At 52.7% G+C, this 506,218-nt stretch overlaps 22 protein-coding genes, 7 long non-coding RNA genes and 1 pseudogene across 81 annotated transcripts; 17 read left to right on the forward strand and 13 right to left on the reverse strand.

Annotated features, from left to right (window-relative positions):
• The first annotated feature begins 10,258 nt into the window (after positions 1-10,258).
• Positions 10,259-30,684, forward strand: WDR86 (WD repeat domain 86). Of its 2 annotated transcripts, XM_077849625.1 has the most exons (7): positions 11,034-11,166; positions 11,275-11,538; positions 20,281-20,422; positions 22,913-23,327; positions 27,453-27,588; positions 30,252-30,355; positions 30,452-30,681. In XM_077849625.1, exons 2-7 carry the CDS (start codon positions 11,376-11,378, stop codon positions 30,620-30,622), a joined length of 1,131 nt encoding a protein of 376 aa, XP_077705751.1. In that variant the 5' UTR covers positions 11,034-11,166; positions 11,275-11,375; the 3' UTR covers positions 30,623-30,681. The 2 variants fall into 2 exon arrangements, with proteins under 2 accessions (XP_077705750.1, XP_077705751.1); XM_077849624.1 differs by lacking the exons at positions 11,034-11,166; positions 11,275-11,538 and adding an exon at positions 10,259-10,361 and having other exon boundaries at positions 30,452-30,684.
• Positions 30,685-33,233: 2,549 nt separating this feature from the next.
• NUB1 (negative regulator of ubiquitin like proteins 1) lies at positions 33,234-59,912 on the reverse strand. Its single transcript, XM_077849623.1, has 14 exons — positions 59,795-59,912; positions 57,715-57,882; positions 55,338-55,396; positions 54,295-54,365; positions 50,959-51,141; positions 50,685-50,776; positions 48,225-48,331; positions 42,912-43,098; positions 42,093-42,200; positions 40,994-41,146; positions 37,566-37,712; positions 35,691-35,786; positions 34,839-35,016; positions 33,234-34,666 (listed from the first exon to the last, which is right to left on the reverse strand). Exons 1-14 carry the CDS (start codon positions 59,909-59,911, stop codon positions 34,473-34,475), a joined length of 1,860 nt encoding a protein of 619 aa, XP_077705749.1. The 5' UTR covers position 59,912; the 3' UTR covers positions 33,234-34,472.
• Positions 41,070-41,229, reverse strand: LOC144285151 (U4 spliceosomal RNA; annotated as a pseudogene).
• Positions 59,913-65,040: 5,128 nt separating the features above from the next.
• On the reverse strand, positions 65,041-67,232 carry LOC144284042 (uncharacterized). Its single transcript, XR_013352517.1, has 3 exons — positions 66,904-67,232; positions 65,533-65,680; positions 65,041-65,424 (listed from the first exon to the last, which is right to left on the reverse strand). It is a non-coding gene; the product is annotated as an uncharacterized LOC144284042 (long non-coding RNA).
• Positions 67,233-69,366: 2,134 nt separating this feature from the next.
• On the forward strand, positions 69,367-79,805 carry LOC144284726 (uncharacterized). 2 transcript variants are annotated; one of them, XR_013353182.1, is made up of 3 exons: positions 69,367-69,513; positions 74,949-75,048; positions 79,433-79,805. It is a non-coding gene; the product is annotated as an uncharacterized LOC144284726 (long non-coding RNA). The 2 variants fall into 2 exon arrangements; XR_013353183.1 differs by having other exon boundaries at positions 79,437-79,805.
• Positions 79,806-104,111: 24,306 nt separating this feature from the next.
• SMARCD3 (SWI/SNF related BAF chromatin remodeling complex subunit D3) lies at positions 104,112-134,292 on the forward strand. Of its 4 annotated transcripts, none has more exons than XM_077849638.1 (14): positions 104,112-104,225; positions 106,102-106,242; positions 127,970-128,181; positions 129,901-129,943; positions 130,744-130,866; positions 130,989-131,127; positions 131,288-131,457; positions 131,612-131,713; positions 131,951-132,112; positions 132,865-132,962; positions 133,125-133,260; positions 133,557-133,679; positions 133,799-133,900; positions 134,116-134,292. In XM_077849638.1, the coding sequence occupies exons 2-14, from the start codon at positions 106,204-106,206 to the stop codon at positions 134,167-134,169; spliced, it is 1,503 nt and encodes a 500-aa protein (XP_077705764.1). In that variant the 5' UTR covers positions 104,112-104,225; positions 106,102-106,203; the 3' UTR covers positions 134,170-134,292. The 4 variants fall into 4 exon arrangements, with proteins under 4 accessions (XP_077705764.1, XP_077705765.1, XP_077705763.1 ...); XM_077849639.1 differs by having other exon boundaries at positions 104,129-104,225; positions 106,133-106,242; XM_077849637.1 differs by lacking the exons at positions 104,112-104,225; positions 106,102-106,242 and adding an exon at positions 124,700-124,992.
• A 126-nt stretch (positions 134,293-134,418) lies between these two features.
• Positions 134,419-146,322, reverse strand: CHPF2 (chondroitin polymerizing factor 2). Of its 5 annotated transcripts, XM_077849630.1 has the most exons (6): positions 145,743-146,322; positions 144,011-144,089; positions 141,669-141,732; positions 137,352-137,916; positions 136,585-136,767; positions 134,419-135,868 (listed from the first exon to the last, which is right to left on the reverse strand). In XM_077849630.1, exons 3-6 carry the CDS (start codon positions 141,728-141,730, stop codon positions 134,561-134,563), a joined length of 2,118 nt encoding a protein of 705 aa, XP_077705756.1. In that variant the 5' UTR covers positions 141,731-141,732; positions 144,011-144,089; positions 145,743-146,322; the 3' UTR covers positions 134,419-134,560. The 5 variants fall into 5 exon arrangements, with proteins under 5 accessions (XP_077705756.1, XP_077705755.1, XP_077705752.1 ...); XM_077849629.1 differs by lacking the exon at positions 144,011-144,089; XM_077849626.1 differs by lacking the exons at positions 141,669-141,732; positions 144,011-144,089; positions 145,743-146,322 and adding exons at positions 138,346-139,662; positions 140,075-140,211.
• ABCF2 (ATP binding cassette subfamily F member 2) lies at positions 146,299-160,430 on the forward strand. 5 transcript variants are annotated; one of them, XM_077849633.1, is made up of 15 exons: positions 146,299-146,456; positions 147,120-147,318; positions 151,776-151,988; positions 152,472-152,654; positions 152,737-152,908; positions 154,051-154,146; positions 154,967-155,069; positions 156,249-156,344; positions 156,508-156,627; positions 156,715-156,804; positions 157,163-157,273; positions 157,879-157,941; positions 158,127-158,255; positions 158,930-159,133; positions 159,811-160,430. In XM_077849633.1, the coding sequence occupies exons 2-15, from the start codon at positions 147,162-147,164 to the stop codon at positions 159,946-159,948; spliced, it is 1,875 nt and encodes a 624-aa protein (XP_077705759.1). In that variant the 5' UTR covers positions 146,299-146,456; positions 147,120-147,161; the 3' UTR covers positions 159,949-160,430. The 5 variants fall into 5 exon arrangements, with proteins under 5 accessions (XP_077705759.1, XP_077705761.1, XP_077705758.1 ...); XM_077849635.1 differs by lacking the exon at positions 146,299-146,456 and adding an exon at positions 146,531-146,670; XM_077849632.1 differs by lacking the exon at positions 146,299-146,456 and adding an exon at positions 146,716-147,036 and having other exon boundaries at positions 147,094-147,318.
• A 140-nt stretch (positions 160,431-160,570) lies between these two features.
• On the forward strand, positions 160,571-165,404 carry H2BK1 (H2B.K variant histone 1). Its single transcript, XM_077849641.1, has 3 exons — positions 160,571-162,501; positions 162,986-163,205; positions 165,132-165,404. The coding sequence occupies exons 2-3, from the start codon at positions 163,074-163,076 to the stop codon at positions 165,366-165,368; spliced, it is 369 nt and encodes a 122-aa protein (XP_077705767.1). The 5' UTR covers positions 160,571-162,501; positions 162,986-163,073; the 3' UTR covers positions 165,369-165,404.
• A 2,124-nt stretch (positions 165,405-167,528) lies between these two features.
• Positions 167,529-181,581, forward strand: DRC11L (dynein regulatory complex subunit 11 like). Of its 2 annotated transcripts, XM_077849642.1 has the most exons (19): positions 167,529-167,673; positions 168,194-168,521; positions 169,497-169,616; positions 169,936-170,121; positions 172,322-172,393; positions 173,862-174,064; positions 175,042-175,126; positions 175,549-175,668; positions 175,809-175,884; positions 176,331-176,437; positions 177,187-177,270; positions 177,373-177,428; positions 178,224-178,306; positions 178,471-178,578; positions 179,154-179,353; positions 179,759-179,845; positions 180,108-180,285; positions 180,608-180,846; positions 181,375-181,581. In XM_077849642.1, exons 1-19 carry the CDS (start codon positions 167,624-167,626, stop codon positions 181,477-181,479), a joined length of 2,487 nt encoding a protein of 828 aa, XP_077705768.1. In that variant the 5' UTR covers positions 167,529-167,623; the 3' UTR covers positions 181,480-181,581. The 2 variants fall into 2 exon arrangements, with proteins under 2 accessions (XP_077705768.1, XP_077705769.1); XM_077849643.1 differs by lacking the exon at positions 180,608-180,846.
• Positions 181,582-181,725: 144 nt separating this feature from the next.
• ASB10 (ankyrin repeat and SOCS box containing 10) lies at positions 181,726-193,521 on the forward strand. 3 transcript variants are annotated; one of them, XM_077849645.1, is made up of 6 exons: positions 181,726-183,999; positions 184,804-185,071; positions 188,489-189,008; positions 192,448-192,561; positions 192,868-193,053; positions 193,199-193,521. In XM_077849645.1, the coding sequence occupies exons 1-5, from the start codon at positions 183,729-183,731 to the stop codon at positions 193,051-193,053; spliced, it is 1,359 nt and encodes a 452-aa protein (XP_077705771.1). In that variant the 5' UTR covers positions 181,726-183,728; the 3' UTR covers positions 193,199-193,521. The 3 variants fall into 3 exon arrangements, 2 of the variants coding, with proteins under 2 accessions (XP_077705771.1, XP_077705770.1); XM_077849644.1 differs by lacking the exon at positions 181,726-183,999 and adding an exon at positions 184,045-184,638; XR_013353185.1 differs by lacking the exons at positions 181,726-183,999; positions 193,199-193,521 and adding an exon at positions 184,042-184,638 and having other exon boundaries at positions 189,086-192,561; positions 192,868-192,902.
• Positions 193,522-200,181: 6,660 nt separating this feature from the next.
• GBX1 (gastrulation brain homeobox 1) lies at positions 200,182-218,374 on the forward strand. Its single transcript, XM_077849655.1, has 2 exons — positions 200,182-200,710; positions 217,076-218,374. Exons 1-2 carry the CDS (start codon positions 200,182-200,184, stop codon positions 217,627-217,629), a joined length of 1,083 nt encoding a protein of 360 aa, XP_077705781.1. The 3' UTR covers positions 217,630-218,374.
• Positions 218,375-220,716: 2,342 nt separating this feature from the next.
• Positions 220,717-277,043, reverse strand: AGAP3 (ArfGAP with GTPase domain, ankyrin repeat and PH domain 3). Of its 8 annotated transcripts, XM_077849648.1 has the most exons (19): positions 277,025-277,043; positions 276,178-276,306; positions 248,555-248,613; positions 248,244-248,331; positions 247,971-248,056; positions 247,685-247,826; positions 247,102-247,236; positions 246,845-246,972; positions 245,088-245,246; positions 241,503-241,595; positions 236,773-236,877; positions 230,612-230,780; positions 226,798-226,911; positions 224,930-225,067; positions 223,077-223,231; positions 222,904-222,994; positions 222,535-222,757; positions 221,599-221,854; positions 220,717-221,436 (listed from the first exon to the last, which is right to left on the reverse strand). In XM_077849648.1, the coding sequence occupies exons 6-19, from the start codon at positions 247,704-247,706 to the stop codon at positions 221,230-221,232; spliced, it is 1,995 nt and encodes a 664-aa protein (XP_077705774.1). In that variant the 5' UTR covers positions 247,707-247,826; positions 247,971-248,056; positions 248,244-248,331; positions 248,555-248,613; positions 276,178-276,306; positions 277,025-277,043; the 3' UTR covers positions 220,717-221,229. The 8 variants fall into 8 exon arrangements, with proteins under 8 accessions (XP_077705774.1, XP_077705772.1, XP_077705775.1 ...); XM_077849646.1 differs by lacking the exon at positions 277,025-277,043 and having other exon boundaries at positions 276,178-276,523; XM_077849649.1 differs by lacking the exons at positions 276,178-276,306; positions 277,025-277,043 and adding an exon at positions 249,766-249,784.
• LOC144284741 (uncharacterized) lies at positions 249,119-253,285 on the forward strand. The gene is made up of 3 exons (XR_013353187.1): positions 249,119-249,484; positions 250,958-251,146; positions 252,750-253,285. It is a non-coding gene; the product is annotated as an uncharacterized LOC144284741 (long non-coding RNA).
• Positions 276,875-278,282, forward strand: LOC144284740 (uncharacterized). Its single transcript, XR_013353186.1, has 2 exons — positions 276,875-277,438; positions 278,088-278,282. It is a non-coding gene; the product is annotated as an uncharacterized LOC144284740 (long non-coding RNA).
• A 1,455-nt stretch (positions 278,283-279,737) lies between these two features.
• On the forward strand, positions 279,738-282,332 carry TMUB1 (transmembrane and ubiquitin like domain containing 1). 2 transcript variants are annotated; one of them, XM_077849656.1, is made up of 3 exons: positions 279,738-279,920; positions 280,803-281,221; positions 281,517-282,332. In XM_077849656.1, the coding sequence occupies exons 1-3, from the start codon at positions 279,807-279,809 to the stop codon at positions 281,866-281,868; spliced, it is 885 nt and encodes a 294-aa protein (XP_077705782.1). In that variant the 5' UTR covers positions 279,738-279,806; the 3' UTR covers positions 281,869-282,332. The 2 variants fall into 2 exon arrangements, with proteins under 2 accessions (XP_077705782.1, XP_077705783.1); XM_077849657.1 differs by lacking the exon at positions 279,738-279,920 and adding an exon at positions 280,060-280,287.
• A 224-nt stretch (positions 282,333-282,556) lies between these two features.
• On the forward strand, positions 282,557-286,918 carry FASTK (Fas activated serine/threonine kinase). 4 transcript variants are annotated; one of them, XM_077849662.1, is made up of 11 exons: positions 282,557-282,746; positions 283,539-283,961; positions 284,455-284,634; positions 284,736-284,875; positions 285,348-285,561; positions 285,712-285,826; positions 286,010-286,101; positions 286,184-286,319; positions 286,391-286,505; positions 286,592-286,695; positions 286,826-286,918. In XM_077849662.1, the coding sequence occupies exons 1-11, from the start codon at positions 282,665-282,667 to the stop codon at positions 286,899-286,901; spliced, it is 1,677 nt and encodes a 558-aa protein (XP_077705788.1). In that variant the 5' UTR covers positions 282,557-282,664; the 3' UTR covers positions 286,902-286,918. The 4 variants fall into 4 exon arrangements, with proteins under 4 accessions (XP_077705788.1, XP_077705786.1, XP_077705789.1 ...); XM_077849660.1 differs by having other exon boundaries at positions 282,559-282,746; positions 285,667-285,826; positions 286,826-286,916; XM_077849664.1 differs by having other exon boundaries at positions 282,588-282,746; positions 283,539-283,780; positions 285,667-285,826; positions 286,826-286,916.
• On the reverse strand, positions 286,899-302,404 carry SLC4A2 (solute carrier family 4 member 2). Of its 2 annotated transcripts, none has more exons than XM_077849658.1 (23): positions 302,229-302,404; positions 299,921-300,034; positions 298,063-298,228; positions 297,671-297,912; positions 297,474-297,589; positions 295,865-296,097; positions 295,631-295,773; positions 293,815-293,995; positions 292,236-292,371; positions 291,982-292,147; positions 291,752-291,866; positions 291,463-291,647; positions 291,115-291,340; positions 290,788-291,003; positions 290,541-290,689; positions 290,223-290,417; positions 289,369-289,623; positions 289,165-289,254; positions 288,787-288,953; positions 287,963-288,216; positions 287,706-287,875; positions 287,264-287,437; positions 286,899-287,134 (listed from the first exon to the last, which is right to left on the reverse strand). In XM_077849658.1, exons 2-23 carry the CDS (start codon positions 299,969-299,971, stop codon positions 287,054-287,056), a joined length of 3,711 nt encoding a protein of 1,236 aa, XP_077705784.1. In that variant the 5' UTR covers positions 299,972-300,034; positions 302,229-302,404; the 3' UTR covers positions 286,899-287,053. The 2 variants fall into 2 exon arrangements, with proteins under 2 accessions (XP_077705784.1, XP_077705785.1); XM_077849659.1 differs by lacking the exon at positions 302,229-302,404 and adding an exon at positions 299,276-299,367 and having other exon boundaries at positions 299,921-300,040.
• LOC144284744 (uncharacterized) lies at positions 291,460-297,917 on the forward strand. Its single transcript, XR_013353188.1, has 4 exons — positions 291,460-292,462; positions 292,574-294,026; positions 295,986-296,180; positions 297,436-297,917. It is a non-coding gene; the product is annotated as an uncharacterized LOC144284744 (long non-coding RNA).
• Positions 302,405-304,040: 1,636 nt separating the features above from the next.
• Positions 304,041-308,270, forward strand: CDK5 (cyclin dependent kinase 5). The gene is made up of 12 exons (XM_077849691.1): positions 304,041-304,199; positions 304,876-304,964; positions 305,057-305,124; positions 305,285-305,345; positions 305,445-305,501; positions 306,178-306,273; positions 306,377-306,451; positions 306,600-306,696; positions 306,886-306,955; positions 307,619-307,679; positions 307,784-307,864; positions 307,993-308,270. The coding sequence occupies exons 1-12, from the start codon at positions 304,163-304,165 to the stop codon at positions 308,077-308,079; spliced, it is 879 nt and encodes a 292-aa protein (XP_077705817.1). The 5' UTR covers positions 304,041-304,162; the 3' UTR covers positions 308,080-308,270.
• On the reverse strand, positions 307,687-313,758 carry ASIC3 (acid sensing ion channel subunit 3). 4 transcript variants are annotated; one of them, XM_077849687.1, is made up of 12 exons: positions 313,470-313,758; positions 312,795-313,350; positions 311,970-312,120; positions 311,444-311,571; positions 311,077-311,278; positions 310,916-310,972; positions 310,665-310,812; positions 310,299-310,390; positions 310,062-310,141; positions 309,893-309,964; positions 309,657-309,715; positions 307,991-309,340 (listed from the first exon to the last, which is right to left on the reverse strand). In XM_077849687.1, exons 1-12 carry the CDS (start codon positions 313,754-313,756, stop codon positions 309,268-309,270), a joined length of 1,905 nt encoding a protein of 634 aa, XP_077705813.1. In that variant the 5' UTR covers positions 313,757-313,758; the 3' UTR covers positions 307,991-309,267. The 4 variants fall into 4 exon arrangements, with proteins under 4 accessions (XP_077705816.1, XP_077705813.1, XP_077705812.1 ...); XM_077849686.1 differs by lacking the exon at positions 307,991-309,340 and adding an exon at positions 309,363-309,543; XM_077849690.1 differs by lacking the exon at positions 309,893-309,964 and having other exon boundaries at positions 307,687-309,340.
• A 234-nt stretch (positions 313,759-313,992) lies between these two features.
• Positions 313,993-330,584, reverse strand: ABCB8 (ATP binding cassette subfamily B member 8). Of its 5 annotated transcripts, XM_077849681.1 has the most exons (18): positions 330,373-330,582; positions 326,868-327,180; positions 326,333-326,488; positions 326,161-326,255; positions 325,933-326,038; positions 324,981-325,142; positions 324,766-324,851; positions 324,554-324,651; positions 324,107-324,212; positions 321,744-321,777; positions 321,445-321,581; positions 321,182-321,276; positions 320,914-321,047; positions 319,964-320,111; positions 318,467-318,717; positions 315,490-315,609; positions 315,359-315,402; positions 313,993-314,130 (listed from the first exon to the last, which is right to left on the reverse strand). In XM_077849681.1, exons 1-18 carry the CDS (start codon positions 330,465-330,467, stop codon positions 314,010-314,012), a joined length of 2,301 nt encoding a protein of 766 aa, XP_077705807.1. In that variant the 5' UTR covers positions 330,468-330,582; the 3' UTR covers positions 313,993-314,009. The 5 variants fall into 5 exon arrangements, with proteins under 5 accessions (XP_077705807.1, XP_077705809.1, XP_077705810.1 ...); XM_077849683.1 differs by lacking the exon at positions 315,359-315,402 and having other exon boundaries at positions 314,000-314,130; positions 330,373-330,581; XM_077849684.1 differs by lacking the exons at positions 313,993-314,130; positions 315,359-315,402 and adding an exon at positions 314,447-314,467 and having other exon boundaries at positions 330,373-330,581.
• ATG9B (autophagy related 9B) lies at positions 327,412-350,889 on the forward strand. 4 transcript variants are annotated; one of them, XM_077849679.1, is made up of 19 exons: positions 327,412-327,600; positions 330,007-331,296; positions 332,957-333,037; positions 333,422-333,566; positions 333,695-333,738; positions 333,913-333,977; positions 334,152-334,313; positions 334,868-335,009; positions 336,540-337,294; positions 337,473-337,626; positions 337,866-338,045; positions 338,622-338,858; positions 339,023-339,156; positions 339,328-339,424; positions 339,624-339,747; positions 339,834-339,975; positions 340,147-341,805; positions 346,953-347,068; positions 348,806-350,889. In XM_077849679.1, the coding sequence occupies exons 3-16, from the start codon at positions 333,035-333,037 to the stop codon at positions 339,959-339,961; spliced, it is 2,370 nt and encodes a 789-aa protein (XP_077705805.1). In that variant the 5' UTR covers positions 327,412-327,600; positions 330,007-331,296; positions 332,957-333,034; the 3' UTR covers positions 339,962-339,975; positions 340,147-341,805; positions 346,953-347,068; positions 348,806-350,889. The 4 variants fall into 4 exon arrangements, with proteins under 4 accessions (XP_077705805.1, XP_077705803.1, XP_077705804.1 ...); XM_077849677.1 differs by having other exon boundaries at positions 332,968-333,037; XM_077849678.1 differs by lacking the exon at positions 327,412-327,600 and having other exon boundaries at positions 329,987-331,296; positions 332,968-333,037.
• On the reverse strand, positions 340,954-359,113 carry NOS3 (nitric oxide synthase 3). Of its 6 annotated transcripts, XM_077849669.1 has the most exons (27): positions 358,830-358,943; positions 358,450-358,504; positions 357,475-357,577; positions 357,016-357,164; positions 356,639-356,801; positions 355,264-355,355; positions 355,034-355,175; positions 354,697-354,836; positions 354,423-354,597; positions 353,885-353,986; positions 353,153-353,347; positions 352,960-353,033; positions 352,626-352,770; positions 352,268-352,372; positions 349,256-349,323; positions 348,743-348,859; positions 348,461-348,635; positions 346,201-346,333; positions 346,010-346,088; positions 345,701-345,888; positions 344,979-345,175; positions 344,399-344,609; positions 344,225-344,312; positions 343,084-343,205; positions 342,175-342,323; positions 341,617-341,811; positions 340,954-341,531 (listed from the first exon to the last, which is right to left on the reverse strand). In XM_077849669.1, the coding sequence occupies exons 2-27, from the start codon at positions 358,476-358,478 to the stop codon at positions 341,370-341,372; spliced, it is 3,498 nt and encodes a 1,165-aa protein (XP_077705795.1). In that variant the 5' UTR covers positions 358,479-358,504; positions 358,830-358,943; the 3' UTR covers positions 340,954-341,369. The 6 variants fall into 6 exon arrangements, with proteins under 6 accessions (XP_077705795.1, XP_077705792.1, XP_077705791.1 ...); XM_077849666.1 differs by lacking the exon at positions 358,450-358,504 and having other exon boundaries at positions 358,830-359,113; XM_077849665.1 differs by lacking the exon at positions 358,450-358,504 and having other exon boundaries at positions 357,475-357,580; positions 358,830-359,113.
• A 9,267-nt stretch (positions 359,114-368,380) lies between these two features.
• KCNH2 (potassium voltage-gated channel subfamily H member 2) lies at positions 368,381-404,932 on the forward strand. 5 transcript variants are annotated; one of them, XM_077849672.1, is made up of 15 exons: positions 368,381-368,513; positions 374,999-375,229; positions 390,106-390,270; positions 391,375-391,815; positions 392,356-392,567; positions 397,156-397,584; positions 398,096-398,483; positions 398,813-399,012; positions 399,452-399,704; positions 400,872-401,065; positions 401,345-401,444; positions 402,024-402,296; positions 402,370-402,556; positions 402,866-403,043; positions 404,360-404,652. In XM_077849672.1, exons 2-15 carry the CDS (start codon positions 375,100-375,102, stop codon positions 404,507-404,509), a joined length of 3,300 nt encoding a protein of 1,099 aa, XP_077705798.1. In that variant the 5' UTR covers positions 368,381-368,513; positions 374,999-375,099; the 3' UTR covers positions 404,510-404,652. The 5 variants fall into 5 exon arrangements, with proteins under 5 accessions (XP_077705798.1, XP_077705797.1, XP_077705802.1 ...); XM_077849671.1 differs by lacking the exon at positions 368,381-368,513 and adding an exon at positions 372,070-372,222; XM_077849676.1 differs by lacking the exon at positions 368,381-368,513 and having other exon boundaries at positions 375,001-375,229; positions 402,866-403,042; positions 404,360-404,932.
• Positions 394,071-401,439, reverse strand: LOC144284753 (uncharacterized). The gene is made up of 4 exons (XR_013353189.1): positions 401,293-401,439; positions 397,139-397,607; positions 395,654-395,741; positions 394,071-394,790 (listed from the first exon to the last, which is right to left on the reverse strand). It is a non-coding gene; the product is annotated as an uncharacterized LOC144284753 (long non-coding RNA).
• Positions 404,933-441,552: 36,620 nt separating the features above from the next.
• On the reverse strand, positions 441,553-443,831 carry LOC144284043 (uncharacterized). Its single transcript, XR_013352518.1, has 2 exons — positions 443,534-443,831; positions 441,553-442,075 (listed from the first exon to the last, which is right to left on the reverse strand). It is a non-coding gene; the product is annotated as an uncharacterized LOC144284043 (long non-coding RNA).
• A 6,571-nt stretch (positions 443,832-450,402) lies between these two features.
• Positions 450,403-458,279, reverse strand: AOC1 (amine oxidase copper containing 1). Of its 2 annotated transcripts, XM_077849693.1 has the most exons (6): positions 458,141-458,178; positions 454,965-455,124; positions 452,712-454,300; positions 451,747-452,032; positions 451,265-451,397; positions 450,403-450,752 (listed from the first exon to the last, which is right to left on the reverse strand). In XM_077849693.1, exons 3-6 carry the CDS (start codon positions 454,294-454,296, stop codon positions 450,483-450,485), a joined length of 2,274 nt encoding a protein of 757 aa, XP_077705819.1. In that variant the 5' UTR covers positions 454,297-454,300; positions 454,965-455,124; positions 458,141-458,178; the 3' UTR covers positions 450,403-450,482. The 2 variants fall into 2 exon arrangements, with proteins under 2 accessions (XP_077705819.1, XP_077705818.1); XM_077849692.1 differs by lacking the exon at positions 454,965-455,124 and having other exon boundaries at positions 458,141-458,279.
• Positions 458,280-482,618: 24,339 nt separating this feature from the next.
• Positions 482,619-486,938, reverse strand: TMEM176A (transmembrane protein 176A). 4 transcript variants are annotated; one of them, XM_077849696.1, is made up of 7 exons: positions 486,779-486,938; positions 485,852-486,053; positions 485,316-485,426; positions 484,237-484,293; positions 483,875-484,153; positions 483,260-483,367; positions 482,619-482,920 (listed from the first exon to the last, which is right to left on the reverse strand). In XM_077849696.1, exons 2-7 carry the CDS (start codon positions 486,035-486,037, stop codon positions 482,879-482,881), a joined length of 783 nt encoding a protein of 260 aa, XP_077705822.1. In that variant the 5' UTR covers positions 486,038-486,053; positions 486,779-486,938; the 3' UTR covers positions 482,619-482,878. The 4 variants fall into 4 exon arrangements, with proteins under 4 accessions (XP_077705822.1, XP_077705820.1, XP_077705823.1 ...); XM_077849694.1 differs by lacking the exon at positions 486,779-486,938 and adding an exon at positions 486,630-486,754; XM_077849697.1 differs by lacking the exon at positions 486,779-486,938 and adding an exon at positions 486,473-486,610.
• Positions 486,939-487,291: 353 nt separating this feature from the next.
• On the forward strand, positions 487,292-495,043 carry TMEM176B (transmembrane protein 176B). 2 transcript variants are annotated; one of them, XM_077849699.1, is made up of 7 exons: positions 487,292-487,449; positions 490,431-490,642; positions 492,348-492,458; positions 492,793-492,849; positions 493,056-493,292; positions 494,226-494,345; positions 494,707-495,043. In XM_077849699.1, exons 2-7 carry the CDS (start codon positions 490,439-490,441, stop codon positions 494,797-494,799), a joined length of 822 nt encoding a protein of 273 aa, XP_077705825.1. In that variant the 5' UTR covers positions 487,292-487,449; positions 490,431-490,438; the 3' UTR covers positions 494,800-495,043. The 2 variants fall into 2 exon arrangements, with proteins under 2 accessions (XP_077705825.1, XP_077705826.1); XM_077849700.1 differs by having other exon boundaries at positions 490,434-490,642.
• The last annotated feature ends 11,175 nt before the right edge of the window (positions 495,044-506,218 follow it).

Genomic DNA, 506,218 nt, shown 5'->3' on the forward strand with positions numbered 1-506,218 from the left:
ACTTCTAGGTCCCACCCCTGCACCCCACATCCCCCACTGAGACAGAAGTAGGAAGGGTGAGTCATTACGTTCTCACCACATTCTCCCACAGTTCACCCTGGGGAATGCTTCCCACAATCTGGGTAGCAAAGGCATTGGGGCCCCGCGAGTCTGCTGGGGGACCCCTCTTAGCCTAGGAGTTACACCCCTGGGCGACCATCCACCTGCCCAGGACAGAGAGGAGGCTGCCATCCTGCCATCTGTATGTGTGCCTCGCACCCCAAACACCCCAGTCCACCTCCTGCAGCCCAGAGAGGAGGCCCTGGAAACCCCTGTGGGATTGAGGGCTGCCAGGGGCAGACCCTTTCCATCCGGACCCTTCCTCCACGTGAAGGCTCAGTCATGACTTTGAAGAAACCACCACAGACCAACAGCAAACCAGTTCACATCTCTAAGCCCAGAACGAATCAACATTCATATACACCAACCCCATGTCTGAGTTGGGAAGAGCATTTGTATGAAATCAGGCTCTTGTTTTTCACTTCTCGGCCAGTTTGTTTGGGGAGGTGGAACTTTATGGTGTGGACTCAGCCAGCCTGACCTCTGCTGGTTTGGCCCTGCCCATGGCTAGGACCCTGTCCCTGCTCTGCTGGCCCCCTGATCCTCCATCCAGGTCTGGGACAGGAGGGCCAACAGTTCCAGCTGGCCCTAGGCTTCCAGGGTCCCACAGCCCTGTACCTCCTGACAGTGATGACAGCCATTGAGCATTTATGGAGCACTGACCAAATGCCCTGTGCTGATGCCCTCAGTAACCTTACCGACTATGTACAGTAACCTCAAGATTGTGATACTCCGATCATCACCCCTGCAAACGAGGAGACAGTTCAGGCAACTTGCCCAAGTTCACACATGGTCAGGATTCAAACCCTGGCTGACCTTGGCTCCCAACCAGCCCACTATACTCGCTCACATTTGCAATTGAGGTAGATTTTACAATAAAGTAAGTGTCACCCCACCCAGGAGCCATCACACGTTCAGAGCATCATCCCTGCAACCCCTGTGACCAGAGAGGAAGGGGAGTGGGGGGTCCTTACCCTGGAGCCTGTGGAGAGAAGCAGGACCGGCCTTCTGTACCCCCAGTGTGAACTGGGGGCAAGCGTCCTAGGCAGTTTGGGCTGCCGTATCAAACACCACCACTGGGGCCTTGGACAACAGAAATTGACCTCTTCACTGTTCTGGAGGCTAAAAATCCAAGATCAAGAGGTCTGTGTGGGTCTGCATCCTAATCTCCACTTACAGGGACACTAGTCACTTTGGACTAGGGTCTAGGTGAACGACCTCATTTTGACTTAATTGCACCTTCTAAGATCCTGTCTCCAAATACAGTCACCTTCTGAGGTTCCAAGGGGGACAATATATGAATTGGGGGGGGGCGGTATACATTTTAGCCCATGTCACAGATCAGACAGCTTCAGGCCTCAGTGTCCTGCTCTGTGAAATGGGTGCAAACCTGTCTGTTGTTCCAACTATATACGGTGGCAGAAGCCAAGCAAGTGGCCCATGAGAAGGTGCCTCACAAATGTGGGTCCTTGGGTGTAGGTGAGGCGCTCAATGTCCCCCAGTATGTTGGGTTGCAGGGAAAAGTAAATGGGAGCCTTAAGAGCAAGCTCTGGGCCTGGTCCTGACGGGATTCCGCCTTGACTCCCTAAGATGTGACCTCAGACAGGTCCCTGGCCTGTGCCTCGATTTCCCCTGCTGGCCGATGGGGTTAGCAGCAGCACCCCCTCCTGGGGGTTGGTTATTGAGGAAGCCCTCCCTGGGGTCCGGCAGCCTGCGGTGGGGGTGGGGCCCAGGGCAGGGGGCAGGCCTTACAGCCCTTCCAAGCATACTTTAGGTTCCTCCTGAACTTTTCCCCTTCCCCCAGTGCTGAGGAAAAGCAAAGTGGCACCTCATTAACTGGTGATTTAATGCTTCACCAAAAGGCCTGCGCCCCTGGGTGACCTCCCCTCACCCCAGCCCCCTGCTCCCTAATCTGTCAGCAAATCTGCTTTCTGTGTGAACGAAGAAAAACAAGATTCCCACCGACGTGCTTGTGGGCAGGCTTGTAATTTGTCTGAAGTTGGTCCAGGGGGTTGGTAGGCCCAGGGCCGGTGCCTTCTGAGAGTCACACATGCTTCACATACTTGTGTCCCCACTCCTGCGGTTTGGGTCTGGGAAGCCGGGACTCTCTCAGAGCCATCCCTCCAGGCCGCAGCCTCGGCCCCTGCCCCCCAGGAATCTGCTGCCCCACAGGCCCAGTCAGACCACAGGAAAAACCTTTCCCTTTGAAGACGCAGATGTTCCGGCCTGCCTGCGGAGGGGCTGGGGACGCTGGCCCCGGGGTGTCTGGAGGGACATCCCGCCGACAGCCCCCCACCGCAGGTGACCCAGCTGGAGGCCTGCGACCCTGCAGGCTTGCCCTGTTCTCTGCGGAAGGCCTCCTGTGTCTCTCTGCCTTTGCTCCACCGGCGGGACTCCCCTTGGGCCCCTACATAAGTATCTTTGTTCCCCTCAAGAAACCATCTGAGGTTTCTCTATTTTTTTAAAGATTTTATGTATTTATTCGTGCGAGACACAGAGAGAGGCAGAGACACAGGCAGAGGGAGAAGCAGGCTCCATGCAGGGAGCCCGATGCAGGTCTTGATCCCAGGACCCTGGGATCACACCCTGAGCCAAAGGCAGACGCTCAGCCACTGAGCCACCCAGGTGCCTTATCAGCTGGGTTTCCAATTAAAACCTGCAGGATGAGAGGCTTTTCAAAACTTAGCTCCAGAGTTTGGGTTTGGGAAAAACAGAGACGTTCTGGGGATGATGGTGGGGGTGCTGGCTGCACAGCCGTGGAAATGTCCTCCGGGCCTCGGAACCCTCCGCTGAGAAGCGATTCCAACGGGAAACTTTAGGGTCTGTTTGTTTTCCTGCGATAAAAACACAAGTCTAGCTCCTTGTTTGCTGGGGTGCTAAGGGCTGTCAGGAGGTCATTGGATATGAAAGGCGCTCCCCAGATCTGAGGGGACCCTGTGGGTGCCATCTGCCCGCACTGCCCCTGACCCAAAGAATCTGTCCCCTTGTCACCTCTCCTTTTAGGTTCCCCAGCGAACGCTGAGGGAATGGCAAGTGCACAAGGGACCGAATGCTCCTTCCCGAGGGTGGCTCAGGGCGCCAGGGTGACACTGGGATGAACCCCAACTTCCCGAGCCCCAGGGCCTGCTCAGCTATACAGGGTTCTGGGGCCAGCCTGACAACACAGGAGAGGGTGACCTGCACCCCAGGCTGTGCCCCCTGACATGTAAAATGAGCATTTTTGTAAACAGGCTCTTGGCTTCCCTACTGCCTGCGGCTAAGGCCCTCTTTGGAATCAGTGATTGCAAACATCTGGGAAAAGTCCAGCTGACGCTGCTTCTTGGCTTGGGCTCCGCATGAGAAGGGACCGGGGGTAAACTGAGTCCAGCCTCTTGCTCAGGGTGGGTCGGGGTGCAGGCCGAGCAGTCGGAGGTGAGCACTCTGCTCCTAGCCCCCGTGTGCCCAGTATCCCCCAGGACTGCACGCTCTGGGTGGAGGTCCGACCAGGAGCCACTGACCCTGAAGGAGGGTCCCCCTGTTCAACCTGAGTGGGTTTGGCCTTTGTGTCGGACTGCTCTCACTTGGGATCAAAGTTAGGGCAGTGGGCAGGAAGACCAAACCACACCCTCTCTCCACGCATCTTGCTGGGCCCCCAACATCCAGGGCAGGGAACCCACCACTTGGGGCTGAGAAAGTTGTCTCCTGGGTCCCTTCCCCCTAGAGACTTTGGGCGGCTGCCCTGGGTGCCAGGCATGGAGAGCAGGGCAGGGTGACCACCTCTACCTTGGGCCCCGGGATTCCTGAACCACGTGGGGAGAGAGGGCAGCAGGAACAGGCTCCCCCCAGGAAATGGGGCTGCTGGCCAGAAATCCTTTCTGGGATTGGTCACAGTGAGGGGAGCCTCCAGAGACATCAGCAGCCCCTCCCCCCACACACAAAGGGGGCCCTTACACATTGTGGGGGCTTCATATCAAAGCCAAGGGTGTCTATATTACTCAAAAAATAAGACAGAAAAAAATGTGAAGACATCTCTGGAATTTTGAAAAAGGTAGAAGAAACAAAGGTGAGGCCAGGACAAGGTTAGTGTCCGTGATCTTCCATGGGGCACAAAGTCCCACTTCTCTGCTAGAGCAGGCCTCCTGCCTGGGCCCGAAGCAAGCAGGGAAACAGCATCAGTGCCATGATGCAGACTCCAAAAGATAAAAAGAAACCAGTTTCCCGGGAGGAGCCCGGCCACTCCTGGGACTCAGGCCAAAGAGATTTCTTCATGGGTCCCCAAGCCCCAGGCTGCAAGCCATGAGCAGCATCCTCGACATATCCCTCTTGCAAAGACAATAACAAGTTCCTGAGGACTTCTGCTAATAATACCCCACAGGGCTCGGCTGATGGCACTGTGCCAAAGTAAACTTCCTGTGGGGCGAATATTTTCGCATCACTCATTTGCACAGAGACATTTAGCTGATTCTCACTGCATCTAGCTGAGCTGTTGAAGCAGGACCTGGCCGTCCTTAGTTATCACGATATACTAATAACAGCAATGCAACTGATATTTATTGAGCAACTATTGTGCCCAAACCACTGTGCTAAACCACATTTACATGTAATGAGCTGGGTATGTTCTCTCTTTTATAGTTGAAAAAATAGGTTTAAACGATTATTATAACTTGCTGAAGTTGCACACTGTTACAAAAGACGCAACGTGCCCCCAATCGCCTGACCCCAGAACCTGTACCTGACCCCCGCCGGTGGCTCCACAGCAGTAGCTTTCCCATTTCTTTTTTTTTTTTTTTTTAAGATTTTTATTTATTTATTCATGAGAGACAGAGAGAGAGAGGCAGAAACACAGGCAAAGGGAGAAGCAGGCTCCATGCGGGGAGCCCAACATGGGACTCGATCCTGGGTCTCCAGGATCACGCCCTGGGCTGAAGGTGGCACTAAACCGCTGAGCCACCCAGGCTGCCCAGCTTTCCCATTTCTGACTAAACCTGTATGTGGGTCATGATATACAACTGAAACGGCTGAGTCCCAGAGCAGTATGCAGTTGGATATCAAAGAAAATATTAAATATTGATATCCAACTGCAATGCTGGTCAGAGAGCCACCAAATTATTGTCACAACCCCCAATGGGTCCTATTTCTCTGCTTTGAAAAACACTCATCAACAAAGACCTAAGCAGATGTGACATTGTAGACTGGCTAATCCCATCACAGTCCGCTCCCCTTGCCTGTTTTCACCAACACATCTGGGAAAGCCAGCTATTCTTTTCCCTACCTGTCTTCCATGGACACAGCTTTGGGACACAGCCTTGAGAAAAAGTTCTGGACAATGAGATGAAAGCCAAAGATTGTTAAAAAGACTTCTAAGAAGCTGTTGCTGTCTTGATAAAGTCTCTTTCCCTTGGCTTCCTGCCTGGAATGGAGACGCAATGCCAGGAGCTCAGGCAGCCTTCTTGTAACCATGAAAGCAAAGCATAGAGAATCTGGCTCCAACCTCATTAAGCTGCTAACCCAAGGTCAATAGCCACCGTTCTTGTTATGTCAGAGAAATTAATCCCTATTTATTTTGCCAGTCTTAGTGTTTTTTTTAAGATTTATTTTTTTAAGTATTTATTTATTTAGAGAGAGCATGTGTAGTGGGGAGGAGCAAAGGGAGAGAGAGAGACCGAGAATCTCCAGCAGACTCTGAGCTGAGCAGGGACCCTGACACAAGGCTCTATCCCACAATCCTAAGATGATGACTTGAGCCGAAACCAAGAGTCAGATCCTTGACCAACTGAGCCACCCAGGCGTCCATGTCTTAGGTTTTCTATTACTTAGATCTGAAAGCATTCCTAACTGATGACAAACAAACAAGCAAACAGTTCCTAATATGGACCTAGTTCTGCGCTTCGCTATCTGGTGAACTATTAAGTACTTGTGGGGCGCCTGGGTGGCTCGATCAGTAGAGCTTGTGACTTTTTAAAAAGATATTATTTATTTATTTGACAGAGAGTAAGAGAGCACAAGCAGAGGGAGCAGCAGAGAGAGAGGGAGAAGCAGATTCCCCAATGAGCCAGGAGCCCAATGTGGGGCTTGATCCCAGAACCCTCGATCATGACTTGACCCAAAGGTAGATGCTTAACAGACTGAGCTACCCAGGTGCCCCTTCTTCCTAGTTTTTATTTTTATTTTATTTTATTTATTTATTTATTTATTTATTTATTTATTTATTTATTTATTTATGATAGTCACACAGAGAGAGAGAGAGAGAGAGAGGCAGAGACATAGGCAGAGGGAGAAGCAGGCTCCATGCACCGGGAGCCCGACGTGGGATTCGATCCCCGGTCTCCAGGATCGCGTCCTGGGCCAGAGGCAGGCGCCAAACCACTGCGCCACCCAGGGATCCCATATTTATTTTTTTTATTTATTTATTTTTTTACTTATGATAGTCACACACAGAGAGGGAGAGAGAGAGAGAGGCAGAGACACAGGCAGAGGGAGAAGCAGGCTCCATGCTCCGGGAGCCCGACGTGGGATTTGATCCCGGGTCTCCAGGATCGCGCCCTGGGCCAAAGGCAGGCGCCAAACCACTGTGCCACCCAGGGATCCCTCTTTCTAGTTTTTAAAAGTTGGACCTTGGGTCATTTCCTGAGGTAAAGATGCAGGGGAAAGGTAAATAAATACTTAAACTTTTTTTTAATTTTAATTTTTTAAAAAAGATTTTATTTATTTATCCATGAGAGACACACAGAGAGAGGCAGAGACACAGGCAGAAGGAGAAGCAGGCTCCCCACTGAGCAGGGAGCCCCATGAGGGACTCGATCCCAGGATCCCAGGATCATGACCTGAGCCAAAGGCAGATGCTCAACCACTGAGCCACCCAGGTGCCCTAATTTTATTTTTTTAAAGAGTTTTTATTTATTTACTTGAGAGAGAAAGAGCACAAGCAGGGGGAGCAGCAGAGGGAGAAGCAGGCTTCCCAGTGAGCAGGGGACCCAACATGGGGCTCCAACCCAGGACCCTGGGATCCTGACCTGAGCTGAAGGTGACCTCATGACCTCAACCGACTGAACCACCCAGGTGCCCCCTTAAACTTTTTTTTTAAAGATTTTATTTATTTATTTGACTTCAGAGTTGTGAGTTCAAGCCCCACATTGGGCACAGAGATTACTAAAAAAAGAAAAAAAAAGTTATTCTCAGGATAATGAAATAAGACATGTAAAGCACTTGTAACACATTCTAGCATATTCTAAGTGCTCAATAAATATTACTGTTATCATTCTGATCATCATCATCATACTCAGCAATAAAGATTAACAGAACACAAAGATAACTCTATACAGGCAGGGCCACCAAGGACTTAGGCCTCTCAGGAATAAAGGTTTGGGTCTCTATAATCTCACTTGGCAGACATGGACCCCAGAAGCTAGGGGACCAGCAACATGTCATAGGGACAGATGACACATGTCAGTTCTAGAAATGAAAATGGCAGCCTCTGCCCTGCATTTCTTGTTTGCTGTGTCACATATATCTTTAAAATGTTCCTCTCTTTGTAGGTAATATAGGGTTTTGGTGTCTGATTTCATTTATTTAGTCTGTAGGTTGTAGGATATTAAAACAGTACGTAGCTGAGACGTGAACATACTCAGAGCTCTTGGACTCAGAGACCAGCTACCCTATCGCATCAATTCTGCGTGTTGTAAGCCACGCTCTGTGAATTGTCACCTGTTGGGAATGGGACAGCATACGTCAGGTCCACACAGGGCAGTCCCTGTAAAACAGGGCATTTGGGGACCGTGACCATGGAAGGAGGGTGTTTGTGTGTGAGCGCTGGGCAGCCACAGGGGAGACTGCAGTAACTTGAGGAACCCCACTAGTATAGCCAATGCTGATGGGGCGGAGGTCACAGGGTCCTGCTGGTCCCAACGAAATTAAACCAAAGATCCCAGCATTTCCCTAGTTCTTTCCTTCAATTTGGATGTTCATCTCTTCCTTCACTTGATATTCTTCTGATAAATCCCTTTCTCTTGCCCAGATTCACTAACCTCAGTTTTTCTCACCACAATCAAAGAATCCTGGCTGACACCAGTTTGCTCCCCCATCTGCTCCCAGCAAAACAAAGGCAGGTGTAGAGTTCGTGGCTCAGCTGGTCCTGGCTTCCATTCGGAAACACACGAAATTCATGTAAAATACCCATAGTAGGATTAACAGCTCCAGTACGAATTAAACTTGGCTTCAGAATCCACACAGAGAACAAGCAAATGCATCATTTTGTGGGCAGCTAGAAATCTTCTGGAATGAGTGAAAGCAGATGCTGCTAAACCAGACTCCCTCGTTGTCCCTCCTAGTCACACACACACACACACACACACACACACACACGCATACACACGAACAGGCACGCATGCACACACACTCTAACCAGGAAGCCTTGCTGGGGCAGATGAGAAAGCCACCAGCAAGAGGAGAGATGCCCACAAGCAGCACGTCTGAGATCTCTGCAGGGAGCAGAAGTGTATCAGGCACCGAGAGACTGGCTGTGGGCTTGCTTGTCTCCATCCACAGAGAAATGTACTTAGCGGGGCACCCACAGATCCTCATCAAGATGTTTAGGGAAAGGCTACTCTTGCCTGGAGATTTCTCTCCAGGAAAATGCAGTGGGATTGGAGGGAAAGGAATTACAGGCCTTCTGTGTCTCCAGCACAGAGGGATGGGCCTGCTCCTTTCAAGCCACTGATTTGCTTGCATTTGGTAGCCACACCATGCAGACGGGGTGCCTAGCAGTCCCTGAACCTCCCACTCACTGCAAGACTTGGTCTCTTTACCCTCTCTAGGCCTCATTGTCCTGCTCAGCAAAATCAAAAAGATAATATTTATCTTGAGAAGTTGTTATGGAATTTAGAAGTTATTACACAATGTGTAATCGTGCCTGCCTTATCACTGTCACTTGATTATAGTGGAATAATAGAAAAATTCTGATAGAGTAGGATTTTTTGTTTCGTGCTTGGGGAGGATAAAATATGCAGGAAAGATTTCTGCCAGCCTTGTAAATCGTTGCTTTCCCTTCTGACGCTGGTGGCGAATACAGAGACCTGGTTTTACCTCCTCACCGTAGGGCGCAGGCAAGATGCGGGTGAGAAGCGTGAGTGGCTGGGTTAGTTTCAGGGAGTTATTTGCGAGAGGCTTAGCAGAGTTGGCCTGAAACCGTAAACCAGACATGGTTGTTGCCTGTGCAGTGAAAGGTCAGGAGGCTTGGGGAGGTTTCTCTGTCCCAAACAGTCCTCCGTCTGCCTTGGAAAGGCTGAAATCTGGAACGAAGGGGGAAAAACATGCTTCCTTGCCTTTCCTTTTCTTTTTCTCAATGGCAAATGGTAGCTCAGCAATCCTACTTCACAAGTTGTATGGCATCCCCGTATTAGGTATGGAGGGACCCTGTACTGGGGGCAGCGAGAGTGAAAGGGATCAGACCAGGACCCTGAGAGAAGGAGCAACTGGGTACCCCTCGAGCAACGGCCAGAGAGTCTTCTGTCTCCTTTGGGTTTTCTTCAGAGCACCTGTATGGCCAACTGTCTTTATACCTGGATGTTGCCATGGTGCCTTGAAGTTCACAAGTCCTAAAATGAACTCAGGGTCAGCCTGGAGGAGCATCTCTGAACACATGTCACCAGCCACCCACTCCAGAGTCCCAGCATAGTGGAGACTCCCAGAGTCCTCCCTTCCTCCCTTGGAGCACCCAATTCCTGAAGACTCTAGAATACTTCACCGATTGCTGCCTCACTCTCTCCTGCCAGATCAGGCCGGCTTCCGGCCTCCTTCCCGCCCACCTGTACAGCTCCAAATCCCACTGTAACACGGCCCCCCCCAACCCGGAACCCCTTCCCTGGTGCCGGCCCCTGGAGCTGAAGTGCAAGCCGACTCACAAGGTTGGGGAAAGGGTGGGTTTCTCTGGTTAAGATGCTTGGAGAATAAATTGTCCAGTGACCTTGGGGACCCCATTAGGGGGCTTTCTTTCGGAGTCTGGACGTCGTGGGCCTGGACGTAGTGGTGGGCCGTTGGGAGAAGGTCTGGTCGCCACGAGAGCTTAGCTTTCCAAAGCTCCTTCCCTCCCTCACTCCCGCCCCTCGGGAAACCCTGCTACCTCTAGGACCTGGAGGATCCGAGTTGGGGGGTGTCACCCCTCCCCGCCCCCCGCGAAGCAGGCACCGGAACCGCTCTAATGGGAACCAGCAGGCATTCCGGGAGGGCTCGCACCCCGCGGTGTGGGATTCCTGCGGAGACCTCAGTGGGCCGTCACAGGCGCTGGGGTGGGATGGGGTGGGATGGGGTGGGATGGGGTGGGAGTGGCTGCCGAAAGCTGTGGGGTCAGTGGGTGCGGGCCCCACGCCCCCAGCACGAGAAGGCGGGACCCCGCGGCCGCTCCCTGGGGTGAACCTGACCTTTCCGGGAAGTCCCACCGCGCCGCTCTCCCCTGGCCCGCCCGCCACCCGCCCTCGCGGAGCTTCTTTAGAATTCGGGGTGTGCGTGTGGTTCCCCGCGAGAGCGGACGCGGGGCGCTCTCCAAGGGCGCCTGTCCGGCGGGTCCTTGGGGCTGGGGAGCCTGGGGGGCCCGGCTCGCCCGGTCGTGGCGCGCAGCCGCTGGCCCGAGGGAGCTCCCGGGCGTGCGCGTCTCACCCCACGGGCCCCCGCGGCCACCTCCACGTCCTCCTCCTCCTCGTCCCGGCCTGCGGTCCCCGCACGGGGCAGCCGGGGGAGTCGCACGTGGCCCGGTCCCCGGCGTCCCCGGGGCGGGCGCTGGGGCCGCGGCGGAGGTGGGTCGGGCGGGCCGGGGTGCGGGGCGGGGGGAAGGGGGCAGCTGGGTGGGGGCTGGGGCGCCGGCCGGAGAAGTGGGAGGGGACAGGTTGGGGGGTGGTCTCTGAGGAGGAGCCTGGCCGGACTGTATTGTTCCACCCTCGCCGCCCCGAGCGCACGGCGCCGGCCGGGGAGGGCGCGCGGGGCGCTCGCCTTCCCGGGTCCCCCGCTCCCGCCGCCGGACCCCGCGGAGGCCCGAGCCTTCCAGCGCGCGGAGACGCCCCCGCCCGGCCGTCCGGGCTCCGAGGGGGGCCCGCTCAGGTGGGGCGCGGGGAAGGGCGGCGGCGGGCGCGCTGGGGCCGGGACTCCGGCTGCGGGAGGGAGCGGGGCCCCCGCCTCACCGCCGCCGCGCCCCGTGCCCCTCCCCAGGGCCATGGCCGCGGGACGCAGCCGCCGGGAGCCGCGGCGCGGATGCCGGGGCGCCCCTCCCTAGCGGGGCGCATCTCGCGGTCTCCCGCCCGGCCGGCCGCATGGGGGGCGGAGGGTCGGCCCTGCGGGTCTGCGCCGACCACCGCGGCGGCATCAACTGGCTCAGCCTGAGCCCGGACGGGCAGCGCCTGCTGACGGGCAGCGAGGACGGCACGGCCCGGCTCTGGAGCACCGCGGACGGCCAGTGCTGCGCCCTCCTGCAAGGTACACCCTCCCGCTCCGTCCCCGCCGCCCAGAGCCCGGAGCCCAGAGCCCAGAGCCCAGCCCCCGCTGTGCCGGGGCCCCCGTCGGGGGGTGCTCGCCCCGGCCCCGCCGACGACCCGCCGAGCCCCCTGGGACCGGGGCCGCCGGGCCGGGGCGCACCCGCCGCGGGGTCTATCCTCAGCCGTCAGCCTAGGGCGGAAAATCCTCTCCATCCCCAAGGCCTTAGCAGACCACCGGGATCGCACCTCTGCGCCCTCCCCCGTCTCTCACTCCCCGCTGGCCTGTGGCCGCACATTTCCTCTAGGAGCCACTGTGGTGACCGCCAGGGCTTGTTAAGTGCCCGCGGGACTGAGCACTTAAGACTGCCTTGGGCAGTCTTCACACTGCTGTTCTCCCCACTCGTGGAGACAGGGAAACTGAGGCAGGAAGTGGCCTGGGATCACACAGACGGTGGGGAGGGGAAAGTTGAAATCTGAACGCCCCCTTCCCCATCTGACCACTCTGCTGTCTCTGCAGCCTCCTTTCTTCTACTGGAAGGGGTGCTGGAGAAGGATGGATCAAAGTTTCTCAAAAGGGGGTTGTTAAACCAAATTAACGCAGTTGGAAACATGATGCAATGGCAGGAGGCACACATACAGGCGCACATATTGTTTTATAAAGGTTGCACAAATGCACACATATCGGTCTATATTTACGTACCTAGTTGCTGGAGGCAGATGTACTTCTTACCCTGCATCCCTGTCACATGTCTACGCTGCAGGACTGTGAGGCCCCTCTCCAGCTCTGCCCCTGTTGTCGCCTGAACAGCAGATACAGCCCCTTGAATCCCAACACTCTCTTCGCTGTGGTTATTTATCATTGCCTGTTCTTTTTCCACCATAATCAGCAAGTCCTGGGTGGCCTCCCCAGGGCCTTCCAAGTTCCTGTAGGCACAGAGAGTACAAATTAGCTTCACTGTTGTACAAATCAGCTTCACTGTGGGCTGATACTATTGGCTTTATTTTATTAATTTTTAAAAGATTTTTAATGTATTTATTCATGAAAGAGAGGCAGAGACACAGGCAGAGGGAGAAGCAGGCTCCATGCACCGGGAGCCCGACATGGGATTCGATCCCAGGTCTCCAGGATCGCGCCCTGGGCCAAAGGCAGGCGCTAAACCACTGCACCACCCAGGGATCCCGGCCCTATTGGTTTTTTTTTAATTTTTTTTTAAATTTTTTAATTTATTTATGATAGTCACAGAGAGAGAGAGAGGCAGAGACACAGGCAGAGGGAGAAGCAGGCTCCATGTACCGGGAGCCCGACGTGGGATTCGATCCCGGGTCTCCAGGATCGCGCCCTGGGCCAAAGGCAGGCGCCAAACCGCTGCGCCACCCAGGGATCCTAAAAGCAGCTATGGTAGATATTTCAAAGCCCAGAAGAGATGAATTTTGGCTTGCCTGTTATTTGGGGGTGAGGGTAGATAAAGCAGAGTCGGTTACAAACTAACACACGTTCCTCCTGCCACCCCCAAAGTCACACAGATTGGCAGGCCCTGAACTGAGACCGGAAGATCTAAGATCCATCCAGAATTTAAAATTCAGCTGTAGGGCAGCCTGGGTGGTTCAGTGGTTTGGCGCTGCCTTCGGCCCAGGGCATGATCCTGGAGACCCAGGATCGAGTCCCACATCAGGCTCCCTGCCTGGAGCCTGCTTCTCCCTCTGCCTGTGTCTCTGCCTCTCTCTCTCTCTCCCCCTCCCCCTCTCATGAATAAATAAATAAAATCTTTTAAAAAAATAAAAATTTTTAAAATTTATTCATGAGAGACACACACACACAGAGAGGCAGAGACACAGGCAGAGGGAGAAGCAGGCTCCATGCAAGGAGCTTGATGTGGGAGTCGATCCTGAGACTGCGGATCACGCCTGAGCCAGGGGCAGGTGCTCAACTGCTGAGCCACTCAGGTGTCTCTGGACCGTAGGCTTCTAATAGCCCCGAGCTTCCCTCCTGCAGCAGCTCTGCTTTTTCAGTACTTGGAATTGGCTTTCAGATGCAGTTGGTGAGCTCCAAAGGAGAAAGTAGGCTTAACTGCTAATTATTCTGTAAAAGGAAGAATTGAATTGAATATAATTATCCCCTTCCCCTCTTTTCCTTTTATCTGTTGGGTGCCTATTCATTTGGGGGCACTTCACTGGGTCAATGAGATAGGCAGCATGCCCCAAAATGGCAGTCCCTGTCCTGGTCTGTCCCCGTGTAGTAAGGGGCCCAGCCCAAAGGTTCCAACCCACTGTGGCTGTTCCACAAGCATCCTCGTCTTCCAACAGCATCTTCTAGCATGACGGGGGTGCTGTTTGTTTTTAATTCTGTGTGAACAAACTGCACACTCATATTTACTGGAAGCCTGATGATGCCTGCCCTTCCGGATGACCCGTAACTTTGCCTCCGGGTAGCAGGAGGGGCCATCAAGAGCCTGGGCTCTGGAGCTGGGCTGCTTGGGCTCCAATCTCATCATTATTTAACTTCTCATGCCTTAGTTTCTCTATCTGTGAATTGGGGGACAATAAAATAGTCATCTAGCCTGATGAGGTTGTGAGGGAGCAGGAGCAAGCCAGTCAATAAATAGCTCCTGGCACATATTAGTGGCCACCATAGTCCTCCAGGCCCACAATCCACCAGCCTGGACTGAGTAAGAGCATCTCCTTGGCACTGCACCGGGCCGGCTCCAAAGCTCTTCCCCCTTTTGCTTCTCACAGCCGTGGTTATCCCCTTTGGAGGCTCCAAAGGGCTAGCCAGTCCTCCCAAGTTTACACAGGTAGAGCCATTCACACAGGCAGAGCGGCACTGGGGGGAGCTGCCCCCTCCCTCCTGCTCCAGAGCCCTTGCCCCTCTTGGCTACTGGCTTGACTGTCCTGGGTGCCTGTGTTAGATGCAAAGATACTGCCCCAGAGAATTTGCAGGTTGGATGGAGAGAGTGATGGCTAAACTGAGGGACCATGTGCACTTGAACTTCAGATGAGCAGGAACTCTGTGAGCCCAGGTAGTCAGGGTTCACCTCTTGGGCTAGGTGGGGCTGGAAGGGACTGGGGACAATTTTTAACTCTTAATAGAAAACATGTAGCATCAAATTTGCCCTCTTAACCATTGTTTTTTAAGTGTACAGTTTCGTGCTCGCTTCGGCAGCACATATACTAAGTGTACAGTTTCAAGATATTAAACATTTATGATGTACCACCATTACCACTATCCATCTCTAGAATTTTCCATCCTGTAAAACAAACTGAACCCCATTTCTCCCTCCACCAGCCCCTGGCGCCTACCATCCTGCTTCCTGTCTCTGTGAACCTGACTGCTCCAGGGACCTGGTACAAGTGGAATCATGCAGTGTTTGTCTTTTTGTCACTGGCTCATTTCACTTAGCACGATGTCCTCCACGTTCATCCCAGGTTGTAGCTTGTGTCAGGATTTCTTTCCTTTGGAAGGCTGAGCACTGTTTGGTTGTGTGCATTTTTTATGCCCACTCATCTGCCACTGGACACTGGGGTTGCTTCCACTTGACTGTGGTGAGAAATGCGACTCCGAGCTGGGGCGTGCAAACATCTCTTCCAGGCCCTGCTTGCAGATCCTTCGTGTAGATAGATGCCCAGAGGTGGGCTTGCTGAATCATCTCCTGCATGTTCCTGAAGGAGCATGTGGGGGCACAGGGAAGGCTCTCAGACATAAACACTTCATTGTTAACTTTGTCCCAACCCAGGAGAAATTCCATCGAAAAGCAGTTTGTCTTAAGCATAGATGTGAAGGAAGCCCTGGAGGGTAATTCATCCTTCTGGCTCTTCGGACAGCACCGTCCGAGGGTGGTGAACTCCCTGTGGGTGTGGAATGAGGAGTCACAGATGGAGGCAGGAGAGCAGGCGGGTTGAGGGTGTGGGCCGAGAGGAGCTGGGCTGGAAGGCCAGGCCCTGCGGTGGCACCATGACAGAGCATGAGCCTGCCCAGGCCGGGGGCTCGAGGCAGGTGGCCCGAGGCCGAGACTTCGGTGGCTTCGTCAGACACCGTCTATTTTGACCACACCTTCTGCACTCTGGACTCGTGGCTGTCACTGCTCTGGCTTGCCGACAGGATACACGGAGGGGCGGCTCCATCAGGCAGGCCCTAGCAGGAAACAGAACGACACCCCCAAATAACAGCTCAAGGAGAGTTTAGTAAAGAGACGCTTGCAAAATGTGGGCATAGTACAGGGGAAGCGCTGTACTATGGGGCTGGTCCCTGCAGGGCTGTCCACACTCCTGGAGCTGAAGAAGCCAGGGTGGGGGCCTGCAGCCCCTGAGAGGGTGTGGAGAGGCCTTCCTCCGGGGAACTGGGCCAGCAGATCCTGACCTAAAGTCTCCTGCTGGGCTCCCAGCTGTCTGAACCCTGCAGGCAGTGAGGGGGGATCCAGGAGCTGCAGGGAGCAGGCTGCAGAAGAGGAGAGAGACCCCGAGGGGCAGACAGAAGACCTGCCAGGGCCAGCAGAGGCAAGGGAGGCCGCTCTTTCCAGGCCAAGTAGGAGGCATGAATGTTCCAGCTTGGCTGAGTGCCCACACCGGCCCACCTCTGCCACTGCAGACCCCGGGCAGCCCCTCCTGCGTGTACACGGGGCCCTTCGACTCGGAACCCCCAGCGAGTCCGAGAGTGTGCGGCTGGGGAGGCAGGGAGAGCCGACTACCTTGGCAGAGAACCCTGAGCCTCAGCCTGTCCTTTTGAACATAATAACTGTATCTTATCTGCATTCTTTATCCCTTCAAAAATGTTTATTTTTAGTTTGGCTTTTTTGCTTATTCTACACAATTGCAGCAGCTCACGCCAGTGGCTGGAGATGCAATGACCCCCCCCCCCTCCTGCCTTCCTCATCCCTCCCCGGGTGACCCTGTAGGCTGGGGGCAGTGGACCTTGTCAAATGGTCTGTGGGTTGCAGTCGGGGACACGCTCTGCAGCCTCTGCTGGCAGGGCTCTGAGCTGGGACTCCTTCTGTGTGGGTTTTCAGATGTGGAGTAGGAGCCTGGCATGCCGAGGAAGGGGCTTGTCCCTGGGAGGGCCTTGACTGCTGCAGGGAGCCTCAGCGGCCCACGGCCAGGCCCCCAGGAGGGCAGAGGGTCAGCCTGGCCCAGCTCCAGAGATGAGCTTTTTTTTTTTAATAATTTTTTAAAAGACTTTATTCATTTATTCATGAGAGACACAGAGAGAGAGAGAGAGGCGGAGACACAGGCAGAGGGAGAAGTAGGCTCCATGCAGGGAGCCTGATGTGGGACTTGACCCCAGGACTCCAGGATCACACCCTGGGTCAAAGGCAGGCACTAAGCCATTGAGCCACCCAGGGATCCCGAGCTTTTTATTTTTAACGTTGAAAAAATTATTTTCATTATTGACTCTTTTCTTAAAGTCTTTGTTTATAGGTATTTATATATTTTTTAAAGATTGATTTATTTGTTTGGGGGGGGAGGGGCAGAGGGACAGGGAGAGAGAATCTCAAGCAGACTGTGCGCTAATCAGAGCCCAGTGATCCCGAGATCACGACCTGAGCAGATACCAAGCCAGCCCCTTAACCAGCTGCGCCCTCCAGGGCCCCCCATAGGTATTTATATTTTTACTGTATATCTCTTTTTTTTTTTCCTGCTTCCATGGGTCATATAATTGGTCACCCAACTCATGATCTTCCACATCCTGGTTTAGTGGCCGTGGCTTCACTGAGTAGGGGTGCCATGGCTTACTCGCCACCGTTTTCCAGTGCTTGTCTTGGCCTATAAACACTTGGCACTCTGCCTTCCTGCTGTCAGATGCTGTCGAAACCGGCCAGAATGGGGCTGATGGCCCTGCGGAAGCCTCTCCTGGCGTGGTTGGCGTCGGACCGCACGGGGTCCGAGGAGGACTGCGGGGTGCGTGTGCAGGGCCGGCTCGCCCACACCCAGCGGCCCTCAGGGCGCCAGGCTGCCTTCCAGCCAGCCCGGGAAGCCAGGTGGCTCCTTAGACGGCGCTGAGCCCTCCCTGCAGCAGCTCTGGTTTCAGGGAAAGTTTGTTGACAATCTTCAAATATTTTATAAACATTTTGAGGTTGGCAAAAAGCTGGGCTGTGTTTTGCCAGACACATTTTGCCCTCGACTTTTAGACTGACGTGCATTTTAAGGAAATGTAATCTGCTTCGTCTTCAACTGTTTACTTCCTTCACACAAACGTTGTTTTCTTAGAGGCCTGGTACATGCTATCCAAGAAGACTGAAAACATGCCTTCCTTCCTTACTTCTTCTTCTTTTTTTTTTTTTTTTAAATCTGTTTCTTAGAACCCAGGGAGTTGGGTTCTTCCAAGAGTAACTGAGCTAAATCGCTGGGGCCGAACAGAGTACATCAGCTTGAAACTGCCCAGAAGATTTTAAATCCTTGTCTGTCTGATACCAGACATCTAGACGGAATTTAGAAAATCAGTCGCAGTCTTTAACATAATTATTTCCCACACATGTAAATATTTAAATGTATCAATTTCCTCATCCATGAAATGGATCTTAGGTGTAACATTCCTTTGATTCAATTGATTTTCCGACCCCTGGATTCTCTTCAAATATACTCAGCTTCAGTTTGCTATCAAGAGTTGTTACCCGGGGTTGCCTGGGTGGCTCAGTCAGTGAAGCATCTGCTTTCGGCTCAGATCGTGATCCCAGAGTCCCGGGATTGAGCCCTGCATTGTGCCCTGCTCAGGAGGGAGTCTGGTCCTCCCTCTGCCCCTCTCCTTGCTCATGCTTTCTCTCTCAAATAGATAAATAAAATCTTTGGAGAGAGAGAGAGAGAAAAAAAAAGTTGATATCCAAGGTGTAAACATTTTTTAAAAATATATGAGTATAGGGGCATCTGGGTGGCTCAGTGGATGAGCATCTATCTGCCTTTGGCTCAGGTCATGACCTCGGGGTCCTGGGATCGAATCCCACATCGGGCTCCCTGCATGGAGCCTGCTTCTCCCTCTGCCTATGTCTCTGCTTCTCCCTCTGTGTCTCTCATGGATAAATAAATTAAAATATATATATATATATATGAGTATATATAGGTATAGAAATAGATATAAGCATAGATAATCTTTGCATATAGGGGTATATGTTTAACCCATAAATTCTGATTTTATTTTTTTTAAGATTTTATTTATTCACAGAGACAGAGAGAAAGAGGGAGGCAGAGACACAGGCAGAGGGAGAAGCAGGCATCATACAGAGAGCCTGACATGGGACTCGATCCAGGGTCTCCAGGATCACGCCCTGGGCTGCAGGCGGCACTAAACCACCGGGGCTGCCCATAAATTCTGATTTTAGATTCTAAATAGATTTAGATTTTATCACGAGGGATGTTAAAGGATTTTGTTGTTGTTTTTTAAGTAAACTGTATACCCAAGGTGGGGCTCCAACTCACGACCCCAAGATCAAGAGTCACATGCTGCACTGACTGAGCCAGGCAGGTGCCCCTGAGGTGGAGCCATCTTTACATGAAGGACAGGCCCTACTATGACTGGGGACCTGAGTGCTTCTGGGGCTGCTTCATAACCCTTGATCCCACAGCCAAGCCGATAGTCAAAACATTGACCTTTGCACCAACAAGGTGGTGGATGAGCAGGTGCACATGTCTGAGACTCTGGGCTGATGGAGTGTGTGGCCTCCCCCTGTCCTGGACATCCACCCTCAGCTCTGTGCCTTACCCACCATTTCTCCCAAGCACCCAAATTCTGCCCCAAGGGCCCCCTCCTGTTTCGGTGGGTGCTATTTTCTTTCCCAGAATGCTCTTCTCTCCTCCCCACCCTTCCTGCTCTATAGCATCAGGGCTTCTCCTCTGCTGACCCCCGATGTGTCATGTTGGCTGACTCTCTCCTTCCAGGCTCATGCTCTCTGAAGGCAGGGAAAGTTGTTGTTGTTGTTGTTTTAAGATTTTATTTATTTATGCATGAGAGACACAGAGAGAGAGGCAGAGACACAGGCAGAGGGAGAAGCAGACTCCCCACAGGGAGTCCGATGCGGGACTCAATCCCAGGACCACAGGGTCACGCCCTGAGCCCAAAGCAGATGCTCAACCACTCAGGCACCCAGGTGTCCCGGGAAAGTGTCTTAATCATCCCTGTTTCTATATTAGTTTCCTGTGGCCACTGTGACCAGCAATCTCACTGGATGCCTTAAAGCAGAAGTTTATTCTGGCACAGTTCTGGAGGCCAGAAATCCAAAGTCAGTGTCAGTGGGCCCAAATCAAAGTGTTGGCGGGCCTGTACTCCCTCTGAAACCTGTGGGGGAGAACCAGCTGCCTCCTCAGGTTCTGGCAGTGGCTGGTGCTCCTTGGTGGTGGGCACATCATTCATCTCAGGGACACCTTCAGGTCATTGCCCTGTCTCCACAGCATCTTTTCTCTATATCCTCACATCTCCCTCTGCCCCTTCCTTCAGAGACTCTTGTGCTGCCATTCCTGGCCATCACCCAGGACACTCTCCCCATCTCAAAATCCTTAATTACATCTGCAAATATATCTTTTTTCCCTAGTGAAGTAACATTTCTAGTTTCCAAGAACTAGGACCTGATTCCTTTAAGACGAGTGTCCCTCCCCAAATGTAAGAATAGCCACCATCCAGCATTTCCTCCCATAGCTCCTGAGACTCCCAGATTGAAATTGTCCCCTCAAAGGGCTAGTGGGCCTGGACTCGTCTCAAACACTTCCCGCCCCGGCTTTCTTCCCTGCTGTGCCCTGGCACACTCACGCCTCCCCTTGTCCACAGGGCATGAGAGCTACGTGACCTTCTGCCAGCTGGAGGACGAAGCTGCCTTCACGTGCAGCGCTGACTGCACCATCAGGAAGTGGGATGTGCGGACCGGGCAGTGCCTACAGGTGTTCCGAGGACACACATCCATTGTGAACAGGTCAGGGTGGCTGGGGTAGGGGGCAGGGGACAGAGATGTAGGCCATGTGGCCCCTGCCCTGGGGGAACTTAGCTTCCCTGGGGGAGCATAGCATGTAGCCCTGGAAGGCCCAGGATGCCAGCGTCTCCAGGCACGACAGGGGGCTGACTGCCCAGGGCTGCATGTGGGGGTTTGGGAGGCCTCAGTGGGGGAAGGGAGGCTTGTGCCTGGACGGCCCCCCGGGGTCCCCGGGTGTGCACTGCCCACTGCTGGGCACAGGGAGAGGTGCTGGAGGCCACAGCTCCTGCATTCCAGAGGAAGTGGTTTAATTGGTACCTGATGGTAGACCAGGGGCTTGTTTTGGAGCAAAATGGGAATTGTGCTGAAGATGGAATCAAGAGTATTTTTAAATCTCTCCTTCCCGTGTTGTTGTTGAAATCCCCACCTCCTCCTTCTCGAGGAGGTTTGAATTTTTCCTTTCTTTATTGAATTTGGGTCTAAGCTGAGCCATGAACATTCCTCTGCTGATCAGATCAATTTGACACTATTTATGTAACTTGTGGTGGCCGTCTTAAACTCCCGAGGGAGTGTCCGGGATAAGCAGGGGTCTGGGCACCTGCCCGCGGGCCGTCCAGGCCTCACTGATGGGGTTTGGGGGGTGCCTGAGGGTGCGCCGAGGCAGTCAGAAGAAGGCCAGGTGCAGGCGGGCGTTTGGAGGGGTCGGGGCCGGGTGGGTGGGGAAGGGAAACTGTTCGCAGCCACGAGGGACACTGCCAGCATGAGCTCTGCGCAGGCCTGGGTCGAGTGGGAAGCGGCTGGCGGGGTGGTTCAGTGCTCGGTGGGTGGCAGTGGAGGTGCCAGACCCACCACTGACTGGCTGGCAGTCCAGCTGCCTGCCGGAAGAGTCGCGTACCGGCAGGGCCGGAGCTGGGTCACGTCTCTCGGCAGAGAGGTGTCCCTGAGATGAATTGTTGTGCTGGCTCAGGATGGCCATGAGTGGGCAAGGTCACCTCCCAGCCGCTGAGCGAGGCCCCTGCTTCCTGAGCCAGAGCAGGACGAGGGGGTCAGGGAGGACACATGTCCTGCCGGTCGTATCCCGACATCCTTCCTTGAGGTCGAAGAGTGTAGGTGCATGGGAGTCTCCTGTTACAAGGCTGGGGCAGGTGGGAGAGGCCACATCTCAGGTGACCGGCCTGCCCTCAGCTTGTACCTTGTATCCATCAGCTGCTCCTCAAAAGCAAAGCTGGACCCTTTTTTTTTTAATTTATTTTTTATTTATTTGGTAGAGAGAAAGCACAAGCAGGGGGAGTGGCAGGCAGAGGGAGACGGGGAAGCAGGCTCCTGCTGAGCAGGGAGCCCGATGTGGGGCTTGATCCCAGGACCCTAACATCATGGCCTGAGCCGAAGGCAGATGCTTAACCCACTGAGCCACCCAGGCGCCCCTCAAAGCTGGACGTTAATGCTGGGAATGGTGCTCTGCTGGGGTTATACTCTCCTGGGCACACCCACACCATAAACACACACGTTCACACACATAAGCACAGGTCCATGTGCACTCAGACACGAACATACACACACACATTCACACCCACCACTCTTGAAGGGCTGCTGCCCTAAACAGATAGTTCCGGGGAGATGCTCTGTATTACTTAGTAACTTTACTGCATCACTAAGTAACTGTGCCCACGAATGTGCCACATCCCCGAGGTAAGGGGGGATTCACTTCCTCCTGTGTTTTCAGAGTCCAGCCAAGTGGGTAAGTTCTGGATGGGAGGCACCGACCATGCCTTCTCATGCCAGGCCAGAGCGGGCGGGATTCAGGCCCCCAGTACATCACCTGCGGTGCCACGTGGTGTCATAGTGTCACTTTCTCTTAGACATACACACATCATGAAAACCATCCATCCTGGGTGTTGAGGAAGAAGTGAGTCAGGAACTGCATGTGCCGGGGGGTGGGCCTCCTTAATTACCTGTGGGAAGTGAGCACCGGCCAGGGGGGCGGCGTGGGCAGTGTGGGCGGGAGGCCGCGTCTCCCCGCATCTGTGCCAGGCTCCAAGGCAGAGGGAACACACGATGCCTCCGACGCTGAGGTGCGGGGTGCTGACTGCTCAGTCCCCACACTTGTGACACACGCCTGATCCAGCTGCCTCCCTCTGCCGCTCCCCTTTGCGGGCTCCTTTCGGCAGGGAGCTCTGGGGGTGCTCAGGGCTTCTTAACAAGGGTGTGTGAGCCGAGCCTTTGACCTTATGCAAAGTTCTAGGCTGAAGACAAACGTGTATTTCTGAGGAGAGGTTCTTAGCATTCCTTAAACTGAATCTGAGAATCATAAATGTTTGCTGCTCCCGAGGCCTTCTGGGGTCCTGGGGGGCAGGGTGTGAACCGAAGTCTGCTCCTCCCACATGAAGTTCTCTGGGCTCACTGAACACACAGGCCCCTGGGCAGAGGGACCCTGAGATGGCCTGCTGGGCATCCCTGCGTGGTCTGACCCCTGCCTATCCCTCCTCCCACCAGGATCCTGGTCGCCAACAACCAGCTCTTCAGCAGCTCCTATGACCGCACAGCTCGAGCCTGGAGTGTGGACAAGGGCCAGGTGTCCCAGGAGTTCAGGGGCCACCGCAACTGCGTGCTGACCCTTGCCTACTCTGCTCCCTGGGACCTGCCTGGGGCTCCCTGTGCCGAGGAGGTTGGGGGGCTTCTGGTGACGGGCAGCACGGATGGCACGGCCAAGGTATGGCAGGTGGCCAGTGGCTGCTGCCACCAGACGCTGCGGGGCCACACGGGTGCCGTGCTCTGCCTCGTGCTGGACACGCCCAGTCACACGGCCTTCACTGGCAGCACCGACGCCACCATCCGTGCCTGGGACATCCTGAGTGGGGAGCAGCTGCGGGTGTTCAGGGAGCACCAGGGCTCCGTCATCTGTCTGGAGGTGAGCTCCGCCCAGCCCCTGCCTGTCTGCTGGCAAGGCCACTGGGCCACCCGGTGTGCTAGTTAGCTAGAGCTGTGTAACAAGTACCACAGACGGGATGGCCTACACGATGGAGATGGATTGTCTCACCATGCTGGAGGCTGGAAGTCTAAGACCAAGGTGGTGGCTTGTAGCTGGACGTCTTCTCCCAGGGTCCTCACATGGTCTTCCCTCTGCATCCAAATGTCCTCTTCCTCTTCTTCCTCTTCCTCTTTCTCTTTTCTTCTTCTCCTTCTCCTTCTTTTCTTCTCCTTCCTTCCTTCTTCCTCCCTCCTCCTTACTCCCTCCTTCTTCTTCCTTTCTTCTTTCTTCTAAGATTTTATTTATTTGAGAGAGAGAAAGAGACAGCAAGAGAGAGCACGAGTGTTGGGCAGAGGGAGAAGACTCTGCTCAGCAGGGAGCCTGGTATGGGACTCAATCCCAGGACCCCAGGATCCTGATCTGAGCAGAAGGGAGACGTTTCACCGACTCTGCTATCCAGGCGCCTCTCAAATGTTTTCTTCTCCTTTTTTTTTTTAAACATTTTATTTATCCATGAGAGACACACAGAGAGAGGCAGAGACATAGGCAGAGAGAGAAACAGGCTCCCTGTGGGAATCATCCCAATGCAGGACTCGATCCCAGGACCTTGGGATCATGCCCTGAGCTGAAGGCAGCCGCTCAACCACTGAACCACCCAGGTGCCCCTCAAATGTCTTCTTCTTATAAGGACCATAGTCATATTGGATTAGGTTCCACCCTAATGACCTCACTGTAACTTAACTACCTCCTTAAAGACCCTGTCTCCATGTACAGTCCCATTCACAGATACAAGGGTTAAAGCTGTTGTCAACATAGGAATCTTGGTTTCTAAACGTGTTAGGTAAGGATTATATATATTTTTTTTTTGAGGATTATATTTATTTAGAAACCCTGGTCCATAATTCCTAAATCCAAAAGCTCCAAAACATAAAGTGTATTTTTTAGATTTGGCACCAAAACTTGCTTGGCAGCAAAGCCTGGCCTGGACAGATAGGAGGCTAGTTGGAGTTCACTTTACCCCACTTCCTGGGAATACGCATTCCTTTGCTGTAGAAACATGAGCATGTTGCTAAAATCCAAAAACTCCTGGAATACGTCTGGCCCCAAGATTTTGGATCAGGGATCATTAGCGTGACATCGTGCCCATCCCTGGTGGTTGTGAGGGCTTGATGAGCTAGCAGTGGACGTGGCCCAGAGCCGGGGGCATGGCTTGCTCTCGGAGCCTGTGAGCTTGTGCTCTTGTTGTTGGGCATCTAGCGGATGTGCTGCCCCTGCTTATATTTTCTCATTTTACACATGAGAAGATAGGATCAGAGAGGGTAAGCAACTTGTCCAAGGTCTCACAGCTGGTAAGGGGCAGACACAGATAGGAACCCAGGACTGAACATGTAGCCGGCAGCTTATAAAGGTGTGACGGGGCCCGTACTTTGCTGGAGTGGGGGAGCCTCTCTTCTGGCTGTTTTACTCCAGAGGTGGGATGTCCAGGGCCCAGCTGTGCTCTGCAGCCTGACCCTGCAGCTTCTCTCCTTCCCTGCCCAAGTGCATCTGCTGCTGTGAGTGGAGCGGGGAGAGGCCTGCGCCCCAGGGGCCTCCACAGCAGAGCCCCAGGCCTGTCTGCCTCATCCTGCCATCTACTTGGAGGGGGTCACATACAGGGAGATGGCCCTCGAGCCCCATCCCTCAGAACTGCAGGGCCTGTCCTTTGTGACATGCCCCCGTCAGGGTCTGTCTGCTTCCCCTTGTGCCTCGGGCCTCCTCTGGCCTCCCCAAGCTGCCCAGCTGTTCCCCGTGGATGTCCTCTCAGGAAAGCAGCCAAAGCGAACAGTGAGGTCTTAGGCAGCCAAGGACAACACGCTTGGAGCATTTCCTTGGCCTCTGGGCTCATGATTTGTACTTTGAAGCTGTGCGGCTTGGTCACTTTTTTTTTTTTGCTTGGTCACTTTTAAACACAGTGTGACAGGCACCACATTGTTGGGACACGCTGCATGGGGAGCAGGAGGCATCATCCCTCTGCCACAGCAGCCATGGAAGCTCAGCGCTTCTGTTGCGTGTGCTGAGGGGTGCAGGGTTGCAGAGGCTGCGTAGCCCAGGGTCCCACAGGGGCTTCCATCCCGCAGGCTACACACGCCAGCTCCCTTTATTTGAGGTCCGTAAGTCTTGTGGCTCCTGGAGGCCTGGGGCTGTGTCTGGAGTGACAGTCAATGGGGATGGTCAGAACACACTGGGGCCTGGGGCAGACACGTGCTAGGGGCAGCAGGAGGAGAGATCCCGGGGTGGCTTGCCCACAAAGGAGTGGTGGGATTAGCATGGGGGTGCTTCTTTGGGCAGAGAGGACTTGTGAGAAGCCCGAGGAGGATGGCATGTCCCCAGGGCTTTGGGGGACAGTGAGAAGCAGGGCCAGGGCAACATACTGGCTCTGGCCTCAGGCTGGCAGGGCCAAGTGGGCTTGGGGAGATCCTCTGGCTTTCCTGCCCCTACCCTCGTTGATGGCCCAGGAACCAAGCTCTGGGAGTGTGATGCAGATAGCAAGAAGACCGAGTGATGGCCTGGACCCTGCCGGAGCCCCTTGGGCATGCAGGTACACGTCCACACCTGCTCTGTTCTAGGGCAGGGGCCACCAATAAGAGGGGCCAGAAGTCAGGCTGTGTTGGCTGGAGCCAGCTGGCCTGGGAGACCGCTGGCCATGTCTCTACGCCTCTTCTGTCTGTGGGGAACCACCCGCAACCTCTGCCTCCAGGAGGCCGGACGTGTTCCTCGAGATCCCATCGCCTCTGCCATAGTGAATGGCCCAAAGCCAAGTCTGACCTGTGCTGTGGCTGGGGTGCAAATACAATCTGGACCAGTCAGAGTCCTGTCCTCTGGGATTTAAACTGGGAAATTATCTGGGGAAACTGGATCAGCTGTGGGGACTGGAGTGGCAAGGAGCCCAGAGTGTGGCTGTAGCTGGGCAGGTGTGTGCTCAAGCTAAGAGGGCATCGGACACATGAGGGATGCCGGTGGCCAGCCTGTACTTGCTCCAGGCCTGCTGCCCGCTGCCCCAGGAGAAGGGCCTCCTCTTTCCTGAGCCTCCAAGGTCTGGCATGGACGGCTCTCTCTGGGGCTTACAGCCGCCCTCCTCACCCAACTTTTGGTTCTCCTCTGCATCACTGCTAACCAGAGCTGCTGGGTGGGGGCACTCTTGGCTGCATGTGGTTTTGTCTAGAGGAATCTGCAGAATTATTTTAATGGTCTCTGCACTTCCCTTGGGCTGGGACACTGTCTATCTTGGCAAGGGGTGCTCGTGTGAGGGGCCTCGCAAACCCCATCCATTCTCTCTCAGGCCCCTTCTTTACCTCCTGCGACAGACACCGAGCAGGGGTGTGTGAATGCCACTCTGGTCAGCTGGGGCAGGTGGGAAGTGGGGGAGCCTGTCTCCAGGGCAGCCCTGGGAGCAGGAGCTTCAGGACCCAACGACAGCCACTGGGTGTCCAGCTCTGATCCTAGCAAAGATCTACCTCAGACACACTGCAGCCACTCAGGTTACTTCTAGACCTTTCTTTTTCCTTATCTTCTCTTCTGTGGGAAAACGTTCAGAGTGAAAGCCTTGCCCTGGGAGCCCTTTCGTCAGCTGGGTCAATAGGAGAGAACACCAGGTGCGGCTTGGCCATAGCTACAGGTGGATTCACGTTAACCTTTCCAGGCACAGACTTTTCTTCAGTAGGGACTGCTAAAGAGAGACACCTGACAACAGTAACGGCCCCGGCGAACATTCTGTGGTCCTTGCCCTTAGCGTGTTGAGCGCCCTACAGGCCTTCTCTGTACCCCCCACGAGAAGGCACTGGCAGGATGCTCCTCTACCAGGGAAGCAGTGGAGGAGCAGAGTCAGTGACTCAGCCAAGGGCAAAGTGACAAGATCCCTGGGTGCTGGAGTGGCAGTGGGTGGGTCCCCACAGGCAGGGTCATTTCCTGCTCATCCACACTTTCCAGTGAGACCCACACATGCCCCTCCCCAAGGGGGCTCCGCGTCCCCTGCTGCTGCCCCAGTTCGGAGGGGTCTGGCTCCCACCCTCCTTCCTCCTCCCCCAGCTCGTCAACCGGCACGTGTACTCGGGCAGCGCCGACAGGACGGTCAAGTGCTGGCTGGCAGACACGGGCGAGCGCGTGCGCACGTTTGCGGCCCACAGACACAGCGTGAGCGCCCTCAAATACCACGCAGGCACTTGTAAGTGACTCCTGTCCCCGTTGCCCCAACTTGTGCCCTCCATGCCTTGACCACACCCCCAAATCCCCCGCACTCAGGGCCTCTCTGCTCTACTTACTCAGCTGCTCCCTCCTGAGCCTCAGCGGCCATTCTGGGTGGTCAGCAGCCTTGCCTCCCCCGGGCACCTGGAAGGAAGGCCCAAATAAGGGTGGGGGGATTCCTCTCCAGCTTCACCCAAGAACAAGCAGCAGCCTGAATGTTCAGAAACCCTAAGGTGAAGGTCTCTAATTCTCGAAATGAGACTATGACACCACTTACTCCAGCCAGACTTGAGGGCCAGGTAGGTTTGGCTTCACCTGGCATTAGGTTTGACTATAAATAAGAGAAAGCCCAGATTAACTGTGCTTTAAATGAAATAGTGGTTTATTTTTCTCACGTAGAATTTCAGAGGCTGGCAGTGTAGGTGGGAATGGATAGCTCCACAAAGTTATCACGCACCCAGTTTCCTTTGATCATTTTGCTTTATCACTCTTAGCACATATCTTATATCTGTTAGGGGGCCTCATAGTTTAAGATAGCTGCTGGAGCTCCAACCATCATATCAAGTTTTAGGCAGATAGGAAGATGACAGAAGGGCAAAAGATGCATCTCTTAGCTGAGTGGGTCCCTTTAAAGATCTTTCTTGGAAGCCCTACCCACAGACCTGGCATATATCTCTTTGACCACTCTCTGCAAGAGGGACCGAATAATAAAATCTCTTATCTGGAGCTATTGCTGCCAGAATTAATGGGGTTACTTGGGAAGAAAGAAGGGCGGAATGGCTTATTGGGTAGGCAATGAGCTGTCGGTCCCACAGGTGTCAAACTGACACATCTGAGCTTTGCTGGCTCTGTCCTGCAGACTTGGCACATGTTCACACCCCAGACACACCCAGTGATCCAGAAAGCACCCCCGCTACCTTCACACCTACATGGGAGCAAGGCTCCCAGGTTCCTGAAATCTCTTTCCCAGAACAATCCCCAGCATTATGTTCTGTCATCAGACCCCCCCTCTTCCCCGTTTTCACACACACACACACACACACACACACACACACACACACACACTGAGGGAGCAGATGGGTAGGGGGAGTCACAGCAGAAACTTGAAGTTGACTTCACAGCACAGGTGTTAGATGAAGATAGAATGTGGATCTCTGAAAATAGAGCCCGAGATACCCTTGAGATTTAGGTGTCTGACACGGGAAAATTATTTTTTCCTTCTTCCTGTGTCCAAGCCTGTAAGTGTGATCACAGCTCTGCTCCCAAGTCAGGGCCTCTAAATTAAAAAGATTAAAGCCACCCAGAGCGCCTCCCCTTGGCAGCAGCTGGGATGGACCTTACCTGGTATTAAAGGAAATTGGTTCAGGGTCTTTGCCAACAGGCTGTAGGTGACTCAGACTTAATTCCCGACCCTCTTCCCACCCACAGGACACCCAGCAGCCACGCTGGGTGGGGGGCAGGGGAAGCAGGAAAGGAACAGAAGAGACCCAGGAATGAAACTTCCCCTCTTAGCAGCAAGGCTGAAATAGGCAGGTGAAACAGTTAGTGGGGGTAAGGAAGGGATAGATCCCCAAGCCTAAGAATCCCCCATGGCTTGCTTGGGCTGCTGAGTGGGCATAGCAGATGCTGTGGGTACTACACGTGGGGCACTTCTTTCTGCTGAACCTAAGGTCCTCTGCCCTAGAGTGTTTTCCTGTGAGGAGCAGGTCAGAGGATGGCTAGGAGCTGACACCCACAAGAGAGGCCCTCAACCAATGACATGCACCCCAGGGGCACAGCTCTGAGACCTGGTCTGCACCCTCTCCCAGGGGCCGCCTGCAGCCACCTGCTCACTAATACACCTGAATGGGCATCCTTTCTGTTTCTCTCCCCACTTAATGGAATGCCCTGCCAAAGGAAGTGTTTGCACCCAAGTCCCAGTGTCAGGGTCAGCTTCTGGGAGAACCCGGGCTAAGACAATATGGAAACAAGGGAGTTCTTCTGGTCAGTGTTCTCATTGTGGTTCCTGACCAGCAGCATCCTCATCACCTGGAACTGGTTAGGCATGCAGGTTCTCAGGCCCCACCCCAGGCCTCCTGAGACAGAAGCTCAGGTGGGCCCAGCAATCTGCCTTCACCAGCCCTCCAGGTGATTCGGGTGCTCCCTGGAGTCAGAACTCTTGGACTGAGTTCTCAAGTAGGAAAAGGCGCGAGGACAGCCGAATTCCAGGGCCCTCCCCTGTGAGCTAGCCAACACAGTGTCTAGGCTCTGTTTGGAGGGCCAAGTTCATTACTGAGGAGGGAGAGGAACGACTTTCTGGGTGGTCCTTGCCCCAGTGGGCTGCTCAGATGATGGGGGGTGCGTGACCTTCCCCCCAAGGCAGGGGATTTAGAGCAGGGAAGCCAGGCAGTCCTGCAGAGCTGTTTGCAGAGCACGGGGAGGGTGTGGACCCCCCTCAGTTCCGGGCTCGCGGTAAGAGAATGCAGGTGCCGCCTCCTTCCTTGCAAGAGGCTCCAGCTAGTCCCTAGCTGGGCCTTAGGACCTCCCCGCCTCCAGGTCGCCTCCGGGCCTGGGGCCCCCCATCCCCCCACCCCCCCACCCCCGGCTTCCTGGGGAAGGCGGGGGCTCTCGGGCTGGAGGCCCAGCGGCGCCCTGTGTCCGCAGTGTTCACGGGCAGCGGGGACGCCCGCGCGCGCGCCTTCGACGCCCAGTCTGGAGCGCTGCAGAGGGTGTTCCGCGGCCACGCCTTCGTCATCAACTGCATCCAGGTAGGCGCCCCCAGCACCCCGAGCTCGGTGCCCCGGGAGGGCGGCCCCGGCCCCCCCCGCAGCGCCGCCCACGCGCCGCCCGGCCCCGCCCCGCAGGTGCACGAGCAGGTGCTCTACACGGCCTCGCACGACGGCGCGCTGCGCCTCTGGGACGTGCGCGGCCTCCCGTGCGCCCCGCCGCCGCGCCCCGCCGCCCCCGCGCGGAGCCGCTCCCGCCTCTTCAGCAACAAGGTGGGCTGCGCCGCCGCGCCCCTGCAGCCGGCCTGAGCCCCGGGACGCCGCCGCCCGCGCTCGCCCTCGGCCCCCCCACCCCCCCCCGCCGAGCGAGCTCCCCCGCACTCGGGTCTGCACCTGGCGCCGCGGGACCCTCCCGACCCGGGGTCAGCGGCCCCTCACCCCCGAGCCTGGGGTCCCCAGGAGCCAAGCCTGCCCTGAGGGGAACCGGGGCGGGGGGTGGATTTCCTCAAAAAACCTCGAGCCGCGATTGTCACTAGTTTGGCAAATTGTCCTGAGGACACCGGGGAAGAACTGAAATACACGTCCTTCAAAGCGCTCTGGACTATGTCTTTTGTTCTGCCCACGCTCAGCTTCCTCCCGAGGGAGGAGGGGTTCCCACGACCCGGGCCTCACCCCCGGGGGGCCTGCGCCTCCCCGGGGTGCAGGGGGCTGCGGCCCTGTCACCCCCACCGCGGCACTCGCGTGGGGAGAGGCCCGGGAGCAAGGAACCGGCCCTGCGGCCTGTCCGGGTGGCTGCTGGGAGCCCCCGGGTGTGCAGGAGCCGGCCCGGGGGCGGGGAGGAGGCGCGGGACATCCCGCAGGAGCCCCAGGGGCCAGGCCCCGAGGAGAGCCGCCCCCAGCTGCCCTCATCACCTGAAGGGGGCGCTCTGGCAGCCCTGGCTGCTGGCGGTGCCCGAGAAGCTGCTGGCCGCGCCTGCGGCTGAGCTCAGCGTCTCGCGGGACCCCCGAGGCGGAGGAGCAGGCTGTCCACTGCGCTAATCCAAGAGCTGTTTCACCAGCAAGACGCGCTGTAGGGCCTGTGCTCCCCGGGGCAGCCAGGTCCAGCCCTGACTGGTGGCTCCCTCTCCCTCAGGCCCACTGATAGGTACGGGATTGACACCTGGGACAGTAGGAAGGGTCGGGTACCTCTGTGACTGTCCTCCAGGCCACGCCCCCAAGCCCCGGGAACCCGGGTGTCCGTCTCCCCAGGAAAACAGGCTTGCCGGTGACAACCACATGCAGCAGCATCGCTTTGCATTCTTTGGGTGGGACTCAAAACGCACAGGCCGAGTGCTGCTGGCTGGGGGGGGTGAGGGCACTCACTACCTGGTGGCCCTCCGGGGTCATGCCGCCTGCCGAAGGGGCGTCCTGGGAGCTGAGGTGCATTTCAGGGAGAGCAGGCAGAGGGCCCACCCTGAGCAGCCTGCTAGGATTTCCACGTTGCTGACAGGCAGGCAGCTGGAGTACCAGACGCTATTGCTGTTCACAGCCGATGTCACGTTCCTGCCCTGCAGCTTTTGCTCGTTTGTCACCCCAGATCCCCCATCTTATCCAACCACAACAGAATAAAACACACGGGCAACCATCCATCCAGGGAAGCAACCCCGGGTGCGGATCATAAAACAGGAGCTGCTGCAAGTTTGTTCTCCTGCCTGCCTCTCCTGGAGAGAGTAGGAAATGGAACTGTTATATTTATGGAGAATATATTTGGGTAATTTTCATTTCTATGCTGCACAAGCCCGTGTTAGCTGTTGAGGATGTAAAGACCAGATGACCAGGTATTCTTTGCTTTTGACAAATGCAGCTGGATAGGGGAGGAAGGACAGAAGTATTTACTGCCATATGGGCAGTTAACATGGACAGGGCATGAAGTGTCACCAAAGCCAAGAGCAGATGGAATTTCACAAGGACCAGCATCACAGGTGAAGAGTGCAGACACCTGCATCCCACTCCTGGAGTTGTCTGATGGCCTGGGTGTTCGGCATCTTGGATCCAGACCCCCTGCCTGCCTTTCCGAGCGCTCTAAAGTTGGACTTGGCATCCTTCCCACCTCATTCTCTGCCCCAACCCACGGTCTGGTGGGCCTAGAGCGGCTGTGACCTCATGAATATGGCACACTCGGCCTGTCCTATGCCAACTATTGCCTCTTCATTGGTCTCAGGTCTAGAATGTTCTTTCTCTGACTCTCCAAGGAGAGCCCCTTCCAAGGTCCACCTCCCCTGACTCTTCTGGCCTCAGCACACTCCTGTTGACTTGGAGACATTTTCATTACAAACGTCCTCTGCTGCCTCTCTTGTCCTCCAGAGCTGGGAGTGGTACTTGGTCACTGCCTGTCTAGTTTGTACACACCAGTTGGAGGCAAAGCCAGGACCAGAACTTGTCTCCCAACTTGGGATGGGCAGCCCTCCTCACGAGGCGCATGGTCCCTAAGGTGAGAACTGGCCTCTCTGCATCTCTTTGAGAGCAGATGAAGCAATGTCAGAGCGCTGCTAGTGTGTCCCTGCTTTCCTAGCCTTTCTATGATCATTAAGAAAGCTTTTGGGAAGCTAGAAGCCAGGCCCAGCCCAAGGCCAGGACAGTAACTAGTTAGCCACAAGCTGCAATTTATGCCCCAAACCCAAGTAGGACACAGTCCAGGCAAGACCAAGAGACCCCCCACTCCCAATCACCTTGGTGGTCGGCCACTTCAACACCAACAGCACAAACCCCTGTCCCCTCCTGGCAGCCTCCTTCCTCCCCATCAGCTACAGACGTCGATGTGATTTCACAGAACTCCATGCAAGCAAACATCTTGAATCTAAATGAAACTCTAGACCAGATATTTTCAACACTTAGAACAGTTTAGGAGTTTGAGCAACTTATTGCAAAGTTAGGCTGACAGTTTTTGAATATATTTTCCACCTTTTATTTCCATCTGTACCATCCATTTTAAAAGATGACAGAAAAGATTCCCACTAATTCAAACTGGACTGTTATTCAAGCTTTATGAAAATGATGAGTGAAAAAGTCAAAGCATTTCAGCCACCCCTTGACGGCAGCAGTGTGACACATCTGCCCTGAGTCGCAGAAGCTTCCAGCGACTTCTGGAAGGGAAGAGTGTCAGGAACACACCTGGCACTTGATTCAGCACACTGCGGCTGCCAGTGGTGTCCTGGGGCTGGACCAGGTTTTCATTTAATACACATCTACGAAGGAATGCATGGCACAGGGAGGGTGGTTATTTGGGCCATTAAGAGACTATGCACCTTTAGAAATAGTCTTCTGGGACCCATGTATACCCAAAACCCCCCACAAATCCAGAGAACATAGATCTCAATCTCTGATAAGTATCTCAGCCAGCAGTGAGTTTAATGTGATAGCACAGCATCCGAAAATGCTAATGAAAAATTAGTTGCTTTTGGTTAGCATTTAAAACCTTCCCATTTAATAAAAGATTTTATTTTCATAAAGAATTTTGAACATCTATAAATTCTCAACTTCAACCTTGAATTTCAAGTGCACATTTTACTAAACTAAGAGCATAGAAGATGGACTTTCAAGTCTGCCATGATTTGGTATGGCTACTATAGTCAATGCCTCATCTTTAGTCTCCCAAAGCGCTTGGAATGGCTGAAGATTTAAAATTCAGGGATGGGCCAGTGAGGCTGAAGCAGGAAGGCAGAGCTGCATCATGGGAGGCAGGAAGAGGTCAGCAATGAGCTCAGAAGAGCAGGACAGCCAGGCAAAATGAAGAGCAGATGAATCTGGATGCTTCCCATCCCCACCAGCAATTCCTGGAGACCTTCCCCAGGGGCCACCCTATTCCCCAGAAGGAATGTCCTTCCCATTTCTGGGTAAAAAGCCAAGCAGGGAAGACCGTGTTAGGGCTGCAGCCTCTGAAGGCAGCCAGGAAGAAGATCAAGCCAGAGGCAGCATCTTTCCTGAGGTCAGTGTTAGGGACCAGCACCCCACCCACCTCTGCCCCAGCCCCCTCTGCCCTCACAGCAGCCCCAGATCTCTACTCATCCCTCCTGCACCCAAGTAGGAAGCACCCGTGCAGCAAAATCAGATCAAAAGAAGGAAAAAAAGAAGACCTGCATTCGACTTTTCATGATAGAATTTATAAGCAGAAACTCAGTACTTATTTCTGCTCATTATTGTTTTTCTTTGTTGCTGACTTTATATTTTCTACATAAGATAAGTACTCTGCAATAATAATTTCTTCATCTTCCAGTGTTGAGTCAAGATAATCTTCTTCATGTTCTGGAATATCTTCCAGTATTTCATTGACAGCTTCGGTTTCCATATCTTCATCTGTTGAGGCACTAGAGGTACCTACAACGGAGGAACGTGGTTATAGCGGAGGTGGGGAGACGGAACGGACCCACATGAACATCCACAAGGCCCTCCCTGGCCACACAGCCTAAGCACAGAGCAGCGCTGCGTCCAGAAGGGCACACCTGCCCTGGCCCACTCCCACCTTGGTACTCAGAGGCCTCAGACCTACCTGCGGAGTCGGAAGGGGACGTGGATGGCGTTGATGAAGAGTCTTCCACCAAGAGCTGCAGGTCAGGAGGAAGAGTTCCTCCGTTGTGGGCGAGGGTCTGAGCTGCCAGCTGCACGTTTCCCCTGAACACTCTCAAGGCAGCATCAGCCACCACAGCGTCGAAGCCCATGTACACCAGCTAGGGGAGAGCACGGGGAAGTGGTGGCTACCCACAGGCCTCGGCGACACAGAGCTGACCCATGCCCAGCACTCCCGTCCGCCCCCTGCCCTGGCAGGGACAGCCTCACAGGGAATATGTGTCCAAGGCCCCTGGTGTGCACACAGCACCAAGCCTTGTGTCACACTGCTCTTTAGCACCAGCGGGTACATGGGGCCACCCAGAAAGGATTGAGGAAGACTGAGCCAAATGTTCCAACCCCCAGGCCTCTCAGAATGGCAACAAGCTTGTGGGCCCACAGGGACGTGCTACAACGGTCACTAGGACCTGTAGGAAATCAGTCACAAGGCCCTCAGTGTGCTAACGGGGGAGGGAAATGTGGACAGAGTCGCCACGGTGATGTCCTTATGGGTCACAGGCAGAGACGTGCTTGAAAGCAGAGGTAGCTGATGTGGAAAGTTCTCTATGCATACAAGAGAGAAAAAGTCTAAAGAACCTCCAGTTGCCTTCCAATTTCCAACTCTGGAAGGAAATACCTCCTGCTTCACTTCTACCCACCACAACTGCTGCATGCTCGGCTGGCCTCCTAGGGTGGGCCCGAGTCCTGCCTAGAGCCCTGTCCTGCCCACCTCATCACATTAGCACACCCCGTGCAAGGCCATGGGGGCGAGGGGCGCAAATCCATTCTTACTTACTTGGTCAATGTTTTCCTGGGAAGGACTTTCTTGCTGGTTGTTCGTTTCAGGATCTGAATCATTTAACCACCACATCTGAGGATTGCTGAGAAGAATCTGGAAACACAGGAATACCCTTTACTCAGCACTCACACCTGTGCATTTAGATGAAGCACCCCCTCGCTGCAAGGCACACTGGTCACGGGACACCCGACTAACAGTGTAGGATGCTGTGGGGGGGCCGGGCAAAGGGTGTGAAGGAAGCAGGGGAAAGGGACCATCCCCCCAGCCCAGGTATGGCTGGGGATGCTGGTGTTTAGACAGCTTCCTACCAAAGGTACCATGGGACTTGAGGTCTGGAGGAGCAAGATTAGCCACACAAAAGATCCCCTGGGGGTGGGGAGTGGGGCCTTAGCGGTTTAGCACCACCTTCAGCCCAGGGCGTGATTCTGGAGACACAGGATCATGTCCTGTATTGGGCTCCCTGCATGCAGCCTGCTTCTCCCTCTGCCTGTGTCTCTCCACGCTCTCTCTCTCTGTCTCTCATGAATAAATAAATTAAATCTTTAAAAAAAAAAGAAAAAAAAAAAAGATCCCTGGGAAGTGGAAGGTACCAGAGCTCAGCCTCTGGGGCCACAGGTCAGGCAGGGCCATAAGCACATAGGCTTCTTGGAGGTGCAGGGCGGCCCCGGGGTCATTTCTCTTTGGAGTGTCATGGGCTACATTTCAATTTAAAATGTCAAGGAGAGGACAGAGTTCTTTTGACCCTTGATTTCCATATCACACAATACTTACTCTTAACCTTTAAAAACCCTTTTGAGGAGTGTCCCTTAATTACTTCCATACTGGTGGCACATCTCACTTGCTACTTGTGTAGTTAAATCTCCTGGGGGTGGGGGGAATCCCTGGGTGGCACAGCGGTGTGGCGCCTGCCTTTGACCCAGGGTGCCATCCTGGAGACCTGGGTCGAGTCCAGGATCGAGTCCCACATCGGGCTCCCGGAGCATGGAGCCTGCTTCTCCCTCTGCCTGCGTCTCTGCCTCTCTCTCTCTCTCTCTCTCTCTCTCTCTCTATCATAAATAAATAATTAATTTAAAAAATTAAAAAAAAAAATCTCCTGGGGGGGGCCATCGGTCCTTCCATGTATTTAGAATGTCCTGCCTTTATATTTTTCCAACATAAGTCAAACTAGATACTCAAGTTCATTTATAAATGTATACACACACGCACACATACATTTACTCATGGAAACTTCTGAGGAATGGACAGGAGGTCTTGAGAATTAAACAGCAAAGGCAGGGAATGCTCCTAGCTGCCTGCAGGGCCCAGTGTGAACTCCTCAGCAGGGCAAGTGAGGGGACACCTGCCCACCTGGCCCGCAGCTCCCTCTCCCTTGGGCTTCCACTCTCATGTGGGTCCTGTGCCTGCCCAAAGAGGCACCCCCCTCTACCTGGCCAGCCTGTGTGACCCTCCACAACTCAGCGGAACCCCTGCTCCCCGCATGCTGTGCTCCCACACAGTGGCCTTCCCTCCACTGTGTTCTGTCTCCCCAACACTCTGTGGGCTCCCTGAGGCCAACGTGTACTGACTGAATCAATAAAACAATATTAAAAATTTTTTTTTTAGCTAAAAGAAAACTATCCTAAGGCTTTAGTAACTCTTTTCTTCCTCCACATCTCTGCTAAACTCCTGGTGTTGCCATTAGAAACCTTCCACAAAGCTCTGCCCTGTGGGCTCTGCTATTGGGACCGAGAACGAGAGAACTGACCTTTGGATCCAAACCAGGACTGGGAGAAGGCCCTGGCAGGGGGACCCCACGCACCACGGAAGGACATGGAGGGGAGCCCATGACCCACAAGCAGGGGCGCTCAGGGTGGGCTGCAGGGGAGGCGCTACCTTCAGGGCTTCGTCCAGGTTCCCACTGGCCTGATGCAGGGCCTGCTTGGCTGCATGAGTAGAGTAGCCCATTCCTTTCAAGGAGTTTATGTTCTCCAGCCGGCGTCTTTTCTTCTCTTTTTCCTCTTTCCTTATTTGGGCCAATTCCTTTAGGAAAACAGTAAAGTCAGAGTTGGGGATTGAGGTTCTGCAGGAAACCTTCTCAATCTATGCTCTGTAGGATTCCTGGGGTTGCCACGCAGAGTGGAAAACAAGGGGGATGAACCTCTCAGCATGTCCCACATCTACAGCACGAGGGCTGCAGGCTAGCGCAGAGGGCACGAAGAGGGCATGGCACTGCTCCGGGGGGCGGGGGGGGGGGCGGGCAGTGAGAGCTGGAGAGCTCTGTCTGGGGCAGAGGAGAGTGCCTCAGTTACCACCTGCCCAGTCCCAGGGAGCTCATTGCTGCTCAGGCTGAGACATGGATGGCTCCTCTTCCAGGAAGGGGGTAGAGGAGCTTTATCCATGGCTGGGGGGTGGGAAGGGGGGCTTTCTGGCTTTTCTGGTTAAGTCCTGGGATCTTGTTAAAATGTGGAGTCTGAATGGGGGGTGGGGGCAGTGTGCCGGATGATACCAAAGATGCAGATGTATCCACCCCACTCCAGGTGCTCCTAGGGCCTATCAACCCATTTAAAACCTCCAGAACACTCAATGCCAGGAGATAAAGGCCATCTAATCCCATGACTCTTGACTCTGAGTCTCAGAAGTGCCTTCTGTTGCTGCCAAAGCCTGAGAAGGGCTACAAAAAGTTCTAGCCTCTTCTCTCCCATCTCAGCCCCAATCAGGAGAGTTCAGAATTTGTTTTGGAAACAAATGTCATTCTAGGGGCACCTGGGTGGCTCAGTTAAGTGTCCAGCTCTTGATTTCGGCTCAGGTCATGATCTCAGGGTGGGGATATGGACGGAGCCCATGTTGGGCTCTGCCCTCAGTGGGGAGCCTGCTTCTCTCCCTCTGCCCCTCCCCTTGCACTCTCTAAAATAAAAAAAAAAAAAAAAAAACTACAGATTCTGCTGACCAAAAAAACAAAACTAAAACAACTTGAAAACCACTAATTTAATCCAACCTCATAATTTTGCCAATGAGAAGACAGAAAAACTCTAAAGAAAGTTAAGTGGCCTGCTGGTTAAGGTCACGGCTGACTGCAGAGCTGGGCTGAGGGCTTTTGCACAATTCTGGAGATGGTGAGCCCTCGGCCAACACCAGGAAAACAGTGAAGAGAACGGCTTTTTCTTCTTCGTCTATCCCTCCTCCGTGGCTCAGCCCAAGCAACAAGTGCCACCCATCTTGCACACAGGAGGGACAGAGCCTCATCTCTTGGGAAGAAAGGAGTCATCACAGTGCTGCCAAGAATTCCCACAGAGCCCGCAGGACTACAGACCAGTGACTGGCCAAAACATACCCAGGGACGAAGGCATCCTTTGACTCTAATTTCCTGTTTCAAACTGGACAACCTACTGATGAGCAGCCTGCCCCTGCTGATGGGGACGTGGCAGGGCCACTCCCTTCACCCCAACACCCACGTCCTCCTGCTGATGCCTCTGACCTCCACCCAGGCAGCAGGCTTGGCCATCTAGAGCCTCAGAGCCCCACTGGCCAGGTGCCAGTGCCTCCTCTGGCACCCAGGGTCCCAACACCCGTCCTCCATGTCCCCATGCTGCCCTGTCCCCCCTGCTCCTCAACCACATGGGCCAGCGAAGGGATTCTGTAGCACCGGCGTTTTGACCTGTATTCTCACCTCCCTGCTGCATCAGCTGCCCCTACCTGCCCCACCCCCTGCCTCCAATTTTAGCTCTTCCATTTATATTCCAAGACACCTGCACAACATTCAAACACAGACAAGGGTGCTGCCGGCCAGCAGATGCAGGATCCGGCTTCATCTCACCCCGATCTGCCAGGAGGTCAGATCCTTAAAGTGCGGCTCCTTCAAGTACAAGGGTCTAGTTCGCCTTCCTGTTAATCATGTGGACACACAGGAGAAAAGTAGTTTTCCTGATGTTTCCCTTTACACTAGAAACTGGAACAATAAAACGGACGGGGCAGAGGCTGGGGGTACCGCACTGAGCCGTGTGGTGGAGGCAGTAGTCAGGCCGCTGGGAGGGTGGAGCGGGGGAGGCTCGGGTGCTGGGGGTGCCGGGGTGAACGGGCTGTAGGACGGGGCTGGTGAGCTTGTCATGGGGAAGCAGGCTGGTAGGCTTCCGGCTGCTCCTGCCTCACGGGAAACTAGCCTCTGCTGAGAGCCACACTGTACAACAACACTTCTAGGAATCTGTGCCCCCTCGGCTGGCGGAGATGGAGATGGAAACGCCCACACCAAAAGCCTTGGGGGCTGCGAGGGCAGCAGAACTTGGTAGCCATGCCAGGCCGCCCTTTTGTCCACCCTCCTGGAGCTGCAGAGTGGACCCTGGGGAAGGGCTGTGGAGGGTTCTAGGGTCTTCTGTAACCCTCACCCTCGCCAGTGAGCAGCGCAGTGCTGCTCTGAGGTCTCTGATTGGCAGCCCCGGCCTCCGGCGCGACAGGAAGACCCAGGTGACAACAGCCAACAGAGACAGAAGCCAGGTTCTCCACCTCAGGGTGACCCCACTGAACCAACTAACCAGAGACTTGTCCTGCTTCGGGGTGCTTCACAGCGAAGCAGGTCCATAACTACCTCCCCAGTATTTAAGCCAAAGCAGCCTGGACCCACACCCACTGGGTGAAGAGTGAACAGCACCCACCACCCACATACGCTGCTGTTTTGTCCTTCGTTTTCTCCAAGGGCTGTGATTCAACTTTTTTTTTTTTTTTTTTTTTGTGATTCAACTCTTAACACACACACACACACACACAAGGGATGGGACTCCACTGTTCTTTAAGAACATTTATTTTTACTACTTATAAAAACTCACGAGAACACTATTCTCAGGTAGGACATGGAGAGTGCGTGAGAAACCTGGTCTTCGTTCAGGTTTTACCACTGATCTGACCCACAACCCATTCATAAAACTGGGAATTATCTGCCCCAGTGGCCCTAACAGTGGCCCATGGGAAAACAAAGCCCCTTTTAAAATGCTTTCCAGAAATCTACCACGGTTAAAAAACAGAGAGAGGAGACATGCACAGACAGGCTACTTGGATAATGGACTTCGGAGCTACTGCCACCACAGCAGGAAATAAAACTAAGGCAACTGCACTACCTGAAATTAATGCAATTAAAATAGGCAAGTTTCTCCTGTTTCTTCCCAGTCTGAAGCATAAAGAGCTTCTTGTGATTATAACTACTATGGAACAATCGTTTGCTTTTCTTTCATACCCAGGAGCTATAGCATTTTGGAAATAGGCTTACTATTGCCTCAAGTTTCACACCTATGCAAAGGCCGAGACCCAGTGTCACCGAGACCAAGTTAAGGTACCTCTCTGCGGTTGGTAATGTGGGCAGCCGCGTGGTCCACGTTCCCGTCACATGCCCTCAGGCCAAGCCGGGCCTCCTGGGCAGTAAATCCCAACTGCAACAAATTGTGAACTTTTGACGGATCAATGTAGAGCTCTTTAAAGAGTTGACGTGCCTACAGACAAGAAAGTTTTCAATTAGCAATAATCGCTCCTCGGATAAACCTCATTGGCTACGATACTGCCACTGCGCAAAGCTTGCCTACAGACAAGAAAAAGATACAAGAGTCATGCATGTAATCTTCGCAACATTAAAACTTAACACAAAGCTAAGGCCTGAAAAAAGGAAGCTTGTACCCAGTGTGAATTAGGGTGTGTCAGATTTTAGATAAAAACTCTCAACCCTGCTTATTATCAACCAGCTTGAACAGAATAGACATGTGATGTATCATACTGAACAGAAGGAAACAGGCCGAGTATTATGGGCAGGGCTGGTATCCGCTATCTCCTCCGTTTCTGTCACCAAATACCCTGAATTTGAGCTGTGCACATGGCATTTCTCACCCTCTCCTGCAACCAGGTGTAGCTAGGTGGTTAAGTCCAGGCCAGTGGCCTGTAGTAGGAGTGACAGCCCCAACTTCTGGTCCTTCCAGAGGCAGCCCTGGACTCTCTCTCACACACACACACACACTCTCTCTCTCTCTCTCTCTCACACACACACACACACACAAGCACTCCCTCCCTCCCTCCTTCCCTCCCTCCCTCCATCTCTCTCTCCCTCTCTCCCCCTCTGCTGGCTGGAAGAGGACTGACAGGAGCCACCATGGCTGCCACACAGAGGCTGGCCAAGCTGCTCCACTGACCCGCCTGCTCATCTCCATGCTGCTAGATGAGACATGGAGACTACAGCCAATTAAAGTCACTGTCTTTCTGAGGTTTCCTTATCACAGCAGCTCACATGCACCCTAGCAAATACGAGTACGGCTATGGCCTGTGTGACGCAGAGGGCACAGAGGACAGAGGCAAGTTCCTCACCACACTACTGAGTTTATGAAATACTTGACATCTTGGGATGAAAAAAAAAGTAGGTGAAAATACTCCCTGGAGTATTCATTTTCTTACCTTGTTGAGATACTCACGAGCCTCTTCACCATTTCCACTGTGATAGTTTCGGATACCTTGAAGCAAGTAAAGTCTTAAAAACAATACCTTCTCTTTCCCACAGTTCCCCTAAAGTTATTGGGGGAAAAAAGTATAAAATTATTTCTAATTTCAGATCTAGAATATTCACACTTATAATTCCCTTCATCTCTACAGGGGCAAAACAGTGTGACTAAAATGTTTCTATCTTTAGTTATTGCTGAGGGCAAAAGTAAAGATCTCAGAGGACAATGACACCTTATGTCCCACAAGGAAGAATTGGTCAGAACACCTGTGTCCAGACACCCAAGACTGTAGTTCTTCTGGTCAGTAAGGAAGTACACAAAAACCCAAACCAGGGATATTTTATACTCCCCTGAAATTTCCAAGCAGAATTCTGATGACTTGTGGAAATCACCTTACAAAAATCGTTATTCAAATCACAGCTCTTGAGCTGTGACTCACTCGTGTCAACTGTTACCATTCAAAATGTCTATTTTTTCTGCATTCAAATCTTCCATGAGACGCTACTGAACACGGTCACCAGCTCTCTTGGTCGAGGTGATCATCGACGGGGTTCTAGGACTGGAAGACTGTCCCTCCAGCTAAACACTGCACAGGCCAAAGTAATAGCCCAACTTGTAACACATTTCAAATTCCCATTAAAGGAGAGCTTCAAAAGAACCCTGTGGATACTACTGCCAAATCACCTTTTGGCAGCAGTCTAAATTTTGTAGCAGGAATAAACTCAGATCATAGAAATGGGCTCAATAATACATAAAACAAATTACAGTAACATACTTTTATGTTGACCAGCCTCTGGTGGTTTTCTCCGTAGCAATTTTTAAAGCATTTCTGAGCCAAGTTTAATTTTTTTTCTGCATCATCAAGGCATTCCAGTTGTTCCAAGCAGAAGTAACACCACACTATATCCAGCTGGAGCACTGCATAGTTATCTACTGTATCCAGCAGTTCCCTGCAACACTCACTAGGGGAGCGGAAGGAAATGACATCACAGAAAAGTCACATTAAAAACCTTTTTGTGAATTACTGGAAGTCTTTTCCAGGTTCTGCTATATTTCCAAAGACTGGCTGCTATACAGCACAGACCCCAGTGCTTACAAAGGGAGCTATATTTATAATCTGAATCCTCCTGACGGGGAAAAAAGCAGTTAGGGCTCACCACGAAGTGTGATACAACCACCACCCCACTGCCCCAGGCATAAACACACACATACCCTTGCTACCTGGGAAAGAGGTTCAGCAAGAAGTGGAAATTGAGGTCACGGTGTCAGAACCCTTCAGCAAACATGAGGAGACCGTGGTTTAAAGCAAAGGTTTCCAACGCTGACTGCAAACCTGAGGATTTTTTTCTTTTGTTTCTTACTGATGCTGAAGCTCCATCTACATCAAATCCTAACAGAAATCTCTGGAAGTAGGCCTTGGAGGTTGTATATCAAAAATCTCCCTGGGTGAGTCTAATGTACAGCCAAAGTTGTGAATAATGCTTTAAAGAGCCCCCCCACCTCCAAAAAAAATCACTACTTAACTATGAATGCCTCAACTGATGAAAACAAGGCATTCATGTCCAATCACAGTCAAGCTGGGAGGAAAAACAATCCAGAAAATGCCAGGCTTGAAATGCTTAGCTGATCTGGGGTCTCAGGTGCAGGCGAAATGCTACTCTGTAGCTGTACTCAGGTCCAGAGAAGAGGGAAATGTTGATAAAGATGGACATTGAGCTTATTTATTCTGATTTTAAAATGTGACTTTTAGAAATTCATAACATACATCTAGACCTCATGTCTGAACTTTCTTGTCACCAAAATGGGAAACCTCTGGAAGAAACTTGAAAGGTCTCGCCTGTTTGTTTTCGTGGGTATTCTATTAAAAATAAGACTGCTCTTGTATAAAACTGCAAAATCTACATGCCCTCAAGCTTCCCACCTTGCCTATCAATATCTGCTTTGAAGAAACAGAAAAACCAAAGGAATGAGATGGTGTCCTTTATAGTGTGATGTGGGAGCCTCCTGAGCGGAGCGTCAGCGCTCTGGGGTCTGCACAAGATGGTATACTGGGTGCAAGAGAAATCTGCTGGAGCAGCTTCCTACAGTTATCTGTTCTACTTTTCACCCACGGTTTCTACTCTTCATGAAAGTTCTGTGAGGTACACCCTGTACTTCATACACATGCACACACACACAGGCCCCTGCCTGAACTGCCTGCTCGGCCTGAGAACGTGCCTTTGAGGGAAGAGGAAAACCTCTGTGGGCTGTGCTCTGATCTTTCATTCGAGGTGACCCTACATTCTAGATTTCTGTTTCTGTGACAGATGATGATCCTGCCGTTCGTAAGAAAATGGGACATTTTGTCCCAGTTTTCACTGCCTTACATGGGTGTAGGCTCATTGTTGTTTAATGAGAAGCAAGAGCAAGGACAGAAAACACCTCATTTCAGATAAAAATAAAATCATGTGTGCAAGTTCGTTCCAGAAGGGAGTACTGTAAAACATAAAAACAACCCCAGGTCTCAGACTAACAAAGTACAGGTGATTCTTTTAGTTTCAGAAATAATACTTGCTATTCATTTAGAGGCCTATAAAAGATACCACAAAATCGACAATTACAGTTAATGATCCTGCAACTATTAAGGCCCGTATTTGAACCTGATCATGTCACTCAGAAAGAAAACTTTTAAGACCTTGTATAAAATTGTATCTTATATTTTTATTAATACTGCTTTGGCTTATGGTTCTAGTAGCTTTCATACTCAATGGTGAGTTTTCAGGTTAAAAACATGAATTATAATAAATGAGCAATGTTTATTTAAACAAAGCCTACTGAACCTACCTTTAGAAAAATTCAGTCCCACTTGGGCTAAAAACAGTTATTTAACAGAAATTTATTCTCTTTGCCTTATGAGTTTTAATTTTTTATTAAAATAAAGATGTCAATTCCAAAAGGTAAGCTAAGCTTACATACATATCCCCAATTTTTTTTTCCCCCAGAAAGGTCGACTAAGAAGTCTTTTCAATCACTGGCTTGAAGGAACCAGATTATAGTGGCCTCACTGTGGTGTTTTTCTTACTTCTTATACTTGAGACTCATTACAGTTATCTGGGGGTTTATAGTTTTCAAGAAACTGCGAAAAATTTTGGCCATTACTTCTTAAGATTCTTTTGTGGGGGGTGGGGGGCTGGCTGCCTCCTTTTGCAGGGACTACAATTATTGATGTATCAGGTCATCTGAAACTGCTTTACAACTAAATTGTGGGTATTGTGTCCAATTTTTAAAAAATTTTCAGTCTTTTCAAAGGATTCCTGTTGGATCATTTCTATTGCCCCATCTTCACATCTTTCCTTCTGTGGTATCCAATCTGCACTGTATCCCACCCCATGCTCTTCACCTCAGACACTGTATTTTTCATCTCTGCAATTCCAGTGTGGCTCTCTGGTGGATGTTCCATGTCTATTTAACATGCTCTATCCTTCCTCTACCTTCCCGAATATATGGAATGTGGCTACAGTAACTGTTTCAATGTCCTAGCCAATGAATTCTATCTTCTATGTCACTTCTGAGTCTGTTTCCATTGACTATTCTCTTTATTACAGCTGTAATTCCCTGCCTCTTTGCACAACTGTCCGTTTTTAATTGATGACTGGATATTTCTGTATCTCTATAAATATTACTGAGCTTTGTCTGAGATGCAGTTATTTGAAAACAGTATGATCCTTTTAAGGCTTGCTTTGAAGCTTTGCTAGGTGGGACCACAGCAGCCCTTGGAAGTGAGTTTGCCCTACTGCTGAGGCAACACCCTTCTGAATTCTGTGATGTCTCATAGTTTCCCACTGTGGCTGGTGAGAGCACAAATTATTCTTGGCCTTCTGAACTCTGAAGATTGTTCTCTGCTCCTTTGGGCGGGCAGGGGTGGGGGTGGGGGTGGGGGTTCCCTTGCCCTGGGTGGTTTCCTAATAGGCACGTGCTGATCATTACTCAAGGGAATACTCCAAGGACACCTTTTGAAGCTTTGTGACACATTCCTGCAGGCAGCTCTCTCCTCTCACACTTTGGCCTCCCTGGATTCCTAGCTCCATTTCTTCAACTCCAGGGAGACCAGGAGGCTCCACCTGGGTTTCTCGTCCCTGCGCTGCAGCCTACAGACTCTCTAGGTAGTGAGCTGAAAGGATTACAGGGCTCCCCCAGATTGTTTCCCTACCAAAAACTGCAGTTTTCATACACTCTGCCCAAATTTCCAGTTGCTTCAGGTAATAGGGGACATCCAGTCCTTGTTACTCCATCTTGGCTGGAAGCAGAAATCCCACTGTGAGTTTTAAGCAGGGAAAGAAACTACTCTGGATCATACTGTCTACCATACCCCAAGATGTATCACAGAAAGTTCTGATGGAACTTCCAGCCTACCTGGAGGTAGGAAGGGGACAGAACAACTGAAGTGTCTTCCACCCACATCCCTGACCTGCACTAGAGTTGATCTCCTTTACTAAGAGGAAGCACTTACACTAAAACTATGCTGATAAGTCAGCCTGAATAAAGAGAGCTTCAGGAAAAAAAAATTCTCTACTGAGGCACTGACAATGATCATTAGGTTATTATGTCTACTACGTACTGTGAACTGAAGATAGTTATTTTTATTCGGGGGTTCCTGGAGACCTGAAAATTATTTCAAGGATTTGTCTGGGATAAAAAGATTGAGAAAGGTTCATAGGGACAAATTAAAATCAACTATGTCTTGGTGACTGCTGAGGCTGGATTAGAAACACAGGAATTCACTGTACTAACCTTTACTTTTATACATATTTGAAATTTTCTGTAATAAAAAATTACAAGCACCTATGGAAGGAAATGAACAATGTATCTGAGTCTGAAGGACCTAAACTGCAGCCAGCACCAGGAACAGCCAAGGAGAAAGAAAGGAGCACAGAAGCTGAGACAAAGTAGCAGAGTTAGAAAACCTGAAAGGCACTGGGTCTTTGTTCTAGTTATTTTCAGATCTGCTCCGTCCTCCCAAATATTTAAGAAATAAATCCCCCTTTTTGCTTAAGTTAGTTTAAATCTAGATTTTTCTCACTTAAAACTCAAGGGTGCCTGCTGCTAATATGGCTGGCAAACCATAAACATTTGTATTTATCCTTGTGAAGTGTGCAGTATATCCTGGGAATTCGTCAAAATGAAAAAGAAAACCCTAAAGTTGTTAACTTTGGACCATTTTTAGATATTAAGTCTATTTTTCAAATGTTTCTCTGCCAGGATTAGTTTCCCATCAAGAGGAATCAGGAGCCTTTGGGAAGCCACCAATGCCTGATCGGGGGCAGAAAACATCAGGATGAGTCTGGAACACCTCTGGATACTAGAGACCTCCAGGATCAGGTTGAAAGGATGCAGGACAGGACCCACTTATTGGCCAAAGATGATCAATTTAAGCACTGAGGTTTGAAACACATTTAAGGTGTTAAAATCCATGAGTTCATATTGATACTTAAAAACAAAACAAAACAAGAAGGAAGAAGAAAGAAAACCTCACTGGTGATATCCTTTTTGGAAAATTCTAGGGAAGTACTTCCTTTATTCTGAAAACAAGAAAATAGGAAAGAACCAAGCATTTTATTCTTTCTGTACAAACTGTACCTCACCATAACCAAATAACTGACGAAGAATAATATTCCTTTTCACAAGAATCCCAGCAATAAACGCAGAAGGAATAATAAGGTATCACTATTTAGCAGTCCCTAAGGAAACAATGGATTTGGGGAATGATCATCAACAACCACACCAAAAAAGGGGGAAAAGCTGCCAGGGACTGCACAATGGATGGTGCAGGCTGACAACACATCACAGGAAACAGACATAGCTCCTACATGAGGGTGACAAAAATAAAATAAGTGCATATGTTTATAAAATTCTTTACAGGGAAGAGACATTAGAAATCTGAAGGAATGAAATAATTTACAAACTGGTCTACACTGTAACTATTCTTTTCACATTAACCACTGTCTTGGGTGAAAACCTGAAGTCTGAAGTATCTAGGGCAGAGATAGTGCTGTGTGTCATCTGGGCTAATTTCCTTAAAACTGGTAACACCAAGTACAAAAGTGCCTACCAGAAATATTTGTCAGCATCCAACAGACATGGCAAGGCTATTCCATATTCTTTTCTTTTCAGGAAAGCTCTGCCTTTCTCATGATATCCCATAGCTAACATAAGGGCCTAGAAAAAATACAGATTTAAAAAAACATCACTTTAAACTATAATAAACAAATTATATTAAAATATATTTAAATCTAAAGAAAACATGGGCAGCCCCGGTGGCCCAGTGGTTTAGCGCCACCTTCAGCCCAGGGCATGATCCTGGAGACCTGGGATGGAGTCCCAGGTCGGGCTCCCTGCATGGAGCCTGCTTCTCCCTCTGCCTGTGTTCTGTGTTTCTGCCTCTCTCTGTGTCTCTCATGAATAAATAAATAAAATCTTAAAAAAAAAAAAAATCTAAAGAAATCAAATAAAATGAAAAAAAAAAACAAGATCACAACTAAATATAAAAACTAAAATTAAGAGAAATACAATCAAAGCTTCATTTCATTTTAATGATGAAATCAAGCACTCAGTGTAATGTGGCCGATAGGGTCATAACCAGCATGTGTCCATTTGTTTCCATCAGTTTATTTTAGTATCTGCTGATTTAGCTCTATTACTAGTATTCAGTAAGACTGAACAAATAAAAAGTAGCCAGTAATGCCTGTTATCCTTTTGATAAAAAGCATTCATGGGCACCTGGGTGGCTCAATCGGTTATTCGTCTGACTCTTGGTTTCAGCCCAGGTCATGATCTCAGGATGGTGAGATCAAGTCCCACAGCCAGCTCCATGCTGGAGCCTGCTTGGAATTCTCTCTCTCTGACCCTTGTGTTCATGCTTTCTCTGTCTTTCCTAAAAAAAAAAAAAATTATTTTACTTTCTAGCCTTTTTTTTTTTTTTTTTTTAAGATTTTATTTGACAGAGAGAGCAAAAGCAGAGGGAGTGGCAGAGGGAGAGGGAGAAGCAGGCTCCCCACTGAGCAGGGAGCCCAATGTTGGGCTCGATCCCGGGACCCTGGATCATAACATGAGCTGAAGGCGGACACTTAACTGGGCCACCCAAGCGCCCTTCACTTTCTAGTTTAAATCAAGTTTTTTTCTGAAGTATTTGCCAACTCCAGTATTCCTAAAACAATTTTTAAAAGGTAATCCATAGGCGCCTGGCTGGCTCAGTCACTAGAGAATACTATTATTTTTTTCTTTTTTTCTTTTTTAAGATTTTATTTATTTATGCATGAGAGACACAGGCAGAGGGAGAAGCAGGCTCCCTACAAGAAGCCCAATGTGGGACTCGATTCCAGGACTCTGGGATCACGCCCTGAGCCAAAGGCAGACGGTCAACCACTGAACCACCCAGGTGTCCCGAGAATGCTACTCTTCGTCTCAAGGCTGTGAGTTCAAGCCCCATTTTGGGCACAAAGCTTACTTTAAAAAAAAAAAAAAAGTCCAAAAATTTAAGTTCATTAATATTTAGATTTGAGGTTTTTTTTTAGATTTGAGTTTTTATATAATTCAGTTTGTAGGTTTTCTAGAACAATCTGTATATCATTTTTTTCAAAGATTTTAAAAAAGTAACCTCAACACCCAACATGGGGCTCAAACTTACAACCCTGAGATCAAGAGTTGCATGCTCCACCGGCTGAGCGAGCCGGGTGGCCCTAGCTACCATCATTTAACATAAGAGAGCTGTGGGCAAATGATTACTAACATTAGTAATCAAGCATCAATCCACTGAGAGCTACCAAGTTTTCTTATAAAAATTCAACTTTAATCCCTCATTTTAAATAAGTGATATAGTAAAGCCTACTCAACCTTGTCCTTTAAAGACAGAAAAATTAAAGCTGACCTGACCCACAGTCATCACAGCTCTTATTATTAGAAGCTACTGGACTCTAGGTCAGACACTCATCTCAGGGTCCCAGCTATAGAATCCTGCTGTAAAGACCTCCTGGAGTGTGTTCAAAGATCACACCACCTCTCTCTCTGTGTCTATCATAGATAAATAAATAAATTTAAAAAAAAATCACACCACCTCCTGCCTATTCCAAATGAGCAAACAGGGAAATGGGAAGGCAGGGAGTGATGGAAAGAAGCACCTGTCGGGCTTTTCTCAAAATACATGCCCCCTCTCCTCTCCTCTCCAGCTCCCTAGTCTGATCCAGCCCTTAAGAGGACATGGCCATCTGGTAAAACAAAAACAAAAACAAAAACAAAAACGACCCCCACCAAAACCACCACTACCACAAAGAGACACTTAAGTGAAAGGCAGCACATGGCCATCAGGCCATCAAGCCATTTTGTTCTACTGCACTGAAAATCACAGGGTGAGTCTGCTGTACGCAGGTGCTCCTCGCATGCTTACATCCTCTGTTTATAAGCTCTAATGGAAAACTGTTTCTAATCCTTTCTAACCGTCCAGGAAAACCACTGAAAACCACTTCTGTTCTGACAGCAAATCAAAGCACAAGCCATATGTTCCTCTAGTACGTACTTTTCTTTCCGAAGGAGGAATTCTGATAGATCTGCCCGTCTGGTTAGCTATGTCTAAATACGGTGTGGTTTCTGGATCCACCACCATCTCAGCTGCAACAGAACCAAAAGGAACTCCATGAATTCAACACTAAAAGGCAGTAATGGGACATCAGGAACATCAGCCGGTGGGGAGGAAAGTCCATGAGAACTGTGCCTCCTGTGCCCCAACCTCCGCCCCAGGTGCTGTGCCACCACCTTTAAACCCGAGGGAAACAGCCCAGAGCTCCGTGTACCTCTCTCCGCCAGTATCTCCAGGCCTCTCTTGGTCCTCTGAATTCTTCTCTCTTTTAGTTCAGCTTCATTTTGCTCTTCTTCTTCAACCTGGAAGTTTTTCCTCACATCCTCTTCAGATTGTTTTAGTTCGAGCACCATAGCTTTGACATTGTGTGTTACTCCTTGTTCTTCAAGGGTTTTCCCTGTAAAAATCAAAAATCCTTGCCACAAAGAGAGCCATTAAATGAACCGGATCACAGTCATTCTCTCTGTTAAATGGAACTCCTACACCTGCGTTAGTACTCATGAGCCCCCTGGCCACATACTTGGTAAGAACACACTGACATCTGGCTGTGTGATTCTGTTACTGTTAAGCAGGGGGTAAAATCAGCCAGTGGGAGCACCTGGGTGGCTTACTTGGTGAAGTGTCTGCCTTTGGCTCAGGCCATGATCTCAGGGACCTGGGATAGAGCCCTGCGTTGGGGTCACTGCTCGGTAGGGAGTCTGCTTTTCCCTCTGCCCCTACCCCTGACTGTACTCTGTTCCCCTGCTTGTATTCCCTCATGCCTTCTCACTCTCAAATAAATAAAATATGGGGATCCCTGGGTGGCTCAGCGGTTTAGCGCCTGCCTTTGGCCCGGGGCGTGATCCTGGAGTCCCGAGATTGAGTCCCACATCAGGCTCCTGGCATGGAGCCTGCTTCTCCCTCCTCCTGTGTCTCTGCCTCTCAATAAATAAATAAATAATAAATAAACAAACAAATAAATAAATAAATAATCTTTTAAAAATCTAATATCACCCAGTGAATTTTCCTACCCTCTCACTGGAGAAATAATAAACCCAGTTCATAGCAACAGATGAGAAGCCACAGTGCAGCGGGGCATAACACAGCGGGGCAGTTAAAAGCAAAACTCTTGGGTTCTATCCCTTTTCAACTCTGTGGCCCTGAGTAAAGTGCTTACCTCCTAGGACCCAGTTTCCTTACACATAAAATGTTAATAAAAATAGTGTCAGGAAAAAAAAAAAATAGTGTCAGGGCAGCCCGGGTAGCTCAGCGGTTTAGTGCCACCTTCAGCCCAGGGTGTGATCCTGGAGACCCGGAATCAGAGTTCCCACGTCAGGCTCCCTGCATGGAGCCTGCCACTCCCTCTGCCTGTGTCTCTGCCTCTCTCTCTCTCATGAATAAATAAATAAAACATTTTTTTTAAAAGCGTCAGATATCAATGAAACAGAATGAAAGCATATTAACAAACTCAAAAGCTAGTTCTATGAAAAATAATCAAATACATAAACCTAACAAAAATTAAGTTAAAGGAACAAACAGCCACCAAGATGCAGAATAGACACAGATACATATAAATTTTTTTTAAATAATGAAATTTTATGAACTATATATATAAATTTGAATGCTTTTCTGGAAAACTCCATTAGATTTTTTTTTTTTAGAAACCTGACATTCTAACATTTATGTAGAAAATTAAAGATACACCAATAGCCAAGTCACACTGATAAAGAAGAGCCAAAAAAGGGACTCATCTTACTAGATTTTAAAACTACAACAAACCACAGTAAAAAAAAAAAAAAAAAAACTCTAGGGACACCTGGGTAGCTTAGTGGTTGAGCATCTGCCTTTGGCTCACATCATGATCCTGTGGTCCTGGGATTGAGTCCCGTATTGGATTTCCCTGCTTCTCCTTCTGCCTATGTCTCTGCCTCTCGGTTTCTCATGAATAAATAAAATATTTAACATACAGCATGGTGACTAGAGTTAATTACTGTATCATATATTTCAATGTTGCTAAGAGTGTAGATCTTAAGAGTTCTCATCACAAGAATAAATTTTAACTATGTGAGTTGACATTATTGTGCTCATTCCACAACATACACAAACACTGAATCATTATCTTGTACACCTGAAACTATATAATGTTATACGTCCATTATATCCCAATAGAAAAACTCTCTATGGTTCCGATGCAGGAATCAACCAACTGGTAAATGGAAAGAATGGGAAGTGCAGAAACAGAGCTCTAATAATGGGAGCACCAAGTATCAGTGTGGAAAGGGCAGGTTTAGTGGGGGATATTAGAAGAACAAAGCTGGATCCTTAGCCTTTAAATATATAAAGGGGGACTCTGGAAAGATTATAGAGCTCATGCAGATGAGGCTAATACAAGAAGCTGTAGAAGCCTATCTGTGTGGCCCTGGGCTTGGGGAAAGAACTTATTAAAATACAAATGATAAGGTGGAAATAAATAGATCTGATAACAACAAAATCCAGGATTTCTGCCGTGAAGAATAGCACAAACAACTGTCACAGAGAGAGAGGACAGTGAAAAGCTATCTATGACATGTGAAACAGACGATGGGAAATGGCTCATGGAGAAGGCAGGATAGGGCCGTGTGCAGGCTGCGTTCCACCAAGCTAGGCTGTGAACCTCTCTAAGCCCTAAGAACCTACTGGAAACCAATCACAGTGACTGCCTGAGCTGCTATGACAGCTAAACGGTCTCCCGAATCTGTTCATGCATCCTTCAAGTCCGTTCTCCTACTGCACCCAAAGGGATCTTTAAAACCCAAATATATCATGTCATCCCCCAGCACCCATGGCTTCCAGCTTCTCTAAGGAGAAACACTAATATGGTATGAGTTCACAGAGCCCAGCAGCACTACTGACATTGTGGGCCAAGTGAGTCTTTGTCCTGGGGCTGTTCTGTGCCTGTGTGATGTTCAGCAGCATCCCTGGTCTTGACTAAGTGACAGGATCACAAGCCTCCATCCCCACCCACAACCAAGTCATGACAACCAAAAATGTCTCCAGACATTGCCAAATGTCCCCTGCGTGGCAAAATTGTCCCTGGTTAAGAATCACTACAATAACCTTTTCACTGTGGCCTCTGCCTGGCCCTCCAGCCTTAAAACGCACTAGCCTCCCCTCACTTTCTACACTTGGCCATACTGGACCTTTTCAATTGCTCAAATTCACATCAGGGGCTCCAATATGAGTCTCTCTCAATTGGAATATGATCCACTGCCCTCACTCAGCTTTAGCGCTTCTGCCTTGGGGAGAACGTACAGGAACCCCCACTTCACTCTGAGCACACCTACACTTCCATTCTGTAACATTTCCTCAGACCTGTAAGGAGTGTCTTTTCTTCCCATAGCACAGAACACACAGTAAATACTGATTAGAAGAGTTTTCTGTTTTAGGTTTTTATTTTAATAAATTCTACAATAATCTGTTTTAGATTATCCATGCAGTAAAGCCCCTAGAAATTTGTGATTAGAAAAACAGAAAAAAGATGCAGAGTCATTCCATTAACTCGATATTAAATCTGCACTTCGGTATGACATACCTAGTTGAAGTTGTTTCTTGTTTATGACAATTTTGATATAATTTTCTTGAAATCCAAAGGTTTCAGCTATTCTGTAAAATAAACCAGTATAGGCTGCAGGTGATCAATTTGTTATTATCAAGTGGAGTTTAATCATGACAATTATTTTATACATTTCACTGAGAAATGCCCAGTACTTTGATTTACTATCTCACAAATATCACTTCCTGATAAAGCCAGCTTACTTAGATGGTTATTTGAAACTGTATAAGAGACAATGTCCTTTTTAAAACTATCTGCTTTACTATTTGTTTCCTCATAAAGTGGGGACCACTCATGGGGAATATCTTCTGAAGAGGAGGGCCCTCGATGCATGTCAGGAGAAAATCCATTCTCTATACCTTCTGCGGTCTCCTTGGAGGAGCCCATAATAGAGGGTTGTTCCAAACAATCTTCTCCTCATGTGTGTTGAATGAATGATGCTTCCTGAATCCATCCCTAACAGCCCTGATGTAGACCAAAGAAAATGAAAAAAATCAGCTTCAGAAATAAGGACTGGCTAGCCCTGGAGGGACTCAAAACACTTACCATTTAAAAATATAAAAGCAAATGACATAACCAACCAGGTCTCAAAAGCTAGAATGTCACTAGTATGTGACAGGTATTTTTCCTTTTTACAGATGGGCCAACAGCCTGAAATTGGCTAAAACACTTTGTTGAATGTCATAGCAACTTATTAATGCACTAAGAAATAAAATTCAAAGCCGATGATCTGGTGAATATCAGCCTATTTATATGATTCACTCATTGATTTGAACATGTTATCAAGTACCCGTTAGGTGTTAGGCACAGAGCTCCCACTGATCTCAAGTTCTACCAGGAAATGAAGCAAGAGGTGCCAGTCCTGAGTTCTTGCTCTGCCCTTAACAGCCAGTGTGAGCCTGACCATACTGTGCAGCCTCAAAGCCTCAATTCTCCCCTCTTACAGGACTGTCACAAAGGATCATATGAGCCAATGCAGGAGGGCTGAGAGCATCTGAGGCATGGTGCAGACAGATACTTACTTCGACCTCAGTTCTCTGCCAGTGATGTGCAATCGGGTCTCCAACAGGTTTTTCCTATCCTGTTGAAAAAAAAGGCAAATAAGAGAAACTATGGATGGAACTAGAGACCATTATGCTAAGCGAAATAAGTCATCAGAGAAAGACAAATACCATATCATCTGATTCATATGTGGAAATTAATAAACAAAACAGATGAACATAGGGGAAGGGAGGGAAAAATAAAATAAGGTAGAAACAGAGAGGGAGACAAACCACAAGAGACTCTTAACCATAGGAAACAAACAGGGTTGCTGGAGAGGATGTGGGGTAGGGGGGCGGATGGGGTAATGGGTGACAAGCATGAAGGAGGGCACGTAATGGGATGAGCATGGGTGTTACATGCAACTGATGAGTCACTAAATTCTACCCCTGAAACTACTAAAACACTATATGCAAACTAAACTGAATATAAATAAAAAATTTAAAAAATATATACTTCAGTGTGACACTTTTTGGTGCTACTGTCTATCAAATCAGGAAGGTTGAGACCAATGTCAAGGACTAAAATGATGCATGCCTGGCAGAAACGCAACTGAACATAATGTGACATGTGCTGACCCTGTGACCTAGAAGCCTCAAGGGAGTGGAAGTGTGCACCACAGGCAGGGCTTCAGCGTCTGGTGGGAGGTAGGATGTTCAGAGGGGTTTGTGATGCGTCTTTGTTCAAGGGAACTGGCCTCTATGGCACAAGGACCCAGCCCACCCAGCACTACAGTCAACCCCAGGGAACACGACATTTTCCCTTTCACTGTGCCTACTGAGCAGGGAGTGGCAGGACATGATCTGGGCACCTCTTCATTCTCTACTGGCTGAGCTTATGAGGAAAAACTGTAATCACTAGGGAAGCCCATGAGACCATGCAAATCTGCGCAGATTCATACTTGCCAATCAGCTTTCTGAGTGGTGGTCTGGTTTCCCAGGTGCTGGATACTAACAAAGAGGAGGCCTGTATGGGTATACTGCCCTTTGAATTCAAGAATGGGCATCCTGAGATAAACATATATATATATATAATTTTCTTTTTCTCATAAAGCTCTTTTTCCTACAAATTTTTTAAAGCTTTAATGAGATAAAATTTACATTTCCTAAAGCTCATCGGTTTAAAGTCAGTAGTTTCCAGTACACTTACATAGTCATACAACTATTACCATGATCAAACTTCAGAACATTTTCATCATCTCCTTCAAAAAACACTGTATTTTGCACCCCCATTCTCTGCCTGTATCCTCCAGACCCCAGGCAATCACTAATCTAGTCCCTGTCTCTATGGATTTACTCATTCTAGATATTTCATATAAAAGGAATTATACAATATGTGGCCTTTATGTCTGGCTTCTTCTTCTTCTTCTTCTTCTTTTTTTTTTTTTTAAGATTTTATTTATTCATGAGAGACACAGAGTCAGAGACATAGGCAGAGGGAGAAGTAGGCTCCTGTAGGGAGCCCAATGTGGAACTTGATCCCCAGACTGGGATCATAACCTGAGCTGAAGGTAGATGCTCAACCACAGAGCCACCCAGGCGTCCCTGTGTCTGCCTTCTTTCATAATGTTTCTGAGGTTCAGCCATGTTGAAGATGTGTCAGCACTTCATTCCCCTTCATGGCTAAATAATATTCCACTACATGGCTCTCTTACACTCCTATATCTGTTCACCCACTGATGGACAAATATTTGGGCTGTTTCCACCTTTGGGCTAGACAGACAGAGCTCTTTTGTGAGCAGAGCTGCTATAAACATTCACATGCAAGTTTCTGCACAGACACAGTTTTCATGTGTCTTGGAGTAAGCTGCTGGGTTCTGTGGTAGCTCTGACACACATATATAGTTTCATGTCTTCTGAAAACAATTAACACTGAGCAGTCCTCAGAGGCCAGCAACTTTTGAGTATCCTGCCCCGGTACCACTTCTGGACTTGAACTATGCTGAGGATGTGGCTCTGACATGAGGTGGTGCCACTTGAGCACCGAGCTGATGGTCCTCTAGCCTCCACCAGCACAGAGAAAAGGGAAACGTCTTTACTGATGTGTCCTACTGCATGCAGTTTGGGAAAACCTGAAGTACTCCTTTAATTCTCCATTAGTTCTAAATGCTCAAACTCTAGAAAAAGTAAGCATGTGATGCATGGCTTTGTGATGTCTGGGAGGCCTAGGAGGGACAACCCTACCTTGTAAATGTTCCAGTTTAAGAATCCATAAAATTAACTTTGAAGTTGATAAATGCTCAGCACATGAAGTAACTTAAAAGAAGTTTAACTTTGGATTGCAGCTTAAAAAAAATTGTAACTTATCACTAAGTTAACAAAGCATCGCTACATGTACTTGTTTGGGAAAATTACTCACTTTTCTTAGCCGTGGAGGTAAAAATACCTCAATTGTAGCAATTCCTGTTGTTTTATAATTTTCATTTCCTGTGCCACGTTTGATTGCTTTGCAACGTATTTCTTCTATTATCTTTTCTACTTCATTTTCACAACATTCTAGCCTGTCAGAGTACTTCTTAGCAAGGTCCTGTGAAGCAAAATCAGAGAAGAGATCAATGTGGTACAAACTCAGAAAAAACGGGGGCACAGCACAGACCAGCGCATCAAGGACTCTAAGGCAAAAAACTGCTGAGTGGTGGTCAGCCTATCAGAGGGAAATCCAGATAGGCTTGGCATCTTGAGAGATACAGAGGCTAGAAAGGATCCAGGGAAAAATAAAAACAAATAAGAGGTAGGAGAACAGACCCAATAGAAGAAGTGAAAGTAACTGAGATTATTGTAGGGGTAAAAGAAAGGATGGCCATGACTTATGTCCTGTAATACATTACACATTTCTAAATAATTTAACAGAAAATTCTGAATCATTGGGACTGGTTGTAAAATAATTTGCTAGAATGACTCAGCAGAATTCAAAAGAATACTATACTTACAATCGCAGTTTGTTATGAAGGATACAAATGAATATATAGGTGAAGAGGTACAGAGGTGGACTCTGGAAGGGCCCTGAGTGCAGGAGCTTCTATCCCTGAGGAGTAGGGGTTATGCCACCCTCTCAGCACACGGGTATATTTGCCAATCTGGAAGCTCCTGGAAACCCATCATTTAAGGGCTTTTATGGGAGTTCCATTATTGTAGGCATGATGGATTACATCATTGGCCTCTGGTGATTAACTCAATCTCTATCCCTCTCCCTTCCCTGAGGTTGGAAAGTGTGCTGAAAATCTAATCTTTTTTTTTTTTTTTTTTAAGATTCTATTTATTTGAGAGAGAGAGAGAGAGAATGCAAGCATGAGCTGGGGGAGGGGCAGAGGGAGAAGCAGACTCCATTGAACAGAGAGCTCCATCTGGGGCTTGATCTTGGACCCTGAGATCATGACCTGAGCCAAAGGCAGATGCTTAACTGACTGAGCCACCCAGGCACCCCAAAAGTCTAATCTTCTGATTGAAGTTTGATCTTTTTGGTCACCAGCCACAATCCTGAAGGTATTACCAAGAGTTGCCTCACTGGAACAAAAGATGCTCCTATTACCCTTACCACTGGGGATATCCCAAGGGTTTTAGGAGCTCTGTATCAGGCATCAAGGACAAAGACCAAATAGCTTTCCTATTATGCCATATCTAACTCCTGAGCCAAGGGATAATAACAAGCAAATTCAGAAAAAAGGTCACAAGATGGGTTGTAAAAACTAAAAAGTGAGGCCTATCAGGAATGGGGAAAGATAGGAAGAAAAACTCTTCCCTCCTAAGTGGACAATATGATGCCCCTGTGACATCCCGTAGTCCCTGAAAAATCTACATCAGTTATCTCAGGATATTTGTACTGAGCAAGCAGAGATTCCAACATCCAACATAAAATATTTCTGTCAAAAATGATCAATATTCTCCTGTTTGAGAAAGCAGGCAAACTTCAAGTTCTAGAAACCTCACGTAAAATAATGCCATTTCTGATGTTGCCATTAAAAATTGAGATGTAATTATCAGAAAAATGTATTCTGAACAAATGAACAGATAGCCACTGTATAAAAAAAAAAGCTGAGGGAAGGGAGCAATTGTTTTATAGCAAACCCTGTTAGCAAGGAAAACTGAGCAGCAACCCAGCTGCTCCCCATGAACACGTAATACACGCCCTAGTGGCATCAATACTGCCGCACCAGCAGGTCGAAATTAGTTCCAAATTACTAATTTTATCTAACACTGTGAGGGTATTAAAAATAGTATGTGCCCAGGAAATTAGAGAACATTCTCCTATGAATACAATCTTATTAAACAAAAATAAGCTTGTCAATTCCCAGTAAAAGGCGGGTACCTGCTTATCACTAATACTTTTGGTTTTGCAAACAGTTTACATGGTTAAACCTGGAAATTTCTGGGACTTCAGAATCTTATTTACCAAGGAGACTTATAACACTGCTATTTATTTATGTCTTAAAGGAAAATACCTTCAATGCCAAACCGACTTCTTTATTTTCATCTGTATATGGAGGTTTCCAAAGTTGAATTCTGTCTTCCCTTAAGAACTGGGTCAGTTTTGCTTGAAGATATTTCTTTTGCGCCATTCTTGAAAACAAAACAGTACATGAACAATATCCCACACTACATTTCAAGGCATTTCATAATTTACCAAACACGTTGATGTGTTCAATGTGGTAAGAAGAGCTCCCCTCCACTCCTTCCTCTCTTGTTTAAATTACTTTTAGATTAGTTTTTTTTTTTTTAAGATTTTATTTATTCATTCATGAAAGACACAGAAAGAGAGGCAGAGGGAGGAGAAGCAGGCTCCACGAAAGGAGCCCAATGCAGGATTCAATCCCTCGGAAATCTGGGATCACGCCCGAAGCCAAAGGCAAACCCTCAACTGCTGAGCCACCCAGGCATCCCTATATTAGGTTTTAACTAGCTATAAACTTCTCTAAAATATACATTGTCTATAGGTATGTTAAAAGATACTATATACAATTACATATTATATGTTACATAAAATATACATTTCAAAGTTGCTAATATGTAGCAAGGTTTATTATACTTTTCTATTTCCTAAACTATTACTCTCTGATGTAAGAAAAAAGATCAAATGAAAGAAAGATGAATCCTTGAAGCTGCTTTCATAAACAACTCAACATAAATATATAAATTATCTTCTATTTGTATTTTGGTGAGTTTAACACAAAGACCAAGCACATTAGTATGATAAACATAAAAGCTAATGTGAACTCTGAAATACCAACATTCTCTATAACTGAATTTTTTTAGTTAAAAAGTTTTGCCGGAAAAAATTTTGTATACTTTCCAATAAGCACACAACAGCAGATCTATGTACACTATTCAAATCTAACACTGGTTAGATGATCATTTTACAGCTGAAAACACCCAGGCCCCAGGTTTGTAAAAGGACTTGGCCCAAGTCACAAAAGTTCACAGCCATAGCTAGCATGGGGATGTCTGCCTACAACACTGGACTTTGCATTTTGTCCCGCAATCCTTTGTTGCTGGTCTCTCCTGTGTAGGTAACTAGTCTCTCCCAAAGAAGCTTCTGGCAGCAATGGAGTTGTCTACTCATCTCTCACCAGCATAGCAATTTGAAGGGGTGGGTAAGGCTGCTAGAGAGGTCAAACAGCCAAATCAGAGAAGCAGTAAGAAAAGTGAAAGAGTTATTAGTTTCTGAATGATGAAGACAAGTTCTATTGAGTAAAAAAATATATACAAGGCTAATATAACCTTGATAACTAACTTTTTCTTTTTCTATATAGGGCATGTAGTATTCCACACCACCAAAACTCAAATCACCTAATTTTTAAATCAAGTTTGTTAACTTCAGTGTATTCCATAAATAAATATTTTAAAAGAAAGTTCACACCTATTTTATATCAGTCTGAGGGGAGAAAGAGGGTAATTAGTACGGGAGGAGGAAAGGGAGTAAGGAACAAACACGCCAACGAAGAGGTGCTTGTGCATCTAGGTGACCCACGTGAGAACCCTAGATCTTCAAGCACTCACAGAACAGCTGCTCACACAGAAAAACAGAAGTACTTAGCTTTTCAGGCACAAACCAATCACCCAACCACTATACGTAGTTCCCTACTCAAAAGTCCTCATGAATTCTGGATAAAATACCAGCAGGGAGGGGTGATCATTTCATGGGCAGCTTATGGAGGGAGGCCAGCTCTTTGTACCGCCTGATTAAAGGCCCAAAGGGAGTCACCAACGCAACGTGTGTCTCACACTCTGCCCACGGAGGGAATCAACAGATGGAGGTCTATGTGCATGAGACTTAACGTTTAAAAAGGATTAACCTGATGTTTTGTAATTAACAAAAACTTCAGTTACAGGCCACAGAATAAAAGAGGATACATACTTGAAACCAAATCAAAACAAAAAAAATTTAATAAACCAGTTTTGAATTTTAGAGGCAGAAAGTTTCAGCATGCGTGCCATACAACGTCTCACATTACAGCCACAAAAGCAGGGATGTCTGTCAATTCTTTCTCAATAAAACGAGGGGGAAGGGGAAGGATGCCCAGAAGTTCATTAGTATCACTGCTCCAAACTGAAAGTGAAACATTAGAAACCACTCCTTTAACATTTTCACTTCCACTTCTGCAAAGAATCGATCTATGGTACCCAGAGCTTTTCAAATACACATGTACGTACGTATATTCAAAATGCATTCCATTTCCACCTAGGAGGAGTAATAAAAGATTCTTCAATCAAAAACTAAGAGTAAGGGGAGATGCCAAATGCAGAAGCAGAGCACTGCAGAATCAACCAGTTTGTCAATTAGCAGGAAAAAATCTAGCTCCGACTGCAAATAAATCTCAAATGACATGTGGGGAGGAGCGGTGTTAGGATCCAAGCTTTTCATCTAATGAGATTTACTTTAGCGTCTACGTATCTTCCTGCGTCTCCCCCAGGACAATTCCATCCAAACCCCCCACCCCCGGGCCCAGCCCAGCGCAGACCTAGGGCCGCGCGAACCGCCGGCGCGTCCCCGAGCCCCCGCCGGCCTCCGCGCCTCCGCCCGCCGCCCGCCGCCCCCCGCTGTGGCCGCGCCCACCCTGGGCCGGGGACGCCTCGGGGTCCTGCCGGGAACCGGGGCGTCACACGGCGCCGCTGAGGCTGAGACCCGGGTCGGGGACCGGCCGCCGAGCCGCCGCCTCCTCACCTGCGCCACCGCCGCGCCCGCCGCTACCCGCCGAGTGCCCGGATGCGGCAGCCGCTGCCGTTTGTTTTCATTCCGGGTGAGGCTGGCCCCGCCCCCGCCGCTGCGGCCGCCGCGCCACCCTCGCGCGGCCAGACGGGGGGTTGTGGGCGGGGTCAGAGGGCGGGCGGGGCGGGCGGGGCGGGGCTAATGCGGGGGCGGGGCGGCTGGTGGGGTGGGCGGGGCCAAGGCGGGGTGGGAGGGGTGGTGCAGGGGGAGGGGAGGGGCGGGGCCTGGGGGAGGCCTCTAGGCCCCGCCGAGGAGCCCGGGGCAGTGTCCGGTGTCCCGGCGGGACCGCAGGCCTGGCCCAGTATGCTCGACTTGGGAGGAAATTGTACCTGGCTTCATTTCTCCAAAAGCTTTGCAGGCCAGCGGACCTTGCAGGAAGAACCCTTTACCCCGGAGGGAGAGTTGTTCCCTCCAGAAGCTCGGGTTTTCCTCCCGCTCTCCATTGGGCCTCCCTCCACTCACCGTGAAATTAGGTCGCTTCACCCGGACTTCCTGGCTCCTGTCCCCCGACACTGGCCCTGATAACTGGGTCTCCATCACACGACCGACCCCAAGGTCTATGGATATCCGTCCGCCTACTCCCAAAGCTCCCTGTCCCCCACCGTGGTAAAAACGGATAAAGCTGTCTGGGCTTTGTCCGAGTGTGTCTAGGTGAGAAAATAAGACAAGAGTGCATAAAAATTAAAGGCCACTTGTGAGATGCTCTGGGAACGTCAGCAGAACCCAGGTGGCTGAGCACAGGTTCTGGCAGAGCTTTGAGAAATGGATAGATGACCCTTTGGTAGATGGACCTCAAAATGGAAGAAGTCTACCTGAGATCTCTGAAAGTTTGCTCGTTTGAGGCTGCTGGCCCATCCTTTCTGACTCCCAAAACTGTTGTAGGGCCTGCTTTAGCATTGTGATGGGATGGGGCTTGAGAGCTTACTTAGGTCATGCTCGCAGGCAGCCAGCTCCAACAAATGCCAGGGGGGTACCTGGGCAAGCTACTTAGCTCTCTGTCAACACGGATAATAAGACTGTGCACCAGGGCATGGTGGCTAACCTCTTGTGCTGGGATCTGTCTATCCCTCTCACTACACCAGGACAACCCTCGGGATGCCATTAGCCCCAGCAGTATATTTTCAAAAATGGATGTTTTGGATCTAGAATAACAAACACCAGGGGGCCCTGGTGCGGACAATCTGAAAGGGGCTCTGCACATCCTCAGACATCCCCTGTCAGGAGACGTGAGGCAGGACCCCTCCTCCTGGTGCCCTTCCATTCCCTGGTGGGAAGCCTTAGTTGGAATGTGCCATTAAATCCATTTTAAGGAGGAGAAACATGTTCCCAAAGGTTCTGTATATGCCAGTGTATATCTCTGCCCATTACAGAGAGGCCACTGCACACACTGTGCAGAGCAATTTCAGTCCCCTTTTTCTCATCTCTTGACTTGGAAGCATTGCCTGTGGGTCCATCAGTGCATGCTAAGCTGGCAGATTTCTGTGTCTGTCCAAGTAAAGTCTTCTATCTCAAGAGACCTTCTTGGGGCACACAAATACTTAGAAAATCTTTGAAATTAAAGTTCTTTACATTGAGCCAAATCAGCTGCTTGGTCAAAAGACAAATGCAGAATGGGGGGAAATATTGGTACGTCACATCAAAGACAAATCTCCTTGGTGTATAAAGAGCTCTTACAATTCAATAGGAAAAGGAACAAAATAGAAAACTGGGCAAAGATCTCTGTGAATACAGTTCCCCAAGGAGGAAATACAAATAGTTCATAAACATATGACATATTACTTAACCCCTACTCAAAATGAGATTAATATAAATTAAAACTACACATGGGGTGCCTGGGTGGCTCAGTCAGTGAAGCATCCAACTCGATTTTGGCTCTGGTGTTGATCTCAGGGTTGTGAGATTGAGCCCTCTATCAGGTTCTGTGCTGGGCATGGAGCCTGCTTAAGAATCTTTCACCCAATCCCTCTGCCTCTCTCTCTCCCTCTCTAAAAACAAAACAAAACAAAAAACCAAACTACAACAAGATACCACCTTATGCCTTTCATCAGATGGAAAAAATGTGACAGCTGGTGAAGGCAGGGCTGTGTGGAAATAGACACCCTCTTTAGTTACTCCAGGAAGGTGAAATTGGCACAACTCCGACAAGGGCAATATGGCAGTAACTGTCAGAATCAAAATACATATTATCTTGAACTAATAAATCAACTTTTACCATTCTTGCTGTATTGTAGTAACCTGCCTCCTTTCTGTTCTTCCTAATGCTGACATTTAGTGGCTTCAACTGTAATTTCATAAGATGAAGAATTCTTCCTTATTTGTCTTTTTGTTTTTGTCGCCATGGATTTCATAGTAACAAGGAATCAAGTAATTTCTGCTGGAGTTGAACCAGAAAAATCCTTAAACATCCTTTAGATGACAGTGAAATTTAATGCTGAATGTTATCAACTCTTGCTAGAAAAGTAACAGGAAGTTTCAGCATGTTGTTTGGCTTTATTTAGAATTGCTTTGATCAGAACAATATACATGTGTTGGTGAAGTTGTGCAGTAAACTTATTTTTTAGAGATGAGGAAGTTGATTTAAAAAGAAAAACAGCTCCTTCTTGATTTTTCTATTTATAAATGCGAATTTGGGGGAAGTGGTTATAAACTGGAATTTTCAGGGAATTTCAATGATGACTCACATTTTCAGTCTGGTAGATTTTCAATCAGTGATAACCTTATTTGGAGGCATGGCCATTTTATTTAGGATCCTAGCTGGATGAGAAGAACATGGAAGGACAGAGAAACCAAGCAGGTGGTGAGGGAGATTTGTTCCCACCCTGGTTGGGAATACATAATTTCAACCCCACTGGAGGATGATGGAAGCTGAAAAAAATTTTGAAAAAATCAGATGTAAGAGTTACTCTGATTTCCAGGAAATGTGGGTTGGAAGGCTGGATTTCAGGTACCACCAGGAAGGGCTTGGCTGCTCACCTGACCCAAGTAGAATCCCTCTGAAAGCATGCAGTCCTCAAGTTCTGTGTCCTGGTTTCGAATCCCCAGCATGTTCTGCTCCCAGGTGTTTAACCCAGGTACCTCTGTTCATCTGTCTCCCAAGAGGTGGGTGGATGATGTTCCAACTCTCAAAAGAAAAGAAATGACAAAAAAAAAAAAAGAAAGAAAGAAAAGAAGTGACGGCAGAGATGATAAAGGAAATCAAACCATGGTATTAGTACTATTGAACTAAATTCAGAATAATCTATGTTTTGTCATTTAACCCATTTTCAGTGTTAAAAATAATTTGATATACAGTATTAGTTTTGTGATTTTAAGTCCAAGGGTGAATGGAAACTAAAATGAACATAGTGGCAAGAAAGTAGTAGTCATTGCTGTAGGCTTGTGGTTTGAGAAACTTCCATGGAATACTAAACTACTTTTTTTTTTATTTACTTGATTCTGGAAAATGATTAAAAATCACATAGCTTGCATGACAGTTAAAAAGGTAAAATCTTGGGCAGCCTGGGTGGTTCAGTGGTTTGGTGCCTGCCTTCGGCCCGGGGAGCGATCCTGGAGACTGGGGATCGAGTCCTGCGTTGGGCTCCCTGCATGGAGCCTGCTTCTCCCTCTGCTTGTGCCTCTGCCTCTCTCTCTCCCTCTGTGTGTCTCATGAATAAATAAATAATTTTTTTTTTAAAAAAGGTAAAATCTTCTGCTCAGGTCATGATCTCAGAGTGGGGAGATCAAGCCCCACATCAGGCTCCATACTCGGTGGGGAGTCGGCTTGAGAGTCTCTCTTTCCCTCTGCCCCTCCCTCTGCTTGTGTGCTCTCTCACTAAAATAAATAAATCTTTTTTTTTTGAATATTTATTTACTTATTTTATATATAGATAGAGAGAGAGAGAGAGAGAGGCAGAGAGAGAGGCAGAGACACAGGAGGAGGGAGAAGCAGGCTCCATGCCGGGAGCTCCATATGGGACTCAATCCCGGGACTCCAGGATCGTGCCCTGGGCCAAAGGCAGGTGCCAAACCGCTGAGCCACCCAGGGATCCCTAAAATAAATAAATCTTTAAAAAAAAAAAGAAAGGGAAAATCAGAAATCTCCCCCATCTCTCTTTTACAAACACACACACACACACACACACACACACACACAACCAATTGCCTAAAACTTTGGGGAATTCAAATTCAACAGGTGATTCTTTTTTTTAAGAAAGATTCATTTATTTGAGGAGAAAGGACAGAGGGAGAGCGAGAATCCTGAAGCAGACTCCCCACTGAGCACAGAGCCAACAGGGGGAGGGGGAAGGCTTAATCCCATGACCCTGAGATCATGACCTGAGCCAAAATCAAGAGTTGGTTGCTTACCTGATTGAGCCACCCAGGTGCTCCTTGGCTCCACTTTTGAGCAGGTTGTAACATTTGCTTTGTTCCCTTATGGGTGCAATAAAATCTTTGACACATGTTCATTTTTATATGAATAAATATAAAACTCACTGAATGTGAGTCTTGGTTTTACTTTTATTCTGAAACGTTACCACTTTTTATGCCCTGGAAAAAGTTGGCTGCTGAGCCTCTAGACCTTGTGTCCATGGTCCAGATGAAAAGAGGGGAAGGGCAAAGAATGAAAAGCATGTGTCAACTAAATCTATCCATTTCCATTAGGAAAACAAGAGCTGATCCCAAAGCCCCACCCCTTAAACTTCTGACTTGACTAGAAAAAAATGTCATTAGAAAGTCAATAGATGGGGCACCAGGGTGGCTCAGTGGTTGAGCATCTACTTTTGGCTCATGTGATTCCGAGGTCATAGGATCGAGTCCTGCATTGGGCTCCTGGCAGGGAGCCTGCTTCTCCCTCTGCCTGTGTCTCTGCCTCTCTCCCTCTCTCTCTCTCTCTGTCTCTCATGAATAAATAAATAAAATCTTAAAAAAACAAAGAAAGTCAATAGACTACGGGCACCTGAGTGACTCAGTCAGTTAAGCATCTGCCTTCGCTCAGTCATGATCTCAGGGTCCTGGGATCAAGCCCTGTGTCAGGCTCCCTGCTCAGTGAGAAGTCTGCTTCTCCCTCTACCCCCTGCTCGTGCTCTCTCTCTCTCTCTCAAATAAATAAATAAATAAATAAAATCTTTTTTTTAAAAAAAGAGTCAATAGACTAGAAAAAAAAATAGCCACTACTACTTGTGTGTCATTTTGGAGAATCACTGCTTACCCCCTTAAAAAATTCCTAATCTACCAGGAAGGAAGAAGAGGGAAGCAGACGTTGAATAGATCATCAGCAGTAGGTGGCTCCACCAAAAGACATTTAGGCAAAGCTTCAGTTTGATAATATCTACTTCTTGTTCCCTCCTTTCCCTTTCTTCACCTTCCAACCTCTACATCTCCAGTGCCCACTTCCTCACAAGTACTAAATTGTCACTCTGAGGGTACCTGGGTGGCTCAGTGGTTGAACATCTGCCTTTGGCTCAGGGCGTAATACTGGGGTCCTGGGATCGAGTCCCACATTAGGCTCCCTGCATGGAGCCTGCTTCTCCCTCCGTCTGTGTCTCTGCCCCTCTCTGTGTGTCTCTCGTGAATAAATAAATAAAATCTTAAAAAAAAATTATCACGCTGCTCCAGCCTAAGTGATTCATCCTAATGTGCCAGATACTTGGTGTTAACCCAAAGGAGGGATTAAATAGCAGCCACAGAGCTTAATAAAGTATGAGATTGCTGTGATCAGGGATAGTCTTGCAATGGAGCCTGTTGGGAGGAGACAGGCAAGGAGAGGGCTCCCTACTCCATTGGCTGATGCCTATATTACCTGCACAGAGTCAACCAATCCCCAGAGAAGACTTGCTGAATACTTTAGGAATATGTTTAACAAAATTCTTATTTTTTTTTAACATTTTATTTATTAATTAGAGAGAGAGTGAGTGAGTGCCTGCACAGGAGTGTCGGGGAGGGGAAGACGGAGAGGGGCAGAGGGAGAAGCACCGTCCCTGCTGGGCAGGGAGCCCAATCCAGGGCTGGATCCCAACACCCTGGGATCATAACCTGAGCTGAAGGCAGACTCTTAACTGACTGAGCCACCCAAGCACCCCTTATTTTTTTATTAAAAAAAATATTAAATAGGGGCACCTGAGTGGCTCAGTGGTTGAGCATCTGCCCTTGGCTCAGGTGATCCTGGGGTCCTGGGATCAAGTCCCGCATCAGGCTCCCTGCATGGAGCCTGCTTCTCCCTCTGCCTGTGTCTGCCTCTCTGTGTCTCTCATGAATAAATAAATACAATATTTTTTTAAAATATATTAAATAATAAAATGAGAGAATAAATCTAAATCTCCTGATGTTTCATTACCTGAGCTATAACCATTATTAACATTTCCATGTAAAATTTTCCAGTATATTTTTCTTAATAAGAGCTTTTAAAACTTACATATATATATGTCCCATATATGCAATTTTTAATCATATTTTAAAAAATTAATATATCTGAAGAATTTTTATTTCACACCTTCATAAATATAACTTCAAGAACTACCTAATATCTCACCGAGTAGAAATACAATAGACCAGCCCATCATCTCCTATTGTTGGTCGTTTGCATTTGTGTTAGAATACAGGCTTGCCTGCTGGAGTAGACTCCAAATAATAAAGGGAAACTGAAATATTGCTTATCTAACAGCCCTGGGGGCTTCAGTGGTGAAGGGAAACAGTCTCCCCATCTCATCGCCCTGCCATCTGCAGGGTGCTGCCCTCCTGTGCGGACCGCCTGCCTGTGGTGGCTCCTTAGCACAACCACGTGGATTCCAAGCCCAGCCAATGGAAAAGGGGAAGGGGCGGGGCGCCCAGTCAGAAGTCACGTGCTGCACACCTAACGTCTCCATTGGCCAGCATGTGGTCACATGATCATACAAAGGCAAGGAAGGACGGGTATACCCGGGTGTACCCCTGCGGCCTAGGGCAAGGATTCCACTCTGAGGAGAGGAGGAGAAATAGGTACTGATTGGGGAGGACTAGTCACAAGGTTGTTTCTAATGCTTCATTATTTGTAATGGTGAAGGTCATCTCAGGTGTGAAGTTTCCTCGAAAGTGTGTTTTGAGGTGGTGGCTAGTTCTGTTTTGTCGTGATATTCCCGTAGATGAATCTGTCGAAGGTACAAATCCTTGACTCCCTTCACTACTGATAACTTTACCTCTTTACCTTTCAACAGATGTGATGTGACAATTTTTTTTTTTCAATTTGCCTTTTTCAAGGGAAACGAAGGAAGGAGGAGGAGAGATGAAGATGAAGGAAAAGGAGAGCTTGCATTTTTTTTTTTTTTTTGAGAGCTTGCATTCTTAACAACTAATGCTTACTGTTGTTTTTATTGCTCCATCGGACCTTGTTTTTTTTATTGTTTGCAGAACACATATGGATGAATTTGCACAATTTTTTAAAAAAGTATTTATTTATTAATGAGAGACACACAGAGAGAGGCAGAGACACAGGCAGAGGGAGAAGCAGGCTCCATGCAGGGAGCCTGACGTGGGACTCGATCCCAGGACCCCAGGATCAAGCCCTGAGCCAAAGGCAGGCACTAAACTGCTGAGCCAACCAGGGATGCCCTCTCTAAGACTTTTTTTTTTTTTTTTTTTTTTAAGATTTCATTTAGTTATTTTGGAGAGAGAGAGAGAGCACGAGGGGGGAAGGGCAAAGGGAGAGGGAGAGAGAGAAGCTCAGACTCCCCACTGAGCACAGAGCCCCATGTAGGGTTGGAGCCTATGACCCTGAAATCATGACCTGAGCCAAAACCAAGAGTTAAATACCCCACCAGCTGAGCCACCCACGCTCCCCTTGATTCTATACAATCTTATTTGCTATCTTAATGTGTGGAATTTCTGTCCCCCCATGAAACTATCACCTCTTTGAGGGAAGATAGACTATATCTTAAATTTCTATTTCTTCCACCCGTGCCTAGCATAGTAGATGCTTAGGAAACATTATTTATATATAATAATTCCCTAGGAACATTTTTTTGGAAATTTCTATCCCCTGACCCATAAATTTCAAGATGAATCTACTTCTGGTACATTATATGACTGCAGAAATATATATTACCTCTGCTAGCAACCACATGTGCCCTTCCCATCATATGAAGAGAGTGGCAGACCAGAAGAGACCACCTCTCCTGGAGAGGACCTGACAAAAAGGGACTTCCCATTGGTTCAAAGAGACTGCAACCTGGGAGGAGAGCAAGGTGGGAGAGGCCCACCAAACTGAGAGAGGATCCTGGGAGATAATAGGCCCAGTGGTGTTCAAGAGGACAGAGATGGACATCCCAGGGAACACTGAACGACAGCCACAAACGTCTAGACTTCATATTCTAGGAGATCAGAAAGTTGATTTTGTTTTGTTTGCAAAAGAATGGCAGCGCAGAAGAGGCATAAGACTAATCTGATAACCACATGCAGCAAGGACTAGGAGGGGTCTGGACGTCACTGCCATGGTTCAGGTAGAAAGAGATACAGGCCTGGCTAAAGGTAGCTAATGGAGGGGCGCCTGGGTGGCTCAGGTGGTTAAGTGGCCAATTCTTGATTTTTTGGCTCAGGTCATGATCTCAGAGTCATGAGGTCCAGCCCTGCGTGGGGCCCCCCACTCAGCGGGTAGTCTGTTTGAAAATTCTTACAGCCACACCCCACTTGCTCATTCTCTCTCTCTCTCTCTCTCTCTCTCTCTCTCTCTCAAAAAAGGGGGTAGTTAATGGAGAGAAAGAAATGGATGCAAATAAATGCTTATAATGGAAAGTAATTTACAGTGACTGATGATTTCCTAGATGCAGAATGAAGGAATAGGTCAGTTTTACCTACCTGGAAATTTTGTTGCAGTGTGCTTTCACGTGTAGACAATGTAACCAAAGTCATGCCCTCAGGAGACATCCCTCAGAGGCTCTCTCATCCAGGCTTTAAGGCATCTCAACATTGACCACTCTCTCAAAGGTGTTCTTTTTTTTTTTTTTAAAGATTTTTTATTATTTATTCATAGTGATGCAGAGAGAGAGAGAGAGAGAGAGGCAGAGACACAGGCAGAGGGAGAAGCAGGCTCCATGCACCGGGAGCCGGACGTGGGATTCGATCCCGGGTCTCCAGGATCACGCCCTGGGCTGCAGGTGGCGCTAAACCACTGCACCATCGGGGCTGCCCTCAAAGGTGTTCTTAATGGGGATCCCGAGGTGGCTCAACGGTTTGGCTGTGATCCTGGAGACCCGAGATCGAGTCCCACATTGGGCTCCGGGTATGGGGCCTGCCTCTCTCTTTCATGAATGAATAAAATTTAAAAAGGTGTTCTTAATGGCAGAGCCCAAAATCAACTTGAAGCAGTAGACACAGGGGTGTATTTGGTCAGCAATATGTCTTACTTCAGCAGACTAGAAAATAAAAATAAAAACACCTTCATTCACCTCATTAAGAGATATTTCCAAAGAAAATTAACTTTCTATGTTTAACAATACTTATCAAAATTTGAACATATTTCTGTTGATTTAATGAGCTTTACATTTATTAAAATGGCAATAACTCTAACCAGAAGAAACTCTTCAGTATTTAGAGACTCATGATCTTAAGATATAAAATTTCCTTAAATTTTCATTTATATTCTTGTTGCTGAGAAGTATGATAGGGACAATCCATTAAAGACTTCCAAGAATTACGTATATTCTACTAAGATAAAATTACATGAGGGAAGAGAATGGAAAGGTAAGTTTATCGATAAAAAGGAATAATTAAAAGAGAACTTTATGTATTTTTAAATGGTGGGTATCAAATTGCTATGGTATTTAGATATCACTGAATATATAGCTAAGAGTCACATAATAGTTTTGTTTTTAAAAATATGTATAATTACACTAGATGAGGAATTACATCTCTTACAGCCATTTAAACTTGTAAGGAAGAATTTTAGGTGGAAAAGGAAATTTGTGAGGGTTAATTTTGGAAGACAGCACTTAACCAAACTTCAGAATCATCCTGAGTTTAGGGCTCCCTCTCCTGGTGAGATTCAGAATTTGTATTGGCTTGAAGCTCAAGAAGATCTGAGTGCCAGGTTCTATAAGCCACACCCTTCCTGGTGTATTCTCTGGAACCATCTCTACAAAACTTGAGCCAGATAGGACTAGGACACCTGTTCATATTGTGCCATTGTGTCTTATCTCCACCTTGGGTCCCCTCCCCACAAAAGCAGAGAGAGGTTTCACTCCCCCAGCCCAGAATCAGTCAGGAGAGAAAGAGCAGGACAGAATGGTCCCCTGTACACCTTACCAAGCAGGACCCTTGATGATCATTCATTAATCCAACATGTGTTTATTGAGTACATACTATGTGCAAGCATGATACTCCGTGATCTACTGGTAGGCTGCCATCCACTAGTAGAATCTGCCCTCTACGTCTTATTTATTTATTTATTTATTTGAGAGAGAGCACACATGAGTGGGTAGGAGGGGCAGAGAGAGAGGAAGGAGTAGGATCTCCACTGGGTAGGAAGCCCGATGCAGGGCTCCATTCTAGCACTCCGAGACTGTGACCAAAGGCAAAGGAAGATGCTTAACTGACTGAGCCACTCAGGTGCCCCTACCTCTCTCTTTTAAAACGTTTAAAGAGGGGCACCTGGGTGGCTCAGTCTGCCAGGCGGCTGACTCTTGATTTCTGCTCAGGTTGTGATCTCAGGGTGGTGGGATCCAGCCCTGCACTGGGCTCTGTGCCTTTAAGACCCTTCTCCCTCCCCCTCTACCCCTCCCCCCGCCCCTCCCCCCACTCTCTAAAATAAATAAATCTTAGGGGAAAAAAAAGTTCTTAAATAAAAAAGGAATCCAGTGTTAAAAAGAAAACCATGAGCCCAAAATGGTGTCACTCACATTAAGGCCCCAGGTCTGTAAAACCAAGACTTAATAACTAACCTGACTGCAGTTTCAACCCCCCAGAAACCTTTAACCAGTCAACATGGGAATTTCCTGGTCAGCACTGGGATAACACCCCCTCCATTACCCTTGTCTTTGCCTAAAACAATGGGTTCTTTGCTGATAATTTCCTTTTTTCTACACCCTCTCTACCTTTTAAGACCTATTCTCTTCTTTTTTTTTTTTTTTTTTTTTTATTAAAATATTTTATTTATTTATTTAGGATAGTCACAGAATGAGAGAGAGAGAGGCAGAGACACAGGCAGAGGGAGAAGCAGGCTCCATGCACCGGGAGCCCGACGTGGGATTCGATCCCGGGTCTCCAGGATCGCGCCCTGGGCCAAAGGCAGGCGCCAAACCGCTGCGCCACCCAGGGATCCCAAGACCTATTCTCTTCTGTAGCCCTTTGGCACTGTCACCTACTTGCTAGACAGGACACTGCCTGGTTCATAAATTGGTTAATACAGCGAACTAGATCTTTAAGTTTTACTCCATTGAATTTTTGTTATTAAACATCAGCAATAACAACCATAGGGTATTACCGCTCAAAATAAAATGACCCACAAACATTTAAAAATATATTCAACCCCTCCCATCATTAAAGAAATGCAAATTAACCACCACAAAAAATCATTTGCTTGCTATTATGCTGGCATAGGTTTGAGAATATCCAAGGTTGACAAGGGTGGTGGGATCTGAGAAATACACATCTTCATACTTTGTTGACGAGTCTGTAAATGGGTACAACAATTTGAGGGAAAATGAAGAATATGAAATTTTTTTAAGTTTATACTTCTTGACGCATCAATTCCCCCTTTTAGACTATCGTTAGGACTTAGGCCCCAGCCTGCTGCTGCGATTATCAGGAATTTTGGAAGACTTTGATTCCCTGTCCCCAAACACTGTCATTTTTATTTTTCATTTTCATTTTTTTTTTAATTTTTAAGTAATCTCTGTACCCACCATGAGGCTTGAACTCCCAAACCTGAGATGAAGAGTCACATGCTCCATCGACTAAGCCAGCCAGGTGCCCCCACTCTTATTTTTAAAGAACAGATGTTCTTGGTGTTCTGCTCCCAACACATTTACCTGTGCCAAGAATGGAGAGAAGGACAGATGCCTGTCTCAGCCACCAGGGCCCAGGGGGTGGGTCAGGCAGCTCCACTCCTCACTCCATCTCTGCCCTCCTACCGCAATACCCACATGTACACAGGAAGGGTAGAAAGAGCTATGAGCTTGAAGGTGACACCCATGTGACCTTGCCCCTCAGGGTCCTGAGGATATGCCCCTTTACAGGCCTCATTTCCCCCCTGTACCCACCCAGGGTTGAGATTGGATGACCTCTCTGACTTCCCTCAACTTTCACCTTAGCTCTGCCCTCAAGGAGCTTATAATCTACTTGAGGAAACAGGGGATCTCTCTTAATTGATGCAATGAATGCTTATTGAATGCTGCTATGTGTGCAAGTTCGAATATATAAATAACATGATCTCCTCCCTCTAGAAGTTCACCATCCAAACAAGAGTCCAAAGTGGGAAGTGGCTGTTGCTGTGAAGGAGATGGAGGATTCTCTGCACATTCCAGGAAAAGAAGACACATTTGTGTAAGGCTAGAAATTTTAGTTAAATAAAAATAGACAGTGGCGTGGGCTAAATGCCCAATGAACACTCAGATAAAAAATTGCCTTTGACACAATAAGCAATATATATTTGGTCTCTGTCCCACTTCCTGGTATGTGACTTCCAAAACCTTGGAATCTCTGAAGTGACAAGTATCTTCTTAAGTATGAAGGAGGGGCGCCTGGGTGACTCAGTGATTGAGTGTCTGCCTTTGGCTCAGGGCGTGATCCCACGGTCCTGGGATTGCTTCTCCCTCTGCCTCTGTCTCTGTCTCTCTCTGTGTGTCTCTCATGAATAAATAAATAAAATCTTAAAAAAAAAAAAGAGTGTGAAGGAAATGGCTGAGGCTGGAGGCTCCAGGATAAACCGCAGGATGGAGGCTGGTTGCCAGGGGAACCAACCTCCCAATTAGAGGGTCGGTTTTTCAGCACCCCATGCCTACTTTCCAAGAGGGAGGAGAGAAGGTTGGAAATCGAGCTAATCATTCATATTGAGAAATCAATATTTTGATTATTGAAAATATTGAGAAATCAATAATTTCATCCACTGAGCCTATGACATGAGGCCTCCATTAAAAAAAAAAAAAAGACAGGGATCCCTGGGTGGCACAGAGGTTTGGCGCCTGCCTTTGGCCCAGGGCGCGATCCTGGAGACCTGAGATCGAATCCCACATTGGGCTCCCAGTGCATGGAGCCTGCTTCCCCCTCTGTGCCCCCCACACTGGCCTCCAGTCATCCCTTCAATTGAGCTTGTACCTCTTTTTCATAAACTAATAATAAGCCTAATATGTAGTAGCCTAATAAGTAAACTTTTCTGAGTTCTCTCTTTCTACCAAACTATCCAACCTGAGGAAGGGGTAGTAGGAACCTCTGATTGAAAGCCAGAAGCACAGGTGACAATGTTGACTTGAGATTGGAATCTGCAGTGTGGTGGGTGCCCTCTTGCCCTTCACCTGTGGGAGGTGATGCTCTGGCTAGGTAGGTAGTGTCAGAGTTGGATTGAATTGTAGAACCCCCAGCTGGCATCACAGAGGATTGGAGAATTGCTTGGTGTGGAAAACCCACACATCTGGTTTCAGAAGTGCTGCGTGTAGGCTATTCTCCCTTTAGGGCCACAGCCAGTTTATGAAGGCTTAGCCAAGTATCTGCTTAGCCAAAAGTAGTCAAAGAAATTTCACATGGAAGCCTAAGACCTGATATGGGTCTTGATAAGCAACATTTATAAGAAGTTTGAAGGGAGGGGCGCCTGGGTGGCTCAGTCGGTGAAACATCTGCTTTCGGCTCAGGTCATGATCCCAGAGTCCTGGGATTGAGCCCTGCATCAGGTTCCCTGCTTAGTGGGAAGTCTGCTTCTCTCTCTGCCCCTCCCCCTGCTCGTACTGTCTCTCAAATAAATAGATAATCTTTTTAAAAAGTTTGAAGGGGGCAGCCCCAGTGGCCCAGTGGTTTAGCGCCACCTTCAGCCCACGGCGTGATCCTGGAGACCCGGGATGGAGTCCCACGTTGGGCTTCCTGCATGGAGCCTGCTTCTCCCTCTGTCTCTGCCTGTGTGTGTGTGTGTGTGTGTGTGTGTGTGTGTGTCATGAATAAATAAATAAAATCTTTAAAAAAAAAGTTTGAAGGGAAGATCTCGCAGGGGCAGGTCCAGTTTGGGGGATTTGTTTAAATATTAAAAAAATATTTTTATTCTTATAGTTTTGGGCCATAAGTGGTTTGGCTAACTCTTCAATTGACAAAATCTGATCAGAGAAATTGAGAAGCCAGTCTTTCCTCTAGCACGGTGGATTCAAATTTAGTGATTTATCAATCTAGAAAAGTCTCCTTCATTCTGTTCCAGATATCAGGTGCCTGCACATCGCTAACATCCTCTCGCTGCTGCTTTCTAGTTGGTCAGGAGAGGGCGCTGGAGGGCCGCTGAGGAGCCGGGCTCTCTTCCCGGTCGGGGCATGTGGCTCTTTTTTTTTTTTAAGATTTTATTTATTCATTTATTCATGAGAGACGCAGAGAGAAAGCCAGAGACACAGGCAGAGGGAGGAGCAGGCTCCATGCAGGGAGCCCCATGTGGGACTCGATCCTGGGACTCCAGGATCACGCCCTGCGCCAAAGGCACACGATCAGCTGCTGAGCCTCCCAGGTGCCCCAGGGGTGTGTGGCTCTTGGCAGGTTCGGGTAGCACGAAAGCATCCTTCCACACCTGGTCCCGCAAGCCAGGCCGCTCCTGCAGTGTGTGTGGCACCTGCAGCACCCAGCTCCACTCTTCCCAGCAACCGGGAGCTTCCCGTGACACCCCCTGGCAGCAGCTTCAGGGGCCCGGGGTGCATGAACAGCACCCTCTGGTTTTGTCCTGTGGCTTTGGGGCGGGTTCCAGGCAGAGCACCTCCCTAGGGATGGCCCCTGGCACCCCAAGGGGCAGATTTCCAGCAAGTGTGGCTGACCTGGCACCTCAGTGACTCCTCTGCAGTGCGGTGAGCCACACACTCTCCAGTAAGTTCTGGATCTCAGCCCTGCAGAGGGACCTCCTCATGGGTGCTCTGTCTCACCCAGGGTGATGGCTGCTGGCTGGGTCTCCTGAGCCTGTGTTAATCCTTTTTACTTCTTTTTAGCCAATTCCTTAGTACCCCAAACCCCTGGGACTTTTTAAAACATTTTTTAACATTCATATTTATTTATTTTTGCAAGAGAGAGCACACAAGAAGGAGGAGGGGCAGGCTCCCTCACTGAGCAGGGATCCCCATGCAGACTTGATCCCAAGCCACTGGGATCATGACCTGAGGCGAAGGCAGATACTTAACTGCTTAATCAACTGAACCACCCAGGAGTCCTTTTATTTATTTATTTATTTATTTATTTATTTATTTATTTATTTATGATAGTCACACAGACAGAGAGAGAGAGGGGCAGAGACACAGGCAGAGAGAGAAGCAGGCTCCATGCACTGGGAGCCAGATGTGGGATTCGATCCTGGGTCTCCAGGATCGCGCCCCGGGCCAAAGGCAGGCGCCAAACCGCTGCGCCACCCAGGGATCCCAGGAGTCCTTTTTAAAAGATTTTATTTATTTATTTGGGAGAGAGAGAGAGAGAGTGCAGGAGAGGGGGGAGAAGCAGAGGGAGAAGCAGACCCCGTTGCTAAGCGGGAAGTCTGAGGTCGGGCTCTATCCTGGGACCCCGGGATCATGACCTAAGTGGAAGGCAGCTGCTTAACTGCTTGAGCCACCCAGGCACCCTTCCAATCCCCTGTTAAAATTAATTCTTTATGTTAAACTTTCCTTGTTCAAATTGCTAGGTGGTTTCTGTCTCCTGATTGGACCCTGAGCAAAACAATTTCACAATGCATTGCTGGTAATCATTATTATAAATGTTAAAGATACCCACATTTGAGGATATCTCTATCAAGTTTCACATATGAATTTGAAGGTTGCAGTGCATTTCAAGTTATTTTTTGCTCCGGGACTAATCTTAAACCCCTCTGAATTAATGACATGTATTAATCAGGGTGTCACGGACAGCCTCCTTGACGCGGTGCCGTGGGAGTTTTATCTTTCTTTGTCAATGTCAGCATTTCTTGTCAAATTAGCAAAGAAGTTACATCCTTTCCAGTGTGTTCATATGATTCATTAACTGGATTATCAAACAATCCCCAAACCTTTTATAGCTTCTATGCAAACTTTATTCGTTCCCCTGAGTTAATTAGTGCTTTTTATGAGATCTGAAAATTTTTTGTTACAATTTGCTTCTCAATGTCAGAATTATTTATATTGATTCTGTGTCATTTTTATAGCTTTTATTTCAGGTTCTACTAATTTTAACTTGCCTTTAAAGATGGCAAAAGAAGGTAACCTTTGTATACATACAAAATCTAGGGTCTATAATTACTCACTCGTTTTATTAAAATGTTCCAGAACCATTTTTGAAATTAAAGTTAAAAGGCCATATTCCATTTTCATCAAATATAGCATTCCCATCAAAAAAGGGAAGAAATGTACACTGCATTTAATGGTGTACTCTGCTGAAGGAGCGTAGAGAGAGCACATCCCAACATCATTTGCTACAGACAAGTCAAAACTTACTGTTCTCTCTGGGTTGCAGGACCAAACCTCCCATGGCTCAGTAATCCCCCAGCATCTAAAATTCTTCATCTATCTTAATGTCTCTATTCATAGATCTAGGGAAATCCTTTTATCAGGCAAAAATCTATCTTACTTGAGAAGCAGAAAATGCCAGAAGCTTACCATTGCAGTGTCCCTGGCAGCCGCAGGGCATGAACAGAGAAAATCTTCCTCCCGTTAGCCACACCCTCCCAGGCCCCAGTGGGAAGCCAGTGGCTGACCTGACATTCAGCCCCAAGTACAGCCACATGCACTTTCCCCAGGCAGCTGCAGGAGCGGTTCGGCCTGCCTGCGACAACAGGAGCTGGTGGAGGTAACACTATGTGATTTCCAAGGCAAGATCATACAAATGCCATGGACTTCTGCTGTGCTCTCCTGGGACGCTAGCCCAAGCCAGCTTGTGTGGAGCGACCAGATGAAGAGGCCATGTGTAGGAGTTCTGGCTGACGGCCAGTCTCAGCTGTTAGACCTTATGTGAGCGAGGAAGCCTCCAGATGATTCCAGCCCTGGCTGCCAAGTCCCCCAGCCTTCCAGTCTTCCTGGCTGAGAAGTGGAGACTACTCGCCTCTCTTTGCCTTGTCTGAGTTCCTAACCCCCCAGAACCCAGGAATGTACTAAAGTGATCATTTTCCATCACTAAGGCTTGATGTGGTTTATTTGGCAACAACCAGAGTGGAAGGGAACTTGCAGAGGTGTGGGCAGGGTACAGGCAACACACTGCCCCAAGAGTAGCCACAACAGAACTGGGACCCTCCCCAGCCTGAAGGAGGAATCTATCTATCTATCTATCTATCTATCTATCTATCTATCTATCTATCTATCCTCCATGCCCAACATGGGACTTGAACTTGCAACCTTGAAATTGAGACTCTCATGCTCTAGGGACAGAGCCAGCCAGGCACCCGAAGAGGAAGATCTTGTTAGTGGAGCCCAGTGAGCTGGAGGTGGAGGGGGGGCCTCTCTGAAAGAACAATGGTCCTCAGGCACCCAGATGAGTCTCCCTCTGAGCTCCTGCTGGGAGTCCAGCCTTCAGGGCCAGCCCCTGAATCACAGAGCAAGACCAGAAAGGATGGAGGATGAACCCAGGGGTGGGATGGGGACCCTAGGGGGTGGAAATCCACCCTGCAGCGCGTGGAGTTGAGATGGGACCCATGTGAAATCCCCCATGGAGGACCAAGAGGAGGGACAGCAGGTGCCTCCCCTGGCAGGGCTTTACCAGTGCACGAGGGGTTGCACATTTGTGGACAATCCTTGGAAAAGGCCCGTGGTGTGCAGAGCCCGGTGAGAACCCATTTTTGCCCCCCTCCCTTCTCTCAGAGCCTGGGCACAGCACTCACCGTGGATCTGTCAAGTCGCAGCCTCCAGATGGGAGTTGGAGGGCTTTCTGGCTGCTCTGATGGCGGCTGCACCCACACATCTTGGAAGGAGGTGCATGGAATACTAAAAAATTTAAGTGCTGCAATCAGGACTCTGAAAGTAATAGAGCTGGAATTATTGAGGGAAATTTACAAGTTAAATAACCTAAAAGGCTGCAGATGCAAATGACACTAAATTAGCAGGAACTTTGGGGGCACAAGAATGACTCGTCCTTTCTCAAAAAAAAGAAAAGAGAAGAAAGAAAGAAAGAAAGAAAGAAAGAAAGAAAGAAAGAAAGAAAGAAAGAAAGGGAGAGAAAGAAGTCAGAGAGCAAATGGCAAGCCAGGAAGGACAGGGAGCAAGCACCATGATTACAAGGTGCCTAGCACTCCACACCCCAAAATGCCAGGAGCTCCCCAATTCTCATGATAAAGAAAACTACCCTTGCACGTGGGCACGCCCTTGGGACCCGTGGCTGGGAAGCATGAGGCATGCATTTCACAGGTGGGAGCCTCGGTGGTGGCAGCTCTTGCCGGCACTGCTACATGACAGAGCTGGATGGACACCCAAGCCCTCCAGGCCCTGGGCCAGAGGCCCTCTCCCACCAGCTGCTGCTCCACCAGCCAGCGGCTTGTCTCGGGCCTCAGCTGAGCCAGTCCCTCTGTCCCTCTCCTGATGCTCTGGTGCTGGGGGTCCACAGGTGTGTGAGGCTGGCCGAGGGTTTCAGTCTCATGTGCACGGGGCCCAAGACCCCAGTCTTGCTGACGCTACCCTCTGATGGCTGGGCTGGGCTGGGACAGGGCCGTGGCAGGCGGGCAGACACACCAGCCTGGCAGGCAGGAGGCAGAACCAGCTGATGCTTTGGGCATTGCTCCAGTTTCCCGGGGCCACCATAATGTGAGCCATGAACTTGCAGCCTAAACAACAGAGATACATTGTCTCCCATTTCTGGAGGCCAGAAGTCTGAGCTCCAGGTGCCAACAGGGCTTGCTTCCCCTAAAGCTGCCAGGGAAGGGTGTGTCTCAGGGTTGTCTCCCAGCGTTCAGTGGTTCCTGAGCTCATACTAAGCAGAAAGCCTATCTTCACGTGGTCTTCTCCCTGTCTTTCCCCTTCCTGTGAGGTCATCTGTCATTGGATTGGGGGCCCACTCTATTGACCTCATCCTAACTTAATCATCCACAAAACCCCTTTTTTCAAATAAGGTCACATCCACAGGGCCTGGGGATGAGGACTTCAGGGTCTTTGGGGGTACACAATTCAACCCATAACAGGTGGCAACTCTACACAAGTGTATCAGGCAAGTTCTGTGTGAAAGGCACCATGCCAGCCTCAAAAGGGATGTGGCCCCTCCTTCAAGGAGCTGACCACCGCCTCAGAGGGTAAGCACTGCCGCGTCTTGCTCACCAGTAACCTTTATGCAAAACTGAGTGCCTGAGTCATTTCTCAACCAAATTCATATTTTATTTGGCTCCAGTTCCTTCTGGGATCTGGCTGCCTGCCAAATGCTGCTCTGGGGCTCTCTGGCAAGGAGGAGTCCTGAGGACCCTGACCTGGGGAATATGGGTAATGAACATGCAGAGCAGTAGGATATTGAAACGCATGCGGAATGGACATAATTGCCCTTGGCACTTACTTTCTCAGTGTGAGTTTACATGCAGATCCTAAATCAAACAGCAAGCCCTCTGTGCTGGCCCCTCCTCCACCACCCACAGCTGGACACCCCATGATGTCCCCAGGGCTCAGCAGCTGAATGTAGGCAACCTTCAGATGAAAGGCGGCCTCGCCTGATGTGAGCACAGGCAGGCGGGAAAGAGCCCTGGGCAGGGTTTCCAGAAATCTGGGTTCTAAACCCAGTTCTATCTTTGAAGAGCAGCATGACCTTGGGCAGATCCTGACCCCTGTCTGGCCTCTGCTCAGTGGCAAGGGGGCTCTCAGATCCCTCCCAGTGTCAAGATTTCAACTCCGTGAGGAGGGCAGGAGGGTCATGGGGGAACCCTTACAAGGTGATTCATAAGAGGCAGGACCCACTGCCCTTCGGTCCCCAGAAGTACCTTTACCTGCTTATCAGCCCTTAGCTGCCTGGGGCCTCTTTGGTGTGATTGGGCTCAGGCTGAACACAGCAAGGGCATTGTTTTCTCTGGGTGAAGTTTCAGATAAGGAGCAGGGCTCCACCACACTCAGATCAGGACTGGCCTCCACTGGGTCCCACCTCACCTTATCTTGATACAGCAGCCAGCCCAGCCTCCTGAGCCAGGGTATGCTCCCACTCACACACACGCACCCCCCACTCCGGGGGTTCACTACAAGCTCACTGCTTCCCTCCTATGGAACATCTAGTCCTCCTCTCTGCCCACCCATCCCCTACAAACCAACTCAAGTTTCACCTCCTCCATGAAGCCTTCCTGGATTCAACTGTATGCAGCAAATCAGCATCAACCCTTCTTCATTTCAGTCATGGCACTCATTGCCTGGATTGTATTTTGAGGTCCAAATAATTTCTCTGCAACATTTAAATGCAGCTTCAAACATACAGACCAGGAGATGTCACCAGGCCGTGCCTTGCACTGGGTCTCTTGTCATTTATTGGGTTGAGTACTCCCTAGGGCTTTTCAATCTGTAGACTTATGATACTCAATTCTGGGAAATTTTTGTGTATTTTTACAAATTAACTTCCTTCCAATTATATTCTTTGTTCTTTGCTTCCAAAACTTCAATTTGGCCATCTTGGATTTATTTTCTGATTTTATCTTCTCTCCTAAATTCCCAGAACTGGAAGTCATGAAATACATATCAAAAGGATACTCCAAATCCTTCTACAATGTAAAATGAGACCCACTCAAAAGCACATCATCATGAGTTTTCAGGATACTAAGGGTAAAGGGAAGACTCTAAAAGCTTCCAAAAAGGGGGGGAAATACATTTAATAGGATGGACTGTGGATCAGAATGGCCTCAGACTTCTCATCAATAACTACTAAATGATAGCAATACCTTCAAAACTCCAAGGGAAAGCGACTCCAGCTAAGCCACTAAGCATTAGAGCAAAATAGACATGCTTAGATATGCAAGGTGTCAAGCAGTCACCTCTCAAGCATCCTTTCTCAGGAAGATGCTGGAGGATATACTTCCTCAACGTGGTCGAACAAAGCAAGAAACAAGATGAAAAGGGATCCAGGAAACGGGCTGGCACCCCAGAGGCAGGTGGAGGACATCTCCAGGATGCCTCCCCGGGCACCAGCGGGTATCAGCCAGCCCCTTTACATGGGAGCAACCCAGAAGGCCCTGGGAAAGAGTTCTGCAGACACCCAAATTAATAGAGTATCTAACATATTTGAATCAATGCAACTTGTTAACTGGGAAGAAATTGGTAATAAGATAGTAACAAATATATAAAGAACTAAGCAAAAGAAAATGCAAGATGGTCATAAACTCCAGAGTAAGTGAAAAGCGACGGCAGAAGGAAAAAATAATCACGGCTCATCTGTGAGTAATAGTAGGTAACTAATCTGTTGACATAAACTCAGAAAATTGACCTAACCCCAAATAAGCCACAGCTGGGAGGAGGTGGGGACAGAAAGCGTAAGGCGTGAAGGCTGAAGGAGATCGGAAGTGTAGAGATGAGGGATGAGAAGTGAAGGAAAGGGATCCCTGGGTGGCGCAGCGGTTTGGCCCCTGCCTTTGGCCCAGGGCGCGATCCTGGAGACTGGGGATCGAGTCCCACGTCGGCTCCCGGTGCATGGGGCCTGCTTCTCTCTCTCTCTCTCTCTCTCTCTCTCTCTCTCTCTCTCATAAATAAATAAAAAAAAAAAAAGGAAAGGCACATTGTTATCATCTGCCCTCAGTTGGAAACGTCCGAAGTGGAAAAGCTAAAACTCTAGGTCTGTTCTCTAGCGACGTGGGGTGCATAATAACGGAATGCGCTAAAAGCGGAGAGCTCGCGCCGTGGGGAACAGCAAGTGGGGAGGTGGGAAATGCTCTTGTCACCCTGCGCCTTTAAACTGCGTCGTTCTGGTAAAATGACAGCAAGTGAGGCCCTGCCCAGTTGACTGCTCGTGCGGAGTGCGGGCGCCGGGCCTCCTCGCCACCCCCAGCGGCCCCCTGGCAAGCGTGGAGCACGGAGCCCCACATCCCCGGTCAGCCGCGCCATCCTCACCCCAGGATTGCTGCTGCAGCCCCCGGGCTCCGCCGGGCAGTGCGGAGTGCGAGGCAGAGGAGAGGTGGGCCCGGGAGGGCCAGGCTGGGCCGGGGTGTCGAAGGGCCGCCCGGGGGTCCGGGCGGCAGCGGGTGGGCCCGAGCGTCCCGCGTCGTGGGCTCGGCCTCGGGGTCCGGAGCGCCAGGTTTGCGGGGCGGGAGCCCCGGCGCCCGGGGTGCACCCGAGGCTGTCGGTCCCGCGACGGCGGCCAGGTGGCGCCAGAGCCCGCGCCAGCACGCAGCCTCCGCGCCGCCCCCCGGACGCCCGGGTGGAGCCCCGCGGGAGCGGCGGGTCTCCAGGTGCGCGCCTCCCGCCCCCACCTCGGCACCTCCGGGGAGATGGTCTGCGATGGAAAATTGCAAATACACACAGAAGCAGGCCGAGCAGTGTTACAAAAAGCTAATTCCGTTTCCCTGACCCCTCCACACGTGTCCCACCTCCCTGTTTGCAGATCTCAACCTGTCATCTCACCTGTAAATAGCTCGGTTGGTAACTCCGTAAAATAAGGCCGCATACAAATCACAGTCGCAGTGTCATGACCACAAACGTTGACCACACGGGAGCCCTGGATCAGGAATGCAAGAAATGGGGAGAGGGCAGGAATCTTCAGGATCGACAGCGGATACGTGCCGGGTGGTTTCCTGGCGGGAGAGGAAGCCCCCACCGTGCCCACACTGGCCCGTGCAGAGCCGCAGAGCCGGGGCGCTGGGCGGTGCGAGGAGCCGGCTGGGGAGCCCTGGCCCTGCCCACACCTCCCCACCCAGGGTCCACTCTCTTCTGCCGTTCAGGACATTTTCATCTCAGCTGGACAGTGAGGGGAGGTGGTTCCTTCTGGGGCTGTTCTGTCTCATCCTGTAAATCCAGTGTTATTCTTAAAGCTTAAAGATTAAGCAGGTTTCTCTACTGAGCTGGTCCTGGGTGGCTGAAGAACTGACCAGCCCCACCCCAGACACCCGCCTGGAGCCGATCCTCCCCTGGACCCTCAGCCACTCTGCGCCTTCCCTGTGTCCTTTTACATCTCCCCATTTTATGGCCAATCACTCCAAAGAAACAGGTGGGGTGACAGTGAACACACAGAGGCAGTTGTCAAGTGTTGTGTTTGTCCCTGATGTCGCCCAGAACATTGCATGGAGCTCAAAGGCAGGGCCGGGCGTTGTAGATGCAGGTTGATGCCCAGCTTTGCCCGACAAGCCGGCTGACCTTGAGCAGGCTGACCTTGAGCAGGCTGCTTCACCTATCTGGTTGCAGGATGGAGACAGCAGCACCAGGAGTAGCTCTGAAGCTTCAAGGGACAATCCTAAATGCTGAACTCAATGCCTGGCCTCTCCCAGGTACCCTTCTGGGACCCTATCTGATACCCCAGACTGGCCACTCATTCTGGGCATCTTTTGGCTCACTCATCCATCCCTGTGGACAAATGTGTGTTGACCACCTACTGTGTGTTAGGTGCTGGGGATGCTTCAGTGAGCAAAACTGAGCTGATGCCTGCCCTCACCCAGCTGAGTTCGAGAAGACACCATCACAAGAAGACACACTCATCACAAGGGCCATGTGAGTTGTGAGCCAGCTGTGTGGGATATTCCGGCCTTCAGGAGGAGCAGGGCTTTCCCAAGTCAGATGGTCCGGCGAGTGGCTCCAAGGTGGGCCCACCTGACCTGTTCAGGCCAGCCAGGGGAACCCATGGGGTCTCTCCTAACCCCCCAGGCCCCATCTCAGGGGAAAGGGTGGTCCCTGCTGGTTCCTTGACCCTCTGCCCCGCATACACTCCTTTCCCTGCCCTCTGCTCCTCTCTTCCCTCCGTCTCACAACTGCTCCCTTCCTCCATCTCAGGTGGTGGGAAACAGCACCCTGGAGGCTTGAGGAGGCTCTTTGCAGCACAGCCACCTGACACTGAGCAGAGGGCCCGGCTTCCCTTAGCGGGGTGGCCTCCTAGCCCACTCGCAGGACTGTCTCTTCCCCCACCCAAGGGGGCCCACTACGAAGTGTAGATGAGGAAACCAAGGCATTGGGAGGTGGATTCCTTTTCCTGTGGCTGTTGTAATGCATCACCACAAACTTAGTAGCTTAGAACAACAGAAATGTTTTCTCTTCAGAGTCTGACATCAAGGTGGCAGGGCCACTTCCTCCGGAGGCTCTAGTGGAGAAACTGGTCCGTGCCTCTTCCAGCTTGTGGTGGCTGCCGGCACTCCTTGGCTGGTGGCCACATCACTCCAATCTTTAAGACCGGCATCTTCAAATCCTTCTCAATTCCGCCTCCGTAGCACCCTGTCCCCTGTGTGCATGTCAGGTCTCCCTCTGCCTCTCTCACATAGGACATTTGTGCTTTTGTTTAGGACCACCCAGAAAATCCAGACTAGTCCCTCCATTGTCAAGATTTGAATTTAATCACATCAGCAAAGACCCTTTTTCAAATGAGGTAACATTTAGAGTTTACACTCATTAGGACCCGGTATCTTGAGAGCCATCATCAGCCCACTATGGGGAGATAAGTAACTGGCTCAATGTCACACAGCTAATTAGGTGGTAAAGTTGATATCTAAATCCCGGTCAGCCAGACTGAAAAACCCATGCTCTTAACACATCCTTATTCCCTTGTGGTCTGGAAGTTTCTATACAGGGGCCACAATCAGAACACTGTGCTCCATCCTCAGCTCTGGACTACGGATCTGAATGTGTACTGGTTGGTGAACCAGTAACACGAATTGATGGATGCTGAGAAAACTTCCCTGCCATAAGACATTTCCTTGCCTGGCCTGTCCCAGCCCGAGTCAGTGATCCTGCTGGGAGCCCAGGATAACTATGAGAATGATTTGCAGAGCGATGGAGGCTGTTATTACATACATTCACTTATTCCTTCACATTACAGGTGTTTATCATTACCGATCAGGAGTGCCAGGGTCAGGGGGTACCAGGGTGGCTCAGTCAGTTAAGGGTATGCCTTTGACTCAGGTCATGATCCCGGGGTCCTGGGATAGAGCCCTGCATTGGGCTCCCTACTCAGCGGGAAGTCTGCTTCTCCCTCTCCCTCTGTTCCCACCCCCCACTCGTGGTCTTGCTCACTCTTCCTCTCAAATAAATAAAATCTTAAAAAAAAGAAAGGAGTCCAGGGTCAGGAAACATCCTAACTGACCCATGGGGACAGGTCTGGGGAAACCACGGTGGAGTTTTGGGAGAGAGATGCATGAGGACACTGAGAACCCTGTCCCATCCTCCTCTTGTATCTCCAAAACCAGAACCAGAAAGGGGAAGCAGTGTAGGATCAAATACCGAATTAATGAATCTATTGCTGATCATCAATTGCTGTTAATATCAGCAAAAGTGATACCAGACAGTGAGTGCCTGCTGATAGAACACAGCACTGCCTCACAGTAGTGCAACCAGCAAGATCCAGGCTGGGAGACACCTGACAGGGCAATGACCCAGTTCCTTCATGAGCACGTGCGCACACACACAGGGTCAAGAAACCTATGGGGTAAAAGAGACTTAACAGACATATCAACCAATTTCAACACGTGACCTTTATTTGAATCCTGATTCAAACAAGCAAGATCTTTTTTTAGATTTTATTTATTTATTTGAGAGAGAGAGTACACACAAGTGTGGGGGGCAGGGCAGGGCAGAGGGAGAAGCTCACTTTCTGCTGAGCAGGGAGCCCCACCCGAGACTTCATCCCAGCACCCCGGTATCATGACCTGAGTCAAAGACAGATGCTTAACCCACTGAGCCACGCAGGTGCCCAAACAAGATATTTTTAAAATGAAATTTGTAAGACAATTAGATATTTAAACACCAGGTATTTGATAAAATGAGGAAAGCACTGTTAAATTTTTAGGTGTGATGATGGCATTAAGGTTTTATATTTTAAAAACTTATATTTTGGGATGCTTGGGTGGCTCGCAGTTGAGTGTCTGCCTTTGGCTCAGGGCGTGATCCTGGAGTCCTGGGATGGAGGACCACACTGGGCTCCCCTCAAGGAGCTTGCTGCTGCTGCTTCTTCTTCTTCTTCTTCTTCTTCTTCTTCTTCTTCTTCTTTTTTTTATTAGAGAGAGAGAGAAACTGGCAGAGGGAGAAGCAGGCTCCGTGCAGGGAGCCTGATGTGGGTCTCCATCCCAGGTCTCCAGGATCACGCCCTGGGCTGAAGGTGGCGCTAAACCGTTGGGCCACTCGGGCTGCCCGAGGAGCCTGCTTCTCCCTCTGCCTGTGTCTCTGCCTCGCTGTCTCTCATGAATAAATAAATAAATGAATAAATAAATAAGTAAATAAATAAATATTTTTAAAGACTTATATTTTTAACATTTATGTTATTTATATTTGGATAATAAATATGTATTTCTGTATATTATGTATTAGGCATATTTAAATATATTTATATTAAAATGTTTTAAAATTTTATTAAAATATTTTATACAAGTCTATACTTCATGTTTTATATTTTTATATTACTTTAAAATATTAAACATATTTTGCATTTTTACAATTTTAATTTTCAAAACTTTTAAAATTTTATAAAATAGATGTTTAATGTTTTTCATAAAACCTTTACATATTTAATTTTAACAATTTCATAAAAACAAACCTTTATCTTTTAGAGATACACACTGAAATATTTACAAATGAAATAATATGAAGTCAGGGATCTTTAAGTGAATACAAGGAGTGGGCCATGTATCTGGCTCAGTCTGTAGAGTGTGTGACTCTGGATCTCCACTCTGGATCTTGGCTGGTGAGTTCGAGCCCTGTCTAGTGCATAGAGTTTACTTTGAAGAAAATACAAGGAAGGGGGAGTGGGGAGGAGCATCCATGAAACAACACCAGCAGTTGAAGCTGAGTGATGGCTGCAGGCCGGGGAGGGGGTGGAGGTGGGGGGTTCATTAGACCAGCCAGTCTATTTGTGTATATGCTTATTTTTTTTGTTGTTACAAGAAAGGTAAAGGTTTTTAAAGAAAAGACAAAAGCATAAGGTGCATTCGAAGGCCGTTTAAAGATGTTTCACGTTCAGTTCTTTTCCTCAAACTTATCCTGGTCCTACAGCTCAGGCCGCTGAGCCCGGGTCCTCTTCCCGCGGGGACCACTAGGGGTCGCGCCGTCCCCCCACCCCCACCCCCGCACTCCAGCAATGCCTGCTGATGCCTGGCGGCAGGTGGAACTTGAATCCTGAGCCCAGACAGGCCGGGATCCACATCCACGTATTGAGGGAACTGCTTTAGACCGGAAGGGCAGGGAAGGTGAGAAAGTCCCTCATCACGATCCCCCCACTAGCACACTCCACCTCATCCCTTCTCAGCTTCCCCTGGTGCCTTGCTGGTGGGATTCTTCCTGTTGAAGAGCAAGGAACGTCCCAATAGAGGCAGGACTTGCATTTCGCACCTCACCCTGCCTGTGTGGGCCAATGAGACTCCAGTGGGCTCCAGCCCCCTCCACAGGTGCCTTCTGAGGTTAGAAGTGAGGGCTTCCACGGATTCAACAGAAGTCTCCTAAAATTTTACAGAGTCCAGGCTCAGGTGGAAAGGTTGTGATGTCCTTGGAGCTGAGAGGGGGCCCGGCTCGTGGCCATACTGACAAGTCTCCTTGGGCTTCCAGAACATGATGGTGAGAAATTAAACTGAAAGGATGTGTCTGGAGGCTTAACAGCAGTCATTTCGGCAATCAGCATATGGGGGAGACAGAACTGGGGGGAGACAGAACAGGCAGAGAGCGTGGAGAATGACCCGGGCTTAGTGAGGAGGACGGGGAGGCCTCTGCGGAGTCAGAGCAGATCCTGCAGCAGACCAGACACAGACCAGCCTGTTCAAAGCCAGAAGCTCATCCCTGACTGGATCAGGGTGCTTTGCCTGTTCTACCTGGCTGCCAGCAGAAAACTGACACGCAAAATCCACACACAGCCTCTTTTTCAAATACAATGACCAGAATTCAATAAAAATTACCAGGCACGTGTTCCAAAAAAAAAAAATGAGCAAAAGATCTAAACCAACACCTGACCAAAGAGGATCTACAGATGGCAAGTAAGGACATGCAAAGGTGTTCATCATCACAAAGAAAAATGAAAGCCAATTGAAATGAGGTAATGCTACTCACCCACTGAAATGGCCACAACAAAAATACTGTCAGTATCAAGAGTTGGCAGAGATGTGGAGCCACTAGAAATGACACACCGCTGGCCACATAACTGCTGTGGAATACACCATGGTGAAAGTGGGACCCAGCCATTCCTCATTTAGGTATTTACCCAAGAGAAATAAAAACATATGTCCACAAAAAGACTAACATACAAAAATGTTCATAGCTGTGTTTTTTTTAATTTTATTTATTTATTCATGAGAGACAGAAAGAGGCAGAGACATAGGCCGAAGGAGAAGTAGGCTCCCTTTGGGGAGCCCAACACAGGACTCAATCCCAGGACCCTGAGATCATGACCTGAGGCAAAGGCAGATGCTCAACCATTGAGCCACCCAGGCATCCCAGCAGTGTTTTAAAAATTAGCCCCAAAGTGGAAACAACTCAAATGTTCATCAACAACTGTATGTCCTGGAATCCTACTCAGTGATACAAAGGAACAAGCTATTGATACATACTACACCAGTGATTCTCAAAATAACTATGCTGAGTGAAAGAAGCCAGACCAAAAGGGAGTACAAAACACATGATTTGATGTATATAAAATTCTAGAAAATGAAAACTGATCTAAAGTGATCTATAACGATAGTGGTTACCTGGGGATGGGGGAAGGAATAGAGAGGGATGTATTACCCAGGGACACAAGGAAACTTTGAGGAGTGTATGAGTAAGGGTCCGGGTCCTCCAGAAAAACAGAACCAATAATTACATAAATGTATCTTTTTTAAGATTATATTTATTTGAGAGAGAGAGAGCGAGAGTAAGAGAGCACAAGCAGGGAGAGTGGCAGAGGGAGAGGGAGAGGGAGAAGCAGGCTTCCTGCTGAGCAGGGAACCTGATGTAGGGCTCGATCCCAGGATCCCAAGCTGAAGGCAGACGTTCAACCAACTGAGCCATCCAGGTGCCCCTCATATATGTATTCTTATGTGAACATATATTTATGTATCTTTTATGTTTACCATAGGAGGTGCATAACCACTGCAATGAGTCTGACTCAGGAATGATCCTGAAAGACAGTGGTGCACAGAAACCCTCCCAGTAGATACATTTTGGCCAATCTGGTTGTGTGCTTTGGAGGTCTACACTGACTAATGAGTTATGGGTAATAGATTCACTGGCTGATCAGGAACCTTGAATGGTCGAGACCGGAAGGCTTGTGACCAGGAAGTCTGGGAGAGAGGTACATGGATGAAAGCCCCAGGATGAACATCAAGTAAAGATACCAAGGTATCACAGACGTTCCCATCTGGGGCACCGACTGTAGAGCACCCAAGCACCCAGTTTGATAATCAAGCTGATGAAATGATCAGTCTGTCCTGTAAATGTCGGTCAACCTACTTCCCCCACCACCCCACTGCCTCCTCAGTAAGTACTCTTCATTAGGGCTAATAGAGATACCATCTCCATTGAGTTCCCGTACTGCAAACTACTAGCAAAAGCCAACATGGAATCCCCAATATTGCATCTTCCACTGGCGGGGAGTGTGGGGAACAGACCCATAACTTGCATTGCTCCCTCATGGAGAGAGCCAGCAGTCTGCTCTCTTAGGAATGGAGTCCTGTTCCAGATACAGACTTGCTTTCTCCACTTGCAATGCTTCTGCCAGCACCAGCGCTTGAAGGTTTTCAGAAAACCCTATTCATTGTCATGGTAACCCACACAACATCATCTCCAACCAAGGAACTCATTATATAGCAAAAGGCATGTGGCACTGAGTTCATGCCCATGGAATTCACGGGCCTGTGCATGGTTACTGAGTTACTCAGTGGCAACTGTTTGAATGGACTGGGGAATGGCCCCCTGAGGGCTCAGTTAGGGCACTTCCCGGAAATGCCACATCTATATGGTGCTGTTTCCCCCAAAGCCAGAGTACGAAGGTTCTGTTCTTTGACAGAGAGGGTCTCCCTAGAGACTCAAATTGGTCTCAAGTGGAGCCTGGGGAAGAAATGTTCGAGATTTGAGAAAGAGAAGGTGTGACATGATCACTTAGGTTTGTGGATGTGCACAAGGACTCGAGTGGAGGTAGAAGTTGCCTCTCTCACTATTTCACCAAATGACCCTCTTAGAGAACATTTGCTTCCCCCATAACGTTGGGCTCCGTAGGTTTGAAGGTCCTGGTGCACATGAAGGAACATTCCCTTGAGAACACAATCTTGAACCCATTAAACTGGAAACTTGGAGTTTATGACTGGCCACTTTGGGGGCTTCTCATGCTGCTGACCCAGCAGGCATTGAACTGTGTTCTCTGTGCTGGTCAGATATAACAAAACAGGGGCAAGGAGGACTGCATCTGAGCCAGAGGGTTTGCTGGAGGGCCACAGAGTCTCCCTGTCCAAAAACAGCAGCCAATGGGAAACAGTGGTGACTTAGGAAAGCTAGAACAGCTAAAAACTTGGCTCTTGTGGGAGTGAAGATTCGTGCCACCCTGATCAATAGGATGCAAATAGCAGATGAGCCGCCAAGAGGTAAGGACTTTGGAGCAGGCAGGGAAAGAGGATGCCGAGAGTACTACACAGGTCTCACCTCAGCAACAGGTGAAACTTTTCCATTCCTTTTCGTTTTCTGCGAAGAGCAGTATTGGCCGCTGACGTTATTCCTTGGGTTCCTGATGGCACCACGACTGAACTGGCATTACCCACTGTGATCCGTGGCTGACAGAACTTGATGTCTCCTCTGCATGGGGGCTGCAGGATTTCTTCCTCTAATTAAAGGACAGAAGCTCTCTCTGATTCATTTTCCATCCCTGTCTTGCCTGCTTTGTGCCCAGAAGGCTGACCACTACAAACCTCATCATTCGGGCTCTCTCATCTTCCGGCTTCCAGTTTGATGTGACCAATGGAGGCACGTGCAGGAGATGGTATGTTTGGAGGAAAGGTAGGTGAGGGGATTTATCTCTATTCTGACTGGTTGCTTGCCCTCACTGCTCCTGCGGGGTTGACCCTCTTCCACGTGGTTCTGATAGCACCATCCCCTCTTCGTCCACTTGGTCTCCCTCTGGTGCCAGTGTCTGGGTGTCTTATCATTAATTTCCCTTAGCCCTGCCCATGTCTCATAAAGAGGCCCTTCATTAACTTTCTTCAGTTAAACCTACTTTCTGTGCTATATACTTCCTACTGGTGGCCTCACTGATCCTGGGACCTTTCAGTAATTCACTTTCACTGAGGCATAAAGTTCACAGTGAGAGGAAATGCTAAGAAATGAAGTTGTGCAGGGAGGGTGGTCAATTATGAGAAGCACTGCACACTGGGGTAATGTCAGCTTCATGTGGCACTGAGCAAACTAACCTTATTGTGCCTCTGTTTCATCACCTATAGAATAAGGATAATGACAGGACACATGTCTTGGATGACTGCGAAACATTTAGAACAGTACCTGGCACAGAAAGCGATCTACATAGTTAGAGGCAGTGACTCACTGCAGAGTTTTAAGCAAGCAAGTGACCAGGTCAGATTTGAGGATTCAAAAAGCTATTCTGGAGGAAATGTGGAGAGGACATGGGATTTGTCAGTGACCAAGTGGGAGGCCACTGCAATAGTCCTAGCCAAATAAAGAAATACATATATACATAGGGGTGTCTGGGTGGTTCAGTCGGTTGGGCATACAATGGCTTGGGTCATGATCTCAGGGTCGTGGGATCAGGTCCCATGTTGGGCTCTGTGCTCAGCGGGGAGTCTGCTTGTCCCTCTCCCTCTGTTCCTCCCTCCCCTCTCAAATGAACAGACAAAACAAATAAATAAAATCTTTAAAAAAATAAAAAATAGGGGCACCTGGGTGGCTCACTTGGTTAACATCAGCCTTCAGCTCAGGTTATGATCCCGGGGTCCTGGGATAGAGCCCTGTGTTGGGCTCCCTGCTCAGTGGGGAGCCTGCTTCTGCTTCTCCCTCTCCCTCTGCCCCTCTGCCCCACTCATGTTCTGTCTCTCTCTTTCAAATAAATAAATAAACGAATACAATATTAAAATAAATAAGTATATACATACATAATAAAATAATGAGGATGTACCATCCACACAAAGAATTAAACTAAGAAAGAAAAAGACCTAGGTTACAGGAAATAGGACTTCAGCACAATATCTGAGACCTTCAGGTAGTTCAGTTTTGCTGAAGCATAACATGCAAGGTGAGGGTCATGGTAGGCATGTTCCCACTCCAGTTCCCCACCTACACTGACTGAGGTCAAGAGAGAATCCTGCTAGCTTGCTGCCACTCTCCCCACCACCACTCCAGCCTTAATTCCTGATAACTTGAATATCTACATACAGGATACTTCTAGTCCCCTGGCCTCAGTTTCTTGAGCTCCCCTCCTCTAATGACTCTGTCCTCCACCCCACCCCAGTCGCTCATTTTCATGGTCTTACCCTAGACCTCATTATTACCAGTAACAGGAATCTTCCCATGCCTGAGTCACCATCTGTATCTTTTCCTTGCCTTACCCCCCAAGATCTCCTCCCCCAGCCTCAAGATTAGTTGATGAGCATGCACCCCATTTCACTGAGGAAATAGCAGCAGTCAGCAGGGAGCTCCCATAAGCTCCCACTACTGCCTGTCCCGCCTACCTGCCTCTGTTCTGTGTTTGCATGTTCTTCCCTCCTGTTCTCTGTCAGCTCATTGTAGAGACTCCACCCAAACTGGGTGTGGCCTAGGTGTGGGGTCTTGAAATGCTTCCCAGATGATTTTTAATGTACATCCAACATTGAAAGCTGCTACTGCAGATGAGTAGCCCATGCTTTCCCCCTTTACCTACTCTAGGAGATTGTTCCAGAAGTCATTCTCTCTCTCCCAGCTTTGTTGATTTTTTCCCCCCTCTACTGGCTCTTTCTCACCAGCTACAAACATGCTGCCAACTGCCCCAGTTTAAGGAAAACTTTTCAACCTCATTTTTTCCTCCAACTACTGCCCCACTTCTCTACTCCCCTTCGTAGCAAACATTCTCTAAAGGGTTGTCTGTACTCGTGCCTGTAATTTCTTTTCTCCCATTTGCTCTCCAGGCTTTGTCCCACGGACCCGCCAAAGCTGTTGTCTAGTTCACTGATGGCTTCTTCACTGCTGTAGTCAATGGCCAATCCCCAGCCTTCAGCTTTAGTGGCCTTCGGCAACATCTGACACAACTCATTCCTTTTTCCCTAGAATGCTTTCTTGACTTGGCTTCCAGGATACCACATTCTTCCTGTCTTCCTCCTAACTTGTGATGGATACATCTCAGCATCCTTTCCTGGCTTTACTTTATATTTGAGACCTTAACACTGAAATGCTCCAAGGCTCAGGATTTGGACCTCCTCCTTCTCTCAGGGCACTCATCCAGTCTCACAGCATTAATGCTATCTAAATGTTGACTCCTAAATGTATATTTCCAGCCTACACTCCAGAATCCTACATCCAAATGCCACCTTGACATCTCTTCTTGAATGTCTAATTTATCACGTCCAAAATGGAGCTCCTGATCTTTTCTTCAAACATGCTCCTCCCAGCCTTTCCAGTGTGAGTAAATGGCAGCTCCATCTTTCCAGCCAGGCTCAGGCCCAATCCTTGAACCCTTCATGACTCCTTTCTTTCTTTCTTTCCCGCCATGATCATTCTGAAAACAAATGCCCTTGGCTCTGCTTTCAGGATATACCCAGAATGCAACCATTCCTCACCATCTTTACTGCTACTTTGTGTTCGAACCTGCCATGGCCTATCACCTGCAGTAGCCTCCTAGCTGGCCTCCTTGCTTTGGGCTCACCCCTTACAGTGTTTGCTCAGCATGGCAGACATACTGGTCTATCATGTCTGTCCTTTCTCAAATCCTCCTCCTTCCCATCTCATTCAGAATAAGGCACAAAGTCCTCAAAATAGCCTACAGGGCCCTGCACGTGGAGGGCCCACCCCACTCTGCCCATATACACAGATGCTGTTACCTCTATGACCTCAGAGCCTCCAGCTACATTGCAGCTCCTGTAACACATCAGGCCTGTAAATCCAGGGACTTTGCACTTGGTGTTCTCTCCTTCCCCCTCATGGCAAACCTCTCATCTCCCTTTTCTGCTATTTTTTTAATTAAAAAAAAATTAAGTAAGCTCTGTGACCAATGCGGGGCTTGAACTCACAACCCCAAGATCAAGAGTCTTATGTTCTACCAACTGAGCCAGCCAGATACCCCTAAACTTTTTATTTTGAGATAATTGTGTATTCCCATGAAGTTGTAAGCAATAATACTCTCAGTAAATGCTCTGTGTATTCCTCACCCGGTTTTCCCCAATAATAATATCTTGCAAAACTATAGTACAGTATCACCACTAGGATAGCATTGTAGGGTTGTATTAGTTACCCGTGGCTACTGCAACAATTGTTACTGTAACACCCAACTGGGTGGCTTAAAACAGTAATTTGTTCTCCAACCGTTCTGGAAGCCAGAATTTCTAAATCAAGGTATTAGCAGAGCCCTACTCCCTCCAGAGGCTCTAGGGGAGAATTTGTTCCTTGCTTTTGCCAGCTTCTGGCGGCTGGTCTGTCACATCTTTCTCTGCTCCATCTTCTCATCATTTTCTCCTGTGTGTGCATGTGCAATCTCCGGCCTCTCGCTTATAAGGCCACTTGTGATGGCATTTAGAGCCCACGGGGATAATCCAGGATAATCTCATCTCAAGATCCTTAATCTAACTGCCTCTGCAAAGACCTTTTTCCAAATAAGGTAACACTCACGGATTCTGGGCATCAGGATATGGACATACCTTTGGGAGCCAGCAGCCGAGTAGCCTATCAGTGAAGATGTGGCACATTTCCATCATCGTGGAACTCCTCGAATTGTCTTTTAGGTGTTGAATTTTGCCAAATGCTTTTTCTGCATCAATTAATGTGTCTGTGATTTTTCTCCTTTAGCTAGTTAATATGGTAGATTACATTGTTTAATCTCTGAATATCCAACCAGCCTTAGAGGCCTGTAATGAACATCCCACATATTTTTCTTACCCGTTGTCTATCCTTCCCATTTGAAGTTCCAGTGGGGAGAAACCTTTTGGTTCATTCTGTTCATTGCTGTGCTCCAGTACCTAAAACAATGCCAGGCATGTAGTAAGCACTCAGTACCTATCTGATGAGGGGATTAAAAAACAGTAGAGAGATGAAGGGAATTCACACAATAATATTGAAAGGAAATTCCAGGATAACAGCTGAGGGCAACCAGGCCAGACAGGAATAGATGGGAGGGCTCTAGGAGAGCCTGTAGAATCTGAGTGCCCTGAGAGAGATAGATTTAGATAGTCTGCAGAGACTTGGGGTTGATTTTATAAGTATGTAGAAAACTAATGAAACAAGCAAATAATTATTTATTTAAAAGGAGATGATTATTGGATGAGCACTGGGTGTTATACTATATGTTGGCAAATTGAACTTCAATAAAAAGAAAAAAAGAGATGATTATTACCATGGTACATCCTTTCAATGCAATATGGTTCTAAAAAGAAATGAGCTATCAAGCTGCTAGAAGATATGAACAGAAACCTTTTTTTTTTTTTTTTTAACAGAAACCTTAAAAGCATATTGCTCCGTGAAAGAAGCAGGTCTGAAATGGATCCATACTGTATGCTTCCCACTGTATGGCATTCTGGCAAAGATAAAACTATGGAGATCAGGGGTTGTGGTGAGGGAGAGAGGTGAGACAGAGCAGTGAGATTATTCTGTATGATACCATAGTGGTAGATACATCATTATACATTTGTCCAAATCCATAGACTGTCCAACAAGGAAAGTGAACCCCAATGTCGGCTGTGGACTTTGGGTGATAACGACGTATCAGTGTGGGTTCACTGATTGTAACAAGTGTACCTTTCTGGTAGTGTACCATTTCTGTAGTAGGGGAGATTGGGGGCGGGGAGCAGGGATATATGGGAATTCTCTGTACTTTCTACGCAGTTTTACTGTAAAACTAAAACTGCTCTAAAAAAACAGTCTATTTTAAAAAGGCTAATTATGAATTCAAGGGAAAACAAAAGTTGTCCAAGAAAGGAAGAGTGTTCACAGTTCACTACATGGCTCAGCCAGGACCAGACCCAAGTTTTATGAGGCCTGAAATGTAAACAGGATATTTTGAAGTGGGCAGGGCAGGAGGACTCTTTAAGAAAAGAAAAACACCAGGGGACACCACTCAGCGGTTGAGCATCTGCCTTCTGTTCAGGGTGTGATCCCGGGATCCGGGACCGAGTCCCATATTGGGCTCCTTGCAGGAAGCCTGCTTCTCCCTCTGCCTGTGTCTCTGCCTCTGTGTGTGTGTGTGTGTGTGTGTGTGTGTGTGTGTGTGTGTGTGTGATGAATGAATAAATAAAATCTTAAAAAGAAAAGAAAAGAAAAACATCCGGTCAGAAATAAATCTGACTAAATCTCAGAGCAATTTCTGGAATCTTTGCACCTTCCTTGTTCTGATCTGAGGGTATGGAAGCCAGTGAATGGGGAAGGGGGACTGAATCCTAAAAAGCTGTGAGAAGAGCCTGGGAGTTCCATGACATACAGCAGTCCTTTGCTGGCATCCATGGGACTCAGGACAAAGCCTACACTCTTGAGCAAGCATTCTAGACCCCCTACCAGACATGCTCCTTTGCAGCCTTGGCTTTTAGCTCACTAGGCTTATGGATCAGTCCAGTGCACAGGCACAGGCTGGTACTCAGGCTGCTCCCTGCCTGACAGGCCCTCTTCTCCCTTGCTGGTCACAGTAACTACTGGATGGCCCATCTACACTCAGCACCCTGGCTGCTATTCCATGAAATGTACACCTATCCTCCAGTTTCTGCTCTGCTCCCCCAGAGATGCCTGCAGGGACAGGAAAAAGCCCAAAAGACATAAATTTGAATCCCAGTTCAGACATGTCTCTGGATCTCCCTAAGCTTCATGTTTTTTCCTATGTAAATGTGAATAATTCTTTCTTTCTTGCAGGGCTGTTGGAAAACCAGACACCCCATAGAGTGCCAGATATGTGGTAAGAAAAGGAAACACCACTTCTTTCTGCTAGAATTCTTTTATTTATTTTTGATTCTTTTATTTAGTTATTTCTAATTGAGATATAATTGACATATGACATTATATTAGTTTCAGTTGTACCATGTAATGATTTACTATATTGCAGAAATGACCAGTACAATGAGTCTAGTTAACGATCACCTCATATAGTTACAAAAAAATTTGGAGGGGTGGCATCTGGGTGGCTCACTTGCTTAGTGTCTGCCTTTATCTTAGGTCATGATCCTGAGGTCCTGGGATTGAGTTCCCCGCAAGGAGCCTCCTTCTCCCCCTGCCTGTGTCTCTGCCTCTCTTTCTGTGTCTCTCATGAATAAATAAACAAAATCTTAAAAATTTTTTTTCTTGAGGTAAGAACTTTTAAGATTGACTCACAACTTTCAAATATGTCATACTACATTATTAACTGTAGTCACCATGCTGTACCTTATATACCCTGTTTTTATTTGTTTTAACTGTAGTAAAATACATATAAGATTTACCATCTTAACCACGTGTAAGTGTATAGTTCTGTGGCATTATGTCCATTCACCTTGTTGTGCAACCATCACCACCACCCATCTCCAGAACTCTTCATCTTGCAAAACAGAAACTCTGTCCCCATGAAACACTAACTCCCCTTCCCCGTCTCCAACCTCGCTCCCCTTTTACTTTCTGGACCTCCACCACTGGGACTGGCCTCTGTGATTGTACTTCATCCCTTCTACCTGACATGGTGAGTTGTTTATATGTATTAATCCCCCATCCAGTCAAGAGCTGTCTCATTCATCCCTGCCCACAGAGCCTGGTACAGGGCTGGGCACACCATAAAACAAGCTTGAGGCAGAAATACAAAACAAGTGAAAGAAATTAACTGATACAGAGCCCCATACAGGTTCATGATCAAAGGCACATAGATTTGTGGTCTGATTTATAAAGTGGGTGCTCAGTATAATTTGAAAATATAAATGATGATATGAGTGATTTTTGTAAAACTTTTCCTTCTAAATTAAAAAGCTAAAAAGAATACACAGTGGGAAGTAAGTCTCCCTCTACCTGTCCCACCCTCCAGCTCCTCATCAGAGGCCAGTTCCTTTTGTACCCTTCCAGAGGACCGTGTGTATATGCACACGCACACACATGCTTTAGCATGCTTTACACTGTTCTGTGCATCTTGCTTTTTTCATGCATCTTATCTGTGAGATCCTGCTCTATCAGTGTATAGAGTGCTTCCCCATTGTTTGATAGCATTCACGGAATGATGTATTTATCATGTCACCTGTTTATCCTGTCTCTTATCACCTGTTTACACCTGTCACACAATGTATTTAATCTGTCACCGATTGGCAAACATTTAGGCATTTCCAAATTCTTGCTACACGAGCAGTGGTGCAGAGAACAACATCGGGCCTCACAAATGAGTGAATTTCGCCCCTTCCCTCTGGCCTTGCCCAACCCTGCCCCTGGCTCAGCCTAACCCCTGGCCTCCCAGGTCTTTACTGCCAGCCCCTTCTGCAGCCATAGCCTGTCTGCATGGAGCCTCCTCCAAACGCTGGCTGGGCCTTCCTCTGCACCAGGCACAAGCCGGGCTGACAAACCCCAGTCCCACCCTCCTGAGCTCACAGTCCAGAAGGAAAGAGGGACAAGGGATCAGTGACTTAAAAACAAGGTATTACTCCTAGGATAGAGACGTGCTGCCCCACCCACCTGGAAAGTCATAAAGAAGGGCCTGGGGCTTAACCTTAGATAACTTTATCCCTGATGGACAGACTGTGAGTGGGAGGAGGGAGAAGGCTGTGGGGTGTGGGTACAGGATCAGAAGAGGGGGACTGCCTAGCTGGCCCTTCTGCTTGTCCCCTCTGGCCAGACCTAGGCCAGCACTCAGCCTGCCTGCTTGGTGCTGCCCCTACTTCTGTCCTGGCTGCCTGGTCTCCCTCTGGAGGCCCTCTGCAGACCCCCCCACCCCACCCCGCCAACAACCCCTCATGTTGGGATTGGGCCTCTCGCCTCACTTTCAGAACGAATCTCTTGTCCCATCAGAAGGGCTTATTCTGGGCAGCCCCGGTGGCTCAGGGGTTTAGCGCCACCTTTGGCCCAGGGCGTGATCCTGAAGTCCTGGGATCAAGTCCCACATCAGGCTCCCTGCATGGAGCCTGCTTCTCCCTCTCCCTCTGCCTGTGTCTCTGCCTCTGCCTCTCTCCGTGTGTCTCTCATGAATAAATAAAATCTTTAAAAAAAAATCTTATTCTGCCAAGTTAATAACTGGTGTTGGTAGGAGGGGGAAGGGGAGGGGGCAAGAGGGTGTGAACTGCCTCTAAATAGACTCCTCTCTGCCCAGAGGAGTGAAGCTCTGGCATTGACCTTGGCACCAGGGTCTGGGTCATGGGAAGTCTTATCCAGACAGCTTTCCATGCCCTCCCCTGCCCCCCAGGCCACTGAGCAAATCCTTCCCCCACCTCATAATACCCACTATGCCTCTCCTCCCCCTGCATTTCCAAGAGTCCCTTGTTAAGAGATAAATGTACCTAGGAAGGACGGTGTCGAGCTGTTAGCAGGGACCCTGGCTCCCTTCCTCAGAAGGGGCACAGGAATATATTTGATCTAGAGCATTAAGTAAGCAAATTTAGGTAAAAAGGCCACAGGGGGTCCTCTGAGTGGCCAAAGGTCTGAGGTATTCTGTGGAAGGGCCATGAAAGTAGAATGGCAGGTGCTGAAAGAGGGTAGGCAGGATTGAGTATGTCTTCCCAGGGCTGAGCTGGAGTGTTTCTGTCTGGTTTATTATTATTTTTTTTATTTTTTAAAGTTACAGTCTTTTTTTTTTTTTTTTAAGATTTTATTTATTTATTCATGAGAGACACAGAGAGAGAGAGAGAGGCAGAGGGAGAAGCAGGCTCCATGCAGGAGCCTGACGTGGGACTTGATCCTAGGACTCCAGGATCACCCCCTGGGCTGAAGGCAGATGTTTAACCGCTGAGCCACCCAGGCGTCCCTTTCTGTCTGGTTTAATGTCAACATGTGTTAAAGGGCCGAAAGTAAGTAACATTATTCACAGTGGCCAAAAAAAAAAAAAAAAAAAAAAAAGTGGCAGCAGCCCAATTGTCCATGGACAGATGAATGGATAAACAAACTGTGGTTGATTTATGCATTGTATACATCCATACACTAGAATCTCATTCATCCTGAAAAGGAAATGTTGACACCTGCTACAAGCGGATGAACCTAGAGGACATTATTCCCAGTGAACTAAGCCAATCACAAAAGGGCAAATACCGCATAAATATATTTTATATGCGGTACCTAGAGTAATCAAATTCATAGAAACAGAAAGAGCAGTGGGTGCCCAAGGTCTAGGGGGAGAGGAGAATCCTTCAATGGGTAGAGTTTCAGTTTTCTAAGATGAAAAAGTTCTTGAGATTGTCCACACAACCAGGTATACCCTTACAGTGTTGAATCGTACACCTGAAACTGGTTAAGATGGCAAATTTCGTGTTATGTGTTGTTGAACACAGAAAAAAATTAAGTAATAAAAGTAAAATATAATGACCCCCCCAAAAAAGAAAGTGGAGATGGAAAAGCCTCTAAGTCAGGTCATGTCAGGCCCAGGCAGTGTTTGGTGCCCAGGACCCTCAAATGCCCATGGGGGATGGGGCTAGGCTAGGCATCTGGGGCACAGGCGAGAATCTCAAGGGGCAGGACTCCGCCAACCTGGACACCTGTCACAGCTCTGGCTCAGGGGCTGCTGGGACCCTGCCCCCCAAAGTCCTCACCTGCTGGCTCCTCCGTGTGGAGCCTCCCACTCCCTCTGGATCATGCTTAAGGCTCTCTGAGGCTCATGCCTTTTAGCAGGTAAGGGTTGAGCCCCCACTGTATGCCAGGCACTGTGCTAACTGCTCCTGGGGGTATGAGGGGGATGCCCAGGGGACCCCAAAGAGTGACCAGAGCAGGCTCACATGACTGCATGTGGGGCAAGGACTTGTGCATAAAGGTAGGAGGAGGTGTCCTGGCTCTGAACCTGGAGTGGAATGGAACCCCCCCACTCCCCCCCCCCCCCCAGGGCTGTGTTTGTGCAAATGCCTGTGTGGTCCAGAGCGGGTCATGTCTGCGGTCCCTTAGGATGCCCTGACAGTCTGTGTGAATCGGTGGGGGCAGAGGTGCACCTACAGACCCGAGGCCCCTGTGTGCACAGGCTGGGGAGCACAATGCGAGTGGCCAGCGCGGGCGGCGACGCTCCCAGAGCGGAGACCGCGCGCTCGGACGGCTGGGGCGATGCTGCCTGCTCTGATCCCTAACTCATTATTAAGCTTCTCGCTCTTTACAGACGCTCCCTGCGCCTCCCCCGCTCGGGGCTGCAGCGGCGCAGGCGCCAGGCCGAGCCGAGCGCCGAGCGGGGAGCGGGCGGCCGTGCTCCGGGCCGGGGTCCCGGGGGAGCAGGTGAGCGACCCGCGCCGCGCGGCCCCCAGGCCCTTGCGGAGACGCCGCCCGGCCGCGCTGCGCCGGCGCCCCCGCCTTCCCCGCCTGGCAGTGCCCGTCCTGCCTCTGTTGGCATCATCCCTCCTTCCCCTGCCTGGCATCCCTCCTCCCCCCTGCCTGGTATCTCCTCTGCTCCCGCCTGCCTGGCATCCCTCTCCTGCCTGCCTGGCATCCTCCTCCCCCCTGTCTGGCATCTCCCCCTGTCTGACATCCCCCTCCGCCCCCCTGGCCTCTCCCGGTACTCCTCCCTGCCTGGCATCTCTCTGGTCGCCCCAGTGCCTGACATCCCTCCTCCCCCCTGCCTGGCATCTTCCTTCTCACCCCTTCCTGGCACCTTCCTCTTACCTGGCACTTCCCCTTACCTGGCACCCCCTCCTCCCTGCCTGGCATCTTCATCCCCTCCTCCTCTCCGGATCTCTCCCCCACTCCTCACTCTCTTCCTCCCCCCCCCCCCCCCCCCCCCCCCCGCCCCGGCACATCCCCCACCCTCAGCCTGGTACCTCTTCCTCCTGCCCCCTTTCCTGCACCTCTTCCATGGCTGGCAGGCTCCCCCCTACCTCCTCTCTGATACTTCCCCCTGCTCATCTCTGCCTGGCATCTTTCCCTTCTTCCCCTACCTGGTACCTCCCCATCCTCCCTCCACCTGCATTTCCCTTCCTTCCCTTTGCCTGGCACTCTCCTGCCTGGTACCTTCCTCTCCTCCCTCATGTCTGGCACCTTCCCTCCTCCCTGATTGCCTTGCACCTACTCCTCCCCATCGCCTGCCACCTCCTCCTGCCTAGCGTGTTCCCATCCTGCTCCTGCCTGGCATCCTCTCCCTCCTACCCACTCCTCTGCCTGGCACCTCCCCTCCTCCCCCCTGCCTGGCACCTCCCCTCCTCCCCCTGCCTGGCACCTCCCCCCCACCCATCCTGCCTGGCACCTTCCCTCCTTCTCCTGCCTGGCACCTTCCCTGTCTCCACCTGGCACCCTCCTGCCTGGACACCTCTCTCCCATTCAGGTTGCCTCTCTGTTTTTAGCCTCCCTGCAGAGCTCCTCCCCCAGCACCCCTGGGCTGGTAACCTCTCCCCCCTTAGCATCTTCCACCTCTCATTGCCAGCCCTGCCTCCTCACACTTTTTTGGAGTTGCCTCCTGGCCAACACCACCTATGTGTGACCCTGAACCACTCTTATACTCGTAGCACCGCCTGGTCCTCGTCCCCCACACTTCACCTGCCCAAGGACTCCACTCCTGGGCTGGATCCTGACCCCAGCCTGTGGCTCTGCTGCTCACACAGGAGGGTGAAACCACGAAGGCCATTCACTCAGGGAGGGGCTGGCGTGAGCACAGTGGGCACATTAGGAACTGGCCTACTCCACCTGCCTGCCACCAGTGGGACTCCCTCAGGTGTCCCTGGGCTCCAGAAGCCATCCAAGACCATCCGGCTCCAGGGCTGTGCCCTGTACCTCCAATGCCCAGGTCCCCCTCCCCTCCCCTGCCTACTGCCTCCTCTCCCAGATTTGCCTCCCCTGCCGGGCCTGGGTCTTGCCTGGGTGCTCTGCTCTCTGTCCTTCCAGCTCAGACCTGCCACCTGGTCTCTGCTGGCTGCTTCCTGCTCTCACCCCACTCCTACCCTGTGCTCCCCTGCAGCCCTAGCTGGCCCTTGCCCGTCCCCTCCATGCCCATCCCATTCTACACACCTCCTGTTCTCTTTCTCAGACCTCCTTGTCACCGAGTTTGGTCCACCCAGCCAGCCCCCTCAGGCTCCCTTTCCTCCCTAGCCCTTAGAGGTCCATTTGGACTCTGCCTGTGGGACTCTGGGTCTGGCCTGCCCCTCCCACCACCCTCTTCTTTCAGATTCTCCTCACAATGGCCCTTGGTGCTACAGGTGCAGTGGGCTTTGGGCCCGGGCACCCAGGGGGCACTGGATGACTCCCCTGCTGCAGGACCCCGCCACCTATGACGCCAGGCCTTCAGCACCCACCCGCCGTGGTACAGGTAGGCACTGCCCCCCAAACCCGGGAGCAGGAGCCCTGGGACCCTGCTAAAAGGTGCTGGCCCTCGGCCCTCTGCCCTGAGCCAGACCAACAACAGTACTTCTTCTCATCTCCTCCGCTGCTACTGGGGCCATCCCCTACCTCCTACCCACCTAGCTGCTGGGGCCATCCTCCCACCCCCTGCCCCCCCTGTTGAGGCCATCCTCCCATCCCCCACTAGTAAGACTCCCCTACCCACTGCTGCTGGGGCCATCCCCCACTGCTGGGGCCATCACCCCACTCCCTATCCCTCCTGCTGGGGCCATCCCCACCTCCTATACCCCCTGCTGGGGCCACATCCAAACCCTGCTGACATCTTCCACCCTTGCATCACCTCTTCTGAGTGCCCCTCTCATCCTGCCTCCCTGGGTCCTCCCCATGAAAGCCAATCTGAAACAGGAACCTGCGAGCCTGAAAGCAGTGTTTGGTTCAGGTGAAAATGCTCCGGGGCTCGGACTTAGTTCATTTTCTCCCTACTCACAGACATCCAGACACATGCCCCCTCTAGCTTCACCTGTGTGTGTGCACATGTGCACGCTGTAGGCACACAGGTGCTCTCTGCTAGCTGGGGGGAGCCTGCAGATGCCTAACACAACTTGGACTCTAGAAACTTAGCCCCAAACATGCCTTGGCAAACCTCTAGGAGCCTTTCAGAACCCAGGTGATGGTTTGTTCTTGGCAGGAGGGGGAGGTGGTAGCAGCCTGTTGCATGGGCTCTGGGGGGGCCAACCCCGTGTTGCCACTGGGCAAGTCTCAGACTCAGAGGTGCTCCAGGTCCTTCATATGGGAGCTAGACCTCCCTGAGTGCGAGGAGCTTGGCCTGGCTTGTACCATATCGGTGCCCCTGGTCCAGGGGGGAGCCCCGAGGCCCAGGGTGGAGAGGCTGCCTGCCCGAGAGCCCCTGTACAGCTGTGGGAAAGGGCAGGAGCTGGGTCTGAGGCCTGCATTCTGGTCTGCGTTCCGCCTTCCCAGCTTCCCCAGTGGGAGTCTCCTGTGACAGGCGGGGGGCTGGGGGACCATGAGGTGTGAGGGACTGAGCCCCTGACCTCAAGACCTGCAGTCCAGCAGAGGGACAGACTTAGGAGAGCCCCCAGGGAGCACCACAGCAGACAGTCCAGGCCCCAGGGCTCTGAGGGGAGAAGCCTTGGAAGGAGCAGCATGCTGAGGGCTTTCAGAGGACGAGGGGCTGGGTGAAATGAGGGTGGCTGTCTCAGCTGCTCCTCCCTCAGCAGGGCAGAGGAACTCACTGCCCTGCCTGAGCTGTTGGGAAGGCCAGGGCCGCCCCATTCTCCTCCCTGCCACCCGTGGCACTGGCTGATGCCTCGGGCAGAATGGTGCTGTGGCCAGCTTTGGGGGAGCCTGGCGCTGTCACCTGAAGCTGGTCCAGGTGGAAGCAAATGCGATGCTTTGCAGGACAGTCAAGGCCCCAAATAAAGGTTCTGCCCTTTGCCCCACATCCTAACTGCTGCCTCAGGTTAAGTGTGGACCTGCTTGTTCCCCGGCTTGCAGGGGTTGGTTTTTGCAGTGCAGAATCCTAAAGAAAAGGTGGTGCGCTTTCTGGGCAACTCAAGTTTTCGTGTGTCTGAGGGTGGAGGCTTGCCCAGCAACTGGGGTCCCTGGGAGGTGCACTGGAGCCAGGGACCCCACGTGTGAGTCCTTGTAAATCGTGGCTGATTTGGGGGATACTGAGCTCAGTCCTAACCTGGCTCCCCAGCAGCAGTAGGTCGGTGCCCTGGGTTGATCCAGACCCTGCCTGAAGGAGTGATCACCCCGAAGATTGGGCAGCGGAGGCAGGGAGGTGTGAGAAGCTGGGGGTAGAGGTGGGGGGTGGCTCAATGGGTGGTGGGTATGTCTTAGTGACACCTGGTGAATTGAGTGAATTGGGTGTCCATCCTGAGGTTCCTGGGACCCTCTCCATCTGATGGACTTCTGATGGAGTATATGGTGAGGTGCCAGGGGTGCTGGTGAGGTTTCTGGCATCTTGTTTTAGAGCTGCATTAACATGAAATTGGGCTTCCTTCAGCATGTGCAGTCCCAGGCATGGAGCCGGCTTTGACGCTTGGCGGCTTGGGCACGTGCTGTCATTTGGATGCTGACAGGCCCTGTGCTAGCGTCTAGACAGCGTGGTGGCTCGAGCCCAGGCGTGCAGCAGCTGGAGGCTGTCTTCGCCCTGCGAGCTGGCAGTGTGATTGCAAGTGAGAGCTCGTTATTAGTGAGCGCTAAGTGGTGGAGGTAATGAGCTGGAGGTGTCACCAGGAGGGGGTGTCACGGGAAGAGGCATCAGGAGGTGTCACGAGAGAAGGCTGTGTTGCAGACATGTGGGATGAGTGAATGGTCCTCGGATTGGGCTGGATCCTGAGCCCTCTTGGATGACCGCACCATGGGTGTCACCCTGCTCCTGATGGGCACTCAGCTGCCAAATGCCTGGTAGGGGGCTGTGGCCGTGGCCCCGGTGCCCCGTGCTGGCAAGGGGTGTACAGACCCTTGGGTCCCTGGTGAGAACCCTGAGGGAGAGTGGTTGCTCACTTCAGCCTGGCCCGCCTCTTGATTTGATTCCCAAGCTGTGAAACCAATTTCTTTGTTACCTAAACTTACTTCCAGGAAATTTGAGAATGTGTCTTATGAGCATGTGTCCCGCTCATGCCTTTCCTGGAATTTACAAACTTGGATCGTCTCCCATGTCAACCTTCTTTCCAGACCGAAGAACATTCTGGGGCCCGAAGCGAGGAGCAGTGTACTGTGGGGAGGGAGAAAAGCAAAAAGAGGAAGACACAGGAAGATGTGCTTGTGACCCAACCTCTCTCCTGACAGGGTCCAGAGGGAGGGGCACTTTGCAAAGACCGGTGTAGTGAGGAAGTCAGGACGTCGGGGAAAACAGGTGGCAGCCAAGGGTGATGCTAGTGCATAAAACACAAACCCTGAGGCCCCAAGGGCCCTGAGACCCCTGAGAAGTCTCTCCTGTGTGATGACGTTGAGGGTGGGACACTGGGTGACAGAACTAGGCAGTGTCCCCGACAATACCATGGGTTTCCTCGGCCAAGGCAAAGAGCAACCCCATAGTCTACACAACCATGTATAAATATTGCTGGTCATGGTCAATGACAAGAGAAAAGTTAGAAGGGCTAGATGAAGACGTCGCCTTCAGGAAACGCTCTATGTGTTAATAGTCACAACAACATCTTTGAGAGCTAGCAGGCAGCAGGAAGGTCTATTTAAAATCGAGAATTCAGTACAGAGTCACATTCTTGGGGAATGGTAATACCCTGGTAGGAATGTAGATACCCCAACTAGCACATCTGCCCAGCAGGTGAGTGTGGGTATAGGGTGGGACCAGTCACAGTGGGTTCTCAGTGGGTCGTGAACCCATTGAGAAGTAGGCACGTGTGTCAGGGACATGTCAGCTTCATTACAGGGCCAGCCAGACTTGAACCTGAGGCCTGGACATAGCAGAGACTCTATACCCTAACTTGGGGTTGCTAATCTGGGGCATGAGAACAGGTTGAAATGGGGTCCCTCCTGCCAGCAGACGCAGCCACAAGGTCACGGCAGGCTGCAGGGACCAGCCCTGATGTGACCACCTGCTTGGCCCCAGACCCAGGAGAGGAACTTGTCCTGTGGATGTCAGACCCCCCACCTCAGTAGGCAGAGAACCCCTCCCATGGGGTGGGAAAGGTGGCAAGATTATTCCAGAGTCTTCGCTCCAGAGGAGCAGAGTAGAAATCTCCCCGTGAACACATGGTGACAAGAGCACAGGGTCCCCTGCACGGTGGAGGTGGGGCTGGCCTTCTTGCCAATGGCGACACAGAAGCTCAAGCCCAGACCTGGGCGTGACATTTGACCACCCCTCTTCCTTCTCCTCCCATTGGAACAATCATCTCTTCCTTTTATTTGATTTTATTTCCTAGACACATCTCAGTTTCATCCGCTTATGCCTCATGTCACCACCCTAGGCATGCCGCTGTCGTCGTCTGCCTGGACTGCTAGGGTAGCCACCCAAGGGGTGCCTCACTCTCAGTATGGGCCCCTCCTCCCAACCCCACCCCCCTGGCATAGTCAGGGTTTCTGCAAGACGGACCTGATCTCTTCTGTCTTCTGTTTCCTTGAGGGCTTCAAGCGCCTGCCCTCACTCAGGGCCTTCCCTTATGCTGTTCCCTTTGCCTGCAACACACTTCCAACTCCCTTCACCTGCCTAAATCTGCCCCTCCATCAAAACTTGACTTAAATGCCATTTCCTCAGGGACACTTTCTCCCTACCCTGATTAGGTATAAAGTCTCACCTTCTTATAGGTTATAGCAAGTACCAAAAATTTAAATATTTCATTTTAGTGCTCCTGAAAGGCACAGACTGCATCTGTCTTGTTCAGCACAATATGGAAAAATATTTTGTGAATGAAAGAGGTGGGGATGGGGATGGAAGGAGGTGGCTCTGACAGCTGATCTTAGGAGGACCCTCAGGGGCATCTGGGTAGCTCAGTTGGTTAAGCATCCAACTCTTGATTTCAGCTCGGGTCATGACCTCAGGGTCGTGGGATCCAGCCCCACGTCGGACTCTGTGCTGTGTGTGGAGCCCACTCAGGATTCTCTCTCTCCCTCTCCCTCTGTCCCTCCCCTGCTCTCTCACTTGCTCTCTCTTGAAGGAAGGAAGGAAGGAAGGAAGGAAGGAAGGAAGGAAGGAAGGAAGGAAGGGAGGGAGGAAGGGACAATCCTGAGATCTCTTTGTACTGTTGGCCCTGCCCTCTCTACACCCCTACAACCCAAAGGTGGGCCTTTTTTGTCTTTCCACCTTGACCTGCTGACACCTGAGCTGCTCTTGGTCCACGCCTGGGCATCAGTCCCTTTCCAAAAGGACCTATTCACCATATTCATAGACACTCCTTCCATATTTAGTTCTTTTTAAAAATATATTTATTTATTTGAGAGAGAGGTGGGGGGAAGGGCAGGGAGTGGGGGTGGCAATGGGAGCAGAGGGAGAGAGAGAATCTTAAGCAGACTCCCCACCGAGCACAGAGCCTGACACAGAGCTTGATCCCTCCAACCCTGAGATCATGACCTGAGCCAAAATCAAGAGTCAGATGCTTAACTGACTGAGCCACCCAGGTGCCCCATCTTTAGTTGTTCTTGTGGTGAGGAGAATCTTCCTTCCTGTGACCCTGGTCTTGCCCTCTGGATTTACAGAGAATAAACCCCATCTGCTTCCATGACATCTGACTGCCTTCAGACATGTGGCAGCAGTTGTCCACACTCCCTGGGCCGCTCTCAAGAACATTCAGGTCTGGCTTCCTCACATGTCCCTTACCTGGGGGCCTGTGCAGGCTGCTCACGACTTTGGTGCCCCTGGGAGGGCTGGAGGCCAGTGGGGCTGCCCAGTGCTGTGAGACAGACTTTGGGGCTCCCAGATGTCCATGGGAAAGTGGGCTCTGGCCCTTACCTGCGAGGCAGATATGGGAAGAGGCACCTGGTCCTCTGGGCCTCCGTGTCCCGTCTGTAAGGTGGGATTTGATGCCTCTTCTATAAAGATCCAGTGGGGGAAAAAAAAAAAAAAGATCCAGTGGGAAGCTAAGTATTGAGCACTTAGCTCAACATCCAGCAGGTGATGAACGCCAGAGTGCCCCTTGTCACCTGGTGGGTTAATATGGGATGCTCAGTGCTACCGTCTGCACTGCCATGTCCAGGTATCATCTGTAGACCCTGTTTCCATGTCACCCTGGGTTCTGGGCCCAGCTTCCACCCTCACCCCCGCCGTTCCACTGTTGCCCCATAAAGGCCTTAGAGTCTGCAAGAAGCCCCTGGGCCTTCTCCCCTTGCTGAGGACTCTATTTTCCTTGCTCCCACATCCTGAACTCGGGTGCAGAGTTACCTAGTTCACTTCCCCGCCAGCAGCCCTCCTGCAGCCTGATGCCAGCTGCACATCTAAGGGCCCTGCCTTCCTTGCCTTTAATAAAGTTTTGAGTTGGAAATAGAAAGTCAGCTGGCAGTAAAAAAAAAAAAAGCTGGCAGGGTGGAGGAGAGAGTCCCATGGTACCCTGGCTGTCCTGGGCTGTGAGCAGATCGGATCCGGATCTGAATCTGGTGTCAGCAGTGGAACTACAGCAGGAGCCCTGGTGGGTGGATGGGCTGGCTTGCAGGAGGGGCCCCAGCAGCCCAGTGGCCAGAGGAGAGGGAGGAGAAGCTGAACTCTGGCTCTGTCTACAGACCCCACCCTAGCCCACCCAGCAGGAAACATTGTTTTGCTTTTGTGCCTCAGTTCCCTCTTTGACCCTCTGCCACCCCACCACCATCTTAGGCTGGCCTCTTCCTTCAGGAGAAAACCATCTTAGAAATCCTGTCAAAGGACAGCTCTGGTGGCTCAGTGGTTTAGCGCCACCTTCAGCCCAGAGTGTGATCCTGGAGTCCTGGGATCGAGTCCCACATTGGGCTCCCAGCATGGAGCCTGCTTCTCCCTCTGCCTGTGTCTCTGCCTCTCTCTCTCTCTCTCAATGTCTCTCATGAATAAATAAATAAAATCTTAAAAAAAAACAACAACCCTGTCAAAAAATGCCCGTGTTGGGTGGACTGCAGCCCCACTTGTCCAGACTCCCCCTCCCCCACGCCCTCTGTTCCAGGTTCCACCTCTCACTTCTTCAGCAGCCCTGAGACTCCAGAGCAGCCCCCTCACCCCCCACCCTGGGACGGAGAAGAGCCAGGCAGGCCCCGGACAGAAGAATAGCAACCAGTGTTGATTGAGAGCTTATGGCAAGTTTTAGGAACGGTTTTAAGAACCTGTCATGGTTTAGCTGATTTATCCTCACCACAAGGCTATGGGGTAAATGCCAGTATTATCACCATCACTTTCAAGATTAGAAACTGAAACAGAGAGAGGTTGAGTGACTCCCCAATGGTTACCACATCCAGCCCTCAGAGGTATGCGGTGACCCAAACCACAGCGGCCCTCAAAGAGGCAAAGTGGCCAGCCCTCTCCACAGGTGCAGGCCAGCCCCTAGTACCCCAGCACCTAGGCCCAAGGTCAAAGGCTAGTTGATTTGGTGCTCAAAGCTCACATCATTTATATTCATTGCTGGGCCCCCAGGGCTTTAGAGTTTGCAACCCCCAAAATGAAGGGTGTGATAAATCAGAGAGGTCCTGCTGCTTCACCATGTACAGCCCCTCCTTGATTCCATCATATTGTTTCCAAGTGTATCTGGCTTGTGTTGCCAGATTTCCACGTTTTTTTTTTTTTTTTTTAAGAGATGGAAATCAGGCTTTTTATGTGAAATCTCTCAATTTTTAAGAATTTTATTTTATTTTTAAAGATTTTATTTATTTATTCATGAGAGACAGAGAGAGAGAGGCAGAGACACAGGCAGAGGGAGAAGCAGGCTCCCTGCAGGGAGCCTGATGTGGGACTCGATCCCAGGACCCCGGGATCACGACCTGAGCCAAAGGCAGATGCTCAGCCGCTGAGCCACCCAGGTATCCCTCATCAGTGAATTTTAAACAGAATGCTAAGATTCTTGTCAAAAACTTGAGGTTCCTCCCCCAGGTTGAGATGGGGATCCCAGTGATGTGCTGCTAATAGGAGGGACTGGAGGTAGAATCCCCCGTTGTCAAATCCCCCTCAAAGTTTGAGTTTTATTTTATTTTTTAAAAGACTTTATTTATTTATTCATGAGAGACACACAGAGAGAGAGGCAGAGACACAGGCAGAGGGAGAAGCAGGTTCCATGCAGGGAGCCCGACGTGGGACTCAATCCCGGATCCTAGGATCATGCCCTGAGCCAAAGGCAGAAGCTGAACTACTGAGCCACCCAGGAGTCCCAAAGCTTGAGTTTTAAACCCAGAGCGGTGGCTGGTGAGGCAATTCAGGTCACCTTTGACAACCAATGATGGGGGCGGGGGATGCAGTTTGATGACAAGCTGAAAAGAACAGTGATCTTGAGGTCAAAACATGGAAGTTTGAGTCCTGTCTTGGACACCACCAGTTCCCTGTCTGGCTCTGACAGAGTCAATCATTAACCTCATATTCCTCATCTTGAAAATGGGCATAATAACATTCAGCCCTTTAACTTCCTGGGATGTTGAAGGAACCACATTAAATAATGCATCCTGCTCTATGGAGGCTACAAAGCTCCATAAAGATGTATGTGCTACTTCGGAGGTGTTTGACAAAGCCTCTCAAGTATCTCGAGCGTGACACATAAACGTGGGCTGGATGCAGTAGCGTGCTGGTAAATATTTAACAACTGGCTCTTGACAGGGTGGGAAGGGGGAGCTGAAATCTGATTTGTATTATTTGCCAATCTCCATGGTATAAATACTCCTACCATGGCTGATTTTAAACTACCAACATCTCTGGATGTTACTACGATCGAGTAAATTGGCTGCCAACTGGAGACTAAGCCCAAAGGTTGTAGGTTGTCTGGAGAGAGGGCTTTGTCTGTCTGTCTGCCTTTTCCAGTACATTCAGCATCCACTTGGATGAAGAGAGGTCATGCTCGTGGATCTGTGATGGATGAGCAGCTGGTAAGGATGGCAAATATATCAGATCACCGAGCTGAGATTCAAAAGATCTCAAGCTAGAATGATGGGCTGATTCCTACGAGATGAATATTGACAGGAATAAGTAAAAGTATCCATTCTTGAGGCCAAAAAGGCAACTTTAGATGGAGGGGACAGGAGGCACGTTTCAGCACAGAGTACACAGAGAATTGAGGTTTTAATTGATGGCGAGTTCACCAAAAGTCCAAATTGGAATGGGATGTTTAGCAAGGAGTGATATGCTGTTAACAGTGATGACTACGTTTGGGCCCCTGTGACTTACAGAGAATTCCCACGTGCGTCCCCTCAGTACTGTTGCTGTTCACAGTAAGCCAGGGATAGAGGTGGAGTGGTGGCGTGTGCCCATTTTAAAGATAGGCAGACTGAGGCTTAGAGAGGTTGACACAACTTGGCCCTTTTGTACTGTCAACCAGTGATGGAAAAAAGTCTCAAAATCAGGTGTTCTGGCCCCAGGTTTTGCCCTGTGTTTTCTCCTAAGCCTGTTGTTCTGAGTGCTGTGCTTTTGGAGGCTCCGGGCAGACTGGGGATGTGAGGGGGCAGGCTGGTAGCACCTGGACTGGCAGGCAGGTCATATGAAGACCAACACAGGAGTAGAGAAAGCGGGGTTGAGAGGGATGGGTTAGTTTCCTAAGGCTGCCAAGGTGTCAGCTGGGGTTTGGGTTCCTTCTGAGGCTGTGAGGGAAGATCTGCCCCAGGCCTCTCGCTCCGTGGCTTGCAGTCAGCTCAGACGGTCTTTCCCAAGTCGCATGTCTCTCCTCTGTGTGTATCTGTCCCTGTGTCCTGATTTCTCCTATTTTATGACACCAGTCATATTGGATTAGGGTCACCATAAGAACCTCATTTTAACTTTATTACCTTTGTAAGGACCCCATCTCCTAGTAGGAACACATTCTGAGGAAGAGGGATTAGGACTCCCTCCCAACAAATGAATTCAGACAGGGAGACACAATTCAAGCCCTGCTGGGGATGGTGGTGGGGACGAGGATGGGGGAGTGGGGGAACTTGAGGGCGCCTTCAGAATTTGGAGCATGTCTTATGGAGGAGGAGGAATATGAGCTCTAGGGAGCCAGAACCTCTAGGAGGTGACCCAGGCTCATGCCTACCACAGGAAGAACCGAGGTCCCCGCTGCCACTGAGTCGTCCCTGGGGCCCCTTGGCCACTGGGACACCAGCTCCTCACCCGGCTGTAGGGGTTGCGGAGCCAGAGGGAGGCTTTGAGCCCTCTGTTCTCACAGGTACCCAGGCATTCGCCAGTGTGCACCAGTAGAGCCTCTCAGCTGGCTGCACCCCTGCCACTGCTCCTCGCTAGCTGCACCTGCCCCCTCTGCCAGAGTTTGGGCACAGCTCCTCGGGATGCCCCCAGCCATGGCTGTAGCTGCTGGCTCCTCCACAAGGCCCACCCCTCTGAAGAGGTAGCTGCTGGGGGCTGAGTGCCTCTTTTCCCCATAAAGAAGCCCAGAGTTTCAGAATGGGGCGCACGGTGCCTGCACCCCTCTCCCCCTGCCAGAGCAGCAGCTGTCTTGGGGCAGGATCTGACGTGAGCCTCCCACCATCTCCTTGCCTTCCACCCCACGTGTCCCTATCCAGTCCTCAAATTCATGGTGTCCTGTGGGGCTGAGGCTGTGTCTTGGGGGTGGGTGAGCAGCCCTTCACACTGGGGCTGCCCCAGAGCATCACCCACCTATGGCCTGTGGCTAGGACCACATGGTCTGGAAGGAGGCATGCACTAAGGGAGTTCTTTGGAAGCTTCTGTGTCTCGGTGAAGTGAAAAGCCAGGGCCTCAGCTGGGAATGAGGAGGGAGATGAGGAGTTGGTGGTTGAAGGGGAGCAAATGTGAAAACTCGTGTAGGGAGCAGAGCGGGAAAGAGTGTGCGTGGATCCCTACTTTGCACAGTAGGTGCTCACTAAACATGTGTCAGGACGGGACAGCAGAGGAGTAAGGGGACAGGTGCGGGAGGAGGCCCTGCTTCCTCCGGATGCCCCCAGCAGCAGCTCCTGAACCTCATTTTCTCTCTTGGCCCAACGGATGCCCTTATGAATTCTTCTTATATGTGAGTCCAGTTGCTTTGTCACTTCTGGTGGCTCCTGGATGTCTTCCTTCCCTCATTTCCTGCGGTCCTGACCAAGTTTCTGGGATGCCTGCACAGGCTTCCCATGTAAGACCACCCCGAGTACCAATGCCACTTGCCACACTCAAGGAAGCTTCCAGTGGTTGGGGAAGAACCCAGACTCCGTGAGGGCTCCTAGAGCCACTGTAATTAGACACTATGAATAATTAATTGCCAGGCTGACCCCTCAGTGGTACCCTCCATGGTACATCTGACTGTCCCACAGCTGGGGGCTCTGAGGGCCTCCTGTTGTCATCAGTCCTAGGTGGGGATTGTTTGACAGCAGGACCACCAGGACCCAGAGCAGAAGGCAGGGAAGTGGCAGCCTGAGGCTCAGGTGGGCTTAGCATCAGGAAGCTAGTAGCAACAGCGACTGTTATGACTTCATTTTAATCCTCACATTTACCCGTGAGTCAGGTGGAGGGCGCTGTCTTGAGGGCAGGGAGGATGAGCCTCGGACAGGTAAAGTAACTTGTTCAGAGTCATGAGCTAAGCGTGAACCCAGGACCATCAGACTCTAGACCTGTGGTTCTCCACCCAGGGCAAGTGCACCCTCCAGGGACAAAGGACAGTGTTGGGAGATATTTTTGTTTGTCACACCGCAAGGGGAGGTGTGAGGGGCATGCTGGTAGAATTTTCTGGATAGAGGCCAGGGATGCTACCGACATCAAACGATATGTAAGACAGCCCCCACAAATAAAGAATTATCCAACCTAAAAGGTCAGAGGCTCTAAGGCTGGGAAGTCCTGTTCTGAAGTCTAAGCTCAGAGTCATCCCACTGTGGTGCCTGCAGAGACCCCACCCAGGGCAGTGGGTTCAGGGCCTGGGGGAGGATGGGACCCCAGAAGACTAGAGTAATGGGTAGGCCAGGAAGGCCTCATTGTCACAGCCCTGTCCCAAGACAGACTAGGTTGCCATGGCCAAACCAAAAGCCCCAATCTGGGAGCAAGGGCAGGGGGTCAGGGCTACCTGAGAGGAGCTACCTGGAGGGGGTTCATTATGGGGTGGTGGGCACCTGCTGGCCTTATTTACAAAGGATTGTGGAATCAGGGGCTAGGCACCAAGCAGGTCCTGAGACCATCCTCCTCTATCTTCTCCCTACTGCCTGCCCCCTGGTGAATCTTCATTAGGCCTCTTGGCCATCACTACAGGTCTTTGAACCCAGAAGAAAAGAGTAAATAGGGCATTGTGTGGGGACACCAGAGAGGCTGAGCCCAGCCCTGACTGTGAAATCCTTGATCATAGACCAGCTCAAAGACCATCTCCTGGCAAGCCCACACATTTTTTGCCCTGTTCCCCCAGGAAATCTACAGTCCTCCACACACAGATGGAGTCTTTAGGCTAAGTTAGACCCTCTGAGTCCAGACCTATGGTCACCCAGTGGCAGCAAGAAGAGGACAGGCGTCAGTGAGTGTCCTCGAGTATCAGGGAGTGACAGTGAGCCAGGGTCTAGAACCCTCAAGAAATGGGCACCGGATGTGGGGCTAAAGTGCAGAGCCAGGGCTCTGGAAGCAGCAGCAAGGGGCAGAGAGGGTCCTTACCCCACCTCGAGGCCTGTGGCAGGATTGCTCTCAGAAAAATACTGCCACCATTAGTGGTGGTTTCTGGAGGGCTTCTCTCACAAGAAGGCAAAAAGGATGTTCACAGAAGTGGCCAAGCATATTGGAAATTTTATTTTTGACAGACCACACAGTAGCAGGGCTCAGGTTGGGAGCTGGGAGAGGAGGAGAGGCCTCACAGAGCCTTAGGAAGCTGAAGATGAAGCAGAGGGGAGTCCAGGGCCTTCTGTGGGGCCTGACACAATCAGGGGAGATTACACAATGACAGGAAGGCAGGTGCACTCAAGACAGACCATGGAGAGAGATGGAGTGTCGTGTTAGGAGGGGAGGGGCAGGGCTCTCTCTCCCCCATCCATGCAGTGTGATGGTGCCTTCACCCTGTGGGCAGGGCCCACCCTTGACTCCAAATGGAACCAAAGATATCTGGTAGACCAGGTCCATGTGATGCTTCCATACATGTTTTATCTGTACATCCCACTGCCAGCTGACATTTGGTTTAATTTCCCCGAAACATTCTTCAAGGAAATGTACACAAATTTTTCCTTTGGCTCATTTTTCTTGACTCAGGTGACATCCCAGACCTCAGAATACAGTGGTCAGCAGAAATCCCTCTGACCACCTGGTCAGAGTAGTGGCTGAGGCCTCAGGAGCCTCCCAGGATGAGGGGGAGGACATTAAGCTACCAGGAGACTGTCCTGACACTGGTCATGAGGGAGCACTGAGCTATGGGAGAGAAGAGAGGAATCAGAGGTGCTGGGATGGGGCTCTTTTCTGCCAAGAAAAGGCAGACCAGGGCCTGGGAACCTTGGGGTACAAGCAAGTGAGTGAGGGTACAAGGCAGGAGTGATGGCTTCAGCCAGATAGAGGGCATTGTGGGGTACGTGGGTTTCCCAGCCCCTGGGGTTGGGCACCTAGGAGGAAGGTAGGTGGTGAGCAGGAGAGGCTTGCTGTTCCTTGGAGTCTTGACAGCCTGTGAGTCCTGAAACCACGGATCCCTTGTTTTCGCCCCTGAATCTAGGTAGACAGGCGGTGTCGGTCCAGAGGGAGATGGGTGGGGAGCAAGGATGGTTCTGTGGGCTCTCTCCCTGCCACTGCACCTGGCAGAGCTGTGCCTGTGGCCCACTCCCTAGGCTGTAGGACAGGAGCTGGGGCATTTAGAGCACACCTCGGGATCCCATATAAATACCTCCCACAGACCACCCCCATCCTGGCCAAAATGGGAAGCCGGCCAGTGTGGCTCCTTTTTGCTCAATGCTGTAAGCTCTTGGGTGTGGATGGCTTTGGGAGGCCATCTCATTGATGGCGGCATGAGGGGAGAGTGCAATGCTGCTACAAATCCAAAATGTGCTGCCCCTCTGGGCTGGGGGGGTTCTTAGGCCCCCAGTGAGCCAGTTCTTCATGCCTCTTACCAGTGTATGTGAGGTGTAGGTGAGGGGCCAGGGAGAGGATACAGAGCACCCCCATCAGACTGAAGAAACCCACACAGAACAGGAGAGGAAGGATTAACTCATTCCACTAATCTTTATCATACACCTGCTTGCTGAGCAGGATGCTGGGGACCCCCGGGCGAGGCCTTACCCTGCCTCCAGGAGGCCGACTGTACAGTGATGAAGGCTCACCTGGAGTGTAAGTGACAGGGAACAGCCTTCACCTTGGGTTAGCAACACCCCTTCAATGGTGTGGGCCTATTTCCCTAGGTCTCTGTCTCCCTCTCCTTCCGTGTCTGCCTTGGTTCCTGTCTTCTGGAATCCTTGGATTTCAGGGCAGGAAGGCCCTAGGAATCATCTGGCTACACCCCTCCTTTTATGCCTAAGAAAGCTGGGGGCCAGGGAGATACAGCCACTTGCCCAAGGTCACACAATTATTTTGGTGTCCTGGTTTATCTCGGTGTTTCACTTCTTTCTCTCATATTTGTCTTTCTTGTGTGTGTTTGCAAAACTGACACAGAAAGGCAAAGTCACACAAAGAGACAGACGGCCCCCTTGCTAGTAGCAGAGGGTGTCCAGGCACAGAAACATTCTCTCACAAAGAGGGAGGGACCCCTCGCTGCTTTGGCCTGGGAGGGGTAGTGGGGGGAGCCAGGAGGAGGAAGAGGACTATGCCCTGATGTCCTGTCTGCTGGCTGGAGGTAGCCCCTCACCAGAGGTGGGAGGGTTAAGGTGCACACTCTCTTCCATCCATCTCTGGGGACCAGGCTTGGCCCCAAGGTCTAGCTGGGGTTCCCTGGGACCTGGGGTTTAGGCCAGGCAGATGGACTGGGTCAGAGCTGCCTCTGGACCCCTGGCTTGCCCCGGGGGTTTGGTGACCAAAGGAGAAGTTGGGGGCTGCACTTAGCGATGGGCTTTAAGGAAGAAATCAGAGGTGCTCAGCCTGAGAGCTCCAGGTGGTCTCACCGGCTCTGCCTCTCTTGTCTCTCTGTCTCTCTCACAAACACACCCGCTGACGCCCCAGTCGATGAGGGTGATTTCATTTCGCTAAGGAAAGCTTTACTGCCCGGGCTAGACGGAAAGGGGGGCAGCGGAAAGAGGTCTCTCCCCTGAGTCTGGCTTCCTTTGTTCCTCCCTCGCGTCCTCCCTCTCCCCTTCCCGGCTTCCCTCCTCTCCTCCTGGCCTCCTTCTTCCATGCTCTCTACCCCCCTCCCCTCCCCCCTTCCCCCCAACCCCAGAGCTGGGTCCCCGCAACAGGACCTCGCTGAAGGCGGGGAGGGGGGAAGGCGGGCTCGGGCCTCAGCCTCCATGGCCGTCTTCCCGCAGGGAAGGAGTTAAGTCTCTCCGCTGCATCCCTCCTCCCTCCTCCGCCTCCCCCGCCGCCACCGAGTCCTGCAGCTAGGCCCTGGGCTGACCTTCACCGGGAGGGAGGCCGCAGTGCGCATGCCCGGGCCGGCTCCCGTCCGGCTCCAGCCGCTGCCCGGGCCCCCGGCGGGCGAGGGCGAGGAAGGGCGGCCGCGGCCCGGGACGTGCCCCCCGCGCCCGGCCGCCCTGAGCTCCCGCGCGGCGGTGGCGGGGGGTGGGGGGGCCGCCGAGCCCGTCCCGCCGGCCGCGGCGCATCTCTCCCTGAGCGGGGAGAGGCGCTTTGCCATTTGGTGCTGGTGGTGCTTCGGAGGGAAGGAGCGATGGGGGGACGGCAGGGGGGACTCCGGCTCCGAGCCGCAGGGCGGCCGCCCTCTGCCCGGACACGCGCGCGGTCTGCCCGGAGCACGGCCTGGGCCGCCGGCCGCTGAGACCAAGAGCCCAGTTGGGCTGGGAGGAAGGCCCCCCCGGCGGCTGGAAACGGGGCTCTCCCTGGGCCTCCACCCTGCCCTGGGCCGGAACCTGTGGCGGTGACACTGCCCAGCCGCTCTTCTGGGGCTGAGCCTTTGGGGATGCTGGCCTTTGTGAGGTGGGAGTCCTGGCCCGGTGCACCCACACCTGCGCCTCTGCTCTCTGGTCTGAGGGCTCCCCCGGGTCTGCACATCCAGGGTTGCCCCTGTAAAAGCAGCACGCAGATGTGCCTACTGGCTGGTGCCTCGTCAGTTGCACCTTGTGAGTGTGATATGGAGATGGTGGAGAGGTGCCTGTGTGTGCAAATCCTGGTGGCTCCTTGTCCCTCTGGAGTCTGCATCCCTGTGTGCCTGAGGGGCATGAATGCATTATATATCTGTTGTCTCTGCTGGCAGAGGGATGTCTCCCAGAGAAGGGGCTGGGGGATGTCGGGGGAGACCCTGATGCTGGGGTGGCCCAGGAGGGAGTTAGCTATGGTCTTGAGTGATGCTCACCAGCTCCTTGGGTATCGCCAGAGCCTTTGGTCTAACTACCTCCTGCCATCTCCTCCACCACCAAGCCCCGTCCCCTCCCAAATGCTGGGTATCCCCGCTTTCCTTCGTGATCCTCCCTGAAACTTAGCTGCCCAAGCTGGGGTGCCCATCCACCTCCTTTGCTGTCTTCTTTACCCCAAAGACCTCTTGGAGAGTTGAGAGCTCTGAGCTTTACACAAGGCCTAAAAATGTCTGCCCCAGCCCGAGTCTCTCCAGAGCCTCTAAGGTCTGTGGTTTCATGGGTCCATGCTAGAAGCACCCACAGTGCGTAGGGGTGCCCATGGCGACTCACACCTTCAGGTAAGTGGCAGAGTATGAGCTCCATCCACCGGCCTACTGAGCTTTTCGGGTGGTTGCAAGTGTGAGCAGGCATTTATTTGATCATAAGTTCCCGTGTCCCAGCGTGGGGTGGAGTGGGGAGGAGAGTGGTACTTAAAGACCAGTCCCTGATGTCAGGGGGGCCACATTTGGAAAACCAAACCTAACATCTCAGACACTGGTCAGCCAAGTGCCAATTTGTGGCATAGCATAGATGGCAATGGGTATTCAAAGAAGAGAAAGGTTGGTGCACAGGAGTGGAACTGGAGCAGGCTTCCTGGAGGAGGTGGGGCCCACATTAGGCTTTAAAAGACAGGCAGATAAGCAGTGGAAGGATTCCAGGCAAAAGAATCATGGGAGTAGAGGCTTAGACATGGGGATAAGTGAAGGGTTTTGGAAGTTAGTGGGCAGACTGGAGAGATTACCTCCACAGGTCACCAGTAGCCACCTTGCTGGCCTATGGCAACTACCCAGCCATTCCCACCTTGGCAGGACCCAGTTTCTGCATGGTTGAGTCTAGGGGAAGCTGGGTAGAGATTTGGTAGGAAGAGGACCTCTGGGTTCCTGGCTAAGCCCCCAGAAAAGGAGGGTTGTCATGGGCCACTCTGGCCTTTCAGAGGGTTGACAGTGGGCACCCAACTGACCGTGACAGCCAGGAGCACAAGTAGAGCCCAAGGAAACCAGGCTGCAGGCAAAAGGACTGTAGGCAGAACATTCCCTGGGTTTTGTCTGACCTCTGAGGGCATTCTGAAGGGTTTGAGGTTCAGGACACCTCCCCCCCACCCCTCAGTGTAATTCTGGGTCTTTAGGGTATAACTTCAAATAACTTTTCCAACAAATTCCCCCAGGCATTGCCCCACCTCACCTGGATTCTGGCAGGGCAGCCCCAGGAAGCACACAAACTTGACCCACTGTGGTCCCAAAGCCTTGGGGCTCTTCCTCCAGAAGGAGGAGAGAGGGGTGTGGCCATTGGGGGCCTGGGTGGTGCTATGGTTCCCAGGCTGGGGATCTCAGGATTTGTCCCTCCTTCACCCCAGGGACTGCCAGCTCTCTGAACACTGCCTCTTCTGGGGCTCCCTCAGCCAATCCCACACTTACCCCTGCTTTCTCTGGGGGTCTTGCGGCCCGCCCTCCCCTATTCCCAGCAGCCCCATCACCTCTGGGTCCCCCCACCCCCCACCTCATGCCCCATTCTCTCCATCCATCCACCCAAGCACCCACCCCAGCTCCTCGCCTTCCCTCACATTCGCTGCTCTTCCTGTTCTCATGAGTCCGATCCACCTCCCCTTTCCGAAATACTTCCCCTCTTGCCCTCACTTTCTCACATAGAGACAAACAAAGACTCACATACCCAGAAATAGACTCACACGGAGCTGGAAGACACAGGCCGTGTCCTGCCACACACGCACCCGCAAGCGCGCGCACGCACCCGAGGCTCTCGTGGAGGGAGGCACACAGAGAAGGCATTTGTCTGTGCACGCACATAAACATCCACACCCACAGCCACCGAGCCATGCCCACACCAGGGTGCAGACACACACGGCGGGCGAGACAAGGGCGCACACATCTGTGGACGCGAGGGGACAGCGCCTCCCCGGGCACACCCACCGCTGTCGGCCTGGTGCAGGAGGAAGGCCTCCCCCCAACCCCCCCAACCCCCCCCCCCCCCCCCGGATTCCTTCCTTCCAGAGAATGTTTCCCTACTTGGCCTGCCAGGTCTCTGGGGAAAGGGCCTCAGAAATGCAGCAGGAGCCCACTTGGGGGACAGTTGGAACTGCCTGTTCCCTGCCTGGCCCTGCCGGCGAATTCCCTAACCGAGAAACTATTTGTGGCGAGAGCCCGGGTGGCCGACGAGCCCCCCGCCGCCTCCCCTCGCGTCCCCTCCCCGCGCCGCCTCCCCGCGGCCCTCGGGCGGCCTCGGGCTGCAGTGCCGCTGCCCAGCGCCCCGGAGCCGGGCTCGCCGGCGTGCCTCGCCGCTTATCTGCGCTGTTTGGACAGCGAGGGCTGCAAGGCAGGCGTTTCGGGCCCCGCCGAGTCAACAGGCAGACCCCGGGCCGCCGGACTATTTCTGTCTTATCAGTACAGGAATGCGGCAGCCGCGGCGGCGGCGGCGGCGGCGGCGGGCGGGCGGCGGCGGCGTGGGCCGTGGGCCGTCAGGGCAGCCCTGAAGGGGCCCCCTCCCCACTCCGCTCGAGTAGAAGTGTGAGAGAGCCCAGCAGGACTCAGAGGGGAGAGTTGGAGGAAAAAAAAAGGCAGAAAAGGGAAAGAAAGAGGAAGAGAGAGAGAGAGAGAGAGTGAGAGGAGCCGCTGAGCCCACCCCGATGGCCGCGGACGAAGTTGCCGGAGGGGCGCGCAAAGCCACGAAAAGCAAACTTTTTGAGTTTCTGGTCCATGGGGTGGTGAGTGGGGGAAAGTTAGCGGGGGAGGGTGAGCGAGCTGGCTCGGGCTGAATGGAGGGATGATCGGGAGGGGCCGGGAGGGGGCTCCCGCTCTCCCACCCCTCCGGCAGGGGCGCCGCGGCCCGCGGCCCAGCCCCAGCACTGTGCCGGCGCCCTGGCACTCGAACACGTCGTCAGGCGGCAGGCGGCGGGCCGGGGATGGGTGCCCCGGGCGGGGACGGAAGCTTTGCATGGGTTCTTGTCAGGGGCTGGGGGTGGGACTTGGGGACTGCCGCCCCAAGTGTGGGGGGGTTCCCCCCTGTACTAGACGTGTTGTCTTCTATTCTTTTCCTCGTGGGCCCAGGTGTTCCCCTGCCCTGGGGGTGGGGGCAGGGGACACGGCAGCGGGTGGGCTGGGTTGTCTGCTCATCCACTGGGACAGTGTCTCTCTGATTGTGTCTCTCTGAGCAAGAGGAAGGAGCAGGTGACCCTGGAGGCACTGTGAGCGGGAAGCTCTCTGCCCCAACAACCTCTGCATCCTGGCAGGAGGGCTCTGGGGCTTTGCTGATGGCTTCTGCCATCCGGGTCAGAGAAAGACCCTCTCCAGGGACAGACCCCAAGTGAAGGGGTCTGAAGATCCCCTTGGCAGACTCAGCCCCCAGAAGCCGATGTCTTTAAATCCTCAAAGGTGTGAAGGAAGGGCTGGAGTCAGGGATGTAAGGCCTGGAGACCGAAGGGGCAGGGCGGCACCTTCCTGCCAGGAGCGGACTTGGAAGGCACACAGGGAGCCCAAGGGAGCCCAGGGTGACCTGAGGGGATGGGACCTCAGGCTGAGGCAGCAGGAGCCAGGCTGGTAGAGATGTGGAAGGCAGCGGAATGGGAGAGGCAGAGATTGTTGGGCTTGGAATGGCCACTGGGGTTGGAGCTGGGTGCAGAGGAGGCAGTCAAGTTGACTATGGCCAAATTTGGTTGTGACCCCAAAGAAGGCACGTTCTCAATGAGGGAAACCAAAGTCCCTAGAATCTTGGCCCTTCTTTGGGGTAGTCCCCTTGGTTGGCACAGCTCTCTGGGGGCTCTGGAAGCTTCTCTCTCGGGGTCTCTTCAGCAGATCAGCAAGTTATCACTGGCCTTGAGGAATGGGAGAGCAGCTGATTGGGTAAAGGGGCTTCCCTGGGGCAGCCTGTTCTCCTGTCCCAGAGATCTCTGAGGCAACTTCCCAGGGAGGACCATGTCGGTCAGCCAAGTTGCCGGTCCTAACCATGCTGCTGGTGAAGTCCCTTTAAAAAGGCCCATCTAGGAGAGAGAGGGGGCTATATGTGTGGGGGTTTTTTGGTGGTGTTTGGGTTTTGGTTTTTTGTTGGTGGTGGGGTTTTTTCTGTTTTTTTTTTTTTTTTTTTTTTTTTTGCCAACTTACAGCTTCAGTTCTTGGGTGGCTGTGAGTCCCACCACTCCACTCCCAGTACCCCATCTGTGCTGGTGGGCCTGGGCCTAGGCTCCATTCTGGGCCACCACTCTGGAGATATGAGTGATAGGGTCAGGTGCGGTGGGGGAGGCAGACACACGGATGGGCAGTTTTCACTGTGGGAGAGATAGACAGAGACAGCTGGCTGGCTGGGAGTTAGGGTTAGACAAAGTGCAGGGCCAGAGGGACAGGAGGGAGAGTTGGCATTTAGAAGGAATTCACCGGGCTCAGGCTCAGGGCTCCTCCTTGTGCCTGAGGGCAAAGCAGGTAGTGTTTAAAAGGTGGCAGGGCACAGGGGCTGCATCCCTTGTTCCCGAATCTTCCTGCTCTCTTTGTCCCCATCACACCCACCCTCCACTTTTCAGCCCCTTGGGCCTTCCCGGATTCCTCTTCTGGAATCTGGACAAGTGGGGTTTTCAAAGTCTGTGAAACACTTAGTGAATTTGCATTTCATCTCCATCCCATCTGAGGTGGCAAGGGAATACACCTGCCTCCTCTTGCTCTCCATGTCCCCCTCAGAGCCCTGGCTTCCTACCTCACTGGGGCGGGGTGGGAAGTGGAAGAGTTCTGTAGGATGGAACCATCTCTGGCAATGCAGGCGGACAGGAAGGGAGAGATGGATGGAAGAGGAAATGCCACTCACTCGCTCACTCACTCGCAGCCTTTGAGCTCTGCAAGCCCTCTGGGCAGCCCACCTCCAGCCCAGCTGCCTCCCATCCTGTCAGGGACTCCTGGTGGGGTGTGACCTCACTGGCTCCTGTGGCCTCCAGCCTTCACCTTGGGAGTAAATTATGGGGGGGGGGGGTGCCCCTGGGTGTGGTGACTTGGAATCAGCTGAGGGGGGTGTGGGTTGAGACTGAAGGGTGGAAAGCAGGGGCCCAGAGAGAAGGATGGGTTTAGTGGGGAGGGCAAGTGCCCAGCAGGACGGCCCAGGAAGTGGACAGAGAGGTGAGGAGTGGAAAGAGGGACAGAAGTCCTCTAGCAGAGAGCAGGGCCTCTAAGCCAGATGAAGCTGCAGAGACCAGAGAGCCCCCACACCCGGGGAACCGGCAGTTCCATGCCACCTTGGCCAGGAGGAGCGGGGTGACCTTGGCTAGGTCGCTTTTCTCCTTGAGCTGCGGTTCCCTCATCTGTCAAGTGGGGTTGGAAGGACCCCCTCCGTCCGGTCCGTCTTGCAGAGGAGAATGTGGTTGTGAACATCCTTTGAAAAGGTTGAAAGGCGCCATTAATATTCATTTTCGCGGTACCTTCCGCAAATCCGAGGCTGGCAGTGCCCAGTGCAGTTGCCTGGCTTCAGTTAGCTTCCTGCGGCGAGACGCAGAGCCCCCTCCGCCCAGCCGCGCGGTGGCGGCGCCCCTGCCCCTCCCACCCCTCGCTCACGCGGGCGGCATCAGGGTCACCGGCCGGGGGGGGCGGGGGGGGGCGCGGGGTGGGAGACACGCGGCTCTGCGCGCCCGGAACCGGGGCCCTGAGCTGACCGGCGGGCGCCTGTTTCTGCCTCACCTCCGCCCCTCGCCCCCCCTCCCCGCCCCCCAGCGCCCCGGGATGCCGTCTGGAGCCCGGATGCCCCACCAGGGGGCGCCCATGGGCCCCCCGGGCTCCCCGTACATGGGCAGCCCCGCCGTGCGACCCGGCCTGGCCCCCGCGGGCATGGAGCCCGCCCGCAAGCGAGCAGCGCCCCCGCCCGGCCAGAGCCAGGCCCAGAGCCAGGGCCAGCCGGTGCCCACCGCCCCCGCGCGGAGCCGCAGGTGAGTGGGGCCCAGCGCGGAGGGGGCGGGCCACGCGACCCCAGGGACGGGGTGGCTGAGCAGCGAGCCTAGAAGGAGCAGGGAGGGAGGATCGGCCGGGAACGAGCCGTCCTGGGTGGGATGCCCTCTGGGGAGGTGGGCCGAGGGGGCACTGGTCCGGTTCCTTTGTGTGCCCACCGTAGAGACTGAGGCTGCGGCCGTCGCGCCCTTCTCCTTGTCACCTGCTCGCTCCTTCTCTCCACCCCTCGTCCCCAGGTTCTGGGAGATGCTTCCGTCTTTGGGGTGGGGGTGGGGGTGGGGCTGGCAGGAGGGCCGAGGGCTGAGCTTCAGGGATTGTGTTTCTCAAAGTGTGGCTGTCCAGTGCACCGTCCCCAGTCCCCTGGCTTGACTGTTTAAAAGCCCCACTCGAGATAGTCTAAATCTGACTCTCTGGCCAGGGGGGTGGAGTCTGGGGATGTGCCCTGTGGGTGGGTGGTCTCCATAACGGTCCTGCTCTCAGGTAGTTCTTAGGCACTCAGAGGTTAAAGAGCTGCCCTAATCTGTCTTCTGGACCAGGTCTGCCCCCAGGAGCCACCAGGGGCCAGCCCATTTCCCTGTCTGAGCCAGCTGGTGGCACCCCAAAAGCCCCTGCTGGTGTCTGGCAAGAGAGATGCCCCTCTGGGTTTCACTATTTAACCAAACACACATGCTTCCCTTTGCACACCAGATGGAGTCCTATAAAAGGAGTAATATGGATTTTACCTCATTATTAAATATTTTTTACACATCAAGGAAAATTCACCATTTATAGGAATCCCATGATGAATTCTTTTGCAAAGTGAATCATCTTTTTATACAGTAAACATGTTCCTGATTTGTCTTGTATAGATGGAGAGTTTCACACAGATAATTTCTTCAAAACAAATCAGACCTTTCAAGAAAGATGCTTACCTAGCCTTAGAATAGGCTTTTGGACAGGAGGGGGCAGTGGTTACCACCACACAGGGATGGTACAGAGCCATGCCCCAGGCTGGGTGCTAATCTCAACTGGCCAAGGATTTTCTGGGGTGCTTTTGGGAATCAGAAGCAGCTAGCAGATCAAGAAGAGTTCAAGTCCCAGCTGCCACCTCAAGTCCAGTCTGCAGTCACACCCTGCAGGACATCCCTCTCTCTGGATCCCTACGGGTGTGTTTCTGGACCCTGTTGGCAGGTGATCCCATAGCCTGTCAGCATCCTCTTCCAAGCCCGGGTTGCCAGGGGTGCAAGTCCTCACCAGCTTCACCCATCACCTCCTGCTCCAGGGATGGGAGAGGTTGTTGGCTCTGCTTCCCGCTGAGCTCAGGCCACCTCAGGCTGTACACCCCTGCTTAACAGAAAGGGAAAGTCCTCAGAATCCCTCCTCCCTCCCCTCTGTCCTCCCTCTCCCTAGCTTTTCTCAAACACTTTTGCAGCTCCCCCACCCCCCTCACCCCTTCTAAGTCTAAATTTCTCTGGCCTGAGGGTGTGGTGGGGTAGAAAGGGGCTCCCAGACTAAATAAAGGATGGGGCCACATCTGCTCCCCACAAGAGGACATAGCGCCATGCCAGACACCACTGCCGTTGCCCCTTGGGCGGGCAGACAAGCGGGCTGTGGGAACCCCAGCCAGGCGGGTGGAGATGTCGGGATAATTTAGCAGGTGGCCTCGTTACTCCCAGATCTGTCGCCATGGTAACCTGGTTTTTTCTTTAAAAAATGTACAGTGCCAAGAGGAGGAAGATGGCTGACAAAATCCTCCCTCAAAGGGTGAGTGCCTTTCACAGCAGCCCCCAGCCCACCCCCCACCCTTTGCTGCTCTGCCTCCTCCCCCTCTACCCCACCACCCTGGGCCGCTTCCCCTCCCCCCTCAGTAGCAGAGCTTCAGTGTCACAGCCACTTTCACTTTTTGTTTAAAAAGCTAATTAAGAAGTGGGGCTCCCTGGCCAGAGGGAGGGAGTAGGGCAGAGGGAAGGAGCGAAGGAGCCATAAGAGGTAGGGTCTTGCGCCCGGGTGCAGTGGACTGAGCTCCAGGGGACCCAAGACTGGCAGGGGAACTGAAGCCGGCCAGAAGGCCTGGATGTCATAAGTGAAGCCAGGCTGAGCTAGATGTTGGGGTGGGGGGTACTGCAGCTGAGAAGGTAGGTGGAGTGACAAAGTAGGATGCCAGGGTAGAGGCAAGCAGCGACATCCTCGGTCTCAGGCACTCCAGGGTCCTAGCCACTTTGCAGACACCCAAGGGAGGTTCAGAGGCCGTATGACAAGGGAAAGGACAAGATGAGGAGGTGAAGCCCAGTTCCTGGGCTCCGTGGCTGCCAGGGCCTCCCGTGGCGATAATACGCACAGAAACCCTTAGAGGAAGAAGTAGCTTTTATCCCCACATGTGGAGGTCCTTTCTGCTGGATATGCAGTCCTGGGGAGAAGTCCCCATTTGCACTCTCCGAGTTCCATGCCCCGAACCTGGCCAGTTCCCCGCTATGCTTTTTGTACCCTGGGACTGCATGAGGCGCACATTCCACCCACAAGATTGGCTGAGCCCCAGGTTCCCTGCCTTGCTCCTTCTCTTCCAGATCCGGGAGCTGGTCCCCGAGTCCCAGGCTTATATGGACCTGCTGGCGTTTGAGAGGAAACTGGATCAAACCATCATGCGGAAGCGGGTGGACATCCAGGAGGCTCTGAAGAGGCCAATGAAGGTGTCTTGATTTGGGGGCATGAAGAGGTCTCTAGGCCCTGTTCCAGGAATGGAAAAGTGGGACTGCCCCGGGAATGGGAGCACACAGTGTTTGCTCTTGTACTATATTCTTTATTTCTACAGCAAAAGCGGAAGCTGCGTCTTTATATCTCCAATACTTTTAACCCTGCGAAGCCTGATGCTGAAGATTCCGATGGCAGCATTGCCTCCTGGGAGCTGCGGGTGGAGGGGAAGCTCCTGGATGACGTACGTCCTGGCCCAGGTCTCTCCAGGTGTCCTGGGGTGGGTATGGGGCTGAGCTGAGGACAGAAGGAGATGTTTGCACTATGGGTTAGGGAGTCAGCCCAACCAGGGGTGGGCGGCCTGAAGAGACAGTATGGGTGTAGAGGCCTGCTTCTAATCATGCTGCCCTACCCAACCAGCCCCACCCGCTCCCGACTCATCCTGCCCCCACGGTCCCTGTCCTGCCCCCACGGTCCCTGTCCCTCTCCCACAGCCCAGCAAGCAGAAGCGGAAGTTCTCTTCCTTCTTCAAGAGTTTGGTCATTGAACTGGACAAAGACCTTTATGGCCCCGACAACCACCTAGTCGAGGTAAGACCCAGACCTCTTTTGCCCGGGAACTGCCACCCTTCCAGACCACAGTTCCATCAGCCGCACAGATCTGGATCAGGGACCACCCTAGAGTCCCTGGCCTCGGCAGCCCATGTGGGCCTGTGAGGTGACCCAGCTCTCCTTCCCTGGGCAGTGGCACCGAACACCCACAACCCAGGAGACGGATGGGTTCCAGGTGAAGAGGCCAGGGGACCTGAGTGTACGCTGCACACTGCTTCTCATGCTGGACTACCAGGTCTGTGCCCTGCCCCTTGACTCCACCTGAGGCCCCTAGCCCCCCCAGCCCCCCACCCCTTCCCTTAGGCCAGGCCTAGGCTTCACGGGAATGCACCAAGAGACCCCATTCTTTTCCCTACCTCATTTCCAGAAGCAGGTTTCCCAGGAGCCCAGTCACCACATTCCCCCAGTCCCACACTGCCTGGCCCTGAGCTCTTCCCACTCCCTCTTTATGTCCATGGCCATCTTTCCTCAGCCTCCCCAATTCAAACTGGATCCTCGCCTGGCTCGGCTGTTGGGATTGCACACACAGAGCCGCTCAGCCATTGTGCAGGCCCTGTGGCAGTATGTGAAGACCAACAGGCTGCAGGACTCGCATGATAAGGAATACATCAATGGGGACAAATACTTCCAGCAGGTACCCTCTCTCCTGATCTTGGGGATGTGGGGGGCAAGCAGAGGTACCAATAGGGTAAGTGCCTCGACTAAGGCAGCACCACCCCCCTTCTAGATTCCTGGGTATCACAAATGGTAAGCAGGGTCCTAGTGTAGGCCCTACTGCAGCGTAGCTCCATGCTGCAGCCCACCATCCATTTTAGACAAGCCAGTTTAGAAAGATCCAGAACCTTAAAAGGTCAAGAGTTTGGGGAATGTAATATTCTTGGCACTTGGAAGTTAGGATCCCTGGGTTCTAGTCCTGGGTCCAAGACTCTACCAAAGTAGAGATTATTAATAATGCTTTAAAAATAAATATGGCAGATAAACTTGAGGAGTAAAATAACAGTCGAGTTTTATTGAGCACTCGCCATATGCCAGGCACCACTGCAGGCATTTGATGTGTACTCATCCACTTAGTTCTCCCAGCCACCCTGGTATTTACTATCCCCACACCAGACATGCTACAACAGGCCTGAGAGCCTAGTGGACTGGCCCAAGGTTGCAGTGTTAATGGGAGAGGCAGGATTTGCACCTGGGTGGCCGCCGACCCAGAGCGGGTGCTTTGGTCCCCTGCACCACAACCCCCACACCTCCTGGTCCACTCTCTACTGCCCACAGACACCCTGGTCCCAGCCCCAGCAGCACTAAGGAGTTAGATTTGCTCTTGGCATCTTGTGGCCGCCCACAATGGAAGGATCTAGGGCTGACTGGTCTCTTTCTCTCCCACCTCAGATTTTTGATTGCCCGCGGCTGAAGTTTTCTGAGATTCCCCAGCGCCTCACAGCTCTGCTGCTGCCCCCTGACCCAATTGTCATCAACCATGTCATCAGGTGAGGCCCCAGCTTGCTCCTCTGACCAGAGAATCATGGCAGTCCTGCCCACTCTATCCCTCCCACCCCACCCCACCCCACCCCTGCCCCCCACCTCTGCCCCTGGGACCCTTGGCCTCTGTGGAAGCAGTGTGGATACCAAGGGCTGGACTTCCCTGGCAGCGTGGACCCGTCGGACCAGAAGAAGACAGCGTGCTATGATATTGACGTGGAGGTGGAGGAGCCACTGAAGGGACAGATGAGCAGCTTCCTCCTGTCCACAGCCAACCAGCAGGAGATCAGCGCTCTGGACAGTAAGGTGGGGCCAGAGCCCAGAACTGGAGTGGGACATTAACCCAGAAATGACAAAATACAGACAACAGACAAGAGCGTAGGCCTATGGAGAGATGAAGGGGGCAGGTGGCCCTTCCCTCGCTACTTGGGAGTGCTGCCCATCCCCCCTTCCTGGGGACTACAGAGGCAGCAGCGACCTGAGGGATAGCCCTTCAAAGAACAGATGGCAGCAGATCCCAACCCCCACTCGCCCCCCTCCTCCTTCCCCTCCTCTCCCACATCACCATGGCCAGGTGAAAGTGTCTGTCTTTCTACCTGTAGATCCATGAGACGATTGAGTCCATAAACCAGCTCAAGATCCAGAGGGACTTCATGCTAAGCTTCTCCAGAGACCCCAAAGGCTACATCCAAGACCTGCTCCGCTCCCAGAGCCGGGACCTCAAGGTGAAGGGGACTCAGGGAGCACTGGATGGAAGACAAGCATATCGGGAAGACAGTAAATGTTGTTACATGGGGGCTGGAGGGGGTCTGGGCACAGGGCTGACCCCACTGCTCCCTCCCAGGTGATGACAGATGTGGCAGGCAACCCTGAGGAGGAGCGCCGGGCTGAGTTTTACCACCAGCCCTGGTCCCAGGAAGCTGTCAGCCGCTATTTCTACTGCAAGGTGTGGAGGGGCCCGTGTACCTCAGGCCTTCCCTCCCTCACTCCAGGAGAAGCCTCCCTTCTCAGCCACGTCTGTGGCCCTTGCCACTCCACCAACCCCCTCGCCGCGGAGGAGCCCTCCCTGCTCCCAGAGGCTCTTCCAGGGTGGCTGGGTGGGACTGTCCTGTCACTCACCAACAACAGCGTAACCCTGCTACTGCTCTTATTTCTCTAAAGATCCAGCAGCGCAGGCAGGAGTTGGAGCAGTCACTGGTTGTGCGCAACACCTAGGAGCCCCTGTGAATGACCACCGCTGTGGGCCTCTGGGCCCAGGCCCTGTCCCCAAAGCTCTGCCATCACTCTTCTGACACGTGCCGGGTGAGGCAGGGGAATGATTAAAGGTCATGCATCTGAGAGCGGCCTTGTGTGTCATTGGCAACTGGGGAGGAAGGACAGGGGGAAGGCGGTGGGTCCCTCTGGGAAACCCCCCCCTGTCCCAGATTCTTCTCTTTACTCCATTTTCCCTAGACCTAAAAACAGTTTGGCAGAAGACGCTTTTAATAACATTTTCTTATTAAAAAAATACAGCAACAAGCTCTCCATCTGTCCATCCATTTTGCCTCACCCTTCCCAAGGCTGGCAGACAGGGGAACTCCATGGAGGGGCAGGGCCCCGGGGCCTGCTACGTGCTGTTGGCCTGCTCCTGCTCAAACAGCGCCATGGCCAGCTGGGCCCGGCCCCCCAGCCCCTCCAGGTTGCTGAGGCGGCAGCGGTGGTAGAGCTCCTCGCTGAGCCGTGGGCTACAGTCACGCAGGGCGAACTTCTGCACCAGCCCTGGCTCCACGGCCCGGAAGAGGTGGAGCCCTGAGAACCGGAGGAAAACATCCATCACCTCCAGCCCCTCCAGGGCTTCCTCCTCTTCCTGGCCTGCCAGTTCACCAGCCAGCCGGGCCCGGGCCGCCAGGTAGTCGGCATTGTAGAAGCAGCCCTCCGCAGAAGCCTGTCGGTCAAACCTGCCTCCTACAGGAGCCCCCCGGGAAGGGTCGGCACCAGGAGGGGACGGGGGGTCAGCACCAGCTCCTGGGGGCCCTGGGGGAGATCTCTGTGGTGCCAGGGCAGGGTTGAACTCCTGGAAATGCACTGGGAAGAAGGCCTGCCAGCCCGAGATGGCATTCATCCGGCAGCGGTTGAGGACTTCGGGCCCAGGCCTGGTCCACACGGTGGTAAGGAAGAAAAGCGTATCCACGGGGTGCTTCTTGGAGACCACGTCCATGAGCCGCACCTGGGAAGGGGCCTCTGCGCGTACAGCGAGCCAGGCCAGCCTGGTCCCAGGGTACCGTCGCTCTAACTCAGCCGCTGCTGCCTTCACCCCCAGGAATGGGTCTGGGGCCCCTCGGCCACCTTCCCGAGGTCCATAGACCAGCAACAGGGTAAGCAGAGCGTGCTCTCGAGGCTCCAGAACACCGGCTGCAAAGGCCTCCAGGAAAGCAAGGGCCGCAGTGGCTTCGGCTGCCAGGAGCGGCAGCACCAGCTGCACACGGGTGGCCTCGGTGACGTAGGGCATGGGCAGGATCTCCACCCGGCTCAGCGGTCGCAGCAGGCTGACCCTGCGCGCCAGGGCCCGCCGGTGCCCGCGCTGCGTCACGGCTTCCAGCAGGAGGTCCAGGGTGTACTCCATGCCCCGTGCCGGGTCGAAGCGCCGATAGCCATTGAGCAGCCGCTGCTTCTGAAAGCGCAGGCGGGGCTGGTAGCGCCGGTTTAGCTGCTCCAGAGCAGTCTCCACAGCGTCACCCACATCGGCCCTGTTGGCCCCCTGCAGTGGGCACTTGGGGGACCCATCTGCACAGGAGAAGGTATGCTGCTCTGTGAAGTAGTCCCAGCCCAGCACCTCAAATCGGGAGTGTGGTGTGAAAGGGGCTGGGAGCCCAATGGGCCAGCTCAGCCCTGCCTCGCCCTCGGGGGTCAGCATGGTCAGGTTCTGGATCTGAGCCTAGGGTGGGAGGGACGCACAGTTAGTGCCCTCTGGGGAGTCAGGGCTTGACCCGGCTCTAGCATTCTGGGCTCGGAGCTCTGTCCTGACTCTGTCAACACACAGTGAGGTGCCCCTGCACTAATCGATGAATTCCCTTTCCATTCTTGTCTGTAAAATGCAGAAAGCATATGAATCATACATAGCTAACACAGCTGCTGTGAAAAGGACGAGGTGGGAAATGTGCTTTTGCAGAGGTTAGAGCCCCTCAGCCTTTCTCTCTCATACCCACAGTACACCTTCCTCATCACGGCACCTGTGCTTTTTCACCCGCACTCCACTTCTCACAACCCTCACGATCAACTGGAGCGTTTGTCCACATCTACCCTTGGGCTTTTTAAGGATAGTGCTGGAATTTAGGGACTTCTAGGCTTCTGCTTCTTCAGGGCAGAGGCATTATGGGAAAGGAACTAAAACAGTCATGTCTAAGCGCTGTACCCAGCCCCGGTCCTCAGAGTGCATCTGCAAACCCTTTTAACTGCATCCAAGTTGTGCCAGGAGCTTCTCTTATGGTTGAACTGGGTCCCCATGGGCCCCTCCTCCTTGGAGTTGTTTAAACTTAGGTATGGTCGGCCTCCTTCTACCTCGTCAGCCTCCCTGTTCACTCAGCTGCCCACTCACTGTGACCCTGGACAGCTGAAGCTCCCTCTGACCTCCAACCACGGACCCAGGCTCACCTGCAGTTGTTCTATCTCGCCGTACGCTCGCTCCAGCTCCAGAGCGCTGAAGCGTTTATGGAGCTTGTACATGAGGGTTCCCTCGGAGACGGGGTGCACTGCAAAGGCACTCAAGAAAGCCGAGCTCCCCTCCTTCTCAGGGTCCCTATTTTTGGCCAGTTCAAATGAACGATACTGCTGCCCCTAAAGGGACCAATCAGATCAATCAAAACCACACATGGAGGACTGCCTATCCCAACCACCCTTAACCGGACTCCACATTCGCACCTGTTGCTGCCACAGAATGGGGACGGGAGGGTGGGGAGCAGGAGCTCACTCCAATGTCCCCTTCTACTTGGCCTCTCACCAGTTTGGGGAAAAAAATCTGAAGTAGGCAATTAAAGATGCCCTCTTTGCCCAAAGAATCCCACTTTCTCAAAAGAATGAAAGCCATGAGTCAGAAAATACCCCCACTACTCTGGTTTACCTTACCTCTCCAGGACAGTAGCCATCTCTCAGACATTCCCAGATCATTTATGACCGTGTGTGTGTCAGGGGAGGGGGCAAAGGGCAAGGGGGCCGATGGGAGCACCTTTCTACTTTGCTCAGAGGGTCCCTGAGAAGTTGCCACTTTTGACAGTCCCAGGGTTCTAAGCCAGGGTCAGTGGCCAGGAAGGACAAAACCCCAAGGTGCTGCTGGGAAGGAGCCAGCAGCACCCACCCTGGAGATCAACCACTCAGATACTACAAATTGTTGGGGACTGAGATTGACTTGAAAGGGCCGTCACCTGGTGCTGTGAGACACAGCCGATGCCCAGAGAGTCGATGAGGCAGCGGCCAAGCCACTCATCAGGACGGGCACTGAGAATGTCTCCTCGGCAGCCATCCAGATGTGGCCGCAATCGAAGCAGGAGACTCCGTGACAACAGGTAGCCAAAGCCCCCATGGCAGTACCGGGCCTGCTCGCCTGCGCCAATAAACTCCTCTGCTCGGCCCAAGTACAGGTCTTGGTTGATGCTGAGATGGCCTGCAAGGGCTGCCAGGCGGGGGGCCTGTACATACGTGTCATCCTGCATGATGAAGAACCAGTCGTAGTCGGCCCCAAAGTGTGTGTGGAGGTGGCGCAGGGTCTCTGACATGAGCCAGGCTGGCCGTTCATCCCCGTGAGATACCACCTGCATCCCTGCAGGAGTCCGGGCTCCTCGCTGCCCCGTGAAGTACAGTAATCGAGGGAAGTGGTGGGCCACAGTACGGTTGACAGCCACAGCCAGAGTGGATAGGGTAGCCCTGGAAGTCAGCACAGCCACCAGCAACCGCTCCCGAGAGCCCAGCTCTGTCTGGATATACCGAGTCCTATGGAAGGACCAACATGCCAGGGGTCAACTCCTTGACCTTTAGGATCCAGCATATATATTCCTCTAGGAATGAATGAGCTAGGGCTGAGAAGGGAGAAGAGACCTCCTCATCAATATTAATGAGCTACTACAGTGAGCATCCACTGACACTGGAATTCATTTGGGGAGGGGTCTACTAAGGATGGATTAGATGGTTATTAGATGGTTAGATGCAATTCCTGTCCTGTTTCAGAACATCCAATACTAATTTAACACTGATGGGTGAGACCTTCTCAAACCTGAGAAGGGAAAGAAGAACAAACCGTGATGGGTAATAGGGTAAAGAATCACCCTAGGAACCTAACATTATTACCACTGAAGGCAGAGGCAAGGCCTTAGAGCCGCACTGAAGTGGTGTTTGAGGACCATGTACACACATAGCTCTCACCTGAGCACCTTCTTATAGGGCTTGTTGGGATCCCTGTAGTAAGGGACAATCCGGGGTTTGAAGTCTTCATCACTTTGGTCGAGTCCAGTTCTTGAGTCTGGATTATGTGGCACTCCTGGTTCTCTCACAGCTTCTACACAAGGATCTTCTCCCTCACCCTGGATCCAGGAAACCCGCAAGAGGCTCAGGCTGCATCCCAGAGACAGCCCTAGGATGAGGGGCAGTGCTGGTCGCAGCAGAGCCAACAGGGAGCTCAGTCGCATGGTGGTAGGCCCTGCCATATGCATGCCCCAGAGGGCACAGCCTCAAGGATCAGTCGATAGGTTGATGGGCGTCAGGCCAGTAGCAGGCCTATGGTTTTAACCAGGAAACCTGGGGGCAGTGAAGTCGACAACAGAGCAACAGAGAAGGAAGGTCTGCTTCTAGTCCCGGCATCCCCAGGAAGCGTATGCCTGGGCTTTAGTCCTCAAGGTGCCACATTTAACCCTCAGCCTAAATGGCAATACGTATTACAGTCAATTTCACCCACTAATGGCATTATGGTCTGTCTTCCAGAAAAAGGAGGAAACAAACTTAATCCTGACAAATCTAATGCAAAAAGGAGAACTACACACGTCCGTAGACTGGATCTAAGGTGAGACAGCAGCAGCTGATAAAGAAGGAGTTGGGGAAAAGCACATGCTCCATCAAAATAACAGCCCCAACTACAAGAGCCTGCCTCAGTAGGCCTTCTTCAAAGAGCACCTCGCTGGGCGCATGTTTCTCATTCGATTTACTGAAGAAGCTGCTGACTAGCTATTGAAAGGCCAGCACTGCGGAAGGGTTAAGGGCCTCTTTCTACTCTACTCCTGAGTTTAGTTAAGGGAACACACAGCTAGAATAACCCCTCCTCCCCAGCGAGGGTGTCCAGGAGCCGCCGGCATGGTGCAGAGTTCTGCGCACCCCCAGGAGGTGGACAGATACGGTGACTCAGCACTGAGAGCCTCTCAGAGGAGCACAACGGCTGATGAGCCTCTCAGAGGAGCACAACCATTCTGCAGGGCAATTCTTCTCTGAGGCCCAGCTGCTGAGAGCCTGGCGCCGTCCACTTTCTTCTGAGAGGAGACAGGAAGCAAATGACAGTAACTCTGGCTGTGTGCGCAATTCGGTGCCTGGCTTTACCGGGGCCCCCAGGTACCCAAGCCAAACCAAAGTGGGAGGACGAGAAGCAGCTAGAGACAACACCGGGGTCCTGCGACCTTCGGTCCTTCGGACGTGACCGCTGCCAGGACGAGGGCCCCTGCTCTACTTCTCGGCGACCAAAGACCAAGTCTAGTCCTAGAAGGAAGGCCCAAAGCGAGTTTTAGCCGTTAGTCTCAAAACGGAAACAAAACCGGCTGCGTCACGGAGCAGTCGAGGAGGGGCTGGGGGCTCAGCTCGGTTTGCCGGTTTGCTGGGGTGGAGGGATGCAGGTCGCGGTGCGGGAGGAAGGCAGAGACCCCGCTATCAAAGGCCCTGCCAGCGCCGGCGGGCGAGGGTCGGCATGCACACCCCGAGGCCCACGGGGGGAGGCCCTGCAGCAGGGCCAGGACGGGCGGCGGACCGGCAAAGCGCAGCCAGGTGTGGCCGAGGCGGCCAGCGCCGTGCCGGGGAGCGGGGGCGAGGGCGTGGGGGCGGGACCTGCTCCTGCCGTCTGGGGCGGCGCCCCGGTCGCCCCCGCAGGGGGAAGGGTGGGGAAGGGGGAACAGACCCCAGTGCCGGGCCGAGGCGCCGGTTCCGCCGCTGCAGCCGCTGCAGCCGCTGCCACCTCACAGCCCGGCCCGCGCCTTCCTCTTCCGCTCGCCGTCAGTCCCCGTCTCTATGGTGACCGCATCCGGTCGCGCGCCCCGCCCCCTCCCCGCACTGCGCAGCCGCCGAGGGGTGACGTGGCTGCCCTGCCAGGCGCCCGCCCCCCGCAGAACCCGCGAGCGGCCCCGAGGGTGCGCGGCACCTTCAGCCTCAACTTTTATCTGCCTCGGAGATAAAATGTCCCTCGCCTCAGTGGGCGCGCTTCTGCCTCCTGGACGACTTCTCCCGTCATCCGCCGAGTTATTTCAGAAATGTTTGCTGCTTGCTTGCCAAGTTGCGGACCGGCGTTGAAAGCACGGAGCGAACAGGTGGTAGACGAGCCGGGCATGGTCCCTGCCCTCGGGGAGCCGAGAGCGGGGGGAGGCAGGCGTTCCACACACACCGACAAGCCAGAAATATCAACAGGTAGAAATGAAATCGCAGCCTGTCATAGGTACCGCTGCAAGAAAGTAGAGCCCAGCGGAGAGACACGACGGGAAGAATTAAACTAGATGGGGAATTTAGGAATGCTGAGATCCCAAGATTCAGTCAGGTACCTTGACAGAAAGTGGAGAGTTTTCCTGTGTAGGCCCTAAGAGAGGAAGGATGCTGCCCCAGGGAAGGCTGGAGGGCAGGCGGGCCCTTCCAAAGACCACTGCGGGTTCCCTACCCGGGAGGCACATCCCCAATAGGCAATCTGCAAGTGTGGGAGCGATCCCGTCCTAAGGTTGAGAGTAAGAGCCAAGAATGCTAGGTATCCTGCACTTTGCAAGACAGTGTCACACAAAAGGATTCGTTCAGCCCCCACAGCTTTCAAATATCCTCCTAATAAACATTCATGTAAGCGGGGGGGGGGGGGGGGGAGGAGGTGGGGGGGGGTAGAGGGGAGAGGTTATCATTAATCCTTGAGCCTGTGTTTTATATATAGAAACAAAATAATTTTGCAGGGTTGTAGTATGTGCTGAATTTTCAAGAATGTAACTATTATGTAAATGGAAGGGAAATAGTACTTTGTTTCATTCAGGAATTTACTAAGTTACTGTTTTGGAGGACTATGTCAGGGACAGCAGTGTTCTCCTGGTGTTCAGAGTGTCTACATTTGTACTGTCACATGCAAGATGATCCTATATACAGGTACAAACATGACTGTTTTCTAGCATAGTAAAATAATTACTGGAAAGGATTTCCTTTTCTTCTGTTACAGTTAAGACCCATTTATTTTTTTTTAAATTACGTGTGTAGGTTATATCACTTATGAACTTATTTCAAATACTAAAGGGGTGTTATTTTAAAGGAAAGTTTGCTATTAAAAGGAAATATTGGGGCTGGTAGAGTTAAGAACCACCATTCTAGGAGGTATATAAGATAGAAGTTACCAACATTTGTTTTCCTTTACCGTGTTTTGGTCTCATCCTTAGTTAGACTGCAATTTGATTTCCCCTGGGCAACTGGCACATAATAAGTGGTAAGTGAATGATTTGTTAGAATAGACTGGGAAGCAGAGTAGGGATGCTCACCTTGACCCTGGAAGGTACAGGTTCCAGACCAGCATTGTCCAACAGGAATATAATGTGAGCATTCCTGTCCAACAGGAATAAAATGTAATTTTAAATTTTCTGCTAATCACATTTTTAAAAAGGTTAAATTAATTTTAATATATTTATTATATTGAATATACCAAAATATCATTTAAACATGTAGTCAATATTAAAAAGTTGAGATATTTTACATTTTTTCCACACACAGCATCTTTTTCTTTTTTTGTTTTTTTGTTTTTTTTGCTTTGTTTTAATTCCAGTATAACATATAATGTTATATAAGTTTCAGGTGTACAATATAGTGATTTGACAATTACATACATTATTTAGTGCTCATTATGATAAGTATACTCTTAATCCCCTTCACCAATTCCACCCATCCCTCCCCCCACCTACTTTCAGGTAACCACCAGTTCTCTGTAGTTGTCTGGTTTTGTCTCTTTTGTTCTTTGTTCCTTTATTGTGTTTCTTAAATTCCACATGAGTGAAATCATCTGGCATTTATCTTTCTCTGACTTCAGGTAGCATTATATCCTTAGATCTATCCATGCTGTTGCAAATGGCAAGATTTCACTCTTTTTTTGTGGCTAATATTCCACTGTGCACATATATCAGATTTTCTCTATTCATCTATCTGTGGACACTTGTATTGATTTTGTATCTTGGCTATTGTAAATAATGCTGCAGTAAACATAATAATGCTGTGTATATCTTCTCGAATTAGTGTTTTTGTTTCCCTAGGTAAATATCCAGTAGTAGAATTACTGGATTTAATAGCTTTTCTATTTTTAATATTTTGAGAAACCTCCGTACTGTTTTCCACAGTGGCTATACCAGTCTGCATTGCCACCAACAGTCCACAAGAGTTCCTTTTTCTCTATGTCTTCACCAACACTTGTTTCTTGCATTTTTTATTTTAATCATTCTGACAAGTGGGATGTGGTTTTGATTTGCATTACCCTGATGAATAGTGATGTTAAGCATCTTTTCATATATCTGTTGGCCATTTTCTTCAGAAAAATGTCTGTTCATGTCTTCTGCCACTTTTAAAATTAGATTATTTGGCGTTTTGTGGTGTTGAGTTATAGAAGTTCTTTATATATTTTACATATTAACCCCTTATTGGATATATCATTTGCAAATATCTTCTCCCATTCAGTTGTCTTTTTGTTTTGTTTATGGTTTCCTTTGCTGTGCAGACGCTTTTTATTTTGGTGTAGTCCCAATAGTATTAATATTGCTTTTGTTTCTCTTGACAATGGAGACATACCTAGAAAAATGTTTCTATGGCTGATGTCAAAGAGATTACTGCCTATGTTTTCTTCTAGGAATTTTATGCTTTCAGGTCTTACGTTTAGGTCTTTAGCCCATTTTGGGTTTATTTTCTTGTACCATGTAAGAGAGTGGTCCAGCTTTTTTTTTTTTTTTTTTTTTTTTTTTTGCATGTAGCTGTCCACTTTTCCCAAAACCATTTGTTGAAGAGACTTTTTCCCATTGCATATTCTTGCCTCCGTCTCCACATGCAGTCTTTGAAACCGATAGTTATTTTACACTTACAGAGCATCTCAATTCAGACTAGGTGCATTTCAAGTGCTTCACAGCCTCATGTTGCTAGGGACCACCATGTTGAACAACACAGTTCCAGACCTTTCTCCCTTCTAAGTTACTAAGTATCTAGGTAATTCTGGATGAGACATCTCCTTCTTTGGGTCTCAGTTTCTTCATATTTTATTTATTTTATTCACTTATTTTAAAATATTTTACTTCTTTATTCATGAGAGACACAGAGAGAGAGAGAGAAAGAGAGGCAGAGACACAGACAGAGGGAGGAGCAGGCTCCATCCAGGGAGCATGACGTGGGACTCAATCCCAGGTCTCCAGGATCAGGCCCGGGGCTGAAGGCAGCGCTAAACCGCTGAGCTACCCGGGCTGCCCTATTTTATTTTTTTAAATAGGCTCTATGCCCAACGTGGAGCTTGAACTCATGACCCCAAGATCAGGAATTGCATGCTTCACTGCTGAGCCAGCTAGGCACCACTGTTTCTTCATATTTTATTTTATTTATTATTTTATTTTATTTTATTAACATTTTATTTATTTATTCATGAGAAACATAGGGAGAGAGAGAGGCAGAGAAGCAGGCTCCATGCAGGGAGCCCAATGCCGAACTCAATCCCAGGACTCCAGGATCACGCCCAGGGCAGAGGGGAGGCGCTAAACCTAAACCGCTTAGCCACCCAGGGATCCCTGTTTTTTCGTATTTTAAATAGAGTCCAGACCAAATGTTTTTCCTTCCAGAAGTGACCTGTGATTTTTCATACTTAGCCAGTTCTTTTCTTCTCCTCTCTACCCACATCTCTCTTCCATTTTCCCATTCTTTCCCCATCCCAGGTCTGTTCCCTGCAAAAGATCAAAACCCTAGGTGAGAATGGCAGAACTTCTACATGGCCAACAGTTCGAAGCCACTCGCTGTGCTGAGGGAGACTCTGCCCAGCAACTGCTGATCATGGGGAATCGTGGATGTGATTGGTTGCTATGTGGGTGGCTTCAGAGAAGTAACTAGTTAATCTTTCTCTGGCCATCCCAAGCCATTTTACAACCCAGAAGATTCCAGCCTCAAATCCTGGCATTGTCTTCTACCAGCAGGGCTGTTTTATTAACAGCTCTGTGTTTTTGTTCCTAATCTGCAAAATGTTTTGTAAGTGGCAGGGTGTGTGTGTGTGTGTGTGTGTGTGTGTGTGTATGTATTAAATGGGATAGCATAAATGTAAGAGCATAATAAACGTTAGTTCTCTGTAACCTGTAACTTGCCTGTAACCACACATTTTAATGAGGCTGGGAGAGGGAGACATATTGTTGACAGTGCTCCCAAGAAGCTATGTGCTTGGATGAGTGATTTTATGTGATCCACAACCATATTTAACTGCTTTACTTCATAAAGAAAGGCTTTGCAGGGGCACCTGGGTGGCTTAGTTGGTTAAGCATCTGCCTTCGGCTCAGACCATGATCTTGGGGGCCCTGGGATTGAACCCCATGTCAGGTCAGGGCTCTCTGCTCAATGCAGAGTCTGCTTTTCCCTCTCCCTCTCTGCACGCTCTCTCTCTCTCTCAAATAAATAAATCTTTTTTTAAAAGGCTTTGCAGTTAACAATTGTCTATGTTCTTTACCTAAAGCAATGCTTTTGCCGATAGTAGATGCTTGATATTTGTTAAATGTATTAAGTTAAATAAATATCTAGTGCATACTTCAATAAAAATTCTACTAGTAGCAGAGTTCAGCCTAGCAGAACTCTAAGTAATAATTAGCCTATTAAAAAGAATTAAATTCTAATCTAACAACTACATGAGGTAAATACTATCATTCCCATTTTACAGAGGAGTATGTATTTTGCCCAAGGTCACCCGCTGTAAAGGTGGGGTTTGAATGAAGCAGTCTGCCCCCCAGAATCCACTCAGTTATGCTATGTCGAGTGTGGTCCCCATCTAGGTACTCCAGCAACATGCATAAGCCACTTCTTTTGTGGCACTTATCACATGAATGTCATGGTCTCTTTACTTTTTTTTTTTTTTTTTTTAAGATTTTTCTTGAGAGACAGAAAGAGAGGCAGGGGGAGAAGCAGGCTCCATGCAGGGAGCCGGATGCGGGATTGGATACCAGAACTTCGGGATCACTCCTTGATCAAAGGCAGATGCTCAGACGCTGAGCCACCCAAGGATCCCCCTCTTTTTGTTTTAAACAGAGGTGGTGGCACTTTTGGAGAATGTGCTCAAAGGAATTAAAAGCTTCATTTGCCTCCTCCAGCTGTGTCACCGACCCTGAAGCACCAATGATCAGAAGCCAGGAGAAATAACGGATCACAAAGGGTCTGCCTTCTATTTGAGGCTACTAATTTAGGATTTACGGTGCAGGCGATGAGAAGCCCGTGAAGGATTTTAAAGAGTAAGACTCAAAGAGAAAGTGCAACGTTCCACGTGTAACTAGTGACACAGCTAAACTCAGGAAAGGGGTCTTTCTTCTTTCTTTCACCTTCAGAGCTCTTACCACCAGACTTACATAGCTTTGATGAAAATCAAACCATTCTGGAGTGTGTAGGCTGAGCGGCCAAGGTTCAGGAGCAACGTTCGGCACCCTTCAAAAGTTTGGTTAACACTGGACCAGCCTCTAAAATCGCGGTTCCATAAAACGAGGACGCCTTTCTCTCAAGAGGAATTCCGTCCTTCGCATCATCTTCGTCGCGACGTGCCTCTTCCTCCGCCCCCTCCTCCCAGTCGCCTCACTCTTCCTCCTCTTCTCTCCCCATTGTTCCGACCGGCTCCCCCCTGACGCATGCTGGGAAGGGTAGTCACTCTCCCTGCTCTTTGGGCCGGCGGGGCGGCCCTATACACTCAGTATCTGCACAGAACGCCACAGATTCTGCGAGGTGGGGTAAAGCCTGGAAGGCCCACCCCCTCAGCCGAGGAGCAGTCTGGGAGTTGCAGTTTCTAGGCCCCAAATCGCGCAGGCTGGCTGGGGCTCTTGGACTCTAATTCCGCCATCCTCGCGCACCCTGATGGCGTCACGCGGGCCCGCGAGGCCCCTGCGACAGGCGGTAGTTCTCGAGGAGGTGTCTCCGCCCTAGCCGCCGCGACTAGAAAACAACACTTCCCAGGAGCCTGCGCGGCGGCGCGCCGATAGCCGCGCGATGCCGTGATTGGCTGGTGAGCCGGCCGCACGCGGAGGAGCCCAAGGAGCAGCTCTGTTGCGACAGAGGCCGAGCGGCGAGGCCCAGTGAGTTGGGGGAAGGGGCGCCGGGGGGAGGGTGCTGGCCGGTGAAGGGGGTGGGGGAGGGAAGAAGAGAAGAGGGAGGAGGGACGGAGTCGGGATGGAGGAGGCTGCGGAGAAGAAAGGGCCGAGGGAGAGACGCTGACGGGCGGGGGCTGGGGGAAGTCCCGAGGGTAGCGAGTGAGGAGACCCCGAGGGGACTCACCGAGGGGGAAGACGAGTGCGTCCCGGGAAGAAGCTGGGCCCGAGGGCTAGGTGGTGTGGAGGGGGACCACGGAGCGGAGGACTGAGGCGGACGGGAGGAGGAAGCCCGGGAAAGTGAGGCGGCCGGCTGGAGCGCCGAGCGCCAAGTTGTGGGGAAACCGGAGACGGGGACCTCTGCCGAGGGGGCAGAACCTGGTCCCTAACTGGAGGCCCTGAAAGGAGGAGCGTTTCCAGAGTGAGGCAGTCCGTGGGGATTGGTGGACAAAGCCCGAGGGAAGAGATGTTGAGATTAGAAGAGCGGCCGAGGACCAGAATTGGCTTGAGAGACCCTGACAAAATTTGGAGCGGCTAGGCATGGGTGGAGCTGGGTATCCGAAGCTTGGTAGGGAAATTCCTGAGCGGGATGGAGCAGGGCCCAGGCGTTCTACCGCAAGTTCAGGATTTGGGGTGTTTGCCTTTCCTCAGACTCCCTGTAAGAACACTTTCGTACCCCTGTGGTTCATCACCATGCCCTCTGACCTGGCCAAGAAGAAGGCAGCCAAAAAGAAGGAAGCTGCCAAAGCACGACAGCGGCCCAGAAAGGGACACGAAGAAAACGGAGATACTGTCACAGAACCACAGGTGGCAGAGGAGAAAAGTGAGGCCAATGGCCGAGAGACCACAGGTGAATTGAGGGAGATGAGGGTTCCTGGGATGGTTGCTACCACTTAACAGATGCCCAAACTGGAGTCAGAATCCTGATGCTGGGGGGCGGAGGGGGAGGGAATTGGAAAATACATATCTGATGCCACGGAACTTTCCATGATGAACCAAACTGATAGAGTTGGAGCTTGTGCTGTCTTGTTATTGATCAGGGAAACTGAACACAAGGTTCTCACAGACCCAGTGGGAGACAAACGTTCAGGTATTGTGCTACCTTGCTGCTGTGTGTGCTAGCCTGAAGAAGAGGTCAGTTCCTTGCCCCTTTGCTCAGTTTCCATTTCTACACATGGCGGTCAGTGTGCCAGGTTCTTTGCCACATCATACCTCCGTCCTTCCAGGGGCTGTGACTCTACGAAAAGAGAAACTTATGAATTGCTTTATGGATTTTTCCTGGGAGAGAGCTGCTCTTCTGTTATTTATATCCTGGGAGGTTACTTATTGAGCACTTCTCAAATGTTCGACACCATGCTACATAAGTGATGCACTTTGAACAGTCTGATAACGTACAGCCAACCTAGGGAAACATGACAGTGTGTGATACTGAATTTCCCAGGCCTTTGGCAGTCTATTCCTAGCCTTCTTTCCTGCCCCTCCGAAAGCTCCCCAAACAGACCTAGTCCATCCAGACTATTATTGTCCCTTGACTAGTCGTGATATATTTATCCTTTTACACTCAGGTTCTAATACCACAATTTTTGTGCTGGCTATGTTTGACATTTCTCCCAGGGCCAGCTCAGGATAGCAGAACCTTTCCCATCAGACCTGACCTTTAAAATAGTAGCATTCATGATACCTCTGTGCCGTCATATTGTGTTACTTTTTATGTTGTGTGTTCTGTTCCTTCATCTAAATTGTTTATTCTTTGAGTGCAGGGACCATGTATCTTGGGTAATACTTTTTTGTAGGACTAAACTTGCAGATGGAGATACTCAGTAAATGTTTGAAGAGAAGAGCAAAATTACTAATGCAAGTCATAACAGATAGGAATTCAGAAAAGGGGGAATTAAAAGTGATTGAGAGGAGAGAGTTAAATGGTAGGAATTGTATCCAAAATAGGAATTATGAAAGAAGCGACGCCTGGGTGGCTCTGGTTAAGCATCTGCTTTGGCTCAGGGCGTGATCCTGGATTCCCAGGTTCAAGTCCCACATTGGGCTCCTTGCGTGGAACCTGGTTCTCCCTCTGCATGTGTCTCTGCCTCTTTCTGTGTCTCTCATGAATAAGTAATAAAAAATATATATATTTTAAAAAGAATTATGGGAGAAAGCTGGTGCAGTAAGGTCAGGCCATGGGGAAGTTTTGTTCCTGGCTAGAGTAGTAGAGGATTGTCAAGTTGAGAATGATGGGAGTGAATGAGGTGGCTGAGTTGTGATCTCTAAAACAGAGAAGCAGGGTTCCCTCTAGGCTCTCAGGAACTGTGATGAAGCAATATCCATTATCAGCTCTGCAGGTATGTCATCAGCTCTTTCTGGCTGAATTGGAAAGGTAGCAAAATGAATCCTATCTGAGATTATTGTCCACTGTTCCCATTACAAATTTCTTGTTCACTTTTGTTTCTAGGAAAGTAGGATTTCCAGGGCACTGACTGGTATCCCCATCTCAGTAATAGGAGAACATTGGTTTTCACCTTGCTTCCTCAGGAAGCTGCTGTTCTGAAACATGACATCTGTTTTCTTTCCAAGCCTCTTAAAACATTTCTTCATGCCAGGGACCTGTGTCATTTCTGCTCTGTCTCTCAAGACTGGGTCCTCTCTCCTTTCTGAGTTTGAGATCACTTGGTGCTGCAGGTCACCATTCTCCAACCTTTGCTGATTGCCATTGTCTCATAGTCCTTAAGTAGTAAGTTATGGAAAGATCGAAATAAATATCAAAGAAAGGGACCTCTGGAAAAAAAGAAAAAAGAAAGGGACCTCTGACAGCTTACCCTTCTTTAGAATGTGACTTCAGGACAGACACAAGTTCATCCTGTCTTCTTGAGGAGTGAGTAGAAAGAAACTTGTGAAGTCTGTTCTCTCTGATGTTTATTCCAGAATCCCTTTTCCATTTTTTCAGTGCTGTTCGCTTGTCTTTAAGTGACAGATGTTTCCTAGGATGCTGTAGGCAGAAAATGAGGTCTGTATTAAGTCTCTTATTTTTTTAAAAAGGTTTTATTTATTTATTCATGAGAGACACAGAGAGAGAGAGAGAGAGAGAGGCAGAGACACTGGCAGAGGGAGAAGCAGGCTCCATGCAGGAAGCCCGACGTGGGACTTGATCCCGGGTCCCCAGGATCACGACCTGGGCTGAAGGTGGCGCTAAACCACTGAGCCACCCAGGCTGCCCAAGTCTATTACTTTTGAAGGTTGGGAGGTGACTTGGGTCCTAGATGCTGTAAATTAGAAGAGGTCAGGAGAAGAGGGTATATAGCTTTCTCATAATTTTGATCTTCCTCTTGCCTGAGCAAATGGAGATCTAGACCAGGGATCGGCAAACTTTTTCTATAAAGATCCAGATAGTGTTTATAGCTTTGTGAGCCATATGGTCTCTGTGCAGCTGTTCAGCTCTGCCATTGTAGTGGAAAGCAGTCACAGGTACTATGCAAATGATGAGTGTGGCTGTGTTCCAGTAAAACTTTATAAAAACAGGCAGTTGGCCTAATCTGGCCAGCTTTGTTTTAAGCCACACACCCCTCCCCCAAGCTAAGAATGATTTTCTACTTTTTTTTTTAAGTGGTTACTTTTAAAAGTCTTGATTTTGCCACTTGGCCCGTAAACCCTGAAATATTTAGCATCTGACCCTTTAAGAAAAATTTTACCAATTCCTGATCTAGATCATGAACTCTTCTACTCCCATCTTCTCAGCATCTAGAATAGGGGTTAATATGAAGCGGAGATGTGGGAAGCCTGATAACCACATAGAAAAGAGACTGGAAGTTCCTTTATTCAGTGAAAACAAAAACTTTGATCTCCAGTCAAAAAAATACTCATCAAGCACTTATTTATAACACAGTGTACTGGGAACTGAGGTGGACACGGAGTGCCTGCCATCTGTCTAGAGGAGCAGTCCCTGCCCTAAATGTTGGCTCCTTGAAGGTAGAGCAGGGTTAGCACCATGGTGGGTAATGGCATGAGCACTAGTAATCGCCTGACAAGATGCGGTATTCAGAGAGTGACCAAATCTAACCACCACACACCCTGTCTTGGAATTGCTGCCCCCAAGGAGAGAGCTCTCTCCACCCCTTACTCCAACTTTCTTCCTCCTGAGGACAAACACATAGTCTTTTCTCATTTCAGGGATTCTGTACAATTGCTAAGGGAACATAGGTGAGAATAACAGGCTAATAAATCAGCAAATTCTTGTAGTAGTGAAACCTGATGCATAGTTCCTGACTCCTTCCCAAAAAAAGGTAAATAGATCACCTTATTCTCTTTTGGAAGAAGCTTACCAGGACTCCCTCTTCCCCCATTTCTGTCCCACTTTGTAGGTACTTTCCTTTATGGAAAGGTAGTATAGTGACATTGTTAAGATTACCTGGTTCAGATTCTGGCTCTGTCACTAACTAGCCTTTTTTAGCTTGCCTGTGTTATTTAACCTCTTCACTTATAAAGCAGGAATTATATGTATCTTATGTGTGTTGTAAGGATTAGTTAGATGGAGAATGATGATGTAGCATGGTCTCAGGTACAGAGTAAACTCAATATTGATTAGCTATTAATAGTACAGTTCTTCTCAGGCTAAAGATTTATTCATGCCTGAAAAACCACAAAGGCACAACAGCCCATGGTCAGTTTGTATCTCTGTAACCCTCCAGGTTTGGGAACATCTGGTTTTCCCAGCCTTGGCTCTGCCTGTGTTGATAACTTTGTACATTTTCTCACACTGGTCTCTTCTGTGCTGTTAAGAAGCATATCTGGAATATGGAATTCTACTAGGTCATGGAATAAGAGAATTGGACTTCTCTAGTATCTTCATTTCTTTTGGGTTTTAGGACTAATTCTTTAACACATACATATGAAGGAAAATTGGGAGTTCTAGCCATTCCCCTCATGCATTTGTCATTTAAGAACAAGAGAAGTTAGAATTAAAAGAACAAGTTGTGAAGTAAGACGCAGTCCATGAAAGGAGGGTATTAGGACAGATCTATATACAATGTACACACTCTAAAGCTTGTGAAACATCGGAGTCAGCTCCACTTGATCCTGAACCCAGGTCCTACAGGGCATGCCTTTTTCAGCATTTGGGTCTTTGTATGATAACATTTAGTTACCTAAGTAAGGAGCAAAAGCCACAGATGCCCAAACAGGGACTCGAACAGTGGACCCTCAGTTTAAAAGTCTGATTCTCTACTAACTGAGCTGTGTGAATGCTCTTGTAGTGCATGGGTTTTAGTGCAAAGGCAGGGTTGGTCTTATCTTCTTCCCAAACTTCTTTTCTGTCTCCAGAATTGGATTTGCTGACCAAGGAACTAGAGGACTTTGAGATGAAGAAAGCTGCTGCTCGAGCTGTCACTGGTGTTCTTGCCTCTCACCCCAACAGTACTGATGCCCACATTATCAACCTCTCCCTCACCTTTCATGGTCAAGAGCTGCTCAGCGACACCAAACTGGAATTAAACTCAGGCCGTCGTTATGGCCTCATTGGCTTAAATGGAATTGGTGAGGCCCTTGGAAGGCGAGGTGGGAGGTATCTCTCCTTGGCTCGTCTGTCTCTCAGCAAGTATTTACTTAGCACCAGCTATGTGCAAAGCAAGGAGTTTACAATATGGGTGGGAGACCACATATGTCCAGGGAAAAGGAGCTAGCAGTACAGAGCAGTATGTGGTAAGTACCACATGAGTAGTTTCAGACAGTAGGTGCTGGAGAAGTGGGTGGGAAGGGCAGGAGTGGTGGTGTGTGAGGCCACTGTAAGAACTGACTTCACCGAGGAGGGGTGGGACAAGAACTGATGGAAAGTTGGAAAGGTAGCCCAAGAAAGCAGGGGGTGGGGGTAAGTAATAGTAGGATTTGAACAAATGAAGGAAGGAAGGTACTCAAAGTGGTGAGGTCATGGTTTGGCTGGAGTTGAGGAACTGATACAGGGGAATGACAGACAGAACTGTACTGAGTATCCTCTTCCCATTCTTTACCTGCCCTTCTCAGGAAAGTCCATGCTGCTCTCTGCTATTGGGAAACGGGAAGTGCCCATCCCTGAGCACATTGACATATACCATCTGACTCGGGAGATGCCCCCTAGTGAGAAGACACCCTTGCAGTGTGTGATGGAAGTCGACACAGAGCGAGCCATGCTGGAGAGGGAAGCTGAGCGGCTGGCTCACGAGGATGGTAGGGTTCCAGACCTAGGGGTGGGTGTGGGCTTCCTCCCAGAAAGGCCTAGGGAGCCTCATGAGCCATTCACTGCCCGTAGCTGAGTGTGAGAAGCTCATGGAGCTCTACGAGCGACTGGAGGAGCTGGATGCTGACAAGGCGGAAATGAGGGCTTCCCGGATCTTGCATGGACTGGGTTTCACGCCTGCCATGCAGCGCAAGAAGCTGAAAGACTTCAGTGGGGGCTGGAGAATGAGGGTTGCCCTCGCCAGGTGAGTTCTTCCTCCTTCACCCTCTGTAGCTCCCCGTTTCCCTCAGGGTTGAATGCTTACTCCAGTGGAACTATTTAGAACAGAGGTCAGTGATCAGTAAGTGCCAGACAAGACATGACAAAAATACGAAGTGAAGGGGGGGGTGGAATGCTTGGGTCAAGGAGTGAGCTTCCTGACCAAAGTGATCATTGTTGGATTTCTGTTTGAGAATCCTAGGATCAGCCCGAGGTAAGATGTTAAAGTAGGTCCATTTATTTCTTCCCGACTCCCATCCTATCTTTTTTTGTGATTTAGTCCTAATCCTTGCTATGTAAAGATAAAATATTAGGCAGCTATTAAGAAATGTGTCCTTTACCCTCTTGTGACCTGGACCCAAAGCAAGTTTATATAGACCATCATTCCCTCAACAGTCCCCCCAGAAAGTCCCCAGTTAAATAGGTGGCTTCTTCACCCCACTATTCTAAGTGAACTGGTGAGGTTTGATAACCTTTAGCAAGACTACCTATATATGCCCTAGACCATGAAAGCAGTGATTCCAAGTGCTAGTAAGGATTAGCTACCTCTGGTTCACCTAGGGAGCTTTTAGAATTAGATTTCCTAGCTGCTTCTTTATATCTGTGCAGTTGGAATACTGGAATTTGGTGCCTAGAAATCTTATTTCTAAAAAGCTCTGCAGTGTGGTAATTTGCAGGTATGGGAATCAGAATCAGTGCTATCCCCTTGTTTCTGCTGACTGGGATTCCACCTAAGAAGAGAACATTTTTTGGTCTCCTTGCTGGCAACCCCATCAGATAGATTTAACTTGAATACTTTTTGCTTTAGCAATTTATTTCCTCTGTCCTTTTGTCTTCCTGATGGTGACCAACTTCAGCGTAAGACTTGGAAGACTTGTAAGGACTTTTATAACCTTATCATCTAACTGTACCATCCCTGTGCTTTTCAGCCCTGTTTTCTGCCCTTTCATCTCAGCTCTTCAGCTCTGGTTTGTCTCCTTGTTCTTCCCTTTCCTCTCCGGTATAGACCTAGAATTGATTTCAGGACTCAAGCCAGGCCTGACCAGGGTTGCAGGTAGCAGGCAAGGCAGTCCTTCCTGTGTAGCACCCAGCAGACTGAGGGGCTCTGTCTCCTTCCCTATCTTTCAGAGCCCTCTTCATTCGGCCCTTCATGCTGCTCCTGGACGAGCCCACCAACCACCTGGACCTCGATGCTTGTGTGTGGTTGGAAGAAGAATTAAAGACGTAAGGGGGTGGGGATGGGAGTTGGGAGTGGGCAGGTCCCCGAAGGGGGAGTTGAGCAGAGTCTAAAGGAAATGGATGCCTGGAAACCGCAGTAATAGGAGAGCAGTGAGAAAAGGAATTGATACAAGGCCAGCTGAAGGCCAGATTGAAAAAGTGGTAAGCACCTTTAGGGCAGGCCATTTTGTTTGATTGGTTATTTTTAGCCTGACATGTGTGAGTTGTTTTTTTTTAATTTTCGTGGTTCTTCCCATTTAAAATACAACACCTTCATACTTCACACTTGTTTTTAGATAGTATCTTTCTCTTAACCGTATTTATATACATCATGTAAAGAGGGAACTCCCGCTTAAGGTCATGATGCAGTAACATATGGCTAAAGAGCTGAATAACCTGGAATATTGAACCAACTCTGAGAGCAGGCTTTTAGTGGTCTCTGCAATCACTTGGTACCATCTTTGAAAAAGCAGAGTATGGTAATGTTCATCACACCTGTTCGGTTCTTCCCACCCACGGTTTTAGAGACATTCATGGATATGTTTGTGTACATAAGCTTATTTTTACCATCACTGTTAAATCTCCATTCTGCTGAAAATTAAAACAGAAGAAACTCAGACTGAAAAAGCATCAAAGTGTCATTACAGATGGATTGTGCCCTAGTGGGCACAATCCTGGGTGGTTGCTGGGAGCTGGGAATTGCCATTAAATTTAAAGGGTATTCAGGTGTAAGGATGGGAAAAGATGAAGGTTTTCTGGGTCTCTCAGTTCTGTTGTGGACCATCACGGTTTTGAGCACCTCCCTGACTCTTCTCCGGCTTTACAGTTTTAAGCGTATCCTGGTCCTCGTCTCCCATTCCCAGGACTTTCTGAATGGTGTCTGTACCAACATCATTCATATGCACAACAAGAAACTGAAGTATTACACGGTGAGTAGGCCCCAGCTTCTCCACAGCAACCTCTCTACTTATCAGCTCCTTGAAGCTCTCCTTTAAAAAAAACAAAACAAAACAGACTTAGGAGCCGTTTTCTACCTATTGCTATAAAAAGATGTGGACAAGGAGTCCTGCAGCGTGTTCTATTTTAGTCTCAAAGTGGTTGCTCTCAGGTTGTAGGCCATTGATTGGCAGCCTGTGTACATGATGTGTGTTTGCCTTATGGTAAAGAGGTTGACTTTGCATGGTGCCCAGGCAGGCCCTACTGCTCCCTGCCTTCTTGAATAACTACTTGACTCTGCTTCACGACATCACATTTACACCTCCTTCCATGGAGAATAGGAGTTAGGATTTCAATAGCTCACTTTTCAGCCTTTTCATTTTCTATATTTCAAGGAAAGAAAGAAAATAGAAGTCCTTTTCATCTATACATACACTCACTATGGGAGTATTAATAATTTCTTACGTAGTCTTCCAGAGATTTCATGTATACTTGCAAAGTTTTGTAGGAAATTTCATGTATACATATCACAGCTGTAATGTTAATAATTGTTCTCTTCTGTAGATTGCTTTTACATTTTAGTATGTCTTGTAGTGCTATCCATATAAGTATGTATAGAGCAACCTCATTCTTTGCTATAATTGCCTAATATTTCATTATGTAGCTACCTAGTAACTTATTTGTCAGGCCCCTTTTGATGAATATTTATGTCAAGTCCAATTTTTTTCAGTTATAAACCATGGCAGTCCAATTGTGCAGTGCTTGCTGGTCCTAAATCTGATTGGTCTACTGTCTTCCCTTCTGGGTGCAGTTTCTATAGCCTTTATGGGGCTTCAGCCTCTAAGTGGGGTGAGGAGTGCTCTTGGAAGGCTGTGAGCCTCATGATACCCGTATGGCAGTTGTGGTCAGGGCTACTGCTAGTGCTGTGGGTGTCTTTATGGCTAACCTGAGAATTTGATCTGGAGTCCTGCTCTAAGCTAAGAGTGAGGAGCATTCGATTTGAAAGATCTCAGATTCTGGGTTAGGGTATACTTCGTTAATGTACTTCCTCTTTCCCTACTGCACAATCTTATACCCAGGGTCAAGTCAGATGCCATCCCACATCCCCCTAAACCCTGAGAACCAGGACTGAGGTTAAAGCTGCCTGCCTTGCCTGGCACATTTCTCTGCAGGGTAATTATGACCAATATGTGAAGACACGGCTGGAGCTGGAGGAGAACCAGATGAAGAGGTTTCACTGGGAGCAAGATCAGATTGCACACATGAAGGTAGAGCTGAGCGCACATTCTCCAGGAGAGTTGGATAAGGGTATTTGGGAAATTTAGGGGTGCTGGAAGTCAGGAAGAAGTTGTCATCAGTATTTACCCCACATTTAAGATGAGTCATTTTGCACCTGCTCATACTCCATGCCCCCTTTCTGGTCTCTTTCAGAATTACATTGCTAGATTTGGTCATGGCAGTGCCAAGTTGGCCCGGCAAGCCCAGAGCAAGGAGAAAACACTACAGAAAATGATGGCATCTGGACTGACAGAGAGGGTCGTGAGTGACAAGGTGGGTTCTCCTTGGGTAAAGTTAGTGCCCTAAGGTGAGGTGGATAAGACGCAACATAACTTAATAAATGCCCTCTTCTCTTCCTAGACACTGTCATTTTATTTCCCACCATGTGGCAAGATTCCTCCACCTGTCATTATGGTGCAAAATGTGAGCTTCAAGTATACAAAAGATGGGGTGAGTACTACTGTGTGGTTGGGAGGCTGGGGTGCATTTTACAAGATAAGCTGGGAGAGTCAGGAATTCTCTGTGAACCCATCCACTAACGCACGCGATACACAGGATATTTCAGGCGTAGTAGCTTAGGTGCCTTGTCCAGGGTCTCACAGTGGCCCCTTTTCAAGTACTAGGAAAGAAAACTCCTCAGCTGAGTTGGTGGGTGGAGCAGTGATTTGGGATTGGCTATGAGAGCTACCTCCCTCCTCCGCACTCCCACCTCTGGTGGTGACTGGGAACATGGTGGGGTTGGTACACCAGCCAGATAGATTAATGGATAACCTAGCCTCGTATCATCTCTCTCTCACACCCACCTCAGCCTTGCATCTACAATAATCTAGAATTTGGTATCGATCTTGATACACGAGTGGCTCTGGTGGGGCCCAATGGAGCAGGGAAGTCAACTCTTCTGAAGCTGCTAACTGGAGAGGTACAGTGTTAAGTTGGGCTGTGGGATTTCTAAGAGTAGGTGCTTACTGTGGGGAAGAGGGAGGGTGTGCAGGGACCACTACACTTGGAGGGTCTGAGCACCCTGGTGGTGAGCGAGCTGGCTTCAGGGATGGGGGATGTCACTGGCAATGCTGAAGTTTAGAGCTGTTTTCTTGGGAGGGATGGGAGGATGTGTGAAAGAGTGAGTGAGAGAAAACATGCATGTGCCTTGACATTTTTTCTTGTTTTCAGTTAGAGCAGTTAGAGGAACATCTGCATTTAGAGATAGGTTTTTGTTTGAAAAAACCTATGTTGTATATATGTCCAAGGTGCGTTCGATAGCAGACATTTAATTACTAAGTAGATGGTGTTGTATGCATCTTGGCTTTCCCTTGAGAACATATGTTTCAGTATAGCTTGCTAAATATTTTTAGAGTGGCCAGAGGTGATGATACAGGCTGTGAAGTGATGATACAGATTCTGTTTAGGAAGTTATACATCTTATTCAGTGAACATATGTTTATTTTCCTACTCTGCCTATGTCTGCTTTTGACTGTTTCCCTTACTATGTGCTTATCTTTCCACCTAATTTTTTTTCCTTTCTAGCTACTACCTACTGATGGGATGATCCGAAAACACTCTCATGTCAAGATAGGGCGTTACCATCAGGTAAAGTCCTTGGGGTATGGGATGGTGCCCAGGATGTGGGAAGGGGGCTGCATGTGACCAAGTCTGCTTTTGCTGACTTGAACAGGTACCTGGGTAGAGGTAGAGTTACTCAACAGTTAACCCAGGAGGGTTCCTTTTGAAGTGGGACACTAGTCACATCTGAGTGGATTCTTTTTTTCTTGTAGCATTTACAAGAGCAGCTGGATTTAGACCTCTCACCTTTGGAGTACATGATGAAGTGCTATCCAGAGATCAAGGAGAAGGAAGAAATGAGGAAGATCATTGGAAGATACGGTCTCACTGGGAAACAGCAGGTCAGTAGGAGGGAATGTGGGGACAACCCCAGATAACTGGGAGATTGTGGCTAAGTGGTCAGGGAACACTGTCCTAGTGACCCGGGTTTGGGAACTATCCCAAAATCTCCCCCCACCCCTTTATTTTTTAAAGTAGGCTCCACAGCCAACATGGGGCTTGAACTCATGACCCTGAGTTCAAGAGTTGTGTGCTCTACTAAAAAAGTGTCTTCCTTTGATTCTAGTATCCAAGAGAACCCACCAGCTTTCCTTTGCCCTAGTTACAGGTATTGGAGTATTGGAGTCTGTTTATGAGGGAGCGGCAGGGATAGCATGCCAGTCTCTGGCATGCTGTTGCCCAGATTAGTGAGATGAGCCATAGTGCTTGAGGGTGAGGGAAATTGAAACTTAGAAAACGAGTTCCTGGAATTAAATTTGGATTGAGGATCCACCGGATTGCTCCACTTAGTTATGATTTAAGTGCCGAGAGGGAGCAAGAGGTCTGGCCTAAGTGATGGCAAGTGCTTCGGGCTCCCGCATTTGTCCCTTACAGGCCTGAGAGGCTGGTAGCTGTGTCACCATCTCACTCTGACCGGTGGAATGGTGATAGCTGTAATGGAGAAGCTGTGGGGAGGGGCGAGTCACGCGGTGTGGCTGGAGTAACACCGGTTCTGTAATGTCACGGCCCCGCTCAGGTGAGCCCAATTCGGAACCTGTCCGATGGGCAGAAGTGCCGAGTGTGTCTGGCCTGGCTGGCCTGGCAGAATCCGCACATGCTCTTCCTGGATGAGCCCACTAACCACCTGGATATCGAGACCATCGATGCCCTGGCCGATGCCATCAATGAGTTTGAGGGGGGTATGATGCTGGTCAGCCACGACTTCAGACTCATTCAGCAGGTGAGGCCCCTGGCCGAAGCGGGAGTCAGAACAGAGGGCATCGGAGAATGTGGGCTGGAATGCAGCGCAGTTGGGGCACTTAAAGCGTATCGGATGTGGGAGGAGGTCTCAGGGCATAAGCAGCGTCATGAGGACCAGATTTTGTGGCTGAGAAACTTAGAAACCCCTATTGGAAATACTTCCTTTTTTTTTTCAGTGGTTACTTGGGGATGTTAGCCTGCTTGGCATTCGGCATCGTTAGCCAAAGTTGGTGAGGGAGTTGGGTCGAGAACAGGGTGCTTTTACCACTGCCCCAAGATTCTTCACAGAAATAGCAGTATACTAAGGAGGATTTGGATTGGAGGGCTACCACCAGTCATTGCTGGAAAAGCTTCATTTCTCTGAAGCTTTGGGAAAGAGGAGGTGGAGAAAAAGCTGAAGGTGAAGCCTCTCAACAGATCTGGCCCTGCTGGGGAGCTGGAGATGAAACACAGCAGGTCCTGGCTTGGAAGTGTCTAGACCTGCTGCTTACAGTACCCTTGGGTTAGGCATCCCAAAGAACCTAGAGACGGTGAAACTGTGAGCTGGATATGGGGCTGAGCGGTGGAGGTTTCTTCCTGGATTCGCCTGGCAGTGGTCTTCTGAGCAGGGACAGGGAGAGTGCTGCAGGATTATTAAGCCTAAGATTTGCTTTCTAGGTTGCACAGGAAATCTGGGTCTGTGAGAAGCAGACAATCACCAAGTGGCCTGGAGACATCCTGGCCTACAAGGAGCACCTCAAGTCCAAGCTGGTGGGCGAAGAGCCCCAGCTCACCAGGAGGACCCACAATGTGTGAGCCCCTGCCCGGGCTGGGCTGGGCCTCTGGGGCCACACTCCTGCATTGCTGCAATACCGCTCCCCAGCCCCCTCCCTGCCCCCACCTGCCTTAGCTGCACTCTGTGATCTTATCTACAGCTGGACAGTACCTGTCCGTCTCTTGTCCTTCCAGTTACTTTTGTCCATGTCTGGACTCGGCTGGCTGTTCTGCCAGCACCTTGCTGGTTACTGACCTGATAGTGATGCAGCCAGAGGCACCTGAGGGTTAGCCCAAGGGCCCACATCCTGGGTTGGCCTGTGAAAGAGCTTAGGGTCCTCGTCTGGGTTTTGGTGATGTTGGAGGAATACTCCCCAGCCCACCACCCCCATTCCTTTCTGCTTCTGGTTTGGAGCTCTGGACCAGGGCTTTAGTCCTGGTCGGTTTTTAAATAATTATTTAACAGTGTAACTTTTAGACCTGCGTGACATCTACAAAGTGTCCAATAAAGAAAGAAGAAGCCATGGTCCCTACCTTCCTTTTCTGGTCGCTGGGCCCTTCACTCCCCTCCTCCCTGCTGTGCCAACACACTTGCCCTCAGCAAGAGTTTGGGTGGAAGTTGGTAGGATGGATGCAGACTGTAGACTAGTCTTGAGCTGGAATAGCTCTCCTTCCTTTTGATTTGATTTGGAATTATGCCCTGTCTTAGGCTATTGCCTCACCACACAGATCAGAATCACCTGGGAGACTCATTAGATCACCAATCACTGGGTCTTGCCTTCAGGGTTTCTGGTTCAGTAGGTCAGGGGTGAGACCAGGAATCAAAAAATTTCTAACAAGTTTTCAGATGCTGCTGATGCTGCTTGTCTGGGGGCTGAGGTTTGAGAACCACTCTTGTGGGACATGTTTTCAGAGTGGTGTGAAGCTCCCCTGCTGCAACCTTCACCACAACTCTTGGAGAGGGTAGTGCTTGTTAAGATCCAGATTCCCAGGCCAGGACCTATTGGTTCCACTTGGTGGGGTGGGAGAGACACAGAAATGGCCAGGAGTCTGCATTTTCACACTGAGGTTTGTGAATCACTGTTGTCGGGTGGGTACAGGGAGTTTTGTTGTCTGTCCACAGCCTTAATTTTTGTTAGCATAATCTAATTTACTTCCCAGCCAGGGCTCTGCATGGTCCATCTGAACTTGACTATAGCTTGCGACCTTTGTCCACCAGGCACACCAATGGCCATCCGTACTGACGTGGATTCATCACACCACCTCAGCAGCCGTCCCTGTGGGGAAACATACACAGCCATGATTTTTTAGCGCTAGTTACAGTACATTTAAGACTGTGTAAAACAAAAAAACAGTCCCAGATGGTGCCTAAACCTCCCAGGGGCTCACGATCTAAGGGAAAGCCAACAATGATGAGAGAACACGACGGGGCATAAATCAGATGCTCAATTGTGACTTGTTAGGATACACAGAAGGAGTCAAAGGGGGGGAAGTTTCCAGAAAGGCCGGATAGGTGCACTAACTTGAAAGATGAACAGGACCTCAGATGACGCTGAAGTCCAGGAGCTTCCCTGGGTGGACGGAACGGTGAGAGGGAACATGAGGCGAGAAGCTACAGCTGAGGCCTAGGCAGCCAAGGCAGAAGTGGGCTCCATCGGTCTCCTGCCCTGCCCTGCGACCCCAAGGGACCTGGTTTTGTTGCTCTGTGCCTTATGTGCCTAAGTCTCTGCTCTGAGCATCCAGAGACTTAGGTAGCAGGGAGAATGGCCTAGAGAATGAGCTGCAGGGGTGATGGGAACAGAGATGAGCGCTCCTGCTACTTTAGCCAAGGGAAATCCTGGCTATGTTGGTACCAATTCCCTTTAAAATCCCTCAGGGTCTCCAGGGTAGATTACATGAGGTGCGAAGGCTCCTGAACTGGAGGAATTAAAGTCGGCTGTTCAGCTTGTTGCCCCCTTCCCGAAAAAAGCCAATTTCAAAAACTTTTAAGAATGCTTCAGGAACCACTATATATATGTTTCTACAAAGGCCTAAAATTAGCAGTGTTTTATTTTGGATTACGAATTCCCTCCTAGTCCTCCTAAACCTGAGCACATGAGACACAGCCAGATGTCAGGAAGTGGGTGAAAAGCTGAGGTTACTGAGGTGTTGGTTGCTCAGGCTTGCGGTTTCCCCCCCTTCTCCTGCCCCCCGCTGGCAGGTGATGCTTATCTTCACTTCAGCCCACCTCTTCTTGATTGGGAAAACCCTCTTCTCCCACCGTGCCCCCCGCCCATACTTCTCATGTTGCTCTAGGTTTCCTTAATCACAGCACTTAAGAACCTGAAATACCATTCACACATAGGTGCAAAGTGAGAACTACTCTGTCGAACAGCTGCCTCTTCCTTCCAGCGAACTCGCACGGGGAGCCCACGTCACCGACTTTTCTGGAGAGCATCCAGTGTCTCTGCACAGGCTCCCCCAGGCTGCCCACACCCCTCCCAACCCGTGGATTCCTGCTGCCTACGTCTGGTCTAGGCCCCCGGTCTGCTCCACTTCTGCCTTCCGTCCAAGCCTTGCTCTACTCCACTCTGCTTTTCACACGAATTCTCCCAGGTTAAACTGTACGCCTCCTACAAGACCAGTGTCAAGTCACTACTCCTTCCGTGAAGCCCTCTCTGGCTACTATAGCCCTCACCAGTGTTTCTTTTCTGAACTCTCTGCCCCTATGCCCCCCTCCGCTCTGCTCTTTCACATGAGCCAGTCTGGCCTCTTTAGCTATATTGTAGGGCTCTGTGGGTGGGGCGTAGGGTGCCTTGTGTTCCTCCTGAAGCTCCCCTGCATTTCAAGTCATGCTGAGCACAGTGGGTGCAGAGTGACCTCGTGGTGTGGTTTGGTGGAATGTGAACTTTCCCGAGTGTGTAATACGCTGGGTGATGATCACATTGGGGAGAGGTCTGGGGAGGGCTTCTCATTCAGAGACAGGAAAGCACTCAGGGGAGAGGTGGAAGCCATTAATCTCTTGGAAGATGAACCCAGAGCATGTTCTGGATAGGGATGGGCCAAGCTCCTCCCTCCTCTCCCACCCCCTCCATCCCAGGTGCTGGCCCCCAGTCCCACCTGGTGGGCAGCTGACTCCATAAAAGTACCCCAAGGAGCAGGAGGCAGCTGTTAGGAGGAGCAGGAGGATGGGCGCTGAGCATGGGCAGCAGCCGCAGTCCGGGGGCCGCAGGGGCCGTGGTTCTGGCGATAAGAAGTCCAAAAAGCGTAGCCGGCGCAAGGAAACCTACTCGATGTATATCTACAAGGTGCTAAAGCAGGTGAGAGTGGGGAGGTAACGTGTGTGCACATGTATGCGTGTGTGTGTGTGTGTCTGTAGTGTACTGGCCAAAGAGCCTTGAAAAGGCACTGGACAGAAAGTCATACTCTATATGCTCCTGGCCTTGTGGTGAGTGGACTCTTGAGGTGGTTGCACTTGATCTCAGAGGTCCCTACTACCTCTCACAGATGTTGTGCACCTGTGAAGTGCAGGAGGCATTTAAAGCCCGCCACCATGGTCCAGAAGCTTACAGGGCTTTGAACAGACCAAATGATTATGTAGAACATTAGGTGGGCTGTAATTAAAAGGGAAGACCACAAGAAAGTGTGGGGCTGAAGGGCGATTGGATGCCCAACACATTATGGTACAAATGAGAGGTACTGGTTGCTAGCGGCCAGAGCAGGGAGCAATGCACAATGCGCATGAGCTGAAGACAGGGAAGGCCTTCCAGCCACACAGCTACTCAGTCACTGAGGGGCAAGGGGATTGGTCGACTCTACAGATGGACCTACGATGCCTAGAGGCTCCATGCATTGCTGAGTCACATGACCTGGTAGCAGCAGAGGGCAGGGACCCCCCTCCCTCAATCAAGTGGCCCCTCCCATACGTACCGCCTGCTTGTCCCACCTCTTGACCCACAGGTGCTGTGGGTGCTCTCTGCTCATGCAGCCTACCAGAGCACCCACGAGAAGTACCTACTCCCGGCACTTGCACACTGCCAAATATTTTCGGGCATCAGTGGGTACCCAACAACAGTGTGTCAAGGACACAAGGCACTCTGACCTCAAAGCCTCTGCCCCACTCAGCAGAACCAGGGCCAGGGGCCAGCAGAACAGCTATGTTGTGTGGCCTGAGTCTGCCCCTGGCCTGAGCTTTATCTTTTTGTTAGAGTAGATCCTTACACATGAAGCCTGTCTCCGGTCTGAATCCCATCACCAGTGCCAGTGACCTGACAACCTGGGTCTCTAGGAACGCTCTTGTAGGGTCAGGTTGGGGGCAGGACCAGCACTGTTGTAGACTGGCCCAAAGCGAGCAGCAGGGGACAGGCTCCAGTGTCCAGAAGCATGTGGGGGGGGTGGGAGGAGCACTGGCAAGCCTTGCAGCTTAGCCTAACCTTGAGGCTCAAAACTTGGAAGGGGAGGGTTGGCCCTGGGTCAGCCTGGCAACAGAATGCTGCTGAGCAAGTTCCCCATGGACTGTGAAACTTAACACCCCAGGACCCCAAGAGAAAAAGATGTGATGACAGCACAAGGGGTGTAGGCTCAGATCCCTTGCTGGCAGTGACAACCAGAGGCTGTAGGGAGAGCCCGAGTTCTCCTTCTGTCTCCACCACTGACTTGATGTGTGTCATTGGCAGTTTCCTCTCCCACTTCACGGGGAAACACTTCATGGGGAAACACTTCACATCTGCCCACTGACATGTTAGGATTGTCACCAGGCCCAGGGGAAAGTGCCTTATTTGAATTCATTCAGTGATTCACTGTACGGCCACAGATCCCAGGTGTTCTGACTCCCAGTCTGGTGCTGAGATTGTGTCACAGGAGTGTGTCCTCTGGACAATAATTTGGTAATAATCTGCCAGGTTAAGTGCATAAACCCTTGGACCCAGTGGCAGTCCCACCTCCGGGAACCTCACCCCTCGGAGTCCCTTTCTAGGAGTAATGCTATCCAAATACACTAGATAAGAAAAGCAAAATCAAAGATCGATGCTTACAAGGAACTTAAAAGCATCACTGTTTACAGTTGGAAACCACTTCTAACCTGGATGTAGTAATAAAAAAACCCAATCCCTATTTCTGTGTCTTGGCCTCTAGAAAGAGGCTGCTGAGGCAGCCTTGCAGCCTCCTGCAGGCCAGAACTTAGAGCTGGGGCTTGCCGCACCGGACAGTGCCACCTCATTAACAGAGTGGTCCCGCTGCTTCTCCAGGTGCACCCGGACATCGGCATCTCTTCCAAGGCCATGAGCATCATGAACTCATTTGTGAACGATGTGTTTGAACGGCTGGCTGGCGAGGCTGCCCGGCTGGCCCAGTACTCGGGCCGGACCACACTGACATCCCGGGAGGTCCAGACAGCGGTGCGTCTGCTGCTGCCCGGAGAGCTGGCCAAGCATGCTGTATCTGAGGGCACCAAGGCCGTCACCAAGTACACCAGCTCCAAGTGACCCAGGGCCTTCCATTAATAAAGAGTGAGCTGCTCCCATGTGCTGTGGTGATTTGAAAAGGGGAGATGTGATGGGGGGCAAGGGTATCGACACTTTTTAGGGCTACGGGGTAGAATCATACTTATTCATACTTTTTAAATACTGCCTTCTGAGTGTGCCCCACGAGCAACCTGTGACGGTGCTTTGTAATGTGCAAAGTTCTGACTGGTAATGAGCTCTTGTAGGACTTGGGATCAGGATTCAAATCCCCGATCAGCTGTGTGTTAACTCTTTCAGGCCCTAGTTTTGTGATGCCATTCCTGGCAAAATACCATTTTTGTCCTGTGTTGGGCACGGGGGCTACATGGATCTTACCCAACAAGATACAAAATGGAAGGCTTCTCAATAATCTGGGATCTATTGGATGTTTTTATTTTCCTCTAATGTTTTCTCCTTCCTAAGTTCAGAACAATTAGGAATATTTGAGACTCTTCTTTTTCCCAAACTTTTAATATTTTTTTTGATTTTTAAAAAATATTTTATTTACTTCTTCATGAGAAACAGAGAGGCAGAGGGAGAAATGGGCTCCTCGCAGGGAGGCCAATGTGGGACTTGATCCCGGGACTCGGGGACCATGAGCTGAGCTGAAGGTAGACACTCAACTGCTGAGCCACCCAGGCATCCCTTCCCAAACTTTATGTTGAAAAAAATCTCAAACTCACAGGAAAAAATGCAAGAAAGTACAATGACCACTTATATATCCTTCACCTAGATTCACCACTTAACATCTGATCACACTTGCTTTTTCTCTCTCATTTGGCCTCTGCTCTATCCTGTGGATGTATGACTCACAGAGTCTCTCCTAAGCTGTGAGGGGATGGGGTGAAGTGGTTGCATTCAGTGAACAAGCCCAAAGTCCTTTATCTTCCCTTTGCAACTGGACAGATGGAACTTGTCCCCTTCAACTTCATGTACTGAATAGGCTCACTGTGGTGGTGGCTGGCATTTGGATGCAGTCCTGTATGCTACACATGGCTTTTTCTCGTAGGCCAAGCCTAACCTGGAGATACCATGGGAGGACCAATCACTCACATTGTAGTCCCACAGCTAGAAAGGGGAGGGCCCAGTGGATCTGGCCCCTGAGCCTTGGCTCTTCCCCACTCCCACTGTGTTTCATACCTCGCTAAGGTGTGACCCAAGAGACCCAACTCAGATCAGGGGAATTATTTTTTTTAATGTATTTTTTAAAAGATTTTATTTATTTATTCATGAGAGACACAAAAAGAGAGGCAGAGACACAGGCAGGGGGAGAAGCAGGCTCCATGCAGGGAGCCCAATGCGGGACTCGATCCCGGAACTCCAGGATCATGCCCTGGGCTGAAGGCAGGCACCAAACCTCTGAGCCACCCAGGGATCCCAGATCGGGGGAATTAGAATCTACATTTTTGACAAGATCTCTGGTAGTTTGCACACACACGAAAACCACAGAATTCGTCATCTCTGGTTCCTCTGCTGCTCTCACCTTTCTCTCCCTTTCCTTTGCCCTGTGTCTTATACGTCCTTGCTTAACATGGAATCAAAAAGATCATCCCCAGCTGACCAGTCAGGTGCTGCTGTGATGTTTTGTATTGTCCAAAGATTGGTCTCCTGAGCCCGTTAATCATGATGCAGTAACCCACAGATGGCTCAGAATGAGCCCCAAAGACTACTGGATCCCATCCACTGCTCTAAGGTCATTCTTTACACTGCATGGTTTACATGAATCACAAAGTGTGATCAGACCCCAGGGAAATAGGCATGCTTGCGCTTATCTCAAGGGAAAGTTGTGACTTTGCAGCCTGAACCCCGACCTTCCAACCCCAACTCCAGTGCCCTGTCCCCCTCACACCACACCTCCTCCAGGACAGTCATCAGTAAGAGCCAAGGAGGCTGGCTCTGCATTAAGGAATGTTGAGAAATGCAGCTGGAGAAATGAATGCCTTTAGGACTCGCATCCACTCAGAGCCTCATAGCTCACAGGGTGACTTCAAATAGCAACCACTCTTTTATTTGATCCTCAAAAGCAAAGAAACCACAACTGACCCCATACTCTGCCCTTGCCTTCCAAGGCTTGCTATGGGAACATCCTCCAAGGTTAAGTGTCCCCAGTCCTGTACCTGCTGCCCCCTCCCCTCACAGCCTTAGAACATTGGGACAATGGGACAGAACTCTTAAAACTCAGATGTTCTGGCTTTGGGGGGTGGAGTCAAGGTGGAGTCACAGTGTCTGTGGATTGCATGACCAGCTCACCAAGGGAAGTGTGCGAAGTGGGCAGCATGTCTGAGCAGTGAGTGAGAAGCAGGGCTGAAGCCCCCAGGGCCGGGAGAACAAAGGACAAAGTGCCTCCCTGGTCCTGTCAGGCTGGGGCAGGGGAGAGGCAGAAGGGATGCTGGGGCAGCCCTGGCTAAGCCCCAGACGTCCACACAGCTGCTAGACTAGCCTGTGGTACACTTGCCGTCTTCAGTCTTTCCTTGGACTACTTATTCCAGAATCAGTCTTCTCCACACTCACACCTCACCCCTACTTCCCACTCAGCATTCTAGACTACTGTAGCATCCCTGGGCTGCACCCTCTCCCTAGAGGACCGATTGTGGACTCCAAGGGGCCCTTTCCTCACAGGGAGCCCTAAAAGGCCATGCCCATCCTTCATCCTCCTTGCTAATCTGTGGATGCCCTCCTCCCAGTGATCCCAATCTCCCTTAGCCTACAGCTCTGGAACCCCAGGTTCACGGTCCTCGGAAGGCTCAGCAGTCCCCCACCCTTCCAGGCTGAGGCTCCAATCACCCCAGCCCCCCCCCCCCCTGCAGAGCTTACCAACGCCTCTGGGATTCCTCCCACGTGACCCTGCAAGAGCTGCTGGACCAAGAGCTGCCCCTGCTCGAACCGGTGCCCGACAGGGAGCGCCAGTCCTTCCATTACAGGCTGTCGTCGCTCTACCTGTACTACCTGGGGCTGCTGCGCCGGTTCGACACCCTCTACGACCAGATGGTGCACCCGCAAAAGCGGAGATTGCTGCGGCGCCTGCTGGATGGCGTGGCGGGCCGCGTGCTGGAGCTCAAGGACGACCTGGTGCGCACCGACTTGAGCGAATACCACTGCCTGGACCACGTGCTGCAGGACCTCAAGCTTACCCCGGTAGGAGCCCCACCCACCGCCCACTCCAGCGGGGGACGGAGCGAGGTGGTGGCCTTTACCTCCCTCCACCCAACACTAACACGGAGCCGCCTCGAGCACCTGGGGCAGGAGGGCCAGAGAAGCTGGAGCTGGTCTCGGCCTCCCAGGGGCAGCCCTGGCCTTGGGACCTCTGCCAGGGATGGGGGACCCGACGGATCAGGGGATGGATGGGGTCTGATTTGGGAGAAGGGTTTCAGGAAGAGGAGGTGCAAACAAGTAGTTGAAGGAGTGGCCCAGGAGTCAGGCTGGAGGCCCCCAGGGGCTGGGAATACCCACCAACCACAGGCATTGGTGAAGACAGTCTCCTAGAGGTTTGCTTCATAAAGGATGGTTCTAGGACCAGCAACACCAGGACCACCTAGGACTTTCTTAGAAACGCAGACTCTCTGGACCACAGCTCCAACCCAGGAATCTGCTTCTGCATTTTAACAAGCCCCTGGGTGATGCGAATGCCCTGGTCAGCTCCAAAACAGAGCTTCTGCACAGGCCTCCAGCCTGCCCCAAGGGCATGGTTCACTGCTCCACATCTGAAGCAGTCTCCAGGTTTCCAGACCAGCTGAATCAAACTCAGCTATGGACTTGAAAAAACAAACTAACAAAAACAAATTCTCCAGGCCCCGCCATTCTGGGAAGCACCTAGGAGTCTGCATTTTAAGAGACCTCCACTTGATTCTAATGCAGGGTCGGGATCAGAACCACTGCCCATCACATATCATGATCCTCCAGAATTCAACTCCTGTTACATGGTGGGGCAGGGGAATAGAGGGATGATAGAGGGATGATTTTAGGGGGAATCTGCCAATAACCCATAAATCTCCCACCCCAGGGCTCTAGAATGAAGGAAAGAGAATCACCAGGGTCTGTGTGAGAGCTGAGAAATCAGCCAGATGGCTTGGATCTTGAGTCCTGACCCCCTTTCCCCATATTGCCCCAAAGGCAGACCTGGAGGTTCCAATCCCCAAATACTTCCTGCTGGAGCAGTCCACCATTCTGAAGGAGCGAGGGCTGATGCTGGCAGAGATCCTGTCCAGAATGGGACCAGTGACCTCCGAGACGGTAAGTCAAGGAGACATCTTCCCAGATTCCTCTCATACACCCCTCCCAGAACAGAGATGCCATCTTCCAGGACACAGAGAGGACTTGCCCTGCCCTACACCCACCTTAGGGGGCTCTTTGGGTAATCCCTAGCCTGCTTCAAGGATGGTCTCGTACTCCTTGAAACTTTCTGACACCACGATAGAGGACAGGACTTGGGCATGTAGATGCTCTAGGAGGACCACGTACCTAGCATGTCCTTTGGTGGATGGTCTCCCAGCGGCTAGCCTGGAAACAAGCCCTCTTTCATCTTCTGCCCCTTTGTCCCTGCTGTGGCCAGAGTTTTCCAGAAATGCACCGGACCAAGGCCATAATCCTGCTGCAAAGGGCTGAGCGGGCCAGGCAAGGCCGGCTCCGAGCCACCTTCATGCGAGAGATTCGGAAAGAAGAGGAGCGGGATCGGAAGATTCGAGAGGAAGGTTGGCACAGGTTCAGTCAGGACCAAGCAGCTATCATCATACAGAAGGTAACCCCCCAGCACCCAGGAGGAAGGTCAGGGTTGAGTCACCTCTTCCAGAAAGACTGCCTCGCTCAGCAATTGAGGACAGAGGGGAAGGTGCTTGGATTCTGTTGCCCCATAACTAGATCCTAAACTGGGGGCCTAATCAGTTAATAACCCTGTGTCTTGCTTATTTATTATTTATTCTACATCTCTATCCCCAAAAGGACTTGAAGTGGGATATCATAAAAGCCCCAGAAACAGAAGCAGCATTAAAATTAGGGGAGAAAGATCCATAATAAGGTTGCAGAACAGAGTAGATGATCATTCTAAAAACTCATAAGACTGTTAAAGATGAGTCACTAAAACGGAGTCTGAGAGTCCTGGCAGCTGCAGTAAAAGGAATCATGATGAATGGAACAGAGTTTGAGAACTGATGTGATCCAGATGTCCTCAAGGTCTGTGCCAGCTGGGTCACCCTTTACCATAGAAATAGCGTAATCACATCCCTCCCCACCCCCACCACTGCAGAAAACCCAACCCCATCCCTAGGTTTCCCTGTGCCTTCTTCCCATCCAGGTGGTCACACCTCTCCTCTGCTCTGGACGGCCATTCTGTACCTCTTCTCGGCCCTTGCTATGCACCCATGTGTGGGTATGTGGCCTCTCTCATCTCTGAGTCCTGCTGACACAGGCCTACTCTGTTAGGTGGTGGTTACCACCTTAAGGAGATCGGAAGGGCCTTCGGAAAATTCTAATGCAGAAAGGGAACCCTTTGCTCCTGCAGCATCATAGCTCCTGAGGTCCACTGCCCTGCCCTGTTGCAGGACATCTCTTTACCACCTTTTCCTTCCAGAAGCAGGCCTAGGACTGACCTTTTAGTCTCTCCCAGCTTCTTTCTCCAGCCTCAATGCTTCTGGAACTGTTTGCTAGCCTGAGGGAGGAAACTTAGAACTCATTTCCACCAAAGCCCAAAAGCAAACCAAACAATTAACAAACTGCACCTCAAGAAGGATAGATTTTGGGGATCCCTGGGTGGCGCAGCGGTTTAGCGCCTGCCTTTGACCCAGGGCGCGATACTGGAGACCCGGGATCGAATCCCACGTCGGGCTCCCGGTGCATGGAGCCTGCTTCTCCCTCTGCCTGTGTCTCTGCCTCTCTCTCTCTCTCTCTCTGTGACTATCATAAATAAATAAAAACTAATCTTTAAAAAAAAAAAGAAGGATAGATTTTTAGATTTCTAACAGTACAGAGAGCATGCAATCTGAGTCCCCTGCATCTGGGTGACTGTACCAATGTCGGACTGGCCCACGGATGAGGAGGAGGCCCTGCCCACAGGGCCTGCTATAAAGCAAGCCCTTCCAGAAGGAAAGTCAGCCCCAAAGAGAGAGCCCCACTTCTCCCCTAAAAGCCAGAGCAGGTTTTTTTGTCCCTGTTGCCAGACATCGAGAATGTGGAAACACAGCAGACACAGAGACTGCACACTGAGGCTCTGTGATGGAAGAGAACCCACCGGGCCAGGCCCTGGCACTGCCTCCCCCTCCCCCTGCCCATGCCCCACCCCTATCTACACCCCACTAGTACTGGGCTGTCCATGGGGGCTGAGAGCGGCTGGAGGCCTGAGAGAAGAGCGCTGCGCAGGGAGTCAGGAAACCTGGCCCTGTCTCAGCCGGGCCCTAATGGGCTCTTAGACCTGAGAGAGGCCATGTCCTATCTCCAGCCTCAGTTTCCTTGGGTCGAAAAGGTAGGAATTTATCAGAGGAGCTCCAAGGTCCTTATAGCACCCATATCTATGTGCCCGGGTGGGGTGGGGGGGAGGGAATCAGGTGTATATTCCAAATGCTGTGGGGATTCTGAGAAGTGAGAGTGGGAGTGCTTCTTGGAGAAGGTGGTATTTGAACTCTGAAAAGATACAGCAGATTAGAGGGTGAGGATGGGAAGGAGGGAATTCCTAGGGGCCTGGAGGGAGCAAAGCCTTGGAGCTGTACCGTATGGGTGCCTACTCACCCCACTGTGTTCTAGGCTGCTCCTGCTCAGGAAGCCACTTGCCCACGAACTGCCATGGGAGGTATCCCCCTCAGCACTCCTCCCCTGCCTCCCACCCCAAAGCTCCCCTGGCCAGGCCTTTCCTTGCAAGTGGTGGGTGCTTCTCCCTGGGGCTGATCCCATGAACCGCATCCCTGCAGAAATGCAGTGTGGGGAGTGCCTGGGCCCACGTGTTTCCCCAGGTGTGGAAGGGTTACTTGCAGAGGAAGTGTACTCAGCACGATCGGTGGACAGAGATGGAGTTCATTGGCATGGTAAGGTCCCCTGCCTGGCCCCAGGCAGGGCTCAGGGTGGGCTAGTACATGGGGTCTCCATCCCTCTTTTTTGTCCCTGTACCCCCACCTCAGAGTGACACCCTGTACAGCCCCTCACTGCCAATGTCTCCTTCCACTCAGGATTGTGCTTGGTGCAGGTGGAGGGGCTCAGGCCAGGGAACCTTGGTTAAGGGATCCTTCAGGATTTGAGAAGGAGAGGGAAGGACCAGAAAGCTACCACCAAGCCCCGTCCCTTTCTACCCTCTCTAAAACCCTCAGAAGGATCTTACATGTGGGGCGGGATGCAGGATAGTAGCACAGAGCCTCCTGGACCTCATGTTCATGCCCTGGGCTGGAAGGAGAGGCTGAGCGCGTGTGCCTAGCAGAGGAAGGAGGCCACAAGGCTAGTAGGAACTGCCACCCCCTTGCAGGGCTCTTACAGCCTCTGGGAGAACCCCGGGGCCAAGGTGGGATGGGGCATATCCCTTTCACAGCAGTGTTTCAGGCCACAGTCTCCCCACTTGCTCTGAGGGGCCCAGATTGGCTTCTCCTCCACTATGCTGGGCATAGGGCTAAGTTTTACCTCTGAGCATGGGTATGCCGGCAGGGGAGTGTGCGGGGTAAGAGGGGATCTCCAGCACATGTGCAGGTGGGGTGATCCCACTGAATGACATCCATCCCTACCTCTCTGATGGATCTTACATCTGGCTAGTCTCTGCCAACTTAGGGAAAGGAAGCCATGGTGGGGGTGAGGGTTGTGATCCCTGAAAGGGAGCTTGGCAGTGGGCTGAGCCTGTGAAGGCCTCCTGATAGGGGGAGTTGGGAAAAGCCGGCTGGGACAGCAGAGGGACCAGAGGCAAAGGCTGAGGTGGCTCCATTCCAGGAGGCCTGGGGGCTTCAGAAGGAAGGAGGGACTGGAGCAGAGGTCAGACCCAGGGGGTTTGGAGAGCTGGACCCCCAGGAGGCAAGAACAGGCAGAGGGAGGCCAGGGTCGGGCCTTGGGGGGGATCTGAGGGGAGGCATGGCATGGTGGTGGGTGAGGAATGAGCCTGGCCACCCGGGCCCATCAACAGTGTGAGCTCAGCGTTTTCAGTAATTGTCTCTGCGCAGAGTGATATTTAAAATACATTTGGGAGCCAATGAGGCGGGAAAGTGGCTGCGAGAGCGGCTGCCAACACGGGCCGCTGGGGCGGGGGTGTGGGTGGGGGCTGGGGCCCAAGGCTTACAGGGGAGGGTGTGCTGGGGGGAACGGGCAGGGGGGCCAGCCCAGATGCATCTAGCAAACTCATTATCAGAGTAATTTACACAGGCGAGTTTTGGCTCCAAACACAATTTCTCCTGATGCAGGCATGCCCATGCCTGTCGTTCCGCGTAGGCGTGTGTGCTGTGGAAGGAGGGGGCAGGTGTGTGTGCCTGAGGCTCCCTGCTTCCAGCCCTGAGTCCTCCGGCCTCTCCTTCCCTGGGCCAGCTCCCCTCGGCTCACCAGGTGAATTTGCGTGTCATGTATCAAGACGGCCTGGGGGAAGATATCGGCAGGCTCCGCCAAATAGAGAAGGAGGAGGAATTCCAGGTGGCAATGGTGAAGACCCATGATGTCCTCAGGGAGACAGAGGGGCCTGACATGAAGGAGAAATTGAAGGAGCAAATCCGACAGTGGTTTATCGAGTGCCAGTCAGTGTCTCCAGCCTCAGCTGACCCAACCTTCAACCCCTCTTTCTCTCCTCACCACAGTGTCCCCACACCTGTCCTGTGCTCCAGACTGGGCCCTTCTCTCTATCCACTCCCATCCTGTTCACTCACTGCTTACACACCTGACTTAAACCTGGAGCCCTCAACCTATAGGACCATCTCTGCCCATGACTTCTCATTTCCCCTGATGGAAGAGAAATGCCAAAGCCAGATGGGGAAAGCATCCATGGGTGCCCCCTGAGGAGCCTCTCCTTTCTAATTTGTAATTCTCTGTTCCTTCCCTCTTGTCCTCCATCCCCATAGTCCTTTTCCTTTCTTCATCCTTCCCTCTATTTAACTGTCCATCCATTCACCCACTCTTCTACCCATCCATCCACCTACCCATCCATCCACCAGTCCATCCACTCATCCATCCACCATCTACCAATCCATCCATCTACCTATCTACCTATCCACCCATCTAACCATCCATCCACCCATCTATATACCTATCCATCCATCCATCCATCCATCCATCCATCCATCCATCCATCGACCCATCTAACTATCCATCTAACCATCTAACCATCTATCCACTCAACCATCTATCTACCCATCCATCCATCCACCCATCCGTCCATCTACCCATCCATCCATCTATCTACATATCCACCCATCTTACCATCCGTCCACCCACCCATCTATCTACCCATCCATCCACTCATCCATCCCTCCATCCACCCATCCACCTATCCATCTAACCTTCTAACCATCTACCCACCCAACCATCTATCTATCCATCCATCCATCCATCCATCCACTCATCCACTCATCCACTCATCCACTCATCCATCCATCCATCCATCCATCCATCCATCCACCCACCTATCCATCTATCTATCTATCTATCTATCTATCTATCTATCTATCCATCCATCCATCCACCCGTTCATCTCTCTGACCATTTTATGTTTACTTAGTGCCCTTACTGGTCGGTTCCCTGATTATCCAGATGAATCTTTAGGTGGATCCTATCTGATCTTTGCAGACAAGACTCCAGAACAGGTACCCTATAGTGGGCACAGGAGACTTTTTGTGGTAGGTGGGGGTCTAAGGTTATAGACAATAGTTAGTGTAAACTGAGGGTGGCAGTGGGATCGGGGGGAAAGATCAGCTCAGTGGAAGCAGATGTGGCTGGAGGAAATATATATAGCTAGCAAGCCTGCTGGGGAGGGGAGTGCCTGTGTCTGGAGAAGACTTCTGCCAGGGAGAGAAAACATGTCTGGTGAGATTCTTTGTGGCCCCAAACCCCCACGGGCCAAGAAAGAGCAGCAGCTCTGATCAGAACACTTCATTCTTCCTGGACCCCTGTGAGGTATCTGGACCCCGCTAGTGATCCTAGTCTACCCCCATCTCGGGCCTGGCTTCTTTTGCTCCTGTGGAATCCCACTGGTCTTCTCTGAAATGTCTTCCATCATTGGTCACAGGTAAAAATGGAACTGGAGGTGCAGGCCCAGGAGAGCAAAAAAAAGAACCAAGAGAAAAATAAGGAAAAAGAAAATGAGAAAAAAGAGAGGAAACAGAAGAAAGGGAAGGGTAGGAAGAGGGTAAGACACCTCCTGGATATGCGGACCAAGTGGGCAGGGGGACAGAGTCTGAGGAGATTCTGGGTGGGAGGCTGGTCTGAGAAGGATAAGGGTCAGAGACCATGGGAGGGGGTCAAGATCAAAGGATATTTCTATTCTAGGAAGCAGACACAATGCTGAAAGCATGGCCATCCAAATTTATACCTGTGATTAATGCCGGACATGAAGAGTACATAAGTAAGAGGGGAGGGGGTTGGGGAAGAGTGTCCAGGACTTGTGAGGGCCTTCGGGTGACCCTTGGTCCTGGGGAAAGGGGTACATGCTATGTGTCTCATGAGTTGGTAGTGTGGGTGTGTGGATGTGTAGGCCGAGGGGAGACTGCCAAAAGACAGAGTGTGGAGTGTGATTCCCTGGGTGGGAGGAGTTATGCCTTTGATCCGAATCCTGTACTAACAGGCCTTGGGATCAGGCCTCTGGGGTCTGGGTAGAAGTAGCGCCATTCAGCCCTGTGAGGATGGAGGTACCAGCCTGGCTCAGATTCCTGGCCAAGTGTGTGTGAGTGTGTATTCGTGAGCTTATGCACGCACGTTTGTGTGTGTGTGTGTGTGTGTGTGTGAGAGAGAGAGAGAGAATGTGTCCTGGGACTCTGAACTTCATTCCCCAGTCTGTCTGTCCATGGTTAGATGTGTGGAAGAACCAGCATGAGAGTATACACTCGACTCAGAGTTTTGACCCCGAGGCACTCAGGGTGGAGAAGAGGAAGGAAGTAGAGGAGGAGATCCGGATACAGGTGAGCAGCTGCCTCAGGGCCTCCCTGCAGCCCTCCTCCCTCCTCTCCCCCAGCCTGGGCCTCTGCTGCTTCCCCTCATCCTCCCTCCCATCCTCAGGCCCCTGGCCTGCCCCCTCCTCTGTAGCTGCCTCCATGCTGCCTTTTCTAGCTCCACCTCCATCCATCTCCATCCCCCTCCTCCTCTGTGGCTCTCTGGTCCCTCTCTCCCTGGGGTGCAGACAGGCTCTGAGCCCGAGCGGTCACACATCATGCCCATGAGCTCTTAAGGACCTCCTGCTATGTGGCTGCAGGGCATACCTTGGAAATATTCGATCATGTGACCTTTCCAGCACCCTGAGGTGGGTGCCCTGATTTTCCTGACGTGAGAAAACAGGCTGACATGTTACGCAACTGCTCATATCACACAGAAACAAAAGGGTGGGTCTGGGGCTTGAACTGAAAGTCAACTGAATCCATCCTGGAGCCTATCCCTTCCTTGGTGCCAGGTGGGGGCAAGGGTGAGCAGGATCTGGAATGGGAACTGGGTGTGGACCGGTGCAGGGGCAGGGGCGAGGGGAGAAATGCAAAGCTTCAGGTTCTGGAAGAGTGTCTAGGAAGGTTGTCTGTGGACACCCGTACTGCCTTCTCTGGGCTAGTCTCGCTCTTCTCTGAGGTTGCTCTCCTCCTGTCCACCCCTGCCCCAGTCCTCACCCCTCCACCTGTCCTCTCCAGCCCCTGGCTGCCCTACCACACTCCCTGCGTCCCCCCAGGTTGACGAGCTGATGCGTCAAGAGCTGAAGAACCTGCACCTGGCTGTGGACAGGGAGGAGGGGAAACCCTTGAAGCCTCCGAAGGCAAGATGAGGGGCTAAGGCGGGGACAGGAAGGGGCACACAGTGGGGGAGACGAGGAACCGAGGACAACTGCCCGATTGCCCATGTGCTTGTTTCCGACCAGAAAAAGGCTGGGAAGAAAACTGGGAAGAAGAAGGAAAAAGATCTGACCCCAGACAGGTAGCAGACCTTCTACCTTTTACATGGGTGGTGAAGCAAGCCCCGGCCTGGGAAAGATCCGACTTCCTTTCCTGGTTCTATTGCTGTGTGACCTGGAGACAGTCCCCTAGACTCTCTGACTCCCTATCCTCGTTAACAAGTGCCCTCTCTGCCACACTCACAAGATAGCTGTGAGGACCAAATAGAAGCTTGAGAAAGTGCTTTGAGAATGATGATGCAGAGTAAGATGTGTAAGGATTGTCCTCAATGCTCCCTCCTTCCTGTTCTTCCCTCCAGCCTTTTGCCTTAATCAACTCTGTCCCTACCAGAGCCATCTCCCCCTGGGCTTTACGCTGGGCTGTTGAGGAACTTGTCAGTGGTCCCTGTCCACTCACTTGACCAAAGACATCAAGCACATTGGTGCCAGCTGCTTTCATGCCATCCCTTCCAGGAGTGTGTACATCTTAAGTGTGATTTCTAGGGAGAGGGTGCTATGTCGCCCAAATGACTGGGCTTCCGGTGGTGGAACTTTGGGCCGTGAGCAGACTGATGAAGGGAGTGTGGCAGAGGGTGCTGGTCCTTACACCCCCCTCATCCCACAGAGCACCTGCTGTGGGCACACTGCCTTCTGGGCCAGTGGGTTGGTGCTGCACCTTCTAATGTTGGCTGTCCAGCGGCACTAATGATATTTTTGACCTCAAGATGTGGAGCAGGAGGGCCCCTTCCACCTTCTCCTCAAGCCTGTAGCACCATGCCACTCATCTCTGTCTCCACTACCCTTCGTCCTTGGGGCCCCCTCTGTGTCGTCCTCTGCAGGTCCGTGGAGTCTCTGCTTGAAGAGCTCGTTGTCTTTGGCTTTCTAAGGAAGAGTGAGACGGTGACCTTAAAAGACTACATTGGTGAGAGGCCTCCCCAGCACCTGCTCTCCCAGGCCGAGGAGTGGTGTCCTGGCCATGGCCTCCTGTGGCTGGCTACTACCCTCTGCAGTGAGCCTTCTCTGTAAGGGGCTCTGGCCCTGCCCCAGGGGATGCCACTCAGCAGGTAGCTACCTGTCCCCCTGCAGGTGACTTCCTCTATCTCGGATCCACTCTGAACTTGGCAAACAAGTTGCCTATGCCTTCCCTGTTTGACATACGACAGAATGTGGCCCTGTATGGAGTCCTTCGGCTTGGTGAGATGCCCTGGGGAGCGGGAAGAGCCAACAATAGCAGGTGGCTCTCGGGAGAGCCTGGGTGTATGTCAGGGTGGCTGAGGTGGGCATGTCCCCTGTGCCGTGGAACCATGCTGGACTCCTCCTGCCTTCCTCAGGCCCTGCTGGAGGTCACACCCAGGTTGTGGTCACACCTCTGAAGTCATTTGACCCCTTAACCTACCAAGGAGTCCACCTTTCCGGCCCCTAGCCCAACCCCAAGTGATATCCTATAGTCTGTCCCATTTCCAGAAGACTAAGACCTTCCAGAAATAGAAAGAGATGGTGCAGAAAACAGAAAGGGGTTTGGAAGGGGGTAGAAGGCTCCCTCCCGACCCTGCACATAGCTCTTCCTAATTGTACCTGGGCAGCCGTAGGAAGTCCTTTTGGCTGCCTAGCTCAGCGTTCTTGCCTTGGGGAGAGCTCAGACACTGCAGCCAGGATCTGAACTTCATCCCACCCAGCCCCGGGCCTTTGGCCTCACCTTCCACAGAGGCTTCTACCCCAGCCCCCTCCTGGCCTATTGCCTGCCTCTGGCCCTGTTTCCTCTCTCTCAGGCTCCCCAGATATACACGCCATGGCTCCCCTCATCCGCTCCATCCTCCTGGTGGGCCCTTCTGGCATGGGGAAGAAGATGTTGGTCAAGGCCGTGTGCACAGAAACTGGTGCCAACCTGTTTGACCTGTCACCCAACAACCTGCAGGGCAAATATCCTGGCAAGATGGGGGTGCAGATGATAGTGCATATGGTCTTTAAGGTCTGGCTCCCCCAACTCTGGCATTTCTAGTTCTCAGACCGACCACAGAGCAGGGAGGGCTTTATGCTTAGGAGGCCCCCCCGTCTGCCTATTTGGTGTGACTGCAGGAGCTGGCGAGGTCTCCCTACCAACCCCTGCTAGGAGCTTGTGGATTCTGGAAGCCCTAGTGATGGAGGACGAAGGGGGCTGTGGGGAGCAGAGGAGGTTATTTCATGGTAGAGATGAGGCTTCCCCCCAGGGAGGATGGGGACTTGGTTCACATGGAGGTGTGATGGAGGTGCTGCAGGCTGACAGGTGGGGTGGAAAGGGGGTACAGAGCTCCAGGGCCTGCCCTTGGGCCAGACACAGAGGCAACCCATGCCCAGGTACATCAGACATCAGAGCTTTCTTCTCTGACCTGTCCAGGTGGCTCGACTCTTACAGCCCTCTGTGATCTGGATTGGGAATGCCGAGAAGAATTTCTATAAGAGGGTCCCCAAAGAAGAGAAGGAGGTGCGGGGGCCTGGGTAGCGGCATGACCCAGGAACGAGGCTAGCAGTCCTGGGCTTGTTGAAGTCAACTCCAAACCTCACCCACCATGTGGCCTTGGACAAGTTCCCTGTCTTCCTACTGCCTTTTCCTTGTGTTTAAAGAAGGACTGGCCTCCCCCTGGCCAACTCCTAGTGTCCACTCAAGGCTCAGTGTGGGCATGTGCTCTGAGAAGCTCATCTGAGTCACCATATCTCTCCCCACCAATCCTCCCTCCCCAGAGTAGATGGACCCAAAGCGAATAAAGAAGGATCTCACCAAGGCCCTGCGACTGCTGAGCCCAGGAGACCGTGTGATGCTGATAGGGACGACTGACCAGCCACAGCTGGCAGAGATGAAGGGGCTGTGCCGGACCTACGAGCGAATCCTCTTCATGCCACGGCCTGACTATGCTTCTCGGTTTGGTGAGGCCCTGTGACGTGAGGATAGGCCTGACAAGGGACCCGGGAACCACCTTTCTTTCCATCCTCACTGCTGCTGGGAGGACTTGCCTCCATGGCAAAGAAGGGCAGCTAGACGAGCAGCCCAGTGGCCTGGGTCCAGGCCTGGCTTCATGGACACGGGCAGGCCACGGAAGACCTCAGTCTCATTTCCTCGTGTTAAGTGGAGAGGATGATTCTCACCTTCCTGGGAGGGGAGGCACTGATGGACACAGAGCTCCTTTCAGATATAGGCAGAGACACCCACCACAGCTCCCTGCCCTGTGTCCTCCCCCAATGCCTACAGTGCTCTGGAGGCAGATGATAGAGACCCAGGGAGTCCAGGTGACCCAGAACCTAGACATCAGTGCCCTGGCCAAGGTGTCCGATGGCTACACACCTGGGCACATTCTCCAAGCCATCCACTCAGTGCTGACCGAGCGGCGGGTCCTGCAGTTGTCCAAGCAGCCCCTGGTGGCCTCAGAGTTCCTGGGCCATCTGGCCAAGCTGGAGCCAATGTACAGGGAGGAGGAGGAGTCCCTGAAGGTGAAGCTTTGGGGGTGGGGGCCGTTGGGAAGCCAGGCAGGAGGGTAATGGTCCAGCACTAATCAGGGAGCCAGCCCTCTGGAGCCCCAGGCCCACAATCCCCCTTAGAACGCTCCCTCTGCTCCCCCATGGAGTTCAGCTGGGAAGGGAAGAGACCTCACAGGGAAAGGCCTGTGGGCAGGACCAGCTCACCTGGTTTCTAGGGCAGGAGCCTGAAAGTGCTGCCTTTGTATTAAGGGCCCTTGGGTGGTTGGTCCTGGCACCAGCTGACACCCACATTCCCTACCTCGGCCAGTGCCCACCAGTGCCCCACGACTGGCAGGATGGCCACAGGAGCCCTGGAGAGAGGGCTTGCCCCCAACAATGGCCGACCCCGTGGCCTGGGACACTTGGTGGGGAACGAGGGAAACCAGGACTCCAGCAGGATGCCTGAGCCCCTGAAGAGAGGAGGAAAGGGGAGGACAAGGTCGGGAGGCAGAACCCGGGGCTAGAGCCTATGCCCTTACCCCTTTCCTCCCCCGCCACCAGGACTGGTACTTCAAGACGCCATTGGGCAAGAGGAAGGTAAAATTCATCAAGGACCAGGATGTTGAGGAAGCCAAACTGGCAAAGGAGAGGAAGAAAAGGAAGTGATAGTTGAGGCCAGAGTGCCCGAGCTCGGCAGCAGGACCGGGCTGCGCCCCGCAGGTGGAGGGCTGGGGCAGAGGCATAAATGGCCACGCAGCTCGGGAAGCAGCTCTCTCTGTGCATCTCCGTGCTTTCCACCCCTGCTCTGTGCCCCCTGCTGGTGCCCAGCCTCCCTCTCCCACCCATCTTCACCCACTCACAGCCTTCTCCCTGGGGCCCGCTGATCTGTGTCCCCTGACCCCACCTGTGCCTTCATCCCCGGTCGTCTCCCGTTCCGGCTCCCCAACTCTCTTCCTCCTTGGGATTTTTAAGAGAGAAAAATAAGAAAAGGAGGAGAGCAGGAAAAAGAGAAGGGAGAAGGAAGGTCTACAGTAGTCTGGAAAAAGGAAAAAGCAAGTTTGGAAGTCAGCAAACCCTGGCAAAAGCCCCACCTTGGTACTATCCCCCTGTGTGACCTGGCACAGACCATTCCTGTCTCCAGGCCTCAGTTTCCTTACCCGTATAGCAAGGGGAGTTGGACCAGCCACTCTTTGAGGTCCCTGGTATTCTAGGGTTTGGTTATTCTTACAGAAGTGTGTCGGGGTGGGGGGTGAGGACTCTTTGGGAGCAGCGGGGTGAGGTAGAGGAAGGTTCTAGAGTGTGGTGGGTGGCCAGAACAAGGGCCCTTGGCAGAGGACCTGCCTTCTCTGAGTGGTCTCCACATCTTGCTGAAACACCCCCTGTCCCCCACCTTGCCTGCCCATGCTCTGCTCTCCTTCCTCTGACCCAGAACCTGTTCCTCAGGGGGCAGATGGGACACAGCCTACTGCCCCTGAGTGGAAGTTCGTCTGTGTGTCCCCTTTGCTGAGGAGGGAAGGGCTGGGGGTGCCGAAGGAGACCTTGGGGAGCAAGGGACAGTCATGCCACTGAGGGCTGAGAGCCCCAGGGTTCTCTCAGAAGCATCCGTGTAAAGAGTGTGTGAATAAAGTCAAGGTGTGTTCTGCAGGTCACAGAGGCCAATGAGAGACAGAGTCCCTGCGGGCTGCCCAGAGGGTTGGGTTTTAAGTTCTCTTTCTCTCTATTTTCCTGTTTATCTCCCCAAATGAAAGTAGTCTCCTTGGGGATCCCTGGGTGGCTTGGCGGTTTGGCACCTGTCTTTGGCCCGGGGCATGATCCTGGGGTCCCGGGATCAAGTCCCATGTCGGGCTCCCGGCGTGGAGCCTGCTTCTCCCTCTGCCTGTGTGTGTGTGTGTCTCTCTCTGTGTCCATCATAAATAAATAAATAAATAAATAAATAAATAAATAAATAAATAAATCTAAAAAAAAAAAAGAAAGTAGTCTCCTTATCCTAATGCGCCTGAATGGGCAGAACCATTTCCTCCTTCTCATTTCCCAACTGAGACCCCTCTAAATTTGGCAGGGAGAGATGGGAGATGGGAGGAGAGGCACCTAGGGGGGAGCAGCATCTAAGGTGGGCATGGGGGGTTGGCACCCACGGTGGGCATGGGGATGTCACCACCCAGAGTGGGCACTGGGTGCTTCTATTGCTGCCTGTGGGCTGGGCCCTCTATCCCCCAGGCAGAAGCCCATCTTCTAGAGAACACCTGGAAGGAATGCCTCATGGAATGGGACATTCTCTGCTATTTGTCACCATGTGAACCCTTTCCTTGGGTTTGGGAGGGGGAAGTTGCAGGGCTAACCAGTTACATTTGGGAAGGTGGCAAAAACTGCATGACACCCCCAGGCCCTCCCTCTGGGGTCAGAGCCCAGGCCACTGGAGGCTCGCTGGGTGGAGCATGTGATAGACAACAAAGAGGATGAACTGGCAGCTCGAAAGTCCCCAACTCCACCTCCAGCCCCACCCCCACCCCTACTCTAGTGCCAGATCTGCAACAAGTTGTCACATGTTGGGCAAATCACTTCCCACAGGGGCTCCATGTTCCTTTATCTGAGCATTGCAGGTTGGTTACCATGACCTGGGGGATCCCTTTCAATCTTGAGAGCCATCAGCTCCAGGGTGAACTCGGGCAGGGTTGGAGGGCTCCATCCTTACTCTATTCTCTGGCTCCTCCCTATCGCCTACTCCAGCTGAGGTCTCCTTTCCTGGGACTGACAGCTAGGACAGCCGGGACTATTTATGGTGTGGCCTGTGTGTGCCCCCTGCCCCTCCCACACAAGGCCTCTGCCTGGCTCCCGCCCAGTCCCTGCCTGGCCAGTCGGCTAGTGGCACACCCTGAGTCCTGCTTCTTTGGCTCCCTCTCTCCCAGAAACTGGCTATGCATGGGAGAAGGAGCTCCCCTCCCTGCTGGGGACGCCATCTGGGGTACCTTCCTTCGGCCCCCTCCTGCCGGGTCTGGGGGGCCCAGGCCTGCCCAGCCCGGGAGCCGGCTCGGCGGTCGCCACTACTGTGCCGTGACATGGCCCTGCAGAATGCCCTGTACACGGGAGACCTGGCGAGGTTGCAGGAGCTCTTTCCCCCGCACAGCACGGCTGACCTGCTGCTGGAGTCCCGGGCCGCCGAGCCTCGCTGGAGCAGCCACGAGAGGGGTGAGGGACTGGGGAGGGGGTGGAGGGCTAGGAGCCAGGGGCCTGGGCTGACCCTATCAGGCACAGAGATACCAAGTGCTTGAGGAAAGGAGAAGCCCCTGGCTACTTCTCCCCTACCCAGAGGCTTGCCTAAGCCTTGGCCCAGGAGTGAAGTCATGCGGAGCCCAGAATAGCTTCTGCTGAACTGCGTGGCTGGGTCAGGCTCGGCTCAGGGACACAGAGACCCTCTCCGTCTGTCCCCGTTTCCCTCCTCCTCTCCCTCTCTCTGCCTCTGACCTCCTGCCGCTCCTTTCCCCGCTGCTCTCCCCACATGCTCATACTCTGTCCTCATGAGCTGGTCCCCAGAAGAGTGCAGGGGGCAGGGAGAACCCTCCAGTGACAGACACGCCCTCTGTGCCAGGCTGGTGGAGAAGCCCAACAGAGGGTCTGCAGAGCACCCAGAGTCTGGCCCGGGACCCATCGTCACCCGGACAGCCTCGGGACCTGCCCTGGCCTTCTGGCAGGCCTTGTTGGCCGGGGACGTGGGCTCTGTCTCCCGCATCCTCACGGACTCCAGCACCGGCCTGGCTCCGGATTCCATCTTTGATACCAGCGACCCAGAGCGATGGAGGGATTTCCGCTTCAACATCCGTGCTCTGAGTACGGGTCGGGGGGCCTAGGGCTGGGTGGGGGTCTGAGTGGGATTGGGGAGGCCAGGGACGGAGCTCTGGGCTCCCTCTTCCCAGCCTCTGCCCACCTCCTCGGTCGCCTGGGTGTTCTGCACCTCCCGCCAGGGTCTGAGGCCCACATCCCCTCTCTCCCTAGGACTCTGGTCTCTGACGTACGAGGAGGAGCTGACCACCCCACTGCACGTGGCAGCTAGCCGGGGCCACACGGAAGTCCTGCAGCTGCTGCTGAGGCGGCGGGCAAGGCCTGACAGTGCCCCTGGGGGCCGCACCGCCCTGCACGAAGCCTGTGCTGCGGGCCATGCGGCCTGCGTCCACGTGCTGCTGGTGGCCGGGGCCGACCCCAACATCCCCGACCAGGACGGAAAACTCCCCTTGCACCTCTGCCAGGGGGCCAGCACCCTTGAGTGAGTGACCCCTCAGCCCAGCCCCCTTTCTACTCTTAGGGGAGAAAGAGATGATGACCTCAGGGAGGGTGAGGGAGCATGTTAGGGGTCAGAATGCTTGGTGGACTGGGATGGAGGAGCCAGGGCTTGGGTGGGAAGTCAGGATGTGATTAGTCCCCAAACCACCCTACCATTGGCCCTAGATCTTTGGAATGGCTTGTACATGGGGCAGTTTCTGCTTCCCCAGGGGTGTGAGAGGACCGGTGCAGGGACTCGGCCATATAGCCTGTGTTGGGGAAGTTGTCTGGATCCATTATGGGGGAGATGGTACACTATAAAGTCTTAATTTTTCTTAGCTTTATCCTATGCTCCAGGCCCTGTGATAAGCACAGTAGTAACTGAGGCATGATCCTATCCTCAAGGAGCTGACTATTCAAGAGTGATCCAGATAGTCTGTAAAGGAGAGCAGCCCCCAGTTAGGGCATGCATTGATCCCTGTGGGCAGGTCTGGCATTTCCCTATTGGCAGGGATCCTTCTGAGAAATGGGCCAAGAGACCCAGTTCCACTAGCTAAACTTACAAGAAACTGATAGATAAATGCATGTTTCAATATATTATTTAGTGTAGGAGAAATTCCTTTACTATGACCCAAATAATTATGCCCTATGTGTAGGGAACCGTGGGGGACGAGTCCTCACTCAATTTTTTGATGAGCGTAGAATCCTGGCAAAGGGAGCCTTGTACATACGGTAGAGGCCCTTTCTCTACTGACTGTACACCCAACAAATTTCACATCTTGCTTCTGAATGGTGCCAAATTTTTATTCCTTTCATGAACCTTCTCCCTCCTGTTAACCTCATCATCTCTCAGCAGACTCCATTGACTTATTAAGGTCGAAGATGTATTCTACACCAGTGTATCCCAATAGAAATACTATGTGAGCCACATATGTAATTTAAAATTTCCTAGTATCATTATAAAAAAAGAAGAAGAAGAAGAAGAAGAAGAAGAAGAAGAAGAAGAAGAAGAAGAAGAAGAGCGGGGTATCTGACTGTTTCAGTCTAGTAGAGCACGTGACCATTGATCTTGGGGTTGTGAGTTTGATCCCCACATTGGTGTAGAGATTACTTAAATATAAATATAAAATCTTTTAAAAATACAGAAAAAATATATGAAATTAATTTTTAAAATTGTGCTAAAATACATAGAACATAAAAGTTACTATCTTGACCATTTCTAAGTGCACAGTTTAGTGGCACTAAGTGGGTTTATGTTGTTAGGCACTCATCACCACTATCCTTCTCATGAACATTTTTAATCTTCTAAAACTGAAATTCTGGGGACACCTGGGTGGCTCAGCAGTTAAGCGTCTGCCTTCGGCTTACAGAGTGATCCCGGGGTCCTGGGATAGAGTCCTGCATCGGACTCCCTGCCTGGAGCCTGCTTCTCCCTCTGCCTCTCTCTCTGTGTCTCTCATGAATAAATAAATAAAATATTTAAAGAAAATTTTTAAAAAACTGAAATTCTGTCCCTACTGAACAATAGTTTTCTCATTCCTCTCTTCCTCCAGCCTGTGACAGCCACCATTCTTCTGGTTTCTAGAATTTGACTATTATAAGTACCCCATATGAGTGGAATCACAGGACATCTGTCCTTCTGTGATGGCTTCTTTCACGCAGCACGATGTCCTCAGGGTTCATCCATGTTGGAGCAGGTGTCAGGATGTTCTCCCTTATTCAGGCTGAATAAGATCCCATTGTATGTAGATGCTACATTTTATCTATTCACATGCTGATGAACACTTCAATTGCTTTTACATTTAGGTGATTGTGAATACTGCTGCTCTGAACATGGGTGTACAAATATCTGTGAAATGGGTGCAATTAATTTTAATAATATATTTAACATAGTATATCCAAAATGTTGTGACTTCCGCATGTAATCAATATAAAGAACTAATGAGATATTGTACATTGTCTTTTTGTACCAAATCTTCAAAATTGATGTGTATTTTACACTCACAGCATGTCTCAATGAGGCATAGTCATAATACAAGTGCTCAATAGTTGTGTGTGGATGGTGGCTAATGTATTTGACAACACAGCTCTATAATACCACAGTTTTTAGTTCTGGCCTCATGGAGACCTCACCCAGTGAGAATCATTCTTTCCTTTCCTGAGTAAACAAAAGTATTTTTTTTAAATATTAAGAATCTTAAATTCTAAGATTTTATCAATTTATTTGAAAGAGACAGAGAGAGTGAGTGAAAGCACAACCAAGGGGAGGTGCAGAGGGAGAGGGAGAAGCAGACTTCCTGCTGAGCAGGGAGCCTGACATGGGGCTCGATCCCAGGACTCTGGGATCATGACCTGAGCTGAAGGCAGATGCTTAACCGACTGAGTCCACCAAGTGCCCCAAAATTATTAAGGAGAATTTAAATATATAGAAGGGGGGGAAGGATAATACAAATGGGCTCCCATGGTCCATTACCACCCACTCCCCTGCCAGATGCTGCTATCATGACCTTTCCAGGCAATGTCACATGTGTTGCTCACAACTTCATTAGGTCTAGGTATTAGCTATTATCCCCATTCTATGGATGAACACACTAGCTCCAAGAGGCTAAGTTCCCTTAGCCTTGAATTTCAGTGTACACATTCCTTTTTTCTTAAGATTTTATTTATTTATTTGAGAGAGAGAGAGAGAACAAGCACATAGGCTGGGGTGGGAGCAGAGGGAGAAAGAGAAGCAGACTCCCCCACTGAGCAGGGTGCCTGATGCAGGGCTTATCCTAGGACCCTGAGATCATGACCTGAGCCCAAGCAGATAATTAACTGATAGCCCCCCAGGTACCCCCAGTGTACACATTATTATAGGCACACACAACCTTCTGTGAAGGCTGTCTTAGAGCAAATCTGGCTGGCCAATTTTGGTTTTGTTATTCTTTCTCTCATGCCCCATCCGCACCCCCTGCCAGGCCCCATGTCCCCCTTCCTCCACCAGCCCCAGCATGCACAGCACTACATCTGCCCTGCTGCCCCCTGGGCCAGAATGCCAGCCCCTCCCCTTACTAGCTGTGTGAACGTGGGCCAGGTCTTCACATCCTCAGGGCTCAGTTTCCCCTGGGAACCTGGGATGAAAGAAGCCAATTCATGCCAAGCCCTTGGAAAGGCGCCTGTTTTAACTGCATGAGGGATGCATGTAACTTTTATGCCCATGAAGAGTTAGTGCATGACTCCTGCAGATAGTATGTGGCTGGAAAAAAAGGCAAGCTGACCCTGCAGGGCCCAGCTGGGACGACTAGTGACCCACAGGATAGAAGGGGAGGGGCAGACAGAAGCAGAGGCCATCAAAGAAGTCCCCCAGGTTTGCTCTGCTTGGACCAGTAGGAGTGCAGGGCCCTATTTCCCTCCTCCTCCACCATCTCGCCCTCACCAGGTGCGCAGAACTGCTCCTGAGGTTTGGGGCGAAAGTGGATGGTCGGTCTGAGGAGGAGGAGGAGACCCCTTTGCATGTGGCTGCCCGGCTGGGCCACGTGGAGCTGGCAGGCCTGCTTCTGAGACGGGGGGCCTGCCCTAATGCCCGCAATGCCGAAGGCTGGACCCCACTGCTGGCCGCCTGTGACATCCGCTGCACGTCCCCCACCGATGCTGAGGCCACCACCGCTCGCTGCGTCCAGCTGTGCCATCTGTTGCTCTCGGCCGGAGCCGATGCCGATGCTGCTGACCAGGATAAGCGGCGGCCCCTGCACCTGGCTTGTCGCCGCGGCCACGCAGCCGTCGTGGAGCTGCTCCTGTCCTGCGGCGTCAGCGCCAACACCATGGACTATGGGGGCCACACAGCCCTTCACTGTGCTCTGCAGGGCCCACCTGCGGCCCTGGCCCAGAGCCCAGAGCACACAGTGCGAGCCCTGCTCAACCATGGTGCTGTCCGCGTCTGGCCTGGGGCCCTCCCCAAGGTAGGGGGCTGGGGCTGGAGGGAGGGCCGTGAAGGTGAGGGAATGGGGAGACTCAGACCTGTTCCCACTTGCTCTAGATGCAGCCTCTAACACTTGAGCACGAGCCAGTTCTTCATCTTGCATTCATCCAGTAAGCAAAGCCCAACAGGGGGCAAAGGCAAGGATATAAACCAGCAGGAGGTGTGTGTGTGTGTGTGTGTGTGTGTGTGTGCATACATGTGCTCACACCCGAATATACATGTGGGTGCATACATACATATACATGCGAATGTTCACACACGTGTGTGCACGTGTGATGATGATGGACTGAGGGCACACATGCATATACATGTGGGTGCATACATGCATATACATGCGAGTGTGCATGCACACATGTGTGATGGTGGGCTGAGTGCATACGTGCATATAGACACATTTGCATACATGTTTACGTGTGTGTGCACATGTGTGATGAAGGTGGACGGAGGGCAGGAGGTCAGATTATCATGCATCTGAAAAGACAGGAGCCAGGACTGATGTGGGTGGGCATCAGAGAATTGTTTCTTCATCAGGCGAGCGAGCTGATGAAAGAAGCGTGCAGGCAGCTCAGCCTGGCAGTGGGATCTGTTCAGTGAGACACTCTGTGCATGGGAGAGGCTTCCAGAGCAGAGCCATGAGCCTGGGTCATGAGGTTCAAACCCTCCTGAACTTTTGCAGACAGATATGGTCCTTGTTTTGGGGAGCTTAGCAGGACATGCATCACCCAGACCAGCAGCTGCTATCCTGGCACCAGAGAGAAAACCTTTCACTGTCAATTTCCTGCCTGTATCTTATTTTGTTAACATAAAATACTCCCCAGTAGGTTCAACCTGGAGATCTGTGCTACTTAGGCCCTGGCAGGGGGCCCTGTCTCATACCTCCTTGTATCTAGAGGGGGCCATATACTGTCACAGAGGATTCTGGGACTGGGGTGGGGACCCCTGTTCTCTGAGGAGCTGGGTCAGAATGGATACAGGGTAGCAGGCTGTGAGCAGGCCCCCTACCCCATTTCGGGCTTGAACTGTCCAGCCCTACCAGCTCCTGGACACTCCTCTCCTGCCTTTCCCCTTCACTCACAAACCTAGAAGCATCTATCTAGATTCCTAAGCAAGACCAAATAATTAAACAGCCCGAGAGTTCGGCAGATTGGTCTCCCCTTTGGGAAAATACAAGAAAATCAACAATTAACACTAATTAATCTCCTATTAACACCAGATAATTAGGAGACAAGCAATCCCCCTGTAATCTGACGGTGGCTCTGACAGCTAATGATTTCCCCTTCAGGGAGGGGTGGGAGGAGGAGGCGGAGCAGCAGACAGATTTCCTGAGACCTGGTTACCCATTCCCCCAGCCCTGATCTGCCCTGCCTTAGGGACCAAAGGGGCTGGCACAACCAAGTGCCCCATTCCTCCCTTCATTTGAGTGCCGTATCCCAGGTGATTGAAAAGTTCAGGAAGGAGTCTACCTCCGTCTCCTACAATCTGCAACTGCTCCACACTTGGCTGAGGTGCCTATGTCCCTGCAAGGAGTCATCTATGATCACTGCCAGCCTCAGCCAGCTCTCCAGGAGCCACTGGGTGCTCAGGAAACCTGGAGTGAGGGTCTGGCTTTGATGCTTGTTCCTGTGACTAATAGGCAAGTCACTGGAACTCTTTGAATGCATGTTCCTTGCATGTAATACAGTCTCGGCCTACCAGTCTCTACCTAGTGATAAAAAGCTCTAGGAGCCCCGTGGGTAACAATAGGAACAAGCACAGCCCTGAGCACCACCCGACAGTATTCTATGGTGTGTCAGCTGCTTCATGGATGCCTTCAGTTCTCCCAACAAACTCTGATGTAAGTGGCTGACCAAGAGTGCAGGCTCTGGAACCTGGCACCCTACCCATGTGACCCTTGGCAAGTTGCTTAATTTCTCTGGGCCTCAGTTTTCTCATCCATAAAACAGGGACCGAAGAGTGTGCCTGCTTCATAGGGTTAGTATGAGAACTGAGCTCATATGTATAAAGCCCATTAGACAGGGCCTAACGTGGAGTTAGTGCTCAACACCTGTTAGCTCCTGGTTTTCTTGGTTAAATAATGTGTGGGAAGGCTGCTGGGCATTATGCCAATGTAAGGAGAGAGAGATGCAGGTTGAACAGCCTCAGGGGACTTCCTGGAGGGGCTAGGACTGGGGATGGGCAGGGCTTGGAGATGGAGGAGGAAGGCACAGGTATTTCAGGCAGAGAGCCGTGGCAGGAATCAGCATGGCCTAGAAGGCACAGAGAGACCCCCGCCTGAACGGCAGACAGGGGTAGCAGGGAAGAGCAGGACAATCAGATGGGACCAGCCTGTTCTTTCCTAGATCTAAGGAGGAAGAGTAAGTCAGAGACCCACTCTGGGCAGACGGGATGGGGCAGCTCTAGTGAGCACTGCTGAGATGCAGGTCAAGAGGCAGAGGGCTCCAGGTGTGTGAGATACTTTCTCCAGGGGCCCCTGCTCCCACTACTCAGCAGCACCCAGTGCATGCAGCACCCTAGCCTGCCAGGTAGGGGGGTCTCCTTGTAGGCAGTGGTTTTAAAGCCCCTAATGTTGCATGCAAGTGTGTGTGCGGGGAGAGGAGTGTCATGTATAGGAATGCTGCCGGAGAGATAGTACTTAGCTGTTTTCAGATTTTACAAAGGGTTTGTGGCTACTGCCTATAGCTTGAGACACAGTAAGAGATGGAATGGATAAGCACAAATCTGCTTCTAGCTAGTACATGCAGACTCGGGTGAGTATGATGGCAACTGTGTGTGTCCAGGCCGGGTGTGGCTGTCTTTCTTTCCACGTGGACAGTCTCTGGCATGGGCTGCTCTCCCAGCATGGCTCACCCTACACTGCACCAGGTCATCTCCTCAGAGAGGCTTTCCTTGACCACTCATCTAGGACAGTACCCTCCCGACACTGAAGTCCCCAAATCTACTTATTTTTCATTGTAACAGCTTATCTGTAAGTGGTTATTTATGTGTTGATTGTTTTTTCCCACTGAAATAGAAGTTCCCAGCTGACAAAGACCTATCATCCCCATTGCTGGGTCCCTGGTGTTTGGCCCATAGTGGCCCTCAGTAAACATTTACTAAATGATGAAATGAAAGAATGAGTCTGGCTCCACCTTGATCCCACCACCACTCTTTCATCAGGCCTCTGCTGGCCTCATCCCTTCTCTCTGAATCCCCGCCCTAATGACCTCATTTTAACTTGATCACAACGGCAAAGATCCTATTTCTAAATAGGTCATATTTATATGTACTGGGGATTAGAACTTCAATGTATTTTTGCAGAGGGGACACAATTCACTGCACGGCAGCTGTTCTGTCAATGTCTGGTCATCTTGTGTGGACTGGCTAAGCACCTGCAGTGGGTGGTAACCCCAGAAACACTGACACCTCTCTGCCTTCTCCAGGTACTGGAGCGCTGGTGCACATCTCCGAGGACTATCGAGGTCCTGATGAACACCTACAGTATCATGCAGCTTCCTGAGGAGGCCATGGCCCTGGTGCCTCTTGAAACTCTGCAGGTCAGATTCCTGACCACAGGAATCTGTGGTCAGGAATTCAGAGACCCTGAACACACACTCACTCAGCCTGGCCCCAAGGGACTCCCACCACCAACAGGGAAGCTCTGTCAGTTCCCCTACCCTGCCCCAGAGAAACTACCCAGAGACCCGCTCATGTTCCAGAAGAAAACACACAGAATGAACACCCCCAAACACCACTTCTAGAGGCACCTATAGACACCTGCTGGACACCAGCCTCCCCGCTTTAGGAGGAGAGGGTGCCATTTGTCCAAGGCTGCCCTGCTGAGTCCCTTATTCTGTCTCCAGAAGCACCACCGTTTCTATTCCTCCCTCTTCGCCTTGGTGAGACAGCCCAGATCACTGCAGCATCTGAGCCGCTGTGCACTCCGTGCTCACCTGGCAGCCTGCCTGCCCCACGCCCTGCCCCGCCTTCCCCTGCCACCCCGCCTGCTCCGCTACCTGCAGCTGGATTTTGAGGACGTGCTCTACTAGGTGAGTCCTGGGCTCTATGGGCAGCCCCAACCATTTAGAGGGATGAGTAGGAGGCAAGAGAAGGGTTGGGGGCAGGGCTTTGGCCAGAACCAGCCAGCCAGCCTCCTGGACCACGGGACCTCTCTGAATCCACACCTCTTTCCAGGTGTCCACTGCCTCTTGAGAGACCTGAAAGCAGATGCCCCAGGGGGCTCCAGTCTGCTTCTCACAGCACCCCAAACCCAGGACTGTGTCAAAATTGTTTGCATCAAGGTGGTCCTGTCAGCAGGAGGTCCAACTCCACAGGCAGATGTGGGTGCTGCCATTCCCACCAGGGAGAGAGGCAGATGGGCCACGCAGCCAGGTGATGTCTAATGGCGAAACAGCTGGGACTCATGGCAAGTGACACACTCCTCTTGGTCATCTCCTGAGGCACCCCTTCAACCCATCCAAAGCCTGTATGAGCATTAAAAATCTTCAGGCCTGTGTTGTTTGGTGCTGTCTCCAGCAGGCCCTCCTCCGAGCTGGTCACCCAGAGGGCTCAGGATGGGCAGACTTATGGCCCCTCCCTGGATCTGCCCCATGGCGACAGCTGTGTCATCTTCCTCCTTTGGCATCTACTAGCTATGGAGTGGTCCCAGGCTGACTTGCCCCGCTGGTTCATGACATGGCACAAGGGCCACCAGATGAGACAGTGTCAGGACGCCGGCCAGAGGATGGGTAGGCAAGAGCTGCTCGGGAATGAGGCAGTGTGGACGGTGGGACAGGATGGAGAGGCAGCCTTGGGGTAGGGAGGTGAGGTGAAGAGCAAGGCGGCCAGCCAGAAGGTGGGGTGCAGGTGTTGGCCATCAGGTTCACGTGAGAGTGGAAGATTCAGGCTGGGAAAAAAACAAACAACTCCAGCTACTGCCTGTCCTGTAGGTCAGGGAACACCAGACACCCACATGGTTCCTGCCTCTCTTGGATTTAGCTTTGTGGCAGCAGGAGCTGAGCTGGGATTTATATGCCGGGGGGGGGGGGGGGGGGGGGGGGGGGGGGGGGTGTTGGGGGGGCGTGTCCCAGCTCTGCCATTAAATTGTGGAACTAAATCTCTTCCCCTCTCTGGGCTCAAGCTGCTCGCATCTGTAAGACAAGAAAGGAGAGAGTCCCCCCTGACGGTCTTTGCGGGGGGGGGGGGGGGGGCCAGGATTTAAAGACCCCGCAGGTGGCCACCGGGGCGTCTGCCTGCGGCCTACCGCTGACCCAGGGCAGCCAATTGAGTGCCCTGTGATCCGTGACGTCGAGGGTCGCCGGACAGGAGTCCTGGGGCCCCAGAGTGCGCATGCGCTGGGGTTCACAACTTTCCCGCCAACTTCGGGAACCGAGGCGACGGGGTGGGGCCGCGGAGGACGCAGGCGGCGGGGGCGGGGCCGGCAGGCGAAGCCCAAGAGGGCGGGGAGACGCCTCGGAGTAGCGCGACGGAGGTGAGTGGACCCAGGGGTTCCCCTGTGGGGCGCGACGGGAGGACTGGACCTCCAGGCAGAAGCCTGGCGCCTCAGCTGTGGGGGGTGGGGTCAGGGAGACAGGTCAGGGGTCAAGGTTCGGCGGCGATTTCCGTGGGCTTCGTGCGCACGCGTGTGCGAGCTGCCCCGGCTGTGCGGGCCTCTCCCAGAGAGCCCGTCTCGTCCCGGGCGGGGTGGTGGTGGAGGGCCTGGGAGAATGCCCCGGGGCCCATGTGCCTGCCCCTGTGGTCCAGGTGCCGGGCGTGCACGGGCCTGGCTCTCTGGTCCCCAGCTGAGTACCTTCTAGTGCAGAAGGACCCAGAGCAAAGGGGCGGGAGGGCGCCGCAGTGCTAAGCCCTCTGCGGAATTCACTGGGCCATTGCCAGCGTGCTTGGAGCTACTGGAGTCCGGGTGACATTTAACCTGAGGCCCAACCATGTGCGTGGAGCGGAGAAGAGCCGGGAGATGACCTGAACTGATGGAGGTTTGAAAAGCTCTCAGAATGGCTCTGGGGAGAGGGGAGAGGCCAGGGAGAATCAAAGACCATTAGGGGCTACCGCCGAGGTCTAGAATCCCCTGGAGACAGGGAAGCAGTGGGTGAGGCTTGGGACCCTCTTTGGAGACTGGAGGAGACACATTGATGGGCTGGATGTGGGGGCTGGAGGAAAGCATAATCCAGTATGAATCTCGGTGTTTGGGTTGAGCAACTGGGCAGATGGTGGTGCTGGGTATTAGGGTGGGGAAGATGAGCAAGGGGCAGGTGGTGGAGGGATCGGGTGGTCACTCTGGGAGAGATGAGGTCGGAGCTGCCTATTACACATCTCAAAAAGGCAGTGTTACAACGTCGCTTAGATCTATGAATCTGGAATTCAGAGACAAGGTCCGGTCTGGGGATATAAATGGGATCATTGGCATGTGCAAGATGTTGAAGGCTGTGTTCTAAGAGAATCCTGACTCCTGAGGGGATGACTTTCCTGAGAGAGTTGTTTATGCATTTTGACGGACATTTTATTTAATCCCCTACATGTGGTCATTCATTTTGTGCCTCCTGAGTCCCAGGCTTTAGGCACTACCAGATCTACAGCTGTGAGTGAGACCAGTTTCTGCCGTCGGTGAATTTTCCATCCAGTCTGTAAAACAAGTGTGCGAATCACTAGTTCACATACAGGGTGCAATGAAGTGAATGCAAAAGACACGTGGGAGCAGGAGCTGATGGCATGGAGAGAAAGGTGAGCAGTAAGGGCAGGGACCTGGCAAGACCTCACAGAAGGCGGTTGCCTCTCCCAAGGTGATAAAAAAGGAGAAGGATTTCTGACCACAGCTGAGAGTACTGGGTCCTCTGCAGGGATGCCTTTTTAAGAACGATAGCAGTAAGGGAAGGAGTGGAGTGGTCAGTGGAGTGGTCAGTCTGAGGTGCCGCTGCCCAACTTCACACGTTCTCGCATTAGCAGGCAGTGTTAGGAAGGTCCTTTCTGGGGTTAGACATCCACAGACACTCTTGCAAGCCAGGGAGCTTCCTCCCCAGCCTCCTGGCTGCGGGTCCCGCGGGCCCAGAACCTCTCCCCGGTAATTGCTTTCCGTAATGTGTTTGCTCCAAACCAATTTCACGCCTCCGTGAGGACTCCGCCCTGCACTGGAGGCGCGGACCTCCCCACCACCGACCTACCCACGTGTAACGCGTGCGCACACACAAACGGCACACATTTTACACAACAGATATACGGGGTATCAAGTAACTGGGCACAAAAAAGTATACACGAACCTACACGCGTGCATACGAGACCTTAAGATGGTTGGGTGCAATTCCCCCCGCCCAACCAGTGTCCTCGCAGGTACCCAGCCGCGGGCGTCCAGCGCGCGCGCCCTAGGAAGGCTCACCTGGTCGGCTTCCTTTGCCCTCGCACGTCTCTTGGACTAACGCCAGGGGTCGCTGCAGTACTCCGCACGTCACCCACGCTGCCGCAGTTGCGCGCTGCTGCCACCAGAGGGTACCCGCGGGCAGGCCCCGACGCTGCCCACCGTGAGTGGACTCTCTCCCGCCAATGAGAGGTGGAGGTACAGACACTGCGGCTTTGACTTTAGAATACTTCGTTCTCGGTATCCTGGGCGCTGGTTTCCAAACCCTGGAGGGGAGGCCAGCCGGTGAGGTCTATGATATAGGGACAAGCAGAGAGAGGGTAGGTTCAAAATAAAATTCCTCTGTATGAGCCTTTTTACCCAACAGGTGACGTGGTGAGAATGGGACAAGTGAGAGCACGGGGACCATTAAAGAAGCAGAATACTATTTTAGGCGGTGAGAAGAGTGCTTGCCCACCATGGGCCTGTTGGGGGATTCAGTAAGGGAAGCAGAGTTTTCTCTTGGTAAAGAAAGGAGCCTGCTCTCCTCAGAGTTGATAGTGGCAGCCTCTTCCCTGACGGTGAGGTAAGGGAGAGCCACTGATCTGGGAGCCTTCCATCCTTGACCCCTGAGCTCTCCTTTTTCCATTCAGTACAGGAAGGAAAGGTATTCTGAAAGGCATTTCTTCATGTTCGCTGGAGCCTTGCACTGGTTTTTTGGCTAGGCAGAGTAGATATTAATCACTCCCTCTCACAGATGGAGTTAAGTCAGAGGCCAAGGTCACGTGGCTCTGAGAGGTCAGAACAAGAACTTCACTCCAAGTCTTATTACTCCAGCCAGTGCTCCCCTCCCCCCCCATTTGGCCTCAGTTCCACAGTCTACAAAAGGGCAGGGAAAGGGAATGGGCTGCTTCAGTTGCCACTCTGTATGTGCTTTTTATCCTGGTTTAGCTGGTGAATGTCAAGGACTATGCAGAAATCACACTTCATGACCTAGCATGGCAAGGGGACAGATTGAGGATATAAATGGATTACAGATACAGTATCTAACAAACATGCAGCACACCAGGGCAATACTAAGTCCCTGGGGTTTCACTTGCCTCATTTCAGATTTGGTGGCCCGCTGGGATTTATTGGCAACAAGCTTTAAGCCTGTACACTCTGCCAGCTTGAGCAGAGGATTCCACTTTACTAAGTTTAGTTCTGGGCAATAAGCTCTTGGCTTGAGCTGGGTGATGTACATCTTCCAGATCAGAGGGTCTTTAACTTTGAGTCCTTGAAAGTGCATGATCTATTCTGTCCTACCAGAGAGTGACAGGCTTATTAAAGTGGCCTTTTATGAGGGTGGGGTGGTGGGTACTGGTGGGAGGGAGATGTTTCAATATACACCCTCTTGAGCTTTTAGAATTTTGTACTATGCAGTTTTATTACCTATACAAAAAATGAATGCAGTTCCTTTTTAAAAATGTCTCTTCCTCTATGCTTTATTTGATTAGTGGTGTTACTGCTCATACGGCTTTAATTTCAGTGATTGTAACCCAAAGTTCCCTCAATTATTTATCAAGTCAACAAGCCTCTATTGTGTATCCAACACTATAAAGCCATCAAACCAAGTACTGACCTCTCACTTTTAAAGTACAATACACTTTTGAAGTCTGGTCTTCCATATTGGTGCCATGAAGTGCTTGGTTAATTTAACAAAGGGTTCTGAAGCCTATCTTTAGGAGGATGTACAAAGATTATCCTAGTACCCTAGTAGTGAGGCACCTCTTCTTTCTCCATGATGACATCTTCCCACCAGACTTGTCTCTAAGAGGTTTCATGAGTTTAATGTAGAGCCCAAGATGGAGCAGGAATGCAAGGAAGCCACAGTCCTCTCCCTTTGCCTGTCTGACGAGTTGTCGATCAAGCATGACCGACGAAAGGTCCCTTCTTGGGTCCTACCCCTTTCTGTCCCATCCTGGTGCCAGTGTCTTTCAGGGTGCTGTTTTGTAACACGTCAGTCTGACATTAGTGGTGTTCACTAGGCCACCACAGCACTCCTGATCTGAACAAATGTCACTGAGACCCAGAGTTCCCTCTGCCTGCTCTGCCTTGGCTCAGAAACAGAGACTCTTAGTTGTAGGTTTCCCTCCTCACCTGAGCCCACCAACTTACCCCCACCTAGGCTGCGTCTTCCTAAACTGGCCCGGCTTTGCTCGCTCTTTTAACTAGCTTGGCTCGCCCCAGCCCCACCTGAATAAAAGTTTCCCAGTGACCAGGTGACCTTCATTTTAGCTAGCTAGGCTTGCTCTGTATCCCGAAGCACAGGTCACTCTCCTGTTGACTTGCCTGTCTTAAGTCTTTTTTTGCCCATCGACCTGGGGCTCCTATCAAGCAAAAGTGCCCATGACTTTTGCCTCTAGACTGTCAAATACGCCGCTGGGAATAAGGGGTGGGTGGGGGTGGTAAAAGACGCTGCCATTTCTGTGTCTGAGGATGGGGGAGGTGAACAGAGTCATCTGCAATTAGCAAATAATTAGCGCCGCTGACCCTTGGGGCTCATCAGCGCTCCTGGGGCCAGCCCCCAGCAATCAGCTAGGGCAGGTCGAGAGTGTCAGGCCCAGGAATGAATAGGGCTCATCAGCGGTGCTGGAGCTGGGGAGCCAATCAGGGAAATTAATAGCAGAAGAGAGGGAGGGGTGGGGGGGAGGCACAGAGATAGACAGACAGACAAGAGATACAGATATAGGTGAGAAATGGGGGTGGGGTGGGGTGGGGAATAGAATAAGACAGGGGGATAGGGAATGAGAAATAGGAATAACCAAATAGGGATAGGAAGGACGGGCAGGAAAGGGAAGAGTGGAGGAAGGAAAAACATGTGAGGGATGGGAGAAAGATGGAGGGGAAAGGTGAGAGGAATGGTAAGTACTTGGCATAGTGTGGGCACTAGAGGAAGTCACCCACAGAGGCCACAGCGAGGAACGGGGAGCCCGCCACGGAGGAGGGAAGGAGGAAGAAGGGGAAGAGCCCGTGTCAAGAAAAGGAGCCCCGGGGAGAGGGGAATGGGGTCGGGGAGAAAGGGCCCCCCTACCAGGGCCCTGAGCTGCGGCGCCCGGCGGCAGAGCGCGCCCCCTGCCGTTCCCGCCGCGCCGCCCGAGGGGCGCGGAGGTCCGGTCCAGCCCGCCGCGCCGGGGCTCGCCCTCGGGGCGCCCGGGGAAGGGGCGTCGGGGACCGGCCGGGGTCCCACGGAGGGCGGTGGTCCGGCCGCGCCCCCGCCCGCCCCCCGGGGCGCCCTCCTCGCCTGGCGTCCGGCGCCACGTCCACGCCCGCGCAGGGTGGGCTGAGCGGGGGCCGGGAGGGGTGGAGGGAGGGCCCGGCCCAGCAGCTGCCGCCGCCTTCTCGTCGGCCGCAAACTTTCACAAAGCGGCGTGTCCGGCCTCATCAATCTCCATTAATAATAGTTGGTTGGGCCGCGGGGGGCGGGCGGGGGTCCCGGGCCGGCCGGGCGGGCCGCTGGGAACGGGCTCCGCGGAGGGAGCGGAGCCGGGCGCGGCCGCGGCGGGCGGAGGGAGGAAGTGAAGCGTAATTTGAGGAAGATGGATGAGTCCGGAGGGCGACACCCCCAGCCCGCCCGCTCGCCCGCCCCCTCCCTCCTTATGAGAGCGAGGGAGCGCGGCGCCGGAGCCACACTGCGCCGAGCCCGCGCCCCGCCGCCGCCTCGGCCCGGGAGCCTGGGAGCCTGGGAGCGAGCCCTGCGTGTCCGCGCGGGGCGCCCGAGCCGCGGGGCGCACGGCGGCGCCCGGCGGCGCCCGGAGGGGAGCGCCCCGGCGCGGCCGCAGCTCCCGGCGCGATGCAGAGGGCTGGAGGCGGGGGTGCCCCCGGGGGCAGCGGCGGGGGCGGCGGGGGGGGCCCGGGCACTGCCTTCTCCATCGACTCCCTGATCGGGCCGCCGCCCCCTCGCTCCGGCCACTTGCTCTACACCGGCTATCCCATGTTCATGCCCTACCGGCCGCTCGTGCTGCCGCAGGCGCTGGCCCCCGCACCGCTGCCCGCCGGCCTCCCGCCTCTCGCCCCCCTGGCCTCCTTTGCCGGCCGCCTCACCAACACCTTCTGCGCGGGACTGGGCCAGGCCGTGCCCTCGATGGTGGCGCTGACCACCGCGCTGCCCAGCTTCGCGGAGCCGCCCGACGCCTTCTACGGGCCGCAGGAGCTCGCCGCCGCCGCAGCCGCCACTGCTGCCCGAAACAACCCCGAGCCGGGTGGCCGACGCCCGGAGGGTGGGCTGGAAGCCGACGAGCTGCTGCCCGCCCGGGAGAAAGTGGCGGAGCCCCCGCCGCCCCCGCCTCCGCACTTCTCAGAGACTTTCCCAAGTCTGCCGGGTAAGTGCTGGGCCGACCAGGGCGCCGGGCGGGAGGCTCGTTCACTTGGAAATCCCAGACAGCAGCCTGCTCAGAATCTCGGCACCTGCCTGGAGCCCTGGGATCCCAGACTCCCAGATGTCGGGTTCTGCAGACCCACCTCCAGTTGTGTTCCAAACAGGGCACCTCTAGATCTCAGAACCGCTGCCCTGAAGCCTCCCCGAAGACTTCCCAGGACTCCCTTCCAAATTACTACCTTTCCTCCCAGCATTCTAGTCCTCAAGCCTTGACTCCCACTTCTCTTTTTAAGAATCTCTTCATTCTTCTTCTCTGCAGAGAATAGAGAAGCTGCAAGTGTGGGATTCCTGGGGATACTAGCAAGACCCTAGGGTGAGGGTACATTGGGGCAGCTGTCAATTCAGTGCAGGGGCAAAGGGAGGGTCTTAAAGCAGTGGTGACCATGCTGATGACCTGTCTTTGCCTTAGTAGTAGAGGTCACTTTTGAATTGGCATATTTAGAGATCAACCTTGAAGAACTGAGTATGGGGTCTAAGGGAACATTAGCTAGAAGGGGACCTTGCACCTTCTGGACCAGGACTGACCGGAAGGTCAAGAAGGCTAAAGCCTGGGCTGGGTTGGGCGTGGCACAAATGCCCAGAGTCAAGAATCTAGCTAAGATTCTGGAACCAGTGAGATTCATCAGAGAGATAATTCAGGAACCCTGGCTTCTCCATGGGAAGATGCCTTCTCAATAGAGGCAGAGTGTATTAAACTGAACCCTGTTTAGAATCCAGCTACTCGGAACCCTCCTGGCCTCTGTAGTTGATCCTTAAGCCCTAGAAGCCAGGAAAGCTTTCCTCTATCCAGGGCCAGACTCAGGTGTGATGAGATCCAGAGCTTATACAATTTAGTGGACTCTGTTTAAGAAAAACAGTCTGTGTGCAAGTGTGGGGCTCCTGAAGCTTAAACTTCTTTAGCACCAGGATGAATCCGCCTCTGCTTCCCCATTCATCACATCATATTAGCAGGTAAAAGTGACCCCAGGAGGCCTGGGGGCTGACTCCAGCAGAAACAAGAAGGAGAATCCAAGAGTCCTTTTGTCCTTTGCCAGAAGAAGACAATTCCTGGTGATAGGTTTCTGGGCCCTTCCTTGAAACTGTCCAAAGGTGTAATCACTCTTCCAGACCCCCAGTGCTGCTACAGGGCATGTCTTCCTCTCCTTTTCCCCTTTATTCCTGGGCATTTTGGCTTTGGGGATTCAGCTGTTGTTTTTGTACCTGGTTGGGCCAGGGGGACCCAGTGGCTGAAGTCTGAGCAGCATCTCCTAAGGAGGATCAAAAGGAAATGATAGAGCAGCAACTGGAAGGTGGGAAGAAATGTCCACAAGATAAAAGGGCCCGGAGCTGAGGGTAGGGGAAAGCAGCTGGCAGGATAATCGGAAAGAGAACAGATCAGTAGGATTTTTGGAATAAGATAGTCCCAAGGCAGAAAAGAGCAAGGCAGACCATCAGAAGGATGGCTTTGGGGGTAATAAGAGCTGGAGGAACAAGCAGACACCTGCGGAAGAGATGAGCTGAGGGAGAGGAGAAAGAGAGACATACTAGGGGAGGGGTGCTGGGGGAGGAATATGCCTAAACCGTGGGAGAACTTGTCTCACTCTTTCAGGATCCCTTCAGTTGTTTATTTTGACCCATTTGTAGAATGAAGGCTCTTTTTTGAAGCAGCTAGAATATTGGCTGTAAAACGAGACACTGAATGAGTGAGAGAGGAGTAAGAAAAAGAACAGAAGAGAAATATTGAGGAAAGAAGAATAGAGGAAAGAAAGGACTAACAAATGCACTCTATCCCCAGATTGTCCAAAGAGAGTAAATGAGAGCAAAGAGGTCTGTCTCTTGGGAGAGAGAGGTTCAAAGGATTTCTAGCCTGGGCTAGATGAAGAGGGAACAGCCTCTCTCGACCAGAAATGTGTGTGTAAAAGAGTTCTGCTTTGAGAGGCTTGGGAGGGAGCTAAATCAATGTACTGATAGGAAACTGGGAAAAGTGTCAATACTAGAAGTAATTTTTTAAAAAGGTTTTTCAATACTGGGAGCGATGGTAAACTGGAATTTATATAGAGAGAATGATGAAGGAAAGGTCTTCATCTAAGGAAAATGTTGGGAGCAATCAAAAGACACTTATTCTTGGAGTAAAGACAAGAGTGATGGGAAGGAGACCTTACAGAAGAAGAATTCTGAGAGGTGGTAGAGTGAAAGAAATCACTCAGATTGGGAAGAGATACAACTAAAGGGTTTATCAAGGGGCGTGTGGGGCAAGGCAGGAAGGAGAGATTTCAGAAGAAACATTCAAAGAGGATAGTGACTAGGAGATCTTTATCTGTGACCTCCACTTCTTACAACCCTCAGTACAGACTCTCTTGATTCTTCCTCTTGATTCTTCCTTGCCACACCGCTCACGTCCACCTGCCCAGTCTTCTTTTTTTTGCCCCCCCCTTAAGTAGTTGAGAAAAAAAGAGGAAATTCCAGAAATGTTAGATGGAGAATCAGTTTGGGTCGTGATGGTGAGGAAACAAATACTCTATTTTGGGAATTGTATTAGAGTATTTAGTGTGAAATGAGAGTTTTTGGTTGAATAATGGGATTGAAACCTTAATATTCGAAGACTTTGGAGAAAGAATGTTATCTCTAAAAAGACAGAGGAGGAATTGGCTGTTCTAGTGTGAATTGGTCTGAATTTATTAATTTACATTTGTTTAGTGTTTTACAGTAACCAGCCCCATTAAATGAAATTTTAGTGAAGATAGGCCAATTTGGAGAATGATAAGTAAAGTTCTTTTTGTTGAGAATTACTTCTTCTTTTTTTTTTTTTTTTTTTTGAAATTTTGGTTCGAGGGATCCCTGGGTGGCGCAGCGGTTTGGCGCCTGCCTTTGGCCCAGGGCGGGATCCTGGAGACCCGGGATCGAATCCCACGTCGGGCTCCTGGTGCATGGAGCCTGCTTCTCCCTCTGCCTGTGTCTCTGCCTCTCTCTCTCTCTCTCTCTCTGTGTGTGTGTGACTATCATAAATAAATAAATAAAAAATATTAAAAAAAAAAAAAAGAAATTTTGGTTCGAGTTAACAGGGATACCACCTTACTACAACTGATGATGAGAAAAACAACTTTATTATGATTCAGATGATGGGGCAGAAGCTATATTAACAGGCAAAAAGAAATACCAGGTACAGAGATAGTGGGTAGAAAAAGTATTGAGAATGATAGACTGAAGATAATTCTGGGTTTAGAATGTAGGGAACAGTGAGGATAATTGGGAAAGATGTCTTAGTAGAAGTGATAAAAGAGGAGAGAATTTTGAATTCATAGAGAAGATTTAAAAGTATAAATCAACAGAAGAGTCCACAGTAGTGCTGTCTAGCAAGCTATCTATGTAATTAAAACATTAGCTATCTTAAAAAAGGTAGAAATAAACAGGTGAAATTTTATTTTATTTAATCCAATACTATTTGCAGCATTATTTAATATAAAAAATTAATGAGATATTTTATACCCTCCTTCCTTATTATCTTCAAAATCCAGTGTGTATTTTATACTACCAGCACATCTCGGTTCAGATTAGCCATTTTTCAAATGGTCAGTAGCCTCATGTAGGCAGTGGTAGCTTGTATTTGTCAGCATTACAGGTCTAGAGAGTCAGAGTCATGTGAAAGTGGTGGGGAAAGGAGCTTTGAATTGGAGTGATAGCAAAGCCCTGGACGTATTAGGAATAATGGAGAAAAGACAGCAGTTAACTCTAAATGACAGGAGAAAAAGAGAATTCTGCCTTGAGTGGGTTGGGCAGTGATGATCCTGTTTATGTCAAGGAACATGTGAGCTCTGCCTGAGAGTAATCAAAGCTAACCTGAAGACGTGCAAATACACATTTCAGCAATGACGATGGTGAAAATGATCCTGTGTGCGGGGGGGGGGGGGAATGATGGAAAGAGCTGTCCATTTGGAGAAATGCAGAAGAAAACTTTAAATTGGGGGTGCTTAGAGCAATGATTCAGGGAGAAAGGAGTTGGATTGCTTGAAAACAAAGACTTAAGTGAGGGATGGTAGATCGTCCATATGTAATTGTTGGATGTATGATAAAAGTATAGTGGGAGATTGACATGAAAGAAAATGCCAGTATTGAGCAGCCCCGGTGGCGCAGCGGTTTAGCACCACCTGCAGCCCTGGGTGTGATCCTGGAGACCTGGGATCGAGTCCCACGTTGGGCTTCCTGCAGGGAGCCCGCTTCTCCCTCTGCCTGTGTCTCTGCTTCTCTCTCTCTCTCTCTCTCTCTCTCTCTCTCTCTCTGAATAAATAAATAAATAAATCTTTTAAAAAATAGAAAATGCCAGTATGGAGCACGGTGAAGAAAATATTTGAAAAGAAAACATTGAGGTGATTTTTTTTATTTTTTTATTATTTTTTAAAATTTATTTATGATAGGCACACAGTGAGAGAGAGAGAGAGAGAGGCAGAGACACAGGCAGAGGGAGAAGCAGGCTCCATGCACTGGGAGCCCGACGTGGGATTTGATCCCGGGTCTCCAGGATCGCGTCCTGGGCCAAAGGCAGGCGCTAAACCACTGCACCACCCAGGGATCCCGAAAACATTGAGATGATATAGGAAAGAGAATATGATGGAATGGACCCAGGAGATGGCAGTGTAGAGAACATTATCTTAAAAAACTAAACAGAATTTGTTAATTTTTTTAAACGATTTTACTTTAGAGAGAGAGCAGGAGGAGGGGCAGAGGGAGAGGGAGAGAACCTCAAGCAGACACCCCCTGAGCACAGAGCCCGACATAGGGTTGAATCCCAGGACCCTGAGATCATGATCTGAGCAGAAACCAAGAGTCAGACACTTAACCAACTGAGCCACCCAGGAGCCCCCAAATTTGCTAATTTCTGAATAGAGATTGGCAATAATGATGGAAATCATGTAAGGAGATGAGGGAAACTTCCTAGGGGCATGATATTTGGGGGTTGGTTGTTGTAAGCTAAGCATCTGATCATAGCTGGAGAACATTTTAGATGACCATCAATTTTAAATAGGTACCCATTATGACTGTCAAGACATATTTATTCATGAGGGAAAAACAGGAAATAATAATGTGACACGAAATTAGAGACTTCTGTTGTTAGAAACAGGAGGAAAGTGATGGAGACTCATGTTTTCCTAGAAATGTTGAGGAAGAGCTCACAGTGAGAGTGTTTGCTCTATTGACATTTACAGAAAGCCACATGTTGCATTAACTTAATGTGATTGAAGGAACATTTATTTAGGAGTCGTGACACATGCTCAGGTGTCAGCTTTATCACTGAGCTGCGCAACTTTGGCAAATTGCTTCCTTCAATTCAGGGAACGTTTATTGTGTGTCTATTATGTGCTTAGTATATTCAAGACACTACAGGAGATTCAAAGTCTTATAACTTCACTAGGATTCAGTTTCCTCATCTGTAATGTAAAAGTTTTGATTCAGATTTTTTAAAAAGATTTTATTTATTTATGAGACACACACACACAGAGAGAGAGAGAGAGGCAGACAGGCAAAGGGAGAAGTAAGCTCCATGCAGGGAGCCCCATGTGGAACTTGATCCTGGGACTCCAGGATCATGCCCAGAGCCAAAGGCAGATGCTCAACTGCTGAGCCACCCAGGCATCCCTGATTCAGATTATTTTAAATGTTTCTGTCAATTCCATAAAATAAAAGCATATTTTTCTATCTTTAATGTTTAAAGTAGGGTTCTAAAATGGTTTTCAGGGACCTCTTATAAAAGGATCTATTCATTATGGGTGGGGGAAAAATGACATCTTTATTTTTACTAACTTTTAACTAAAAGTTAGATCTTTAATTATGAGTGTAGGCCAGAAACCATAGTAGTTTTAACAGTAACTAAGATTTTTGTCATCAACAGAAATTACAGATACTTTCTTATAAATTTGTAGTCTTTGGAGGCATCTCATTTAATGAATTAATAAATAAACATACATGATTATAACACAAAATCATTTTTAAATATCTGAAAACTGTATTTTTATATAGTTGACTTCTAATGTAATCCTATGTGTTTTATGTTATATACATAAAAGCATTATTCTGAGGAGGGGTTCACAGGTTGTATCAGACTGCCAAGGAGTTCATGGCACAAAACGAGCTAAGAACCTTTAGTTGAGAGATGGAGATCTTAGAAATGACAAGAGGAAGATTTTACCTGGAGGATTGGAATGGAGTACCGAGGTGCCTTCTACCAGAGTGAAGGTAGCAGGACTTAGGAAGGTTGAAATAGAGAAGGGAAATCTCCATAGTGGCATATGTAAATGTGGAGATATATATTTAGATGATTAGGAGGATAATTCTTATACTTGAAGTGATGGGCATCAATAGTCTATAGTGTGAATAATGGGAGCAAGGCAGTCATTGGAATAATGAAGGGGAAATATGCTAAATGGAAAGGAGGAACATGGTATGATAAACAGAGTGCTTTGCAATGAGAGAAGGGTTATGATGGGAAGCTTATAGGCAGGAATGTTACCTCAGAAGCAGTGTGGAAAGAAGGATCTTTGCCTTGAATCTGGGAATTAGGTAATAGAGATGACAGCATAAGGAGTGGATGTACAAGAGAGAAAAATAGGAACTATGACAGGGAAGGTTTGGTGGGAGAGAATTTTTATCTAGAGAGAATGGGAAAATGCCTCATGCTGAGGTAGGAGATAAGAAATCCTGGTTCCAAGCCAATGGAAGGAACAGGAACTCTTGATGCAGGTGGTGGTGCCCATGGCCACCCTGGCAATGATGGCGAGCAAAGAGGTAGGGGTTGGGATTGATGGAGAGAGGTTGGGGTTTTTCCACTGAAAGTATGGTCATGGTACAAGAAAGTGATCAGCTTAGGGTAGTGTGGAAGAAATACTGATGTGCTAATTGGGAGAAAGAATGTAGGGAGAAGCGATGCTTGAATTTGGTGTAACAGAACAGCAACTCACACAAGTGAATTAAGTTGTAGTTAGTAGGAAGAGGCAACACAGGATGGCAAGTAGTTGTGAAGCTGAGTCTTCATTCCCTTCCCATCATGGAAGGGAGAGGAATGACTGTCAAGTGATGAACTGAAGAAATCTGTATTAGAAGCAAGGGGGCTGCTGGGACTCACAGAGACTAGGGTGTGAAAACTGAGGATGGGAGAAACAGAAAAATACTTCTAGGAGGGTGATGGGAGATGGATTTCTTGACTGAATTGTGAAAGAAATGGTATCACAATGGAAATCTGTACTGAGAGCAATGGGAAGAGAAGTAGAATGCGCAAGTGTGCCAGAAAGAGGGAGGAAGACAAAATTATCCTGAGAGCAAAGGTAAAAAGCGCTTTGTGCTGGAACAGGTGACAGCTCTTCTACACGTTATGTGGAGAATACTGGGAGTACGTGACTGAATGATCCTGGCCAGTCACCCTCTCTGTAGCTTCACTTCCTCGTCAGTACAATTAGAGGTTTGACTGAGATGATCTCCAAGGTCACTTCCGGCTCTATAATTCTGTTTTATCTGTAAGGATACCTTTATTATTGAATTGTTCCCTTAAAAAAAAAAAAAAGGCATCCCAAGTAAAGGGATTGAAGGAAATTTCTCTACTTCCCAGGGCTGAATTGTGGCAGCTGAAGAGGAGGCAGGCCGGGGTATATACATCTTGAGGTGAAATCCAGGCTGGGCTTTCAGATAGTCAAGGCTTTATCATCTGGGATTGGGGAGGGGTGACCAGAGCTATGGCTGTGTACGTTTGTCATATTAAATGAGAGAGAGAAACATTTCATGAAAGTTTGGCCTTTTATTGAAGCCTAAAAGATTGGGGATCAATTGTGCCCACCTTTACCTGGTGAGGAAGGAAGCAGTGCCCATCAGGGAGTGAGAAAAAGAAGTTGTAGAATCAGGGATCCCTGGGTGGCGCAGCGGTTTGGCGCCTGCCTTTGGCCCAGGGCGCGATCCTGGGAGACCCGGGATCGAATCCCACGTTGGGCTCCCTGCATGGAGCCTGCTCCTCCCTCAGCCTGTGTCTCTGCCTCTCTCTCTCTCTCTGTGACTATCATAAATAAATAAATTAAAAAAAAAAAAAGTTGTAGAATCCGTTCCTGGCCTTCTCTATTATTTCTTCATCTGGCACAATATTTGTGATATAGTAACACAAAGAGATGTGGTGTGGCGCAGAGGAACAAACATGGGCTTTGGAAATAGGTCTTGGCACGACCCTTTCTCTGGGAGAGAATTTTTTTTTAATATTTTTATTTATTTTTTTTAATTTTTTTAAAAAAATTTTTACTTATTTATGATAGTCACACACACAGAGAGAGAGAGAGAGGCAGAGACACAGGCAGAGGGAGAAGCAGGCTCCATGCACTGGGAGCCTGACGTGGGATTTGATTCCGGGTCTCCAGGATCACGCCCTGGGCCAAAGGCAGGCGCCAAACCGCTGCGCCACCCAGGGATCCCCTCTGGGAGAGAAATATTAACAACAGAATACTAAGCTCTGCAGTCACAGCTTCCTTACCAGCAGAATAGGGCAACAATACTTACCTCATTAGAGTTAAAGATTAAATGAGAAGATATTTGTCCAGCATCTTAAAGTAATAGGTGTGCAAAAATTACTGGCTTTGTCCTTATAGTGGAGATGGATGGGAATTAAGTTGGGGGAAAACATCTTTATTAAGAACTGGATAGGATAGGTGACACTCTCTGTACCGATAAGGAGAAATACATCTGGGAGTAATGAGAGAAATAGCGCTGTGTTCTGAGAAGTGTTTCTGTGGGGAATGACAGTGTATGCTTCTCATAAGGGGTAGATTTCACATTTTTTCTTTGGTTCGTTCTCCCTCCTTTGGTTTCTGTCTCACATTTTGACATTCTCTGTGGATCCCAAGACTACCTAAAGCCCTTCTTCTGTGTCCCACTGGGGCCTGTTTTTCGCCTGTTTTTCTTTTCTTTACATTATATATGTATATAAAAATCTCTCCTTTCTTCACCATAATTCCTATTCCCTCATATGTCTGATCTCAGCTTGATGTTAGGAGCAAAGCTATTGGATTAAAGTAATTCACGCTCAGATGGACTAAGGAGTTTTTTTTAGAGACTTATTTATTTTAGAGAGTGTGTGTGAGTGGGGTATGGGGCAGGGGGAGAGGGAGAGAGAGAAGGAGAAGGAGAAGGAGAGAAGTAGAATCCCCACTGAGCATAGAGCCTTCCTCGGGGCTGAATCTTATGACCTGTGGGCCAAAATCAAGAGTCGGATGCTTAACTGACTGAGCCACCGAGGCACCCCAAGGAGATTTTTTGAAAAGTCGAGGTGGATATCAAACTGGTGGGATATAGGTAGTATTATGAATAATTTCAGGTAATGTGGAAATGTTATTTGGGATGGGAGAGCTATAGGAGTGAGGTGGAGAGGCTTACCTTCCCTGGAGTCTTGTGATCCTTGTTACTTCCAGTTACAGCATTGGACGTAGCCAGAACTCTTTGAGTTGCAAGTGACAGAAGCTCAACTCTAATTTAAGCTAAAGTGAACATTTTTTGATTCACATGACTCTAAGTACAGGAGTTGAGTAGATCCAAAAGTGCAAGTGGTATTGTTAGATCTTTCTTTCAACCCAGCTCCTCTCTCTCTGCCTCATTCTCTCCTTAAAAGAGGTAAGGAAGGGCACAAACATAAGCAGCTCTAAATTTTTATAATCTCAGGTTGAGACCCCAGTGGATTCTTGCATATACAAAATTCTAGGGTGACTGATTAACTAGCTTGAGTCCAGTCTCCAGGGAGATAGGACAGATGGAACGTTAGGATTGGTCAGATCCAGATCACGTGCCTACATTGTCATGAAGGTGAAATGTGATTGACAGTCCCACCGTACTGGGTAGTTGATGAGAAGCGGGGCCCAAAGGAAGAGGGTGTTAGTGAACAAAAGGAGGAAAGGATGCTGAGCAGACAAAAACCAACTCCAAACAGATGTCTACCTCAACCAGAAAGGAAGACAAGAATGTATCTTAACTCCCTTTCAGTATTAGGGAGGAAAGCCTTCTCTCCCTGGCTAGATTAGTAGCCCTAGGAGTGATGGAAGAGACACCGAGAGTGGAGCTCTGAAGAGAGCTCTGTGATGAAGGTGGAGAGAGATGAGGATGGTAGAAAAATGTCTATTCCTCAGTAAGGCTGGTTCCTGTACAAGAAAGAGCTGCACATGAGGAATGAGCGAGACATTTGTAAACTAGGAGGTAGAAAAAAATGAATATTAAAACTGTTTCCACAGTTTGGCAATATTATTTTAAAACGAGAAAACACATTTCTAAATAAAACGATGCTGACTGGTAAGATTACATCACACAAACCAATAATGACAGAAAAAAATAGATATGGTAGGAACTTTGTCTTGGGGAATGACAGGAGAGATAGCCTATTATTCGAGGACAAAGGTGAAATTTGGTAAGTGGGGCCTCTTCCTATGGCAATTTTAAGAGCCTGTTCTGAGTGTGGTAAGGGGAGATATTAATGATCAGGCTAGGGTTCTGGAATGATAAGTGAAAAGGATGAGGTCTGAACTGAACTGGGTTTGGTAACAAGGTTATTTATCTGATGAGGCATCTGGGCATTTACTTCAAGTGGGAGGGGAAAGGATAGAAGGAACATTGGTTGGAGATTTAGGAGACCAAGGTCCTAGACATTAATCTACCTCTAGCGTGTGATTTAGGAAAATCATTTAATCTTTTTCCAAAACTCAGTTTTTTTCACCTAAGATTACCAATCTTCCATTAGTACTACTCATAGGTCTACTCTATTTCAGTGGGTTGCTTAAAGGGAAATAACAAATGTGAAAATGTTTGGGAACGTTGAAGGTAACGAGGGTGCCTGTGGCAATGGCAGTGCTGCTACGTCATGAGAGGAGCTCTGAGTGGTGGGGAAATCGCCCTGAACCTGTCACAAAGGTCAGAGATGTTCTGGGTTGCAATGGTGTAGAGAAAGTTCTCGTGTCAGTTTGCAGTAAGGAATGCTGACGGCTCATAGGAAGAGTGGAGAGAGAGAAAGTGAAAATGAATGCATGTTATTGTATCTGAAGTTATAGGGAGGCGTAGCATGAAATTAATGGGGATGAGTGAAACACACAATTGAAAGTGAGCTAATTGCTATAAATGATGGGAAGAAGTACTGTCTCCAGAAAGAACAGAAATAATTCTATCCTGGGCATCATGATGAAGACATAGAAATGAGAGGAGTGGTAAACATAGCTCTTTTTTGAGGGATGGCCTGGGTTTCTTTACACCTTTTTTTTTTTTTAAGATTATATATATTTATTCATGAAAGATGCAGAGAGAGAGGCAGAGACACAGGCAGAGAGAGAAGCAGGCTCCCCGCAGGGAGCCTGATGCGAGGCTCAATCCCAGGACCCCAGGATCAACCACCGAGCCACCCAATTGCCCTTCTTTCCACCTTTTGACCTCACCCAAATTGTTTCTGTATTCATGAACTGAGTAGTTGACCCAGGATGCTCAGGAGGAGACTTACTGTCCTGACAGTGGTTCAGGGAGTGTGAGGATAATAACCGTTTTGGAAGTAGAGGGAAGAGAAGTCAGAACTGAGTGTATTGGGGGAGAAACTTCTCTTCAGTGAATAATACAGGCTGTTGATTTTATAGAAGCTACAACAGAACAGGATGGATGAGGGGCAGCACAGGGGCTCTGTGAGCTTCCACAGCTGGGCTTCTAAAGTGGTTTTCCATTCCCTGTGTGGTTTTCCGCTCTGCAACCCAGACTCACCATTCTTGGTGACCACAGCTATGGACTCCCCCTCTAGATGGTGCACGTCTGGTGCAATTTATCTTTTCTCCTGGAAAATACCTACCATGGATTCTTTGGCCCTTGACTTTTTCCCTGGCCTGACCAGATCTATCCTCAAGATGGGCTCTTCTGTATCTCTCCTGCTTCCCTTCCTCTTGGAAGCAAGGCCCCATGCAAGTCTGTCCCTGCCTGAGTACTGCTCTCTGGAGGTGGGAAGAATGCCCCTGGCATGGACTTGATACATAGTCGTGGTTCAAACTCTGTGATTTCTGGTTCTTAGGATAATAGCATCCACCACAAGAATTCATAAGAACTCTAGGTGTTTCCTAATACCCAGTCTGCCCTACAGTCATCCCCCATCCAGTCATCCCCCTGGATCCCCCTGGATGCCATCCAGTCATCCCCCTGGATACCATACTTCTTTCAGATTCTAGACTTACATGTGAGGAACAAGCTGAAAACCCAATATCCTCCTATATTACCAATAATCTTGTTTTTAGATGCAGAGAACAGAACCTTTCTATATGTTTGGACTACCTATGTGCATAGTCAAATTATTTCCAAGTTAAAAATTTTCCTTTTGCTAAAATTATTTGCATCAGAATCATTATTTCCTGTGTAAAATTTTCAATGAAGCTTTATTTTGTGGATCAAGTTTGTTTTGGTGTTTTTTTTTTTCTCATATCAACCAATTATAGCATCTGCAATTAGTCATTTACTTTTATGGACATTATATCTACTAAGTTCAATTATTCTAAATCAAATTTTGCAATTAGGAATTTTATCAGAAAGATTTGCTTCTGTCAGTTTTTAGTCAACACATTTTTCTGCGTGCAATTTTTATTTGATTATATTTACCATTAATATTCATTACAAATCAGATAAAAGAAAATAGCTTGCATTTATTTTTTAGCTAATCCATAAGAAAATAGGTAAGCCATTTTGGGATCACTGTATTGTTAGGGATTGGGCTACGGTATGGCTCATCCGATTCTGCTGAATGTTTCCTTCACTTTGGGTATTGATTGCATCTTAGAGTGCTCCATCCTGGTGGAGCAGAGAGCATGTGGCAGGGCAAAAATGTTTTGCTTTGCTCCAAATGTGGCAGTGTTTTGGGAGAAGAAAGGTAAGGGTATTTTTTTTTTTTTTTTTTTTTTTTAGTTTTCTGCTCTCTTTTTCCCCAATATATATATTTTTTTCTATATTCTATCCCTTCTCTAAACTTTCCAGCCCTTTCAGTTTCTCTGACTCATCATTTCATTCTCCCACCACCCTGTCTGCCCCACTTCTCTCCTGCCCCAGCCCTCCTCCTGCCTACGTTGACCCTTTCCCACTTCTCGATGTCACTCACTGCCCCAGACCCCTTCTTTGAGGGCATAGCTGTATTTTCCCCTCCTCTTGGCTTTCTCTTATTGCGCCACCCCCTCCTTCCAAGAGTTGCTTATCAGAGCCCTCAATGTCATGATTATAAAGGCTGAGAGAGAAACTCTTGCCCCTGCCGTTCAGCATCCCACCGGGATCAAGTAACCAAGAGAGGTTGTGAAACTGTGCCCCTTGTATGGCTCTAAAAGCAGCACTGAGGGAGGTCTGCTTATGTGGGCTTGATTTTATGGAATCTGTCTGAAGACAGAGGGATGGATGATATGATCTCAGGAGGGCCTTGCCAGATCAAGGAACCTGGGAGCCTCATCTCAATCATCATCAGTTTAGATTTATTGGACACCCCCTGGGTGCTCGGAGCTGTGCTAAATGATTTCATCCTTCAAGCCCTGAAATCCAGTTTCTGCCTTTTTAGCAGCTGTTTAGAATATTGTAATATTAGGCTGAGTTTTTCCAAGCTTTTATTCTTTTGGTTATGATGTACTACAAACCAGGTTTTAAAAATTGAGAGTGGATTTAATAATGATGTGAGGGATTTTCCTTGACATCTTTTTAGCATAAGATTCTGTAGATTCCCATTGCATATGAGTTTCCCTCCAGCTAATGTGAGATCAGACGGCATATTGAAAAGTAGGTAGAATAATACTCATGGAGAGAATGTCTTCTGGACACTGGATGGGGTAGGGTTATGGGGAATATTCTAGGAGAGGCTTGGGAAAGGAAGATCAGAGGTGGAGATAGAAGAGGGGGAGAGAGGGAAGAAGGGAGAGAGAAAGTGCTTGGGGATAGCTTTTTTATTTAGCCAGCTTGGAGAACATGTTGCTGAACCAGGCGGGACCTGATGCTGACTGGGACTGGCTGAACGCAGGGGACGTGGTGAGAAGTTCAGGCTCTGGGAGTGGGCTTGGGTTGTGAGAGAGAGAGAGAGGAGTAAGGCTTGATTTGAACAAGGGTAGAGTTAGCACTAACCACACTGGGAGAGACATGGGTACAGATGGTGAAGAGCTGGTTTGGGAGAGAGGTTAGGAGTTCAGCTTAGGGATGTTAGGTCTGAGTTCTAGGAAAGCGGGAAAACAGTGTGGAGAGGAGCCATTAATGAAGGAAAGAACCAAGAATGTGACTCCTGCAGAAAACAACCTGGATTTGGCAAGAAAGAGGTCTGGGAGGAAATGTGGAATGAAGAGAGGGGAGTATAGCCAAGAGCAACTCTGTAGCTGGGGAAGCCCAACAAGCTCCCAGCAGGAGTGGAGAAGGCTTACTGAGGAAAAGCCATGAGTAGGAGAACCATCTGGGCTGGGTGAGTCCAGATGAGGGTACACCACATGGGCTTTGAAGATAGATAAAGAATGAGGCAGTAAAGGATGAAAAGGCAGGGGCTGGAGATAAAAATACCCTTGAGGTGTGAAGAACCTGAGTGTGATGGAGGTGAGTGACGTGGATGTGGGCTGAGAAGCCTGGCCTCTGAGGAAGGTAGAAACGTGACTCTTCAGGACGAGGACAAGAGGTAGCTTGGTTGCATCAGGGAGGGAAAAGGAGCTCTGGGAATGGGGTCCCCATGTTACTGAGCTGCTCCTGGAGACCCCGAGAAGCTCCTTCTGGAGCACAGGCTGGTGGGGAGGGGCACTGGAAAGTGTTCTAGCCACATTTGCAAGCACACACCCTGTTTCTCTTATAAGGCATTTCACTGTCCCTGAAATTCTTTGGGGTGACATTCTCAATCTGAGAGAGCTTATGAGCGTCTGTGTGCTGTGTAGTGGTTACAGACAGATGTGCTCCTGCACCTACGAAACCCTGCCCCCTTTACACTGGGAACTTGATGGTAAAGAGCTGACTAGTTAGGGTCCGGGTTACCCATTTCCCCTTGTTCTCTTTTTCTGTGGTTGGTTTTGACTTTTTGTTTCACTGTTTATTGGCCTTTCGAGCAGAAAACAAGGCAGTTTTACAACGCAACTACTGAAAATACTTGCGAGGCATTATTTCCTGTTCTGACAAACCTGTCCATGGATAAGATTAAAATCAATGATTGAATTAAGTATCAGAGTTACATATGGATTTAAAACACTTTATGTGGCTGTGATTACAAATAATCAGTCATCTACCAACTGAGTTAAAATTTCTTCTTTTGCCACCTTCCTCTCTACATTTTCCCTCGTTGCACTTCTATTTCCTTATCCTTTCCCATGTTCCCTCCAGGTTTTCCCCACTGACATCAAGCTCCGGGTCCCCGGGATTCAGAACTTGAGCAGAGAGCAGCTGTTTGTGCTGCTCTGGTATCCTTGGTTGGGAGAGAGATGATGTCATTTCACAGTTGAGGAGGAGGGGAGGGATGGAAGGGGCCTAGGAGAGCTACCCGTTTGGAAGCAGCTCTGGCCATAGATACAGCGCCCCTGTAGCTGGGAGGGTGCCCCATTCTGGGCTGGTCAAGGAGAATTGGAAGTAGGGATAGGATACTTCCCAAATCCTTTGACATTTCCTGGGCCCAGATTTGGGGCGGCAGGTGGAGGGTGTTGGTGAGGATGGGGAATCAGATGATCCTTAAGTTCCTATCTGAAAATGAGATTCTAAGATTCTAGACCTGGGGAAGAGGGGAGGTGGGGAGATAGAGCTCAATCCTGGGTCAGTGAGAATCCCTAGGAAAGTGACAGAGGCCACAGTGTGATCTCATCATCTCCTATCTATCCTATAAAAGGGAGTCCTTCCTACGTGGCTCCCTCCTGCCTGGAGTAACTGAAAGCCTCCTCAGCCAGGTCCCACACTGCTGCATTGTGGGGCCTATGCCATCTGGATTTGGAGGGGTGGGGGATGAGTGAAAAGCTCTTGGTCCAGGTGTGGAGAAAGCTGGAAGGTAGTGAGTGGGTAGGGAGAATGAGGAGGGCTTGGTGGTGGTGAAGTCCTGGGAATGGCATTCCTTTGAAGTACACTTATTGCCCGCCCCCCCCCCTCGCTCTAGTGAAATCTGTGCTGGTTAATACCTTTCTTTCCATCTCTTTGTCTTCCCCACCCCACATCCTGGATGTGCCATCCTTGTTTCCCCCACCTCCCCCATCTCATCCCTTTCACATCTGTATCTTCCTGCTGCCATTCTGTCCGTGCCGGCCACACTGCCACACTTCCACGTGCCGCCTCCAACCTGTCTGCCTTTTCCTTGCCCACTCCTTCCCCATCCGTTGGTTTTCGCTCCGCACAGCAGAGGGGAAGGTGTACAGCTCAGATGAGGAGAAGCTGGAGGCACCAGCAGGAGACCCAGCAGGCAGCGAACAGGAGGAAGAGGGCTCAGGCGGGGACAGCGAAGACGACGGTTTCCTGGACAGCTCTGCAGGGGGCCCCGGGGCCCTCCTGGGACCTAAACCCAAGCTAAAGGGAAGCCTGGGGACTGGAGCCGAGGAGGGAGCACCGGTGGCGGCAGGAGTCACAGCTCCTGGGGGCAAAAGCCGACGGCGCCGCACAGCATTTACCAGTGAGCAGCTTTTGGAATTGGAGAAGGAGTTTCACTGCAAGAAATACCTGAGCTTGACAGAGCGGTCCCAGATCGCCCACGCCCTCAAGCTCAGTGAGGTGCAGGTCAAGATCTGGTTTCAGAATCGGCGGGCCAAGTGGAAGCGCATCAAAGCTGGCAATGTGAGCAGCCGTTCTGGGGAGCCCGTGAGAAACCCCAAGATTGTTGTGCCCATACCTGTGCACGTCAACAGGTTTGCTGTCCGGAGCCAGCATCAACAAATGGAGCAGGGGGCCCGGCCCTGAAGGGGCTCACAAGGATTTTGGAAGGCAAAGGGTCTGTTCCCATGCCTGCTCTGAGACTGGGTTAGGGTTCTGCGGACCAGAGGGGCTACCACTGTGATCCTGCCCTGGGAGGGGGCTCCGTCGGCAACTAATTTTAGTGCTAGGGGTGCTCTCCTGGCCACCTGACACATGGGCACTGGGCCCTGAGCCTATTCCAGAGACCCTCAGACTGGGGGCTTCGCAGTTACAGGGGCTCGGGTTCTTGATGCTGAGGAGCTGTGGGGATTGAGGTGGACTCCAGGGAAGGGGGTGAATTCTAACATGCCTAGGGTGAACGCTTCCCAGCTAATGCCCTGGAACTACTTCTCACAGGGGTGGGAAGAACCAGGGTGAAGCCTAGCCAAGCTGATCACAGCTCCTTATTTATTTTCTGTAAAGTTTGTATATATGGAGCCATCTGCCTCCGTCTGTCTGTACCCCTGAGACTGAGGAAAGTCCCGTGTTCCCTTCATCTTCAGCCAGAGTTCAGTTCCACCTTACTGCCTTGTGGAGGGGGCTGTCCTGCCTGTCTGTAGGATGAGGGCATGCGAAGAAACAGAATGAAACGGTCACCAGCCTCCTAGACCCCCTCAGCACGCACTGTCTCCCCCTGTGTAAACCACCTCCACTTCCCATCTGGGGGCTGCCCACTGTCCAAACCTCTAGACCTCATGCTCCCAGCACACTTCTTTTTCTCTCTACCCATTAAACAAAGCAAGCTCCGTCATCTCTGCTTTGTTCTCTTTGGGAGAGTTGGCAGACTTCAGAATAGGAGATTCGCTCCCTTTCGCATTATGAGGGGAAATGAAGTACTTGATCCTAGCTTAGCTGAGCTATGTCCAGGCCCTGTCTCAGTAGTGGTTACCAGTCCTGTCAGCGACTGGGGCAGTTTGCTGGTTCACCCTCATCACCCGTGAGCTCACTAATTTTTTTCTGTGCAGAGGACACAGCCGCCGAGTCCATCTCTGTCCCCCTTTGATATTCCAGATGGGAGGGCCTGGAGTTGTGGTGTCTCTTCCTCCCCAGCGCATGGTTTACAGTTTGGGATACCAGATCCTCTTTGGTTATAAAACTAGACTGGTTGAGAGGGCCCACTGCAAAATGGATGAGGCCAGAGCGAACGTGCCATGTTCTGGACGGTCGTGTGCCATGGGGGAAGCTATAGAGATAGGGTCTGGGAGCTTCGGGGTTGGGGTTCTACGAGCAAATGAAGGAACAGCCTCCATAGTCAAAGTAAATGTGAGGCTGAGAGGCTTCAGGGGCACTTGCAAGAAATGGAGTATACCGGGTTGGGAAACAAGACCAACTGAAGCTATTTGCCATTTCCCCACCTTCGCAGAAGGGCTGTTGTCCTGGGCCAGCCGTAGAGCGGGGCTGCATGGCCACACCTGCACAGACCCTGGGGAAAGAGGATTATTACAGAAACCAGCTGAAGTTGGGATCATGGTAAGAGGGCTTCTGGGGAAGAAACAGGAGACGGAGAGCCAGGGTAAAGAACACGGCCACGGAGAACAAAAACAGGCAGGGCTCTGAGTGAGGCAAGGAGACCCAGGAGGTTAAGGTCAGGGAGGGAAACACAAGCTGGGTCAAATACCTGGCCAGCCTTCTCTCCACCCTTAGAAAAGTGCCACCGTTCCTTCCTCCTGGAATGGCATGCCAGCCACGATTTACTCAAACATCTACTGAATGCCTGGGATGAGGAGACAGGCTTGCCTTGGCAGCCCCCTCCTCCTGGCTGGTTTTGGCAACCAAACACCTGTGACTGGTAATTCACCACAGTGTCACTGTTCCCTGGTGAGGACACACGCATCCAGGGCAGGTTTTCTCTGGTTGGGTAGATTTCAGCGAGTCTTGAAAATTAGGCTAAAAAAATATAGTCCAGACCAACCCCATTCCTGATCTAGATTAAGGTTGTCTCTGCCCACATAAGGAACCTACAGGGTTAGATTCTTTTCAGTAGAGATGCCAGGCAGCAGTTGAAGATCACAGGAGCTATCGTCACTTTGGCTGTTGGGAATTCATGTCTCCTGGTGTAGGGCTAGAGCAGATGATCCCTGGCTCTGTGCCCGAGGGGAGGCGGTGGGTACCAAGGTCCTGATTTACCATTTTCCTCTAAATTTACTTATGAAGCCTCCTAAACTATTCCAGGCAGTGTTTAGCCATTCAGTATACTAGGTTTTCCTTAGGGGAAATAAGGGAGGTGATTGTCGCTAGTAATTGGGAGTCCAGAAACCCATTCATATACACACCCAAAGCCTTGTTTCCGTTCTACTTTTCTCTTTAAGGCTCTTATTGGCCTTGCAAAGTGGTCATCTACCTGCACGCAGGCAGGTATCCAGAGAGTGGCAGCCCCCAGAGCCAGAGCTCGTTAAGTGTTGCAGAAAACAAGGGCCACCAGCAAAGTGGTTGTAGGAATGGGAAAATAGCCTCCTTGGAGAGCAGGCACCTGGACTTGGCAAGTTCTCATCATTCAAGAATAGGTATAGAGGGGTTTCCCTCAGGTTGTTCCAGGATCGGGGGTAGTCAGGGAAAAACAGGAGCTCTGGATTCTGCTCCGAGCTTGGCATGATGTTGGTGGGAATCCAGGCGGCTGCTGGCTGCTCTGCCATCGGTGACCGACCTCCTCCCCTTTCCTCAAAAGCAAAGCCTCGGCATGGGTCCCGAGACAAGTGCTGTCCTAGTAATGTCTAGCCACTCACCCTTGTGGCATCTTCAGAACTCTTGTCCTGTGCCTTGACCATCTCCCGGTACGTCTGGCTGTGTGAGCTAGCTGCCAGACCGCAGGAAGGGGGGCGATGTTCACATCCCTGCTTTGGGTGAACTGGCTGGCACCAGGCGTGGCCCGAGGTTACTGGACACCAGCTGGAAAAGCCTTCTGAGGGCAAGGGCAGGCTGTGGGAGTAGGAAGAGGCCATGCAAAGCCTCCAGTGGGCAGCACAGATCTCCAAACTTCCTCCAGTCACAGGGTTCGCCTGCCGGGGCTACTGACAAGCTCAAATTAGTCCCAGATACAGCCCGTGGAGCTGATGGGCGTTTCCAGGAGGGCAGAGATACAAAGGGGAACACAAGGCCACACAGTCTGGTTTACTGGCTCATCATACACACACACCGGATATGTACACAAACATAAATATTCCAATATACAAATTTACACGGGACTCACAGATCACCTCCTCGTGTCTCTTCTCCAGCAACCCCCCCAACCTGTGCCCTATCCGTCCAAGCTCCATTTTAGGATGAAGGCTTGCAGGGGGCTGGCAGTAGAAGGTAGGAATCTGGAGGAGGGAGAGGTCCTGCTCCCCTCTCCTCACAGGTACCTCCAAAGGGTCCTGTCCCTTTTCAGTGGCACCATAGGGCAGAGGGCTAGAATAGCTCCACTCCCAATCCGCTGCAGCTCAAATCCCAGAGGCCCCCTCTGGTTCCTCTGTCTTTTGTTTGACTCGTCCTTGTTTCCTCTCCTTCTTCCTTTCTGCGTGTCCCCGCTTCTCAGTCTCTGTGTCTTGGCATCCCCTGCCGTGCCTGTAGGGAGGAGGGGCCCCAGACCACGGAGTCCTTCTGGCCCCTCTGCCCTCTTCGTGGGCCTTAGAGAAGGCTAGGACTTCGGTGCAGCTCCGCAGAGGTGCTGGTACCATTGGCAGGCTCTCTGCTGGGGGTAGGTGCTAAGCCGCAGCCCTCCCCAGGGCAGCCATGCTGGATCAAGATGTCTGCGCACTCCTGGCTGCCAGCCCGACGAGCATAGGCCAGTGGAGTCAGGCCCCGGGCGTCCCGGCTCCTCACATCCACCCCATACTGCAGGAGAAAGCACATTTTCACAGTTGGCATGAAGTTCTTGGGGGAGGTAAGGAGAGGTGGCTTTCAAAGGGCTGGGGCAAAAAGGAGATTGGATAGGCCAGAGGCACCCTCAAGGGTGGGGCTGGGAATGGAAAGGCAAGGAGGGAGCCCACAACTCACCCAGATGAGCAGTTGTGTGAAGACCACATTGGCCATGGCGCTGGAGAGATGGAGAGCCGTCCTCCCGTCCCCATCCCCATAGGTCTCGTTCACCTCCTCCTTGGACCCGTGTGCCAGCAGCATCACCAGCAGCCGCAGGTCGTCCTCTACCACGGCCCGGAGCAGCTGCTGCCCCAGCGGCACGTCCGAGCTCGGCAGCGGGGCCAGGAAGAGCTTCTGTTCATACTTGGCCCGTATCCAGCGCTCCTTCTCCTCTCTGCAACCACAGGTCCATCCAGGCATGAGCCAAGGAAGGGCCCAAGCCAGTGGGTGGGGGCCGGGGCAGGCAGTCAGGGAATGACAGACACCCCACCCCAAAGGGGAACAGGAAGAAACAGAAAGCATAGGATGGAGCAGTGAAGAAATGGACGGCATACAGCAGGTAACGCAAAGGGGGTGGGAGAAGCTGAAAGGAAGGAACACTGAAGAGCGGCCCCTTGGGGGGCGGCAGGGACTAGGGGGCTGAGAGGGCAGCGAGATTCCAGGCAGGGCTCCCGTAGTAGCTTATCTGGCCCTGCTGGAACAAAGGGGGTGGGGGGCCTCCACCAGGGGCCCAGGCACCATCCTATCTCCCACCCATTCTCCCCATCTCAGAGCTCTGGCTAGGGCCTTCACGCCACAGAGCGATAGGGCCCTGCGCATGCGCCTCCTGCTGGCCCCTGACCTGCTGATAAGGCTCAGAAAGGGCCTCTTGTTGTGAGGAGCCTGAGTGACAGGCAGGGAGGGGGAGGGGCACCCCAAGGGGCCAACTGCCAAGCAGAGCAACGGCCACTTTTAACCCTTGGAGCACTGCTGTAGCCACCCAGGCGCCATCCCTATCTTCCTCACACCAGAGCACCAACACCCCCACCCTTCCTGGCCAGCTTCAGGGCACCCCTGCCTCCTGCAGCCACTCACCTGCAGGCGTCAGGCCCAGGCTTGGCATAGCCATCCAGGGCCCCCTCCCAGACGCTGTTGGCCAGGGCATTGCCCATCGCGGTCATGACAGCCAGCAACTCGGGTGGCCAGTCATCAAGGTCCAGGGAGCGGACCCGGGACAGGTGAGCCCCTAGATGTCGGTGGGTCCCTGAGCACTCAATGCACATCAGGGCACCCAGGTTCAAGCTGGCCCAGTCTGGATCTAGGTGAGGAGAGGAAGCATCATGAAGTCCATGGGCAACCAGAATGAGAACACCAGGAAAGTCCTCTGCCCTGGCCAACTGCAAGCCCCTTGTCAAGCTTTCTTAAAGCCGCCCCAACCCCAGCCCTGCTGGCCTTTGCACTCACTGGGGGCATCACAGTCGATACAGAAGCTATTGCCACGAACGGTACGGACGGCTTGCACAGCCAGAGCTGCGTTTTGGTTCCCCAGCCGAGTCTGCGCAGTGGGAGAGACGAGAGGTGGCTGGTCAGTCACAAGGCCGCCTTGGGTCCCACCCCACTTGGGCCTCCGTGCCAACCTTGTCCTTGGCACTGCGGCAGCCCTGCAGGCTGGCGAGGATCTGGGCCTGCACGCTCTGTACCCACAGCTCCCGCTCCTCTGCTGTTGAGGCCTCGAAGTGCCATGTCTGCCCAGTGAGGGACACCACCACAAACTCAAATGACTCCTCTGCATCTGTGGGAGACAAGGGTGTTTATCTCCGTCAGGGCAGGGCGCCCACCACGCACACAGCCAGGGACATGTAATCACCACAATTCTATGCTCTCTCCTGCTTTCCTGCCTCTCCTCCTCTTTCCTCTATCGCCGGCCTCAAAGGCCATGTTCCCGGGGTGCAACTTGTAGTTGTGCAGAGGAGCCCTCAAGTCCTCTATTCCTAACCACCTGTGGAGCCTGGGTGGAGAGGCGGGGTGCAAGGATTTTGCCTCCCTGGCACTGCCAAGAATGTGTCTGGGATTCAGAGTGGGGTGCTTCCTGGAGAAAGCAGAGTGGAGTGTCTGGGGAAGGATGCAATGGGGCACTAGGAGGCAATGCTGGGAGGGTGGGGGAAGGCGGGTGTGGGCACCATCCGTATATGTCAGCTGCAGCCGCCTCATTTTGCAGCTCATTAAACCCAATATTCCTGACGGCGTCAGCGTGGGGCTCCTGGGAGCCGGGCCCCTCCCCCACTACCATGGCACAGACAGGCAGGAAGGACAAGTGGATGGGGAGAGGAGGAGAGGTTTTCCCCACAAACTGGGATGTGTGAGCAGACAGGGACATGGGGACAGCTCCAGTGACAAACACTGCTGGCTGGACTGTGGCCCCAAACAATGTGGTGAAGCTCCTCCAAGCTCTGCTCCCCTAGGCCAATGGAACACAGCTCCACGAACCTCTCTGCCAGTGGTCACTACCCTATGGGTGAACGATTCCTAACAAGCAGCGGGAATGTGTGGCGGGGGCTGCAGAGAGAACTCCGGTACCTGTGGGGAGGCCCAGCGCTGGGCTAGAGGCAGAGGCCTGAGGCGTGGGTCCTACTCTACAGGCACCCTCCATGGGAACCACCTCCTAGAAGAGTGCTGGTACTCCTTCTTTCCCCCGGGCTCCACCATCCCACCTCACCTTCCAGCACCGCCCCTGAGCCACACAGTCATGATCACTCACTCGTAGGGGCTCAGTTCCCTGGCACAGTGGACCCCATGCCATGAATGCTAAGCATCACTACACTGCAGGTAGGCTGGGGAAAGTAGCTCCTCCCCAGAGGTGATCTCTGCCCTCCTGCCCACATCCCTACCCCTGGCAGTCGGAGCACAAGTGAGACCCTATGCCATCAGCAGAAGAAATTTGTCTGGGAGCAAAGAGGCTCCAACCACTGAGAGGAGGAACATTTTGAAGATAACTTTGGAGACAATCAGAGGACAAGTGCTATGATCAACACAGGTTATGATAAAGGCCCTATGGAAAAATGTTTGAGGAGCTGGAATTCCTTAGTTTAATGATGAGTAAGGAGAGACTCAGCCAATTACTACACACGTATTAAGCACCTACTATATGCCCAGCACTCATTAAACTCAATGGGTGATACAAGAGATACAGAAAACATAGGTCCTGCCCACAAGCCTTGGAAGAGCTACTAGAGTAGCCGCCTGCTGTGTTTTACCTTCTATAAGGAATAAAAGAGAAGCTCACATTTTAGTAGAAAGGGTTTAAATTACGCAGAAGAAAGAGCTTTCCTAAGATACTAGGTCTACATTACCAAAGGAAGTGAAACTGTGGTTATTGCTAATTATCACAAGGTACTTAACTCTAAAATGGAAAAAAAAATGGTGTTGAGGGTACTGCCCCCGAATCCCACAGCCCACCTCCTGTGCCCATTTCCCTGTAGGTCCCCCTAACCTTCAGCAGCACTGCTGGGGCCGTCTGGTCGGGGGGTCCCGGTGCTCTTTTTCCTCCGGTGCTTCTTCCGGTTGGAGTGGGGAGATGGGGGAGGCTCCAGCTTGGGGCTGGAACTGAGCACCTCAGCTGGGCCACTGGCTGGTGAGGGGAGAGGTGGAAAAGTGTGGGAAGAGGGGAGGGTGGGGGGGGTGCAGAGTACAAGACCTGCCTAGTGCAGGTGGGAGCTCCACCCTGCCCAGCAGCCGGACCACCCGGGGACAGGGTCTGCGCAGCCAGTCCCAACCCCAAAGCTTCCCCAGCCCTGGATGGAGAAGAAGGTGAGGACAGGAGAATGCAGGGAACTTGGGCAGCAGCGCAGGATGAAGGCAGGGAGGAATCGTCAGCCCGGAGGGGCGGAAGGCGGCCCAGGGAACTCACAGGGAGCTGAAGCCCCAGCAGCTCCGCACCAAATTTATCCTCAATCACACTCCCCGCTCCTCACAATTAATAGCAGAATTAGAAACAATCAGGGAGCTGCCTAATTACTGTCAATTAGAGCGCGCTAATCAAGCTCCGTCTCCCACACCCCGCCCGGCGCTCACCACTAAATGTCAAACTTCATTAGAGGCAGACACGCTCCCTCCCTGCCTGCCTTCCTCCTTCCAGACTCTACACAGGGGCCCCACCGAGGCCAGGCGGCCTGGCCCGTCAGGACAGTGGCTCTGGGAAGCGCCCTCAGCTCCCCTTCTCAAGCCCTCCAGTCACCCTTTCACCCCCCTGGGGAGGCTGGGACTTGGATCAGGAGGTGGGGAGATTCCCTGTGCTGGGAGCACCCAGTTCCTTCGAGCTGTCAGAGTTCAGACTGGGGGTGAGTGCTTCTGAGGGGTGAGAGCCTGTGAAGGGTTTGGGGAGGCAATTCAGGAAGTTTACAGGCCTGGGGGTGGGGGGGCCCTGGCACTACTGCCCCCAGCTGGAGGCAAAGTGGGAGGAGCAGGTGTGCCTGAGGGGCCAGGGAGCACCCTGGAGCCCTGACCTAGGAAAGGAGGGCAGGGCTGTGCCCACCTCTCTTTTAGCCTGCAGAACTGCTGACCCTAACGGTTAGGGTACGGTTAGGGTACGAAAAGTTAGGGTAAAAATGGCTAGGGTACCAGTGAGAGTAGGGGGGAGCGGGGAGAGTATGTGTGTGTGTCTGTGTACACACGTGTGGCAGTGCTCACTGAAGGGGCAGGGAGACGTAATAAGGGGAAGGAGGAGCTGAGATGTGAGCTGGGCACAAAAATGGATGAAAGGGGGAGAAAATGAAGAGCCCAGGATAGTGGGAGGACGGTGGGATGGGGGAGGAAAGGTAGACTTTTGACCAGCTAGACAGGATGGAGCCTCAGGCAGGCCGGGCCAGGTGGGGGCAGGAGCCGAGGACTACCTTCTGGATCCTGGATCCTATCTCTAGGACCACCCCCTCCATGGCAGGCAAGTTGCCGCCTTCAAAACGTGTGTAAAGCCCCCAGCCTCCGACCTCCCTGCTCAGCCGCTTCCCTGTCCCCCCCGCGGTGAGGCTGATGAGCTGGCTGCGCAGGGGGCTGATGGGGATGCGGGAGCCGCCACCAGCACTGCCTAGGGACAGCGGCGGCGGGTGGGCAGAGAAGCTGCAGAGGGAAGGTCTCCGGCACCAGCCAGCCAGCCACTGGCAGGGCCTGGGGGCAGCAAAGGGCTTGAGGGCCAGGAAGCCTCCGCCCCTGGTTGCTGGAGCAGGGATACAGAGAGCCCCTCCTCCACTTCTAGACCCCCGCACTGGCCTCGCCTTGCAGCAAGCTCTGCTGGGCCCCTCCCCTCAGCACCCAGGCTGCGGTTGCTCCCTGGCTGCCCTCCTCTGCTTATGGGGTCCTGCGTACCTGGGGGCAGGGCATCACTCCACTGGTCGGCGCTGGAAACGGAGCAGGAGCGCTGGTGCAGGCCCTCAGGGCGAGGGCCAGCCCAGGCCGGGTTGCTGGCCGAGTAGGGGGCACCTGGGGGTGGGGGGAAGGGTCAGACTGGGAAGGGAGGCTGGGGAAGGGCTACACAGATTTTCCTGAAGATAAGGCTGCAGGCAGAACTTGAGAAATTCTAGCAGAATACTGACCAAAAACGAGGCATTTACCAGGTACCAGCCAGGCTTACTGGAGACCGAGAGGCCTTGCCCGGCCCCCCACCCCCCAGGAAGCAGCTGGTCCCACACTTCACACTCCTCTCCATGAAGAGAGTGGACACCTCATCCCCTTGCTGTGAGCCAGAAGAGGGGGGCACACAGTCCTGACACCCCTGTCACCATAGCGCTTGTCTGGCCATCATTCTCAGCCCCCTCTCCCTCCAGATCAGGCCCCTACACCACACATTCTAAGTCCACATATGCCATTTGCTTTGCCTCAGCTTTGGTGCTATTCTGACGAGAAATAAGTGTATCAGATTCAAGTAATTATGTCTAATTAGTATTAGTAATTATCCTGTTGGGCTGGAGAAAATTAATCTTTCGTTTCCCATCAGGGAAGAATGGCAGAGCCAAGGGGAACGAAAGGCTCCAGGAGTGCCAGGGCCTGGCAGTGGAAGCGGCCGGGCCCCTGTGCCCTCAGCACCCTCTAAGCACTGGATTCACTAACAGGGAGCCCATGGGGCAGCCACAGGGCCTCTGCTGCCCTGTCACCTCAGTCCACCTAAGGACAGGGACTGAGGCTAGAAGGCGGCAGTGGTGGGAAGTCTGAGAACAGGTAGGCCAGTGGCGAGGTCTGAACCGAGAGCGGAAGAGTTGGCCAGGTATGGGAGGTTAGTAAGGGAGGCAGAGATAGGGCCTGGAGCTGGACCAAGTGCAACAGAGCAGGTGACAAACTCAGCCTCTAACCAGTCCTGGGAGGACAGGGATGGAATTTCTGGAAGCCTAGGGATGGAAGCTCTGAGCTGAAGCCCCTAGAAGGTAAAGAAACAGGCCAGACATCCCTAACGCTCGGAGGACAATCTGATGCAGAAAGGTGGAAGGCAAGTTTTGTGTTTCTCTTGTATTCATCATAACACCCAAGGCAGGACCAGACACACAGTAAGTGCTTATGAATATACGTGTGGTGCCAACACTGCCAGCCAGGCTGCCCCATTTCCAGTCCCTCAAGGCCACATGCTGATACTTCCTCTGCAGAGTCCCGCCCCACCCCACCCCTGCTCGGGCCTATCGGGGTCTCTGCAAACCTGGCCTTTCTCAGGGTACCCTCGGCTCCCTGGCAGGAGACCTTTAGGGCGGCAGATGCAATTCCCTAAATTCCCAGAGACCCTGCTTCTCCCCACGCCTCTCCTGCTTCCGTGCCCTCATGGGTTCTAAATCTCATCCCTGCCTCGACCTGAGCCCCACCCAAAGACCTCACAGGCCCAACTTCCTCCCCAAGACCCCCAACTCAAAACCCCAAGGGAGGGAAAGTGCTTTCCCTTTTCTTTGTTAATTCTCCCCTCATTACGCCTGCAATCCCACAATCAGTGTGCACTGTAATTGTCGAATTTGATGCTAATGATTAATGAATTAAACATGGAGCCATCAATTAGTCCTCGGAGGATAATTCTGCATAAAGCGGCGGATAATGTAATTACAGTAACAAAGATAATGAGATGTTAACATCGCCCGGTGAGCGGGAGACATGTGTGAGTGTGCATGAGGTCGGTGTCAGCGTGCGGTGGAGGGGACACGGGCTCGGGTAAATGCCCGTCCATGTGTTCTGGGGCCGTGGGCAAGTGTCTGTGGGTGTTGTGTGTCTCTTCTCCATGTGCACCTCTGCCCCCCTCCCTGGGGAAGGCTCTGATGGCCCAGGATTATGACAGGACAGAGCTTGTAACTGTTTCTCTGCCTCTTTGGGGAAAAAGCACAGTCTTGCTACCTGACTTCAAGGAAAGGCTCATCCCCTCCTTCCTCCTTGGATAGGAAACAAGAAACCCCATGCCAGATCAGAGGCTGCTCCTCTCCCTGTGTGCATGCAGCTCTGGGATTGCTCGGGGCCCTGGCTGAGCCCCAGCCCCCTGCCCATGCCTGGCAGTGATTCCCCAGCAGCCCTGACCCAGCTCTCTAGGCAGAGCACTGAGGAAGGCGCAGGGCCTGTTTTTGCCATTCAACCCCTCCCTAGAGCACCCCCATCCCGGCCCCGAGACGGGTGGATGCCTTTCTCATTACCCTCCTTATTTCCCTAAATCCACTAAAACCCTCTGCACAATTCAAGATCTTCTCTCTGAGCTGAGGTGGCTCAGAGGATAAAACATGGCTTTTCAAGTCAGGCACAGTTCTAGGTTCAAAGCCCCACTCTCAAAGCCCCACTTACTGTGGAATTTTACAGACTAGTTATTCAATCTCGCTGAGCATTGGTTTCCTCATCCATAAAGTGGGGATGATAATCTCAACTTGACAGAGCTCCAAATGGGCTTGACATAGAGTAGATCTACTGCATCTGGCCACCTCTGTCAGCAGAGGGCAGCTCCTCCCATGTCTCTCCCAGCGCCTCCAGACTGGTCAGCGGGGACTGAACAAATGCCACAGAGTAGGGGTGCCAAGTGCTCCTTGCCTCCAGCAAAGAGCATGCTCAGGAGGCCATTGTCTGACCTCTTCTCTGAACCCAGAGCTGCTCAATGCGGGTCCTATCAGCACTTTGACGGGGGCAGTTCTCCGGGGCCTGCTCCATCCATTCCAAGGACTTAGTACCCAGGCCCCTGTGCACTGAATGTCCTCAGCAGCCTATTACTATGATAAGCACAAGTGCCCCTGGTCCCACATGGCCTCTGGGAAAGGCAGCACCCCTGGACTAAGAGCCAGTCCCTAGGGCAGGGACACAGTTGCAGTCCCTAGGGGGCTGGACAGTTTCTTAAGCAGCTGTTTCTGCACCCAGGGAAAAGGAGAGCCAATCACCTAGAACAGCATCGGGGATACTGAAGTCTTGGGAATAAGGGTCCAGAAGCTAAGGCAGATCTGGGGCAAGGGGACTAGGTGTGGGAGGGACAGCAATGTGGCTTTGGAGCCTCAGAGGCCCAGCAAGGCAGGGCGAGCCAGGAACAGAAAGGAACGTAAGTATTATTCACCTGGACTCATAGTATCATCTGAAAAGGTAAGAACCAGTCAAGGAGAAACCAGTGCACCCCAGATTCACACCCTCTCGGGCTCTAGCTCTTTTTTCCACACAGCTAAGCCTGTGGGAGAGCCTACCTGGCTTCTAGCTCCTCTCTAAACTCATTCCTCTCTGAGCAAAGACCCTACCTCTCGCTGCAGACCCTAGAACATTTGCGAAGTGAACCCCTTCTGGCTCCCTCCCTCCCCACACAGCACACCTGCTTGAGATGCTGGCTATGTGTGCTAGAGGCCCTGTTCCCACCATCACCTGCCCTGGCCCAAGGACCACTAACAGCACCTGTCAGCATGAGGCTGTCTGGCCCTATCTCGATCTTCAAATCACCCACCAGGCTGTATACTGGCTGCTACCTTTAACAACTCCCACGAGGGCAGCAGTTTGGCAAATGCATTTGGCTGACCTCATCTTGAAGCATGACTCTGGGTGGCAAACATGACAGGAGCCCTGAGGACCCAGGCTGAGAAAGAGCAAAGCCCCACAGCGCCTACCTTTTCAGGCCTCCACAGCCACACTCCCCAATCTTGCAGAGTGAGGAAGCAAGGCTCTCCACGCACCCCCACCACCCTGCCCCCAGCAGCCACCTCACCTGTGCCCCCACCCAGCTGTGTGTTACTCCGATCCAAGGCCAGTCCATTGGCCCGGGGGCTGGTGCCAGGGGCTGTGGCAGGTGTGGCTCGGGGCAGGCGCTTCCCTGGCACTTTCACTGTGGTCCGCAGCAGGTCAATCTCCTTGCCATGGATGTTCTGCATGTAATCCTGAGGGCCATGCGGATAAAACAGACGAACATTCATTAGGGCAGGTCACTCTCTGGCTGCACTTTGACACTGACCAACCAACTCCTAGATCTCTCCCCCTGTGCTGGAAGAAACAGAAGGAGAGGGAAAGCCCAAATTTTAAAAAACCAGACGGTGAAGCTCACAGAATATCTCCATGTGTGGATGACACCCAATCTACTGGGCAAGACACAGCAGGGGTGGGGTGGGGGGACACCATCGGCAGAGGTGGGGGGTGTGTGAAGCCCAGCCCCGAGGCACAGGGCTCCTTTAGGAAGGACGGCTCAGGAGGCACCACGAGGGAGGGCAAGTACACAGCCGAGATGGGAGCCAGGAAGAGAAGGCCCACATGGCCAGAAGAGGAACTGACATATTCCAAAGGACGCAGACGGTGGGGCAGCCCCAGGCCATGGGTGGCCTAGTCACCGAGTACCTCGGCCGTGGTTTCAGAAGCTTCCACCACCACCACTGGGGCACGGGGAATCCTTCAAGCCTCGAACAGTCCTCCATCCTGACAACAGTGCCCGACGATGGTAAGGATCTGCTAAACAGTTTAAAAGGAGCCTTTGATGCTTTTTGCTGTTCTGACTTAGTACAGAGAAGGGTCCATGGTTCCACAGAGAGCAGCGGGCATCCAGTCAGCAAAATAACCATTACCATCACACCATCAGCTGCCCGTGCTCGGGACACTGCAGGTGCGGATCACAGTTCACCTTCCCGGGACTGGGCGTCACCAGAGCCACTTTACAGTAGTAGGACAGAGGCTTGCAAAGGTTTCTCTGCCCAAGGGCACAAATCGAAAGGTAGCAGAACCAGACTCCAGCCCAGGCTCTGCAGGTTGCGGAGGCTGTGCCCTGAAGGCAGACTTCCTCAGCCCAGGAATGCATCCTGACTTCAAGTCAGCACCCAGAGGGCCCCAGACATGGACGACTGGGTGGGGATCCCAAGCGTGGGGGCCGCTCAGCACCTGGGCCCCCGCCGTTCCTGCCGTCTTGATTCTGGCCTGGGAGTCCCACGGTGGAGTGGCAACTTGGGGACCACAGAGCAGAGGCTGCCCCCTCCCCTTAAGAGCTTCGGGCTTTAACCCTGAGCCCAACCAAGGCCCCCCACTGCTTCTGCTGGCGCCTTCCGCATGGCTGACCCATTTCCTCGCTTCTGTCACTGGTAAGTTCCTCAGCAGTTCCCAGCTAGCGTCCCTGATAAAATGTGGTCAAAACTCCTCTGGAGAACAGGATCTGGGTGGGTGGTGCCAGCTGAACTTGGAATGGAATTCCGCTGAGGAGACTCTGACCTGCTCTCCTCCCAAGAGAGCTTCCTTGAGGCCCTGTCTCCATGTCCGCAAGAGCCCGCAGCCCCCGTACCTTCACCCACTTCGGGATGTCACCCAGCAGCTCTCCTACCTTCTCACCCTTTAGCTTCAGGGAAAAGGGGCAGTGTCCTCTGCTTGAGAGAACAGGTGGGGAATGTTGGCCAGCTTGAAGGAGCAAGTTTAAGGCTGGCCCTCACTCTGGGAATGACCAAGAGAACATCAAGCAGAAAGGGGTCATCTGGCCCCAAGGAGCTAAGAGAACATGTAAGTTTCCAGTTAAGAATAGGAGCGAAAATGAGGAGACAGCATGCAATGCCAGGCCCCCTCCTGCACTCCGGTCATCAGGCTGCAGGTCATGAGGGGAAAAGACTCATGGCAGGGACGAAAGGACGCCATTGATGATAGCACGCTGACCTCACCAGCCAAGTCCCACTGTCACGAGGCCCCACCAGGCCCGTGGCTACCTTATTCTCCAAGTGGCTCCGACACCTCCGCAGGCACAGGGCCCTTCAGGACAGAGGGGCCTCATCAGGCACAGAGGAGGAGTGGCCCCCACTAGCGTGCGCCCATGAAAAAACTCCCTTCCATGCAGCTCTGGGCTATGTCTACACCCCCCTCACCCCCCCCCCCCAACCACCTAGTCCCCTGGGAGGCACGGAGCCAGGTGCCGGGCCTTAGGCACACCCTGCTCTGAGCGTGTTTGCTTCACGTGTCAGAACCACAGAATGACATCGGAGAAGTCAAGAGGAACCACCTCCACCCAAGGGAGGAGCCCTATGACAAGCTCTCAGCCCCATTCTGCTCCATGCTGTCAGGGCCCTGACCCCAGGCCCTTGCCCTGGTGGCTCAGAGAGGCACAAACCTGGGAGACAGAGACAGTGTGCCCTCAATCCATCAGCCCCCAGCAAACTCAGTCCCCGCTGGCCCTGTGGTCTTGCTCTCAGCCCGGCATCCAGCATCAGCCTGAGTCTCAAGCCCTCCTTAGTCCGAGCCCAACATCCCACTGACTCGCCTCGGTATGCACCCGTCCCAGGTCCCTGCACACAGTCACATCTTGGATTGGCTGTTCCAAACAACTGTCAACAGCTGGCTGGGCCGAAGGCACAGCTGCAGTCCCTCTCCTGGGGGAGGGGCTCGGGCTGCTCTAGTTCACAAGGAGGTCACAGCAGCTGCACAGTTCAAGCCCCGTGGCAGTCCTGAGATGCCCAGGCTGACCCCGTGCCAAGAACAACAGTTGCACGGAGGGACTCCGGGGCCAAGTAGCCAGAACCGATGTCGGGGGACTGGCCACTCCGACCACACAGGACAGGTGCTCCCGTGCGGTGCAGGCCAGCACCCATAGCACCCTGCTCCATACGCTGTGCCAGGCCAGCTCTGGAGCCAAGGTGGGAGACAGAGCCTGGCACAAGGACAGCGTGCTGCGGAACGCAAGGAGCGGCAGCAGGGACGAGGACATCGGGGGCAGAGCAACAGCGTTTCCCTCCGTCAGCAGAACGGGGAGCTCGGCGGTGGCGGTGGCAGCGGCTGCTCAGGAGAGCGGTCACCACGGCTGCCTTTATTACCCGCCATCAAACAGCAATTTCTTCCCCAGCCTCCTCGCTAATTACCCAGCCAGCGTTCTCATCTCGTTTTATTACTGGAATTAACAACGAGTTCAGAGCGTGGAAAGCTATTAAGATGTGTGATTAAGCCACATTCAATTAGTTTCTACAAACAATTTAATTGATGTTGCAGATAGAATTAACAGAAGGTGATTGTGTGAATGGCTCCGCTGGCTGCAAAATGGGGGAGGCTGTGGCGGGCTCTCTTGGGCCAGGCGAGGATGGGGTGGAAGGCTTGAGGCCTGCCCACCAGCCCTTCCTCCATGAGCCCAGCAGTGCCCAGCCTCCAGGCACTAGGTGACTCACGGACACCCCTGCCCTCTAGGTGGCAGGAGGGAGCGGTCCCCACGGTGGCGGCAGACGGGCCATGAGTAGTGTGTGCACCTCTGGGGCTATGGACGGCCCTTCCTCTGCACGGCTGGCGGGCAGGAAGGAACCTCCCAAGAAGCCAGGTGGCTCCCCAGGGTGGGGTGAGGTCCCTGCTGGCAGCAGTGGGGAGGTGGGGAGATGGGGAAGGGGGGATGGAGGCAGGTCAGGAAGCACACATGAGTGCAGCTGCTGCTGCAGTAGGATGGAGTCCAGAGGAGTCAGGATGCAAGAGGGGCAGACAGCCTTCGCTAGCAGTAAACTCAAGCCCTGCTGGTGCAGCAGCACACAACACCCCCGTTCTGGCCTTCGCTCCTACCTGCACCACTCCCGCTCCTGCTCCCACACTGTTTGGACCTGATCTGCATCTTCCGAGAGGGAAAAGAAGCATCCACAGGGCAACACCGCTGCTACCTGCGTTTACCAGCCCCTCCTGGGAAGGTACAGAAGAAGACCTATACTTTGATTCCAGAACCAATGGACAGCAGGTGAAAAGCTGACAGGGCACCTTGGGTCTCAGAGAAGCCCTTCACTGAACCTCTTCACAAGGTCCTGCAGCCCACAAGACAAGAGGAGGCCTGGCAGGGGACAGGCCAGCAGAGCCACCTGCCTCTTAGACTCACCCTGCAAGAAAGCAAGGACAGGCCTGGAAGCTGCCGCCACCCAGACCCTGTCCCAGGCTCCTGAACGCACCAAAGCGCACAACACAGTCCAACGAGCATGGCGCTGGAGGAGCCTCTGGGACACTCAGACACCCAGCCTGGCCCAGGCAGGGGTACCCGTCAGTTCCCTCCGTCCTCCTGTCTAGGCAACAACTGCCTGGATGTTAACTCTCCAGTCACTTTCTCAGCTAGGCCCAAAGGCAGGAGGTCTGAGCATGGTGCGGAAAAATCTGGGTAACGTCAAAGTCACAGGTCCAGGTAACAGCTCAGCCACTGGCTGGGTGACTCTGATGATGCAACAGACAAGACCCCACCAAGCTTCTGCTTTCTAGACTGTTGAGCGTAAAAGCAGCAGTTCCCTCCAGGAACCTTTTCTTCCTTTCCTTCTTTCCTCAAACCCAACATAACCATTGAACACTCCTCCATGTGCTGAGACCCTTTACTGTCACCTTTCCTCCACACTGGGCTTCCTCCGTTGTCTGAAGCATGGAGACAAGCAAAGGGGACACCGCACAGCCAGAGCTGCATAAAGCAGAAAGAACAGGTAAGAATGCATCAATGGGGGGAAGCCAAGGCCACCCCAACACGGGTAGGGGAGCCTGGGATGCTTCGGACAGGCCAGTTCCCAGATGCACTGGCAAGACGCTGCCGGAGGAGACCCAGCACATCCTGCCTGGGGTAAAGGGGATGGGTACAACCAGCTGGGAGCTCAGAGGTACCAGGCTGGCATCTGAATGGGCATGGTGGCCCCTCTTAGCTGAGAAGTACAGTGGTTCTCCCAACCTCCTAGTGCAGAGGCCCTGTACGGGCAAGATGCCCCGTGACTTTCTGAGACACCTGAGCCGTGGTGCTGGTGCTCTGGCTGGTAGCCTTGCTGCTCTCTCTTACTGACTCAGCAGCAGGACCAGGTGGCTCTGGACTTGCGCCAAGGTCGCCGGGTATGGGCCCTCCTCAGCGCCCCCACAGCCTAACACCAGCTCCCGCCCTGTGGAGGACAAGACGCTAGGAGGGAACACTGTGACTTGTGGTGGCCTGAGTTAAGGGTGAGGGTTGGCGCCTGAGGAACCAGATGGGGAGAAACCCAGGAGGGCAAGGCTGGGTTCTGTCCTGACCATGCAGACGCCTGCCGGCTCATCCCAAGCCAGGTATCGGTGTGTTTTCTCAGCAGGGCTGTCGGGGCGGTGCCCTAAGGACCGGGTCTTGGCTGGAACCGTGGACCCCAGCACCTCATGGGGCAGGCCTCCCTGACACTGTGCAGATTCAGAGGCAGGCAAAGGACCTTCTGAGGCAGGCCCTGGGCTTCTGGGCCGGGGGTGGGGCCGGCCCACGTGCTGTGCTGGAGGGGCTTCACAGGAGAACTCATTAGCCCCACAGTGGGGCGGTGACAGAGATGGATTCTGGTGACAGCTGTGTGCTGGAGCCACGCAGTGAGGGGAGGGGGAGGCAGGAAGGGTGGGGGAACTGCCACAAGGGCCACTCTATAATCAGTGCACCCTCACCCACGGGGACAGAGGCCACACACCCTCTGAACCCCTCCACCTACCACCACTGCCCCACGCTCCCCTTCCCAGGAGCCCCCATGCCATTCTCAGCAGCCCCAGATGAACTGCCCTCTGGCTCTCCATCACCCCAGGCCCAGGAACCCAGATATCCCCCGCTGATGCGGCTCCCCTAAAGACAACTGGTTGGCACCCCCCGGCACCCCCAACTTCAGCAATTCCACATGAAAGGGCCCAATCCAGCTCTTTCAACAAGTGGGGTGGAGATGGAGGACCTGACTGCACACAGCAGCCTAGCCCAGCAGCAACCACCCCTGGGGGGGTCTTCTCCAAAGGGTTCAGCCACCGCTCAGAGTCTCACGGTTGAGTGCTTAGCCTAGGCCCAGGTCTTGCGGTTCCTGAGCCACAAGCCACCACACGGGGGTCCTTTAAGGGACAGTCCATGTGCACTCGCAGAGGTCAGCCTGCCCACAGTCCCAGGTCAGCACCCCCCTACCCCTGCTCCTCCTCCTCTGGCCCTGCCCTGCCCAGACTCACGTGCAGACTGGGGTGGTAGGTGAGGAGCCCATTGTCACAGAGCGTCACGTACTTCTTCTTCCACTCCTTGTTCAGAGATTTGCCACTCCGCTTCAGCAGGATGCCCTGAGGACAGAGGCTGGATCAGAGACGGGTGCCAACCCCATACATGACAGGCCCCGAGAGGTCCCAGTGACGCTAGGTAACACCTCCATCCCTGTCCTCTGCGGCCACTCTGCTCATCTAGAAGGGACTGAAGCCGACGGTCGGACGGGCTCTTCCACAGAGCTCGGCCCTCCCTGACCGTCCTCTAGCAACCTGGAGCTCCCCCAACCCTGGGCCGTGCAGCCAGGTCAGCACCAGGAGCCCGGGGTTTGGGTGGCCTCCGGGCAGGGACACTCCTGCCCATAGGTCTCCAAGGGTGGGTGACCAGGGCCAAAATCCCTTAACCACCCCCAGAATGCCTCAGACTCCCCAGGGCAGGCAGTGCAGAGTCCCAGAGCTCAGCAACCCAATCCCCGTGCGTGTGAGACACTCAGCCTGGAGGTGAGAGGACCAGAGGGATGCACATGCACTCCTTGAGAGCAAGGCCGTTCGTGTGTTTTGTTCACGGACACATGCTCAACACTGTGCCAATGGTTGGGACACAGCAAACCCTCAGCCAATGTCTGGTGGTGGGGCACAGGGGGAGAAGCCAGTTGACCGCGGCCATCAGAGATGCTGAAAGGGGAGCGGGCCACAGTGAGAAGGCTACAGGGCAGGGCAGACCCAAGGATGGCCTTGGCCTTCCTCTAAGGACATCCCTGAAGACACCCTCGCCCACCTCTGGCTCTCCCCACGAAATGACAGACAGCATGGGAGAATGGCTGAGGACAGGATGGGGTCGGGGAGAGGACAAAGTGCCACTCAGATCCCAGTGGCAGCTCCTCAAGACTGGCATCACCCCTGGAAGCCCCCTACCAACACAGGAGGGGGTGAAGAGGCAGCTTTCCCTCTAGCCCCCCCAGACACAGCTCCCCCAGGAGAGCCACCCAGGTAGGGGCTGGAGCAGGGAGGAGTCAGGGTTGGCAGAGGCCAGGAGAGAGCAGACGAGGCCCCAGAGGCCACCCCAGCGACCACCAAAAGGGACCTGACGACTTGAACCCTGACCTAAAGCCACAAAGTCATGGCTTTGGGGTGGCTTCTCTTCGAGGAATGGAGGGCCCTGCCCGAAGACAAGGAGAACAGAGATTAAGAGATTTGAGGGTGAGGAAACAGCACTGGCTAAGGTCCTGTGGCCCAAGGGTGCAGGTTCTCCATGTTCTTCCGAAGAGAAGGCTTGGTCCTCAGGGGAGGAGTTGAGCCAAGCAGGCAATCAGGACCTCCTGCCTCATCTGCCCCGTAGGGTCCAAGATGGAGCCGAGAGTCTCCCACCTTAAGACAGATGTTTCACATCCTCGCTACCATGCCTCCCTTTCTCCATCTCACTCTTCCTGCTGCCCCCAAGTGACAGATACTGTTGTCACACGACAGGTGACATGGAGGTGCAGTCACACGAGATCGAGTTGGGAGTCCCGGGCCGCCCGAGGACAAACCCTGAGACCCGGTCCCTATCAGCGTGAGAGACTCTATCCTCACGAGAAGCAACTCAAGACAAGTGGAACTGATGGGAACGTCACTAGACTGTGTGGCTGGAACAGTTCAGAAAGCAGTTGGACCCCTGCCTGTAGTTTGCGAAGGAGCCTCGGTGATCTGCTTCTGGGCAGGAACGAAGCAAGAATACAGCTGCTCCCTCTGCCCTGACTGCAGACAACACCCCTCAGGACCAAGGGTCAGATTCTGGAGAAGGTGGCCCCCAGGCTCACACTGAGCCATTGGGAAGGGCTGGGCGGAGGCTGCCGGGTCGCTCACCTGAGGCTCATCAACCCCTCCTGCACACCCCTTGGCCTTCGGAGGGGATTCCTCTGTTCTCAAACCCTTCCCACCTGATCCCTGCCCTCCTGGGTCCAGTCCCAGCTCCGGTCACGGCAAAGGGGAGCCAGGCTCTGCTCCCGCTTCTGCCACCAACTAGCCTTCAACATCAAACAAGTGGCTTTAGCTGCCTGGGCCTCAGTTTCTTTTCTTTTCTTTTAAGATTTTATTTATTTATTCATAAGAGTACAGAGAGAGAGAGAGAGGCAGAGACACAGGCAGAGGGAGCAGCAGGCTCCATGCAGGGAGCCTGATGTGGGACTCGATCCCGGGACTCCAGGATCGCGCTCTGGGCCGAAGGCAGGCGCCAAACTGCTGAGCCACCCAGGGATCCCCCTGGGCCTCAGTTTCTCGGCAGGTAGGGAGTGCGGCCTCCCACAGGGGATCAGGGGGATCAGGAGTCAGAATGCGGAGGGGGCCACCTAGCAGGGAGGCCCTTTCCTAGCCAGCACTCTGGCCCCTCCTTCACCTGGGCCTGATCCACAGCAGGGAGCCGCTGTGGCCTAGTGATAATGAGCTCAGTGAGCACAGTCAGCAAGGGTGTGGGAGGACTGCAGGCATGGAAGGACGAAGCGAGCAAAGCGAGCACAGCTGGCCGGGGACTCGACCTGCTGCCCACTCGTGCCCCCCAGCCTGCCTCACCTGCCTCTCACCTGCCAGCCCCCGCCCAACACAGAAGCAGTGTTAAAGGCCGGGCAGGCTACAGGCCTGCCTACCCAGGAGGTGGGTACCTCCCGTTCCCTCTCACATCCTTGCCTTCTAAGGAGGGAGACGATCTACAGGGGTTCCTGCTCCCCTCCCTGGCCGGCCGGCTGCGCACGGCGGAGCAGGAAGCAATCTGGGGCGGAATGGGAGCGGTGCGGAGGCGACAGCCCCCAGAGGACCCGTTCCGCCGCCGCCTCCCTCCCAGCTCCGCCAGCCGGCTTAATTGCGGAGTCCGGATTGATTGGGAATGCAAATGGCAACTGAAATGCAATCTCCACTCCCAGCAGGAGTGGGGGGGAGGGGGAAGGAATGGGATGGGGAGCCTGGGACATGAGAGTGGGAAGGGGGCCACACTGGCCCTGGGCAGCTGGAGGCTGGGGGAGGCACCACCGGGCCCCCAGAAAGCAGAGCGTGGCTAGCCCCCACCTCCACGCACGCACACCCTGATTGCCCTGCGTGACCCTGTGGTAGCACTAGAGTTCGCCCAGGTTCCTTCCTGGCAGGCTCTGCTCGGACAGAGGGTCCCTGAGGTTTGGAGGCCTATACCAGACAGGCGACCTAGCTGACCCCTGGCTGGACTGGAGCCCCAGATGCAAGTTCACAGCCCATCCTACAGCTCTCCCTCCCCTCCACATAGGGGATTCGGGGAACCAGACACACCAGCCTGCACCCTGAACAGGAAGGAGGCATTTGGGGCTACGCTAGTCTCAAAGTAAGGGGCCTGGAGCAAGGGTTCTTTTATTTCTTAAATGTTTATGTGGTTGCATCAGGCTCAGAAAGCACCTGCCCCCAAAGCAGAGTGACGGGCCTCTGTGAGACACAGGCATGTCGCCTGGTGAGAGGCCCCCAAGGAGCCCCTGGTTTGCACAGTCCCAGAGAATGCAATTTCACCATCAACAGGTTTGTGGGGTCGGATTCTGCACCCAGACCCACACCACAGACAGGCAAGGAGACACCACTGCCACTTCCATCCCAGCCGCTTCCCCTGGCTTCCCCGGAGGGGATCCGGCTAGAGCTGTCTCCGCCAGGCATCCTGTAATGACATTCCAGGGGAGGGCAGAAGCAGACACAGGCCACAGAGCAACATACAGGGTCCCCACCCGCACTCTGGGCCCCGACACCCTTTCGGGGCTCTCCATTCTGAGTGGACCTTCGCCATGGGGTCAGAATCCCACTCTGACATAGTTATTCTGCCAACCTGCCCACAGGCCCCAGAAGACCCAGCCTGGAGGGCCAAACCTTCACCACAGGGCTCTGGCCTGGTCAAGCTCTGGCGGCCCAGCCACCCAGTCTCCTCTTCAATCAAAACCTGACAAACAACACAGATCCTACAGACATGGCATGTCTAACCACCCAAGAAGGTCTGAGCCGAGCCCAGTCCTGACCGCCAAGCCACCGCCCCATCCTCATGAGCACAGCAGCCAGCAGGTGTTTGCCTGGGCTCCAGAGACACCTCCTGGCTCTGCCCCCCCAGTCCCCCCCCAGCTCGGCAGCTCTATGGCCCTGCCCAGCACACCACCACCTCCGCACAAGGATGCCCCGCAGCGCCCGAGGTCTTTTTCAGGCACCGGGACCCACTCGGGGGTCTGAGAAGATCCAGGCTTCTGGAGGCCCAGCCCTGCCAGGCAGTGACCCAGAGAGGAGGTGCCCAGGAGGGGACAGCTCCACTCAGCTGTTCTTTCCCAGGGAACGGAGGCTCCTGTGGAGAAGACTGCACCAGTGACCCCGGCAGGAGCAGCCCTGACCATCCCCTCTGGGCACTCTCCGTGAGTTCCTTTTCTGGGACCGGCCCAGGTGGGCAGGGCCACCCAACTCCTGGGGCTCCGTGGGAGGCTGAGGATGGCAGGTGGCTCTCTGCTGCCCCCTGGTGGCAGCGAGGAGGCCCCAGCACAGCCACGGAAGGGCTGCTCCAGCAAGGGGCTACTGTCCTCAGCAGGAAGACCTCTCTGCAGTTAAAATGCCTGGCAATGGGCGGGGGGGGGGGGGGTTCGGGGATGGGGGGGTGTGCTCGCCTCTCAGGCCACCCCCCAGAGGTGCGGCCTGGGCCTCAGCCCTCATTCCCACTCCTCTGGCCACAGGGGGATAGGGGCACTGACCTGTTTGATGGGGATGGCCCGACCACTCCCGATACTGTCCACCTTGCAGTCAGCGGCTTTCTTGTCTCTGTCCAGGTCGGCACCCTTTCGAGACTGCAAGAGAAAAGAAGAGGCGTGTTAAAAGGGCCCAGGGCCCAAGGGGGACAGCTGCCCACCTGGACTCCCCTGCCCTCCCCGCCTCCCTCCTCCTGAGCAGACCCTAGCGCTGGGGCAGGGCCGGGGCGGCGGGACCGGGAAGAACTGAGACCACGAGTATTCCAATGGGTTTATTCTTACACACGGCACCATACAGAGCAGCACGGGGCACTGAGCCAGGCCCGCCCCTTACAAAAGAGCAAGGACACGGAATCCCAAGGGCGCGAGGAGCGCGCAGCCCAGGGGGCTGGGGCATAAGAGAAGGGAAGGGGCGAGGAGAGGTGGACGGTGGGGCCGAGGGATGGCGGGGAGCACAGGGCATGATAACCGGGGAGAGCGAAGTCCAGAAGTAAGCGGGCAGCGGCCCGTCTGCCGTACAGACACCACACGGCACGTTGCACCGAGCACGGTCGGCGAGGCCCGAGGGGCACAGTGGATGGAGAGAGAGAGGAGAGAGGCCAGAAGAGGCCCTGCGCCCCTGCCAGGCTCCTGGGGCAGAGCCCGCCCCAGCGCGGATCCTAGGAAATGGGGAGGCCAAGAAGGGGAAAGGCAAGCGCGCGGCGGTGGCTGTGGCATCCGGGCGGAGCAGGAACAGCAGAAGTCCATGCAGGAAGGAGCAGAGGAGGGGAGGGGCAGGAAAGCTCCCCCCAGGAGCAGCTGGGCCAGGGCGGGCGCTCGGACGCCCCCGCCCCTCTGGGCCTCGTTGCGCTGGCCTGGCGCCGGGCGTGGGGCCGAGCTCCCTTCTTCTCCATGCAGCGAGCCTGGCGCAGTGCGTCCAGCCGGGCCTGGTCCCCGGGGCAGCCCCCAGCCGCGGGCTCCAGCGTTCCTAGCCTTCCCTGGGGGTGGGGGTTAGTTACAAAGGTTCCTGTGGGTCTCTGGAGTGGGGAGCACGGCGGCCGCTTCTCATCTGAGAGCAGTCCCAGGGCCCGGCCCGCCTCCGGCCCCGCACAGGGGAGAATGTCCAGAGGTGCTGTGTGTCACCACCTGGTCTTCTAATTTGGAAGGAGTTGGAAAGGCCTTTTTGTTGATGAAAAGTTGGAAACAGTGGCACATATCTGCAAATATCGAAAGAATAAAGATTTTGGCAAGTTATACTTAAGCCCCGCACGAGTTGGTCAGCACTGGTGAGGGCAGAGACCCAGGTGCCTGGGGAGAGGCAGCAGCGGGATGAAGAGGAGGAGGACGAGGAGGAGGCGGTGGCGGCAGAGGCCGCTGGGCAGTCCAGCTCATCAGGGAATGTTCGCCACTGGGCGGCCGGGGCCCCCATCCCTTCCCGTTCTCCCAGGCTGCCAGGAGCCAAGGACACAGGACTACAAGTGCAGGTGGGGGCGCACAGGCAGGGGAGGAGGAAGAACCAGGTCACAGGCCACTGCCCACAGCTCCACCATCGGCACCTGCCCGAGGCCTCTCCCGGGTGCCACAGCCTCTGCCCCTTCGGCCCAGGGAGAAGGAAGGTGGATGGGACTGCTGCCACCAGGTCCCCGGACCAAAAAGCTGGTTGGGGGGAGTGGGGTACAGCCTGCCCCGGCCAGGCTGCTGAGCCAAGAGACCACCCCCCCGCCCGCAGCAACCACCAGAGGATCCCTGGGAGCCCAGAGGGGGCAGTCCCCCAGAATGGGAACCAGGGCAAGACTGGCAACAAAATGAGCACATGAAGTCACGGGGGAGACTGGGGACATCGGTGGCCACATCCAGAGGGTGGGTCACGAGGACACCAGCCCCATGCAGGCGTGGCTCTGCCGGGGAGGGGGATGAGGGCGAGGAGGTGGCCTGGACAGTGGTGATGGGAGGGGGAGGTCCCGAGATGCACTCCTAGAGATGGGCGTGTCTCGAGGCCTCCTCGTGGACAATGGCGCAAGTGAGGTCACCATGGAAACAACAAAAAGAAAAAATAAGGTGGCCACAGTGAGGATGGAGAGAGAGGAAGGGCCCAGGAAAGGAGGGGGAGGCTGTGCCGTGCGCACGACAAGGATGACAGGCGGAGGCAGCACAGCGGAGCAGGCAGCAGGAGCACAGGGCAGGGAGCACGAACGGCTGCGGCGAGGAGGCCGGGAGCCGGGCATGGACGGCGGACAGAGGGCAGCAGGCCTAGCAGCAGAAGATGTGGGAGGTTCAGAATGGTGCTGAGGGAGTGGGTGACCAGAGCGGGAGGTCGGAGAGCAGGTGCCTGGACGCGGACGGCGGTCACTGCAAACACAGGCACCCAGGGGCTCTGCAGCCACCGCCGCAGCGGGCGTGGGCACAGGCAGGCAGCCCGGGGCTGAGTGTGTCTCGGTGAGCACAAACAGAAACAAGAGGCATCAGGGCTAGGCAGGGTCAGGGCTGGGGGAGTGCAATGCACGGCAGCAGCTGTCAGCAGCAGGGGGAGGTCAGCACGAATGAGGAGGGGGTGCGAGGCAGGCACGGGGTGGACGGAAGTGGGTGGGCTGGGCAGCGGTGTGCTGGGCAGGCAGAGGCGAGAATGAATGAACAAGGCCTGGGGGCGCTGGCTCTGTCTGGGCGGGGCTCCTGAGAGCCAGGCAGGGCCTGCTGGGCCAGCTGGACACAGGACCGGGCCGAGAGCCGAGCCCTGATGCTCAGAAAGAGGCGCGCGGACTGATGCACAAGTACCGAGTGATCTCCTGAGAATCCACACGGGCGGCTCGCCCACCTCCATCTGACCCAAGACTCCCAGGACAGCCCAGCCGAGTCCCAGCTGGAAGGTGAGAGTGTGGGGCGGGCCCTGTGCCTCGGATGTGGGGTATGGACAGGCAGCAGACGGGAGGGGGGGGCACCTAAGAGTCGCGGGCCCAGGCCCCCAGCAGCAGAAGGCACGCAGGGTCCCTGAGTGAGGTCTGTGAGCAGGGCAGAGGACCAGCCTGTCCGGGGCCCGAGGCATAGACTAGGAGCAGGGGACGAGACCCAGGGAAAGATGTCTAAGCCCCTGGGGGACCCGGTGAGCCGTGGGTGGGAAGTGTCAGGCCATGGAAAAAGAGTGGGATGCAGACAAGGAGGCTGAACCCCAGTCCTAGATCGACCAGAGAACCCTTCCTGTAGCCTTGGGGGCCTTGCTCCACAACTGTGGACGTGAGGGCATCAGGGGAGTTAGAGCAGATGTGGCCAAAAATCCTTCAAGCCGGCCAAGAGGTCAGCCCTACGGGTCAGGGAGACGAGGGAACGTACGCATGTACACAGCAGAGGCAGGAGGGTCTATGTGCATATGCTGAGGGTGGCCCCCTGTGCACTCAGAGGGACCGTCTAGAAGAGTCTGGGTGTGCGTGAGGGCACCGGTGAGGAGCCTGCAGAAGCTGTGTGTGTCTGTGCGGGCGGCATCTTCCTGACTCGGGCTGCCCGTGGCCCAGTGTCTGTGGCTCTCGCCTGTTCCCTCCTGGCTGCGGGGCTGGGGGCCGCGCCCTGCCTGGCCAGTACGGGCAGCCGGGCAGGTGGGAGGGCAGGGCGCAGGGCACATACCGTGAAGATGTTGGAGCGCCGCTTGGACTGCTTGCGGACAGGTGTGGGGGTGGAGGAGGCCGCCACGGTCTCGATGCGCAGCTCCCGCTGGCTGACGCTGGGGGTGGAGGGGACTGAGGAGGAGTAGTCGCTGAAGGCGCTGCTGCCGCCATTCGTGGCCTAAGGACAGAGAGGGCTGCTGAGGGCTGCTCTGGAGCGGGGCGCAGGGGCAGGCGGCAGATGGGGGCCAGGGACTTGGCCTGGGGCTCACGGGGCAGTAGAGGAGGGAGGGCAGCACGGCCTGGAGGCCAGCAGGATCTAGCCAGCGCCGTGCTGGGCAGTCCCACTTGGGCCCTAGTAGGGGTGTTCTGTGCCTGCCAGTGAGCTGATCAGAGGCACCGCTAGTGGGCCAGAGGAAGGGACAGGGGCTGACATTGAAGAAACTGTGGAGCCCTGCCTCACAGGTGGGTCTGGCACGAGGTGGCGGGTCACCGTGGATGAACCCCCAGGTCAGTGACCTAGGCTGAAGTTGCAGGAGGCCTGGGTGGGGCACAGGGCACAGGGGAGGCTGAGGTCGGCCTCTGGATGGTGTGTGTGATGGGGGCGGGGTTCAGGGAGGGCCAAGACAGAGAGCAGAACAGAGTGAAGACTGCTATGGGAAGAAGCCGCAGGTAAGGGGCAGAGGTTGGAAAGGAAGAAAGACGGGAAGAGACGGAAGGGATCACGGATGGAGGAAGCAAAGGGCAGCGGCTGCTTCAGGACTCAGGGAAACACATACAGCACACACAACAAGCCTGCCCCTCACTGCCCGGAAGGTGCTCACTAAGCAGAGAACACGTCCTGCCCTGAGAGCCCCCTTGAATCCTCACCTGCACAAGAAGAGCAAAATGCCCAAACCACTGCCCCCTTGACAGTCAGAGCCATCTGGCACAGGGCCTGCACACAGAGCCAGGAAGTCTGTGCCCCGCAATCTGCGGGCTGGGGTGCGATGGCTCTGAGCTAACAAGACAGACCTAGTTCTTTCTCTTTCCCCTGTGAGGCTGCTCCCCGGGAACCCCCCTCCCCGATGTCTCTAAAGCACTAAACAAGGGGCCTCTGGATAAAGCAACCGGGCTGTCGCCAGAAAGCTGGTAGCACAGGGCGGCACTTAAGACAAGAGCCCTTGGCCGGAGCGGAGGCTCGGCTCAACCACTCAGGGCAGTGCATCTGCGACAACGCAGGGCTTTCTGCAGAGCAGGGCACGGACTGGGGAAAGAGTCCCACAGAAAGTACCGGCCCAAATGGCAAGGACCAAAAACCAATCAGCAGTAAATGGGAAATGGGCAGCCATCCCAGTGATTACTACAGGATGAACCCCAGCAGGACCTGGCTCAGGACACCCCTGAGACCCCACATGGCACGAAGGCCGCTGCCCCCCCGTGGGGCCTGCAGGTGAGAAGCGAGCAGGCCTGAGAGAACCCTTCAGTGCCTCCCGAGTGTGGTTCCACGGGGACAGTCCCCAGGGCAGCTCCAAGTTCCGAGAACACAGACCCAGCAAGCCTTTGGGCTGCCTCAGCTGCGGTAGCTGCAGGGCAGGAGGAGTGGCCGCAGGGATGGGGACTGGCAGGGAGGTGGTCACGACGGGCACAGATGAGGCCAGGCCAGTCGTGCAGGCAACAGGGAACTCAAGCCAGTGCTTTCAAACCAGTCACAAGGCGGGAGAGTGGACAGGGTGGGGACACACAGGCAGGCAGGCAGACAGACAGGACACGAGTGGGAGGCGGGGAGGCTGGCCGCACCTGGTTGATGTGCACAGCCGGGATGGAGGCGGCGGACACGGCCGAGTGGCTGGGGGAGTTGGGCAGTGACTTGCAGGGCCCGATGGCCAGCTGCTGCTTCTTCCGCAGAGCCACTACCTTCTGGGCCACTGCAGGGGACAGCAGAGTCAGTTAGCCCCCTGGGGAGAAGAGAGCCGCCCTCCGGGGCGCACGGCCCATGGGCCACAGAGCCTCTGGACCCCGCCGTGGGGGGCCTGCCCGCCCCACGCCCGAGTTACCGTCCTGGAAGACACGCTCCACGTTGAGCCCGTAGGTCGCGCATGTCTCGTAGTAGGTGCAGCGCTTCAAGTCCGTGGAGAGCTTGCGGGCTCTGCTGTCATCGATCACTCGGGGGTTCGCGGCACTGATGGCGTCTGTGGGAGGCGGGAGGGCGGGAGTTTATTCAGCCTGCGGAGAAGTGGTGCCACCGCTGACCTCCGACCACAGACCAGGGCAGAAGGATGCACTGGGTCTGCAGGTGCGTGGGCGACGCAGAGCTCGAGCCACCAAGGTCCAGGCCTCGCTCCAGCTCAGAGCAGCAGTGAGCCCGCCCCCACCCCCCCATCCGCCGTTTATTCACCACAGAAGACGTGGATGTGGTCATTACTGGCAGGAGGGAGGCTTTAACGGGGGAGGGGTGGGGGCGGAATCCAGGGCGGACAAACCGACAGACGGACAGACCAACAGACGGACGCAGCAAGGAGGTGGTGCCCCCCGCTGGGGCTCCTTAGCCCCGAGAAGGGAGAGCACGGGGCTTTCTCCCTGCACCCCTCCCCCACAACATCCCCCACCCCCGCATCGGTCCCCTTGCACCCCGCTCACCCTGCGTGCCCACCAACACCATGGGCACCTCGCTGGCGTTCCGGAAGCTGCAGAGCCGCAGGAAGTAGTTGTACACCGTCTGGAAGCTGATTTCATCCTCCAGGCTGAACACGAACACCACCGCGTCCACCCAGGCGGCAAACTAGGGGGACCGGGCAGGGTTACCACCCTCACTCGTTCGCAGGCAAGCTCCACACCCCTCCGCGCACACACAACTTTGCCAGGCGTCAGCCAGATCCTTGGGGAAAGGGGGTGTCAGGGGCCGGGGCAGGGGCAGGAGCATCACCTGGAGCTCAGGGGGGCCTCCTTCATCTCGGATCAGCAGCAGGTAACTCTGGCCATCCACCACAATCTCCTTCTTAAACCGACCCCCTAGGACAGAGCGCACAATCAGGCCCCAAGCTGGGACAGACCACGGACGAGGCCGGGCAGTTCTGGAATGCATGGCTACCAACAGAGACAGAAGGACTTGGGAGGACAGGGGGCTCCAGCTCCCCTTCACTGACCACAGCACAGGGATCAAGGGGGGCAGAGTGGCCAGTGAGCCCATGGTGCTCACCTTCGGGGGACTCCTCCTGGACATAGGTCCCTGTCAGATAGCGGTGCACCAGAGCCGACTTCCCGCTAGACAGGTTGCCCACAATGCCCTGTGGGAGAGGAGGGGTGAGAGCAGTGGTCAGGCCAAGAGGAAAGAGGTGACAGGAAGGAGGGCCCGAGCTAAGGACCAGACAAGAAGGCTGAACAGAAGCGAGGGGCCTCGGAGAGAGGCCAAGACCAGAGAGGCAGGGGGAAACGAGGCCTGGGCCTGTGGCTCTGGCCCACACCCGCCCAGCCCCAGGACTGCCTGAGGCTCCCCCAGGTCACACTCACCACTTTAAGCTCCGGAACCGAGCGGCTCAGCGTCCACTCCTGGCTGTTCACAAAGGAGTCTGCAGGAGAGAAGGCCACCCGTCAGGATCGAGGTGGCACTTGCGCGCACGTGCACACACACCTGTGCTGTCCGCCACCAGCTGTCTCCTACGCTGCCCCTTCCTCAGCCAAGGCCAGAAAACAGTGCAGTCCCGATGGGACCCCAACCCTCACACCTAACTCCCTAGAGAGCAGCAGGAAAATTCTTCCCGAGACAACTGGAACGATGATAGTCCTCAGGGAGAGGACTCTGAGAGCTGCGGGCCCAGCCAGTTCTCCCGGCCTGGCCCTGCGACCCTCCTCTTCTTACTGCTCCAGTGAGCTAAGTAGTTCCCACCAGGGCCAGACCCCAGGCCCAGGTGAGAGGCCTCTCCTGTAGCTCTCAGCTCACGGAGAGCGGGGCTGGGCACCTGGCAGCTAGGCAAGGGGAACAGCCTCCTACAGCGAGTAGGAACAGCTCGCTCTCACAGGGTGGGGCCACCCACCACATTCCTAGGCGGGGTGAAGAGGGAGGAGCCCTTACCTGCCCTTGTTCTGAGAGGTGCAGGTTGAATAGGGAGCTATCTATCCTGCCCAACTGGCCCTCCTCCCCAAGCTCCTCCTTGATGGGAGGCCACCACTCTTTCTTTCCCTGGAGAGAGCTGGAGGGCCGTGTCCTGGGCTGCCTGGCAGGGCCCTGGGGAAGGGAAGCCTCCAGAGCCACCTCCACCCCTATGGCCAGACCCACTTTCTTTATTCTTTGCATTGTAATGGGCATCGTCCAGCCCGCCCCAGGGGGTCCTGGCCTGGACCAGCCTCTGCTTGCTTCCCCTCCCCGGGCAGGCTCAAAGAGTAGCTACCACCAAGGATCGATCGGGTCCACAAGCAGTCCCTCTGCAGAGGCAGCTACAGGTGAGGACTCGAGCCCCACCTGGAAGCTAGAAACGGGAGCGCCTCGGCCCCTCGGGGGCCTCCTCCCTCCCCGGGGCCTCAGTGCTGCGCGGGCCAGAAGTGAGGGAGGGGCCCTTCCGTCCGGTCTCAGCTTCCATCCTGCCGGGCCAGTGGCGGCGCGGGATGGCGGGCGACCCAGACCGGAGGGACCTGCAAGTCCGCCTCTGCCACAGCCACCTCCTGGGACCCGACGGCAACCCAGGGCGCCCGGGCCGGTCTCGCTTGGTCCCCAGCACACCCACCTCTCCCACGCAGGGCCGGTCTGTTTCCACACCCGCTCTCAACAAGGGGCTCCCACCACAGAGGACCCCGGGCCGGGCTCTCCCTTACCGCCCGGCGCGCCCAGGAGCCCGGGGGCCGCGGCCGCCCGGCGGCTCCACAGCGGCTGAGCGGGCGCGGGCGCGGGCGCGGGCTCCCTCCGGCGGAAGCGGCTGGTGAGCAGTCTCCAGAGGCCGGCGGCGGTGCGGGGCCGGCCGGGCGCGGGCGCGGGCGCGGCGCGCGGGGCCTCGGCGCCCAGCAGCAGGTCGCGGCGGCTGGGGAAGGCGCCCAGGGAGCTGGCGTCGCCGTCGCTGCGGGTGCGCGCCCGGGGCAGCAGCCCGGACTCGGCGCGCCGGATCTCCTGGCCGCGGCGCAGGCGGAAGCTGAAGCTCTTCCTCAGCGCGGACAGGCCGCGCCGGGGGCCGGGGGTGCCGCCGCCTCCCCCTCCCCCGCCGCCTCCCCCGCCGCCGCGCAGCACCTGCCAGCGCTGGCTGCTCCACAGCGAGGCGCCCCGCAGGAAGCCCGCGCTCCCCGCGCGGCCCAGCCCCGCGCCCTCGGCCGCCGCCAGCTCCAGGCGGTTCACCTCCAGGAACGTCATGCTGGTGGGCCGCGGGCGCGGCTCCTGGGCCCCCCGGGTGCGGCTGCGGCTGCGCCGGGCCGGCGCGGGGCTGGGCGCGGGGCTGGGCGCGGGGCTGGGCGCGGCCGAGCCGGGGAGCCCCGGGGGCGCGGGCCCGGCGGCCGGCGGGGGGCCGTCGGCGAGGCCGCGGCGGCCGAGGCGCGGGCGCAGGAGGCCGAGCAGCAGGCTGCGGGCGCCGGAGGGCGGGGGCCCCGGGCCGCCCGCGCAGACGCTCCGGGGCCGCGCCGGCTGTTCGCGCGCTGCGCTCAGGGCGGCCTGCAGGGCGGCGGCGGCGCGGGCGGCCGGGGCGCCGCGCAGGTCCAGCGAGTCGCAGACGCTGAGGGCGCGGCGGCAGGCGGCGGGCCGCTCCCGGCTGCAGCTGTCCCCCGGCGGCCAGGCCCGCTCCATGCTCAGGGCCCGCGGGCGAGGGCCAGGCCCATGGCGAGGGGCGCGCGGCTGGGCCCAGGGCCGGGGCCCGGGCCGGGGCGCACGGACCTCCGGCCTCTGGGCACCTGGTGTCGGCCGGGCCCACGGAGTCCCTCAACGCTTCCACCTCGCAGCAGCCGGCAAGCCCAGACCTGGAGAGGCCGGGAGCCGGCCCAGCAAGGAGAGGCGGCAAGCCTGGCCTGGAACACCCCGGAACGGCGGCGGTGGCGGCGGCATGGGAGTCAGCCTGCTGGGGCAGCCCCCGGAGCCCTCAGAAAACAGGAAATTCCAGCCCAGGGCTCCTCCTCGCATGGGGCAAGTAGGTGAGGAGCTGTCATTACCAGCAGGCCAAATAAATAACAGTCCTCAGCACACCACACACTGGGCCAGCATCACAAAGAGCTTCAGTTAGGAGTCGGGGGCAAGTCATGCACCTTCTCTGGCTTTCAGGCTCCTTGTCTGTGAAATGGGGACCCTGAGCGAGGTAATCCTTAGTTCTCGGCTGAGACACTCTGAGGTTGGGAAACTCTAGGATCAGGTTGCTGGATGCTACAGGCAGCTCTTCTGTTAATGGCCGAGGTGATCATCTCCTTTGGAGATTATAAAATTGTCTGGATTCAGTTAAGTGTCCTGCCTAAGGGCAGCAGAGAGTCCAATGGTAATCTTCAGTCCTGGGCCACATGGTTCTGGAGGAGTGACTCGCTCGCTTCTGAGTCCCTGGGTCTTGTCTCCTGTTCAGAGGCTGTCCAGAGGGTGGCTGGCCGAGGTGAAGGGTTGTGTGCTCAGTGCTGGCTGGAGCCTGATGCTCACTCTCCCCAAGCACGGATGCCTGTACATGAGTGTGGGCCACACTAGGGACTTGTGAAGTCTCCTGAAGTGCAGGGCTCACCCCAGGATGGGGGCAGGAGGCAGGTAGCTGCCCTGCTGTGCTTTCTACTGCATTTTAAACATCAGTCCTCTTCCCGGAGGAAGAGATGAGCTAGTTTGCCATAATCCGTAAGACCACAAGCAGATTGAGAAACCAGTTTGGGTAGTGGCAAGGATGGGGCGGACAGGGGGTGCTGCATGTGTTTTAAAGAAATAATAGTCCCAAACTTCCTCCACCCCCAGTCCATCCCAACTCCCCATGTCCCTCTCGGTGTCAAAATTCCAGGTTCTGCTTAGAAGCAAAGTACAAGATAAAAGTAGCACATTCCTGAGGGGGCTGGGGTGGGGGAATGCCTGAGAAGGCATCCTAGGTGCTCCTGAGAAGAGCCCAGCACTGGACACTCTCAAGTCCTGGGCTGGATCTCCCGGGCCTGGAAAGCCCCGGGGGTGGTTTCAGGGTTTCATGGGACTACTTATTAGCAGTGATAGGATGGCTTCTTCCCCTCCAGGATGCATATTCCCCACATAATAGATGGTTCCACAAAAGGACCTTTCCCAGGATCCTTCAGACATGGGGAGGACGCAACCCTGGGATCCTGACTCCTCTACATTTAAGTGTCCCACACTCCCATTTCCCTATCTACGTATCTGTCTGCCATACACATAGGGTGACCCCTCCCCAGGCTAATGAGGCCGCTCATTACAGACCTACCCCCCAAGCCAAGGAACCTGCAAGCACAGGACAGTAGCTCTGTCCTGACACTGGGGAGGGACGGGCTGCATTAGAACTCTGCTATCTCAGTGGGAGAGGAGCAGGACAGCACTCGGGGAGCAAAGGCCCCAGATACACACATACGTGCTGCAGGAAGGCAGGCAGCAGTGCCTTGTCCCAGACATAAGAACATCTTATGTTCTGAGAGAATGCGGCAGCTCCTGGTGGCTTCCCCTGCACCTAGAGAATCTCCTCCCAGGCAAAATGCTCAGCCAGGGTCAGCTCCCAAACCTGCAACGGTGTCCTCTTCCTCCCCTGGCTGCCTCCTGCCTCTCCCTCCTTCCCAGAAGCCCGTCCTGACCCAGAGAAGCCAGACAGAGGAGGACACCTGCCAACACATAAATATCCTGGGGCCCGTCCAGCTGGTCGAGGCTCTCAGGAAGGAGAACAGGGCAGGCACATCCTTCTTTCCCTCAATGGCATCACCCCCGGTCAAGACAAAGTCTCCGTGTTGTGCCTGACAAGATTCTGCTCCAAGGAGATGAGGCAGTCACAGCTCTACTCAACAAGGCCCGAAGGCAGTTAGGACCATCCTAAAAAGCTCTCAAGCTGGGACAGTATCAACAGTACAGAAATTCCATATAAGGCTAAGCCCTCGGCTGAGATGTCAGTCCCCTAAGGTCATCAGAAACACCAGGCTATGGGACACCTGGGTGGCACAGTGGTTGAACATCTGCCTTCAGCTCAGGTCCTGATCCCAGGGTCCTGGGATCGGGCTCCCCACAGGTAGCCTGCTTCTCCCTCTGCCTATGTCTCTACTTCTGTCTCATGAAAAAATAAAATCTTTAAAAATTAATTAATTAAAAAAGAAAAAGAAACACCATGCTAGCTCTGTTGCTGAAGGGCGAGAAGACTCCATGGCAATTTCGGGGGGGTGGGGGGGATTAGGGAGGCAGTTTCCCAACATGCCCCTCGGTGTGCACTCTGTGGGGAAGACGGATACACATTTCCCTGGAAGTAGAGAGTAGAGAAAATGAGCTGGGAAATCGGAAAGAGAAAGAGCTGACTCTAGAGGGAGAAGGGGTCCATGGTGGGGTGGGCTAGCCCCACCACCTGGACTGGCCTGGGGGCCCCGGGAGGACCCCACGAACCCCGGCTAGCTGGCAGGGTGCAGGAAAGACCACGTGAAGGTGCAGCGTGGGAGGCCCAGCACAGAACCAAACTCTGCTTGTGAGCAAACGGTGGCCTCCGGCCCCAGAATCCCACATGACCTCGTACCTGGTCTCCGCTCAAATATTTGCTGGGGGTGCCCCACTGATAAGTGCTGGGGCGCGGCCGGCTGGAGCCCCACGCCCCGCCCAGAGCCAGGACGGGCGCCAGAGGGCACGCCTAGTGGCTCCTTCGATGCTCCTGGGACTCCCAGAGCCACACCGGCCGCCAGGCTGTTCCTGCCCACAAGGTGGCAGCAAAACATCTTCCTGCGGCCAGGGCGCCGCGAGGAGGGGAGGAAGGCGGGAGCTGGCGGGGAGCAAGGTGGCAGGAGGACAGCGGCCTAGCCCGGGAGCCCCAGAGGAGGCAAGGCAGGCAGCCAGGGCCACACCCAGGCCCGCTCTCCAGCTCTGTGCGCAGGCCTCGGGTGGGGGACAGGGAGTCCGCGGAGGGGGCGGTGGAGACTCTTGGCTGTCCCCCCAGCACCCCCGGCCCCAGCTCGCCCCCTCCTCAACAATTCACTGTTACCACAGGACACGGACCTCTCTCCACCCAGACCCACGGACCCACGGCAGCTGTGCACGGAACATTCCTCACTCCCAGGGGCTTTCCTAGTGTGTTCACTGCTCCCCCACTAGAGCTCAGCATACTGGAGACGGGGCCGGTGCTGTGGACGAATGCACGGTTGTGAACGAATGCACGGTGGCACACGTGCCTGCAGAGCATGAACTGCAGACCCAGGCTTCTGTTCCCCCAGCGGGGAGGGAGGCCGACTGACAAGACAGCAGCCCTGGCTGGGACAGCCCGCTAAGGAGATGACTCACAGGCAAAATCATCTGCAAAGACCCCCAGTGGAGAGGCGTGCAGTGCTCTGGGGTTGAAAGAGTTGGGTTCAAATTAAGCCTCTGGGCCCTACCAGCTGCGTGTCCATCCACAGCCACCCTCACCGGGTCCCCAGATTTTAGCCTGTAAACCAGAAATAACCCCACCTTGCCTCCTGAAGTTGCTATGAAGACCAGTGCTGGGACTGTGGGGGCCCCAACACGGTGCCCAGCACCAAGCAGGGGATCAGTAAAAGAAGCCATTGCTGCTGGCTGAGAGAGAGCGAGAGGAGACAGTCCTGCGGGATGTGAAAACGACTGAAACCAGCTTTCTTCAAGTCAGAAACTTAGTGGGACATGCCAGCGTCACACATCAGCTGGAGCCAAGCCACTGTCTGCAGAGGCAGACCTCCAACATCCCCGGGGCCCTTCTGGATCATGTCTTTCTCTATCTGCTGAAGGCTGTTCTGGGCTGAACTGTGCCCCCCACCATTCATACTTTGAGGTCCTGACCCCCAGCACTTTAGAGCGTGACCCTGTTTGGAAGTAGGGCGCCTGCAAATGTCAGAGATGCAAATGTCAGAGATGCAAATGGCAGAGATGAGGTCACGCCAGGGTAGGGTGGGGGCCCCTCCTCCCCTAGGACTGCTGTCCTTACAGAAAGGGGCAATCTGGACAGAGAGACGGTGACGGAGAGGGAGCACAATGTAGAGCGCTCAAGGGGACCCGAGGAGGGAGGCCCGCCCACTCCTGCAGTTCCAACCTGTGGCCTCCAGACCTGGAGAGGCTGTGTTGCGGGAGCCCAGGAAGCGTCAAAAACCTGCAGGAGCAAGGGGCGGTGGGGAGAGAACTCCAGCCCATCTCCCAAGGTCAGGGTCCCAGAGAGCTCCCCATGGAGAAGCGGGGAGGACCAAAGGGGCAAGTGGGGGTGGGTGTGCAGACGGAGGAAAGCAAGTAAGTCCACCTGACCAGCCTCCTGACCAGTTCTCCCTTGCCACATCCCAAAACCCGAAGATGGACCCGGCCAGACACTGCTCCCTGCTCGGACCAACAGCCAGGACCACAGGCCCTGTACACACTGTGCTGTGGCAAGAAGAATCTGCTGCTTTTCAATCATCGTGTGTGCATGATGTCCCAGACACTCCACCCCGCGACCCTGCAGAGCAGCAGCATGCCGCTTCCCACATTGCCTTGCTCCGGCTGGGGATTCCAGACTCAGAATGGAGCACAGGGCACACTCCCTAATGGCTCCTTGCCTTTCCTTTTTTTTTAAAAAAAAAAAAGGTGTTTTTTTAAATTTATTTATTCATAGAGACACAGCTAAAGAGAGAGGCAGAGACACAGGCAGAGGGAGAAGCAGGCACCATGCAGGGAGCCCGATGTGGGACTCGATCCCGGGTCTCCAGGATCACACCCTGGGCCGCAGGCGGCGCTAAACCGCTGTGCCACTGGGACTGCCCACTCCTTGCCTTTCCATCCCCATTTCGACATGTGTCCCGCATTTCATATGTCTTTAAAAGTGTTCTCTTCCTTCAAAACTGAACCACAGTCCCACAAAGTCCCACAAGCTAAAAATGTGTTTCTTCCAGTCCCGTGGCTCCCAAAGGCCTTCCATTTATGAGATGTTCCTTATCAGTATTGCCACTTGTCTGCTCTCACCTTATTTTCACAAGAGTAAGATATTCCTAATCAGAGAAAGATTCCAGGGGCACCTGGGTGGCTCAGCAGTTGAGCATCTGCCTTCGGCTCAGGTTGTGATCTGTGGGACTCGATCCCCGGGGATCGAGTCCCACATTGGGCTCCCTACAGGGAGCCTGCTTCTCCTGCTTCCTATGTCTCTGCCTCTGTGTGTCTCTCATGAATAAATAAAATCTTCTAGAAAGATGAAAGGAAAGGAAAGGAAAGGAAAGGAAAGGAAAGGAAAGGAAAGGAAAGGAAAGGAAAGGAAAGGAAAGGAAAGGAAAGATACATTGATTGATTCCAGGGGCACCTGGGTGGCTCAGCTAGTTAAGCATCCGACTCTTGGTTTCAGCTCAGGCCATGAGTTCAGGGTCATGGGATTGAGACCTACAGTGAGCCTCCACGTCCGACTCTGTGCACAGAGGGGTGTCTGCTTCAAGATTCTTTCCCTCTGCCCCTCCCCCATTCATAAATAAATCCTTTTTATAAAAATGATTCATGATGCTATCTTAACATTTTTTTAAAATTTTTATTTATTTATGATAGTCAGAGAGAGAGAGAGAGAGGCAGAGACATAGGCAGAGGGAGAAGCAGGCTCCATGCACCGGGAGCCCGACGTGGGATTCGATCCCAGGTCTCCAGGATCACGCCCTGGGCCAAAGGCAGGCGCCAAACCGCTGCGCCACCCAGGGATCCCCATAAATAAATCCTTAAGAAAAATAAAGGGAAGATTCCATAAAGTATAACAATTGAACTAATTCTGCTCCAAGATGGTGGAGCTACAGAAAGCCAAGTGCCACCAGGTGGCACCCCACCTGAGAGGCCATGTACACAGGTGGAAGTGCAGGGCCCCAAGGGAAGGGGGCAGTACACACGAAAGGGGTAAAATAAAAAGACCTGGGTAGTTTGAGAGTCCAGGGACAGAAGTTTAAAAGCATCTGAATTCCCTTGACAGGTTTTGAAAGTGGAGCAGGTGCCTTCCCGGGGAGTGGGGCCAGACCTGAGGCCCAAGGCTCCACCCCATTCCCACAGCTATACCTGCCCACTGCCCTGGGGCTGGGGGTTCCACATGGACTCAGCATCTAAGAACCCCAAGGCCTCTCCAGCAGGGCCCAGACCCCAGGCCGCCCCCTCTCACCCCGCCAGCTCAGCAGCTGTGGTCAGAATGCTCAGCTCCTGCCCACTGCCATCATGAAGTCCTGGGGGGCTCTCACATCTTGGGGTCCCCGTCAGCATCCCCAGTTCCTCTTGCCTTTGCTGTAGAAGCTGGTATCTAATCTGCTCTCATTTCACCAGGGTCTCTGGGCACACACAGGCCAGCTCTGAGGACAGCAAAGCCACCTTTTGTGCCCCATACACCCAAGGCAGCAGCCACATGGGACGCCGCTGGTCACCTGGTAATAAGAGCCACTTATTCTTATCATCATAAGAACACAATAAACCACACTGAGCACGTGACACACACTGACCCATTTAACTCTGACAATAACTCCCTGAGAAAAGCAGGTAATTTTCCCCAACATACAGATGCGAAATCCGAGGCACCGATGCCAAACAGCCTGAAGTCACTAGCTAATAAGTGGCTGAAGCTGGCATTCAATCCCAGGCCCACGGACTGGCTCCGAGCCCTTGGGCCTCCCTGGCGGCGAGATCTCCACGGACGCAGGGCCGACCTGGGCCCCAGAGCTCGTCCTGCAGGGAGCCCCTGCCTGTCTTCCCTTCTGGGTAGGCACCTCAGTGAGGACCAGCCCTGCCCTTCCCAGCCAGGGCCGTCCTCCCAAAAAGACCCCCTCCCAGCTTCCTCGTTCCCTACCTTCCAAACAAACCCCTGCCCAGTCCTACTGACTCAGTAAGAGAGGCTGACCCAGGTTCTGCGGCCACCCCTCCCAGGGATGTCTGTGTAGGTAGACACAGTGTAGATACTTCCAAAGGAGAAAGCCATCTCAAGTGGTTACTGCTGATACTCAAAAGAGGCTATTTGGGGCTGATGAGCCCTCAGCACACCTCACTTTCATGCCATGTAGACAGAGCCACAAAGAGGCCGTTCAGGGAGCAGAGGAGTCCATGGAACACCCTTCTGAGCTGAAGATGCTTTCCTTCCAGGGGGTGGGGGGGGCACAAGCTTTCTGAGCTTCCCTGCAGGGTCTCCACGGCCCATACCCGGTGGTAGTGCCCAAGCACTGTGCCAGCCCGCGCATGGAAGGGACAGAGGGCCGCTCCGTGTACCCTCCTTACACCCCCTCAGTGCCCACAATGTTCCCTGGAGCCTGAGACCTCAGCTATCCAAGCCCCCCACCTACCACAGCCAAGCTGAGCCCACAATGTAGGGCCGGGCAGCCTGGAAAAGCTCCTCAGCTACAGAAGTCTGCATGAGGGGGGATGAACCAGAAGAGGATACACTGTCAAAGGGGGAGGCCAGAAGGAATATGCCACAAGGCTTTTCAAATTTAAAGGACAGGAGAGGGGCCCCTGGGTGGCTCAGTTGGTTAAGTGTCTGCCTTCAGCTCAGGTCACGATCTTAGGGTCCTGGGATCCCTGCTCAGCAAGGAGTCTGCTTCTTCCTCTCCCTCTGGGTACTCACTCTCCTTCTCTTTCAAACAAATAAATAAAATCTTAAAAACAGAAAAAAATAAAGGATAGGAGAGAGAAAATCTATAGGTCCAACTACATAAAAATAAAAAATCCAGAACAATTAAAAATTTTAAGAACCCTAAGAAAAATAGAATTAAAGGGAAACTGACACCTGGAGGGGGAGTGGCTATGTCAACAGGTTAGTAGCACAAATGTTGCTTAAAAAACCCAAACGTAAAAAAAAAAAAAAAAAAACCCAAACGTAAAACGTAAAACCTCCATGTGAGCAGAGAAAGGACAAATGGCCAACACAAGTGGAAACTATTCATTTGCACTTGTTATTCAAACAGAAATAAGAATGAAATTCTGCTTCTCGCTTTCCAGAGCCCTTGCTTTGCAGCTGGCTGGTGTGTGAGGAGTGGGCCCTCTGGCCCCGAGAGCAGCTGGCCAGGGGCACGACGAGAAGACAGGCTCTGCCCCCAGAATCCGCGCCGCCACGGGGCCCATCTGACACAGAGGAAAGGACAGAGGCCTGAAGACGTCCAACACAACCAAAAAATGAAAGCAACACAAAACACCTAGCAACATAGAAATAAGGAAGGAAGCGACCACATCTCCAGAAGGTGTAACCATTTAAGATACGTCTGCAAAGCCTTTTTTTTTTTTTTAAGATTTTATTTACTTTTTCATGAGAGAGACAGAGTGGGAGGCAGGGACATAGGCAGAGGGAGAGACAGGCTCCCTGCAGGGAGCCCGATGCAGGACTCAATCCCAGGACCCCAGGATCACGTCCTGAGCCTAGGGCAGACTGAGCCACCTTGTTTTACCTAACACAGGTGGTGACATTTAGGATCTATTTTTGCTTTTGTTTTTTTCAGCAAGGCTGATGTACCATGGGTCCACATGCAAGGATCACATCCCAAGGAGAACACTGGCTGACCTGTGGCAGTCAGGACTACAGGGATTTTTTTGTGCTTCTATTTTTCTGCCAAGTGTCTGTTTTATTTACTCTGTTGTCTACAGCGTTCAAAGGGAGGACACAACTTCTGTAAAAAGAAAAAGATGCTAGGAGCAGAGAGCCATTGCTCTTGGGGATGATGGCTGCACACAGAAGGGACACGTGGCTCACCAGAAACACAGGCAGGTCTGCAACTGTCCTGGCTGAAGGCTCGGCCCCCCAAGTCCCCGCTCTGCCCAGCCCCTAGCCCCCAACATCCACAGCTGCTCTGGGATCACCACGCCTCCTAACAAGGACTCACAAGAGCCTTCCAACTCCAGCTCTGGCTGAGACACAGAATAGGAAAGTGGGTTATGACTACTACATATAATAAATGCACACTTTCCATCTTTCTTAAGAGTTTATTTATTTATTCTTGAGAGACAGAGAGAGGCAGAGACACAGGCAGAGGGGGAAACAGGCTCCCTGCAGGGAGCCTGTCGTGGGACTCGATTCCGGGTCTCCAGGATCACGCCCTGGGCTAAAGGTGGCGCTAAACTGCTGAGCCACCGCGGCTGCCTCACTGTCCATCTTTTTACAATTTGGGGGTATAAAACCACTTTCACAACACACTCCAAAAACTGCTCAGTGGTTTGGCACCTGCCTTCAGCCCAGGGCATTATCCTGGAGTCCTAGGATCGAATCCCGTGTCGGGCTCCCTGCATGAAGCCTGCTTCTCTCTCTGCTTATGTCTCTGCCTCTCCCTCTGTCTCATGAATAAATAAATAAAATCTAGAAAGAAAAGAAAAGAAAAAAGAAAGAAAAGAAAAGAAAAGAAAAGAAAAGAAAAGAAAAGAAAAGAAAAGAAAAGAAAAGAAAAGAAAAGAAAACTGCTTTTGGCCCCCTAGGGGCCTTCCCTATGGGTGAAAGTTTCCAGAAGAACCAGTCCCTCCACCACAACAGGATCCAGCCTCTGGCACAGCCTGAGTGCACAGCCACTTCCCAGATGCTCTTGTGTCCCTGCCCCGTCCGTGGGCACGGTTTTCACTCACCCTGATTTGCTGGCTTCACGGTATTCACAGCACCGACGCTCCACCCTCATCCTACCGTTCCCCAACTCATTGCGTGGGGGAAAAAGTAGGACAGTTGGGTTCAAAGACACATTTTTTTGCGTTAATGGATGGCGTCCAATGGCTTCTCCCTCATCGTCCCCGGCCATCTCCCTCCAGCCCAGCAGGTGGCCAGCACCGGCCTCGCACCAGCATCGGGCATTTGCCTTCTGCTATGGGACAGGGGAGCCCAGGACCTTGTTTCTCTTCTGCTCTGGGTCCCAGATTACGCGTGAGGCTAAGGATCTTTTTCACGATCACCAACAATGTGCGTTTCCTCTCCTCTGAACTGTCTTTCTGGTCCTCTGCTCTGACCATTGGCCTGCAGGATGTAAAAGATCCTTTTCTTCACAGTTTGCAGGGCTGCTGTCACAGGCATCTGAAGCATTTAACTGGCATATGTACGTGAAAGCGAATTTTCCTACTCTACTCCACAGAAATGTAATTACATCTGTTAATTTTGTAATTGATTATATTAGAGCATCTGAACAACGATGACGATGACGACAATCCGTGAGACAAGAGCGATGATAAAAACAGGTGGGCTGGGACAACGCACCTCTCAACCCTGGACCACCACCAGCGAGGACTCACGGAAGGAACACGCACCTGAGAAAATCAGCACATGGCCACCTCCCCCCCCAATACACCTGATGCAGGCAAGGGTCACAGACACATACAATTCCCCCTCCCACCCTTGAGGGAGTGCAGGTTCCCTGGGAGCAGCTGACTTCTGAGATGCCCCAGCCCCAGCGCTCAGATCACTCAGCAATCACTAAGTGGGTGGAAATGGACCTTCCAGACTGTTAGCTCCCTACCATCACTGACAGCAGGACCAGATGTGACGCAGCAGGGGGTAATCCCAGAAGAGGAGTTTAACCCGGATCTCATCAGCGCCTGGACATCACGCCAGGACAGAGGGAGAACTTTGATTCATCCAAACCCAGGGCACAGACCTTCTACAAGACATCGGGCCCATGGGATGCCTGGGTGGCTCAGCGGTTGAGCATCTGCCTTCAGCTCAGGTCATGATCCCGGGTTTCTGGGATCCAGTCCCACATCAGGCTCCTTATGGAGAGCCTCCTTCTCCCTCTGCCTGTATCTCTGCTTCTCTCTATGTGTCTTTCATGAATAAATGAATAAAATTTAAAAAAAGAAAGAAAGAAAAGAAATCTGGCCCAGCCCCTTCAAGAGTCTGTGTGCCAGGAAAAAGCATCTCACCAGATCCTGTTGCATCCTCATCCCATCCTGATTTGTAGAAAAACAAAAAGGGTATATAAGGTATTTGGAGGAAACGGAGAGAAATCTGGTTATGGTGAGCTCTTGAATGATGTCAGAGGATTCCTGTCAATTCCCTCGGGGGTGACACTGGTGTTCTGTTACACGCAAGAATGTGCCCATGCTGGGAGATGCCAGCTGAAGAGCCTTCGGCAAAGTGCCACCCTGTGCAGCTGCCGACCGCTCCTCCGTTGCCAAGAATGTGAGGTGAAGGGGGGGCAGCAAATGCCTTTCAAGGTGCTGATTCTTCAAAATAAAAAGCTGGGAGAAGATCTGTCCCATCTTTTCCTCTATATATCCTAGGTTTCCTATCTGGCTTCAGAAGAGCCTTCTTATTCCAAGAGACAATATTCTTTGGATTTTCTTCTGTATTTTATTTTAAAGATTTTTATTTATTTGAGAAAGTGAGTGACAGCACAAGTAGGGAGGAGGGGCAGAGGGAGAAGCAGCAGGCTCCCCGCTGAGCAGGTAGCCCAACACAGGGCTCGACCCTGGGACCCTGGGATCACGACCTGAGCCGAAGGCAGACGCTTCGCCGATGGAGCCTCCCAGGCACCCCTTCTCCTGTATTTTAAGAGCTGGATGTATTTCTTGGTGCAGCAGCACCTGGGGGCCCTGAGCACAGGCTCTGAGACCAGCCTTCCTGGGTCCCGTCCTGCCTCTGCCACTAAAAGCGCGTCCCTTTTCATCTCCACGCCCTCATCTGCAGAATGGGGGTAACGCGCGCCCTGCGGGGACGTCCAGAGAACACCGAGGGGGTAGGCAGGGCAGTGGCTGGCATGCACCGGGCACTGACAGGAAGTGAACCTGCTTAGGACCATTCTTTCTGAGGTCCCAGATCAGATCCTGTCGCCTTGAACTACGAGCCTCGCCACTCCCCACACCCGCTGCAAGAGCTGTCAATCTCGCACATTTGCAGCACAAATACGAAGTGCCACCGTGTGGGGTGGCACATCTGAATAGTTTAAAAACACACTGTGCCAGCAATTTTCATAATAAAATCAGTATTCCGGTAAAACAGTGTCTCACAGTGCCTATCAAAGCAGCCGGGCTGCCGCGGCGCCCACTAGCCGTCCCTCCCCACCGGGTGGCAGTGGGGGGACCTGCTTACAGCCGGAGGTACACACGCTTTTCTCAGACACGATTTATTTTAGTGCCAGTTCCATGAACATCCGAGGCTCCGGGGAGGAGGGAGGCCGCCCTCAGGGCCTCAGCTGCAGTCACCCTGTCCAGCCACCCTGCAGCGCGGGTCACACAGGGTGGGCCAGTTCAGGGCTGGCCCTCAGCCAGTAGCTGGCTCCTCGGCCACCTCCACCAACCAGGGCCTGATGGAGGGAGGCCTCCTTACCAGACAGGGAACGGCTTTTAGGGCCAAAGCCAGCTGACATGTCAGAAACATACGCTAAAACGCAGGACCCCCATGTTTTCAACAATCCCCCAGCTCTGACCCAGTTCCGATCCCTTGGGGGGAACGTGGACTCCAAGAGGAAGGACAGAGGACTGGACACACCTCCACCCTCCGGCCATCACTCCATGCACATCCGCAGCCTGGGCCCAAGGCAGCCTTGCAAAGACCCCCGGGGAGACCCCTCCCCACACTCCGGCCTGAGAGAAGTCACAGGGCCCCAGGAGAACACCTGCCCCCACCCTGAGGCCTCTCAACTTCCAGCCCTGCTCCCGGGTGGCTACCAGGGGACTGAGAGCCCACAGCTCCACCTGCCCCGGCTCCCCAGGCCAGCAGGGCCCCCCCTGGCTGGGAGACGGCCCCCTGGGCAGCACCAAGCCCTGGAACACAGTCATACGGGCAGGAGGCTCCCTGAAGGACCTTAAGTGCCCAATAGGGCTCCTGGGCTGGGTACAGAGCAGGGAGGCCTCCGAGTTGTTGGTCAAGCATTCTCTGCCAGCCCGGTAAGAGGCTGCAGCCAGGAGGCCCACCCAAGACTGGCCCAGGGCTCTGTGTCCACAGGGCAAGCAGCAAATGAAGCAGAATCCAGCTTAGGACAAATGCCAGCTGGGTAAGAACACCAACTGCTCCAGGCCCCGTGAGGGACCAAACTGCAAAGGTGGGCCTTGGAGCTGGACAAACCAGGTTTAGATGCCAGCCTGCCCCGTGCCTCCATCAGGCTATCAAGGGCAGGAACACCCCCTGGAGGGGCCACTGTGCCACTGGGGCCCACTGAGACGCGTAAAGCCCCAGACAGGGGACTGGGGCCGAGCAAATGACAAGAAAACCCATCAACATAGGTTCAGGACAGAGTCTCCGTCCTAACAGTGCCAAGTCTGGGGAGAACTACAGACCTGCAAGATGATGGTTTCTGGGGGTACCTGGGGCGGGGGGCTCAGTTGGTTAAGCCTCTGCCTTTGGCTTAGGTCCCGATCCCAGGGTCCTGGGATGGAGCCTCGTGTCGGGCTCCCAGCTCCACAGGAGTCTGCTTCTCTGTCTCCCTCTGCACTCCCCCTGCTTGTCACTCTATCTCTGTCAAATAAATAAATAAATATTAAAATAAAAAGGTGGGGGGGTGGTGAGACCTGGGTGGTTCAGTGGTTGAACCTTTGGCTCAGGTCATGATCCTGGGGTCCAGGGATCGAGTCCCACAATGGACTCCCCGCAGGAAGTCTGCTTCTCCCTCTGCCTGTGTCTCTAACTCTCTTTATGTGTCTCTCATGAATAAATAAAATCTCTGAAGAAAAAAATGATGTTTTTTGTCTTTTTGGGTTGGCCAAGGGCGCTCTGAGATGTCCCACTGAAGATATCACAAGGGGACTGCCTAGCCCACCCCACCTGCAGATTCCCTGGTGGCTTCCTGGATAAAGAATCGGGGTCCTTCCTGCCATTAACAAGAGGAGGGAGGTAAAGGAGCCTCGCATTTTATTGCCACAATGCCATGAGATGCGCTTTCCTGGGTGTGAGCCATGGTAACCTCACCTCTGAGCAGGCCAGGTAAGGAAAGCCTCCCTGCCCCACAGGAGGCAAGTGGGCTGAGAGCAAGGAGGCAACCTAGAGTTGCTGTCTGAGGGGGGCTTTATTCTGTGCCACGTGTCTTCCAAGAGTAGGCATACATTTACAAACTCTCCGCTAGGATATAAATATATATTCCGCTATTTTACGTATATATACATATATAACTTAGCATAAATGAAAGGCAAAACATAAACCAAAAAAAACCTACAAAAACAGCCCCGCCTAAAATGCCAGGACAGGGTGAAGAAAATATTTTGAGACTTGCTGGTTACATACAGCATCTTGGCACCACCGCCTTGGGTCGTGGTTGAAGGGCAGGTGACTAGCAGGATCCATCGCCTGGCCCACCTCCTCTAGTGTGCTGGAAGGAGGTCAAGGTGATGCAAAAAAGCCTGGGGGCCCAACTGGGCCCCCCGCTGCTAACCAGTGACCTTGAATCCTTGGGCTGTCACTTCCACGCTGCCTTCCTGCAGAGCACGAGGGTGGGGCTCGCCCTTCTCCAACTGTGTGCTGTGGTCTGGGCCACGCAGTCAGCACCCCATTCCCCTACCAGGTGCACCTCACGAGCCACCACTCCGTCTGACCTTGTGTAAAGCTGACACGCAGAAGGCCAGCTGGTCCAGACTGCGCTGTTCACACGAGCCCAGCCACCAACAGCTCGCCAGCCTGCCCGTCCTCTGCTGGGTCAGGCCACCAGCGCTCCAGAACTCACGGGCCCATCCGCAGCAGGTGGAGGGAGCCGTGGGAACTGCCGTGGTCTCTCCCCCGTCACCCCAATTCAGGATCACCCTCCAGGCTGGCAACAGGGAGGCGAGGGGCTGAGAGGTCAGAAGGGTGGAGAGGCAGCCGCGTGGGATGCGGGAGCCACAGCAGAGTGATGAGAGCTGCCCCGAGGCCCGTGGCCAAGCCCCCGGGAACAAGCGCTGCCCGCGAGGGGCCCTCAACCCACACATTCATCTTGGCAGAACGGGGCCTGGACTCTCACCCCACCTTCCATCCTTGGGCGGAACCCCAGGAACGTGGCTCCCAAGCATGGAGCAGGAGAACCCCATGGCGTGAACAGGTTTTGGGTGGCAGCCTCACAACGGCAGTGGTCTTCAGGTTTTCAGGAAACACGGTGACCAAAAGCTACTGCAGAGTCAGTAACTTCTCAATGGATCTGTTTGTAATTGATCCCCCCGGCCTTGGCAGGGGCTCTGTAAGTGGGCGCTTGTTGCCTGGCTGATGGAAAACAGCAGGACCTATGGGTAAGGCTCATTATTACTGTTGTTGTTTAAAGATGTTATTTATTTACTAGAGAGGGAGTGAGAGACAGAGAGAGAGCAAAGCTGACTCCACGCTGAGCAGGGAGCCAGGTCAATGCGGGACGGCGATCCTGGGACCCTGAGATCACAACCTGAGCAAAAGGCAGACAATCGCTTAATCAACTGAGCCCCCCAGGCGCTCCATACAGGTTATTATTAATACTTCAGAAAGGTTGGGACGGCTGCTGGCTCAGCAGTTAAGCGCCTGCCTTTGGCTCAGGGCGTGATCCTGGGGTCCTAGGATCAAGTCCCACATCGGGCTCCCTGCAGGGAGCCTGCTTCTCCCTCTGCCTGCCTCTCTCTCTCTCTGTCTCTCATGAATAAATAAATAAAACCTTAAAAAAATACTTTAGACAGATAAATCAAAAAGGATGCGTTTCTGTACTCACTTTTTATAACAAACAGGTATTCTTTTGTTTATTGAGGGGTAAAACGAGAGCTGTCCTCTCACCACCACAGCCAGGGACCTTGTGTGGCTACTGAGCACTGGAGATGTGGCCTGTCCCTGGGGGTTGGAGCTCGAAGACGGGGTGTGAGAAATGAGTATAAAAGATCCCATTAATCATTTCTCAGATTGCATGCGGGAAAGACAACATTTCAGATATAGTGAGTTAAGTAAAATATAATATTAAAACACACTTCAGGGATCCCTGGGTGGCGCAGCGGTTTGGCGCCTGCCTTTGGCCCAGGGCGCGATCCTGGAGACCCGGGATCAAATCCCACATTGGGCTCCCAGTGCATGGAGCCTGCTTCTCCCTCTGCCTATGTCTCTGCCTCTCTCTCTTTCTCTCTCTGTGACTATCATAAATAAATAAAAATTTAAAAAAATAAAAAAATAAAACACACTTCACTTTTCTTTTTACCTTCCTTAAAAGGAAAATTTAAATTGACACGCGAGGCTCACGTACAGAACTGGACTGGGTTGAAAGGCAAACAATCAAATAAAGGCAATGCTGGGGGCCTGTGTGACACATTCCTTGTGACAGTCTGTGGTCCAGGTCTGGGTCCTGGAACCTCAGACAAACCCTGAGGTGGCTCTCTGCCCCGGGGCTCGCCAGGCTAGACCAACTTACCCCAAACTCCACCACCACGGACCCTAAGCACCACGGGAGGAGCCACAGGCTGCGGACACCATGTAAGGCACACTCCCTCTCATGCCCTCACTGTCTTCACTCCCACCTGGCAAAGGCAGTGTGACCAGCACCTAGCTTATGAGTCATGCACCAGGACCCACCACACAAGTACTTCCAAGGGAATGGTGCTGGTCTGAGCTCTGCGTGCATTCCCCGACTTCATCCTCACACCCACGTGATGAAATGGGTGCCTGTGAACCTCATTTTAGCAACAAGGAAGGCAAGGCAGAGAGGTAAAGGGACTCACCAAAGGTCACACAGCTACCAACTACTAAGTCTGGGATTGAAATCCAGGCAGGTTGGCTCCAGAAGCAGGTTTGTAACTGCTGCCCCACACAGGCCCTACAGACAAGAAAGGATGCCCAACATTCACTCCACCACAGCACCCAAGGCAATGCAGTCTAGAACAGTCCAGAAGCTGTCACCAGGCAGAGGAGTGCTTTGAAACAACTAAAAGCCACCAAACCTTCACAGCTCTTCACACCAAAGGCCTTCACTGAGGGCACATTTAACAAAAAATCCTCCAGGCAAGAAGTCCATCGGCCCCTCCCTAGAAGACAGCAGGCAAGCCCCAAGTGGTGTCCAGATCTCCCAGATTCCCAGCTTTGCCCACCCCCCAGGCACACAGACTCATGCACCCCCAGAGGCCAGGACTGGGCTGGAATCCCACTTCAGGAGCATGGGCTCTGGGACTGCAAGCCATCCAAATATCAAATTAAAAGGCAAAAGAGAAAGTGCTGTAGGCGGGCACACCAACAGTGGCAAGGAGGGATGCTGACAGACAAGCAAGAGAAAGAAAAACACCCACTAGAAACAGGCACATTCCCCTGAAACCATGAGATGTGGGGTCGCTTCTCTGGGCACCTGGAGGACAGCCTGGTCAGCTGGCCCTGGGCCTGAGTGCTGCCTGAGAGCCTGAGGCTGTGGCTCCCTGCCAGCAGACAAATGTTCACTTCAGAAAAATCTACATTAAGAAATTAAAACTATCTTACATGCAGTACAAAAAGAGCAACAAACCAAGTTGGAAAATGAATAAGGGACCTGAAGAGACTTAAGCAAAATGCAAATGACCCAAATTGTTTTTTAATGTTGACTCTCACTAGTAATCAAACCAACAGAAAATTTTAAAAAATAAGGAAAAGCATCTAAGGGTGGTGGTGGTGGTGGTGTTTTTAACCTATAAGGTGGGCAGGTGGGGCCCAGAGAGGTAGGGCAAGGAGCAAGTGGTCTGTCTCTACCCCTAGAATCAGGCGGGCTGTGCTGCAAAAGTCCTAAAAATGTGCATACCTGACAGTCTCGTCATTTTCTCCTGGAAATTTGTCCAAAGGAAGTAATCAGACAAGCATAGAAAGGTCTATACACAAAAAGATGAGTAAGAAACTGTATGGCTCTGCAGCCTTTTTTTTTTTTTTTTTTTAAGATTTTATTTATTTATTCATGAGAGGCACAGAGAGAGAGGCAGAGACACAGGCAGACACAGGAGAAGCTCCCTGCTTCTCCCTCTGGGAGCTTCTCCCTGCAGGGAGCCCGACGCGAACTCGATCCCAGGACCCTGGGATCACACCCTGAGCCAAAGGCAGACGCTCAACCACTGAACCACCCAGGTGCCCTATCGCAGCCTTTTATTTTTTAAGATTTTTAAAAATTTATTTATTTGGGAGAGAGAGAAAGCACACGAGCAGAGGGGAGAGGCAGAGGGGGAGAGAGAAGCAGACTCCCCATGGAGCAAGAAGCCAGACAATGTGGGACTCGATCCCAGGACCCTGGGATTGTGACCTGAGCTGGAGGCAGATGTTTCACCGACTAAGCGACCCAGGGGCCCCGGGCATCCTACAGCCTTTTAAGATAGTGGCGAGCATCACTGTGTGCTCACTCTGCGCCAGGCCCTGCCAGGAGCCCCTTACACGCACGACCCTGTGAAGCCTTATGTGGCACAACCCCGCAGGGAGGTTTTGTTATTTCCCCCTGCGTCTCCCTAAGGCCCAGATCTGGCCCACAGGAACTCTTCAATCACCAGATTCTTGAGGGCGCCCAGGCAGCGCCTGTCAAAGTGCTACGTGCAAAAAGTCAGGCTCAGCCGGGCGCACTGAGTGGAGCCTGCGCTCCCCAGACAGGCAGCACCTGAGGCAGGACCTGAGGCTGCAGAGCCAAGACAGAGATGGCCCAGGCACCCGTGTGCGGAGTCACCGCGAGCTGCACAAAGAATTCAAGTCTCAAACAAGACAGGTCAAGTGGTACCTGGGTGGCTCAGTCAGTAAAGTGTCGGCCTTTGGCTCAGGTCATGATCCCGGGGTCCTGAGATCAAGCCTGGCTTCAGACTCCCTGCTCAGCCGGGGAGCCTACTTCTCCCCCTGCCTGCCACTCCCCCTGCTCCTGCTCACCAGTGCTGTCTCTCTATCTCTGACAAATAAATAAAATTTTAAAAATTAAAAAAAAAAAAAAAGGTCAAGCAAGGGGTGACCTGCCAGTCACAACCTGGTAGAAATGAGAACCCAGGTATCCCAATTCCCTTGCAGGGAGCTACCAGATGAGCAGATGAACACAGGTGCTTTCATTCTCCCAGAGGAGTGTTTTCCACCAAAATCCCACCTTTGCTGAGAAATGCCAATAATATCAAATCAATCACAGAGTCGTTGAGAGCAGATATATGTAGGGTTAAAACAGATGGGGAGGAGACGCCTGGGTGGCTCAGGGGTTGAGTGTCTGCCTTGGGCTCAGGTTGCAATCCTGGGGTCCTGGGATGGAGTCCTGCATTGGGCTCCCCACAGTGAGCCTGCTCCTCCCTCTGCCTGTGTCTCTGCCTCTCCATGTCTCTTATGCATAAATATTAAAGAAAAGAAAAGAAATAAAAGAAGAAAAGAAAAAAAAGAAAAGAAAAAAGAAAAAAGAAAAGAAAAGAAAAGCAGATGGGGGAAGACACACATCAGGCTGCCAAGCAGCAGGTACCCCCGGGGGTGGGGGGCACATGTTCCTTCTACTTCCTTCCCCATCTGAATTTGTTAAAACAAATGAGCATTACTTTCGCCACTTCCGCGTATATTTAAATGTTTTAAATGTTTAAGCATTTCTAAGTGTTTCTTGAGCAAGCACCTATGCGCTATATGCAGTAATATCTACGCTGCTCAGGGAGGGGACAGACACATCCCAGAGCGACCATTTAGTAGGGGATTCAAGACATTCAGAGGAAGATCACAGCAGGATGGAGGAACCCTAAGTTCTCAAGTTATATTTTAAGTGTCCTCAAATTAAACTGAAGGTCAGAAAACTTCCCTGAGAGGCGCCGTAGGAGGGCTGATGGGGCATCCAGTCTGACCCACCAAAGCGCACTCATCCATCCATCCATCCATGGGGGAAGCACCAGCCCTGCAGCTGGAAAACAGTTTCTGCTCCTCTAGTGTGGCCTCCGGGACGTTGCTCAATCTAAATCCCAGGCTTTGCAAAATGGAGAGGATACTTGCATACCTGGGAAGACACCTGCCACGTGTTGCAAAGGCCTTATAGCAACCTCCAGCAGGCAGGCAGGCAGGGAATGCTACCCCGCGGAACGCAGTACCAGCCAACGCCTACATCGTCCAAGCAGATGCTCCCGGTCACGGCCCTCTCCCGCTTCTATCACCCTAGGGCTCAGCTCTCTATTCCAAAATTACCTTCCCTTTACCCCTCAGCCTGGAAGTCAGCTAGAGGTCAGAAGGAAAGCAATCTGGTTAAACTCATCTCAAGTTACCTACATAGTAAAAAGAGAATGAGGTAAGCCAAAGGTTCCTGGCTGGGGGTGCGGGTGATGCCGATAAGGACACTGGAGTTGTCAGAGCCCCAACATGTCCACCCACTCTGCCCCCAGGCCTCAGCTCCCCTAAGCCTGCTTTTCAGGAAGGGCATCTTCACTCCCTCCACTCCTGTGGTTCTGAGGCCACAGACTCCCTGACAGCTCATAGGGGAGGTTCACGGTGCACATGCTCAGGGATGAGCTTCCCTTCCCACCTGGTCTCCCCAAGGCCACTCACCCTGCCGCCTCAAGAGCACATACTCAGCCACACCTGCCCTAATGCTCCTATGTCGCCCCTCACATGACGGGCCATCTCCAGGATTCCAAGCCATTTCAAGTGGTCTCCTTGACCATGGCGAGGTATAAATAAATTAATACAGAAAAAAGCATGAAAAACTCCCTCTGGCCCGTCCCATCTGGACTCAGTGCCCCAGCTATGTGGACAAGCCTGCTGCTCCTGGAACACCACATCACACTTTCTCTCGCCCTTGCTGCCTCTGCAAACCTGTTCTGTCTGCATAGAAAGTCTCCCAGAGCCCCAGGCCTTACACAGACATTCAATGAAAGAAGGCAACGGTAGAGGAAGATAAGTAGTCCCAGTAGCCACGGAGTACTTAGGAGCAAGGACTGTCTTATCTGCAGGGGGTCTTTTACTTGGCAGAGAGCAGCAGCTCAGTGGCAGAGAACTAAAGGGGGGAGGGACATCCCATCTCTCCACTGCCTGTGGTCCTGCAGCCTGAGGTGAGCTTTCCTCCCTCTCCGTGACCTTGAAGGAAGAGGTCTGGACCGGTCTTCCCTGGAATCTAACCTTTGCCCTGGTTTTCTCCCACCACTCCCAATCCCTGTTCTGGCCCCTCCTACAGGCTAATCTGTTCTACTTTGGGGTCCAGGGTAAGGGCGGGGCCCCTCCTCCGCCTCCTCCCTGCCTTCCACTGTGCTCTGTGCAACTGGGCCACACAGTAGGAGCTAAATAAATGTATCTGGAACAAATGTGACTGTCCCCGGCCACTAGCACCCACACGGACATCTCTTTTTCAGAATTCCTGGAGCTCTTCTGCGCAAAGTCCTACTTAAGCCTCTAGGCCCCCACCGGGCACTCATTCCCGAAACGAGCTAATTACCAGAACCCTGGGAGAAGTGACAAACCCAGGTCCCTGGGCCCCCATCTCAAACCTACTGAATCAGATCCCTGGCAGGAAGCGGTAGAAACATGTACTGCGGCAAAGCCTCCAGGTGAGTGGTTTCAGTAGCTTGGGGACCGGCCAGCCCAAGGAACAGACAGGGCAAAGGAGCCCAGGAGAGAGCTTCCCCGGCTCCCAAATGGCTACAACTGCTCTCCACCTGTCTCACAGCCTCACGGGGCTGCTGCCAGGATCCCAGCCCCAGACACAGAGGAAGCAGGACGCATGCTGCAGAGGTGGGCACCCCCCTGCCTGCTCCCTCCGAGCCCTGCCCAGGATGCTCTGTCTGCAGCAGCTCGGGGCACCTTCCCTCTCTAACCTAGGCTTGAGCCCACCAGGAAAACTTGCAGCACCTCCTGCCTGCAGTCCCAGAGCACTAGAGCCTCAGGCCGTAGTGGCTGGCCAGCAGAGCCGGAGCAACCCCTCCAAGAGTGAGGTGAAAGACAGAACAAATCTGCCCACCGCTAGGTTGCTCAAAAGCAATTATTTTGTTTATTTAAAAAAAAATGTTGGAGGAAAAACAAAGGGGGCACCAACAAGTCACCAGCCGACAAAGCCCAGTTCCTGCCCTTGTAGCAGCCACATGGGCCACCAGTGGCCACCGTGTGCTTCCTGGTCTTCCCTGGGGACCTGCAGGATCCACCCTGAATCTGAATGCCTGAATTCATGCCTCCCTGAATTCACAATTACTCAGAGACCAGCCCACCTGGCCAGGCCAATTGCTGGGACCCTGAGCCTCACCTCTCCCAGTAGCTCATCCTGGCTCCTGGTTCACTTGGCCCAGGTATCACACGCCCAGGCTGTCCCCTGTCTGGCCTGAGTCCAGTTCCTCTGCAGCCCTCTTTCTAGGACACAGCCAGGCAACCCAAGCCAGTCTCAAGAGCTCCTTTTCCTGCAGACTCCTGCCGTGAGGCCACTCGCGATCCCTCCTCTCTCTGAGCCTCAGTGTCCCCGCCAGGAAGGTGAGGCTGGCTCAGAGGCTCTGCACGTGGTTAAGTCTTCTCTCCCCACCCTCCATGCCAGCTCCCAGTTACACTTCCTTCGTTCCTTAAAAACTGCAGGATGGATACCTTTTCTCCTTCCTCAGCCTTTGGTGGAACTTTTCCGAAACAGTCTGTCTCCCCTCGGCCCCTAATCCTGCAACAGGAAAGCTCCCTGTTCCTCTGCTTCCTCCTGCCCTGGCCACAGGGTTAGAGGTGACCGGATGAAGCAGAGAGAAGACAGGAGGGCAAGGTACCACTGGGCTCCCTCAGTCCCAAACAGATTCTGACTGCGTCTCCGAGGTCACCTTCAGAGCTGGGACGAATAAATCCTTCATCGAAGTATTACCGGAGTGAGGCGGAAGCTTATTATACACCAGGAAAATATCATCCCTTCCCGCTAAGAGGCTCGGCCGGAGTAAACACAGAGAGCGGCCTCCCAGGCTACGGATGGATGCGTTATGTAACACAGGGACCCAGGTCTGCTGGGCCCCAGCAGGGGGGCTCGCTCAGGCTCCCAGGGAGCAGGGAAACGCCCCGGGAAGCTGCTCCCCTGCCTCCCCCCAAAAAGAAGGTGGGGATGCTGCTTTACAAGGCAGCAATATGGTCTGGCAGATGGAGGGGCTCTACTGCAGGAAGGGTATAGGGCAGAAATCGGAGGAGTTTTCAGGGTTGGGCTTTTTTTTTTTCTTCTGCCTGCCTAGAGCAGAAAAGCTGGGTGACAAAAGTGGGGGAGCAGGGGTGAGGTGGGTACTAAAGACGGATTCCGGGAGAGAGGCTGGGAAAAAATGGGGGGAGCAGGAAGAAAGAGGTGGGAGGCCCTGCCAAGAAAGAGCAGGGAAGCAGGGATCAGGAGAGCTGAGAACGGATGCGTGAGGAACGGCTGGGCCTGGTGACAGTGAGACATCAGGTCCCAGGATTCACGACAGTGGTGATACGGAGCTTCCAGGCTAAGCAGACAGAACATGGGGTACTTCCAAACCGCAATGGGGAAGTTGGTCACGGGGGGGGGGGGGGGGGGGGGGCTCAAGGAGGGGAAATTCTGCCTGTCATGTTGAATTCAAGGCAGGGATGAGACTCAGTGGATTCTGGGAATCATGGCCTTTGTGTCACAGAAGATGCCCTGCCAGGGGCCTCCAGGGGGTGTTGGGGGGATGGGGGGCAGGGCGGTCACAGGTCACTGTTAAGGAAGTTGGAGCTGGATGGGAATCCAGCTGATTCCTGCCCCTCCCTGCTCTGGGAAGTGCTCTGCCGCAGATGTCTTCCTTCCCTCACTCCCTCTGTGCCTATCCCACCAAGGCTGTCACCAAAAGTAGCTGGGGGTATTTTAGAGCTGATGGGGAACTTCTACTTCCTCGCAAGGGCAAGGAATAGTCGCTCGTCGTGCCCCACCTGCTTCAGATCTAGGAGGAAAATCTGGTCATCTCCTCTCTTTGGGGCCCTGGGCTCACACAAATGCCAACTCCTGGTCCCCAGCCACGACGGTGATTCAGGCCATTTACTCAGATCCACGTTAATGAGTTTTCCTGTTGCCTAATTAGTTCACAGTGAACTCAGCCTTGGGAGAAAAGAGCTAAGAGGATTGGGGAAAGGACAGAGGGAGTCAGGTCGGAATGTTACAAGAACAGGGCAAGACTTCAGCTCCAAATGGTGTTCTCTACTCCCATCCCAAACTACTGAATGCTCCTTCCCCAGCTGCAGGGACCTCCAAAAGCAGAAAGGGAGTGTTCAGGTGAAGAAGCCCCCAGAGCCTCACACAAGATGGGAATGTGACCCTAATTGTGAGGCCCAAGAAGTGGCCAGGCCTGCCCACAACTCCATGTCATCACCAAAAAAAAAAAAAAAAAAAAAAAAAAAAACCCTTGTAATCCCCCCCCCCCCGCCCCGCCCCAGCGTTTCCACTAAAGCTGAACCCACCACCTGCTGGTGGGCATCCCCCCTCAAATGGACAGAGAGGAAGCAGATGACCCAGGGTGAGGCCCATCTGTCCCTTGGGTGCTCAAAGGTCACCGCGCCACCAGGGTGTCTGGGGTGCGGAGAGCCCCCACCACATCAGGGGTCGTCGGATATGTGCCAGCAGCGTGCACCCACTTCCTCTGCCCCCTTTGGCAGCCAAAGTCCCGACCCAAGAGCCCACGGAAAGGAGCGCTGGGCAGGACAGGGGCCCGGAGTTCTGGCGCTTGACGCCCGGCGCCGTGTCCACGGAGGCCGGTCTGCGCCCCGCAGTCCCGTGCCCGCCTCCCGAGTGGCTCCCGGGCGCGCGTGGGACCCGGAGAAGGCGCGGATGTACCGGCCGGCGCTTCCCACGCGGTCGCGCCGCCGGAGCCCCGCGCCAGGCCCGGCCTGTGCCCGCCTGGCAGCCGCAACGTAGGGGGTGTGCGTCGGGAAAGGGCGCCGCGGCGAGCGCCACCCTCCGGGGCCCGCGGACGCTCCACTAACCGGAGGCCCGATCCCCCGCCCCGCCGCGGGGCAGGGCCGGGGCAGCGGCCCCACCTCCCCGCCCGCCGAGGCCCTCCGCTGCGCCCACCTTCCCTCGCCATGCCTGGCCAGCTCCGGCCCCAGACCCCCGCACCTCTGAGGCTCTGAGCGCACCTGTCCCGGGAGCGACACCGCCCTCGCGTCGTGGAGCACTAAGAGCAGAAAACGCGTCGCCTGGCACGGGACCGGCCCCGAGCCCCAGTGTCCCTGGACGAGATACAGCGAAGCGCGGACGACCGCTCTGCAACGCCGGCGATGAGCACACCGCGTGGCCGGCACCTCAGGCGCGCGAGGACCCCAGACGCGGACAGCGTGGCCGAGCCGAGCCACCGCGCCCCATCTCCCGCAGACCCCGGCTCCGCTCACCCTCGATGGAGATGACGTGCTCCCGGATCTGGTTCTGCAGCGCCAAGTCCTCGATGCGCTCGATCAGGTCGTAGATGGCGTAGATATTGGGATGCACAGATTCGAAGCGTTGGATCTCGGCCCGGATGGCTGCCGAATTGGAGAGCGCGAACTGCTGGGGGGGCCCGCCGGCCAGCTGCTGCGAGGGGCCGCCGCCGCCCCCGGCCCCCGGCCCCGCGCCGCCGAACTGCCCGCCGCCCCCCGCGCCGCCGCCGCCACCGCCGCCGCCCCCCGGCGCCGCCAGGCTCGGCTGCTGCTGCGGGCTCTGCCCCCCGCCCGCCTGGAAGTTCATGGCTCTGGAGCCGCGGGGCCCGAGGCGGGCCCGGCCGGGGCCCGGGGCGGCGCTGCGGCGGCGGCGGTGGCGGGCGGGCGCGCGGGGCTGGCGGGGCCGGGACTACGGAGCCGGCGGCGCGGGGCTAGCGCATGAGTTCGGGGGCCGGGGGCCGAGGCCAGGAGGCACCGCCGAGCACGCTGGGGCCGCCGCTGCAGGGCGCTTCTCCGCGCCGCGATCCCGCTGCCTCGCAGCAGCCTCCAGCGGCAACAACAACGGGACCGGGAGCGCGCGGCCCGGGCCCTCCCCCCGCGTCATGCGCACGCACCGCCGCCCCCGCCAGCTCCGGCACACGCAGCCCGAGCCCCCCTCCCCGCCGCCCCCGCCCCTCCTGCGCGCCGGCCCCAGCGCCCCCGCCCCTCGCTCGCTCGCTGGCTCTGCAGCCTCCACCCCCGAGCCGCGCGCTCCAGCCCCGGCGCCCGGGCCCCTCCCACCTAGCCTTGGCCCTTCCGCCTGCTCTCCAGCCCCCACCCACACCCGCCGCGAGGGCCACCGGCTCCAAGTGGACAGCTGCTCTGGCCTCCTCCCGGCCCCGGCTGGCTCTTTCGCCGCCCTGCTCCCGTCTGGGTGGGGTGTCCGATCTTTGGGCAGTGCCCGAGCCGTGCCCGGCGCCTGAGGGTGCTGATGAACGCGGCCGATTGGCCGAGAAGGGCCGCCAGCCCAGGCACAGCTGCGCCTCACTTACGCGGTCCTGCCTTTCATGCTGCACGGGATCCCCGGTTCCCGCCCGAGATCATCCGTGGAGACCACCCTGTGCCCCAGGTGCTCTCTCTGGTCCTCCCTGGACTCTCGGCTGCGGGCTGCAGCACAGAGCCTGGAAATCTGGGTTCCCGGCTTCTATTTCCAGTTCTCCCAGGGAGCTTCATCAGCAAGGCCTTTGGAAATGGCACTGTAAGCAAAGCCCCCACTCATCTTCAGGCTTCTCCTAAAAGACTCCCCTGTGGGACTGGGGTGGTTTACTACCACTGCCCTGGACCCACTGGTACATGGGCAAAGAAGAGAGAGGAATCCAATATTATGCCTTCTTCCCCACTCATCGCATTCAAGAGATTCACCAGAGACCTCATGGCTCTCTTCATTGTCCTCAATCCCTTGCCCATCTTGTGTTCCACCCTTTCGGGGGCCAGGGAGCTACCTTTGATGTTTGCCTTTCTCTGCATCCCCATTGCCAAAGCTGCCTGCAGTCTTGCTAGCCAGCCCTCATCCTCAGCCTTTCCAAAAATGCCTAATAGAGGGCATGTGCAGAGCACTGGCCCCAGTCAGCCTTCCAGGGCTGTGCCCAGATGTCCTATGGCACAGTGGACATGTCAGTCTTTTTACACACACTTCCACTTCCCAGGCCGAGCTGATTCTTTTCCCCGCAAAGAGTTACCCCCATTTGGCTACTCACAAAACCCTGCCCAGTACCAACGCAGTCACCCAAGTGTCTTGTACCTTCCAAAGAAGGGTCTCCATAGCTCCTGACAGATTCAGGTTCTATGTACACATTTGACCTTACTGATGTCTTGTACCCTCTCTGTGTTTCATCTTCAAAATACAGTGGTTGAACGCCTGCCTTCGGCCCAGCTTGTGATCCTGGAAACCCAGGATCGAGTCCCGCGTCGGGCTCCCTGCATAGAGCCTGCTTCTCCCTCTGCCTGTGTCTCTGCCTCTCTCTGTGTCTCTCTGTCACTCATTAATAAAATCTGAAAATTTTTTAAAAATAAATAAAATAAAATACAGTGGTTGAGCAGAACACCTAGCTCTGATACTATGTAATTCTAAAAGCAATAGCTAACATCTCTTTTACATGCGTAACTAGAACTTGACAGCAAGAATCTGCACCCAGTAGCTCCCAGGAGAGATGCTGAAGGTAAAGAGCTTCTCAGATGCCTTGCCGCAGCAGCCAGAACAGATCTGTGTTAGGACCAGTGGGCTTGGGATCCCCGGGTGGTGCAGCGGTTTAGCGCCTGCCTTTGGCCCAGGGCACAATCCTGGAGACCGGGGATCGAATCCCACGTCGGGCTCCCGGTGCATGGAGCCTGCTTCTCTCTCTGCCTCTCTCTCTCTGTGTGCCTATCATAAATAAATAAAATTAAAAAAAAAAAAAAAGGACCAGTGGGCTTGTCTACATGTCTCTCTCCTATCATTCTATGAGCCATGTCAGGGCAGGGATAAGTTTACCTGTATGATTCACCATTGTATTCCCATAATCTTGCACAGTGCCTGGCATATAGTATACCTTTAACAGATGTTTCTAGAATAAACAAATGAATGGAAGGGAAGGAACTAGAGAAAAGTTAGGTCTGTATGTCATACATCTAAATTGACTTTCCCAAGGCAACGCTTAGAGTACCTGCTCCCACAGGTAAGCATGAACTATGGAAACACTAGGGTATATCACTTTTCACCAAGACTGGCCTATAAAACCCAAGACCTGAGATCTCTGTGGCCCAGAGGAAGGAAGGAAAAGCCACCAAAATTAGCTAGCCCAAGCCAGCGTGGGGCTCAAAGTCCTCTACACAGTAACACCCTAAGAACCCAGTTTCCAAGCCCAGATCTAGGTGGACAGTGTACTAATACTAGGTGAACAAATACCTACTGTGTAACAGATCCCTTACATAGCTTTCACCCGTGTTCAAAAAGCACCCAATTTCTTCCTTACAATTTCCTTATGAATTATGTTTTAGGAACAAAGAAATTAAGATTCAAAGAGGTTCAATAGCGCTCCCAAGTTTATACAGCTGATAAACACAAGACAAGAGATCAGCATTCAGGCCCGGTTCCAGTATCTATGCTTCTCACAGGGTCAAGGTGGAGGAAGGGACCAGGGAAACAGGATGACAGCCCAAGCCACTGTGGCCAGCCCTGGGGATGGGTGTCCTCAGCCAACCTAATGGGACCGCCCATGGGTACTGGGCTCTGGGCCAGAGAATCCATTTAGGGGGCCCACGGTGCCTTCTGGCGTCCACTCTGACATAAGAACAGAACTGGGTAGGGGTCACTTGAGCTCCCCGGAGCCTGCATCTGGAAACACGGGTGCTCTGACGTGTTCTCGCTGACGTTGGTTTTTGGAGTGACAGATGCCCTGGATGCCAGCGGGGGAGGTGGCGGGTCCTGCTGATGCACCCAGCCTCAGAGGGCTGGCACAACCCTTAAGCCCGCCCCCGCGGGCCCCTCAGCGACTTGCAGACACCCGGACTAGCCCGCCGATCCCGGCACGTGGGTCCGCAGGGCGGAGGGCGGGAAATGCGCACCGCGCAGGACTACAAGTCCCACAATGCTCCGGGCGACGGCGGCAGGGAAGGAGGGGGTGCCTTCAGGTGTCTGCGACCTCGGCGCCTCCCGCCCGGAAGTGCCCGAGGGTCCGCTATGGAGCTGGCGGAGCCGGGCGGTGAGTCCCCGCGCGGTGACCGCGCCCACCCCGCCGCCCCGGGCCCCAGCTGGCCCCCGCTCGCCCCGCCCCGGGTGTCCTCCCTTGGCTCCGGGGGGCGGGAAGATGGGAGGGGTGATGGAGGAATTGGGGGTTGGGAGGGCGAAGTCTCGGATACCCGGGCGGGATCTCGGGTCAGCCTGCGGACTGGGTTTGGAGAGGCTTCCAGAGGAGGCGCCGAGTCGGGCCGCCGCGGGGTGGGACTTGAGTGGACCCGCGGGGCCGAGCTGGGTGTGGGGGATGACAGCCCTCGGAAGCTCCGTATTGCCAGGGGGCGGAGACTGACGTTCGGTGTGGGGAAGCCTTCGGAAGCAGTCCCCTGGCGCGGGTGGGGTTTGGTTAAATGATAACGGGGCGGGGGTGGGGGGCGTAGAAGCCCATTTTCTTTCCCCTTGCAGAAACTTTAATGATGGAGGAGTAGATAGGCTTTGGGGTGAAATAGACGAAGGAGAAGGTAAACTTTGGGATAGTAGATGGAAGAATAGGTAGGTAAGCTTTGGGATGAAGTTTGCTGAGGGTTGAATTTAGGGGAGAGGTTGCTTAGGAGATCAGGGCCCTTACTTCGGCATAGTGTTTGAATGAATTGGGGAGATGGTTATAGACCTAGAACTCAGGTTACAAAACGTTAGGACTCGGGATTTGGTGATGGGAAGGGGCCCCTGAGGCAAGTTTGGGACCACCAGGTTTCAGAGCAGTGAGTGCCCTAGGGTGGAGCTTGGGTAAGGGGGAGGAGGAATAAGGACCTTTGGAAGAGTTTGATGGGGTGGGCTCAGGCGCCTGTTGGAATTGAAGGGGCTGCTGGTGGACGAGCCAGCCCCTCATGGGTTCTTTGTACCTCTCCAGCTCAGTAAGGTGGCAGGCAAGGCAGGTGCCATGGCCTTGATTGAAGGGGTGGGTGATGAGGTGACCATCCTTTTTGCGGTGCTTGCCTGCCTTCTGGTGCTGGCTCTCGCCTGGGTCTCCACACACACCGCGGAGGGCACCGACCCATTGCCCCAGCCATCAGGGACTCCAACACCAGCACAGCCCAGTGAAGCCATGGCGGTCACCGGCAGCATCCGAGGGGAGGCCCCAGGAGCCGAGACCCCCAGCTTGAGACACAGAGGTCAGGCTGCACAGCCAGAGCCTGGCATGGGGCTCTCAGCAACACCACCGTCGCCGGACTCCCCCCAGGAGCCCCTAGTGCTCCGGCTGAAATTCCTCAACGATTCAGAGCAGGTGGCCAGGGCCTGGCCCCACGATACCATTGGCTCCCTGAAAAGGTAAGCTGGGATGAGGACAGGAAAGACATTCTTGAGAGTGGGGTGGGAGTGACCACAGACCAGAAGGGCCACCAGAGAGATCTGAGACTCCCCCCTCCTTCTATAGATGAGGGGGAACTGAGGCCCTCACATCACACACTGTATCATTCCCCTATGGCAGGGGGGACTCCCCCTCTTTAGAGGCCACCAGCTGGGTGGTGGGTGGAGACAAGGGTGAGGGGTGGGAGTGTGGTTCTGGGCAAGGGACCAGGATTGCCTGAGGCCTGCTCTCTTACCCAGGTCCCTCTCTCCTCAGGACCCAGTTTCCTGGCCGGGAACAGCAGGTGCGGCTCATCTACCAAGGGCAGCTGCTAGGAGACGACACCCAGACCCTGGGCAGCCTTCACCTCCCGCCCAACTGCGTTCTCCACTGCCACGTGTCCACGCGAGTCGGTCCCCCACACCCCCCTTGCCCACCGGGGTCAGAGCCAGGCCCCTCCGGGCTGGAAATAGGCAGCCTGCTGCTGCCCCTCCTGCTTCTGCTGCTGCTGCTGCTCTGGTACTGCCAGATCCAGTACCGGCCCTTCTTTCCCCTGACCGCCACTCTGGGTCTGGCCGGCTTCACCCTGCTCCTCAGTCTCCTGGCCTTTGCCATGTACCGCCCGTAGTGCCTCCACGGGCTCTCGGCAGCGTTGCTGGCCCCTCTGGACCTTGCTCCCCTCGACACAGTGGGCGATGCTGTCTGCCCAGGCCCACCTCTCCGGCCTGCCTCTTCCCACTACCCTGGAGCCCAGCCCTGCGCAGCAGAGCGCTCCGGGAGTCCGCCGACGCCCCTCCCTGTGACCTCCATGGCTCTGGGCCACGTCCTGGGGCTGCTGGCTCTCAGCCCCCATTGACAGTCAGCTCCTCGGGGTCAGGCAGCTGCTGTCACTGCCTTGGCCCCCCGCAGAGCCGGGCTACACCCCTGGGCCCTTCTTAGTGTCCTGCCCGAGGACCCAGCCACCTCTAGTCCCTGATAGCTCCTTGGGCTGGTTGGAGGACCCAAGGACTGCGGGGCGCTGGGGAAGGGGAGCTGGGAGGGGCAGAGGGATTCTGTGGAACACGTGCAGATTAAATAACTGTGAAGTTTTCACTCCTGCTGTGTGTCTGGGTGTGTGGGCCTCTGGGGGTGCTGGGCGGGGACTGAGCCCTCCCGGGTGCACAGCCTTACAACGGCGAGCCGCCGACTTCCGCTCGCTCTTCGCACTAGCCTCGGCGCCCGGCCCCTTGGCCCCGCCCCCCGCCCGCGGTACCGCCCCGGCTCGGCGCGCGCAGCTTCCGGACGCGGGGGGCGGGGCGCGCGGCGCCCGGACGCGCGGGGCCTGACGGGAGCCACGTCTGTGCTGGTCGGGGGCTGAGCCGCGATTGGCGTCCGGGCCGCGGTCCGGGGGTTGCTGGGAAGATGGCGGACTCGGTGGCCTGCCGATGAGGAGGCCGCGGGGGGAGCCCGGCTCCCGGGCCCCGAGACCGACTGAGGGAGCGACCTGCGCGGGGCCTGGGGAGCCATGTAGGGGTGGCGCCTGCGGGGCGGGCTGCGGGAGGGCGGCGGGAGTTGGTGTTGGCGACCGTGAGCACGGTCTCCGGGCGTCGCCGGGCGTCGCCGGGCCGGGTGGGTGTGGGGGCCCCTGACACCGCCGACTCCGCGCCATTGCAAAGCCGCGCGCTCGGGCTCCACGGGCCCCCTGCGAGCTGGGCGCTGCGTTCTCGTTTCACGGGCGAGGAGGCTTGGGCAGAGAGACGAAGCCACTTGTCCAAGGTCATGCAGCTGGTAAGTGGGAGCGCCCAGCATGGAACCCAGGACCGCCCCGCTGCCGAGCCCGCGTTCCACCCTCCTTGCCGCTGCCGCCTCCTGCGGGAGGGGGAGGTGGTCGAGAGGGCGTGTCGACAGGGCAAGCTGGGCTCCAGGCTGGGCACGACCACTAACCCGACTCGTGACCTCGGGCTTACCCCCCCCTTTCCTCTCTGGGCCTTGGTTTCTCCACCTGTGAAATGGAGGTAGTGCCAGCCCTGCCTACCTCAGAGGCGCGTGCGGAGCATCAGAGATCCATAGTGCATGTGGAATTGCTCTGTAAATATCCCTGTGCGGAGGACATGGAAGGTGCTGCTTTAAAGGATGGAAGGAGGCAGAGAGGGGCGGGGTGGGGAAGACTAGAGCAATCACAGAGGAAGGACGAACATGAGTGGGTGTTCTGACCCCAGGGCCCTCTGAATGGGGAGTGAGGTCAGGAGTTGATGGCTGGTTTCCGGTTTCTCTCCCCTTTGGAGAAAACCTCACCCCCTTTTCTGGGCTGCCCCTCAGGGTCTCCATCACCCAACTCCATGCTTCGACTCCTGCTCTCTGCCCAGGCCTCCGCTGCTCGGCTGTCTGGCCTGCTGCTGCTCCCGCCAGTACAGCCCTGCTGTCTGGGGCCCAGCAAGTGGGGGGACCAGCCTCCTGGAGGAGGCCTCCATGCAGGCCCCGTGCAGGGGCTACAGCGGCTTCTGGAACAGGCGAGGAGCCCTGGGGAGCTGCTGCGTTGGCTGGGCCAGAACCCCACCAAGGTGCGCGCCCATCACTACCCTGTGGCACTTCGTCGTCTGGGTCAGCTCTTGGGGTCTCAGCCACGGCCCCCTCCCGTGGAGCAGGCCACACTACAGGACTTGAGTCAGCTCATCATCCGAAACTGCCCCTCCTTTGACATTCACACCATCCACGTGTGTCTGCACCTTGCAGTCTTACTTGGTGAGGAGGGTGTCTGGGGGGTGGGTGTTCACGGAAGAATAGAGAAAGAGCGTAGAAGACCCAAGATCACTGACAGAATTCACCTCTTGGGCTTTGGCAGGACTGGTGCATACCTTGGCACACTTGCTGCCGCTCCCCTTGTATCCACAGCTGACACCAGGAGTCGAGCAGCATTCCCTGCAGCTTAGCTAGGGGTGCCAAGCCCGGATTCCTTCCTACACAGTGCTCTAGAAAGCCACTACAGTTTGTCACCATTGGCGTGAGATGAGAGCTCATTTGCCATCTTTATTTGAGTTCTTGCCCGCAGACTGTCCTGATAACCTCACAGTCACATGGTATTTCACACTTCTCCAGTGCTTCCACTTACACTATAGCCCATCCAGTCCAGAACACAGAGACGTGAAAGGTTGGGAATTCATCAGCTGAACCCCATGACTGGAACAGAGCAGCTCCCTGTTACCAGGCCTGCCTCCTCTGACCCTCTCCCTCTCAGGCTTCCCATCAGATGGGCCCCTGATGTGTGCCCTGGAGCAGGAGAGAAGGTTCCGCCTCCCTCCGAAGCCACCTCCCACCCTGCAACCTGTCCTGCACGGTGGGCAAAGATTGGAAGCTGCTCTGAGCTGCCCTCATTTCCTGAGGCGTCCACGGCAGCACCTCATCCGCAGCCTGGCAGGTGCTGGAGGGGACTGAAGGCAGGTGGCGGGGAGGGGCTGAAGAGGAGGCCGGTGGTGGTGTCTGGACTGAGGGTCCAGCATAATAGGCTGTTCTTCACAGAGGCCAGGCCAGAGGAACTGACTCCTCACGTCATGGTGCTCCTGGCCCAGCACCTGGCCCGGCACCGGTTGCGGGAGCCCCAGCTTCTGGAAGCCATTGCCCATTTCCTGGTGGTCCAGGAAGCCCAGCTCAGCAGCAAGGTGGGATTACCTCCCACCCTGCCATGCTTGTCTCCTAGCCCTCCACGGTGTCAAGCCCAGCTCCCTGTCAGCTTGATTGGCTGCCTCCTGCAGCAAGCAGCCAGGCCCTCTGCTCTGTCCCCCTGGGGTTTTATCTTTGCACACCCCCTCCTGGCTCATCCACCTACCCAGTGTGTATGCCTGGCTCTCTGTAGTTCTACTCACTTAGCACTGTCTTAGCTTCATTAAGCCCACTCCTCTTAAGTCTTCAGGGCCAGACCCCACAGCGATGTCTCCTCCATTGGTTTGATTAATCACGTGGGGCTCAAAACACGGGTTGTGCTGTCAAACTTCTGGTGTGTACGTCGGGGGAGAGGGATCGCTCTGCTTTTACAGAGACATTACAAGCCTGCAGGCCAAGCCTCCCTGAGGTTCAGCTTGTGAAGGGTATCAACTGTTTCATGCTAGGTGAAGGGCTGCTCTTCCTCCACAGGTGGTACAGAAGTTGGTCCTGCCCTTTGGGCGGCTGAACTACTTGCCTCTGGAACAGCAGTTTATGCCCTGTCTTGAGAGGATCCTGGCTCGGGAAGCAGGGGTGGCCCCCCTGGCCACTGTCAACATCTTGATGTCACTGTGCCAGCTGCGGTGCCTACCCTTCCGAGCTCTGCACTTTGTCTTTTCCCCAGGCTTCATCAACCACATCAGTGGTGCGCACACAGGAGAGCCAGCGGGGATCCCCAAGGGCCACTGGGCAGGGGGAGGCAGGGGTGGGAGTCTGTAGCCCCTCGAGCCTCAGTCCCGCTTTCCCGCAGGCACTCCTCATGCCTTCATTGTGCGGCGCTACCTTTCCCTGCTAGACACGGCTGTGGAGCTGGAGCTTCCAGGATACCGGGGTCCCCGTCTTCCCCGAAGGCAGCAAGTGCCCATCTTCCCCCAGCCACTCATCACTGACCGTGCCCGCTGCAAGTACAGGTGGATGGGGAGGCTGAGGGGAGGGGAGGGGACCCTGAACTGTCCATGCAGCGGCATTCTTAGCAGTCCTAGAGGGAAAAATGGGCCTTGGAAGGCCTTTGCCCAGGGTCCAGGCACGACAGGGGACAGAATTAAGATGAGCCTCCTGAGCCTTTCCTTGTCGGTCTTCCTACCCCATCCCAGTCACAAGGATATAGTAGCGGAGGGGCTGCGCCAGCTGCTGGGGGAAGAAAAGTACCGGCAGGACCTGACGGTGCCTCCAGGCTACTGCACAGGTGAACCCCAGTGGCGGGGGGGCGGCTGGCAGGGTACAGAGCCTGGGCTGGAAGCCAGCCGCCCTCTTTCTTCCCCCTCCAGACTTCCTGCTCTGCGTCAGCAGCTCCGGTGCTGTGCTTCCTGTGAGGACCCAGGACCCCTTCCTACCGTACCCTCCACGGTCCTGTCCCCAGGGCCAGGCTGCCTCTCAGTCCACTACCCATGACCCCGCCCAAAGGTAAGGGAAGAAGGTGGGAGAGCCTCCCACCTCTGTAGACAGCACCCTGAGCTGCAGTCTGCTCCCCACAGGGTGGTGCTGATGCTGCGAGAACGCTGGCATTTCTGCCGGGATGGCCAAGTGCTGCTGGGCTCCCGGGCCCTCCGGGAGCGGCACCTGGGCCTGATGGGCTACCAGCTCCTGCCGGTGAGAGCACCCACCCCGCATGTCCTCCTGGCTCCCCTGTGCCAGCCCAGGACCCTGAGGGTAACACGCCATTCCCTCCCTCACAGCTACCCTTCGAGGAACTGGAGTCACAGAGAGGCCTGCCACAGCTCAAGAGCTACCTGAGGCAGAAGCTCCAGGCCTTGGGCCTCCGCTGGGGGCCTGAAGGGGGGTGAGGGGATGTACATGGGGCTCAGGGTGACCCCCAAAGGGGGTGGACAATTTGCACTTTGGCTCTCTATATTTTGATTTCTCATTAAAGTCCCTTTCTTTCCCCATTGTGCATCTCGTTTCTGGGACAGGAAGCGGGTTGCCGCGCCCCCCGCCCACCTGCCAATCCATGCTCCCTCCCCATACAGACACAGAAGGCCAGGATAGGTGGGGGCCGAAGCACTTTACTGTGGGGGGTGGGGATGGTAAGGAGACTTTAAATTATTCATTTAAATAAAAATGAGGGAGGGGAGGGGGAGAACACCCCAGCCCCTGATCCCTCTATCCATCCGTCCCTTGGCTGTGGGTCCAGGCAGCAACTACACAGGCATGGGCATCTCATTGTACTCGTCCACACCCTCCCGCTCATCGAACACTGGCTCCGCCTCATTAGCATCCAGCTGTGGGGGTGGAGGGAATTAGTTGATCCTGACCTCAACCTGGGTGGGGACCCCAGGGTGGGGGTGGGGGGGGGGTGAGGGGTGGGGTGGGGGGTGGGCAGCAGGGCTGGAAGGAGCAGGAGGCCTTACACATTTCATCTCTCTCTCGGTGAAGATGCGGGTGAGCACCACCATGCGGAGGGGCACCGTAAGGATGAGGATGAAGGGGAAGGCCAGGGAGGCAGCTGTGGACATGACCGCCCAGAGCAGGGCCAAGCAGAGCAGCTGCAGGGCTGTGAACAGGTGCATTCGGAGGGTCCGAACCTGGGAGGGGACAAGACAGGTGAGCCGAGGCTTCTCCCTGGTCCCTTGGAGGGCCATCTGGGCCTGCCACCTCCAGAAGACAGACAGCCCTTTCTCCCTCCACGGGGGTGGCAGTCGTGGTGGCTATGCCTTTGAGGGGCTTACCAAAGCTGGGTCTGCAGACTAAACGGTGGCTGAACACAATGAGCAGATGGGGGGGCCGGAGAGTGAGCCCCACAGACCAGGTGTTGGGGGCAGAGGCACGGGGCTCTTTCCAGTGAGGTCTTACCTTCTTGACATAGGTTACATCTGGGTGGTGTTTGGGTGGCATGAGCAGCAGGTGCAGCCGCTCGTAGAACTGGATCCCATTAAGGGAGGTAACTCCCATGTACAGAAAAATACCAAAGAGCACAGCCAAGGGGATCTGCCGGAGCAGGTCCCCAATAACTATGGAGAGACCTGGGGGAGGAGAGAAAGAAGCAGGTGGCCCCAGGCTCCCTGCCTCAGAGACTGCCTGGGGAAGGCTGAAGCAAGAGCTCAACGTACCCACAAGCAGGGCAACCAGCAGCCCCGTTACCCGCTGCTCCTTGACCTCCTGGATCTTGGGCTTGTCCCCAGGTGCCACAGCCTTGCTCATGACGGTGAGTGCGTTGGCATGAGTGACGGAGCGGACGGTGGCAGCAGCCAACCAGGGCAGGCCAAAAAGGGCACAGATGCCGCCCATGGCCACAATAAGCAGGAGGTCCAGGTGGAAGCCAGAGCCCTTCTGCAGCATGCGCTCCTTCTTGGAGATGATCAGCCTGAGTGGGGATGGGGACTCGCTGATGCCCAGGGCCCTGGGGCCAGCTTGGCACAATCATGTCTTTCCAGAGCACCCAGCCAGGAGCCTCTGTCTGTTTTTGGAACCTGCCCATTCCGTCAGGACAAGCATTCCATCACGGAGCTAAGCCCTCTCCACGCTGCCCTCCTTGCCATTCAGGACCACTTCCAGCCTGTACTGTGCCCATCCCAACAAACGTCAGAGGAACCTTCTACTGCCTATGGAAGGAATTCTGGGGGTGCCTGGGTGGTGCAGTCAGTTAAATATCAAATGACTCTTCATTTGATCACAGGGTCGTGAGATGGAGCCCCACATCAGGCTCTGTGCTTAGCTCGGAGTCTGCTTGAGATTCTCTCCCCCTCTCCGCCCGCCTCCTGCCCCTCCATCTTGAGTTCTCTCAAATAAAGAAAAAAATCTTTAGAGAAGGAAATTCTAGGGGCCAGCCTGGCATCCTGGGCCCCCCTAACCCAGTGCACCCTATCTCCTCGCCTGGCCCTGGCTGGGGTTTCAGCCATTCCACAAACAACCCCCTTCGGCAGGGACCACTCACGTGGTGATCTGCGTCTCCATGAAGATCAGGATGAAAACCAAAATGGCCGGCAGCAGGCTGGCAACCATCATCCACACGGGGAAGGAGCTATTCTCTCCCAGCGGGTTGATGACCCAGCCCCGCTTTTCTGGGGCTGTCACGGAGAATCCACTGGGCACGCTCAGCTTCTGCAGGGTAGATGGGAGAGAGCCGGAGGGCCAGTGAACGCTGGAGGGAGAGAACTGAGGGGCACTGGGCAGGGCGAATGCTGAGGGCATGCAGTGGAGGGGGCCTGGTGTCTGCCCAATTGAGAGGCAGCTCTGGGGCTGGGCTGGCAGGCACCAGCCAGAGCCCCATGCCAGGCAGCATCTCCTGACTGCTGCGTGTGCTCTGCCTCACCTGGGTGTAGGTATCCTCAATACTATAATCCACAAGCACCATGATGAGGATCGCAATGGGCACCCCAAAGTCCCCGATCACCCGCCGCACCTGTGGGCAAGCACCATGCTCAGAGGTCCCCGGACCCCTCTCAGGCCCCAACTCAGTCACCCTTCCTGGCCCCTTCCCCTCTTCCACCTCCCTCCGGCATTTCAGCCCACACACCCGGCCAGGGAAGAACCGGCTATTCTTGAATTTGCGTAGGAAGAAAGCGATAAAGAAGGTGCCCGCCATGAGCACCAGTGACAGCAGGGCTGTGTTGGGCTGGCCCCGGGGCCTCCCCTGCCCCACTGGCCCAGGCGAGCTCCCGTTCCCTGGCCCCAGCGTGGCTCCTGCCCCATGCCATGTGTCGTTGTCACCGCTGTGTGCCTCAGAGCCATTGGAGACAGAACAGCCATGCAGTGGATGTTCCTGGAAGATCTAGGGAGAGGACAAAGCGCTCCATCAGCTAAACTGGTGAGATTTCTGGGCTTGGATGTATGTTGAGTGGGGCAGGCAGCATAGGAGATGGTGGGTCTGGCCTTAAGGGGCTTGTCTCGTATAATAAAAAAATGACTAAAGTGACCTGATGGGAGAAAGGAGAAACTGGGGATTCAGGCAGCTGGGGGTGTCCAGTTGCAGCCAGGCCTGGACAGGCAGGACACATCGCAGAGGACTCGGGGCAAGTCTTCTAAGGCTGACACAGGCATGGCTCTGAGGCCCAGACTGTGAATATGGGTGTCACCTCGGGGGCCTTCCTCTTTGGCACTTCTGGACCATGTGCCACTTTAGCAAAAGGACCTGTTACCTTTGTTATGACAAACATGTAACTTGTTAAGATTGACCTGAAGTCCTGGTTCAGGTGTCAGTGACAGGGAAAGTGGTGAGGGGCCAGGAGGAACCACCAGCCCAGGGGAGCTCTGGGCTAGCCCAGACCTCATACCCTGAAGTGAGAGCGAGAGAGGTGCAGAAGGTGCCCCGGCTCCGTCCCATCCCGAGGTCTCACCCCTGCAGCCTAGCTCTCGGCAGGGCCTGCTTACCTTAATCAACTTGTAGAACGTCTCATAGATGAAAATGAGGGAGATGAGGAAGGCAAAGATCTCCTGGGTGAAACGGGAGACAAAGCGCACCAGGAAGCTCCCCTCCAGGGCCACCATGAGCAGGGCCAAGAGCACCAGCCAGAAGCCGATCCACACGCGGCCCACCAGGTACTCTAGGTTGTTGCTGCTGCAGAACTGGGGAGGCGTCCAGTCAGGTCCCAGAGCCCCGGGGCTAGCAAAGTGGGCATGTTTGGGGAGCAGGAGGGGTCTGGAGTGGAACAGGAAGAGCCAGCCCCCACCTAGCCCATGGGCCCTTACCGAGAAGAAGGCCTCCTCGAAGACCAGCAGGGGCCCAGAGAAGCCAATCACCAGCAGCGGCTGGGCCCCCAGCAGGCAGAAGACCACACCCTGGAGCGCTGTGGACATGATGAGCTCCGACACCCCAATCAGGTCCTGAGTCTTCTCTCCTGGGGTGGCAGGAAGCAGAGTGGCTCAAGAGCTGTCAGCCAGGGACCCGTGCTTGCCCTGCCCACCCCCCCGCTACCCCTGCGAAGCTGCCTCTTACCCAGCAGGCCCCCGAAAGTGATGGCAGGAGACAGGGCCGCGAAGTAGATGAAGATGACAGCAGCCAGGCACTGGGGGTCAAGGGCATCTCGGAAGTCACTCAGGTAGTGGGGATAGCGGCGCCGCACATCTCGGATGAGGCCCCCAAAGGGCCGGCCCGTCCGCCGGAGGGGATCATCTTCAACTGCACCTGCCACCTCTACCATCTGCAGGAGCGCTGCAACCCAGGCCTCCGTCAGGGCGCCCGCCACGGCCCCTCTATGCGCCCTAAGCCGCCGCGCCCCCGCAGGCAGCCCCGTCCCTGCCCCGGGCCTGTACTGGCCCGTACCCTTATCTTGTGCTGACTTGGGCTCCAGTCCAGCCCCAGGGGGCAACAGCCGGCCCTGCTCCTCCCGCTTCTTGAGCATCTGGCGTTGGAAGTGAGCAACAGACCGCAACAGCTCCTCGCCCTGTACTTCGGAGGGCGGCAGCACCACGCTGCAGTCCAGGAAGGCGTTGATGGCAGTCAGCAGGTCCTCCCTCTCGTCTGCCAGGTAGGCTGCCTCATGGAATTGCTGCCAAAGCAGGCCTGGGGCTGGTGAGGGCGCGGGGCGAGGGCTGGGGTCCCGGGGCAGAACTGAGTGAGGCCACAGGGGCGGGGAAGAGGGAGCCCGGTGGGGGCAGGGGCGGGCCTGACCTTGTCAGACATGAGGGTGGAGATGGAGCGGCCAATTTCATGGTAGTCCATGTTGGCGCTGCTCGGGCCCAGAAGCAGGAAGAGGAAGCGCACAGGCACGGGCACCTCCAGCACGGCGTCTAGCTCCACTGCCTCCCGCAGCCGCACAAAGGCCATGGTAGGGCGGGAGAGGAACTCCACGCAGCCTGGGGGCACAGCGCTGTCAGGGGCTGAGGGAGGGAGCGGACCCCAGCCCCCGGGGGGCACCCATCAGGTCACAGCCCCCCACCCACAAGGCTCGCCCACATACCCACAAGGACCACCGTGGCCTCGGCGTTCTCGGGGATCTTCTCCAGGAGCTTTAGTTCATGCTTGGACTTGGAGCGAGTGATGCCGGCTGGTGGGGCCGGAGGGGGCAACTCCCGCTGGGGGTGCAGAGGAGCACAGCTCAGCCCAGCCCGGTGCCCCCATACTCACAGCCCAGCAGCCAGTGGTGGCAGCTGGGATCTGAACGAGGCAGGGCCACCCTCCTGCCCTCACCTCTCGCTCTACATCTAGCCGAGTCTCAGGAACACCTCCAATGAGAGGCTCGGTGACATGAGGGTCACTCTCAGGCCCCTGGCCATGATGGTGCCCTAGCAGGGAGCCCAGGGAGCCAGCTGAGATGTTTCGAGGGAAGGAGAAGTCTTTCTCATCGCTTGGGTGGCTGGAAGAGCAGAGGGCGATGAGAGAAGGAAGGCAGAGGCGGGGGCCAGAAGTGGGTGGGCAGGCGGTGGCAGCAACTGGGGCCTCACCTGTGTTTCAGTAGCAGGGCCCGCAACACATTGGCTCTGTCCTCAGCCTTGATTTGGTCAGAGATGACCATCTGCTCCACCACTTGGTGGGCCACCCCAGGCAGGGTCTGCTGGTCCAGGTCCAAAAGCACAGCCCCTGGAATAAGGATGGCATGCACAGGCCCTCATCCCCAGGGAAGAAGCAAGGACCGGGTGGGAGAGAGATCTGGGGATGAGGGGGCAGCCAGGTAAGTATGGTCCGGGTTTGCAGCACTGGCTCAGAAATCAGGGAGCAGGGTTCAGGCTGCAAGCCCCATCGCATCTCTGACCTGTTCCTTCCAACTCTCTCTGTCCCATAGGAATGTGGTGGGGCTCAGTGGAGGCCACTGAGGCAGAGCCTCCCAAAAGTCTCTTCCAAAGAGCCACATGCTGGATTCCCTAATATCCACTCCAAGGTCCTGATTCTTCCCTCTGAGTATGGCACAGCCCATCTGTGGCCTAGAGCCATCTGACGATGTCACCCTCCATCCTGGGTTCCTCTCATGGGACAATTTCCATATCTTTCTACTGGTCGCTGCTCTGAATGACTATTTTATACAGAGATGAAAGTCCTTTCAAAAGTGACGAGGTCACCTTTCTGTCGAGGTCAACTTGTAGGAACACAGAACTAGACAACGAACAGAGCCGTTTCAACAAAAATGGGCGTGACAACGAACAAAACCAAGGGCCCCTGGGCAGCCAACACAGAGATCACAAAGCCCAACGATAAAGCACCTGTATGTTGGCACCTTGCCCAAAGCCTATGAGCCTTCCTCAGAGCCTATTTACTTCTGGTTTTGAAATTATTCTTACAGCAGGTTTCTGAGTCCTCGCTGTTTAGAAATACGCCTCCTGACAGCAACTGGGAGTGACTTTCCCAAAAGGAAGGAGGAAACCCACACAGAGCAGAAAATATCAGAGGCCTCAGGAGTCTTGCATCTTGGACATTTGGTGAAGATTACATAGCCCTAGGAATGCCTGGCAGGCACAGGCAGGAGAGCAGGCCACTCCTGATCTCAGGGTTGTGAGTTCGAGCCCCACGCTGGGTGTAGAGAGGACTTAAAAAAAATAAAATCTTGAAGAGAAACAAAAAAAAAAAAAAAAAAAGAAAGAAGAAAGAAAGAAAGAAAAGAAAGGAATAAAGGAATAAAGGAAGAAAGGAAGAAAGGAAGAAAGAAAGAAGAAAGAAAGAAAGAAAGAAGAAAGAAAGAAAGAAAGAAAGAAAGAAAGAAAGAAAGAAAGAAACCTCCCATAGTCCTGTAGATTAGGTCGTTTCAGAAAAGTTTCCAATGACATTCTTTAAAAACTTGTCAACTTTAAAAACGTATCCCAAACATACCAGCTTTGGTTATCTGAAAACATCACGTAAAGAAGCCATTTGCTAAAAATGCAGATAAGAGAGAGTAGTGTCAATCATGCCCTGGGATCACCAATGACAGAGCCTGAAAGCGACTGGCTATATGACATCACAGAAAGAAGAGACTCCCTCCTGGACTCTCCTGGGAACATCATACACCGTGCTGCTGAGGGGGGTTGGTCCTCAGAAGGCAGGGCACGTTACCATGGGCCAGGGTCCGGCGGAGCTCCAAGAGGCTGCGGAAGGACAGGGACGCCACGTGGGGCTTCCCCCAGCGCTCTGTCTCCTCCTCCACGTCCTCCTCAAACTTGATCCAGCGGGCAGTCTCCCGCCACTGAGGCTCCTGGTTTCTGTCCAGCAGCAGCTCATTCAGCTCCACAAACACCTTGTGGTGGAAGACAAGAGGACACAGCAAGGTCAGAGCCCGAGGGGCCCAGGGACTGCTCCCCTAGACAGCCAGCGCCAGGGCAGGCCTGTGACCTGGCACAGCACCGGACACAGAGCCTAGCAAGATCTTAACTGGTCCCACACTCTACTTGCCTCATCTGTAAAATGGGAGCAACAATCCCCACCTCAAAGTCTCATTATGGGGATTAAAACATACGCAACAGGGATGCCTGGGTGGCTCAGCAGTTAAGCGCCTGCCTTCAGCCCAGGGTATGATACTGGAGTCCTGGGATCGAGTCCCATATCAGGCTCCCTGCATAGAACCTGCTTCTCCCTCTCCCTGTGTCTCTGCCCCTCTCTCTCTGTGTCTCTCCCTCTCTCTCTGTGTGTCTCTCATTAGTAAATAAATAAAAATCTTAAATAAATAAATAAATAAATAAAATAAAACACATGCAACAGTACACAGTACATGACATAGTAAATGCTGGATGAATGGTCACCGCACATGTGCACGCATGCACACAGGCACGTGTACACACACACGTGCACACTGGAATGTTGTATGCTTCCATGTATATATGTTCAAGAACCGACGGACAGGGGTGCCTGGATAGCTCAGTGGTTAAGTGTCTGCTTTCAGCTCAGGTTGTGATCCCAGGGTCCTGGGATTGAGTCCTGCTTCGGGTTCCCCACAGGGAGTCTGCTTCTCCCTCTGCCTATGTCTCTGCCTCCCTCTCTGTGTTTCTCATAAATAAATGAGTAATAAATCTTAAAAAAAATAAAAATAAAAAGGAACTGACAGGACTGAAGCACACAGAAGAGTAATCACAGCTGATGGTACTGAGGAGAGGTGCAAAGGAACAGAGTACAAAGCGTTCTGTGTCCAGGCAGGGTTGGCCAGGTGTTTGCATGTGGGAGAAGTCACCAAGCTATACGCCTGGCCCCACTGTGCTTCATTGTATGTTGTTAGACCTCAATAAGGTAAAACACAATCCACTGCAAGGGGTGGGGCTAAGAACCAGAGCCCTGGAGTCTTAGATGGGTGGTGTCGCTAAGGAACTGAGTTATCTTGGTCAATCACTGCCCCTGATTTATGGCTGTGGGACGATCAAATGAGCACAGTTGAGGGGATTCTGAAAGGTGAAGAGTACTGCTCTACACAGCCACCTCTAGCCGAAAGGGTCCTCGAGCTCCTCACTGCCAGCTGCCAAAAAATGGCCACAGTATAGAAATTAACAGTGTCGGGACGCATGGGTGGCTCAACGGTTGAGTGCCTCCATTTGGCTCAGGGCGTGATCCTAGAGTCCCAGGATCGAGTCCCACATCGGACTTCCTGCATGGAGCCTGCTTCTCTCTCTGCCTGTGTCTCTGCCTGTGTTTCTCATGAATAAATAAATAAAAATCTTTAAAAAAGAAAAGAAAAGAAAAGAAAAAAGAAATCAACAGTGTTGAAGATGTGAATCGAACTCCTAAAGCCCAAATCAATAATGTCAAGGATTGTTGTGCAGTGTACAACCTTCACAACCACAGATGGTGGTCCTGGTGTTCGAGATCGCTGCTGGGGTGTATGTGTGTGGGGGGAGTGGGGGAGCCTGTGGGGTGATAAGGAAGAGCATGAAGTGGAGAAGAGTACCTCGTGGGGCTTATGAGGGGCCCGGGGCCGGGTCCGAGGCGTGGGGCCAGGCTCTCGCCCTTCCCGGCCACCCTGTCCAGAACCTTTGGCATTCTTCCGCACCAAGTGCCGCCGCACTCCAGGAACGTCCTCAAACCGGTGACCTGGAGGAGGCAGGGGCACAGGGTCAGGCTCCCCCTTCCTCTTACTCCTGTCCCCGCCCCCAACACTGGGCTCAGCCCAACCAGCACTCACTCTTCATGAGGTCTAGGTCAGCGGTGGCCAGTGTCTGGGCCTCGCTCTCGTCTGTGGGGACGCGGGGCAGCAGTGCCTGCTCGGCCCCCGTCATGCTCCCGATGCGCCTCCTCTCCTGCAGGTTGTAGCTCCGGTGCCCGGGCTGTGCTTTGGTCAGAGGACGCGCCGATGCTCCCCCATCATCACCTCCTGCGGCGCCACTGGCCGCAGCCACCACCTCTTCCACCGGGGCTCTGGACAGACAGAGCAGCCATGCAGGGAGGACCCGGGGAGGGGACCCCCAACTGGACCCCACCCTCCTTACTCCCCACTCTTGGTAGGTGTGGATGTGAAACACCGAGCCTCCCACAAGCACATGCAGTGCCGAGATCTGGCTTGGCCCTTTCCCGGCCACGCCGCCAGAGCCATCACACAGGCTCCCTCCCAACACCAACTCCTCAGCCTGCCTCCTGGGGTGTGGGGGCAGGTGACATCTGTAAAAGCAGCCAGTGCAAGGCCTCCTTCCTCCCCTAAGCACACCCCTCACCATGGGCTCAAGAGGGTCACAGGTCCCAAGCTCCTAACCCCATGGAGTAAAGTAGGTAAAAATAGGTCTTTAGAAGTAGAGATGGGTCCCTCATGGTCACAAGAACATGAATTAGTCCATACAGATACCAACTTCTGGTCCTATCCCCAAACCAGGCCGTCTCTTCCTCTCTTGCCACAGTGCCCAGTCCCTGCCACACCATTCTCCCACAGCTCCAAGTTTGTGTCCCCTTCCACGATGAGTCCCTCTCATCAGGCTTTCTTCCTCTACACCCACCTTGGGTGTCTTGGTGCCGCCGGCACCTCTGCCCACAAATCTGACCCACTCTTCCAATGCCACACTCTCCCCACTATTCCTCCACCTGCCCCTGGGCATCGGGCTGCCTGCCAGCACATGCCCCCATGCAGATGGCCACTGTGGGCTCAGTGCCACCTGCACGGCCTGTCTCCCCAGCGAGTCATGCAGCATGCCCTTCCCTTCCTGCAGCCCTTCACGCTGCCTGGCACCCAGAAAACAACAGGTCCACGATAGTAGTGACCTTGAGACCCAGTTCAAAGTGATTTCCTCCAAGAAGCCTCCTCTGGCTAACACTCCCAAACTCCAGTGCCCCACAGATACTGATATTGCACCCACATCTGCCCTTTAGCACAGTGACTTTCCCGATGCCATTTCCCAGGGCAGTTCCCCAAGAGCCAAAGGGGGGGGGGTCTCCTATTCTTCTCACACCTTTGGGGCCCGAGGCGGGCATTTAGACAGTACCTGTCCCATCCCTGATCCGGCGCCTGACCCCACTCCCCCTGAAGTCGCAGGTGGGGTGCTTAGACTGTACCCCTATCCTGTGCCAGGGTAACCCACACTTAAACCTTCATGCACACCACTCTTTAACCCTTGCAACCACTGTGTGAGAAAGGTTCTATTCTCCTTGGTTTACACACGGGAAGGCTGAGGCTCAGAGAGGTTGTCCTTGCCCAAAGGGGCAGGGCTGGGATTTGAACCCCAATCGAGGATCCCAAGGCTCATGCATTTCCCCCTTATCATGTTGCAGATGCCGGTAGGGGAAGTCTCCATCTGGGAGACACATACCCTGTCTGGGCGCCTTTGCTGGCATGGGGAGCCGCCTCCTGGTGGGGCAGTGGTGGAGGAGATGGACTGGTCCTCCCTCCCTTCCGGTCAGCACCTTCATCCTCCTGGAGAAAGAACTGGAACAGGAACCCACGGGCGCAGGTGAGGCCGGGCCAAGTACCCCAAAGATGCCCCCTAGGAGCCCAGCCCCAACTCACCTGCACCGAAGAGGGTGTGGAGGCCGGGGTCGGCTGGCTAAGTGCTCGGGTCCCCTCAGCTTCACTGGCCTCCTCCTCATCTTCCTCCCCCTCCTCGATGGTAGGGGTCTCCCCGGTGGGGGAGGCCCCGGGGCGCCGGCGAGGCTTCCGTCCTGGGCCCTGGGGTGTCTTGCGGCGGCGGGTGTCCGGAGGCAGGTGAGTGGACAGTGGGTGATGGATGTGGTGGGAGGACTGGCGGTGATCTGCAGGGAGGAGGGGGTCTGCTGCAGGCAGGCAGAGCATCCTTCCCCTGCCATCCCAGCCCCCAGCCCCTCCCACGAGCCCCTCAGCCCTCTCCTTGCTGGACAGTCGAGCCTAGGTGCCCCTGCCTCCCCCTCCCATTACCCCCTCACATTCAAAGTCTTCCTCCCCATAGCTGCGGCCTGGCTCCTCTCCGCCTCGAGACCCAGCCTCCTGTAGGATCTCCTCAAACCGCTCCACACCCAGAGTGCGGTGAAGTTCATCGTCCTCCTGTTCAGGGAACCCAGGCGCTGCCGGGCCCAAGCTCTCTGGCTCCGGCTGTGGGGGAGGAGGGGTGGAGAGAACACACAGGGGCTCATCCAGAGTTGCCTCCTGAGACCCCACCCTGTGCAGTGCTGGAGATCCAGGACGCCCCCAGCAGCCTTCCCCTCAAATGCCAGGGACCCAGACCCCTGCCATGTCCTGGGTAGCCTCCCCCTAGGTTCCAGGGCATCTGAACCCCGGCTGTGCCCATTCTGGTCAATTCTAGGGCAGGTGGAAAATCTCAGGAGAAATCCTGTGTCTCCAGCCCTGAGGTAAAATGTGTGAACTGGCCCATTCATATGGTCCACGGTGAACCAATCCCCTCTGGCTGGAGGACAACTATCCGGCCTGAAAAGTAACTTCTGGAGGTGCCCGAGCCAACCAAGCTGGACTCTGAAAGCTAGCCCCTGGATGGGAAGGCAGTACTTTGCCTTTTCAGGAACGTCCCCCCACCCCCCCCACCACTGCAGCACCCCACCAAGCCAGGGCCCCTAGGGCGCTCCCTGGCCCCGCCCCCCCCACCTGAGTCATACTGCAGGAGAGGAGCGCCGGACTGCAGTGGTGGCGGTGGTGGTGGCGCTTTGGAGGAGAGCTCAGCCTAGTTGAGCAGCCTGCCACCTAGCCACAGCTTCGTCCAGCCCCCACCACCCCTGCCACTCTCAGCTCCGGGCACCACCAAATATTTGCTCAAGAGCTTCTGGACCTCAAGGGCATCGGGATCTCCAAGGGCGGGGTACAGAGCCCCCCCTCCGTGCCGGGGCCAGTGGCCAGAGCAAGGAAGAGCAAGGAGAGGAGGGCTAAGAAGTCAGGTCCTGGGGAGACACCGAGGTGGGGACAGGAACAGCAGGGAGGGGCGGGGGTACTGGACACAAGATATAGGAGTCAGGGGGCTGGCTTCCCGGCACCCCCCTGCCCCTCCCAGCAGCTCTGGCCCGCTCCCCAGCTCGGGCTCCACTCTCACCAGAATGAGCAGCGGGAGGAAGGCGGCAGGAGGCGGCTGAAGCGAGTGAGGACGGGGGAGCTAGCCAGGGTGGGGGCAGGGGGGGTGAGAGCCCCTCGCACCTGAGACCGCAGGAGGAAGTCCATGGCAGGCAGGGGTGGACTCGGAAAGGAGGGGGAGGGGACCAGCCTGTGCCCCTTCCCAGTCACGTGCCCTGCTGGGCCAGATGGCCAATAAGGGGCTGATTATGGCACTTGGGGTTAATCATTACACTCCCCAGTAAAATCAGGAGGGGGCCACGTGGGGCCGCGCTGGGCGGACCTAGGTGGCACGTGGGGCCAGGGGTGGGCGGTACAGCAAGCAAACTGCCCAGAACCACTGTGGGAGGACGCTGCTGCCTTTAAGGCTGGGTCAGAAGGGGTGACTGGGTTTGAGACCCAGGGTCCCCCACGTTCCTCTCTCTCTGAGGATAAAGAACCCCCCACCCCCCACCCCCAGGTCTTTAGGAAAGGGCCTCAACTCCCTCCACAGGACTGGAAGTGGCCTGACCACCCCAATACCCATCCCAGACTCCCAGAACCAGACAAGGTGTGTGTGTGGGAAAGCTGGCAGTACCCATCCCCAGAGGTTCCCCTTCCTCCCGAGCCCGCGCGCGTGCACACACACACACACAAACACACACACTCCAGTCTGACCTGGACCCTCCGCCAGAGCACCTGTGGGGTGGGAGGGGCAGCAGGGAGGCCAACCCAGACGGCAATACTCACAGTACAGAAAGAATCTGCGCCCGAGGCGGGGCGCCGGGGGGCGCTGCTCATGGCCAAATCTTAGCCCTTCTCACTGTCCCTGCGGCTTTCAGGACAACAAGGCGGCGGCATAACCTGGGCGGGATGGGGGTGGGGGGGAGAGGCCCGATCATGTAAGAGCAGGCCACCAAGCACAAGGGCCCCCGACCTGGCTCAGCCCCACCACGCCTCAGGAACTTCCCGCCAGTGGCCACCCAGGGGTCTCCCTGCTGCTAGGGACCTCTGGGCTATGAAGTACTTTAGGGTGGCCCTTAAGGCTGGAGAGCAGAGAAAATTATTTATAGAAGAAAAGAGAAAACAGAGAGAAGAGCACTAGAGGAGGGGGCAGAGGAGGCCACGTAGGGCCAAGTGAGACAAGAAAAGGTGGGAGAGGCTGCAGAAACAGGGTGGGGGGAGCAGGAGTCAAGGCCCAAATGCAGAGAAAGCAGCAGAAATCAGGGTAAGGAATGGAGGAGGAGGAAAGGAAAGGACAGGCTGAGCCAGAAACAGTAGCACCAGAGGAGGGCCGAACAAGAGAGGGGTGTCCTGGGGAGATGGAGACAAGACACCCCGGAGACAGAGACACCCCGTGGAGCAGAGTTGGGAGGAAGGAAGGGAGAGACTGGAGAGAGCCCCTAACAGCCAGCCCGGGGGTGGCAGACGAAGCAGAGCCAGGGCTGGGAGGAGACACCAGAGGGGCCCCCTTGCCTGATGAAGGAGGCTCCCTGGGGGAGGGGCAGGAGCCCAGCTCCACTCACTCAGTGGGAGGGAGGGAGACGCGGCACTGGCAGGACAGACCTTTATAATGGGGGAGGGGCACGTGACGAGTGGGAAGAGGGTGGGCAAAGGGGCAGTACTGATCCCTCCCCTCTCCTCCCCTCCCCAAGCCCCAGGCCAGGAAAATCTGAGTGGCAGGGCTCCCTCCTGACTGTGACTGTAGGGGTGTCTCAGGAGGGCACTGTGTGTGTGGTGGGGAAGCAGAACAGTTGCAGTTAAGGAACCTGACCCGGGGAAATCGGGGTATTCATTCCTAGTGGGGGAAGCGGATGTGGGTGGGTGGGGGACCGGGCCCTCCAGATTCTCCAAAGTAAAGTACTGGAGCTCCCCAGTGTGTTGTTGGGGGGTCAGGGGTGCCCGATTTAGGGCTAACTCCAGGATAAGACAGGTCAGTGAAGGGTAAAACGATCTAGGTCTAGGGGGTCAGTCCAGGGTGGGGAGCCCGGAGCAACACATTCCTGGCCGGCACTCCAACTCAGCTGACGCTCTTCACCTCCCCCAGCAGGACTGGAGCCAGGTCACGTTTGGTGTGGGGGAGAGGGGGCACTAGGGGGGGAGAGACCCCTGGCTGAGAAGGGTGCGTGGTGTCTTGGGCACCTACAGGTGCCCCACTCCCACTTCCAGGCTGTGCCCTCGGTGTATTCCCCACCCCACGCCACCACCGACCCGACCCCGCGGTCCCAGAACACAAAGCAGCTTCTGTCCAGGGCATCGGTGCCGATAATCCGGGGTGGGGGCACATTCCGGGGACCAGCCCCGACCGGCCCGGGGGATTAGCATCTCCCCCACTCCGGCCCAAGGGATTAGCACCCTGGACCCCCACTTGGGCATTAACCAACCCCCAAGTGAACTCGCACATTCCACAGCTCTCCGAAGTGGGGCGGAGGGAGGAGGATAAAGTGGATTTGAGGCAGCGCCGCCCCCAACACCCAGCACCGGGCTTCCCACCCAGACCAGCCAGCGCCCCCACCCCCACCCCCGGAGTCAACTGCAACTCTCCGGACCCATCTTTCCCATACCCACCCAGTGGCTCCCCCTTCTGCCCGACACCCCTTGTCCTGACCTGACCCGCCACCCCCTCCCCGCACAGCTCCGCCTCCCACCCCGGAGGTCGGGGGCGGCGGCCCTGGCCCACCCCCAACCTAGACACCCCCGACGGGCCTAAAGAATAGAGTCGGGGGTCGTAGGGGAGGGGTGTGGTCCGGGGTCCGCCCAGGAATTGGGAAGGCGGGCGGCGCCTCCCAGAGACTACCCCCTCCTGGTGGCAGGGGGCGCGGCACCCTCGCTTTAGGGAACTCTATCTAACCAGCGGACCCCGGATCCCGCTCCCGACCCGCGCCCGCGCGCCTCCGCATCCTTCTCCCCAAGACCTGGCTTCCCCGCGCCCCAGTCTCCGCCCCTTCCTCCACTTCCACTCCCTCCCAGCTCCGAGTCCCGAGTTCCCCCCTTTCCTTCCCCCTCCCTTCCTCCCTCCGCGGCCCTGGCCCTCCTCCGCCGCCACCGCTCCGCTCACCCGCTTGCTCTGGACTGCGTGCCCCGGAGGTCTCGGGGTCTCTCCCCCTTCTCCGGCGCCCTCGCGCGCTCCCGACGACTCCCTAGTGCCCACCTCGGGGCTCACCCCCGCCGCTCCCAACTTCTCCCAACTCAACTTTCCCCCGCGCCGCGGGCAGGCCAGCCCCCTGCGTGCGCGCCCCCCGGCGCACCGTGCGCGGCCCCGCGGCGGGCCGGGAGGCGGGGAGCGGGGGCCGAGACCCGGGCGCGGAGGCGCGCTTCCAGGCACCGCCCGGCACCAGACCCCAGCTCTATCCCGCGAGGCCGCCGCCCGGGCTTCCCCGCGCGGGACTTGGGCGCCCCGGGGACGCCGTCTTTGGGCCGCATTAGGCACCTCTGGGCGGAAAGAGGAGACACACACGGGAAAACGGAGACACGAAGATGTTCAGGAAACATCAGAGGAACTGGAAATATTTACGAATGCGTCGGGGTCGAGATTCTCCCCCAACCACCCCCCGCTACTCCCCAGTAATCCCCAGTGCCTCCAAGAAAGGCCCTTTCTTTGCTGCGGTGGGGGCGGGAGGGGGATGGCGATAGGGGTGACGGCTCCTGGAGGTTGGATTCCCATTGCCCTCAGCTGACCTAGACTTTCCGAACCCGGGAACTTCTGCCTCAGAGTGATTCCCTGCGGCGACCTCCCCCCTCGAGCCCTATTATAATCATCCCCTGCCACTCAAGATTTCTGTATTTCTAGTTTTCTCAACTAAATTATAAATTCTTCCACATAAGAAGTATACTTTTTTATTTTTTAGCCTGCCAGTAGGTGAAGCACAGCATTGTGTATATGCAGAAAACGTTCCGATATAAACAAGTTAATTAACAAATGTTTATCACCAACTATGGTTCTGGTGCTGAGCAGTGCTGTTTGGGGCCGTTTCTATCCAGTTCACAGCCCTCAAGAATGCAATCATGAGACAATTAGAGAGGAGCGCAGGAAAATCTATAATCAACTCCTTAAAGGATGAGGTCAAGGCTGCTGCAAGTGTAGCATCTGTCTGTGCTTCTGTCTGTCGAGGGCGGCAGCCAACCTGCCAGCTCTCGGCCACACCCTGGCTGCCTCCGGTGGGCCCGGGCTCTCCAGGCCGGTACCAAGGGTCTCCCAGGGCTCCAGCCAGCTTGCCTCGGGAAGTCACAGTGTAGCGAGCGGCTGGAGGCAGGTGGGCTCCGAGACGACAAACAGAAGGCAGGAAGGGGTCTCTGGCGTAGGTTAAATCCTGGGGCACACCTGCCTCTCTTCCCAGCCCCTTGGTTCAGCTGGTCCCTGTGAAGTCATCGTCAAGGCATGGCTCGGAGCCATTGCCCAATCAATCCTGAGGTCTCCAGATGGCCTGGGGAGATGTGGGAGTCCGTATTGCCGTTGTCAGGAGATCGCTAGAACCTCAACACCATCAGCCGGGCCAGAGCGCTCCCCTTCCGGCCCAGGACGCAGGCCGCCAAACCCCAAACCCAGAGAGCGCCCCACCCCCACCCTCTGCGTTCTGGAATGTGTAGTCCCAGAGAGGCCCTTTTCAAAAAAAGGTAGTGATCACCGAAAGGAATAACAAGAGCGAGGCACACTGGGAGCCTTGGCGCTTCGGCGGTGAGGCCCGGAAAGCGGACACGCGATGCTTCCTGGGACTTGAAGTCCAAGGTTTTCCTCCGCGGTCGATCCGGAGTCCCGGGAAGCAAGTGCTGCAGAGAGCCCTTGAGCAGCCTGCTGGGAGTTGTAGTCTTCTCGTGGTCTAATGCCGCGCACATCGCTGGCAAACCTGGCTACCCTTAGTACTACACGCCCCAGAAGCCCATGCACAGTCAGGAGGGCGGGGCAGGGCCGGAGGCTGGGGTGCCGCCTCCTCTGCAACGCCGGGGCCGAAGTCTTAGAACCCAGGGCCCGTAGGGGTCCCCGCGGCTGCCGCGATGCAGAAATACGAGAAACTCGAGAAGATTGGGGAAGGTAATGGGACTACGAGATGTTCCTGCAAGATCTTCCTCTACAGACCCTTCAGCATTCCTTGGAACCCTGGCTTCTCTACCGTCAGCAATACCCACAGGCTCCGACTTCAGCACTGGCTGCAGCCTTGGCCCCGAGCTCTCAACACTCCTTGCAGACACCCATCCTTTTCGTTAGCATTTCCCGCAGTCGCCCCTTCCCAACCTTAGCACTTCCTGGAGACCCACCTGCGGACATTAGCACTTCCTGCGTCTCCTAGCCCTAGCCTCAGCACCACCCGCAGAGCCTCACCCACCCACGCCGGCCCCCCAATCCCCAACCCCAGCTTAGTTCTCAATGCAGACCTCCGGCCTCATTTCTGCCGCCCCTCACTTTCCTCCCAGACCTGTTCGCTATTTCCAGACCCTCCGGAAGCACCGCCTTTATTACAGACCTCCTAACCCTGGCAGCTGCAGCCTCTCCCTGCTGCAGACACCCGTGAGCCATCTGCAGGCACCTTCTCTGCCCCATCCTCACTTACAAAGCTCCTCCATGCTGAACCTTCACCTGAGTCTCTCCCCCTACTCCTCCAGTCTTCACAAATAACACCCTCCCACGCTGCCTGAATTCCCCAGGGGGACTTCATGGGGGTGGGAAGGGTGTCCCATCTTTACCCTCACCCCTGACCTTCTTCCTCTAGGCACCTACGGGACAGTATTCAAGGCCAAAAACCGGGAGACCCATGAGATCGTGGCTCTGAAACGGGTGAGGCTGGATGACGATGATGAGGTAGGACTGGGACATCAGGGCCAGGGTGGGGGTTGAGGGCCCAGGTTGGGTGGGATGTGACTGTTGCCCGCCCGGCCCCCTCCCATGTGTAGGGAGTGCCGAGCTCAGCCCTTCGGGAAATCTGCCTACTCAAAGAGCTGAAGCACAAGAACATCGTCAGGTGTGTAGATGGGCAGGGTCCTCCTGGCCTGTGTGATCAGTTGGAGGAGGGGGGGCTTCAGAGAGGGCTGGGCTGATACTGGGATCAGGGTTGGGCTGATAATAGGGACGTGAAGCTGAAATTTGCAGACCTGCCTGGCTGAGCCCTTCCTCCTCCCTAGGCTTCATGACGTCCTGCATAGTGACAAGAAGCTGACTTTGGTTTTTGAGTTCTGTGACCAGGTGAAAGGGGGACTTGGGAGACAGTGTGGCCTTGGGAGGGTGTAGGGGCCCCAACTGAGGTTAAACTCTGGCCCCTCCCCCAACCCCACCTTTTTCTAGGACCTTAAGAAGTATTTTGACAGCTGTAATGGTGACCTGGATCCTGAAATTGTGAAGGTGAGGGGCTGGTGTCCCGGAGACTCAGGGAGGCAGGATGGGAGTCTGTCTGCAGTCTGCGCACCCTCTGAGGACCAGGTTCAGGCCCGGAGTGGAGACACCCTGGAGCTTCAGGGAATGAGAAAACCCTGTTGCTGCCCTCCACAGGCCTCCCTCCTTGCAAGCATCTTCCCATTATCTCTTTGATCTGACAGTAACACTCCGGTATCAGTGATGTAATCTGCACTTGAGGGATGAGAAAATGAGATTCAAAGAGATTCATCCACTCGTTTGTTCACCAAATACCTGTTGGGTGCTTTGCCATGTGCCAGGCACTGTTTTAGGCCCAAGGCCAAGTGCCTTGTCCCGGGTTCCAGGGGCAGCAGTCCTGATTAATAACATAACACAGTATAGATACTGATGGCTACGAAGCATGTGCTTACATGAGGCCAGATAGGGGACAGATCAGGCTGTAAGTTCCAGAAAGAGTCGGACCAAGGCTTTCATGCACTGTTCCTATGTTAATACCTAGCATGTTACAAAGCCAGTCCTCCACAGTGAATGAATGATGTCGCTGAAGGACAGGTGGGGTTTTGAGGCAAAGCAGAGGGTGAGGAGGGGCGTGTGGCCCACCCCTGGGTACAGCGTCCCATCCATAAGATCTAACGCCCTACCCTACACCTCCCTCCCCCCACAGTCATTCCTCTTTCAGCTGCTGAAAGGCCTGGGATTCTGTCACAGTCGCAACGTGCTGCATAGAGACCTGAAGCCCCAGAACCTGCTAATAAACAGGGTACCTTCCAGGGAGAAGGTGGGGGAGTGGGGAGGCCGAGGCAGGGGGCCTGCCCTGAGACTGTTGAAAAGCCCTCTCCATGTCTCTTCCTATCTCCCTTCAGAATGGGGAGCTGAAGTTGGCTGATTTTGGCTTGGCTCGAGCCTTTGGGATCCCTGTTCGCTGTTACTCAGCCGAGGTGAGCTGGTGGGTGTGTGTGTAGGACATGGGGCCGAGGGAGGGGGTCCTCTCCGAGCATCTTTCATCTCCTCCAGGACCCCAAACATGATTTTCCCCTCCTTCACAGTCCTCTAAGTGGGGGTCGCGGGGGGTGGGTTCTTCTCCAGGTGGTCACGCTGTGGTACCGCCCACCAGATGTCCTCTTCGGGGCCAAGCTGTACTCCACATCCATCGACATGTGGTCAGCTGGCTGCATCTTCGCAGGTGACTGGCTGGGGGTCTACAGAGGCACTTACTTTCTCTCCCACTCGAGTGGACCCTCAGTAGGGTCTGAAGTATCTCCTCTGGGGAAGGGAGTAAGGCCCTTGGGGAGGAGGACGAAAAGCACAGAGGGTGCCATGGAATGAGGGGTTCTTCACATGTCCCCTCCTCACACCCTGCTCCATCTCGCAGAGCTGGCCAACGCAGGGCGGCCTCTTTTCCCCGGCAACGACGTAGATGACCAATTGAAGAGGATCTTCCGATATCCTTCGATGTTTCCCTTCACTTCGAGCTCTCTGAAGGGGAGGAAGGAGGGGCACCTGGCTGGCTCAGTCGGTAGAGCATGTGACTCTTGATCTCCAGGGTCATGAGTTTGAGCCCCACGTTGGGCTGTGTAGAGTTTACTTTAAAAAAAACAGGGAGGGGAGTTAGGAGCCCATGAAGTGCAGGGAGCGGGGATGGCAATGGGTGGGCCAGAATAGGGCATGACTCTGGGCCAGGGGATGGAGGGCAGAGGGTGGTGGACACACCTGTGTTTTCAGGGCTGATTGAAGCCACCAGTTGGAGAGTATATGACCTGAAGACAAGGAGGGCTCCCTGGGGGAAGAAGCCACGAGCATGTTCCTCTAGCTAGGAAGGGCATCTTTAGGACAAAAGAGCCAAAAGCAGTGGGAGGATGATTTGTGGGAGTAGGAGAGGGCTGACTGGTTCATCAGAAGAAGACAACAGGGTTTAGATCCGAGTAGTGAACATTTGTGAAGTGCCTGGCCCTCCGGGAACCCTGTTCATGTGCTGGGCCCTGCCTCTGTCATGAGCTATGAGGGTAAAATGAGAGGTGGGGGAGTGGGTATGAGGAAGCCCCCGGGAGGGGAAGAACCCCTCACCCACCCCTTTCCACCTGAGTGATCCTTGACCCCATGGACACGCTTCTGGGGACACCGACCGAGGAGCAGTGGCCTGCCATGACCAAGCTGCCAGACTATAAGGTGCAATGGGGAATGGGGGAGGGGTCCTTTTTACTCCACAGCTCTAGCACCTCCAAGCCCCCGTATCTCTGGTCTGACTCTCCCTGTACCCCACCCCCCCACAGCCCTACCCAATGTACCCGGCCACAACATCCCTGGTGAATGTCGTACCCAAGCTCAATGCCACGGGACGGGACCTGCTGCAGGTAATCAAGGGCAGGGGTAGGGGGTGGGACCCAGACACTTGTGGGGGGGAGGGGAGGGGCTAGGGTGCGGGGGGCCCTAGGCCGGTCATGCAGCCTGAACCTGCCATGCCTTTCTTCCGTACCTTCAGAACCTCCTGAAGTGTAACCCCGTCCAGCGCATCTCAGCAGAAGAGGCCCTGCAGCACCCCTACTTCTCTGACTTCTGCCCTCCGTAGGCTCCAGGACCTTGGCCAGGCTGGGGCCTGGCCTATTTAAGCCCCCTCCCGGGAGGGGAGAAAAAGCAGGGGATGCACGGTGTGCTGAGCTCCAGCTGTGCTGGGCCTAGCCAGGGTAGAGGTGCCCGGCCTGTGTTCTTCACTCCCTCCATGGACTTTATTTAATTTCATAAATTGGCTCCTTTCCCACAGTCTGGCTGATGTGGTGGTAGAGTGGTTCTGAGAGGGGGTGGGCTTCGGTCGGGGTCTCTCCTCTGCTTTGCCACCCTCTACAGCCTTCCCTCCAGCTCCAACCTGGCCTAGCCGTCCGGTCCTCGCTGCACTTCGCTAAGTGGCCTGAGACTGGGTGCTGGAGCCTCTGCCCCTCACCCCTGATGGCTGGGCTCAGGGGCAGCACCATCCCCACACATGTGCTTATGCTTTCCTCCTCTGCCCGGGAGCACCAGCCCTGAGGGGTTAGGTAGCCAGCATGAGAGTGAGCATGGGCTTCCACTCAGAATGGGGGAAAAAAGGGCTGGGCCTTTTATGGCCTTTTCCATATCCCACATGTACATCCTCAACCCCTCTTTCATTAGCACTGCCATCCCTAGGCCTGTAGGCTAGGAAAGGAGAGATCCAAATATGTGGTTAGATTAGGAACACCCCTTCCCCTGCTCCCAGTTTCTCGATGTTTGGGGTACAGAGAAAGAGCAGGGACGGTGTGCTGTAGTTGGGGCCTGGCTGTATTCCCATTGGCAGGAGGGGGAAGGGAGGGCCTTCCTCCACCCTCTCAACCTGGGGCTTTCTGCTTTTTGGGGAGGTTGGGGAAACTGAGTCATTCCCATGGAGACCGGTGGGTGTGCTGGCACTTGGTCTCAAATGTGAGAAAAGAGTAATGATCTTCCAGGGCAGGACAGTGGCTTGTGTTCTTGGAAGTGGGTAGTTCCCCCTGTCTTTTCCTTGCCTGTTCCCCCACTTCTTGCCAGGCTCTGGGTCAGAGCCTTCTTCCAGCTGTTGCTTTGCAGTACCCCAAACATAACTGCCCTCCCACTGACTCCTCTTTACCTTGACACCTGGTTTGGGGCTCCATTCTCTCTGAGATGTCATTCTGATAAGCTCCTTCACACTGAAGTGCAAATGACAGATGCCCTCTTACTACTGTTTTCTCCCAGAGAGATTTGTGGTGGTTGACAGGGACCCACCTACACTTCAGACACTGGCTGCTGGCTGGCAGAGGTCTTCTTGTGCCTGAATAAGGCTGACCTTGGCCTGACTAGTCTGCCTGTAAGAGAAACAGCCGAGGCTGGTGTGCTAGAACTTTATTTGGGGTGAAGATGGCAGAGACATAAGCAGGCGGGGCATGTCCAGAATGTCAGGGTACAGCCCTGAAGGCACAGACGCCAGGTCTAGAGCCGGGTGACGAGGTAGCAGGTGCGGTGGGAGGCAGACAGAGTCTTGGCAACAGCACAGGGAGGAGTGGAAGGCCTGGTGGGATGCAGACAACAGCGCTGGGACAGGAGGCCTCGTACTCATTGCCCTGCCCTCTTGAACCTGAGCGTTACCCCCTCCAGACTGGACCTGCCCCTCCTTCCTGTTACCTGGGGCCCAGGCTGAGGTGGGGACCTGGGGTTCGGTGGCTGCCCAGCCCTTCCTGAAGCTGTGGGAGGAGGGAAAGGGTCAGAGATGGGAGGAGTCCTCCCAGGACCAGTCAAGGTCATACACTTTCCTCCCCCACCATTCTTTCCTCCCCTGGGTAGGGATGGTGTTCTAGGCTTCAGGGGGAAGGCTAAGCACCCGTGTTGGAGACGGCAAAGAAGGAAAAAGGGGTTGTTACCAGATTGGTGCTAGAATGCCTTTGGGAGTGCTTTCGGTTCTGGAAGTATCCCAGGACCCTGTCTCGGAACACCTGGGGGCGAGCAGTGGGGGAAGTGGCCAGTGCACACCTTCCTCCAGACCCTGTGGCCTGATTCCTTTCCCCTCCCCCAGCTGGGGCTCAGGCCCACCTCACAGAGGTAGTCCAGGATCTCGAGGATGGTGAGCAGGCTGGCCCCGATGAACAGCCCCATCTGGCCCCCAATGTCACCTGTGGAGCCCATCAGGTTACCCATCAGCACACCTGCCCCGCCCACACCTTACCCATCAGGCACCCACACAGCCACCTGCCCTGCCCACACCTCCCCAGCCCGCCTGGGCACCCTGTGTGGGGGCACACAAACACACACATGCACACGCCCACACACCAAGCAGTTCTGACACTTCATAGGCCTTCTTCTGCTCCACGGTCTCATAGTTGAGGGCCTCAAAGAAGATGTCCAGCACCAGCACGTTCTCTCTGGAGGAAAAGAGGACCAGGAAAGATCGCTGGATCCCCGCCCGGTGCCAGCTGCTGGCAGGAAACAGGTGTGCGAACTCTCCCGTCTGTGACTCCTTTGAAGAGCCCTGGGACGAGCCCCCATTTGCAGAGGAGATGGTGTCAGGGCTTGCCCAGAGGCCCGGGAGCCCCGTGGTTTTGTGCAGACCGGTGTCCCACGCGGGTGTGCGCACGAGGGCCCGCCCGCCGGAAGGTGCCCGCCCCGCCCCGCCCCGCCCCAGCCAGCCCGGCTCACGAGATGTAGGCCTCGCTGCGGTTGTGTTTCCGGGCCAGGTAGCGGGCGGCGGCGCGGCTCGGGATCCGCACCATGGAGAGCTCCTTGGCGTAGCGCGTGCTGGCGCACGGGTTGGGGCAGGTGCACGCGTCCTTGCGCAGCATGGCGTCTGCGGGCCACAGTCCCCTGGGTCAGGGCCACCCGCCCGGCGGGGTCCCCGTGGGGTCCGGGGCGCAGCAGGGGCGGGGATGCGGGACAGGTTTGCCCCTTACCGAGCGCCGGGTTGGCGCAGTCCTTGTACTGCTGGGGGCTGCACACGGGCGCGCCGCCTGGGGGTGGGGAGTGGGGGTGGGGTCGGAGACGGCTTCAGGGACGGCCCCCAGGCCCCTCTGCGCGACCCGGACCCCTTCCTCCGCCCCTACCTGCCCCTTACCAGGCATATGCATCATTCGGCAGCCACATTTCCGAGCCACATAGCGGGTCTCACAGGCCAAGCGACACCCCATTAGACTATAGGGAGGGTGGGGACCTGGGCTGGGGCTGGGGGCACCCAGGGGACCAGAAGGTTCGGGCTCAAAATCGGGGTCCACAGAAGCGGAGCTGCAGTCGCCCCAAGGCGGTGGCAGGAAGCTCAGCTGTAGTTGGGGTTAAGGAGGCTTCTGGCATGAATATGGCACCCAGGTCCAATGTGAGCTGTCACTGGGGTAGCATGCAGAGGGGTGGAGGCCCCTGGGACAGTCTGAGGTGTTGTGGGCCGAAGGAGGGGATTGGGAGCCTTGGTAGGGTGGGGGTAGAGATACTCGCTGCTGCTGGCAGGACACGAAGGTCTGGTAGCCAGGGGCTGCCCCGAAGCCCAGCTGGTCGATGGTGGGCGGCTCCTCCTGACTGTGGATCTGCACTCGGACCCCCACCTCGAACGGGGTCTCCTCTGCAGGGGAAAAGGGACCCTGAGGCCAGCATCCCAGGACACCCCCTGTCACTGACCTCTCTCGCCAAGACTGACCAACCACAGGAAAGGATGTGCTTTCCTGGGCCCTCCCTCATGCCTTTGGGTTGGTTTTGTTGTTGTTGTTGTTGTTGTTGTTTTTGTTTTTTAAGATTTTATTTATTCATGAGAGACACAGAGAGAAAGAGAGACAGAGACACAGGCAGAGGGAGAAGCAGGCTCCACACATGGAGCCCGATGTAGGACTCAATCCTGGGACTCCAGGATCATACCCTGAGCCAAAGGCAGGCGCTAAACCACTGAGCCACCCAGGGATCCCCCTCATGCCTTTTGTAGCTCATCTGTGCCATCCCTCCAGCCTGACCCGCAGACTCCCATACCCATGTCCCTCCACACAGGCAGATACTCATCCTGCTGCACATCCAGCATGATCTCCAGCCCATTGCCCATGCCGCCCTTGGGAGTAGTGAGAAGCTCGGCCCCATCTGCGCCAGAGTTAAAGGTGTAGCACTGACCCATCCGGGTGAAGATCTACAAGTGAACAGACAGGGGACAGGCCTCACCAGGGTACAGGAGCCCCACCAGCCTCTTCCCCAGGAAGACACGAGAATGATGAGACCTCTCCTCTCCCCACCCTCTATTTGGTCTCTTTGAACAGGAAGCCATATCTCAATGCCTTCAGTCATACAAGCACATAGAGCTGCAGTCGGACCCTCATGAGCCCATGAGTTGGACCCTCATGGGCTCCCATCACTCCAGCAGCTCCTTCCCCTCCTGGACCCCCCAGCCCCCCAGCCCAGGGCACTCTGCCTATAGGACAAGTGTTTCTTTGGAGAATGGCAAGAAAGGAAGTGGGTCTCAGTTGCCTGCTGGAAGACTGTTGAAGAGATAGAAGGAAAACAAGCTGACGGCCCAGGCAGAGAGAGGGCTCTAGTGCCCTGAGCAGTCCCACTAGATTCCTCCCGGCTCTCAGGAGCAGGGTCTCCACAGACCAGAGCTTGGGCCCAGAGCCAGCCTGGGTCAGTGCCCTGTGCTGGAAGCTGTGACCTTGCACACTACAGTCCTGCTGAGCGACAGGGAGGGGACCCCAAGGAGGACAGTCTTGTGGGGGGAGCCCGTGGCCTGACTGGGAAGGAAAGGATCCCGGGCCTGCATGACGGGGGGATGGCAGGTCCCCGGTGGCCCGGGGCCAGTGACCAGCTCACCACGGTGAAGTTCTCGGGCCCGCACGGCCAGCCTCGGTAGCGACAGTCCAGCAGCATGTCCTCCAGGCTGTGCCCGGCCCTGGCGTACAGTCGCGCCATGTCAAAGGTGGGACTGGGCATGAAGCCGGGCGGTGCAGGGGACCGGCCCAGGGCACGCAGGAAGGCGGCGTGCTCAGCAGGCTCCACGCCCAGCAGCGCAGGCCCGGCCCAGTGCAGGTCGTTGGGTGTGAGGCGGGAGCGGCGCAGCGGGTTGATGTTGCACAGGGTGATGGCAGGGAAGGTGAGCCGGTGGCTTTCGTGCTCGTCCAGGGCCGTCTCGTGGTGGAACTCCCCGTAGTAGCGCACCCGCTCAGCCACCTGGTAGAGGAAGGTGGCTAGTGACAGGAGCACGGCTGCAGCCCACAACCCTCGGCGAGGTGTCAAGCCCCCAGGGCCAAAGATGTGGCCCAGCCCGTGCAGCGTGCAGCTGCTGGCGAACACACGGATGTCCGAGGCTGGCCTCCGGGCCTCCTCTGGCCTAGGATGGGGCTTCATGGCTGAGGCCTGTGGCTCAGGGCTGGAAGAAAGACAGAGGGTGGGTCTGAGGACCTGAGGGGCTGAGGGGGTTCAGGCAGCAGGTGGGGGTCACTGCGGGTGAGGGATGGGGAGAGGGGGAGGGAGGAGAGGGTCTCAGACCAAGAGGTGGAGAAGCACTGGAGCAGCAGGGTGGGCACGACGGTCTCCGGGAGCAAAGGAGCTGGGGCTCTGCTAGGCTCAGCGCTGGCCACTGGCCCTGGGGGGTGCTCGGCAGGAGAGCCCCGGTAGGGCGCAGCTGACGTGGGAAGCAGGGCCCGCTCTGCTGGAAGCTGCTCTGCCGAGCCGGAGCTGCCGCAGAGGATTGGGTTACAGCAGCAAGGGGGCCGGGGGCCCCGCAGAGCAGTCTGGGGGGCAGGGAAGGTCCCTGGGGCCCCAGGCCAAGCCATTAGTGCGGTGCATTGAGGGGGGGCTGCGGCTGTGGAGACCAGAGGCGCCAGCAGGAAACCACAGCAATCCTGGGTAAGGCTTAAAGAGAGCCTGGAGAGAAGTTGGGGCTGGGGGCACCCTAATGGCCCTCAGAGTTCCCAGCTGCAGCCCTTGTGGTTGGGTTGAGGGTCGGTTGCTGACCCTCGGCCTAGTCTTTCCCTCCTTTTGTGTCTTGTCCCTTCCCACTGACCTCACCCGGGATGATCTGTTCCTTTAGAGAGGCGCTGGCTCTTGCCCAAGCTGGAAAGCCATGGGAAGTTGGGTGTCGGCAGACTCCTCTTTTCGAGCCCCTGAAGGCCATGCTGGATGACTAGGGCTTCTGCACGTCCTATGCCTGCAAGTGGTCTGTCTCCAGTGAGCCTCTCCCACCTCCCCGCCGTGAGGCTGCCTAAGAGGCTGGCCTCAGCTACCGGGGTTGGGGGCTCCCCGGCCACCCTCCTGGGCATGACCCAGATGCCCACCTGCCACCCTCCCAGGGAACATGGATGCCCTGTAATTTCACATCTTTTTTTCACTTAAAAACATATTCTAGGGGATCCCTGGGTGGCTCAGCAGCTTAGCGCCTCCCTTTAGCCCAGGGCGCAATCCTGGAGTCCCGGGATCGAGTCCCACGTCAGGCTCCCTGCATGGAGCCTGCTTCTCCCTCCTCCTGTGTCTCTGCCTCTCTATGTCTAAAATAAATAAAATAAATAAATAAAACTTTAAAAAATAAAAAAAAAACATATTCTGCACACCATGCAACATCTAGGACCTAGGAAACTTGCCCATTTTTTAAAGGCCTGTATTCGATTCCATTATGTCGATGTACCGACGTTCATCTAATTACACCCCTATGGATGAACACTGGGGCTTTCCAGTCTTCCATTGCAAACAATGGTGCTTTCAATAGCATTGCACAAATGTAGATTCCCAGAAATAGAACTACTGGGTCAAGAAGCAACCATACAGGCAATTTGGTAGATATCACAAAATTCCCCACTGTGGGAGTCTTATACTCCTGTCAGTAACACAGCAGGCAGCATACCTGTTTTGCAGGGGAGGGCTTTTCTTCCTCTTTCCTTTTTTTAAAAGTAGGCTCCATGCCCAACATGAGACTTGAACTCATGACCCTGAGATCAAGAGTTACATGCTCTACCCGGGAAGCCAGCCAGGTGCCCCCACAGGGGTGGGGGGCTTTTCTAAGGGGAGAGATACAGTGCCCCTGACCCAGCTCGGGTGCCCTGGGACTGGTGTGGCACAGTGATGCTGGCCTTGAAAGGGCAGATCCGGGGCATCTGAAGGCACCACAGTTGATCCAGAGGAGATAATGGGTCGGGCAAGGGGAGGACTCCTGGCATCCGGAGCAGATGCCTCTCGAAAGTAGAGCCCAGTCTGTAAGGTTAGTACCAGCTGGCCTGCAGTGGGCCTGGGTGTCCTGCTGATCCACGGCACAGGGACAAAGGGCTGTGGTGGGAGGGCCAGGGGTACCGAGGGCAGCAGGGGCAGCCCAGACACCCCACGTGGAATATGGCCAGGGCCTGGTCCTCGTCAGTGTCCAGCCCTTCATTTGGTTAAATGTTTACCTGTCCCCGTGTGTCTGCAAATGGGGAGATGCTGCACTGTCGGCCTGAGAGAATACACGTTTATCTCCATTAATTTATTTACTGAAACTTCTTTCTACTCTACCTCTTTCCACAAAGTGTGCTGCAATCACCTGCCTGCCTGCCTCTCTGTCCTCCAGACAAGATCGCAGCTTCAAGGGGTCAGGGACATCGTCCTCCCGGTCGCAGGGCAGGCACGGTGGCACACAACAGGTGCTTAATGAACATATCACCTTGGAAGGAGGAAGTAAATAAGTTTATTGTGCAAATGTGACCAGCTTCTGAGGCTGCAGCATTGAGTTGTAAGTACTTTGTCACAGATTATCCCATTTATTATTTTTATTTTTATTTATTTATTTAAAACCAAAGACTTTTAAAAAAATTATTTATTCGTGAGAGGCAGAGACACAGGCAGAGGGAGAAGCAGTCTCCATGCAGAGAGCCCAAATGTGGGACTCGATCCTCGGACTCCAGGATTATGCCCTGGGCCAAAGGCAGGAGCCAAACCGCTGAGCCACCCAAGGATCCCCTATTATTGTTTAAAGATTTGAGAGCATGCGCTACACATGGGCACGATGGGAGGGGCAGAGAGACAGGATCTCAAGTGGACTCTGCACTGAGTGTGGAGCCTGATACGAGGCTTGATCCCAGGACCCTGAGATCACGACCTGAGCCAAAACCAAGAGTCAGATGCTCAACTGACTGTGCCACCCAGATGCCCTGCAGATGGTCCCATTTAAACTCTTTAAGTTCTCAGGATGAAGTATTGCCAATCTTATGACCCATGGTGAATAGTGGTGGGAGGCGAGGTGGAGACCAAGGCTGCATGGTGATTGTGAGGCTGACCACACGGCCTTTCCACTCAGGGCTCCCACAGACTGCACTACTTTCCTAGTTGGGGCGGGGGGCAGGATTTGGAGGCCCTGATTTTGAAGTCTGGGTGGCTGGGGCTGGAGCTGGGGGGGCAGGGCAGGAGCTCGCCTCCACTGCCTCTCCCTTGGAGGTCAGTGCCAGCTTGGTTGGGGACCTGAGGCTGGCTCTGGGATGCACTTACTAGGGAGTGGCTTTGCTTCCTGGGCTATGGCTATCCTGGCATGCAACCTCTGATCAGTATGGAAGCAGGGTATCACACTAGGGGGGCTGTGGCTCTGGGACATTTCAGGTGCTTTGTCCCCAAAGTAGCATGTGGTCCTAGATCACACCCACAAGAGGCCACAGGGACTCTCAGCCCTGGCTCCTCACACCTGAGCCACTCTATTCTTCCCGGCTGGCCTCTGGCCACAGCCGACTCTTCTTGTCCTACACATCGTAGCTGCCCCAGAAGCATGGTGTTGTCCTTGGATAAACCCACAGGATAAATCCAACTGATTTTATATTTTGTCAGCCTGGGAGCTAAGTATTAACTTCTCCCTAGCAGTCTGGTGACTTAGCACCATAGGACCCCTGTGGCTGGAGTTTGGGGTGTGTGTCAGCTCCTCCTTTATTTCCTTTAGAGCGAGGTATCCTCATGAAGAGGGGCAGTCTACAATCTCATGGGGTCACAGAGTCCAGCTATGGGCCCGGCGCAGTGGTTAAGACAGCCTAGTAAGCTTGAAGCTCCTTGTGGAATAGACCATGGCATGCCCTGCCCCTCTGACCCCTTTCCCAAGGGCCAGGGGCAGATGTCCCAACCTCCTTGTTCTGTTGACTGGGGGCAGGGGGTGGGTGGGGACAAAACCTAGAAAAGTGACCGTATTAATGAAGCAGGGAGAAGGAAGGGAAGGTGTTCTCCGGATAAAGACTGTGGCTCGAGGGGCTGGTCCACGGGCTGGGCTCCTTCTCCCCTGGCTCAGGGACAGTGGGAACAGAGGAGAGAGGGGTCAGGGTCCAGAAGGTGAGGTCCTGGCGTGGGTGTGGGGACCCTAGTGTAAACTCCCGTTCCCACTCCCTGATCCTGATTTGTAGAGATGCCGTGGAGCTGGGCCTGCACACCTTCAGGCTGTCAGGCAGAGGGCAGACTTGGCAGGGCTTCTGAGAGGGGTTGGGAGGGAACAGAGCAGGGGTCTGGGGACTCAGCCTCCTTTGCTGTGCAGCCCCATGATTCATGACTCTGGCAGGAGGGAGTCAGCCTAGTAGCAGGAGTGGGGAGTGGATGGGAGCAGTCCCAACCTCCCCGAGCTCAGCACTAGGCCTAGGTCTCACTGTGAGCAGGGGAGCAGCAGTAGCCTGCACCCCAGCACACTGGCCATCCTGGGTGCTTTGGTCCCTGGAAGCTCCCCTGAGCTGAGCCTCGGCCTTGGACACTGATGCTCGGCCATGACCAGAGCTCCAACAGCTCTCTCAGGACTTGGGGGGGCGGTTCCTGGGGCCTCTGGGCATCTCAGGAGCTGGGGTATCCAGGGCCTGTCTCCGGATGAGCTCTGCATAGAGCCCGCCCTTCTTCAGGAGCTCTTCATGGGTCCCCACCTATGGAGAGGAAGGAGGGGCAGGTAGTCACCCCAACCCAGCTCAGAGCTCTAGGTGGGCTGGCTTCTTATTTGCCACTGGGCTCCCGGTCTCCTAAGCCAGTGCCCCTTCTGGGGACACTATGAACCCAAAGCACAATTGGTTACACATTGCCACTGGCATGTTTGTATTTGTCAGCACCACCTTTCTGCTTAGCTGGGTTTTGGAAGAGCATCTGAATTCTTCTATCTCCCTTGCAGAACCCAAAGACTTGGGTTCAAAGCTACTTGAAGCAGCAGCCAGAGCCAGGAGTTGGGCTCCATGCAGCCCCCCAGACTTGCTGCACACTGGCCCCTGAGCAGTTGCCTTTTCTGTACCTCAACCCCTAGGCCCCTCTGCTCAGCCTTCTACAATTCTGAGTCCTTTCTCCTTGGTCCTGGGAGCCCTAATGCAGCTCTGCTACCCCCATGGGATGGAGAAGGAAACGGGCCTCGAGAGGCCAGGGCAGGAACTCCTGAATCCACACAGGGTATTGCTTCCAGGATATGGCCCAGAGCCCCCTGGGCTAGGCCAGACCCTCCCACGGCTCAGCTGAGCCACGCTTTCCACTGTGTCCAGGGCTGAAGCTGCCCAACCCACCGAGCCGCTGCCCAGCCCCCAGCTGACCTCACAGACTTGGCCACGGGCCATGACGACAATGTGGTGGGCCCCACGCACGGTGCTGAGCCGGTGCGCGATGACAAGCACGGTGCGGCCTGTGCTGGCACGATCCAGGGCCTCCTGCACCACCCGCTCGGACTCTGAGTCCAGCGCACTGGTCGCCTCATCCAGGATCAGCACCGTGGGCTGCTTGATGAGGGCACGGGCGATGGCTAGGCGCTGCTTCTGGCCACCAGACAGGGTTGCGCCACGCTCACCTGGGAGGAAGGGGACAAGGCAGGAGCTCGAAGCATTCTTCAGAGAGGGGCTCTGGGGGCCACCTGGAACTTCCCATCTGGCCCCTCAGGTGCCCCATCTAGCACTGTACACACATCCTGATCCCATAACCTGGGCCCATGCACTAACACACTCACACCCAACAGGAACTGTGTGCATGTGGGTCTCAGTGTCCCCTCAGAGTCACTGTGTGCCCCTCCCACACCAGGCCCTACAGTTCTTGAGATCTTTTCCTGACTGGCTGGGTCTTGCTGCTGGCGAGGGGGCGGGGCATCCAGGACCCAGATGTGAACCCTAGAATGCGGTGATGGCCTATCACAGGGCATTCTGGGAAGACCGCACTTGGTCTACAGTGTCCACAGACAACAGAGGTGGCAGTGTGGGAGCTTAAGAAGGGCACCACGGTGACAGCGGTCAGAGACCAGTGAGGGGAGACTGAAGCTGCAGATGGGCCTGGGAGTGTGCTAGGGTCAAAGTATGAGGGAAGTGCTGCTCTACAGGGGTGTGGGGACGGCTCCTCCCCTCGGGGTAGTGTGGAATCGGAGCACTGCGTGGAATAGGCTGGATCAGCAACACAGCATGAGTGATGGCTGAAGACGGGGTGCAGGGGGTGCCACTCAGCAGGCTGAATCTCAGCCAGACTGAGGCCTAAGTTTCAAGAAGAGTTGAAAACCCCAGATATGCCCACACCTTGAGATGTGCTGGAATATTCCACAACAGAACCAAGACTCCAGATAAAAAAACACGGTCCCAAAGGTTGAAAAAAAGACCCCTGAGCTGAGTGCACAAATCTGCAAGCTATGATATGAATATTCTAGTGTGAGGCTGTGATATTTTAATGTTCCAGAACTACTTGAGAGCCCTGTTCTGGGTAAGTCAGAAGGGAGACCCATCCAGCCACCTCAATCCCTGTGGGTAACATGATGGAAATATTTTCAAATTAAGTGATAAAAGCACAGGTACGACACAGGAACCAGAAGCATAAGGTATTAGAAGGAGGTAATATCCTCGTGCTTCTGGTCGGGTCTGAGGACGGGGTTCCTGGGCCTGCACTCCCTGTGGTATCCCTGTCTCTGCAGCCTGTGTGGGACTAAACCACAGAACCAGGTCTGCCCGCCCAGGCCACAGGTATAGTCTTCCCTGATGCCATGCCTCTGCTCTTGCCTCCCGGACTCCTCACAACCTGGGCCCTGCAGACCCGAGCAGGACGCTGTCCCTGGGACTCACCGACTACGGTGTTGTAGCCCTCTGGGAAGCTGGTGATGAACTCGTGGGCATTGGCTTCCCGGGCAGCTGCATAAACCTCTTCATCTGAGGCACCCATCTTCCCAAAGCGGATGTTCTCCATGATTGTTGTTCCAAACAGGACTGGCTCCTGTGGGTGGGGACTCCGCATGGAACATTCTGACTTTGCCCCAAACCCCAGAAGGGGTGCATCAGGAAAGGCAATTTTGGCCACACCAGAACCACCTTCTTGGAGGGCAAGCAGGGGCAGTTGAAAATTATAAATCAATGAAGAACAGAGATCTATCAAAGTGGGGAGAGGCCATGCTCCCTGCAGGGCACAGGGTTCCTGAGGAGTGGGATGGGGAGGTGCTGGGAGAGCCGGGCCCTCCTCTCTGGAGAGATGGGAGTAAGGGGGTTTGCATTCTGGGTTTCTCCTGCAGGGGTAGGTGGGTAAGGGTGCCCTCCTAACCCACTCAGAGGGGGAAAGCAGCCTCTTGCTGGGTGGCACCACTTCAAACAGAAGGAAAGGAGCAAGACTGAGCGCCCCAGGGTGGGGCTGTGGGACCATGCTTAGTGGGGGGCAGGGGTCTCTACACTTTCTGGACACCATAGGTTTGTCGGAGAACTCAGGGATCCTAAATCAACACCCCACCCCACCTGCTTGGAGGCTTTAGTTGAGTTCCTGCCCTGGACACGAGGGCAGAGCTGCAGTGGGCAGTTATGGGGATGCCTCAGGTCCCATGACCACTGGGGGGGCCAGTGAAGATGGCCAGAGCCCTCCCACTGATGCTCCACCAGAGAGAACAGGGGTGATGGGGGTGGGAAGGGGGGGGAAGGTCCCATGTGTGTAAGGGCTGAGAGAAAAGTCAGAGGGAGGGGAGAGGGTCTGGGAAGTTAAGTCACATGTGCTAGTAAGCCTGTGCTGAGAGGTAAGCCTCTCCTCTCCCCACCTGGCTGATGAAGCCGATGACCTGGCCCCGGAGCCAGGACGGATCGAGGGTACGCAGGTCCCGTCCATCCAGTGTCACCATACCCGCCGTGGGGTCATAGAAGCGCTCAAGCAGGGAAGCCACAGTGGTCTTTCCTGGGGAATGGGGGTTGGGGAGGTGGCGAGGTTGGGGAGATAGCATGGTTTCTAGACATTGTGCCCCACCCCACGCTGAGCAGCCACCATAGGAAGGAAAGCCATAGGGTGGGAGGGTGGTGGGTTCCTCTCACCTCCACCGGACTGGCCCACGAGGGCCACGATCTTGCCAGGGGGCAGGGTGAGGGAGAAGTCCTTGAGCACCTGGAAGCCAGGGCGGCAGGGGTAACTGGGAGGAGCCAAGAGAGACCCTTGGTCAGACCAGGTTCCTGGCCCCTTTCTGCCCTGGGCCTTCAAGTCTAACTGTACCCTGAGGGGAGCTTATTTGGAAGGAGACCTTGACCCAAACTCCTGAGCCCAAAGGGAATGACCCCCGCACCCATCTGCCAATGCTGACCTGAAGCAGACGTTGTGGAACGTGATGGCCCCATGCAGGTGCTCTCTGGGGATGTGGCAGCCCCCAGACAGAGGGATACACGGGCTCAGAGTCATGTACTCGAAGACCCGGGCCCCAGCGCTGAGCCCCCGTACCACCTGGGGAGAGGGTTAAAGTCTGTGGTGAGGGAGAGGCAGGGCTCACAGTGTCCCCTCCACCCTGACACCTGCTTCCTGCAGCACACAGCTGATGCTCCTGACACGCTGCCAGCCCAGATCTGATGTCCACACCCCAGGGCGCACCCCCCGATTGCCACTCACTTGGCCAAACAGGACGGAGAGGTTGGCCATGGACCTGTGAGGAGGAGAGAAAGGCTGAAGAGTGGGGCCCAGAGCCCAAGAGAAGAGTGGCGCCAGAGGGGAGGGCTGTCGGTGGCTGGAAGGTGAGTCACGCGTCTCAGTCACCAGTCCCTGACTGGGCCATGTGTCTGAGAGTGTGCGCACAGGTCTTCCTTGAAGGGGAAAGACTGACTCTTGAAGAGGAAAGTCACTTCTTCCAGCACCAGGAGCTGCCTGCACGGAAGTGGTTCTGGCAGGTCAGAGAGCTACCGGCCTTTGCCAAAGTGAGTGCAGAGGCATGGAGCAAGGAAGAGCCGGGACAGCGAGCTATCTGTGGACAAGAAGGAAGCACATTCTCCACAAGAGATCTGGAAGCCATTAGGGCCTGGCACTGGTGCCTGGCAGCAACCTAAAAACAGATGCCCATAACTCGTTGTGATGTCTGTGGTGCCCTTGCTCTCAGAGCTGGCTCAGAAGGCAGGCCTTGCTCTCCCAAGAGGCCTGGTGGGGGGCAGAGGGGCAGCCCATTCCCAGTGGGGCCCAGCCCTGCATGCAGACCCCATGACTGGGGTCCCTCTGGGTGCCTCCCGGTCTCCTCCACAGACCCAGTGCCACAAAACAACATGTAGAATGGGGTCTAGAGGTAGAGGCTGCCTCTCTTCCTTCCCTGCCCCCGTTGGAACCCAGGAGGAAATCCATCAGCCTCCTGAATAAAACAGCCTAATTCCTCTGAAGTGGGTGGTGAAGGATCTCCATGTAGTGAGGGGCCCTCAAAAGGATGGGCCTAAGGCCTGTGGCTGTGGGAGCAGCTCCATCTAGCAGCCTGAGAGAGAATAGTATGGATGGGCATCCTAGGCCTTTTGGTTTGAAATAAAGCTCTGCTCAGGCAAGGCAGTGCAGTGGGGAGGAGAGGTTCTGAACTTACGCCATATGGGGAAGTGGAGGCTCAGGGGAAGGCGAGCCAGGCTTGGGAGGTATAGGGAAAGGGAGACTTTCCTACCACAGCCCGTGGAGGGCCATGTGGTGACTGTATGAGAAGAACCACAGGGCTCATCAGTGTCCTCAGGACCAGAGCAAGAGGCCAGGGCTCGGCCTGGGGTCAGTGCCAAGTCCTGTCTCTAAAATAAAGAGCCTCTTGGTACCCAGGCCACCAAGGAACAGTTTTCAGGCTGGAGGAGGGATGAAGCTACCTAGAGTCTGAACTCAGAGGTCTGAACGGGCCCAGATTAGGGAGCACTGGACATAAACAGGGCTGAGGATGGGCGTCTTTTCTGCCAGCCGTCTTCGGGTTGGCTCCGCTCTACCTGGGACAATAATGAGGGTGATGGTGAGGGATGCTGTGGGAAACAGGCGGTAAGACACACTGCAGAGCCAGGCCACGAGTGCCATGAGAATCAGAAGCCATGGGGAAGGGGCATGGAGGGGTGTCTGGGGTGACCCTGCACTTCCTTGACGTGGTTAACAGTAATACCGGTCTCCACTCTTCAGTAATTTATGATAGTCTATTCTCTCTTCAATTATTTATCACAGTACCTATTTATGCTTGACGCAGGAACTGGTAGTGTTTAGCTTAGAAGAGAAAGGAAAGGGGAGGCCTTGAGGGTCTCATGCAAAGGGAGGCAAGAGCTCTGGGCAGACAGGCCCAGTGGAGCGGGTGGGTCTCAGAGCAATGAGCACACTGAGCCTTGAGGGTGGGAAGAGGGAGAGAGGGTGACCTTTTCATCCTTGGGACACTCAGGCAGACGACAGCAGGCAAGCTCGTAAAGAGCAAGTCAAAGATGGTCAACCCACAAATGGAATCCTCTCAGCCCTAACAAGGAAGGAAATCCTGACGGGCTATGCCATGGATGAACCTGGGAGATGTCACCCTGAGCAAAAAAGGCCCATCACTGAAGGACAAACGCTGTGTGATCTCACATGTATGAGGGACCCGCGGTGGGTGAAGCACAGAGCCAGAAGCCGGGCGGGGAGAGGAGCCATGGGCCTTAGTGGTTAATGGGCACAGTGCTTCAGTTTTGCAGGATGAAGGCATGCTGGTGGTGAATGGTGGCAGTGGCCACACAACTGCATGACGCATGCAAAACGCTACTACAGTGTTAGCTGAAAATCAGTCAAAATGGTACATTTTATGTTATGTGTATTTTACCACAATCACCAACTTTTTAAAAAGCTGTCACGGACCCTTCTGAGCTGTTTAGGTGGCGGGAGATGACAGCTGCATCCCTGGGCACCCAGTCAGAGCATCAGATTGGAGGGCGCCCGCGGAAGGCACCCCGTGCTTCCCTGAGGAAACTGGGTGGGCCAGGGGCAGGGCTCTTTCGGGACAGGAACAGCCTCACACTCACCTCTGCACCGTCTGGGAGGCCACCAGGAAGGACATAAGGTCTCCCCCTCTCAGCTGCTGTCCAGCCACGAGGGAGCCCCCAACGAACAGGGTGCCCAAGACCATGCCTACAGGCGGAAAGGGCCAGGTGGTTAGCAAGGAAGCAGCTAGGATCAGGGGACACAGCCCAGGTGAGTCCCCAGTTCCAGTCCCTGCTGTGCCTCCGACTGGAATGACAACAAGTCATTTCAGTAGTGTCCGCTTTTGTTTCTTCATTTGGGAATGAATGCATGCATGTGTGTCAGAGGGAGGCACTCAGGCAGCTGGCACTGGACAGACATCTAAGGGACATCAAGCCCGTGGAGAGCTGCCCCTTGCCTGCCTCGCTGGGACTTCCTTGGCTGATCCATGCTCATCCCCAGCCATGACCCAGTGCTCCCACACCCCTGGTGGGGACTTGCTCACTCACAGTTGAAGGCAATGTTGGAGAGCCCCTGGAACAAGGCAATGCCCCTGCCCAGCTCCTCTGCCTTACAGCGGGACTCCTCCAGCTCTGCTCCATAGCGTCTGGGGAGAGAGGCCAAGCCCGGCCATCAGGAAGCAGCCAGGGTGGGGTACAGGGCTGATGGGGTGCATTTGGGGATCCTCCCTGCTTCAAGTTCTTCCCCGGGTGGAACTCACTCCTCTTCTCGGTTCTCCATGGCGAAAGCCCGCACCGTGCGAACATTGCCCAGGGCCTCATCTGCTACGCCCGTTGCCCTGGCAACCTGCAAGGAGTCCAGGAAGTTGACACTGAGGTTGGAAATTGGGGGGGTGGGGGGATGGCATGGTAATGGGGTAATGGCAGGGCAGAGAGCAATGGGGCAGGTGGGGAGGATGGGCAGCAATGCCAGTACCTGTTCCTGACACTGGCGAGACAATTTCCGGAGAGCTGAGCCCATTAGGGTGCCAACTCCCATGAGCATTGGTGTGGCCACCATCAGCAGCAGCGTGAGGCGTGTGGACAGCATGGAAAGGGACACCAGGCAGCCGGCCACCTGGGTGCAGCTCCGCAGCCCCTGGGGAGAGGCAGAAGGCAGGAAGGCCATGTGGCAACAGCATCACGACAGGGGGTGGGGGATGACTTTCCCAGGAGTCTGCTGGCCACAGCGTGACTCTCACAAGGCCAAGGCCATAGGTCTGGACTCTGGGAGGCCACATGGCAATCCACCTGGTCTTTAAACGTAGCCCCCTCTCTACTAGCGGGCATGAAAGGGCTGGGTGAGAATGTCTATGGACCACAGCATCCTTCCCTAGACAAATCCCAGTTTGTTCTGGTGTTTTGCTCGAGGAACTGAACTAAAAGAATAGAATATGGATGTCACACAGAATAGCTGTGGGCCAGTCTGGCATGACCCAACAGCCGCGGTGACAGTGTGGGTGGATGAGGATGGGACACCAGTAATACAGTAAAAAGCCTTCACTCCTCCTCACACTTGTCAGCATGCCAAGTATTCTGGGGGCAAGGCAGTCCGGGGTGATTTTGCTCTTGGCAAGCTGGTCCAGGAAAGGCTCTTGACGGAGTCCTTGAGAAGGTTTTTCTGGGGAGGTAGAATTTCAGAACAGGAGAGAAACAGCCTGTACTGACCTTGGATGATGCCACAGTACCTCCCTTCTGTGAACTTCCCCATTCCCTCACCCACGCCCTTGCCAGACAGCAGGCTTCTCACTTGGTGTGAGCCTAGGCTCAGGGCGCAACAGCAAGGTGGGATGGGGCTGGCCTGCTGTGTCTACACTAGACAGTGTGTGTGTATGGGTGTGCATCTGCATGTGTAAGTGTGTACACACAGGGGAACCGGGGGAACTGACCTGGGAGATGACAAGTTTGAAAGATGATTTAAACTCCTGCACATCGGTTGTCAACCGGCTCACCAGCTGCCCTGTCTTTTTAGCATCAAAGAACGCAATATCTTGCCTGATGGTAGGTCAAGAGTGCAGGACGTAAGGGAGAAGAGGGAGACGTGAGTTCAGGATGAGCCCCTTGCCCGCCACCTGGACCATCAGCCACTCCTACCCACACCCTGTAGCTGGCAGTACCGGAGCAGGTTGCTGAAGAGGGCCCTCCGCATGTCCACGGCCATGCGCTCGCCGATGCGGGATAGCAATACCAGGTACCCGAAGGTCAACAGCCCCTGGGAGAGAGGCCGGGGCACTCAGGGGCGCCTGGGAGGCTCCTCTGGGTGCCCCCAGGCCCTCCCTCCTGCTGTACCTGGACACCATAGAGGATAAGCAGGTGGGTGCTGAGGTTCCGAGACTCTGTCAGGAAGCTACCCACATGGTCCCGCGTGTACTTGGCCACGATCTCCACCAGCTGGCCCAGAAGCAGGGGGATCTGCACATTCACCAGTGCTGCACCCAGCGCCAGCTTGGCAAGGGGTGGCAAAGCAGGCATTTAGAAGGAGCCACATTCCTTCCCATCCCTGGCCCTGACCTCAGCCCTCCCTCCCCACAGCTTTTCATGCTTTGGCTACTTCTGTGCTTCTCTGAGACAGCTGAGTTAAAGCCCAGGCTGCCAGCCCCTGGGGACCCCTGGACCCTGCACACCCAGCTGTTCCATGCAGGATCTCCTGGTATCCCTTGGCTTCCAGTTCCCCAAGCCAGCCAGCCCTTGCTGCTTCCTGAGGTCTAACTTTGAGATTTGGTGAGGCAGACAAGCTGTCCCCATGGAGCTCTGGGTGGTGCTCACAAACCCCTGACTGGCTCCTTCCCTGTCCCTGACGTGGAAGCATGGAGGGGCAACTCACCACGATGGCTACCCCCAGAACCAGCAGGTGGGGCCGCAGAAACTGCCAGAAGAGCTTCCAGTTAAAGCGAGACTCCCCAACATAAGGTCTGGAGTAGGTAGGAGGGGCCTCCTCAGCCTCACACAACGCCACGAGGCCGAGGCGGGGGCACTTAGTCCAGACCACAGGGCCTAGAAGGATGCCCCCAAGCCAGCGCCAGGCACAGGGTCTTTGGCTGGGGGCTGGGCGTGCTTGAGGGAGGTGGGCCCGGAGCTGGGACCTCAGCTGGGCCACAGCCCTGAGGAGGTAGGAGGCATGGTGGCCGTTGGAGGACCTGCGGGGAGAGAATGGCATCAATGGCTCGAGGCCCCGACTATTCCTCAGAGCAGCCCAGCTGTGGGCTGAGCCCTCCAGACAGCATTCCCTCTTGCACGGGGTTCTGCGCCGCCTTTCCCAGGGCTGCTCTTCAGCAACCTCAGTTTCTAAGAGGAACGCATACAGGCCGAGTGGCCCAGGAATAAGACAATGGCCTGTAGTCAAGTCAGAGAGGTGTGTGTGGTCACACAACTAGGCCTTCTCAGCCACCACAGTCAGCGACCATCTCCAATACACACCCTTTCTCATCACAGGACAGCGTACTGGACGGCAGCTAGTCCACAGGCCTCCTTTTACAGATGAGGACGCAGAAGTCTTGAGGGAGTCTGGCTCAGAGCAGCAGGAGAGGGAGTGAGCCTGCAGGGGTCTCACCAAGCAGGTGAGACCTGGTGCCTCTGGCCTCTACCCTCCACCCCTGGGGCAGATGTGTTCTGTTACTCTCACTTGTTAAGAGAAGTGTCACGGGGGCTGGGAGAGGTGAGAAAACCTGTCCCCAAGCAGCAGAACTTAGATAAGAGGAGAACCTGCTGTGTGATTCTAGAACCCAGGCTTGCTCCACGTGGCCCCATGTGATGTGCCCAAGGCCGTGTGTGGCAGGGCCTGGCCTGGCCCCAAGGCTTCTGACCACTGGTCAGTGCTCATTGCATCCCCTCACCTGGCTCCTCCCAGGCCTTGGGTGCTTATGTGACAACGAGACAAAAAAAAATAACAATCCAAATAATGTATCTCTTCAGCTCTGATATGCTATGCTCAAATCACCTTCTGTGTTCTGCGGTTTCCATCTGGACTTTAGAGGTGACGAGGACCTATGGTGGGCGGTTTAGGCTGGGGTATGACATAATCAAATTTACATCTTGAAGATCATAGTGGAGAGAAGAGGGCTGGAGGGGAGCAAGACAGGCTACGGGAAGCCTGTTAGAAGCAAAGTTATCTGGCTAAGAGTATATGGTGGGATTGCTCAAAGACTCAAATGAGGTTGCGGCGCCCGGGTGGCTCAGTCAGTTAAGCAGCTGACCCTTTGGTCGCCTGGGTGGCTCAGCGGTTAAGTGTCTGCTTTCAGCTTAGGCCGTGACGGGATGGAGTCCCACATTGGGCTCCCTGCATGGAGCCTTCTTCTCCCTCTGCCTATGTCTCTCTGTGTGTCGCTCATGAATAAATAAATAAAATCTCTAAAAAGAAAAACAGCGGACTCTTGGTTTCACCTCAGGTCATGATCTCAGGGTCCTGGGATTGAGCCTAGCTTTGGGCTCTGAGCTCTGTGGTGAGTCTGCTTGAGGATTCTCTCTCTTTCTCCCTCTGCCCCCGCCCAACTCACATGCATATGTGTGTGCTCCTTCTTAAATAAATTAATCATAAAGAAAAATACTCCCTTTGGGAAAAAAAAATTTTTTTAATGGCATTACTGATGGACAGGAGCTTTTTAAAAGAACAAATAGGATGAGGTTTTTCCTTTACTCTGATAATCTTGTATTCTTAGACACTTTAAAAAAAATTTTTTTTTATTTATCTGAGAGGCACAGAGAAAGGAAGAGAGAGAGCATGAGCAGAGTGAGGGGCAGAGGGCGAAGCAGACTCCCACTGAGCAGGTAGCCTGATGTGGGGCTCAATCCCAGAACCCTGGGATCATAACCTGAGGCAAAGGCAGATGCTTAACCGACTGAGCCATCCAGGTGTCACTATCTTAAATTTTAGAGAAGCTCACCCTCCTTCCAATTTTTCCATTAGGCTTTACATTCTTGAGGGCAGAAAGCTCTATCTTATTCACATTGCATCCCTAGCACTTAGCAGAGCTCTTATACATGTAAGTGTTCAGTAAATGCTTATGTTTGTTGAGTGCGTGCCCTCATTAGAAATGAGGAAGAGAAAAATTTGACCTGACCTGTTATTGCACTGTTTGCAAAGTTTCGGACTTATTGAGGCCAACAATAAGAAATATGCTGTACATTGCCACCCAGTAGGAAAAATGCGTCACACAAAATTGAAATGCTTCACAAAACAATACTTCCCCTAATTTGTTACACATGTATTTTATTATATTCACTTTTTTTTAAGGTAGGCTCCACACCCAACCTGTGGCTTGAACTCATGACCCTGAGATCGAGTCACATGCTCAATAGACACCCCCTATTATACTCACTTCTAAATGATCCTGACTCACTAAACTCATTTTATGATCTCTTGTTGTGACTTGCACATTTGAAAGACACTGCACTTGTGAATACACAAGAACTTGGATATTATTTTATTTCTTTCTCTCTGGTTTAAATGCTATCAATACCCTTATTCTCTTCCTAAGGACTGTTATCAAACTTTTTAATAATTCACCATGGCTACTTTCCAGCTTCTATCATCTCCAAACTAAGACTCTAAGCAGAGCTTGGTCGTTGCCAAGAACTGGTGGATTACTTCCCAGCAACAGTACTTCTTAGCTCCAGCTTGGCCCAGCTCTTGCCCTCTCTGTCGGATGGGCTTTCCAAATGTCACAAGTCCACTCCGCCCACCACTGCCAGTAGGCTGCCTGGCTGGCCCACAGGTTATTCACTCCAGTGGAGTAGCAGTCTCAGGGTCGATGTTCCTTTCCTACCTGTCTCTCTCTCTCTCTCTCTGAGCTGACATGTGTAGAGTGAACACACAAACACACACACACGCATTTCTAGATTGACTTTATCTTTGCTGAAAAGTATCCAGATCCAGGAACCATTTTTGTTTAGCTCATATTGACTCTCGGGAGCAACACCAATATTAAATGTCTCTGGACACTGATAACTTTTGCCCAAATTGCCAGACCAATTCCAAGAACGAGCACAGAACGGGGGCAGGATCCGCGGCGATCCCAAGGCTCACACCTGTACAGCACGGCGCCCTCTAGTGGGAAGAACGGACCCGGCGTGGTCACCGACCTAGAGCGTGCCCTCCGCCATCCCACACACGGATACACACGGGCCGAGTCTCCTGCTGGCACCTGGGTCCTCTCCATAAATAATTGAGGCCAAGCTCTGGGGAGTGACATTTCACCCCCCACCCCCACCCCTGGGCCGGCCTACAACTTCCAGCAGGCCTCGGACGAGCTCGGGACTCCATCTCCCGGCAGGCCCCATGCACGGCCAGCCGGTCAACGGCCCGCACTCCCAGTAGATTTCTCACTTTTTACCTGACGGCCGAGAATGTCTGGAAGCAGACGGGTGGTAGCAGCCTGCCTGGGACAGGGCCACCCCGAATCCCGACCCGAAATAAATGCACCAACATGATGGAACGTGAGTACAGGAGCAGCCAACCGCTGCAGCTTCACCCTCATCCCATTGAGGGCTCCATGTTGGCTCCGGCCCGCATCCCGACAACACCCTCGCCCCTCGGCGACGATTGGCGGAAAGACGCATCAATCTCGTCAAGGGCTGTGATTGGAGAGGACTTTCACGATCTTCCTCCTTCCGGAACTGTGATTGGAGAAGCCGCCTGCCCGCCCGCCCCCAGGCCTGGGCGGGGCCGAGCAGGTGGGGCAGTGCCTTCCGCCCTCTGACGGGGGTCAGCTCTGGGGTGACACCGCCGCGGGGTATCCATGGTAACGCGCCAGCCGCTGACCTCGGGGCTGTTCTCCCATGGGTGCTCCCGGCGGACTCTAGATGTCCCGAAATGTCTAAGGAGTGAAGAGTGCTGGTCCTACAGGAGGAAGGGACAAATATGTTCCCGGGGAGTTTTTTTGAAACATGCCTTGTCACCCGCCCCCTTCTCCCAGGCAGGTCAGAGTTCCAGGGACAGCAGCCACGTGTATTTGGGAAACAACTACCCTGGTGATTCTGACACACTTCCCCTCCTTAAGGATTGGGAGCGGGGCCCCTGGGTGGCCCAGTGGTTGAGCGTGCCTTTGGCTCAGGGCCTGATCTCTGGGTCCCGGGATCGAGTCCCTGCGTGGAGCCTGCTTCTCCCTCTGCCTGTGTCTCTGCCTCTCTGTGTCTCTCTTGAATAAATAAATAAAATTAACAACAACAACAACAAGAGGATTGAGAACCACTGGCGTGGAGACGTAAAGTGCCACCCCAGACCCCTCTCCGCAGATGCCTTCCTCACCGCAGCCAAGGTGACTTGCCTAAGGCACCCACCGCACTCCTCTTGCACCTCTGTGGAGTACTTATTTATTTCTTCTGTGTAATTATTTGCATAGCTACCTCCCCCATGGGCTGTGACTTCCTTCTGGGCAGTGGCTCCCTCTCATTCATCCATACCCCTCTTCCCCTCCAAATGCCTGGCAGAGAAAAGTGCTCTTTATAATGAACTGACTTGAATTGGGATGGTTATAGGGAGGCTGTCAACTGATGAATCCGGGGTAGAACTGGGTAGGAAAATATGCCAGATTAGCTTGAAGCTGGGCTGGGAGTATGGGACGGGGTCCTCATGTGAGCATGGTGGAATATTGGGGTGAGTGAGGTGGAGGGGAGGTCAGGCAAAACCTACATAACCCATCTTGGCAGATGTCTCAAAGAAATGGGCATTCCCTAGCCCCTCTGCAATGGGGAATTCCATCTCCTGCACTAGGATGCCACTTCTAGGAGTGAGTCTCTGTTTTCATAGCTCTGCCCCCTGTTGCTCAGGGATAAAACTATGCAAGCCCCAAGCTACTATAACAATCCCTGTCCCCAGAAGGCAGCACAGAAGGAGAAAAACAGGCGTATCTGGACTCACGTTTTGTGGGCAACTCCACAATTGCCTCCACATTCCTCCAATGAACACTCTGGGAAGCACTGTGTTCCTCTCCCTACTTCCTGGATACTGGCCCCTACAACAGCCCTCAGGCCTCAGCCCTGGAGGCCCTGACACCTGGGTGGCTGAGTCAGCACCTCAGGAATGGGGTTCAGTAGGAAACTGGGTGATTCAGGGCCTCAGGAATGGCGTCGGACATGCCAACAAAGCAGCTGCCTCCTCCTCTTCATTGAGGCAGCAGCAAGAAACTCAACTCAGCCAGCTCATCCTGGGGTATTCAAATTACCCTTCCAAATCTTGGACCCCTAGCTGCCCTCCACTGATACAGCTCTGATGCTTCTCAGGGGGGCCCCCAAAGCTGGATCAGGACTAGGCAAGAGGGTTTTCAGCATTTAAGGGGACAAAGAAGAAAAACATAATGGAACTTCCAAGGGGGCCTCTTTCTACTGTAAGCTCCCAAACTACTTCTCACATCCAGGTTAGCTGCTTCTCCTTTCTCCACTGCCTTCCCTTCTTCAGATTTCCTCCAACCTGCCCTCAAAGGCGGGAAGTCGCCCTCTTTCCTTAGCACCATCAGGCAAACAGAACACCAGCCCATTCTTTTCTTTTTCCTCTTTTTGCTTTTGGTCTTAAAGCATGTTTCTGTTGATCACTGGTGCATGCATGTGTGTGTGTGTGTGTGTGTGTGTGTGTGTGTAAGGGGAGGGGAGACAAGATTTTAAGTAATCAAAGATTTAACATCATAGTCTTATAATCCTTTGGTAGGAGTTTCTTTTTGTTTTGTTATTTTGACTGCTACTCTCTGGCCTCCCCCTTTAAACCTACTCAAGGTCTGAGGATGGGACAATAGGTGTCTCTGGTCTGTGTGTTCCTCAGCCCCTGCCCCTCCTGGGGAAAGAGGCTTGACCTTGAAGAGGTTTGGCCACAGATTCCCCTGGAAGGGGTGTGAGTGGTCAGACAGGTGACCGAGAGCTGGGACGCCTGAGGCCTGCCCTGACTGAGTCACCACGTTGTTGTTGTTGTCACCATTCTTGTTGAAGTCTCTGCTTAGCACCCCAGAGTTCTGTGGAAGCAGCAGCTCCCATCCTTCCAAGCATTTCCAGAGAAGCTACTGCCTGATGGTGAGGCGAGTGGGCTGGGGGGGGAGCAGAGGGCGGCCAGGGCGGTGGGGAGACCTGGGGCCAGGTTCCGTGCCTCTCCTCCCCATATCCCTGCCTCCTCTTCCTCCTCCTCCTTGTCGGGGGCTTGGCAGAGGGAGGATTTCCATCTTCTCTCTGTCCCCTGCCCCCCACACAAGAAGCTCCCCTTCCCCTCTGGCCCTGGGACCACCCTGCCCAGCGATGCAGGCCCCGGGGACCTCTCACCCTTGCCACAGCGCCCTCCCCACCCGGACAACACAGGCACAGCCTGTGACGACACCCATCTCTGCCCCCCCCTCTTGGGGCTCCCAATCCACCCCACCCCTGGCCTCAGTGACTCCCCCTCCCACACGCCGATGCCCCCAGGACCCTCCTGGGCTGCGGATAGGCCCTCTGATCCCTGAGCAGGATTATGAGCGCCTGGAAGACTGTGACCCTGAGGGGTCCCAAGATTCACCCCTCCATGGGGAGGAACAGCAGCCCCTGCTCCATGTGCCTGAAGGGCTTCGAGGTGAGTATGGGTATGGGGCTGTGAGGGCAGTGCATTGAGGGAGGCTGGGGGCGGGGGGTGGCTCCTGAGGGTGTGAACTGGTCATTCAGGTGACAGCCAAGTCCCAAGAGTCTCCTCTCTGTACCCAGGCTCCTGGCACCACATCCAGAACCTGGACAGCTTCTTCACCAAGATATCCTTTGTGCTTGGCCTGGCAGCAGTGGCATGGGGGGACCCTTTGGGGCTGGTGCTGTTCTTGGCAGGGAGGCTCTGAGGGTGCAGTGGGTCTGGGGGAATGAGGGAGAGGGAGAGGTGTCCTCAAGAAAGGCACATCATGCCTCAGGCTTATTTCTTGACACGCTGTCACATCTATAGCTACCACCAGAGGAATGGCTTTGCCTGCATCCTGCTGGAGGATGTCTTCCAGTTGGGGTGAGATGCTTGTCCCAAGCCCCAGACCCTGTCATCTTGCTTCCTCAGTAGTGCCTGCTGCCTCTAGTCCACCAGCATAGCCACTCCCCACCCTGACAGCAGCCCAGGGCTCAGCAGGTTGGGAGGACACCCAGGACTGACTGGAGGCTGATCACTACACTCCCTGTCTCCTAGACAATTCGTCTTCATTGTTACCTTCACAACCTTCCTCCTTCGGTGTGTGGATTACAACATCCTCTTTGCCAAACAACCAAACAACCGGACGAGACCTGGGTTGCTCCACAGCAAAGTAACCTTGGCAGATGCCATACTATCCTCCTCCCAGTGTGCCCAGCGGTGAGTGATAGCCAGTTGAGGGGAAGGAGTGGGGGACATGAGCAGACAAGAACCCACCCACCCTGTCCATTTGTACCCTTGGTCTGAATCATCAGTTCTCCAAGCTTTTGGTCTCAGGACACCTTTAATTCACTTAAACTTGATCAGGAACACCCAAGAGCTTTTGTTTATGAGAATTATCTCTATCTATCTATGTCTACCTTCTTAGAGATTAAAGCTGAGAATAACTTTAAAACCTAAGAATGCAGAAGCATACATTCCATTGGCTGCTGATGTGATGTCACACACACATTCTAGCCTCTAGAAAAGTCCATTGTCTGTCTGCTCATGAGAGAATGAGCATGAAAACAGCAGGAAGCCTTAGTGTTACCTGAAAAAAGTGTGGGCCTCACAGACACTTGTGAGGGCTCAAGGACTCCCGGGGTGAATAGTCTGAGAGCCGCTGGTTCAGCGGGGTCCCCCTCTCTCTGACTTTTCCATCTCTCCCCAAGTCTGGTCTTTCTTTCTATTGGGGCCCCCACTTTCTCGATGCTCTCTGTCCCATCCACACACAGGATCCGTTCCAGCCCCTTGCTGGTCTTCCTGCTGATCCTGGCTGCAGCCTTCTGGCTGTTACAGCTGCTTCGCTCAGTTTGCAACCTCTTCAGCTACTGGGACATCCAGGTGTTTTACAGGGAGGCCCTGCACATCCCCCCGGTGAGCTGGGTGCGCCTGGCTGTGGATGGGCGCTGTGTTGGGGGGTGGGGAGGGACAAAGGATAGAGGAGTGGGAGCTGTGCAGACAGAAGGACCCAGTGGAATGCAGGCAGAAGGCCTCATTGATACCTGGCCAGGCTCTGAGTAATGTTAGGAAGTGGGGTGCCACCACTTAGAAAACCATGGTCCTGACCCTCAAGGAATTTTGTTGATTTAGTTCGATTATAGAAGATGATTTATTGTCACATGCTTGTGGTCAAAACAGTAGGTATTTAGAGGAAGGGTGACCCTCTGGCTTTACAGGACAGGAGGAATTTGGGTGGGGCTGGGAAAGATAGGAGATGGGAAGGCAGGAAGTGGACGGCAGTGAGGAGAGGAGACAGACCTGCCAGCCTACAAGTGAGTGGTCAGGCCCCACCGGGTGATCCCACCACCCTCTCTGGCCTCACTCCCTATTGCAGTAAAGCCACTGTGTGTGTCCTTCCCTGCCCCCGTTCATGCTTTGCCCTTTCTTTCCTCCCCATCCTGTCTGTGCTCCTTCTTGCTTTGTTCCCAAGTTCGTTCTTATAGGCCCAACTCAAAGGCTACTTTCTGCAGCCGGCTTGGCTTCCCTTGCTCCCCTCAGAAGTGTGGAAGCTTCCACACAGCTCTCCTGCACAGCCAAGGGCAGAGGCTTCAGAAAGCCCCCTTGGGTAGGGGAGTGCAGGCGGAGTGCAGGGAGGATGGAGAGGGTCCTGGGAGCCCAGGTGGGAGAGTGCAGGAGTGAGACCACTGCTCCTCCGGGAGGCTGCTGACCCTTCTTTTCCTCCTCCTCCCTTCTTTCTCCTCCTCCCCTATTCCTTCCAGGGGAAGGGGAGAACCTGGGATGGACTGGAGAGGCTGGCCTGGAGGGACTTGACTAAGCCGGACTGGGGCAGCTGGGGGAAACTGAGGTTTGCAGATGAGACCCCAGTGAGATCTGACATCCCCCCCAGACACAGCCAGTGTCTTAGGCAGGTTGATCTGGTGATGGAGCAGGAGGGGGGGTGGAGGGAGGGGTCCCAAAGCATGCTGAGACAAGGAGGCTTTGGGTCCTGTGTTGGCTGACACCCTAGGGACCAGGAAGGTGAGAGAGTGCGCATTCCCTGCGGCAGTCCTGTGCCCTCTGTGAAGACCTTTGGGGAGGAAGGGGAGGGTACAGGAAATCTGCTCTTCAGGAGCAGAAATCAGATACCTGAAGAAGTGAAATGAAGTGTCACCGGGAAGCACATGACTCATGGCCTAAGCAGAGGCAGGGGCAGGAGGATTGAGGATCGCAATTGAGAAGAGGATGAAAGGAAATAAGAAGTAGCTTGATTGTTAGTGACAGGGTCAGCGGAGGGCAAGAGGGGGCAGAAAGGGAAAGGTGGCAGGTTTCAAGCCCTGCAGGACACCGGCAGGCCGAGGTGGGGACAGGGCAAATGAAGGCCGCAGCTCTGGTCAAGGTGAGTTTGGGCATCACCGCGCTGTCGAGGAGTCCAGCGCGCTGCGCTCACCAGTGCCCTCTCCACAGGAGGAGCTCAGCTCGGTGCCCTGGGCCGAGGTGCAGTCCCGCCTGCTGGCGCTGCAGAAGAGCGGGGGATTGTGCGTGCAGCCGCGGCCGCTCACCGAGCTCGACGTCCACCACCGCATCCTGCGCTACACTAACTACAAGGTGGCGCTGGCCAACAAGGGCCTGCTGCCGGCCCGCTGCGCGCTGCCCTGGGGAGGCAGCGCAGCTTTCCTCAGCCACGGCCTGGCGCTCAACGTCGACCTGCTTCTCTTCCGCGGGCCCTTCTCGCTCTTCCGCGGGGGCTGGGAGCTGCCCGACGCCTACAAGCGCAGCGACCAGCGGGGCGCCCTGGCGGCGCGCTGGCGGCGCACGGTGCTGCTGCTGGCCGCCATGAACCTGGCGCTGAGCCCGCTGGTGCTGGCCTGGCAGGTGCTGCACGCCTTCTACAGCCACGCCGAGCTGCTGCGGCGCGAGCCGGGGGCGCTGGGGGCGCGCCGCTGGTCCCGCCTGGCCCACCTGCAGCTGCGCCACTTCAACGAGCTGCCGCACGAGCTGCGGGCGCGCCTGGCCCGCGCCTACCGCCCGGCCGCCGCCTTCCTGCGCGCCGCCGCGCCCCCCGCGCCCCTGCTCGCGCTGCTGGCCCGCCAGCTCGTCTTCTTCGCCGGCGCGCTCTTCGCCGCGCTGCTGGTGCTCACCGTCTACGACGAGGATGTGCTGGCTGTGGAGCACGTGCTCACCGCCATGACCGCGCTCGGGGTCACGGCCACCGTGGCCAGGTGCTGGGGAGCTGCCCGGAGAGGAGGGGGAGAGGGCCGTTCCTCTGACCTGGGGCCGGGCTCCCGCGTATCCCTTCCCCTCCCGCCGTTCAGCGACCTCCTCTCCCGCGCCGGGCAAGCCCATCCGCCCTCCCCTCCTAACCGCAGGCCCCTTCTCCACCCTCACCCTGCCCTCCAGGTCTTTCATTCCGGAAGAGCAGGGCGGGGGTCGTTCCCCGCAGTTACTGCTGCAGGCGGCTTTGGCGCACATGCACTACCTCCCCGAGGAGCCCGGCCCTGCCGGCAGGGCCAGCGCTTACCGGCAGATGGCGCGGCTGTTGCAGTACCGGGCGGTGAGGGTCCGGCCCGAAGGGGGGCTGCGGGGATACCCGACCCCAGGCGCCCGGGAGAAGGCTTGGGACAAACGGGGGCTCGGCTTGGGGCTGGTCATCCCGGGGGCCCGCAAGTGATGGGCTTAGAGGTTTGCGGCACCCGCGAACGTCCCTGGGGACCTTGAGGTCCTGGTGGCGAGCGCGGGCGGGGGGGGGGGGGGCTTCAAGAACCCCTTCTCCGCCTCTCCTTGCCTCCCCAGGTCTCCCTCCTGGAGGAGCTCCTGTCTCCCCTCCTCACTCCGCTGTTTCTGCTTTTCTGGTTCTGCCCGCGTTCCCTGGAGATCATTGACTTTTTTCATCACTTCACTGTGGATGTGGCTGGCGTTGGGGACATCTGTTCCTTTGCCCTCATGGATGTGAAGCGCCATGGCCACCCTCAGGTTAGAGCCTGTCCCTGGCTTTGCGGGTTTTGTGCTTGGGTAGGGCTTTACTTGCCTCGCTCAAAGCAGAGCTGACTTCCACCCCAAGCTCCATTGCTTGCCACCTATGACCCTGAACCAATCACTTCACTTCCCCACAGTTTAGAGTCCTTATCTGTCAGATGAGGACACTAACTGTAGCCAAAGCGCAGCTGTGAGGATTACAGAAGATGGTGTGTGTAGAGCCCTAACAGATCCCAGCACATTGTAACTCCAGCAAGTGGGAGGAAAGACTGCCAGAGAGGCGGAGATCTGAGCTGGTCAGAAGTTGGAGGAAGGCGGTCAGGCCAGCCCTGGGCTCCCGTGTGCACAACTTGGCAAAACATTAAGCCCCCGCCCTGCCCTAGTGCTGGCTCGAGACCCGGGTCCTGCTTTGCTGCTGTATTTTTGGGTGATCTTGAGCAAGTCCCCATCACAGCCTCTGTGCTTTGACCTGGAAAACCGGGCCAGGGTTCTGTCCTGCCTACCCCCACAAGGTTCCCACTAAAGCTGCAAAAGCAGTGCCTACAGCATCTGAACGACTGTTCCCATTCGCAGTGGCTCTCAGCAGGACAGACAGAGGCCTCCCAGTCTCAGCGCGCAGAGGATGGAAAGACTGAGCTCTCCTTGATGAGGTTCTCCCTGGTACATCCACAATGGCGCCCCCCAGGGCACAGCTCCAAGTTCCTGGGGCAACTTCGGGGCAGGGTACAACAAGATGCAGCGGCCTGGGGTGCCACCTCTGTTCGTAGCCCCCCCACTCCTGGGGTGCTCAGCGATTCTTCCTCACCTCTGGTAAGTTGCAGCCTGGCCTGCTCTTCTCCCCCGCCCCCCATCCTCCTGTCCTTCTCACTGTTCCTATTGACCTGCTCCCTGGTCCAGCTTGTTCTCAGGCCTTTCCTGGACCTCCTCCCTCCCCTTCTGTCCTCTCTCCTGACACCATCTTCTCTTGTTCCCAGCCCGAGGCCTTCTTGGCCAACCTCTTGGCGCAGCCCCTCCTGCCCCCACGGGACCTGAGCCCCACAGCCCCCTGCCCAGCTGCTGCCACAGCCAGCCTCCTGGCCTCCATTTCCCGCCTTGCCCAGGACCCCAGGTGAGGGGTGGAGGGGCTGAGAGGCAGGGCAGCAGGATTAAGGGGACTGGTCCTCTGGAAGGAATATACAGGAGCCCTGGTGGTCCCCGGGAAGGGGAGATGAGTCTGGTCCTCTCTGTGGGGTGCAAGGGGGAGGGGCACATCTTTGGTGTACTGTGCTCTCCGTTCCAGCTGTGTGTCTCCAGGGGGCACTGGGGGCCAGAAGCTGGCCCAGCTTCCAGAGCTTGCTTCTGCTGAGATGAGTCTTCATGCCATTTACCTGCACCAGGTGAGCAGAGGGATGCCAGAAAGAGAAATGTGGGGAGAAAGTAGCTGAATGAAATGGAGGCGGGAGGGGCATAGAGTATAAGGAAATACTCCACAGGAACTGGAAGAGGAGGTCCGAAAAGCCTTGGCACCCAGTCCAGGGACTGGGTTTTACATTGTGGGGCATGAGGGAGCCCATCATTCCTCTTTTTTCCATTCAGCTCCATCAACAGCAACAGCAGGAACTGTGGGGCGAGGCTTCAGCCTCTTCCCTGTCCAGACCCTGGTCCAGCCCCTCCCAGACACTCTCACCAGATGAGGAGAAGCCATCCTGGTCAAGTGATGGTGAGGTGGTCAGGGCATACGGGGTACAGACCCTGGGTGGAGAGTGGGCATCACTGCACTGGCCAGCTGATGGCTTTTCTCACCAGGTTCCAGTCCTGCCTCCAGCCCCAGACAGCAGTGGAGAACCCAGAGGACTGAGAATTTGCTCCCTGGAAGGTTTCAGGAGACCACAGACACCCAGAAGGAGCCTGGCCAGGCCCCTGGCACTGACTGAGAGGGCTCCTCAGGGTCAGTAATGTCTAACGGAAGCGGGTAGGGGGAAGCTGAAGAATGAATAGAAAATTGGATGGAGCCAGACCTGGAGGGATGAGGGCAGTGGTGGGAATTCAGGGTGATGGGGAGGTCATCTTTGGAAACTAAACCCCTGGAATGCTTGCCAAGAGTCTTCTCCTCCTCCAGGTTTCCTGGCTTCTCCAGCTATAGGAGATCAGACAAGGTGGAGTGGAAGGACATGACGCCGAGCCCTCTTTAGAGACCCCCACAGACTGGAGGCTAAGGACCCTTTAGTTGGGCAGGACTTGGGGAAGGTCAGTGATGAGCTCACCCCAGAGAGCACAGAAAGGGTAGGAGAGGCGATGCCAAAAGATCTGGAAACAAGTCTTAGAGATGATCCCCATCTGGAAGGCTAAGGGGACACCACCCCAACCAGCTGTTCTTGCTGTTGATTGCCAGGGAAGCAATCCCCAGGTGTCCTCAGGGCAGAGGACAGGGCCAAGGCAGAGGTCTAGCTATATGTAAGGGAAACAATGAGGGACGGGACCTGAATGGCAGTGGGCTTTTCAAGCTGGCCTGACCTTTAGGGTCCCATGGGACTTGTGGAAGGGGGCCATGGGAACTTGTAAGTGGAAAGACTACAGAGGGCTGATGTTTTTGGAGTTTGGCAGTGCTGTGACGTCTGAGGAAGTGGGTGTGGCTCCTCATCCTGTCTGAAACACGCAGTAGAAGTTGCTCATGGCTGTGTTGCACATCACCGTGACCTTAGTCTCTGGCATTCCCACTCCTGACAGCTGAGGGATGTACCTGCTTCTCAATCAAGAGCGAGGAAGCAACACAGAACTGTCTGTGCTTGGCTGGAAACCACATTTCTAGAGCACTGGGTCAGAGTGGAGTATGTAGGGTAGGACTCCCTTCAGAATTACCATGACCAAAAAAAAAAAAAAAAAAGAATTACCATGACCATCATCTGCACGAATTAAAAGACAAAGCTTGTTGTTCTGTAGTTTTAATCGATGGGGCTGGGTTAGGCATCTTAGTAGCTCTCATAACATCTGGTCCAGTCTCTTATGGTGAATCTTCAATAATAAATACTTGGAACGATTTAGAGATTAGGTTTCGAGATAAGACACTGCTGAGAGGTAAAGGGAATCTAAAATTCACCTAAGGAACACAAAAGGGGTGACAGTAGGCCCTGGAATACCCCTGCTCCAGGGGGCGTCGGGACCTGGGGCGAGGAAGGACATTTCACTCATTCCTGGGAAGAAGGCGACTTAGGGCAGACTCTGGACAGAGACGGGAAGGCACCTCGGGAGGGGACAAGTGGCTGGTAACGCCCGCAGGAGAGGGGCAGAGCCAGAGTGGACTGACGGCCCCTCTCTTGGAACTGGGATGGAAAACGAGCGCTCTCAGGGGCCGGCGGTGTCTGGGCCGGGCGGGTCCAACGCCCAGGGCACCGCGCCCCGCAGATGCCGCTCCTGCAAGGAGAAGCTCTGGGTGCGTATGCGGCTTGTCACCTCCTGGGTGCGCAGTGTGAGCCCGAAAATGTCCTCGTGATAGCGTTGCTGATCCTGCGGGGAAAGCGTGCCGCGGATCAGAGCGGGCGGGCCCCGCAGGCGAGTGGGCCCCGCCCCCGCACGGCCCCGCCCCTCGCACCCGCAGCACGCCGATGACGTCGCCGGCCTCGTCCAGCTCCATGTCGCCCTCCGTCGCCAGGATTCGCTGCACCGTCTGCAGGACGCTGGTTGCCATGGTGACGTCGCCGCACACAAACATGTGGCCCCGCTCGAGGCACAGCACGCGGTGCACCTCAGCAGCCAGCTCCGTCCGCAGGATGTCCTGCACGTACGTCTGAGGGAAGCCGGGGTTAGGGGCGTGCCCTAGGCGTTGGCGGGGGCGGGGGGGCTCTCAGGGGGAGAGTCCGGCCCTGCGTGCGAACAGTTCTCCCGCTGGGCGGCGCCCCCCGTGCTCGGTGTTGGGGTGGAGAGAGGAGGAGCCAGACGCGGGGCGGGGCTAGGGTGAAGGTGAGGGAGACCGCGCCCCGACGCGGGAGGGGCTGCCTGGGTGCCGCGGGGTGGGACCTGAGGGGCGGGGCGGGGGTGCGCCCTGCACCGGGCTGGGCTGGACGTGGGCCTACGCGCCCCTCTGGAGCGCCCCGCGGCCCTTCCCGGGAGCCCGGTTTCAGGTTACTCCCGCGCCCTCAGGGTGTCTCACCTTAGGGCTGTCGGGCTCCCGCGAGAAGGCGGTGAGGACGCGCCCAAAAACTCCGCGCTGCTGGGCATCCTGCACCTCGTCGCGGTAAAGGTGGTCGAGCTGGGAGCATCGGCAGCCGAACACCAGAGTCATGGGGGCGGGCTGCAGCCCTGCAAGCAGCACTGCGGCTTGGAAGAGCCCCCTCCCCGGGCCGCAGCCATAGCCACATCTCCCTCTGGCTAACCTCGCCTGGCTGGCCGCCCATGACTTTAGAGCGGGAACCACTCTCGGCGGTCTAGCCTCCAGGAGAGTGCACGATGCTCTCCCAGAGACCTTGCCTGACCCCGATTTACAGAGAAGACGCTCATAGAAAAGCAGCTTGCAAGAGGTGGTGGCTCCTCTGGTGGAATGACCAGTGGTGACTTGCTCGAGAAACGTGGGGCTTCTGACTTAGAATTCCAGGCCCTTGGCACCGTCTAACAGGGAAGTTCCAGGACTCCCAGCAAGCCCGGTCCCTGCTTCAACCCCATAGTCTTCCACACCCTCAGCTTCCACACTATCTGCCTTCCTTCAGTCACAGCCCTTCTTTTGACTTACCAGCTGCCTTGCACACTCCATGTCCAACCCCAACGTCCTGTAGCTTCCTTGGGCACTCGTCCCTGGGCATATCTGTCTTAGCCCCATCCTCTCCAGACTTCCAGTTCCCCTTGACCCCCTCCCTTATCCTTAATCTAGTCCAACAGCTACTTTGGATCTGGCCCCAGGAAGCCAAACCAAAGGGGCCCTGCCTTTCAGTTGGTCTAATAAGCTTCTTTTCACCTCTGTGGACCTCTTTCCTGCCTGCTTTCTGTCTTCTAGCCCCATTCCATTTCCCGTAGATTGTGTGACTCCCCCCTGCCTTCCAGTCATTCCCTTGGTCCCCAGTCTCACCTTTGCTGTCAATGTCGTGCAGCCGCTCCTGCCAGAAACCCCGAAAGGGGGCAATACCCGTACCAGGACCCACTAAGATGCAAGGCAGACTGGGATCAGGTGGCAGCCGGAAGGAGGGAGCCCTGGTGGAGAAACGCTCAGTCAGGGCCCTGTGCTTTCCCAGCTCCCACGCTCTTACCAAGTCTGACTGAGGGGTGGGGGGAGAACTCAACTACCGCTGGTCAGTGGGCTGTCAGGTGTTCACCATACAGTCTAGCTCAGAGTGGGCATGGTGTGTTTATTAAAAGAACTCTACTTGCAGGCAGAAACTCTGTGGACCTGTGTTTCTGGAGGTTGGGTCAAAAGAAATATAACTTGATTTGAAGTAAAGAATGTTCTATCTCAGTTGAGGGGATTTATAAAATACAGGAAGGGGAAGGACAGCTTTGGTCCATAATGAGTTCATTGAATGTTTATTTTAAATCCTAGCCTTAATATTGGGTATTTGGTTTGTATTCAGTAGATTGGTACAGTTTGTGATTTAGCCTCCCAGATGGGTTTGGGTTACTGGACCTAACTGGTGCCCATCCTGGGAACTCTTTGAAGTCCACCCTGAGGCTTTGAGTCCTGGCTGCTGGATGGGGCCAGGCTTCTGAACACAGCATGAGGGAAGGGTATCCTATGATTTTTTCCTTTGTTTGAGTCCTCAGTGATACTGTGGTAACCTAACTAGTTCTCCCTGGACTAAGTGGGGACTTGTCCTTGGGCAGGGCACAGTTCCCAAGTGCCGTGCCTCTGAGTATCAGATTGACTCCAAGGCTGTAGCAAGGCACATAGTATACCTAAAAGCAGCAGGGCCTGCTGGTCGAATCCTAGCCCTGTCTCTGGGAGTGGAAGCTTGGGACAGGACCCGAAGTCCAATTAATGTAATGCCCAAAGCTTAGTCAAAGTTCTAAAGTAGCTTAATCAGATATGCCATTCTTGATACGTGTTAAGTGCCCCCCCCCCCGCCCCGCTCATACCCCTCACCAAAGCTTTCACCCTCACCCTGTGCAGCCACCTGCCTATTCTTCCATCTGTCCCTGGTCATCCGTGTGGCACTTTGCCCACCCCTGCTTGGACACACACTCTCTATGCCACCTCCATCCCCTGAAGTACTCACCCCCTGATGAAGCAGGGTACAGGATCTCCGGCCTTAAGTTGGCTTAGCCATGTGGAGCAGACTCCATAATGAAGGGGGCCCAGTCCATCTGGGGGTTGGGGACAAGAGGGTGCCAGTGAGGGGCCTGAACCAGGGTCACTGTCTGGCCCTGACCCTGGCCCTCCATGACCTCACCCTGTGTCCTGTATGCCAGCACAGCTACTGTGAGGTGGATCTCTCCTGGGTGGGCACTGGGTGCTGAGCTGACCGAGTAGTACCGGGGCTGGAGCAGAGGCAGCTGGGTGAGGAGCAGGGGGGCGGGCAGTGCCACCGATGGGAACTGTTCCAGTACCTCCAGCAGTGTGGGGCAGCGGAACCACTTCCATTCCTCATAGCGCCGGGGGTCCTGGCGGAAGCAGGGTGCAATGGGCTCCCAACCCTGCCTGCTGACCTTCCTCCTGAGCCGAGCCTCCTAGGGCTTCTCCCTCTTCAGACATGAATTAGTGACTCCAGAGCTGGGTCTTAAACCCCAGGATGTGCTAGCCAGAGAAACCCCCCCTGACCTCCCCCCCAACCCCCGGCTCATCTTACCTCGAGCTCCTGCTGCCTGCTGTGGCTGCCCTGCACCTGGCTGAGGCTCTCGAGCCCCCACTGCCCACTGGGGCTGCCCTGAACTTAGCTGAGGCTCTCAAGCCCTCACTGCCCCTGGGGCTGCCCTATACCTGTCTGAGGTTCTTTAGCTCCTGCTGCCCACTAGGACGGACGGCCCCCGCACCTGGCTGAGGCTCTCAAGCTCCTGCTGTTCACTGGACTCTTCAGCCAGGGTGCTGAGCAGTCGAAGGAGTTGAGGGCTGGGCGGGGAAGTGATGTCCAGGAAGAAGGTGAGAGCCTGGCGCAGTGTGCATGGGGGCAGGCGAGGGTCCCGAACCCAGCTGGGGGGTGGGCCACCTGGTGATGGTGTACAGGGGAGATCTGAGGAAGGGGCCAGAGGGAACTGCATTGTCTGAGGTGGTTATTGCTTGGGGGATGGATACATCAGGACTGACCACACTTTGTGTTTTATTGGAGACCTTGCCCTTAAACAGTGGTGGTGGATGTGTTGTGTGTGTTTGGGGGCTTCTGGTTGGTTTGGGTTGGTCTGGGCTCTGCTTCTCCCCCACCCAACTTTTTTTAACCCCAGGCACTGGTGGGGCAGGAGGTAGACCAGATGCGAGCTATAGAGCAGGCTAGGCTGTCAGGAGGAGACTTTGGGAGGAGCCCAGAAGGAGGGGGCAGCCTTTTAGGGAATGGGGGTAGGTACTGAGGAAGGAGCCACACTCTGTGGAACATCCAGCAACAAGGCCAGCTCAAAGGGAGGGAGCACAGCCGGCTCTGAGCACAGGCATTACGGCTGTGAGTGGAGGTGGCAGCCCTCTTACCAGGTCCTCAACTCAGGGGGACCCTGAGGCCAGGGGGAATGGAGTAGGCTGTCATTAGTGCCCCAGATCTCCGCCTTACCGGGGCTGCCCTTCTCCAGCTGCTCCACTGCCACTGGCTCTCCTGGTGGCGGTGGATCCTCCACCCGGCTCAGCAGCGCCTCCACAAGGCCAGGCCGGTTGGGCGGGCAGATGCCAATGTGGTCCCCTGGCTGGTACTGCAGCGCCTCCTGGCTTCCAGTGTCCAGGCGCACCAGGATTGTGGCCCGGCTGGGGGTGAGAAGTTGGGGCAGTTAGAGGAGGGTAAGGAGGGTGTGGGAAGGAGGGTGCTGAAACAGGGGGAAGGAGAGGCTAGGACAGATGTGTGTTGCGGGGAAGGGGTCCTCCTCACGTGGACTTGCTGCTTTGCAGGTTTTCCACTGCGAGGACAGTAGCCTGGACCATCTTCCTCCTGTGCACATGGATCAGTCCTGCGGGGGAGACTGAGACTGAGCCAGAAACCCGGCCCGGCTCCTGACAGTTAGCCCTGGGACTCTGGGAGCCCAGAGGGCTAGCTGGGTCAGGGGGAGGCCAGAGCCTCACCTGGCAGCAGCTGGAGGCCCTCAGCCTGGGCGCTCAGCCGGTACCTCTGGCGTTTCCAGGTCCGTTTGGGGCTGAATATGTCCCGGGCGGCAGCCTTGGCATCCTCTCCCACGCAGAAGGTCTCACAGGAGGCCTGAGGGGCAAGGTAGTGAGGGCCCACTGGCGAGGGCTAGAGCAGTGAAGAGCCCAAGGAGGCTGAGGCAGGAGGTTGATCTGGGCTGTGGGGTCCCCAGTTGCCACCTTCCATTCCTGGGACTGTGGGAGCTCAGGGGCCTGGGAGTGGGAGGCACCCTTCTAAGGCTGAGCCTGTGGTCTCGGCAGCCCTTGTGGCTGAGGCAGACGATGCCTGTTCTTCAGCCCATTTTGTGGCTTGGCCACTGCACTAGCTATCACTTTGTGCATATTGACTTGTGTCACACCCCCTGGTTCCTTAATCTGGTGAGTGTTGTTTTTTGAGGGGGCACAGTGCCAGGCACACAGTAGCACTCAGTGAATGCGGCTATGTGTTCAGAGCTGCATTCAAATTCTGACTCCTGTACTTATATTGCACGTGCCTCACTTACCCATCTTTCTGCCTCATTGGGTTCCAGTGAGGATGAAATGAGATGCTTTATGTAAAACCCTACAATGCTGATTCAGGAGGCTGTGGGAGGGGTTTCTGGCTGCTGTCCTTCCTGCATGGCTCACTTGGGCTAGAGGGCCCCCTGGGGCAGGACCCCTGGGAGAGTGAGGATCTGTTTCTGCTCCCATAGGAGTCCTGCAACCTGCTTGTCCATCCCGGGCTTAAATTCCAGGGCTCATCCAGGATTGGTTGCTCCCTCTTCTCCCAAGCGATATCACCAGCCCTGTTAATCTTTCTTTTGTGTGTGTAAGTAAAGTCTTATATCTCTTCCTTCCTTCCTTGGCCCCCTCCCTTCCTTCCTACCCCTACTGCTACCACCCCAGTTAGTTCAGCGTCTTCCTGCTTCTAGTTGGAGGCTCCTCTCATTGACCCTGTGTCTTTAAAGCAGTATCTCAAAAACTTCACATTGTGCCCCTTTCTTTTCCTGTCCCACTCCTAACTTCCAGTCACTTCCTTTCATCTTGGATTCTTTTGTTGTGTTTCCCATTCCCTTTCTCCTCCCAATCTGAGCCTATCTATTTGTCCAGCTTGACTTTCTCCACCCCAACAAATCCTCCACCTGTGCCAGCACCCGTCCAGCCCCCCACTCCCTGCATGTCCTCCTCCTTCTCCATCAGTCCAGACCTGCTAATAAGCTCAAGCCTGGGACCCCTGGATGAACCAGCACTGCCCTGAAAGAATGTCAGGACTGGAAGAGGCATGATCCTTGCTCACCTCCAGGCATAATCCCTAGGCCAGGCAGAGCTGCCTCTGGAGGAAGCCCAGGCTGAGAGAGTCACAGCCCTGGGACCCACACCCCTCCTTGCACTTCCCTGAGCCAGGACACCATCTGTCCAGGCGTCACCCTGGGCCTATGTGGCTACTGACTTCCTGTAGGTTCTGTGCTGGCTTCAGCTGCAGCCCTCACCTCTGTCCAGCTTTCTTTTTTCTTTTCTTTTCTTTTCTTTTCTTTTCTTTTCTTTTCTTTTCTTTTCTTTTCTTTTCTTTTCTTTTCTTTTCTTTCTTTCTTTCTTTCTTTCTTTCTTTCTTTCTTTCTTTCTTTCTTGACTTTATTTATTCATTCATAGAGACACAGAGAGAGAGAGAGAGAGAGAGAGGCAGAGACACGGGCAGAGAGAGAAGCAGGCACCATGCAGAGAGCCTGATGTGGGACTCGATCCAGGGTCTCCAGGATCACATCCTGGGCTGCAGGTGGCGCTAACCGGGGCTAACCTGCGCCACCAGGGCTGCCCATCTGTCCAGCTTTCTCCTGGGCCTATCCACCCCCCTCTATCCTGCCTGCCCTGCATGCTCTCCTTCTATGCGTCCACTCTGGTGCCCTGTCTGTGTCTGACCAAAACTCTGTGGGCTGGGGCCCTGTCTGCTCTCTTCTGCCTGGGCCAGTCCCCTCCCATGTTGTTAGGGCTCTATTATCCACTGCTCAGGACTGAGCCATGAGGGCTGGCTGCACAGTGGCGAAATGAGGACAGATTTTGGAAGGAACAGGAAGGGATCAGAGAACCAAACAGAATGAGGACAGCAAGACCTCCAGCCTCATTATTGTGCGTCTCAAGGGGGAGGGATGCAGTCAGGAGGGAGCTAGAATTGGGGTGGGAGGGGAAGCCTGGGTCACATGTTGGAACAGGCCTAGGGGCTCACCTGGAAGGCGGCCTGGGCCCAGCCTCGGAAGGCCTCCTCCTGGCCACACAGCTCATCTCCTTGGCCCAGCTGCAGCAGCCGCTCCCCACCCAGCTCTTCCAGCCGTGTGTCCACCGCACGAGCAAAGGCACAAAAGTGGGGGTATGCCCGGGAGCCCAGCCCGAACACACAGAACCTGGGGTTCAGGGAGCTGTCACTAGAGCCCCAACCTATCCCAGCCCCACGGATGCCCAGGCAGCTTGCCCTCACTCCCTTGCCTCCCTTCACTGCAGATCCCCACACCTGAGGGTACCCAGTGCCCCAGCACTGTCTGTGTTACTGGACTCCTTTCTCTTCCGCCTCCAGGAGGACACCAGTGGGTCTGAGCAGGAGACACTGTTGAAGCGGATTTTGTAACTCCTGGCAAGAGAAGACAAAGACAGTGCTGTTTCAGAGAACTGGGGTCATGACGCAAGCCCAGCCACAGCCTGGGGACAGTTTCGGTGTCTCCACATCTGGGATAGGAAAGACTCTGCCCTTGAGCTTAGCTTTGTCTCCCAGAGATCTCTGTGCCTTCAGGCCCTGCTTTGCCTCCCCTCCCCTCTCAAAAGGGGACCTCAGGACCAGCCAGCCCTCAGTCCTGGGGACTGCGAGTGGCCAGGTCCCAAGGAAGGAGGGCATCCCAAGCTGTGATGGGGGTCCATCCGGCTTGTTGGAGACGTGCAGGGACAACATTTCAGCCCTCCATTCCTCAGTGTCTCCAAACACCTCACTGTCTTCCCTCTCACCTCCCCCCAGGCTCCCACCACCACTCACTTGTGCTGTTCTGGCCGAGGGGAGCTGTTGTAGGGACCCGACATCTCCATCAGGGCTGCCGCAAAACTCTAGAGGGGAGGTGTTAGTATCATGGTTAGTTTTGTTTTAGTTCTTTTTTTTTTTTTTTTTAAGATTTTGTTATTTATTCATGAGAGACACAGAGAGAGAGAGGCAGAGACAGAAGCAGGCTCCCCACAAGGAGCCTGATGTGGGATGCAATCCTGGATCCCAGGATCATGCCCTGAGCCGAAGGCAGACACTCAACCGCTGAGCCACCTGGGTGTCCCAGTTTTGTTTTATTTCAAACCACACAAATTTAAAACTGTGCTGGGCTGATCCTTATTTTTTGTAAGTTCTAATTCTGATTTGTTTTGAAAAATTTAAAACTGATATTGGCTTTTCAAAAACATTGCAGAACTATAAAGTAATAAAAGTGAAAATCTACCCTTACCTCCCCTCCAGTCCTAGCCCCCAAGGCATGTGCCCTATTGACAGGAGTTTAACCTCGTAGCTCTGTTTTGTTGTAGTTGCATATGTATTTGTATTTATAGTTTTGTTTTGTTTTTTAGTTTTTTCAAAAAGTAAAAATGGGGCCACATACACATACTTACCCACCACACCTGCTTTTTCTCCACAACCTATCATGGACCTCCTTCCAGGTCAACACACCAAGACTGACCTCATTCTTTGAGTGACTGTATAGTGTTCCCACATTTGCATGGACCACAGGCAGGAGACTTCCGTCTGACTCAGGACATCTGGGCTATCTGTGACCAATGCCCAAATGCTTGTATCTATACACACCCACCTCCTCTTTTGTGTTTTTTAGGGTAGTCTTTCCAAGGGGAGTTGCTGAGTCAGGATTTAAAGGCTGAATAAGGTGGGTGGTCAGACCGGCCTGCAATGCAGCAATCCCTGCAATGCAGCAACCGGTAGAGGAGTATTCTTTGCTCACTCCTTCCAACACTGGATGTGGCCAGTCCTTAATGCTTCAGCCAACTTGATGGAGGTGGAAAACAGTCCTCAGTCTCCCTACATTGCCTCCATTGCTAGTAGCACCAGCATCTTCTAGGAGGCTGAGCTGCATCATGTGCTGGCATGAAAATAGCTAAGAGCTACGTGGAACACCTTCGCATAGCAAAACCCCAAACGCAGCAAGCCTGGAACACCTCAGTGTTAGCTGTAGGTGCATTTGGGTGGTGGGTCTTTAGGTTCACCATTAGTGTGTACTACTTATTTTATTTTTTGAACCTTTCATTGAAGCATAATACATTCAGAAAAGCCCATGTATCATAAACGTACAGTTTTTTCTAGATTTCACCAGCTGAGCATGCTTGTGCCATCAGCATCCTCTCAGGAAACATCGCTAGAATCCTAGAATTCACCTTTGGACCCCTCCCAGTTACCACCCCCCACCTCCCCACCCCCAGTGATGGTGACTTCTTTCCTGATTCAAACACCACAGATTCCTTTTGCCTATTACTGAGCTTAATACAAAGTGAGCCCTACGGTCCAATTCTGTTGTTTGGGCTTCTTTCCCTCTATGTTATGTTTTCAGATTCATCTATGTCCTGTGATTGTGATCCTTTCAGCCTCATCGCTGTATAGAATTTGAATAGACCACAATGTATTTATCCAGTTGGCTGTGGGTAGTTCTCGCAATTGTTTCCAGTCTGGGGCTATTATGGCCAATGCTGCTGTAAACATTCTTGTTCATGGTCTTTAGCGAATATACCCCATTTCTGTGGGTCACATTTCTAGGTTTGCTCTAGTGTCAAAAACGGAGGTGAAGTTTACAGACGTTGAAATGCACAGAACTTAGAGGTGCAGTTCAATCCATTTGGCTGTTGGGCAGTTTTTTGTTTTTTTGTTTTTTTTTAAGTTAAACATACATCTACCCGATGACCCAGCAGTTCTACTCCCAGGTATTTATTTAAGAGAAATGAAAACATGAGCCCACAAAAGCCTTGCCCAAGAATGTTCATAACAGCTTTATTCAAAATAGCCAAACCCTGGAAACAGCCCAAGCACCCGTCAGCAGGAGAACAGAGAAACACACGGTGCGTTCACAAGGTGAACGCTGCTCGGCAGTAGAAAGGAGTTAGGTACTGAATCACTACTCACAGTGAGATGAGCCTCAGAAGCGGGCCGAGGCCTTACTGTGTGCTCCCCTCTCTATGATACCCTGGAGCACGCAAAACTAACCTGGCTGACAGAAGTCAGAAGGCTGGTGGCCTTACATAGGGATGGACAGGGAAGGAGCTGGCTGGGGGCACAAGGGGACTATGTAGGTGGTGGGTCACGGGGGTGTAAATACCACTTTTACACCAAAAAGTACGTGGCTCTATTATTCTTTACAAAGCAGATCAGAATGAGGGCTGACATGGCAGCATGGCTGGGGGGCAGCTGGCATCAGAATTCTGCTTTGGGATCCTGGAGGAGGTACCTAGTGCTCAGGAGGCACTTATCACCTAGAAGCTGAAACAGCCAAGGACACTAGGAATGAACATAGCCAGGGCAGCCAGGGACAGAGAAGCTGGAAAGACCGTGGCTAATAATAAAGGGCTCAGTGGTGGTGCTCTCGTTTGTGTCTTTAAAGATTTGTGCAGAAAGTGAAGTTGCCTAATCTCTGTTGACATCTGAGAGGTGCTCTTTCTTAAGGAACGAAGGAAAGAAAGTCAAAATTGAGTAGTAAGTGGAGTGTTGCTGTTTTTCTAACCTGTCAGTGCTTGAGAGCAGTCTGACCTCGTGGGCCAACCAACAAGTGCCTTCCACATATTAAACACTTGCACGGGTAATAGAAATGATCTGGGGACATGCTGAAGCAGGTGTGTGTGTTGGGGTGCTGGAGTATGGCTTGTGCAGGCTCTCGGGTTCCAGTGGATTGTCCACACTCGCATTTTGGGGGACTCTCAAGGCTCCACTCGCCACTGCAGGGATGGGGTCCCTGCCCAGCCACCCCATTTTGAGTCTCCCCTCATTTCCAGGGGCTTCTTTCCTACTAGGTCTCACCTCTCCATTCTCTGGGGGATCACCATTCCCAAATGTGCTGGTCACCACCAACACCAGCGTCTCATGCTCAAGGGACACCACGTCATACTCATCCATGCACAGGACCTGTGGATGAGGAGAAGACTGATGTCCCAGGGACTTGGCCCCTACTGCTCTAGCACATCTACTCAGTCCTGCCTGGCAGGGCACAACTCAGACCCTGACTCAGGCCCAGAATCAATCCCTGAATCCATTTGGATGCTGGGCTTCCTTCTGGGCTCTGACTTGTGACCCTCTTCTGTCCTCCAGGGCACCTCTGAAGATACAGATGGGCCCTCTCCCCCTTCCCAGGTCCCCAGCCCTCTGGACTTAGCCCTACCCGGGGGTCGAAAGCCTTCCGGAAGAGTCTCCCCAGCTGCTGTGCATAGCTCTGGGCCCGGCCAGTCTCGGAGCCATAGAGGATTGTCGCCTTCACTCGCTTTGCCATCACAGTGCCCATGAGTGAGGCAGAGATCTTCACCGCACTGCAGGCAAGGGCAAGGTGAGGGGTGGTCCCAGGCATACAGAGCCACAGCCTCCCCAGGTGCATGGTCCAAGTAAGGTCTTGGGACACAGAGTGGTGGGTGTGGGTGTGGGGTGGACCTTCCTGTTGTTAGAACTGGTCCCCTATGTGTGGGCAGCAACCCTAGGGGCAGCACTTCTAGGGCACCTACTTGGCCACTTCCTTAAAGGTTTTCTTCCTGGTGACGCCGGCACCCTTGGATGCACTCCCCTTCCACGGGTCTGTCTGCAGGGCAGTGATGGGGGAGTGGAGGAGGAGGAGATAAGTCAAACAACAGTTTGGAGGCCCCTGGGTGCTGCTTAGTTAGAGCTGGCCACGGTGGGTAAGAGCCAGCGAGTAGGCACCTGATAGCGGAAGGCCGGGGACAGGACATAGTTGACCATCTCCTGATGGAAAACAGGGGTGAGGCTGCCAGAGATGGGGGGCACGATCCAGGCCCAGTCAGCAGGGCAACCCCCCCTGGCCTTCTGCTCGTTCTCCAGGTGCTTCATGAAGGAGGCTGTGGCAGCATGGTGGTCCACGATGGTCACTTTGGCCAGCTGGGATTGGGGAGGCAGGGGCTTAGACAGCCTACAGACTCACACTGCTGTTACCCTAATTACCACTGTGCCCTGGGTCTCCCCAAACTGAACACATGCTGTGTTCCCCACGGTGCTGTCACCACTGGCTGCAGCACGCATGGTGTGCCCAAAGTTTAGCAGTAGCAACTCCAGGCTCCTGAAGCAAAACATCCTAAACTCCAGCCAAGTTCTCAGCAGGCACTAGTTTCCTCAAATGACAATGCCCAGAAGGCCTTCAGCCCTGGTGTTAATGTTTCCAGAATCCAGCGGGTCCCACAGACTGCAATACCCACTATACCCTGGGGGCCTGCATTCCCAAGCATGCCTTCATCAGCAGGGCTCCCAACACACTGCACCCCCATATTTCAGCACTTGGAATAGTATGTGCTGTGTCCCCAGAACTGCAGGCCCAGTGTGCCCCACGGACCACGATACTACTGCCAGCTGTCTCCAACTCCCGCCCCCATTTCTAAGTGCTCTGGTCCTTTCCTTCCTGGCCAGCCTGGGCCTATGTACCTGGTAACTGTGCAGCACAGCCAAGTTGATTTCCACTGCTGCCTTGTCTTTCCACAGGGATGAGGTGGTCCTGGTATCCAAGTCCATGCAGACAGCCACATCCTGGGAGCAGGGGTACATGGCATTGTAGGGACAAGGTTGTGGGGGAGTGGATGGAGAGCAGCTTTGTCTGAAACTCATGAGTAGAAGGAGTGAGGGTGGGTAGGTGGACACAGCGAGGCCTGACTGCTTAGTTTGGAGCTGGTTCAGGTTCTCAGCTGCAAAGGCACCCCTGAGCCAGTTACTTCTCTGCCCTGGATCTTAACTTCCCATCTCTAAAATGACATTGTTTTTGCAACATCTGCCTTGAGGATCTGATGAAAGCCTTAGAACTATAGATCCCAGAAGAAATAACTGCACGTACACTTATTTGCCCCAAATTTGCATTTAGGAGGAGCCCTCCAAATTTCTAGGAGGTTGCTGAGTGTGGGGACCTATTTGTGAATCAAAGGCTCCAGCCTAGAGGGACGCATCCCCTTCCCTACCCACTGGTCCTCACCTCCAGGATGTTGTATCGATGAGGGTCACACAGGTTCCGCGTGCCAATCTCAGTGCTCATGTACCAGCCGCTGAAGGGGGCCGCAGGGAACTCCAGCCCCCCAATTTCCAGCAGCATGTTGCTCACCGCTGGGAGGGCATACCAGCGCAGGCCCAGGGCCGCAAACCACTCCAGCCTGGGGGTGGCCGGGCGTGGGATCAGGCTGCCTGTGGAGCCTGCCTGGCCACCCCTGGGCAGCCCCTCCTCCACCTGACCCAATCCCTCTCATGCTCACGTGGGGTGCTCCAGGGGCACCTCGAGAACCAGCTCGGGGGGCAGAGCAAAGAGTTCTGGGGGTTCATCTGGGGCCTGGAGCAGTAGGGGCAGCACATCAAAGCGGCCGTTTCCTGGAGTCCAGCCATGCTGGATGCAGAGCTGTGGGGAGCAGGGCCAGAGGTGGGTCTGAGGGGCCCAACCTCCTGTCCTCCTCAGGGACTCCCTTCATTGGCCTCTCCCTCCTTCATCTCAGAGTCCCCCCTCCCTGCTTCACCAACCACTCTGACTGGACCCTCATGCCACATCCCAGAGCCCTCATTGGCTAGGCTCCACCGTCCCTGCCCCTCTGTGCCCACCTCAGTGATCTCCACGTTGGCTGGGTCCCCCCGCACAGAGCCATCCTGCTGCCTGTAGCCCGCATAGCGCACCAGCTGGCTGTTCCAAATTCGGAAGTCTCCGCGGCCTGAGGCACGCTGGGGGAACACTGTGATGGCCGAGCTGACATGGGGACGACAGCTGTCAGAGCCCCGCCTTCACTGCCACCTAGGGAAGGGGTGCCATCTGGCACAGTGTAGGGGGCACTCACCGGAGGTTGCCCCGGTTGGTGGCATACTTGATGTGGTTGCAGATGTAGGTGAACATCTCCTGGGCAGAGCTGCAATCCCGGGCATCAAACACCTGAGCCAGCCAAGGCAGGGGGATGGGGTGAGGGGAGACACAGAGATCTTGAGTATCAGTTCTAGGAGAAGGTAAAGAGGCAGGGGAGGGTGTAGCCACCTTGTCTGCACCCTCCAAAGGCTGCCAGTGTCACTCGTCATGGTTCTTTTTCCTTCAGGGAGCCTACCTGATCATCAGCACCCACACTGACTGCTTCCTGCCCTGCACCACACACATCTGGTCTGTCCCTTATCTCCTTGCTGGGACATCTCCCCATCCCTGCAGGAGCGGACTCAATACCTGATACAGAGGAGGGACCCAGTCACTGCCAAACTGATGATTGGGGAAAGGCACCGAGTGACTGGAAGGCTACCTAGGGGTGTGGGTGGTGAGCTCCCCATTACCCACGGTGCTCAAGCAAAAGCAGGTGACCCCAGCCAGTCATCAAACTCTCCTTGAGCACACTGGTGTTGGGAAGGTGTTGGCTGCATTAGGTGGCTGTCCAGGGAGTCCTGACATTCTCAGGCTAGGAGAAACCATCTTGACTTGGCTCTATGGGGGCACCAGCAGGGAGCTGGGAGGTGCCTTTCCTGCTCATGTTAGTGACAGAAGCAGGGGGGTGGCAGTGGCTGGTCTGGGGCCAAGGGAGGAATGTAGCAGTGAGTGGGATCCAATATAGAAGCTCTGATGGGTTCAATGTTGAGCTAGAGCTTTGAACAATTTCAAGGGGATGCAAGTGTCAGACAGGATCGTTCTTTTATTGGAGACTTCTTTGGGATTTACTGAGCATGTGGCTTTATTCCAAATTCTTTGGTGGCCAGTTATAGCTAAGGAGGCCAAGGCCATGGATTAAGTTCCCAGTGGGTCAGCTTGCTTCTCTTGCTTCTCTTAGGCTCTTCAGTGGTGGGAATGTGAAGGAGGGTGTGAGGCCAAGGTGCTGGAGGACTGGGCTGGACAAGTGAGGCCCACATGGAAGAAGCAGCCAGGGCCCTTTTCTAGAAGAATGCTTCTGTTGTTCTGACAATACCCCCCCACCCCCACCCCGAACCACTGCCTGGCTGTCCTTTCTGACTCCTATGTTTGGGTGTTTCTCTCCACAGTCAGCCAAGGCATTGCTGCGGGGCTTAACAACCAGGGTTGGCTACTGGACTGAGGGCCCCCAGGGGTACCAATCTCTAAGGGAATGGGCAAGGATCTCCCCGCTGCTTAGTACCCCCCAGCGAAGCCTCAGGAGTTACCCTCACTCTCCCTGTCCCTTTTCTGTCCCCCAGTCCCCATCTGGAGTGCTTGCTAGCCAGCCACACCTGCAGCTTCCCCCACTGGATCCGGCCCACGCAGCGAGGAGCGTTTCGCCAGGCCTGCTTGGCCCCGAACACCAGCTCGCTTTCCCGAAGCTGATAGGTGCCTGTGGCTGCTACCTCAGCTTCCACCTCTTGAAGCCTCTGCTCATGGGCCTGGGAGCCACTCCTGTTGTGGAGAGGGGAGCAGAAGAAAGTCAAATCGGAGGGGTGGGGGAGAGGTTCCCTGACTTTGCGTGGGTACTGGGGAGATGCTGGTAGGTGCTGGTGTCAGGGCAGCGGATGGGAACCTTCCTAGGGAAGGTAATCATTTCAAGGGCTGGCCAGGACCAGCCCAAGTCAAAGGACAAGGGTGGGCTTTCGGTCTCAAGGCACAGCCTCACCTCTTGATGGAGCTGTAGTACTGGTTGATGAAGTCCCTGGCCTGGCTCAGCAGCTGCTCAGGGGGTGCAGGGTCCTGGGAGGGCCGGCTCTGTAGTTTCCGTGGAAATACCAGAGAGCCCAGACAGCGTCTCGGGGTGCAGGGCCCATCCTGGGTTGGGGTGGAGGACAGAGGCAGAGCGAGCAGGAGCACAAAGGTCAAGACCAGGTCAGGGTGTAGAGGAAGGATGGGAGGGGGCTCAGAGGGCAGGTGAGTCTGGGCAGGTGTGGGATCAGGGCTGGGGCTGAGACTGGAAACGGTGAAGTTGGGCTGGGTTGTGGCAGGATTTGGGGCAAGGTCTGGAGGTCAGGAGTCACCAGAGTCCCCTGGCTCTTCCCTGTTGGCTCTCTACAAGTTCAGGAGCGGCCTGGCCTTAGCCACCCTGACCCTGACATGGGATGGGGAGGGCTCATGGCCTTACCTGCTGTGACTGGGCACTCAAGGTGTCATAGGTGATGCTCCCCACCTCCCAGTTCTTCACACGAGGGAACTTGGGCCCATCTGGAGGCCGGGTGAGTGGGGGGCTGCTAGAACCCAGGGTAGAGGTTAAGGGGGAGGTGTGCCCCCAGAGACCCCTCCAACAACATGAGTAAGCCCAGTGATTTCTGGCTTGCCTGCCACATGCTTCCTCATATTTCCTCTGTCAGCCCTCACAGCTACCTTAGGAGGTAGACAGTATTTGCACACTCCTGTACAGATGAGGGACTCAAGGCTCAGAAAAGTTAGGAATCCTGCCAGAGGCCTCATGGGCAGAACCAGTCCCTTCAAAACCCAGGCCCCCGCCTGTTTCTTGTGTCTCCAGGCCCTGGGCTGCACAGAGAGCCACACTGAGCTCCTGAGCCTCTGACTGAGGCTGGGTCCCCATCCCTGCTTGGGGCCCATGTCACCTCTTCTGTACATGGGGTGTCCCAGCCCCCGGAGTTGTGATGAACCCAGCTTTGAGGGGGATGGAGCCCATGGCTGAGCTGAGGGAAGCCGCAGCAGGGATTCCTCAGCCCTGATTTCCCTCCCTGCTTGCTTCCACCCCTCCTGACAGTAACCATCGTGTGAAGGGAAGCCTCGGAGGCCTTATCACTTCCTCCCAGAGGCTGAGGCCTGTGGCGGGGAGGAAGGGAGGGACTCGGGGCCTCGGGGCGCCTGTGCAGAGCCTTCCCTACAGGGCTGCCTCCAGCCCCCACCACCCTGCCTGGCCTGGCAACCCCCCCCCCTCCCGCAATCCCCTCTCCGCCTCCAGCTGCCCTGTCTCTCTGGCGGCTGAGGATGCCAGGTTAGTTTTGGGGTTGATGGCCACTAGGAGGTTTGCTCTGTCTTTTCAGCCTCTTACACCAAGGACCTGAGTCTCCTGGACCAGCTGTCTCCCCTTTCTGAGACGATCTTCTCTCTCTCCTGCAACTACCTCTTTAGCCCCTTCTGTGAAATGATCATCAGGGTTTGTTGAAGGCTTGCAGGAGCTAGAAACTTACAACAATCCCATGGAATGATTAGTGTTATATCCTTATCTTATGTAAATGAAGGCTCAGAGAGGTTAAGCGACTTGCTCAAAGCCAAATAGCTCACGGCAGCAGAGCAGCATTCAGACTGGTAAACCAGCACCCTTACCTCCCGCTTCCACCTGCTCCCTGCTGGCCCATCCCAGCCTCTTATCTGAGCCTTCCTGATTGTCCTGTTCTGTCCATTCAGGTAGCTCTCTTGTGTGGGCGACCTGGCCCTCCAGCCTGAGGCTCAGGGCTTGCCACCCTCCCTTAGCCCGCTGTTTCTGGCCGCCAGGGCCCTTACCTGTGGTCTGGTGCTGGTGGGGGCGAGGGTGGGGGCGCCAGGGCCGGTGCCCGGCTGGGCTCTGAGGTCGGGGAGGCAGGGCCCTGCTTGCCACATAGCCCCAGGCCCAGGCCCAGCCCCAGGCCACAAGGGGGCCCGGGCTCCTGGCCCACACTCTTCAAGTTGCCCATGTTCAGCCTCGCCCCAGTTCTGGCACTCTGAGTGAGTGGAGCCCAGGCCTTTTCCTTAGGAAGGGGAGAGGGTGGTGGGAGGGGGTTCTCTAGTGCTGGCCCTTGCCCCGCCCCTGCCCCATACACAATGGGACAGGAACAAGGCAGGCTGGGAGGCTCTAAAGCCTCGGCTCCATGCCCGCCCAGAGGGTGGGGGGCCGGACGCCTGGGTTCCGCTCTGAGGACTAAGACTGATAAGTGGGAAGCCAGGTGTTCTTGGAGGCCTGGAGGAGGAGCACCAGAGCAGGGGTGTGTGTGTGTGGGGGGGGGGGCGGTTGGAGGTAGGGGGTAGGGATGGAGTTGGCCACGTGGACAATCCGAGTCAGAGAGGTCCTTGTGTGATGTCTGGCCAGAGTGGAGGACTTCCACGGTGCCCTTGTTGGCCTTGCTCTGAGGGGTTGGGTGGGAGGTGAACACTGTGTCAGTGTCAGGGAATGATTCCCAGACTCCTAGTGACCACAGGTACCTCGTGGGTCCCTCCAGGTGCTCTCCTTCACCACTCTGTCGACAGCTAAGTGTTTTTGTACCCCCACCATTGAGTGCTTTGGAGCTCTCGGGAATACAGGTCCAGCAAGGATGCAGTGACCCTTTGTCCTTGAATCTGGCATTAGGGTACCCTTCCCCTCCCAGCCCCAATTTCCTGGAACCCCCGCCCCCCATGACTCAAGTGGGGGGACACAAAAGAGCAGGAAGCTGCCATCCAGGGCCTCCACACCCACCCTGTCATCCAGTGACGCATGCTTCCCTGGGGGTGGTAGGTCTGCAGATAGACCCAGCAGTCAGTGCTGAGCAGGGACTGCCCACTGGGAAGATGTTGGGGCTGTATTAAAGTGTGGAGATAGGGAAACTACAATTCCCAGAGTGCAGATGGTGCATACCAGCACTCTTCAGGTCCCTCAGGCAGTTGTGCAAGCTGGGGTTTGTAGTTCTAAGCCATTGTGGTGGGGGGTGGCAGAGAAAGGCTATGAGCTGGGTATTTGGGTCTACAGGGGTCTGATCCTCATGGATTTCAGACCACAGAGACTAAGAGAAATTGCAAGAAAGAAAGGAAGTTAAGAGACTGGAATAGGCAGAGACTGGGAGAGGCAGACAGGCAGACAAACAAATACGTAGATTTGTGTTGGCTGGACTCCTTTGAACAGCGGTGGAGGATTAGATTGAGGTGCGCCTGGGTGGGGGTCAGGCCGGCGGATCAGTTGGAAGGAACAGGCTGTGCTGTGAGCTCCTGGGTCATACCAAGAAGGTAGGGTCTGCTAGTTTGGAGGGAGGAGGGCGAGGGGACCCTGTAAACACAAAGAGGACTGAACTGCTGGATACCTGGAGAGCTTTGCTGCCCCTCTCTCACAAAGGGGCAGCTGGGGGCAGAAGCACAAGGCCTGTGGTCAATCCAGACCTGCCCCTAGGGCCCCACAGCCCGAGACTCCACCATGCTCAGCCCCCTTTCCTAGCAAGACAGGAGATGGATCCAGGCCCTTACCTTTCAGACATTTTCACCAGACCACATTTCTGGTGCTCATTCAGCCACCATCTAAATGCACATGACGGAGAAGGACTCCTTTTCCTACATTCCAGGTAATGGAGCAGTGGCTAGCCTTCATCAGATGCTGAAGCCCTTGTGAGTACTTGCTTTCACCATTTACCAAAGCCACTCCCTGTGGTCTCCTGACCTTGGGGCCTCCCCTCCCATCTATGCCTTACACTGCTGCCAGAGTCATCTCAAAAGCAGGGCTTACCTCTTGCCTTGGCCCTTCCTGAAACCTTTGACCCAAGGCCAAAGCCCAGCAACACACCAGCCCAGCCCCCATGTACACTGCTCACACCTTCTGTTATGGACAAAGGAGCTTCCTCATGGATATCCAGACAATTTTCAGGCCTTGCCTATGTTGTCCCTCCACCTCACCTTTGCCCTCTGACTAAAGAAAATCTTTCTTCCTTTTCCTTCTGGCTCAGCAGGTAACCTGCCCAGGTTTCCCGTGGAGAACCTGCAGCGGGAAGTCCAAATGCCTGCCTTCAGAATCTGCCCAGTGTTCAATCCAAGGCCACATGCTTGCCTGGAGGCTTTAGTCACTGAGCCTTGGGAGGTACGTGGGCTTATTGTTTCTGCCCAGCTGGCACTCCTCTGTGGACAGTCTTTATGCAGAGCCCCTGGTGCCCTGGCAGAGAGCTTCTCAGAGCTCACTGTGGCCTGAGCCTCTTCCTAGCTGATTCTTCTTTTTTCTTCTCTCCTTTCCTAGATATCAGACCTGCATCCTGTTCTTGAGACTTCTGTGCCTCCCCATTATCTTTCACAGACATGACCCCCAGTCAATCTCTTAGGCTTCCAGCTCCTACTTGGTGTGCTTCCTGGAGGACCTTACCAACACACAGGCCTCCTCTCTAGGCCACTCTGTTTCCCTGCCACCAGGCCCTGGGAATATCTCTTGCTCTGATTCCTCCCAGGGCTGATTCTTGGGTGACTTGCTCTCTGTCTTCATTTTTTCTCCCAAATGAATGTGTGTGCTCTGGAAGACCCAAATCAGGTTCTTCTCATTTGGGATCCTGTTGGGCCTGTGGATGCTGCACCAGGTAGGCACTTCATGAACTTGTTTAGCTGCAAATGTGTGCAGCCACCTAGGGACTGTAAGCTATGTTCTGGAGGCAGTGAAGAGGGACCACCAAGAAAGGAGTTGGCTGAGGCTGGACAGGTTTGGGGGAGCAGAAATAAAGGGTCAATCTGGGATCATGACCTGAGAAGAAGGCAGCTGCTTAAACAACGGAGCCACCCAGGTGCTCCAGCAACCATGTTTTAAAGTGTAATTTTGGAAAAGACAAAATTTTCAAGACCTGCAGATTTGAAGTTCCACAGATGGGAAAAGAATTTTAGTTTTGAATTGTGAGATTTCAAGCTGGAAGGTCTTTGAAGAGAATCTGGGAGCCCAGCACCTGGGTCTCTGGCAGTGGCTGTTTTCTGCCATTGGAAAACTGGTCTAGACCCCAACCCCATCTACCCCGCAGTGCAGGTGACAGACCCTTCTGCAGGTAAGTAGCCAGGCCCACGCTCCTCCTTTAGAAGGAGGCAAATCTTATTCCTGCCTTCCCTGCAGAGCAGAGCCCTGGGCAGGGCTTGCAATGGGATGCCCTGACCTTGGGAGAGGGAAGGGCCTGGCCTTGAAGGGGGTGTACAGGGCTGTGGGGCTGTGGAGGGTGGCGGGTGATGGGAGCGGAAGGCCCTGACTCTTTATAGCCCAACCCGGAGTTGTTCAGTGTGAGCTGGAAGTGCCCCGCCCTCCCCACTATGAGCAGCTTCCTTCCTGCCTGCTGGCAAGGCCTGGGTGGGGAGCGGAGGGGAAAGGAGGGAAGGGAAGGGGGGGAAGCCAGCAGAGGGAGGGGAGCAGTCCTTCAGCTCAGGAGCCTCTGTCTGATGTAACTCCTCTGTTCTGGGAAGTTGGGTTGGGAGCAGAGAGATTGGCTCAGCTTCCCGACTGCAAGGTGGAGCTGGATATTTCCGGAGGGGCTTTGGCCCGGGTCTGGGGTATTTAGGTCAGGCAGTGGGAGATGTTGCCTGTCTAAAAGGGACTCCTTAGCTGGCACTGGGGTGCCATAGTGCGACCCCAACCTTTCTTGAGGAAGCCACATGAGGGCAGCAGAGAGCTGAAGAGAAGAGGTTGGAGCAAAGGCACCCGTTAGGCACCCCTAGACAATGATGCCCAGAATGAGCAGGGGTCAGTGGCACATGCTTCTGGGCCCACCTGTGGTGGGGGTTCATATTAATCCTCTGGGACCCTGAAGTGGTTCATTTACATAAACCTGAGGTCCTGATGATGACTTTGTGACCAGCCCACCCCAAGAAAACAGGGGTATCCTCTCTTGGGAAACTATCCTGCTTCTGTACACCAGGTATGGTGAACTGAAGGCACCAGGAGCACGTTCAGCACAGCTGGAGGCATGAGCATCAGGTGCTGCGGCTCCTGAGGGAGGAGGCAGCTGCTGGGGAGTTGTGGGAAGGGTCTGGGGTCTCCTCTGGTGCTTAGATGCTGCCCCAGTCCCACAGGTAGGCTCTGCAGGGTACATTGACCCTGTTCTGGATACCTTTCTGTTCATGGCTTTCAGACTGGCAGGAAAGTCAGGGGGTAGAGAGAGATCTTTGAGAATCCTAATATCTTGCCCTGAGTGACCAGTGACTGTCAGCTTTTGGGAGCTACTGCAGAGTTTGCACTAACTTCCTGAGAGAGACCTGGGTATCTTCAGGCCCTGACTCTCCTGGAGGATTAGATTTTGTCTTCTGAGCCACAGCCCCAGTGGATTTTATGCCTGTGCCTGTGTGTGTGTTGTAAGGAGGAGTATGTGTGTGTGAATGGAGGTGTGTGAGTATGTGTGTATATGAGCGAATATGTATGTGTATGTGTGTATATGTATAAACACACACATGTATGTGTCCTTGGGCAGTGTTTCCTTGAGCCCCCTCCTTGATCTGCCTCCTCTTCTGTTCTCTGTCCCTTCAAAGCTAATTTGGACTTAGAATATCATGGATATGAATGTTTTCACATCTATGGGGACTTGAAACTGCCCTTTGTTCTTGGGATCCAGAGTGAAAATGACAAGTTTTTAGAGTCAAGCTGAGGTCTCCCGAATGACGATCATGGGGGCCCCTGAGTTGGGCCATGGGGGCTCCTCATGGAAGGCCATAGTTGTCTGCAATCAGTCTGATAAGCTTGTTTCCTTGCCCCTCCTCCCTCCTCTCCTCTCTCTGCTCCAGTCTTTCAGCCTGACCTAGCTTCCTGGTGGGGTTGTGCTATGGTTCTGGGTCTCTTGAGAACTGGGGCTTTGAGCAACAAGTGTGCCCAGCATGGAAATTTCATAGCAACCATCATGAGGACTGGCTGGACAGGGCCCCTTTCCCCTACGTCTCAGGTGCCCTGAGGAGGGACCAGGCTCTGTCTCCAATCCAGGGTGAGAGAAGAAGCCTATAGATCCTAAAGATCGATTTGTGAAACTCTGATTAGAGACCCTGACCCCAAACCCTGATACATCTTTAACCATTGTGTTGTCTTCCTGCCCTCCCAATTGGATTGTAAGCCCCTTGACTCCCATGACCAGCTAACTAGGTGTTTCTGGTATATTTGCTGTTGATGATGATCTGGACCTTTCTGGGGTTCTCATTCTGCTGTCTGGCTTCCTAAATTCCAGCCTAGGGTGCTATAGGAACTGGCCAACCTCAGTGTCTAGAGGAGCCTGATTTAGATGTTGTTCTGTCTCATGCATCCAGAAGAGGGAGTGCCTGAGCTTTTCTTTTCCAGGAGAGAAAAACTGAATCCTCTGTTTTGGACATTCTGGGCCCATGCACATAATCGGCCTCTGTATCACCTTCACACCCTCACCAAATTTATCTTCATACAAGAAGGCCCCACTCTGGACTGCTATTATGCAGAGGGACAGAGATGAGATGTCCTGACCACTCAGCCGTATTTTCCCTAAGCCCTGCCTTGTAAAGCCTTCCCTTCTCTCCAGCTGTAAAACAACCTCTTCCCACTCTGACGTCAAAACACTTATGGTTTGTGCCACTTCTTGCCACTTGGGATCTAAGACCACGTGACATCTCTTGTCTGCCATTCATGGTATTTAGCCCCTCCGGTATATTATCTATTCACGTGTGAGCATTTTTTCTTCCCAACTAATTACAAACTTTTCAGGGTCCAGGGGCTAGATTGTATGTCCTGTATTTCTTTAGGGCTCTCTTACAGCATGGAGCACATAAAGAGTGATGGGTAATCATTTGTGAGTAGACTGGGGAGATGTTGGAGTGGAAGATCTGGTTGGACCCGAGTTCTCTTTTCTAGTCCTTCATGTTGGTTGATATTCATGGGGTAGGATAGCTAACCCTCCACAGGATGTGGAGCTAGTTTTGGATTAGCATTCCCATGCTCATCCTCCCAAGCTGGGGTAGGCTCTGAATTCTGTCTGATGAATTTAGCAGAATGAATAGGGAATAGTTCTGGAGAGCTGACATAGCCATCTCTGGATCTAGAATTCTCTGGGTCTTGTATCTCCTCTCTCTCTCTCTCTCTCTCTCACACACACACACACATATATAGACACACACACCCCTTGAATTCCTGATTTCTTTCAGCTCTTGTTATATGTGGCATATAGTCCTTGACCTGGCCTGGTGTGTGGGGTGGGAAACCACTTAACTAAGAACCAGGAGACCTGCTTCTTACGCAGCTCTGTTTCTAACTTGTGGCATAAAGTTGAGGAAAGTCTGCATTGCTCTGAATCTGTTTTCTCATCTAAAATATGAAAGTGTTCCCTTCTGGCTCTATTATTTCATAAAGCAACGCAAACCCCCAGGAAAAAGCCAAACAATTTCAAATGTAAAGTTCAGGGGAGGATTCATATCTTTTCCTTGATGACTTGGGTAGGGGTGAGGGAGGAAGGCACTTTCTGGGCATATGGAAGTGAGACCCAAGGCTTCTTAGCACCAATTGGCAAAGCCAGCTCTTGCTTCACCAGATGCTGCCTCCTGGAGCTACTGTCCAGCTACAAAAGCATTTTCATGGTTTGAGGTGACTGTGTAGTTCACGGTGTCCGGAGAAGGGCCCCTCTCTCGCTCACCTGAGCTGCCCTCCCTGGTTTCCTGCCGAGCCTGGCATGGAAGGCTTTCAGCACCTTGGACAGAGACAGAGCTCCAAATCGCGGGACCTGAGCAGCCAAGAGAGTTTGGGCTCTCCTGCCAAGCCAGCTTCCCTGGCAGGGTGGCACTGAGGCGTGATTTGATTTAATATTTTTTAGTACTTCAGGACACCCCCCGAAAACTCCCCCCAATCTATGTCAAACAGTGCACTGGTTCTGCAAACTCTGAGAGCATTATTTATTTATTTTTTTTTAATTATTTTTTTTAATTTTTATTTATTTATGATAGTTACAGAGAGAGAGAGAGAGAGGCAGAGACACAGGCAGAGGGAGAAGCAGGCTCCATGCACCCGGAGCCTGATGTGGGATTCGATCCCGGGTCTCCAGGATCGCGCCCTGGGCCGAAGGCAGGCGCCAAACCACTGCGCCACCCAGGGATCCCTGAGAGCATTATTTAAAAACAACAGCAGCAGCAGTAACTATATATCCTAGAACAATGTCAGGTACATAGTAGGTGCTTAGTAAATAATTATTTTAAAGGAACACAGGTAAATTCAGCCTCTAGACAAGTGCCCTAGACCCCCGTTTGTAACCAGGTTCTCTCTCCCTATCAGTGCCTCCTATATTGTAATTCTGCAGCTTCTACTGCTTGCTAAGTTCTGGAGCCTCCCTGAGGCCCCTGCTAGTGTCTGAGGAGGCTGAGCTCCATTCTTAAATCATCCTTAGGAAGAGATGGCTGTTAAGTTCTCAGGTAGAGGAAATTTAAACTGTCTTCCCTTCCTTGTCATTTGGGGGTACACAGATTGGTGGGAGGACTCCACATCTGATTCCAGTTGAAATTTTGCTTAATGAAAATGTTCACTCCCTTCTTTTGTGTCCAAGAGAAGCCTGTCCATCCAGAAGGACCCAGCCTTCCCAGGAAACCCTCCTGGCTGCCCTAACCCACTTAGAGCCCCCCCGTCCTCTGAACTCCCCTGCATCTATTATCAGTGATACAGTATCACACCAGATTGTTTTCATGACATTCATGCTCATTAGTTCTCCCCAGTTAAATTATGAACTCCTTGCAGGTGGAGTCTGTACCATATGTCTGTTTGTTTTCAGGAGACCCTACAGTGATGAACACACAGCAGGGTGCAGTGGAAGACTGATGGTTCTGAGGGTGTTCTCACCTTATATGGGTTCCCCCCCTTATTTTTGGTCTGAAATAAATATGTAGGATGGGCCGGGGTGCTGTCTGTGGAGTACTCATCGGCCTCTAGAGCACCTGGATCAGACAGCAGAGACAGGAGTTGGAGATGGAGGTGGAGATGAGTACTGAGAGAAAATGAAGAAATTGTCAATGGGTGGGGAATTTGATTGTGTAGAATTAAGGAAATTGCTCACTGTTGGGGCCAGAAGGGATCTCAGAGATCAGCTGGTTTGTTCTCCTCATTTTACAGGTAGGGAAAGTGAGATTTAATGATCCTCCTAAAGTTACACAACAAATGAGCCCCTTTCCATCACCTCTGACCTGGTTCATCTTTGACCTCTCTCTCCTGGACTGCTGCATATCTCGCCGAGGCAGATTATATTTTTTCCAAGATGGTTGTGTCAATAGATACCATCACACTTGTTTTTCTTATGTTGTGACACTCCTCCATTGAGAGGTAGGGGTCTTTGTTCCTCTCTTTGAATCTGATGGGTAGAAGTTATTTTACGTGACTTTTGAGTCTATGTTATTAAAGGTGGTGCAGCTCTTGCCTGGACCTCTTTCGGGACACTTTCCCTTCGACCCAGCCACCATGCTAGGAGGAAACTAGGCAGCCACAAGGAAAAGGTTGTAGGTGTTCTATTCTGGCCCCAGTCCTAGCTGTCAGCCAGCATCAACCACCAAATGTGAGTAAATGAACTTTCCAGTCCTGATATGAGGGGTACAGACACAAGTGATCCTGGCTGAATCTGCCCAAATGGCAGGGACATGGGCAAAATAAAAACTATCATTGATTAAGTCCCTGCAGTTTGCGTGGCTCTTATGCAGCAATAAGTTATTGAAACACCCCATTTTTGCCTCAGTTTTTCCAAACGATTCTGCACATTTCATGAGTTCGACAGGCTTTTATTAGATACTGACTACGTGGTAGGATCTATACAAGGAGAAGTATGATTTCTCTCTTCATGGATAGTGTGTTTCAGCTGCCACCACTGTTCCTGTGCACACACAATAAAATCCATACTCCTCAGTCCTCTACTAATGGCTCTAGTCTATCGCTCCAATGATACCACACCAAACTGTTTTGTCCCCAGACCTATCTTCATTCTCCAGTCTCAATGCGTTTGCTCTTTATTGTATTCCTTCCACTGACAGTGTTTCTGCCCTGTATCATCTCGACCTTCAAAGACCTGCTCTGAAATCTCACTTGCAGGGCCTCCCAGACTCTTCCAGTTGAAAATAAATGACACCTCCTTGTAATAATCCCACAGCAGTTAAAACACACTACATAATTTCTTTCTGCCCTCTGCCTTTCTCAAGCCTCGGTAGACTGTGAATCTCTGGAGGAGGGATCCTGGCTTATCCCTCCTATCCATAACCCCCACACCCCAGTGTTTGGCATGTAGGGACCAGGGCACAGGAAGCCCCCAGTAAGCACGTGTTGATGTGACTGGTAAGAGAACTGGAATTAGAAGTTGGGTCTCCTGAATCCTAGTGTCCAGCACCTTATTTGCTTCTTTTGATATCACCATGGCAGGGAAGAGGTCACACCAACAGCAGGTAGCAGGTTGCCAGGAGACCTTGATGATGGGCTGCAGTTGACATGATTGCTGCAGGAGGACCTGCACATGGCAGTGACTGGAGGGAGCTTTGGCTCCCGGCGAGGAGTCTGAGGTGGGTTGCCTTACCTCCCCTCCTCTATACCTCTCTTTCCTTCCTGTCTTGCTCTCAGGAAGCCCTGAGCCCCCACTTCTGGCATGGGGTGGGGGCAACATGCTGCTGCTTTGGTATTACTTTCCTCCAACCCAGTTAATATCTGAAAACATCCCCCTTCTCAGGACTCAGTTACACAGAAAAGTAAGGGCCCCCTATGCAGCCTGAGCTTCTTGCACAGCAAGGGACTGGGCTGTGTTCTACCTCCCTGGAGGTTCTGAGGAACCATTCTGCCATAACCTGTCTTTCCTGCACCCATCTGACTGGAACTGTTTCCCAGTCTCCTATGACTGTCACTTGTTCTCCTGGGTCCTATTTTGGCTGTGTCTTGCCTGGCCCACTCCTTGGTGTGTGTGTGTGTGTTTGTGTGTGTGGGGGTCCACCGGCTAGCACAGGCTTCAGTGTCTTGCTTCCTTCCAGGATGTTCTGGCTTGACTCCCTCAAACTGAGCAGGAGCAGAAAGTGGGGTGGGCAGCATGTTTTCCCCGCAGACTTTTCTCCCTAAAGTGTCTCTTTCTGGGAGATGGGAGGAGCCTACTTGTCTTGCTGTCAATACAGCCTCTCAAAAAAAAAAAAAAAAAATACAGCCTCTCTTCCCTCAGTCACAGGCTGGCTGGGGGAGAGAGTTCTTCCGTGGAATGTCCTTGCAAATGGCTCTGTGAGCCTGAAGTGGGGTGGGTGGATTCTAGTTGCTTTAGGTTTTAAGGTTGGGCACTTTCCTCTTGCTCCTTGATCTGGGGGTAATGGAAGTGGAAAGATGGTAGGTGGGGTGGCGATGCTGCTTTCCATCAGCTTCTCTGTTGCCCTTTACCTTTTGTTGCCTAGTTCCCGTGGCCCCAAGAAGGATATCTTTGGAGACACCTCACTGCCATGTCACAGCCTCTCTTCCTCGTCCCCATCTTTGGCTGTGGGAGTGGCTCAGTGGGGCTGCCTTCAGACCCTCCTCTCAATCTCCAGAAGTCAGAAAGCTGCATTCAGCTTGACTTCTGAGTCTCTCTCTCTCTCTCTGTGTGTGTGTGTGTGTGTGTGTGTGTGAGTGAGAGAGAGAGAGAGAGAGAGAGAGAGAGAGAGGTGTGTGTGTGGGGAGATTTGTCTCTCCTTAGCCTAAGGGAACAGCTCTCTTCTCACCTGCCTCTGCACAGGAGGGCTATTCTGTGTCTGGTCCCTTCTCTTTTGGGAGGACCAAGGGTGCCTCTGATTTCTTCATCCTCCCATGAGATAAGAGCAGAGGTCTGTCTTGGGAAACTCATCCCACAATGTGGACAGTTGGCCGGGCCTGATGGCCAGCTCCCTTCTCTTTGGCCTTAGTCTGGAGAGAAGGCAATGGTGCAGACAACCTCCCTCCTCCACCCCCCCGCTCCATATCCCCTCTTCTGGTGCCTGTCCATGCTGCAGGCCTTTCTTCGCTCTCTCAATCCCTCAGCCTGGAGGGGAAGACACCCAACTCAAACTCAGAATCAGCTTGGACTTAGGGCAGGCCACTTAGCATCCAGGAGTGGCCTTTGGGGTGGGGAGGGGCTGGGCAGGACCCAGATGGGTTGGTGTGCCTAATGCCAGGTCACAAAAGGGGAGTGGTGCTACAGAGGGCCAAGGGCATCTCGGAGTGAGGAAGTGCCGGAGGTGGAGAGGGCCGAGGGGAGGGGATGACTGTACAGGCAAGAGCCTCTGGTCTTTTTTAGCATCAGCTGGTGGAGCCACCTCCTTCTCTCCCACTGGCTGCCTCCCTGAGTCACTGCCCACCCACCAGCAAATAAAAAAGAGGTGTCATCTGCTGGCCAATGGCCCCATCTGGCCCCAATGTTTGCATCTTTTTGCTCCCAGGTGGAAGGTTAGAGTCTGGGTAGGGTGGTCTTGCCAAGACCTCTTCCTCTGGGCCTTTCTCCTTCCAGACTCTGCTTCCTTCTTTACCCTTTATTACTCCCCTCCCCCTACAGCCCTTGATGGTTCTCCCGGTGACAAGACCCACCCCCTTGCTCCATGGACGGAGGCAGCTGCAAGCCCTCAGGGGCCCCCACATGGCCCCATCCATCTAACCGGGTCTCAGATCTGAGCTGCAGGGGAGGGGACCCACGGCTGGCTGGCCGCTCAGCTGCGGACTCCTCCCCACCGGCCAGCTCAGCTGTCAACACTAGGCCTCCGTGCCCTGGCCTTCACAGGGCCCTGCCAGGCAGCTCAGGCCGGGAACACCGTGCCCCAGAGACCCTCGATCAGACCCAGGCAGGCGGTGGGCAGCCGGCGGGCAGACACTGGGCCTGCCCTTGAGCATCCTCAGGCCTCCTTGTCTAAATAAGGGAGCTGCAGCTGGAGCGAGCCAGCTGGCCGGGGGGGAGGGGCCTGCGGCTGGGCCAGGGTTTTCCGAGGGGCTGGGCCGACGCAGCGCCGCAGAGCCCCGAACCCGCCACGGATTGGGCCTGCGAGGCTTGCCGAGGCTGGCCGGTGCTGCAGAGGGAGGGAGAGCCACTAGCACAAGGGGATCCCCAGGCTGGAACCTTGCGCTCAGGGGCCTATCTTTGATCTCGTAGCCAGGAGGCTGCAACTCGTGTCAGAATGTACCTCTCTTTGCAGGAGAGCCCCCGAATAACCCCAAGAGGGCTGTGTGTGTGTGTGTGTGTGTGTGTTCGGGGGTCGCCCCTGCTCTGAGTGCGTGCCCTCCTATGTCTCATCTAACCTGATTCAAATCACTCTCCACCCGGGGCCTCCAGATTATCTTGCCCTTCACATTTCCCGGGTCTCCGCTGACCCTGGGCTCATCCTCCCAGGGCCCAAGTCTCGTCCATGTCGCCTACAGCAGGCTATGTGCGCCTGTTGTGTCTACCCAGACGGTGCTTGGTGCGGTGGGCGACCAGGGCGTTAAGGGACCAGCCTACTCCAAGTCAGGTTCCTCAGCTCCTCCAGTCGGGGGTGGGGGTGGAACCCCCCCAGTCCCCTCCTTGGCCGTCTCAAGGCCTGTCGTCGCACCTGTCCTTACTGTTCCTCTACCTAAGGGCCCCTTCCCCCTCTGTGGAGCGCGCGAGTCCCGGGGGCTTTTGGGCTGAGCTGGGGGCTGGGGTGGGGGAGCCCTCGGCGCTGCTCAGCCAATGGAAAGGGCGGGCGCGCGGGGTGTGTGTGGGGGGGGAAGAGGGCGGTGCTGCGGGCGCGCGGCGAGCGGGAGGGGGCCGGGAGGCGGGGGCCGGAGCCCGAGGGGCGCGCGCCGCGTTAACCCTTCCGCCGCCGGGCCGAGCCGCAGGCGCAGCCGGAGCCGCGGGCGCCGGAGCGGCTGTCGGCGCGGCGGGCGGGAGCCGGGAGCCCGGCGCTCGGGCGGCGGAGCGCAGCGCGGGGACGCGGCGGAGCAGGGCCCGTGTCTCGGCGGGGGCCGGCAGACAGGTGTGCGGGCGGCCGGGCGGCCCGAGCTCAGGCGGCTCCAGGCCCGGCCCGCGGTCAGGAGCCGGGAGCCGAGCGGGGACCCCGCGCCCGCAACCTAGTCCCGGCCCCGCCCGTGCTCTGCTTGGCCGCGGGGTGCGGGGATCACGGCCGGGCCGGGCCACCCGAAGCCTGTGTTGGGCCGGGCCGGGCCGGGGTGGGTGGGGGCCCGCCCGGCCCGCCCATGGGCTCAGGATGCCGGTGCGGAGGGGCCATGTCGCGCCGCAGAACACCTTCCTGGACACCATCATCCGCAAGTTTGAGGGCCAGAGTGAGTGGGGGAGGGGGCTAACGGGGAGGGGGCTCTGGGGGCGGGCCGAGCTCTCCGGAGTGTGAATGGAGGGGCGTGCCCGGGGCCGTGTGCAACGGGCTAGTGCAAGTCAATGGGGTCTGTTGGCCTCTAGGCGCCGGCCGGGAGTCGGGAGGGCAAGGATTGGTGCGGGGGGCTGTGGGTTTGGGGCCATTGGGACTGTATTGGGGCGCAGGGCAGGAGGTTCAGCTCAGGCTTGCTGATCCGGGAGTGTGTGTGACATCTCAAGTGTGCAGATATCCCTAACTCTGGATGCCTGGATGTGGATGGGGCTGTGTGGGGGCAGGGACAGGAGGAGGAATATGGTCCAAACTGTGAGATACTAAGTACTGCGCCTAAGACGTCTTGACTGTGTTTCTGAGAAACTGAGAACCAAGAGCTTAGAGTGAGTGCCTAACCTGCTCTTGGAGTGTGTACATGGCACCCATGAGTTAGGTCCTGCATGGACAGTGGGGAGGTATCTTTGACAGCTACAAACTGTGGACTCCCAGATGAGGGTGTCATGGTCTGAAGCTGGGCTTTAAGGCTCTAACAGGCCCAATGCAGTGTCCCCCTTTTTGCTGCTTTTCCTGTTCTGAGCTCCTTTATGGGAACTACAGTACCCCTAAGGCTGGCCCAGTAGGGGAGGCTTCCAGAAGTGTCCCAGGCTAGGTGAATGTTCTGGCGTGGGTGTTTGATCCTCCCAGCATGCGTGTGTCTGTCTCCAAGGCTGCATGTGCCATGGTGGGCGTGACTGCCAAGGGCCCTGGGAGCAGGAGCGGGTGACATTCCTTGCCCATGACCCCGTGAGCACAGGACAACGTGTGCTTGTAACTGTGGTGGGGGGAGGGAGGGATCAGTTCTGATGGGCAGCATTGTCTGAAGCAGAGGAACAAGATGATCCTGAGGGGGAGGAGACTGACACGGTAGAGGGCCACAAGGTGGGGTCTTTCCTTCTCACAAGCTCCAGAAGGCTGAGGAGCTGGGTATGGAAAGAATCTGGGGCTAGGATCTGGGGGGCTCCGCTTCTGGCCCCACCTCTGCCATTGACTGCCATGTGACCTTGAGGGACTTTCTTCCTTATCTGAATCTCAGTTTCCACATCTGGGAAGGAGGGGGTGGCCGAAGGAGCCTTTCAGATCCCTTCTGAGATTCCAGGAGCTCAGGGAAGGGACGGGGGTAGGGCCTGCCTTCTAAGAAACTCGCTCTTCTCTCTCTGGGCCTAGGAGCTGGTTTCTCTTCTCCAAAGCTGGTGTATGTGGCTGGTAGTTGGGACTGCCTTAGGCTCAGGTGGAGATGGAGGCCAAGTCAGGGGTCTTTTGATGTGACAGGGAACCCTGACTCTTGAGGTTGATGGCTGCCTGGGAGTTTTGGGGGATTGGTGAACTGACCTAAAGACCCAACTTCAAAAAGTAACTTCCTGGAGCCAGGGTAAGGGAGGGCTTAGGAAAGCAGCCAGCCTGGGGGGAGGGGGGGGGGGGCCCTTGCTGCAGCTGCAAATCTTGCCCATGGGATTGCCAGGGCTGCAGCTTGAGGGCTGTGTCCACTGGAAAGGGAGGGGGCAGAGTTCCAACTGCCACCAAAAGCCCTAGCATTAAAGGCCAAAGTGGCCGGAAACTTCTGTGTTTATAAAAAGCTTTTATCCCAGAGCATCTTCCCTGGCACCAGCTGGGTCTGCTGCCTGCCTGCTGCTCACCTGCCAGCCTGGCTCTTGGGGCAGGTGTGGAGGGGGTGAGCTGTCTCTAGATGAATTGGGTCTATAGGGGCACCTCTCCTTATGGGGGCCTCACTTCCTGGCAGTAGATCCCTTTCTTGGATCTGTCTTCTTAGAAGTGGGCCACTGTCTCAAGTCCATCCCTGGTTCCCGTATTTCCAGGGATTGGAGGTGCAGGTCCCTTTCCTTGCTCCCTATGACCTTGGGCTTCTGCCTGTGACCCTCAGTTATTTCTTCTGCCAGACCTAGCTTCAAAAACTGGCTCTTTTACAAGCTGCAAGATGTGGGCATGGCTCTGAACTTCTTTTGAGCCTATTTCTTCATCTATGAAACAAAGATAGTGATGACTACCTTCTGGGGTTGTAGGAGTATTAAATGAGAGAAAGCATTGCAGGTGCTCACGTGGTACTACTTCCCTCTTCCCCTTTAGAGCGCCCACTCTTCAGCCTCTGGCTGCCCTTGGAGGGGCGCGTAAGTCCCGGGAAGTACTGACCTGCTGGGTCCGCAGATACTTGGGGGAGTGATTTCCTAAGGATCCCCGGGGTAAGGAGTGCCCAGTGGGCGCCCCCGCCCCCAGTCTAGAGATCAGGGGTCAGGAAGAGAAGCCGGAGGACCTGATGCAAAGGGAAGGCTAGCCGCCATCTCTGGCCCTTTCCAGGCTCCCTCTCCAGGCCCAGTGTTTATCCCTCCGCCGCGGCTGCTGACACGCGTTGCTGACACCCGCCCAGGCTGGCCTCGGCCCCGGGCGCGGAGGGGGCGGGGGGCCGCTGGCAGGCTGCCCGGGGGAAGCCACGCAGCCTGCCCGCGGGCCAGGAGGGGGAGGGGGCGCGTCGCCGGGGCCGGGTCGGCCGAGGCACCTGTGTCGGGGGCACAGCTGCGTTCGCCTCCTGCTGGGGACCCCAGTCCCCGCCGTGCTTCCTGGGGGCGGGGAGTCCCGAGGCGGGTGGCTGTGTGTAACTAGAGAATGCGGGGGGGGGGGGGGGGGAGGCTGGGAGCCCCGAGGCAGGGGTCCCTGCTCACGTGCCTGCTCATCCCGCCCCCCAGGCCGCAAGTTCATCATCGCCAACGCTCGGGTGGAGAACTGCGCCGTCATCTACTGCAACGACGGCTTCTGCGAGCTGTGCGGCTACTCGCGGGCCGAGGTGATGCAGCGGCCCTGCACCTGCGACTTCCTGCACGGGCCGCGCACGCAGCGCCGTGCGGCCGCGCAGATCGCGCAGGCCCTGCTGGGCGCGGAGGAGCGCAAAGTGGAGATCGCCTTCTACCGGAAGGATGGTAGGCGCGGGCGGGGGCGGGGCCGCTACGAGGGGGCGGGGCCGCGAGGGACAGGGCTGGGGCAGGGTCGGCGGGATCCGGGAGGCCGGAGGGTGGGGAGACCCAGCGAGTATCCTGGAGGCGTGACCCCAACTGGGGCCACTGCTGGGAGCCAGGTGGCAGGCGCGGGCTGGGCACTGGGGCTGCAGGACGGTGTGGGTCTCTTCACCTCACGCACTCTGGCCGGATGATTTTCGGGGTGGCCAAGGGGTTGTTTGGCTGTGAGTCTGGCGCCTTTGGTTTCTCCCTCCCTGGACAAACGTGGGCAGGAGTTTGACAGGGCTGGGATGGCAGATGCGTGGAGGGAATTGATAGAAAGTTAGCTTGGCGGCTGGGAGGTCACTTTCTGCTACAGGCAGGTGTGGTCTAGGGCGGCCCCCTGCCAGGTGATCTGGGAGATATCTCTGAGGGCAAGGCAAAGGGGGGGAATGTAGGACTTTGGCTGGCTCTCTGCGGCCCATGTCCTGCCCCTCTCTCTTAAACTGCACCTGGTGGGAGGTGTATGCCTCTCCCCACAACTTCAGTTCACTTTGTGTCATCTCTCCAGCCGGCCCACCACCCCCTCCTGCGCCAGGTGTTTCTGCTCAGCCACTGCCTCCTAGCCCAGCTGCTCTGGGCTTCCGGAAACTGGATAAACAGAGCCCTGGGCGGGGCGCACTGTGCCTGCCCCGGATGGAGTGGGTTCTGCTCCAGGAGGGCAGTGAAGAGGCTTGGGGAGCCTCACAGGTATCAGAGGGCTGGGGAGGTGATTCCAAAAGGGCCACTGGACTGGCCATGGATGCCCAAACTCTGCTACTCAGTAGTATGTGTGATGAGCATTTACTGAACCCTTATGAGCCAGGTGCAGTGCTAGGGTCTTGTAGATGGAGCAGTGAACTAGAAAGAGAAGGTTCCTGCTAGAAGGGAGCTTCTCTGCTGTAGAGGGCACTCTTTACCTTTCCCTGGGGGCAGGCAAAGTGAGCCAGCAGTCCCTGTATGCACCTGGCCCTGGCCCTGGCCCTTGAATATCCCCTGTATGCCCAGAGTCCGCTGAAGTTGCCCTGTAAAGGCTGATCTCTCCATGACCCTGTTTTTGTAGGCGTGCACAGCCTGTGATATCACTGGACAGCATTAGAGGGGCTACTATCACTGGGGCCCTGTGAAAGAGAGTTTGCTTATAGAAAATTGGGATTCTGGCTGGGAGACAGGGCCCAGGAGACTAGATGCAAACTCTGAGGGCAGGGCCTTCTGTCTGTTTTTTCACAAAAGTCTCCCCAGAACCATAATCAGAGCAGATTGGTATCTGCTGGGCCATCTAGTGCTAGCTAGCATGGGTGGGTGGCTCCTGTGTACTGGATGCAGGGCTAAATGTTTCACTTATGTTATCTCGTGGAATCCTTACAAGAACCCTGGGAAGTAGATACTATTTTAATCTCCATTTTATGGATGAGGAAACTGAACTTCAGGGAAATTAAGAAACTTCACCAAAATCACACAGTTAGAAAGTGGCAGAGCTGGGAATGGAACCATGTGTGTCTGACCAGAGCCCTACCCATTCTCAGTCTGTTGGCACATATTAAAAATGACCGCAGTTACAGGCATATCTACATCCTGCACATTACTTTATGTGCAATTTTATTTCAAGTCATTGGTATGATGAAAAGAATGCAGATACATAAGTCCTGAATTTGTGTAGTATGGGACCTTGGTTACTGCCTTGAGCCTGTTTCTTTTTTTTTTTTTAATTTTTTATTTATTTATAATAGTCACACAGAAAGAGAGAGAGAGAGAGGCAGAGACACAGGCAGAGGGAGGAGCAGGCTCCATGCACCGGGAGCCCGATGTGGGATTCGATCCCAGGTCTCCAGGATTGCGCCCTGGGCCAAAGACAGGCGCTAAACCGCTGCGCCACCCAGGGATCCCGAGCCTGTTTCTACTTCTAGGATAATGCACTTGCTCAGTCCTTGGCAACAGGGGCCTGGGTGCTTCTGTCTTCCTCATAATGTTTGGGGAGCTGGCCTTCTCTCTTGCCTCAGGCTTGCTCCTTTGGTAGAAGATAGCCAGGGGACCCCTCCTTGCAGAGGTGCTATCATGAAATCTTGGTGACCTTGAGGGATCACTTAATCCAGCCCACTTGAGTTACAGGTGGAGAAACTGAGAAGCAGAGGTCCAGTTACCAGTTAATCAGTGGACAAAGTAGGACTAGAACCCAGGCCCCCTGCCCAAGTTGAGATTGTTTCCTCCCTCTAGTTACTACTCCAAATGGGGCTGCCACCCAGAAAATTGTATGCCAGTCATCTCTGTGGCCAACCCTCAGATCATGTCTCCTACCCTCAGATCATGTGGGTCCCCATTTGTCCTGGCACTTGAGGTCTAGGATGCTGACAGGTCTCCTCTGCCTCCCTTCCCTCTGCCTTGAAACAGTCCCTCGGGCGGATTCCTGTGGCCTGACCTGTGCTATGTACAAGTGTGCATGTGAGCTCACACCTTTGTGCATCAGCATGATAAGGGAGGCAGAGGTGAGGAATGCCCATGCCACCACTTGTTTCTGCCCAGGCCTTTTTCTGGGTCTCTGTCTGGGCCAGCCACAGGAGAGTGGGTCCCTGGGCTTCTGCCCCAGGAAGGTGGGTGACTGGGAAGGAGGCGGGGCCTCTTGCTGGCAGGCGCCACTGTGGACAGCTGTGCTGTGTCGGTGCCTCTAGCCTAGTCTGTGCAGTATCAGGGCCTGGAGCCAGACAGCCCCATTATTTAGGTGCTGGGACTGCTGGGAGATGGGGAGGCCTGACTGGGGGGGGGCGGGCATGAGCAGGAGGGAGAGACCAGTGAGGGAGAAATTCACTGGTCTCGTGTCCGAGGCCCTTAACACCAGGCCCAGTATTAAGGTGGAACTGGGAATAGAGCCAGCAGCATGGGGCTGGCAGGTGGTAGCAACCCTGTGGGGCCCCGGGGCCAGGTCTTGGCAGCAGGTGCTGCTGCTGCACACCTGTGTCCTTATGTGTTTTTGGAGGGTGGGCTGTGGGTCCCTTGGAGCATGGCTCCTTCTCACTTGCTCCCCTCATCTGCCAGATCTCAGGGAGGTGCCCTGTTCTCTGTCCCTTTTGTTCTCTCTGCTCTTTGTTTTCATCTCTGCACCTCCCACCGAGTGAGTTCCCTTAGCCTGGCTGCCTGAGCTCCTAGGCTCTGCTCCTCTTCCTCTCCAGGTGTTGGCCTCCCTGCCTCTCTGCCAATGCCTGCCCCTTTGGTCTTTATCTCTTTCTCCTTGCACCTGTGTCTGCTCTTCCTTCAGCACACCTGAGCCTTCCTCCTCGCCTCTCTTCCTCTGCTCCTCTGGGCTGTATCTGGAAATCTCTCTCTGGTTCCCCATACCTCTGCCTGTTCTGGCCCAGTCTCTGTGTCCCCGTGTCCCCAGGAGCCTGTGCGTGGGTGGGGATGAGGGTGTCTCTAGAGAAGAGTCTGCCGGCTTCTCCATTCCAGCTGCAGGCCGGTTGCCATGGTAACAGGGTCAGAGGGCCCCCACTGCAACAGCAGAGCTGTGGGCTGGGGGAAGGGCGCAGACCATTGGGCCAGCCTGCTCATCCTCCCAGTGGGGAGCCAGAGACCTGGTGGTGGCCCCACACCCACTGGTCTGTGATCCCCAGACTCAGACCTCAGCTTCCCAGGTGCTTGGGCAGGTAGTTCTGGTACCAGCGACCCTCCACATGCCCCAGGCCATTTCCTCTTTCCTTCCTGTTCCCTGAAATCAGACTCCTCCCTGTGATACTCCCATACTCCTCCCTGCTCCCTCAAGGCTGTCCCCTCCCCAAGCTCGGACACCCACCCTCTCTGCCCTGCCAGGTCAGGATCCTCAGGCCTCCAGGCCCCAATCACTTGGGTTGCTAGTGAAGGGGCCCCTAGGTTTGTTGAGGCTGGGCAGGCTGGCCAGAGGTGGGTACCTAGGTGCGTCGTGTGTCCTTGCGATGGGAGCAGACCAGAGCAATCTATGGAGGAATGAGGTTAGACACTGTAATACCCTTTTCAGGGGGCAGAAGCCTCAGGGGGGCTCCCTTCACGTTGGGCCTTCCGTTTATGGCCTAGGTGTATGGGATATGGGGCTGGTGAGAACCCCTGCCCCTGCCCCTGCCCCTGCCCCTGCATGGCCTCCAGGAGCAGGGCACAGAGGCCTGAGGGGCCCTGCTGTCCCCAGCCAGCACTTTCTCTTCAAGGGCTCTAGGGAAGAAGGGTCATTCCTGGCCTGCTTGGGAGCTTCCAGTCCCAGCTCCAGCCCCAGCTCCTGGCTGAAGTAGTCTGCCAGGACTGAGGGTGTCCACCACTTCTGGCCCACTCTGGGGTCTGGAGAGTGTTGGGAGGGCGGCTCCTCCGTGTTGTGTCTGCTGTAGCCCCCGGAGAGGAGCTATGTAAATATTTGTGCGGAGCGTCGTCATCTGTGAAGAAAGCAGAGTTTGGCAGAGTTTGACGGTGGCCTTGGGCTCTGGGGAGGGGGGCTATGGGCATCAGGAGGGCCAGCGTGGGGATGTGATATGGGGTGAGACTCAGCCATTTTGCTGCCTAGAAGTGGCTTCCAGGGTGGCATGACTTGAGAAGTTCCAAGAAAGCCCTTTTGCACTTAAACATCTCCTTGACAGTGCCCCAAATGCCTTCATTAGGGAGCCTTTGGCTTGGGTGGAGAATGAGCCTTGTTCGTTCTTTCTTTCTTTCTTTCTTTTTTTTTTAACTCTTTTTTTTTTTTATTGGAGTTCGATTTGCCAACATATAGCATAACACCCAGTGCTCATCCCATCAAGTGCCCCCCTCAGTGCCCGTCATCCAGTAACCCCATTCTTCCACCCACCTCCCCTTCCACTATCCCTTGTTCATTTCCCAGAGTTAGGAGTCTCTCATGTGCTGTCACCCTCACTGATATTTCCCACTCATTTTCTCTCCTTTCCCCTTATTCCCTTTCACTATTTTTTATATTCCCCAAATGAATGAGACCGTATAATGTTTGTCCTTCTCCTATTGACTTATTTTACTCAGCATGAGCCTTGTTCTTGAAGAAAATGTGCTCTCTCTCATTACCCTCCCCTTTATGCAGGGAGGAATGTGGAATTATCAGCTCCTTAGTGTGAGGGACTTTAAGAGGAACTTCTCTCCCTGACATGGGGAGGAGGGCCCAAAGAAGGGGCCTGGTGGGACACCTGAGACAGGTGATAAGAATGGGAGAGGTTCTGGATGAGCCGCTGTCCACCCCCAAGTCCCCTCTTGTCCTTAGTCTAGGAGCCCATAAAGATCTCCATGCTGCGAATTGTGGTTGGCCTCAAATGGGCCCCCCTACTATGGGCCCTAGTAGATTCATGTCTACTGGAGTAGAAACACCCTGAGAGCCAGGAATTGTCTCCTCCTTGGCCCACTTTCTCCCTCACTTAAATTCTGGATGAGGTGGCCATGCCTGACTTCCTCTTGCTAGATTATAATCTCCCTGAGGGCAGGGGGCAGTCGTGATTTGTTCTCTGTTGCACACTGGAGCTCCATACTTGCTTGTCGAATGAATGAATGAATAAATGGATGAGGCGGGAAGTGTGCTGTATTGTAGAAGCCCTATACTGGATGTTGAGGACTTGGAACAGCGTCTGGCTTAGTTATAGACTCACACCTGCTTGGCCATCAGCTGTGTGTCTGCAGGTCCTGGGCAGCAGGAGAAAGTGAGGTCAGCATCCATGTCCCCCCCCAGTGCTCCCCTCCCAGCCCTGCCCCCTGCTAGAGACCCCTCCTTCCCCAGGCTTCTGCTGGCCCCAGCTCCTGCCTCTCCCTCAAATCACTGAAGCCATGTTTGTGTTCTTGTTCTTTCTCTTTCATTTCATTTTTCTTTTTATCTTGCTCCCGGATCCCATTACCCTCCCCTTAGGCAACCATTCAGATGTACTTACTGTGAATGTGTTGTTTGCATATGTCCTCGAAAAACTTATATTTTGTCTGGATACGAATCAGCTTAACTTATGTAAATGATTTGTGCTATGTATTATATTCTGGTGTTCACTTTTTTTTTTTTTTACATGGGAGTGTACCTTGAAGTTCATCCAGTATGTTACTTGACATCTAGTCTGTAGCTTTAGAGTCCTTTTTTTCTTTGTAAAGATTTTATTTATTTATTTATTTATTTATTTATTTATTTATTTATTTATTTGAGAGAGAGAGAGAGAGAGAAAGAGAGAGGGCATGAGGGGAGAGGCAGAGGGAGAGGGAGAAGGAGATTCCTTGCTGACCAGGGAGCTTGATCCCAGGACTTTGAGATCAAGACCTGAGCTGAAGGCAGACACTTCACTGACTGAGCCAGCCAGGTGCCCCTGTAGCTTCATACTCTACTGAGGTGGGCATGCACCTCAGTTTACCTGTGCACTCTCCTGGGCAGCCATCTCCAGATTTCCTCCATAAGTAATGCTGCAGTGAACATCCACAGCCATGGCATCTTGTGGACTCATGTGAGGATATCTTTGGGATGCATCTGCAGGGGTGGAATTGCCAGATCACCAGTCATGTGGATACTTAGTTCAACTAAGGAGTGTCAGACTGTGCACCAGCATGGCTAATCCCCCACAACCTTCCTAAATAGAGTACCCGATTCCTAGTTCCCCAGGACCCTGCCACACCTGGTGTTTTGCACTTTCCTAAGTTTTGCCCATCTAATAGATGAGAGTGATAATTTGCATTTCATTGATATTGTGTGAGTCCTGGCATCTCTTCAATTGCCTTTCTCCTTTTGAGTTGGCTTCCCTGTGAGTTGACTGCTGGTTTCCTTGCTCACTTCTCTATTGAAGCTGCTGTCTTTTATTCTTGGTGATTTGCAGGAGATGCTTTTATCTTCTAGAAATACAGATGCTTACAGTTAAATATTCAATATGTGGATTCTAGATATTAATTCCCGTGGAATCTAGATGTCGCAAATATCTTCTCTCAGTCATCTGTTCAATTTATCCAACAAAGACACTTCACATTGGTACAAATTAATTGATTTTTAGCTCTGTTTGGGCTTTGGAAGTTTTGTTTAAGAAATTCTTCACCATCCTGAGGTCACAGAGGGGTCCATTTTTTTTCTAGTAATTTAATTGTTTTGCCTTTCTCAGTTGGTTTTCATCCCTTCTGAGCCTCCCTCTGTCTGTGGTGTCAAGTAGGGATCAAGTTGTATTTTTTTCTGCTAGTGAGCCAGTTTTCCCAACACACCTAGTAAACAGCTTGTTCTTTTCCATCGATTTGTGGGGCAACCTTTCCATAAGCTAATTGCCCATCTATCCATTGGTCTGTCTTTGAGCTCTGTCTTCTGTTACAAACATTTATTTGGTCTTGCATCAAAACCACACTAAAACAACAACACCGGCATTGAGTATGCTTTAGTATCTGAAAGGCAAATCTTTCCTCTTTCTTCTTCTTAAAGATTTATTTAGGTATTTATGGACCTCTTTTCCTCATGAATTTTAGAGGAAGTTTCTTGAGTTCCTGGAAAGAACACCCCAGCTAGAATTTTGGTTGGACTTAGATCAGTTTTATAGATTAATTTGGGGGAATTGACGTCTATATATTTGTCCCATCCAAGAGCCTGAACTGTCTCTCCATTTATCAGATTGTTTCTGTACCCTTTATTGGTTTAAAGTACCCCCCTCCCCGGCTTTGTGCATTTTTGGTCAATTTTAGTTACTTTATAGTTTTTGTTGCTATTACAAAAGAGACCTTATTTTTGACTAATAATTGAGTAGCTTTGTAATGGTGGAGAGAAATACTGTTTGTTTTATGGCTGACCTTGCATCTGGCAGCCTCACTGAGCTTTCTTATTTGTTCTAATTGTTTATCTGTAGATTTTGTTGATTCTTTGGGGAGGTGATCCTATCATTTGCAGATAACGCTGGTTTTGTCTGTCTATGTTTGGGTCATTGCCACGTGTTTGGCTGGTGGAATGTTCCATCTGACTTCTCAGGAGGTTGCACCTGTACTTTGTTCTTTGGAGTGTCCCAGTGTCTTGTGAGCTAGATGAATCCCGGAGGGATTACAGCTTTCCCATTAATAATTGAGAAGCCAGGGGATCCCTGGGTGGCTCAGCGGTTTAGCGCCTGCCTTTGGCCCAGGGCGTGATCCTGGAGTCCCGGGATCGAGTCCCGCATCGGGCTCCCAGCATGGAGCCTGCTTCTCCCTCCTCCTGTGTCTCTGCCTCTCTCTCTCTCTCTCTCTCTCTCTCTCTCTCTCTATCATAAATAAATAAATAAATCTTTAAAAAAATAATTGAGAAGCCGTGGCTGCCTCAGTGACTGGCGGGAGAGCTGGAATTGGGAAGACTGTTCTCAAGGCATCCCCTGGCTCTCTGGAGTATGCTAGGAGCCAAGCACAGTTCTAGAGGCTTGCAGAGCCCTGGAGGTGGGCAGGAACCCTGGATTGTTTCCTGGTAGACTGTGGCTGTATGCCCTTGCTGCCCAGCAGCAGGCTGTGTGGGAGTCATAGTGAAGAATGCTGGTAGGGGTCTGAGGTTCAGAAACATCATACCTTTGAGGCTCCTGCTCTGGTCCCCTGTTCTGATTCCTGGGCCACCTGCCTTCATGTTCCATTCTGCTTTTTTTTTTTTTTTAAGATTTTATTTATTTATTTGGAGATAGAGAGCTAAGCAGAGAGCATGAGCAGGGGTGAAGGGCAGAGGGAGAGAAGCAGACCCCTCGCTGAATAGAGAGCCCAATGTGGGGTTCGATCCCAGGACCCTGAGATCATGACCTGATCCCAAGGCAAACACTTAACCAGCTGAGCCACCCAGGTGCCCCTCCATTCTGTTGATAAGATTTTTTTAAAAATTATTTATTTATTTATTCATGAGAGGCAGAGAGAAAGAGAGAGAGAGAGAGGCAGAGGGAGAAGCAGGCTCCATGCGGGGAGCCCAATGCGGGACTCAATCCCAGGACTCCAGGATCACACCCTGGGCCAAAGGCAGATGCCAAACCAAACTACTGAGCCATTCAGGCGTCCCTGTTGATAAGATTTAATAGCACTTCAACAAAAGACACCTTGATTGTCATGGTGGTTCCAAATACTATCTAGACTCAGGATGGATTTAAAATGGGCAAATTCTGTTGCAAAAGGCCAGTTCATCTTCCTGAAAGGGAGCTTGCAAAGTGGGGAGACAGCCCTGTCCACACCCACCTAAGTGCGGGTTGCCACCCTGAGGACCAGTCCTTGGACACCTGCTTACCTGGTACCTCCTGTGAAGCCAGCCCAACCCTAGCCTCAAGGCCCCATCTTGGGTAGGGGTGCTGGGAAGAAGGAGGCTCACCCCAGAAGCCAATATACAATTATCTCCTAAATTAGAGATATAGTTTTAGAAAGAATCACATCATGGGAGCTAGATGATACAGTCATAACATCTCTGTAGAGGGGAGTCTTGTGAGTCAGGAACTGGAGGGAAGAAGGTGCTCTGGGGAGTAAGAGTGCCAGGTGAAGCTGGGGTGTACCCAAGGGGTGCTGAGGCAGCACATGGGACCCAGCAGGGATGGGAGGCCCAGGTGGGAGAGTGGGTTGGATGATCTGAAGTGGTTGGGATCAGGGGTATTCTGAAGGATTCTGGGGTAGGGTGGAGGTGGGGCAGACTTCAGGAAGTAGGAGGGAGAGGGTAAAGTTTGGAGGAGGAGACAGAGACTGGAACTGCAGAGCAGCCTTCTCTAGTGGAAAATGGCCTTGTTTCATCTTCCCAAGGTTTCTGGGGGCTGGGCAAGGTCATGGCTCTGATTAGAGACATGGGGTTCCTGGAGGTCGATGGGACTAGGACCCGGAGCTTGTCTAGAAAGAGCTCTTCTCTTGAGGCTGTTCCAGTGTCCCTGGGGAAAAGTGACACTGACAGGGCACATGCAGTGGGTTTGCAGGGAAGGGGTTGGTGGTCTGGACCCCTTAGAGGCCCCTGAGGCCCTCTGACCCTATAAAACCCTGGGAGGAGGTCAGGCTGGAAGGGCTGGTGGAGGGGTCTGTATCGTGGCTCCCCAACTCTTGCCCTGCAGTGGGCATTCTGCATCGTTCAGCTCCAGGAGTCAGGGGTGGAGGTCTCTATATCACACACACACACACACACACACACACACACACACACAAACGCACACTCTATCACGCACTCATTCACCAGCTGGCCTCTCAGGCTTCCCTATTCTCACCCCTGGGCCTGCAATGTCCCTGGCCCTCCCTAGGCCCCCGGCTACCCCTGAGAGCAGTGTGAGTGACACGGTGGCCCCTGGCCAGGAGCAGCTCCTGCTGCATCTTCCTGTCGCCGCCACCAGGCTAAATATAACCTGACACTGCACAGCCCTGGGCTGCCGGAGACAGCCTCTCTGCCTGGGGGCGGACAGGGAGGACTGGAGCCCCAGCCTCTTGCCCTCAGTGTGACTTTGGGCCCAGCTCCTCCTGCCAGGAGCCAGGCAGGGAGGAGACCTGGGTGAGGATGGCTGCCTCCCCGAGGTCACCTTCCCTGCAGGGACCCAGCACCCTGCCTCGTTACTGTTCTGGATGCTTCCACCAGGCCATCTGTCATTTCGTCTGGCACCCATCACTAGTCCCTGCAGTACGCACAGGGAGGCTGAAGCTCAGAGACTGGGTGACCTGCCCACAATCACACAGCAATTGCCCGGCTCTCCTGCTGGTTGGGGCATATCAGCTCAGCTGCAATGGGCTCTTCCCTCTGCCTGAGGGACTCTCTCTTCCCCTATCTCATGCTGGGCTCTGGATTGGGGTCCTTTTCATTCCTTGACTCAGTGAGGCCAGGTGCCAGGTCTGTCTTGTTCATGATGTCTCTGATGCTTCACGTGCATGTGCTCAGTGAACGTTCGTGGGCAATGAAGAGCCTCACTCAGAGCAGTGATGACATCTAGTTTACAGATGAGCAACCAGAGGCTCTGCCCCTAGGAGCCTGTCCAAGGACACTCAGGGTCACCTGCAGTCCTCCCATTGCCTGACTGCCTGGTGCTGCCCTGGAAGATAAGGCATGCCCCTGTTGGAACTGAGCCTGGAGCCGAGCCAAGACCAGCGGGTGCCCAGAAGTGGGAACCGGGGTTTGGGACTGTGGGTAGGGTTGGTTTGGGTGCACTGCTGGGTATGGGTTGGCACCAGTGAAAGCCGGCCCGTTCGCATTCTGGTGGGTGACTGTGGTGGTCGGGAGGAACAGTACCTGCTGTACTTGGAATGTGTCCTCTCCCCCTGCTTGTCCCTTCTCCCCTCCTTAGTGACTTGTGTGGAGCTGCACGACCTCCATGGGCTGTTAGGATCTGAGGCACAGAGGAGCCTATCAGAGTATGGCTACCAATCACCAAGGGTTTCCCCTCCCCCTGCCTCACCCCCCCAGGGCCCAGGGTGCCCCAAGCTCTGGAGGCTGGCAAAGGCTGGACCCCCACCCTTCAGGAGTCTTCAGCTGGGGCTGGGGTTTGAGGAGGATGTGACTGGGGTATTCTGTGTCCACCACGTGAGCCAGGCCGGCCCAGGGGCCTCTCCCTTTCCTCCTTTTTCCATGTATCAAGACCTCCCTTGGGCCCAGCTCCTCCTGCTTCCTATGTTGTGCCAATCATCCCTCAAGCCCTGTGGGGTAGGCATGATCTTCCCCTGTCACTGATGAGCACCTGGAGGCTCCAGGAGGGCAGGTGACTTGCCCGAGGTCATTCTGAAGCAATGAGCTGAGGCCACCTGACTCCCCAGCCTGTGCCCTTCCTTTGCATCCAGGAACCTCCTGGCCTTTCTTTGGGCAGTGTGGGGTTCCTGCTGCTCCCCTCTAGTCTGTCCCTCCCTGGACTTCTGGCGCTGGCTGCCTTGGGAGAGTGGGCCGTGCCTGCCACAGAGTGGCTCTAGGCGGAACTGCAGCCTGGCCCAGCCCTGGGCCCTGTGGCCTCTGCTGCGGGGAGCTACTTGGGGGGGGTGGCAGGCTGTTGGAAGAAGAAGCGGAAGCGGAGCGGAGCAGAGCAGAGCAGAGCGATGGGCAGGGCCCAGGGATAGGTAGGAGCTGGGCTGGGAAGGGGGAGGTACCTTCTGTGTGCTCAGTGCCAGCCCAAGGCTTCCCCGGAGGAAGCTGGAGGCAGCTGAGCCGCAGACTATGGACGTTTCTTCTCTGCTTTGAAGTTGTGTGAAGGTCAGGAGCCCTACCACCCACAGGCTGCAATTTGCTCTGTGCTGATACGGGCTCTGGCTGTCCTTGTGCCCCACCCCTGCCCTGTCTGACCTTCAGCTGCCCTCAGTGGCACCCACCCCCCATAATGCCAGCCAGGGGCCACTGGCCACCCTGGCTAAAGAGCTGGGGATGTGTGATGGGGAAGCTCATGGAAGACCCAGGCAACCTGACAGGGCCATGGGAGGTAGAGCCTCAGAGAGACCTGGCTGACTTGGGGCCACCAGCTCTCCTTCCTTCCATACCCCCTTGAAAATAGCAGCTGGAGCCTGCTTCCCCCTCCACCCCCCACCCCATCCCTGCAGCCCTCAGGCAGGGCTCCAGTTCACATTTTTGGAATAACCAGGGCTTTGACAGGGTTATTTGAAAGGAAAAATTCTTTGAGTGTCAGAAAAGGGAGAGGGCCAAGGGGGCTTTGCGTGTGAATATATGTTTGGAGTGGGGAGCTGGTCTATACCATGAGGGGGCTGAGTGTTGGAGTTTCTTGAGTTTCTGCAGCCGTGCAGGTGGTGGGGTGGCAATTTGGGATGCCAGGGTCCTGGGCTCCCTGAGATGCAGAATGCAGAGAGGCCTGGACGGAGTAGGTGTGGGCTGTTGAGGCCTGGGGTTCAGACTCCTGGGGCTCTGTGTTGGGGGCAGGATCCCCAGGCCATCCTGAAGGGTCGGGCTCATCTGGGTTCCAGACACTGGACTTCTCGGAGATGAATTTCCTTGTGAGGAATGAGAATCTGGGGCCTGGATCACTGGGGTGTCAAGGGTGGTTGCTGGGGGTCTCCAGGGCTCGGGTTTCCTGGTCTCTGGCCTCTCCTTAGTCCTGATGAGGGCCAGTCCCCGTTCAGGCCGCTGCCGGCCATCACCATATTAGGGCATAAACTCTAGGCGGGCTGTCTGGGTGCCAAACGGTCTCCAGCTGGGCCCGGCCCCCTGCAGGCCCAACACCACAGCCTGGCTTCAGCCAGGCCATGTCAGAGGCCGGAGGTCAAGGGACAGCTGCTGGAGGGAAACCCAGACAGAGCCCCCAGCTTAGGTCCCGTAGAGCAAGCTGTGAGGGCCAGGATGTGGTGAGTGGAAGGGCTTTGGGGTGGAGCAGAGGATTCCTGGCCAGCCCCTCCTCTGGCCCAGCCCCCCTCAACCCAGTGCTGTCCTGTTACAGTTGATCTCACAGGATCTCCTTCCGCAAGCTTGATCCCACAGCCCTGAAAAGTGCTGATCTGCCTCCTTCTCCAGACCTTGTCCCCAGCAAGTCCTCCCCAAGCCAGGGAGCATCTCCCAGGACTTAGGCCCTTTGCACCTGGCCTGCTCAGCTGAGGTTCGGTCCCCAGGGCCTCATTGACAGGCATCAAGCACTAGCCCAAGTATGTGGCCACCAGCCCCAAGTGTGTTGGCCTCTTCCTTGACTCACTTCACCACCCACACTTGCCCTCTACCCTTCTCCTTCTTGACCCCTCCCTCACAGTCAGCACTACTCCATCCCTCACACCTGCTGCTAGGTCCTGCTCCCCGTTGCATTGTTCTGGGTGCCAGGCCCTTCGGAAGGGATGCACACTCTGGGCAGTTAGGCCCCTACAGTGCAGAGAAAACAGATGAGCACAGGGCAAGGAAGATGAGTCAAGGCAAGGCAAGAAGTCTCTGCCTCAGAAAGAGGGAGATGAGGATCATGTCTGGTCCTGGGAGGGTCCATAAAGAAGGAGGAACAGGACATTTCATCCAGGAGGGCTTCCTGCTGGCAGGGATTCTGAGCTGGGCCTTAGGCAGCACTTTCAGAAAGTGACAGAGAGAGGGGTGAGGTGGCAGTGGTCTGGACGAGGAGCAGAGGTGGACTGGGTACATTTTGCCTGGAGGACTGACCTCACCTGGTATAGGGGCTCTGGTGACCAGAGAGAGCAAGTGAGAGAGAGATTGGAAGGGGAGGGAAAAAGTCAAGGACCAAGACAGAAGAATGGGAAACAGGAATGAAAGGTCTAGAAGCAATGCTTCTCAACTCTTTGTTGAAGGATCACTTTCTTTATTTCCGTATGTCACAGACCAATCCTTTTGTGAAGCACAAAATCTCATGCTTGGATACTGTGGCAGTGCCAAATTGTGGTGATGGCTTTAGGACTCTCGCCATCAACTTATGAACTCTTGATGCTGTGTCCCGGCATAGCAGTTGGAGCTAATGTGGAGAGAGCAGAGTCGGAGACAGAGGGACTGCTAACTCTTCTATCCTGTCCAGGCCACACCAGGCATTGCCCTAGGTGCTTGGCATGCACCAATTTATTTACTCTTTATGACTCATGAGAAACTGAGAAAGAAGTGATTATCATTCCCATTTCAGAGGGGAGAAAGATGAGGTACAGGGAGGCTAAATCATCAAGGAAGCATAAGTGACATGAAGCAGCAGAGCTGGAATGCCTGAGGTCCTGGGCTTGAAGTCCCTGGGCTTCCCTGCTTTACTAGACTGCCTGGCACCAGGGACAGCAAGGAAAGATTGAGAGTCTGGGGAGGGATGAGCAGAGAGACACAGAGAGGGCCCAGCATGCTGGAGTGGACAGGTTGAGGGCAGGGGCTCACAGTGGCCAGCATGTGGCAGAAGGAGGGGTCTGTACAGGACACACCTAGAAGGAGGGGCCAGGAAATGTGTGTGTGGGCCGCAGGGCAGGTGTGGAGTGGCCCCATCAGGCTCTGCTCTACCCACTTGAGGGGCCCTGCTGTCATAGTGGCCACATCCTCTGCTCTGCAGGGAGCTGCTTCCTGTGCCTGGTGGATGTGGTGCCCGTGAAGAACGAAGATGGAGCTGTCATCATGTTCATCCTCAACTTTGAGGTGGTGATGGAAAAGGACATGGTGGGGTCCCCGACCCATGACACCAATCACCGTGGTCCCCCCACCAGCTGGTTGGCCCCAGGTAAGTGCAACCATGCTCTCGGGTCCCTTTCCTGAGGCCTTGAGGTGACCCAAGGCCAGCGCTCTGCAGGAAAGGCTGTTGGGGGTGCTCCTTTCAGAGGCTGGGAAGACAACACCAAGGATATGGTCTAGTCCCATCTGGCTCAGGATGGACAGGTGGGGGTGGAGTGACTGATTGAGTCCGGGTTTACAGGTCCTTGGGACAGGACTGCACCTGGTTTCCTGGCCTTACCTGCTGGGTTCCTACCATAGCCTCTCCTGGAGTGGTCCTGCATCGAGCCCCAGGAAAGGGGGATTCACCCTTCCTACATGGTCCTGGCCACCTCAGAGTGGCTCCCCTGCTCATTGCAAGGTTCCCTCAGGGATTCATCTCCCTCCCTATGCTGCTTCCAGCTCCCCAGTCCTTGTTCCTGGACTGCCCAGCTCCCTGCTCTGGCCTTGGCTGATGGGGGAGAGGATTTGAGGGAAATGCTCGCCATGATTGGAGACCCAAAGGCCTCGTCTCATTCTCCCATATCACATAGGCTCCCCTCACTCCTCCATGAGATCCTTTTTGGGTTTAATTTTAATTTTTCCCTCCAAGTCTTGGCAAAAGATTCCACCTCTTGGTTTCTCAGGCTCCAAGAAGTGAGGGTTAAGAACACTGGCCTTACCTGTTCTGCAGGTACTATCTACAAGATGGCAGGGCATGGCAGGAAGTGCTCCTCCAGACAAAGGCAGGCCCTGCCATTTACTATGTGACCTCTAGCACATCACTTGACTTGTGTATGCCTAAATTTCCTCCGGTCTAAACTGGGGAGAATGTGATACCCACCAGTACGGTTGGGAGAGTCATGCATGGTTTATGTAGAGCCCACCATGACCTGTGAGGCCCAAGAAATGGCAGTTTATTATTGTCAGAGCCTTAGATAAGATTGTATTCTAGAGGTTTTCTGAGGCTTGAGTTCTGTGCAGTGGCGGCTGGGGGGAAGGGGTGCTGCCTGCCAGGGCTCCCGGGCCCCCACCTCCCTCCCCTCAGGGACTGGGGTTCTAGCTTCCAGGCTTCCCTGCTCTGGGCTACCCTCCTCGTGTCCCCATGGCCGGCACACCTCTCCTCTCCCCGCAGGCCGAGCCAAGACCTTCCGCCTGAAGCTGCCTGCGCTGCTGGCCTTGACCACCCGGGAGTCCTCAGCGCGGCCAGGAGGTGTAGGCAGTGCGGGGGCCCCGGGGGCCGTGGTGGTGGATGTGGACCTGTCACCTGCGGTGCCCAGCCGCGAATCGCTGGCCCTGGATGAGGTGACGGCCATGGACAATCACGTGGCAGGGCTGGGGCCGATGGAGGAGCAGCGTGCGCTGGTGGGCTCCAGCTCCCCACCTGCCGGTGCACCTGAGCCGCTCCCGTCACCCCGAGCACACAGCCTCAACCCTGATGCCTCAGGCTCCAGCTGCAGCCTGGCCCGGACGCGCTCCCGGGAGAGCTGCGCCAGCGTGCGCCGGGCCTCCTCAGCTGATGACATCGAGGCCATGCGTGCAGGGCTGCCCCCGCCACCTCGCCACGCCAGCACCGGTGAGGGCCCTGAGCCCTGTGGGAACTGCTCTCCCACTCACCAGGCCTACCCAGTTAAGGGGGCCCTCAGCTTCCTCCCTCTCAGTCCGGGGCCTGCGCCTGCCTGCGTGCCTGGGAGATGGAAATCCCATTAAGCACTTACTTAATCCCATTAAGTGGCCTTTTACTCCATTAAATGTCCATTTATCCCATTACATTCTTCCACTCATAGAGCCTTTGCTGGCTGGTGGAGCTGGCTCTCCCAGGGTGGCCCAGAGGAAGGATGACCATGGGGGGTGTGAGGGGCAGGAGAGGCAGGCCTCTGGGTCCCAGCTACCACTTGGCTCTCTGGCAGACCCTATGGAGGATCTTCCTCCATCATCTCCTAGCTGCACCATGGTGTGCTTCCTTCAAGTGGCCAGACCTCTGGCCTTGTTTCTTAGGGACTGCTCATCTCCTGAGTCGGCCTCACTGACTCACCATATCCCATGGCCCAGTTCACACAGGGCCTGGTCTCTACCTCAGCCTGTCACCCTGACCTGGCTTTCCCCTCCACTCCAGGGGCCATGCACCCCCTGCGCGGCGGCCTGCTTAACTCCACGTCAGATTCCGACCTTGTGCGCTATCGTACCATTAGCAAGATTCCCCAAATCACCCTCAACTTTGTGGACCTCAAGGGGGACCCTTTCCTGGCTTCACCCACCAGTGACCGGGAGATCATAGCACCCAAGATAAAGGAGCGGACCCACAATGTCACTGAGAAGGTCACCCAGGTAGGTGTTTGGCTCCCTGGCTCTCCTCTTACCTTGGAGGAGCTTAGAGGGAGTGGGAGTGGGCCGTGGTGAAAGGAGGGGTCCAGTCAGTAAGGGACTCTTGAGGGTGTGCAGATCCACTGGCTGGAGGTGGGGGTGGGAGGGTTCTGGAGCTGGGGTGAGAGAGAACAAGTCTGAGAGGTCCTGAGAAAGGGGACTGCAGGGAAGAAGAGGGGATGGGGGGACAGAGGAAGGCAAGGGGACTTGGGACAGGACAGAGACAACAGGTTGATGGGGCACAGGGAAGACAGGGTAGATGAGGCAGGGTGGGCCAGAGAAGGCAGTCACAGGGGCGTGATGGGGTCTGTTCACGGGGTGGTGAAGGAGGTTTTGGGCAGGGTGGAGGCAAACCTATGGGAGATTTCAAATTAGAGGGGACCACGATTCTTCTAGGCCAATGTGATAAGGTAGGTGGAGGGTGGGGATCCTATTCTAGGGCTAGAATGGCTTGAAGGTGCCCATCCCTGTCCCCAAACCACAGGACAGGGCAGTTTGCTTCCCCTGTTGGAAGGGGAGTATATGACAATGGGTATATAGATACAGAGGGACGAGGTCCCTGGATCTTGGGCCAGAGAAGACAGCCAGCCGTTGGGGGCATTGCCCAACACTGTCCTGTGGCATGGCCAGCCTGGTCTCCTGGCCCCTCCTGGCAGCAAGATTGCTGGCACCACCCCCACAGCCCAATGCATTCCAGCTCCTTCTTCAGTTCTGGCCTTGGGGGTGGGTGGGGGTCCCGGCAGTAGGGGAGGAGCCCAGTAGGGGAGGAGCCCAGGACAGGACTGTGGGGGCCGCTGTCCCACACCTGCTGAGCATCAGTCTCATTACTCCCTCCTGCCCCTTCCGCAGCAGCTCCCTGAGTTGGCCCTAGTGAGGGAGCTGCCCTCTTTCCCTTGCTGTTCTTGCTGCCAGCCTCCTCGGCCCTCCTCCTGGCCCTGCTCCTGCTGCCTCTGGCTCTCTGGGTCCCTGCCAGGTCTCCAGCCCCTTGGCCTTGACTCCAGAATGTTCCCCCTCACCCCAGGGCCCATATCTGGCTGCCTGCCCCTCTCCCCCTCCTGCCTCTGCCTCTCTTCCCACCTGGAGCCCCAGATGTCTGCTCTGCTCCTGGGCCCGCGATGTGTTGTGGTCAGTGCGTGGTCTCTATGTGGCAGTGTGCGTGTGCGTGTACGTGTGCGTGTGTGTGTGTTCCTGGCTTTGCCTGTCACCGGGCAGTCTCTCCATCTCTGGGTGTCTGTCTGACTCTGGCTGGCTGGGCACTGGACCGGCGGGGCGGGGGTGTCGGGGAGACCATTAATCTGCGGTGACAGGCCTGGCTGCCCGGGGGAGGGGGAGGGGCACGGGCTGCGGGAGCGGCTGCTGCAGGAGCCCTGAGCGGGCCGCGGGGGAGGGGGCCGCTGGCCAGCCCGGGCGGGGCGGGGGAGCCCAGTGTGGCAGGGTGGGGGTGGGGACCTGGGAGGAGGGGCCGGCTGAGGAGCTGAGGTTCCGACCGCGGCGCTGCTGCTGGGCTGGCGGCGGGCAGAGCTCGGCACCCTGGCAGCAGGGCCCGTACCGGGGGGCCATGGGCAGCCCAAGCCAGGTGGGCTGCTGGCCACACTCACTGCCAGGGTGACCCCGGCCCCGGGGCCCAGCCCCAGTGACCCTGGCTTCATGCCAGAGGCTGCCCTGGAAGCCAGGCCGCCAGCCTCTGGGGCGCAGACTGGGCTGGGACTGCTGCTGGGGTGCAGGTGAGGCGCTGGCCGGGCCCTCGGGCACCAGGGCAGGCAGGCTGGGGGGAGCCAAGTCCTCCATGGCGGCCCCAGCAGGGAAGGCAAGCAGGACAGGGGCCCTGCAGCCCAGGGCCCAGAAAGGCCGGGTGAGGCGGGCCGTGCGCATCTCCAGCCTGGTAGCCCAGGAGGTAGGTGACCCCCTACCCCAGCTACTCCTCCTCCCTCCCTGGGCTGGGGCACTGAGAGATAGGTGGTGGCAAGTGGGGTGCGGCCTGGTGGGCTCTGGCTCCGGGGCCGGGCTGGGTAGGGAGAGGGCTTCTGAGAAGCAGGACGGTTTGGGAGCCGTGGGGTCCACAGCTCTGCTCATCCACTGCTGGCCCCTGCTTGCTCTCCTCCAGGCCTTCTGGGCCTTGGTGGATAGTGTTTTTTTCTTGCCAAGGCTTCCCCTCTCCCATGGCTCCCGTGGCCCACAGTCCTGGCTCTAAATACAAAAGGAGGAGGGGGAGAACAGGAATTAAATGGGTGACCAGGCAGGATGACAGTGGGCAAATGGGAGGAGAGAAGCATGGTGGGACAGTGAGAGGGCTGGTCCGCAGGCCCGGCCTGCCAGGAAAGCTCTGGGACTCTGACGCTCCCCACTGTGTGCTGGCGTGGATGCTGTGATGGGGGGAAGGAGGCTTGGGGTACTTCAGGGGTCCGGGTTTGGAGGAGTGTGGGGGGCTAGGGGCACAGGATGGTGGTGAGGGCGGGCTGAGCCACCTGGATCACCTCTTCCAAGCAGCCTGACAGGCAGTCTGACATACTGGTGGCTGTGCTGCCTTCCCCTAGGCTTATGATTCCATAGGCGCCTCCTGGAGTCACCTCTCTGCCCCCAGGGGCTTCTGTCTGCCTGAAGCAGGCTCAGGGCAGTTGGAGGTGGCTTAGGAGGGAGCCTGATAATTCCACTCCTCTGCCACCTGAACTCTCTGCATTGCCATGATCATGTGCTCTTCTCAGCTAGGATCTAGGCTGGGTGGGAAGGATCCCACCCAGAGGTGAGGACTCAGGATTTGGCTTAAGCAAGCGTCAGTATTCTGTGGGACAACGAGTCCAGGAGGGATTACAGACCTGGGCCAAAGCCATATGGTCAGCTGGTAGTGGCAGAGCAGAGCTTGGCCCCTGTAAGACGAGGTCTGTGGGTCCAGGGCTTTGTCCCAGAGTGTGCACTGGTGCACTGAGGCTGTGCTGGTTTTGCTGGTGCAGACTCAGGTTGGGGCAGGGTCATGCTGTGGCTGTGGTCCAACACAGCCCCCAGGGGGTCTGGCCTTTCAGACTTGGGGAGGAGACCCCGCCAGGGGCAGTTACCTTCTGCTCCCTTGTCTGTGGGGGCCCTGGCCGGTTCTTTTTCAGTTCTTCTTTGACCTACGAAAGGCCACTGGCTCATGCTCTCTGCCTTAAGGAGCAAGGAGCCTGAGGTGAAGGCAGGGCAGAAAGCAGGGCCCCCAGGTCCCAGCTGTTCCCCCACTCATGAGATAGCTCTCAAGCTACCATATCTCCCTTAGGGTAGCCAAATCCCTAACTAAGAGGCTTCTTTTTAATTTCCAGTTACTTCTTCTAAGGAGATGGTCTCCAAACAGTCCATCTGGAGCTGGTGGGTCCAGGGGATCCCTGGCTTGAGTATGAATGGGAATCTTTGGGGGTTCCACCCACCCCAACTCTCCCCCAGTCCAGAGGCCTGAAGTGGGGCCCTGGCACTCAGTACTTCTTGGAGTGGGGCCAGCAACCTTGGTTCTTAAGGGTGTGTATAAGGTCTTGGGTTTGGCTGCCTGGGAATGGCAGCGCCAGGCCTGGAGGGCCTAGGGATGGAGTGTGGGGTTGAGTCACATGTCCGTGAGAGAGAATTCTAGGGGGCAAGGGGAGGCAACGGGACAGACGGGCTCTTGGCCCAGTATAGGAAAGCTAGGCTGTTCTTCCTGCTTTGGCTTGGGAAGAGAATGGCATGGCTGCTGCTATTTGGTGTGGATGGCAGGCCTGCCTCTGCCCGACTGTTGAGCCTGTGCAGGGCTGGGTATGACGCTTCTGAACATTCGCCCATGTTCATCTCTGTCTGTATACATGTGGGTACGTCTGTGGCTGGGTTAGGTCTTCTGTGGGCTTTTGTAGGTGTGTGGCAAGGTGAAGCCTGGGGGCTGCCTTGGGTATGGGGACAGGGAGCTGGGTAGTGGCAGGGGTGTCTTGATCTCTCCCCAAGGGAGACCAAGGGGCCTGAGTCTGGGTGGCAGGTACTCTGGGGCCAGTGGCAAAGGGACCCTTAGGCCCTCAGTACCCAGGCTGCTAGTAGTGGCACCTCTATGGGAACTGCAGTGACCACCAGCACTTTATGTGTGGAAGCATGCTCCTGAGGCCCTCACCCAGGCTAGGAGTCTTAGCCCTTAGAGCATTTTTTATAACTGGGATCACGGTATGTGTGTGTGTGTGTGTGTGTGTGTGTGTGTGTGTGGTGTTCGGGGGGTGTAGTGGAGTTATAACCAGAGGTATGGGTGTGCGTTGCTGGTGGGGAGCCGTACATCTGGATACTACTGCCCGGTGCCCTGAGCTCAGGTAGCCAGACAGCAGGTCCATGTGCTGCATGGGCAAGTGTGGTGCCTGAGTGACAAGGCGGTCAGCGGCTCTGGTCATTTGGCTGAGGGGGGAGCATTGTGACCGACACTTACTGGCGTCTTCCTTACTCTGCTCAGCCTCTTCTCTGGAGGCTCCAGCAGAAATGTCATCTGCTCCTACCCTGGAGATCCCATGGGCCTGTCCTCCCCTGCCCCAGCCCCCAGTGGGACATCATTCCATCACCCTCACCTTCCCTGCCTGTCCAGGTCCTGTCCCTGGGAGCTGATGTGCTGCCAGAGTATAAGCTGCAGGCACCACGCATCCACCGCTGGACCATCCTCCACTACAGCCCCTTCAAGGCAGTGTGGGACTGGCTCATCCTGCTGCTGGTCATCTACACAGCTGTCTTCACACCCTACTCGGCCGCCTTCCTGCTGAAGGAGACAGAGGAGGGCCCCCCGGCCCCCGACTGTGGCTATGCCTGCCAGCCCCTGGCTGTGGTGGACTTCATCGTGGACATCATGTTCATTGTGGACATCCTCATCAACTTCCGCACCACCTATGTCAATGCCAACGAGGAGGTGGTCAGCCATCCTGGCCGCATTGCTGTCCACTACTTCAAGGGCTGGTTCCTCATTGATATGGTGGCTGCCATCCCCTTCGACTTGCTCATCTTTGGCTCTGGCTCTGAGGAGGCAAGTTGGCAGGGAGGCAGAGGCTAGAAAACGAGAGAAGGCAGTGAGGTACAGGGGCTAGTGAGAGGAAGGGGGCATGGTAGGTGCCTCAGGTAACTCATGGCTACCACCCCTCTCCATGGGAGCCACTTGCCAGCTCGAGGTCCAGAGGGGCCACCTTTTTCTATTTGTCTATCCAAAGAGGCCACCATATTCTAATCACCCAGAAGTGGCCTGGGAACTTGTGGGGATTCTGGCCAGGCACCTTAGGGTGGACGTTTTACCTTTCAGAGCCCCATTCTCAGCAGGGGGACCACAAGCCATCTGTCACAAAGAGGAGCCCTTTGTCACAGAGCTAGCATGCAGATTAATGAGACTATGCTGGGCTTAGGGGAATGGGAGGTGCTTGAGTCATTAGAAGGTTCTGGGAGGAAGTCTTTGGGGGATTTTACTTCCAGTGACCCCAAGTGCTGTAGTGCCCCCCACCCCACTCCTCACTTGGCTCCCACACTAAACATCTCTCCTCCAACAGCTGATCGGGCTGCTGAAGACAGCGCGGCTGCTGCGGCTGGTACGCGTGGCAAGGAAGCTGGACCGCTACTCAGAGTATGGGGCGGCTGTGCTCTTCCTGCTCATGTGCACCTTCGCGCTCATTGCACACTGGCTGGCCTGCATCTGGTATGCCATTGGCAACATGGAGCAGCCGCACATGGACTCCCGCATCGGTTGGCTGCACAACCTGGGGGATCAGATCGGCAAGCCCTACAACAGTAGTGGCCTGGGTGGCCCCTCCATCAAGGACAAGTATGTCACGGCCCTCTACTTCACCTTCAGCAGCCTCACCAGTGTGGGCTTTGGCAACGTCTCCCCCAACACCAACTCGGAAAAGATCTTCTCCATCTGTGTCATGCTCATCGGCTGTGAGTGTAACCCTGGGGGTGGGCAGAGGGGAGAGGGGGCGTGGCCCAGAATCTGGGAGGAGCCTCTGATGGAGGAGAGGGAGGAGTCCAGATGGGCCACAGTGGGGCCCTGGGACTTAGAGGCTCCAGGGACTACCGTCGGGGCATATTTGGGGACTGGGACACCAGGCAGAGGCGCAAGTCAGAGCCCCAGGGCACAGGTACCCGGGCATCTCTGTGCATCTCTTGCGTGTGGTTACGCTGAGATGTGACTGCGTGTGTCATTGACCCGGTGCAGGGGCGGGCAGGGTCCCTCGGATGCTGATGGTCCCACTCACCCCCGCCCCCAGCCCTCATGTACGCCAGCATCTTCGGCAACGTGTCAGCCATCATCCAGAGGCTGTACTCGGGCACTGCCCGCTACCACACGCAGATGCTTCGGGTGCGGGAGTTCATCCGCTTCCACCAAATCCCCAACCCCTTGCGCCAGCGCCTGGAGGAGTATTTCCAGCACGCCTGGTCCTACACCAATGGCATCGATATGAACGCGGTGAGGCCACTGGACTCCCACTGGACTTCGAGAAGGGCTGGTGGTGGGCTGGATGGGGCAGGGTCACAGTGAGACTTCTCTTGGTGCAGTGAGCACCCCTGACAGCATCACACACGATGGTTCAGGTGGTCACAGTTAGTGCTTAGAAGGCCCCCAAGAGAGATATTCTCCTTTTGCTAATGGAGTTCATTTTCTGGGAGAACTCTCACCATGGGGCAGGCCGAACCAGGCTCTTACATGTAGGCGGAGCATTTGAATCTTACAACCCCAGGCAGGAACTGGTCTCTGCACTTTACACAAGAAAATGGAGACAGAGAGCAGCAAGGCCTCATAGTCCCGAGGGCGCAGGGCTAGAAGGGGTGGACTCTCTGATGCTCCTCCCAGGGTCTCAGGGCCGGGTGCCTGAAGACAGGGTGCTGAGCCAGCCCACCGCCCCCAGGTGCTGAAAGGCTTTCCCGAGTGCCTACAGGCGGACATCTGTCTGCACCTGAACCGCTCGCTGCTACAGCACTGCAAGCCTTTCCGAGGGGCCACCAAGGGGTGCCTGAGGGCCCTGGCCATGAAGTTCAAGACAACACATGCACCGCCAGGGGACACGCTGGTGCATGCTGGGGACCTGCTCACCGCCCTCTACTTCATCTCCCGGGGCTCCATCGAGATCCTGCGGGGGGACGTCGTCGTGGCCATCCTGGGTATGGGGCTAGGTGGCAGCGGGTTAGAGGGGGGACCAGGTGCTGGGCAGGAAGTGCCTGCCGAGGCCTGGAGAGAGGTCTGAGCTCTCTGGGGACACAGTTGTTGGGGCTGTAGACGCAGGACTGCCTGCAGGGATCTTCAGGTCCTTTAATTCACCTAAGCATAGGCCCTCCGAGAGGGGCATGGGTGGGGCTGCTGAACTCTGGGGGTCCTTGCATTCTGCTCTCCCTCAGGCTCTCCCCACAGGCAGTGACATTCTTGCTTCCTTAAAGCAGGACCAAACTGGATACTCCAGGATGGGCCGTGGAGGGAGGTTATGCATCTGATTTTACTGAGGAAATTTACCAAGTTCCCTGCAGCCTCAGTGACACAGCCCAGTCCAGCCCTCACCCTCTCCAAAGCAAAAGGAATCTTGCCCCTCTTCCCCTCCCATCCTTTCTGTCCTACCTGTACCTGGGCAGGTGTGCCTGGCAGGGGACTTCCTGCCCTCCGCCTGTCCCTCCCTGGGCCCCCTACAGATGCTCCTTAGTGCAGATGTATCACAGTGGGCCATTTTAGATTTTTACTTCTCAGTTCAGCACAAACACCTGTACTCACTCCACAAACATCCCAAACACAACTAAAACCAAAGTTTCGCCATATAACACTTAACTTTACTATGTGTGATACATTCTGGGGTTATCCGTTCTGTGCTGTGATCAGCTATGCTATCCCGTTTTCTTTTGGTAAACAAAATGCTGGGCTTGTTTCACTCCTGTGTTATGATCTCAGCTTGAACACTGAGGGCACAGTGATTGGCCAGGAGGGGTTTGGGGCTTGGGGTTTGGAGGGGAGTAAAGGTGGGCTTAGAACCCAAGGAAGTCAGGGCCATGGGCAGAGAGGAATATTCAGGCTGGTCCTGCTGGCTGCTTCCAATTGTTGGGAGGCAGGGAAGGCCAAGCCCTCTCTCCCATCTCCCCCACCACACTGATGGCCATGAGCACAAGTCTTGCCTTTGGAGGGACTGGGGATAGTGGATGCTTCCCTGGCTCTGGGGGCTGGGGCTGGTGGGTGGGTGATCAGACTGAGGGGAGTCCCCCAGCCCAGTGTGAGAATGCCCAGAAGACAGGTGCCTGTGGCCTGCGCTGTGGCCCAGGGGCTGAACCCCCACTCTTGGTGGCCTCCAGGGAAGAATGACATCTTTGGAGAGCCTTTGAACCTGTATGCTCGGCCTGGCAAGTCCAACGGGGACGTGCGGGCCCTCACCTACTGTGACCTACACAAGATCCACCGGGACGACCTGCTGGAGGTGCTGGACATGTACCCTGAGTTCTCTGACCACTTCTGGTCCAGCCTGGAGATCACCTTCAACCTTCGGGATGTGAGTGGGCTCCCCTGCCCAGGCTGCGCGCGGGTGGCTGCCCCCAACTGTGTCATCTCTTTGGGCCCATTTCCCTGCCTGTCAAACGGTACTGCAGTTGGATGAGGTGAAAGTCCCAGCCTCAGCTCCGGTCCTAGGGCAGAGGGGACATTTGTGCGCCAGCGCTTCCTCACTTTCCCAGTGCTCTGGGCCCCACTTTATACGTTAACGAGGGGGACTGGGCTGACCTGGGCCGGGCAGGTGGCCGCTGAAGGGCCCTGACACCGCTTTTGGTTCCAGACCAACATGATCCCTGGATCTCCCGGCAGCGCGGAGCTGGAGGGCGGCTTCAACAGACAGCGCAAGCGCAAGCTGTCCTTCCGCAGGCGCACCGACAGGGGTGAGGGGGCGGGGCCGATGCGGGGGCGGGTCAGCTCCTCCTGCGCTCTGCAGACTTCCGCGCCCCTACCCTCGGTGTCCCCCGCGCTCTCACCCCACCGGCCCAAACGCTCTCCATTCCCTAACGCCCACTTGAACTGGCACCTCCTCCAGGAAGCCCTCTTCCATCCTCTTGGGCCGGTTGGTGGCCTCGGCTCCTTTGGGCCTCAAGTGGCTGGCGTCTTGGGCGTTGCCTTGAACTGATGTGGGGCTAAGGGGCAGGACGAGGGAGGGCGGGAGAGGGGACCAGTGACTGGGGTCCGGGAGAGCCTGGCCAGCAGTGCCACTGCCTGTGCTTGGGCTGTCAGTGGCAGTCGGAGCGACCTGGTCCCGCTCCGGGAGCTCTCTGTCCCCTTGAGCGCGGAGGAGGTGGGGTGGGGGTGGGGTGGGGTAGAGGAAGAGCAGAAGAAACACCCGGGGACAAACCAGGGTGCCGGGCCAGCCCTCCCCCCTCTTACTCCCCCCTCCCCCCCCCCCCCCCCCCCCCCCCCCCCGCCCGTGCCTCCTTCCTTCTCTGAGGCCCATTCTCTGTCTCCCACAGACCCGGAACAGCCAGGGGAGGTGTCGGCCTTGGGGCCGGGCCGGGCGGGGGCAGGGCCGAGTGGCCGAGGCCGGCCAGGGGGGCCGTGGGGGGAGAGCCCATCCAGTGGCCCCTCCAGCCCGGAGAGCAGTGAGGATGAGGGCCCAGGCCGCAGCTCCAGCCCCCTCCGCCTGGTGCCCTTCTCCAGCCCCAGGCCCCCCGGAGAGCCACCGGGTGGGGAGCCCCTGACGGAGGATGGTGAGAAGAGCAGCGACACCTGTAACCCGCTGTCAGGTAGGGTAAGGGCCACCCCGGATGGGTGGGGTGTGGCATCTGACCCGACCTCAACCTAGATCTCTGGTTCCAGGCGCCTTCTCTGGAGTGTCCAACATCTTCAGCTTCTGGGGGGACAGTCGGGGCCACCAGTACCAGGAGCTGCCTCGCTGCCCTGCCCCCACCCCTAGCCTCCTGAACATCCCCCTCTCCAGCCCATGCCGGCGGCCCCGGGGCGACGTGGAGGGCAGGCTGGATGCTCTCCAGAGGCAACTCAACAGGTGAGGATGGCTCCTGGGCTCGTGCTCAGCCTGAAGCTGTGGGTGTCCAGGGGGTGGGTATAGCGGGTTGTGTGTGATCTGTGGGTTTCCGGCAGTGTTCTGGAGCGAAGGGAGGATTACTGCTCCGTGTAGGCCTTATTGTGCACGTTGCACCTTGACCTCCTCCTTCCAGTCAGTGCTGAGACCAGGGCTGCATATCTAGTACGAGGAGGGAACCAGCCAGCTGGTCCATAGGGTGGTCCCCAAGTCACAGTTCCTGGTGTCTCCGCATCCCCGAGAGCCAGAGCATCCTCCTCCTTCTTGCCCCAGGCTGGAGACCCGGCTGAGTGCAGACATGGCCACTGTCCTGCAGCTGCTGCAGAGGCAGATGACGCTGATCCCACCTGCCTACAGTGCTGTGACCACCCCGGGGCCTGGGCCCACCTCCACCTCCTCTCTGCTGCCTGTCAGCCCCATCCCCACCCTCACCCTGGACTCGCTTTCTCAGGTAAGTTCCAAAGCCCTCTCCCTGCCCAAGGTACCCCAGCCCTGCCTTTTCTGCCCCAGTTCCACCCCAAACCTGCTTTGCTGTGCTTTTGCTTGGCACTGGACCTCAGTGTTCCCCCCCAACCTCATTTCTGCCCTTGTCCCAGACTATACTCTTGGAGGAAGGCTTCCTTAGGAGTGCAGGCACAGGGCCAAGTGGGAGAGCCCCCAAACCAAAGCCCCCCAAAAGCTGGGCAAAGGAAGCCCATAGGCTGAGAGATGTCACTTACATGACCAGATCTACTCAAGGTATCTGGGTCATGGCCATGAGTGGTCTCTTGAAGAGGGGCCTGGTAGAGCCTGAGACTTGGGAGTGGGTGCAGCTTGCCGGGGCACCCTTGGGATGGGGTCCCAGCTCCCTGCTGTGCCTGACACTGCTCAGCTGTGGCTCTACTGCCAACCAACGGCTCTCACACTAGCCACTTTGCAGGGTTGTCTGGAGGGCTTTGGCTAAGCCCCAGGGTAGTGCCTCTCTCTTCTGCTGGAGTGGGCCTCTGTCACCCTTTGTCCTCTCCTGAGTGGACATGGCTGTTGCCAGCCTTCTAACAAGACAGCTGTGCCTGGGCTCCAAGAAGGGGGCTCTTCTGGCTCCCAGAGGTGGCCTGGGATCTGCTCCCCCCTTCCTCTGGCATCTGCTCCCCCTCCCATCTGCTGCCTGCTCCTGTTTGCAGACACCAGAGCCCACGTCAGCAAATGTGCCAGTCTCCCTTCACGGCCTCCCCCGCAGAGATCTCACAGCACACACTCTGTCAGCATCCACAAACCCCTCCTGCCTGCCCTGGCACTCTCCCTGGCCTTCCAAGGCCTGGCCAGCAGCCTGCCTCTGTTTCTAGGTCCCTGAGTTCTTTCTAGATTGCAAGAGGGAGCCTTGTTTCTCGTTCTGTCCCAACCCAGGGCCTCTTATTCTGGGTTGGGTTTGGATTCATCTGCCCTGTTCCCCAGGGAAGGGAGGGACTATGACCCTGAGTTCTCCCCTGCATCAGGGGCCTGCTCCTGGGCCTCCCAAGGTTGCCACTTCCCCGTCGTGGGTCTTGCATGTGGAGAGTGCATGCCTCTCCTTCCCACCTCAGCACCTCCTTTTGTGCTTCAAGGCTGCTTTGTGTGCCTTGGCCCTTCTCCTCGTCCACTCCAATGCTCTTCTGTTCTCCCTGTGCCTGGCACCCAGTTTTCCTGACCCTCTCTGTTCTGTGACCCTTCCCTTTATTCACCTGCTGGCCCCCTGCATCCCCTTCCTCCCCTCCCACAGGCACCTCGTCTGCTCACACTATGTTTTTGCAGGTTTCCCAGTTCATGGCGTTCGAGGAGCTCCCCCCGGGGGCCCCAGAGCTCCCCCAAGACGGCCCCCCTCGACGCCTCTCCCTACCGGGCCAGCTGGGGGCCCTCACCTCCCAGCCTCTGCACAGACATGGCTCAGACCCAGGCAGTTAGTGGGGCTGCCTGGTGTGGACACGTGGCTCACCCAGGGTTCAGCGCACTGCCTGGGCCCCTCCCCTCAGAGGCCCTGCCCGGGAGGCCCTGGCCGAGACAGGGGAGAGGACCAAGGACCGTGAAGGCATAGCCCCTCCCCCAGCCCTTGGGGACCATCTTCTCCTGCAGTCCCCTGGACCTCCATGGGAGGGGCAGGGGCAGGGACAGGGCCGGGCAGTGGATGGGGGGGTCTGTGGTCCCCCCACTGCCCTGGGGGCATTAGCTGGTCTAACTGCCCGGAGGCACCTGGCCCTGGGCCTTAGGCACCTCCAGGACGTTTCTGCTATTTACTGCTCTTATTGTTAAGGATAATAATTAAGGATCATATGAATAATTAATGAAGATGCTGATGACCATGAATAATAAATAATTATCCTGAGGCAACTCTAGCAGTACTGAGAGGGTGCGGCCATCCGCACCCTATATTCCATGTTCACACTCACCCCACATGTGTTCATACTCATCCCATGCACACTGGGCTCTGTGGGAATCAGGGTGCGTCTGCGTGCACTGGGCCTGCAGGGGCTGCCCCAATACCTGGGTGTGGAGTGTGTGTAGAGGGCTGTTCCTGGGGAGGGGGGTGGACATGGGTCATCTTCGGTGCTTCCTGCTTCTCTAGGGCCCTGCTTCCTTGTGGCTCTGGATTCAGGATAGCAAAGAACCTGCTGGATTGTTTTGAATAGAGGTCGTTCTAATGGGATGCCAGGTCTTGGTCCAGCCCCTCGGGGTCGTGTCTTTCTGGGGGGCATATTGGCTGCCAAAGCTGGCCCCACTGACTGATACTGCAGCCATATATACTGGTTTGTCACCTTATACCTGTCACCAACCCAGCCCACACTGACCCTAACCTGGGGCTGTGCTGCTCAGTTCTGGTCCATATCCCCCAACCGTCTGACTTGCCCTTATTTTGACCTTGACCCTGACACACGTAGACTGTGTGTAGTTAGGCCCCCACAGCAACCCAGTTCTGGGCACACTGGTTTTCTCAGCCCCGGCCCAGAGCTCCCCAGGTGTCTGGCTGCAGATGGGCCTCGCTTTGTTCACTATGATCTTTTGAGCACCTGTGATCCTTGAGAAGGTGAAAGTTTTTGGGTAGCTCATTGCCGTTACTGGGGGAACAGGTCACAGACGTATATTGTGATATATATCCTGAGGCCACGCATGCTGCTGGTCTTGTGAGGACACCCGGCCCCCTGGAGGAGGGGCCAGCAGTGACCATGTCAGGGCACCTGCTGGCCAGCAGGAGGAGCGGATGGGCAGTGGCCACCTCTGCTTGTAGGCAGTAGTGCTGCCAAAGGCCTCCAGTGCTGGTGGGGCAGTTTCCTACTTAATCCCCACAACCCCTGGCCCTTTGAAGTGTTAACTTCGCTTTATAATCAAATGTGGCCCATACCTGGGGTGGGGTTGGTGTTGGGAGCAGAGGCCCCGGTCCCCGAGCAACCTGGAGGGTTCTTGCTGTGCCCAGGGGAGGGGGGAGAGAAGAGAGAGAATCTCCCCCTGTCCAGGGAAGTCTATACCAGGCCCTGGTCCCAGGATCCTCCCAGGGTCTGCTGCCCATGCTCCTTACTCGAGAGTTCGCACCCAGGACTTCCTGGTGGGTTGATGTATGTGATGTGGGGGAAGGAGGTGGTGGGCAGACCCTCTCAGCAGAGGCAGAGACACACGGACAGAGGTGACCGTGAGGCTACTGGTGAGAAGTAATGTACAGACCATTCAGTGCTCCTGGCACACTGGCTCCGTGAGAGCTGGGCCAAGTGCCCGCTCTCTGATGCTGGCTTCTCCTTGTTACCATCTGCCCTTGGCCTTAGAGCATCCTCATCCTGGAACTCAGCTACAGTTCACACCACTCTGCCCAGGTTCAGGAGTGGAGGTGGGAGGATGCTGAGCGAGGGGCTGGGTCCATCCCAGTGAGTCAGGGCTGGCCTTGGTGGGCATCTTGTGGAGAGTCAGCACCATACCAGCCCCCACAGTCGGTCACTGGCCTGGTGTGGACTTTGGTGCTTGTCTGTGATGAAAGCACATGGATGTCCCAGCGGCAATGTGCTCAACCTGTACAGGGTGGGGGGCTGCCGGTGTGGCTAGGATGCCCAGGACCAGGAGCCACCTGCTGAGGTTCCAGGATGGAGGGGGGGACAACACTTACTGGATCATTCTACCTGTCCAGATACACCTAGGTGCTGGGTATGTGTGTCATTTAACTCTCAGGGGTAGGAGTAATTAGTCCAAGTGGAAGATTCATGCTCAGCATGGTAAGTGACTGGACGGCTGGCACTCACACTGCTGATAGGTGACAGTGCACAGCTTCAGAATGCATAGCAGGAGTGACAGTAACTTCAGGGCACAGCCCTGGGTCTGACACTTGCTGGCGACAGGGTGTGGCCTCAAACCTGGCCACGTGAGGCCTGAAAGGCAGGCAAGGGTGCTGTGACTGGGAGTGCAGCCCAGTTCAGGAGTCTAGCATGGAGACCCCTCAACTCTCATTCCTAGCCTGCTCTGGCCCTCCCCTCTCCTGGCCAGGTGACAGCCCCCTTCTCCTGACAGTCCGGGGTCACATTCTGCCCAGCACGCATGAGTAGTGCTATACCCTGTGGCTCTACCTGCATCCCTGGAGCTCTCTGCTTGGGTGACGAAGATCAAGTTTTTGGGCAGAGTCGGCCATGACCACCTGTAGTGGGGCCCTGGCCCCAGACTGGCTGGACCTTATAGGGTCCTTGTTGCATCCCTGAGACCTGAGAGTTCTCAGATGTGTTGGAGAAGGGTGGGTGGAGCTCCAGCTCCTGCATTCTAGTTGGGAGTACAGCTTAACATCAGGCTACATTCCTCCGGGGGCCACCCTTGCTCTCTGTGCATCGCTCACTTATTTTATTTTATTTTTTATTTTATTTTATTTTATTTTATTTTATTTTATTTTATTTTATTTTATTATTTTTTTATTTATTTTATTTATTTTATTTTTTTTTAAAGATTTTATTTATTCCTGAGAGACACACACAGAGAGAGAGGCAGAGACACAGGTGGAGGGAGAAGCAGGCTTCCTGTGGGGAGCCCGATGTGGGACTCGATCCCAGGACTCCAGGATCACTACCTGAGCCGAAGGCAGATAGATGCTCAATCACTGAGGCACCCAGGTGCCCCTCGCCCACTCTTTTAATGTCTACCTCATCTTATTTGTTTTATTTTATTTCATTTTTGTAAAAGCCATCATTATAAATGCTTTGGAAGGGAGATGAGGGACCATCAGAAGCAAGCAGCCTGGGAGCCTGGTGGAAAGGGTGCCTAAGGGGTACCATTCCTAGGGCCCAGGAAGAGAGAAAAGGAGGCATGGGGACCGCTGTGCAGCCCCCTGCCTGCTAGGCTGTTCCTCGACTAGTCTGAGGCAGTGGCAGCTCCATGGGGGTGGGGCCTGTTCATTCAGTGGGACCTAGAGCAATGGGATGTGCTCAGTGTTTCCTGAATGGATGGATGATGGATGGATGGATGGATGGATTCAAACACTGCCCTCCTCCCTAGGACAGAGACCCTTGGGTTGGAGGTGGGGGCTGGGAGGCCTCAAGTGGCTGGCAGAAACAGAAGGAGGGCGTCTTCCTAGGGCTCTGCCTCTCACCTTGTGTCCCCCCTCTCCCGCCCTGTCACCAAGTTTTCCCCTATGTCAGCCAGTCCTCATGTCTGCTCTACACAGCTCTGTGGCAACTGCTCACTGTCCCAGACAAGGACAGGGACTGTTCTGCTTCCCAGCACCACCCTCTTGGATGCTGTGTCCCCAGCCTGGCCAAACCTTCAGAGGCAGCTCTGCAGCCCGGCTGATTTTTCTAGAGTCTGTTCGCTATGAGGCCAGGGAAGGAGGTCTGATGTCAGGCCCTTTCTGCCAAAGGTGATGGTAAAGTCCCCTCTTCTCCCGCAGAGCCGGGCCCCCAAGTGTTGAGGATTTGTTGCCCGGAGGTGAGGGTTCTTCCAAACCAGGAGGGCCAGAAGGGTGGAGTGGGGGCTGGAAGAGGCTGAGATGGGCAAGGAAAAAAATCCAGGCAGTTATCAACACCTGGGATGGCAGGTAGTATCCAGGCAGTTATCAACACCTGGGATGGCGCTGGAATATGGTCAGGGATTGGGGATAGGACCCCACAACAGTACGGGCCCAGGCTGCCTCCTCCTATCTCCATCTCTGCACCTGAAGGCCCAGGAGCTGAGTGAGGACCTGATGGTGTGTCCTTGCCTGGGAGCTCAGCCCCTGCTCAAGGTCCAGGTGCAAGCTCACCCCTGCTCTTGTCCTTACCTGGACTCTCGCCCCTGCTCAGCCCAGAGAGCGGCAGCTCTCACATTTCAGGAACAAATAAGAGTAATTGATACTCCTTGAGCACATCCTTTGTGGTGAGCCTTATTCCTGCTGCCTGATACCAAAGCCCAAGAGGCTGAAGTAACTTGCCAGACATCTGCAGCTCCAGAGAGGGGAGCAGAGTGCGGACCCTGGTGGGCCAAGCCTCCACCTGCTGGCTTAACTCTTGGGCACACTGCTGCCCTCGGTCTAGGGATGGTGACTGAGAGACCTTTGCAAGGGTTTGGAATTTTGAGAATCTTCTCTCCCCTGCAGACTTTTGTACCTTCTGCTCCTTTGTCTGGAGGGTCCTTTGGTGAATTCCTGCTGGTCCCCAGGTGATTCTTGCAAGAAACACTTGGATTACCCCCTCCCTGGGGCCGGGGGCCCTTCTGTGCTACTGTGGCACCTTCTGCCCCCCTGTCCTCCCCCGCCCTATGCTGAATCGCTGGATCTGGGGAGCTTATTGCCTCCGTGCTATGCTGTGTCCCTGTCTGCTTCCCCCCAGCATCAAGCACAGCAGCTCTCCCAGAGCAAGCACTGAGCAATTTCCTAAAGGAACATTTCTGAATTTGGGTGGTGATTAACAGTAAAATCCTTAACATCAAAAAGGCCCGCATGCCTGACTTTGGGGAGTTGTGTCTTCCTGTGCAGCTAGGCTCAGGGCATGAGGGCTGAGTAAGTGGCTTGGGGTTTCTGGCACTCCCTGAATCTCTCCTGCTACAAGCAAACATGGGCCTGGTACCCTGGAGGTGGTCCCTCAGGGTCCATGCTCTTTACATCTCCCACTTTGCTCCCTTGGCTCAGCTCAATACATGGGGATGGGTCCTTGCCCTGAGTTACAATTAGGGACCTTGTCTGGTGCCCTCTGAGGCTGGCATCCCTGCTGGTGGGCATCTCAGGGCACACTAGACATCCTGTGATGGCCACTGCTCACCTGAGCTTTGGGGAGCCTCTGTTCTGCTTCCCAGCACCACCCTCTTGGATGCTGTGTCCCCAGCCTGACCAAACCTTCAGAGGCAGCTCCGTAGCCCGGCTGATTTTTCTAGAGTCTGTTCTCTACAGGGCCAGGGAAGGAGGTCTGATGTCAGGCCCTTTCTACCACTCACCTGCTCACACTGCATAAACAGATGATACCAGAGCATGCCCAGGCGCTAAAGGGACAGATGGCCTGTTGGCCTACAGGACACAGCCTTTGTGTCAGTGTGGCACAAGAAGGTTCTCCTCTTCCTTTTCAGACTCGCCTGCCCTTATATTTCCTACTGCCATGAACCTGCCCCTCTGGCCACATGAGATCGTGCTCTGTCAACTGGGCTTGTGTTCTCTCTGCATTTGCTCCATCCTTCCCTCTTCTTGGAGTGCGAACTCTGTTGATTCTAGTCTGGAGAAATCCATCCATCCTGCCAAGTCCTAGCTCAGATCTGGTGAGCTAAGCTTCCCCTATAGCTCTGGCCTCAGATCTTTGTTAGAGCTCCTCGCCCCAGCCCCATCTGTTGTTTTGTCTTTCTTCCGGAAGGGGATGGGCTGAGTATTGGTCATCTTTCCATTTCTTCCAAAACACCTTCGTTGGGGCAGTGGAGAGACTTCGCAGGCACCTTGCCAGTATATCTTGCTGCCAGTGTCCAGTTTCCGGCTGACGTCTAGTGGAGGGCTCCTGCTACTGTCCTGTGTGGCCATTAGTGCTCTGATGGCCAAGGGTGAGATAGGTCCCTCCTCGGGCTTTTCAGTTTCAACTTCAGGTCTGTGGGATACATATTTCCCCTGGGTGGTGGACAATCCAGTGGGAAACTGGCTGCTCAGGTGAGATCTTACCTGCTTGTATGGTAAGGAGTGTCTTCCTCCATCGGCTTCCTGCTGAGCTCACTGCACCCAGTGAAGGACACACAGGGTATTGCAGTCAGTCTCAAATCTTCAAAGATAGTAAAACAAATTTGAAGCACAGAGACTTCTAAGGTGATTATTTTGAGAGACTTTGAGATAACTGTATGTCATAAAAGAGTGGTTGGTGTGAAAATTAATGATGATTTAGTAAAAGACCGAATAGTAACAGTTTTCGTAAAGCTGCATGGGTACATGATATTAAACCCTACAAAAGCTCAATTTTTCTTGATTTATGAATGCAAGAGCATTTTCAATAAAGCAATTCTTGATACTATATATTCTAAAAATCCATGTACAGTTCACTTTTTTTTAAGTTAACTTCAGTCTTCCAAAATAAAAGAGAATATATTCTGAGTCATTTGTTTAAATAATCGGCTTCATTATTTTATAATCACACCTCATAAGTGAGTCGGAAATCTGTGAGAGCCATTGCTAAGAAACAAGCACAGAAGAATTTAGCACAACTGTCTTACCATTATTTTAAAATTAGCAATAGCATAAGGTCTGGCTGCAAAAGACTTCGATGCTAACTGGCAGGAAAATCAGTCATTAGGGAAACAGTCTGGAGAGGGCTCACGCAAGAAGCCACCATATGTAATGGCTTTGCTTCCTCTCCCTGCTCCACCAGGAGCTGACAGCTGGAGAATCAGAGGGAACTCGGTGATTAGGGACACTAGGAAGGTCAAATGAGGCTGTTCTCATGGACTGAAGCAGCCTAAGTGGAATAAAACTCTTAGCGAATGGGAAGATGACCGCGGAATGCTTTATTTTAATGTCAGACTGCCCCAGGCATCTTGGAATTGTGACTGTCCTGCAGGGAAGTTGGTTTTATGTGAGGCCCTGAGTGATCATAAAGAACAGTTATCCTCAGGGCTGGCGTGAAGAGTGTGGGGGAAATGAGGATTGGCTAAGGGATCATGCCCCATCCCACAGAGAGCCTCCCCATGTCTCTGTGGAGGCCCAGCGGGTGAAGTTTCTGCTCTGAGTTAATACCCCTGTGACTTGTGTCTCTGCAAGCACCTGTCTCATAAGCATGCTGTTGACTCTGATGCCCGCTGCCACTCGCCTCCGTGCCACCGTGACTCATGCTGGACGCTTATCCCAACCTGCTTCATTGTCCCAAAGCACCACTCACCAATGCTATTGGGTGTAGCAGGTAATTATTAAAGACACGGGGTTGCTGTGGGTGCTGGGGAAGTTCTGTACAGCCCAGCAAACAACTGAAAAGATGATCTCAGACATTCCCATTCTGAATTCTTGGCTGCCTCCTTCACTGGCTGACTCCTTCCTGGTCCTTCCAAGGCCCTCTTGGTTGGTTCCCATTTTTCTGAAGATACTTCTGTCTCTTCTTTTTCCCCACTTCTCTGGCTGCTCCCAGACACTCAGGTTTCCCCTCAATGGTCTGTGCAGATCCATTCAAGTTTCTCCTGGCCCCTCTCAGCAGATATTGCCCCAAGGCACTACCTTTCTGCTCCCAAGGAACCCTTCCAAGCTACTAGGACGCTCTCCAGGTGTACTCTGGATGGACCCAGAGAAGAACTAAGCATGGCCCTAGAAGGGAGAGGTGGCTGCAGTAAGGCTTGCTTGTCTTCCTCCCTCCTTTCCTCCCCACCTTTCCTTCCTTCTTGATTAGCAAGCAGTTTCCCCACAACAAGTAGTGATTCCCAAGGAGGCATCTAGCCCTTGAGGTGGGCACTTAGAGAGGAGGTGAAGAGCATATACACAGCAGAACAGGAGACAAAGAGCCCAAGACAACAGAGGCTGGTCGGGATCTGAGGATGTCTCGGCTTCATCCACACAGGCAGTCCTGAAGGGCATGGAGATAGTGCTTGATTTGGGGCCAAGCTATTCAGCCCAGGTCTTTGGAAAATTTGTTCATGAGCCAGTTAGCTTGCCTCTTGCAGAGGCACAAAATGCAGCTCTAGCCAACGTCATGCACTTGGGACCCCAAGCATTTGGTGAAGGAACTGGGTCTGGGAGGGACTGTAAGTGCTATCGCTAGTTAGCAACCCAAGTCGGGGCTGGTGGCAAAGCCCTGCTCGCCAAGGGCCGACCAGCTGGCTGGCAAACATTGAATGTTCTGGGTAGCTGTCAAATTTGTGGCTCAGAAATGAATAAAATGCAGAAAAGCTGCAAGTAACTTTGGTAGAGAGGCAGCTCCTTTGATTAAATGCTCGGGAATTTGGAAGTAACTGATGCCAATGGACCAGCACTTCTCTCTCTGCGCACCGTCCTCACTGGACAGCATCTCCCCTGGGGTAGCGCCCGTGGCCGGGACCAGTGCTGCTGGGCTTCCTGCCCTTTTGCCCCTGTCTTGACTTTACAGCTCAACCTAGGGCAGGGGAGTTTTCAATTAAAATATTTTTCTTGGGCTCCACCTAGAATGGCAGAAAGTCAGGAAAGGCCTGTAGAGCACAGAGTTTATCCCCCTCAATTTTTAGTGGAGGAGGATGGGGCCCAGAGTTGGCAGAGGCCGGGGGGTTAAGGGCTGGCCCGCTGCAGGCGGGACATGAGGACATGAGGACATGAGGAAGGTCGTGTGAGACCCAACCACGTGCTCCATTCACCCTCTTGTAGTTCAGCTGAGAACACAGGAGGGGAGTGCAAAGGGATAACCAAGCCCCCTCCTATGAGTACAGGTGGAGCTTCTTTTATTATTTAGTCCTTCCCATCCTCAAAGACAAGCCCCACAGGTGCTCTTCCCCGTGGAGCCTTGTCAGTGATCCTCTGTGACATTTCCGTGATGCCCCACACTCCTCCATCCTGGGCCAGATCCTAGTTGTGAGTGCAGTACTGGCCAAGCAGAGCTGGGATTCAGGGGAACACATCTCTCGTGTGGATGGAGATGCTCTCCTTGATGATGACATGTCCACCCCACGACTTCTTGGCTGACCACAGACATATCCTTTTAGCCCTACTGCGTAGAGGGGATCCCTGTGGGGTTTCCACGGAGGGGGACAGGGGCTAGCTGTCTAGAATGTGGTAAGAAAGAGCTAGCGTGTCTGCAGTGTGACCTGTTCCCAGTTTTCTCAATTCTGGATTTTCCTCCGGGATGCAGGACGCCTCCTGACCCGTGGGGAGGTGTGGCAGTGCCCTGTGCCTTACCCAGCTCTGTGTTGGTCAAGTATAGCTTGTAATTTGGGGGGGAAGTTCGCTCTCAGGTAGCAGAGGCTCCCTCTGACTGTGACGTGTCTGGTGCCAGTCCTCGCCATCCTCTCTCCCCAAGAGGATGCTGGGCCAGAGGTCTGCATGAATTACAGCTTGGGACCCAGGTAAACTTGAGTGAGAAGGCATTTCGGTTCAGAGCCACCTGCTTACCTGAGACCTGACCTTGCCTATGGCCACGCTCCCACATCCACCCAGGGGGCGGGCACCAGATGACTTTGGAAAGGACTGAATTTGCATTTCTTGCTCAGGCTGGGGCAGAGGTTTTCTGTGCTGACACTGCATTCCTTTGCTGTAAAGAGGAGCCCGAGAAGGGGCTTAGTGGTTACAGCAATACTCCACCATTCTCTGAAATCTTTTCCATGTAGGGGGGGAATCCACAAATTGGAATCTGCACCTGGCAGGGTCCTATTTGCCCCGAGTTCCTCAGACCTGGTCAGTTGATGACAATGCAAAGCTAGTCACACACGATGAGTAACAGCAACCTGCCCGGTTGTGAGGGACCCCTAGAAGCTGCAGCTGGGGGTGGGGGGCGGTTCTGGGAGATAGAGGGGTACCCACAGGAGTTTAGGCTCCAGCACCTGGAGAAGGAAGAGGTGCCAGAGGAGGAGTCTTAGTCTGCGTGGGCTGCTGTAACAAAAAGGCCACAGACTAGGTGGCCTATAAATAATAGAAATTTGTTTCTCACAGTCCTGGAGACTGACAAGCCCAAGATGGAACATCAGATTCTGTTCCTGGTTCACAGATGGCTGACCTCACATGGTGGAAGGGTCAGCGGGGTCTCTTCCATCAGGGCTTGGATCCCCTTCCCCAGGGCTCCACACTCAGGACCTGCTCACCTGCCAAAGGCCCACCTCCTAATGCCATCAGCTTAAACATTAAGTTTCAACCTATGAATTTGGGGGAGTCACAAACCTTCAGTTCATGGCAGAGTGGACCGGCCATAGCAGGACACCCTCACATGGCCCAGACAGCCACGCACTCCTTGGGCGCAGAAGAAAGAGCTATAAACAAACAGTGGATTTGGTCTTTTCATAGTTTAGAGTAGAATTTAAAAGCCCATGTTAAGGGTTAAAAATTATGAAACAGACCTGATAGAAACCAAGTTATTTTGGGGATACATTTTACTGGTTGCTGTTGTGGAGAAGGTGGCATTTTTCACCTTTGGCAAAATGAAATAGAAATATGTGTTAGTCTTGTCTTCATAACATGACTATAAATTCCTTGAAGAGGGGGCTGAGATTGAAGCTGACAGGAAGTGAGGGCAAGTCTCTCACCAGAGAGAAGCAGCACTTCCTGACTCCTGTCCCTGAGTGCAGAAAATAGAAACCCCATGAGTTCACGTTGTCCGTTTTTGTCCTTGTCCCTTGTCCCTGAGCCTGGGCACAGGGCTGGGCCCAGTGTAGGCTGGCTGGCTGATTGAAAATATCAGGGTTGGAAGAGTGGGCTGTGGGAAAGCTCCAGAAGTGACAGAGAAGGAGCCAGGAAAGGCATGGAAATGGGCTCATGGGGCGCTAAAGTCAGAGCTGGAAGACTTTTGGGGGAGCACTCGGCTTCATCCATTCAGAGACTGAGCCACTGAGCTCCAGAGAGAACATGGGGCTGGCCTGAGGTCACACAGATGATCAGTGTCAGAGCCAGGTCTAGAACTCAGGGCTTCTGGACTCCCTATCTTGCCCACTCATGACCTTCAAACCTTCAGGAAAAACCCTCATAAAACCTGAGCTGTACTTTGAGCATAAAGATTACGCATTGGATTCTTGTCAGACAGCCTGTGTGGGAGCCTTTCTCGGGGACTGGGGCGGGGTTGTGCTGAACCTGCTTTAAAGGTGTTGCTATCTTCGAGGAGACAGGAAACGGAAGGTGGAATCTGATTCAATAACATCGCACTAGGATAATCAGCATCTCTTTGTGTAGTTATCATCTAACTTTACCGATGATCCGTTCACGTCCAATCTTGTTTCACCATACCATTCACTCTCCTGATATCAGATGACTTTGCAAATCTGGGATGCAAATCCCAGAGACCATATAATTTCATCTGTAGGTATTTCAGTATTTCCAAAAGATGAAGACTCTTTTTAAACAAAGGTACTCACAATAGCATAACCACACCTAAAATGTAATAATTCCTCAATATAATCAAATATCCAATTAGTGATTCAATTAAGCCAAAAATCCAAAACCAAATAAAGTCCACACCTTGCAATTGGTACTTATGACTCTTTTTTTTAAAGACTTATTTATTTATTCGAAAGAGAGAGAGAGCACAAGCAGGAGGGGCAGAGCAAGAGGGAGAGGATCCCAAGCTGACTTCATTGAGCAATGAAGGGTTCAATATCACAACCCCGAGACCATGACCCCAGATGAAACCAACAGCCAGTCGCTCAACCAACTAGGTCGTCCAGGTGCCCCATGTACTTGGAACTCTTTTTTTTTTTAAAGGTTTTATTTATTTATTCATGAGAGACACAGAGAGAGAAAGAGGCAGAGAGAGCAGGCAGGGAGCCTGATGTGGGACTCAATCCTGGGTCTCCAAGTTCACGCCCTGGACTGAAGGTAGTGCTACACCGCTGAGCCACCGAGGCTGCCCCATGTACTTGGAACTCTTAAATACATTTTAATCTAAGTATCTTTCTCCACATTTCCCCCTTGCTTTTTGGGTTTTGATTGAAGGATTTAGGTTGTTCTTTTAGAGTTTTCTACAACTGGATTTCGCTAATTTCATCCGTGTGATGTAGCTTAACATTAGGATGACAACCAACCTAGTTTGCCCAGTGCTGAAACTGGGGAAATCCTGAGCAAACCAGGATGGTCAGTCACCTTACATTTTTTTTTCCTGTCACTTATATTTGTCATAAGTTAGTAGTTAAATCTAGAGTCTTTATCAGACTCAGGTTTAATTATTTGGCAGGATCATTACCTGGTTGGTGGTGTGTTATTCTAATAAGAGGCACATAAATAGCCAGTTGCTTCTCCTTTTGCATATTAGGAGGCATTAACGAGCATTGCATAAATCCATTCATTCATTAGGGTTGCAAAATGGCGACATTCTAATTCTACCTCCCCTTTCCTGTATATTAGCTGGATGGATTGCTTTTATAACAAGAAATGCACTCCCTGAGACTCTGGTTACTCAGAGCTAGCTGCAATTCATATAATGAAGGCACTGTCAGTGCTTGATCCCCCCCCCCCCCTTTTGATTTGCTGTTTTTTTCCAAATATGGTTCCTTGGCATGGCCGAAAAGTGAAGAATGAGTTTCCTTTAGTAGCATTATAAACTCACGGATTGGAAAAAATTTTGAGCCCTTTGTAGTCACTCTCCTTATTGTGGCTTGCATGTTTCCATCTTTGGCTGGTGGAAACATATTCAGGTTGGTTTCTGAGTTATTTCAACAGGGAACAGCTTTCTTGTTTTATAATTTGACAAGATGTTCTGAAGCAAATTATTTTGTATGTGCCTGTCCTGGTCTTGGGAATAGCCATTTGTCTGATGAGTCGTGGTCCTTTTTGTTGGGAAGTGTATTTACAGATGGGGATGTTCTTTGCTCCTAGACTACTTACTGTTTCTAGGTCCTTCCAGACCTAGCTATAGCTAGGAAATCTATACTGCTTTTTTTTTTTTTTTAAGATTTTATTTATTTATTTGCCAGAAGAGAGAGAGAGAACAAGAGAAAGCACATGAGCAGGGGGCAGGGGGCAAAGGGAGAGGGAGAAGCAGGCTCCCTGCTGCACAGGGATCCCAATTCTGGGGCTCAATCCCAGGACCCCAGGATCATGACCTGAGCCAAAGGTAGATGCTTAACCCACTTGAGCCACCCAGGCACCCCGTAGGTACTACTTTTAAGAGATAAAATCTATAATGTGTTCATACTGATATTACTAATTCACACGCAGAACTACAGAGTTTTAACTTAATCTCCTTTTTCCCACACTGAAGATCCTGACTCATAATGGTAACATAATCACTCGTTTGCTTTATCCTCAAACAAGCACACGTGCGCACGCGCACACACACACACACACACCAGTCTCAGAGTAACACTACGAACCACCACAGCTAACAAAATGATTACAGGAAAACAGCTGGTGATATTTTTGAAGTTTTTTTGTCCTTACAGCATATCCCACTAGGGCTATAGAGTCAAATTACTGTGTTTAAGTCATTGGGAATAATTCCTTGGTTGGTTATATTACAAACTGGTGGTTACATTATATAATTATGGTTTATTTGTATAATTTCCCTTTTCATTTTTGGGGCTTGTTTTTTAAGCTTAATTCCAAAGTTGAACATACCAAACAAGGTATTCAGAGAAGTCTAACTTCTATCCCTGTCTCCTGTGTTCGTTCCATCCCTCCCTCCCTCACTGATAACCATTCAGCTATTTTTGTCCTTCTATTTTATTTTATTTTATTTTATTTTTTTTTAATTTTTTTTCCTTCTATTTTATTTTAAATAAGCAAATGTATGTATGTATCTAGTTCCCCCACTGTAAAACATTTATTTATTTATTTATTTATTTATTTATTTATTTATTTAGGGGGGCGGGAGAAGGAGGGGGGAGGGGCACAGGGAGAGGGAGAGAGATTCTCAAACAGACTTCCTGCTGAGGGCAGAGCCTGACACGGGGCTGTAGCTCACAACCCTGGGATCAGGACCTGACCCAAAATCAAGAGTTGGATGGTTAACCGACTCAGCCACCCAGGCGCCCCATCTCAGTACATTGTAAATTTGTATGTTTCTGTTGCAAATTGAATTCCTGGGGAGCAGGCTCCTGAGACAGAGACTGCTAGCATGCCACGTGTTTCTTTAAGAATGATCTTTGGATGAACACTTGTGAAAGGGACAGGAATGAAGTAGGATTGGACAGAGGGGCAAGTTGAACAATTTTGACAGAGTGCCCCGCCAAGCCAATGGGGAGCTCTGGGTCTGGGATGAGGTGACAGGTCCCCCCTCTTGCCTCTTGTTAACCCGTCATGGGATGTGGGCTGCTTGCAAAGAGGCGTGACCTTGGACGAGGCAGTTTCTTCTGCTGAGGAGACCCATATGAGGGATCTTCTGAGGGCTCATAGTCGGTGGGGGAGTAAATCTTTCATTTCTGAAGGAAAATGGGTAGTACATCATAGCACCCACCTTTGTCTCTTATCTGTGTATAAGATCTGCCTTCACGATTTTGTTTGTTGAGTTTTTTACCTACGTCTATCTATCCATCCATCATGTTTGTTGATCTGAATTTGAGATGCTAGATATTGTTGGTATTTAAAAATTATGTTTCTGTGTATTTCTCCTGTTGTCTCCTATAGTTTCTGCTTTACAAGAGTCATTGCTAAATCATTGAGTGCAGAAACTGAAACCTTCATCATGAATTGCTAACTTCGGGCTTCAACGTATAGCGTCCTACTTTGGCTCTGGCTCACTCAGTGCTCTTTGGCCTGAATTCTACCTTGCTCCATATCAAGATGGCAACTCATGATTTCTTTTTTATTTGTATTTGCCTGTTCTATCTTTTAAATACTTTTAAATTTTTTTCTACCCATTTATTTTTGACATTTCTGAATCTCTATGTGTTAGGAGTATCCCTTATATGTAGCTCATATAGATTTTGCCTTCCAAGCCAATCTTAATCTTAATCAATATATATTTTATATAAATTATATATTAATAAATATATATACTAACAATTGAGTTAAGCCCAATTTCATTTATTGACATGATTGATATGCTTGGCCTCTGTCTGGTCACACTGGCTTATTAAATATAGGTCTCCGTGGGAACTATTTTATGTGTTCTCTTTCGGTATTTAGGAAAGTTTGAATTATTGTTCTCATGGGTGCATTTCTTCAATACTGTTACATGATACCTTTAATTACCTAGTTTTGTCATTTTCCGATGAGTGCCCTACGAGGGGCAGTATTAAAATGAGCTAGTAACTCCTCATTTCCCTCTCCCTCACCTGGCAAGTAACCTGAAGTAACATACTTTTATTTCCTGCTTCTACCTGCGTGGCCAATGGCAAGCCAGTTCTGCTTTGTATGAGCCTTCCCGCCCCCCTTCTCCCCCCATTTCTGATGGTTGTATTATACCTACAGCATCCAGACCCAGGCATGGCCTTTTCTGTGGCCTCCCTTACAAAGGTCTCTTAGTTTGGGCACCTAGCTTGCTCCCCGCCCATATAGCGACGTCTTCCCAGTCGTTTTGTTGTTCGAACTTTGTTTTCTAGTGAATTCTTTGCGAAGGGCTCTCGAGAGTGATGGTCTCTCAGCTCTTGTGTACCCAGAGCAGTCTGTCTCTGGTCTTTGTACTTCAAGGTTGGCTTGTTTATGTGTTCTTCCCTTGAGTATCTTAAAAATTTTTCTCCACTGTCTTCTGGCATACAGTGTGGCTGTTGAGAAGTCCACTCGCCCCCTGACACTCTTTCTTTTCTAGACAATGTGGGCTCTCAAGCCAGTGTGCCCACGTGGGTTTCTTTCCGAAAGCCCGATGGTTGCACATGCCCAGTCTCAGCACGTGGTGTGCTGTGCTAGGTGCCCATTCAGTTCAGTTGTATTTTTAGTTTTGGAAAAGATGTTCCACCCTTTACCTTGGAATAGTCTTCCGTTTTACAGCTTTGGTTTTGTTTTTGATTTTGACTTTTTTTTTTTTTTGGCTTGGTAATTCCGGTTTTATAAGTGTTTGATCTTTGCCTGGCTCCTGTTACTTTCTCTGGAATTATTTTTCATTTCTCATTCATTCCTTTGGAAGGAAATGTTTGCCTTTTTCATTTTCTATTTCTCTGGAGCCATCATCCCTTGTGTATGTTTGCATCTGTGATTCCCCTGGTACAGATTCATTTCTTTTTTCTTTTCTTAAAGATTTTATTTATTTACGAGAGAGAGAGAGAGAAAGAGAGAAAGAGAGAGGGACAGAGAGAACAAGCAGACGGGGAGAGGCAGACAGAGAAGCAGACTCCTTGTTGAGCAGAGAGCCTTATGTGGGACTTGATCCCAGGATCCCAGGATTATGACCTGAGCAGAAGGCAGACCCTCAACCAACTAAGCCACCCAGGAGCCTCTGAATTCATTTCTAAGACGGTTTTAATTGTGTCCCTGCGGCACACCCCTGCCCCCTCCCTGCCGGTCTTTTTCACACTACCCTGCAGTCTGTGCTTCCCTATTTCTGAGTCACCGTGTTCTTTCAGAGCTGCCATCATTTTATTTGTTTCTGCTCATTTTGAAATATTAAGGGACTAGTTTTTCTCTGAGTTCTGGCCACATCCTCCGGGGGCGCCCCTCATCTCTTCTTCCAGACCCACTCCACATGATATTTGAATTCCTTCCAGCTGTTCATGTTTAGGTAAAATGAATTTTTTATACTTAGAGAGGAGATGGTGGGAGCCAAGATGGCTTTTTTTGAAGGTCATAACTCTAGAAACTCTTGTTTCTGTTCTTTTCACAAAATTTAGAAGACATGGCCTCCTGCTCCCTGACACCTGTTTTCTCTGACCCCCTTGTCCACCATGCCAGGCCTTTTCTTCCTATGCCCCCACCGGCCTGAGCCTCTCTACTGCGCCTCTTCTCTGAGCAGCTCCTTCTCGATACTGGGTTTGGATCTGGGTTGGAGCTCGGAGCTCGCCTGTGTCATCTGTTGTGGATTTGGTTTGCAGGGTTTAGATTTTGTTTTCTGGTTCTGGTCTCTATTTATTTATGTAATTTATTTATTCATGAGAGACACACAGAAAGAGGCAGAGACATAGGCAGAGGGAGAAGCAGGCTCCCTGTGGCGAGCCAGATGCGGGACTTGATCCCAGGACCCTGGGATCATGACCTGAGCCAAAGGCAGACGCTCAACCATTGAGCCACCTAGGTGCCCACTGCTGGTTTCTTTTTATGTGGAGATTTGGGGGTGTTAAGAACAACAACAACAACTATAGGCCATTAATATTCTCCTGCCTTTTTATTAATTGAAATTATGAAGAAATATGAAGTATAAGTATGTACCTGGTGGTATTAGCAAAACACTGATCAATCACTGTATCCTATGTGTTGGAAATGTCCTATTTGAGGCAATGTGTCTAAAGGACACATACTGAGAAAATGTAAGAAAGATCTAGGGGTTGTATCACACTCCCTGGGGCTGCTGTAACAAAGTGCCATGAACTGGATGACTTAAGGCAGCACAAATTAATTTTTCTCACTGTTCTGAAGGCCAGAAGTCCAATAGTGTTGGCAGGCCACACTCCCTCCAGAGGCTCTGGGGAAGAACTATTCTTAATCTCCCAAGTCTGGTGGCTGCTGGCTGTGGGCTGGGGGCAACATTGTTCCAATCCCTGGCTCTGTGTCCACGAGCCATTCTCCCTGTGTGCGTCTGTGTCTTTTCTCTTTTTTATGAGGACACAAGGCTCTGGGTTAGGGACCACCTAATCCAATAAGGCCTTGTCCTAACTCGACGACATCTGCAAACATCCTCTTCCAAAAAAGACCACCACATTCACAGGTTTGGTGGGCATGGATTTGGGGGGCACTATTCAACCCAAGACAAGGATGTTAGGCTAGATAGATGTAGCCTAGGAGGATTTCCTAGATGAAGAGAAACAAAAATGTCTTCAGAAAAAGAGTCAGAAGCATGAAGGCCAGCTCTTCCCATCCCTGGCATCAAGCAGGAGGCATGTGCCTTGTTGGTCAGCCATGGCCGTGGTGATTGGTGATGAGCACTCTTCAGTTGGCCTGGGGCTCCCCCCGAGGTCCCATTTTGCCCTTGGATGTCTCTTCTGGGCTAGCCCCCACGTGGACCTTGCACCAGGGTACCAGCTAAGTTTGGATCAGAGAGACCCTGAGACTCTGCCAACCCTTTAGGAGGTCCGCAAGCCTGAAAAGATGTCAAAGAGAAGCCCTCTATCTTTGGACCCAGTGGTGGGGCGTGGAAAAGAAGGCCAGTGCTGTGCTCCCTATTCTGACCATTGAATCCCTACAAATGAGCTTCTTTTTGAAAGCCTGAAACCCTCACATGGGTGGAGAAGGAAATGAGGAGTCAGAACAGTGCCAAGAGCTATAAATTTTCTCTGTCTGTCTGGGGCCATTATTCCAATGCCTACAGGCACTCACTTGGCAGCTCAAAGTGCATAAGTCACATTACCTGGTCCAGGTGGATGCATTGGTTATTTAATTAATTGGATTAATTAATTTATCAGGGTCTTAGTTCTTGCACGGGGTGTCTGCCAAATTCTCAGGAGTCTAGAAATATCTCAAGAAACTTTTCTGACTCACAAGGAGAATGTTGCGGTCACATTTCCCTTGTTTGCTCTCGATGTCCATCCCTCACCAGTCTATTATACCAGCAACAGTGACTCTACTCCAATTCTGGACAGTTTTTTGTCCTGAGAGCATTTGGAACTGCTTTATGATGAACATGGGAGAGGTTTCTCAGCTAGTTAACATGGTCTGGCCTGATTAATGTGACCTTGGCCTCTATGTATCATTTTTAAAGGGTTTGAGAATCTTTTCCAGGGATTTTAATTCTGTTGGAAACCACATTGGAAGCTGTGATGTTGAGACCCAAGGTGGCCTGATATGGGAGAGCCAGCTGTTTATTCCCCGGATGTCACAGTCCCTGGTCTATCCCACACTGTCCTTTACCATTCTCAACATGTTGTGTTCATTGTCCACTAACCTCATGCCAACTTCTCAACAACCTCACAACAAGTCAGGCTCTCAGGTCCACACTAGCAACTGGTCACCTCCCAATCTCACACCAGTGTCTCCAGCAATCCAAGGCCAGGTGCCTTATTGACTTCCTTTTACTGTTAGATGGAGCATCTTCTGGGGATGCAGATGAAAAGTGCTTTTGGACCATTTGGGCATTTGCATCTGTCATGCATGCATATTTCCATGTCTGTGTACCTTCACCCATCCCTCGCTTTCCTTCTGTGATGTAATCTTCATCTCTTTGATTTCTCCTCTTCCTCTGGGAACTACATTTGTCTAATCTATTCTTTCTTTAGTAGAGATATCAGGAAGATGTAAATTGTGGACAACAGGAGCAACTCGCTATTTCAATCAGAAAGGAATTCAAGATAGAGAATTAAATGCTTATAAAGTTACACCCAAGGTGGGAGATTAGGCTTGAGGATGAGTTTGCAGGCCCAGTCCACAGAGCAAAAAACGTGGGAGAAACCCTATGGTGGAGAAACCCGGAAGACACCACCTTAACTAAATGTTCAAAGTTAAGACTGAGGTGCTAAGTCATGGTGAGCTCCTGTGTCCCCAGAGAGGAGAAGGGCACTTCATCTCTGTAGTATTCTTCCCCAAAACACAGATCCTTTGTCTAATCATTAGATGATATTTGACAAACCCAAATTGAGGGGCAGTCTACAAAATACTCCATCAGTACTCTTCAAAAGTGTCAAGATCGTGAAAAAGAAGGAAAGACTGAGAAACTACCACAACCTAGAGGAGAAGACTAAGGAAGTATGAAGATTAAATGAAACGTGGTATTCTCCATCTCCAGGACTCTGGAACTGAAAAAGGGCATGAATGAAAAAACTGGTGAAACCTGAATATAGTTTAATTCATTGCATTTTAAAAAAGATTTTATTTATTTATTCATGAGAGACACAGAAAGAAAGAGAGGTAGGGACATAGGCAGAGGGAGAAGCAGGCTCCATGCAGGGAGCCTGATGTGGGACTCGATCCTGGGACTCCAGGATCACGCCCTGAGCTGAAGGCAGACACTCAACTGCTGAGCCACCCTGGCATCCCTAATATTGATTTTGTAATTTGACAAACATACTGTGGTAATTTAAGATGCTAAGATTAGGGAAAGCTGGCTGAAGAGTATATGGAACTCTCTAAATTATCTTTGCAACTTTTTTTTGTAAATCCAAAAGTACTCCAAAATAAAAAGTTTACTATAAAAAGTCCATCTTTAGGAGAGCAAAAAGCCAAGCTACAGAGTGGAGGAAGATATTTGCAATGCGTATAACCTACAAAAGCTTCGCTTTTGGAGAATACAAAGAATCTTTACAAATAGATAAGAAAAAAGCAGACAAACTGACACAAAAATGGCTAAAAGAATAGAATAGACACATTACAAAAGAGGAAAGCCAAATGGCCAGAGAACATAGGAAAAAATGATTTGGGAAATGCTAGCAAATTGTGTTCATTTTGCTTGCCCTCCTAATTTATGTCCTTGGTCCCTATCTGTATTCAGAGGTGTCTATTCTCTTGTACTGCTTTCAACTTTCTCTTCATGTCTGCCATTTTGTTTCTGATTCTGCTCTTTCCTGGATTTTGCCAGCTCACTTTTTATATCCTTCTGTTCTCTCACATCTCTTTCTTGAGCAGTTGCTTCATTCAGTTTAAAAAATGTATGGCAAAATATTTATTTATTTATTTATTGGAGTTCAATTTGTCAACATATAGCATATCACCCAGTGCTCATCCCATCAAGTACCCCCCTCAGTGCCCATTACCCAGTCACCCCAACCCCCTGCCACCTCCCTTTCCACCACCCCTTGTTCATTTCCCAGAGTTAGGAGTTTCTCATGTGCTTTCACCCCCACTGATATTTTCACTCATTTTCTCTCCTTTCCCTTTTATTCCCTTTCACTATTTTTTATATTCCTCAAATGAATGTGACCATAAAATGTTTGTCCTTCTTTGATTGACTCACTTCACTCAGCATAATACCCTCCAGTTCCATCCACGTTGAAGCAAATGGTGGGTATTTGTTGTTTCTAATGGCTGAGGAATATTCCATTGTATACATAAACCACATCTTCTTTTTTATTTTTAATTTTTATTTATTTATGATAGTCACACAGAGAGCGAGAGAGAGGCAGAGACACAGGCAGAGGGAGAAGCAGGCTCCATGCACCGGGAGCCCAACGTGGGATTCGATCCCGGGTCTCCAGGATCACGCCCTGGGCCAAAGGCAGGCGCCAAACCGCTGCGCCACCCAGGGATCCCAAACCACATCTTCTTTATCCATCATCTTTCGATGGACACCGAGGCTCCTTCCACAGTTTGGCTATTGTGGACATTGCCGCTATAATCATCGGGGTGCAGGTGTCCCGGCGTTTCACTGCATCTGTATCTTTGGGGTAAACCCCCAGCAGTGCAATTGCTGAGTCGTGGGGCAGATCTATTTTTAACTCTTTGAGGAACCTCCACACAGTTTTCCAGAGTGGCTGCACCAGTTCACATTCCCACCAACAGTGTAAGAGGGTTCCCCTTTCTCCACATCCTCTCCAACATTTGTTGTTTCCTGTCTTCTTAATATTCCCCATTCTCACTGGTGTGAGGTGGTATCTCATTGTGCTTTTGAGTTGTGTTTCTCTGATGGCCAGTGATGCGGAGCATTTTCTCATGTGCTTGTTGGCCATGTCTATGTCTTCCTCTGTGACATTTCTGTTCATGTCTTTTGCCCATTTCATGATTGGATTGTTTGTTTCTTTGCTGTTGTGTTTAATAAGTTCTTTATAGATCTTGGATACTAGCCCTTTATCTGATATGTCATTTGCAAATATCTTCTCCCATTCTGTAGGTTGTCCTTTAGTTGTGTTGACTGCTTCTTTTGCTGTACAGAAGGTTTTTATCTTGATGAAGCCCCAATAATTTATTTTTGCTTTTGTTTCCCTTGCCTTCATAGATGTATCTTGCAAGAAGTTACTGTGGCCAAGTTCAAAAAGGGTGTTGCCTGTGTTCTCCTCTAGGATTTTGATGGATTCTTGTCTCACATTTAGATCTTTCATCCATTTTGAGTTTATCTTTGTGTATGGTGCAAGAGAGTTATCTAGTTTCATTCTTCTGGATGTGGATGTCCAATTTTCCCAGCATCATTTATTGAAGAGACTGTCTTTTTTTCAGTGGATAGTCTTTCCTGCTTTGTCGAATATTAGTTGACTATAGAGTTGAGGGCCCATTTCTGGGTTCTCTATTCTGTTCCATTGATCTATGTGTCTGTTTTTGGGCCAGTGCCACACTGTCTTAATGATCACAGCTTTGTAGTACAATCTGAAATCGGCATTGTGATGCCCCTGGCTCTGGTTTTCTTTTTCAATATTCCCCTGGCTAGTCAGGGTCTTCTCTGATTCCACACAAATCTTAAGATGATTTGTTCCAACTCTCTGAAGGAAGTCCGTGGTATTTTGATAGGGATTGCATTAGATATGTAAATTGCCCTGGGTAGCATTGACATTTTCACAATATTATTTCTTCCAATCCACCAGGATGGAATATTTATGGCAAAACATTTAGGTATGATTTTCATCTGTTCATGGCAACACAAATTTGGGTAAGTGTGTCTTCATCTGTCATTCTTTCTTTCATTTTTATGATATGGGGTTTTCATATACATTTCACACAGATCTAAATATTATCCATTCTTTGAAGCAAGCAAGTTTTCTTGGACCAGATATCTTCAGCAGTTTCACGAGCATTAGGATCCCAGGCCTTTTCAAGCTAGCAATAATTAACCTTGCAAACTTAAAAAAAAAATGAATTTGTGGGGCACCTGGCTGACTCAGACAGAGGAGCATGTGACTCTTGGTCTTGGGGTCATGAATTCAAACCCCATGTTGGATGTAGATATTACTTAAATAAATAAAACTTTAAAAAATGACTTTGTCCAACTGTCTTTTTCCCACTCAATGGACTTAGGAAGGTGTGGACATAGGAAGGTGTGGGTTTAAGAGAGGAGAAAGAATTCCTAGCAAACAAAATCATTTGAGAACTGTACTCGGGATCCCTGGGTGGCGCAGCGGTTTGGCGCCTGCCTTTGGCCCAGGGCGCGATCCTGGAGACCCGGGATCGAATCCCACGTCGGGCTCCCGGTGCATGGAGCCTGCTTCTCCCTCTGCCTGTGTCTTTGCCTCCCTCTCTCTCTGTGTGACTATCATAAATTAAAAAAAAAAAAAAAAAGAACTGTACTCCTCTAAGGAAGGGAGTGATGGAAACATTTGCATTTGCTTTGGAGTCAGATGGGTAAAATATGAGCTCCAACATGTGGTGATTGTGTGACCCTAGAGACATTGCTTAAAGTCAGAATCTCAGTGACTGCCGATAAAATGGGGGTAATATTACCTCCCTGTGTGTGGTTATGAAAATGCAAAGGATATGCGACAATGTTTGGGAAAGCATTAGTTAGGTTATGCAGTGCTACTTGTCCAAGCAGGCAAACTCTAAGCTCTCACAGGTGTAACCCAACAGTGGTCGATTTTTGTTGGTGCAAAGTCCAGGCGGCTCTGCCCTGTGCTGTGACAGGGCCTGGATTGCTTTCATCTTGTGGCTCCATCCTCTACCCTGTGGTCTCTACACCTGCTGTCAGGCAGAGCCAGGAGAGGCACATCAGCTCTTCAAGCCTTGGTTGGAGCTAGCCCCGTGGCCCCACCTAAACAGTAGAGGCCGGGAAACAGAAGGGGAGCATGAGCACTGATTATTTATTCACACATCTCAGTTCTTTGTTCTGTCAACAAAATAATCTTCACCTTTGCCTTTTTCTTTGAATTATTATCTCATAACCATCCCTTTAGCATGCCCCAAAATTGCAACAGCTGTCATGTCAGGAAAGGAGGCTTTTGCACCTTCACACTCAGGCCAGGACTTTGGGGTGGGGGGACCAGGTGTCCTCTAGAGAATGTGGCAGGGAGGCTGGCAGCAGGAAAGACATGTCTAAGTTTTGTAGAAAAATGAAGAAAATAAGAAAGAGGCTAGAGAAATTCAACTGTTTTTAAGATAGTGGAAAAGAACTGGGTCTAGTGTAAATATAAATTCCTCTTCTCGGAATATTCCATTGAATCTGAACATAACAGAAATCCCCTCTACCACATCCCAGATGGGTGGACCTCTGACTAGGAATGGGGCATGTTCTCCTTTATTGGACAATATCTGTTATTAGGCCAAATCTGTCTTCTGGCAAACTCCATCCACTGGTCCTGTCTCTTCTGTTGGCTACCACATACATCCACCCCCTGACAATGACTTAGAGTGTGAGGCAGATGTTCTGTTCTTCTCAACTTTTTCTTCTCCAGTCAAACAACCTCTAATACTTCAACCCACTCCTCGTAGGACATGATTTTGAGACGCTGACAACAAATGACACTGCAGCCCTAATCAGTGGACTGAGGTCACTGGTTTTATCAGCCTGCAGAGCTTCAACCCTGATCACCCCTGGAGGGAGGAAATAGAGGCCCCCCCCAAGGAAAAGATGGGACGCTTCTGGGCCAAACACAAGCCAGAGAGATGTCATTAACAGAGCTAAGGAAATAATGTGATGAAAGAAAAGGGGATTTGGGCATAGACATACCACAAAACAGGGAGTCAGAGAGACGGAAGCTGACAGTGTCTGTCCAGCATCTGGGACTTTGAATCTGAGTGACATGAGCAATCAGGTCACAGGGAGCTGGTCTGCTTTGGGAGGGACAGCCATCAGTTCTCATCATAAACATATGCTCCACTGTTACCTGCCTGCCTGGGGTCTGATTCCATGATCATCGTATTTAGATTAATAATTTTACTTCCTGGTTCTCTGATGTTCTGATAGGAAACATTAGAATTTTGGTCATGGGGATGGGATCCCCTGCACTGACATGAATACACTGGGATCTGGATAATGCAGGTTGGAGAATATCAGCCGTTCCCTGCTAGGATGATTACCCATGGGTACTGCGCATCACCCACAGTTGTCATCCTTGTCTGTTTTCCATTATTCCTTATTAATTGGATCCCATGTGTGCAGCTAAAAATACTCACTCCCCTAGAGTGCCTAGCTGCTAAAGGTAGCTGCTGCTACAGTTCTGATCCATGCAATGTAGATGGAAGTCCTTGGGGAGTGTGTTCCTTATCTGGATAACAAAAGGGAAGTCTTACCAGGAGAAAGTGTTTTTGCCCTTCCTCCCCTCTTCTTTCTACTTAGGACAAGGGTGTGAGGCCTGGAAGTGCAGCAGCCATTTTGTGACAACGAGGACAAAACGCATACCCAAGTATGTCAGGGGAAGAAGGCAGAGGGGGATCTGGCTCTGCGATGCCATCCATGAGCAGCTGCACCAGCCCTCAACTGCTTTCCCTTAATCATTGTTACAAGATTAAGTCCCCATCTGTGTAAGCCAGGGTTGGTAGGGCTTTCTACTATTTACAGAAGAATAACAATACAGTTGACATAGTTTCTAAGTGGTTTCTGAGCTAGCAAAGCTGAGAGTCGGGTTCTAGAATGTGGTCAATTCATAAGGTGATGCAGTTATGATGCTTCTTGGTGAGCCTCTTGAGAGACGATCCAGTTATTGCTTTAACTTCCTCCGTTTTGATTTTGGCCTGTACCTGCCCCGTCTCACTGATCAGTTCTCTTCAGCTTCTCTTTTAACTCAAGTGAGAAGCTAGCAGGCAAAACATCCTGTGATGGGAACTGAAACTCCTGCCTTAAGCAGTAAGGGCTGCCCTGACGTCAGCAAGACCCAGAGTGACTGACCCCAAGACAATGACCAATCTGACCTTTCCGGCAAAGCCCCACACACCCACTGATCTTTGCTCTGCATTTCCCCTCTACAGACTCAGAACCATTCCTAGCACTTTGGAGACAATTCTTGGGACGTTAGTCCACCGTCTTTCCGGTGTTAGCCTCACTGAAATAAATTCCTTTCTTGTTTCACCACCGCTCGCCCCTCTACCTTTGGATTTTGTCTGCAGCCAGTGGCCAAATGAACCTGATCTGCTGGGAGCCTGGAGCTGGCTGCTTTTTGCACCTTAGGCCTGGTAACAATCTTGAGGATACCTCTCGTTTCTTCCCCCTCCTCCCCTCTTCCTCCTCCTCCTCTTCCTTCTCTTCTTCTTTTCTTCTAAGACTTTATTTATTTATTCATGAGAGACACACAGAGAGAGGCAGAGACACAGGCAGAAGGAGAAGCAGGTTCCATGCAGGGGAGCCTGATGTGGGGGGCTGAAGGCAGGCGCTCAACCACTGAGCCACCCAGGCACCCCATCATTTTTTCTTCTGATCATAAATATAACTCATATATTTTGTGAAAATTCAGTTGAAACAGTAACTTATAAAGAATAAAGAAAAAAAATCACTGTCTGCCATCCAGAGATAACGAGAGTAAAGTCTTCACAGATATCCGTGGGTCTCTCTATATGTTCTTTATATAAATGGGATTGCATTTTAAGAACATTTTATTTATTTATTCATGAGAGACACAGAGAGAGAGAGAGAGAGGCAGAGACACAGGCAGAGGGAGAAGCAGGCTTCACGCAGGGAGCCCAACGCGAGACTCAATCCTGGGTCTCCAGCATCAGGCCCTGGCTGAAGGCGGCGCTAAACCACCAAGCCAGCCGGGCTGCCCCTGGGATTGCATTTTGTAACTTGTCATGCACTCAACAGTTGTGAACATCTTTCCAGCAATTTTGCTAAGAAAAATCATTTTTACTCTTGTCTGATTAAATATAGACCTGTGTTATTAATTTTATCTATTTTAAAATTTAAATATTGTTATTTAATTAGTTGTACTTTAATTTAGCCAACCAATCCTTCATTGGTGGTATCTAATTTTTTTTCTTTTCAGAGAATGAGCATGTGAATGGGGGAGGAGGGATAGAGGGAGAGAGAGAGAGAGAGAGAGAATCTTAAGCAGGCTCCAAACCCAGCACAGAATCCAATTATGGACTTGATCTCATGACTCTGAGATCAATACCTGAACTGAAATCAAAAGTTAGATGCTTCACTGACTGAGCCACCCAGATGCCCTGGTATCTAATTTTGATGCTATATATTGGGCTGCAGTGAAAACTCTTCAGTAAACATCTTTGAGAGCTTTTCCGATTATTTCCTAAGGAGAAATCCCTAGAAGTGCATGTGCTCACTCTGAGTCATGTAAGATGCGTGGGCCTCACCCGTGCCCTCCAGCCACATGGCTTCCTACTGTGTGATCCTTGCATTGCAAGGTCATTTGGAGAAGGTCACATCTCTCTGCTGCTTTGTCCTCTGCATGTCTAAGCTCTCTCGTTTCAAATGGACAGTGATACAGCTATGTGGTGGTCTCATCACTGCCTTTTTTCCAAGACGTGCCCTAACAATTGTCCTAGTTTCCACCATGTTTCTTAAGCTCCTACTATGGGCTGCATTGGGTCCCTCCCCCCACATTGATAGGTTGAAATCCTAATGCCCAGTACCTGAGAATGTGACTGTATTTGGAGACAGAACCCCTTCTCCTTTTTTAAGACTTTTAATTTATCCATGAGAGACACACAGAGAGAGGCAGAGACACAGGCAGAGGGAGAAGCAGGTTCCTTGTGGAGAGCCTGATGCGGGCCTCGATCCCAGGATCCTGGGATCATGACCTGAGCTGAAGGAAGATGCTCAACCACTGAGCCACCTAGGTGTCTCTGGAGAAGAGCCTTTAAAGAGGTAATTTTTATTATTATTTTTATTTTTAAAGTTTTATTTATTTATTCATGAGAGAGAGAGAGAGAGAGAAAGAGAGAGGGAGAGAGAGAGAGGGAGAGAGGCAGAGACACAAGCAGACTCCATGCAGGGAGCCGGACATGGGACTCCATCCTGGGTCTCTAGGATCAGGCCCTGGGCTGAAGGCTGCGCTAAACCACTGAGCCACCCGGGCTGCCCTAAAGAGGTAATTTTTAAAGAAGATTTTTATTTATTTATTCATGAGAGACACACACAGAGAGAGAGGCAGAGACACAGGCAGAGGGAGAAGCAGGCTCTATGCAAGGAGCTCGATGTGGGACCCGATCCAGGGACTCCAGGATCATGCGCTGAGCCGAAGGCAGACACTCAACCGCTGAGCCACCCAGGTGTTCCTAAAGAGGTAATTGAGATAGAACGAGGTCATATTAGTGGGCCCCAGTCCAATATGACTGGTGCCCTTGGAAGAAAAAGAGGTCAGGACCCAGACACACGCTGACTCAAGACCCTGTGAAGATACAGGGAGAAGTGGGCCCCCTATAGGGCAAGTGGAGAAGCCTCAGAAGAAATCAACCTGTTCACACGGTGATCTTGGGTTTCTAGCCTCCAGAATGTAAGATAGTAAACTTCTGTTGCATAAAGCACCCAGTCTGTGGTACTTGGTTAAGAAGACTCTCAGAAGCTGATAGAAATCCTATGCTCCCTTTCTGGGAACCACTCTCAGTGGAGGTCCCTTTCATTTTAGACCCAAATTTGGCTCATTGTGGGCTCTATTTATAAGGCAGCCTGTAAAAAGCTCCCCTTTCTGAGGGAGACAATGGTCAGAATGGATTTTCTGCAAGCTGGTGCAGCCACTCTGGAAAACAGTGTGGAGGTTCCTCAGGAAGTTAAAAATAGAGCTACCCTATGACCTAGCAATTGCATCACTGGGTATTTGCCCCAAAGATACAGATGTAGTGAAATGACGGGACCCCTGCTCCCCAGTGTTCATAGCAGCAATGTCCACAATAGCCAAACTGTGGAAGGAGCCTTGATGTCCTTCGACAGATGAATGGATAAAGAAGATGTGGTCTCTATATATACAATGGAAGTTACTCAGCTATCAGGAAGGACGAATACCCACCATTTGATTCGATGTGGATGGAACTGGAGGGTATTTTTTTAAAAAATTTATTTATGATAGACATAGAGAGAGAGAGGCAGAGACACAGGAAGAGGGAGAAGCAGGCTCCATGCCGGGAGCCCGACGTGGGACTCGATCCTGGGACTCCAGGATCACACCCTGGGCCAAAGGCAGGCACCAAACCGCTGAGCCACCCAGGGATCCCTGAACTGGAGGGTATTATACTGAGTTAAATAAGTCAATTGGAGAAGGACAATCATCATATGGTTTAATTCATATGGGGAATATAAGAAATAGTGGAAGGGATTATAAGGGAAAGGAGGGAAACTGAATGGGGAAAAATTAGAGAGGAAGACAAACCATGAGAGACTCCTAACTCTGAGAAACAAACACAGGGTTGCAGAAGGGGACAGGGGTGGGGAGATGGGGTAACTGGGTGACAGGCAGTGAGGAGGGCACCCGATGGGATGAGCACTGGGTGTTATACTATATGTCAGCAAATTGAATTTAAATAAAATATTAAAAAAAAGAATAGATTTGCTCAAGAAAGCCCCTTTATTTTTCCAATGAAGAGTACAGTAAGTAACAATGGGATGGGGCCCTCAGTGCTCAGCCCAGGACTCTGGCACCCCCCACCCTCCCCGCTCAGGGGAGGCAGACAGAACGAGGTTAGTCTGCAGGACACTCTGTGGCTATAACCACTGCTTCTCTCCAGCAAGGCCAGCTGCCACTTTCTCTCTGCCCAGGTGATTGGCAGTGATGACAATGGATTTCAGTGTCCCTGTGCTCATTAGGGAGATGGAGAAGGAGGTTTCCTCTGTTCTTTCAGAGATTGCTGAACAGCTAGCATGCAAATTTTCCTAATGACACATGTAAAACATAAAGATGAAGAACATTCTGTGCCCTGGTATCCGCTCGTTCTAATCTGCCTTAAGTATCTTGTGGAATCACTATATCCTAGGTATTGGGGTATCAGCCTCTCTCTGTGATGATTCTCAAAATCCACATGTTCACGAGTGAAGGAAATGTAGCTGGCATGCAGCCGATGGCCATCCCCTAACCCGCCATTCCTGGAGGATCCCCTGACCTTGGCACATCAGCTCCCCTCATTTCTTCATTTCTCTCTGGAGAGGAGGAAAGGGAGATTTTCTTCTCTTCTGGGTTTTTCTCTTTTTCAAACTTGTGGTAAAATAGACATAACGCCAAATTTACCATCTTATGTGTGTTTACTGTTGGATGGCATTAAATACATTTGTAATGTTGTGCCACCATCACCACCATCCATCTCTGGAACTCTTTCACCTTGTAAAACACACTCTGTCTCCATCAAACACTAACTCCTCAGCTTCCTACCCCCAGCCCCCAGCGTTATATTTTCTTTGTTTATGGTTTTGACTACTTTACTTTATTTTTTTAAATATTTTATTTATTTATGATAGACATAAGAGAGAGGCAGAGACACAGGCAGAGGGAGAGGCAGGCTCCATGCAGTGAGCCCAACATGGGACTCGATCCCGGGACTCCAGGATCACACCCTGGGCCAAAGGCAGGTGCTAAACCGCTGAGCCACCCAGGGATCTCTGGTTTTGACTACTTTAAATGCCTCGTGGAACTGGAATCATGCAGTATTTGCCTTTTCGCGACTGCCTTACTTCGCCCAGCAGAAGGCCCTCAAGCTTCATCCATGTTGTAGCCGGTGTCCCAAGGTCTTTCCATTTTTAAGGCTTGGTTAACGTTTCATCACAGTTGCTTATCCATTCATTGGTTGACCGTCGCGTGGGTTGCTTGCACGTTTGAGCTATTGTGCTTGATGCTGCTGTGGACACGGAGGGATACATATCTCTTCGAGACTCCGATTTCCGTTCTTTTGGGCATACACTCAAAGAAGCAGAGTTGCTGGATTATACAGTGATTTTATTTTTACCTTTTGAGGAAGTGCTATACTGTTTTCCACTGCGGCCACAGCATTTTTTGTTTCCACCAAGAGCACACAGGGTTCTGATCCCTCCACATCCTCGCCAGCGTTTGCTGCCTTCCATCTTCACCCCATAGGTGCAGGTGCGAGGAGGTAGTTTGGATTTACATCTCCCTGATGCTTAGCGATGTAAATGCATCTCCTCCTGTGCTTGCTGGCCTTTCATCTCCACCTTTGGAGAAACATCTGCTGGAGTCCTTAACTCAAGTTGTTGTTGTTGTTGTTGTTGTTTGACTCTTGAGTTTTGGGAGCTCTTTGCATCTTCTGTGTATGAGCTCCTCGTCAGGTGATTTGTAAATATTTTCTCCCATTCTCTGGAGAATCTTTTTACCCTGTTGCTAGAGTGTTTGGAGCACAAAATTAAACATTTTTTGTGAAGCCCACTTTGTTTACCTTTTCTTTTGTGAACCTGGGAGTTTGGGGTCTGTCCATGGAATCGGCCAAAATTGGTGTCATGAAGCTCTTCCCTTTTGCTCGCACACGGGTTTCCAGGCATCCCTACATCTGCCTCTGCTCCCTCAACATCTTCAAGACAGTGGTTTTAAGGTCTTTGTCTAGCATGTCTGCCTTTTGGTCTGTTTCATGGACACTTTCTGTTAGGTTATTCTTTTCCTTTAAATGGATTATACTTACCTATTTCATTTATGCCTCCTGGTTCTTTCTTTCTCTTTCTTTCTTTCTTTCTTTCTTTCTTTCTTTCTTTCTTTCTTTCTCTCTCTCTCTCTCTTTCTTTCTCTCTTTCCTTTTCTTTCTTTCCTTCCTTTTCTTTCTCTCTTTTTTTCCCCTTGAACACTGGATGTTTGAATCTAATGATATGGTAACCCTGGAAATCTCCCCGAGCACCAAGATTTGTTGGATTTCATAACTGGTTTGTTGTTGTTGTTGTTGTTGTTCTTTGTTTGTTTTTGATTGTCGCAGGCTGTGTCTGCACCAAGGATCAGTCTGAGCTGTAAGTGTAATGTCTTCTCAGATCTTTTCTGAGCCTTTCCCTGGACACACACTGTTGTCACTTTCTAATTTTCCCTGTAGAAGGAAAATTGTTGTTTCTGAACATTCTCATCTTTAATGTCTGGCTCCTGAAAGGGGAAAAAAATGAAAAATCAAGGGATGGGTTGGGTAAGGGGGGGACCTACCATTTAGGTCTCCTAAAGTCACTTCAACCAGAGGGGGCTGGGCTTGCCACAACCAGCGGAGGTGTGACATTACCTGGCTGCCTGCCTCTTTGCATGGACTCTGATGAGAAGCAGCAATCAGAGCACAGAGCCCCTGTGTTTGGAAGATGGGGTCTTTTTTGCCCACCCTGACTCCATGAACTGTGTGTGTGCAAGCTGCTCCAGCCCGCATGTACACAGCTTGAGCCACTGGCTTCACACTGCTATTGTATGACTTAAACGTCTTAAAAATCATCTGGAGTTTTACATAGTGGATGTCCTTACTCACAGGAAGCATCCCCCACCACTGCTCAGCTGAGCCCACTTGGAGAGAGGTGACACCTGCTATTGTACCCAGACATCTCGGGGACACACCTATGGGATATGGCCTGGGGATCAGAGGGCAGCAGGGAGAGAACCTGGCTGTGCGTCAGGCTGTCTTGAGTCTAAAACTGGGACTGCCACTTCCTCGCGGTGTGACTGTGGCGTGTCATGTAACCCCTCCAAGCCTCAGTCTTCTCGTCCATAAAATGGGGCGAGTACCAGCCCCTGCTTCCTAGGCCAGCCCAGGGTAAATCCACAAAAGCATTGAGCCGGAAGAGGGAGCTGTTAGCTATTGTCTTAGCGACCCTCAGAGGGAAGACATTCACACACTTAAAGCAGTAGTTTCACAGAATTGCTAATGATATGCAAAGTACTCTTGGTAGAAGGGTTAAGTGAAAGCCACATACAGACTACGGCAGCATTTGTTTAAAGGTGTTTAGGAGGATCCCTGGGTGGCACAGCGGTTTGGCGCCTGCCTTTGGCCTGGGGTGTGATCCTGGAGATCCAGGATCAAATCCCACTTTGGGCTCCCGGTGCACCGCGTGACTATCGTAGACTAAAAAAAAAAAAAAAAGTGTTTAGGTACTCAAATAAGTAAAAGCCTGAAGAGAAATATATTGAAATGAGGGATTATAGGTGACTTCTAACGATCTGCCTTATATTTTTGTGTGTTTTCAAATTTTTCTCCAATGAGCCCATGATTGCTTTTATAATCTCTACAACATGTTTTATGGAAACAAAAAACTCAGTGTGACTCAGCTGCTGAGGCTGCCAAGACAGCTCGTGCGGTCTTTGGCCGAGTTAGTGGGAATTGGGTGTCTGGAGCCCAAGGTACGCCTGCAGGGTTTGGCACCGGCCAGACCCTGTCTAGATCAACGTTTTGTTTCGCCCTGGGTAGAGGTAACCATGGGGACCTTAAATGTCATCGCCTAACAAAAATGTGGCAAGTGTACGAAGGCCTCTAAATCTAGAGAAAAGGAGGGCCAAACAGTGACAGCGGATTGAGAGCTGCAGGGGTGCCCCAGCCTGTTGGAGAGTCTGGAGGGGAAGAGAAGAGCTGGAGACAGAGATGGGGAGGGAGACTGAGAGACAGACAGAGGCAGGGACAGGCATATCAGCTTGGGGAGGGGGCTTCTGTTGAAGTCCATCTGATCTTAGGGCTCATCCATTGATTTTCTCATGCCCGATGCTGGCACCTCCTCCCAGACACTGTCCTTGCCCACCCAACCCGGAGGTTGAGTCTGAGCCCACAGAATTCTTATCGACCCTGCTTGTTGCCCTCTGGTCCTTCGATCTGGCCAACGGGTGTCCTTCCAGGGGGTTTTGCAGACTGGCACCAGGGACAGAATCACCCCATCTGTGCTGGGGTCCGTAGCACCCTTGAGGGCCTCAGGGGGAGAATTCCCCCCAGATGAGATGAACTCAACCCCTGAGGACCTCTGGCAGCGCTTGCGTCCTGGGCCCAGGGGCTCTCCAACTCAGAGCACATCTGTCCTTCTGCACCGGCTCCCCTGGGAATGACGCCCAAATAGCTTTTCAAAGCAGTCTCTTCTTTCCTAACCTTGCTCAGGCTGGTTTTATCACTTGCAGCCAAAGAGGTCCCAAGTAATGCAACATGACAGATGGTCGAGGTAAAGAGGAGCTGCTCTAGGGTGAGAAGGTGGCATCGAAGGACTTCGTGGAAGATGTGTCCCTGGAGGCCGGGGCCATGGCCAGAGCACATGCTCCCCACTGCCTCTCTCCATCTTTCTGTCCCTGTCTCTGTGTCTTTCTTTCCCATCTTCTCTCCCAGATCTTCCCAGCATCTGACTTTGGCCCCTTCTTTCAAGGTCCCTTCTCCACCCACCTCTTCCTCTGCCCAAGCCTCCAGTGAGCTGTCCCCTAGGTCCCCCCACCTCAGTTCACCTGACCCAGCCTACCTGCCACCCTTCATGCCTGAGCACCACTTTCTCCCATCCAGGGGTCAATGTCCCCATCCCCTCCTCCTGGATATTCAACAGACACCCTCATCTGTAGAGGGATATTGGCACCACCAGTACTTCCCATCACCTCTAGACCCCAGCTGAAGTCCCAGTAGCTGCCCCCTCTCCTTTCTTCTCTACATCTTGTCAGCATGCCCAGGTACTTTGCCTCCTGAATTGTTCTGGAATCTGCATCCCACCCCTGCTTTGATTTAGTCTCTCATCATCTCTTGCTTGAATATTTTCAGGCTTCTAAATGATCTCTCTGCCTCTACTCTTGTTCCTTCCAAGTCCACCACCTGGGTTCTTGAGATCATATAATCCCATCATGCCTCTGCCCTGGGGAGGGCCCTGTGAAGGGCCCCATCAGCCCTGAGTAAATCCCAAGATCAAGGCTATGGGCCTTGGAGCCTTCACAATCACATCTGCTCAGAGTCTGGCACTTCTCTCCTCTGGGCCTCTGCTCAGGCTGTCACCCTCTGGGTCCTTCCCTTCCTGCCTGGTCTGCTCTGCCTCGCCAGTTAGACATTCTCTCTGCCAGGCCCTCCTTCCCTGCCAGCTGTACCCCTGCCATATCCAAGTACCTGGGGAGGAGGATTCTCTGCATTTCCACCGTTGATTTCCAGTTATTTCCTCAGAAATCAGTACTTCCCACTAAAGCCACTAAAGGATGCATCAAGGGCTGGGAACTCTGTAGTGTGGTTCAGAGCTGGGGGACGGTGTGCCCACAGGACTCTCCAAATACCCACAGGATTTGGGAAGGAAGGAAAGGACATTGAGCATGTGTGCCTGGGCTGCCAGGGCAGGGCCAGACGGGCTGTGAGTACCAGTATCAGGGTTAACGCTTTGCAAGGGCTTTGCTGCTACAGACCTGTCCTGGGTGGGAGGCTCTCCCTCCCCCCCTGGAGCTGGGGGCAGGGAAGTTATCCTTAGGAGTTAAAGCTGTCTGGTCTTTAGAGAAGTCTCTGAACCTGGGAGTCCCCTGTCCTGCCTGAGGGTCAGGAGCAGGTTGGTCAGCTTCCTCTGTGCACAGAAAGGAGATATCTCTCCCGTCATTGAGCTGACAACATCAGAGCAGAGTGGAAATTCATCTTTGATTAAATGTACTCTGTTCCAGCCCTGGGAGGGGTACCCCCAGGGTGGCACAATGAGCCAGTCAGGTGAACCAGCAAGGGAAAGGGTGCTGGCTGGTGAGAGCAGCCAGGCCAAGCATAGGCTGCCAGCGGGGTGCAGAAGAGGGCTAGGTATTCTCAAAGCCCTGAGCTCACACGGCCTCTCTCTTGGGGGTCTCCTGCAGACCGAGAAGAATATGGGAAGGTAAGTACTTTCTGATGGCGAAGATGAGGGAAGTAAAGTGTGGTGACAGTGGGTCACAGTGTGGCTTCCACAGAGAAAGCCTCTCAAAGAAGGGGTGTTTGAGCTGACACCTAAAGAATGGGACATGATGAGCTACGCTAAAGGCCATGAGAGGCAGGCTCAGATAGAGGCAACAGAAGATACAAAGGGCCTGAGGGTTTGGTCCTGTTGGAAAATGTGAACAATACCTACTGCATTAGTCAGCTATTATCGTAACGATGCTGCATAACAAACAGTCCTCAAACTCAGTGACTGATAGCAGAACCAGAGTCTTTGTTCTTGAACTCAAGGGTCTCAGATCAAGAGTCTCAGAGGACTACAGTTTGGGGATCCAGGGTGGGTGTGGATGGACTGCTATGCTTTGGCTGTGGGTGGCCTGGGTTTGGGCTGCGTTCAGGTGTGATCTGCCTGTCTGTTCTGGGACACAGGCTGAGGGCTTTCTGGAGGAAGCCCTGCTTACCCTGGGTTTCTTTTTTATTTTTATTTTATTTATTTTTATTTTTTTATTTTATTTTATTTTATTTTATTTTTATTTTTATTTATTTATTTATTTATTATTATTTTTTTTTTTACCCTGGGTTTCTAGAGAGCAGGCAAGGAGCCAAACCATGCCAGCACATTTCATGTTTCTGTTTCTGTTCTGTCCACAAATATTCCATTGGCCAAAGCATGTCATATGGTCCAGGTCAGCTTCCATGGAGTGGGGAAGAGCATTCTGGAGGAATGTGAATATTTGCTGAATAATTACCTGGCTATCACTACTGCCTCAGACAGTTGTGGGATGAGAGGTGTTAGTACTTGTCTGAGCATATGGTAGTAAGTGCTCAGGAGGCGCTCATCTTTATTGGGAGGATATAGGGACAGACCAGATCCTAAATGTCTTGAAAAATCATCTTGAAGATTTTTAAAAAAGATTTTATTTATTTATTCATGAGAGACACACAGAGAGAGAGGCAGAGACGCAGGCAGAGGGAGAAGCAGGCTCCATGAAGGGAGCCCGATGTGGGACTTGATCCTGGGACTCCAGGATTACGCCCTGGGCCGAAGAGAAGTGCTCAACCAGAGAGCCACCCACACATTCCCATCTTGAAGATTTTTTTTTTAATTTTTATTTGTTTTATGATAGTCACAGAGAGAGAGAGAGAGAGAGAGAGAGAGGCAGAGACACAGGAGGAGGGAGAAGCAGGCTCCATGCACTGGGAGCCCGACGTGGGACTCGATCCCGGGTCTCCAGGATCGCGCCCTGGGCCAAAGGCAGGCGCCAAACTGCTGCGCCACCCAGGGATCCCATCTTGAAGATTTTTATGTTTGGATTTTCCCCCTAGGACAGTGGGGAGCTATTGAGGGTTTGAACAGAAGGGTGACATGGTCTGATTTGGGATTTATTTATTTATTTATTATTATTTTTTAAATATTTATTTATTTATTCATGATAGACATAGAGAGAGAGAGAGAGGCAGAGACACAGGCAGAGGGAGAAGTAGGCTCCATGCCAGGAGCCCCATATGGGACTCAATCCCGGGACTCTAGGATCACGCCCTGGGCCAAAGGCAGGTGCCAAATCGCTGAGCCACCCAGGGATCCCCGGGGTTTTATTTATTTATTTTTTAAGATTTTTATTTCTTTTATTATAGAGAGAGAGCATGCAAGATAGAGAGCACAGATAGGGTGAGGGACAGAGGGAGAGGGAGAAGCAGGCACCCTGCTGAGCAGGGAGTCTGATGTGGAGGCTCTGTCCCAGGACCTGGGTTCATGACTGGAGCCAAAGGCAGATGCTGAATCAACTGAGTCACTCAGGCACCCCCGATTTGCGTTGTAGAGTGATCTCTCTGGAATCACAGTTGAGGAGGTGCGATGGGGCACGCTCCAGGCTGGGGGTGATGAGCAGGAAGTCACCCTGAGAAAGGAAAGGTGGCATGAGTTCAAGAAACGTTAAGAAAAGGTGGTTTATAAGATAAAGAGATGGAGTGTAGAGAGGAGGGAAGTGCTCAGGGAAGTTCCTCGTTCTTGGCTTGGGTGACAGGGATGCAGTGATGAGATCCTCCAGCTGAGGAGCACAAGGAGCAGGTGGGTGGGGAGAGGGAGGGAAGGGATGAGTGTTTGAGGTGAGATTCTTGTAGGACATGCAGGTAGACATGCAGATCTTGGGGTCTAGGAGGAGAATCTGGACATAGGACATGTATTTGGGAGTCACATCAACAAAACTAGGCAGGGAGGGAGTCCTCCGTCATCCCAGTGCCCAGGGTTGGAAAATATGCTGTGCTGGTGTAAAGGAATTTTGAGTGGTACACAGTAATATGTGGCCGATATCGCTAGTTCCTTTCAGCTCCTTATACCACATTCTTCTTTCAAACTGAACCCTGACATTATTTGGGGGTAGCGATGCTCAGATGAAACACTCCAGTCCCCAGCCAGGCCCCTTCTCTAGCCAATGAGTTGTAAGTAGAAAGAAGGATTCTGAATTCTGGGAAAGTCCCTCAGAGCATGGGGTCAAGCCTTTCTCTATCCTACAGGCTGGCAGTCAGATGCGATGGCAGGAGCTCTAGCCGCCACTTTGGACCAGGAAGCCAAGAGCCATAGGTTAGGTGAGTGTGGTGGAGAGAAAGGAGGCTACATCTTGAGACACCTTCATGGAGCTTCTATCCCAGCCCTGGGTTGCTTTTTCCCTAGAAACAAAACCTCTCTTGTCAAGCTGCTGGTCTATTTTTTTTTTCTGTTAAATTCAGCTGAAGTTAGTCCTAATGAAAACATTATGACTCTGTGGTACTTGGTTAAGCCATAGGCCTGCACCTGGGGCCATTTCCAGTTTGCTTAGTTGAGTTCATGGTTCTTCTCTGTGGGACTGACTGGGGAAGGCTGGCCGCTGATGGAGCTGGCGGTGCAGGTGTGCTGTGCCACCTGGTGGACACATGGCACACAGCACCCCTTTCACCTAGGGCACAAGGCACAAAGAGCTGGGATGCTTTACAGGCTGTCTGCTTTTACCAGCAGCGCTCTGCACCCCAGCTTGTTAATTTGATCTCAGCCCCACGGCATCTCTTGACCGACCATAAAGTGCTCCAGAGTCCTGAATGTCAGTGGACAGACCTCTGAGAAGCCCAGGAATTCCTGACTGTCCCCGAGAGCTCAGGTGCACTCTCAGAAGCATGGGGGGGGGGGGGGGGGGCTGTTTCTAGCTACCCTGCTGGCGGTGCTTCCCCTCCCCCAGGTTGAGGACTTCTGTACTAAATAAAGGGTTCCATGTGACCTCTCATTCTGCAGACTCCGTCTCAGAGCAATAGTTAAAACTAGAGAGGAGGGAGGGTGATGACTCACTGCCTCGCTGAGCAGGAAATGAACACCAAGGGAGCCTAACCTGGCAGCAGGCTGGAACAAATGGATTTGCGGTCGTTTGCGCTGTTGGCAAAGCGGGCTCCTGTGGGCGAGCTTATTAATGCTTCCTCCTGCTGACCACTGGTGCAAACCCGAGGTGGCCGATTCTGTCAAAAGCCGAGTTCAAAGTGCAAAAACGAGTGTCAGAGTTTCAGAAATTCCAGAGATGTAGTGGCAAGACCCCTGGCACCCGGACACCTGGGCACCCAGGTTTATTCCCAGTCGGTCACTGACAGTGTACGGCCCGCTGCTCACCTTCTTTTTCTGGGTTCTGCTTGGTACACGGGGTAGCTGGGACACCTTCCAGCACGGGGCCCTGGCAATAAGCATGCCCTAAGTCACTAACGGGAGTGGGGGTGGAGGTGGGGGTGAGGGAGGGAGGGACGGGGGGGGGGGGTGTAGGAAGTAGAGGCTTTGGGGAGGAGCGTCAAGAGGAGAAGGAAGATGACTTCTCCAGCTTCTCCAGCATTTAGCCCAGAGCACAAGCGGATTGCCTTTGCTTCTGGGGGCGTGTGTGGGGAGGTGGGAGCTGCATGGGCAGGGGTGGAATCCAGCAGATTGATGCACGTCCTTGTTTTTCCCAGGTGGGGCCTGTTAGGCCGGGGTGGGGTTGGGAGGAGATGAGCAGGGAGACAGAGAGCAGCCCAGGGTCAAGCGCGGTGGGGACAGTGGGTGTTGGGGAGATTGAGCTGAAAGAAGAGATGAGATTTGGTGGGAGGGGGCCTGAGAAGCACCCCCAGTCCAGAAGCTGTGCACCTCAGGACTGGAAGGAAGGAGCTTAGAGTCTGCCTGGCACCTGGTGGCTGCAGAACTGGTCTCCCAGGTTGTGGGACTCGCACAGATTCACAGGTGGGCATGTATTGGCGGAGCCAGGCCCAGGCCCTGCACCTGCCCCTGGGCCACTGGGGTCAGAGTCCTGCTTCCTGGGATCAGGACCCAGACAGCCAGAAAGCCCCCGCTGCCTGACTCTTGGTCCTTTTTATTCTTAAAATGACAACAGTGAGAAAATTCCCAAAGGAACCCTAGTACCCGTTCCTATGAGAATGAGACAGGGCTTCCTATGTCCCCCTCTCCATCTCCCCACATCTCTCCTTGTATGGCTGGGGCTGCCTTCCCTGAAAAGCCTCTAAAAGCAACAGGTTCTCTTTTCCCTAAATTTTCTAGCTTCCTCTGCGTTATGTAAAGCAACCTAGTTCACTCAAGGCTTTCTCAATTTGCATCTCCACCTGGGAGCGGAGCAGCCACAAACAAAACCACATTCTGTTTTATTTGGGGAGCAAATGTGCTTGGGCTGGAGTGGGGGCAGGGTTGGGGGTGTAAATCATGGTTTTCTCTCTTCTTTTCTCTTGGTGGGATCTTCATAGTCTCTTGCAAAGAAGGTTGGGGGCGGGGTGGGGGTGTCTCTTCCCACTCAGAACCCAGCCCTGTGCTTCTCCTTCTGTCATGGCTCTCCTGCTTTGACAGCTTTGCCAAGCCTGGCATGGGGGCCCCCGCCAGCAGTTCTTCCCAGGAAGAGCTGGGACTTGGGCTCTGTCTTGGGGGAAAACTACATAGGGCCAACCCCACCCCCTTTTTCCAGGGTCTGAGCCTCCTGCAAGTATGGGTGGACGGATGGATGACGTGTCTACAACAAGGGTCTGCCTTCCGGGCATGGCTGCCACCTTCCTACCCCCAGCCAAACACACATAGAGATGTCTGGGTAGCTTTGAGGGTTTCCCTGTCGCTGACCCTATAGGCTGGGGTCTGTGAGCTGCCAGAGGATGTTGGGCCAGCCTGACCACATGAGGCGAATTACATGATTGTGAGCATGATCTGAGTGAGTAGGACAATCGGCTGACCCCGAAGGGTGTGGTCAGGGCTCCTCCTCCAGGAGACGGAGCACAAGGACCACTGACTGGATGTGGCTTTGGGTCCAGATGACCCTGGCATTATTTGAATACCACCTGTCCCATTTCCTGGGGGCCAACAAGGCTATGAGCCAATTTACTGAACAATCAGAGCTGGATGGGTTGCAGAGTGGAGATGGAGGGTCCCCCTCTTCATTGTTGTCTTCCATTTGTTGCCCTGTTCCTAAGACCCTTCCTTGGCCCCTCTCCTCTGTCCCATCACTCTGGGGACAGGCCCTGAGGCTGTGGATCCTAGCTACTCCCACCCAGTGGTAGGAGACTGAGTGGGGAGGGAGAAGGGAGAAGGTAAGGAAAGTAAGTCTGTGTTGTCCTCTCTCTCCACCTGGGACACACAGGCCTGCAGGGCATCCAGCTTCCACCGCTGAGCCTGGTCACTGGGTCTAGGAGCACCTGCTCTTCTCACTGTCCCCAGCTCCTGGGCTGGAATATTTTCCCTGCTCTTGCCTTCCCTGGAATGCTGGCTCCTGCCTTCTTATCTCCTCCATCCCTAGAACCATCAGTTCCCTGAATTAGTGAATCTTTATATGCGTACCGCAGGGTTTCTGCTTCCTATGTCAGGCTGGTTCTTCTATCCCGGCCTTAAGGACACTGGGACCACATTCCACCATCACTTTTTGATTATGTTTGGGTATTAAACAGCCCCTTGAAGTTAATTTAAAATTCCCATTCGACATCCAACTCAAAGTTTTTCTCTCCTTCTAGTTCAGCCTGACCCTAGGCCCAAGGGTCCTGGCCCTGGGGTCAGGGATGAGTCGTGTCAGCTTCCCCTTCCCACCTGCTCTTCTGCTCAGGCTCCTGGGGGCCAGGCTAGGATGGGAGCAGGAGGGAGGAAAACTCACCCCACTGATGTGGCCTGTTCTTGCTGTCCTTGGGCTCTGGATGGCAGGTGGCAGATAAGTGAAACCCATTAGGTTGAGAACCAGCAGCGAGCTGTATGGGGACCTTCTCCTGCTGGGTCAGGGCCACATCTTCAGAGAGCAGGGAACACAGGCTTGGACCTTTGGGATTGTGTGATGCTCAGAGATGTCGAGGCAGTACATGAAATTTTAGGTCATACGACACATGGGATGTCCATGGGGTATCCTCTGTGCCTCATGTTATCAGCTATGGGCTTTACAAGAGATCCATACACACTGAAAAAGGCCCATTCCCTTGGGACTTTTCCAGTCCTTATTCTTATCCTTCTTTTAAATTAATTAGCTACTCTAGCAATGAGAGCCCAGGCATCAGCTCAGGCCCATGGTCAAGTCTACATCTGCTCAGTTACTTCTTGGCCACACACGTTTTGGGCAATGACCTGCCTTGCCAGCCCAGAACCTCCTGCCAGGTCACTGGCACGGCTATGTCACTCTCCTGCTGACACTCCTTCCCTCTTTGATGTAGAATGCCTCTGGACCATGGCTGGGAATTACAGTGTAGAAGTGAGAGCAAATCTACTGTCCAGCTTCTCCAGGCAGTTTTCCATGTCAGTGATGCACTTTTTGACTCTAGATTTTCTTTCTTTTTTTTTTTTTTTTAAGATTTTATTTATTTATTCATAAGAGACAGAGAGGCAGAGATACAGGCAAAGGGAGAAGCAGGCTCCCTGCAAGGAGCCCGATGCGGGACTCGATCCCAGGACCTCGGGATCATGACCTGAGCCGAAGGCAGCTGCTCAAGTGATGAGCCACCCAGGTTCCCCACAACTCCAAATTTTCCATGTGGTTCTTTTATTATGTTTAAAGATTTATTTATTTATTTGTTTGTTTGTTTATTTATTTATTTATATTTATGATAGTCACACACACACACAGAGAGAGAGGCAGAGACATAGGCAGAGGGAGAAGCAGGCTCCATGCACCGGGAGCCCGACGTGGGATTCGATCCCGGGTCTCCAGGATCGCGCCCTGGGCCAAAGGCAGGCGCCAAACCGCTGTGCCACCCAGGGATCCTTATTTATTTATTTATTTATTTATTTATTTATTTATTTATTTATTTATTTATTTAATTTATTTTAGAAGAGGGGGAGACGCAGACAGAGAGGGAGAGCGAATCCCAAGCAGACTCACCACTGAGCTCAGAACCCAACTCGGGGCTCGATCCCACAACCCTGAGATCACGACCTGAACCAGAACAGAGTCGGATGCCCAACTGACTGTGCCACCCAGGTGCCCCTCCACTTGGTTCTTTTAAAAAATAATTTCGGGATGCTGGGTGGCTCAGTGGTTGAACACCTACCTTCGGTTCAGGGCGTGATCCTGGAGAACCGGGATTGATTCCTGCATCGGGCTCCTTGCATGGAGCTTGCTTCTCCCTCTGCCTGTGTCTCTGCCTCTCTCTCTCTCTTTCTCTCTCTCTCTGTTTCTGTCTCTCATGAATAAATAAATACAATCTTTAAAAAAATAATTTCTATCTCTATAGTGATATTCTCTGTTTGCTGAGACCTTGTCCCAGCTTCTTTTACTTCTTCAAGTGTGGTTTTCCTCTGCTCTTTAGACGTACTTATGATGGCTGCTTTGCTTTTTTGCTAAGTTCTACATCTGGGTCCCCTCACGGATAGTTTCTTTTTTCTGCTCCCCACCTCCGCTGTGTATAGAGGCATCACTCTTTCCTGTTCCTTTGCATGTCTTAGAGTTTTTTGTTGTTGAAAACCGATCATTTTAGGTACTATTCCTTTTGTTGTTGTTGCTAAGCTCTGGGTTAGTAATGGAATTTGCCAGATGTTAGAATGATGTTAGGATGTAGCATACTCACGATAAGCATACTGGCTGGTGTTGAAGACACTCCTCTTAACTCGAGGAATTTTTTCAAGCACAGCCAACAGCTTCTCCAGTAAAGCTGAAGGTTAATTGAAAGTAAATATTTTCAAAGCAAGTGCATTTCCTGGCTCCTCTTTAGAAAAAGTTATTGTCTGCTGAACTACTAACCCTTTTTATGAAGATTAGATTTTCTCCCCTAATGCTTAAAAATGTGCTCTTTCCCTTTTTCTGTTGTGGATATTCATAATCTTTTATGTTTTAGTAGTTCCAAAGCTTTTAAACAATTCAGATAATTTCAAAAATTCAAAAAATGGCTGAGATAAAAAAGGTTGATATTTTAAATATTGTATCTGTTGTTACAAAAGTGCTTTGTCCAAATCCTGTAATGTTTATCTGAACGGTGTTAAGATGGAAAGCTTAGGGTTTGCCTTCTCACTGCCATACAAATAAGAGCTACTCCAGTGGGTTCCTGGAATATTAAGCACAATGCAAGTTTGTTTGCTTGATTAGCATCCCTTGGGCACCAGGGAGCCCAGGGTAATGTTGCCTGGACCACAGCCACACCTTTCCACCAGATTCCTGGTAGGAACAGGCAACCAGAATAATGGCAGAGGAAAACAAGTTCAACTGATAGTTAGCTAGGGGTGGGCCCCCAGCCTGGTGGGTGAGCCCATGCAGCTTCCCTTTAGGGGGTACTACAGCAGATAAGAGAGCTGGAGACTGTTCTGTGAACCCCTCCAAAGCCCAAACTCAAGTCTCAGATCTTCCCACCAGCGGGGTGCATGGCACGTAGAGGAGGGAATGATGGCTGCCCCTTCCCCCCTTTGGATGGATGATAAAGAACAGGAATGGGAGGGATAGGCCAACCCCTAGGTGGGAATGGCACCAAGTCTTCATTCAGAGATGTGATGGAGAGAAAAGAGAGAACCACATCTGTGGGCTGATTATTTTCCCCATGTATTCTTCTCTTTGGGATTGGAGGAGAAAGCCTGGGGATGGGTAGGGACCCAGGAGGAAGCAGGCTGCTTTATCAATCCCTGGAGCTTGCAGGTCCAGACAAACCCAGACACTGACCCTCCCGTCGCATTGCCCCACTGTCCCTATTCTGCCCTCTGGGTCCTGCAGACTCTGCTCTCAAGGGCAACAACAGAACCCCACAAAACCCCCAACAGCAATGCAGAAAGATTTACATTGAGGACTCCTGTTTCATCCCCTGTGTCATCCACTTCTCCCCATCGCCTTCAGGTGCTACTGCTTGAGTATGTAGGCCCCCCCCCCTTCCTACAGCTCACATATTGCAATTCTAACACTCAATGTGATTGTGTTAGGACTTGGGGACCTTTGGCAGGTTCTTAGGCCAGGAGGATGGAGCCCTCATGAGTGGGATCAATGTTGTTATAGACTCCAGAGGGCTCCCCACCTTCCACCATGTGAGGACTGAAGTCAGAAGTCTGCAGCCCAGAAGAGGGCCCTCTCCCAACCTTGCTGGGACCCTGATCTTGGACTTTCAGCCTCTACAACCATGAGCTGTAGACTTCTACTGTTCGTAAGGCACTCAGTGGGATTTTGTTACAGCACTAGGTGGGATTTTGACCAGACTAAGACAACAGGCATTACTCATCCCCTTGCCTGTCTTTCTATCCTGCAGCTCTTTCCCCACCAGTACAGAGATTTCTTTTACAATCGCCTGGAATTGCATTGTGTGGCTGTATGTAGTGTTTTTTCAGACCCGCAAGATCTCTCTTGTAGTTAGACTTTTGGGTTGCTTCCAGACTTTGCTATTACAAATGGTACTGCAGTGAATCAATGGTACTGCGTGCATATGCTTTTCCTGTGTTTGCAGGGAGATCTCTGGGATAAAACCCTAGGAGTTGGACCAGTGTATTGCAGGGTAGAGTTGTTGGCCATTTGGTCCATTTTCTGTAGCATCCTCCGACCACCGCACTACTTTGCAGGCCCATCCCAGTGACATCCCAGAGTCCCCTGCAGACTCCCGAGGGGGGGCTGCCAATCTGTTTTTTAAAACCAATCTGATAGGTGACTCTAGTATTTCAGTGAGCATCACTCAGTGATGGAGGTCTTTTCCGGGATTGAGCAGAGCAAAGGGAAGGGTGGTGAAGGCTCTCTCATCTGAGGTTGTCCTACACTCAGGGCCTGGTGTGTGGCTCAGCCTCCCATGCCTCCCCCCAAGAAGCAGCACATGGAGCTGAGCCCTGAAGGGCTTTATTGTCTGTCCCTGAGGGGCAGTTGGGCTTCTAGGTGGGGTTATTTGGGGGCAGAGGGTCCTTCACACAGGCCTGTAGGTTCCATTGTAGCTAAAAGGGTCAGGCATTAAGCAGTCCCCATCCTCCTCAGGGATCCAGCGCTGGACGTAGTTGGGGCCACTGTCCCGAGGCCACACAATCACGGTGTCTTTGGACGCCAGGGATGGGTCCTCAGGGAAGAAGTTGAAAGGCCGGAGCAGGAAGCCCACGGAGTTTCCCGGTGTGGAAGTGTTAGGGATGTCCTCTGAGTGGGGAATGTGCAGAAAACCCACGGTGACCCAGGCCACCAAGTCCTGTGGGAGACAGGGGTGGGCAAGTGCTAAGGGGGCTCAGAGGGGACAGGGGATGGCAGCCCCCTCAAGCCCCACTCTACGGAATTGGCAGACCCCTGAGCTTGCCCTCCACATAGTGAGCTGCTGGTTTCCAAGCTGGAATCAGGCACAGATCTGGTCTTGGGCTAGGGCTGGAGGAAGGGCCAGTTTCTTTCTTTTCTTTTCTTTTCTTTTCTTTTCTTTTCTTTTCTTTCTTTCTTTCTTTCTTTCTTTCTTTCTTTCTTTCTTTCTTTTTTCTTTCTTTCTTTTTCTTTCTTTCAAATTTATTTATTTGAGGGGGGAGAGAGAGAGCGAGAGAGAGAGAGAGAGCTGGGGGAGGGGCAGAGGAAGAGGGAGAGAGACTCAAGCAGACTCTGTGCTGAGCATAGAGCCTGATGCGGGGCTTGATCCCACTACCCTGAGATCATGACCTGAACCAAAAATCAAGAGCTGGTCATTAAACCAAACTGAGGCACCCAGGTGACCCCCAGTACCTCGTTTTCAATGTTCTCATTGTTGTGGAGAAACTCCTCAAAGACCACAGGTGGGTCCCAGGGATCGTTCTGGTTATAGATGCTGCTGCTGCACACCTCTGATTCCCGGTACTTGGTCACTGCCAGGGGGTACCTGCCCGGAGGAGAAGCCAGGTGGCTCCAGGTGCCAGGGGGCCTCACAGCCCTTCCGGAGACATCTTCAGAGTCAAGGATGAGGGAAAGTTACTGTCTTCCCCCAAACGTGCAATCATCTCCTGGGTGTCAGCCAGACTGACCAACTGTCAGCTGAGGCTCAGGTGCTCAGCATGGCTCTCTACCTGCCCCCCCACCTCCCAAACACAGAGCCCCAGGTCCAGGAAACACAAATCCACACACGTTCATGTGCCCAGATACACCACCACATAGACTCAGAATCTCATAGAAACACGGACACGCACGGACATGTGAATCCTAGCCCTCCCCTGCCTCCCAGGCTCCCTTACCTGGCCCAGGTGACAGCCCGCTCCTGCTGCCAGCCCAGGGGCAGCACCTGGTCGGCCATGGAGTGGATCTGTAGCCGGTAGCTGCGCTTATGATGCCAGCGGTTCTCCTTGGGACTAGTAAAGAGCAGGTACTTGGGCAGAGTCTGTCCGAAGCGGAAGGCTGCCTGGCGCTCCCGGTGATAACTCATCTGCTTCAGGGTTGATTGGACCAGGTGGTGTCTTGGGCTCCAGGGGTTGGTGATGTTCTCTAGCTTCATCTGCAGGGTCTGGAAACTATTCTTGGTGCCTGCGGGTGTGCAGGAAGATGGACAATGAGAATCAAATCCCCTGAGCCGAAATATCCTCATTCTGTGCTGGGATCTCTCTCCATCCCAAAGCACAGCCAAGAGCAAACCATGAGGGGTGGAGCGAAGAGGATATTGTGGGTATGCACTGAGGTAGCTGTAGGGTAGAAGTAAGGGATTAAAACCAAAAAACCCAGCAGAGGAGCCAGAAGACAACTGAGTCAGGCCTGATCTGACAGTGATGTGATGTCAGGCCAAAGCCTGTCATGATGCCCCTGCCATATTTTATGGTGACCTTGTTAATCCAGGAGACAGTGAGTATTGTGGACAGCATAGCACTAGGCAGTGACATTTCTTTTTCTTTCTTTCTTTTTTTTTTTTTTTGGCAGCGACATTTCTTAGGCCCCTGGTGTTGTTCTCACTCTCCAGCCCTACGTGCACAGCCTTCTTCCCAATCCATCCCTCTAGGGGTCAACAAGCCCCCTGGGGCCAGGCCAGGACCCACTTTCCCACCCAGGGACACATATATGCTAGTCACTTCCACTGCTTTACGGGGGCACACAGATTTCTAGCACCGCACTTTGCAGAGAAGTGGGTTAGGCTCCTGATTTTATGCCTCGAGGGATGTTTCAGCACCATCTCCTGCTGCAATGCAAAGGTTGTTGCAAGCCCGCATCCTACCTGCCACGTCCAGGTCAATGCGGTAATGCACTAAGTGAGTGTGCATGTTGCCAAGCAGGTGTGTGTGCAGGCGGGTCCCATAGTGCAGCCCCTCGGGGGTGTAGAAGGTGGCGTGGATGTAGCCAGTGGCGTGCATCTTGGCTTCCAGCACCCCGTTGTGGTAGAAGATGAAGTCCCAGATGTAGTCATAGTTGTAGACGGTTGACGTCGTCCGTAGCACCAGCACCTGGCCCGGCAGCCCGGCATAGAAGTTGAAGCCCCCACTGAAGTTGGAATTGAAGTGTCGGCGAAGGGGCACGCCTGTGGGCATCTCAAACACGCAGAGGGCTCGCGGGTAGCGCACGGGGTCATCGGCATCATAGTAGTGGAGGGCATCCAGGAAGGTGGCCGTGTCCGGGCAGTCGATGCCAGGGGCCAACTCGTGAGTGACGCTGCCCAAGCCCCAGCCCACGTCGATGTAGTTGGTCTGCATGCCTGCAGGCGTGTGCCCTCCGTACAGTGCCACGGCCTCCTGCACGCTCACCTCATAGGCGATGTGCTCACAGTTGAAGTGCACGTTCAGGATCTGTAGCCCCGAGGAGGAGCGCAGCCTGAAAGAGAAGCTCCAGCCGCCGTAGTGCACTGTGTTGCCCTCCAGCTTGTAGCGGGGGCCTTGGGGTTGCACCTGCCGGGGGCCGTTCACGGTGGTGGGGGTGGGGAACTCCCCACGTGGCTTGTAGGAGGAGAAGAGGGGCGGTTCCTGGGTGCTCTCCCCGCCCTGGCCCTTGGGGGGAAGGTCCTCCAGAACCACCACATCCACCTGTCCCTCTTCATACTTCCGAGCCAGCTCTTCCGGGCTCTGGTAGAGCTTTCCATTGTACCAGACCTGCTCCACTTTCCAGTCTTGGGGGTCTGTGCTCCTGTGATCTATGAGGAGCTCCAGGCCAGTGGGGTGCAAAAAGTAGCCTTCTACAGAGCGCTGTAGGATGAACCAGGAGCGGCGCTCACCGGAGGCCAAGCCCCGAGGTGCCACGTCTGTGAAAGTTAGGCATCGAGAGTCACAGTCTTGGAAAGAAAAGCCTGTGGTATTAAGAAAAAATTGGTGCAGGGGTTTGGTGGTCTTCTGCAGGGTCTGGCCCAGGAGGACAGACTCTGCCCAGGTGATGGGTCGGGAGGTCCACGTGGTGCGGTGCCCAGGCCTGGGGGGCAGCTCTCGCATGTAGTAAGGCCATGGCAGGGGCCCCACCGCAAACTCGGTGACATTGGGATGCTCCTGGGCTCCGAAGAAGATGACAGCACGCGCCTCCCGAACAGGAGGCCTTCCACCTTTATTCAGAAATCTCAGTATGTTTTGCTTCTTGGGTAGCAGCATCTCAATGAGGAACACGGAGTTCTTGGCCACCGTCGGTGTTCTAGAGGGCTCCAGCCTCAGCTCCTCCTGGGACCAGAGGAAGCGGCGCACAGCCTTCAGCTCTTGGGCGCTCAGGTCTTTGAACACCCTGGCCTTGCCATGCAGGTTCTGTGAGGTGCACTTGGCCGTGGTCAGTGCCTGTAGCACCAGGGTGGCGGCGACGGCCCAGCCGAGGGCCAGCGTCTCTGGCCGCATGGCTCTGGAATGCAGTAGCAGAGATGAACTTAAGAAGTGGGTTTCCATTAGGCGGGAGTCTTGGATGGTGTTGTCGCCCAGCCCGATGGTTTTCCTACAGCCTCAGCCCCCCTCCTGTGGCTGCCCCACCTGCAGGCAGGCCTCCACAGCACCTGGGGCCCTAACTTAGCTGGTCAGGTCTGTGCTTCCTGTCAACTTTAAATTCTGCCCTATCCTTGCTCGTCTGCAGATCTCCAATTGTCCCGTGGACTTCCTTACCTGTATAAACTAATTTTTCCCTTTCTATGTAGTTTCTGAGCAGGGCAGAACCTTGGGCTCTTACTTCTCCACCTTTAGATTACTCAGCCAAATGCCTCAGAGTGCTTATGCATTATTGGGTATTGACAGCAAAGCTACACTTTTGATGCAATACAATACTTTTTACATAGATACATTTTGAAATTTAGCAAAGAAGTTCAAAGAGTTGGCTCCAGAGTCAGGCTGCTTGGGCTTGGGTCCTAGGACAGACATCCTAGCACTAGGATAAGCTGTGTGACCTTGGCAAGTTGCTCAGGCTCTCTGGGCCTCCACTTTCTCAACTGCACTGGAAATAACAATTACACTGCCTCCTAGAACTGTGCAAGAAATTAATTGGACAATAAGGATAGCATTTTTAGAACAATGCCCACCTTTTAGGAAGCACTCAGGAAATGCTAGTTACTCTTCTTTTTAAAGCCAACTCTGAAGATACAGTCTGAGTCTCTTCAACAAATGATGTTGGGAAAATTGGACAGCCACATGCAGAAGAATGAAACTGGACCATTTCCTCACACCATACACAAAAAAAGACTGAAAATGGATGAAAGACCTAAATGTGAGACAGAAATCCATCATAATCCTAGAGGAGAACACAGGCAGCAATCTTTGTGACCTTGGCTGCAGCAACTTCTTACTAGACATGTCTCCAAAGGCAAGGGAAACAAAGTCAATAATGAACTATTGGGACTTCACCAAGATAAAAAGCTTTTGCAAAGGAAATAGTTGAGTTGACAAAACCAAAGACAACTGACAGAATGGGGGAAGATATTTGTAAATGACAGATCAGATAATGGGCTAGCATCCAGAATCTATAAAGAATTTATGAAACTCAACACCCAAAGAACAAAGAATCCAATCAAGAAATGGGCAGAAGACATGAACAGACATTTCTCCAAAGAAGACATACCAATGGCCAATAGATGCATGACAAAATACTCCACATTACTTGGCATCGGGGAAACACAAATCAACACCACAATGAGATACGATCTCACACCTTCAGAATAGCTAAAATTAACAAATCAGGAAATGACAGATGTTGGGGAGGATACAGAGAAAGGGGTACACTGTTGGTGGGAATGCAAGCTGGTGCAGCCACTCTGGAAAACAGTATGGAGGGTCCTCAAAAAGTTGAAAATAGATCTACCCTATGACTCAGCAGTTGCACTACTAGGAATTTATTCCAAAGATACATATGTAGTGATCTAAAGGGGCACCTGCACCCCAATGTTTAGAGCAGCAATGTCCACAATAGCCAAACTATGGAAAGAGCCCGGATGTCCATGGACAGATGAATGGATAAAGGAGATGTGGTGTATATATGTATGTATATACATATATATAACTACTACTCAGCCATCAAAAAAATGAAATCTTGCCATTTGTAATGACGTGGATGGAGCTAGAGGATATTACACTAAGTGAAATAAGTCAATCAGAGAAAGACAAGAAATACAATTTCAAGAAAGAAATTTCAAGAATTTCAATACAAGAAAAACAATTATATGATCTCACTCCTATGTGGAATTTAAGAAACAAAATAAGATCATAGGGAAAGAAAGGGAAAAATAAAACAAGACAAAATCAGAGAGGGAGACAAACTGTAAGAGACTCTTAATCATAGGAAACAAACTGAGAGGGCAGCCCAGGTGGCTCAGCGGTTTAGCGCCGTCTTCAGCCCAGGGCCTGATCCTGGAGATCCGGGATGGAGTCCCACATCGGGCTCCCTGCATGGAGCCTGCTTCTCCCTCTGCCTGTGTCTTTGCCTCTTTCTCTCTCTCTGTGTCTCTTGTGAATAAACAAATAAAATCTTAAAAAAAAATCTTTTTTAAAAAAGGAAACAAACTGGGGGTCGCTGGAGGGGCAGGAGGTGAGGTGAAGGGGTAACCTAACCGGGTGATGGACATTTAGGAGGGCACATGATGGGATGAGCACTGGGTGTTATATAAGGCTGATGAATCACTAACATCTAACTCTGGACCCAATAATACATTATATGTTAATTAATTGAATTTAAACAAAATAAAAATAAAGTAAATTAAACACGCTCCAAAAAGAAGATACAGTCTGTGATACCAACACATTTAAAAATGTAAGCAATGTGAAGTAATTTGCCTGTGATTAAGCTGTAGACCTGTGGCTTTGAAGGTGAGGATGAGGGGGCCAGTCCTGCCCCAGGCTTTTTTGGCGCCTCTGGTGGTGTCTTCACGTTGTGGCTGCTTGACCGTTCAAAAAGGGAGGAGCCATCCCAGGTTATCATTTGGGGAGACACCCTCTCCCGTCCATTTTAGGGGGCTGTGGTCAGGGTCTTCACCTCATTTTCCCACCCCCAATGCTGCTAGTACAGTCCCCTCTGGTTGTCTCATCTCCTCCCCCGGCCCTGGTGTGAAGGCCCGGGGATTCACATGACCTTGTGAATGTCCCCCACTCCAGCCTGCAGGTAGTGAATGCTGGGATGAATCCCAGAGACATGGGGTTGATATGAGCTTGTACTGGCTATTAAATTTTATCAAGGCTCCTTTTTGGAAAAACAAAACAAAACACCCCAAGATTTTACTTTTTAGAGCAGTTCTAGGATCAAAAGAAAATTGTGAAGATGCAGAGACTTCCCAAGTACCTCCCACCCCCACTCACACACCGCTCCTCAGGGAACAAATCCTTCTCCCAAGTGGGACATTTGTTACCACCTATGAACCCATGCTGACACATCGTTGTCATCCAAAGTCCATAGTCTCCACTAGGGTTCACTCTTAGTGGTGTACATTCTATGGGGTTTGAGAAATGGGCAATGACACCCATCCATCATTGTAGGATCATACAGAGCAGTTTTTCTTTCTTAAATATCCTGTGTTCTCCACCTGTTCATCCCTCCCATCCCTCTAACTCTGGGCAATGACTGCTCTTCTTGCTGTCTCTACAGTCTTGCCTTTTCCAGAATGTCATACAGTTGGAGTCATACAGTATGCAGCTTTTCCAGGTCGGGCTTCTCTCCCTTAATAATGCACTTAAGTTCCTCCAGGTCTTTTCATGGCCAAGGATGCCTATTTTATAATCTCCTAATTCCACATTTCTTTTTCCTTTGCTAAGGCAGGAGAAGTGCAGGAGATCTGTGGTCCTTTTAACCTGAACTTGGCTATTCTTTAACTTTTACCTTTCCTAGTATAATCTTCTATTCCGAAGTCCAAGTGGGCAGTGGGTGAGGTAGACGATGATGGTAATAAAGCCACACGAGGAGGGAGAAGTGGGTGGTCAGTGAGACCACATGTGAAACATATCCCTCCTCCCCACTCCTTATCTCTGGCACCCCGAGAATGGCATCCGTGCCCTCCCTGTGCCCTTCCTATCTTGCCTCTGGGCACTCTATGCCTGCAACCCAGCACGTTGTGCCCCTGGAGTCATATCCTCTGGGTTCTTGCCCCTTGCATTCTGGCTCACCCACCCTCTGTGTCTGTGTCTCTCTTGTCTCTCTCTCCGTTTCCTTCTTCCCTTTCTTCCCTTCCCGCAGCTCCCCTGCCCGCTGCCCCCTCTATGCCCCACCGGAACGCACCTGTGTGTTCTGCTCTGGGCTTGTCTCTGCTGCCAGCCTTCGTCTCTGACCCCTTGAGCTTTATGGTTCTTTTGACCCCGCCCTGGAGGGAGGGACAGGGTGAGGCATGGGCTGACCAAGGAGGAGACCTACAGCTCAGGGGTTCCACGGTGGGCATGGGCAGTGGCATGGGGAAGTGCATGGGGCTCTAGGCTGCTGACGCCTGGGGGGCTTCTGTTACCCCTTCGAGGACCCACGTCTGGAAACTCCCCAGTCCTTCACTGCCTTTAGTGACCAGGATCCACTTCCAGCACACTGTCCTAGGTCTGTTACCCTCTCACTTCTCCTGCCACCATGGCATCTTCCACATGAGTCATGTGTCATCTTCCCTTTCTCGAGCTGCGAAGTGCCATGATCTGTTAAAGGAGGTGGTGAGTTTCAGAGGTCAGAGACAAACACAAAGGCAAGTTTACTTGAAAGTTGCCTCACCTGAAACAGACCTATGGGCAGAGGCAGGGACTGGCACAGATGGACACCATCATCAATAACAGAGGACCTGACTCATGTGTAGAATAGGGAATCAGAGACCAAATAGCCAGGGAGAGAGAAGCCAATGAGTTAGTCAAAAGGTCTTATCTCTATGGAGAAAGGAGGTTGGAGCTGGCCGGGGACAAAACCAGTCAGGATGGCTGGGGTTCTGGCCCAGAGAGAGGGGAATGGGAAAGGAACCAAGGAAGGGAGCAAGGTGCAGCATGATGTGGCTCAGAGAGACAGTGAGGTAGATGTGGGCAAAGGAGGAAGCTCTGGTTAGAGGATAAAGACGGAATCAGGAACAGTGTGAGGCTTGGAAGAAGATCACCACCCCATTCCCTTCTCCATCCTCAAGTCTTGATGGCTTATTCTTTTGTTATTATATGACTTCTGTATCTCACATCATTATCTCCCTGCTACTTGCATTGCAAGGCATTTTGGTATTTAGTGGCAGCTAGATGAAGGAAGGAGAAAACAGCTAGTCAACCTACCACTTGTTGGCAGTTCCAGAAAGCCTTTGGTGTGTCCAAGGAAGGGCATTAGCTTGAAATGCTAAAATAATGATTTATATAATGACTTCCTTTACATCCTTTCCTCTTATTGGTCTGGAGGATTGAGACTTGGTTAGTCTCCATTCTGAGCTCACCAACTTCACGCACACATGAGGATGTGGGATCCAAAGAGAGTCATAGGAACAACTGGACATTGAGAATTACAGTCTGTTCTGTTCCACAAAAGACATCATAACCAAAAAAATGGAGCGAGGACAGATCAGGAGAAGGTACTTAGAAAGACTGAAAGAGAAAGGAACCACACATAAAGGAATGTAGTTTGACTCTTAACTCACACTATACACAAAAATTAACTCAAAATAGATCGGAGACCTCAGTGTAACAGCCCAAGCCGTAAAACTCTTAGAGGGAAACAGGAATAAATCTTCTTGGCCTTGGGTTTAATTTTTTTTTTTATGATAGTCACAGAGAGAGAGAGAGGCAGAGACATAGGCAGAGGGAGAAGCAGGCTCCATGCACCTGGAGCCCAACATGGGATTTGATTCCGGGTCTCCAGGATCGCGCCCTGGGCCAAAGGCAGGCGCCAAACCGCTGCGCCACCCAGGGATCCTGGCCTTGGGTTTAAAAAGGATTCTTAGCCATGACTCAAAATCACAAACAACCGAAGAAAAAACAGATAAATTGGACCTCACCAAATTTAAACTTTCATATTTCTTTTTTTTAAACTTTCATATTTCAAACAACACCATCAGAAAGTGAAGACACCCCACAGAATATGAGAAACTATTTGCAAATCATGTATCTGATAAAGGACTTGTCTGTAGAATAATAATAACTCAATAATAAAAAGACAACTCAATGAAAAAATGGGCAAAATATCTGAATATATGTTTCTCCAAAGAAGGTACACAAATGGTCAAAAAGCACTTGAAAAAGATGCTCAACATCATGAGTTACCAAGGAAATGTGAATCAAAATCACAAAGGGGTATTGCATCACACCCACACCCACCAGGGTGGCTAGAATCAACAAGTCAGACAAGTGTTGGTGAGGCTGTAGAGGAATCAGAAAGCTCAGATGCTGCTAATGGGAATATAAACGGAGTGTTGCAGGATTGCAGGGTTCTTATCTCATGGACTCGAAGAATGAATCTTGCCTACAGGAAAAGGTGAAGTAAAGTGAAAGTTTATGAAGTGAAAGTGAGATTGGAAAGGAAAGAAAAAGCTCTCTAGAGTGAACCTGTCCCAACAGGGTTGCCATTGAGGGTTTATAGGGCCGGTCTTTTATTGAAAACTTGACCAAGAAGCTTGTGGGCTTGAGATTCTTGTGTCATCTTGGTTTGAGCCAGGACTATCGATAATATCCTTAATGACTTAGTTCTTTGAAGTCTGGTCATTTTTCTGTGATTACAGTGCAGCCACCAAAGAAAAATAGTCCTGAACATCTGGGCTGGGTGTTCTGATTTATTCCTTATCTCTTGTTCTCAGGGCTTCTGCTATCAGGGGCAGCCTGTCTCTCCCTGCCTGTACCTTAACCCTTTCCTTACTCAGGAGCAGCTGCTGTGGAAAACAGTCTGGCACTTCCTCCAATAATTCAACACAGAGCTGCCATCTGATCCAGCAATTCTGCTGCTAGGTAAATACCCAAAGAGAAATGAAAACATGCCCCCGCACAGACACTTGGGACAAATGTTCAGAACACACTTACTCCTAGTAGCCAGAAAGTGGAAACAACCCAAAGGTTTATCACCTGATGAATGGATACACAATGGAATGTTATTTGGCATTAAAAAAGACTGAAGTACTGATTTACCCTACAGTGTGGATGCACCCTACAGGGGCGCCTGGGTGGCTCAGTTGGTTAAGCATCTGCTTTCAGTTCAGGTCATGATTTAGAGCACTGGGATGGAGCCCCGCATCAGGCTCCCTGCTCAGCGAGGTGTCTGCTTCTCCTTCCACCTCTGCCCCCTCCCCCATCATGTTCACTCTCAAATAAAAATAAATAAAAATTTAAAAAAATTCTGCCAAATGAAAGAAGTCAGTTAGAAAAGACTACATATTTTATGATCTCACTTAAATTAAATGTCCAAAATAGGCTAATCTACAGAGGCAGAAAGTAGATTAGTGGTTGCCTAGGGCTGGGGGGCCTAGTGGGAATGATAGCTAATGGATATGGAGTTTCTTTATTTAAGCTTTTATTTTTTATTTGTGTGAGAGAGAACAATTATTATTATTATTCACATACCGTACCACAAATAAAAAATAAAATAAATAAATAAAATCTTAAGAAAATTCCACTAAATGAAAGAAGCTGGTTAGAAAAGATTACCTATTATATGTGGCATGTGAATAACTGCAGAGAGCTGTTTTTGTTTTTGTTTTTAGTGAGAGGGACTGTATCTAGAACACACACGGAACTCCTATGCATCAGCCAGAGAGAGGAAGCAATCCCACCGGAAACATGAGCAGAGAATCTCAAGGCCCCTTACAGAAGAGAAAACCAGAAGCTGCTCCTATGTGGTGGCTACTAGAACAATGCAATTATTCAACAAGCTCTCATTTGATAACCATTGTTGGCAGAAATGGGAAAGCTGATACCAAGTGTTGGCAGTGATGTGGCGAAGCAGGAAGCGTAAGCGGAGCTTGCAGAAAGGTGTGCAGATGATCCAGCTATCTGCAGGGCCGGCCCCACGTGGGTCCTGAGCTCACTGTACACCCCACAGGACTGAGTAATGCTGCTTCTGGCATATATGTCAGAGAGATTCTCAGCTGCACCAGGTGGGACACAGACATGCACCGTGGTGGAGATGGGGAGCTGGGAGCCCTCTGGGGGTCCGTCACTGAGATGGTGAGCCAGCAAGAGGTGGTCAGTGTGCACCATGGGGCACTGCACAGCATAGGACCAGATGTCCACAGAGCAAGTCACTTGGGTGTGGGTCTTAAGATTGTAGGAAGAAACAGGATGAATGATACAGCACAATACTATTACATAAATCAAAACACCAGCACACAAAGCAATCTGACATGTTTTCAAGAACAGATACCAATAAAAGGATACACATAATACGTGAGAATTGTTGCCTGGGTAGGGTGGGAGTGGGAACACACATACCCACAAGCACACGCATGCATACACCTACATGCACACATGTACACACATGCTCACACACCCACGTTTGTACAGACCCATTCGTGTGTCCATCCACGTATGCATACATATGTAAGAGAGACAAGAGGAGCCTTGTATGGGCAGCGATGATGAGGTCCGTGAACCCCCAGGCACATGCTTAATTCTGCAATGGATGTCTATAAATATATAAATAAAAGAAGGGTCTGCGAGGAAAGGTGAGTGGCTGCAGGTCATCACCCCGGGGTGGAGATGGCTTGGGAGCAGGATCCGCTACAGGTCTCCCACCTGGGAGAGGAAGGGTGGGTGGGGAGGGCAAGGAGTAGTTTTGGACGCAGGTAGGGAGGTGGGACACACGAGCACGGATCTCACTTTTTATTTAAAGAAGTACCTAAAATGTACATTGAAAGATAAATAATATTACGAGGTAGCACAGAATAAGTGTGACAAGAGTTGGGTCCAAGGGCAAGTCCTACTGGAGTCTGGAAAGATGTCCCTGAGGACAGCAAGCCTCTCCAGGTGTGGGGCCCTGTCTCCTCTGGGCCCTGTCCCCACGGCTGCCATAGCCAAGTACCACGGACTGGGGGGGCTTAAAGCAACAGAATCCTCTCTTCTTACAGGTCTGAAGGATGGAAGTCTGAACTCCAGGGGTTGGCAGGACAGGGCTCCCTGTGAAGGCCCCGGGGCGGGCGGGGGGGTTGGTCTGTCCTGGTCTCTTTCAGCTTCTAGTGTTGCCGTCAATCCTGGGCATCTCTTGGGTCCTTGGCTGGTAGACACGTCACCCCGTCCCTGCCTCCACCGTGGTGTGGTGGTCTCTGTGTGTCCGCGTCTCCGAGTGTCCCTCGTCTACTAAAGAAAGACACCCATTACCAAATTAAGGGCCTGCCCTACTTCGTCTTAGCTAATTACATTTGCACTGACCGTATTTCCAAATAAGGTCACAGTCTGAAATTCCAGGAAGGACACGAAATTTGGGGGACATGATGAAATCCAGCGCAGCCTCTTTACATGCCCCACCTTGCAGATGCCGGTCCATGGCAGCTGAGTGAATTCTGAGCCCTGAGCTCAGGGCTGCTGACCTTCGGGCTCATGGATCAGAGCCTGTGTGCGGTCCTGAGGTATGGGAGGGACTTAGGAGGGGAGGGTGCCCTGGACAGGGGACAGGCAGGAGCAGGGCCACAGGGCGGAGACGGGACCCTGAGCACCTGGTGGGAGTCCCAGGGGGGATGGGGCGCTGCGGCCCAGAAGGAGGAGTAGAGATGTTGTGCAGGGCGTGGACAGGGCCAGGGCCATGTTGTGCCCCCCTGTAGGAATGTGGGGGTGAGGTGGGGGCCTAAGCCAATGCCATGGACACCATGGGGGGGAAGAGGAGCCTATAGGAATGACCCCGAGGAAACGGAGATGCGGGGAACCCTTGGGGGCAGGAGTGCTGAGGGGAGCTGTTGGTTTTGACTCAGGTGGGGAAACTGAGGTGTGAAGTTCTTGCAATTCAGGCTCATTGCTGTGCTATGGGCCTTATTCCTAGCTCTCCGCGCTCCATGTCTGGCTGCTGGTCCCTCCCTATCGTGCATGACCTTGATTTCTGAAATAAATCTCTCTTCTTGGAGTTAATGATTGGTAACAGTTACAGATAACACTTGGGCAAAGACTGTCCCTTAAATTCCCAGCCACCTGCCTCTCTTAAAGGGGCAGAACTTTGCAGATGACATCTCGTAGGGGATAGGAAGTCTGTCTGTGGGGAGGGGCAGCACGAGGTGTGAAGCTGGATCTAGTGTCCCAGGTTAGAAAGCCACAGATCACGCTCCATTGCTAAATCTTGATATTTTGTTTCCAGAAAGTCACAACATACCAGAGGTCATGGGAGAAGATCTAGAGAATGGGACTGGGATTGTTTCCACAGGAAAGCCAGAGCTCTATGGGGGCCAGCACTTGGGGACGCAGGGCAGGGCAGGGGACAGGGGTGTAGGGGGTGTGGGAGGGGTGCCAGGTCACTAGGTTGAAGCCAACATCACAAGCTTGCTTTTTCTTTCTTTCTTTCTTTCTTTCTTTCTTTCTTTCTTTCTTTCTTTCTTTCTTTCTTTCTTTCTTTCTTTCTTTCTTCCTTCCTTCCTTCCTTCCTTCCTTCCTTCCTTCCTTCCTTCCTTTCTTTCTTTCTTTCTTTCTTTCTTTCTTTCTTTCTTTCTTTCTTTCTTTCTTTTTCTTTCTTTCTTCTTTCGATTTTATTTATTTTTCCATGAGAGAGGCAGAGACACAGGCAGAGGGAGAAGCAGGCCCCCTGCAGGGAGCCTGATGTGGGACTTGATCCTAGGACTCCAGGATCATGACCTGAGCCGAAGGCAGACGCTCAACCACTGAGCCTCTCAGGCACCCCAACATCACAAGCTTTATCTCTGGTTAGTGAAGGCTGGTTTGCAAAGAGAAAATTCTACCACTTTCCACATGCAGGGTCTCTAGTTAGGATAGCCCTGGTACTACTGATATTTAGAGTCTGAATGTTGTGATGAGGCTGTCCTGTGCCCCGTGGGAGGTTCAGCACTTCCCCGGCCTCTGCTCCCTGGATACCGCAGCACGGCCCCCCCCACTGCCCAGCTGTGACAACCAAAAATGCCTTCGGACATTGACTAATACGGGCTTACCTGCTTTACTGCGCTGCGAGGCCTTGCCCTTTGCAGACTCTGTGTGCTTCACACGCTGAAGGTTTGCAGCAACCCTGGCTCAAGCGAGTCTGTGGGTGCTGTTTTTCCCAACAGCATTTGCTCACTTTGTGTCTCTGCGTGAGATTTTGGCAAGTCTCACAGTATCTCAAATGTTTTCATTATTATTATATTTGCTGTGATCAGCGATCTTTTGGGGGCACCACGAACTGCACCCACATGAGATGAAGGATCGGATGGATAAATGTCATGTGTGCTCCGACTGCTGCACTGACTGGCTGTTCCCCCATCTGTCCCTCTCTCCTCAGGCTTCCCTCGTCCCTGAGACACAACAATACTGTAGTTAGGCCGGTTAATAACCTTACAAGGGCCTCTATGTGTTCAAGTGAAAAATAGACCTGTGACTCTTCCTATTCATTTGAGAGAGAGTGAGGAGGGGAGGGGCAGAGGGAGAAAGACTGTCAAGCAGACTCATCGCTGTGTGCAGAGCCTGATGTGGGGCTCCATCTCATGACCCTGAGATCATGACCTGAGCCGAAATAAATGGTCCGACACTTAACCGGCTGAGCCACACAGGCACCCATGTCTCTCCCTTTAAGTGAGAAACTAGAAATGATTAAGCTCTGTGCCTTACTGCTGGTGTGGAGAAAGTGGCAGTGGTTCCGACAGGAGATCACAGCAGGAGATCACACACGTTTCCTTAGGCCAAAGCCTAATCCAGAGCAAGGCCCTGACTCCCTTCAGTTCTAGGACGGCTGAGAGGGGAGGAAGCTGCAGAAGGAAAGTCTGAGGCTGGGAGGCTGGTTAGGGAGGTGTAAGGAAAGCAGCCACCTCCACGACACGGAAGTGCAATGTGAAGCAGCAGGTTTTCCAGAAGACCTAGCTAAGATAACCAATGAGGGTGCTGCACTGAACACATCTTCAGTGTAGATGAAACAGGTTCTACTGGAAGAAGCTGCCAGCTAGGACTTTCACAGCTGGAGAGGAGAGGTCAGTGCCGGCTCCGAGGCTTCCAAGGCCAGGCTGACCCTCCCGTGAGGGGCTAGTGCAGCTGGTGACGAGGCTGAAGCTGGTGCTCGGTGACCATTCTGAAAATCTCAGGGTCCTTAAGGATGATGCTAAGTCTACTGTGCCTGTGTTCTCGAAATAGAGCAACGAAGAAACAGCGAGAGAACCGGACGAGGAGTGGAGCCGAGGGACTGAACGGCCGTGAGCTCAGCACCAAACGTGAACGGACGAGCAGGTGCAGGGACGAGCTCAGCACCAAACGTGCAGGGACGAGCCAAGGAAGTGGTTTCCCAAGTTGGCCTCTTCCTGGTGGACACACCGTGAAGACGGTTGAAACGACAACCAAGGATTGGGAGCAGGACAGCAGCTTAGCTGGTGCAGCCCCCGGCCTGAGGACAGACTGTTCTGAAGGCGTCTCTCCGGGGGGTGCAGTGCCACCGAGCAGCACCGCCGGCTGCAGGGAAACCGTCCGTGCCGGGAGAGCCATCGATGCGGCAAACTGCACGGTTGGCTTGTTTTAAGGAATAAAACGAGACACAGCCGCCCGGCCTCCAGCGCCCACCACCCTGAAGGGTCAGCCCCCGGCGGCGCCAAGACCCTCCACCAGCAGAAAGATCAGGACTCGCTGAAAGCTCAGATGGCGGTCAGCGGGTTTCAGCAATAAAGTGTCTTTCGATGAAGGCGTGTAGGTTGTTGTTTCGGACACAATGCTGTCGCACACCGCACAGACTGCGGCATCGTGTGCACGTGACCTACATGCACTGGGAAACCACAGCTTTCCTTTGACCCCCTTTATTGCAACATTAGCTCTACTGCAGTGGTCTGGACCCGAACCCGCAGTATCTCCCAGGTGGGCCTGTATCTCCTGGGGGAGCACAAAAATGTCCTCCTGCAGAGAACCACCTGTCCATGTGAAACCCTCCTGACTGTACCTGGAAGCGGGGACAGCTTCCAACCCCCGGCTCTCACCTGGATTTCTCACTCTGTCTTCCACCTTTTGTGAGAACACAACTCTGATTATGGTCTTCTCCCTGCTTTGCTGGGTTCCTGCTGCCTATTGGACAACACTTAAATGATTTAATTGTCATTAAACACCCCCTGCTGCCTAGCTCCATCTTCTTCTCATTCGTGGTAGCCCCTGACCTTCCAGGCACCTCCTGTCCTGACTTCCAGCCACGGAACCATGCCAGGCTGGGGGGCGGGGGAGCGCTCCTTGGCCTCTGCTCCTTTGTTCCCTCGCCTAAAGCCTCTCTTTCCTCCTTCACTTGCCCAGGTCCTGCAGTCCAGGCTGAGCACCACAGCCCCTCCCTCAAGCTGCTTTACACTCTCCAGGCAGCTGGGAGCACGCCTGCAGCCGGGGCAGGTGTCCGGCTCCCTTAGGGCATGCTCTTGGCGCTTTGCAGCTCTCTGGTCACAAGCTGGCCTCCTCTCCCACCTCCTTGAGGTCAACTAAGTGTCTTCATTTCCTCAGATATACAGAAACCAGTACAGTGCCTGGCATACAGTGGGCACTGCTGTTTTGTTTTCGGAGTGAATGAATGGACTGATGATGGGCATAAGGGGGGATGCAAGAGACGTTAGAAACCCAGAGATCAGAAGAGTTTTGATTGATTGCTGTTGGCAGTCTCAGAAAACACATGCTGTGTGGTGAAGTTTCAATCAGGTTGTTGTTTTTTACCAGCTTTATTGGATCTAATTAACATAGAACACTGGGTAAAAGGCCCCTGGGTGGCTCAGGCAGTTGAGCATCTGCCTTCAGCTCAGGTCATGATCCCAGGGTCCTGAGATCGAGTACCACGTCCCCTGAGAAGGGAGCCTACTTCTCCCTCTACCCTTCCCCTCTGCTCATGATATCTCCCTCTTTCTCTCTCTCACATTCTCTCTGAAGAAAAAAAAAAAAGAACACTGTGTAAGTTTAAGATGCACAATGTGTTGATTATGTACAGTTAAATATTACAATCCTATGACCACTGGAGCCTTCGCTAGCACCCACATCTCATCATGTCACTATCATTTCTTTTTTTGTGATGAGAACGTTTAAGATCTCCTCTCTTAGCAACTTTTTGGTATGAGGCACAGTATTGTCATCTGTAATCGCAGTGCCGTGCATTAGATCTCCAGAACTTACTGGTCTTTTAACTGGTGATTTTTACCTCTGACCAGCATCTCCCTATTCTCCCCACCTCTGACAACCCTCGTTCTACTTTCTGTTTGAATAAATAAACAAAATCTTAAAAAAATACCCTTCCCTTTGAGTTTGAATTTTTTATTTTTATTTTTTATTTTTTAAAAAAGACTATCTATTTGAGAGAGACATCGAAAGCACAGAGAGAGGGAGAAGCAGGCTTCCAGCTGAGCAGGGAGCCCTATGTAGGGCTCAATCCCAGGACCCTGAGATGGTGACCTGAGCTGAAGGCAGATGCTTAACTGACTAAGCCACCCAGGTGCCCAAGTTTGGATTTTTTAGATTCCAAACAAGTGAGATCATACAGTATTTGTCTTTCTCTGTTTTGTTTATTTCACTGAACATAATGCCCTTAAGGTCCAACCATGTTGTCACAAGTCGTAGGAGTTCCTTCTTTCTTGTGGCTGAAAAATATTCAATTGTACACACACACACATACACACATTGGAATATAAAAATACTCATGTACACACACCACATTTTCTTTATCCTTTTGGTTATGGATATTTAGGATTGTGTCCACATCTTGGCTATTTTGAATAATGGTAAAAAAAAAAAAAAGAGTGCTGATATACCTTCAAGATCCTGATCTCACTTCCTTTGGGTGTATACTCAGAAATGGGTTTGCTGGATCATATGGTAGTTGTAGTTTTAATTTTGTGAGGACCCTCCACACTGTTTTCCATAATGGCTGCACCAACTTCCATCCCCACCAACAGCCCACGAGGGTCCCTCCTCAACGCTTGTCTCTGTCCTCTTGATGACAGCCACTCTAACAGGTATAAGGTGACATCTCATTGTGGTTTCGATTTGCATTCCCTGATGTTGAGCGCTTCTTTAGAAAAATTTCCATTCAAGTTCTCTGCTCACTTTAAAATATGATTTATTGCTCTTGTTGTTGTTCTTAAGTTGTATAAGTTCTCTCTGTATTCTGGATATTAACCCCTTATCAGATGTATGATTTGCAAATAATTTCTCTCATTCCTTATATTGCCTTTTCATTTTGTTGATGGTTTCCAGAGGCTTTTCTAGTTTGATGCAGTCTCACATCCAGGTTACTATGAAGATGACCACATAGATGGGGAATGGGGTAGTCAACAGGGGGAGGGGTCTTTTTTTTAAGATTTTATTTATTTATTCAAGAGAGATACACAAAGAGAGGCAGAAGCAGGCTCCCTGTGGCGAGCCTAATGTGGGACTTGATCCCAGGACCCTGGGATCATGAACAGAGCTAAAGCCAGATGTTCAACCACTGAGCCACCTAGGTCCCCTGAGGGGAGGAGTATTATATGATATCAGGTGTCCTCTCCCCTTAGGGCGAGGACACCTGAGAGTGGTGCCAGTCAGCTCTGGCTTCAAGGACACATGACCTGTGTGGTCCTTCAGGGTCCCGCACTCAGGGTGGGGTCCTGTACTTAACTTACACTCTACTATCACTGTCTTGAAATTCTTACCTTTTGAACAAGGGCCCCACATTTTCATTTGATACTGGGTTGTGCAATTTATGTAGCTGATCCTGGCTTTACAAGGTCAAGGTTTAGACCTGGAAGAAGGCCCAAGAGGGGTAGGGCAGGGAGACAGGGTGGAGGGCAGCCAGGCTAGTGCAGAGCAAGAATGAAGATAGATGAGCTGGATTGATAAGATTAAGGGGTGAGGCTGAATTGCAGAAGGATCCAGGTCAGGGGGTGGGAAGAGAGGCTCCAGGCAGATGGGTGGCAGCCGTAAACAGGTAACAGGTAATGAGGCCAAAGTCTCAGGTGCCTGCTTCTGAGCTTGACCTTTGCTGGCTCCAGTTCATGACTTTTACTCCTTTGCTCTTTTTGCACTATTTCCCCTACGTGACTCCCCATTTGCTGAAATAAGGGGTGCCAGGCTGGCAAATGCCCACTTGCAGAGTTAGGGCACGTGAGTCTGGAGGGGACAGGGGACTGAAGGAGTGAGGTTGCAGATGCTGCTCTGAGCCCACCACACAGCAGACAGCAGCGGCTGGGCAGGAGGCTTTGGGGTTAATGGGGGCCCCACACTCCAGTCTGCGATCAGCACTGTGAAAGGCAGGACTGCGTGTCAGGCTCCTCAGCTACCAAACTTGTGCCTAGGTGCTTCCTCTCCAGCTTAGAGACTTCTTCTTTTATTATTATTACTACTGCCATTGTTAATATTTGCTTTTTTTTTGCTAAAGGTGAAAAGATGATATATTATTGTGAATTTTCACAGCAGACCAGGGATGGATGAGGTCCAGGCAAGCAGCTCAGATGGACAGCCAGACTGCTGTGGCCATCTTAGGGCTGGAGAGGCACTGGGCTCCGAGAGAACAGAAGGAGAGCGGGCTCCCTGGGCTCTGGTTCTGCAGCATCAGTGCCCACACTCCATACACTAGGCTCTGTTCTTGCCCTCTTTTTGGTTTGTTTCCCACTAGGATCTGGCGCAGTTTTGTTTTACAAGTTCCCCTGAGTGAGCTGTGTGAAGGGGAAGCGAGGTAAGGGTTCATGTGTTAATGAAGGAAGGTGGGGCTTGCAAGCAGGGAACCCAAAAGAGGTGACACTTAGGGGATGGGCAGAGGCCACTGATCAGCTCTTCCCCATAGTTAGGGGGGGTCCCTTCCACAAAGTGTGGGAAACTCTGTGTCCTACTGAGAGGGAATAGCCACCTGCATGCCCATAATTCATGGAGGCCCAGGCACCGCTGTGCCAGGGGCTCTATGTGCATTGGCCTTACTTAATCCTAGAGATGATCCCACAAATAGGCATCATCCCACAGCACAACTAGATTTTCACTTGGGTCTCTATCTCTGGAGCCGGCAGTCATCCCTGAAGGGCATTTCTTCCTTACGACAAAGTGGTGTCAAGCCATATGAGGAGCAAATGGGCATCATCTTATACAAGAGTCCTGTCTTGAGTGCACTTCAACAGCATGAATAGCCCTTCTAAGTTTGCTTCTGGGAAGAAGCTTTTGTGTCTATGTTAGGGTGAATGTGAGCAAAAAGACCCACCGTGCTACTAACCATGCTCATGCCATTGCTTATGCATGCTTTAAAAATTCTTGAAATATATATTCTAGTATATCTTTTGCTATCTCAATGGCATTATACTTTCCCTAGAAGGCAGGGCCTGAGTCTGAAAAATTAGCTCTTTTGGGTAAGGATTATACCTTTCTTCACCGAAACAGGTGCTTCATCTCTGATTTTTTTAAAAAATTTATTTATTTATTTATGATACAGAGAGAGAGAGAGAGGCAGAGACACAGGAGGAGGGAGAAGCAGGCTCCATGCCTGGATCCCGATGCGGGACTTGATCCCCGGACTCCAGGATCGCGCCCTGGGCCAAAGGCAGGCGCCAAACTGCTGAGCCACCCAGGGATCCCCCTTCATCTCTGATTTTAAGCCATTGGAATTCCCAGATAAATCCGGAGTCCACACATGGGAAGCCTCCTTTTCAAGATCCTGGTCTCCATTCTGGACCAGGTAGTTCAGGCCATGGATGGGGCCTTCAAAGGTAGGGGTCTAATGATGCTCCAGAAGGAACTCCTGGTGGTCCTGCACGTGAGAAACATCCTCACTCCTGCCAGGGGCTGGAGCTCCAGTGCATCCCCCTGAGGAATGGCGCTGACTTCCAGGTGCACAGGCTGAATGGTCTGCCCAGTGTGGGCGTTCATGTCTGTTAGCAGCCTGCCTTTGCTTTGGACACAATTCAAGGCTTTTCTAGAAATGTAGGGGCTGATAAGCCAGTGTTTTCTAAGGCCTCCTTGGCTTTGGAGATTTGCGAGCACTCTGATAGAAAAGGCTCCTCTGCCACAGGGTTCTGATACTTGCCCAAAGAAGCAAGGTCTTGGCTATGTGGTGCCGCTTGGTTATCAGATTGTCTAATCCCTTTATGAGTTCCCCATGCCAAGAATATCTCCCTGAGTTTCTCTAATCACTGGATTTTTCTGTGCCCAGGAAATGGGCCATGACTCTGCTTTTTCCTGGGTCTGCCCTCGGGCTGTCACTGACAAGGGCACAAGATGCTCAGAGTCTCTTCCTGCAACAGGGGCGCAAGCTCCACGGTGCCCCCAGGTCTCATGAGAGATGATCCAACCTGCTCTGTCCTTGACAGTCCCTCTCTGTGTCTGTGTTCTTTATAGGGTTTTGCTTTCCAAAGAAGGCAGCCACAGCCTGGAAGTCAGCCTCTGGAAAGTCACTGGCCAGGGAAAACACTGACTACAGGCCATCCTGCAGACCCTAAGGCATCATTCCAGATATGAAAGCCCCGGTTCCTGCTCTTGGGGGTGTGGTCCTAAGTGAGGGGGGACACACCAGTAGACAAGGAAGGGTCACACATGGTTAGATGCAGATACCAAAGTGTGCCCAGGATACAGAGGAGGGATAGTCCACTCATCCAGGGGTGGTCAGGGGTTTACCAAGTGCTCCCGAGGGGGTACCCTAGCCTTTTGTACTGGGCCTCGAAAGGGGACAGTCTTTGAGAGGCCAATGAATGTGGGGCTGATTGCACGAGAGAGGAGCTGATGCAGGGGCAGGCGGTTGCTAAGAGCTGAACAAGCACTGTCAGCAGCCAGTCCAAAAGTACAGGCAGACAAAAAAAGTGGAGACAGCTCAAAGTCCATCAACAAGTGAATGGATAAACCAATTGTAGTTGACTTATATGATAGATAATTGCTCAGTTATAAAAAGGAACAGACTGGTACTGATGCCTGCGAAGTGGGTAAATCTCCATAACATTGTTCATGTGAAAGGAGCCAGATACAAAGGACAAAATAGCATACAATTCCAGTTATAGGAGGTCCTTAAAGGGGCAAAAAAGTCTAAACAGTGGTTACCTCTGGGCAGCGGGAATGGGAGAGGGGACCAGCTACGAGGGAGTACAAGAGAACTTTCTGATGGGAATGATGAGACTGTTCCATGTCTTGAGAGGGGCTTGGCTTACACAGGTATAAGTGTTTGGAAAAACTCACTAAAGGGTGCATATGCTAGGCTGAAAGATGGCTCTCTAAGATGACCACATCCTACTCCTCAGAACCGGTGAACTTTATGGAGCGAAAGGAAAGCAGAGATAGATTCAATTAAGGACACTGAGATGGGGGTGGGGGTATCTTGGATCATCCAAGTGTAACCACAGAGTCCTCAGAAGAGGGAGGTGGGAAGTCAGAGGAGCTGGGACTCTGAGAGCAAGAGGTTGGAACTATTGGAGGAAGGGGTCACGAGCCAAGGAATGCTCTAGAAGACGATGATGGCAAGGAAGTAGATTGTCCGCTCACATTCAACAGAAGAATCGGACTATTCACACCTTGACTTCAGTCTAGTCTGATTTTGGACTTCCAGCCTCCAGAATTCTCTATCGGAGCATAAATTTGTTTTGTTGTAAGACACTAAGTATGTGAGGATATGCTCCAGAAACAAGAAAACCAATACATACACCTCTGATTTGTATATTTTGTCATATGTTTTTAAAAAAATATTTAATTTATTTATTCATGAGACACACACACACACACACACACACACACACACACACACAGAGGCAGAGACACAGGCAGAGGAAGAAGCAGGTTCCATGCAGGGAGCCCAATGTGGGACTCGAGGATCAAGACTCCAGGATCACGCCCTGCGCTGAAGGCAGCGCTAAACTGCTGAGCCACCTGGGCTGCCTGTTGTATGTTAATTCTACCTCAAAGGGGGAAAAAAGGAACCAAAAACAAATATGGAACTCCACTTACTAAGATATGTGCTGAAGTATTTAGGGGACATATATAGATGTCTACAACTTACCTTGAAATGCATAAAAAAAATGGAAAAAGGGATGGCTAGGCATGTGATAAGGCAGATCTCGTAAAACATTAATTGTCGAGTCGAAGTGGCTGATATATGAGTTTGTACTGTAAATTCCCCTCCAACGTTCTGTATGTTTGACAGTTTTCACAGCAAAAGACTAGGGGAAAAGGCAGAAGTTTGACCCTTGCTGGAATGTTCGGGAACGGGGAACAGTTCTGCACAGCTGGGTTGTTTGCTTTGCGGGGGAGTGGTGGGTGCAGCTGGAGAGGTAGATGGGGGCCAGATGTGGAGAGGACATGGACTTCATCCTGGAGGCAACGAGAAGCCAATGGAATGATGTCAACAGGGAGTAAGTAGCATAAGTGGGTTTGTTTTTTTACCTCTCACTGCACAAGTCAGTGAGAAACCCTGACTGGAGTTTCTGAGCATCTGTTTACTTGAAATGCCAATCATCCGAGTGGAGGTAGGAGATTAGTCAGCCCTACTCAGAAGGCTCCTTTTCCCTGTGCTTGCCTCAGCATCAGTGGGGGTGGCAAAGCGAGGACGGATCCAGATTTGAGGATCCACAGTCTGCAGAAAGAGGGCAGTTAATTCTAGCCTTGTCTTTATAGCCTACCTGTTCTTGGAGGTAAACAACAAGAAGAAACAAACAAACAAAAAAAAACTTGGGATAGATGGAATAATGGAGGTGTTTTCATCATTCAGTAAAATGATGAAAAAAACAAACAAACAAACAAAAAGCCAGATCAGGATCAGGAGCCAGACTCTCCAGATTCAACCATCAGTTATGGCAGTTCCTAGCTGTGTGGCCTTGTGCAAGTCACTTGGCTTTTCTGAGGTTAGTTTCCCATTTCTAAAATGGGAATAACCTTAGTCAGAGCCTCCTGGGGTTGCTGGGAGGATTACCACAAGTAAGGGAAAGGTACTCGCCATAAAGTACTTGGTAGAGTGCTTGGCATGCAGCCTGTGTAGGAGAAACGTTCCGCATTGTAGTTATTGTTCACTGATCTGCTTTTCAATAAACAGCACGGAAGCAGGAAGCTTTCCTCTGCCATTTCTCTAGTCTTTTTTTTTTTCTTTTTTTTTCTTTTTTTTATTTATTTATGATAGGCACACAGTGAGAGAGAGAGAGGCAGAGACACAGGCAGAGGGAGAAGCAGGCTCCATGCACCGGGAGCCCGATGTGGGATTCGATCCCGGGTCTCCAGGATCGCGCCCTGGGCCAAAGGCAGGCGCCAAACCGCTGCGCCACCCAGGGATCCCTCTTTTTCTTTTTAAAGTAGGTTTTGTGTCTGAAGTGGAGCCCAAGGCGGAGCTTGAATTCACAACCCTGAGATCAAGACCCGAGCCAAAATCAACAGTCAGATGCTGAACCCACTGAACCGCCCAGGTGCCCCTCTCCAATGTCTTTAAAAATGATTCTGAAGTGCCTCACTGTGGTCTAGACTATTCGGAGCTTCAGACCTATATCTTGTTTCCTTGTGGGCATTTTCATTTGCTTATCCCACTGGCACCTCCAACTCAACAAACTCCAAGCAGAACATATCGTCCACATGAGTGTCCTGCCTCCTTTATCATGAGAATGCCAGTGCTGTCCACCTAAATGTCCGGCCTGGCTTTTTTTTTTTTTTAAGATTTTTAATTTATTTATTCATGAGAGAAACACACACACAGAGAGAGGCAGAGACACAGGCAGAGGGAGAAGCAGGCTCCATGCAGGGAGCCCGACGTGGGACTCAATCCTGGGACTCCAGGATCACGTCCTGAGCTGAATGCAGCACTAAACCGCTGAGCCACCTGGGCTGCCCTGGCCTGGCATTCGAGGGTCCTCCCAGACTGAGACTTCTTTCTCTGGCAGCCCTGCCCCCTGCCTCCTGCACCAGCGAGTCCCCTTCCAGAGCAGCTGCTTCATCTCTCACCTGATCTGGTCATTACAGCTCACCCCCATTCCTGCTGAAGACCCCTTCTGGCCTCCCCGCTCCCAATCTTGCCTCCGATCTGTCAGTCTCCACCAGAATGACTTTTCCACGATGGAGATCTGACCATCCGCTGTCGTGTCATCTCCATAGGGGCCCCCACAGGTGGGCTCCTGTGACCTGTGTCTGCGGTGACTGTAGTGGTACCTGGGACTCCAGTCGCTCCTTGGCAACGCCCAGCTGCCTGCAGCTCCCTTGCAGGGCTCTGCATGCTGCCTCTGCTTGGAACTGGCCCAGCCCGTCCCCCCATCTTTGCCTCACTGCTTTGGCTCCGTGGTGCCCCCTTGACCATTTCCTCCCAGGCCCTGCCCCTGCTGGGCACTAACCTCCAGTGCAGTTGTCATCATCCTGATGTTGATTGATGGTAACCTCCATCTTTCGTAGCTCAGACCTGGCATATTGGAGCTATTATATTGGTATAGCGCACGAGGTCAGCTCCAGTAAAAGAAAATTCAGCACGCCAATGAGGGTCCTGTTAGGAAACAGATGGCATTCTCACAAGTGGAATGAAAAAGGTTTAAAGAAGGGACTGTTTTCAAAGGTGATCTCATTTACCTGCCAGGGCCACCTTGGGCTGAACCCATGGCCCAAGGGAGCCCAGGAAAGCAGTCCATGAAGGCCAGCCAGCTGGCCATGGCACAGGGCAGGGTGGCGAGGGCGGCAAATGCCTCTGGAGGAGCCAGAAGAATGGGCAGCACACTCAGTCCATGGTTTCCTGTCCATGGACTGGTTCTGGGTCCCCGAGTCTGGGGCCGGAGGAAGGAAAATGCTCACATCCATAGGAACGCCGCACTTCCTTTCCTTTTCTGGTGTCACCCTTTTCAACTAGAAATGCCATTGTGGCAAGTAAGGAAGTCTGGAGCCATTCTTGTTCCCGGCCTGGCAGTCACCGGGGCCCTGAGACACAGACACTTGATATCCAGGCTCTCCTGGACAGTCCCAGCTTTTTCCGTGTTGGCCTTCCAAAGGCAAGCCACGGTTCTCTTCTGAAACCACAAGAACCCCGGGGCTGGTTTCTCTGTTGCTCTCCGTGGTCATGAGTGAGTCCATCTTCTACTGCAAACTCAGGGTAAAAGTACCTCACTTTTATTTTTGTCCTCAGGGCTGGCCACGTGCTCTGTTAGGGAGAACCAAGTCTCCCTAAACCAAGTCTCTAGGGCAGAACCTAATTGGCTTCCACATTTTCCATTCTGAGCACCCAAATTCAACCTATGTGCCTCAGGCAGATTCAATCCATGTGCCTCCAGGCAGAGAACATCATGCTCGGGATCCTGGACAAGACCAACCTGAAGTCCTTGGAGTCCCAAAGTAGTTCTGTAGCACCTGCCACGCAGTTTTTTGTTTTTTTTTTTTAACATACAACATAATTTTATTTTTAAATATTTTTACAACAATCTTATTCATTATGTTTTTAATTTATTTTTTATTGGTGTTCTATTTGCCAACATATAGAATAACACCCAGTCCTCATCCCATCAAGTGCCCCCCTCAGTGCCCGTCACCCAGTCACCCCCACCCCCCAGTTTTCTTTCCCAGGTAATGGAGGGACAGGAAAGCCTCATTCTTATTCTCATCAGGCAAACGGAAGCAGCCTCGTCCTAGGAGTCAGGCCGCGCTGAGTAATGTTTAAAGAGCCCTGTTCCCTGGGCTATCCTCTGCTAAGGCCCCTGGGGAGATGCAAACAGGCCTGAGCCCGCCCTGCCTTCAGGGTTTAGGTTCAGGTGGGGCAGGTGAGGCCCTACAAAGAACGCGCAGCCTAGAAGTGTCGATGGGGGCTTCTGAGCGAGGGGAGGTCGCCTCTCTGAGAAAGGGCTGTAGCCGCAGATGGGAGCAGGGCCGTGGAGACGGGGTCTGCGTCACTGCAGACACCCCTGGGCAGTGCAGCGGGGTCTGCGCCTTCTCCCGCCGGACCCCAGGCCCTCCAGGAACGGGGGTGCTCCCGGGGCAGCCCTGGGAGGTTCCGTCCAGCAGGGCGCCGCGGGTCAGGCCGGGCGGCGGGGAATGGGGCCCGGGGGACGCGGCTGGCGGTGGGGCTGGGGGGTGGCGCCCTGCCAGGCCACAGAGCTGGGCGCCGGCCTCCACCTGGGCAGCTGCTCCCTCGCTCCCAGGGTCCGCAGAAAAGCCCACCGCGCGCCGGGGCGTGTCCTCTCCGTCCGCCAGACCACAGCTCCCTGCTCATTGGCTGTCGGAGCGTGAGCGGCAGGCAGGTTTTCCATTGGCTACGAGGAATAGGCCACACCCACCCTAAGCCCCGCCTTCCAGCCACGCCGTGTTTGCGAACAGCGCCACCTGGTGTCGGGGTAGCGCGACCCCGCGGAGTTGGGAAAGCCCTGGGGTCTGGTTTCGGACGCGCTCAGCTCCGGTTGCCTGGTTGCCTGCGTGCCCACCGCGGGCAGGCCCCGTGCCCGGGGCTGATTCCCCTGCGCGGCAGGTGCAGGCTTGCATGCCCCTGGGGACAGCCCCGCGCTTCTAAATTCCTCTCACCTTATTGGAACCACGCGGCCCCTTAGGAATTCAGCAGTCTTGTCCGCGGCTCTTCTTAGTTCCGGCAGCTTTTCTTCACGTCATTCGTTTCTTACGTCTAGGCTCAGCGTCTTTCACTGCATTTCCTGCTATTTCTGGTTTCAAACGTTTTGGGAAGTAGGGGCATCCCTGAGGTTGGTTTTATTTTTTTTCCGTGAAAGTGCTACCCGGCATATGAATTCATCTTTTAGATTGTGGTTGTCAATTTTGGAGAGTGTGTTTCCAGATTGCTAAGACTTCTTAACAACCGGGTTTCCTGATTGAGATGTGTCTGCATCCATGTCTGTCGCAGTAATGGGGCACCCTGAGCCCTATTCAGAGTCCAAAATGGAAATTTTATATCTTAAAGGAAATGGTCATTTAGAGTTCCTTCTCAGAGTTGGGTCACATAATTTCTGATTTTCAAGTCAGGTTATAATCTATAAATTCCTACTCAGGTCACTATACCACTTCAATGAAATATGTATTCCTGTTAAGATTTGCCTTTCTCTTTGTGTCTCTCATGAATAAATAAATAGGATCTTTAAAAAAAAACTTGTTGAAAGATCTTTGGGGGCACCTGAGTGGCTCAGTCAGGTAAGGGGATTTTTTTTTTTTTTTTTTGGTATCTTGCATATTTACTGAAGACATTTTTTTGGTATCTTGCATAAATATTTTGCTCAGTTTCATATAGTTGTTGTTTGTTCATTCCTATCTAGTTTTCTATTTTGGGAGTTTGTGACAATATGTATCTCCATCCTGCAGCATAAGAGACTGTCCACTGCTCCATATCCTCACCAATGCCTGGTATTGTCAGACTTTCACATTTTTGCTAAATACAACTCATTAGCTTATGTTATTTTATTGTAGCTTTAATTTACCTTTCCCCGAATGTTGATGGAATTCAGCACACTTTGTAAGCTTACTGGCTGTTTGGATTTCCTCTTCTGTAGTGTCTCTGCTCAAATCTTCGACTATTTTTAAAATTGAGTTGTCTGCCTTTTGATTTGTAAGAATTCTTTTTTTAAAAAAAGATTTTATTTATTTATTCATGAGACACACACACACACACACAGAGGCAGAGACACAGGCAGAGGGAGAAGCAGGCTCCATACAGAGAGCCCAATGTGGGACTCGATCCTGGGTCCCCAGGATCACACCCTGGGCCGAGGGCGGCACTAAACTGCTGAGCCACCTGGGCTGCCCCAGTAAGAATTCTTTACATTAGGTTGAACCATATGAAATCGTTGGTGTTTAATCATTTTTGACCTACAAAATATGGCAGTTGCATGTGGTTCAACTTAACACACTCTTGATACTGGCCCTTTGTTCATTGTACATATCGAGAAGTATTTTATCCTGTTAACACTGCTTATCTTTTTGTTTTCTTCATTCTATTTTTGGAAGGTCAGGAGTTTCTAATTTTAGTGTAGTTGGATTTGTCAGTCTTTTCCTTGATGGCTAATCCTTTTTTTTGGTGTGTCCTGTTTAAGAAGTCTATCTTATCTTTTGGAGCAATGGTGACCAGATTGTGGGGGCTTGGAGCTATGTTCTCAGAGCCTTCTGCTCTGGGGCCTGGGTCACCCTGATTCCACTGTGGGGTGCACAGATTCCTTTACTACTGAAGATTTGGCTAGATGGGGGAGGGAGAGGCCACTGCTGGGGCCCTTCGACCATGGATCCCAATTTTCCAAGGAGAGCTTTCCCAAAGTTGCTTCCTCACCATTCTTGTGAGTGTGGAAGGTCTTCTTAATGAGAAGACATGCTTCAATATACTGATAAGATTCTGACCAGTTGGCTCAAGCAGAGCGGGTGGCTTCAGGGTGGGCCTGATGGAGGAGGGGGAAATGTCATGATTTATTGGCTCTGACTCCTCACTGTCACCTGGGTTAGGCGAGGCAGGGGACTGTCCAACCTGTTCACAGTTTCGTTTCCAGCACAGTGCCTGCCACATGGAGATACTAGGAGATATTTGTTCAGTAATGCATTAATCATTTTTGAAGAATTGTTACCAAAAAGTTACTGTTTTCTAGTTTCTCCTGAAAAAAACTTTTAGTATCCACGAGGTGGCGACTGTTAGTCACATCTACAGGGGTTGGGGTGGGTGGGTGCGGAATTTAGTTATGAAATTGGAATTGGAGATTTGAATTTACATGGAATCTTGTTTTAATTTTGTTTTTGAACTCAATCATCAAGTTTAAAAAACATACTGTCATAAGAAATATTTGCGAAGTTAAAATAAAGACCCTGGTGAATTATCTTCTTCCCCAAGCTAAAGATGGTGTGGATTTCTCTTCCATAGTGTTACTAAACGTGTCCTTTTATGGCTCGACTGGATGTAAATTCTTTCCATTCTTCATTCAGATAAACGAATGCGGCTCAGCTCGCCCTTCTGCTCGGAAGTGGTGTTTTACTGTCAGAATCTGGCAACCTCCTTTGTTTATTGCATCTGGCGGATCTGAGTCTTGGAGAAAACCTGGCCCCCTTACAAGCCCCGCCCCTAGCTCCCCCCTCCCGCCCCCTATCTCTCCTCCCCTCCCCTCCCTATTTCCCAGAAGCCTCACAGAGCCCCTGGTCTTTGGTTTATCTCTTCTGCAGGAAATCCGATGTCACACCAGCCCTGCTTTTTGTTAAAAAATAAAACAAAACAAAAACACAAACAAAAAAGCCCCTCAAAAGCAATTTGTTTATTTGAAAATACAGCTAAGATCACCATCTTGAGGTTTGTGTTCTGAAGGGGAAAATGAAGATATATATCTGGAAAGGACTCTGAGATTTTGAGATTGAGATAGGCAAGTAATCCCAGATTTATCTCCTTATCATTATTTTAAAAAATAATTTTAAAAAGATTTTATTCATTTACTCATGAGAGACACAGAGAGAGAAAGAGGCAGAGACACAGGCAGAGGGAGAAGCAGGCTCCATGCAGGGAGCCCACATGGGACTGGATCTTGGGTCTCTAGGATCACGCTCTGGACCGAAGGTGGCGCTAAACCGCTGAGCCACCCGGGCTGCCCTCTCTTTATTATTAAAGTAAAACTCACTTTTTAGTTAGTTTGTTCTGAGAACAGTTCTGTGAATTTTAATACATGGATGGACTCATGTAACCAACACCATGATCAGGATAAAGAACGGTACCACCGCCCTCAAAGCCCCCTCATGCTACACCTTGTTCAGTCACACTGTTTTGTACCACATTGTGCCTGTGCTTAACAATTACAAAAAATATTGTGCCACTTCTTCTGGCTATCACTGTTTCTGATGAGAAACCACAGAAATTTGGATCATTCTTCTCTAGAGGTAACAGGCCATTTTGTTTGGTTGTTCTCAAGATTTTTTTTCTTTTTTTTTTTTAATTTTTTAAAAATTTATTTGTGATAGTCACAGAGAGAGAGAGAGAGGCAGAGACACAGGCAGAGGGAGAAGCAGGCTCCATGCACCGGGAGCCCGACGTGGGATTTGATCCCGGGTCTCCAGGATCGCGCCCTGGGCCAAAGGCAGGCACTAAACAGCTGCGCCACCCAGGGATCCCAAGATTTTTTTTCTTTGTCTTTAGTTTTTAGCAGTTAGATCCTCATATGTCCATGCTTGTACTTCTTTGAGTTTGTTCTGTGTAGGGTTCTTTGCACTTCCTGGATCTTGAGGATTATGGCTTTCACCAAACTTGGGGGTTTTTCAAACATTATTTCTTCACACAAACACAAGTCATTCTTGTAGACAGCTTTCATTGGCCTCTCCAGATAGTCTTTCTGCCTTCCTCTAGCCTACTCTGTGCCCTCAAGGAGACTCTTATATTGGTCACATCTAAGCTCTCATGTTCTAAGATGTCAGATTTGGTCAATAAGGAATGCTAGCAAGAGATCAGAGTGGGGTAGTTTGGGTGTTCATTCCCTAGGATCCCTCTCTGAAAGGTCATCTCAGGGTGCCGGCATTTCTCTGGGGAGGCGACAGCTCAAATCAAGCACCATTTCCATCAGCTTTCGTAGTCACTGGCTGAAACACAGTGCTCCTTTTCCTGATCTTTTGGGCTGAAGGGTAATGACACCCTCTTTGATCCCACCCCCCAACCCTTGGTTACAAACCCCAGTGTGGCACTGTCACCTCTGGTTTCCTACATTTTGCCAGTGACTCCAGACCTAGAGAGGAGGTTGGGAGAGGGAGGAGCATCAGAGGTTTGCTTGGGCTCATTTCCTCTGCCTCGTTTAGCCAAGAGGAATTCCCTGGAATAACTAAGCAAGAAGTTGGGAGAAACAAGACAGTTTATTGTCTTCATTGCTCATGAGGGGCCATGAGGCAAGGCGGAATGGTAAAGGTGAGCCAGAAATGGGCAAGAGTGGTGTGATGATTGGTGGAGGGGACTCTGGCCATGGCTGTGGCTGTTGGCAGTGGAGGAAGGTAACTGGAGCTAGCGTAGAGTCTCTTTTCCCCAGCCTGATCCTTCTCCCAGGAGCCAGAGGCAGTCCAGAAAGAGTCCAGGCATGAGCACTTAGGAGAAGCAAGGCTAGATTCCATTTGCTTCCAGCAGTTTCTTCTGGTCTATTTTCTAAGGGAGGCAGAGGGGCAACATAACATGGAGAGAGGAGACATACATTTTTTCCTCTAGAGCAGCTTTGTTCTGGAGCCACCCAGAGCCAGCATTAGCCTCATGGTACTCGATGCCAAGAGCCCCAGCATCCCACTGTGGATATAGACTTTCATGGCTTCTTGGGGGCCACCCGGTCAGGGATAGGTGCTCTTTGGGCCAAGCCCCCGTTAGGGTAGAAAGACAGGCGCAGGACTCACTGTAAGGATCCTTTCCTGCCCCAAGCCATGCCCCACCCATCTCTGCTCCTCTGGACACCCCTGCCCCCTGAACACACAGACACACATGTTAGGGACTCACCTTATGTCGGGACCTACTCCAGCAGAACAGACACAGGGGAACCAGAGATGCCAGGAGCAGCAGAACCCAGATACCCAACAGCATGACCTGAAAGCTTATGAACAGGGCCTGGGAACAGAGAACCAAAGCCATGGGCACCAGAGTGATGGTTGCCATCTGTGTTCTGTGCTCACTCTCATTTCCAACACAGAGTCTCTCTCCCCCTTCCTCACGTCTGTAGCTTCTAGAGAGGCTGAGGAAGGAGCCCTACCTGGTTTTGGGGGGGATGTTAACGAGTCTAGTGAGCAGAGAGTAGCCAGAAACCCCTCTCATCTGGCCTCCCTCCCCGTCCTCACCCGAACAGTGAGGGGCTCAGGTTACGATGTGTAGTGCCCCAGCAGCCCCAAGGCTGGAGGGGATCGAGCCTCTGCAGCGCTTTGCACACTTGCAACGCTGGTTCATTTGTGATTATTTCAGTGTTTGGGTTTCCCACTAGTCTGTAACACCCTCAACTACAGGGACTGTTTCTAGTCTGTTCAGTGACACATCTGTGGTGACAGTCAAGCTGGGTGGGGAACAGGTGACACAGCCCTCCTTGCCCAGCGCCCGCTGCGCCCCTTCCTCTGGCCCCCCTACCTCCAGCATGCTCAGATAGGAGAGACACAGGTGCAGCCTTGTGGCTTCTTCTGGGCTTGGAGTGCTAGGGCTCAGGGGGGCCCAGGACCAGGCCTTCGAGGAGACATCACAGATGAAGTCTCTCAAATAAAAGCGGTGCCTATAGAAATTACTGGCTCCGATGACGATGGCAGCGGTGGCTGTGGAGAAAGCTGCCAGGGCGAGCAGGATCCTCAGCAAGGCCTGGTGAGGCAAGGAGGCAGAGGGAGACCTTGGAGACTCAGTCTCTTCAGGACCCGGCTGGGGAGAGATGGGCAGGCTCTGGTTGGGGTGGCCTCCAGCTTCTGGGCCCGGTGTCCACCTGTGTCCTTCCCCAGACTCACCCAGCAGATGCCACCCCGTTTCTGGTGAATGAAGGCGACAGCTCCAGCCAGCGAAGCCTGGGGAGAGATGGAAGCAGGAGCAGAGTTAGCACAGGAGACACAAGCCCTCCAGCTGCTGCCTCTCTTCCCCTCTGTAGCTCCAATGGACAGAACCAGTCATCGGCTGGTCCTTCCTTGGAACATTCCAGGTGGATCTGAGGTTTGAGCTAAGCTTTGTTGTCTGTAGTCAGGCCTGGGTCAAACTTCCCAGGGGACAGGACCCTCTGTTCTAGTGACATCAAAGAGCCCTTCTTCCCTTCTCCAAAATCTTCCTTTTAAAGCAATGGTGCTTTGTGGAAATTCCAGATGGGGGAGTGGAAGTCCTAGGCTGTTGGAGAAGCTCTCAGCGCAGGATGGGTCTGTGGGTGGCCTCTCGTTGGGGCAGCTGTCCCAGCGGTGGCAGTCCCACCACCTGGGCTGACAGAACAGGAAGTGTGGTATATCCCGGTGGACAGATGGATTCCAATCCTGTTTGGCGATGCTGTAGCTAATCTGAGTGTTTTGCCATTGGGTGGATGAGGATGATTTTTTGGCCCTTCTCTCAATAAATATTCTGTGAATGTGGGCAGGCCAAAGGGCCCTCAGTACTACCACGAGCTGCCCCCAAGCCCCTATTGCAGACTGCACACCCCCACCAGTGGATATTCACCACTGTCATTTGGTGGCACCCACTGGATTCCCACTGCGTGCAGGACCAGCAGAAGATAATGGAAAATGACCATGTTCTGTCTCCCCATCTCAGTGCAAGTGTCTGGAAATGAGCTGGGTCCTAGGTCTTTGGTTGATATTTGCTGCTGAATGTGGTGAGGAGGCCGCCAGGCTGGTGGGAAACCACCGCAGGGGCCAGGCAGCTTTGACAGAGCACCACTTCCTTTGGCTATTTTCTCATCTTTAGAAACAGGGAATCAGCCTCCACCACCTTGGGGCTTTTTGACAACTGACATTTTACAGTACCACGGTGATGGTGATGGTCTGTCACCCCTGCCAGGAGGTGAATCTGCCCCTTCTTGGCCTGTCAACCATCCTCCTACCCCACTCACCACAGCCCCTGTCCAGATGGCAGCTCCTGAGCTACACAGGGTGGAGCAGTAGAAGATGTAGAGGAACCCTCCTAGAACTCCACTTGACACCCCCAGCACGATCTGTATCACCTGGAGGAGGAAGAAAAATCTAAGAAACTGAATTCTCAGATTCCTGGGCCCAGGAGCAACCCTCTGCCACCAAGACTCAGGCAGCTTTCAGGTCCTGCCCCTCCAGGTATAAATACGTGGAACCCCATGAAAGAGAATGTGAGGAGGGAGAAAGGAGGAGAGGGAGCCAGCCCAAGCGGGATCTGGTGGAGGGGACAGGGTGGCTCAAGGCTCCGGCAACGACGGCTTTAAATGACCATGGCTCCCCTGCACCCTTCTAGCCCAAAGCTTTTATTGCAAAGGCCAGTAAGGGAGTCAACAGTCAGAAATGGAGCAAAACTGCCGGGCATCCAGTTCAGAGAGTCTGGCCAAGGGTGTGACAGCACAAAGAGGGTCTTCTTTTCCTGATATGGGGAGGCTGGGAGATCCTCTGGGCTGCTACTCACCCAGGAGGCCAAGAGCAGCCGACTCCTGCTCCAGGTCTGGAAGGTGGCCCCAGGGAAGTGGGACCCCAGCAGGGAGCACCCACTGGTCAGGAGCTTGGCCAGAGCGGACTCCTGGTGGATGTGCACGTTAATGTGCATGGGCTGGGGTGCCCCAGGGGCCACCTCACCACTGTCCACTGTCTCCATACCTGCGGACCTCTGTCTGCGAGAGAGGAAGGGAGTGTCAGGGAGGAAAAACTAGAAGAATATTTTCAAGGATTTCCTTGGCCTTTGGGGCTGGTGGAGGTCCATGGTCACAAAGCAGCATCCCCGGTCCTTTCTCCAGGTGTCGTGTCAGGACAGCCTGACTCTGCTGGTGCTGTGGCAGCCGTCGAACCTGCTGGAACCCCCTTCTTCACCCCAGATCTGCTTCTCCCTCCATCTTCCCACAGCGTCGATCTGGACCCAGCAGTGCCCCGAGGGCCTCGCCTCTCCACCCTCTTCTGCCAGCCTGCCTGTGCCACCAAAAGTCCTACTCTGAGCCCGCGGGTGACAGGTCAGAACCCCAGTCCTGGCTCCTGTTGCTGCAGATGCTCTGCAGACAGGTCTGACGACCCCTAAGTACCTTCAGCCCCTAAGTACCTCCCTCTCCACCAGCAGTCACACAGTTCCAGCTGGACTATTCAAGCCGAGCACCACCCCCCCCAACAATGAAGAAAGAAGTTGAGGTGAAAGCGAAGGTCAAGGCCAGATTGACTTGGTGTCAAACAGGGACATGGCTGGCCTCTGCTCCTGCCACCTTCCTGGAGTCCATTGGCAACTGGTGGTTGGTCCTCTTCCTCCCTCCATCCCCAGTAAGCTCTGGGCTGGGCTTTAGAGGCCTGTGACGGGTTGGGTGGGGAGTCCAGTGGGGCAGGGTCCTGGGAAAGGGCTGTCCCCCGGCCTCACCTGCTCTTCTAAGGGCCACCGGGGGCTGAGTGTGCCAGCAGGGATTGCTGGCTGGGCTGGGCTGGGCTGGAGCTGGAGCCAGGAACCAGGAGGATGGAGGAGGAAGCTGATAGAGCACCAGAAGGGCAGGGTGGAGGAGGGGCCGAACTTGATCATTAGCCTCTCTGGAAGACAGCCTGGCAGAGGGGCCCCTGCCTGGGGGGTTTCCAGCTGTCAGTCCCTCCCTGGGCTCTGGCCTGCAGGGTGTGGGTGTGAGGGGGCGGCCCCAGAGCCCTGGATGCTGAGGAGCCCTGGGGAACCCCGAGAAGCTGTCCTCTCCCCTTCGGCCACCGGGGCAGGTGCTTTTTGAACACAAGTGTTCAGGTGCTGTGAGTGTGTGCCCCATGTGTGTTGTGAGTCAGCAGTGTGTGTGTGTGTACATGCGCGTGAGCACACACACTCACATGTATGCACTCTGCCCGTCTCAGCAGCCCGGTTATCTACTTGAGATGGAATTCCCCTAGAGGGGCCCCTTTGTCTCAGCTGTCTTCTGGGAAGTTGCAAAGCTGAAGGTCAGACCCTCCTCCCTCCACCCCTTCCTTCCACTCTTCTCTTTCTCAACTGCTGGCTGGTCCTCAGCTATAGGTGGATCCTCCCAGCCCTGCTCTGCTGAGGCTCCCAGAGGACAGCAGGTGAGCAGGGCTCCCACCGGCCTGTGGCCCCTTACCCGGAGGGAAATATGACCTTGCTCTCTTGAGGAGTCCCCAAGGCCAGTCCAAAGTCCCCATTCTATCTCACAGGATACTGCTCTCTCCCCATTCCCAGTTCCCATAGAACTTGCTGGGGGTGGATAAGGATGCTCTAGACAGGGTGTGACCTGGGGAAAGAAAAGGACATGGGTCTGGCTGCAGCAGCTTCACCAGGCCTCACCCCTCCTTTGTTTCTGGTAAGGTGGCTAAAGCTCAGGCGTTTTGGTGGTGAGAGGTCCTTCAGAGCAATGCCGGAACTGGAGGGGCCAGGATGTAGCACAGGTCCCCATCCTCTCTCCCCAGCTCCAGGAGCGCTGGGAGGAGTGAGGCAGAGAGAGTAGTCAGGGCAGCGGGGCAGAGCCTCACACCAGGGCAAGGGTAGAGTGTGAGGAGAGTCCTCATGGGACTGGGATGGACCAGGAGAAGAGCCCGGAGCTTGGCTGAGCTGGCATTGGAGCGTGATGGGGGAAGTGGTGGTACTCAGGGGGCTCAGAGGGAGCTGGATCCCAAGGCACATTCAGGGCCGTCCCAGCCACCTCTGCTGGCTCCTGGGACCCGAGGGAAGATCTTGCTGGAATCCAGGCTGGACTTCCTTGTGTGTGTCTCTGAACCTACTTGCGTGTTGGCAGAATTGTTAAACTCCTGTCCCCAAGGAGACCAGGTAGGCACAAGAATGACACTGCTTTGGATGGCACATAGAATTCAAGGGAGGACTTTAGGATTGCCACCATTGCTAATGTTAGAATAATTATTAATACTGTTGAGATTCCCATCAGTGCCGCTGAAGTAGGATGCCCATTGGAACTACTATGGAGGATTGCTTTTGGAGCAGGGCAAGTTGATCTCAAAGTGCATATGGAGAAGTAACCTAGCAAAAGTCCATGAAAGAAAAAAATAACATGAAGGGGTCACAAAATAGCTCAATTATTATTTTTTTAGCTCAATTAAATATTAAACTTCACACTTATCTTTGTAGCAATGGTGCCTGATGTGTTGGACACACCAATGGGCAGAATATAAAGACTAGAATAGATCTGAATTCCTATAAGAATTTCGTTTTTGCTCAGGAGAACATTTTAATTCAGTAGGAGAAAGATAATATATTCCTCAAACAGAACATACCCTTCAGAAGTAAACCATCTGGGGAAAGAAACCCCACAACAACTTGGATCTGAACCTTCCAACTTGCAAGATAAATCCCAGATGGATCAACATTTAAATGTGAAAACTGAAAGCCTACCACCACTTAGAAGAAAACAGGGAAGAATTATTTTATAATCTTGATAATCTTGATGTGGGACAGTCTTTTTTTTTTTTAAAGTATTATATAAAACCCAGAAGTCAGAATAAAGATGGAAACTGTGGTTAATAAAAAAATAAATCACAAATTGTAAAGAAATATTTGGAAATCACGTCACATGATTAGTTTTTCGAATACCCAAGATCTTATACAAAGTAAAACAGTAAAACAAGAAGGACATTAGATATGAACAGAGAGCTCACAAAAGAAGGGGGAAAATGTATCAAACATATGAAAAGATGACCAATATTATTCATAATAAGAGAACTATGGATTGAAACTATACTGAAATAGTCACAGAAAGCAGAGTAGTGGCTGCCTTGGGCCAGGGGCCGAGGGTTTTACTGGGGAGAGAACATTAGGGAACTTTGTGTGATGTAGTATGTTCTCTACCTTGATTGTAGTTGGAGTTGTACAAATGCACGAATTTGTCAAATCTCACTGAGATATCCACCGAAAGGGGGGCATTTTGCTGCATAAAACTGGTTAAAATCTATAATGGGATATAATTTTCCTGATACATATTTGAAAACAATTAAAAAATTTGCTGAAACCTCCTGCTGGTCACGGAGAGGGGTAGTGGACATTCTTCGAACTTGCTCCTACTTATGGCATGGGGTAGCCTTGCCCAAGGCCTATCTATTGAAAGGATACATGCCTATTCCCATTGACCTGCCATTTCCCACTGTTTGCAAGAGGAAATCCATGTCTATCAATAGGAGCCCACTGAGGGGTGCCTGGGTGGCTCAGTCATGTAAGTGTCTGCCTTTGGCTCAGGTCATGATCTCGGGGTCCCAGGATGGAGCCCTGGGTCAGGCTCCCTGCTCAGTGGGGAGCCTGCTTCTCCCTCTCTCTCTGCCCCTCCCCCTGCTTGTGCTCTCTTGCTTTCTCTCTCCTCTGTCTCTGCCAAATAAAATCTTAAAAAAAAAATAGGAGCCTGCTGAAAACAATTGTGAAGCATTCAGACAATGGAACACTGAGAAGCCAGACAAATGAGTAAGAAAGCATTTTATGGATTGATGTACAATTATCTTCAAAACACAGTTGGGTGAACAAATCATTGTACACAGTGTATGCAGAATCCTGCCATTTGTGGGAAGAGGGGGATTTTTTATATGCTTTTTAAAATGCTTTTTATATGCAAAAAATATTTTTATATGCTTTTCTATGCAAAAAGTGTCATCGTAGGATATATTTAAAAATGGCAATATTTGTTCCCAACTAGAAGGCAACTAGATGGCTGGGAGAGAAAGATGGGAAGTTTTAAAGGTATATCCTTTTGTATCTTTTGAATTTTCTTAACCATATGAAAGTACTACGTATAAATATATATACTAAGTCCCTGAACTAATTCAGATTCCTTTTCTTGCCCAACCCAAGACCCAGACATACTGTGTCAGTGTCAGACCATTCTGGGGATAAGCCCAAGAATATAAGTGGTGAAAAACTCTAGAGGTGATTTGGGTTTGCTTCCCAGATTAAGACCACTGTGACACTGCCACCTGTCCTGGGAAGATCCTTTGGATCTTGATAAGGGACTGTTTTCTCTCCCTTTACTAATGCAACATATTCTTTTTTCCCTTAGCTGATTCCCAGACCTCACTTTTGTATATCTTCTTCCCAGCAGGCAGGATGACCCAAAACACGGTGACCGTGAATGGAGTCGATGTGGCCTCTACACTGTCCCAGCCCACCCACATCAACATCCACATCCACCAGGAATCGGCTTTGGCACAACTGTTAAAAGCTGGGGCTTCCCTGAAGGAGTTCTTTTCTCACCCTCAGGACGCTGGCCCTTCCAAGACCAAGATGAGCTATGGGCAGCTGGCACTGGGGGTAAGCGGACCAGGTGCTGCTGAGGATGGTAGCTCTCCTTGAACAGGATGGGGAAAAAGTGGGTTGACTCTTCATGAGAACTTCCTGTTTGTATGCCATCTTTTTTTGGGAAACAAAGTTTTGGCAGGTTCCCCATACATTTAGGTGGAAAAGAATGATGGGCTTCTTTGATATAGTGGGTGTGGTCCCAGCCGGAGGTGGGGGACAGGTGGCTGTTAGCTGAGTTTAATGGAGCCCGTATGGACTGAGGGCTTACAGATGTGAGGCATCCTGGTAGGCACTTTGGGGAAAACTAGAGAGAGAGTCCCTAGGCCATACCCTAAAGGTGCTCAGCATCTATCAGAAGGGACCAGACCATTACACGCATGTCTAGAATGAAAGGTAGAGTGGGTGACATCATCGGGGATCAACCTTCAGGAGTTGGCATCTGAGCCAAACCTTGCATGGAGGAAGACTACGTATAGACAGATAGAGGTGAAGGATGGAAAAAAGGATGTCCCGGTCAAAGGAACAGCAAAAGCAAGGGTGAAGAAGTCAGAAAGCACTGGGCAAGTTTTGTCAGAGTAAAGGGAGTAGGACTCATGGCAGATCAGACTGGAAATGCAGCCTGGGGCCCAACTGTGGAGAGCCTTGACTGACAGGATGAGAAGTTGTCCTGAATCAGCTTTAGTAATGGGGAGGCTGCGAGTGGCTTCCGGGCAGGAACCCGGGCTCTAGGCTGCCTCCCAACCAGGAAGTGTCCAGGGAAGAAGGGCGAAGGGTCTGTGTCTACCTGGGCGGGCCCAGCAAAAATGACAAGGAAAGAGAGGCATCTCCGTCATCTGTGGATGGCATCTCCAAGACTTGGGAGTGAGTGGACTTGGGGTACAAGGGAAGAGAGGAATCCAAGAACATGCTGAAGTTGGCGTGTTGGTGACCAGGAGCCTGAGGCCCTGGAAGGCAGGAGAGGCAGACTCTGGGGGGTGAGGTGTGGAGCCCGGGTGTGACAAATCTGAAATGCTGGAGGGCTGTGCAGGTGGTGATGGCCAAGAGGCAGTGATGGTGGGGTTCTCCAGAGGCCAGACGCTGAGTCAGTTAAATGTGCAAAAGGTTTATTGGAGTGTAACACCTATGAAATGAAAAAGGAAGGAGCAAGATTGGGTAAAGGGAGCTGCCAGATCGTAATGCAGGCCCAACGAGGTCTCTGCAGTCCAGTGGGGAGCTTGGGAGCAAGTACTGCCTCTTTGTTGGTGAGCCACATTCAGTGGAAGTGGCCCTTGTACCCACCACCTTGCTTCACCAATGGCTGGGTGGCCATCTCCAAAGAGTGTGCCTGTAGCTTGAGAGGTGAGGGACCCTGAAGCTGCTGACCACTGAGGGCTGTCAGCTAACACACGCCTTTCTTGAAGGGGATCCTTTTGGCCTATTCTGGACAGGATGATGGGATTCCTAAGGGGGAATGAGGCGGAAAAAAGTGGGATCATCAGGTGGGAGAACAGTGTGGTATTGAGGAAAAAGTAATGACGAAAAGCCTGACATGTCAGAGGGATGGGGGAGAGCCAGGACATGCTGCTTCCTGGATTTGAAGGGGGCAGAACCTTCCAGAATCTGCAGAGAGGTCAAGACAGGAAAAGGAGAGGAAAGTCAGCTAGGTAGGAGCTGAGTGGCCTCTCCTGGCACTCATGGGCTTGCAGGAAGGGAGTTGGCTTTTTACCCTGTCTTGCAGATGACCCAGATATTGTTGGGGGCTGTGAGCTGTGCTCTTGGAGTGTTGCTCTACTTGGGGCCCTGGATGGAGCTGCGTGCCTCGGGCTGTGCCTTCTGGGCAGGGTCTGTGGTAAGTAAGGAAGGGGCTCTAAGCTCCGTGGCAGGCAAGTGGTTATGGGCAAGGAGAAAGTTCCTTTGGATCTGGGTCAGGGATTTGGGGAAGAAGCCAAAGACCCGGATCTGAATGCCCTTTGCCATGCCTTAAGGGGCAAGCCAATCTTGTTGCTCTTGGCCAGGTTGGGCAGGTGGGGCAGCTGTGATGGAGTCCTGTCCATATGACTGGTTTCTTTACCAGTCCCTTGGATCCTGCTTTGAATCAGCTGTCTTGGGAAGGGGGTGTGGTGGGGAGGTCACTTCAGGAGAGTAAACTGGAGGCTGAGTTTTCTGGCGTCTTCTCTCTGCAGGCTGTTGTAGCAGGAGCTGGGGTCATTGTCCATGAGAAGCATGGGGGCAAACTCTCAGTAAGTCTTGTGTGTCCTCTGTCCCCTCCTATGTCTGTTTTTCTGCTCGATTTTTCTGTCTTCTTTGCTTTGGTTCCTTGTATCCTGGGAGGGGTGGGGAGGGTTTCCTGGGCTGGGAAATGAGGAAGAGGAGACAGGTTTGGGGCCGGGACCTCATAACTCTGCTCTCAATAAGGAGGGTTTGCGTCCCGCATTTCTCCTTCTAGGGCTGCACATCAGGTCTGCTCACGCTGGCTGGTATTGCCATGGCCGTGGCTGCTTTTGTCCTCTGTGTGAATAGCTTAACCTGGCAAACTGATGGCTTCGTTTACATCGACTCTGCGTGTGTTTACCCAGAATCTAACGTCACGAACACGACCACTGGGTACACAGAGACGTGGCGAAGGAGTGGCAGGTCACAGTGGAATGAGAATAGGTGTAGAATCTACATGCAAATGCTGATGGTGAGAACAAAGTCCAGTCTTCCAGAAACCTGTCACATCTGTCTGTTCTCAAGGACCTGGGGCACTGGAGGGCAGAGATGTAGACTCTTTGAGTGTGACCGTCCTCCTGGGTCTGTGGTTCAGGAGGTTTTTAGCTTAAGCTGGAGACATTTCTCAGATGTTCATGGCATAGGAATTCCCTGGGTCAAAGGGTTGGAGGAGCGAAGAGCAGACATTCAAGAGAGAATATCATGGAGTGTCCTTCTATCTTTTCTGGTGTACCATTGTCCTAGTTACCTATTGTTGCATAACACAACACCCAACATATTGTGGCTAAAGACTAATTTATCATCACTTCTCATGTTCGGTGGGCCGGGTGGGCTCAGATAGGCAGTCTTCACCTGGGTTTTCTCATGCAGTTGCAGTCACATGTCAGTCAGGGGTGAAGTCATCTGAGAGCTCGAATGGGTTGGATCTCCAAGATGGCGCTCACATGGCTGGGAGCTCAGCTAAGGCTATCAACCAGAGAGCCTACGATGGCTCGTCCATGTGGCTTGGGCTTCTCATGGCATGACATCTAGGTTCCAACGGGAAGTATTCCACTGTGAATATTTCAGGAGGTAGGAAATGGAAGCTGCCAGGCCAGTGAAAGGCTACCCCTGTAACTGGCACAGGTCGCCTCCACTATATTTTGTTGTCCAAAACAGTTACAGGCTGTTCCAGATTCTAGGGATGAAGAAATCGACCCACCTCTTCACAGGGTGTTTTAAGATCACGCTGCAGACACGCAAATGGGGTGGAAGCTAGGGCTACCCCATCGTTGGAAAATGCACTCTGCTTCGGTGGGAAGTAGTTGGACAGTTCGATACGTGGCTGGGGTGATAAGGTGGTGATAAGAGCAGAATCAGAGAAGTAGGCTCCTGACTGTGTCTTTTTTCCTTCCTTTATCTCCAGAATTTGTTACTGGGAATCCGTGCTCTGCTACTGGCTATCTGTGTCCTGCAGGTCATCGTATCCTTGACTTCCCTGAGCATGGCTCTTAGAAGTTCGCGTGGCCAGAGCTCCCGGCCTCTGGTGAGCTGTTGGGGAGGCACAGGGGAAAGACTGGGTCTGTTTGGTGAAGCTCTGGGAACAGGGAGGAATGCTGGGACCAGGAGCTTTGCTCAGCTTCTTTCTGGTACTCAGCTCGGTTCCTTCTTGGCTGGAGAGTGTGTGCCGGCATCGTGTTCAGGTTAGCTTCTGCCCTCTGCCTTTTCAGGTCCTTCTCTACTCCTTCCTGTCCCATGTCTCTGGGTAGCAACCCCTCCTCAGTACCTTTTCCTTCCTTACCTTTTTTCCTGTACCTGATTTCAAGTCCCAGGAAGCTAACTAGGCCCCATCTTTTCTCCAGAAATTATTGATTTTCCCTGTTTTTTTTTTTTTTTCTTTTTTTAAGGATGAGGAAGGGTCAGAGAAAAAGCTACTGGGGGAGAATTCAGTGCCTCCCTCCCCATCCAAGGAGAAGACAACAGCTGCCATCATCCTGTGAGCTCCTGAAGACCCTGCCTGGTCCTCCGCATGCCCCCAGCCAGAGTAGCCCAGGGCCTCTGGAGGATAGAGCATCCACTCCCCAGGGCCCCTCCCTGCCCCTGCTCCTCACACTTGCCTGTCCTTTGGCCAGTGTCCCGGCCTCCTCTTTTTCTGCTATTCCCACTCCAGTGGCCTCAATTCAAGGAACAGGTGCTGTAGCCTTTTCTCCAGTGCTGATTAAATAGAAACAACAGGAAAAATAATTTCACCCAGAGAAGATGTGGTCTCTCTTTGCTTCTGCACATCATGTGCTATGAAGATGCCTTTCTCTGGATGGGTTCAAATGAGGGCCAGTTTGTGACATGCAAACAAGGTCCCAATAAGACTAAATTTAATTATGTTCCACTCTACATCCCAAATGGCCAACTTCCTTTTTATGATTTCCTTCTGTTCAATGTAAAGTGAAACTAACTCTCATATACTTAGAATCTTTTTACCTGCTGAGATTCGTCTTTAAGCATCTACAATTTTGATGATAACTTTCTGGGGGGTTTATAGAACTATGTGAGGCATGGAACAAAGCTTCCCCCCCCTTCCTTCCTTTCTTGCTTGCTTTCTCTCTTTCCTTTCTACAGTAATTAGAGTTAGTTCTTTCTCTACATACACACACACACACACACACACACACGCCTATTATTCTTCAATTTCTTTTTAAATGATAGGAATTTTAAAAACTTTTTTCATTTTCTTTATACATCTATAAATATATAGAATAAACTATATATATAGAATAAAATATAAATAAAAAATAAAATAAAATAATAAAATATAGATGTAAGCATTTCTGAAGGGTAAGAAAGCAAGTTATGGTCTATAGAATGAAAAACAAGTGATTATTATTCTGGCTTTTTTTTTCTAATTCAAACAGAGTCAGTAGCCTTGTATCTCCATGTGGTTTTATGAAAATCTTTGTGAGGTAGGATTTATCCCTCCTTAGCAGACCATAGGGGAAGAACAGTTCTTCAAATCCAGGTAGACTGGCTCAGAGCCCCCACCTTCACCTAACATCACTGGGCTGTGCTGAGTGGGTGCAGAGTTGCTAAAATGAGTGGGTCCTGGCCCTGTGTGTGGGGATTCACAATGGAGGGCCTGTGTCTGTCTCCCTAGGGCCCCTCACCGCCTAGTCCTTAGATAGAGATTTGTAAATAAGCCTGTATAAGAAAAGGTCACAGAGATGACACAAAAATATGTTCAGAGTATTGGACAGGGTTTGGCAAGTTTCACCCTGAGGGTCAAATCCAGTCTGTCCCCATTTTTGTAAATACATTTTTATTGAAACACAACCAAACCCAATTTTTTACACATTGTCGATGCTTCAAGGGCAGAGTTGAATAATCTCAACAGAGACTGAATGGCACACAAGGCTGAAAATATTTACTACCAGGCCTTTTACAGAAAAAAGTTTGCCATCCCCTGGTTTAGGGCACCACAGTGGGGGGCATGGTAAGTTCTATTGGGTGATTGACAGGAACCTATATCCTTGCTGCCTCAAGTGTGAATCTGCCCCAGATGTGCTGGCCTGTGGCATGGGCAACTCGGGCCACTCAGGGGCTTGGCAGAGATACAAACTCTGCCCACCCCTGACACAAAACTTGAATCAAAACCTGTGTTTTCACAAGATGCACAGGTGGTGCTTCCTCTGCTGAGCACATGTTGGGAAGCATGGGGATGGATGATCATACCAGGGGGCTTGCTGGGAGTATTCAGATATGGAACAAGTCCCCTGGATTTTAATCATTTTGTTTTCATTCTTCAGATGAGCTTGTTAGATGCTATTAATTTCTATGTGTCAGTGCTTCAAAACCGGTCCATTTATAGCCAGATCAGATAGAAATGTTTTTCATTTTTCATACTAATAAATCAGTGTCAACTTGGTGGGTTTGGAGGGTTTATGGGGGGGGTTGGATGTTGTTGCATGAAATGATCTTTATGATCTCTTAATGTCGGAGTCTGGCAACCTCTCCTCCCCTACCAAGTTGCTTAGTCTCTGAGGGTAGGAACGGGAGGCTCCCTTTCTCTGACCCTGCCTCCTCCCCAATTTCCTCTACTCTTGGTCCTCCTGCCCTCCCTCTAGCCCTGCACGGTTCTGAATCTTTTCCTTTTCTGTAGGAAATCAGATGTCGGACCCTTCTCCCCTTGCTTTTGTTTACTCAGAGAAACCAGTAGTTACTGGTTTATCCGCAGGCTCCACCTTGGAGGAGAAACTGTATATATACATATGGAGACAACCCCATGACCCTGACATGGGGTCAGGCAAGTAAGCCCAGACGGATGTGTATTTCCTGAGGGATTAAAAACTGGAGTGTAAACAGGAAATTGGTTTTATTTTCTAATCACTGCTCTACATACTTATTTTGCTGTGGCGCCCAATGCAGAGCTTGAACTCAAGATCAAGACCTGAGCTGAGATCAAGAGCCTAGAGGCTTAGCCCCCTGAGCCCCCGAGGTACCAATCTAATCCCTGCTTTGAACTCTGTTTTCTTAACTCCCCATTTCCCCTTTGGATATGGGGTCCTTTAACATCAGGACCAGATTCCAGATTCCATGACCTGGAAATGGCCTCACATTTGTTGTTCAAGACCCAATCCTGTTCATTTTTCAAACTGCACTGCTCAGAGCTTGGCTCTCCGCTCCAGTGTACACCGGGCTGCTGGACTGGGAGAGGCTGGGACAGGGAAGGGGGGAAGAAAGGCAGGGCGGCCTCCTTGGTGCAGTAGAGGGGACCTGGGTTGGGTCTTCCTTGGCTCAGTGAATGTAGTGACGTGAGTAGTGTCTGTCCTTGCTCAATCTGGGAAGCACCAGGCAATTCCCCTGCCCTCTGTGAGACATGCGAAATGGGAACGTTCCTTTACTCTTTCTTGCCCCTGCAAAGAGCCCAGAATCTTCAGATATGTTTCAGGGAATGGGGTAAAATCCCCAGTGTCTCAAACCAGAGAAGACCCTGGAGCCTCCAATCCAAAGTACTGTTCACACATACAAAAAAAATGAGCAATGAAGGCTTAGGAAAAACTGTCAACTTTTATTTTAAAAATTCCTTCTGAAGTAGGAAGGAGACATCACAGCTGTTGGTTTTCACTGTTAGGTGCTGCTATGAACTTCTGCAGCATTTACTGGCTGAGTTCATTTCTCGCCCTTTGCTCCTTGAGGCCGCTCCCCCACCCCCCATCATGAGGATTTCTAATTTTTTTTAGTGTATTCTCTTGAATCTTAAACAAACACCAAAACCACTTGTACACTTAGCCAACACTTAACCAAACAATTCCAAAGCTAATCCATATCCTACCCTCTATCTGAAAAATAAAATACCTTTAGAATGCTCCTTGCTGGATGATATTGTCTGGAATTTCAAGTTCTGTTTTTTTTTTTTTTTTAAGATCTCTTATTAGTTATTCATAGAGACACAGAGAGAGAGGCAGAGACACAGGTAGAGGGAGAAGCAGGCACCATGCAGAGAGCCTGACCTGGGACTCGATCCAGGGTCTCCAGGATCACTCCCTAGACTGCAGGCAGCGCTAAACCACTGCGCCACCTGGGCTACCCTGGAGTTTCAAGTTCTATCTCGACTTAGTTTAAGCTCATAAATTAGATTATCTTATTTTTGCGTGTGAACTCGATGCTTGTTTAGATTTGCTCGTGTTTTTATTAAGAACAAAAACTGTGCTTTTTCTTCTTGATATTCAGGGCTCCTTTCTGATACTGTTTTCTTCTTTAAGATATATCCTTTCTGAGTTTCTTTAAAAGTTGGAGGTCTCTTGGGAGGTAAACCTTCCCACTTTGTATTGATCAGAATAGTCTTTATTATATCCAGTTCAAGATAAATAGTCTCACTGGATATACAATCCTACCTTGAGCTAAATGTAACCAAATTCTGGTGGCTTTTAAGATCTTTTCCCTTTCTTTGGTGTTCTGAAGATTTACTTCAGAATGTGTGGGTGTGTGTGGATCTCTTTTCCCTTGAAAAATTCTTCCTGAGGAATTATTTTAAGGCATTCTGAGACCCAGAACTCACACTTTTGTTTTTAAAGATTTACTTACTAAATAAATAGAAAGAAAGAGAGACCACACTGGCAGGGAAAGGCAGAGGGAGAGGGAGAGAGAGTCTGAGCCTGAAGCAGACTCCATGCAGAGTGTGGAGCCTGAGGTGGGGCTTGATCTCATGACCCTGAGGTCAGGACCCCCACCCGAAATCAAGAGTCAGGGCTCAACTGACTGTCCCACCCAGCCACCCCCCACACTTTTATTTTTAAGACCTGAGAAACTCCGAGTTACGTCTGTAATCAGTCCCTTTCCTGCCACCACCACCACCCCACCCCACCCCCGCCCATAATTCCTTCTGAATTCTTGTCAGACATGCATTCAACCCTCTCACTCCAGCCTCCTGATCTCCTTGTTCCTTTTCTGTTTCTCATTTTCCATCTCTCTGTTTCTACCTGTTGGGTTCCAGATAACTTCTTCATAATTACTTGCTGAGTTTACTCATTACTGCCTAAGTTATTATAATCTGTTTTTAACCGTTCTGTGAAATTTTAGATTCTTGTTTAACACCTCCCGAAATTCTATTTTCTTCTATTCTCTTTTGATCCACTGTTGTTCATCAGTCAGTCACGTCACTGAGGATCTATTTTATTTCTGGAAGCTTATCGCATTATCTGTTTTATTTTCTGTAGGAAACAACACCAAAGTTTGAAGTCTTTGCCGTTTTCTGCTATCTGCGTTCACTAATGATATTTATTTATTTTTATTTAACATTTTTTTTACAATTTTATTATTTTATTCTTTTAAAGATTTCATTTATTCATTCATGAGTGACACAGAAACATAGGCAGAGGGAGAAGCAGGCTCCCTGTGAGGAGCCTGATGTGGGACTCGATCCCAGAATCCCAGGATCATGACCTGAGTCGAAGGCAGACACTCACCACTGAGCCCCCAGGCATTATTTATTTATTTATTTATTTATTTATTGCCATTTTTACCATGTTTAAATGTACAGTTTGGTCACATTAAGTACATTCACATTGTTGTGCAACCATCACTTCTGCCTGTCTCTAGAACATTTTATCTTCCCCAGCTGAAACTCTGTCCCCATTAAATGCTAACTTCCCCTTTCCCCTTCTTTCGCCCCTGGTAACCACCATTTTCCTTTTTGTCTGTGTGAATGTTATGGTCTAGTTATCTTATAAAAGTGGAACCATACAATATTTATTCTTTTGTGACTGGCTTATCTCAAGGTTCATCTATGTTGTGGCGTGTGTCAGAGTTCCTTCCTGTTTAAGCTTGGGTGATATTCCATCCTATGCATATAGTGCATTTAGTTCAGCCAGTCTCCCGTGGGTGGACCCTATGGTTTGTAAATGTAAATTTGGAAGTCAGCAGTGAATTGTAATGGTAAACAAACCCTCCTGTTTGTATATGCAAGAGAGATATCTGAGAGAATTGGGAGGACAGTTTCTAAATATTTTTTGGACGAATCAATAAATGGCATGACTTATTTTTTCCAGCTGTTCACAGACTGTGTTTGGGCCAGTTACACTCTATATGCATTGTGATTCAATGTGGGATCAGAATATTCCCACTAGGAGATACGTTGGAACCATCTGGAAGCTCTCTCAAGTTATCTATGTTTTCTTGGTTGAAAAATATTAAAGTGAGGGAATTACTTTTTGAGAACCAATGGGCTTATGTTACTATGGAATCTCATAATGAAGTGGCCTTGGTATTCATTCCCCCTTTTCTAGGAACAGCCCTGGATTTCCATTTGGGAAATCTCTTTTTCTCACTGTCTGGCTATGTGTTCATGGTGGGGCTTTATCCTCAGTTCCAGGGATAAAGTATGTGACCCAAACTTAGATCAAGCAGTAGAACGTTTCCCCCAGACCTTGGTGATTGTTTTAGGAGTGGGCACACCTAAGTTGGTCACATCAGGGTAAGTCTTCAGGGTACCTGAAAAGGCTCTTGCTCTTTACGCTGAACTTGAACCTGGAAGACTGTAGAGTCAGAGCTGTAGCAGCCCTACTGCCATCGCGAGAGGTCTTCTTGGACCTGCCAAAGAGCACCCCAGGAACTCGAGAATAAAGCTGTGGAATCAGAGCTGAAGTGGGAAAAACCCACTCTAGGGGATATCGCTTGAGTCTGAAGCCAGAGTGACTCTTGACCATTTTTAGTATGTGACCAAGTAAGTCATCCTTTGCTTAAGCCATTTGCAGTTGAAACAGTTCTAATTAATAGATGGAGAGACCGAGATATTGAACTGGCATTTGAGTTGGTGCCCAGGAATCTCTAGATCCCAGATCCTGGCATGTTATCAAAGCATCCTGAGCCAGGAGTGAACCCAGGTACTTGCTCGATTGTTGTGACTTGGTGGGATAGAATATTATCTAACCCTGGGGAGAAAAATCACATATGCACCAACATGACTCACATTATACTGACACCACTTCCCTAATTACTGCTCCCTTATAAGCAAATTTGGGTTACAAAACATCTGTGTAGGGGCACCTGGGTGGCTCAATCTTCAAGCTCTCGACTCTTGATTTCAGCTCAGGTCAGGATCTCAGGGTGGTGACATCAAGTCCCACATGGGGTTCTACAATCAGCAGTGAGTATTCTCTTCCTCTCTTTCTACCCTCCCCCCCCCACTCTCTCTCCTTCTCTCTCTCAAAAATAAATAAAATAAATCTTTTTAAAACAACATATGCGTAGCATAACTGATTGTATATATTCTTTGCAATGTAGGCAAATATACACACAAATACATATGTAAATGTATGGATATTTATTTATATATGCACAGGGTGGTTTTGGAAGGAAACACCAAAAACTAGCAACATTGACTGCCTAGGGGTGGGGGTGGTATGTATGTGGAATTGAGCATGTAGGAGATGAGGGAGGAGGGAGATTTTTTTATTGTATATTCACTCCTATGTTCTGCATATTCCCTAACCAAAAAAGGAGTTTGAATTAAACCATTAAAAAATTATTAAAAATTGAAGGAAGACTTCCCGTAGATCCTTTTTGTCCTCTCTGAGCCATCTGACTTTATTGCTAACCCTCCTGCTTGTGTCATTTTACTTCTTAGAAGGGAGACAACAGCACGACATCCTGTGATCCATGGGATGACACTGCGCACACAGAGAGGAGCCCAGAGAGCAGTCAGGCCAAGGCAGAGGAGCACAGAAAGTTGTAAATCGTGAAGAGCCCTTCCCTAGGATGACTGGGCAGTCTCTCTTGGGAGAGCTGAGATTTCAAGTGGTCCTCCTCCTTGGCTCCTTTAGGGATTGGAAGTCCCTGACCCCACTACCCATGTGGGGAGGAGCACCTGGAGAGTCTGTGCTTGGGCACAGCTGTCTGAGTGGGTTGCTCCTCCTTCATTTGCAAGGATGAGCAGAAGGCCAAGGAGGTACATGGGGGGGAAGTAGAGGCTCAATGAGCTGAGAGAAAAACAGGCCCTAAGAGAAGCAGAAGGGAAATTAAGAACATCCAAATAGCATATTTAGCATCCTTTTTAATGGCTGCACAGTATTCCCCCCACCCCGCAACCCCCACCCTGGTCTCCCTGCTGAGTCAATGCAGAGCATTGACTTCACTTTTTGTATTTTTGTGCCTGGAAATGGTACTGAGCTGCTGGACTGCACTGACAGGAGCTTTTATTGCTATGAGAAGAAGTCTTTGGAGAGGATTGCTCATTGAAGGGTATAAATATTTTAAAAGGCAATAAATGTCATCAGAGAGCTTTCCAAAAAGGCTGCAATAATGTACATTTCACTGGCAGTACATGAACGACACATCCTTAGTATGTCTCCCTAACCTCATCACTAGTTTTTTTGTCTGTGGTGGATATTATAACTCTTTCCAATTTTTGCAAGTTATTTTAATTTTTACCTCCTTTGCTGTTTGTGAAGTTGAATATCTTTTCATATGTATATTGGCTGCTTATTACACACCTTTGAACAGTCTACACATATGCTGCACACTTCTGGATTGTTGTGAGCTCTTTTTAGAACAGATTTTAAATTTTCATCTTTTTTTCAAATCTGTTGGGTTTTTTTTTTTCCTCTTTTAACTTCATGGCATCTTTGTCATTATAAAGCATTTAAAACCATCTTTTCTTTGATAACTTCTGTCTTCATGTTTTGGCTAAGAAAGTATACTCAACTCTTAGATTGTACAGTTTCCTATATTTTATTTTAATATTTTTGTTCTATTTTTTATAGAAAAGAATTTGCTTCTTCTTAGATTCGTATATCGTGTGAGGTAGGAGCTCAGCTTTATTGTCTTCTAGTTAGAAAATTATTCAGGTCGGCAACATTGACTAAATAAACTGTTCTTTTCCTGACCTTTGTCATATGTTAAATTCCATTTTACCTGGGATTCGTTATGTACTATGTATTATTCTATTGATTTGTCTGTTCTTAAGTCAGTATAAGACTAATTTGATTATGCTCAGGCATTTTTCATCCCATGAGAACCTTAAGAAACTGTTAACTGGGGCACCTGCGTGGCTTAGTTGGTTAAGTGGTCAACTCTTGATTTTGGCTCACATCATGATCTCAGGGTCCTGGGACCCAGCCCCTTGTGGAGCTCCCTGCTCAGTGAGGAGACTGCTTCAGGATTCTTTCTCCTTCTTCCTCTCCCTCTGTGTGAGTGGGGGCACATGTTCTCTCTCAAATAAGTAAGTCTTTTAAAAAGGAGAAAGTGTTATCTAATTCTGCACATGAGAAGTTGGGGTTTCAATTGGGATTAAATGTCTATCAATTTTGGAAGAATGTATACTTTTATAGTATAGTATTTTCATGCAAGAATACAGCATATTTTTCTATTCAGATCTTGTTTCATGCTTTTCAATGTGGTTAAATTTTTTATAATTAAGTATATCATATAAATGAGTGTATGGCCAATGTAAAGAAGATCAAACAAGTAAATATCCAGTTTAAGAAGTAGAGATTGGGGAATCCCTGAGGGGCTCAGTGGCTCGGCGCCTGCCTTTGGCCCAGGGCATGATCCTGGAGTCCCGGATCAAGTCCCACGTTGGGCTCCCTGCATGGAGCCTGCTTCTCCCTCTGCCTGTGTCTCTGCCTCTCTCTCTCCTCTGTGTCTTTCATGAATGAATAGGTGAAATCTTAAAAAAAATAATAATATTAAAAAAAAAGAAGTAGAGTATTGACTTTGAGCCTCTCCACTCTATCCCCATCACTTCCTTCTTGACCACATTGCTCTTCCTCCCTCTCATCGTGGTGTAATCACTCGCCTGTTCTTTATGACCATCATTCCTTGCTTTTCTTTATAGTTTTACTGTAAAAGTTATGTCTGTTGCCCTAAATAATATATATTTTTGTTTTGTCCATTATTAACGTTGACAAAAATTGAATCAGATTCCATGTTCTCCTGGGAATTGCTTCTTTTGTTCATAGTGTATATGAGATCTGTCCATGTTGATGCTGGTACCTGTACTTTGTCCATTTTTACTGCTGTGTATTTTTCCATTGTTTGAGTATTCTGCAATTTGTTTACCCAATCTCCTGTTGATGGATATTTGCCTTGGTTATAGGTTTTAACCTTGATAAGCTTTCATATAAAAATATCATCAAGTGTTTATGTAAGAGGTTATCTAGGGCAATGATCTTCCAACCTTTTTGCTTTTGTATTCACTAAAAGAACTTTAAAAAATCTAAGTGCTCTCTCGAGCATTTTAAATTGAACTTATAAAATTTTTTCATCATGAATACTTGCAAAGAATGCAATTTTTAGCACATAGTAGATATTAAAAAATAATATAAAAACAGAAATTGAGGGATCCCTAGGTGGCGCAGAGGTTTAGCGCCTGCCTTTGGCCCAGGGCGCGATCCTGGAGACCCGGGATCAAATCCCACATCGGGCTCCCGGTGCATGGAGCCTGCTTCTCCCTCTGCCTGTGTCTCTGCCTCTCTCTCTCTGTGACTATCATAAATAAAAAAAAAAAAAAAAAAAAAAAAAAAACAGAAATTGAGGGATCCCTGGGTGGTGCAGCGGTTTGACGCTTCCCTTTGGCCCAGGGCGCGATCCTCGAGACCCGGGATCGAATCCCACGGCGGGCTCCCAGTGCATGGAGCCTGCTTCTCCCTCTGCCTGTGTCTCTGCCTCTCTCTCTCTCTCTCTCTCTGTGACTATCATAAATAAATAAAAAAATTAAAAAAAACAGAAATTGATACCAACCAGAGGTTATTTAAAAAATGCATGAACAAGCTCTTTCCTAATAGTCTGTTCCTTTTTCTCCTTCACTGTCCATTTACTTCCCCTGCAGAATTGTATTTTATTATAATGGATTTCTATTCCAGGAAATTCTTATCGCCCTAGCTGCATACATCTCTGTTATAAAAATATCTGTGAAAAGAAAAACAATGTGACCATAAAGCTTTAAGTTTGAATAATCTTTTCTGCATTTGGTTATTACCAAATGTTATTAGTACGCAATTGATCAAAGCAACACAGAATATCACATTTAGAGAAAAAACAGTATTTTTTTATTTTGGAAATACATCTCTTAATGAGATGAATGAGACTTTTTCCTGTTTATTTCATATATACATGTGTCACTATTATTCTTTGCTAGAATGAGATAATGTTCAGATTAATTCTATTCCTATATTTTGTTTTAATTGGTGCAGACACTGAGAAGCCCCATTCACATAAATAAATAAATAGGAATGGAAACAATTTTGTCATGACAATGCCACTCAGTTCTTAGTTCTCCTTCCAAGATAAATGTCTCATAACCACAATAGTGATCTATCATTAATTTTTAATTGTCTGTTAATGGATACATCTGCCTTCGTTTTTGTCGAAGTCAAAATAGTCTAAACTGCTTAACTTGCAAAAGGATTTATTAGCCAGTCATTGGAGACATTAGATTTTGCAATCTCTGGGAAGTATATCAAAAAGGCTTTACCAAGACCTATCAAATGACTGTATTATATCTCTTACTCTTTCCCTGAGAGGCTGGAAGCTATCCTTTTTAACACAATATATCTAAAGTGCTTTAGAAAATGGAAATATTGTGAACTTTGACAAACTTTTGTCAATATATTTTGAGTGGAAAATTCTATACAGAAAGGAAGCTGAAAAAATAGTACTAAACGATGTATTCATCATTAGATGTCAAGTGTCATCATATGTGGCAATTTTGTTTCATCTAAGCCCATCCCTTTCTCTCCTGATTATTCGAAAGCTAATCCTAGATATTATCATTCCATTTGTGAACATTTCAGCACATAATTCTAAAGCAATAGGACTCTTTTTATTAATATCACATCTAGGAGATGAATATTTAATATGAAATACCTAGTGTTCAATACTCCTCAATTGTCATGCACTTTTTTAAAAACATTTTATTTGAATATAGATCTA

The sequence above is a fragment of the Canis aureus genome, chromosome 15 (genome assembly GCF_053574225.1).
Source record: "Canis aureus isolate CA01 chromosome 15, VMU_Caureus_v.1.0, whole genome shotgun sequence".
In the NCBI taxonomy this organism is placed as follows: domain Eukaryota; kingdom Metazoa; phylum Chordata; class Mammalia; order Carnivora; family Canidae; genus Canis; species Canis aureus.

Bases quoted from the DNA above. Each gene is read 5' to 3' on its own strand.
- AOC1 (XM_077849692.1), bottom strand. From the start codon at position 454,296: ATGCGGCCAGAGACGCTGGCCCTCGGCTGGGCCGTCGCCGCCACCCTG. The intron at 451,398-451,746 runs GTAAGGGAGCCT...TCCTCCGGGCAG, and splicing joins CGGGCTGTCACCTGGGCCAG to GTACCCCCTGGCAGTGACCA. The intron at 450,753-451,264 runs GTACTGGGGGTC...TGTCTCCCACAG, and splicing joins ATGAGAACATTGAAAACGAG to GACTTGGTGGCCTGGGTCAC.
- DRC11L (XM_077849642.1), top strand. From the start codon at position 167,624: ATGACCAGCTCACCAAGGGAAGTGTGCGAAGTGGGCAGCATGTCTGAG. The intron at 177,271-177,372 runs GCAAGATGAGGG...GTTTCCGACCAG, and splicing joins AACCCTTGAAGCCTCCGAAG to AAAAAGGCTGGGAAGAAAAC. The intron at 178,307-178,470 runs GTGAGAGGCCTC...GTCCCCCTGCAG, and splicing joins GACCTTAAAAGACTACATTG to GTGACTTCCTCTATCTCGGA.
- H2BK1 (XM_077849641.1), top strand. From the start codon at position 163,074: ATGGGCGCTGAGCATGGGCAGCAGCCGCAGTCCGGGGGCCGCAGGGGC. The intron at 163,206-165,131 runs GTGAGAGTGGGG...CTGCTTCTCCAG, and splicing joins TCTACAAGGTGCTAAAGCAG to GTGCACCCGGACATCGGCAT.
- TMEM176B (XM_077849699.1), top strand. From the start codon at position 490,439: ATGACCCAAAACACGGTGACCGTGAATGGAGTCGATGTGGCCTCTACA. The intron at 492,459-492,792 runs GTAAGTAAGGAA...TTCTCTCTGCAG, and splicing joins CCTTCTGGGCAGGGTCTGTG to GCTGTTGTAGCAGGAGCTGG. The intron at 492,850-493,055 runs GTAAGTCTTGTG...TTCTCCTTCTAG, and splicing joins AGCATGGGGGCAAACTCTCA to GGCTGCACATCAGGTCTGCT.
- CHPF2 (XM_077849626.1), bottom strand. From the start codon at position 138,632: ATGCATATGGCAGGGCCTACCACCATGCGACTGAGCTCCCTGTTGGCT. The intron at 137,917-138,345 runs GTGAGAGCTATG...GTCCTTCCATAG, and splicing joins CCCTATAAGAAGGTGCTCAG to GACTCGGTATATCCAGACAG. The intron at 136,768-137,351 runs GTGACGGCCCTT...TGGTCCCTTTAG, and splicing joins GCTGTGTCTCACAGCACCAG to GGGCAGCAGTATCGTTCATT.
- NUB1 (XM_077849623.1), bottom strand. From the start codon at position 59,911: ATGGCGCAAAAGAAATATCTTCAAGCAAAACTGACCCAGTTCTTAAGG. The intron at 54,366-55,337 runs GTAAGTATCTGT...TTTATTTTACAG, and splicing joins GGCAGAGAACTGAGGTCGAA to AATAGCTGAAACCTTTGGAT. The intron at 43,099-48,224 runs GTAGGCACTTTT...CCGCTCCCCTAG, and splicing joins GATGCTGACAAATATTTCTG to TGAGTGTTGCAGGGAACTGC.
- TMEM176A (XM_077849694.1), bottom strand. From the start codon at position 486,679: ATGGAGGGAGGAAGAGGACCAACCACCAGTTGCCAATGGACTCCAGGA. The intron at 486,054-486,629 runs GTGGCAGGAGCA...CCTCTCTCGCAG, and splicing joins TGCCAATGGACTCCAGGAAG to ACAGAGGTCCGCAGGTATGG. The intron at 482,921-483,259 runs GTGAGTCCCTAA...TGCCTCCCTTAG, and splicing joins GGAGTAGGTCCCGACATAAG to AAAATAGACCAGAAGAAACT.
- TMUB1 (XM_077849656.1), top strand. From the start codon at position 279,807: ATGCTCCGGGCGACGGCGGCAGGGAAGGAGGGGGTGCCTTCAGGTGTC. The intron at 279,921-280,802 runs GTGAGTCCCCGC...GTACCTCTCCAG, and splicing joins GGAGCTGGCGGAGCCGGGCG to CTCAGTAAGGTGGCAGGCAA. The intron at 281,222-281,516 runs GTAAGCTGGGAT...CTCTCTCCTCAG, and splicing joins ACCATTGGCTCCCTGAAAAG to GACCCAGTTTCCTGGCCGGG.
- NOS3 (XM_077849665.1), bottom strand. From the start codon at position 358,999: ATGGGCAACTTGAAGAGTGTGGGCCAGGAGCCCGGGCCCCCTTGTGGC. The intron at 355,176-355,263 runs GTGAGTGCCCCC...TCCCCATGTCAG, and splicing joins ACCAACCGGGGCAACCTCCG to CTCGGCCATCACAGTGTTCC. The intron at 353,034-353,152 runs GTGCCTACTCGC...ACTGCCCTGCAG, and splicing joins CCCCGGCCTTCCGCTATCAG to ACAGACCCGTGGAAGGGGAG.
- ASIC3 (XM_077849686.1), bottom strand. From the start codon at position 313,756: ATGGCTTGGCCTGGGGCCCCAGGGACCTTCCCTGCCCCCCAGACTGCT. The intron at 313,351-313,469 runs GTCTGAGACCCT...TCTTTCTTCCAG, and splicing joins CAGTGCTTCTCCACCTCTTG to CCCTGAGCCACAGGCCTCAG. The intron at 310,391-310,664 runs GTGAGCCGGGCT...CTTTTCCTCCAG, and splicing joins CGCAGCGAGGCCTACATCTC to AGAGAACGTGCTGGTGCTGG.
- ABCF2 (XM_077849632.1), top strand. From the start codon at position 147,009: ATGGGTGGAGCTGGGTATCCGAAGCTTG. The intron at 158,256-158,929 runs GTCAGTAGGAGG...GGCCCCGCTCAG, and splicing joins GTCTCACTGGGAAACAGCAG to GTGAGCCCAATTCGGAACCT. The intron at 159,134-159,810 runs GTGAGGCCCCTG...TTTGCTTTCTAG, and splicing joins ACTTCAGACTCATTCAGCAG to GTTGCACAGGAAATCTGGGT.
- WDR86 (XM_077849625.1), top strand. From the start codon at position 11,376: ATGGGGGGCGGAGGGTCGGCCCTGCGGGTCTGCGCCGACCACCGCGGC. The intron at 11,539-20,280 runs GTACACCCTCCC...CCTTGTCCACAG, and splicing joins GTGCTGCGCCCTCCTGCAAG to GGCATGAGAGCTACGTGACC. The intron at 27,589-30,251 runs GTAAGTGACTCC...CTGTGTCCGCAG, and splicing joins CAAATACCACGCAGGCACTT to TGTTCACGGGCAGCGGGGAC.
- AGAP3 (XM_077849646.1), bottom strand. From the start codon at position 276,508: ATGAACTTCCAGGCGGGCGGGGGGCAGAGCCCGCAGCAGCAGCCGAGC. The intron at 248,614-276,177 runs GTGAGCGGAGCC...TCTCTCCTGCAG, and splicing joins GCACGTCATCTCCATCGAGG to ACTCCTTTGTGAACAGCCAG. The intron at 226,912-230,611 runs GTGAGGTGGCTG...CCCCACCCCCAG, and splicing joins ACAGCTGGGTGGGGGCACAG to GTGCCCCCTACTCGGCCAGC.
- GBX1 (XM_077849655.1), top strand. From the start codon at position 200,182: ATGCAGAGGGCTGGAGGCGGGGGTGCCCCCGGGGGCAGCGGCGGGGGC. The intron at 200,711-217,075 runs GTAAGTGCTGGG...CGCTCCGCACAG, and splicing joins GACTTTCCCAAGTCTGCCGG to CAGAGGGGAAGGTGTACAGC.
- ATG9B (XM_077849680.1), top strand. From the start codon at position 333,035: ATGGTGAGGCGAGTGGGCTGGGGGGGGAGCAGAGGGCGGCCAGGGCGG. The intron at 333,739-333,912 runs ATATCCTTTGTG...ACACGCTGTCAC, and splicing joins TGGACAGCTTCTTCACCAAG to ATCTATAGCTACCACCAGAG. The intron at 337,627-337,865 runs GTGAGGGTCCGG...TTGCCTCCCCAG, and splicing joins GGCTGTTGCAGTACCGGGCG to GTCTCCCTCCTGGAGGAGCT.
- SLC4A2 (XM_077849658.1), bottom strand. From the start codon at position 299,971: ATGAGCAGCGCCCCCCGGCGCCCCGCCTCGGGCGCAGATTCTTTCTGT. The intron at 291,648-291,751 runs GTATGTGGGCGA...CTGTGCCCCCAG, and splicing joins GGCCACGGTGGTCCTTGTGG to GCTGCGTGGAGTTCCTCTCC. The intron at 289,624-290,222 runs GTAAGCAGGCCC...TCCTCTCCCTAG, and splicing joins CGTTCTACAAGTTGATTAAG to ATCTTCCAGGAACATCCACT.
- KCNH2 (XM_077849671.1), top strand. From the start codon at position 372,147: ATGCCGGTGCGGAGGGGCCATGTCGCGCCGCAGAACACCTTCCTGGAC. The intron at 397,585-398,095 runs GCAAGTTGGCAG...CTCCTCCAACAG, and splicing joins TTGGCTCTGGCTCTGAGGAG to CTGATCGGGCTGCTGAAGAC. The intron at 398,484-398,812 runs GTGAGTGTAACC...CCCCGCCCCCAG, and splicing joins CTGTGTCATGCTCATCGGCT to CCCTCATGTACGCCAGCATC.
- CDK5 (XM_077849691.1), top strand. From the start codon at position 304,163: ATGCAGAAATACGAGAAACTCGAGAAGATTGGGGAAG. The intron at 304,965-305,056 runs GTAGGACTGGGA...TCCCATGTGTAG, and splicing joins GGCTGGATGACGATGATGAG to GGAGTGCCGAGCTCAGCCCT. The intron at 305,125-305,284 runs GTGTGTAGATGG...CCTCCTCCCTAG, and splicing joins AAGCACAAGAACATCGTCAG to GCTTCATGACGTCCTGCATA.
- SMARCD3 (XM_077849637.1), top strand. From the start codon at position 124,915: ATGGCCGCGGACGAAGTTGCCGGAGGGGCGCGCAAAGCCACGAAAAGC. The intron at 124,993-127,969 runs GTGAGTGGGGGA...CCCGCCCCCCAG, and splicing joins AGTTTCTGGTCCATGGGGTG to CGCCCCGGGATGCCGTCTGG. The intron at 129,944-130,743 runs GTGAGTGCCTTT...CTTCTCTTCCAG, and splicing joins ACAAAATCCTCCCTCAAAGG to ATCCGGGAGCTGGTCCCCGA.
- ABCB8 (XM_077849681.1), bottom strand. From the start codon at position 330,467: ATGTTGGTGCATTTATTTCGGGTCGGGATTCGGGGTGGCCCTGTCCCA. The intron at 326,489-326,867 runs GTGAGTTGCCCC...CCCCTTGCCAAG, and splicing joins TTCTGGGGGTAGCCATCGTG to CTGGCGCTGGGTGCAGCACT. The intron at 325,143-325,932 runs GTCAGTTCCCCC...GCCTCTCCCCAG, and splicing joins TCAAACTTGTCATCTCCCAG to GGGCTGCGGAGCTGCACCCA.
- FASTK (XM_077849660.1), top strand. From the start codon at position 282,665: ATGAGGAGGCCGCGGGGGGAGCCCGGCTCCCGGGCCCCGAGACCGACT. The intron at 285,562-285,666 runs GTGCGCACACAG...GCTTTCCCGCAG, and splicing joins CTTCATCAACCACATCAGTG to GCACTCCTCATGCCTTCATT. The intron at 286,102-286,183 runs GTGAACCCCAGT...TTCCCCCTCCAG, and splicing joins GCCTCCAGGCTACTGCACAG to ACTTCCTGCTCTGCGTCAGC.
- ASB10 (XM_077849644.1), top strand. From the start codon at position 184,329: ATGAGCTGGTCCCCAGAAGAGTGCAGGGGGCAGGGAGAACCCTCCAGT. The intron at 184,639-184,803 runs GTACGGGTCGGG...CTCTCTCCCTAG, and splicing joins CTTCAACATCCGTGCTCTGA to GACTCTGGTCTCTGACGTAC. The intron at 192,562-192,867 runs GTCAGATTCCTG...TTCTGTCTCCAG, and splicing joins TGCCTCTTGAAACTCTGCAG to AAGCACCACCGTTTCTATTC.